The sequence below is a fragment of the Sylvia atricapilla genome, chromosome 8 (genome assembly GCF_009819655.1).
Source record: "Sylvia atricapilla isolate bSylAtr1 chromosome 8, bSylAtr1.pri, whole genome shotgun sequence".
In the NCBI taxonomy this organism is placed as follows: domain Eukaryota; kingdom Metazoa; phylum Chordata; class Aves; order Passeriformes; family Sylviidae; genus Sylvia; species Sylvia atricapilla.
The window spans coordinates 16,203,787-16,766,825 of NC_089147.1; the positions used below are offsets into that span (position 1 = coordinate 16,203,787).

A 563,039-nucleotide genomic window follows, 5' to 3' on the forward strand; every position below is an offset into this window, starting at 1 on the left:
ACGTCAATTTTTTTTGACAATTGGAATTGGTAACACAGTGCTAGTATTCCTTTCCCTTTAGATTATCTCTCCTTGGTAAACACTCCTGTAGCAGATCTGAGGCCCTTCCTCCATACATGCAAATTAGCTAAGTTTTAATTTAAATTTTATTTAAAATTTGAATAGTTTTGTAAGTCTCTATACAGGAGGAAATACAAATGGCAGCCTCATTGCTGCTTCCTAAAAATACTGAGTAAAGAGGTTTAGGCCCAGTGTAATTTAAGGTTACATTGAAAAAAATGGCACAGATGAAGGGCATCCACATGCCATAAGATTCCAAGGGAAATATTTCAAGGTTAGCAATTCTTATAAGATGTCTGCTCTTTGAAATTCGATCCTTATGGAAATTCATATTCTCATGAAAATTTCAACCAACTCCTTACAGACTAGAACTGAAGAAAATCTGTCTGGTTTTGATTTTAACTGGAGTCAAAGCTGTTCTTTCAGTACTGAACAACTTTGAGGAGACTGACTCTCATAGCTGAAGCTAATTTTTTTCTGAAACGTTAGATGAATCAGGGCATTACAGTCAAGGTTCTGATTATAATGCCTCTCTAACTGACTTCATATAATCATGTGCATCCATAACTTTTTAAACTCGTTTTGTCTATCAGTTTACATTGATAATACACTGATGCAGAGTGAGGAAGTGTCACATACTGCAGAAGGGAGGCAGTCTTGGTTCCCTTTGATTTTGTTTTGTATAAGCTTGATTTTGAACTCTGGATGTAGGATTTTCCAAAGAATATCTGTCTTGGGTACTTTTGAGGCATAGACACTTGTGAAATGGAGAACATCTGCTTCAACAATGTTAATCTCCATTTAAAGAATGCCATTTAGTTATTACTCAGACTTTATAGTAAAAAGAAAATATTTTGGTTTTCAACATTGTCTGTTGTTTTTCTGCCTTTGAAACTTTTCTAGGTTAGTGGAGTAGAAATATAAATATGATGGATGTGTTATGCAAATGGATTTTTTAGTCTCTGAAAAATGTTTCGGTTTAGTGCTAGCTTGTCTGTAAAGATAGGTTACTCTAAATAACAAATTACAGTTCTGCTTGCTTTGTTGTGGGGCTATGGTATGCAAACTTGCAGTGTAAACTATTGCATTCAAATGAGAGAAAATGAAGGCTAGGGAGGCTTGCCTGGTTTTTCACCTGCTGTAGTGAACTTCTGACTTCACAGAATTTGTGTAAAGCCCAGAAAAGCATTAAAGTTTTACAGCTACCAGTCTTCCATCAAATCACTGGTAGCAACCAGTGACTGAAATACCAGTTGCTCCCTCTGGTTTCATACATGCCACATAAGAATAGAATTTGACTTTCGCTCTTTCCTATTTTGCTTTTGCTCCCATTTAATAAAAATTACCAAACACTTTGTAAGGTCAAAATTGCAATGTACTTTGCCAGTCTCCCATAACAGATAAAGAGAATGAAAATGTTTACTTTCTCTGTTGCCTTTTTTTTTTTTTTTTTTTTTTTTTTTTAATATCAGTCCTTTATATTACCAATGGCACTTAACAATGACGTTTTTCCTTCTTCCACAGTACTCTGCTAACTGGGCAAATGACAATTTTGACAAGATTAAGATTAAGTACAATTTAGTAGCACTCCCCATTAAATGATGCCTTTACCTTTTGAATTTCCACTACCCTTTTTTTTTTTTGTTCCAGAAGCAGCTCTTGAGGTTAGTTGCGAAACATAGGAAGAGGTCGTTTGCATCAAAGGGTTTGCCCTGTTATTGAAAAAGGTTAATAATATGAAAACACTCACTTTTTTTATTACCAGGTTTAATTTTAATTGCAGTTATCACTGAGCTTTATTTTTAATTTTAATTGATAAGGAAAATACTTTGAATTAATTAAGTGAAAGCACAGCTTCTGCAGATTTTGCTGCTTTGAATAATTGGAAAGAAATTCAGCAAGTTTTAGTAGTGTTTTCTTTGGGGGAAGGTACCTATATGTGTAAGATTTCCTCTGAAGTGAGGGGGAAAATCTGTGGGAAATCTGTTTAATCTTCATTGATATTTTTTTTTTAAATCAGTTATGACATGGTGCACCAAGAATGGCTATTTCCCTCTCCCCCCACCCTCCATGAATTCTTCAACAAGTAGCAAATTATTTAAGATAAATGCCTACTGCTGTAGACAGCTGCCAGAATAGAAGTGAAAATAAACTGGTGAAAGGAAACTGCCCAGTTCATGGAAAGGGCAGCAACGATATAGTGCAGCAAGTCCATGACACTTCTGGATACACATGCTGAAAGACTTACCCTGGCTGGCCTGCTACAAATCTCCCAGTAATTCATTAAGGGGAAACGCTCCTTGCAACATTTCACTCCTATTTTAACACCCTTTGTCTTTACCTTACATACTCAGTGGGTTCATTCCTATGTCAAGTGAGCCTCAGTGAAACCAGTTTTTCATTCCTGATAGAGCATACTGTTTTGCTCGAGTAGAAAGATTAGATGGATGCTTTTACTGTAAGTATTTTAGCAGTCCGTGGTATTTTTTCAAGGTTTGGGGTCAAAAGAAGGATATGATCATTGTGATCCAGTAAACAATGTAGAATGCAGTAACTTGATTAGTGACTGAAACAGGCAATGTTGTCGTGTTTTCCCATAACTTCGAAGAAACAGTTATCCTCTAAACATAATGCAGTCAGACATGTATTAAGATGGAAGTACAAAACCATGTCCTGGTTGTTCTAATCTGCTTCGAATCTTTGAAATTACAGAATTAATTTATTTTCATTATCATGGGGCCAGTTTGCTACAATTGTCTAGGGAGGAATCCCATTAATTTCACTCTGATTTTTTTTCTGAATGCTGACCATGGGATTTGACCTGTTTAAACAAAGCAGCTTGCCATTTATTTCAGCTAGTATATAGTTACATCAAGTGTCTCTATTCCTCCTTATGTAACTTTACAATCCTAAAGATGCCTGTAGTGGAGTCCTGGTTTAGTAATTTTGTATTTCTAAAACAGATCATCAGAGTGATGGGACAATGCTCGAATTTGCATAGCACTGACTCAAATATGTTGGCAGAAAAAAGAGTCTGGATAGCCTGAGTGTATCTACAGAAGCTAAACTGTCATCTTTTGCTCCTGTTTGCAGTTTTAGGGTTTTGGACAGGTTGGGAGGGCAAAGTATGGCAATACCAGTACCTCTAGTATAGTGTTGGTGTTTTGTTGCTGTTAGTTTGGAGGGATGGGAGGGGAAGGTTGTCTGTTTGTTTTGGAGGTTTTTGTTTGTTTGTTTTAAGTATAATAGCTGCATAACAGCATACTGCCAGGAGCTGTAATACTTCGAGCATAATTTGTGAATGGATCCATCAGGAGAAATTTTCAGAGTGGCTCTATCAAGTGTACAATTCAAGAAGCAATCTGTTTCACATTAGTGCGTCTCTGGCGACACATTACAGGGGTTTTAAAGTCTCGTTATTTCCCAGTTTATAAAATAGCTCATCATCGATGGTATTCTGTGTAGCCTTTGGATTTCATTCATAAACCTTTAGTTTGATGGGATTTCCATGGCCGAGACACATTCCATTGAGCATATGCAAACATCCATACGTGTGCATGTTGCAGTCTTATCTGTATAAAGGAAACTCCTCTTTACTGGAGGCGTATAAATAAAACATCATCTGACGGAAAAAATGTTTATACTGGGCCAAGAGTGGTCTGCAGGTTCACACTGGTCCAGTAACATCACTAACCTCTGTAATACTTGGAAGTTTGGTTTCCTGATTTTTTGTTTGCTTGTTTTTGAATAGTTTTCTATAGAACTAGCCAGTACCACTGAAGATGCCACAAGCTAAGCTGCTGTAACTCCTGTAAACTCTTCTATGAATTTACATTCAGAAAGTCAGTGAGCTGCTGTTTCCTTCCAGTATTAGAAAGCAAACCCTCTGCACCTTGATGGGAAGTAAAAAGGTTTGTATTACTGCTGGGAGATGTGGCAGAGTAGTTTGTTAACCATATTCTGAGGGAGACTTCGAAAGACTAAGAAAAGCATGTGCCTAAATCTTATCAAGTCTCTCAAGGAGTCTGGCACCTAATATGCCTTTACCCGAGGTGAAATTTTCTCGTTTGGTTTACCAGCCTTACAAATGTAGGTTATTCTGCTTCATACTACAAAGTAGGCCCATTTCAACAATAAAATTAGCTACTGCTTTCTTCTCTCTTGTTTTGTTTATACTTGTTTATTAATTACTTCTTTAGGGGTTGACCCTAGATTTAGATTTAGGTTTTGTGTATTCAAGGCTGACAAAGTAAAATATCTCTACTTAATTACTAGAAGAGACTAAGAATTAATAGCTTAAAAACTTGTTACATAAATCAATACCAGTATGCCTTGTAGTTTAAGGAGGGCAAATCTATGTGAGTGTATATTGCTTTAAGTTCAAGCCAAGAATCCCAGGCTAAATTTTAAATAACAGAGCATATACAGACCTGTGGGGTGGAGCATCTACCTTACCAAGAAATTTCAGTTAGACATAGTGAGAAAGGAAAAAAAATTGTAATGCGTGGTATGAACCAGTGAATGAGAATGGTGAGCAGCATTGCTTTGCTGGTCATGGCTCTTCTTGAGGAAGTCATCCTTACTTTAGCAAGTGTCAAAAATAGAAAAATGTGACACTAGGAAGAAGAAAAATGGGAACAAATCTAATTGGGCATGAAAAGAAGCAATGGTGTGAATTAGAACCATCAAGATGCCGTAAGGCTTCTTCTCTGTCAAAAATGAAGGAATAAGTAAGATTTCAAATATGGAACTTGCATAAATCCAGTGTGCCAGCAGCCACACGTGTGCTTCAAGAATTGGCAAGAATTGTTGCTCAGATAGGAGATATGGAAAGATTGCTTTCATCATGCTACTTATTCCTTCTGGCACGTAGAACCATTGAGTGTAAGGTAGGAAGTGTTCCCTGCTGTTCTGCTGTGACATTTTAAAAATGGCCAGTCCAACAAGGAATCTGAGGTTAGTGTACCCTGACCAATCAGTTACTGTTTCATGTGGTAAAAAGGTGAATTGCAGCAAATGTTAGGGAGGAAGGAGGACATGTGGAGAGCAGCAGGTTTCAGAAATGTAAGTTTCCAAGTTCCAAAGCCTTGGAGATACATAGACATGAATAAAAATAGTTACAGAACAGTGTATGCTGAAGTGAAATAGCTGCATGTTTTCTGAATTAGGTCACATAAAATCCTGAATTAGCTCATCTCTACCTCAGCCACTTCAGAAAGGAGCCAAGAGCTGTTTGAGTTATCTTGAGAAGTAACCATGAGAGAGGACTAAAGGCACAGTGTAAAAGTCGTGTACCCTTTTGTATATTTGAAGTTCTTGTTGCTTTGCTCCTGGTATTCTCTCTCCATCAGCTAGTTCTGCTTTGAACAGCTGAGTATTTACCAAGTGGTAAAGAAGCAATTTACCTCTGAATTCAGGACACAGGACCTTTTGGAACTGAGTTTAGGTTTTAGAATTCCTTGTGACAGCCATCCGTTGGGTGAGTTGGAAGTTGGCACAGCTTTGTCTCCTAGGTAAATAAAACTTCTGAGTCTTGGATTTGGATTCCCCTTGCTATCATCATGCTAAAATGCATTACAAAGAAGCAAATCCCACCACCACTAAATTTTAGTAAAACTTTAGTAATTTGTGAAATCATATGCCACACGTGGCTACTTAGTAAACAGAGAAGAGAACATAAATTGAAGTGCATTGCAAAGCAACTGGATGCATTTAAATGAATGCCCCTAAGCAGGCCAACCTGGTGTGAGTGAGTGTGCTGGTACTGGCAAGTTAAATCTAGTTTAAAAGTGCAGGTGGAAATCAAGGCACTTGCAATATCAGTAAAATAACACTGGAAAAATGGATGCATGTGTCTGAGTGATGAAATGCATCAGGTAAACAAAAGCACCAGGTTTTCTTCACCTTTTTGTTGCTGCAGGTAAGGCAGCTGATCCACTGAACAGTGTTGCACAGGTAGGGAATAACTTGGAAAAGTCCAACCTGAGTTGAAGTCACAGTGGCTGGAGCAGAAAGGATTAAATCTTCCGTAAAAGTTAGAAAAAAGAATGAGTGAAGTTCTCTTCAGGACAGCTGTGAGTTGGGACAATGGCTTACTCTTGTGTCTGCCTGACAGGGTGTTTTCTTGGAGAAGTGAGAAATAGAAAACAAATAAAAAAATTGTCATTAGTCTTCTTCTGTTTAGTTCTGTAATTTGTAGATATTATTTCTGCTCCTTCAGAAGAACATTTACAAATTAGATAAGGAAAAAAAACCCCACCAACCCTCTTATTTCTGATGAGAGCTAGGTTAATTGGAAGAAATTTTATGTCCCACTGACTTAATATATGTCTTAGTTTGGGGATGTTTTCCCCTTTTGGTTTCTTGCAATTTCCAGATTTTTTCATCTGATTTCCAGAGAGAATATTTGGTTTACTATATCCCTTTCTACTTGAGTTACAAAGTTTTAGAAGATCAATAATAGTTTTTCTTGCTATGAAAAATGAAGTTCTCAAAGAAAAAGGCTTTTATATGGTGATTGATAGGTCTACTGTATTTCTGGTTTTAAAATTCACTTTGTTAATTTTTTTTTTTTTTTTTTTGTAAAGCAGAATAGTGTGAATATTACATTCTATTGAGACAAGTCCACTATAGGCACTCAGATGTCAAAATGTTTCAAAAACATATAAAAAAATAAAGAAATGAATAGAAGCTTCCTTGTTCCTTAAATTATTACTGTGTTACCCTGAACTGTAAGTGAACCCTTTTTGCTTATAAAAGAAGCAGCTGTTCATGCGATTGAAACCATGGTTCATTACAAGCTGACCTCAAATTCAGGAGTAAAACTTCCTCTATTTTACTACAACTATTCAGACATGGACTAGAGATAAACAATAATCAAAATCAGGATGAAACTTGACTGGGAAACCCTCTATACTCTTTGGCAGAATTATAGCAGCTTTTGGATCACCAAGAGTGATATAATGTTAAATGACCCTAAAACATTCCCTTCTCAAATGCAGCAGGTCTGTGCTGCCAACTCTGTACCAAACAAAGGCTGATTGTAATGACTCCTTAAGAGTATAGAAACGTTAATTATCACATTTTTTCACATTAAACATTTACAGAGAGTCAAGATGAAAATGGGCCTGTTTATGATGATTTCCCACTTCTTTCTGGGTAAGCCATGTGATTAAAACAGATTTCAATTGTGTGTGTCTTATTTGAGTTTCATATCTTTCCTAAATGGTTTTGCTTTCTAGCTAATTTTGGAATTAGGACTGGATGTAAAAGTAACAAAAGCAGCCAATGTGCCACTACTCTGTTTTGAAGATGTATGTCTAGAATAATGTCATACCATTAAAAAATGTAAATAAATTAATGCTCATTACTAGCCAACTCTTTTATAAGTGAAGTAGGACAGTGACATAGTGCCTTGGATGTATGTTTCTTCTCTTTTGGTCCATTGTGTTTGTTATTCCTCTTCTGTAGCTCCCTTGTTTGTTGTTGTCCAATTCTGAGACACAGCAGTGCTTTCTAGTATTATTCATGACCCATATAACAAGACTCAGAGATAAGATCCCTGACCATTTCCTGGGGGGCTACACAGAGTCCCTAAGATTTCATTATCAAATACAAATAGGAGATTATGAATGTGTGTGTGTTTGCCATGATACATTTAATTACAGAGATTTGGGGCAAAAAACTTTTGAGTCAGAGTGGAATATAATATGAACCAAGTAGAAGCAGTATTAATGATACTTGTTCAGTAAACCAGAAATCTTCCTCATATTACAAGTATGTTCAGACAATATTTTTTGCTCTCTCACCTAAATTTCTTGTGGGGTTATTAAAAACTTAGTAATGGGAATGTGTCTCTGGGCTCTTAAAATGCATTATGGGAGTGTATTAAGAAATTTCTGGGGGAAAAAGAAAGAAAAAACTGTTCTCCTATGCTTAGAAATCTGCTGGCTGCAGATGTGCAACATTGTTCTGGGATAAACTGATACTATCTTCTATTGATAGGTTTCCTTATACCTTATTCATTCACTCAAGCCATGCGGGGTTTGACTTTAAATCTGCATAAAATTTGTTGATTTCCTTTACCCACAGATTTTGAGGTGTTTTTACTGAAGATGAGGTTTGTTTAAATTGCCTAGTCTTTGAATGTTAGGAAAGCAAAAAGTACTTCTGTCAAAGTGTATTTTGAGGGAAGAAAATTCAAAAGCTAGAACTTTCCATTTCTGAGAAATATTTTCTTAAATTTGTTGTATTTTGTTTGCTCATGAAATGTGCATTGCATTCAGCATCTTCTTCCCTACTCCACAGAATTTCACGTTGTCTGTATCCTGTTTTTTCCCCTGCCTTTCCTGTAAAGAAGCCCACAAGAGGATGCTCAACTTGACATCTCAGTTCTCCTAATTCCACTGCTTGGTCTGATTCTGTTAGGTTACTCATGTCTGCTAGCCAGGGGATCAAGGAGCCTTATGTGATAGAGGTCAGAGTCCCACTAAACTAGACAAGCTCTTCTTTTTAATCTTTCTTTTCTTGAGCTACTGCCCAACTTGTGCAAATTCAGTTACAGTCTAAGCAGAGAAGAAAGAAGGAGAGATGCTGGGCAGCTGCTGAGCTGTGACTCTACTGTATGACATGGAGTCATGCTTAACACAGACCATAACTGTATCTTCCTCTTCTCTATCTGGACTCTTGGGGATGACTCTCTTTCAAATGTTTCATGTATCCTGTTTTCAGCTGGTCTTTACTCAGCCTGTTTTCATTTAGCTGCTGGCCTCTCCTGACAGTCGTGCCCTCTTTTCTTGGTTGTGTTGTAGGTCTTCACTCTTAATAGGCCTTTGTTCTTTGCTTTTGAACTTCTGACTTCTCTGTTTTCAAGACAGAGTTTCTGGTTTTGTTTCCTGTCTGGTCACAGTGCTAGTAATTACTCATTTCATATTTTCTGTGAGAGTGATAATATTTTAGATTTAATCTTTTTTAACTATTAGTAAATGGCATTGGGGTCATTGTTACATAATACAGGATCCTACATTATCATATGTGATACTTGGACCCAGCTGTGTTCTGTTTGAAGTGATAATCTGTAATACATTAACACTGCAAGTGTGCAGTGCTGTTGTCCCTGAGACTGGCCAGTTTTTTGCCTTCACATGAAAGTAGTGATCTTTTTCATGCTCTGCTATCCCTCACATTCTTGTGCAGGAGGAATATATCTATCACAATTCCTCTCAGCTGCCTGCAGGATAAAACATTCTGCTGGATAAGTCTCATGTAGAGAAATCATGAAGATTTTGGTCCTACTATTATTTGCTGCTGTTTTATCACCAGTCTTCAGCTCATGTAAATGCCTGTTCATATAAACCGCAAACACAAAACCTGGAAAAAATTCTGTTAATAGATTTGGTGAAGGTAAGTCCAAATACTCTGCTTTTGGGGTAGATGTGTTTCTGTCCCAGAACAGCACTTTCTGCTTCACAGGTGCACTGAGTTCTGTGGTTCTCAGCAGCATCACATCATGATCCTTTGCCCTGTTAGAGAGAACACCACTCAGTACTGAGCATACCCAGCAATCATCAGACTCCTCTGGACACCAATGGAAAAGCACCCACGGACACTGCAATTTCAGCCCTGTGCATCCTTGTTCATCCCCACAGACGTGTGTCCACTGCATCCACTGCAACTGCTTAATGTCACCCATGTGTCTGTAATCTTCTCAACTTCTGGATGAGGATCTCCTACAGAAGAAAAGTGCAAAGGCAGATGAAGACTGATTTCTGTCTTCTACTTAAGGAGAAAGCTGAGTTCACCCATAACCTTTTGGATAGTTCTTCATAATCCAGTAACTGTTAGGGCAACACTTCCACTTAGTGAAGTTTTTATGGTCCAAGGCAATATTTTGTGGTTTATTTTATCCTCTTGTCACTCCCTATGAAACGAGTCAGCAGAATGTATCAGCTTTGCACTGGGGAGACTGGTTTCTTATTTGGTTATCTGCTCAGATAGAAGCATCTAAGAAATCTTAACTGTTAACATAAAGACCCGAATTTCTTAGTTGCCTTTGATAAGTGATCATTTCTCTTCGATTGGTGTGATTGGATGATTACTGGACTTTTGGATGTTCACTGAGCACCAGATCGTTGGTCATCAGTGCTTTCCAAACCTCTAGTTCACTGAAACCAAGGACACCATGGTGGTCTTTCAGAGAGCTCAAACTAATTTCAGAATCTCTCTTGGACTGTTCTAAAAAGAGCAGGTCTTAGATCTGTCAATTGTCTTGTAATTTCCATTTATGTTTTCCTTCTTTAAGAGCAGCTGAAATTTGCTGAGTTTTGGAGGTTCCATTCAACAACATCAAAATACATCAGACAGAAATTGCTGGACATTCAGTGGGACAATGCTTTTCAATTGGAAGAGATTTATAAATTTATTTGAAATCATTTTATCTGCTCCTAAAATGGAGCCATGCATTTCCGACAAAGGGCACAAAGGATATGCACACAGTGGTGCTGTAAGGAGAGTAGAAGAATGAATAGAATTGTGGAGTGGAACAGATATATTTACTCCTCTAAATGCCCTGAAACATTTAATGGTCTTAATGATCAGGAATATTGCTGTGCCTGTTGTAGCTGAGTGTAGGGTTTGCTTACAGCATCCTGGACTGCCCTGTGTGTTCTCTTGCCTGTCCAGGTTGACAGAAAACTGTTTAGGTGACTGTGATGGTACAATTTGCAGACAGTCTATTACCTTCTGTCTCACTCTTTAGTGTTTCTGATTGATTTCATAGATAAAAAGGACCTATGTCCTTTAAATCTTCTTTCAGTCATTTGAGTTAAAGATGAAGTGTCAGATGTGGCTTTTAATTTCCTGCCTATTTTCTTTTAGGCCAGGTCTTTTGGCATTATTTAATCTAGGTCGTTTGGTGTTATTTAATCAGTGTGATATTTTAATGCAGCTGTTTATGTGTGGCTCTTGCTCTGGCATGTTTAGAAACACACAACATGCCTGCAGTATAGAAAGAAAATTGCTAAGAACAGAGAAGTACAAGTAACAAAATCCTTATTTTTCTTGTTTAAAAAAATCCCCCAAACCTGGTTATCTTAATATAGGCTAGAATTATAGGACGGTATTAATTTAAGGAACTTCTCATATTTTGAGATTTTAAAAACATAAATGCAATAAATTATCACAGTCATTTGTTAATAGTAAAAGAGAAAAATATCTGTACCAAACCAAACTATTAGGAAAAAGCCTATACAGAATTTAAATAGCTGCTTTCAAAGCTGGCAGTGAAGTATGCTGCTTGATGTCATTCATGGCCTCTTTTTAGGGAACTTAGATTTCTGTGTGTTTGTATTGGATTGACTCAGGAAAACATAGAGAGGTCTAAACATCTCACAGGGAGATCTTCTGTTGCCTGATGCAGAGGCTGCTCATTCAGTGCAGGTTATGTTCTTTTTAAAGAGATTCAGAACAAACCCACCCCTCCATAACCAAATCCAAACTCTAGGACACCTTAAGTGTATTGGCCTTTCAGTGCCTTCTTTGTTCTGGTACTGCACCATCATCACATGCTGCACTGGGATTCTCATGAAATGTTTATTTCCCTTGTGTCCAGAAGTTTGGGCTATAGTATAGGTGTTAAAAGCACATAAGGAGGTAGCACTGTGCCTAAAGATCTTAAAGCTAAACAAGAGGGATGGAAGATATTTTGCCCTTTTAAAAAAAACTGTTTTGTTTTGCCTGTTCTGCCATTTTTTGTAGCTACTCTTATTTTCTAGTTGCTTCCTGTTATTAATGGGATTTAACTGCTCATACATGCTTTGTTATTTCTTGTGTAACTCTTAAGCTATCATGCAACTTTTACAAGTTTTTCCATTTTGTTTGAGCATTCTTCTGTATTTTGCACTTGTATATCCACATTTCTTTCAGCTGTAAAGCAAAACTTAGTCTGCTTCAAACTGCTTGTCACAGGCCTTTGGAAGAACCAATTCCCAGCCCATAGGGTCCTTCTGGAAATGCTGATTGGACTGTTGGTGATCTTGCTATGCCAGGGTCACTGGGTATCTCTGTTGTGATCATGAAAGAAGAACCTAAAGGGAGAATGAAAATTGTGCTGTCCTTATTCCTTCTGGTCGGCTCTGTGCTTGCTTGTCACAGGGTATTGCAGCCTGGAACCTCTTTCACTTGGCTGCAAGAACAGTAACAGTGACCTGCACAGACTGTGCAGTGGAAGGAGCAGTGTAAATGGAAATTACATGCAAAAGGGCTTAGAAGTCAGAAGTCCTTAAAAAACCCCACTTCCTGAGGTTTTGAATCAAAGAAGAGATTTATCAGGCATCTTACTTTATTAGCAGTAAGAAAAATTGGGTACGAGTCAAGACTTCTGGCCCAGAGCTCAGAACAGCAGGTTTTCAACTCCATGAAGGTGCAAGTTTTGCCTTGTTGTTGATCCTTGACAGAAATCAAGTGTAAGCACCCCTCACTTTGAGACATCAAGTGGTGATGTTGGCTCTGCTCCAGTAAAGGCAATATTCCAGGGAAAGACAGCATAGCTGAGCAAATCAGCTGTCTAAAAATGGCTGTGTTAGAAAGGAAGAAAGTGAGAATAGGGAATGTCTTCTCAAATTTTAAAAAAAGTGTTATTTTAATAGTTCTTCTGACTTTCCCTTAAAAGTGGCCTCAGCAGTTAGTACATTGGCTCCCAAGGTTATTGTCCTTCCACTGGAGGTGGTTTGTTTTAAAAAATGTGACTTAAAAAAAAGGGAGAGAGACAGAAAGAAAAATAAGGTGCTCTAGTTAAAAATTAAAAAAAAAAAAAAACAAAAACAAACAAAAAACAAAAAACAAGGCAAAATATTTATTCAGCATATCATCAAAATTTTATTCAGTCTGAAACCCATCCCCTCCAAAGCTGATATTGGAGAAAACAGCAACAGTTAGTTTACAAATTTGTTTTGTAGAGAGATTTGAAATTCAACTTAATTTAGTGCTGATTTTGAAGTAGTTGTTATTTTAACTTAGGAGATTAGATGAAAGAATACAAATTCACCTGTGTCCGAAACAAAAATTTTCAAAGAAATTGTCACTTGTTTTTCTGGAGTGTGATTCCTGGGCTAATACATTCCATGCAGGTGAAACATTGCCCTCCGTGGCTTCAGTGCAGTTTATGACTGTCTTTTCCCACTCCACATAGAAATGTTATTTCCATGGAAAGACAGTATTTCCTAGGATCACAATGGTGGTTTTAATTCTGTTCTTCTTCCCTAATACAGCTATATATTTCTAATAACTTGGCACTAACTGTTAGATCAGGTGGTTTTGTTTTCAGATTTATTTTCATGGAATTTCGGTAAGTTCAGGTTTCTTTAGTGCATTTCTGAAATTAAGAACACAACTTAATTAAATCTTGCTCAAGTGAAAGACCTCTAAAGAAATTGTATTCAGCTGTAGTTCTCTCTGCTTTGCTAAGACTAATGAATTTTAGTGCTCAAAAGGCCAAATCTATGTTCCTCACAAACAGGAAGCCCACAGGTGGGTGCCTTTGTCAGACAGGATAACAGAGTCTGGTGAAAAAGCTTTGATGTCTGCAGTGACCAGGTCAGACGTAGTATGTGATAGTAAAGCTTGATTGGATCAGTGAGAACTGTAATATGTGTATATATATGTTGTTTTCCAGACACTCTGAAGCATCTCTGGTTAATATAAAGACGCTCTATATGAACTGCTCTTCCCTACACCTCCCCAATTGTGTTAGGTTTTGGGGAGGTGGGGATGACGTTGAATACATAAAAAGACTTTGAGATTTTTTTTATTTGTTTGGGTTTTGGCATTTCTCTTTCTTAATTTTGAAGTGATTTGATAAAGGTCTAGCCCCTGAAACTTTTTGTTTTTCCTGGCACATTGTAAAAATCATCAGCCTTTGAAAAAATTAAAATTCTAATTAAAACTTAGAGTTCTCCCATAAGATGATGACAGAATATGAAAATCTGTTGTTTTTATAACTTATGATAACAGAAGTGTTGAAAAATTAATACTCTTGCAAATACAATCCAGGATTTCAAAATTAAACAAAATACTAAATAATACTAAAATCCTAAAAAATCCCCAAACAGAACAAAATATGAGAGCACCCCTTTCACACACTTGTTTCAGTCTTTTAATATCTACTCAAACCTGTGTCTTTGAAGGTATTATTAGTTTCCGGATTTGTTTCTCCTGCTGTATTTGTCTCCTTTTTTTATGCTGGTTAGTATAAAAGTTGTTGGCTAGTATAGAGGTGAGTTTAAGGCAGTGGGTGAGTTGGTGAGTTTAAGGTACCTTGCATGTGACTCAATTCAATCTTTTCAACTTTTGGGTGCAGAAAAATTAGAAAAGTCACATCAAAGCATTAAAATCTTGAATGCTTATGTCAGGTAGCTCTGGATTCCATGACTACTTCTCTCTCATTTAACCCTAATTTAACCCAAACTCACACAATAGGACAGAAAAAATGGTCCATGGGATGAGCCATCAGGTTATAAATAGTAAAAGTGTGTTACCTCTCCCTGCCTTTCCCATTGCTGTCTGAATGCTCCCCATTGTGCTCCCAGTTTATATTTTAGTAGAGATTCCCACTCTCGTTGCATTAAGGACGTCTGCCTTGTTTAGCATCAGCCAATGTTAATAGCACTGGAGTTGGTGGATCTGCATAGTTCAGCATAATTTAGTACAAAGACAAAGCTCTGGTCCCTAAAGCAGCATCGTCAGGATGTTCATGAGGGATTGCTTGCTTTCTCAATGGTTTGTTTATTTGGGTATGGCACAGATTTGATTAGAGCAGGAGAGGTTTTCTTCTTAAAATGCACTTTTCAATCAATGGCTGTGCATTTGCTACATTGAAATCTCAGAGAAAGCTTCTTCTAGTAGATTAATCCTTAGAATTTAATAAATTTGGCTGCTTGGGATGATGATGAGTTTGATAATGGTGAGCAAATCATTTTATCACTGTGTGCTTGACGCTTACTTAATTAAACCTGTTCACATGCACTGAAGCTGGATATTTTTACACATCAGAGCCAAGAGAAAGAGTGTTTCACTAGAATGCTGGATGGTTTAGTCTGATGTGACATTTATCTTCACTCATCAGAAGTGCAATCAGTGGGGAGTTACCCAGATCTTTGTTCATGAAGATAAATGTCAAATATTATCTATCTACATTCTCATATGGTGTCCATCACCGTGGTATCTGAATGCCTTCCAAAGCAGTGAGGTACACAAATTAGTGTAAACTAATGTAAACTAAACCAGCCAGCCAATGATCATCATAAAGATGTCGCTGGCAATTTTCTGGCACTGCCTGTTTGCATCGAATCTTTCCTGTTTCCTTTCATTCTGTAACAGACAGTGAGAGATAAGCTTGTTTAATTGGTGGGGGCCAGGGGGATGGAGGGGGAATCATGAAAGATAGATTGGACAGTATGATGGAATACTGAATTCATAATAAATTCTTCCTTTCACCTTCCTTCGAGTTTTCCTGTCTGCCCAGGAGGCTAAAGACATGTTCTCTCTTCTAAAGTCAGTCTTGGAATAAGCAGTGCCAACAAGGCCAGGTGTAATTTAAAAATATTTATGCATTGTCAGTTCTGGAATTAATCTTTCTTAATTGAATTGACATGAACTCATGTCTGCAGGTAATGTAAACTGTCAAACACTCTGCCAGTGACAGCATGTTGGTCAGGGTGGTGAAGTTAATGAGAGATCTAAATTATGATGGAATATCTCAGTGTTGGCTTTGGAGCCTGATGTTTATAAATGCATTAGTAACATCACATTAGCTACAGGCTACAGACTCTGGAGTTCAGAAGGGCTAATTACTTGTTTGCAGTTTCTAAAAGAACTGGGGATGAGTTTTTTGTAGCTCAGAAACATTTTAGTAGTTTTGCTGCAGTGAAATTTAGTTTGTTTGCTGCAAAGATGCTGCTGCATATTTGCTGCAGTGAGATTTCTTTCCCTTGAAATACATATAATGGAATTTTAAAGTATAATATATTTCATTTGACAAATAGTGCTCTTAGTCTGAAAATACTGTTTTAAAATACATGTATCAAACTATTTTTGATGCTGTCTAGGAGGGTCTTACCTATATGCAGTGACAGTGAGATCAAGCCTGTAAGCTACCTGTTAGCAAAGGACTTACTTAGCACAGTCTAACGATGATACTTTCCTTTCATAGCAAAATGGAATGACTATTAGCTTTCTAAAATCCAGAGAGTTCAGGGTGGATCCTGTGGAACAGAAATCATAGATAATGTTTGTGTAGAAGGAACAAAATTAGCAGATGAGCCTTTGCTTGCCATAGGCTGACAAGAATTTCCCAGGACGCTTAGTGAGGCATCACGAGCTGTGCCTGACATGTTTGGGGTGAGGCTGCAGACTAATTTTACTGAAGAGAGGTAGGAGGTGATGAATCCAGTCTGAATGTTCCATCTTCAGAGATGAGCACTTGCTTATGTGCCATAAGTACTGGAAAGTATAAAACTGCTTTTGGCGCTAATTAGAGTTCAGACCCTTTTTAGCGCATCCAGGCTGGGCTCAAACAACGATGCTGATTGCATTTTAAACAGCGAGGCTTTTATCGTGAGGTAGCTGGGTGATAAGAGAACACCTGACTGATAATAATGTGTCCAGTGGTCCGTTCTTCCAGACCAAAGGAACTGGGCTTGCAGATGGAGCCCTGGGGACAAAATACTTGAATGTCAGTTTGGTACTGGGACAGTTTCCCTGTGGGTTTGAGCACAGGACAAAACCAAAAGGATCCTGAGAGTCCCTTCAGGCCTTTCACAGGCAGAATTCTGAATTGATAAAAAGTCCCTTTCAAAACTGAACAGATGCCTAACTAGGAGAACTAATGAAAGTGGTTTAGCTCTTCTGTTGCCATTTTTCAAGAGGTAAGATAAAGGTAAGGTAAAAGAAGATCTCCTAAAATTTTACCAGCTTTGGGTTATGTTGGACAAAATTATTTCCTGAAAAATTTGAGCAAAGTTCACAATTCAGGTGTTTATAACTTCTGAGAGGTATTACACAGGAATGTGGATTCAGCATATGCTGTCCTTTATTATGAAGATGACTCTTCCAGTCTTCATGTCAGAAGACAGAGAAGTGAAGGAAGAATTCCTGTAGATAAGTGAACTGAAGCACAGAGTTTGAAGTACCTTCATGTTATGTCAGGTAGCACAGTAAAGGTAACATCTACTGATAACTTTGAAACATGTTTAAGAAATTTCTCACCTGGTGTAGCACTGCTTTCTGTAGATGGTTTACACAATGAAAGCAGGATTATTGGGCACATTTGGAGGAAATGCTGATTAAATTTAGCCACACAGCTCTTTGTTCTCAGCAGGTATACATCATGTTATCACTGCTATTCTCTGCATTTAATACAGGAAAACTGCTGTTCAAAGGGAAGTGGAGGCTCTGTAGATTAACAGAGCTGCCTGGGAGCTGAGTCTGCTGAGACAAGCCTGGTCATGAGGGGACCTGGTCAGGTCATTCTTCTACCTCTGGTGCTTAAACAGCGCGGTGTGGGACCTGGTAACTCCTCTTACCCTGACTCTGCCTTCCTTTAACATCCTGAGGAGTAATGATGTCCTCCCTAGACCTTTTCTGGCCCAGCTTTATATGTAAAATTAGAAATTTTGTTCCGTGAAATAAACAGGGGAAAAAAAGGAGAAAATTAATAACACTTTTTACAAATGCTAACTTAATTTTTTCCTTTTGGTAGCAAAAGGACACCATTGTTTATGAATGTTCTTCTTACAAATTTGTTAGTCAAATTCTTCCTTTCCCTCAAGTCCTCTCTAAACCACGTCCTTCCTTCAGTTGCTTAGTGATTCTGTCCTATGCCAAATAATTGATTTTAATGGGGTAGTTCTGAGTTAAGAGGTAAGACAAATGACTTTAGAATTGAGGTTTTTTCACTGTTTTGTTTTAAAATCAGTTTTAAATTGTCATTTTTGTCAGACATATATCTGCAGAGACATGTACTTATCTAAAGAAACTAAGAAACACAAGTGGGGTAAAATTATATAACTTCGTTATGCATAGAAAGAAAACAGAAGTTCATTGATCTTGACATCTCAGTTGAGGTTTTGTTCATTATACAGATACAGGGTTTGTTACAGCCTGTATCTCTGAGAGCTTGTCACAGCTCCAGCATTGCCCTGAGCTTGTTCAGATGTCACTGCTGTTTCCACAGGCAGTTCTGGTAGCTTTCTTCTGCTTCTCACTGGAACTGCTGTTTGTGGCAAAACCAAAAATTGTGTGTTTTCACGGACCGGCAATGGATTTTTTTCTTTACCCCTTTTCACAGGATTAAAAAAAAAAAAAAAAAAAAAAAAAAAAAAAAAGTTGCATTCAGATTAAAAAAAGAAAAGAACCCCAAGAAAACAGAGGAGAGATTTGGTATTTCCAGTTTCCAAACTGGAAACTCAGCTTTCAAGCCAGTAGTGGCATGCTGCAGTGGATATGTATAATAGAGTGGAAGTCTCACGGAGCAGGTGGCCACACGCTGAACAGTTGCTGTGAGAAGGTGTTTCAGTGGTGCATCAGCAGCTGTACTGCCTGACCTTTGCAAAGGTAGGACTGATTTGGAGGCTGGCTGCATTGAAGGCATTTCCTCCACGCTCCAAAAGGGACTAGGAACAGATCAGTCACTAACCTGGCGCTGACAGCAGGACTCTCCCAGGATGTGGCAGGCTGGCCTGGCTTTTGCTGTGCAAGAGAGATTTGGGGTTTCAATCAATTTTCTCCCCTCCTTATTGCTCTGAGTGCTGTAGTTTGTTTTCAGGGTCTTTTGCTAGTTGGGAGCAACAGAGCTAAGGTTCTCTTTCATTGCTTTGGGGGATTTCCATTCCCTTTTCCTTTAATTTTCTCCTCCCTTTTAATTGCATAAGAGAAGCTAAGAATGTTAACTGAAGAGATAATTCTGGGTTCATGTATATGAGCAAGAAGAATTCAGATTTGCATGAAAATAGCTACCTCAGGTTAGACCTTTGCATTTGGAAATAAGCTCTTTTCAGGTCTATTTTCTCTCCATTGTTATGTGTTTTATTTAATGTGAATAGTGGATGTTTGGGGAGGGATAGACGTTTGTTTGACTATTCAGATGCATTGGCAGGGTTTAAGTTGGCACAGCATGGATCAGAGCAAGATGAGTGGAGACATCTTATGTCTATTTAAAAACACACCCACATATACTTGTGCAACTGAAGTAAAAGTAAATCCTTTCTCAGAACTGATTGCTTTTAGTGCTTTTACCTGTCTACTTTTGTGTGCGTGTTTAAGCCCACAGCACAGTGGGACCAGCCCATTTGTTTCAGGATATTTCACTGCAAGAAATAACAAAAAATTTGGAATAAATCCTCTGTAACAAAGTCCCTGTATGACACCACCAGAAGATGATCTTGCCAGGTGTTCCAGTTCCTGTCTTTCTTGCATAAACAATTGTCTCTGGGTTGTGTTTTGTTTTGTTTCTTTTTTAAGCTTTCTTAATATTCTAATAGTAGCAGTTATTAATATATAATGCATGCAGGTTTTTGCATGAGGGCAACTGGATTATGGAAGAATGTGTAGATCTGGGGCTAGACTGCTCTGACATGGGCAGGATTAGTTTTAAAAGTTTAATTGATTGCCTCTTACTCCAAAACAGGAACTGTTCGGCTCTGAGAGCAGCCCACGGAAATGGATCTCTGCCGGACCAGGGAGCGTCAGGGCTCCTGGGCAGGAGCTGATGGCTTTGCCTTTGGAGGCTGCTGTGTGACGGCACAGGAGGTGTTGGGGCTGGAGTGAAGGTGCTAATTAACTGGGCTATCAGCTCTCAGCCAGGGAGCTATCTCAGTTAAAACAAAGGCTTCACGTTTCTGGGAGCAAAAGCAGAGCAGAATCGTATAAAAAATACTTCTGCAAGGTTTCTCCCCTTGAAAACGTGGAAAGGAGTGTTAAGAGATCTGTAGTTTGCTGCAGAAGCCTGGTGCTCTTCTCCAAGATAGATGATGTCTAATGTTCTGCTGCTAACTAGAACCTTCATTGTTTTTTACATTTAGAGTAAGTCTTGGCCTTCCCATTCTTTACCCATTCTTTACCTCAATGGGTAAGTTGTCCTCTTTTGCAGTGTCCATCCTCATTTTTGGTACATATGTGAGCTGGTGGCTAATTAGTTTTTTGTTACCTTAATTTTATATTTTATTTAATTTTATTTTCTTTATTATATTTGTCCTCCTGTGAGTGAATAAATTCTTCTGAGGGTCTCTCCTGTGCTGCTGATATATTCTTGTCTCCCTGAGTTTGCCTACAGTCCTGGAGTCTTGTGGCAAAGGAACTTGCTGACTACTCAGTTTGAGATTATTTTCTTTGATGACTACATCAGCTTAAGATATTCTTCTAAAGGCCATAACCTATGATTTCTTTCAACACACCACAGTACTACAGCTGGAAACAAATAAGATGATTGTCTCACACTAAACAAAAACTCAGAAAGGGTGTAGGAAGGTTGGTAGTGTTTCTTTTTGTTTTGATTTTGTTAGTGGAGACCACGGTAGTGAATGGCACTAAATCCCTGAAGTTAGTCATGCCACAAGTGCCAGTGCATTGTGAAGCCATGGCCCAACTGGAACGGTGACTCAGAGGCTGGTCCGTGATCCGTTCTTCATGGTATTTGGTCTGATAACCTGAATACTAAGCAGCATGCAGTTAGGCTAGAAAACTTGGGAATTCAACAGGGAAGGACATCTTTCACAGCTGTGAGTGCATAATCCTCTCAGAAGCACAGTGCTATCTTAGAGTGGAATACTGTTCTGGGGATTCCAGTGAGGATGGGATGCAGTGAAGTATCAGAGCTAGTTTATTTCAGAATGTTATCCTAATATGTAAATGTAGGCTTTCTCTGTCCTTATTAAACTAAATAATATGCTCTGCCAGTATGTTCCAACAGTCACCTAAAATTTGCTCTAAAATATCTCCTTTAATTTTTGTAAAGATTTGGCTTTTAGTTTGAAGGTTTTGAGAGGGGAGAAGTCTTTGTGTGTGCATGTGCATGCTTTTAATATAGTCCTTGAAGAAATGCATTTGATTTATTTTCTCTAGCTCTCGATAGCCTACTTTAGACACTGGTTATTTTCTTATCGCTCTGCCACTTTCTAGGCTAGTGCTGATGTCTCAAGCTTTTTTGTACAGGATGCCTTATCCTACTTGCTTGCTCTTGATTCTTTTCATTATCCACATTCGAATCTTTATTCATTTATAATGTGCCCTTTTTTGAGACCTGTAGCAAAATAAAATACAGTGTTTGAACACAAGAGGATCATGATTGATAGAACACTGTTAACATAGCCTGGGTTTATTGTTTCCTGTTTGATGATGCATCTAACTCCATTAATTTTCCTAACTGCTGTTTTGTAGAGAGCAGTGACACGACCCGACAGACACACAGCTGTGTGAAGAGGCACTACTGGGAGTTCAGGTGCTTAGGTGCAAATCTGTGACTGCTCCATTACTGCCTAACAGCACTTGAGGTTTATATAAACTCTCCAGTCTCTCTTGGTTCTGCATCTTTTCCTTTCTGGAAGTATGTGTATGTTTTTACAGCTAACCAGCTTGGCATTGAACCTGCATCATGACCAAAAGCTTCAGTATCTCCTAAAGCTTGGGCTGACAGGTTCCCTCACACAACTATCTGTGGTACTGACTGTCCACAGTTTCTCCTAGAAGGTGGTGCCAAGCGTGTCTTCTTTGGTTTTACCGTATTTGCTTACAGTGACAGGAATTCCAGAGGAGCCTGGAAGCGAAGGTTCCGCTCTCTTCTCTCCGTGGCAGGTCTGAAGCTCAGTCCGGCTGAGTGTGCCGGGCCGTGCCCGGTGCCCCGCGCTGCCGGCACTCCCCAGCGCTGCTGCCGCGGCTGCAGAGAGGAACGGAGAGCAGAGGGTTTGTTCTGCAGACCCCAAGGGGATGCTGGCACCCTGCAGCAGCCCGATGCTCTGTGAGGCACGCTGGAGGCTCATTGCCGCTCGCTGACCACCTCAGGGTAGGTCTCCTAAGTGCAGTGAGCACCACTCCCTCCTGTGCTGGCACTCCAGGATCCCCGGGAGGTGGCTGGTAGCGCCAGTGCTCGTTCCGGGTGTTTGTGTACCTCCTGCTGTGTTCTCAATGCCCCGCTGCTTTTTGCTGCAAGTGCCGACACCTCGTAGGTCTGGGAAGGAACAGAACTGTCTTGGAGTCTTTTATCAGCACCTACAGTGCATTCAGACTTTTTGCAGGCTTTAGGAAAGTGGTTTTTCCCTACAATGTTCCTCATCTTGCACTTGTCAGTGAATGCAGTCTCTTAGCCACAGGAAAGGTTACAAGAGAAATAAATTTTTCAAAGGGTAACTTTGTGATCAGAGCATGGTCAGATTCGACAGATAAAATGTATATTCCTTTTCTTCTTCTTCTTCTTCTTCTTTTGCATATGAATTTTTAAAGAAGTTGATAGTTTTCCATCAGAGTATCATCTTCCTAATTCAGGTCCCTGTCTGTATCCATGACATGGCAGCTCTGAGCAATGGCCAGTAGTGTGTTAAATGCTGCATGGTATTTACTAGCTGAGCTATCACTGGCACAAGATGCAGCACTGAATGCTGCCATTTCACACTTCAGTACTGCTTTCAAGTTGCTAAATAGATTCTTAAGCATGTAGGGGCAGGGAGTGAACACAAGAGCGTAGAATAAGGACCGGGCTTGGAGTCACTTTGTATATAATAGGTAGGTCCCAAAGGTACTTACAGCTGTTTTTTTCAAATACACTTAGAAGCAATGGACTTGATGGGACTGTTTTCCCTTGACTATTAAATGCATCTTGTTCATCTCCATATGTGAAATGTATTTAGGATAGGAATGAAAGAGAAGTACTGGAAGGCCTTTGTGAACACACGAGACTTGGGATGTCATCTTGTGGCTGTTGAAAGAAATGCAAGAACAGACTGTAAGTGTGCCTGAGTTTACTGCCTCTTTACACTGGTATAGGTGCAAGTTTCTCCAGATATTTTATCTTTAATTACACGATGGCTCTTTCTTTGTCAAGTACACGACAGTAGCTGTTAACTTCCTTACAGCCCATGCCAATAGTCAGGGATTGGGGCGACTACAGCAAGCAGTGACAGAAGTCATATGCTGCTTCATCATCAAAGAGTGCAGCCACTGGTGTTTGAAACTATGATGGCAGAGGCAGCAGGACTTTGACATACTGCTGCTAGTTATCCATTTTTGGTTATAAGCACTTTCAGTTTCACTTTAGCCTTTCCCTGGCTGTTCCAGCTGGCTGGCAAAACAAACTCATAGGAGGAGGAATTCTCGGGGTTAAGTAATTTCCTGTAATAAGGAGGAGTGGTATCAGGCACATCTACATTCTGCTCCCCTTTTCTGTGGCCTCGCAGGCCATTTGCCTCAGCTACTGGTAACTGGAGTGGTTCAGAGCTGGACTGGCCAAAGTGAACATCCCAGTCATCGGATGTACAGTGAGAGCAGCACCAAGTTGTTCCCGACACAGCTAAGGACTAAATCTTTGGTAACTGTTCCAGCTAGCCAAAAACCTGTTTCATGTTGGAGTCATGCACTGCAGCTGCACCAGGGATTACAGATTTGACTGGCACTGTATGTAAATATAAATGATCACCTTTTCTTTCTTGTGAAGATGTGCTGTCTTTTGTTTGTTACTGGGGCCGGCTGGCAGACAGAACAGCTTCTCAGACTTTTCAGTTATGTTTTTAATAGCACTGGCTAATTGAAGTGAAACGATCAAGCCTATGCATGCTTGAACAAAAAGGCATCTGGAAGAGGGTGAACTCCACTCAGAAGGGCAGTACCTGCCACTCTTCAAATGCTCTGTGAACAGGCTTGCTTGGATCTCTGCTCCACGCTCTTTGAAGTTAAATGCTTTCTAATTACAACCCTTAGAAGCAACACACTTTCTTGTCTTGCATGAAAATAAGTTTGCTGTGATTTTTACCGTTTGTCAGATTTATGGCACTGATTGAGACAGATTTTAATAGTGGATGATCAAACATTTGCTCATGCAAATTGCTGGTTATTTCTGGAGTGCTATTTCATCATTAGTGGAGGGACAATCCATCTGGATAGTGATTAGTTCCAGCTCTAAGCTCTCATTCAAGGGTCAAGATGCTTGGGAGTTTCTTGACAACAAAAAACGAAGGGTGGTGTTATATTTTCGACAGGGTGACTGCTGCTTGCTCCACTCTAGACATGGGGACTTCACATGATGGAAGCAATTTAATGTCAGAACTTTCCCCCAACTCCTCCAACCAAATAAGGTTACTTATTTTGCCTGACAAGTACATGCTTATTATTTTACAGTACTGTGTTATAAGAAAGTGTTTAGTATGTCACTAAATACAAAGACAGAAGGTTTTAAAGACTAATTAATTTTGTAGCTATTTTTGACATCTTTGTAAAGACAGCTGAAGTCTTTATCCAGTCAGAAATGAGGCAATCATACTAAATGCTGATTTCAGGTTCTGCTGCAGATTTCCTTTATTTCAAGGACCAAAGGATGTTCAGAGGTGCTTCTGTGTCAGCCCTCCGTGAAAGTGAGATAGAAGCACAGACTGTAACCTGATTTTTAGTGCAGATTATATTTTATGCTGCCTTGGGAGAGGGGAGTGAGGCAAAATGAGACACTTCCCATGTGCAGATCAGATTTCAAACTAGGGTTGATTCCAGGTCATGTATCCTCCTGTGTTTTGATTCATGATCATCTCTAAATACAAGCAGTATAGTGAAACTAGTCAACATATTTCTTTATTCATTTCCTAATTAATGAATAATTTAATGAGAACTTAGTGCAGTATTTCTTTATTCTTCACTGTACAGCTAACAATAAAAATACCTTAAATTCCAGGTCTATGACATTAAATCCTCTGATAGACATTACACAAGACCTAATACACTCTATTTTTGTAATAGTTGAAGAAAACTGGAAACTTGCATTTTACTTGTGGATAAGTTTATTTAAAATTTTGTCATTATATTAATGTACAATATAGCAATACAATGTATAATTCATTTCTATGTTTATTGACTTGTCAGGATACATGTATAGTGTTGTCACATCCGCAGCATGGCAAATAAGAATTTTAAGCAGCATGATGATGAAAACTTTGGAACTAGAAACAATGTATAACCTTTTCATTGCACTGTGATGTTTCTTTGGGAGACATACTTGTAAGTAGTGATTGATTTCCTTTAATTTAAAATGCAGAGTTTCAAAGTGTGCCCAAAAAAAAAAAAAAAAAAGTATTCTCAAAATATCTGTTAAAAAACAGAGATTGCAATAGCAGGCAGTTTTTCTGAGTGATTTTTATGAAAAATCCACTTTAAAAGCAGCCAGAACTTTACCATGCATAGATAACACTGAAGTAAAAAAAAGGGGGAGTTGTGGGTTATTCCTTGTTTTCAAAAAACACCTTCCATGACCTCTTGAACCTTGGATAATCTTATTAAAAGTCTTAATTATCATTTTACCATTCTAAATACAAGCAGATACAAAGGATGGAGAGCCTTGCTGATTTTGGTCCACAGCCAGGGGCGAAATTTCAGCACTACTTAAAAAGATAAAAAAATCTTCATGATGTTGGTTTCACGATCTTCATTGACAAATAATTCTGTTGGGGGAGGAGGAAGGAAACAAGAGAGGTAAAAAGATGTGCACAAAATCCTTCAGTGTAGTTTTGTAAAAGACATTTTAAATATTGAAATGGATCAAAATGTATTTAGGTAATTTCAGTTAAAATACAGTGAAAATAAGTAATTTTTTTCAGACTAATGTAGACTAGAGCCTAACTATTAACTATTTTAATTGTGTAGGCTATTAACTCTTCTAAAGCAGTTCTTTGTTCCATCTTTAATTAGTTAGGGTTAGTTTTACCCTAAATTTGAATTGTTTCTCAATAAAAATAATTTGAATTTTTTTATAGCTCTAAGGATATATTTCCTGTCTCCTGCTAAGGCAGAGGTGATAGACTCAGTCTGAGTCAGGAGTGTATCCTGTTGATGACTCCTGTCTAAGCTCATCCCACAGCTGAGGAACAGTAGCAGTCAGAAATTCTTACCGGCAGGGAATAGAGGAACACTGCAGCAAACAGGAGGAGGATCAGCAAGATGATAATGGCTATGAAGAGCCATTTAAACCTGCGCCACACAATAAACCTCATGGTCTTGCAGGGATTTGTAAACCAAAGGAAGGAAGTATCTGGCCGGCTGCATTTTGAAAGAAGTAAGTATTATTTATACTCTAAGACCAGGTAATACTTAAGCATGATATTATAACACTTTAAAACATGCTGGTCTGGAGGTAGAAGAAAACACAGTTCTGAAATGCAAGATAGCTGCAGTAAACATCTGCCATTAGTACTGAACCCACCTTGCATTTTATCCTAATGCTTGCAGGAGGAAACAAGATTGGCTTTTATAAATGGAGTTTTGCAAAGGATAACTGATGACTAATATATTGCTGCATGCATCAGAGTAGCTAGATATTGGGTATTTCTAAAGCTAGTAGGATAAAAGTATCTTACTTTGGTAGATCTAGTTTGGGGTTCATGTTGGGTTCATCTCTCCCTTTACCAGCTGGCCTTTCCTCAGCTTCTTTTTCATTGACTACTTCCAATGTCATTTCAACTTTACCCTTCAGAAAAAAGTGGCACAAGACAAGCATCTTACTGAAATTGCACTAATAAGACTTGCCTGGTACTTACACGGAATAGCCGGGATCAGCTCATGGTGTACATCTGTGTTTCTGATTTCCTCCTCAAAATCTACTGGCTTCTGTACTATGACAGTGTCACAACACAGTATCAGGAAAAGATACAAACATGGAAAAAGCCAAATCACTGGACATAAAAATCTGCTGATTCCTCTATAGTTCTAAGCTGTATTTTTTTTTTTCCAATTTGGCAAAACAAAAACAGTTCTTCTCTTCTTTCAAGAGCAACCCAAGGACTGCATATTTTCCAAATGACCATGTGTCTATTTTTTCATATTGCTGTGGCTTGAAAATGTTTCTGGATAGTTTTCCTCATTTATTAAATTCCAGTAATAAAGTTTTAAAGCAAAACCATTAGAAAGAAGAAGAAGACACCTTTGAAAGGCTTAATATGCTGCAAATGATAAATATACATTTATATTCTCTGTAAAACAGGTTAGAATGCTTTGGGCCTTCTGATTGCATACACAATCGCAAAGCTCATCTGGATTCTCAGTACAGAGATTTTGTTTGCTATGTACAAAAATGCTTTGGATTTAAACATTTTCCTTCAGTCTTTAATGCATTTGGAATGTCTCTGATGTTCTTCTGAGCAATAACATGATAGATTAAAGAATCACACAATCATTTAGGTTGGAAAAGACTTCTAAGATCACCAAGTCCACGTTGTCAAATAGACCATGGCACATCCAGTCCTTTTCTGAACACCTCTAAGGATGGTGACTCCACAGTCTCCCTGTACAGCCATTACAATGCTTAATACCCCTTTCTGTGAAGAAATTTTTCTTGTCCAAGCCAAATCTCCCCTGGCACAGCTCGAGGCTATGCATTCATTCACAGGACTTCATCATCTCCTTTGGCAAGATAGCACGACTCAACCTGGCACCACCAGTTTTTCAAGTTAAACAAAGTTAGCAATAAACTACATAAAGGAAGTATTACACTCACATTTTAAACTAAAAAATTGTTGCTGGACCAAATTCCTGGACTTGTGCATGGAATGTCCTATTTACCCCTCCTGTATCTATCCACTGAAAGCTAGCAGCTAAGTGGGAGGTTCTTTACAGTCTTTCTTTGTAATTTGAAGATTAAGGTAAGCACGTCTGAAGTACTTTTAAAAGAAGTAATAAGCTTACCGCTAAAATACGGGAGCCATCCTTTTCAACGTAACATGGCCACCATCCTTTCATGGATTTCTGTTCAAAGAGAGAGGCAGTCTTGGAAGCCTTCTGGGAACTGTCTGCCTTGTATTCTGGAATCATGTCTATGTTACACTTCTCAGCAACTTTTGCTGGAATGATTGTTTTATGTAAATCAAGTTCCACAAAGCCTAGGAGGCAGATACAAAAACAAAACACTGCATAACACAACCAACCATACAGCACAGCAGCTCAACCCTTGCTCTCCCTAAACATATACATACAGGAACTACAGGAAAGGCAATCAACAGACACATGATATTCTTGTTTGTCTGAAGATGTTGTGAGGCAGGGAAGTGGGACACATTGGGTTTAAGTCCCTCTTGCTGGTATTGATACATTTGATTTAGCAAGCTGGACTCCTCCTTCTTTAATGCAAGATTGCTTGATTCTTTACTAGAGGGTTTTTTTCCACACACATCTAAATGGAAGATACCCAAATACAGCAATGTAATAAGTAATTTCTGACAGTTAAATGCATAATTTAGCAAATTTTGATGATGGTTATAAATCAGCTGCTTTGCTTGTTTTCAGATGTTGAGGCCTATATAGTTTGTATGTAAGCTAAAGACTTTGGAGCAGTCTTAATACAGGGCAGAGAATCCCATGCAGAGCAGAATCTCTAGGGAAGGTAGGGATTAATAACAGTGTGAAGTAGATTGCTTAAACCTAAATTACATACTATTGTCAGTACTCTTATTTAGAACTGAAGTGCCCTTGCTTAAGTAATTTTACTTAAAGAAAGAAGCAAAGTAAATTTTCATGCACATTCTCATTTCATGTGCCTTGTGAGAGGGTTTACCTGAATAAAAAGTATCGTGGTTTACCTGCCAGTAAGCCTTTACTGAGTGACTACTTATTTATTCAGTAAGCCTGTGCTGTGAAGGAAATCTGGAGTATATTTCCATGCTTAGTGTCTCAGTGTAAATGCAATCCTTATGCGATAATTTCAGATTGTTCCCTTTGATATCCTGCTTTGAGACAAGAGTAAATATTTTCATTCAAAATCTTACCCAGATAGTCATCCAAGGAGAACTTGTCGTTATCCCAAATTTGAATGATCAGTTTAGGTGGGATTCTGAATTCTGTCTTGTCAAGACTCCAAAAATGTTCCTAAAATATTAAAAAACAAATACCATACCTTTAAAAATTACTTATGGAAATTCGAAGCTGGGGTCTGCTAGAAATTGTGAATTCTGGGGTTGGTGGAAGTATTAATCTTGCCCTGCTAAAAGCAGACTGCTGTCGTTGCCAGCATGTTGTTCCTGGCCCAAAGGCAAAATGAATCTGTTCACAACAGCAACGTGAGAAAGTAAATGGAACTGAGCCAGATTGTCTCTTTCAATATGTAGGTACAAATTACCAGGCTCACTAGAATCTGTATTCTAAGCATTGAAATCTTTGGAAATACTTACCTTTTTAGAAACTAAACAGAGTTGCTCTGCTGGGAGATAGTCAAAAGGAAAAACAAATCTCCAGTTAAAGTTCCCTTCGCCATCTAATGATCGGTAGTGGACATCAGTTTTCTGCTTGTTTTCTTCATTACCAGGCATCCATCTGAAAATATGGAGAGATGTGTCTGGTGTTTGCAGTGAGACAACACTGGTGCCTGTTTGTACTGGAACTGTGTCATTGAGGGGCTGCAGACAAGCTGTAAGAACTGCACGCAGAGGGCTGGGGAGTTTTTCACACCCCCTTTGCAGTTTGGTTCCAATTTGGCACTGTAAATAGGAACATCTGAACTGAATTTCTGATCTAAGACCAGTACTGTATCAGCAGTGAGTTGCTGAGTTCTTTCTAGCAAGAAATTGGATCTGCCTAGTAGTATATTTCTCTGTTTTCTATTGCTCTTTTATATTAAGACCAGGGAATGTAAAAATTAAGAATCCAAGTTATGCAGTACTAAAGCTAACTCTCCGCCTTTTCAGTTGCTGTCTGTCTCAAGAGATGAAATTCTGGGATCTTTTACCACACATTTACTGGCCATGCTTTATCTCATAACACTTCTGTACTTCTCTGAGGTTAGCATTTTACTTGGCTGAGCCAAATCATATTTGAAACCCATGGTCAAGGTGTTCCCAGGACATTCTGAATGTTATCCATTTTTAATTTTACATGAGAGAATGCTCTTACCCCTTCACATAAATGTCACTCATTTCTTCTCCTGTGATGCTCTTTTCATCCAGAAGGACATCTTTGGTGTTCCAGATGATCACACGTAAAATATACCTAAGAGAGATGTTTGGGGCAAGAGATTTGGATTGCTTTGTCAGGGCTGCCAGAGGGTATGCAGAATGTGGGGATACTCACTTCTTGGCTTTGCGGGGAGTGATGTTGAACGGAGGGCCTGGAGGTCCTAAGCTTTTGGGGAAAACATCCACCCACATCTGCAGCTTTCCCTATAGCAGTGAAGAAGATGGATGAGGGACTGTTTGCTGCATATAGGTTTGTCATGGCCCCTTAATTTTTCAGGTAAGTTTTCTGGTTTCTACAGAAACTTCCTTTAAAAAGCTGTGTTTTATTATGTTTCTAGACTAACACTTTTACATTTTAAGCCAAGCAATAATGATTTGTACCCCTGTTCTCCCTGAGAGATACCACACCATTAGCAACATGACATAAACCTGGAGTGCTCCATTTCTGCCTTTGAGAAACCATAACCAAGCCAGTTCACAGTACCTGGGAGATGTTGGGCTGGAAAGTGCTATGTAAAGTTCTTGTTTCCACATGTTCAGGTACCAAACCCTGGGTTCTGAGGATATGAAGGGCTAACCGCTCTTCACCTGGACCAAGATGCTGATGCAAGATTTTGTTAGCTTCTGAAATAAAAGAAATGGAAAAAAACCCCAGGGGCTTATGAACTAGAATTTGCATTTGAACTTTAAAAAACCTCAACCAAACAAAAATCCCCAGATATTTAGAATAAAAGTGTGTTCAACTGGGAGAAAAATCAAAGATATTTTTCTAGTATTCCATAAATAACTGGAAAGTTTTATATTTTATGAATGTAAATTTAAAACATACATATAAAGTAAGTGAAACAACTCACCAGCTTCCTCCAAAGTATAGTCTTGGCCCCCATAGTTAATCTTTCTGCCATTCTCAGAGAGGACCGGAGGAGCATAGCCTTTAAACCTGGCTACATTTTGCAGTAACTGGGTGGGTTTTAGTTGATCACGCCAGGTATTCACACCTGAACTTTTATGAACACAAAAGAAACATATGCTAAAATTATTCACCTTTCAGGGCATTTACACATCATGTAAAACATATTCATTAACTCAGAAAGAGCAGCACTGTATCTTTCTACATTGAGGGCTCTGGAGTTTGATACAGTGACATAATTTTGTATCAGCTCAATTATCTTCCAAGACAGAGTGTACTTTTCTTTATGTATCAAAATAATTTACACTCACAGATGCTTTCATATTTACTTGCAACAGTAGGTCAGAAAGTTCTGTTAAATGTGAGTTCTCTGGACAGAATCACTGTATTGAGAAATATTAAAATATTTGATGCCATGGTTTTCAGTGAAGGCTGTTCTGAAGATTTACAGCTCCACTTGGAATTTAGATGATAGAACAAGCACAACAAATACCCTTGAGAAGCCACAGCATTGTTTTTTAACCATAGAATTAAGGTGCTTTAGTGATTGAGTACTAGGTCTTACAGATGATTTTCAACAGACAAAATTACTTACATCCAGTACTGCTGGGGGATGCCACAGTGAGATCCATAACGAGAAAGGAATCTGTTTTCCAGATCAATTATGGTTTCACCCACTTTTTCATCACGAGTCAATGCGTCATAATCATAGACTGAAATTTTCAGATCCTTTTCTTGAGGCAAGAAGCAGCTGAGTTCATACATTCTAAACATAAAAATTCCCTGTTAAAGCTCTTTTGAGAAATGATTCTTATTTTTGAACTTAAAAATACAACTTGAAAAAAATCAATTACTAGTTTGTTTTTGAGCAATAGCCTTTAGAAGGCATTAAAAGGATGCTTCAAGAGCTGATAAATCTAGCAGCAATTATCTTTCATGCTTTGATTTCTATTTGCACCTATAAATAATTTCACTTTTACTCCTCTGGATATTACCTCCTTCCTTTCTGCACAATGTATTACTTAGATGTTTTCTGTGCATTAGCTTGAACTGGGACTGAGGAAGGAAGTTACTTTGTGTCTGTAATCAGGTATCTTTGCTGTCTATTTCTTTGCATAATTTGAAAGATTGAAAACCTCTAAGCACATCACTGCAAAATATGCTTTTCAAACCCTTTATAATCCTTCTAAGTGCTCCTCTCTGAACCTTCTAAGTTATCAAAATCCTCCTACAACTCTAAACGAGACCCAGAATTTCAAAGAAATTATGCAGATGATGTAACTTTTCATTCCTAACTGCTGTTTTTCATTCATATATTTCAATGGTGTCATTAACCTTTGATGGAAAGACCAGTCTACTGGAAGTGCATGCTAAGCTGATAACTTGTGAGATGCATCTAGTTTTCAGAGTTAAAATGTCTTCCATATTCCATAAGCATATTTTATTATTTTTATACGCCTAACACATGCTGATTTTAAGATATATAAATTTGTGCAATTTACCCAGATGACACAGAAAATCTGTGGATTAGCCAAACATCTGTATTTTCCAGTGATTTCAAAGGAAAATACCTTATGCAACTTTACTCACAATTAAGTGCCAGTATATAACTATGAATAGAGCACTGAATGTTTCAAGTAATGGTTTACCTTAAAAAAAAATAGGAAAACATTCTAAAATACAGTAAATTGAAAATACAAAAAGTTATGTTACCTGCCAAAGATTGGGTTGAGGGTATTAGGCACATAATGATCCCTGTCTTCAATTACTTTTTTACTTAGAGAGATTTTAATATAAGGATCACACTATTTAAAATAAGAAAAAAAAAAAGAATATTGTTAAGAAATAGTTATCAAGGCTAACATCATTGAAAGCATAGGAGAGCAGTGAGCTGCCAGACGAAAGCCAACAGCCTCACCAGCCCGTTGTTGTCCTGGGGCTGGAGCTGCAGGGCTCGGATGATGTAGATCCTCACGAGGCACTCCTGGGGCCCGCTGTCGGGCAGCTCCCGGAACTGCCGCGGGGGAGCTGGAATTGCGGGATCGTCCGGCAACGCGTAGATCTTAAACGACCCCTAGAAAACGGTATAAAGACGTGGCCAAGATAAATGTGGAAAAGTCACTCTGCTAAGCCTGGTTTTTCTTATTTATCCTACACATACGCACTCTGTTTTATATAGGAATAGCAAAATTATAGCCTGGTCCATAGTGACTTACAAGTGTTTTATCTTAGTGGGTTTGGGGTGATAAGACTAAAAAGACAAGGTTATATCCTTTGACAATTTAACTCAATTCAGCTGTTTTGATGTCAACACAATTACTCAGTTTTGCCCCAAATACTTTTTATTTGTTTCTCTCTCCAAAAACATCATTCAAGGGTTGGAGGATTTTTGATTGGTTGGTTTGGTTGCTTTTATCTACATTAGCATTATTTTAATCTATAGAAGTCACAGAAGCACAGAAAGAGTACAAAATACCTTTTCCAAAATCATTCTAAAAATGTGCTTTTTTTGGAATTTGAGTCCTGTTTGAGAGGTTATCTGGGAAGGTTACATTAGCAGGAATTGTATTTCTTTTCAATTAAAATGTAGCACATCTCACATGAGCAACGGGCCTGAAGATGGGCCTGTAGCTCAGCAGTTATGAGTATCTGTTGCCCCTACTAATGCACACACCAATATTTAAGCTGAAATGCTTGAATGTAATCGACTTAAATAACCACTTACATAAAGACTGCAACCAGCATTTGTTTGTTACCCATCATTTGACATATACCTTGAATTCCCCAACCACTGATGGATCATCACTCTCCTCAGATTTCCCTCTGTACAGTTTAAATGTATCACAGAAGTCTGTTAAGTTATTGAATTCAGGTACTTTTTCCAATTCACAGTCATACACCTTAAAAAAAGAAAAAAAAGGAAAGTTTAGCAATTATCACATATATCAGTTCCACCACAGTGGCACTGCAAAGTATTTTATGTTTGACGGAATATTTTAAGGAACCAAAGCTTTTGGAACTGATTTTATATCAAAGTGGGAGCAAATGAAATATTTTGAAGAACATATGATAAAGCTTAATGTAGGCTTGGTTAAAACAAGAGTAAGTAGCATGTCCTAAGCTTATCTTTACTTTCTTTCTTTTCTGTATTAGGTAAGAAATGAAAGTAGTCTCACTTCAAATTTTAGCCAACAAAACGTAAAAGTACTGATTCTCTGTGCTCATACTTTCTTAATGGTATGTTTACTTAGGACCTACCTGGCACCCAAAGAAGTCAAGCGTAAAATTCCCTTTGACTGAAGGCAATAATATATCTCTTAATAAGTGCAGTTAATAAGAAGAGAAGCCAAGATACCTTCTTAAAAGATATCATTAAATCATATCAATTAGTAAAGAACTAATTTTATATAGTAAAATTTTGAAGAGCATTTAAAAGTAAAAAAAGGGAGAGTTTTGAACAGGTCTTGGGCCTATAAACTCTGAAATATGTTAATTTATTTTATCCTGAGCAATACCTTTAAAGTGTCATATCCTTTTTTAATGTACTGTCCACATTTTTCATATTCTCCTATTGAAGCATAAAATTTGCTCCACCAATCCACAATTTCTTCCTCCTTCAAAAAAAAAAAAAAAAAAAAAAAAGGTTTTATTGGGAGATAAAAAATATCTCTTTCCCATCATACTTTACAGCAGACATAATGAATAATTTACCATAGTAACAAATAATATACTCTAAAACTTATTATCAGTTAGGTAGTATTAAAACTTTATCTGAAAGAAAATTAGAATATAATAATTAAGGCAGTTTCAGATCTACCTCATTGTTAACCAAATGCAGTTAAAAAGTAGTTGAGTCTTGCCCCTTAAATATAGTACTTCAGTTAGCCTCATGTTACCTAGATACCAGCAATCTATACTTTCTACTAATACAGTATTTCTGTGGGTTATTTTCTATTTTTATTTAAGTCTGATAATCACTGTTTAAGAAAGTGCTATTTTCTGAGTTCACAAGGATTGCATAATATAATTTGCCCCTGAAAACAAACTTCCAATGGTAATAAATAGCATTCATTGTCTATGAATGAAAACAGAATGAATATTCATCCACTGTGTAAATCTGAGTTTTTAAAGATTGTTTTGACTTACAGAGAATTTTAAAGTATTATGCAGATCATTAAAGGTGAGGGTTTGTTTGGGCTGTTTTGGGTTTGTTGGGGTTTTTTTTATATATAGGGCTTCCTATTTCAGTCTTGCATATTTTTCCTAAATTTACCATGTTACAAGTTCACTGCAGGTTTTATATCAAACACTTCTAGAGATTACTGTTTTCACCCACACGCTTAAAATGCTAATTTGTAGGCAGTACTGGTATACTGGTTTTCAATTGGAGAAAGCAATGTGTAGATTTTTTTAAGTAGTATACATTACCTTTTCTGTGAGCTGCTCATGAAGATCAAGTCATAAAAAAGAGCAAAATAAAATCAATGGTAAGGATATGATTCATAGAATTTTATACAGTTAAACATGTTTTAAATGTTTAGGAGTTTGTATAGAGTAAGTGTGCAAAGTAAGTTACTAACATTAATAATTTAGAAATGCTTTTGAAGAATATTCAGGCACCATGTATTTAACTTGATATTTCTGTGCTGTCAGAAAAGCAGAATGTTCTAGATATTGAATTGGAGCATGCACATATATATACATATACATTTTAGAAAGTGGGGTTTTCAGGACTGTAAGATATTATTACCCTGTGTTTTGTTCTTTGTGTAACAACAACAACAACAACAAAAAAATTGTGTCTATAGATTTATCCATTTAAGTGTAAGAACAATCCAAAATGCACAATCCAAAATGCTTCACCTATTAAATCACAGATACTAAGACCCGCTAGTGCATTCAGAGCAAGCATCATGCATTCCATCTGGAAGCCACAATTAGCAAGTGTCAATTCTGCTACTTTTTATACAATATAACTTGTGCTTTCATTTAAAAGCATTAGCCATTAATTTTTGTGCAAAGCAGAAGAAATATCCAAAACATTTTATGAATACAGGCCAAATGCATCAATAGTGAGGACATCACTCTGGTATATCAATCTCATTTACTCCCATTTCTGCTCTCTTAAGTAATTATTTCACTGGGATGTTCAGGTCTATCATATTTTACTAGTCTAGTCTACCTTCAAATCATAAATACAGCACATTCTTACCAGATAAGCATGGAACTGTCATTTTCTAAAGACAGCTGGAGGGATTTTTTTTGTGGAAACATCATCATTTATAAAACTTACTGGCAGAATTAATGAGGTAATTTTTAATAGTTTGCCATATTTAAATTTCACTTTTTTTAAATACTGGTTTGTAATGTTGACAATGTAAAGGTTAGCTTGCATAATTATGCAATCATAAGTTAAAGACCAAATTGAATGCCTTTTCACAAAATACACTGTGTGGAACTCTGAATCTTTCATCAAAGCATAATGTTGGAGGAGTTTAAATCAGAGGTTATGTTTTGGGTTTGTATTTTTTTCCCTTGATATACCTCAAAATGTCTTTTCAAATAATGCACTTGGCAGTTTTGGGAAGAAGTAGTTAAGGAGAAAAATAAAACCATAAGATCTTCCTTAAAAATTCCCAGAGCAAATAATAGTCTTCAATATTCAGATATTATTGTTACTAAAAGTTGCAATCACAATGTGCTCATAGAATGCCAAAACACCATTTGCCAAAACAAGAATAAAAAGCCATATGATAAGTTAGAGATTTTGGAGTGAAATATTCACATGGTAAAAACAATGTAATGTTGCTGTCCTTTTAAAAATGTACCCAGTAACTTCACTGTAGATGGTTATACATGAGGTGATCAAGACATTAACATTTAACTATTATCTTTTAAAAAAATCTGGAATTATGGAAAAAAAAAAACTAAGATGCAGTGGATCCCTAGGAAAGTCAGTTAGAATTTTTTAATTGTAATTTTATTTTCCAGGAAGTAGACTTCTAAACAAAGTTTAAATATTAATAGCATAGTGAAATAATTCCTGTTTATTTTTTTGCTTTTATCACACATATTCAAAGTAAGCTGACACACAAAAGAAGTTTTCAGTAGTTCATACATATTGCATATATGCATAGTAAGATTTTCAGAGCAAGAATACCTTAATATAACTAATCCTACTGGACTTTTGAGCATTATCTCCTCCAAAATCTCTCTCTGGCAGAGCTGCCAAGGCCCCACAGGTTAACACTGCTCCCCATCCGACCCTGGTCACCTGCATGCATCAGTTTGGTACATACATGCACTGTTGTTGGAGAAGCCATTTTGCTGAGTGCTGTTGACATACTGCTTAAACACTGGAAATTGGAATGTAGTTGATGAAATTTTGGCATTTTGTGTCCTCAGGGTGTTGTCTGCATAGCACTTGCACTTTCCACAGTTTCACTTTTTTCAATTTGGATTGTTCTGAGTTTTTATTGTTCTAATATGGATGCTTTCACTGTATCTAATGTTATGTTTGGCTTGAGTGACATCAAACTAAAAGAAATTGTCTTTCTGCTTATGTAGCACTTAAAATTTTCCCTTTTTAGTTGAAATGAAGCACACAAATAAAATCAGTTTTACCAGTAACTTTGAAGTCCTAAGTCTTCCTTATTTTTGAAGTATTTTTCCTTATAATTTTTAAAGAAAATAATAGTTCTCTGTTCCAAATATTATTAGGATATATATACTACTTGTATTAGAAGAGAAAAACTATTTCAGATAAAAACTCAAGACTGTTCTAAATTAAATATTAATGACAATTTACATGTATGATGACAGTAATCACAAGATCATGGTCTATGATATACTTAAAATTAGAGTCTGAATATGATGGCAAGAAGAAGTAAGTTGAGGTAAGAACAAGGAAGTCAATACTCAAATAGAAAGTTCAGAAGTTTAAATTAAATAGTATTCAATTTGGGACTGCTGTAACAACATAAAATATTCTGCATTTTCGAAAGTCAAAACTGTGGATTAAGAACCTGCAAAATTGCTATATATTAAAGGGTGTAACTTCTCTGCTTCCTTTAATGTAACAGGCCATCAGAAATCTATGAAAACACCTTCTAGACAAGGGAAACATTTTACAGTACTAAAAGAATTAACATTTTTTCCTTAAAAATGTACTGTTTGGAATCTCTCTTCAGTCATGTTTCAACTCAAGAGTAAAATTCTGTAAGCAGAATTAGTTTTTACCTGGAAAGTAAAACTGTATTGTGGTGGTCCCGAAAGAATCAGAGCAGTAAAGAGACAAGGCACAACAGAAAAGGAAAAGAAGTGTTAGTGCAGAAAAAAATTGTTTCAGTGGTAATGGGTTTGGATGGCTTCAAGGTAAGAAATTTTGGCCAAGCAATGACTGTGATAAAATGAAGGGCTGAAGGACCAGAACATACACCTACTTCTAATTCCTTTAACTAGAACTGAACACTCTGTGCACAATCAGGCTGCTCTAACCACCAGCAGTGGGAACTGAGGGATGTTCTATCACATGCTTTCAGTAGCTCTTGAACAAGTGAATTAATTCTTAAGCTACTGGTGAATTTGACCAAGCACAAAATGTTACAGTTTGATGTTTACTATATAAAAACAAAGATTATAATTATTTAAAAAGTTCCATTGCTTTCCTGTCACCAAGTAACTTTCTCCCATCTGGCTTTCCACAGGGTTGCATGTGTTTCTGACAATTTTGCTGTCTAGATAGTTCTTCCTCAGAAATCAGAGATCTTAAGAACAGAGTCAAGCATCAAATTTCAAAGATTACCTGAGCTGTTAGCAGTGGCTGTGTGTCTTCCATATCAATTACTGTATCCAGGCGAGGTGCAGCAGAGAGCAGACTAACTGTAAGCCAAAGGTTTTATTAAGGCAATGTGTTGCGGGAAAAATATCTTACTAAACAGTAATCAGATTTAAATCCAGACAGTTACAGAAGATGGAAAATAATTAATTGCCACTTTTTGCTAAAAACAGACAAAATATTTTGTGCAGGATGTGCAACCTTTTCATATATAGAATTAAAATTAAAAGTAAAACTTGAAAAAATGTAGAGGAAGTGTCACAACTGTATTCAGACCATATTTGCTCAAATACTGGATCATTTCTTTGGCAGTCATGCTGAGGTGATCTGCAGGCAGCTAACTTCCAAGTTGATACTAAAGAAGAACTCCAGGAAATGAGCACATCAAGTCCAAGAGTGGACTTGCCTTTGCATTATGCCCTTTTATGCTTCACAGAATATGACACTAATTAATACTTAGATGCTTTTCCTTTCAGGTATCATTATTTCCACCTAAGTATACAACATGAGATGGCTATTCACTGGTACAGCAGTCAGACTAAACTGGCAGGTAATTCTAGCATCTCACAAGAAAGTAAAACTTTTTATTTTCCGGCTTTCTACCTTTCAGTTGTGGGGCAATGTCCTGTTTAGTAGTGTAGGGGTCACAGCGAAAGCTTTCCAGTAAATCAATAGTACATTGTCCCACGATGGGCTTCCGTCCAAAAGGTCTGTGGTCTATTACTTTAATAACAAGAGATGGACTGTATAGCTCCTCTTTGGGTAAAAGCTAAAAATAGAAAGTTACAGAGGTTGTTGGTTTTGTGTTTTTTTTGGTTTTTTTTTTACAATGCAAACAGAAGAAAAAGAAAGAATAAAGATGTCCCCCATAAATTAGAGCTGTTACTTCATTTGTTTATTATTGGACTACTGCATTCTATGGCTGTATGGTGAATGAAAACTTCTATAGTTTTCATAGTCAACACTTCAAACAGTCAATAAATGTCAGTAAGAATAATTGCCTCAAATCCTGAATTTTCTTGACTCTTGCACAGCACCCTTCCTAGCAATAAGAAAGTAGCCAAACATCTGTAGGTAAATTGATGCCTTTTCAAATAAAAAAAAATATATACTGCACTGGATTGTGCATATAAATTTGTGCAACCTACCAGTGACTGTACATGTTCACATGATCTTTATTACAGTTTTCAGGCTCATAAATTGCTCATGGTAAATCAAAAAAAGGGTTTGTGAGTTTTTCTACTCAGAACAAATCCTTGACCTTTAGAACTATGGAGGAACTTATTTTACTATAGATAGCTGAAATAAAGGTTTTTGTAACGTACAACTTTCATGAAGAGAACAGAGGATGGAAAATTCGGTGTCTTTTTGAGGTTTTTGATCACCACAGACTCCACCATTTCACCCCCACATTCAACAATTAGACTTGGAGACATAACAGGTGCCAGTTGGTAGTTTTTCATGTTTCGTAACCCCCAGGCCAGAATCTGTAAAATAAAATCCAGTATAAGCAAAAGTGGAATGGGATATCAATATGCTTAATATAACACTCAAAAGTAGGAAAGAAGAAATGAAATCTTTTCAATAATAATATGTGTCTGGCAAAATATTTCAAAGTTCTAGTTCTAGGAAGATTAACAGAAAGAGTGAAATACACAAACACTTAGAGGAAAGAGTATTTCTCGGTATAATTTTTTTGTTTATTTTCTGTAAGTAAATACACAAACTTTCTGTCTAGAGGATGAGAAGACTGCACTTCTATTCAGTTAGCTTAAGAGTAACCATACCTCAACAGCAGTGAGTTGAACTACTGGTCTGATTCCTTGAGGGACCATGTAAAGCATTGGTGCCCTTTGTGATGGAAGAATTGGAAGGTTGGTACCACCCTGTTAAGACAAAAACATGAGTATTAGTTTCTCTCATCTTTCTTCGATGAAATAACTTGCAATTACTAAGACAGGTCTCTCCATAATGTCTCACCATGAAAGAATATATGCTGTATATGACACACACACATACAAAAAATATATGTATACCTTGTCTCTCAAAATAAGTTCTGCAGCAAAAAGAATGTCTCCACTAGCTTTGCCATCATTTGTTACAGGATACCAGAGCAGTTTCGGTGTGATGTCATCTTCTGGGATTAACTTGACCACGGGTGAACAAAGACTTCTTCCAAGGAATTCATCTTTACCCTGCAACCAAAAATTGCAAAAATAACCATTAATGTACTGTCAACAAATATAAATAAGTAAAAAACAATCAGGGTAAGAAGATTTTACCTACCACTTGGTCACTGTCAAAAAGTTCAATAACAACATTAGGCGGGTTTTGGGCTATTGACTGTGGGTCCCCATAGATCTCAATTTCATTAAATATGAGAGTTTGGTCCCATGTAGGATTTAGAGTTGAGTGAATGATCTCAGTGGTTTTACTTTGATGGAGGAAAGAAACATGAGCATACGGATCTGAAATATCATACAAAGATTGAAAGCATGGAGTTACAGACAAAACCACATCAAGCCATAAGGCACACAAGCAAATCTTTCATCAAATATAATACGTTATTTTTTTACTGTTGTTACCAGTTCTATAAGCCATTCTATGTATAACAAAAATAAACCCATATACATAATTTACATTTAATAGAGCAATTTCCATTTGATTACTAAATCACTTCCTTTATACAAAGCTTGATTAACAGATTAATAAATGAAAATAGTAAAATACATTGCAAAGCAGAAAGAGAAACAAAAAACTAAAATGAAACACTGTTTATACTAATCTTGTTTTAAATCTTGTCCATAGAAACTATTTTTGTTGTCTCCATTGATACAGAACTGTACAGCCTCATAAATAATAGAAAAAAAGAACTCAAGTTCTGACTAGTTGCCAAACAACAAATTCTCCCAGGCTATATTGCTCAGACCATGGTTAGGTTTCAAACTTGCTTATTTATAGCAACCTCTTGTGAAACAGCTGAATGATTGAAGTGGTCTAGGGCCAGTATTTGGCAAGCCTTTAAATCATCAAGAGCTCTGAAGAAGGTATCTGAGGATGGTCATTAATGTTTCCTGTACAAATTGCAATTACTAAGGACTAAAGGCAATTTTAAAGGTTATCTTTAGGTCAGTTGACAAGGTACATGATCAGAGTTTTACAAAGCTTGGCTAATTCTTCAAACTAATTTTAGAGGAAAATAAAATGTAGATGAGCTAGTTTACGTATGACTGCATCTGAGGTGCCTGTCCTGAATTATCCATATGCAGTTTTGAGACATTTTTTAGTTGTTCCTTTGCATTACTTTTAAGTGCTGCGTATTGAAATAAGACCAAATTCACACAGAGAACCCTAAAAAATCCTCCTCATTTTAGAAAATATCACTAAAATTTGTAAAGCTTATGTCTTCTGTAACAGAGGCGTTACGCTTGCTCAATTACAGAGAGAAAAAGAAGGGTGCAAATGGAGGGTAAGAGGGAAAGAAAATTCATTTCAGTTTTGTCTTTTACTAAACTTCCTTAAAGGAAGTGTGAAGTCATATTCTTCCACAATCTAAATTCAATTTGCTCTGACTTTCCAGTGAAATTTTGATTTGAATTAGGAAAACTTGAAAACTGGGTATTAGCCTGACTACAAAGATGCCAGATGGACACAACTTCTGCAAGTTTATTTCCATAATGAATTAATATAAAACACTGAACACTGAGAGGCAGTTGGTGACATAATTAATGAAGAAACCACCCAGCTTTCTTCATCCTTACTTTTGAGCAAGCTTCCTGCAGGACAAAACTGCATGTAGGCTTTAGTTAGAAGGAGAATCCAAAGCAAAAGGAAGGGCCTGGTCATGGGAAATTCAGACCTCATCTGAAATCTAATTCCCCCTCTGAGAATTCACAGGCAGCAGCTGGTACAGGACATACAGAGCACTTTGTTTGTAGCAGTCTCTGGGCCAATAGTAACCAAATTCGGATCATACGTAATAAAGCTGAGACTTTCTTTATGGCACAGTTTCAGTAGCTGGGACCTACACACAGGTCTTAAAGAATTAAGATATTCTACATCCAAATAAATCAAGGTACAAGTTCATGACAAAAGTGGGTTTTCTGCACCTTTGGAAGGATTTTTCCATACCTGAAAAACTGTCTTTGTCTAAAGCCATGAGGTTTCTTGCCTGGTAGATGTAACAACGAAGGTGGTAAGTATATACTCCTGTATCAAATAAATAAAACCAGTTCAGCTGCATTATACAGTTTCTTTTCTGTGATGAAGGTATTTTGAGTTTATAAAAATGCCTTACACATTTTAACACAAGCACTGTAGTAACATTTTTGCTGATGAGTGTATTAATACCAATGAACTAGCACCCGAGAATACTTGCTCCAACACAAAGCAGAAATTAAAAAAAAAAAAATCACTAATGCTATTTGGGCTTTTTTCACCACATGATCATCTATTCTTCTATTCAAGAATTTCTGTTTGAAACAGTGTGATAATCTAGCTCATCCAAAGAGAATCAAGAACTGGGCACTCCTTTGGGCATTCCCTTTCAGCCCTTGAAAAAATCTGAGCCTCCATGCAGCCTCATTGGGCTGAAACCTCTGACTTTTGGCAAGAAAAAGTGCCATTTTCCCCCAGCTATGGCCATTATTAAAAAGAAACTTCAACAATGTTCCTGAGGTTCTGAAATATTTAAGATGTAGACATCTATTCTCAGTAGGTTGATCAAGTTCTGCAGAGTTCAAATAAAGACAACTGTTCAGTCAGAGCTCCTCAAAAACGATATTAAGTCCCAGGATTGGCCTCTATTCCTGTTAACTAGCACTGGTGGCTCCCATCTCAACATCCCCGCTTTTGTGATTCATATTAGTGATTACAAAGAAATTAAAACCCATCCAGATTGGCAAAGTTACAGTTTTGTTCACTTTGCCAACTCAACTACATGGTACTGCTTCCTCTGGGCCAGGCATTGCACTGAGCTGGTTAAGTGACCTGAACCAACAGAAACCAGTTAAATTTAGCATTAAAATTCCTGTCCCATACACGTTTTAAAAATATCTGTGTGACAGTGGACTGACGTACTGAAATGACTAACTGTAATTTTTCTTTAATAATCTAAATAGTGTCCAATCAAGGATCTGACAGTAATTACTACAGAAGGCACGTTAAGCTAGATGGAAACAGAGAACATTTTTGAGAAAGGAACTGTTAAAAAACCTACTGTCAAAATAGCAGGAAACCATTGGTGTATTGGCACCAAACACCGTCGTAGCTGACTCCTTGGTTTTGTCTGAACTCTTCCCTTCTCCCTCATCGACACTGTTGTCTGCTCCCTGAAATTACATACAGAGAAAAATTATTGAGTATTTACATACATAGAAGGAACTTGATAGAAATGGATTATGTGGGAGAATTTATGGGTTTCCATCTCTCTTCCAGCACAAAGAGAAATTTACTTGTGTGAGGAAATGCACTTTACGAGATGTTTACTCATGTCCAGAGGTCATTTCCTGTTGCCAATTAAAGCTCTGCAGAAATCCTATGTAGTCATTTCATCTTACTCCAGAATGTCTTCTTTCCAGAGATGTACTAGCTACCTACCAGCTCATAGTGGAGGAAAGGTCACGGGTCTTCTGCACTGTGCTCTAAGGCTTTTTCCTAGCACTACCCCAGGAACTACAGCATTAAAGTGAAACTAAAATAGGAATTATTAAACTTGGAGCAACCAAATTAACTGGAGAAAGAAAATGCTATCAGTGGATCCTTGGTCAACATTTGATGCAAAACAGAGAAACAAACCAAGAAAAAAGTGCGAAGTTTTGTTAATGCTTTAGACTCAGAATTATTATATATTTTATAAAAGCAAAGGAACCTTCTCACATTATTTGCTATAGCTTGTATTTTGGTAAATAGAGGTTATTTGTCAAGCTGTGTTAACCTCAAAACTTGAGGAATAACTGCATTCTGCTCATCCATCTCTGTCATATGAAATTCTGGTGTCTTCAACACTTCATTTTCTGTTCTTGTGGGGTTTTTTCTTGCTATCTTTTCTTGTGTTTGGTTGTTTATACAAGCAAATATTCATCAGGGGCAACTTTTTCCAAGCCTGTTGCTTTTGTGCTGATATTAAAATATCTAAATTATAAGCATGAAAAGCTATCTTTTCACTTAACTTATAGGAGGCTATGAAACATACATTATATATAATGTGATATATAATACTGTATATGTAATAAAAATATACAAAATTAGTAATAATACAAGAATCTCTACCCCAACTTTAATGATCCCTTTCCAACTAAAACTTAAACAATATACACTGTATTAACATCTCAGTTACACACTAGTTTAACAATTCAGGGGCTAAAATGGCTGATATATTTGTTATTTACTGCAAATTAACAGGTTAGCCTTTGAAAGCTGTTTTTGATACTGTCCCTTACCAAAGCACCTTCAAGTTTAAAGATAGCCGCAGCACCATGTGTCTCTGAGGGAGCCATTTTTCGTCTCCATCGTCTTCGGCGAAAAGTATCAGAACTGCGTTGTTCCCAGTGAAATTTCCAGCCAATCAAGGAAGCATATTCCCATCCTTCTTGATCTTCATATGATGACCTTCCCTTGAAGACATAAATTCATGTTATCAATCGTGTTGTGTAACTGTAGTGAAAAAATGCAGCATTTCCTCTGGAAAGCCTAAAAACCTCTTTATAAAGCAAAGCTAGAAACATCAATCTACAGAAAGATAAAGAAAGGGAATATAATGAAAATATAAAAGGTTGTTCCAGATTTTTTTTGGTTGCTATTACATTTTTTCTTCAGTCAGGTAATGAGTAATCTCATGCAGATGTAAAAAAGAAACAAACCAAAACCCTCAAATTGTTACAAGTATATGAAATATGAAAGAGATCCCTGATTGGATCTCTCCTTTCTTACCCTTCCTGCTGTCGCTCCTTCAGACAGTTCCCTCCTACGTTTCCGCACCAGTCTTCGTCGTCGATGTGTGTGGTACATTTTCTCTGCAGCAACCCATGACTTGGGTTTAGTGTCTGGAGGAATAGTAATTCCATATTCCCACCCTAAAACAGAATTGATGAGTTGGTATATTTTCGGAAATACAAGTGAGATATAAAGAAGAAAAGCATGGGGAATAGAGTGACTGTACCTACAGAGGTAGGTACACTGGGGACACTGATGACATTTTATAATGATGCTGTGTTGTAATACACGTAATAATAACAATCTCAACATTAAAACACATACAATAAATTTCAAGTTCTTTTCTTTGCAGTTTTGTTTTCTCAGATGTTGATATCACATTTTCACACTAACTATACTGCAGGAAAATCTAAAGCTTAATTTTAAATAAGAGTCAAATGTTCTGTGCACTCTTGTGACTCCATCAGCTTGTCATTTAAAGTAATGTACAAAGTGAACACTTTCTCAATGTTATGTTATCTGATTCCTTAAGCAATTTTATCCAAATATTTCCTCAGTGTTTTTCCGTAGGGCAGCCAATATCAGGTCTAGAGTATTGCTACAGTTTTGACATGTGTCTTGCTTCTTTATGAACTACAGCAGAATGTCCTAATCTCAGCAGATCAACAGTAAATCTTACCGTGTTCATCCACTGCTCGATTTAAATCGGATTTCCAAGCATCATCTTCCCACACCCATCCAAAAGGACATGTGAATTCACGTGGGGGTGGAGCTTTTTCTCCATTCTTTTATGTAAGGGAAATATAACAGTTTTCTGCATTAGTAGTAAATACACTGTGTAGCAAAACATAGTACTCCTTCCCTTAAAACTTTACTTATCCAGAGAAGAATTTAACTCTCACCACATCTGTGAAACTCTCCTCAGATGCTTTCCATTCCCCTCCAGGATAGCGACTCTCATTTTCATATACTTCATCAGTAAACTCAGTATGACCAGCATCAGCTTCAGTCAACAGACTGCACATCCAAAAAAGAACCAACAATAATAAATAAAACTCATTTTAGTTCACTACAGAAAACATACAGAAGCATAGTACAGAATGTGCACCCATGGGGTATTCTGGATTGTCCAGCTATACAAAGGAAACTTCAAAAAAAACCACTGAAGAAATTCCAGTAATAGTAAGCAATAGGAGGAACATTACTCATAAATATGAGTATGTTTAACTGCTGTTTTATTCAGGATCTGCTTTCAATACATCCTCTCGGAGAAAGAAAAAACATAATCAATTTAACTGTGTATGAATCATATGCATCTCTAAAGCACATGCATCTATATATACACTAAAATTTGGCAATATACTTAATTTTGTTTCCATTTATGCTATTGACAGGGCAAGCAATCAGTTGGCTAATATTTTTCCAAGTTGCAAGTGAAAGAAATAGGAGAACATCAAATCAGATAAAAGCCCTTTGCTATCCTTTGGTGGTTCACTGTGGTTCAGAAGGCAGCAAAGTGTGTCCCACACTGCCATTTACTGGCCAAATGGAGCCACATATCATCTCCCTGCAGTGATCCCTGCACAGATCATCTTCCATGCAGTGGAAACAGCTGCATCGCAAAAATATGCATTTCAACAGGATTTGATGCAATTTCTTTATGTCATCTTATTCACAAAACTATTGATTTAAAATAAAAAAACCCATCCATTCATACCTATAATGATAAAATTTTAAAATGGATCAAATAATAGAACATATTTTCCCACACAGTTTTCCTATAGCAACAGTTCTGTATCTTTTTCACCATCAGAACACAAGAATTTAAAGTGGGCTAAATATTTTCTTTTAGGAAGAAAGAAAATAGTCTCTTTCTCATGCTGGTTTTTGTTTATGAAACAAATAATGTTCCCAGTCTGGTTTGAAGTGTGGCAACACAGTTGGACTGGCACAACTCCAGAGCTGATAACCTGTGGCCCAGCAAGGCTGAACCTGTTAGAGCTGAGGAAGGACTGACACTTCATTAATTTGGTCTGCCAGGGGTGGAGCTGCCACATGGTACCACAACCTTCCACTGAAAAGAATGCCTGTCTTGAGTCAGTTTGAGAAATAATCTCGGTCAGTTGTTTGGTGATGGCAATGGAACTTTTCAACATTCAAGGAAATAAACACAAAATACCATCCAGTGTTCGTGAATGCCCCTGCAAATGGTGTTGCTACAGCATGAACTGCAGATTTATACTGGATGCCAGGGTTAACTTTTTATCCAGGGAAGATCCACTACTCCAAGGGTCTTCTCTGAAACCATCACAGCAGGATCTGTGAATCTCACACAGACACGTGTAAGCCTCATAGTAGCCTCCTAGGCATGAAATATTATTATTATCCCTTTTTAAAAAATGAAGGACTGAGATCCAGAGAATAAAAGCAATATAGCCATCATAACCTGGGGACTGCAAAACTCTAAGTTAGTTCCTAGAAATTGATGTTTTCTTTCTGTTGCTTGTTTTGTTTTACTTTTAAAAAAAGGTGATGTTAATTTTAGCACTATTAACTAGCTTTGACTACTAGTGGATTTTTGCTGCCCTGGAACATGCAGCTCAAAATCCCTTTCTCAACCAAGGAATCAGAGAGGAGCTTTTACTCAACACCACAAATGTCTTTATTCCTACTTGCATAAAATTAAAAAAAATCTGACCTTCTTTCAGGATCAACCATCCATTCTCCTTCCCAGTCCCAGCCCTTTGGGGGTAGAAAGTACTCTCTTTTCAGTTTGATTTTTCCTGTGACATCGGAAAACTTGTGGCGACCAACAAGTCCTGAGGTACCCCACTTTCCAAAAAGGAGAGCCTGATTTTCATACTGTGTGAGAGGAAAGCAAAAATCCAATTATTATTTAGGAATAATAAACATCTTTTAGGAGGAAAGAAGTATTTATTTATGTAATGATTATAACTGATACACTTTACTATAAATTTACTTCCTCTGAAATTAAGTACTTGCTTTCCACATTACTCTGCAATGTCATAATCTTTTTTTTTTTTTTTTTCATTTTCTTCTGTGCTGCCTGGTAAACGATCTTCTTACTGTAATGTCTCCCTAAAACTAAAGTAAAATTTTCTCAAAATTAAAGCTCTGTTAAATAAAATTCTGTTACATTATTCAAAGAAGTTCCTTCTGTTCTCTAAATGCATGATTCTGTCATTCTTTTCCATCTCAAATCTCCTCCTATTTAAAATATTTTCTTTTGTAACATGTAGAACTGAATTAAAATGTAATCATAGTAGCTACCAGGGGCATTATTCTGATGTCAGTCCAGTCTATTTCCCCTCCTGGGATTATTTGTTGTTAAGCATGGTCTTGATATTCCTGTAAAATTGTTGGATTGTTGAAGACCAACAAATGAGACATTCAATAGTCTCTTAAACTGTATACTTAAATAATGGCTTTGAACACCCATTGCTCTAAGTGGCTTAGTACACCAGTACTAAATATTTAAGCACAGGTGCAACAGTGACATCACAGTAAAAATGTATTTTTATTAGCTATTTTACTGATACTGGATTATATGCACCATTAAGTGATGTGGCATATAAAACACCTGCTACTTACTATTACCAACCAAAACCTCTATTATATGCTGTGTGACTATTTCAAGCATTTGTATTCTGGATTTGCTAACTCTTCTCATTGAAATGTTATTGTATGATAGCATTTTGTCAGCAACAGTAAATTTTCCGCTGCTACAAAAGAACCATTATTAAGCAAAACCACATGTATTCAAGTATAATTGTAGAAGTGAAGAAAGAATTAAAAAAAAAAAAAAAGGATTATTCACAGGCCAAAACATAATAGTTTGGATCTCAATCTTAATTACACTGATAAAAATCTAAAATAAATGTATTTGAAATCACTGGAGTTAACCAGATTTGTACCTGACTAACCAGTTCAGAATCTGGTCTGTTGAAGTTCATCTGGTAGGCACAATGGACTGGATCATTAATTGCCTTGAATGGGTTCTTCTTGTTTCCTTACAATAAACACTCTCTTTCTGTCCAGCACGCAAAGAAATTCAAAAGAGCTCCAACTGCATCAAATTCCCAACACTCACATCCAAGTTTAAAGTAAGAAAGCAATGATGGACATACCATTTCTGCAAAAACACTGAATGTTCCCTCTGCAAAGCTATTAAACTTCTTTTCAACTGCACTGAGCCCCAGCCAAATGTTTATTCGCAACTCTGCAGGCATTTTGACATCTTTCATCTTGTCCTGTGGGTACTGGCACACAAACAAAAATGTTTTCTTTGTTATGTTATGCATGTATCATAGCCTTCATTAAAAGATAGATAATAACAGAGATATGAGTAACAATACATATTTATTTGTCTATGTCTTCCTGTACTGCTTTTCTCAAAAGCAAGTAATAAGTAGCTCAGGAGGAAAACATTCTTTAAATGATACCTGCCTAGGGCATGTAAAAAGCGAACACATTAACAGTAGTATCATCCCTGTTCCTGCATATTCTCTCCCAAGTTTCATTCAGCAATGAGTTTTTAGTTTTGACAATAACTTAAACCTTCAAAGTTGAGTTTCTTGTTGGGAGACTGGAAATGCAGAGGTTAGCAGGGATGGTTCAATAAAAGCAGAATCAATAGGGGTTTGAATAAAACCATGAAGATACAGGCTTGTCTGCCTTGAGGAATTCATAAAAATAACTACTAGTAAAATGACAAACTCTGTACGTGCTATTGTTTTACTGTCAGATTGCTTTTTTTCTGGTTAAGTTTACTCAATTGAATACAATGTCAACTTAGATGGAGAAAGGCATTCCCATTCAAGAATAAGACTCAATTCAGAGACAACTTCTGGTGTAGACATGCTCTATTGCATACAGAAAACCATCCAAAACTTTTAATAGGTTTTTGGAACTTCTCTGACTTACAGTTATTATTCCCTCTGAAAGTTTCCATTTATGTCCAATCCCCAAATCCTAACTCCAGTAACATTTTAAAAGTTCTATCACACTTTTGAGCTCTTTTAGAAAAGTCTTAGAGATAGGTTCTAATCAGAGCAACCAATACTGGTTCTAACTGGCTTATGATAAACTTAAAAATTTTCTGATATTTTGAAGAAGCTATAGGCAGCTGGATTCTAATCTCTCCTGAGTTTGACACCTCATTGTTCGTTGTTTGCATGTTTCACACTCATGTCAGATGGCATCTCAATTTAGGGAGTTAATTATTTCTTAAGGAGAAAAAAGTAGTACCTTTAAGAAGATTGTTTGGGTCTTTCCACAATATTTACCAGATGATTCAGGGCCTGCTGTGGAGTACAGCACTTGGTGTGCAGGAACACGAGCATAGGCCAGCCTTTTCTCCCCTCGGATCATCCATATGATTACATCAGGCATGCTGTTTTGTGGCTGAGGATTATTTGTGGGGAAAGGAGAGTTAAGAAGAGTAATTAATAGAACAATAAACGAATCTAGATCTTAGAAAAGAGAAAAATAAGGATTTATGTCAAAGGATTTATCAATGAGAATCATGAATCACAACAAACTTAGGATAAATAGAGGGAATTGTTTTGTTTTGCAAGTAAACCAATATATAGTTCTGAAAGAATCATAAAAAATACCATTGAGATTTTTGGAAAGTAAAATAAGTTGTCTTTGAAAACCAATCCTTACATATATTATAAATTTTTCTTGACACATTTTGCATCTTGATTCCCTTATGTGAAGATAGTGACTGGATGTAATATGCTGATGCTTCGAACTGACCTGCTACATACTGAAGTGCTTGTGATGCTTCCACATAAAGGGTATGTCATTTTAAGAGTTTTAGAAGAAGACAGAAACCACCTATAACCTTTCTGGAGTTCTGTGAGTTCTGTGCCCACCTTTGTGAGCTAGCTGCAAGTCTGGCAATTAATTGCTCTTTTTTTTTCTTTTTTTTCTTTTTTTTTTCCTTTTTTTTTTTTTAATCAGTAGCTCTACAGTAGAAGCAACAAATTTAAAATAAAAATAAAATTAAAATAAAACCAATTCTAAAATGTTGTGAAAACCAGTTACAAGATAGCCAAGATGAAAACAGAAAACATTGCTGAAAATTAAAAATAAATCCACAGAAACAGATTTTACTCTGTTAGAAGTTGATCACTATGGCTAACAATCTGTGGAAATCCAATATATACTCTGAAGTCCCTGAACCAGAAAAGTGACTTGCAACTCTGGAAGCAAGGAAAAGACAGAACAGTCACTTAAACAGAGCAAGGTCTATTCTACCAATCGCAGAGTGATCATCACCCAGCACACATTCTCAGTGAGAACAGCTAACACAAGAGTTTTCGTTCAAGTAAATTGCAGTTACAGAGGAGAATATGTTTACTTTCAAAGAATCTAAAATTACTATTCTACGGAGAGTGGATATTGCTTGATCAGCAGTGAACTTTACACCATTTGTCCAAGACAGGTATTGCTAAACCAATCACCAGTATTGTGAAGCACTAACCTCTTCACTCAGTTGCAGTAATCTATCCAACCAATCCTCAATTTCTGTCAGAGTGGCTTTCACATCAGTAGCTTCACTTCTCATCCTTGCTGCTGCTTCTCCAATCTGTTTGAGAGACTTGAGGCGCATTTTTTCTATCTGAGTGTCAAGGACTGTAATATTAGATTTGCCTTCTATGAGGGGAAATGGTTTACTGAAAAGAGAATATTTGTTATGGTTAATAACCTAAGTGGATTTTACTTAGCTGTACTCTAAATGCAGACATGCAAACAGCGACAACAGATTGAGTGCCATCAATTCCTGTGACTGAAAACCACTGCAACAGTGCTATTGCAGCTGTTTCTGCAGAGCTTTTCACCTCACAAGGTATTTATACTAAGCAAGGGAAAGGCTGTACTTATATAACAAGCACCAAGGTAAAAAACCTTGAAGTATTTGCTTTAATGTAATTGCTGCCAATGAAACCAAGGAAAATCCATTTCTCTATATATTCACAGTAAAAAATTATCATCTCAAAATGTACATGTCAAAACTGAAACCAGGGCCTTCAGACCAAGATTCGGTTCCTTTCCTTCACTGGAAACTGTATATTCCCAACCACTAAACATGGCTTGTGGCTATGACTAGATTTACCTAACTCTCTGGCAGGAAAACATCAAAGAACTCCGTAAGAAATCTGTGACACAGAACTTCTGAGTCAGCAGAGGGCAGAGTAACTATTCAATGGAACTGAGAAATCATGGAATCCTGAGTTAGAAGGGACTCTCAAGGATCATTGAGCCCTGCCTCTGCACAGAACAACTCCAAAAAAATTACACTACGTGCCTGACAGTGCCGTCAAAAGAATGGGAGGGGGTTTGAGGAAAAAAGCAGCTTTTTAAAGACCAATGACTGTATCCCTCCAGCAGAGCTCATTAAAATGTCTTTAATATGATGTTTTACAAAAAGTTAAAAAATTTCCAAAGACATTTGGAAATTGCCTAGCTTGAAAAGACCAAATCTTCTTTGACCTACATTTAATGACATGCTATGAACCTCTAAGGGTTTTGATTCTGTAAAACCTTGATACTGACTCTTGTGCCTTCCACTACAGTTAGTTCTAAATGCAAGGGTTGTCTGCCCTGGGAGCCACTTAGACATGAATCAAATGTACCAGATCAGAACCTTCAGAAAGTCACATCATTTTAGGTTTAAATAGTGCACTGAAAACTCTCTCAAACTCCTAACTCATTTAAACATTAGCACAGCATGGAAAAAAACTTCTATGAATTCAACACAGGCAACTATGTCTTTGACAGAGGTTTTCTGAGTTTGCTGGAAAAAAACACAAAAAGAGCATTGTATCCCATGAGCAACATGAAGTTCATTTGGTGGCTATATCTAAGTGCTATTGTTCTGTAATTGTTGAGTGATATTTTACAAAGTAATGGTCTGAATTAGTAACAGTGCAAATATGCGTCAGGATGAGGAACTGACCTGAAGTTTCCACACTAACTAGATGGCTCATCTCAAACTATTTTCAAACTGTGTGAAAATAGCTTTCCCTTCACATTTTAATTTCTCAGAGTTCATCAGTCCTTCCTTTCTGCTTTCTTTCAGATCACAGCATTCTATGAAGTTATTGGTTTATATTTTTGTGTAAGCTTTCTATCATATAATTCTTTGCTAGCATATACTGATCTCCACTGTTTGTTTTTCCTCTAATTATTTTTATATTGGCTGTACAACTTGATGAATTTGTTCTCTCATTTTATGTTCTTTTTTATTTCCTCTTATGGATAATCACTATTCTATCATTTCCCCCCTTCCTTTTCACCCACTTGTTTACTCTTCCCATCTTAATTCATCTTTTAAAATGTATCTTTCTCATACAATTCCTTCCTCTCTATTTAGAATTCATTCTCTTTCAAAACTTTAAATGCTGACTCCTGCTGCCTTCTCCAAACACCCCAATCCATACAGACATATTGACTAGAGGCTTATTCAAAAATACAATCTTTATGGCCCATAATCCCCCCCATACCTTTTGACTTTTTTATTTTGAGCTTGCCAGTAAAGTACTAGACTTTCTTCCCTCTTCAGTTTCAGAAACAACATTGAAACACAGGTAAACCAAGGGTACATGAGGAATTCCAAGGAAGGGTGGATGGAAGGAAGGCAGCAGAGAGACCTAATATCCATTTTCAGAACAGTCCTCCCTCAGCTTTTTTTCAAGAGATACTGTTCTTTCTTATCACTGTCAGTAATAGAACTACCCTGAGATAATGGAGAATTACACAACTAGATGGATTATTTGGCAATATCCATTATGTTTTACTACTTTCAGACACTTTTGGAATTTCAGTTCTTAGGTCAATTCATGGGATTAGTCAGTTTTATAGTCTTCAGACTTTGTTTTCTGACTTAGCAGAGGCAATAACAAAGATTCTGAGCAGGCCTGGAATGATAACGTAAGAGATAAAAAACTTCTTTTACCTTATATCTTCTGTAAGTTCATCAATCAGCTTCAACCACATCTCAGCTAATCGGTTTTCAGACACTTTAGCCTGCATTCCTGATTTTAATGAGGCTAAGTTGGATTGCTGAGAAATTTAAAAGAAAAGAATTTGCACTTAAAAATTTCCATTGTGATTTATGGTCAGTACAAATTTCAAGATTTTGATCATATTTGTCTGTGTAAAGGCCAAACCAAAAGAAGACTCACGTTTAAACCTAATTTGTATTTAACAGGACTATTCTGGTGTTAGCCCCCACTGTATTAAACAAAACATGCAAATAACAGTCCCACAGGTGTAACCAACAATGCTCCTAACCAACAATGAGAACTCTTCCTTCCCATGGGAATTCCCTGTGGAATCAACCAGGAGTCTATTGAGCCTTGCTAAAATACAGGCCCATGATTAACAGTGCCACTTGTCACACCAAGCAACTTCTAATTTTGACTAAGAAAAAAGGAGAGAAAGTATCACAAAATTTCCACAGTTTACTCAAAATGTCACTTTTTGATTATACTTCTGAATGAAAAAAAAGCAAAAATGAAAAGACTATCAGGAAAAGATAGATTTTAAATGTCTTACCAGTCTTTCAGCCATGTTTAGGATTACATTCACAGGGTCTAATCTGTGACTTATGTCTTCCCAAAAAGAAGTCAGCGTTACAACTGGCTTTGTGTTTGCCCATGGCAAGTAGTAATAATAATTACCTGGTGTGAAACATTTGTATGTAAGATTTAGAATTCATGGCAGGAATACATACTGTACACTGTTGCTACATTCATATAATTTATGTACTACATATCATTAAGAGCATACAAACTACTCCAAATTCACAAAAGGATTTGTATTTTCAAGCCACTATAGCATCTGTTGAATGGTAAACATTCACTTTGAATTGTTTCAAAATCCAACAGATTTTAAAAAATAAATTAGCTGTTAACATGTTCTTTTCCATAACATAATGATGTAGATGACACATTAATATAACTTTTTATTTGAAAAAAAAAATTCCCATTATCATTTTCTAAAGTAAGTCTGATTATTCCGCTCATTACTTCATTTAATACACAGGAGAAAAGAAAGAACTACTCTTTGCAGTTAATTAAAACAAAATATAGCCAAAATGTATTTTCCTGTGATCTAGGTAATTCATTTTTTCTAGGCTGAGAGATACGTGGTTTAAAAACAAGTTATTATTTTATTCTAAATCAGAATATTCAAAGTGTGTTTTCCCTACTTAATTCTAAATACCACTAAATAAACGTGATTTCTTTTCCTTGCAAAGTTTGTGCATATCTAGTTCACAGTCAAAAGATTTCACTGAATTCTGTCAAAATTTCATTGATAACCTCAGCAGCACATATTCCATAAATGCCACTTCATCTCAAAAGCTGTGAAGAGCCACACACTCTTTTCTGTCACATTTCCAGGAAGTGCTCAGTGCAGTTTGGGCTGATAGCCCAAAGCTATGAACAGCCCTTCCAAAAGACAACTCTAGAGCATTTTCCCCCCCACCAGGCATCCTTACCATCGAAAACAGCGCGGCTGTACTGGGTGGTTGATGCCAGGGGTTTACAGGTGCTGTCAAACTTGTTGCCGTAGTTGCCAATGCTCACCTCGAACTGGATGGGCTCCCCCGTGTCTTGCAGCATGGTGGCAGAATGGAACACAGCAGCCAGGCAGAACTTCCGTCTGCGCTGGTATTTCTAACAAAACAACCTTCTCAGTTGCATTTCAAAACAGGACCCACAATTACAGAGAGCAATAGCAGTATCTGAATGGAAATAGCAACTTTAATATTTTTACTATTTTCTGAGAAGAAACCAAAAAATATAATGTGTATAATAAATTAGTGTATTTGATATTATAAAATGTTTCAGATTAACTCTTCTTGCTCCAAGGGCACAACGTTTTTGTAGCCTCTGCTCCTCAGCCACCAGTAACCATCCCTCTTGACCTGGAGATTGAGCTCTATTGTATTGATTTTAGTGAGAGATCACTCTCTAAAAACAACCAGACAAGGCACATCTCCACAACAAAACAAGGATTTACCTCAACAACCAGTAAGTCATCACTAGGAATCATTTCTAATTTTTTTTTAACAGGCTTGCTTTCAGATAATGTAGATAGTTCAATCAGAATTCTCCCTCTATAAGCAACTCCTTCTCCCTGTAACATAAACACATATCAAATAAAAGTTTACATATTTGCTCTAAAGAAGTGTATATTTTTTTATCTGTACATTATCCTGGCTTCACTGAAGTGTTCTCAAAATTACTGCAGAGGCATTGAAGTACATATGGGAACATGTGAAATAAGGCAGTTGGCTTAATGCTAGAAGTGAAAAACAGTTTTGCAAAGAAGGAAAAAAGAAATATGAATTCTTGCAAAGGTGCAGTTAGTGAAAATCAGCAAAATCATTGCTGCCCCTTCAAAAATACCCTTAAAACAAAAAAACAGATAGGAATGGAAAATATTATCATACTTCCTTATCAATCTTAAACATAAAACATTCAAAAATAAAGAGCAAGAGGTGTGCAATGTGAAAAACCCCCACATTAACGTGAATTAATTAATTCATTAAAAATAATTGGGTTCATTCTTTTATGAAAAACAATTAATAAAGAAACTTACCTTTCCAAAGTTTAATTCATCATAAGGGTCTGGGAATCCAGTGTATTCTCTCGGACTTCCATAAAAGTTTAGGTAACAAGGCCCAAATGTTGGCAAAAAGCCAACTTCAGTTTCTCCAGAGTTTGCTAACAGAAGACATTATCATTAAATCTTTGTTAATTACCATATTGAGCCAGAAAGAAACAACATTACTATCAAATCCATTAAAAGATGTTAGATATTAGTTAGGTATTAGTAATATAAGAACACTTTATTCTCTGGATATACCATATGAATTTAGAGTAATTATACCATTGACTGTACTTGTTCCTAACTTCTTTCTTCACTGTAAAACACTTACACTTAATACTATTTCATGCAGCAAAAATCCCACCGAATAAGAAGAATTTAGGTCCCATTCCAAATTCATGTGCAATGGTAATATGCTTTTATGCTAATAGAAAACATGTTTTCTAGAAAAAGGGTGAAACTCAGTAAAAAAAATTTGCAATCACTTAAATGCACAGGCCAATGATCAAACTAAACAGCCACAGAAAAGATGCGCTCTCTAGCAAGAAAAAGAGATGAGAAACAGGTCAGCTTTGCAACTGAAATTGCTTGCAGTGATCTGCAGCACAGAGAGGGATGCCCTTATTTCTCACAGGAAAAGAAGGCTGAGCTAAGACAGTGACAGTAAAGGATCATGCCTTGTGTGACTATGCCACTACTGAGTGACACAAGTGGATTGTAAAAGTGAATGTGACATCTTGATGTAACATTCTGTCAACACAAAGTCATGTATAACCTACACAATATAAAATAAAGATTTGCAGTTCTCTATTTTGTGTTTGTATGCTTTCATATCCTTACCTCTGAATCAGAAACAAATCAAAATTTGAATGAAAAAAACTCCATTGGAATAATGTCCAATTTTTAAAAAATTCTAAGACTGAACATCAGACCTCAGTATGACTAGGTTTAAGATACAGATATGTGTTAAATTAATCCGTTCACTACTTACTGAAGCAAAAAAATTAATTAAACAGAATATAAATTTGAAAACATACAGACAACAAAAAACTGTCCCAAAATTGGAATAAAAATAATTTCTTTTCTATTTTTTTAAATTTAAAATTCAGTTGTTTACTTTTAGAAAGCTAATGATCAAGTATAATAAAAAGTGACTCTGAGAAATTATTTCAGCCTTTACTCAAGTATTACTTTAATAAAGAAAGGAGGATAGTAAATGAAGTACCATGTGGATCAATGTTGATTATCTTTCAGCTGTACTCCACTTGTATTTATTTCTCACTATTTAAATATTTACCAGAAGTTTTTCAAACCCAGATGTCAACCTACACAGTTATGGAAAAAGTCACTCTCCAAGTAGTTAACAGAATCAGATTGTATTTTCCAGATTTTTTTTTATATAGCTTGCTAAGCATAAGCAAAACAGCGACTAATTATTTTAGGCAGCTACTTACTTCTGCAGGGCTCTGCAGGTGCAAATATATCTGTGATCTCAGAGCTAAGTTAAAAATTTCAAGCCATTGTTAGTCTGAGCACTCTGTAATAGCAGCAACTACATGCTCATCTCTAACACACAGCTTGAAGCACCAGCCAAATAGAAATATTTTCAAACCAATTCCAGTGCCAAAACTGGTTTATAGAGTTAGTTATGTTTTATACTCTTTAACCACAATGGTGAAATCTTTTAGACAAACAATTATTAAAAATATTTTTAAGCTGATAGAGTATCTTAGGCAACACTCTTCAGTTTGGGCAATGGAACACAAAATCAGTAACAGGTGAAGATATAAACCTTCATATGATGAAGCCCCTGTTCCTGAAGATGAAAATTCTATATTATGAAAAGAGAAGTAGTTATATGACGAGTGACAATAGCATTTTAAAAAACCCTCATATCACAAAGCAATCTCCTTTTACAATAAAGTTGAAAGCCTGAGAAAATATAAAGTTCATATATGCTAGAATTTTGCCTCTGGTTAATATATGAAGGTATCACTCTTTCTGTACAAATTCCAAAGGTGAAAAAAACAGCATGTATCAGACAAAATATCTTGGTTTGGTGCTTATTTTTCAGCTTTGTTCAATCCTCCTTCACACAAAATACAGACTGATTTTTAAAACTACTTTAAAAATCTTAAGGTCATTTAAAAAACCAGTTACATTTCAGGGCCCCCTAGGGTACCTACATTTACATTTACTGAGGACTAAAGACTAGTTCAGTTTTACAATCCTTTAGAAGCCAGAACAGGCTTCAGGCACAGCACTAAAGAGAAGATAACAGAAATGGCTATTCCAATGCCAGCACCTCAGCTGACATTGGAATCTCCCCAGTTACTGAGTGCCTGGGTTTGAAGTGCAAATGCTCTGTGACTCAGCTGCAGTTCCAGATACACACTCATGTGGGGAGTACAAGCAATCTCTCCAGAACTGAATTTTCCCCAACAGCCCAACCCCTCTGTCTTGGCTTTCCCATTGCCTTCTTCTTTTGCTTCTGGCTGTGCATGGGATATATAAAAAGAATGTTTGCATGAAGTCTTACTTCAACAGCAGTCCTTCTAAGAGGACTACTTTATAAACTTTTATGTGATCAAAAATACAGTTCCATCTAATTCTTGCCTCAAGTCAGTATAGGATTGGAGCCACTAACTTTGTTTTTAAACACCTGATATAGCCACCAACTTAAGGACAAATTGGTCTGTCTCAGACAAGTACATATCATAGAGATTTTATAAATACAACAGAAAAAAATAGTAATTTAGATTCTTATTGTAACAATGGTGAAAATGGTTTTGAGACAGTGTCTTTTAAACTAGTGTAGGTAGTCAGATAAATACATGTTAAGCCCGTTTAACCTTGAGCTTTACAATTCTGTATGGATAACTAATATGCCAAGCTATGTTCATTAAAAAGATATAACAATTTTTCTGGCAAGTTAACACAGAATCATAGTTTGGAAGCCAGCCCAATTGTAGGAAAGATCTTGCTATAAAAAGAGGTGATTATAGATAAAGATCACAAAGAAATTATCAGTAATCACAAAATTATACTAGAATATAAATGTAACTGGATTTTTTCCAATATTTGCCAAAATATTGGCATAAAAAGTGTTTCTTATAATATCTTAAAGAAGAGTTTGATTACAAAACTATTTTCCAATGGGAACAATGTTAGGCACCTCATATCTTGCCTAACTTGCTTTCTAGTAATTAACCAGTTTTGGGTTTTAGCTGTATGAAATTACATATCCAGCCATCTCTGCTGATTGAAGCACATCAATCAATTGTCTGCAATCATAGCAGTGCAATCAAAATCAGAGTTACAAAACAGGAATATGAGCACTCATGCGATGAGATGCAGCCACTGACCAGAGCAGAGACTGACCCAAGTTCTCCCAGGATCTGAAAGCAGCCTAGTTGTGTCCAGGAAATGAGTTCCAGGAAATGTGGTTCTAGATAGTTCTTTTAGGCTAACTGCTCAGGAACATTGCACAGCTTTTAGGTTCTCTTCTCAGAGATAGAATAGCTACTCTTATAAGGTAGCAAAAGAAGTCTTGTTTACCAGTGTCCAAAGAAGTGGTTCTGAAGCACTGACTCCAGATTGTCTTGAAATTAAATATGTTTTAAAAGTAAATTTGCATATCTTACACATGATAGATTGTGATATCACATTGTTTTCTGAATTTGGGAAAGCAATCACAAATCTAATTAATTCATTAACTTACACACACACACACACATATATATATGCATATGATGGAAAATCGAATCTTCAATTACTGTTATTTCCATGATGATGTGGTTTAGTCAATAAAATATTACTACTTTACTTTTAAAAGTCACATAGAATGTTTTCTAAGAGCAATTGTTTTGAATATTTCAGGAAGAGACAATGCTGTTGGCAGGGAATTGAAAAACTATAGATAAATATATACTTTCTTAGAACATTGATCTTTGCCCTTCTGTGTAACACTAGAGAAGACAGTGTGTTGCACACTGCTCAAGCAATTACCTTCAATCTCTCCTCCAGAAGAAGCAATTTTTGAGAGACTTAAATATGTTGTTCCAACAACATCATTTTTTGTAAGTCGATCCCTAGAAAAAGAAAAAAAAAGATTTTTTAAAATAGAATGCTGGTGATCACACACACTGGCAAGCTACTAGTACACGCATTTTCTATGACCTGAAATGCTTCAGTATTATTAACAAAATCAGTAATGACAAGTTACAAAAGTAGGCTGTAGACCATAAATAAGTCACCTGACTTTTACACTATTATTAAACAGTGACAGTGCTCAGTTCTCACTGCACACAATTAAAAATTATCTCATGTTACACTAATCAGATCTCTTGTAAAGAAACCATAAAGGTACTTAAACGCTTGCTTAAATACTCTCATGCACTGTAAAAAAATACCTGACATCTACAGAACAAGACTTTTCTCTGCTTATTATCATTTAGCTTCTTAAGTAATTTGATTAAAAGTCTTAACTCACCAGTCAACAATTGAAAGTTTTATTTTCTCACACATTGAGGGGAACTGAAAAAAAATAGCAATGAAAGTAAAATAACTCATTACTTTTTCACCTCTGTAATGTTAATGCCCTGAGTTCCAAAAAAAGGCTGTTCACTAGAGAAAAAAGGGTAAAAAAACTGACCTTGATTTGAAGATAAATAATTTGATTCCATTCTGGATTAGCATTTTTCTCAATTATATTTGTGCAAACCTGCCAAAAATCAAAACACATATACAACATATCAAAGATAAAACAGAAGAACAAGCATTTACTAGCTACAATTCAGGACACATCATCATCTGATTGGAAAAATTAGGGGTAGTAGTCAATGAATCCTGGATTAATGCTGCAATGAGCCATTGATGCTCAATGAGTTTTCCACTGACAATCACTGTTAGAGTAATCTGCATATGCAGCATTAATGACTTTTGGAGGAAAAGAAAATATTGAAACAATGTTTAAACATGAGATTTGGGTTACCCTACTTTTTATTTTCACTACCTACAATTAAATGAAATTATTAAAGCTTGTTATTTCCACAAGCCACAGTTGAATGTGCTTTTATCACAGCAGAGAAATGAAATGAAGGAATTACTTGATTCCAGCTTTCTTTATACAGATTTTAGGGTAGATGAAGAGTATATCAAAGGAAGAGGCTTCATTATTTGCTAGTCATGTCTTCTAAAGATCTTCGGCACTACTGGGTGTGGTAACCTGACTATATAGCATATTAAATGACTGACAAAAAATTTGACTGATAATGAATAGAAGCTGTGCAGTTGTGCTCCAGATCAAATTAGGCATTCTAAGGAACATATTATTATATAAATGTACAAATGTGGTTAATCTGTCCAGAAAGATCTGTATCACTAATTGCTAAAAGCAATCAGGAACAACTGGTAGGCAAGCAATCTGGCATGTGTCAGTTCTAGCCTTTAGTCATAGATTCCTTTCATTAGTCATCAGTTTTACACCCTATCTCTTGCACCTTGAAGTTCGTCATTTTACAAAGTTAACTTTATTTGTTCATTTATTTTTTATTTCCATAATTCCAGTAAACTTAAAACTCATGCTGGCATACAAAATCTGTTCTCAGGACTAAAATTAGAATACAAAGGTTCAGATATTTACTAAATTACCTTTTTCCCAGCAAAAGAAACTTCTACAAATGGATCTACAAGGTTTTTCTTGTCTGCTTCTCCTCCAAATATTTCCTTGACAGTTTGTGCAAAAGCGTCATCCACTGGAGAAGTGTCAAAGATTAAATTAAGGTATTATTATTATTACTATTATTATTCCTAAATAGTAAGTTGCCTAAATTGTCTAACCTGATAAACAAAATTTTGAAGTGCTGCAGGTAAAAATTGAGAATCTTGGCTTAGGAGCAATTTTAAGAACATAGGTTTTTCAAACATCATAAGAAGTGCCAATGTGCTCCTGAATTTAAAGACATCACTGTATTTGAAAAACATTATACATATATTTGAAGACATTGCTATTTGGCACAGATTTAGATGAGAAAATATGCTAGTAAGGGATTAAAAGGCCCCTATATTCTATTCTCAATAGTTACCACAAATAATTCTAATATTTCTAATGGTATTCTAACATCAATGGAGAAGTAGGGAGCAGCTACATACTTTGTGGAATGTCCTCAGCTCTGTAGATTTTGAGAAGGAAAGTGACCCATCGAAGTGCAGTCCCAGCAGGTAATAAAAGATTACTCTCCACATCATCACTTTCATTATCTCTCTCCCTTTTTTCAACCTGTTGGGGTATAAAGTTGTAGACAAAGAAGACAAGGCAATGTACAGAATTAGAATTAAGGTGATTAGCTAAACCTCTGCTGATTAGCTAAAGGATTGTTGTCAGTTTCATGTTTCATGAAGAAGAAGGAGACTGTATCAAATTATCAAGGCACAAAAATTAAATTCTAGCTAAACTATTTTAGTTCCAGTTTTATCTCTAAAGTACTCAATTGTAGGAGCCCATTATAAACACATTTGCAAAATCAGCATCATCAGACATGATGATTTTGGTACATGCAAAATGCCAACTTTGAGCAAATTTCATATTCATTTCAGGGCATTTACTACAATTAGAAAAGGCTTACAAGTCTGAGATAACTTACTGCTTCCTCATTTAAAAATAAACACACCACAAATAACTAGACATATCCTTGTGATTTCAAGAATCATGAGGATAGAAGAGAGAAACAGTTAATGTGAAACTAAAAGGCAATCTGCCATGGTTCTGGGGACCACATCATATTTAACCAAGGAGTAACAGTATGCAAAAACATCAGACAGGAAGAAAGACAACGGTCAGGTGAGAAAAGCATTACAAGAAAAAATCACCTATTTTCACTTTGACAGAACAGCAGACAGTGAAGGATTGGATTGTTAAACTACCTGCTGCTTTTATCTGCATCAAATTACTTGTGCCTGACTTGTAATTATAGAAGGGTTTGATCTTCATCAGGAAACATTTGGAGCTTTCTGGTACTCTGGTTTCTCTATGGGCTTGTCTATGTTTTGTAGCAGTGGAGACATTCCTGACTTAGTCCTGGAACTGGAATCAGTGTTACTCTGCCTGCCCAGCTATGCTAGGGAGAATTACATATTAGCTTGCATGCAAAACCAGAATAACACATCTCTACTCCCAGTACATGGAGTATCCACAAATGGTAGAGGTTGCTCAACTGAGCAGAGTAACAAAACAAGCTTTGAGTTAGCCACATAGTACATGATGCCCTTGAAACCACTAGTAAATTCCATCTTACAAATACTGCTCACAGAGCAAATTATACAGTATTAAAACAATGGTGGGAGGTCATAAATAAATATCCATTGGTTGGAGAGGGGAAGAAAAACATTTAAATTAAACTTACTGGTGGCTCATCTCCAGTTCCCAGGACAAACATGCTGACTTTCATGTAGCCTTTGGCTCCTGAATTTGTATCTTCAGGATCACTCAGCAAAAGCCATTTTCGCATGACTGCATGGCCTGAAATAAAACAGACATTAACACTGGGTCCAGTAATATCCATTACAAAATGGCAGACATCATATAAGCTATGAGCAATTTCAAAAGTATGCTTTATCCTAAATTACCCTAATTATTTAACAAAATAATCCTGTCCTAGACAGGTCTCAATAGCGCCATCCAAAACAAGAAATCTGGTGTTAAACTATTTTGGCATACTAATTCAGGGACATAGTAATCAAATATTTTTGCATTTTTTTCAAATTATAGGTCTTGGATAAAAAAGAGGTTTGTACTTCATTGTGAATTCACTGAAAAGAGTTATATATTTTTGGATTTTTGAAGTTAATACTTAGAACAGCAAACCTAAATAACTTTACATTAAGTTACTTTTACTTTAGAAATTCAATGAAATGTTTCAACTTGGAATTTCGAGGAAAGAAGTTCTGAAGTAATCATCACTTACCAGGCTCATCATAAACATAGCCAATGTCAATCTGAAATAAAGATCAAAAGCATTACCTCTGAAGAAATACCAAAACAGATAAAAGGTTGGGGCAACCCCCCCGCCATGTTTTTCATGGCAGTACTGCATTGTTCTCTTGTCACAAACAGAAGACAGTTTAGATAGGATATTACTAAGAGGAGAAAGACAAAATGCCTCACACTGAAAAATGAGGGATTTCAAATGGACAGAGCAGCCAAGAAGAAAATGCAAGAAAATATGTATTAGAACTAACACCTGCAGTTATTTTCTTCTTTTCTAAGCTTTTTCATTTACCAGAGACACAAGATGGGGCTGGTTTACTGCTTCTTGAATTCCCTACTCTCTCTCACTCATTACTTTATGTTCAGACAGGCTTTTCAGAACGCTTTTGTTCCTTCTTCCTGCTCAACATCTCATCCTTCAGTTCCAGAAATGAAACTTGTTTTTTTTTAATGAATAATATCCTTTTCTTTATTAAGAATATGACCACTTTTCCCCCAGTGTGTCAAATGTGGACAAGATTGCCTCATTCATTGTATCAGGTTCGAAACATGTTCAGGAATGTAAGTATGTTTGTTCATGGCTGTTTGGGCTAGTATTCCTTGCAGGTAAAGTCTGAAACGTTTTCTAGACAGAATTACCCTTGTGGTTTCCTGTTGGAACGTGTGCCTGCAGGACAAGAAAGTAGCTGAGTGATGTGCTGTCACCTGCTTAGTGAATAATCTTCCACAGAGCAAAGCACCACTGATTGAATCACTAGAAATCACAAAGAAAATAAGAAGTGAGAAGCAAAAAGCAAGCAGCTTAGTGGCAGAAAGTGTTTCATTTAGAAAAAACCACTCTTCCCTCTTTGCATATTTTTGTAAAAAGCTGGTCCAGAGTCCTACTGAATTTACGCAATACCAAATAAGCAAGCAGAAAAGACAGGCAGCACTGATATTGGAAGTGTTGTAACAGGGGATCCCAGTAGCCATTACAACTGTCATGGGAATTCTTGGCAGGCAGATGTCTACTTCCCAGAGCTGACCATAACAAATCCAAACAAAGACCATCTCACTCATATCATCAGAACCACAGACACTACTTTAACTAAGTGAATTTTCCACCATCGTTTTTACTTAACTTCAGACCAAAGGACACCTCTCCACATCATTTGAGAATGTGTACCTTTATGCCACCATACATATCACTATTCTGTCTATTAGCGACCTAATAAAATTATCTCTTCAAACCCTACCTCATACCAAATAATCACCTTACCACAGAAGAAGAAAAAGTTACCTGGATACAAATTAGAGAACTAGGTATATAAACCATGCAAATTTCTTTAACAATAATCTTCTACTCAAATAAAAAATCTGCTTACTAGTGCTTTGAGCAAAGAGTCTCTAGCTTGAGAATCAAGACATCATCAGATAATTCTTTGGCCCCATGAAAAAGAAGTATAAATTTAAACATTTAAAACTAGTACTTAAGTTTTTTTTTCCCATTTTCTTTAATTTAGTCCAGATATGGAGTTTACTTCATACTCACCTTGAATTCACCCATTAGACAGTCTGCTCGGAGAGAGTGAGAATCATACACCTAAAAAGACAGAGGAGCATGAAACAGGAATGTTCCTAAAGAACATGGTGAAAGGGCCAGAGGATGCTACAGGTATCCAGCAGCCTTGTGAATATACACTGGTTTGTCTTACCCGAATGCTAACTGTTTCATCAAGCAGCTCTGAAGGAGTCATGTGGACATTGTAGAAAAATATCTGTCAAGGTAAAAACAAACAAAATAAACCCTGTCCTAAAATAAGAAACACATAATTACTTGAACATAAAATGCAAAAGCATTATTTTAAGAGGCACTTGAAGCATGCCTGATACAGTACTTTTACCCCACCTCCTTCCTGGACATATTATGTGGTAATTTAGTGCAGAATGAAAAACGGAATTTACTAAATTGACTCAGTGCAACACAGACAAGACAGCCACAACTTCCATTTGAACATACTGTCAGCATAACCATGCTGGAAACTTCCAGCACTGCCCTTTGCTCCTTGCTCTGCACTTCATATTTTTCTCAGGGGAACAACATCAGAAATTATAAAGTTCATCTGCCAGAACATTAAATCCTGGTCTAACCATCTCTGTTGTAGCTGTCAAAGAGGCCTTGTTACTGTGATAGTGATTGAAATAATGTGGATTTTTGAAATTCAAGACTGCAGTAATAAATCTGATAGTTTAATAGCATGAAGATACATATCCTATTCATTAGCTTGTTTTCATAGATCATGCCTCACTAAGCTTGGTCTTTGATCCCAGCTATATTCCAGTCAGTATTTTATACAGAAAAGTGGAAGGGTATGTAAACATGGTCCCTCCTATTCCAGTTTTAGACTACTGTGGATACTGAGACTGTCAAAAATTGTTTCAATATAAGGTGCAACCGAATTTCTGCCCTCCCTCTTTTCTCTATGCCTTCATAAATCTTGACTGCTGCCTACAGCACAGTTCAAGTTTCAAAGTTTTATAAATTCCTTGGTCATGCCTATGTGTGTTAAACATGCTTGCCATGCAGTTCCATAATCTGAAATTTTTTACACATGCCCAGACAATGAGAGTTATCCTCATCATTTTCCCTATGACACTTTAGTTTTGTAACATTAGTCTTCCAGCTATGGGATCATTCTTGTGTCGCTTAGACGGCTTTGAATTCTCTCCTGCATTTCAGTGTTTGATGTGCAGTCCCCCTGTACAGAGAATCTAGTTGTGCTTTTACAAATTATGGGTAGCAAAGCAGTGACATTTCCAGATTCCGTGGCAGTCCTATGGTATTGCACTGAGCACTTGTTTGAACACACCTAATTAATTTTTCTGTGATGTTTACAACCTGCACACAACTATTCTAAGTGATTCTGTCACATGGCCAACTGCACCAAAGAAAATGTTCCATATGTCTCATATGAAGTTTGACTTCCTTCTAGATGCTTAGAAAAAAGCATCTGCTGAGCAGATGTCTGCTTAGACTGTCAGTGACAGAGATGTGTTTAGTGATGTGAATACATAAAGAAGGGGACTGGAAATGGCATAATGTGTGTTAGCCATAATTACCCACAAATATTAGTAAATTCTTATTAATTGATCATAATGAAAGCTGTATTAACTATTTCTCTACATTTGATAGCCTCAACACTTCAGCTAGAGTGTTCTCACACCACTTACTTCATCAAAAAATGGGTTATTTCCTCTTTTGATTCTTGTCCGGTGTGTCTGACCACAAACATGAACTTTGACTACTGGTTTTATGTTATTTCCAGGCAACTGACGACCTTCAATGATTCTAACACGAATCTGGAAAAAAATAATCAAATGTTTGTACTAATTCCTTCTCTGTATTGTCTGTGATTCTGATCACAACAATTCCTTATGATACCACCAAAATGGTAGCCAGCACCTGAAGTAGCTGACAGATATGAACCAGACTTTGCAAGCTTAATTATGACAGTAACTAATTCTACAAGACAAGTTAGAGTCAATTATTTCATTAGAGATTTTTCACTTCCCTTTACCATTTTTTAAAAGCTGCTACAGTAGTTTGAAATTTATACAACTATACAGTAAATAAGGTTCATCCCTATTTCAGTCAGAACTGTACAAAATCAGACATCTCAGTAACAGGAACATTTGAGGAATAATTTTGAAATGTTTTTCAAATGAAGAGGCTAATTGTCTCTGGTGCATTAGAGAAACTGACATTAAATTATGCTCAGGCTGTGTAAAAGGAGAAGTGTCACACTCAGCAGAAAAAGGGAACATGCAATATTGAATAAATCTATTACCTGAAAATCTTGTGGTTTGTTGGAGAGGATTCTCCGTGTTTTCTTTCCTTTGGTGATGCGTTTAGCTAGCTGGGCTTCCTTTGTGCCACTTGGCACTCCTGGTGTGATACCACCAACTGGACCATCCAACCCATCCTCATAACCACCATCATCTTCTCCATCTCATACAGCAAAAAGACAGTGCAAGGAATAAATAAATAGCAGAACTTGCTGTTAAAAGTTACAGAAGTAAGAGTCTGATATCCCAGAATTCCACTAAAATTCTATTATTAGCTCACATCAACAATTTTTTTGCCAACTACATTTTTCCAACTCCTTTTGAAAGCTCATGGTTTTAGCCTGCTTAAGAACAAGTTTATATCCTAACCAAACTAACTCTAGACCAATCCCTCTTCTGGATGCAGAGTGGCTAATAAAATTCCCATACACTTTTTTAATCAACAGAGTGAAGCAGTGCTCAGCTGTAATTATCCTCCAACTAGTTCACAATTCACCACAAGGGATTAATTTTATTCCAGTTGAATAAACATTGCTGTTGAATGAATCTTGCTGTTTCCCGTCAGCAAGACTAGGCTATAGCACAGCATTGGGTTTTAGTTCAGAATCTTCAATGCATGAATAAATTTAGGGTCTGACATCTAAAATAAAACTGAATCCTCCTCCACAACATTTAAGTGTGGAATAAGTTTTTCAGTACGGCTCTTTGACAGTTCTGAAATCAGCACGCCTCTGTGGAAGACAGTTCTACAACCACGGGACTCTGTGATACTGAATCACACTCTGAGATTCCAGTATTGCAAAATAGGATCCATAAATATCTAGACCACAAAAGTGGTCACTCCCTTGTGTTTCCAGCTTTTCTTAACTGGACAGTGACTATGGTAAAATGTAGAGGAAGAATGAGCTGTGCCCCTGGTGGTTGGCATTAACAGAATGTATACTGACTTCAAAAATTGCAGGCTGATGATCACTTTGTACAACAAAGTCCTCCATGGTCCTTGTAAGAGATGCAGAAAACCAGAGAGACTGACATGTATTTTATAAGCAGAATACCCCACTCACCTCTCTAGTGTCTCTCAAAATGCATTTGTCTGAATGGATCCGTGCAGCTAACTGATTATATTATCCTAGCACTTAATTTTTAATTTCTGAAATTGAGCTGTAGCTATCTCAGGAAAAGCGATTTAATTTCAGGGGGAATCAGTATTTACAATAACTATATAAGGTCTGTTTGATAATTCACACTAAAATAATTTTCATACAATTTCATAAGTTTTTATAAGTTTCATAAGTTTCATACAGCTGAATACTAAAAACCTGCCATTTTTTATTTTATCTGTCCATTACAATTAAAAAAAATTAAAGCTATCAAAATAATCTCATAAAAGTGAATTTGCATTTTTAGCCTTCAAGTCCACATTTCTATAAAATTATTTTGAAGTGCAGTAATTTAACACACAGCTTTTGTGTTTATATTACTTATCCTTCCACTCTCCAAGAATACCTCTGACAGAAGCCAGTGCAATCAAAATTTTCCTCAAGAAGACTCATGATTTAAATTTTTTTCTTTCTTATGTTATTATCTATCACCAAATAATGGTCAAAGTGATTTACTTCTCCTTGAATACAAAACATTTATTAAACTTCCTTCTTTCTGCATAAACACAGCCTTGATATTAGGCTTATTATTTCCCAATCAACTGCAAAAGCTTGTTATTTCACACTTATTTTAAGAGTCTGGAAAACCAGATCTCAAAAATACTCTCAGCAAAAGCCTGGGTAATATGATATACAGAGAAAAAAGAATATTACCTACTGATCACATTATTTCATTGCCTAGTCAAATATTCACCTAATATAAAACAGTGTCTTCCAAAACTTAATTGTTCTACAAAGGAAAGGAGGTTTAATTAACCAAGAAATTTTTTTCACCAAGCTCCCTGACATTGAAAGTAGCAGATGGGACATCTCTGCTTTTTTGTTAGCCCTAGAATTGCAGCAGATAATTGCTGTTTCCTTGAACATTCAAAAACCTTTCTTCCTAAGCAAAAGCCATTTTGAAACATTTTTAAACAGAGAAAATTATGCTAAAATCCATTTTCTGTCAGGAAATGTCATTTTTTTTCCTTAGCTTCTGAATTATCCTTAATTTTTTAAAATAACTACCTGGCAGTCTTGCACGCTTGCTTCTGGTGAACAGCGCTGCTGAATCGCTTTCTTGCCTTACCTTAAACAGCTCCTAGAGCTTTTAATAATAATAATGTTCTGAGAAAAGAAAAGGTTGAAATACCTTCCTGCGCACTGGTCCCTCCTGGATCAGCTGGATTTGCAGGTCCAGCTGGTGGCTCATATCCTACTACCAAATCAATTGTTGCCTATAGAAAAACAGTTTTTAATGTAGCCCACAGTATTCACAACAGTTGATTTAAAGCAGTAAGTGGTTCTAACACTGTGCATGAACAGTTATCTATTCATGGGCATAACAGTTTTATAAAGTTTCAGCTACTAGTAAACTAATAAACTTAATAAAATATTATTAAGCTATAGATACATACAAACAATAAAGATTACACAATTTGCAGCTAATGGACTAGGTTCTAGCATAATATCTAACAAATGGAGTTGCTGTGTTTATATTTAGAAAAATCTGTCACAATACAAGGAGGTAAGATGTTCTACAAATGTTAATTTTAGTTCCACAGTATTCATGGAAGACAGACAGATATGGCATCCTAAATTTGCAGACAGAAAAACAAAGGCAACAGAGAAATAACACTATCTCATCAACAACGTAACAAGTCTGAACCATAAGAAAAATTTCCTATCTGGCTTTTTTAATTGCTTGTTCATATCTCCATCCTGGGAGAAAAACACTACATCATTTTCCATTCTAATTATAGAATTGTCTTTTTTGTGCTTGACTGTGGTTTTGGATTTTTGAACAAACCATTATTATTCCTAGTTGCCAGAGTAACACCAGGAGTCAGCAAAAAAAGGTCCAACTCCATGACCAACTAATCATGATATTAAACTGCAGCTGATGAGAGACTGAAACTACGCTTCAAGTCTCTCATTACTGAAGTGTACTAGAATGCAGCATGAAGTGCCTTAACAGCTACACTGCACAAACACAGTAAGGTCCCAGGTTCCAACAACTACTTAATTAATAACTAAGTTAATAACCATTTAAATCTAAACATGTGCTAAATCAAGTTAAGCAAGTTCTTGTGTAACCTTCTGAATGGAGCTGGCAGTGAACATGACCGCATGCTTTCCAGAATCAGTGCTATGACACAGGTAGCTGTTACAAAGCATAGGGCAAAAAAGGTGCATATGAAACTTGGAAAATGCACTTTTTCAACATCAGGCTGATTTCCATGCATACTCTGTGGCCCATAATATTTATAACATACATAGAGAAACATATAATATATACAGAGAAAACAATATTGTATACACATATATATGCCTGGTTATAAATTTCCTCTGTCTGGAACTTCTGCTAGAAATTTCCAAGAATTAAATTGATACTAGCCCTGTTGCTGGAGCATTTTGATCAAGAATACAGTAAAACAAGAAAATATAAGTTACTCACTCCAGTTTCTTGTCCCCTTTCATTCAGTAGAGGTATGAGTTTGAAGGGAAAAGATCTGCTTTGGTTACCTACAAGATCTTTAAGTGCTACAGATGCACTGCCAATTAATCTGAAATTAAATAAAAATCATTATTAGAATGCAAGTATACATCAAACAGAGGTTTCCATTTTTCTTTTCCTAGCGTCTGTTAGTCCACCAAGAAACTCCAGCCACGACTTAAATACTCAAAGCACAACCCAACAAAAGACCATTGCAAATGTCATGTAATGATTGTTTACTGCTAATTTTTACTTTCTGTTTCATTACACTCAAATGTGTTGGTGTTATGACAGGCACAGCTTTAATCTAAAAGAGGTTAAAAAATGAAATTATTTTTCTTGTATTTTTGAAAATAATCTTCTGTATCACTTTCAACGGCCAGGTCGCTTATTTCCACCACTGAATTCTCATTGGTAAACTAAAGAATATAAAAATTCCTTTCCCTACAAAACTCTCAGCTGAGAAGCAGTGAATATAAATTAGGTATAACAGCTGTTGAACTACACAGAAAGAGACAAAACCAGACACATCCACATTTTTGTGATGAAAACAGTGAAACAGAACAAATGCAATCAACGTGCTTACTAGAGAATTACAAAATTAATCTTCTTGCTTCTAAATTCTCAGAATGTTTCTAAAGGTTCTAGAGCAGCTTACCAAAGGAAGGTTTCAAAGGGATCTGACATGTGCTTCTGCCTACTTTGGCACTGCATCTGTCACTCCCACCCTCTCCCAGAAAGATGAAAATCACACGTACTTTTAACCTGAGAGTTTACACAACATTTCTTAGTGTGGTACTGGTCTCATGATACCTGGCACTATATTTCATTCCCCTGGTATGTAGTAGCAGTTTACTTCCATACTGAAGTGGATTACTGAAATAACTGAGATTTTTTTCATTGAAAAAGAACCAGGATAATTTTACCCTGCAAATATTTCAAACAACACGTGTTACAAATAAAATACCAGCTTTGCTGCCAAAGCGGAAAAAAGATCTGTACACAGAGAACCTAACTGAGGACCCCCGAAGTTACAGAGCTTTTTCATGGAGCAGCTAAGGATGCAAGGGTAATTTTTGACAATGGAGCAAGAGCACTATTATAGCTACTCTTGCATACTGTGTCATGAGAACATAGATTGATTTTTTGCAAAGTATATTAGGATAACTAAGTATAAAACATCAATTTCCTGCAAATATACCTTCCAGATATTACACAGCTTCTGTTTAGCTGCAGAAACTTACATATTTTGAGATGCTACAAAATAGAAGAACTCAAGTCTACCCATAAGCAGCTAGACCAAATCTGATTCTAGAGAAAGAAAATATTTTCCTATGCACATTTGTAGAAAATTAATATAGACTTGACCTTTTGATTTGATGTGAGCTGGAGTGACTTAACTTCAAAAACATCTTCAATTCAGAAGCCACTCAAAAAAAAATCTCAAATTATCAGGATGAATGTTTCAGCAACCACACCCTCCTATCTGGTGACATTAACTCAAGAATTGCTGTTCACCTGTAGTGCTTTTGAAATTTTCCATTTCATGAGGATGCACATGTACCTCCATGCACGTGTACGTGAGGATGTACATTTCCATTTCTACATCCTCATCTGCCTTGTACAAATGATAACTGCACACATGTGAATGCATAGTAACCATTTTTAAAACAGGGATCATCTTCAGCAGACTGAAGAGGGAATCAGTTACATAGATTTCTTGCTTGCAACCAGCTGCCTCTATATATTGCCTCCATATCTATATGCCTTTATTTCCCCCTCCTTTAGCAGGCTGGGCAACAGCAGCCTCCAGTATTTTTCCACTCTAACAAGACCGAGAAATTTAATATTCATTTTACAAACTATCTTAGTCCACTTTTTGACTTTAGCCAAATTCTAAGCTTTGGACAGTATTCTGCCTTTCTCAAAGTCATCCTGCTCACTAGATCTGGGATGTTTCACCCCTCCCTTATCAGAACCACAGAACTGATGAGGTTGGAAGGAATCACTCAGGATCGTCTAGTCCAATGCCTCTGCTCAAGCTTAGTCAGCTAGAACAGGTTACCCATGACTGTGTCCAGACTGGTTTTGATCATACAGCTACTCAACAGCTGAAGTAATACATTCCAAAGTAACAAGGAATGCCTCAAAGTCATCTTTAGGTCTCATCTTTGTCACTTGTGTACAAGTCTTAAAGAAAGCCTTTTTTCTGACGTGCTTCTCTTGGGTTTTTAATCATTGGGCTAAGTCAGCTAAGACAGATCTCAGGAGCTGTTGTGAGATGACATCCATCATCAGTTCATTGATGTTTAGTGCTTTGCTGCAAGGTCTTCTCCTGTACTTCCCTCTGACAGGTAACTAGACTCCAGCTCTCTGCATGGCTACTGTGAAGTTGCTGGGTTCCTCTGAACTTTGAAGACTTTTTATCTTCAGAGGAAGGATGTGATGGTATGCGATCTCCATCTGAAGTCATGACTTACAAGATGACAAGGAATCCTTTCCTTCCGGCACAGCTGAAAAGAGTTTCTACCTCCTGTTCATCATCAAAGGACACTGCTCTTTGCTGGACCTATTTCAGCTTTCTTCCTCTTGCCTGAGCAGATCAACAGCTGCCCATTTAATTCCAGATCACACTAGTCTCTTGACACCATCAAGTGGGACAGTTTCTGCTGCTGGAATAGCTTAAAGCATCCTCTGACATTTTGTTCATCAGCTGTATTAGTAGAAGACCAAAGCAGATGAGTGTTGTTTCTTAAATGTTTAAACACCTTTTTGGCCATCCCTAAGTCTTCTACAGGTATAATGCCCATTCAGTCTAGTCTCTTAAACTTTTCCAGTTTTGCTGGAGTAAAGCAAAAACCCTGTCCTGCCACAAGCAGTTTAAAATTCTGGTCTACCACTGGAGATGACGCGAAAAATAAATGCCAAGTCCCTATTAAGAAGCTGATTTTCAACCTTACCAGGCCTATGACAGTTTCCCACAGTGATCAAAGGAAATTACCTAATTTATAAGCATGAAATCAATGAACTTATGACCAAATATTAAACACTGAGTTGCATTTGTGCCAAAGCTAATTAATCTGTTAGTGCTGTGGTTAGCACTTCCTGTTAGCTGCCTAAATAACCAAGTGAAGTGAAACTGGATCAGGAAGTGCTAAGTCACAGTACCAACCATTTTATAATTCTTCTTGGTTTGAAGGAAGCAATCTATACTAAATCCTTTAGCCTATCATGTCCTCTAGTTGCTTACATGGTACTTCTACTGGAAGCCCCAAGGTTTAAATTACTCAAGAGTCAAGCATTTAAATTATTTTCATCTATTTTTAAGGATTTATTTTGGCAGAAGTTTATATTTATGGTTCTCATCAGCAAATTTAATTCTCCACTGCAGTTATAATTACTATACTAAACCTTTCTTTCTCAGTGTGTATACTTCATTATAGAGTATGCTACAAAACCCAACACCCACCTTCTCTTATTCCTGCTGTTTAATTATTTTTATTAAGAAAAATCTCTATTTTATCTTTACTTATTTGATAATACTCTTTGGAAGAACATACTTCAAAAAAGAAACAAAACATGGATACTGATTTGAACAAGGAAGGAAAGCCCAAAACTGAATTTTAAACTGTCTAGATCTGTCTATTTAAGTCACACTGATGTGGAAAAGAATCCACACAAAAGGGTACGGCTGTAGGAGGATTTAAACAATAAAAATTATTTAACTATGAGAAGTCCTTAGTAATGATTAAATAATTTGCCGCACTGCTGATTTGTTGCTGCACTTTTCTGTTAGAGCAAAGGGTGTGCCCAATCTGTTTTTCCTGTCTCACTTGGTTACTACCTACACAAAGGAAATGCAGAAACACATAATCCCATCTCATTCTCTTAATTGCACAGGGATAACTGCCATTACAGTGGGGTTTTTGAGATTTCTTTTAACTGCATAAAGATTTGTGTTTGGAGAATTTGAAATCTTTCTACTAACAGTATTAGATGTAATAGAAAACAGATGTGTTCTCTCTTCAAACATTTTTATGCCAGAAAATCTAACTAAGCATGAATCATATGAGTCCTCTGGTTTATTCCTATGATGTTTTGTCTGTATACAATGGTTTGCTTTATTTATCTTTTCCAATTATTGCGATTTTTCACCATGAAGAGCACTCATTAACCTATCTGCAAAAGTTTAGTGATCCTGTAAATAAAGCGGTAAATTTTCTCTCCAGGAAAACAAAGGAATGGAAAAATATCCAAATGTTCTTTCAGGCTGAATTTACAGAAACATGCCAAAGCAATGAGTTCAGTGCCTTGGCACAGTGTAAAAGCAGAATAACATCCACTGTACTCCTCCTCCTGCATGTTTAAAAACAGACTGGATGAACAGTTATATCAGCTTTTAGGAGCTGGAACAAATAATGTCTTGCAATCTTCTTCTGCTCTGTTGCTCCAGAGAGTAGTACAGGTTCTGTAGTCACCTCTTGGGCGTAACAACAACAGACCAGGTGTCTGGAACTAGTCAGGACTCAGAGTGCGTGGAACAGCAGAGTGTGTATTGGCCAGGGGCTTTGTGAGTGAGCAGCCAGAGAGGGAGGCTGGGCGGAGAAACACAGTGCTCTGCTTCTCTCCTACAGAGAGGCAGAACCTTTCATAGAAGGTTGTCACTACCTTGAATGTAACAACGGCAATACCCACTGCTTATTTTCCTGCAGAAGAAAGAAAGCCAAAGGCAAGGTGTAGGTTCTTTTCATTACTCATTCTCAGGCAACAGAGGCTCCTAGACATACTCTTTACACTCAGAAATTAAATCCAAATTCAATCTAGATTTTAAAATAAAATATATAAAACCACAACTCTTTAAAGGGACGATTGCTGATTTCAATTCAAATTCCACTTAGCTTAGACACCTAATACACCTCCCAAGTTAATGGGTCTACTTGTGAATGTCAAAAGCAAACACTGAGTTTCTTAACTGTCATTTGAATAGCTCTCAGTAGTAAGGACCTTAGATAGGCATTGTGCTCCACCTTTCCAATCCTGAACTACCATGCAGACAAACCATGGGAGTGTTATTTGCACACTCCTCCACTGAGCACTGTTTTGAAATGCTGCACTTCAGAAATCTATCTAACTATAGACTTCTTCTTAAGTATTAAAAGATGATACTGTGAAAAAAAATCTATGATATGGTAGTCCTAAATCTCTCTCTAACTCAGTAAACAGAATCAGTAACTTTACAGAAACACAGGTTATGCACACATGCAATAGTTAGGTGAGAAACTTATTCCACATTCCCTCCTTTCACGTACTCCTTCATCTAAATGTGAACGTTCATAAATATCAATTGTCTTCTGCTGTTACAGTGCTTTGTGTCTTTAAAAGAACTACAAGATGCTATTTCCTACCACCATGTTAAGATCAGGATGCCTGCTCATGTGTTTCTCACCTCTCACCCCCTTATCCTATTTCCTTGCCAAAATGCCTTCCAAACACCACACACATTGCAAATAGGGGGATGTTATTGAGGATCCATATTCAAAGAGCACTTTGAAGGTGTTACTCTGGCTTTCGTATTATCAACTTCCTGTGCATAAACCCAAGCAAAACAAGCAGGTATTTGCACAAGCTGGGGGTTAAGAGTTACAAATACGATTCTAAATTATATTTACAAATACATTTTGAAGAAAACCAACCACATGACTGCTTAACTTTGAATCCATGTACAGAGTGAAACATTTCAGGTGTTTCAGATAATCAATTTCCTTTATTTTCTGATGCATTATAAAGTCCATTACAAAATTCTGATTTCTGATAAGCTTTCCTATCTCAAGTTTCCTATATCAAGAGATATCCCTAGAGTCAGAGGCATGCAATATATTGCTGCCTAACTGACCTGTAGGAATCTCCAGAATGAGGGACCTGAGGGCACTGGCTTGATTCACAGTGATTTTATGTATGAATTGTTAGAGTTTTGTAAAAACCAGAATCCACATGTTGGGAGGAGGCAGAGAAGAGTAAAGAGAAACTAACAATGGAATTGGGCTACTATGAGTAAACATGAATGTTTGCCTCACACACTTGAAATCTGCCAGGAAAAAAAAAAAAAAGAAAAGATTACACTTCCCTACAGAATAGCAAAAAGAACACTACTTGGCATTGACAGAAAAGAGAGAGCACAGCAAACAGCAGCTATCAGTTCCATTTCCCCCTGTACTTGTGTATTGAAAGGTGTGTTTAATACCTCCCACTGGGGTGGGAGGGGGTAGGGAAAAGGAAAGAAGGAACATACTTGTTTTGTCCAATTGTTTCAAAATCCTTCACAATAATTGTTAGGGAAGATGAATTATCCAGAGCAATTCCTTTCAAGTCAAATTCAACAATCTGAAAGGAATAAGGAAAACAACAACAACAACAAAACCCAAATCCAAATTATAATGACAAGCTATGCAAAAATTAACAGCAGAGCAGCATATACAACAAAATTATTCGGAAATAAATTTTCCATTTAGTAAGAGACTAAGTCCAACTTACATTTGCAAAAGTAAAATAAAAAACGCTCATAGCATGTATTTGATTTGCTAATTACAATAATAACACAATTAAATTGTTTAACAGCAACCCATAATTTCTTCTTCAGTTCCACTTCCTCACACTAACATGCATGTTGTTTTGTCATTCATAATATCTGATATCAATCCCCTCCAGTATTGGCTGAACACAGTTGCTATTGAATTTAAATGAATAGTTGTGTGTTCCTTTTCTTTATAATTCTGATTACAAAATGTAAGAAAAATCTGTAACTTTCATTTATCATCGTGAAAAAACACTGCTAAGAAAACATTTTCCCCAAGAAAAATATTACTGAAGATGCATCATAAGGCAAGGCCTACAAATAAACCATGAGGACTTTCAATACATAATTCCTTTTAATTCTCTATGGTTTTTCCTGGTACATAATAAATTATCCCATTATGTTTCCATATGTGTTGCTAAACAATGGCTGAGTATCATTCTGATGCAAAGAAAGTGGGAACAAAATCAGGCCACAAATTCAGCAGTCATCCATCTAATTTTTCATTAACACATTACTAATGAATTGTAATATGTGGTGCAAGATTAATCCATCCCCCTGCATTTACAAACACCTTGAAAGAACACATAGCACTAGATCGTCTTTCCAACAATGTGTTCAGCTGCCTTAATGACCTTACAAGCATTGTCTTAAAATGGCCAAGGATTTACTTTTTTAAAAATTACCTCATTCCAAACCGGATTGAGTTCATTTTCAATTTTCTTTGTTTTCTTTTTTTCATCTGCAAATACAAACAAAATATGATTATTTGTTTTTGCTAAAGCACTTCAAAAATGTCATATTTTTCCCTTTCACTTTTCTGATGAAGGTTTGAGCTTTCTTCCAAAGAAAATGTTCCAACTCTTTTTTATCTCTTCCAGAAGTTGCACGTTTTACAATCAAGAAGTCCCCTGGGCAATTTTAGTAGTTCAGACTTTTTATTGGTTTTTTTAAGCATAGCTAGATGTATTTCCCTAAAACCAAAATAAATATTTAGGTTTTGCAACCTTTTATGACCCCTAGCTTCACCTTCAATAATAATGAAAAAAGACAGACTAAAAGACTTGGAGACATCAAATCAAACAGTAACCTTTAAGTGATAGCAGTAAAGTACTGCTTTTGAAAGTAGTAAAGAAAGTGTGTTACATATTACCATATTTGAGTATTTGAGTTATAAAATATTTTTGAACGTTTAGCTCTGGAATAAAATTACATGGAAAAAACTTAAGAAGATATGCTTACAGTGTCAGCACTGTCTGGTTTAAATGAGCAAATATTAGAAGAAATACATATGCATGTAAGAGGAAATGCAATCCTTCCTGAAAAAATGGTTTCCAGAGGTTATGTAGATATGACTTCACTGAATTTACTGTGGTCTAAAAATTACAAAAATTGCAAAATTTTCATACTTCATGGTCAAATTTGCATTTAGGCAAGTTACAAATCATGAGAATGTGAGGTGTGGTGCAAATTATACATAGCTTGGCATTATTTTTCCTGTTCAGTTAAAATATATGTATATAGCTCCATTGAGGGTGAGTCTTTTGACACTCAGAAGCATGAAAGAGCACAAATACACAGCTCTTTAAACAGAGGTTGCATGTATTAGTGATAACAAACTAGCATATTTAAGTACAGGGTGTAAAGCAGCTGCTGATCTCCAAAATGCTCAGCCACCACAAGAAGTCCAAGCTTCAGCACAGTTCACATCCCCAAGGACTCCAGTAAAAGATAATTGCATTTTTCTTATTTGAAGTTATGACTGTACTTAGCCTGAAAAATGTTGCAAAGGCCTGGGAAGCAAGGGTAAAGATAAGCCAAATGGTTCATTTATCCACTAGTAAAGCTGCTGACTGTGGTGGCCCTTTTTATTGGATGAGACTGGGATGCACTGAAAGAGTCAAGCCATGCTGCAAATTACAAGAATTGACTCCCATTTCTGTAACAGCAATTGTCTACAATTCACACAGGATATTGACTCATGTTGTGGGACAAAGGAAAGAGCTTTCATAACATACCATACTGTGGCCTGACATTTTGCAGAACAAAGCACTAATTAACAAGCTAGTAAGAGAAATTCAACTTTATGCTATCTAATAGGAGACACAGCATTTTCAAAACTGGGCATCCCAGAATATCTGCAGTTGGGCACTGATACTCCAAGTCCCTCTAGAAGTTGGGAGATGAAAAGATGTTTTCACTGCCAGTGAAAAAAAGGAACAGTTACAGCTGTTTGTAAAGAGGATAGTAAATTACAGCCCTGATTCTGATGGAACTAATGGATAAAAGCCCTATGATTCCTGCCTAAGCTAAAATGTAACTCTTTAAGGTGAGTCCTTAAACAACAGTCAGAACAATTTTTGACTTTGAGCACAGTTTTCCACTCTGAATTTTCCATTTTCACAAAAGCAAAGTTTATGTTTCCTGTAATATGCATATTCTAGATTACACTGAGGGGAAAAAAAAAAAAAAAACCAAACCAAAATCAAACAAACAAACAAAAAAACCCCCAGACTACTTCTGTTATGCATCTGTATGATAGCTGGACGAAGAAACAGTGGGAAGCAGCTTACACTGGGTTTTAGTTGTAATTTTAGTCAGGCAAAGTGCAACATTCACATTCCTCAAGGAAATATTTTGCATATATTCTCATCGCTTTACTGACTTCCTTTTTATTACACTTTTATCAGTACTTTAATGCACTGGGTGGTGGTGGTATTTGTTTTTAAGCTCTTGGCAAAGCTCTTTTTTCTTGCAATCAAAATCCCTGTTGCCAAGCAGGGTGAGGTGGACTGCTCAGTTATTCCAGGAGCTCACAAAAGTTTCAGGTCCTCGGGCTGCTTTCCTCTGCTGGTAATGATTGCAGCTATAGCAACCCAGACTAAACCACATCAGGACAAACTGTACAATAGGGCCAGTCACCACTTTTAGTGTGGCCCTACCATGAAATAAGAAATTACAGTGGATACAGGTAGAACACTTTATTCTCATTTCCTTAAAAATTAACTACAGTAACTGTGGTAATGTAGGAGAAATTACTATTTGCTTTATCTTGATGGAGGCATTATATTACCTCATATTTTAACATGCTAGTCAATATTCTCAGGTTGAAATTATTGTAGTAAGAATTGAATGGCTCACTGTCCAAAAAAAATTAGGATGGGCTGTTTAAATAATAACTCTTCTATCATTAAAAAGATTACAGAATAGCAAAATATTTAATGTTCCAATCTTATTTTTTTTCCCATTATAACTAGTGTTTTGATCAACATGAGCAGGTGGGGAATAGCAGAAGAAAACATTATCTTTTACAACAGTCCTAAGTCTAAGATTCAAGAGAGAATCAAATTTCAGTTAACTAAGTATCCCATAAAAATTTGTCAAATGAGAATTAAGATTGCATGGTGGCAGCAACTGCAGGATCAAATGGGCAGACTTCCAAAACCCTGGAAATTAAATTTAGATAATTTACCTCTCTGCAAAACAGAATATTTAAATCTAGAGAATAATTGCACTCTAAAACTATTTTCTTCCACATGCTGAAATATAAACTAAAATAGCTTGGAACTACTGCAGGCCTGCTGAAAAACTCTTAGATTAAGTACAAATGGAATCAAGTTGGATCAATGAAATTAAATGCCCTTTCACCCAGGTTTTACTGCATGAAGTGGAATGAGGCAGCCAAAATGAATGATCAAAGCACTAAGTATCCCAGCATTGGCTGCACATACAAGCAATTGAATCAATTTTTACACGCTGAGACAAGAATCAAACAAACCAAAACAATTACACTGATTTAACCATTATCACTTAATGTCAGTTTAGCAAATGGCAACAGTATTTTATATTAATTTGACCAATGAATTGTCTCACAGTGAGTGACAAACTCAGAATTCTGCAATAACAGCACCCAGTTCCAGACAGCAATATTAGTTTACTCTCAGGGTGTAGTTCTCTTTGAACTGTGAGCTGTTCTTAAAGTAAATAGAAGTTCCATCCCATTGGACTGGACATAAATGTGTAAAAAAAAAAAAGCTTGCACAAAACTCCTGCTATATCAGAACAGAAACAGCTGCCTATTTCCTCCTAAAATGCAGCTAATATGTACCACTGTAATAATTATATTAACTGCCTAGTCTGTAACCAGCTTTGTTACACAAATTGGATGAAATCTATTCTATTCATGGATGAAGCCATATTAACTTAATATGTCTTAACTTATAAAACATTTGTAGTCACATTGTTAAGTAAGAGTTGTAGTCTCATGAGCTTTTTCTTCACAACATGGCTGTAAAGGTCTGGGACTGAAAGACTGTTTCCATGGGAGGCGTAAATTTACTGAACCTGACATCAGCAAAGGCCCTGTAAATTAAAATTTGAACCAAATACTGTTCTAATGAAATGCCAATTTCCACAGCAATTTTCTGTCAAATGAGTGCTGTTCACTAAGACTTCACCAAGAATACTCCAAATGAGGACAAGAAAATGTGGTGCAGGGCCATGGCTGTAGTCCTGCACATGCTTGAATTTTTCCCAGTCTAGAACATGCACTCCCAAATGTGTTTATGTCCCCCAGGATTTACACTGGGTAGGGATTAAAGTTAAAGATTAATGCCCTTTGACATAATCTTCCCAAAATAAGACTGGTTTCCTATCTCTACACATTAACAGGGTGAGGGGCGAACCAGCAGTGTATATAAAAAAAAGCCATAAACATAAAGAGCTAGAATTCAAACATATTTCAGATATGACTCTATGCCCTTGCACTTGGTAACCAGGCACTCCACTTACAAATGAAATCAGAGCTGCTTAATAGCTGGTAAAAGCCTGGTATTTTCTGTCCCACTTGAATCACTCCGGACAGGAAGCAAAAAATCAGATTGTTGGTATGTAGTAAAATCACATAAATAGACGTGGCAGGATAAAGAGAAATTAAACATCCTACTAAAAACCTGTGGCAGTTATGAAGTGGACACTGGTTAAGCATGTTTGGGAAGGTTAAAAATCCCAGTTACAGTACAAAAAGGATAAATATAATTTCATTCCTTTAATGTCTGTTGTCCAATTCCTGTGTTTGGATAACTGAAGGACTGAAAAACAAATCCAGCAATCAAGAAAAAAAAAGAAATTCCGTAACATATTTACTAGGTAAAGTGAACTGTATTAGGGCACATAGAAGGAAGAAAAGGTTACAAGGAGGGATTAAACAGACATTTCATGATAAAGGGAAGGCATAAACCAGCTCTGGAGTCTGAAACTGCAGGAACAGAGGCAACACAGAAAGGTAAAACTGGCAGGAAAGCAAAGAAAGACAAGGAACTAAAAAGAGAAAATGCATACTTAAGAAGCAGCAGAATATGAAGCAAACCAGAGAAATTACAGCATATTCACTTTTTGCAGGGCAATTAAAATCATATTTTAAGAATTACAAAGTTCCAAAAACTACTGAGACAGGCTCTGCTGCTTGTTCTAACACAGGGTGGTTAAAATAAACCAAAACGAACCTTGAAAAAAAGAAGGAAACTGAAAAAAGGAACAATTTCACATCTTTCTGAAGCTGAAATAAATGTATCTGAAAACTTGATACTTTGGAAGTTAAGATTCTGCATGTGCAGTGCCTTGTCCTTTCCAGCCTACAGCTGTCATGAGTTCAGATGTGGTTTCTAAAGGTGACAAACTCCTGCAAGGATTTTTCACACTATAAAATACCATTTGGATTTCAGTGCACAGTTAGGAAACCAGGTCAGCAGGAGATAAGATGCCTGTTTGTCAGTTTAGTTTGATGAATTACATGATCCAAAAGTGCTTAAAGGTTTTGGCACCTTAAAGATAAATCAATACCAGAAACTGAGTTCCTCTAGTCTAGCCAAGCAAGGTAATGATGGCAACAGGTAAAGTATACAGTAAAATATAATCAGCTTTACATATAAATGCTAATTTTATCACAGTTCTGTGATAAAATTAGCATTTATATGTAAAGCTGATTATTTTCCTTCTCCTTCTCCCATATATAACTGATGAGCAATGAAAGTGAAAAATACACTTTCCTTCCAAATCTTGTAATTAAATAATCTCAACTGGCAAAAATTTGATGTGCCATTCTGTCTGTGAAAACAACGGCAGCAAAAAAAACCCAAATCAAACTAAAAGAAAATCAAACACCTTCAGAAATAGTGCTACTGTTTTTCAACGTACCACCTGTAACAACAATAAATCACATTTTTATTGTATGTGTGTGACAGTGAGCAGTGCCTGCTCAAAGTAATCAAGACAGGAATGATTTTCCAGATGGAAAACAAGATAATCTTCAATATCAGAATCAAAAGTGGGTTCATTTACACAGTTAGATTTGGTTTTGAAGCAACAGCCTAATCCTTTGGAAAAGCTTATAAAATGTGGATCCTGAAACAGAAGCACAGCTGGTCCGAACGGAGCAATGTGCTCCACCCAGTTCAAACTTCATTCAGGTAACTCCTGTCTCTAATTAAAAAGTCTTCCCTAAAATTACATCAGATGTCGTATCAGGAAAACATGTTTTCCCGAATTTTCAAATACTTACAAAGGACACTATCTTTTACAAAACTTCTTCCCTGACTACAGTTATGACAGTTTTGCTTACCTTTAAAAATAACAGAAACGATAGGATCTGGTTTCCCAAACTTGGTTTTAGGGATATTGGTAGCAGATTCCACAATCACCCGAAGCATTGTTGCCCGTCTTGACTAAATGCTGACTACTACCGAAGGAATGAAATCTTCAGTTTCACAGTCCTTAACTGCTGGACTGAAATGCTAGCAGGAAGAGGAGGCAGGGAATTACTGGTTTACAGCAAAGGAGGTCTATGGGTGGATCTATGACGGTCTAGCTACTCAAAGCTCTGGGAAAAAAAGAGCCCTGTAAAACGACACCAGGCTCTGTCTCGCTGCATAGAAAGAGCTCTCGCCAGGGAAATCCCGTAACAGAAAGGGCACACAGCAAAAAACTCAGATTTCTTGTTGCTGCTTTTATTCTTAAAGTGCCTGATAAATCTCTCGCCAGAAACCAAGGCAGGAATAAGCATTAAGCAACATGAACATTAAGCACGACTCTAGAGCCCGAGCTAAACCACATCTGCCTCTCGGTATACCAAGGCATGAAATTTCACGGTGGCTTATAATTTTTCCCCATAATTTTTAGAACTTCATTGTTCGCAAATGCTTTTGGTTTGTCTCCGTGGCAGCCCAGTCACGAACTGGAGATTATCCCCAAAACAGTGTAAGTCCTCCCCCTCCTGTTGTATTCTGGAACAACGACACTGCAGCTTCCTCATGGCACATCCTGGATATAGTGTAGTTCTTGAGGAATTATTGAAATATGTATCCATAACTAAAAATTAAGAAGTAATAAGGAAACGCGTGCAAAAATGAAAAGTGACAAGACCCTCTGTATTGTTTGGAGGCATATAAATGTTTTATCTTAACAAATACTCCGGTAACATGAACTAGGTAACACTTACATGACAAGCACAAGACCTCTGAGCTCCCGCGTGCTCAGCTTCAGCTTTTCTCAGCTGTGAACAGATGTAAAAACCCGTGAGGCTCACGCTGCCAGCGCCACAAGTGACCCCGCGTCCCCAAGGAGAGAGGAGCGGGCAACCCAGAAAGATGGAGCAAAACGAGTCACAGCTGAGCGCAGTTCAGCCTATTTTTACACGGTCACACGAGACCTATCCTAGCTTACTTTGTAATTTCTAAATTTATTAGATTTGGGATAGATGAAGAGGATTTCTGGAGAAGAAAACCACCGGTGTGCAGGGAGGAACGAGGACACAGACACGTAAGAGACAGCAGTGAGCGGGCCCTGCCGACCCGTCCCGAGCACCGCTCCACGCTCCCGCGGCGCTGCGGGCCGAGCACCGCCGCTGACACCCGCCGGGGACAGCACCGGCCGGGCGGGGACACGACGGGGCGGCGACACGAGGGGACACCGCCCCAGCCGCCACCGCCCCTGCCGCCACCGCCCCGCGGGCGCCTTCCGGAGAGGCCGGAAGTGACGGCCCGGAGCCGCGGCATTCAAACTCCCGGAAGCGGCACGGGCCGGCGCCGGGCGGAGCAGCCGCCGGGCCGTGTCCCCGCACCGGGCCGTGTCCCCGCACCGGGCATTGTCCCCGCACCGGGCCGTGTCCCCGGGCCGTGTCCCCGCACCGGGCATTGTCCCCGCACCGGGCCGTGACCCCGGGCCGTGTCCCCGGGCCGTGTCGCTGCTCCTCTGAGCCCCGCGGGATCCAGGGAGGCCCGTGCAACCTCCGCTCGACTCCAGCTGTCGGAAGCCTTGTCGTGCCCCCTGGAAGGGATCGCTGTTCCGTAGCGCCTCGTTCGGTTTGTACAGGCGCCCAAAGATGATCGCCAAGACCGCCATAGATCGAATTATTGGCAAGGGGAGCCTAAAGTCTGGCAACTCCAGAGCTGGCAGTGGGCTCGACAAGGGTGAGCGGGAGGGCGCTGCCCGGCGAAAATCCGTGGAGGAAGCGGCCGCAGACAAAGGCAAAATGACGGACCCGGAGAGGAGCGGGCTCCTCCAGGTGAGCCGGGCTCTCCCCGAGCCAGCGCGGGCCGTGTCCCACGGATACGGCACTCGGCCTCGGGAGCAGGAGCCCCACCTTTCCTCTCAAAACTTTTCAGGTCACGACTGGTTTTGTAGTGTTAGGCAGTTTAGACAAACTTTTAGTTTCACGCTTTCATTCTCAGATATTTTTCAGTGACAGCTGAGCTCGTAAAATCACACCCTGACAAGGCTGGTAAATACAAAGACTTGATGCCAGAGGTGCCAGTTAGTCCATTAAGATTTGCCCTCACGTCTCCAATACAACATGTCTCAGAGAAGTGTTTTAAGTACTTCCTGCAAAGAACTGTACATTTGCAAAGGTTTGATTAAGAACATGCCAAAAATTGCAGAGTCTTTGTTTGAATGGAATTAAGCTTCCACTCAGCTATAGGTAAATGAAACTGTAATCAGGCCGCTATATTATTCTTCCTCTGTAGCTTAAGAGCAGAAACTAAGGCACTGCAAGGTATTGAAACATCTGTATGCCTGTATGACTGTTCCACTCGAGGTAAACCTGTGGTTGCAAAGAGAGAAGTTCAAGACTTAATAGGTGATCTAGTCACAGGCTGTCAGGCTTCCCAGAAGGACGAGGAAGCTTTAGATAGACTCTAGAAATGGATACAACCAAAGTAGACTAGACATACTAATATTTCTAGGCTCTGCTCAGCATCAGTTGAGAAGTCCTAAGCCAAGGATGAGCATGGCTGCACAGCTTATGTACAGTTTTGGCTAAATTCCTTAGTGTATTTGCTGAGTCTGTTGATGTTTGTTGTTTGCTTGGTGTTGGTTACTTAATACTGGTTTCCTATAAACTCAGAAAAACAGGTGGAAAATCATCATCACGTTTGATATACTGGATACTCTTTGGTGTCACTATTTTAATTTTAGTGAGCAGTGGGTGTTCAACCACTCCCTAAATGAGGCTCTCTCAAATTCACTTTCAGTTTCTCTTTGTAATGACTTGATCTCAACATGCAGATTTCAACACCAGCCTTTCTCAGCAGAATTAAATGCTATCACATCTGCAGTTCATGCAGACCCCCATGGCATCGGAAATGCAGTACTAATTCTGTGTAATGATTACCTCTGCTGGGGGCCTACTGGAAAAAGAGTGCATGTTGAAAATATCTACTAAAGCACAGTTTGAAACTACAGGGACAGATAATTTGGAAAACAGGATCCTTCTCCTGAATGCTTTATTATAATGCTTTATTATAATAAGTCGTTAAAGTAACTCACTGTCATGTAGTTTGCAAGAAGGCTCTGCTGCTTCCCAAAAGCTACCAAATGTGCTAAGAAATATATTAATATAATACACTCTTTGCTGGAGTGTATTGGAGTTCTTGTATACTGCTTTTAAGGTTCCAATACTGTAGTGATCTTTATTCATATGCAAAACTGAGTACCAACCAAGTCTTTGAAACTTGGTTCTCTGCATTCTCTCTTTGTTTCATCTATTTCAGACTGGTTTTACTATCACCTGAAATATTTCACATGATTGCTGCAGTATTGTTTGCCTTGAGTTAAAAGTAATGCTCTCAGCTAATTAAAGGCTAACAGAGAACTTTGAAAGTGAGCATCATAGAATCATAAGGTCATGGAATGGGCTGGGTAGGAAATGATCACCTTAAAGATCACCTAGTTCTAACCCTTCTGCCATGGGCAGAGACACCTTCCACTAGACCCTGCTGCTCAGATCATCTCAAACTACTGTAAACTTGCTAAAGCATTTGATGCATAGACTAACTTATTCCTTTGTTCTGTTTCATTTAGAAAATACTTTCTCTTGAGAAAGAAAAAGAAAAATACAGCCATCTTCTTGGAGAGAAGGACAGAGAAATCCAAAACCTGAAAGACAAGCTGAGATCGAAAACCAAGAATAGTGAAGTTTCCTTACTACAAAATCAACTAGAGGAAAAAACAAAGGAAGCAGAAAGGAGAGAACAGTTACTTTGTTCTCTATCAGAAGAAATTAACCGGTTAAAAGGTAATTTATCTGCAACCATGGCAAAATGCTCTGATCTTGAGAACAAAGCCAGTAGTACTTCTCAGGCATCCCAGGTAAGCACTGAAGAAATATTGCAATTACAAATTGTAATTTGTGCCCACTAAGCACCAATACCTGTTATAAAATAGGATGTTTTTAAAATTTTATTACAAGCTGTGTTGCATGCTGAAATATTCTTGTATGAAGTGAGATGGTATCCAGATTGAACTCTAAATGAGGAAGAGTCAAACACACTTCAGGTAACACAGCTGGGGAGGGAATTCTCTCCTGCTGTATTGCAACTTGTTCAAGTTCACACACAGGTAGTGTGACTTGTGATACTACAGGGGATGATCCACTGTTGCTTAGTGCTTAGGCACTGTGCTCTTCTCAGACTTCTGTGCTCAGTGAACACACAGAGTGAGAAGGCAGCAGTGATAGGATACATGGGCCACTAATAAATACAAACTAAGCTCCTCACCTAATTCAGCTTCAGTCATGAGAATATCTTTCTTCTCTTTGCTCCTGTGAATCCTCATTTGTGTCTCAGCTGTTAAAACTAACTGTCTTTACTTTCGATGGGCATCACACGTGGTAAATTTAAATTCTTCAATGAGACACAGGACAGGAGTCTTGAGTTTCTCCTCTCACGTGAAGTGGTCAATAGGTATGGTTCCAATCCTTGGCAGTGTTTACAAGTCCATTAAAGATTCTACAGTTGTTTTTCCCTTCCCCTGCCCCGTTCTAATGTTCTTTGGAAAATGCAGTAGTATCTCAGAGCAGCACAGGGAAGTTGTTTAGGTAGAGGTGCCTAAAAATAGGCGACTGTCTTTCTTTTCCAGCTTTTGACCTGCAGATGGTGCTGGTGCCCTGCTCTCTGCATGGGAGTTGTGCAATTTCTAGAAATTCTGCTATAGCCAAATACATAACAGAATATCTTCACCTACTGCTTTTGAATGATAACACATGTATATATAGTACTTCTAATAATGCAGTTTATTGAGAAATACCACTTTAAATGCAATGTATTTATTTTAAATTTTAAGTCACTTTGAACTTCATTAGAAGTGTTAAAATGTGTATTAAGTCATGTGTATTATATGATATTAATATACATGACTTAATATCATATATTAATGTATATTGTATGATATTTTTGTCAATAAACCACCAACATATGTATTACTTTAAAACCATAGTTTTCTTTTAAAATTTTAACTGATTTATCAATAGAGGACAACGATGTTTTGACTGGATGTCTTGGAGAACTTGAAAATAAGTCTAGCAACCCTACTTGAAACTGCTAGGTGGCATACTAGCTCTGAAATGGAAACAATTTTATAACATAATTTTGGGAATGTTTTTACCAAGGCAGGACTCTGATGTTCATAGAACCAAGTTCAGTGTCTCTAAACCCTATTTTTATTAGGAAGTGTTTAATAATTGCATTCAAAATTCTATAATTAATTAATTAATTAATTAATTCCTCCAGTTTTAGATGGGTCTCCAGAACTCTCCTACTCATACATGTACTTAAGTCATACTTACTGTACTGGGGATCAGGTCTCACAAAATCAGGCAGTTTGTCCTTGTGCTTCCAGAGAGGCCTGCATGATTTCCCAGATGTTCAGTCTTTCTGAATCCCGGGGAGGCATCGAGGTCTCTGGCTTTCCCCAACAACTCCTGTATGTCTGGGTCATTGTCATACGTATGAGGATACAAAAGCAGAAGAAACATTTACCTCTCCTTGTGTACTTAAATAATACCCTTAAATGTCTTTGTTTTTCAAAAGCTTTTTGCAGAACACCCTTCAGGACTTCCAAGACAGCAATTCAGCAGAAAATACATTTTGGTTTCCTTAGGAAATGTTTTAAAGTAACTATGAGTTGCAAACTTATGGGATAAATTCCATGCAAATATTTGTCCCATATTTTGCAGAAGAGTCTATTTTAAATACATGAAATGGCTTTCTACAAAACTTGGATCCTTCAAAAAGAACCCCAGCAACCAACTATAAAGATCTTTAAACACAAAAGGCACAGCTGTTTTGATTTTTAAATGCATCTGTTTTAATTCTGAAAATATTCTTGTGCTATTTATGTGAGATTAGTAGTTGTACAGGAGTAGCTTTGCTGTTTTAGCCATCTATTTTAAACAACACTAACAAGTTGTTCTTTGTCCTCAGGAAGCTGCAACAAACAGCAATGAAGTTGAAAGACAATTGAAAGATGTAAGTTTATTGTAAATTTCAAGCACATACCATCTGTATTGAGATGCAGAAGAATGTAAATTATTACCATGTACATTTTTGGGTAGTATGGGACCTTAGAGGATATGTTTCTCTCTAAAATATAATTCCTACAATTATTTTGTGACAAGGCAATAATTTAAATTTAAAAACCAAAAAACTTGCAGAAGAAAAAATTAATATTTCCATTGCCTTTGAAGAACCTTCCTTGGAACATCAGAATGGCTGCTGACAAATCAGGAGCCTCTAGGAACCTGACACTGTCTGGGACAGCATGAGGTGTGATCAGAAACCTCCTGAGGTCCCTTCCAAGCTGAATAAGTCTGTAAGCCAAGCAGCTAAAAAGTCCATGTTCTTGTTCTTACAAACGAAATTGTAATGATACAGTTTTATTTTATTCCATTTTCAAGGTCTGTTATTTTTTATTTTATTTTATGATTGAGATTGAAAAGTTAATTCTTCATAATTTAGGCATGACTCATGAAAGCCTTTGTTCTTAAAGTAATTTTCCCACTCCTGCAGTTTTAACTTATGCTCAGCATCCTGAATTAACTTTCCAAATGAAGACAGATTGATTTATTTATTGTACAGATTACTACAATTTGAAGCAGACTTAACTAGCTTATCTTTAAACTCTCTTATATGTAATTTCTAATATTCTAAAGACATAAGAGAAATATTTTTAAAAACTGATTAATTACCAGAGACTTTTTTGTTGTTCTTCTATTTCTTTTTATGAAGGCTCTTGAGAAAAACCAGCAGTGGCTACTGTATGACCAGCAACGGGAAGCATATGTCAGGGGATTGCTTGGGAGGATCTTTGAACTTGAACAGAAGGCAGAAATAGTCAGCCAGCAAGAATCTAAATCAAATTCAGAAGGTATCAACTTTATTTTTACCTGCACAAGTGACCCAAACCATAATTATCTATAAAACAAATTTTCAGAAAATGAATTGTAGCACACTTAAAATCAAGACTTTGCTCTCAACACTTTGGCTGCTTAATGGTAAAACTTTGTTAAATAATATTTCTCTGCTTCCTGTTATCTAGCTATGTTACTTGACCAACAGTACTTCCTGTTCTTATCCACTTCAAAGATGGTTTTTAACAGCCTTGACACTCTATTAGCAACCTCTCTGTTTGTGGAAAGCCTTGAGGCAAATAGATGTACATCTCCCATCCTTCAAAGTACACTTTCAGTCGACATAATGGAAGCATTAAGGATTTATTAGCTAGGTGTGGATCAGATTTTTTTAAATTTACTTTTTTCAAAATAAATATTATAAAAATGACTCAAGATTGCCATGTTCTTTACTCACCTGAACAGTTGCTAAAGGGCAAGAAAGCCTGTGATAGGTTTTGGCACCTCTCCAAAGCAGTGTTTCACAATAAGGATTTCGCCACCTCCAGCTCATTTCCTTGCGGTGCAGTTCCTCAATAAGGCACACCCTCTCAGTATTAGTAAAACTAAAATCATATTGAGCAGAAGAACCAGAAGGCATTGACTTGCTTTTGTTATTGCCAGATTATTAATTTCATACATGCTGCAACTGACCTGCAAAGTAAATTCACTAGAGAGAACTAGCATCATGTGGAGTAAGAGCATACCCACAGACTTGCCATTAGTAATTCATGTGCAGTGGCTTGATTTCCGTATTGTTGTTTGAATCTTTCTGGGAAACAGTGAAATATCATCATAATCTTGTTTTGGTGCTGTTCAGAAATCTATGAACAGTATTTTTAGAGGGAGGCAGACTCAGCTCACCAGGAAATGTACCTCAGAGTTACTGCAGTCAAAGCTTTGCCAAAAAAGCAGCCAGGAGACTTGAAGTCAGGGTGTAAGGAAGTTCCTCTCTTCAAGCAGCTAGGAAGCAGCAGAAATCCAAGTTTTTAAGACCCTAGCTATACAAGTTGAAAGTACGTATGAAAACTTTTTCCAAGGAAAATCTTGGTCTATCTCTGAGGATGTCATGACCCTATAAAGGAGTATTGCTAACAGTTCATAGCTGAGGGAAGGAGAACAATAAAGCAGGAAACTCTCCCTAGTAAATTACACTTTGAAGAATTCGTGCAAGTCTTCAATAGGAAAAGTATCAAAGTCACAAAACTTACAGTGCAAAAAATCAGCAAAGCCCATGAAATTCTGCACCCCTCCTGCTTCCAGATGTATTTTGTATTGCTCCTGAGGTTTTGCAGTCTGCCTCTTAATTTTTCCCTACTTATTAAATTTAAGTAATAGTTGCTACCCAAGAAGCAAGCATTTTTAATCAAAAGAACTATTCTAGTCCTTTATAATTGCTATTTAGAAGTAAATTATGGCATACTATTTGGAAAATATGATCTGCAGAAGACAGTGGAAGGTCTGGCTTTGGTCAACAAGGTTGGTGTAGAATCTGTCACATCCACAAGGGTATCTCTGGGGAGGGAGAAACGCCAGCAGCTTGGCTATAGAGCCTAAAAGTGCAAGTAGGAATCCAGTGTCTTTGGGTCAGATTCCCATATGTCAATACAAAGCATGAGGCCCCAGGAGAACTGTGTTTTCCAGTAAGTGTATTGGTAAGGGGACTTAATGTATTATAAATACTGAAAGCTGTTTCAACCAAAGTTTAGTTTTAGTCTGAGCTGTGCAATAGCCTACTAGGTCAATTTCTATTAAAAAGTCTTAAAATACTGTTAAATATTTAGTGCTCTGATTTTTAAGTAGAGGGTTTTTTTTTCACATTACTAACTCAATTATTTCTGACTCATTAAGGTCATCGACAAGAGGAAAAGCAAGAATACTATGACCAGCTGTTACTGACTGCTCAGAGAGATCCTGAGACTGAAAGACGTACTATAACCCAGCTGAAATCTGAACTTAATGAACTCAAAAAGACATATGAAGAAACTCAAAGGGAAATGATGAGTTTAAATGCCTTATTGCAGTCACAACGGGTTGCTGAAATGAGGACTCAGGAAAATGAAAATAAAATTAAAGAGAAAGCGCAAAGACTAAAGCAAGAAAATGAAACTATCAAGGAACAGCTCAGAGAAGAAAAAGAGAAGTCTGAGGATCTTTTATGTCAGGTAGGTGGATGGATTTGAAGGTGTGAGATGATAGCAAAGAATCAAGAGAGATGAAAATTCATAGTTAATCACAATGGACCATCCCTCTGTCTGGTAACTGTTCTTTAAATCGATCTAGACTCATATCCTTGTGGTTAAAACTGAATTGTTTAAACAAGAAACTTCATTGTTCGTTTATTTCACAAAATAAATGGGACACAAAAGAGAAGGGAGAAAATATTGAATTGATTCTAATGTAGACTTATTCCTTGTGACTAATAATAAATGAGAACAGGAAATCTAAAAATTAATTTTGTCATGTGCTCCTAACTATGGAATACCACTTATTTTTGCTGTCACAGGGCAGCTAAAATACAACTGATATTTGAAGTAAGAGAATAAAATTTACTAGATACCAAAGTAGGCCAAAACCATAACAAGAGTTAAGCTCTCCAAAGACAAGCTGGTTCTCACTGCTTAATAGTTTATCAACCAGTTTAAAGATGTTTATTTTATTTTATTTTTTGAAGCTAAACAACAGCATTATCATAAAAGTTGATACATGCTGAAAGCAAAGGATATTTAAATGTATTCATTTACTTAATGATTAGAATATAGTACATTCTGACCCTTAAACATGTTCTCTTATAGTAAAAAAAAATTGTATTGTTTCTTTTTATTAACATCATATCACATTAGTGCAAACATAGGTTTTGTGAGTTTATTTTTGTCAGCATCCTGGCAATCACCTAGGAGGCTTCAGTTTTTGGTTACTTTTTTTTAACAATATCATCATCCTGCATTCCCCCTTCTCAGTGCAATAATAATTTTTCACTAGGGTTTTCCTTGGGGAAGTAGTGATTTGAATGGAGTTTGGTTCTTGCATAACGGGCATACATTTTCTGTTGGCGTTGGAATGTAAGAGTTTGCTTCCATCTCATTACAAATTAATTCTTTTTAAGCTTATTAACTGTTGTATGTGGAACTTGTTTGTTGCAAGTGTTCATCTGCCTTGTAGGTGCAACTTCTTCGTAAATCTTTGGTCAGACAGGAGGCAGAACACACAAGAATAACTTTGTTGGAGCAACAGGTACACAATTCTGTGCTGAAGTGCTGATATTTAATCTGTGTTAAGCATAAAGTCCTTCTAGACTAACTTCACATTTAAGAATGACTAGTATATTAAATAGAGCAATGCTAGGCATGAATATTCAGCCATGCATCTCTTGATGCTTTCAAAAATTTTGACACATCTGTCAGGAGGAAGATCTGTAACCTTGTATTGATAAGAGGGTATGATCAAACCTGTTGCTATTTTCTCCATAATCACTTGTTCAACAGGTAAAGCCTCATATAAGGCACAGGAAACAGTCTAAAACTAATCACTTAATTAAAGTTTTGTAATATATTTTTGATTCAGTTATAAAAATACTTGCATTGCTGTATTTTCTATTTTCTTTCTTTGAAATTGAAACACCCTCCAACCAAAATAACTTTAAACTGCTCCTCTGCTAAGGGAGATTTTAATAACTGGGCATGTGTGAACTTCACTGTAATGAAAGCAACGGCAATTTTTAATTTTTCATTTAAATTTTCCTTTTAATCGAATTTTTAGATGTTATTGCAGAGCAAAACTGACTTTAAATATATAAGTGGGAATCATTCCTCCCAATTTGTACTAACTTTGACTTTAATTTTTCACTTTGTTGGGCTACCAGATCCAGATATGCACCACAGACTTAGAGAATGGAAAGCTTGATCGCCAGAACTTGAAGCATGAGTTGAACCATGTTCTCAACGAGCTGCGCAAGGCCAAGGAGAAAATAACCCGCCTGGAACCTCTGGTATGTACTGAATAAGATGTATGGACTGAATAAGGTGTATGGACTGAATTGCAGGTGGATTTAGTCAGGGATTTTGCATAAACATACATCTTCTTGCTTTGGGATCTTATTTCAGGCATTGAGTAAGTGTCCTTCCATCCTGTATGTCCCTTTCCCCAGGGTGCAGAAGCTGGTGCCAGGCAGGCAGGCACTGCTTTTCTCTCCAGCATGCACGCAGCAGGAGCACTGCAGCAGGAGGCCCAGAACAGCCAGGGTGCTGAGCAGGGAACATTCTGTATTTTGTTTCACAGTGTGTGACCCAGTTTTGTCTGTTGCACCATGACAAAGCTGCAATGTGCTTCCACTCAGAATTGTTGCTGGTGAACAGGGCACAGTCCTTAGTGCTGTAACACACCCAAGGCTTGTGTGCTATCATATATTTTCCTACAGTATTTGATCAGTGCATGCATGCCCCAGTCTTACAGTGAAGCTCCTCCTTTTCCAGAAACTCCGGGAACCTGGACATATGGAATCACAAGAAGATTTGCAGGCTCTATTAGACAAGAAGCTGACCACATATGACAGAAGTCCTCCCCTGAAACATTCCAGCTGCCTTGATGAAAGTTTTCTCGAGTGCCCCAGATGTAAAGTGCCATATCCAACGAGCCAGCACAGAGAATTACTAGCACACATTGACTTCTGTACAGCTTGAGCTCCAAATAGACTTATTGACCTTTGCTTTATGTATGCTGCCATTATGCTTGGCAAAAGATCTTTTAAAGCTTTTTCTTTTCAGTTGTATAAACGACAAAAAAATAATTCAGTTCCACAAAAACAGTATTAACATTATAATTTGGCCTCAGTATTTTACCTCATGTTTTTACAAAACAGCTGCTGCATTTTCTAAGTTGCAAACAGAAATTTTTTTAGAATTAGGAATATTTTAAATAGCAAACTACTGACATTTTTTTCTTTTTGCACTATTAAATGTAAGAATGGTAAAAGCACAATTATTGTGTCAGACTATATTTTAGTTTTAGCATACCCCGTTCTTGGTTGCTGGATTCTGATGATTGTGCTTGTACCTTAACTGACAAGAATAGCTGCAAAAGATTTTTGGCCCTCGTAGGTGCACTATATATTTATTTATACATGGTGTGTGTATATATGTGTATAGTATATACATACATGTGTTATATACTATAAGTATGTGTATATAAGTATCAACATCTTGATACATAAAAAGTCAGGAGGGCCATGATAGATCTTTGCTGCTTAAGATTGATGTTCAAAATGTTGATCTTAAGTAGCTGATTATCCTGAACCACCATCAGAGGCGACTAAAATGCTGACCAAGGTCTAATCTCAGAAAACTAACTTCCTAGCAAACATAAACTTCCTTGGTGCTGAAGAAAGTTTCTATTTCAGACAATGTCAGAGGCCATTTTCAAATGTCTGATATAGAATTACGCTGAATTAAACTTGTTTTGCTTCTTTATTGTAGAGGCTAAAGTTGGAAAATGTCAGGTATTCAACCTAAGATTTGACAAATGTCCCAAAATGCAGCTTTTAACAAATTGCTGTAGTGGATTTGAAGTGTCACTGTATTTTGGTATTAATACAAAACACAAGTTAATGATAAATTCTGGCAACAAATTAAAAACTGGCAAAAGAAAAATCCCTAATGGATTTGCAATTGCAGTGTTATTTTTCTCTAGCACCGACTGTAAACTTGAACGTGTTGTGAGCATTTTATTCCTTGCGTATGTATTGAAGTCTCAACAAGAAGTTACTTCCGTGGAAATTATTAAAATGGGTAAATTTTACAAAGATACAGAAGTTATTAATAAATTTGTGCATTTTACAAGTTTGTGGTTTGCTGAGGACACACAAGTACCCAAGGTGTATCTTTCTCTGGCCTGCTGATTCTGCTGGCTGGTATCAGCTTTCTCCATTGTGCTTTGCTGCAAAACTGCACACATTTACCCCATAATGTTCACCTTAATCCCTGGTGGTTAAATCTTACTCTTAAATAAGGTGTTTTCCAAGTTATTGAAAATAACTGATAGCATCAAGTGATGTTATTCTCAATTAAATCCAGTGTTCATGAGACAGAAAATATTAAAAGGTATTATCTTTATATCTGAAATATCTGCCAGATTTATTGTATTAGCTACTCTCTATCCACGTTTCAATTTCACTGACTATGTCTCAGGCTAATCTTTGTATTTGACAATTTGCTCAATTGCTAGCAAGAGGTTTTCTGACCAAAGATATGATAAGCTAAAGAGTTAAACAGAAATTTTGCTTCAGAATCTCAAGGTTTTGTCATGACGGAAATTGTCTTAATTTCATATATTCTAAAAATCTTTTTGTTCAAGATAATAATTATGCTTTTAATTGCAGCCTAATAATTTTAATCTCTAATTAAACTACTTTTGAAAGTTTAAGTTTGTCTTTAACAACATCTTAATCAGCTAGTATTCTATTCCCAGCTGCATACTCAGCATAGTTTCTGTAAAAGGAGATCCTGATCTTTTATGTATTATAAATGAAATAGGTTTGCCTACTACAGGTCAGCACTCTTCAGTAGTTCTGATGCTTTCTTAAATTAGTATAAAACACTTTCACATTAGAAACTGGTACTGTAGAGGGACACTCAGAAAGTTCATGATGCGATAATGTTTAAAAAGTTTTGTTCACTCCACTTTTCTGAACTTTAACAATGGATTTATTCCTACCTGATAAATATTAGACCTAAGCACAAAAAAAAACCCTTGCTGATAAATTTGTACAGGTCATTATTGTGGTATATGTTGCAAAACACCAAAATGACATTCTAGTGAAGTAAAACACTCACTTTGAAAGCAGACCCACAAATACTATTGTCATCACCTACACGTAACTAAAACCAACTATAAAACTCAAACTTCTAAGGTATGCAGATCATATCACTACTTTTTTCCCATTCCTTAGAAGCTAAGAAATCTCAATTTTTTTTTTAATCTGAAAGTTAACAAAGGAGATCTGCTGCTCCTCTCTTTAGTTGTATGTGGAAAAGAGTAGTTTATCCCTAATGTGCTCGCCTTGCTGGTAAGAATTAATTAGCTGTGAGTATAGTTTGTAAGGTAGGAAGTAACAGCAATGTTTTCATTACTTCAAGCACTTTGGGTTTACAATTTCAGGAGCCTTTTTCTGTTATGTCCCTTTAAAGTAACTGAATTTCAGCCTACCAGAAAGACTGCATTATTTAAACTGTTATCTTCCCAAGGGAAGCTTGGGGGCTAATACAATGGTTTACCAATACTAGCATATTTATAAATCCTAGCTTTCACTTAGTTATTTTTAAGCAGCAAATTAAATGGTTTTGATGCAATGTTGAGTGGCTGAAAAGACAGCTAAAACTCCACTTACTTTTTTTTTTTTCCATAAGGAGAGCTGCTTGTGAAATAAAAACTGACAGATAGCTCTGCTATTTTTCTCAGATTCATGAATCAGCTTCTAATACTCTACTTGCTTGTAGCTTTTAGTCTCAGTTTTGATAACCATCTTTCACATGGTTATGTTGATTTTGAGTATTGTGTTTCAAGAACAATTCAGACTCATATGAATGTAGTAGAAGTCCTTCAGATTTCTGATCAAATTCATAGAAGTACTAGACTTATGCAGTCTAGAAAAAAACAGGAAAAGTGACATAATTTCATACAGAGGAAAGAAAAATAAGTTTTCCAATGCTCAGTGAGAAGAGTAACATGTTCAAAACTGCAACAGAAAAGGAAAATCTTTCTGGTGGTTGGAGCAGATGAGCAGTGAAACACATTGCTTACAGAGGCTGTAAAATCTCCACCACTGGAGATTTATGGGGACACTTACATAACTACCTAAACCATCCCTGACAGGCGAGGCTGTCTTGGCTCAGGGACATCAGCCACTGATTTCTCACAGTGCCTTGAAGTCCTGTTTTTAATGGCACATAAAGACCTGCGAGAAAAAAGGACACTGTAAGATTTAAATAAAAAAGCCACAATGGTTCTTCTGCACTCACTCTTCCTCTTCTTTAATGTAATAACACTACATGCTAAATTAGTAACTACTGCATCAGAAGTCATTAAAACAGTTTAACCTCACATTTCTCAACAAGAAATTTACTGGTATTCCTATGTCTGTATGAATTTCTAGTCTAAGTGGACATAGAATACCATAGAATACTCCTTCAAATCAATATTTGCACTCATGCATCGCTATCCTGCTGAAAAACAAGATAAATTACACAAGCACAACTTGATGTCACTTAATTCCTGATTATTGGGAACTGCATCATTCCCACATTGTTTTAACAAAGAGCACCACGGTGTCTGGTTCTTTGGTATTTGGGACTTTCCTGCATAAAGTGCTCCAGCAAGAAGATTCAGAAGGCTGGTGTCCTGAGTGGGAGCTGGGAAAGCCAGCCAGTGAGAAACATGACTGCTCTAGAGGAGTCACAGATGTAAATCCTCTTCTAACATTGTCAATGTCAGATGCATCTCTCGCAAAAAAAGCAGACTTCAAACAGGACATGTATCAATGAAGTGAGACCTCCCCTCACACTCAGATCCCCTTCAGACCTGGAACAGAGCTCCCCACCAGCAGTCAGGGACAGATACTGATTTGGTGGTCCCCATGACCAACCAAAATTTTCAGTATTTTATACTGAATTAATAGTTCCAAAAAGATAGACCAAGATAAGGGGCTTCAACATATTCTGTAGGAAAAAAGCCTGGGGCCTTATCATGGTGATATGCAGCTGGCTTCTTGATGGAAGTACAACCAGGTTTAATTTCCCTCATCAATTCAAAACTGATGAATGTGCACACTGTGCCAGTGAAAGTGACAGTTTTATCCATGTAACAGGCCTGATAGGGTCGGTATTATCTCATGCAACTAGACAGAAAACTGCAGCCTAATTAAGGCATACATGCTTTCCAGACTCAGCTTATGGGAAGCTTCGAGTCACATCTTATCAGTCATCTCAAATGGCCACTGATAAAGAAAACCATAAACAGTGTGGGAAATAACATGAGTAGCATTACATTAGGGAAGCCAGAAGGGTTTACAGCAGAATTTAAAGCATTATTAGAACTTTCATTGCTTTTATAAGATTGATTTTTCTGTTTCTCCAGCCCTAGCTGAATGCTAGCTAAGGAGAAGCCTCACAATACAGACAGATGATCTCTGCAGCAGACAGGCACTGTAGACCTTACTTCAGAAATATGTAGCTTTTAAAAGTAAAGCTGCTATCCCAATTTGGAGCTGAAAAACCCCTGTTGCTCCCAACAAGTTACTCTTTTAAGATGAGACATCAGGGAAAGGAAAGGGACGATTCTCCTCAAACTTCATGAATAAGAGCATTCTGTAATCATTGGGTTCTTGATGTGAGAGGAAACAATGGTATCTGTGGTCTCTGCACAGCATACAACCCAGCAGACCAATGTGTTCAGGGAATGTCTGAGTACATCTCCTGAGCATGAGAGGCTGGTGACAAGTTTCGTTCTGTTTCAGACGTTCACCACAGCTTTTGTCTTGATGTCTCTGTATCAAAGCTCATTAGGAGGAATGTAAGTAACTTTCATGCACACGTGAAAGTTAAGCAAAGGTCCAGTGGCACTTTAACATCCGACTCTGCAAAAACTCACTCAGGGTCTCAGTTCCTTGATAGGAGTGTTCTAGATCCTTCATTGTCCAAACAAACCACTCTGATACTCTGTATTCACTGATCAACTCCTTAAATCCATGGGCTAGATGTGTAATACAGTTTCTAAAACTGTTAAGAAACAACCTCATTTAGTATAAGAGTTTAGCTGGAGCTGACTCACTCTAGTAAAGCTTGGTTAACATGCAGCAAAACAGAAAATGTGACCATCCAGGGGAAGTTTGTGTTACATGAATTATGTTCTTAATTTGCACTTGGTTCAGAGACAAATCCCTTCCTTACTGCAAGCCACAATGCTGATGTTGGCAAAACTTCTGGTGGTCATGAGGACTAAAAGCTGACCCAACTTTTATTAGAAAGCACATCTGACAGTATTTTTGGCAGCTCTGCTTTTGGCTGAGGCCCTGGTCAGTAATGCTGCTGCTGCTACAGCTTGAAACTGGTGCTTATCCCAGGAAGCACGCCAGCTTCTGATGGGTACTGACCACAGCAAAATGAAACTTCCCAGAAGAAACAGGGACTTGCTCATATCCCAGAAGAAACAGGAATTCGTTTTTGACATGATGACATAAGTGAAGCATCTAGCTATTTTCAGTGGATACAGGAATGTGTGATCTTGCTACTATATGTAAACAAACAGATGCATTTATATTTGCACTAAAAGTTTAAAATTGTCCTTCACACATTGATGTAAGCGCTTCAGCTCACTGATATGAAAATATAAAATGGGTGAGCAGTTAGAAAACTTCCTAAAAAACAAAACAAATCAAAACAGACTTGTATTTGAAACATACCTTACAATGGTATAACATCTTCTAAGCACAGGATTCACGGTATTTAGAAGCAGAACAGCTGCAGTGTGATATGTAAGAGCAAAAATGAAAATAGAAAGCTAACCTTGATTGAAACTTACGATAAAGATCTTATTGTGCAGACACAAGTCATCTACAAGCTTGCAACTTCTCCTGTGAAGACAAAGTGACAACATTTCTAATTAAATGAATTTACATCACTTAGCAAACATTAAATATGCAATACATCTGTTACAGAAGTCAATGCTATTTACCCAGTGTGATACAGGTGCACAAAAATACGCCCAAAGACTTAAAACACCAATCTACACGCAAGAAGATGCATAAATAAGGCAAAAATCTTTACTAGATCATGTCCAAATGGAACAAGAACTCCCATCTCCCAGAGTCACCTACCCAAGTGGTCCCTCTGTCTGGGAACATTTCCTAATGCTCAATATATAAATAAGCTGATCGATCCCCATCTGTCACGACAGATCATGGTTTCCAGGGGAACAATCTGAAAAGCAGAGCTTGACTAATGGTATCAGGTAACACAGCCCTTATCTGAAACAGAGAAGGCCAAACCTTGGGCTTTCATTAGGGATGAAGACAACACCCATAAAAAAGAAACAAGATTTTTACATTCTAGGTTAGACAAACCAGCTCCACAGAGGTCTCTGCGGGTTTCATTTAACTTGGAGCAATGAAATCTGAGCTGACTGATGTTTGAGTCGAAGCATAAAAGCAAACATAGGTTAAAAAAATTATATAGGTTAAGCAATCATAGCAGGTTTCCAGGCATTCTGTTAATCACTTCCTTGTCATGATCACGTGGTGCACATACCACACACAGCATCCACCTATTACAGTAAAGTCAGAGTAGCTCCATGGAGGTTACAACTTCTCTTCCTCAGATTTTATGTTATGCTGGTTGCTATGATTAGACCTACCCAACAGCAAATACAACTTTCGTACTTCATGGGAGGGAAAAGAAAGTTACTCTTTTAGATGATAGATCCATTAGACCCATGGGTAATCAGACTATTTTTGCTCCTGCAAGGAGTCCCCACTTATTTGATCAAACCTGATGGAAACAAGCATGTATCTTCACGCCTCTGCTGTCCCCAGTCACAGGATTTTATACAGATGTCAGTGTGAGGTTCACTCATTAACAGCATAATAAAAGGAGCATTTTACTTTGGTTCTCCTGAGCAAACAACAGGCTTATGTCAAGCAAGGTTCTCACTCACACCTAAGGACCAAAGCTAAAGGTGATCCTTTCTAAAGAAGATCAAAGATCTACCCAGACACTTCCACAACATCATCTCATTTTCAAACCTTCTCCTCTGGCACTCCTTTCCTCCTGACTAAAAGTATCTTAATTTCTTCAATAATGCAGCTTTGGATGTTTCACTCCCTGTTTCCTTCCCCTATTCTGTTTCAAATATGTTTACTTTTACCCTGAATTGACAGGGCCAGTTTCTAATTTAACTTTCCACTAATGTCAAAGGGGCTAAATATTTTCTTCCTAATAAAATTTGCATTTATCTGCGCTACCATTTCCAGCTGCCCCACCTCCACTCCCCCTGTCCTCTTCATACCTCCCAAGTTTTCACACAGGTACAACTAGACTATTAACAGTAGCTCTTTCCCAAATCCCTGCCATTATTTAGAGCTGATCACAGCACTGCTACTGCCAGCTGCCCAGAACTTTGGGACTAGTCTGTCAGCTTGTAAAAAGTGCCAGACCTGTCAGGTTGTGGCAACTGGAAGATGTTGCTATATTTCAGGATTCACTAATTGTTTTAAAGAATCAGTTCATAGGAAAGCCAACAAAATTTGTGGTTAGATATGCCAATCTATACTAATAAAAATCAATAGGTCTATTAAATTCACTGAAATTTTTGTAATATGGGTGCAGATCTTTTTCTCCCATCAAATAATGTAGAATAAAGTATCTATATCAAGACACTTGTAGACACTTGTGTTGCTTGCTGAAAAAAGCCCCAATTTCTGCAAGTTTTCTTATCATCTTCACTTGAGTTCCTAGCCCATCCCACTTAACAGCAATTGTGTCCACGTTTCACACAGTCATCAGTCAGCAGAAGCATATCATCCACCTGTTGAGGCTGCTCTGCAAACTCCTTGTTTGATAAGACTGCATAGCTAGTTAGAACCACTTACAGTTCAGGAGAAAACATGCTAATTGAAATAAATGCAAATTCTACACAGGCAAAGACATGGGAAGCAGTCCAGGAAAGATGTCACTCTTGTCATCCCTCATTAGGAGATTGCCCCATCAAAGAACTGAGTTTCTGGAATCCCCACTAATCTGGAATCCCCGCTAATGCCGTTGCATAAATGGTTGATGGCAGGGTCACAGCAGAAGCACTGCATGTCACCTGCTCCCCATGGCACACGGGTGTGGAATAACTCTCACCTAATCAAAAGGTGTAGGTCCACATGCTGAGCCTCTAAGCGCATCCTTGAGCGCCTGCACTGGCACTCAGCCAAATGAATTCACCCAGAGCTGTCTAAAGTTATACGACTGTTTACATACTTTATGGAAACATTTTATCTTCTTTTATGAGACATTATCTGCCTTCTGTGACAATTCACATGCTTTACTCCCAGCCGATTTCTAAATCATCTGGAGTGAAGAGCCTAGGTGGAAAGCCCTACTTTTGTTTACAATCTGAGCAACTGCTTCTAGTAATTGAAGTTCAGAGAATATTTCCTAGGTTTATCTTATTTTGACAGGCTTCTCCAGCAAGAACTCATAAAACAGGTAAGATTCTAGATCAATTTTGTAAACAAATCCCCAAAATCATGTCAGCGACACTTCTCCACAGTTAGGACAAGCCGACACAGGTCTGCTGTTTCCAAATGCCACTGTAGTACAGGAGGTGATAGATATTTTTTTTTTTTCTTTACTCTAGGTTAGCCTGGTCATCCCAGGCTCCTGAGGAGAGCTCTCAGAGAGGTGTGGCGGCCATCCATGTTTCTAAGCTATGCACAGCCCATTGGATGGGAGCAGACTGGGGTGGCAGCCCAGGGGCCTGCCCGGAGAGCCGGGCAGACCAGGGCTGGCACTCGAAGAGGTGGCTGGGGCTGGGTGCCTGGGCACGGAGATGCCAGCGTGACCCACACCCTGCGCAGGGAGGTGTGGGGCAGCCCCTCATTGCCCACGCACCGCGGCCTCGCCTTTGTGTGAGCTCCCCGTGTTTACTCTCCCACTTCCTTGTTCCACTGCAGCGCGAGGGCCATAAACCGCCTGACTGGCACAGCTGAGCCCTTGGCAGCAGGGCAGGAGGAAGAGGAGGGAGGGGGATGGCGGTCATCCCCTGGCTCTGTGCTGGGAGGGCACCCCAGGTGCCTCCGTGGTGGTTGGGAGCGCAGCCCTTCCCCTAGGGCTGGTGCCACCATCCGCGGTGGGTCTCTCATGCCCACCGGCCACCCTCATGCCGGTGTCCAGGGGCACACCAGGAGGGAACAAGACCTATTTCCCCTTCTTCTCGGACTTGAAGGGCCACAATGTGACGGCCCTGCGCATCGGCGAGACATCTGCCCTGGCCTTCGTCTTCCTGCTGTCGTTGGCGGGAAACGTGTGGGGCATCTGCCTGCTGGTGAGGCGGCACGGCCGGCTCTGCGCCGCCAACTGCCTCGTCCTCAACCTTTTCTGCGCCGACCTGCTCTTCATCACTGCCATGCCCTTCATCGCCATCGTGCGCTGGACCGAGTCTTGGGTGCTGGGCAACGTCGTCTGCCACCTGCTCTTCTATGTGGTGAGCCTGAGCGGCGCGGTTATCATCCTCTCCCTGTCGGCCGTCAGCCTGGAGCGCGTCGTCAGCATCGCCCGGCTGCGCCACGCCGCCTTCCGCCGCCGCAAGGTGCTGGCCGCCGCCTTGCTCTTCATCTGGGGCTTCGCCGCCCTCGCCACCCTCCCGCTCTGCTGCTTCTTCACCGTGGTGCAGCTGCCCGACCCCGCCGGCCAGGTGAGGGCGAGCGCCGGGCGCGGCCGCGCCAGCCGAGTGCAGGACGGCGGCGGGGCTCGTCCGCCTCTGCCACGGCGGGACAGCGGGCAGCGGGGAGATCGTCTGCAGGGCAGCGGGGAGATCGTCTGCAGGGCAGCGGGCAGCGGGGAGATCGCTTGCAGGGCGGGCAGCGGGGAGATCGTCTGCAGGGCAGCGGGCAGCGGGGAGATCGCTTGCAGGGCGGGCAGCGGGGAGATCGCTTGCAGGGCGGGCAGCGGGGAGATCGTCTGCAGGGCAGCGGGGAGATCGCCTGCAGGGCAGCGGGCAGCGGGGAGATCGTCTGCAGGGCAGCGGGGAGATCGCCTGCAGGGCAGCGGGCAGCGGGGAGATCGTCTGCAGGGCAGCGGGCAGCGGGGAGATCGTCTGCAGGGCAGCGGGGAGATCGCCTGCAGGGCGGGCAGCGGGGAGATCGCCTGCAGGGCGGGCAGCGCTCTCCGTGCCAGGCAGGGTGCGAGACTGTGCCCGGAGGAGCGGCCGGAGCTCCTCCCGGCCATCCCCCAGGCTGTTGTCCCGGCGGACCGTCCCGTCCCGTGCGATGGGAAACGCACACGGGATGGGATTCTCTTTGTGTTCCTCAGTGCGGCTCAGAGATCCCCTTTTCGGCTCACTTTCCCTTACGGAGCGGTCAGCATCCTGGGAGGGTTGCCCCGCACCCGCAGCCCCCTCGGTACAAAATGGCACAGATTTCTCTGCCTGATATTTTGAAATGCATACAAAAGTACACCCAGCGTGACACTTGAACAAATGATTAAGTTTAGGGTCTGTAAGTTTCAATTTTAAAGTTGCCATTACTGTTTGATTTGAAATTAATGGGAGTATTCCTGTTGCGGACATATCTATTTGTAATTGTACGGGCTTTTAAAACCATCAAGTAATATATTACTTGACTGCTTTGTCTAAGTAGAAAGTTTTCAGTCTTGGTTTAGTCTTGGTTTAGTCTTTTTTATCCCATAAGCATAGAGGGAAATAAAGACAATGCTGTACTGAAAATAAAGACACAATATTATTTTTCTTCAATTTTTTGTAAATAGGACATTCAAATTTGCACCCTGGATTGGCCCAACTCTGCAGGAGAAACAGTCTGGGATACGACCTTTGCCATTGTTTTCTTTCTGATACCAGGATTTGTCATTGTCATCAGTTACTCAAAAATTTTACAGGTATGTTTTTCCTTTAAATTTTGTTGTAAAACAGAGAGAAGTAAATAATAACTCACTAGGCATCGGCGCATTGTCACGGAATACAAATGCAAAATACATGTAAAGGAAACAAACATAATTTGTTCAATAAATTATATGTGATATAAAATGAAGCATTTCAACCTGCATGTAACAGCCTATACATTTCAATTAAGAACACGCTTCAACAGCCTATTAACAGAGGCCCAACACATGGTTTGTCTTCTTATATGTAGTTTTAAAGACAGTTCTTCATTTATGTGCTGTTCATATTTGAAGACTATCAATCTCTAAGTGCTGAAAGAGTCAAGCGTTTGAAAGAACTAAAAACTAGATTTTGCTTTCCTTGAGCCTAAACTCCAGACATAAGGGATTTGTAAGAAAGTAAGAAAGTAGAGAAACACAGCACTAGAAAAAAACCCATCCACTTTTTGATCTACTGGCTTTCTGCATGTGTCCTTAGTACATAGATCTCATTAAATTACACTTAGTCCTCCACAATTTCAAACACTGTAAACAATACCTCTAAATTGAACCCTCCACTTTCTTTCTAAGTGGATGATGTTTAACATATATGCTTAAATATAAACCAAGCCACATAGCACCTCAGTCTTAATCTGCAGTCTAGAAAGCATTATATTAGCATCTAAATTCCTTTGAACCAGAGTGAGAAAGATCTAGAAATCTTCAAACCAAGCACTTCAAACTAGTCACTGCAATACCTAGTTTTTAGCAATTGCCTACAAGATCCTTGATTGCTTTATTGGGTAATTGAACTTCTCATAATATGTATAAGAAAGTTATAGGTTTTGGAAAGGATCCTCAACATACATGGATTATTGAGCAAGGAGTTCACTGATGAAATGCTAAGCACCAAGGGGCTGTGGATGCATGTGCCAGAGCTGGATGTAGGTGTAAGATGAACCTAGCACCTAGAATCTGGTCTCCACATATCCTTGCCTATTGATCACACTTAAACTTGTAGTAAAAGTCATAAGGCTGTAGTTTCTGTACTATTAGCTCACTATAATCTTGAAGTAAATGCATTAGGTGAACCTCTTCTAATGATGTAAAGCACTTGCAACCACATATTCTGTAGGCAAAGAGCATAGAGTAACTCAGTGGAGAATGTGAGTTCTTTGAAAGAACCACAAAATACTGCAGGCCAAAGAATGCCACAGTTCTTGGTCAGAGGCCAGGAATGGTGTTTGTCTTGTCCATGCAGATTCCAGATTACAGGAAAAATTATAAAACAAAATGGCACATAGGGAGCTAGAAACCAAAAGCAGTGTTTGGAATACTGGATTACAAGACATCTCCATGCTGCTCTGCTCCTGTTTCTTTTCTAACTTGCTAACAGAGATGCTAAAATACATTACCATTTCCCCTGAAATGAAGAAAGCTTGAGGCTCATAGCAGAATACAATTGAATCTTCTCTGTCTCTCCAGGAAGCAACCAGAACTGAACTGGAGAATGTCTCAATCCCTGAGTCATTCCCAGGAGCAGACTCACTTTGTGGGAGTGCTCCATTATGCCTGTGCACACATAGCATGATTCTCAACATTGCTGGAAGCAGAGCCAAGCATTGATGTATTCATGTTACAACATTGATGGTGATGATGAGGATGAGGAGGATTTTGACTGACTACAGATATAGGACCTGAATTTTTTTAACAAATATACACTTCTACAAATGTGTACTTCACAATTTACTCTGAAACTGAGTATTATTTTTACATAGCACTTCCCAGAACCATGGTAAAAATTACAAATTAGAAGCCATGATTTGTAATTTATTTGGTTTTCCATTGTTCTGCCTCTCAAGATTTTGTCAGAGGCTAGATCTAGGGAATATGTCTGTGTTCTGGAAGTTACATGCTTATACACGTCTGACTTCTAAGTTCCAAGTATGGTCCAGATGCCCAGGATAGGTATCTATACTGGGCAGACCAAAAAGGGATCCACAACATACCACTGCCACCTCATTTCTCTTGAACACTGTCTGAAGATGCAGTTGCGTATTATTTACCACAGTCCTGGTGACTCTTGCATTCTTATTTCTAGGCTGTTCAACTTCTGCAGGGAAGACAGAAGGTATTTATATGGGACATATAAAAATGTAACTGATGAGGACATTCTGTATCAGTTTTGAACAGTGGAGACTGAGAAGTGCACACAACCTGGTTTTCCTGCTTTTATATTAGAAGTGGATATTAGTCCTTTGCATTTTGTGAAACCTTCATTCTTACTAAATCAGGTTAGGTGTTCTCTGAGAACAACTCTCGCTTTGGACTGTTTGGAAGAGTTAACCTAGTTTCTAGATTCTAGATGGTACAGCAGATCATCAAGCCAAAATAGTGTTACATGCTCAGGACACCAGAATTCTCTGCTCCTTTTAAATCAGGGAAGCTAGTGATACTGTCCCCTTCTCAGCCTCAGAAGCTGCTAAGAAACCCAGTTTTGGTTCCCAGGTTAAATGGTTCTAAATATTTCATTCTATTGAAATATTTAGAAGATGTCAAGATTCTTAGTGAGTATTTATCTCTGTGACAAATTCAAAAAAAATGCAAACAGAATGACAAATTACTCTGTCTCTCTAAACATTTTTCATCCTTACCTGAACCAAGAAGTTTAAAAGTGTGTATGTATTAGCGTTATCCTTTCTGTAGTTGCTGCTGAAGGGAAAAGTGGCAGGAGGAGTCTTACCTTTTGACTTTCCTTGTAGACAGCTAATTGATCAAGGCATTTGAAAACACACCTTCTTTATGTATGCAGGGGATAAAGTGGCATCTCAGTTATTCAGCACAAATCTTTGTTTGCTAGATATTTCAGTTTTATTTTATTTACATCAGATGTATGATTGTAACAAACTTAATTGTGCCATGCCAACTTCAGGGAAGACAGGGATGTAGAGCAGGGGATTTAGAGCTTTCTGCAAGTCACTGGGTTCAATATTTTATCTAATGACAGATGATGCACACCCATGAATACTAGGTTTCCAAGCTACCCATAGTCTAGTTTATTACATCAGAGAGTACTTTACAAGACAGTGATTTTTATAGTAACTGTAAGGATCTGTAAGATTTCATATTAGTTGATAGAAAGCAGTTGTGATTACTGTCTGAAAAGCTAAGTGTGACACAAAACAATGTACAATCTGCTTTAAAATAATTTATTGTGATAAATTCATGCTCCTTCTAATACCTACCTTATAATAATATTGGATCTCATTCCTTCTTGCGCATCAACAGGGTTGTTATGTTCCAGTTTGCATTTGTGAAAAAAAAAATTAATGGGTTTCTTTAGATAGAACAAATGAGGTCATAATGTGAATTTAATGGGATTTTATGAGTAATTATGACTGTTTTATGCTGAAAAGTATTTGTGACTGGTAGAGAGCCATGAAAAGAACAACTGCTTTGAATACTGAGATGAGTTCACAGCTGAGAGGAAAAAGAATTGCTAGTGAAGTGAGAATATTTGAAATGGAAAGTACATTGACTAAAGTACCAATAAATTCTTCAATGTGTTTTTTTGTAGTCACTTTCCAAAAGAAAACATCATGTGCCAAGATGATTTCTTTTTCACTTATAGAAATGTGTTTCAGTGAAAGTTACTTTCTTCTCTTTTACTGCAGATTACAAAAGCATCAAGAAGAAGTTTAAATGCTGGTTTAGCCTACTCAGAACATCATCAGATTCGTGTCTCCCAGCAAGACTACAAACTATTCCGAGCCCTTTTTCTGTTGATGATCTCTTTCTTCATTATGTGGAGCCCAATAGTAGTAATTATTTTTTTAATTTTAGTTCAGAACTTCAAAAAAGATTTAAATATTTTGCCATCAGTTTTCTTCTGGATAGCGCTATTCACTTTTGCCAACTCTGCTGTCAATCCAATTCTGTATAATGTTGCCCATTTCAGACGTAAATGTCAGGAAATTCTTCTCTGTTGTACAGGCAAGCCTGAAAAGCATGGAGCAGGTACAGAAACCACTGCAAGAAGAAGTAACCGTGAACAGCCACATTTGTCTTTCATTACCAGATAATTAAAGTCTGAGCGGTGTCACACTTTGGATTTTGTCTATGCTATCCCAGGTCACATAGGTCATTATGTTAGAGTATTACATGCCAGGGGAGGAGGGGAAAAAGCTAAATATGTATTTTTAATTCCTTCAGATAAAATTCTTTTGACTTCATTGCTTTGCCTCGGTAAGGTTTGGACAATTTAATCCAATGGATTCAATATTCCTCTTATACTGAAATAAATAGAAATATGGCAGAGAACTTGGTGAATGTAAAATAGTTGAATTAAGTACTTTAAACTTTCTAGTGAAAATATTCATCACCGGAAAGTATCTTCTTTTTTTTATCCAGTTTTTAAAGGGAACTTGATTAAACAGTTCAATAACTACTGCCTGAACACAGGTTTGAGCAGACTAATTGAAACAAGGTAACAATCATGTGTTATCAAGTAAATGACCGGTTTGATTCCATCTCAAATTTAAAATATGGACTTAATACATGTGAATTTATATAAATATATAGAATAAATAGAATAATGGAATAACCAATAATAATAAATAAATAAATGGTTAATTCTCATGTGTAAAATAGTTCTTTTTAAAAGATGCATATTTTTAATGTGTTCACTAGTCATATAATAAAGCTAATTAGTGATATATAGGGTTACTGAAATTCTTTTCTCTTTTCTAAATGATTTCCAGTATTTTATAGAGAAAATATAATGTTCTGTTTAAAAAGAAAATACATATACTTTGAGGTTTATGATAAATACTCATTTAGTCAGAAATTGAAACCACTAAAAAAAGCAAGATTGAATTCTTAATTATCACCATGTGTCACAAGCTCAAAAAAGCACACTAAGATAACAGGCTAGTAATGAAACCAATGTCTTTATATGTACAGATTTGCATACAATTTGCATCCCCTGTAATGCAAGTTTATTAAAATGTTTCATTGGTTTATTAACAAGGTGAGCTACACAGCTCAGATAAATATATTGAAAATCTAAATTAAGCCATTTAAAGCATCTTCCAGAGAACACGTGATCAATGTGTTAACTTTACATTCGTGGTGCTGTTGCATGGTTTCTTTCCATAGGGTTGCGTCTCCTTAAGAGCAAAATCCTGAAACACACAAAAACCACAGCTGTGTTTGTCAAACACTCTAGATAAAATTTAACTACACAAATTTTTGCCAAATTTAAAATACATACATATTTAATTTCTTTAAAATGCTCTTGAGCCCAGCAGTCTGTAACTCATAATAATAATGCCATTGCCTTACTCTGCAGTTTATAAATTCAAGGAATTTTCAGCTCAGAACAAAACAGGAATTCATCCAATCTGTTACACCTCTCCTGAGAATTTTAATAATTTTGCAGACAAGGTACTGGGCAGATCAGTGATAAAAGAGTATCTTTCAGTGATAAAAGAGTTATACTTTAACAAGCTGCTAGTTATTTGCCTAAAAATAATTCATTTAAGAATGTCTTTCAACAAAGTAAGAATCTCCTGACCCCCAAAATTTCTAATGGCAATAGTAAATTAGCAGAAGGAATATACCATTCTTTTTTTTCACAATTTTTGCTTCTAGCAAATGCTAACAGCAGATGCAGCTTTCAACTCTACTGACATGACACTGTATTTAACAAGTACTCTCACTTAATATTGACACTGACATTTACACAGCTTAAAGTTGCTTGGGCTATTACTCTGAGAGACTTTGTGTATCACAGCTTGAGCTATATTTGAGAAGGAACTGCCATCATAAATGCAGTGTAAGTTAGAACAAAAAACTTTCATTTCTTAGGCTTCTCTTTTGCCTTGAACAGCCAGTACTGATATTTTAATTTTTTTTAAGTCAAGGTAAGTTTGTATGTCTGTTAGTTGAGGGGGCACACACACACATGCACGTACACATACACACACACTCTGAATCACCTTCAAGACCTAGGCAGAGTATGCAAAATTAGCAACAGATACCAGCCTATTCTTGCAGCATTTACTAACATCAGTCAGAATTTTATCACAGTAACAATTGAATGCAGGTCAGTTTTGGTAATAATTCTGTAGCTCTTAATAGCAGAGTTAAAACTCAAGTAGTAAGGTTTCCAAACCACACATAAGGAATGAGGCAAATTTTATAAGAGTTTCTAATATGAAGCTTCCAAGAATTTTTTTTTCAGTTTAGCTCACAATCGTTCCCTCAGTCTCAAGTGTGCGTGCTTTGCAGGAACTTTGGCTTAATGATACTGGAGGATTCAGAATCAGCTAATGATGGGTCCTGATCAATAAAGGGGAAAATGCAAATTGCTGGTGTTAATTTATACTTTGATGCTGGCCTTATAAACTCTGGCATAATCCTTAATAAAAAGTAACCAGGCTCCTATTTTTCATTTGCAAACAATGGAACTCACACAGTCATATCAGACACTGCACTCAACACCTAACATCTGAGTATAAATTAGGAGAGCAAACAAAGAAGAGTGTGGTTTGGTAGATTAGATATTTGATATCTATAAGAAACTCGAGGAAGCATGATCAACTTTTGAATTATCTTAGATTTAATAGAATATCCCTAAACATCTGATTATTTGGCTTTCTCATTTTCAGAAATTTTTATTCTTGCTGGACTTCATTTGAAAAGCAGAGAATGCAGGATTCAAAACAGAAAAGTATCATCAATTTATATGATACCGTTTCTTTTCTATTCTGCTATTTGTGCAATCATACAAATCATTCATAGGTGATTCCATTTGCATTTATGATGTCTCTTAGTCTTGACTGTTCTAAGTCTCAGCTGACTTACGTTGTCTCCAAATTCTCATTCAAGACAAGATTTTTTTTTCATTGTTGTCAGACACTTTTCCCGGGTCACTGATCAGTACTGTAAACACCACCTACTTTAGCAGAGTAGGCGGCACCCTGTTCTTCAAGGCACTCTGTTATCAGCACAGTACTTTACAACACAGCAAGGTATTTATGGATCAGATGAACAGATAATAGAGCCACAACAGCTGACTTTGCTCCTCTGTTCTGACTTTCATTATAAGATGCAAAAGTTCCTTCAGTCAATCCCAGTTTGTTCTAGCATGTCATTGAGAAAAGCCTTTAATCTTGATTTACAGATTTCAGTGATGAAGAACATACAACAGCTCTTGGTAAACTGTTCCAAAGGTTAATAACCTTTGGAGTTAAACAAATGGCTGTTTATTTCTGCTCTGAATGTGTCTAGTTTAAAGTTCCATCCGTTTAAATTTATTATTTCTGTGTTTGCAAGTCCTTTTCTATCCAATTCCTACTGCTTTGTGTGGACAAGCACAGACTTTGCTCATGTCAGCCTTTAACCTCTTTGTAATGAGAAAAGATTAAAATCTTTGAAGCACTCACTAGAGGACACATTTTACAAACTTTCAGTCTTTTTCTCTGATCTTCTTTGAAACTTCTAATTTATCCTCAGTACTTTTTCCTGTTATGCTTGTCACCAAATGTGACATAGCAATTAGACCTATGCCAAGCACAACAATCTCATGTGAGTCTTGGTTTATGCACCCAAGAATTGTATCCAAATTGTCTTTTGCTCATTCCATTACATTGGGAGTTCCCATTCAGCTGATTCACTGGTCAAATCTTTCATAGATAGCATGTCTTCTAGGATGTGAGGGGTAGGGAGAGGTGCTACTATTTTATTTATTCTAAATATTTTGATTTTTCTCCTTCACTCTTTACAATTTCCCACTGTGTGTATAATTCTTATCAGTATTGTTCTATTTGTGATAGAACAATAATAATCATTATGGTTTCTTATAGATTATTGCCATTTGGCCTTTTGTAATATACTTGAGCAAAAGTGAGTTAATTCCCTGTGTTCTAAGCTCAGCCTGACTGTATGACTCAAGATAGTGTCATGCTTCCAGTATGAGGGCTATGTCCCTCTTCCACAGCTCTTGTGAAAGAGTTGGCAAGGAGGACTTGTGAGAAAGGGTCTTCTATAAGGTATCCTTTCCAAGACGTTTATTTTCCTTAAAAGCCTTTCTGAAGAATTTCTCAAAAAAGTATTTGAACAAAGGCAAAGGGATCTGATAAAAGCTGCCCAGTTACTTTTTACCATAGCTATGAAATTTATCCTTACCATGTTTACTCACACTACCTTGATTTAATTGTTTTACAACTTCCTCTAATTACTGTTTCAGCTGATCTGATATGCTGCATGCAAATCTATGCACTTCAGCTCTCCTTCAGACAAGGGAAGTAAATGCTGGAAATAACTTACTACAAGCTTCAGTTTTCAAAGACAATGTTACAGCTACTAATTAAAAGACTATGCATTTGATATCTAATGAACAAGAGAATCCCAGCCCTTAAACCCTGAAATAAAATTCTTCAGAAAAAAGCCATTCTCACCATTATGAGCGATAACTCTGTATTTTCTGTCCAAACAGAGGTCCATCTGCCTTTGTCTGACAATTTTCAGTGCATCTGGAGGCAATCCCTTGGGGTCCCGGGAGAACACAAAGGAGTAGCTGTCAGCACAAGTGCCATCTGCATTTAGTTGACGGCAGGAGTAATGAAGAGCATATGTATCGTAATCTGTGTCCACTACCCAGTGATCATCATCTGGAAGAAACCATAGCAAAGAAGGAAAAATGTTAGAGACATCAGTGAAATCTAGCAAATCAGAAAGGATTGCTGCCATAACTAAAGAAAATTCTAAGATGAAGATCAGTATAAATTATAACAGATTGGCTTTTCATTTATTCCTGTTTCCAGTATTTAATCCCATGTTTTTTAAAAGAAAATAAAGGTTTTAAAAGAAAAGAAAGACAGACATGCTAGGCCTGCTCAAGATGACATAAATGTTTTCCTACCAGCGATGTTACTTAGACTGCATTTTTAAGGAAAGAGATTATCATGCAGTTTGCATGTGTATTAGAAGTGTATTTGTCAGAAGTTCTGCCATAAACCCTCTTCTTAAAACACAGTTCAAACTTCAGAGAATTCTTAACTGTTTAGCTGTGTAACCTGACAAAAACCTGGTCACACAGACACTCTGTTCTAACAGAAGTGAGGCTTTTTCCAGTGTTTGTAATAAAAACCCTGACATATCTGCACCTTCCTCTCCCAGAGCAAAAGATTCTCCCTTGCAGTACATCTGCACTGGTGCAGGCAACACTCTGTTGTCTTCCCCTTCTCTCCTGTGGGGGGACACCAGACCTTTTAGAACGGTAGAATTTGGGGTCAGCCAGCAATCTGAAGAACCCATGACTCAGCAGCATATTCTGAGGAGACCTGGGAACTATTTAAGACAAACTAGCATCCAAAACATGCTGCGTAACTGTGTCTTTGGGTGGAATGAGGCTCTTTCAGTTCCAAATTCTACCTGCTCCTCTTGGAAACAATCCCAGGAAGTGTCTTAAACTACAATGTCTGCATCTCTACTTGGCTCAAGGAACTGATTTTGCATAGGGTGTGAGAGATGGCATGAAAGTATGAATACATCATACTGGTCTCTTAAAACCTATGAATCTCTCCATTTGCAGACACAAGACCAAACGAAATAACATTTTCTAAAACCTCTTCACTTCTTGACATCATGCTTCAGAGAGATCAGAAGCATCTGGTGACTGAGTTCTGAAGTAAAACAAATCTTAAAATACTTCATCTGCCTTTCATTTCTTTCCAAACAGTGACTTTCAGTTATATTGTTGGGTAACAAACAAAAGAAATACAAAGGCCAGGTCGTCTTTAATTGCTTAAAGAAAGCCAACCAGCTGTCCCATATAAAATGTAGTGATTACCCTGTTCACATTAAGCCTTGCAGTATGATAGTTATTATGTCTTTCAAGTCTGTTTAAGAAATTCAACTGTACTTTTTCCTTTTCCAGCATGGACATAAAACATAACTAGTCTTCAAATAGTTCTGCATCTTCTATAGTTAAGTACTCACTTCCTTTCTGTAGAAAAGAGGCAACACCCCAGTATTTCATCTTGAACTTAGCAGGATCTTCTGTGTCAGTGAAAGAGCCGATCATGTCAGCACAGACATCCCAATTACTGCAGCCAGAGACAAAGAAAATATCACAGTCCACTCTGAGAGCACAGGTTCAGTGTGACTAACACAGAGATAGCAGTTAGGATTGGAGCAGTAGCTTAGCAAAATGGAACAAGAGTAGAACAGCAAACAGCTTACTTGAAGAGCCTGACTCTGCCCTTTGCAGTGGCAGTCATTTGTCCATTCTCATCTACGGTGAACTGGGCTACCACATTGTCCTGCAGAAACAGCCCCTCAGGATCTTTTTTTGCCATAGCATACCAGGTGCCACTGTACTGCAAGGGAGTAAGAAATGCTGCAGTTAGACCTACAACAATGGAAAAGTTACAACCTGACAGAATAGGGGAGGTCACAGAGGGAAGAGCATGTGGATCTTTAACACCATGCCTCAAGGATGTACCTAAGAAACAAATCTAGCTGTTTCAACAACATAAACCCATCGATACATCCTAGTGCAGTCACAATTTGTGGAAATAGTGACTTTTTTTTAGTAATCTTATCTGTATCTGCAGCTGTCCAGGATAAAAAGCAGAATTTAGTGGGAAAAGTAATAACAACTGGCAGATTTGACAGATCTATGTATATTTTTTCCTTGCAATGGAAGGAAGAATGTCTGAAAACACCAGAGTATTAATTTTTCATAGAAACAACCAAGTCAGTACACTCCTTCTGCTTATACCCTATAATTTGAAACCAGTCTGCTAAAACTCGGTTTCTGCAGTATTCCTTTATCAGGTGCATCAGAATCCAGCATCTGTAGAGGTGTAGATATCACACACTTTAGCTGTTTCTCATTATTACAGTCTGTGACTTTGAAATGTGACCACACTGGTGCTACTGAATGCCAAATTTTGTAGCCTGGAAAGAGCTACGCAAGACATCACAGATCCAGGAGAGAAAAGAAGATTTACCCGGGTCTTGTCGAAGTTCTCCTTGACTTTGAAGCTGCTTACTCGGCAGTCCCGCTCTGCAGTGCTGCTGCTCAGCAAGGCCAGTGACAGCAGCAGCAGCCAGGGCAGAGCTCTCTCTCTGTGGGCCATCCTGTCCCTGCAGCAGACAGAGAATAGCATCAGAAACAGGCTCAGTCACACAAGTGAAGGGAGGCAGGCTGCCCTGGGTGTCATGCCAGGGCGTCATGCAGCTTTCCCCAATGCAGGTGCAGGCAAGGCACCTGGTTGTCCCCAGCCCACAACAGCAGGGTGTCTTACAGGCAGTACTGGTCTCTGGAGCCTCTTGAGAGCCCAAGTGTTGATGGTGGTGCCCAGACAGGGGGTGCTTTATGTACTCCTGGGGCTTTCGCAACCTGCTGAGCCACAGAGCCAGCACTGGAGAGGGCAGCAGGGAGGCGGGCTGATGGATGCTGCGGGCTGGGGCCCCTTCACAACAGCCTCTTGCGTAACACCCGTGGGCTCAGGTGGTCTTTGACCCTGATCTGCAGCCAAGCAGGCGCTAGGAACAAATGCCTCTCTTTGCTTTTCCCAACCCAAAAGCAGAGCTCACGCCTGGGGGAAGGGGCGTGCACATGTGTGGGGAGAACAAACGGAATGAGAGGCATCCCACCTTTGCATGGGGGAGAGTGAACTGCCCCCACCTCCCCTGTGATTTTATACACTTCAGTCCAAAATCCATCTTACCCAATATGCTCGACTCAGTTACAAGGTGCAGACTTGTTTCTCCCACCTGGTCCCCGAAGTCCTTTTGTCTTTTACCCTGATAAATTGTGGCAAACATAATACTTGCGAGTTTCTGCTCATGTTTCTGAAAGCTTGGTCACGCCACAACCTCTTCAGGTCCTCATGACTGGTCTCTTGCTTCGAAAAGGCTCTCTTGGGTACTAAATCATCTCCTGAGCAGCTCCCAGCAACAGGAACAGAGGCCCTGCAGATCCTCAGAGTGGTGAAAGAGCCCTTTGATGTGGTAGCAGGATTTAAGTGTGGCCTGCAAATATCCAAGTGCATGTACACATCACATCTGGCCATTTTGACATCTGATTAATTCTAAATCAGATATTCCATAATTTCTATTCTGGTTTAGGCAAACTGCTTGCAGTTATATAAACCATTATTTTCTCCTATCCAGGCAAGTTTTGCTGCCTCTCAGTCAATATTTGTTCTCTAGTTTCAACATCTTTAGGAAGCATTAGAGAAAACCTGTTAATTATTTTCTAGGCATGTAACCAGAGCAGGATAGAAATGACTGCTACCAGGAGAACTAATTTACCTATTTTTTTCACCTCTCATTTTATTAAAGAATAAAGTCAGAAGCCTTTTATTTGAAAGGCCGGTATCCATTACTTTAAAAATCAAATAAAAATATAATATAAATATGGTGGAGATACCAATGTAGTATAAAAAATACCTCAATAGTAGCCAATGTACAACTTCAACCAATTTATTCAGCATGGCCTTTCCCAGAGGTTTACTTAATATACCTTTCATACATTCATAAAAATATCAGACTTCTTACTGTTGGTGTCCTTTACAATCTCTTCTCGGATATAATGCAAACAATCTGATTATCTTCCTTTTCTGCTTTATGTTGGAGGCTTTTTGCACAGTGAGTAGGTTCTGTTCTCTTTCTCAAACATCTATTGCTCAGGGCTGTTCCATGTTTGCCTTTGATTTCCTGGATAACATCGGACACTAAAAATTCCACTATATTTAAAATTAAGCTTCTATTCATAGTAAAGAAGATATTTAACACAGGGAACTAGAAGGGTGTATTAATTGTCCTGAAACTTTCAGTGGTAGCTTTGCAATAAGTCAACATTTCAATTTTTAAGCTGAGATTTTCAAATTTGCTAATTCCTAAAAAAGATAAGAAGAGAAAAAGTAAAGTCTATTCTTCTGGTGACTTTCAGAATCTTGCTCTAGTCTGGCAATGGTAATACCAGTAATACATGTACATTTTTATAAAACCTTTACAAAACACTCATTGGTCTTAATATATTAATTCATCACATGAGCAAAACCAAAATCAACATGATTTGTGTCTCACATGTTCAGTGTCTCACATGACTGATAGCAATAAGATAGATTATAGCCTAATTCATAAGCTTTGAATCTATTACTTTATTTAATACCAAAGAAAACAATTATTTCTTTATTCTCTGCCAATTTGTGAAATATTATCATTTCTCCTATGTTTCTCCTGTTCAAAAATCTGCATACTGCTTTATATTACCAGAGACATTCTTGCAGGATCAAATCTATTCTTATAAATTTTTTTGCAATAGCATAATTAGGTATGATGTTTTCAAAGGAGTCTGCAGTCACTCATCCATGTAAGTCAAAACCTGCCCAGATTTGACCACCTCTGAAAATCTACGTCAGTGTTCCTGTTGCACATACTGCTGCTGTCAGAAGATTTACAGACAGGAAATGAAACCAGGTATCAATGAAATAAAAATTTACTTCTGTTAACAAGTTTTAATAAGAGCACTTCTAAATGTGTGTAAGAGATATTACAGTCTCCTAAATTAATCTGATGTAATAAATCTAAATCAGAAACATGTAATTTTGTATAAGCCATAGTACAGCATTTCTTTAATTGTGTATATCCATTGATGTCTGCAATATTTGGCAACTCCTATCTGGTGAAGGTGCCTGACAGACTTAGTAATTATAACTTCCACTCATTCAAGTCCTCAAGTCTGGGATCTCTACAAACTCTAGACAATGCCTAAGGAAATTCTTCTGTTGATGTGTTATCATTGGGAATTTGGGGCAGTGCAGCTACAGTGAAATCACACCAGTATTTCCCAGTCAAATTTCAACAAGAGCAAAAGAGAAGCTGGGCAAGTCAGAATGACATGAAGGTTACACAGGGAGTTGGGCTTTCTGCCTCCTCTGCTTTAGCTATACCTCTAGAACTGCCTACTGGGCACACAGCTTACATTGATGAAGTCCTTTCAGAGTTACAGAAAAAGCACTTCCTTGGTTCAGTGGGACAAGGTTTTTAGGCAAAAAGTCTGCTTTGTTATTGGTTCTGTCTAGATCAGGGTGTGTTGAGGGAGGAATGGAAGGTTTCTGGCAGACGAGCATCACTATGGCAATTCAAGGGTGAATTCTTTCTCAGTCCTAAGAGATACAGCAGCGCCAGCAGAGCTGTGTAAACTCATAAACAGTGTAAACGTTGCCTCAGTTAAATATCATTTGGATTGATTGGGCTCTGGGTTTGCTTGTGATATGATGTCAGCGAGTGAGCCTCATCCAGACCTAGATATTCACCTTGTAGATTTATACTTCTCATGCAAATGGAAAGGAACTTGGGCCCAGGATTTCAACTGAATCTGAGAGGAATATGCATAGATGAAGTAAATAATATCCAAGGATTTCTAGGTTCTGGGAAAGCTCAGACAAGTATATTTAAGAGAATTATTAAAACATTGATAAATTATTTAAATATTGATAAGTTTCATACATGACTTTTGATACCTGAGGCTGGCAGTGTATTATGAATATTACAGGAATTTTTTTTTAAGTCACTATGTATTTTTTGGAACTATATTTAACGAAAGTGAAAGAAGGTCTTCTACCTTTGAATTTTGCCAAGAGGACAGAAGAGAGGCTAACTTCTGGCAGTGATTCTGTGACTGTATTATTTTCTACAGTAGCATGTAAAATTCTGCAATATTATCAATTAGTTATAGCAAGGAAAAATATGGAAAGAAATGGCTGGGAAAAACCCCTTCTGTTGTAGGAATTATTTTATCTTTATTATGACTTTAAAAAAGGAAGAAACTAGTTAAATTACTATTTAAAACATTTTTAACACTGCAACTTTCAAGCTTTACATATTAAAATAACTAACATTTTACTTTTGTTCACAAGAATAAGTCGAAATCTTAGGAGAAAGTTGATTCAAAAACCACTAGTAGGAAATGGATCACCTGTTTCCAGCCAGACTACACATAGATTGAAAGACTTTTTGCTGTCTTCTCTTGATTGTTTATTTATAGAATGCCATTCACAAATGGGTATCCATTAAACTTTCAGAGGCAGATTTTCAGGCAAATGAGTGACCACTGTGTGCACAGAGCAGGGGATGCAAGTGTAGCCACTGCCCTGGGAAACCAGACTTACATCAACAACAAATGGCATGAGCTGAGCCAAGGAGCTCTGTGTACTTTGTAAGGGACAGCAGTGTACACTGTCGCCATCACAACTGTTCCTCTTGGTGGCAGTGTGAGTACAGAGGTCAAGGACAGAATGGAATAGAAAAGATTGCCCTTTGCTCCATGCCAGCTTGTGTACTACCTGTTTTTGTAATTTAATGACATGACATTTTGTTTAGGGAGTAAATTTACACTGAACTCTTTACAAACAGTATTTACTAACAAAACTAGTTTAAAATGGTGCCTCTATTTTCTTTATCAAGTCTTTCTGAGGACTGGCATTCTGAATTTAATTTTTTCTGGGCATATTATTAAAATGGAAACAATTTGAAACAAAGATCTAAAGTTCTCCAAGAGGCTGGCCAGCCAGGTGAGAAGAGCTCTAAATTATAAATGATGGAAAACACGGACATGATGAAGTGAGTCCAGCAATGAACCACAAAGATCACAAAGCAATAGCAGAATCTGACAGAAATAGAGGCTGAGACCTGCGACCCTTCAGCCCAAAAAGGTTTTAGAGGATCTTAACAGCATACACACCTGACAGGAGAGCATGAAGAAGACAGTGAAGACAGTCAGACCCTTCTCAGCAGTGTTGAATAACATTCTCAATAGTAAAAACTTGTCAAGTAACCTAAGATCACCAGGGAGTAAATGTGAGAATGGCTGAGATTAAAAGGCTGCTGCCTTTTGCCTTAGTCCGTGTACTAAAATTCATGCCAAGCTATGAAGAAATCCACACTTTTGGTTAAAGTTGCAGTGCACCTGGCAACCCAGGTAAACCCCTTCACACTAGACTGGCCATTTACTTCAGGAAATCTCTCCCAGAGTCTATAATCTCTGTTGATTACTAATGTCGTGATCCCCCAGAGCTAACCATTGCTAGTTTTAAGAGAACATAAACATTTGCAGCTCTATGGAAAAAGTAGTTAACTTACTATCTTCAGTGTTTATGTTTTGAAGATTCTTTTTGTAAGAAAAGGGATCGACAATTATTGTAAAAGAAACATAAAATTAAGGATGTTTGTAAGGGTTCCCAGAAGACACCAAGTCAGTGACACCAAAACATTTCAGTGACAAAACCTGGCAGACCCTAACTTGGCTGTGTTAGGGTTGCATAGTACCTGTTGTAAAAACCTACAGAATCCATTCTTACAACCTATCCATTTAGGAAAAACCCAAAAAAATTCTGAATATTTATTTCTTGGATTACACATGCGAATCTCCAATGTCCAGACAGTGACCACTCTATTAACCACATCAAAAGTAATGCAACTGAAATAAGCACGTTTGGTCTGTGTATTTTCAGAAAATCTTAACTGAATAAACTACGTTAACTGCTATCAGGATGGGCAGAGAAGTTCAGACACAAACACTGAGCTGAACTGGGAAACCTTATAAATGCCTTTGGCATTTACGTGCTGCTTGAATCTATTTAAATAACCATGTCTGTCAGTTATCCTTCTTAGGAGTTTCCATGTATCACAAGGGCTCAGGAATGGTCTACTACTAAGAACTACTCCATAAATAGTTTGATTTCTGTAGGTACTATGAACGTCAAAGGAAAATGACATCATATGTATTAAAATCACAACGCACACACACTTCTGAAAGTCTCTGAAATTAAATAAAGTTTAAATACAAATGTGAATTAGTTTTAATAAAGATAAAATGCTTAATAAAGATAAAAGGAGAGTAAAAGAGATAGAACAGAAATAAATGTCATATTCCAGCAGAGGAACTTTAAAATTCATTAAATCATTTCAAAAAGAACTTCTATTGGGTTCTGATATTTCTTTCCATGTCATTTCACATTTGATAGCACAAGAGTACAATTTTAAGAGTGAATCTAAATTATAGAAAAATAAAATAATAATTTCTTTATGATATAAGAATAATTATGGACAGCCCAGCTACATCTGAATTATCTTATTACAAAGAAAATGTAATTAGGTGCAGTAGTACCTAATTTAAAAATCATCTTTATTTGTTATCTCAAAGTACAAATAGTGGAGTTTATCCTTGTAAAAACAGATCAGCATGAGGGAGATTTGGTGAAAGCATGATTAACATTTTAGTTATCTTGCACATAGAAAAAAAAATTATAATAAAATTATAGTAAATTTGTTAGTTTACAAAAATGTAAATCCCCAACATCCCTGCCGCCAAAGAAAACTGTATCACTTGCTCAGGTTGTCTGTATTCACTTATTCTCCCTCCAGAAAGTGACATGCCATTCTATTTCACTGAATTAAAGTGATCAAAATATAAAGAATTCATGTTTAAACTGATTTATCACATGTGGTAAAGATAAATGTGTGAGTCTTACATAGAAGTTAATTTTTTACAATGTTTTAGCTAGGCATGAGATAGATCCTCTATAGGCGCCTTCTACTTCAAAGAAACTACTATGTGGAATGTTCCAAAGTCAGTAAAAAATATGACTGAACACATAATGCAAAAAATTTCACTATTCCTTCACATGATTTCATTGAGGCTCTTTGACATCCTCTTCTTTTAGAGCACAGAATGAAAAGTAATGAGCTAGAAATAAGGAAGATGACAAGAAATAATTTAACTATATGTAGTTACATATAAAACTCTTTTCAAGTCTTTGCTGCTTTTATCTGTATTGATCAGATATTGAAACTACTCATATTGAAATTGAGTAAGAATAAATGCACCTTTCTTCTGCTGTTTGCTTGCAAACTGTGTGTGTGCACAATGGTGGGCAAACTCTGCTGTGCTGCCACAAGTGCCTATCACCGGGTCACCTGTCAAGAAGATGCTGCAAACTCACCCACCAGGGAGGGGCATGTCCCCCAGCCTACTGGGGGCAGCAACCCAGTCAGTGAAAAGGAGCCAGGCCAAAATGTGTTTGTAATGTGCTGATTTTCATTTACATTATAAAATCTGTAGAGCATCTGCAGTCTGGCAAAAATTAGAGCCATACACAGTGTTTCATATCATGGTCAGAGGGAAAAGTAATGTTAGGTGTCATTGAGCATCTATCAGTGACCTGTTCTTTGTGCTTGAGAGCATCTGTGTCAGTTGCCCATGTTGATTCTTTGAGATCTGTGTCAGTTGCCCATGTTGATTCTTTGAGATCTGTTGATAAAAACAAATGTCGACACACTGTGGCTTCTGGCAGACAGATTATGTTATTCAATTTGGCAATACTCTTTTCAAATTAAGAATGGACAAAGGGTGTATGTTTTATTTTCATACACCAAGAATCTCTCATTGCTTTTAATCTATGTGGTTGCCATAAACAGAAGTAATATTAATTGTATTGCAGTCCTCATACTGTGCTTGAATTCAGATCAGTTTCAGTGAGCATAGATAATTTATTGTCATAGTTGGCACTTAAATTCAGTCTTCTCATTCATGTAGCTTTGGAACATTTGCTCCTCAAATTCAACACATTTTCCACCATTCCTTTTCCATTCATGTGTGTAATGTCAAACTTCTAATGGCAGGAAACTTTAAACATGTATAACCATATATCTGTATCTAATGGATACATGGTTATCTACATTATATTTATGACGAGACTCAAGATTCCCTCTTTGCCTAATATTTGTCAGTAATTATCCCTTTTGTGCTATTTAATAGAACAGAATTCTCTGACTTTTTCTGAAGAAAGTGTAGACCTTGACTGGATACTGATGCTTATAGAATAAAAATTTTACTGTTTCCTCAATTAGGTTTGAATTTAATCACTTTTCTGATTTTATTCTTTCTTTTGGCTCTCTCTTTTTGAAGAAACAAAAAGAATAAGCCACATCTGGCTGTGCTAAATCAAATTTTAATTCTTTTATTCTATCTTCACCTAGGTAAATAATTTGAGTGCTTGAGCAAGCTCAGACTTCTGTAAGGTCTTAAGGATTTCACCCATTTTATTCATGTATAGTTTCATAATTACTTACTTGTAGAAACCCAACTTCTATTGTCTCCTAACTATTTCAAGGAAAACTAAGTTCTACCATTTAAAAGATTTCTCCATAACATTCTGCTTTCCTGCCCTTAAGTGCCTTGGACAAATACACGTGTGTATATCTGTGCACGTGTATGATGTGGGCTAAGTATCTTGATGGAATTTCTCATATGAAGTTTTAATAGGAATTTCTGTGTGCACAGTATAGTATACATACTGTGAATGAAGGGGATAACATACAGGTGTACATATCTACACATCACGCAATTTTATATGAATCAATTGGTTAGTTTAAAATGTTAAAATGATTCCCTGAGGATTTACGAGCTAAGAATGCTCAGGGGTTTAGTGTCCTGACATCTCTTTAATTAGCGGTCTCCAAGATCTCACACTAAGAAGATGCTAAGCCAGTGCCTTCTGTCATATCTCAAGACCATCAGAAGGCTTGGAAGCCACAGAGGAAGATGAATGTATCATGTCTGTGAGCTATACAATATGTACAAAGTACATTTTTCTTACTAGTAATAGGTTAGGACTTCTTGCTACCATTCCTGCTTTGATGGTAATGCAGTTCTAAAAGAAATTCTAAGAAAAATCCAGCAAAAATGGGTGAGGCAAGTAAAGATGCCGTTGAAAAGTACTTGGAGAACAATCCCCAGTTTGCCAAGGAGTATTTCGACCGGAAAATGAGACCAGAAGTGGTGGGAAGTATCTTTAACGTGAACCCTGGAGATGTGAAGGAAGGAGTCAGCTTCAAAGACATGTCCCGTCTGGAGGAGTCTAACATAATTTTTGAATTGGTTACAGAAATTCAGGATGAGGCATGTGTTATGGAAAAGATAGTGCACAAGACCCTGCAGAGGCTGGCACAGCTGCTGGCAGCTGATCGGTGTAGTATGTTCGTTTGTCGTTCCCGAAATGGTATTCCAGAGGTAGCCTCCAGGATTCTTGATATCACTCCAACTTCCACATATGAGCAGAATTTGGTGAAACCAGAAAATGAGACTGTTTTTCCTCTGGACATCGGGATAGTGGGATGGGTTGCTCATACCAAGAAGTTTTTTAATATACCCGATGTGACAAAGGTAAGTGACTTCTCCTGGGGAATCGGGTTCTGTGCATTTGCTTACTCTGCTTCCTGCCTAGGGCATGAGGTAAAAAGTTGTTCTTCATAAAAATCTCAGAGACAGAAATCCAGACCAATAACAGGAGAAATGCACCAGCAGAGATGGCTTGAAATCCAACAGAACCACGTCATGTAGCCTAGTTAGGTGTTCTCGGTGCTCTTGTAGTGGTTATACTGTTAATGACTATAATAATGGAGGAGAATATTAGATTACTAGAGACTATAAAACACCTGAGTTTCTGCTGAACAAGGCAGGCTTGTATTCTGTTTTCCAGTATGGGATTGCAAGTGTTATCTGTAATCATTCCATTCTGCCAGTCATGCATCTCTGAATCATTTAATTTGCAGCTTTTGTAATGAAGATGTGTCCTTATTAGTAAGTGAATGAGGACAGAGGAAGATGATGTCAACATACATGCTCAGCTTCATGTCAGTGTTTGATTTGAAATGGGTTTGATTTTTGGGTATGTCGGGATCCAGGGCTTTTGTTCAAAACCATCTATAGAAGAAAATTCTTGAGTCAGAGCTGTTCTGACATTTTTTAAGTTCCTGTTGAATCTGTGCTGAATCACCCTCATTCTTTAAGGTGCTGATAAGAGTTTATTTATTATGTTATTTATTCATTTATTATTATTATTTATTACAAATGTTAACTATAATGATGATTGACCTAACAGAAGTGAAACACACATGTCTGAGGTCGACTTTAAAAAACTGCTCTGAAATACATGGGGAAATGCAACCATGCTTTAATTTTAAGATTTCTTTTAAAATAACTAACCTTGCATCATAAAATGCTGGCATCTTTATTTCTTTTTAGGCCTATGTCAAAAATCTGGACGTAATCAAATGGTGCTAAGACAATTATCAAATTATCAGCCTGGATTCTCAGTATTTCCTACACAGTCAATTTAAAATTCAGAATATTTTAGAGATAGAAACCACTACAGTCTCCTAAGCTCTATGTAAATAATCAAAATACTTATACACTGCAATTAACCATGTTTTGCAGGAGGTAAACAAAAAATAATATATTTTATCATGCTAAAAGTTATAAAGGACTTCTTTTAAAGCTCAGAAACAAATTAATATATATATATATGAAAATAACTTTCCAATATACAGTAAACTACCTCAGATGAAAGTAAGAATCACAGGGTCAAACAGAAGACTGACTGATTTGAGAAAACAATCAGTTCATTTTCAACTGATCACTAATATCCTTTCTTCAATTGCTGCTGTTCTGACAAGAAGTGTCTGATTTACTGCCTCTTACCACCACGTGGGGAGATTGGAGGATAATCCGTCCAGGTTCATAAGACTGATTACATGAGAAAAGATCAGGAGGATCAAGAAAGATGTGCCTCCTATCAGACACTGCACTATTAATATCATTCTGTGAGAGGTGCCCAGAGCAGGACTAAGCAAATATTTCTGTTTGCAATAGCATTTGTTCAAAATTTTGTGACAAATGTTATTTATATATGCTTAAGTAAGAAAAGTTTTCTCTTCATCTGATCCTGCTAGGTATTTTGCACGCATAAATTAATTTGAGACACCTGAGCATCTGTTATTATTCAATCATTCTAAGGTAATCTTTACTTAGGCACCCATTTACTCTCTTAGGATTACTGAGGTCTATGCTATTAGGCACACATTTAAAAATGCAATTCAACTATGGTCCCATTAATCTAAATATCATCAGAATATCGACAGTTTATTAGATAATTGCAAAACTCCCAGAGACTTCTCTGAAACCAAGGTTTGATGTTTAAAAACAACCCTAAAAATGTCCAAAATGTCAGCATTTTCATTCTTTGTGTACAAAAAGCCAATGTCCAAGTTCACACTCCTCACACAAGCAGAGCTTCCAATTATGTCACCAGAATGTTTATCTCCATAGCAAACCCAGAACTGCTGCTTGAGTCAGTAACGTTTAAAGCATATAATTAATCCATGGCAGCAGAAATACACAGACACTGGAGTCTTTATCACGTTTTAGAAAGAATAATTATTTTTCAGTTCACTACATACACACTTCAGCCAAACAAGATTGCCTACTACCCAAATTCTGAACAAAAAAATGACAGGAAAAGTTAAGCCAGAGAAGAATTTTGCCCCTAGTGCCTTGTCAAAATACAAAATCCACAATGATTACTTCTAGTTGGCTATAGTACTTTAAAAATGTTATGTCTTGCCACTTTTTACTGTTGACACAGTTCATATCCAAACAGCATAGTGTTTTTTAAGTCTTAAGTACATGACAACATTGACAAACGCATGGTGTGACATTTTCATGCTTCAATCATTACCCCTTTATAACAAAAGTAAATGCAATAAAAGATCACAACAGCAATAAATCACTGGGAAAAAAAAAAAAAAAGACTCCACTTTTAGAGCCTAGCAACCAGTTCTTTAGAGATTATCTCCTTCTTCTAACTGGAAAGGTACCAATAAACGTGAGGAAGCTCCTCATCCTGACTAATGCTCCAGAAAAGAAAAGCGGAGGAAAAGATACAGACCTTCAATAATTAACTTAGTAGGCAGTCTCCTCCCCACAGGATTACGGACCTGTTGACTATGAGAGCTAATAGCATTTAATCCAGGATTTAATAGTTGTGAGAAACAGGAGGCCAGGCAGGACCATTACCCTAATAATTTGTCTCACATTATTCACAGGGTCTAGCAGAGTATGTGCCTCAAATATTACAAAGTAAAATAATAGGCTGTGAAAAAATTGATATGTCCATTAGTATTCTTTTAACAGTAACTGATAACACAGACAATATTATAAAGGAGAGTACAACTATCTTACATTTTTCTCCAAGGCATTATTTCCAAATACAACTAAGAACTAAGAAATAGTTCTACAAGGACTATGTCTTTATTGGGGAATCAAAATTTCACATTCTCTGCTTTTAAGAACCAGTAATAAAGACTTTATATATTTGCTTTAATCCATAACCTATTTAAATAATTGCACTGCTCCTTTCAATTCAGAGGTATTTGAAGACAAAGATTTAATTAAGGACTGGAAACTCAAGAAATAATATTCTGGTTATAGTTGAGTATAAAATTATAAAAAAGGTTTAAAAATGTTTCAAAAGAAGTGAAGGCTTTTGGATTAGATCTACAAAGAGGCTGAAATATTTTGAAACTGAAGTAACCATTTTTAGAGGTCTTGCACTGGAATTCACAATCCTTGGTCAAGTGAAGAAGCAAGACACCAATTGGAAATTCCAGCTCAGATTAAGCAGCCAGAAGAGTGATTGTTGTGGCACATAATTTAACCACTGGAAACCTACTGTCCAAATCAACTTAAACACATCTTCAAGTTGCAAGCATTGGCATGATCCCTTTGTAAGCTGATCCAGCTTCAGAACAGCAGCCCTACACTTCAACCCAAGAGTGGGAGAGACTTTAATTCCAAGCCTGTCTAACCTGACAGGAGTTTCAGATTAATGTGGATGTTCTGGTCCCCAGACTCCAGGCTGTCTGAGGTAGCTTTTTGCATGGGAAGAATATGCACTGTAAATTTTAATGTCTGCTCCTCCATTTTATCTTATCTTGATAATAAACACCAGATTGTTTATACTCATACTCAACAAAGATTAAGTGTAAAAACAGAAACATGTTCTAATCTTCTATAATGGCAAAGATTTAGTCAATTTACCAGAAAATATTTTAACAAAGGAACAAAATTCTACTAATTGTGCCTTCCAGAAGTAAACTGCAAACAATTCTTTCCTTTATTTACTATTCTAAGAGGAAAGTTTCCAAAACAGAAGAAAAAAATGTATATTAAAAATGGAAAAAAAAAAAAAAAAAAAAGAAAAAGATCCCTTTTATCTGATTTTCTTGTTTCATGTGAAAAAACACTTAATATAATACAGATCCAATTTCAAGAAGTTGCAAAGTAGTCACTACATATGGTAAATAGCAAGCAGGCATTTCAGTGACATAACTGAAAAGTTGGAGCCCCAAAAGCTGTTAAATATATGTTTATTTCTCCTTAATTCAGTTTCAGAACTCTAGTCATGTTGACGATAAAAAAGTCAATTTGTTCTGTAATGCTACTAAATTACATCTTAAAATGAAATTTACATCCCTGGCAACATGTAATTTTTGGAGTGTGGCCTAGAAAGGGCGAGGTAGATGACAGTATGTGCTTTTAATTTTCTGTTCATACTCAATTATATCATTAGGAAATAAAAACATTTGTGAGTTGAAATAAGGCTAAGAAGAAGTAAGAGATGAAGCATTATAGCAAATTAATATCATCTATCAAGTGGTTAAAATTTTGAGAAATCTGAGCCAATGCAAGACAATCAGTGGAGGAACAAAATATCAGGGAGAGAAGAAAATACTGTAGAACTACCAGAAAGAAAACCAGGAACATGTGGAGATAATGCAAAGAAATATGTGCAGTCTGAGCTCATCTATCAATACAGAACCTCCCACGAAATAGGAGTAAAATAGTCATAATTGCAAGGGGTCACAGTAACCCCTTCTTCCTCTGTGCTTTAGAAGGGGAAGGAAGGAGGTGGAGGAAAACAGGCATCTGCTGTCTTAGTCCTATCACCTCACCTGCAGGATTAAGTCTTATCCCTTGTCTTGAGTCGCTTCAGCCTCAGGCAGCATTGCAGGAGGAGTGGCTGGAAAGCTGCCAGGCAGAAAAGGACCTGGGGGTGCTGATCAAGATCAGCTGAACAGGAGCCAGCAGTGCCCGGGTAGGCAAGAAGGCCAAGGGCATCCTGGCTTGCAGCAGAAACAGTGTGACCAGCAGGACTGTGGCAGAGATTGCTGCCCTGTACCTTGTGCTGGTGAGGCTACACATCTAACCCTGTATCCAGCTGTGGGACCCTCACTACGAAAAACACATTGAGGTGCTGGAGCATCTCCAGAGCAGGGTGACAAAGCTGAAGGAGGACCTGGAACACAAGTCCTGTGAGGGGCAGCTGAAGCAGCTGAGGGTGTTGAGCCTGGAGAAAACCAGGCTTAGACGGACCTTATCATTGTCCGTAAATCCCTGAAAGGTGCGGGTCAGCCTCTTCTCCCAACTAACAAATAATAGGATAACAGGAAGTGGCCTCAACTTGTGCCTGGAGAGGTTCAGATTGGGTGTTAGGAAACATTCCTCCATCAAAAGGGTTGTGCTAGCTGGTCGTGCCTGCTAGGGGCTAGCACTGGTTTCCTGGAAATCTAAGATATGTTGCATATCTTAAGGCCTCTTTAAAGAACTGATCACTGTATAGGAAATGGCTTGGTATCTCAACATTTAATGGAGCTAGTAGAAAATGTCTGCAAATGTACAATAGTTACAGAGTTAGCAGCAGATTTCTTTTCCATAATTCTTTTAAAGCCTATTTTGTGATTTAACTGAGAGCTGAAAGTTTAAAACATTGCTCTAAAAGATAGTTTGATTTATGACATCAGGCTCAAGTAGACTAAGTGTCCACATTCATTTAATCATGGAAGCACCAAGATGTTCTTCTGGCTCTGGTATGGCAGACCACATTTCTTATATGTCCATGAATGTGATTTCTTAGATAGTGTGAAAAGTGATTTTCTTCAGAAAAAAGAAAAAGCTTCCCAAGAGAAAATATTTTTAAAATTCTGTTGGAAAGAAAGGCTTCAAAATTCCTAGAAAGTATGTATAAAATATTCAATAATGAAAAACCTATATCTAAGCAAAATGTTTTGCTTGTATATGAAAATCATGTGAGACAGGAGTCTTTGTCTGTGCTGTGGGAATGCTGCCAATTCATTAGAAGGCATTTTTATCTTTGTACTTCACTATCTAGGCACAGGATGGCTTGTGGTTACTGAACTTTCTGTTTATTAACAGGGACTTGATTTAAAATGTTTCTAGCTTTTGCACAAATTGCATGACCTAAGTGCTTCTTCTGAACACTTCTGATCACTACTGCTTGTACCTTTAATCTGGAGTTATTAAACAAAATAAAACACAGCAGCTGAATCCCGCTGATTCAGCTTATTTGGTGTCTACAGATCCCTTTTAAGTGTTCAGGAGTGTCTGAAATGTTTACTATTCCTTCACAGCAGAATACAGTACCCTGAACCCAGGAACCTAGGCCTCGCTGGGAACACTAGATGCTCTTAGTGACACAGAGGGCCTACAAAACAGGGTCAAGTTTAAATCGAGTCTGATTTACTGGGTTTTCAATGGCTAGAACAGTCAGAAGTCCAAAACCTGAAGCTCAAAACCACACACAAGTGCAGAATGGTTGTGTCAGTAGATAACACATCCCACAGAAAACCAAATGTAATAACATACTTGTTTAGCAGGCTGCAGGACAGTTTTTAATTCTTACACAGAAGGGACAATGAACAACAAGGAAAAGGCCCAAACCCTGATACTTTAATGACATAATAAAATTCTGTCTTTTTTGTTGGAATTGTATATACTATAAATTCAACATATACTAGAAACAATTGCTTGAGGGAATAGAGGCAAAAAGAAACTAAGAGGAAAAATCCAAATAATGGGCAAACAAATTGAGTTCCGGCATTTCCAAGCATTGTCATGCCTGATTTTATAATCTAGAAAATGCTTATTTGTTTGGGGTTTTCTTTAAGTAGCTTTATGTATAATCTATGAAAGCTGAATTCCTTTATGTGACATTCTGCAACATTATCCAGCCTATCAGCAAGGAAGACACCTTGGGATGCACCAGGCAGATCTCAGCTGCCTAAGTGAGTGCAGAAATAAATAGCAGCAATATTTGCCAGCTCTGGGATAAACATGCATTATAAGTGGGTTGAGTGCCCATCTCTGAAGTTTGAGTACTGACATGTTAGCAGAGAAATGTGAAAAGGAAAAGATTCCATGAAGACAGAACTCACCTCATCCAGATGTATTTTCTTAATAATATAACAAAACATAACAACTCTTAACAAACACATTTCCCTGAAAATGTTTAAATCTTTTTTTATTAAATTAAAGAGAATGCTAAAGACTTTGAAGAGAACACCAAGAAGTGCGAGAATATGAGGAAATAAAACAGTTCTCCATGAAGCATGAACTAGCTTCTCAGTATTTTTACATAAAAAAAAAATAGCTTTTGCTAAACCCTCCTCAGTATTTGGTTTTAAGGATGAAAATGTACATATGGAGTAGTGAGTTGTGGCTCATTCATTAGTCGCATGGCCTTATTCCCACAGGATAACGCACTCAACAAAACCAGCTCTGGTCCCATATCCTATATCCTATATCCTATATCCTATATCCTATATCCTATATCCTACATCCTATATCCTATATCCTATATCCTATATCCTGTAATCTTCACCTATACCTATATATTTCCTTTCACCAAAAGAGCCTGTAGAGCTAGGAGCAACGGGGATAGGAGTATGTCAGACAGGAAGTAATAAGAAACAGATCAGCCAGATAATTACTTGCTGGGGATGCTTCTCTGCCATAAGTATTTTGACACAGGACAGGAGGTACTTTTAAATATTGTATGAGAGAAATGCATAATGAATTTTATTTACTGAAATAATTATACAATAATAAATATTTACATAGCTATGAAGTAATTCTCCAAACCATAAGCCATATATATTAGATTCACAGTTAGCCACAAGATCATATTGTTATTTCACTTATTCTATATTTCTTATTTCTATTTATTCTATATTTCCCCATATTTTTAATTCCTCAGCGTTATAATAAAGACCTGCACAGAACTTGGTTTCAGAAGATATCGTCACAACCAATGCCTCAGTTAAGCTTGTACATACAAATCTGCAAGGTCGAGTTAAGTAATCATAGTGGGGTTTTTTCAAGTATAAACCTACTGCACTGTAAAACAGTGCTCACAGCATTGCAAACATCAGTTATCAAATGAAATGATCATTTGCTCTTGGCATGGTAATTGTGCATTTAACTTGTGATTTTTTTCCCTTTTTTTCAGAACAACCATTTTTCTGACTTTATGGACAAAAAAACTGGTTATAAAACAGTCAATATGTTGGCAACTGCAGTTACACAGGGTAAAGAGGTGCTTGCTGTTGTGATGGCACTCAACAAATTAAATGCCCCTGAGTTCTCAAAAGAGGATGAAGAGGTAAAATGTCACACAATAACACAGCTCTAAGTTCAACAAGTAGTTTGAGTGACTCTATATCTTAATTTAATACTTTTGTCTTTTTTTGATCTTTGTCATTTTTAGGTATTTAAAAAATACCTCAACTTTATATCAATGATGATAAGAAATAATCATACGTCGTATCTCTACAATATTGAGTCACGAAAAAGCCAGGTATAGAAGCATTTTTTAATAAAAATACTTCCTTTTTCCTCTGAAACACCTATTATTCCCACTATTTTATATTCTTGCAATCTTATTGAAGTAGGGATACAATCTATTCTTTTTTTTTAGTTTGTTAACAGTGATGCAACTTATAATTTCATTCTAGAATGCCTAGAATTCTTATGTTTATGTTTTCGTACTGTTCTGAGCATTATTCTCTTTCTTTTTTTGTTGCAAATAGATGCTTTTGTGGTCTGCCAACAAAGTATTTGAGGAGCTAACAGATATAGAACGACAGTTTCATAAAGCACTGTATACTATTCGAATGTATTTGAATTGTGAAAGATACTCTGTTGGTCTGCTGGACATGACTAAAGAGAAGGTAACAACTATTTTTCCTACTCGTTAGAAACTCCTGGGGTGAAGTTTGCAAGACACAAACTTACCATGTTTTCTAACTCTTTGGGATAATTCATATAAAATTTAACAATGTTACAAAGATTACATGCAAAATATTAGTATGGCAAATGACACAACCAAATTAAACATAAAGGCCAATTCTGAAATAATTTTTCATATTCATAATTCCATGTGAGAAAGGGTAGAGGTACAGGTCCAATTATTGCTTTAGAAGTATCTACCAGCTAAAAGAACAATAAAGTTGTACAACTATTTAGGGATAAGATTAGCCTGCAATTTGCTGGCAAACATTTCTTGTCTGGAATATAATTATCGATGTTTTTCTTAATATTATCTGAAACATGGCCATAGTAAACTACATAGAAATAAAAATCAAACTGTAATACACAGATGTGATGTTATTTAGGAACACAGAACTGATTTTTTTCCTTTTTCCCTGTGTTTCATTTTCTCAGGAGTTCTATGACGAGTGGCCAATCCGGCTGGGGGAGGCAGAGCCTTACAAAGGCCCCAAGACACCCGATGGACGAGTGAGGATATTAATTTTTTTTTAATGAATCTTAAGTTTGATGTTGAAGTTGTACAAGTCGCCTAGATGTTTTTATATTTTTATTTAGGAAGTCAACTTTTATAAGATTATTGACTATCTGTTACATGGACAAGAAGAAATCAAAGTCATTCCGTGAGTATTCGTTGGCAGCTTGTGAATGTGTGGTAATTAGATATTGCTGGGATAGAATAGCATGTCTACATCGTAGAAATAAATTAATTTCATTGTCTCTCAAAAGGTCACCTCCAGCAGATCACTGGTGTCTTGTCAGTGGATTGCCAACATATGTTGCTGAAAATGGTCTTGTAAGTCCATAGCAAAACTAAAAACTAGCATTTTAAACCATGCTGTTGTTCTGATTGAACAAAAAAATGCGCCAAACCTCCCCATGATCAAAAGCCTCTGCAAAAATACCATGATGCTTCCAGTGCCTTTGGTTTCCAGTGAAATCATTTAAATCAGTACTTTGGATGGAAAGAAAGTCTCAGCAGAAATCGTGAATACAGCAGGATAATTTCCCTTGTATTGTGGTGATATCAGAGGAACAATATGTGTGTCTGATGTCACTTTCCAGGTGTGATAAATGTCACCAATCATGCCAAAGTAAGAAAATCAGCACAATGCAAGGTTTTAATTTTTTTCTTAATTTCCTATATCTTCTTGCATAGACATAGTAATTCAAAGTCAGGATGTATGACAGCTATGAATAACCCTGTGGCATTTTTAATAGAGCCTTTAGTACTCAATTATTTCTTTCTAGAAACCCCCATGCCATTTTAAACTGGAAGAGGTTTTCTTAACCATTATGCTCTTGCACTGTGAGACACTGAGGGACTTTGCTACAAACCTTCCAGAATGATGTCTGTTAGAATAACCACATTTAAGAGAAATGGTTCTAGTTTCTGTAGCTAGCTAGGATGGTCACTATTGCTAGCTTAGAAAATAAATATTCCTCTTAAAATATTAGACCAAGTTTTGATGAACATTATATTCCATTTAAACAATGTGTCATTTTCTTTATGACGCAGATTTGTAACATGATGAATGCACCAGCAGATGAATACTTCACATTTCAGGTAAATTCAGTAATGTTAATAATTATAAAATATTGTAGAAAAATATTCTAGTGCTTGCCACCAATTGGTTATACAGTTGATAGTAAAAATAATTTCTCATTTGATTGTGATGCACAAACAAAATACTTTTGTTACATTGCTTATGTCCACAGCTGTATTATTACTTTCAAAGAAATACACATTTCTTGGTTTTGGTTTTCCTACAGAAAGGACCAGTGGATGAATCTGGATGGGTTATCAAAAATGTCTTGTCATTGCCTATTGTCAACAAAAAAGAAGAAATTGTGGGAGTTGCAACATTTTACAATAGGAAAGATGGAAAACCTTTTGATGAGTATGATGAGCAGATCACTGAAGTAAGCTTAACAGGATTAGAGGGTTTGAGGAGCTATGTGATGTTAAAAAAATATTGTAGTAAAAAGTCATTTTTATATGTCAAAGTTTTTTCAAATAGGCCATGCTAACATCTAGCCAAGCGTCTATCTTCTTCAAAATGCAGTTTCTTAAGAATCTGAGATTTTATCTCCCTTTATAAAACTGAAAATTTCTGAGTGATCATTTACATTCCAGTGATGAAAAAAAGTTGCTTATAATTTTACTTTTAATGCTTTGACTTTTTAATGCCGGTCAGCATCTCCTAAGTAGCAGTTGGTAAGCAGGTATAGTGTGCTGCTGCCAATGCTTGCCAAGCCTGTGATCATGGGAGTTCACAGAGCATTCATAATCGCATGCACTCAGGCAAGATAAGATGTTACACAGTGTACCCAAGTCCACCTACCTGATTTAAGCTTCATAAGCCTCAAAGTCCTGTATATAAAATGGGAATATGAATTACTTAATTACTAGGCTGACCCAAACGTCCTTAGAAGATGTGAGGGCTAACAGACTTGGCTGAAGGAAGATAAAGGCCTCTAACAAGCAGAGTAGTGCCTTGCTTTTCAAAGGGCATTAACAGAAATAGGACCTTATGAAAACTAAGTTAAAATCATCAGGTTCATTCTGTTGTCATGGCATCATCTCTGCTTTACTTGACTTTGTTGCAGACTCTCACACAGTTCCTGGGGTGGTCTGTTTTAAATACTGACACTTATGACAAAATGAATAAACTTGAAAACAGGAAAGACATTGCTCAGGAAATGCTCATGTACCAGACAAAGGCCACCCCTGCTGAAGTTGAATCTATCCTGGTAAGTTTCTGTCCACAGCCACTAAATTAAAACAGGAAACTTACTACACAAAACCTGAATTTTCTTACTCTTCTTTTGTTTTTAGAAATACAAGGAGAAATTAAATGCAAAAAGTTTAGAGGAATGTGATCAAAAGGATCTAATCAGGATTTTGGTAAGTCATTAAACTAAAAATTCTGGTGGTGTATTTATATCAGACAATAATGTGTCCTCATCATAGAAAAGATTGTGTTTGTTGAAATCCTGATTAATACAATCAATGTTAGCTATCAGTTCCACAGGCCAGAGGGGGTTGATTTAGTAACACATCCTCAACATCTTCTCTCCTTTGTGCAAACCCCACTGCTACCTACGGGGACGCATTCTGTCCCAGACTTACTTTCAGATTATTTTTCCTGCATTTTCTGCATTTTCCTGCATTTTTTGTATTTCCTGAAATTTCCTATATTTCCGTAGGCAGAGAAGTCTAAAGACAGTGACTTGTGACTCCACAGTGACAAAACAGATTTGACCTTATGAGTTCTCTGCTCTACTACTCTGCTACTACTAAACAAAAATGAATTTGTAGTACTGTTCTCTGACTGCCTTAGTATTTCAATCTAGAAAGGCAGTGACTTTGGAAGAAAGTTCTTTCTTGTCCATTTGGAGCACTTTAGCTGCCCTGGAGCACATGAATTGGTGTACTTTATCTGAAAAACCTCAAATTCAGAGCAAAGACATGCTCTGAATGAAAACACTGAATGAACTTCCACTGTTAATGGATCAAAACAGAGCTAGTCTGTAGTAAAAAAGGTCAAAATATACACAAATCTGTTGACTTCCAGTACCAACCACTTCACATATTTCCTCCTATTACACCACATTTCCTAATGTACACATAGCCATAGGGAAAAGATCTCATGAAACTCTTTTTAGTTATCTATATGTGCATGCTGGAATGCATTGGTATTAATGATTTACTGGCTTCCACACAACAGATGCTCACGCAGCTTGCATGTGGTGAAATAAAAAACATCAACAGAAAGTGTGTAGCTTCACAAGCCTTTTAAAGGAAATTTAATTTAGCAGCATGAAAATCTTCAAAAAATAATAGACATTATAAAATTTCTCCATTGATAGAATAAAATCTGATTATTCTGATACAAGCTCCAAATTTAAAAACAAAATACTGGCATGAATTTTTAAATCTACAAAAAGCAATTTGTTCTTTCAACATTGTGGAGTCACAAATTCAAAGGTCTAATATCTTCTGCACTGCCAAGGCTACATGCAAGTGCTTTATCCTATTATAAGACCTGGAATCCCAGATAACTAATAGGATAAAGCAGGTGTTTCTAGATCTGATGATTCACCAAGTGATGGGTCTTAAAACAACACTAGTCTAGGTTTCTTTGTCCTTGATCTCAGATCTGCATAGATATAAAGGAAAAACCCAGGGAAAAGGAAAGGGATGATGAGCCTTATTTGTTGAAATATGTGCATACATTCAGTCATCTTTTTTCTTTCTCCATAAAGTGAAGATCATTTATAGACTGCTGAGGAGGAAGGGAGTCATTGTGATAATATACGCTATTTTTTTGTGTTACACCAGACTTCCTTGAAGAATTCTTGCTTGGATTGGAAGACATTCTTTAAAATATGATGCTGCTCTCTCTAGGCTTTGAGAGAGATGAAGAGTGTTAGAGAACAGTTCAGTAATACCACTATTACCAGTTAGGCTATTCAATGTGAATCTATATAATGGATACAAAATAGGCAATTTAATTTGGTTGAGAAAAAGATGAATGTAGCCTTGAGATCAGGCTAAAAGTGGGAGAATTTATTGGGGGGTGGGGGGAATGGCGATTTTATACCAGGGAAGAGAATTTCTAAGGACCAAGATTTCTAAACTAAGGTAATGTTGAGATGGTCACAACACATTGTGTTGGAATTTAGAGTATGAATTGCCCAAGGCTTTTATCTATTAATTTATCTAATTTTGAGAAGAATGCCAGCAGTATCATGATTGCATTTCATAGTTTAATACACATTAGTTCATACTGACACCTGAGACCTTTGGAGAGATAGTAAGCATACTGTCCTTGAGCAATATTTCTACTGAAGAAAATTTAAAAAGCTTTTCCAACTTTGTTCTTGACAGAAAACCCATTGTTTTTTATATTTCCTAACAGAAAGAAGAATTACCTGATCCAAAAGATTTAGAACTGTATGAATTCCGCTTCAGTGACTTTCCTGTTACAGAGCACGGCCTGATAACATGTGGAATACGACTGTTCTTTGAGATAAATGTTGTTGAAAAATTCAAAGTTCCAGCTGAGGTCTGGTTTATTTTTCTTGTTTACATTTACCTTTAAATAGAAGAAAAATAACTGATTTTACATATTTTTAATCTAGAAGTAGGCAATACTAAAATATTAGTGGTATGGTTAGCAATCTTCCATTTTCAATGAAGTGTTTACATATTTGTCATAAAAACATAAAATTAATCCTGAATTGTGTAAGCTAGGCAAGGATTTAAATCCACACATCTATGTAAGAAAAATTTCCTGTTTCCATGTTTCAATGAAGAACATTTGTTTTCAAAGGCCTGGCACAATTAAGTAATTTTATAGTATATTCTAGTTATTTAATGGGAATTCCTTTGTTCTGTTTCAATTAACAGCTGTCTGACTCACTTTTGCTCCCATAGGTCCTTACAAGATGGATGTACACAGTCAGGAAGGGTTATCGGGATATCACTTACCATAACTGGAGACATGGATTCAATGTGGGACAAACAATGTTCACTCTGCTGATGGTAATGTTGCTAATATTAACTCCAAAATCATTAATTAGTATTCTTTCAACTCCAGATGGCAAATTCAGGAAGACACATGCTCAGAGTTATCTGTTTTCTTTTACAGACAGGCAAAATAAAGAAATACTATACTGATTTAGAAGCCTTTGCCATGGTTGCTGCTGCTTTCTGCCATGACATTGATCATAGAGGGACCAATAACTTGTATCAAATGAAGTAAGTATTAGATATCAAATGTAGGGAAATGTACTACTTTTAGTGGAAAACAAACACTAAAAAAGTCAAAACATGCAAAAATATAAGCTATATATTCCATACTCATCTGGCATGAATAAGTACTTCTACTGCAGAAGATTCTGCCCCAGGGCACTTCAGGCAGCTGAAACACAAAGACAAAATGCAAAGAGATCTTAGAAGGATCTCCTGAAGCTGCAATCCATTTTAAAGACTCTAACTTTCTAAAACTCTAGCAATGCTTGGATAGTAGCAGACAGAGCCTCATGCACCTGAGGACACAAAGAAATTAGTAAAGCAAATTAAAATCCATAATTGGATTACTTTTTCAAGACAGAGTATAAGCATTTTTCTGGACAGAGATTCAAGATGTGACATAGACAAGGGCCAGGGAGACTGAATTTTTTTCTCTGTTTTCCACTGTCTAATTTGACTAGTTCAGTTGTTCCTAGCCCATACTCAGTTTCTTGATATAGGTCCTTTCCTGAGTTGTAATCTCCTCATGTTATATGAAAGTCTGAGTCAACAAGCTTGAGTTCTACCGCTGGGTCCACAGGTCCAGATATTACGCATCATGAGTTTAAAGCTTTGCAATTCATGCTGTAATATGTTCTGAGAAAATATTCTAAAGGATTTCTTTGTGATTTTTACCTTGTTTGTTATGAAACAATATTAATTAATTTAAATTTCCCTTTGTATTAAAACATTAGGTATCAGATGACACCCATTCTCCTCCTGAGGAGTGAACATCCCACCATTTAATTTTTTGCATAATCTGTGTGGGCTTGTTTCCATGTGCTAGCCAGAGAACACGTTTCTCAGAATAGCATGTGTACCAGGAGATTGTAATTTTCTGGCTAGTTTCCACCAACCATATCTCCAGAGTGACTGATCCTACCCCTCTGACCCTGAATCCACTCCTCACATTTCAGCCTTTTCAGCCTGTGTACTAGAGCAGTGACGCAAAGGGATTTTCTGATTATTCCCAGGGATTCTCCAGGTGACGTAGAAAAGAGAATGACAGATGCTGATTCTTATTCAATGGGCTGCCTCTTATCCAAACAAGTTTAAGGGGGGTTGTAGCAGGTCGGGTTTAAATCTTCCCGCTGTGGTCTTCCCTGGATGAAAGCCCTCTACATGAGGTCCTACGCAGTAAAGCTATTTATAGAGCTCATCAGGCTTTACCATGACAGTCCTAATCACATCAGAAAATAGGGTGCCATGTAGCAATCCACCTTGGGTTATCTGGGAAACAGAGCTATAAACCAAGGGGAAAAGGAGGAGAATACACTTCCAAACACGTAGAACTACCAGGAGCCCGTGTAGGTAGGATGGCTTCCTACCCTTCATCTCACAACCATAATCTGATACAGAATCTCCTCTTCTTGAAGCTTAGTCCACTGTCAGGGAATGCTTTAAGACCTATGGTAAAACTGAAAAACCCTGAGCTATCAGGACTTCTGTTGTTCATAAAATGGCAATTTTGCAGGAGTGAAGTAGCCCAAGGGCATTAGAAGATTTAAACTCCATTATACTGTTATTTTAGATTTGAGTTATAGTTAACTAGAATCCCAGGGCACATGGCCCAGTCATTACAGATATACAAGAGTTCAAAAGCCATGCCACTGAAAGATTGATGAAGTCTACTTTTAAGGTACATAAAAGGAGCATAGATTAAACAAACAGCAAAACCGAACACATAAGACAACTTAAAGGCATATTTTAAATACCAAAGCTTTTGAGTTTAGAGGCATCTAACAATGACTTTGACTTTAGTGGGCACTGATCACCCAGCACTCTCCAAGTTCCATCATTACTCAGTCACAGAAATGAAAGGAAGCAAGTTGGGTTGGGTTTTTTTTTTTTTGTCTGCATCATAGCTTATGTACACTATTATCCCAATAATATGAAACCTGATTAAAAAATATTGCCTTAAAGTTATATATATAACACTCTAAAGAATTGCTTATTTTTTCACAGGTCAGCTGCTCCCCTGGCAAAACTTCATGGTTCTTCCATTTTAGAAAGGCATCACCTAGAGTACAGTAAAACCCTGCTGCAAGATGAGGTACGTCATGGACTGTCTCCTTGTGCTAATCAACACTGAAGATCCAATTAACTTAAAATGTTCCAAATTTTACTGGGTCTCATGCATTTCTCTAGGTCCACATAAGAATAAAATTCAGAAGTTTAAGAAATTCTTATGCATTTTCCACTTCTAGTGAAACATCAGTGATTCTGTCTGAAACACTTTCACCCCACATAGAAAAGCTTTTCCTCGGCCTCACTCACACTTCTCAGGTTTTTTTCTGTTTGCACAAAACAGTTGATGTCGAAACCAAAGCAAAAAATACAATATATATATGCAAAATCTTGTCGTTCAACGGCTGTGCCTGGTTTATGAGGTCTGAATTCAGCCGCAGGCTCTGGCAGCTGAGGAACAAAAGGAGATGTTGGCGGAGGGCCCCCTTGCCCTCAGGGCTGACCGCCCCCTACCGTGTGAACAGGGCCGGGGTTTGGCAGCCCGTTAGGTGTTCTGCGCTGTTCCTGCGCTGTTCCTGCCCTGTTCCTGCCCTGTTCCTGCCCTGTTCCTGCGCTGTTCCTGCCCTGTTCCTGCCCTGTTCCTGCCCTATTCCTGCTCTATTCCTGCGCTGTTCCTGCCCTCTTCCTGCGCTGTTCCTGCCCTCTTCCTGCGCTGTTCCTGCGCTCTTCCTGCCCTGTTCCTGCCCTATTCCTGCCCTGTTCCTGCCCTGTTCCTGCCCTATTCCTGCGCTGTTCCTGCCCTCTTCCTGCGCTGTTCCTGCGCTCTTCCTGCCCTGTTCCTGCCCTATTCCTGCCCTATTCCTGTTCTATTCCTGCCCTGTTCCTGCCCTATTCCTGCGCTGTTCCTGCCCTGTTCCTGCCCTGTTCCTGCCCTGTTCCTGCCCTATTCCTGCTCTATTCCTGCCCTGTTCCTGCCCTCTTCCTGCCCTGTTCCTGCCGTCCCGGCAGCGGGGCCGGCGCTCCCGCCGCACGCTCAGGCTCAGCTGCCCCTCAGGGCCCTGCTCCTCCGCTGGGCCCGGCCACTCTGCCCTCAGCGGCCTCAGGCTCCGGCCCCGCCACAGCCAAGGAACACTACTGACACTCTCTACCGTGTATTTTGCTGGGTGATTTAACAGCAGGGCATGTACATATGCATCCCTTCCATCCCTTGTTTGCAGCAGCAGGGCAGGCACCCATTTCACCCTCCTTTTCCACTTCTAATCCCTGTGGTGATGCTGTCGCTTCATGAGGCCGTGGAATAAATCCTTACGCTAAGCAGTAGCACTGTTGCTAATAAAAAACCTGGAAGGCTTATGATATGAAAACAAACAAGCAAAGACCTTCCCCTTTATTGATGGTGATGTATTTTTCCAAATGTGAGATGTCAGGGGCTGACTCCTGCTCTCGGGCAGAGCAGCTGGCAGGACCTCTGGAGGCTCTCAGCAGCAGCATCACTGTGCCCTGGCTCACACAGGCCTTGTATCTCTGTTACAAAGAAGGAAATAAAATGAAGACACTTAGAAAAATGCTGTATGATAAAACTAAGTCACTTAGAAAAATGCTGTATGATGGTCTCATTCCCTTTGCCTGAGGGAAAGGACACTGCATGTACCAAGGTATGTCCCACACACTGCTGCAGGCAATTGTGCCAACCCAGTTTAACAGGAAGAAAATGGGAACTGGAAAGCTTTAAAAAGTCAAGAAAATTAGGGTAATGGAATGTGAAATTTTAATTTTTATCATTATTTTAGTTTACGGACTGTATTTGGCCGATTTTGTGAGACAATCTGTATAGTACAAACCAAAGACAGTGTTATAAAAGGAATTGAAATCCTAAACTTTCCACCTTGCAGAGTTTAAACATCTTCCAGAACCTAAATAAGCGCCAGTATGAAACCGTTCTACACTTATTTGAAGTTGCAATAATAGCAACTGACTTGGCTTTGTATTTCAAGTAAGTACTAAATTCTGTATAACTTCTTATCAAAAAAAATCAATCCTATTGAATGTATAACTGCAGTTTTTAGTTGTTTATATGCAGCATCCAAAGATATTTATATGCGGAGAACATAGATTTATTTAACATTGTCGTTAAGTCTAATTCTTGCAAAATCCAAGACATTCTTAGTTTGATTATAAGCTTTCAAATGAATTTATATAATACTTAGTAGGTAATACATTTAGTAGGTCATTCCAATACACTTTTAGTTACAGCAAGCACTGTATTCCAGAAGTGTGGAGTCAGTAGCCTAATCATAAGGTTGTGTGCACATGTGGTATTTAACATACCATACAACAGATAGTCAGAGTAAACAGGAGTATGCTGAAAATTAAAAAAACCCAGGCAGACATCCACTGATCCCAGGGCTAAATAGGCCAAAGACTCCAAATATCAAACTATCAATCTGTTCCTAAGTTAGCGAATTAATGTGCTTTAATAAGGGGTGTCTTCCTTAAAAATATGTGGAGGCTTTTTTTTATGACTGGGACAATTTAAAGTCAGAAAAAAAGGTAAACATTAAGGAAATTGTTTAATAGCGGTTATTAAGATTTAGGGACCAGTAATTGCATTAATTCATTCATTCTAAGCAAAAATGAAAAGATTTATGAAGCAGTAGCAAGACAGGCTTATGTTTTTGAAAGTTCTTTTCTGTCAGGTCTTAGTAATTCCTAGGATTTTTGATGGGAGGGAGTGGCAAAACATCTATTAGTATTTGCTTCACTCTTCCCAGTTCAGTATGTTACAGGAAGTAACATGTAATGCTAAAAAAATGAGAATGTCACCCCAAAGAGTTTAATCTGAAGAGGTAGGGAATTGCTTGTTTATTTGTCAGGAACTCTGACATATTACTTCACATGTCAGTGCTATGCAGCAAAATCAAAGTGTATAGGTTACCTAAAAAGTTTGCATTCAACAGCAGGAAAGTATTGTTTTGATACTAGTATAACTAGGATGGTACTTGGGAAAAGCACAAATATCATAAATGTGATTTTATATTTAATTTTTAATGCAGGAACTCACATTCAGTAATATATGCTTTAATGGTTTGTTTTAACAGGAAAAGAACTATGTTTCAAAAGATTGTGGATGCAATTGAAAAAATGGAGACAGAAGAGCAGGCAATTAAGTATATATCTATTGACCCAACGAAAAAAGAAGTCATCATGTATGTGGTTAATATTTTACTCCTTATTCAATCGATTATCTAGGACTAGATTTTAAAAGAATTTGGACACCTAAACATGCAAATTTGGACTTAGTGTTACTGTCTGATGATGAGTATAACCATGATTTTAATTTAGAAACTGATGCCTATAATCTTCTTAAAATGTGCAAAATATTAATTCATTTGGCATCCTACATTCCTTAAAATCTAGACCTTTTTTTTTTATAATCATCCTAGCACTGGATAGTTAGGGTTGGTAGGGACCTCTGGAGATCATCCTGTCCAACCCCTCTCCCAGGGTGGGTGACATAGAGCAGGTTACACAGGAACTGGTCCAGGCAGGTTTTGAATGTCCCCAGACAGACTCCACAGCATCACTTGGTAAACTGTACCAGTGCTCTTCTACCCTTAATGGATATTTGTTCTTCTTCATGTGGAAGTGGAACTTCTTGTGGTTTAGTTTATTGCCATTGCTTCTCACCCTGTGGTTGGGCAGCACTGGAGGGAGTCTGGTACCATCCTTCTGACATCCAAAACTGTATTCTTAGTTTTGGTTTTTGTTTTCAAAGGGCTATGATGATGACTGGATGTGACCTGTCTGCAATAACCAAGCCCTGGGAAGTGCAGAGTAAGGTATGTACTTTTGAAGTACACAATACTGCATTTACTCTCTGTTTTATTGCCCATTTTGGTGCAGGATCAATTAGAAAAATTAATTAACTTCTTATTACTTGATACATATTTAAGTACCTGTTGCCTCCAGAAAAGAACCTCTACCTGTCTGTCACTGTGAGTGTAGGTGGTCAGTGATGTCTCAAACACTCTACAGCTGTCAACCCTTCTCTACTTGTCCTTCCACTAAAACTGGTACTGCTGATTCTGGCAGCTGTTCTACCTACCCTTAAATATCACTCAATTATTTCTTTGCTAGATAACTTTTGCTACTTTCTAGCTATTTTTAAGGCACAGAATTAATAGTGAATTGTGTCTATTCTGTAGATCTTGGCGCCACTGTAAAGCAGCTTAAACAAACTAAAAATCTGTAATACAGAGTAGTACATAAGTACTTCAAGTACTCCAGTATTTATTTACCATCTTGCTGAAGCTCATCACTTAGTCTTACAGGAATATGTTTTAACAAGCATAATCAAAATACAACTGCAAATACTTGTTCTTCTAAGTTATACACATTACAGGTATTACAAGACTCTTATGTTGCTAATATTGCCTGGTTTCGGTTGGCAACAATCTCTTATTTACTCAGCATGCATCAAAATACTGCAAGTGATAATCTGCTGGGAAAAGCCTTAAGTACACCAGACAGTGTCTGTTTGTTTTTCACATTTTCTGGAAGGCCTTGTTTTACTTATTTAAATGTACTACTATCTGCTCACAATTCCACTGAATTGTACCTATTCAGGTTGCCCTCATGGTTGCAAATGAATTCTGGGAGCAAGGTGACCTGGAACGAACTGTGCTACAGCAACAACCTATTGTAAGTACTAAATAATTTAACTGCCTTAAGCAATATTAGCTATTACTAAAACATGCAATAAATAATGAACCATGATGCTTAACATGCAAAAAACATGATATCTACATACTCTAAATTACTGCTCTTCTGTTCTAGCCTATGATGGACAGAAACAAGGGAGATGAACTACCTAAGCTCCAAGTTGGTTTCATAGATTTTGTGTGTACATTTGTGTACAAGGTAAGAATAACTGGTTTTGTTTTCCTGTTCTGGCACTTCTGATGGCACAATTAGTGACAAGATGTTGCAGTAAAAATTCTAGATAGCAGCAGTACTCTTGGTCTCAGGGTGAACTATCACAACCACCGTAATTTTTCAGTATTTTGTTACATCAAAGAAATGTTCTCATAGAGGAAATTCAAGAGATATGAAGCAAATTCATAAAAGAGGAAGATCCCAGTGAAACTTTAGGATGCTGAGGTTTTGTTATTGCCTTGAAAGACTGAGTTACAAAGTCCAGCTTGATTCTTCCTAGTCCCATTTAATATAAGCAAGCAGTGTGGATGGTTAAAAAACCAGCAGTTAATAGCACAGCAAAGGGAATAGGAATATGCAATATTTGGGACGTGTAAATATACTGTTTCTTCTGTAAGGCACTGAAATGTCCACATTCTTAATCCCTGTCTAGTTTTTATTATCCAAAAATATCAGGCAAAAACGTGATGTGATTTTTTAACATCTTCAGAAATATCCCCATCTGCTTGGAATTTATTACCAGATAACAGATTTTTTAAAATTGTATCCTGATCCTGATAATCATATAATAAAATATCATAGTTCTATTATATGAGTCAGGCTATCATATGTGGGATTAGGGAAGACATTAAAATGTGCAGCATGTAATTCCAGTATTTTCCTAACAGACTATGTGCACAATAGGGCATTATTATCCCAACAGTATTTCCAGCAAAATGCCTTGGCATTAAATGTAATAGAAAAATGAAATGTTTTCTCAGCAGTATTTCCACAATTTCAGACTTAACAATTCATCAGTGTTTACAAATTTCTAATTTACTAACTTCAATTGCTTTTACAGGAATTCTCGAGGTTTCACAAGGAAATCACACCTATGTTTGATGGTCTTCAAAACAACAGGGTTGAATGGAAAACACGAGCTGATGAATATGAAGAGAAGATGAAAGCTATTGAGGAACAAAAGAAAAAGGAAGAAGAAGCAGCTGCCCAAAAAGGTTAAGTAACTTCTTAAATTTTCATTAACATATATTTTTATGGCAGTCAACATATTCTCTCTCTCAAATTCACACATGCATTGCAGTTGTGCAATATTAAACTTTATACTAATGGTATGCAAGTTCTGAATTAGCCAAATTAGCTTTATCTATACTTGAAAGAGAAGTAACCTTTAAAGACTACACAAATCCAGTACACTGACCTCATTTTGTGAACTGCAGAATTATATAATATGACCACCACAAAAGTGAAGGGAACATAGCATTTCTTCTGTCTAAAGACTTAAAGTTGAATGTAAATAAACACTTGCTTATCTGAAATACAAGAGATGTATCAAAATTCTCTGTGGCATCAGCCTCAAATGTTTTCAGGTGCTTTGTTTTCAGTTGAAAATGAAAAACATAAGGAACAGAGAGTATGCATTCAGAACATAAAAAAGTGCCAATCCCAACTTCTCTTCCAAGCTTAAGATAAAGCTTTTGGCTCTAGTTCCCTACCACCCATTTCTTGGCAGAAATACACTCTCTCATATAAGAAATTCAATATTAATTTTCCAAAAACAGACCAAGTCCTAAAATTCGAAGGATGGTTCTGCTCAGCATAACATAGAAAGAGAATCTGGTTTTATAGAAACTTGAAACCTGTCACTCAAGTGTAAGCATGAAATGAGTCAGTTACTTTTATTCTTTGTAATGCACGTGGAGCAGCAGGTCTACAGCTCTGTCAATTGACTGAGACAACTGAAAAGGTTCAAAGATTAAAAAAACCCTTGTGTGATTAAAACAGTGATAATATGGTCAGCTAGTTTAAAGAAAAAAAGTTAGTTTACTCTGTGTTTCACACATCTTTAAAATATAAAACAGTACCAAATAATTTATTTTTTAATCAGTATCTGTGGGAAATAGGTGAGTATTCTTCACACTTCACACAAAAGAAGCTATTCAAGGCCACCCATCAAGTTACTGTCAATGTGTGTGTGTCAGTGTCAGTTATTGGCTCCCACAAAATTGATACAAGGTTACAATAAAAATAAATGTTAAACAAAAAATCAAAAAGTTGTTGCAAAGTGGTTTAAGAAGTACTGTAAGTTACATGATTTAATCAAAGCAGATTTTTGGAAGAGTGTAATAGAATGAGTCAAATATTTTGGCCTGCTCGTACTGTGATACTACTTACACATTTTCACAGAAATTCCACCCTCCTATTTACTCCCAAATTTATTTTCAATGACACTTTCATTTTTTTGAAATCATGTAATTTTTATTTAAGATTCATTTATTGCTGAGAACTAGCTGGTTGCCAGTATGTTTTTCATTACACTGGAACATAACCATCTGAACTTTACAGAAATACCAGCAAAACAAAACCAAACCTGGGACCTCCTTACACAACTTCAGATCTCCTTAGACATTTGCTTTCTCAGCAAAGAACATCACCAAAAAAAGTTACCAAAGTCAGATCCAATGCTCCTAACCATAAACGTCTTCAACAGAAATTAAATAAACTATTTAGGAAGAGTCAGGTATTTCTACACTCACTGAGAGGTTACGACCATCCTACATTGTCGGTATTTTGAAATCACTTAAGTAATTGAATTAAGAAAATAGGAAACCTTACACAGGCAAGCATGGACAGACTGATTTGCAGAAGCTGAGGATCTGGTCTTTACATATCATAATTGGCAACACAAAACAAAAGGGAATTATTCTGCATCCTTTAAAAACATGCACTGGAGTGAGACCATGAAAATTCGTGAAGAATAGATCTGACACTGTCAAATCAAGGCCATGTAAATATACGGGTTTGTTAAGTCAGTTCATACAAACAAAGATTTGATACATGCTGAACCATGGTGGTTTCTCTAGAACACACTGACCTGGCTATTCTCAGCCATTCAGTAGACACAAAATAAACATGTTTGCTGAACCACTACAGTGGAAAGTTCAGAACTGAAGTAAAGCAAAATACAGTATTAAACTGAGAAAATCAAATACATAGTTAGTAACATAGTGTTGATTATATCCAAAAATTACAGAGGGTAGGACACTGATTATGTGACATGTTTCAATGCAGGTGGAAAGGGTCGAAAATGACCTAGTAACATGGTGATCCACAGCTTTCAAATGTAAGTTTTAATTCTAATATTGGTATCTTACCTTAAGTGAATCTGGAAATGCAATTTATTACATTAACTATGACCAATGAACATCTGTGGCATCATTTGAGGGAGAGTAACAGAATCAGTAGCTATAAATAAAAACATGTGAAGTGTCTCTCTCTCTTAATTAGTAATTACAAAGGGATTCATGCAGGGTTGGAAAAAGGTTTATTCAATTAGGTCAAATTAAAGTTTTTCTATCATTGCTTCAAAAATAGATTCACAGATTATATTGATTCAAGAGTTTCTTTTGCATGGCTTGCATACCTCAGCTTTGTATGTGTGGGACAGAGTCATATATTTAAATACTGAAACTTTCCAGTAAGAGTGGTTCAGTGTGTGTTTGGTCCCTTGAGAAATGTTGGTATCAACTCCTACACTATTTACACATATGTATATGTAACGTTTCCTTGTTTCTTATTCCAATATCCCAGACAAGCACTGAAATTTCAGACAGCCAAACATACATAATATGCATAAAATACAAGCAGCACTCCATAATAAGTAATTAGAGGAGCTAAAATTAACAGAAAATGCTCATTTTACTTTCCTTCCTTGTTTTTTTAACAGAAAGTGGTGCTGCAGGTGGAGGCGGTGGTGAAGAAGGAAAATCCAAAACATGTGTAGTTTTGTAATTCTTTGTCTCAGACACTGTTCCTGCTACGAGAAAAGAAAGAACTAGAAAGAACTTCAATGAGCCCCAGTGGATTTCTGCTTTGCATAGAATAGTGTAGATCAACCTCTTAATCCTCTTAAACACTTGCCATTTGTTGGAAATAATTTTTAATGGGTGAAAAAACGGTTACAATTAAAAACTGGAAAAAATAATGGTGCAAAATGAGTTAACTGTGTGCTCTAGGTACTTTTTCATGTCGCTCAATTTACATACAGTACTTTTGTTAAAATATGTAACTTCTACACACTGTCAAAAAAAATACAAATTATTTTGACAGATGTTGTATGAAATTACTGAATGAAATCTAAGATGTAAAATTCAAACAAAAAATTGCAACATTTTTAACTTGAATATTTAGATTTTTATATTATGTGTAATTCCCTAATCTGTAATTTTGCCATTTTCCTTTATTTTCAATACTATGTAAAGTCCTAGAGTAAAACATTTCTTTCACTTTAGGAATGCACAGCACAATTCCCTAGCTCTTATCTATAAAAAGCAAGCCCATGGTACACTGTATTTTTTCCAAAATTACCAGTGACAGATCTGTAAATTATAGCCATTGTAGCCTTTTGATGGTATGCAAATGGCTCTCCTGCAGATCCTAAACTGACCAGCTTTTATTGTAAATATCTAAAATAGCAGACCACAAACATCATACTTTACACACAAGTAAAAATTTACTAAGATACACCAGCATATCTACAGCAGGATCTGCATTCAAGGGCATTTTAAAAGGCTCACATATTCCCAGTGCATCTCTTTCAAAATGCAAATTAAAGTATTTGAAAACCAATTAATTGGCACCAATTTAATCTTCTGAGGGAGAGCAAAGCAGAAGTAAAGCACATGACAACTCCCATTACCTGTCTTTCTACAACCAGTAGACTGCACACAAATTAGCTCTTCACGAACACTGATCTTCCTCCCCAAACCTTCAAAACAAGTCCACACCTTCCACTCGGAAGCCAGTTCCTCCTGCGGAGGAGGAAGGCAAATGACCACTCTGTTAGGCACCGACCTGAGTATTCACTGGAACCTGTTTCCAATCTAAGGAGATGGATGTCAAATGCAACTCCTGCAATAGAGAAATTCAGCATTCAGACTGAATCCTGCCACTTTTTCTGCTCCTTTAAACAAAGCAGAACCACAATTTTTTTTCCTCTGAAGGACCCTCTGCATCCACATGGAAGGGAGAATGAGCAATTTGCTCTTTACAAACCCTTCTAATGCTCTACGAACAGAGATACTGTGTAGATTTATCACTCAAAATTAAAGGAATCCACAAAAAAAATCCAAAACTTACAACATTGACTTAAAAGTGGGCAAAACATTTTATGCAGTTATGACATAAAACTGGATATCATGTTATCTTCTGTATTAAATGCCGCTACTAAAGAAAACCATTTCAAGGTTGTTTAATAATGTAATTTTATTCAAACTGTATTAAATTATGTATTTAATATGTATAGTGTAATTTTTTGTAACTCTGCTTTAAAGACCCAAAGAGAAGCTAGTTATTCAGAACACATACTTAATATACAATACTTGAAGCAACAAATATAGCAACACCGTCGACAAAAACCCCTTTGGGCAAGTTGCACACGTTTAAGCAGATTGCTGCAGATTGGATTTGACTCTCAGCCAAGCTCGCAAGAAGCAAGATGACAGAGAATTAACCTTTAAATCCACCTTCTTACCTAAAGAAGCCTTCATGCAAGGATATGTTTTTTTTTTCTCATTCAAGGACACCCTAAATATGTCCTTGTACTGTCGTTTATTATGTAAGTACAAAATGTTTAAAATGTAATTATGTTAAGTAATACTTGTAAATAGAGTTCTCAACTTCTTCATGAGTGCATGTGAAATGTTCATAAATACACTAAAACCATCTCTGCTGTTATATTGTCCACATCAAATACTTACCAGAAATACTTTCTATACCTACAGTGAGACATATTTATCAAAAATATATTTTGTACAACATGATCTTCCTCAGATTAACATGAAAACTAATTTTAAAAATTCTGACTTCGTGTCTGCAGTAATTTTCACCAGACAGAAAAAATATAGGCATGGTACCTATTCATATTTCTTTGGAAACATGACTGAATGAATGTTTAAATATGTGTTGCAACTGAAAGAAAAAAAGGAATGCAGTAAGTTTCTCAAACAATATACATGCTTTATTTGTGCATTTAGGATTACACGTGAAAGAAGGATTAACGTTCCATCAATGACAAGGAGATCAGAAGGCACAGATAACATAAAAGTCACGTACATCTCCAGTAGAAAGCCACATGTTATTTTTTACACCAAAAATTTCACCAACCAACCAAATTTTTATGGGTGGAATTGTAAGACACATCACTCTACAACTAAAATTTAAAAGAAAGTCACAAGAAACAGAACTTTTTAAAGGAGTAGGAGAAATTTCAGATATAGCTTACTTGATTCAAGTAGAACACATATTTGACAAAATTTGAACTTCTCTAATAGCATATGAAAATATTTACGGAGACTGATACCCAAACACTGAAGTCTAAGTAACCAATAAATTTAAGGCTATTAATTCTTGTTTAATAAATTAAAAATATAAATATGTTAAAGTGTATGGCTTTAAACTACTCACAGAATCTTACAAAATGCTCCTTTACAAAAATCTGGCAATAGCTGAAGTTTGGGATAAACTAAAACCAGTGAACTTCCTTGCTGTAATGTTAATAAATTATATTCATGTTTGTTTAAGTTTGGGTGCCATATATATTTTGCACTGAACTGAAAAAAGTATTTCTCTTATTTCAAGAGTATGCAGTCTACAAGAAACAGAAAGTTTTTAGATTTGAAGCCTTCTACAAAGATAATTCACCCAAATGGTCCATATGAGTGACTGTAGAAAAGGTATGCTGGCAGATAGATGTCTCTCGAAAACTGTGACTGGATTCCCAGACTTCCATCTTGACAACTCATGAAGAAAATCAGCCTACATCCATTGCAAGTTTTAGAGAAATAAGTCTTGAAAATACTCATCAAACTCCCCTTCCCTGTAAAAACAACAAAAAATAAAAGTCAAAGTTCTGCTTTGGATTTGTACCAAGGAGATAATTTTTGTATGAAAAAGTTTTAGCAAACTTCTGATTAGAATTGTAGAAGGTATAGATAGTTTTGACTTATTCACTACATACCCATCACACTTCCCTGTGTGAGCACTCTTAGGACCTACTGCTAAGATAATTACTGGTACAGTAGGGGGTAAGGCAACAGTGGTATGGCAGCGGCTTAACAGAGGTTTTCCTCAAGAGTTGTGTATGTCTTCTCTTTAAAAACACATTTTTAGGTTCACTGACTGGAAAGAGATTTGACACAACCTCTTACGTATGAATACTCATTGAAACACTCAGGACAACTCTGTCTTTGCAATTTTGAATGTTTCAGTAGCTGCAAGTTCACTACATCAAACTGACCGTGATTTTCCACCTGCTTCTCGTCGAGGACCTTTCCAAAAGTCAGCTCTTGAAGGACCATCCTCTGCATTGCTGTTATCTAAATCTGTTGAAAATTTTAAATTGTTTATTAAATAAATTTTAAAAATTAATTCTCTTTTTTTAATTAGATGGTATATTGCTGAAAGCAATGTTTAATTGCAGCCATGAGAATAAACAGAACACTTTTCACAAAATGAAAATGAAAATGTTTTGCAATGTTAATTATGTAGTATCAAGAAGATTCTTAGGTATCACACACCAATGTTTTGGTCAAACATAACAACTATAATGTCAAAACAATGATCTTGACACAACAGCAACATAGCATTTTTTTTCCTAAAACTAAATCATTACAAACCCAGAATTACAATGCAGTTTTAATTTATGGTATTAATCAATTACCTTACTTAAATGACAGTTCTTATCTATTGTGACTTATTAGTGAAATTGTAAGAAAACATAGATTATTGCATAACTTTTCATATTAGTACACAGGAATTTCATTTCAGGAGCTTGCCCCTTCCCCCAGATCTTTCACTAAGTTTCCTGATGAAACAAATACTTTGGGTGCTATCCAAATAATAAGAAAATTGCTTCAGGTCTTTTTGTATCTAACTGGGAAAGCCTAGGGGGTGGGGACATTCCAGAAAATGTGTAACAGAGCTGAGAAATCAGCGAACACGGTCAGTCAGCTCTAGGCAGTCTGCAACAAGAACTGGCATGACCAGACAGGAGATGGGGTCTGTTTCACAAAAAAACTGGAGACTGGAATCACTGAGATACAGGCAGTGACTAAGGAGTCACTGAATGCATCCACTTGCAATAAGTAGGTCTCTGAGATACTACAGGTAATAGTTGAAAAAGACATTAATTAAAGCCTAGGATTTAAAGTATTTTTTTTCCTTTCTTTTTTTTTCGAGCAGAGTACATACCAGTATATCTCCCTGAAGGAAAATATAGCACTTATTATATAAAAAAATTACTATCTTCACACAGTACAGACTACACAGCATAAAATTATTAACAACGTACCTATTTTTGTACCCTCTACTCTTTTTTGGAACAACTTGACATCTCATTTTTCTGGTTATTTCCATTCTGTTATCTGCCTACATTTTTATTTTTGATTAAACAATTTCCTCCTTAAAATTCCCTACACTTTTTCTGCAAGATATTTAAGTCATTCATTCGAACCTTTGTATTTCTCTTTGTTTCAAACAGCATTCTTATCCTATAAAACATTAAACCAGACTGCTAATAAAACAAAGATCAGTGACAACTGTCTATGATATTATACAACATATTACACAAACATAAAGGTTATTAAAATACCTTTACCTTTATCAGAATTATCTGAATCATCTGAAGAAACCTGATCTGTAAAGAAACACCAAAATAGAAAAAAATCAGTAACTTTCTCTTGGTTTTATCTGTTATCTTAAATTGTTTACAAAGATATTTCTATCTCAATTTATTTCACTAAACATGTGCAAATGCATGCGCACACTACATTCAAAGAAAGCAAGTAAACACTGAAATAAAAGGAATTTTTTTGCATGATTGCAAAGGTCATCAGTTTGAGCCTAATTATGTCAACCAAGATCTCTGGTGTAAAAAGGTTATCTAACATTTCCAGAAGGTTTTCAATCCCAAAGCCTCATAGAATGAGCCTCATACTTCACGAAAGTAGAATTAAATACTTCACCACCCTTTCTAGTATGCAATATCCAATGCTTGCACAAATTTTCCTTGCAGGGCATATGTTTCAGGGCATATGTCCCTCTCTGTTAAATATATGAAATTTATCTCTTTCCAGCATCTAGGAAATTTTATCTAAGAAATTTACCTTTCTGACTACCTGCAGTCAAGAAAGTTACATATCTGTATGTATAACTAAATGTGTTTATACATAATTATATGTCTCTATCTATGCAGCTGTAGCAAACTAAGCTTCAACTAACCCATCTGAGTATTTTTAACAACTGAAGTTTTTAAGTTCAAATTTACCTTTATGGGTCTTTTTTTTGGACTTCTTTTTTGCTGAACGAGATAATTTTGTCTTCTTTTTTTTTGGCTCTTTAGAGTTCTGTGCAGCTGTGCCTCTTTTCTTGCATGTTTTAACTTCTTTCCTCCTTTAAAAAAGATGAATGTACACCTCCTCTATTACATGTACCTCTTATACAACAGTAAATCTGAAGTATTTAATTCAGTCAAATGTGTCATTTTTTCAGACACGTATCAGTACTTAAACTGAAAAAAACTGATTCAGTTAAAAAGAAAAGTACTACTAGAAACAGAAGAAAAACAATCACTGGGCTGAAATTAAGCAAATGAAACTTCTGTGGTGATAGGGATGGAATTCTTCTAGTCTGAAGGGTTCTGTGCTGTCATTAGCACAGTATCTTAACCCTCAACAGTGACAAGTCAGTGACTTTACACAAACTCCAGAGTATTTTTGCTATTTCAGGATAGATGAAGTTCCCAATCATCTCACTGAAGTTTTTTCCCTGTGTGCTGTTCATCATAATTGCAACTTATCAATAATTCAGTCCCCATTGTTTTCAAAATATTTCATTACCGGTGATGGAAGTTTAGTTTCTGGGAACATTCTGGACATAGTCCTGAAAAAGAGAAAATGAGAACAATGCAGCCAAGAATCTGATAAGCATAATTAACGGAACTACAAAAATAGTTAGAACTAGATCTTTTAATATCAGTAGCTTCTCCTTCAAAGCACTAGTCACGATGTAATTGCAGTCAGGATTGAAAAAATACATGATGAATGTCTCCAGTACAAACCCAGATTTTACTAAATGTGGAGGATGATCACAAGTTTAGCACTGGCAGTTCTTTGTTAAAGAAGTATCAGTGCTTCTCATGTACAGACATCCCATTTATGGATCCTATGGACAGATTAAATTCTTCTACAATTATACTGAAGATGTGTAAGTCTCTTAGAGCTTTGTCAGAGACCAAGTGCACCCACATGGAGTGTCCTGTGCACAAAAGGGAAAAAAACCCACTACTCACTCATTTTACACGAAGTAACTGAATAAACTCTACCAATTTAATTATCTGATAAACATATCATCATGTGCACAATACTGAATTGGAAAATCCCAGTCCAGATGCAAGAATGGAAAATTGTTTAAAGATAGAACTTTTGTAAGAAAACACAAATATTTGAAATAAAATCAGTAGAGCTGAAGATGTTCAAGAAATTGTCTGGTCCAAAGCCCTCAGGACTTCTAAGCCAAGTAACAGAATGAGCAATGACAATGCTGAAATTCTCCTTGCAATGCAGTATTGTCCATTAAAACCAGAAGTGCTTCGATACAAAACAGTTTATAGCAAAATATTCTAATTTTATGATGTGCTAATTATAAAGAATAAAGTTCTTAATCTGTAACAATTTTGTTATATATAATGACAACAGCTGTTAAATCTAAATCAAGGGAACCATACTACCACCTGTGATTAATTCAACAAAGTGATCCCCTATTCCGCATTTGTCTTGAACTCATATTATTATCACTGGGTCTCATCCAGTACCATTAAAAATATAAGATACTTGTCTTCTTTCAAGTGTACATAGCCAAAAAGGGCTGACTTACTCAATTTCACAAGTGCATTCCTCTTTTCACCATGTTCAATGTATCCAAAGTTCACCTCCCAGCTCTTCAGGCCTTCATTCTCATCACAGTGTTTATTTCCACAGGAAAACTGACCTGTAAAGAGTCAAAACCAGCAAACTGCTTCAATGATTAACATGAATAGATATGGGGTTGTTATTTCCAGTTCTGCTCAGTTTTTGCTTTTCATTTTCCATTTCTTTCAAATAAAAAACCCCCACAAATCTAAAAATAACATCTAGATTAAGGGAATAACAAGGAACAACAAAGCAATCAATCATACTTGTCCAATACTGTCTATTTGCAAAGGAAAAAACATAACTGTGTTTTGAAATGTATGGATGAAGGTGTACATTATAAAATGATAAGGCTAATATGAAATCTGAAAAACTGAATGTCACTAGAATACATCCTATACCCTAAATGATTACTTACTTAGCAGAGGATGATGGGTCAGAAGTTGTGATTCTGACATGCATATTTGATGACATCAAACTATTCAAAATATCATGTTTATATAATACGAGGATGGCCACATGCTTTTTACATAACTAGTTTACCTGGTATACTGGACATAAAATTTGTATTCTAGTGACTATCCATAAATACCTTTCTTTTAAGAAAAGGAAATCAACTTTATGAGAAACGCTATGTCAGCTTTAAAAGCTTCCTTTCCTTTATTATGTGAAAGCAACACTGATTGCAAAACAGATCTGCACATAATCAATTTTATTTACACCACTGAAGTCCCAATATTGGAGGAATAAAGATACGGGCATTCCCTTTGCAGAAGACTGGTTTGTACGCAGAGCAGCAGAAAGGATGTGTATTAATAGGCTCACAGGCAGGTCTGTTGGTGAACGATTAACCTCAGAAAATTCTGCTTAAGCAGCTAACTAATGGATTGGCAGTGTCCTCAGATACGTCAGTTCTGTAATGAAACACCACTTGCAATGAAAACATTTGAAGTAACCCCCCCACGGAACTCTCATTAAAAAAGCAAGTTTCAAATTAATATACATTAAGTAATTAACCCTGTGTAAGGTATGGCTATCAGTACTCTGTGTCAGAGCAATCTCCAGTATGACCTTTCAAAACACTTATGGCAAAGACTGGGAAGAAAAGAAGCCAAAGAAATAATTTGGCATTCAGAATTAGTAACACAAGTGTCACCTCTTCTTTCACTTACCTTTGTGACCACGCAAGGACAGCCACCAAATGCAAAGCAACCAAATGTGAGTACTGTATTCCTGCATTCCCTTGTTACCACCCCCAAACCTTAGGAACACTAGCAATGGTTCTCGTCACCACTGTACTGACACACCTACATCAGTACATACTGTAAGTACATACGGTGCAATTTATATGGCTGATTTATATTTTAAAGTTGCATAAAAGACCCACGGCTATTTTAAAAGGAATTGTTTGGAAGCGCACCTGCAGAGAGCGGCCGACACCCGCGAGAGGGTTGAGTTCTCGCGCCCCACAGTGGTGAAAGAGAGGATTTAGCCACCCTTACATTCTAATCGCTCGCTTTTCATTTGGAGTCCATAAAAAGCTTGAAATACGTAATTCTGCACTTTCTCCCACATTTTAAAATATGGAGTACCACATATTAAACGTAAAAATCCAGCATTTTTCCCCCATGAAGACATAAAAATAATTTACTTCTCATTTTATTTTAATTATCTTGTATTCAATAAAGCATGTAATTCTGTAAAATGTAACTATCCATTAATATACTGTGTAGTACTGAATGCAACAAATGACTACAACTACCTTTAGAGGCTTTAATATTTACAGTTAAAAAATCCCCACTGTTAAAGTTCACACTTTCTACTCCAAAATACTAATTTTTTAAAAAAATCATAAATGCATTTCTAACTTTTTGAAATACATTACAATACAGATGTTTACAGAATACAGCTGTTTAAAGAACTGTAACTGAGTGAAACTGATCAGCAGTACAATGCCATGCACTTTTCTGGCATGTGCATCCATGACTTCTGAAAACCACATGTGCATGAGAACCCACCCCAGGAACAGCAATACCTCATTCACCTAATTTTCTTGCTTCTTCAGCAAGTTGAAAAAGCCCAAGTAACTCAGCCATGGAAGGAGGACCACTGTGCAAAGTCCCAGTAACACTCTGGTAAACTCCACACAGAATTAAGGTACTGATTTAGAGACAGGATTGGGAAACATTATAATCATTCCCACTGCAGCGTTCAAAACCAATTTAGCCTAAAATACGCATCACACAAAAAACTTTAATTTCAAAGTTAACATTTTGCAGAACAGCACTGGAAAAACTGTTAATCAACAAATTACTTCCTGTGGAAAACTACCGAGAGACTTCAGTTACAGGTATCAAAGGCGAATGAGGTAGCCAAACCACTGGAGAAGAGCAGCTAAAACACCCACTCATGAATTCTACCTTATCAAACACATTATGGTGGTGTTCATTACAAAACTGACCTAGTGAAAATACTATATGTTCTTTTAACTGTAATATGTGCAGATCGGTATGCAATCTAAACCTGTGTGGCATAAAACAGCAAAGCTGGAAGACAAGTCAATTTACTGTACATTATTATCTGATAAACTTACCAGTACCATCAAATATTATCTAACAAAATTATGTCAAAAAGGAGCAGCAAAAGGAGCATCAAGAAGAAATGTAATGTAAAATGAAAGACAGCATTACCTTTTCCTGAAATTACTTCTTTCTCATGTCGCCATCTAAATCCAAACTGTTAAGATAAGAACCAAAAGTGAGTTGTGAATAGTCAACCTATTAAGCACTGTAAAGACTAATTTCAGTTGGTTGGTGTCCTGCACATGGCTCATTCATTAATTCTGATCCGTAAAATTTATTTTTTTTCTCTTTTAATTAAAAATATCTCTCTATTTCTGCTTCACAGAATATTTTTTTATATATAAAAATACTTCAAATATTTTTATTTTTATACTAAGTCCTTCATGCTGAAAAAGAATTACAGAAGCAAACACACTAAGATTTCAAGTTGGCCTAGAAATCTGGAAAAAAACCAAAATAATAAAATGTATTTTATTTAATGACCAGGTGTCAAACAGATTTCATTTCTTAGTAAAATAGGAGACACTTCCAATCTGTTAAGCTACAAAACAAAGTACAGAGACAGCAAATAAGAAATTCTCTAGGAAAATAAGACAACAAAGGGAACATTTCCAGTTCAGGGCATATCAAAGTAAAACTTAAATGCAGAACACCCTCCTGTGCTGCACTGCAAAGCTGACAATAGAATTGAACTATCTGACAATACAGACGGTCATTTATCAGCCTTAAAGTTTGCAGACAAGATACACTGAAGATTCAAAGACAACCTTGACCTAGAAATTCTTATCTAGGGAAAATGTCAGGAGTAACAGACTCAGCACAAGCAAGAGCTGTCAGAACGCTCTTCCACTGTCTCTACATAGCCTCACACCAGAGGTTCACACTGGCATTTCTGATTAGAAGGACACACCAGTGAAGACCAAGCCAGACTGGTCATCAGCAGGTGAGACAGCCTGGCAGCAAGAAGGGTGAGTTGGGTCTCCAGCTCTAGCTGTGAGAGCACCTATGAATCTCTAGAGATGAGAGCAGGGGAGTCCCAGCTACGTGTGTGTGAGTGAGTAAAACAGTCTGGGCAACTGGAATGTGCCTGTGGCCTCAGGGGTGCATGTCTTTGGGCTTCTTACTGTTTTCTTCTGAGCTTTGGTCTTTGAGAAGGTGGTTCTGCTTATTTTCCAGATTCTCAGATGAGATACTCCCATGAAACTGGTCCTTTTCATTATCAAGTCGTTCATAAAACAGTGGTTTACTTTAGAAGAAAAGTCCTAAAGAGATCTGAGCTACATCTCTATGCAGAGATCTAGAAAAATTATCTGACTAGAAGATTTTGGCCAGGAGCAGAACAATTACAGCTGTGAAAAGACAAAGGAGCACATTTGTGCAAGTCTCAATCTGCGCAATATACGTATTTAAAACATCACAGAAAACTGACGTCCAACTTTTGGTTTGACATGAAGTAGCACGATATAGAATCATAGAATCAAAGAACAGCTCAGGTTGGAAGGCATCTTAACAGACCACCAGGTTCAACCTTCCATGGGGAAGGGAGTCCAGATGAGATTATCTACCACCCTGGGCAATTGCATCTGAAAAACCTCCAACAATGGAGATTCCACTGTGCCACTGTGGAGGTTGTTCCAGCAACTGAATCTTCTCACTATAAAAGAATTTCTTTCTTATATCAAGATGAAGCATCAACATGTATCATGCAAAAGGCCAACTAGCTGAAAAGCTATTATCTCCTCTCATAGCACCAGTGCTGCAAAACAGAAGGCACAGGGGGCTAAAGATATCCAGCTTCCAGTTTCTAGAAATGCAGAAAAAAATTAAGGCAGGAAAAAATCCAAAAGCACAGACTGTATTCCATCAGTGTAAATGGGATGAGCAGCTTATTAAAGACTTCCAAGAAAAAACCCTGCTTTGAAATCTTTCTGTACCAAACATGGGCATGGATAAATCAGTCACTGAGAAAAATCTCATATTTTTCTTAAATTTTCTAAGAATTTCTAAGAATGGACTTTCTTATGATCAGAACATATTTGAGAACAGAAAGTATATATAGTTTACAAATTGCATGACACAGCAGTTATGCTGACATGGCAATTCCAAAAATATAGGTAATGACTTAGAAGCATAAATGGGAACAGAGAGTGACCTCAAAGTTAGGATATACACACTTGAAGTCTGACAGGAAAATACTGTTCACACAACAAAACACACACACAAAAAAATCTGGGCCAGAACAGAAGTTTCCCACAAAAGACAGCAAACATATGGAAACTTGGCACAGTGGTGAGAGAAACAAAAATCTGTAAGCATGCTCAAGGGAAATAAGCTAGGGGGATGGGGGGAGGGAGCAGACATTGAGGAATATGACATAGCTACAGGAAAATAAAATCAAATTTACTCAAAAAAGGAGGGAAGGCATCTTCAGTATTTTAGTTTTTGTTGATTTTAAATCAAATTTTGCATTTTCTGTCCCAATTGTCTTTAGATGACTGTCATATTTTCTTCCTAATACAGCTAAGCCCAGTCCTTGCAAATATTTACCAGTGAATGTAATTTTCAACACTATAAACAGTGGAAAAGAACTATACAGGTTGGGTTACTGTGTGCTAGAAACACTGAGACACATCTGAGTTCAGAACCAGTCTTTGGAAAATCACAATAGAAAATTCGTGTATACTCTTATGACTAAGAACTTAGTCAGCCAAAAACTTGGAAACAATAAAGGCTGTTCCAGTTAAGAAGAAAACTTGGTGCTGGAATTCGGCTGTTTCTCTTAAGAAATTCTATTTATTTACAAGGCACATACAAATCCTGTTTCCACAAACAGAAAAGAACAACCAGTAAAAGATGCTGCTTTAGAATAGACTTTTCCAAAATTGCTTCTGCCAGCATTCAAGTACAAAACTCTTTTTAGATGTTTTTTCTTTAACAGTAACATTTCATGGGTTTTTAGGCTTCATCTACTGCTCCTCTCCAAGCAACCTCTCCAGCCTTCCTTCTTTAACCCCTTTGCATTTTCTGACTTTCACACACAATGTACCTCTTCATAAAACATCATCTGACAGAAATGTTCCTGTTCCCACAGACGCACATTTTTGAGGCAGTGACAATGCTTGGATTCAAACTGCTGCTTATTAAGTAACTTGACAAATTCTCACAACTCCCTTTCTATGGCAGGGGTACTAACATTCTGGTTTTACAACATATCCACAGTCATAAGGCAATTTTTAAAAAGGCTATGCTTCAAAACCCAAGATTATTTACACTAAGGAAAAATACCTTATTCTCTTTGTATCTGCTGAGATCTGCTATACAGTATTCTTTGAACAATTTGTCATAATACTTCTTTGCAAGCCTCTTCTCCCTAAAACAAAAAGTATTATTTTATTAAATATAGAAGACAACATAATTCCTTTTACATTGTAATGACATTAGCAAGACAAATACATATTTTTTCAGTAAAAGAACACAAGTCGTAGACCTAGAAGTGCAACAGATATACAGCCATTAAATTCAGAAGTAATTTCCATAAAACTGGAAAAATAAATACAAACTAAATCCACTGTACATACTAAACTGTATTTTTTCAAACTCTGCTTTCTTCAGAGTTTTTGAACAATCATTTGGATGTCAGAGAATCACTATTATTTATTAGTTCTTTCTGTCATCAATTCATGTTGGCATTTGAGCAATATTACAGTATGAAAGACCTTCTAATGGTCTTTCATTTTCAAATGCATCAAAGAATGATGATCACCAAGTATGCACAGTAACTGTTAATTAGTAAGGGAAACCACAAATTTAGTACAAGTGATCTAAAAATAACATCCTATAATAGTTTCAGGTACCAATTCATGTCTGCTTCATCTTCTTCATTCCACAGGAATCTATGGTTTTCTCTAATGACATCAAGATCCGTCTTGTCATTTGCTCTATAAAAGGACACACCTTTTTTTAGTACAATGTAACCCTAAAATGAAAATCCATCAAATAATACTTTGGTAAGCATCAATATTTTACAGTTCTGATCTCTACCTCACAGCACAAAGGAATCCATTTCTATGAAATAAAACTATCAAAAATGCATTCCCTGGCATACTTCTTCCAAATAAAAAAAAACCCATGGTGGAAAACAGCCACTGAAATTGTGATGACTTGATCCTGTCTGAAAACAGTTTTTATACTCTTTATTGAAGATACTGATGTTAAAAGGCAGTTATAGATAGCTCTAAAGAAGTTATTATTCTGGACAATGGATAGCAATTCTGCATATTCAGAAGTATTTCAGACCGTTATTTTGAAGATACTGACAGATATTTCTCAATGTACCCTTTATTAATGATCACCTGTCATCCTTCTTTTTACATAACAAAACAAGAATAATTCAGGTCATGTTAAGTTCTTACCTAAAAATATGAAAACAAAATGAAACAAGGCAGTTTTGTGCTTGGGTATTCCCAATTACTGTAGTTACCATTTGTGACCAAAGTAATTAGTAACTTGATACACAGCTACATGCATCTCTTACATGCATCTCTGCCCCCAAAGCTGTAATATAGATTTATCAGCTTTACATAACAGGGGAGCTTTGAGGCCAGGAGGGGAAAGGTTGCAGACAGTTCTCACCCAGATCTTCGGAAATCCTCTATTTTGCCGCCGTAGTATAAAATGTAGTCATGCACAAACTTTTTGTGTCTTTCATACTGAATAAAGCAATTAAGGATGATTTCAAAACTTATTTCCTTTTACCACAGTTTAAAACAAAAAAAAACCCCAACCAAAATCTTTTTATATATTTAAGAGAAAGACTTTTATTCTCACAACCAGTTCGGCAATTTCCAAAAAAAAAAAAAAAAAAAAAAAAGGAATTAATTAGGAACTTAATAACCTCTCATAGAAGCTGACTTCCAAATACAGCAATTCAAGGCAGTATCATCTTTAAAACCTCATTCATAATTTGTAAAACTGTCTTCCTTTATCAAAGATGCTCTGTATGCATATACACAGAAACTTGGTTCATTTTTCCAGCTGTGATTTAGACAACAGCTTCTTTGTATGGCAGTTTTGGTTTAAAACAAGTTTGTACTTTTCTATTATAAAAACAGTCTGGCTACTAAAATTGAATAATTTGTTACTTTTTACCAACAACATACAAATAAAAATTGTATGTTTTTAGTTTGGAAATGAAAATCATCGGAAAATATGTAACGCTTCTTAGAACACTTTGGTCTCAGCGTGAGGCCAAAATAGAAACATAATTTGAAACACATTTGTAACATAATTTGAGAAAAATATGTAACTACTTGTTCAGAAAAATAAGTGTCTTCATTAATAAAAACCTTATACATGGCTTCTTAAAAAGATTTTCAATTAATTTTTATCTCAACAGCAAAAAGAAGCTCCTCTGAAGAAAAACTCAGTATCTGGTGCTGCACTGTCACCTAATGGGATAAATGAGAAATCCCAGTATTTTACCATAATGGATAACCTGTGCCCCATCTTCAAACTGGAAAAATTAAACAGAAGGATACGGCATCCATCGATATCAAGTGAAATCTTCTTTTTCTTGCTTCTTCCCTGTTAATAACAAACACATTCCAGTGAAAATTATCTTTCCATTACGAGTAAAATGCCTCACTAAAGCAGTATATAAAAGATACCTATCACATTCTTCAGCTGCAAATTGCCTGTGAACCACACCTCCATGTTTTGGTTTTTGGAATGGTTTTATCAGAAGGGCATCTTCCTGTATTCTAAAGGTGAGAAAAAGGAAGAAAAGTTAGTCAAGATCTTTTCATAAGCAATAAAATTCTCATATGCTAAACCTTGCACTATCCTGAGTAACAAAAACTGTTATATTACTGTTTTCTACAAGAATAAAATGGAACTTCAGAACCAACATCAGCTTGGACTTGACCTTATTTGCAGAACAAAACCAGAAAGGCATTTGTTTCCAGCTGGCATTTAAAGTCAATTGCTTAAAACAGAACTTTGTAATATTTGTTCTTATTAATAGTATCACTATAGAACCACAATGATAAAACTTGGAAGATTTCTCAGTTTCACTCTGACATTTAAAGTCCTTTACAAATCTCAGCTACACAGCAAAGTAGGAACAGGAAGGACAGTGCATTCACTGAGAGAGAGTGACTGGCAGTAACCCTAATCCCCCCTTTCAGAACAGTGTCTCAACACTCATTAAACAGCTCTGCCTTTTGTAGTGCAATCACCAGAATCACAAATTTAAAAGTCAATTGCCATGTAATGAAACGTACTTGTCAACAGGCAGTAAAAATTTCTTTTAAAATTCAACAAAGTAATAAAAAGTTAAATATATACATTTTAGCTAGTAAAAGTTATATTTAGTTAATTTCATTCATAAACTGAAGTGAAGAAAATATTTTTTCCCATAATTATTACCAAGCAGAAAGGATGGAAATCAGAAACCTGAAGAAAGCAAGCCAGGGAAGTTGTTTCTAGCTATGGAATATAGGACTGTAGAATTTAAGGTATCATTTACTCAAAAGGATCTGTAAGCACAGAATTCTCATAAGAAAGGTCTATAAAACAGCAATTTGGAGAGAATTTAGGACTACTGTTTTCCTTAAAGTGAAAATAAATACCATGATAGAGCAAGAAAAGGAACCCACATAAGAACCCTACTGGGAATTAGCAGTGGTGTGCCAGAACAAGGATAATGATGGTATTTTTGAAAGGCTCCTGATGGTTAGTTAATATTCCACTTAGAAAGTGGAATAGTAGAATGAGCAACGGCATCTAAAGAAAATGAAATCTGAATAAAACCAGTCACTATTTTAATGGAGAACAACTGTATTTATAAAATAAATGAAATGGCATAATGCCTGCTATTATTCCAAAGATTAAAGCCTGATTTTTTTCCCCCAGAATGCAATCAAACACAACAAAATCCATTCTTTCAATTCCTCTATAAAGAAAAAATATGCAAGAGTCCTAGGAAAGTTTCCAAGAAGCCTTCTGAAATAAAGTTCAGTAAAAGAGCAAGAGAGAGACAGGAAAAAGTAAGAAAAGTATACGCAAAATGTAGGCCAAATGTTCATTATGGTGCAGAAAGTGTCAAGGAACTACAGTACAAAAACAAAATAAATACATCAATATATAAAAATCTTTACAATACAGTCAGATCAGTCTACAAAATTCCAGGACATTAACTGTGTAAACCACTGAAAGTACTGGCCAAGGTCATCTCAAGTAAGAGATGTGCAGGTACATATCAAGGATTGATCACAACACAATTTACCAATTCCCACATCTCTTCACAAATTAAATAATAAAGAAGTAGTACCAGTTCTTCACATTACATCTCAATGTGTTTTATATCTACAAAGCCTGCTACCAATTGGTCTTTTTTGCCTTGCTCTCCCAGCAGTTCCATTGTCCTGATGGATCACAGTGGTGTGAACAGAGCTGCCAAAACCCAGCAGTGGATACTAATGCTTAGAAAAACAAAACACTCTGCTCCAAGGACTGAGGGGCAAATATACACCAGATGGAGATGGCAGAACAGATCTTAATCAGCTGCCTCTAGGAGATGACAAGCTTTGGCAAGCTCGAGACGAGGAGACACAGAAATCAAAGTGATTGATTTTTTCAAAAACTATTTCAACACCAGACCTTACATGCAACAGCATCATCTTCTATGCACACTAAGAGGCCATTTGTAGAAAACACATAATGCAAAGTGTTAATTCTGTACTACATTACCTTTTGGTCTTTTGCAGAGACTTCTCTCCACTCTCCTCATCACTAAAATCCGAGTCATAGCCTCCATGGCCATGTGCCTGAAAATAATAGACCAGTCAATATATCTGCTAATGTAATATGGATATGGCATAATTACAAATCAGTACTGTCCATCATGCATAAATAAAAGACAGAAAGACAGAGAGCAAGCAACCAAGTGCGAATTCTCATATGTCTAAGCCAAACAAAATTCCACAGACAATGCAGAGTATACTCCTCACAATATAGGGCAAAGAAAGATCACTTTGTGAAATAGATCACTTTATAAATCATTTATATGCATATGTCCTCGTATTTAATCTTCACATAGATGCAGCAAACTAAAAGTATGATAAATACCTTAGGCCTTTATTTTCTAAACAATGTTCCTTACTTAAGACAAAGGTGAGTATCTTCCCCAGGAGCTAGTCTTTCAGGGGGGCTGGAGGACAGCAAGTGATATGCTCACATTATAAATGCAGGAAATGGGAATAAAAGTTTATTGGGCTGTGATGCAGCATTTTAGATCACTAGATCTTACACCAGTACCTGGAAATCTGACTGAAACAACAATTAAAATACAAAACAACAATATGCCTGCAAAAATGTATCACCTCATCAGCACAACATTCCCACCAGAAAACGAAACTTTTTCCACACACTTTGCGACTACAATGTCAAATTAATGCATATAAGAAAACCAAAAAATCCATACAGTAATGCTTTCAAATGACCAAGCATTGACTGATGCCCAGATCTATCACCTCCACTTTTCAAGGCCCAGTTTTATGTTCAATTCCTTCAGGAGATGCACTAGCTTAAGTAGAACCTACCTCCTCTCCCTCTCTCCTACTCTGGTACCTCCCTTCCAGTTACAATTGTGAAAGTACACATGAACCAGACCAAACAACTCCCCCAAGTTACAAAGGAAGATTATTATGCAAAAAAAAAAGATTATTTTAACCCAGGTAAGTTTCCTTACAGTTCGTCCTGAGCCCCCAGAACCTACACCAGCCAGCTGAAGGGGCAGCACAGGGAGAGAGCAGCCAGAGCTGGCCACGGTGTAAACCAGCATCGACTCCAAACAAGCTTTTACACAGCTGAGTAATGAGGGCTGGTTATTAATACAGCTGCATGTGGAAAGGTTCCACACACACTACCAAAGTATCTTGGTAAGTGAGACTGTGGATAGGAGAAGACAACAGGATAGAAAACAACCGTGCTTGATTCAGCTGATTCTTACATTACCTACAGTTATTTTCCTCCTCAGCCAAAAAGCCAAGAAAAAAAAAATCTGAAAAAAAAAATCTGAAAAAAGACACCACTCCTCGGGATGATTTTGGTGAGGTGCCTTCTCTTGATGCAAATGCCTTGCAGAAATGCCATGCTGAAGAGTCAGCTGTATCCTCTACTGACACCAACAACTGGTTTGTATCGTGAACAGTATGTAAAACACTATCTTCTCAAACTGACAGTGAAGTACCCTTTTAAAGATTTTTTAAATCCTTTACTATTATAATTATCATTATTATTAATAATAACAAATACTGCAATTTTCCTCCCACTCTTCTGGGTGCTTCTGAAGAACACATATATATTTCAAACAAAAGCAAATCAAAACTTTTTCTGAACTATTTTCTATTTCCCAGGAGACATAAAGAGTGTCCATTACCAAACAGAACAGAAACAAACCAAAAAAGTAATCAACCCCTCTAAACAAAACAAACAAAACCTCAAACCAAATAAACAAGTGCAGCAGATGTCTGCTGTAAACCATCCTCATGCACTGGCAAAAACACCAGCACCAATGTAGTCTCATAACGAGGTGGTTCTAGTAGCCAGTCTATCACTGCTTTTGTTAATGAAGTTTATATGGTCTTCAGAAAAGTCTGAACACCCTATGAGTATGCAGCAAATATATTTATACTTTACCTCTAAATTTAAGAATACTCATGTTAATCTGGGAATGTTTTACATGGCATTAGTAATGCCTCCCAAATGAACATCGAGAGCTTCCTTCACACTCAAAAGGGAAGGAAGTCCCAGACAACAGCATGAGCCTGAAAGACAGATGAAGTACTGAAACAGGCAAGAAAAGGAAAGCTAAAACGAAATATTTTCACAAAGCAGTTGCCCTTGGATTGTATACCCCAGGAATGAAATAGACATAGTCACTAATCAGCTCTCAAGTGATTCCACGAATGATTCAAGTAAAAGAAAAAGATGCAGAAAAGCTGCTCCAACAGAGTCAAACTGTAGGGCTCTCAGATTGATGACTGCCTTTTGTAAAGCTGACTGTGAATATAAGGGTAGGTATGGCAAAGGACTGGGCTGCTCTTCCAACAGGAAAGCTCTTCACAGCTTCAGACATTGCTCTGAATCACCACAATACCTCATAGGTAAATTCAGAGTGGAAAAGAACACAACCCATGACTGACGTCCTGACACTTCTGGATCACTCCTCTGTTGAAGGCAGCAGCAGGACAGACAGGTACTGCATTGGTGCTGGGTTTGACAGCAGCAGCTCCAGCAGTGCTGGACCAACCTCGCAGAGACTGGGACTAGAAATGATTTCTAACCTGACACCTTAGGATGATTCCAAGATGACCTGACTTGTGGTAAAACATACGTAGTTCATTCCATGAACTCCATCAAAGAACCTAATTCACAAATGAATCTTGCCATTTTGGTAGGACAATATAAACAGACACCTATTTAATACTGCAAATTTTCATAACAGATTTCTCCCCTTCAGCACAAAAACAAAAAAACAAAACAAAACAACAAAAAAAAAAAAAAAAAAAAAAAAAGCCAGACAAAAATCCCAAATAAGGAAAATATGTTTATATGTTTAATATTTAACTGTAGAAATAGATGAGCAGATATCAAAGCTTTGTGCCCAGTCTAGCAGATGTAGACACAGATACACATAATCATCAACAAAATTTAAAGTAACTACTTTCACTATTTAATAAACCCCTAAAATATAAACTTTGCTTTCATGGAATTTGTCAGAATGCTTCTAGTAAATCATTAATACAAATACCAAGTGTTTCATCAAAACATGGACCTGAAAGCTACGTAACTTAAATGGTATAGTGTATTTGGCTGCTGCACCAACTTCGAATTTTTTATTCCCAAACAACAAACCAAACTGAAACCACAAAATTAAAATAAGCACAAATATGCTTTGGGGTACATTTAGCTCACATTTAAGTAATCCAAACATCTTAGATTATTTAATAATGAAACAACTGGAGACAGAACAGGGCCCACTCAACTCCTAAAACCACACAAAACACGGTAAATGCACGAACGTTGTACACAACTGATGTCAGACTGAGATACCAACACCTGATGTCAGTACAGGACATTACAAACCGCCCAGCCTGCATTTACACCAGGGATTTGCATCCAGACAAGGCGCCTCCTTTGCGCCTCTCCAATGCGGTAAACACACATTGGTGAAATGGACACATCGCAGTTCGTGTTGACTCCTGACCACAACACGTGGCTGAACACGAAACAACAGTCAAAAAGAAGAAAAAAAAAAGGCAAAACAATCCTATAAAACATTCCCGACCGGTGGCTCCTGGCCTCGGGCCCAGTCCTGCCACTGCCCTCAGACGCATGGCTCCCATCCTTCCCTCTGTGTGCCCGGTCTGGCCGTGTCTGCCCACTGCCCAACCTGCCCCAGAGCGCTCCGAGCTTCAGCACAAACTGTTTGGGGAGGCTCTGAAGGACACACCACATCGATATGAAGACTTGAGGAGCCATCCCTGATGGATAAAAGATACTGTGTTTCCACAGGTCAGAATGCTTCACTGCAACATGCTCTTCCCACCTTGATGTTGTCTATGAAACTTTGCCACCCCTACTTGGGGGAAAAAACCTGACAGTAAGTACAACTAGCTTCAAATCTATTCCGCCTAGTAAAATATATTACAAGGACTGCCTGCATATAGTGTACAGTGAACAGCCCTAACAAAGAAAAAAGGCACTCGCAAGATACTGCTCTTTTATTACAGCTATGAAAGAAAAAGCCTGTGTAAAAGGTAGGAGGACGTAGGAGACCACGACACCAGGATCAGAGCTTTGTGGAGCTTCACGGACAAACCGAACAGCGGCAGCTTCCGCAGCCGTTCTTGCTTCCCCTCAGGTGGCCCAGCGCTGTCCCGGCCCGCCTGACCCTTCCTCTGCCGCCGGAGCGGGGCACAGGCCGGCCCCTGGCTGCCCGCCACCCGGCTAGGGCGGCCCGGCCCTCCGCCCCTCGGGCACGGCCGGGCCCCTGCGCCCCGCCGCCATGGAGGCCGCGGCCTCCGCCGGGCCTGTCCCCGCCCGCCCCTCCCTGCCGGCCCTACTCACGGCCGCGGAAAGGCGCAGCTGGTTGGGCTCCATGGCCGCGGCGAGGGCCGCCTCGGTGGCCCGGCCCGGCTGCCGGCCCCGGCGCTGCTGTGCGGGCCGTTCCCGGGAAGCGGGGCAGAGGCGGAGCAGGGCCGCGGCGGCGGCTCCCTTCCTTCCTCCTCCTGTCCCTCCCTCTCTCCGCCGCGGGCGGGCGGCGCGGGGCAGCGGGGCGCGGGGGAGGGCGAGCGGCACGGGAGGGGACGGAGGGGAGGGGAAAGCCGCTCATGATGTTTAGGGGCGAGGGGAGTCTCCCTGCCCGGGAACCCGGTCAGCGGCCCCGGCTGCCGCGGTCTCCGCCTCTGGGAAGGTAGGACTGTGCCGCAGGGGCTCAGAGAGGCCTGAGTGCGCCCCTCTCCCCGACCCCGCACCATCCCCGGCGCTTTCGGGCAGCGCAGTCCCTGTTGTCGGGGCACGGGCTTAGACCCCGCTGCGGGAGCCGGGGCTCGGCGGAAAGCGTCCCTCGGGAGGGTCGGGGAGGCGGGGGTCGTTGTTCGGGAGGGGACAGGGGCACCCCTCCGGGAGGGCGGCCCCGGAGGCGCTCTGCGGAGGGCAGCAGCTGCCCTCGGCGCGGCACACACCGCGATCGCGGCCTCGGCACGGCGGTCTGTAACGCTGATTGCTGCCCGTGCCAGCGGCTTCTCTTCTTTTCAGTCGCATCTCGCAGTTAGAAGAACGAATGGCAGTATGTGACTCAGTTTCCCTGTGAGGACCGACGGCAAATGGGCGATAAAGAGTTCGGGAGCCTGTGGGTTGCATCATAAAAAGGAGCTTTATAAGCCAAAAGTATTTGCTGATAAAGTAGCTGGGAAGCACCAATCTTCGGTATTAAGTCATCAGATACAGCAGTTAGCTGTCAATAAATTGATAGTTTCCCATCAAACAAAACCTGAACTGCTGAGGTCTGAAATGCTGTAATCCATCGCAGGTACTTTCTTCTGGACTGTGGTTGAGTTTCCGGTTGTGTTATTGATTCTTGAATAGTTAAACCACAGATACACTTAATACGGGGAAATATTAAAAATTTAAATACTGCAGCTGCCCTTGTAATATGCAAGTTGTAAAATACAAGGCTGTAGGTAGTTTTCTGCAGTAAGGCAATCACACACCATAGCTGACAGTCTATCTCCTTACCTTGGCTGCTCAGTCTCTATTTTCAGATTTTTTTTCTCCTGACTTAGTGTTTGTGTTCCTTCTTATGTCATTATTGCCGTGAAGGGATACAAAGATGATGCTAAAGTGTCCCATGGAAAGGAACTGAGTGGCACTGTGCATATCTGAGTGCATGCAGTACTCTCCTGAAGTCCTACTGAATACAGCCCAGTTCCTCTAAAGGGCAGAGACTGTTGCAAAAATGGAATTATCCTAATTAATAATTTAAATATATCAAAATAAATAATGTATACCCTCGAAGCTGTAATAGCAGGCATCTTTTTGTTGTTCCTGTCTTATGGAAATGACAGACTGCTTTAGTGTGAATGAATCCTGACATGATTCTGGAAACTGGGCCAACATATCATTGATTATGCACTTTGAAGAAGAGTGGGAAAGGTTGAGGAAATATTTACAATTCTTGAATCTCTTGTCATTGTGTTGTGGCCACAAAAGCCTGCATATAGAAGAAATACAGTTTCTGGGACAGGAAAATTCTGCAGTGAGTCCAACTATAGCAACTGCTGTAGATGCTGAAGTTATGTTATAAACAGCTTTTCTGAGAATAGCAGCTAGATAATTTCATCTTGCTATGCTGTGCTTTTCTGATGTCTTAACTGTGTTGCCTTAGAACATCACCTGACTGCATTTTATATGTGGGCTACAGTAAGCTACAGCTGGAGAATGGGTTCAGAAATGGCCTCCTAAATAAACTGGGAGTTGAAACTGAACATGCCCTTAGGCCTTGGTATATCTGTTATACTTTTCTCCAATGGTAGTTTAATTCTAGCAACAGTATGTTTTGACACCAAAAAGGCACTTTTCTCGTATGAGTCTCACAGCACTGGAAGGAAAAAAAAAACAGATGAGATGGGCATAACTCTTTTCAGGGCAGGAGGTGCTACGTTTTAGAGTTGGATTTCAATGACTGTACAGCTAAACCTTAGGAGCACAGCCTTCCTTTACAAGTAAGTCAATCTGTGTCGATCTTTACAAGTAAGTCAAGCTGCCACTGAAGAGAGCATTCTTCTTGAACTTACCTAGTGCTCATCTGCCACTCCTGCTGAGCTGCAGAATTTAATTTTCTGCCACCCTAGCTCCTGTGACTGTCCTGATGTGGTGTCTGCATGAGTAACCCTGGTGGGGCAAAAACCTGTTAGGGATGGAGGCATGGGACAGGAGGGAAGTGGGAGGTGAAAAACAGGGGCTGCCCTTTCAGCAGCAGCTCTCTTTTACATCAGGTCAGCAGTAATGTGAAACAATAGTCTTAAATTACAGTAGCCTTGAACTTTGTGGTCCACAAAGGAGAAAACATCACTGTAGCTTTAACTTTAGTTCTGCCCTAAAACTAGAATGGGCTAAAGTATGAGACCTGGTGTATCCAAAAAGTTTAAGTCAGACATGGTACATCCATCATAGAGATGCAGAATTGAAAATACTATGCCTGACATACTTCTTGAGCTGTTCCTAAAAGGTTCTAGTATAGGAGATTTCACAGTTTAATACCTTAATCTATTAACCTCTAAGGTATAAAGGGGTTTTTCCTACTAAGAAAAATCTTCCTTGTTGCTACTTCAATTAATTTCTTAATGTCCTGCACTAGTTTGTACAGAAAGCAAGAAGTAATCATAATTTGAATAACATCTTTAAATACTGGAAGACATATCCCCACAGTTTTCCCTTTGTGCAGCATGAGAAAGTACTTTAACCTTTAATGTAGGTTATATATTGGAGAACTCCTGCATTTTATTGCTCTTTTTCTGACTTAGATTTCTCTATGTATTTTTAAGAAATACAAAGTTTAGATGTTTACTTCTTAACAGTATTTAGCCAGGAAGAAACACATCAGCCTTCCTGCAGATGTTGATTACCTCCTAAGTTCTTCTGATAATGTTGTTTAAACTCAACAGCCTCTTGTCTGTTGAATCAAAATTAGTTTGGTTAGCCAATTAAAAAAAATGTTCCAGTTTTTAATAAAGCAAATCAGAAGGCTTTGCCAGCAGGCCCGAGGAGGCAACTACCACTGGTATGGAGAGCAAAGGCAGGACAGTCACTGACAACTACATCCATTGTAAACTGTTGCCAGAGACTACATCTGAGTTTGATTATGAGACAGTAATGTGCAAGCATCAAGAATGCTAGTAAAACTGAGATTTGGCCTGTTTAATCTTTCCTCTTTCTCCATTAAGTCAGTTTTTTTGTTGACAAATGAGGAAATTACTTTCTAATGCAATTTGATATTGGCACCTTCCTATCTCCTACATGTCTATGAAATAAGTTGCCAGATCATTTATTTGTGTGTCTTCATTGTACAACCAGTACTTCAGCATCTGTCATGTTCCTGATTTTCATCTCCTATTTGAAGCCCCCTAGCAATTTCTAGAAAAAGCAAGTAAAGCTAAAAATGGGCATTCACATATGCCAGTAACATCACATTCAGTAACTGTAGCTCTTTTTCATTTAGCTGTACCCCTGTACAATTTCAGGGATGCACTGTCCCTCCCAACAAGCCCTGAGGTGGGTATGCTACTATCAGGCAGCTGATTCCCAAGCTTCAGACTTGAGACAGTCAGGAGAAATCAATGGGCCTATACATGAGGGGCAGTGGCTCACATTCCCATCAGTTCCCATCACAGGTACTGCTCACTCCAAACTAGTCATTAAAGACTAATGATATTCTGTAGTCATCTAGAGGCTATGTGGAGATAGCTGGCAGTGCAAATCTGGTTTGTCAAATCCAATAAATGCTGTGTTCCACTTTTTTTGTCATGCAGGGAACATTAAACACGAATCTTAACTAGCCACTAGATGTCAATGTTGTCGTGCTAAAAGGCAAACACAGTTTTATTTGTTTGGCTGATAAAGTAATTTCCTCAAGAAAAGAACTTCTGTATTTAAAGGTATTTCTAGTATAGAGTCAGTTACAAAAATGATCATAGACAAACCCATGCTCTGTCCATTATTTCAAGAGCAGTCTGTGCATTTTTCTGTTATTCTGAAGTTGCAATTACCATTTCAGTGCATAATCACTGTTAGAAAAGTGCCTTTGAAAAAATAGCATCTGATTGATCATGAGTTTCCTTCCTTGTTCTAAAATCCCAGACCTTTGTATAAGTAGCCACAATCATTGTATTGCATTTCACTTGCTAGTAAGATAAAATAGAGCTAATAATACAATATCTAATCCTATTACTGAATTTCCTAAATTCCAGTTATCTGCGGATATTTTCTCTTAATTATTCCTGTGTAACACCGCTGGATATCAATGTCAGATACATTATGTGGAGACAGAATTTCTAGAACATGAAGACTTCCAATATGATAGGCAAATTGGAAAACAGTTCTTTTGAAAAATCATGTATCTAAAGGCAGATCTGACAGATGATGGCATACAAAGTAGAATTTGACCATGGACCTTTGTTATTTCTGGCTCCTCTACGTCTAGAGTGAACAAATCACTACCATGTCCACAACTACTTACTGCCAAGTGCACTGAAGGTGCTGGTTCTATTGTCTGTCTTCAGAGCATTTATTTTGAGACCAAAGTATGGAAATTGGCTTAATAAACAGTCATGGAAAACTGGAGAAGACAACAGTGCACATCCCAAATTCAGATTAAGCTTGTTCTGCTGTTAGGATAAAAAAAAAAATGTCAAATGTTATTAAAAAATAAAGTTGAAATTTCAGTGTACTTCAGAAAATTTCGTTAAAATTATGTTCTCTGCAAGTCCTTTTTAAGATGCATAGTGTAAATAATAGCTGTATGACCCTGTAAAGACTAACTAATTCAGTTATGGAAATAAATCAGACTTGGATAAAAAAAATTTTCTTAGAATCAACTCCCTGTATTATCTCTGAAGTTTGGGCTTATTTTTGCAAAATGTACAGAATTTTACTAAATAAATCCCCTAGAGATATATTATGTAGATTCCTGTCTAGTGTCCTTTAATCATCTCTGCTAGTCCCACATTTGTTTTGTGGCAGGTGATTTTGGTCTCCAGAGCTTAGTTTGGCAACTCTACTCAGAACAAAGCTTACTACAAGATTACACATGCATGTAGGCATGCATCAACTTGAGTAGTGACTTTAGCCTATCAGGAATTTAATTTAAGAGTAATTACCAGTACGTACATAATAGTACTTTTTAGTTTTATCAACCTGCATTTAAGTAAGTGGAATACAGAAACTAACTCCTCCACCATGTTCCAGTTTTCATTTGAGGAGATTTTAGAATGCTTAAACTCCCTGAAGTATGAACTATTTTTCCTAAGAGAGCAAAGAATGCCTAATCTTACTTTTATGGCTAGATCTGCTTTGGTGGAAAATGACTGATGGCATCCAATTACATAAATACAAGAGAAAGGCAAATTTGTTTTTCCAGTTTGATATTGGAGTTATTATATAAGATGAAAAAAATAATAGAAAATAAAAGGTAAAGAAAGAAAATCTAGTAATGTGTACAAGCCATGTACTTATTTTATTTAAATCACATTGTTTCCCAGTGTTTTGTTTCTTGGGTTTTTTTGGAAGGGGAAAAAAGAATACATGAATAAAGTTACAGTCCACTGTATTTTTAAATCATAGTGGACAAGATATGCATTCCCTCTTTTCCTGATATGCATTTTTATATATAATGTCTATCATGTATATATATTCATAATATTCACTTATGAGAATTGAGGAAAGGTACAAATCATTGACAGGGAATGTTTGGAATCTGAAGTCTTCTGTATAAAAAGGTGACAGACAAGTCACTGTCATTTGAATCATGCAAGCAGTTACACATTCTCTGTGTTCCCAACTTTCTACGAAACCTGGAAAAGAAAGGTGCCTCAAAGGCTGAGTCTAACATGTAATGTTAATAGAGATGTACAGTCTCATTCCTGCAAATGGGTTCCACAAAACACCTTTTTTTTAGAGATGTGCTTCATCTTAACTTAGAAGTTGAGCTCTTAACTCAGGAATCCAGGAGGCCAGTCATGAAAACTGTACTGTGGAGCTGGTAAGATGAGTTCATCACAGTGCTTTCCACTGGTTAAGCAATGAAAATAAATCAGAGATTACTTGCAATATACAATGCTGCAGTCAGTTGTTTGGAATTTCAGAGTCAGGTTTTGAAAAACTAAGGTATAAGAGGATAATATAATGTAATGATGACAGAATAGACCCTCACTTTATCTTACTGTTCCAGTAGGATTACATAGTAAAGTAGTTGCATGTAGAGGCTGTTAGTATTCAAGTTGAAAGATCAATAACTGATCCGTCAGTGAAAACTGAAGGACACAGGGGTATAAAAAAGCTGCTCCAAGTACTGAAGTAGGAAGAATCAGTTTAAAATTCCTATTTCACAGTTTTTAATGAACATGCTTATAGAGTACTGCTGTGAGATCTCATTTAATTTACAATACCATGAGCCATTCTGCTAGAACTGACTTTTATTAGTAAAAGCACAGTACTGATTGCCAGGGTTTAAAAAGAATAGGGATTATATTTCAAATTAAATACAATTTTATGTTATTTAATCACCAATATCATTAAGACATGAAGTACTGAAATACTATCAACCTTTCTATTGAAAGTATTTCCAGAACACTATTCATTCCATGGCACCTAAGTGGAATGGGAAAGATAACTATCCTAAATGGCAACCATTAGTCTAACTTAGTTACAAATATCAAGTTATGATATTTATAGCCAGCAATACTGAGCTGTGCAATATCCACAACTCTAAAAGTAAAAACGGCAGACTCAAAAAAACACTGAGGAAAGTTACCTACTGCAACTAAAAAGAAATATTGCAGCTTTTACCCTGGGGGAGATCCTGCTACTTGCTGAAATCACATTCAATTTGCAATTGGTAAGTCAAAATGTTAACAGTTACATATCTAGATGACTGCCTCTCTTGAATGGACACAAACATAACCACATAGAAGATAAGGGTCAGGATGTGAAGTGAGATTTGAGTGAAAAACATTTCCTTTGGCATTTCATAAAATAATCTCTCAAGCTGGCATTACACTGGCCTTAAATATGCTGCTCATAAAAGATGGATTGTGTTATTTAGATTTATATTAGGGTCTGTTTTAATGTTTTTTATCAATCTTGGTTTAGTAAATCTTTCCCTGTAAAACCTTCCATTCTTTTCCTGTAAAACTTTTATTTGAGCATCAGCCTTAACAGAGTCAATGTTTGGCAGGTTTCTATAATATGAGTCTGTTAACGAAAGGAAAATACTATTCTGGCTACCTCATTTATCTTAGATATGGTAATAATCCAGCCACAAATGTTAAGAACTAGGAAAAGTCAAAAGACTAGCGAAGCATTTTTGGTATTTTCTGACTTGAAGACATCAATACCCACAGATTGATGGCCATACAACAGAATATTAAATTGTTGTCCCAGTTAAAAAGATATGTGAATATTAGCTTCATTAATATATGAAGGTACTGTTGTACTGTAATCTAACACCACAGTATGAAAAACAAAGCTTTAAACTTACAATGACATCCATGATTTGTACTGACCTGCAGTTCAATGCAGCCTTAGAACAATACAAATACCCCATCCTTGGAGCCTAAGAGTCTTTATGAAAAGGCATCACAGCCCTGGTCACAGATGCCCATCACATGCATCCACACGAATCCTCAGCAAGGAGGGATTTAGCTGTCTTTGGAACATCACCCATTCTGAATCTATAGCAACCCTCCTCTAATATGCGAAGCTATTTTTAGCATCAGGGCAGCCTTGAAAACAGCAGGTAAAGCATGAAAAGAATGAATAAGTGGTTGTGGTGCTCGCTTGTGAATAGAAGCTATATATAGCTAGCTCTTCAGAGAGATCTTAATATATATGTATATATATAATGTGCATATGAAGGGATATCTATTTCCCTGAGGGGGAAGCAGGGATGTCAGAGACATAGAGTAGAGCATTATTACTATTTGTGACCTGAGCAGTTAATCTAAAATGTCATTATTTCCAGTTGTTCTGTTTAAGAAAATAAATTGTTAATGGAATTGGGTATCTTTGATCCAGTCTTTATTTGCAATGAATGTATAGCCTTCATTTCCCTGAGTGAAGAGAAAATTGAACAGCAGGAGACTATTTGCAGTTCCAAGCTCCTTTCAGCCATTACTTGCTCCAAGAAATTCTCTAGTGAATTTCTCAGGTCCCCCTTTCCATGCCTAGGAGCCAAGATCTCAGTTTCTGTGATGTTAACTGTTCTCTTGAGTTCCCAAACCTGGTTGGGTTTTTTTTTGTCCTTGTCTTTTTCTCTTATATATTCATCCATTTGCTTCTAAAAAAAAATCTTGGGAAAAAAGGCCACATGTGCCTTTGTTTAAAACAATCAGTACTGTGTGCCATTTATTTAGCTGGGGAGCTATATTACTTCATGAAGGAGCTTATTGCTTCTTACTGATGTGTTATATTGAGCCTGGGAATTAGGCCTTCCAGTTTTAATGACTCTGCTCAAATCACAAAGGCAGCAACAGTGGAAACTTACAGATGCCTACAAGTGATTGGTGTCAAAAGAAAGTCAGCTGTATAGTATTTGGATTATTGTCTTAGAAAAGTGATAATTAGGAATCATTTTGAACTTAAAATGTGAATGTTACCATGTTCAAGGTAGGGCAAATCCTTCAGCTTCTGAGCAGTCATAACTAAAATGTGTATTTCTCTGTTGCTATGAAAATTATATTTAAAGCTACAGTCAGTTCTTAGATAAAGATGTTGTGTTGGTTTTGTTCTCCCACTGCAGAGGGAAAGGGCCAGCAGCCAAAAGAGCAAATCTTTTCTTAAAGCTGTACTACATATGTAGCATACTGGGATATGAGCAAACAGATGTAATGAAATTTTCAGCACTCTGAAGTCTCCTCAGCAGGGCAAATGTGGTTTGTAAGAAAAAGGAACACTGGAGTTCAGCTTGGTGCAGTATTTCACTTAATGGAGAATCTGTGCTCGGCTTGTGCAGTGGCAGCATGCCTGCCATCATGTAGGGTGGGATGTCAGGCAGATTTGGTACCTGCTTAAGGTAAAAAGGATTAACTCATACTGAAATAAGGTATTTTTCCAAAATGTGTTGAGTTGATGAGAATAATAAAAACATCAGTAAAATATACTTGTGGAGCTATCACCAACAACCCCTTAAAATGTTTCAGTGCTGATCCAAATCTGTGTTTTGTAAAGCATGTCGATTAGCAATGATGAAACAGTATGTGTTTGATGAGGCACATCGTTCCTCTTGTGCAGTTCATTATGTCCATGGCACTCCAGCAAGGCTTCTACTTGAAGTATTTAAGTGACTTCAGTGGCACTAAGATTTCTTTCATAATAAATTATTCAGGACATAGGAACCTGTTCTGAACAAGACTTTCTCCTCAAAAGCCTGTTGTCTCTGCCATGTAACAAATAAATTTCCTATGTACATTTAAATAAATAATTTTTGTTACTTCTTTTCTGTCTTCAAAATGACAAGGAAAATCAAAGACAAATTTATAAAGATTAGAATAATTCTTCAGGGAGCCAATGCCATGAAAAAGTACAGAAGGGCATGTAAGATAGCATAGGTCAAGGAAAGGATTTTGTAACATGCCGTCTGTTTTTAATTAGCATCTTGGCACACTGGAAGAGCTCAGACATTTTTCCATGAAAAAAATGTATTACAGCCTTTTCTAGCTGCCAATTAAATGGCATTTAGCTACACTGACAGTAGTATGTTGTTTTGGGTCTGCAGAAAGCACTTGCTCATGCTAGAAAATCTGGGACATTTTGTTTTGTATACAGAATTCTTACTGGACTGGATTTTCTATCCCTCTTATTTTAAATGTAGGCATGAAGATACCTTCTATGAATAAATGCCAAATTAAGAGTGCAAGGAGCTGGAGTGCAGACAATAATTATGAAGTGTCAGTTCGTATACACCTGTTGAACTTCTGTCCTCCAGTTAGATGATAATTTTTAAACAATGGTAGGTAAATACTGGGGTGTTTTATGAGGTTCCTATTTTGTCCTGTTCAGTGGAGACTGAACTTTGTCACTAGTTCTGTCCTATAGTTCATTTAAATATGAGCATTTGTAACATGAAACTGCCACTGCACAGCTCCCTATGTATTTTCTCTAACAGTGACACCAGTGGGCACACTGCTATCCTCAGCTGCCTGTTCTTGGCTCTGGCAATTTTCAGGGTGGAGGGGCAGGGTGGGTTTGAAAGATTTGGGCTTGTTTTAGGTTTTGTTTTCTGGTTCTTTTACCAGCTAATTTATTTAATCCAGTTTAGAGAATAGCATTAGAACAGAAACACCAGCAGTGATCTGTGGAAGAGAGCAGAATCAATAGTATTTGCAAGAGTTGGGAAGAGAGAAACCATCCTATTAAGGAAAGCATTGCACAGAAATACATTCTTAAAATGACCATGCTAGTTCTGAAGAAGCTGGCAATTACAAATTAAGCACAGATTCTCTCACTAGTGTCATGGTTTAAATATCTGATAGAGTCATATAGGGAAAAAAAAAAAGGCAAAAAGTAACTTGTATATTTGAGGAAGACTTCTCCTTGCTGAGAGGTTTATATAGAGGGCACTTAATCTTACCATAGGATGTATGCTAGGTGATGAGTGTGATGTCAGTTCCACTGAAATGGATGGGCATGTTGACTGTCTCAGAAGTGTCCCCATTTCCAACATGGGAGAAGTTGATCTTCCCTGAGTAAATTACAGGCAAATTTTCTTGAGAGTTGTCCTGAAAAATTGAAAATAATTCCAGATTTCTGCAGCAGGTGGAAACCTCGTGTTCTTTTATACTGTTTCCTTTCTAACACTTCCCCCTGTATTAGGTGTGGCATCAGTTCCTGCTGTGAACCATGAAGTAGCACAGCTTTATACATCTTTGAATTGGGCTATGGTTTGCTCTTCAGCTTGTATGTTTGCTCTTTCATTTCCCCCACAACTTTAAATATCCATTGTTAGCATTTTCAAGGCAAAACACAGACAATAGAAGCAAAGCAAGAACTGTTTGTGTAGGTCTAGATAAAAGTGGCTGGTTATCAGGAGAGCAGTTAACGTGATGCTGCTGGGTTGGGTGCTGCAAAGCACACTGGTTTATAACAGAGCTTAGAAGCAAATAAAGCATCAAGAATCATAAGGATGTTGAAAGTTCTTAGTTGCAACAAAATAAAACTTAGAAATAGAGTAATTTTGCCTGGCTTCCCTTTGAAAGAAATATACTGTGCATCTGTTTTTCTTAAAGAGAGATCATTCAGAGATCAGCACCTCTCCTGACACATTTTTTGTCATTGGTCAAATTCTGGTTTACCTAAACCAGCAAGCAGTTCCAGAGACACCTGCACATTCATCAGGATATGCTCAGTGGAGCAGGTGTTGTACATCACTATGAAATTTTGGCCATGAGAGCTCACTTCAGAGATGATCACTTCTCAGCCCATAGTGAACAGTGAACTGGCCACTTTATGTAAAGGAAAGGAGACCACCCTCCAAGTCTGGCAGCAATTAAGCAGCCATTTCCTTGGCTTTTTGACTCAGGAACTGGCCTAGTTGTTCTGCTTTTAATGAAACTGGTATAATAAAAAAGGATACCCATAATACGAACCTGTATAGATAGGATAGGGCAATGTCAGCAGAGCTTTCCAAATAAAAAGTTTTGGGCAGAGTTGTGATCATTCCCAAGCTTGTCTGTGCTATGAGCTGTTGTAAAGGCATCTCAAGTTTTATTATGCCTAGCCTGCGGAAGGCCTCTTCCTGGCAATGACTCTTGGTGCCAGATCCACCAGGAAGCATAGTCTTTTCAGAACTGTTTAGAATTCACAAGACTTAGTTTTGTTTATTGAAAGTACAGCCTCATTCTCAGCTGCTTTAAATTTGCCATTTGCTGCAGAATTTCTTAAAAGGGTGGAGCCAAGAGAGTAGAAACTTGGAGTCAAAATGAGGCATTTGTAGGAATCTTTGCTCTCAAAATCCTTCTGCTCCAAACACAGTGGTAACATAGCAATGACAATGTTTTGTTCTTTAGGAGACCCCTGAATACTGGGTGTGATTTGAGCTATTGCCCATCTGTGTGGTGTAATACTATGGGCCTAACACCAAGCACAGTAAAGTCTCATCATCACCATCAGTGGGTTTTGGATTAGGCTTTGTATGTGCAGGCAGCTCATCCCGAACAGAGAAAAAGCAATAGTTTTCTAAAGGCAGGATGAAATTAAGAGCAACTGTGATGGGATATAGATCTGCAAAGGGCAATGTACTGAGCATGAAATCACAGGAAGATTATTCAATTTTTTGTCATACGTTGATAATGAAAACATTCTCATCTAATGCAAATATGCAAATATAGTCATTGGCATGGAGTTAATACCTTGAAAAATATTAAATATTTTTAAAATTTTTGTTCTGTGTTCTGACCATTTGTGTTCACTGTCCTCTAATATTTTAGCAAACAGGTTTACTTGTAGAAGTATTAATATTTTACCCAGATATTGGAGAATATGCGCTAAAAATGTATGCTTAGATAGCAATAATAATGTTTGCTCTAGAAATGAAGCCATGGAAGTTGTGCTAAGTCTGGCCAAAGAACACAAGCAGTGTCGGGTGGTGAATACCTCTAGTGGCAGCAGGCAAAAGTAGCTTTAATTTTGACTGTCATATACTTGCACCAAGATTTTTACTACTTACTATTTTACTATTTACTATTTTACTATTTACTATTTACAAGATGGTTGATTATCATCAAGAATTGTTGTGACAACACACTTTGGACACACTGGAAGAAACAGCAATTTGTCTCTTAGCACGCAGAGCCGCTGCGTGGGAAACCATCGGTCCCTAAGGCGTAGTTGGCTGTGGCCAGCGCCGGAGAGGTGAGCGATGCCGGCACATTCGAGCCAGAGACCGTGCAGCCGAGAGCCCGCGGGGCCCGTTCCCGCAGCAGCCGCGGCCGGCGGAGGGAAGGCGAGGGGCCGCTCAGGGCGGGCGTTGCCGGGAGACGGGGCCGCGCCGAGGCGGCGGGCCCGAGCCGTGACCCTGAGCCGAGTGCCCCCCGGCAGCGTCCCCCTGCAGTGTCCCTCTGCAGTGTCCCTCTGCAGTGTCCCACTGCCCAGCCCGGAACGCGCCTGACCGCCGGGCCCCTCCGAGGCGCGGCAAGGTGCGGGGTTTTCGGCTGGAACGTCAAGTGATGGGAAGCAGACCGAGGAACGCATCCACAACTCCCTCATCCCCCCTGCTGGAACCTGGCAGAAAGAAAACGAAATGAATTTTGGGTCCCATTGTGCCCACTCAGGAGCTGGAACGCCCGGGAAAACAAGCAGGGGCCGAGAGGCAGGCGCTGGTCCGTGGGCGCAGCAGGCCGCTGCCCGCTCCGCTGGCCCGCGAACAAACAGCGATGGCATCGGCAAAGGGTGAGCCAAGTGTCGCCGGGCTGCAGAGAAGCCGTGCCACTGAAAATCCATCGACCACTTTGTTTTTAAACTGCTACATGGCAGGAAATGAGATGCTGAGCTTGGCAGAAAAGGACCCTGGAAAATGTGAATATGCCTGTCTTTTGATGGGGCCGTTATAAATATTCATAATATTGCAATTTTGGAAAAAGCGCTTGTTTTGGCATGTGGTTTGGAATAGAAAACTAACTTCCAGGCGGTTCTCTGCATGGACAAAATTGGAGTCAGGTTACTGCTCCGCTGCAGACCGTGCTTTTATTACCGAAGAAAACGCTACACTGCAAAGTTTTCAGGAGGTTTGCAGTGTGGTTGGGGTATTAATTAAAGAGAAGTGCCTAGGTAATTGATGGTGGATTTCAGTGAATGAGCCAAAGGAAATGAAACACGGGGTTTCACCATCAATGGCAAAATATTGCCATGGCAATGGGTAGCTTTGCCAGGAATAAACAAACAAACAACAACAGGCCTCTTTCAGAAAAAAAGAGTTAGGGAATTTTCTGTTTTCACCTCACCATGTCTGTGCCATTGGACATCTTGGAGGGGAGAAGATGGTGTAGCCTACTTATGCAAGTCCTACAAATCCAGCTTCCTTCTCAGTAGGTACAATTAGATCATTTCCAGAGCAAGAAGTCATTTTTATATTGGGGGATGGGAAGGTTTTAACATCTACTAAATAATGATTTCAGTGCCTTGGCTACTGTAATTGCATTCCATTTTCTTAGAGAAGGTGAATGGGCTCAGAAATAACCTAGGTTTCTGTCACTCTCAGCCAGTGCTGCTTCAGGGAGAGACTGCTGACAGGGGAAGGTTTTCTTAAAAGCAAAGACGTGGACCACACTTAAATTAATAAAGACCTTTACAAAAGCACAACAGAGAGAGCAAGGGAGCTAAGAAAGCACGAGTTGCCCTTCCTTCCATGGGCTCAGATTCCTGGTGGGAAGTGTGCCCATGCACAGGCCGTGCTGTCCTCTCGCAGCAGGGCCTTTGAAGATGGCCATCTGCCTCTGAAAGCTTTCTGGACATTTCTGGCTGCATCCAGTCCCTCAGAGGATACAATCCCACTACCTGGTGTGAGCTCTGGGTGTTTCCGCTCATCCCAGGGAGATGGACCTCAGCCACCACCCAGTCAAGGATTCAGCAGTGCTGGTGTCCTGCCTTGTATCCATTGACTGAATTTCTTGCAGTTTTGCAGGCTGTTGTTCTGTCCATAGCCTATTAAACCTCTAGTGGGCACCTGGATATGCACTAAGGCCTTGCTGGAGCTGTTCCTGAGGGAGACAGACATCGCCTGATGTTGATCTTGTGATTTTGTGGCTTGTAGAGTGGGAGCAATGGGTCAGAGTCAGGTGGCCGTGTGAGATCAAAGGAGGGGTAACCAGAAGTCAAAAGAGATCTCCTCATTAGGAGATGAGGTGTCTCCTGGTGAGGAAACAGCACCCATGTGAAGGAGCTAATAGTGAGCCTGACTGTACTGAATGTTGACTGGGTTGACCTCAGTAGTGTTTGTGAGCTGTCTAAGGTAAACAGTTCAACAGGGAAGTATTAAGACCCGTTAAAGTTTGCAAAACTCATCTAATAGCAATACTATATTGAATAAAAAAATCATCCTGTATGGCTTACCAGCCATTTGGCATTTGTTAGTTTTGTCTTACCATTCTTAATAAAATAATACTTAGGTGCTGCTTAAGCTTCCTGTAAAATATTTAAAATGTAGTTTACTGTAAAGTCTTCAGGCTGAGGATGTGTCTGACAGAGCACTCATACCACACCTAGAACTTATTTCGGTTGCAGCCTTCAGGCAGTATTGTAAAGGTTCATTATTACCACCAAGATCTCTCCTTATCCTGTCACTCTTCAAAGAAGGTCCATTCTTAACTGTGGGTTTAACATAGCTGGTATTTAAATTATATCTTTTTTTTCCATCTAAAATGACCAAACCAGTTTCAAGAAAATACATTTATTGACTTGAACTTTAAATTAATGTTGTCCATATAGAACTGTGCTTGATCCACCTATGCCTTTATTTAACCAGCTCAGAAAACATGCTATAAATAAGAATCCTTTTCCTGAGATTTAAAAAGAAAAAAAGGAGAAGGGAAAAAAAAAAAAAAAAAAAAAAAAAAAAAAAAAAAAAAAGCTGTATTTGGGGTCTATTTTGCATAAAAAAATATTTTGTTTAGGAATGACAGTCAAAGGCATTCTCTCATACATTGTAATATTTTCCATGTGTGTCAGTTTGTTTTTCAGTGGTACAAATATGTGCAATAAAGGCCAAGGATAAAAATTAATCTAACAGTTTTTGCAGCAATGCTTTTGATGGTTTCATTCGATTTCATTTTCCTGTGGATACTGCCATTAGTTCTGCTGCTTGCAATATGTGAAGCATAATTCTAAAGGTTCATGAGGTTGTAGGGATCCAGTAAGAGATGACTGATTTCTCCCCCCACACACATACACTCCACCCCACACCCACTCACCCACCCACCAGCAAAACATAATGCTGTACTATTTTTGGAAACAGGGAAAGGGCCTCCCTGTGAAAACAGAAAGCAGTGTATTTCTCAGTTACATCACTTTGCAATCTAATGCTGTGTTGTGCTCAGTGTTTTTGTGGTGATGCAAGTCTTTTTTTTTTTTTTTTTTTTTTTTTTTTTTTCTTTCCTATTTTTTTTCCCTTCAGCCGGTTGGATTTTCCCCATCTTACAGCACCTCGCAGGTTCTTCTCTGAGCAGTACGTTGCCTGAGTGAGTGGAAACATACAGATCAGCTGCAGGTTTCTATCTACAAAAACAGAGTGAAAGAGAAAGAAAAGGGTTGGGAAAGCAGAGACTAATATTGACCTGGACTTAGAGAAAGACATCCAATGGCTGAATAAAGAACCCTGTTCATGTTTTGGGATATTCTTTCAACTGGCTGGAACGAGAGCGGATCAAAAGAATGGGAAATGCCAGCAGACCCTTTAGAAGAATTGCTTATTTCTTATGCCTTTTATCTGTGCTTTTGCTGACTGAAGGGAAGAAACCAGTGAAGCCAAAATGTCCTGCCTGGTGTACTTGTACCAAAGATAATGCTTTATGTGAAAATGCCAGATCTATTCCTCGCAGCGTTCCGCCTGATGTTATCTCACTGTAAGGGCTGTAAGCATTTGGTTATTTAATTTATGATTTTAAATTAACTAGGATGTGTGGTGTTTTCAGTGCATACAGAAGGATGCTTGCTGCAGGGAGTACCTCCAGCATTCAGAATCATCAGCTAATGTGTTAAAATTGTGCTGCATCCTTGAATCCTGATTTTATATCTCTTTCATCTGTCTGTCTGTCTGTCTGTCTGTGTATGTGCACACATCTCATTTTATACCTTCTAGTATAGTACATTAAACCTGTCACATATTCGGGGGGGGGGGGGGAGGTAATTTTTTTTTACTTGTATAAATAAATTTCTCTGTGATCACCAGATCAGTATTATAACCATGGATATATGAGGCTACATTAATGTATGGTTGTTTTTTTTTCTTCTTTACAGATCCTTTGTGAGATCTGCTTTTACTAAAATCCCAGAAGGGAGTTTTTTGCTCACACCATCCCTGCAGCTTCTGTGAGAAATATTTAAATGATACAATTTTTGTTATGAAATGTATATGTATTCATAAATATTTCAGAAAGGGCCTTAGTATTAATTTTATAAGAAACAGCAGCAGAAGATTTATGAGATCATAAAATATAAGACTTTTTAGACATTTGAAAGATAGTGCATGTTTAATTTTTGCTTAGTATTTTGCAAGGCTGTCTGTTGTCAGTGCTGCTTTGAATGCTTTCATGCTGAAGCTTTTGGTGACAGAATGCATGTTTTCTTCATTATACTTTAATTAACATTGGAGTAGGGACTTAAGTATTGCAACAGCTATTCTTGTTTATTTTCTGCATTCCTGGGACCTGATCCCAGTATAAAGCTGTCCATTTGCAACTCCCATCGACTGTGAGCTCAGAACCCCTCAGATCAGGCCCGTCACTGCAGTGGGACAGGTCCTTAAGTCCTTTTCCATGTAAAATTGCCATGGACTTCTGTGGAAGTTTAGTCACTTCAGTGGGAGTTTTGCCTTCATAGTACCTGGATTTGACCCTGTTTGTTATTTCATGGTCTTAAAAGTAATGACGATTTTCTTCCAATTAAAGACCGAAGTAATTACTTGAAAATCAAATACTGTGATGAGGTATACGCAGAAAGAGAATATTTTGGGATGTTTAACTATTAGCTGCATTTCAATACTGGATTTTTACAGGCTCACAGGCTTTCCTAGAAATGTGGGCATACGATTATATAATTGTGAGCTATAGAGAGGCAGAGGGGGTGTAACCTGAACTGTTTATAGTGGATGTGCTGCCAGCCTGACACACACCCAGATTTGTCTCAGAAATCCGGCAAGGCAGACTTCCCAGTGTGATCAAAACCCAAATCGGATGTCTGTCCCAAACCGACTTCCCCTGCACTCTGGATGTGGTCAGAGGTGTGATGTTGATTTACTGGAGCTCTCTGGCTCTTAAATTAAACTGGTAGCATAGCGATAGCTGAAGCCCTGACCCTGTCTGTACTCTGCTACCTCAAGTGGAGCTGATAAGGAGGTGCAGACATACTGTATAATTTTGGATACAGGGTAAATAGGTAAATGCAGTTACTATGGAAACCTAAATGCTTTTCCATGGTGCTTTATTCCGGAGAAGCTTTTCCCAGGTGGTCATAGATCACAAAAGGGACACATTTCACATAATTTCTGCAAAGGGCCTTTCAAAAGAGAGGGGGGAAAAAAAGCAGCAGCACTGGTGGGGCTTGTATCTGAAAAGAGTGAGTAGGACATCATCTCTCTTGGCTACGATACACCACCTACACTTAGCAATCCCACTGCAAAGCAGGCAGAATTGGGCATGGTAGAGTAGGACAGACACAGTCATATTATTTTGAGTTATTATAGTGCCTGGCACAGTGGGCTTGGGCAGTGTCTTATGACATTTTGGTAATGATAATAATTTCCATTTCTGCTGCACGTTCTACACTGCTGCTCATAAATGCTGCAACAAAAACTATGACCCCAGAAAAGCAGGGTTTGTTCCACTGTGGGCTTTGATCAGTGATCTGTTTTCCAGATATATTTTTAACATGGTAGTTGGACTGCTTGCCATCCTTGGAATGTCAGGCTGCTGATCTAAGGCAAATGACTCCTTAAACACAGATCATAGGAGCAGGATTGTATCTGTGGGGACAACACTCCAGTTTGTACGAGAGAAAGAAAAATTTTCGTCTTTTGCAGAAAATAGTACAGGAAATAAGAATGTGGAAAACTTACATTAAATAAACATTAGAGGAAGTTTTATCTTTGCATGATTATAGCTGTATTGGTAGGTTTAATTTAGCCAACAGCAAGATTTAGCAGCTTATATGTATTTCTATAATAGAAGTACATGTAGAAATAGTTTCAGGCATTACATTTTTGAGGTCCAAATGTAATTAGATATCTCCAATACACCAGTCACAGATTCCTAAATATGGTGTAATTCTGCCACTATTATTATTTACTACTATTTTTAATATAGTAGCACCAATGGTCTCTGGAAAAATCATGGTCTTTAGCTAAACACTACTCGCAATTCCCAGTCCAGATCTTTTCTTCTTGTGTAGTATTGATGGTATGCTCTGTGCTCTTCATGTGACAACAAAAGTACAAAGAACCTACACAGCTACAGTGAAGTGCCAGCAGGAGTGTTCCCTAAATGTAGAGAAAACCTCCCAGCTCTCATCTTCAGCACTTTTATCTCTGTGTATCAGCAACGTGCTGAGGGTGCCCTTATAAACTGATGACATGAAAGCCTGCAGAAAGAAGGGAGGTAATCATGGCATCAGGATTGGTACCTGCTAGCCCTGTACTCTTCCTGTCAAGTGATACAGTCCCTAGCTACAGTGCCATACCTTCAGCCTCTATGCCCAGAAGCAGCAACTATGGTGTTTGAGGACAAATTGGGGGAAAAAACACTTTGTGCATCAAATACATCTGATAGAGACACTGGGGAGAGCTATGAGTTAGAAGGTAAATGAGCTCACCAGGTGCCAGACCTATGCTGTAAGCCTGGCAATTTCTAAAATAGCAATACTATTTAAAGAGATACCACTCTGTTCTCTAAATTATAGAGTTCAAAAAGCAAAAAATTATCCAATAAAATCACATCAGGAAAGTAAAATTAGTCGCAGGATTTAATAAATTGGTTTTCTGATTCAAGAATACTGTAAAAATGCTTGTTTTCTCTAAAATTGAAGTATTCCTTGATTTTGACAAAAAGGAAGAATTTCCTGCTTGTATTTTTTTGTACACTTCATATAGGAACATACTGAAAGTGGAAAAAGCACAATCTGCAACAGCCAACTGAGAAAATAAATTACCTGCAATTTGTTCTGAATGTAAACGTCAAAAAAGGAGATTAACACATTAAGTGGATTCATTAGTACTTGGAAATCTTGCATTCCTGAATGTCTAAGGATGCCATAGCATGAATCTATTTATCCTTCGGGTCAATTGATTAAAATATAGATGTGCATGTAGTATTCCACTGGGGTAAAGTTCATCGTGCTTTATGATGTCTCACCACATTAAAAGTGTGGCAGTCCATGGCTAGATTATAATGGACAAATGCAAACATGGCTGATAAGCATAAATAAAGCTGGAAAAATCAATGCTTGTCCACTTTTAGTGCTTATAAAATTACATAAAATTAAATGTGTTGCTGGTATTTTTACTGTTAGAGGCATATGCCAAGAATATCTCCAAGAGGTATAACAAGGTCTTAAAAATAATTCTGACTTAAACACTGACTGAATTTAAGAGATTTTTTTTTTTTTTTTAGTAAATTTCAGTACCCTCAGGTTAAATACACAGAGAAGTTCAACTTAAAAGTTAAAGGATTTTCCCTCCTGTCAGTGTTGCAAATTCAACCTGATGTCTGGCTAACCAGCAATTTAAACCAAGACAGTATAAATCTCTGTAGTACTTGAAGATTTCATTGTTGTCCTGGTATGTCTCCAGAGGCACTTGTACAATCCCATTGTTTAACTGGCATGATAAACCTACATTAACATCCCACAGAAGTCAAAGGAATTTTATCAGATGGCCCCAGTAGACAATTGTTGGATCCTTCCTTTTGCACCAGACTATGGTGCAGTGTATCAGCCTTACAGTGCTACTATAGTACTTGTACAAAAAAACCCATGAAACCAGGCAGTGGAAATTTGGCCTGCCATGACTTGCTGAACCATTTTCTAAAGCTGCTGATAACCTAATGGTCTTTTCTTTTGCATTTCTTTATGCAGGTTGTTTACGTCCAATACTTTCGATGTTATTAGTGATGATGCTTTCATGGGCCTTCCTCATCTAGAATATTTGTGAGTGGACAAAAGTATATTTCCTGGCATTATTAAATAGAGTGGGTGGGCTTCCAAGTTCCAGGCATTGCTTTGACCAGAATCCCTTTATGACCCATTACAGGTTCATAGAGAACAACAACATTAAGTCAATTTCAAGAAATACTTTCAGAGGACTGAAGTCTTTAATTCACCTGTAAGTAAAGTGATTAAATATATTACTTGGTATATTTAATGTAGTAACTGAACCACTGTGTTGTTTAATTTCTGATTTCCATATATAACTGTTCATGGTTATTTAAGTGGTATTAATAATTTAATTGGAATGTTAATCTTTGTGTTCTCACCAAAGGCTTCCAAACTGTGGTATGTGTAGAAAGCAAAGACACAAACAGCTTCCAAGCAGTACATGTTTGGCAGTAGTTCCTTGACTTTCTCTGCTTGGAGCACAGGGGATTTTCAGCTGAGCATGTAGGAGCAGGGAGGAGTATGAATTAGGAATCTTGGCACTGATGAGGTGAGTCCCAGTTTGGGACTTGGAAGGGAGGAAGGTGGGAGATGTGGTTAGGAATGTGAGAGGCTGAGGGATGGACCCACACCTCTTCCCAGGTACCCCAGTTTGTCATGGATCCAGGCACAGCCATTCTTGGGACAGGCCATCACTGTCTGTGCCTGTGTCCATTTAAGACAGTAATAATATACAGAAGAATTTGATGAAATCAAACTTGAAAATTCCCACCCAGAGCACTTTTAAATAGAAGACTTGCAACAAGATGTATTTTTTATGGCTTACTGATCTACTTCTTCCATTCTGCGCCTACCCTACTCTGCACCCTGTCTTCTCCTTGCATGCTAGCAGGGGCTTCCCACAATCAGGATCTGTCACACACTGACTGCTTACCATTCCTTGTGTGCTGCTCAGCCCTTTGGCTATCTTGGAAACATGGCAAACTCTTGCTCTCTGACCTGCTGTAGCCCCTTGCTGCATTAGCTGGCAGGGGAAATTAGTCCAAGGCACTCTGGATGCCAATGTGCTGTAGCAGCAACGCTCCCCATGCCCTCACCAGCAGGAGCATTTCTCACACTGTGCTCAGCAGGTGAGACACACATTGGCAACAAATACCTGCAACATTTCACTGCAAACAAGAGTAGCTTCGTTGTCTCTGAGCTAGGGAGAAAATTTTTATACAGGCTTTTGTCTCTTGCCTTACAGCAAGTTTATCTTTTAGCAATAATTTAATTTAATGAGGAATTAATTTTTTGAAAACAAAATACACACTGTAAGAAAACAGAAAAAAATACAAAAGATGAAAGGGAAAAAAATGAGGCTAAAGCATCTGTAGTGTACCTGACATGGGTTTATACCCAGTTCTGAGCATCTGCATCCTGAATCATGTCATGTGCATGTCATAGGCAGGGGAGTGGATTCTAACCTTTTGGCCTTAGCATGATAAAACCTCCAAGAGGGTTTTGAAACAGAGTCCTTTAACTTCTTCTTTCATATATTTTGACAGAGGAGAGAAAGCAAAGGTTCTGTTTTAAACCGTTAATGCATAAGTGTAATAGTCAAATTGCAATTCACCATATCTTCACCTAGTAAATGTACCATAAAACACTTTATGCTTTCCCTTTTGGTCAGGACAAGATTTACAGCTGGCTGAAGCCAAGCCTACTGTGACTACTCGTGTAGATAAAGTTACCTATGGAATGGCTCTAGGTCTAAGGAAGAAGAAAGAGAGAGGAGAGGGAAAGAGGTACTTAAAAAGGCTGTGCACATCCCATAACAATCCATATTAGAGGTACAGACAGAATTATACTGTTGTTAGAAAAAAAAAAGATAGCTGGATAAGGCTGATAACTGAGACCCTATCTTCAAAATATTTCTGCACATGAATAGCTTTATATTCACAAATGGGTCCAGTACATTATTTATCATACTCATTTACTTATTTAGTAGCTGCTGCTGCCAGTGAAAAAATTGCTTTTCTAAAACAGGGGAAGGCACAGTTTCTTCTCCACAGAGCATAGAGTCCAAGGCTAACGTCTTGCCTGTTACATTGGTTTCTGGGGATGCTTCAGAGTCTCACAAGAGAAAACATGCAAAGTACAGAACCACATTTGAGGCACAACTGACATTTCACGCACATTTTTGGGACATAGATTTGTTCATCATGCTGCTGTTGTCCATGGAGCACTATTCACAAAGACAATGAGAAATTTGTGGAAAATAACTGCAAAGTCACCACTAGTTTAATCTGCTTGAAGAACCACTCCCCATCTTTTGGGGAAAATTGCACATACACATTAAGAATGATCATTTGACACCCTGAGGCACTTTTCATTTACGAAACAAGAGAGTACTTGTGTAGATAAAATATATTAAAAAGAATCATAATAAATGAGCATGCAAATAAGTTCTATGAAGTTAGATAAGATGAACTTGGTTCTATTTATTTTATTTACTTCCTTTTTGCAACATAAATTATGGAATGCAGTAAGCTATCCAAACATTTTTACTTTTATAATGCAATTAAACTTCAATAATTACAGTGTGTCATTGTAAAAGGGAGCTATCTAGAATTTATTATTGTGCAACAGGATTTCTTTTCTGGTTAGAGTACATTTAAGAATGGAATTTTAAAAATATTGCATTTTTTTACTAATTTACTAATTTAATGTCAAAATCTTACAGTTAGCATTGGACAGTAATTTCTATGCACAATATGTAATTTTGATTGCACTTCTGCAGAACTGTCACCATCAGTTTAATTGATGAGTAAACTGATGAGTTTAAGTATGCTTTTTAACAATGGACTATAAAATGCATAATTTTCATTCAAAAATTGGCAAATGCATAAACCTTGCTTAGATTTTGCTGTCAGCCATGTACCCATGGCAGTGGCGAACCACTCCTACTTCCAAATGCATCCTCCCTTTTAATTTGCTATATAATAACATATAAAAACAATATAGGGCATTAAACTTGTCTCAGCTTGCAAGTCCACACAGCCTTCTCCATGTGAGTTACCTGACTTTTAAAGAATTGCTCTGGAGCATCAAATTGCACATAAGTGAAGCACATGATAACATTCACATATAGTGTTACAATCAGATGTTCTTTGAAAGTGGTGAAGTCAGAATGGACTAATGGAAGTATCCCATATTTACTACTACTGATCAGAAAAACACTTATTTTTAAATGAGGCGGCAGGCCTAGTACATCTGGGCTTGTTCTTGTATTTAAGTATGTGCCTAAGTGTCTTTTCTCGCCTAGAGAAACTGTGATTAATAAATAACATTTATGTTTACAAGTTAAAACAGAAGAGATTCTAAGTCTTATTAGCTACAGATTTTAATGTGGATCTTGATCTAAAATGGTTTCTTTCCATTTTTGTTTCTTCTCATAAGTAATAAATAATTCTGGTAATTGGAAGAGGCATAGACTATACCCTACAACATTATTCTTTTTCTGTCATGCCCTCCGTGACATCTGAAACCTTTGGCAGACTCACAGAGACAGTCTGACTGAAATGTAATATACTGTTCATTCAAAGCCCACTCACATTTCCATGTCACTTCTACAAGCTGGAATACTCACTGAATTTAAACAAGTTTTCCCAACATTAAAAACTGGGAATTAATAACATTTTTTTGCTGCTCTAATATGCATTTACACACACACACACACATATATGCCAGGAAAGCCATTCACACTGATCAGCAATTTAGTGCCTATTACTGCATATTTTCAAAAACAATGAGCTAAACCTAAGCCCATCTGCCTATATCAGTAAGATTTTCCTTCCAGAAGAGGTATACAAGAAAGTGGGTAAACTGCAGTGATATGAACACCGTGTATTGGGATCTCATAGGGAAAACACCAGTAGATCCAATCATGACTAATTGTTTTCAAATGTTAAATGGTGTTGGCAAAACACCAAAGGTGATAGAACTCTTTACTCTGCTAAGTGAAGTATTGTAAATGCTGCAAGGCTGCTGAAGAGTGAGAAAGCATAAGGAGGCATGGCATTTTAGTGGAAGGAAAAGTCACAAAGTAAATAAGCTATTCTTAAAAGCAATCTTTTAGAACTAAGTGCTGGAAAATACCAGTGTTCTTTGCTGTAAGTAAAAAGCCCCATACAGTATATCACAACTTGCAAAAATGAGTAGTTTCATGAACAACTAGCACTAATACTGAAGTGTTTTCTTTTACAGGAGTCTCGCAAATAATAATCTCCAGTCACTCCCAAAAGACATATTTAAAGGCTTGGATTCTTTAACAAATGTGTAAGAAAGCAATTAATAATCTTTTAATTATACTAGAAGTATAGAGAGATTATTTTAGAGGACATTGTGAGTAACCATTCAAACCAGTAGCCAGTAATGGATCCTATTACTGAGTAGGGACTACACAGTAGGGGTAGGCATGTTTTTTTTGTCTGCTGTTGTTGAAAATTTGTGATAGTTTTGAATATTTCACCAGTTATGAAGATAAGTAATATTGTTAGTAGTTATGTAATAAAGCTGCATGTTCATTAAGATGTCGTGAATAAGAAGGGAGGATCCTTTGGGATGCATGAGAGAGCAAGGCATGCAGGGAAGGTGGATGATATTTAATGGAGTAGCATTTTAATGTGCAAACAATTCTTGGGAAAGCTATCTTTTATCAATAAAGCATGTATCTAAGTATCCCATACTAAATCTAATTGCAACCAGATCAAAACATCAGCTTGTTTAAATGTATACATATAAACTTGTATATATATATATATATATATATATATATACACAATATATCAGTAAAAACACAAAATAAAGATACACAGATAAATCTTATAATTGCTTTAATGAAATAGATCCTGTTTTCAATATACCATGTCCTGTTCTGATCTGGGCTAATAAGCTCAGAAAATCCTTTGCCTGCTCCCAGTATTAACAGGATAGGCTGAGTCCCTAGGGCAGGGCTGCAGCAGTGAGATGTGGCCGTGGCCAGTGTAGCTGGAGCATTGCTGGGCACGGCTGACTGTGGCCAGGTGGTTACACAGTCTGCTCCTGGCGCTGGCCTGTTCCTGTACATACGATCGGAAATCTCACTGAAGACAGCTGTAAAAGACTTGAACACAACTCCTTTGCTTGTGTCTCCTGAAGCCTTAAATCTAAAGGAGATAGTGAATACTGACTGCTGACCATCAGGTTATGTTGATTCCTATTTTCTTATCTAGAATGCTCTTACTGAGAAAGGGTAGTCCAAAGGAGACGGGGTCATTAGTTTGGAAGGCTTTTGCATACCTGCAAACTTGGGGAAATCGATAAAAATTTCTGACTGATCGCCAAGTTATGCTCTCCTTGATTCCCTTAACATAAATCTGTGTGGGTCCTGGTATGTAGGTTAAAGTAAGGGTCAGGACAAATTAAGCCAGGAAGGCCTCAAGTGAGAATAAGCAAAAGGGCACATATTTAACAAAAGCCTGTTTTGTTGTTCTCAAGGAGAAATACATTAGCTGACTACTTATTTTCAATGCATGACTTATTTGTTGTAGAGATCTTAGAGGCAATGCATTTAATTGTGACTGCAAACTGAAGTGGTTAGTGGAGTGGCTGGGCAGCACCAATGCAACTGTTGAAGACATTTACTGTGAAAGCCCACCAGAATATAAGAAGCGCAAAATCAATAGCCTCTCTCCAAAAGAGTTTGATTGCATTATTACAGGTAATGTGCCTCAAATTATTTAATCTTATTAAAGTCAAAGCTATAGTTTTTCATTCTAGAGCCCGTTTTTGTAGGAATGCTGCATTCCGGATGGAATTTCTACTAAAATCAAAATGAACTCTGCTGGTTTAAGTCTGAAGTGGGAATAATTTGGGAGCAGGGTCCTATATTTCAGTATGTACTCAAACTTTAATATGTTACATAATGATTTGGAAAAGTGGGACATAAAACAGTATCTCTTTTTATTGAGAAAGATTGAAAAACAAATTGCAGTGGTCCTTTATCAACAGAAAAAATGGACTAGCAATGAAATACCGTAATTTGTAATAAATTGGTGTCTGATAAGCAATTTTTTTCAGTACAGTATGTAAAATATCTCTGTAATCATCATCTGTTGTATGCACTTTTGCAGAATTTGAAGTTTATCAGTCCCTGCCATACCAATCTCTGTCAGTAGATACCTTCTCATATATGAATGATGAACACGTGGTTATTGCTCAGCCTTTTACAGGAAAATGCATTTTTCTTGAATGGGACCATGTGGAAGTGATGTTCAGGAATTATGACAACATTACAGGTATGAACACTGCTTGACAGATAACATTACAACAAATTATCCAAAAAGTGGTACTAACACTGTCTTTTACTTTTCTTTTTATAGGTACTTCAACTGTTGTGTGTAAACCTATAGTTATTGAGAGTCAGCTGTATGTCATTGTCGCACAGCTGTTTGGAGGCTCCCACATATATAAAAGAGATATTTTTGCTAATAAGTTTATAAAAATTCAAGATATTGAAATCCTTAAAATCCGAAAACCCAATGACATTGAAACTTTCAGGATTGCTGAAGACTGGTATTTTGTTGTTGCAGACAGTTCAAAGGCTGGTTTCACCACAGTTTACAAGTGGAATGGGAATGGATTTTATTCCCATCAGTCTCTGCACGCCTGGTACAGAGATACTGATGTGGAGTATCTTGAAATATCTGGCAAACCACATTTAATTCTGTCAAGTAGTTCGCAAAGACCTGTAATATATCAATGGAACAAAGGAACAAATGAATTTGTTAAGCGGTTTGATATTCAAGATATGGAAGATGCATATGCTGTGAAGCATTTCAAAGTGAAAGAGGATGTATACATTTGCTTAACAAGATTTATTGGGGACTCTAAAGTAATGAAATGGGGTGGTTCAGCATTTCTGGATTTACAAAGGATGCCATCCCGAGGGTCAATGGTATTCCAACCACTTCAGATAAATAATTATCAATATGCCATTCTTGGAAGTGATTATTCTTTCACTCAAGTCTATTACTGGGATGCGGAAAAGGCAAAATTTGTGAAGTTTCAAGAATTAAACGTACAGGCACCAAGATCTTTCATACATGTCTCCATCGATAAACGAGATTTTCTCTTTGCTTCAAGTTTTAAGGGAACTACATTGATTTATAAACATGTCATAGTTGACTTAAGCGCATGACACTCATAATTCTGAGATTACATCAGACTTTCTACCGTAAGTGGACAAAATGAACTAAATGCATGATGACTCTCTTATCTTACTTCCAAATGAATGCCTTTAAAAGTTGAGATTGCTAGAACAAAGTATTACTAGTATCTTCATCTTTAATTGTCAAGTCTAGTGGTGTTGGAAGTTGCATTTTTTAACAAAAAGAAATTAAATTAACTGTTCTTTGCATCCACAATATGTAAATACGTGTGCAACTGCATCTGTTGCTATAAAGAATATTAAGATGTACTTTTCCATTTATTTATTCACCTGTTTGAAACAACTGCCAAATAAAATGTTTACATTTTGTGTCTTTCACATTCCAAATATTATTTGCAGGTGATACTTTTTATTTGTGTATATATTATACACATATAAAATAGAGCCAAGGAGGCATATTGCCCAGTGCAGTGTTGTACTGCATAGAAGATGCACAATATTGAAGATCAGGTGGGTTTTACTAATAACAAGAAGTTCTTGATAAAAACACTGCATTGAAACACAAGCATATAAATTATCACCTGAACAATCCTTGCACTTACGTAAAACTTCACTGACTTAAACAGAACTCTAACCAGAAAAAATAATTTAGTTATCTAGGTGTGCTTGTAGGATGAAGGGTTCAGCTACACACATCTAATTGTAGGATAGGCCTTTGTACTGTGTGTAGCTGGATGTGGCTTTCTTAAAATCTACGAAGAATTTGGCAGAATGAAAAAAAAAAGGTAAAGGTCTGTGTTTCTTCACCTGATGCTGAAGCAGCACAAAACAAATCTCTTTTACAGCACTGGGGCTGTTACTGTGCTGAAAGCTAGAAGCAAAGCTTATTTTTCAGGTAGCGTTATTTCTGTAGTTGAACTGTCACACATCACTTGCATGAATTCTGTGTCCTTGTCAAGTCTTTCCACTGTAGTTGCAATTATTTAGTCTTCAATGAATTTATTCCTTATTCTGAATGAAGCTAGTGAATGGGAAGTAATTTTTTCCACTACCTGGCAATGAATCTTACTTGCAGGTGCTTCTGAAATTCAGGGAACTTTGAATATGGCAGGATAAATTCAGTTTGTGTAGTGAATGCAACTCCAGGGAAGCTAACTATATCTGTTAAATTGTGCCAAATCTGAATGTGGCATCAAAATCTATTACAAGCTCAGAGTTAAAATAGTCTTTTGTTTACATACATCTAGTGCACCACTTGAGAGAAACCTACACTGATGCTGAAGATGATTTGGTGCAGGAAGAAAGGAAGAAAGCTCAGGAAGAAAGCTCAAGTTTATTTTAGACTCCTTTGCATTCACTTAAATTATCAAGCATCATGCTACAGTGCCACCTTTAAAATATAGACATGAATACTCTGTTTATTTCTAGACATTTCTACCATTCACAGATGTTGATTGGTGAATGAAACTAATCACACTGTGCATGTCAGCTAATCACATGAGCTGATTAATGTATATTTAGGAAGCCAGTCCTAAACAGTATGTTTTTGTAATAAAGAATGGAGAGCTTTTCATATTTAAGGTTATTTGAAAAGAAAAAATCTCACCTGAACAATAGTACTCTATAAGTTAATTCTTCTGATGCTTTTTTATCCATAGCTGCAAATGCTCTGCTAAGCACTTGGCTTAATAACTACCTATTCCATAAGTATTTACAATGTGAGTAGAAAGATTTTAAACTATGTTTCATAGCTGAAACATCCCAATTTTTTCTTAATAAAGACATTTCCAAATATCATCTTAAACAATAATCTCTTTTTGGCAGTTTCCTTTGTATGTCAAACCATATTTCCTCTATATAGTTTTAGCTGGTACATGAGCATGATTTCAAACCCCAGATGAACCCAAATAATATTTTTTATTATTTCTCAACGTTGGCTGCATGTCTATGATTGCCACCTCAGTTTGTCCATTTCTTCTTCAGTGCCCTTTGCATGGCAAAGAAATGATATACAAAGTCATGAACCTATCTCCAATCTACCAGCAAACCATTAAGTGTTTTCTATTTCTTCTTGTCTTCTGTTTCAGTCTTTTACTTAAGGTCCTATTGAATTATGTGCACTAGTTTTGATCTGATTTTTCCCATTATACTTGCCTACATGCACTCTCAATCAAATTATAAAGATAATGGCTATGCATCCTTCTCGTTACGAGCATATGATAAACATCTGGCTGAATTTAAGTGGAGTTGGAGATACTTGCTAATCTGCTACCAACATTTATTTACAAACAACATACTGTCTCACAGTGTACCTTGAAAAAGTTATGTTTCATGGAAAAGTATTTCAGAGCCAGCCAGCTATGCTGGCTAAGGCCTATGCTATTGTAGTGCTTTGATTGTTCTCCTGAGTTTACCTCATTCTGAAATAATGTGACAGACTTACAGGAATTCACTGTTACCCCTGGGTTTAAAGGAGGAATTTAAATGCCTGCAAGGGTGTGAGTCACTAGAATTTTACATTCACAATACATATAAAATTAGCCATGGTACAGTGGAGGGTAGCAAGGGATCAATCTGCTGGAGAACACAACTGCAGTATCAGTTTAGTTGTTCCTTCAGATAATTTCTTCCTGTAGTCAAGCACTAGTCATTTCAGAAGTTCTTACTGCCTATGTCCTTTTTGGAAGGTCAGCTGATTACTATAAAGTGCTGAATCAAAACCTGTTCTCTTCTGAAAATCCCATTCTCTAGTCAGCTTATGTCAGGTGGAGACTCCCAGGGACAACAGCCGGTTTCTTATTGTGCGAGTACAGCATTTCTTTGTACCACATAAGGAACTGGGGTATTTTTAGAACAGAACTCATAATCCTTAACGTAGAAGAGCTTAAAGCCTCATTAGGTGGCTCCCTGTGCTGTTTCTTCCTGATTTCAGAGACTGGGCATTTTAACAGCTCATCTGAGCATAATGCTAAGGCCATATTCTGTCATGGTTCTCTGCTCAGTACTCCTTCTGATACCAGTGGAAGAGTCAGGAAAAATCTAGAATAGAACCTTTCATCATATATACATTGATACTTTTTAAAAATGCTGTTTAAAGAAACCTATTTCTTTCAGCAAAGTCTATGTTACTTGTGGCTGACTGGTTGTATTCTGTAGTTGAAATGGATTTTCTAAACTCCCTAATTGTTTTGTTTATGACTGAGGGAGTATGTAAGGTACTAAATGTATTACAGAAGACAGTATTGAAGGCTATTAATGGGTACTGCTGATCCTTGACGCTGCTTAGTCATGTTAATGTCTAAGAAAAAAAGAACAATAATGGAATAGTGTTGTATTCCTACAACTACTTCATTATATTTTTAATAGAGCACAAATATAAAATAATATGCATCTCTCTACTTGGGAAGAGATACATAAAATACATTCAGAATACCTTATAGTATACCATGTGTAACTTCTTTTATTTTGTCTATTGCAGTGCCTAGAACTTGCAGAGGTTTTGTTTCTATTTATTTTCCATTGAAAAAATATTCCAAAATGCACCCTACCTATGAAGAAAGAAATTCAGTAAGGAAATACCTTGTTTAAGGTAGCAAAACAAACAAAAATTTATTATTGGTTTGTATCTCATTTTAATTATAACTTCTTCTAATTATTTTAATTTTTAAACTTTATTTGAAGGGGTTGTAAAAGCCACTTGAAATACACTTGAGGATGGGAAATAATTATTTGCATAGTTAGTAATATGTGATATGTTTTGATATGTTCTAGTGGGAAGCTCACTAACAGCTGTATTTATGTATATAAGCATTAAAATATATTGTGCTAGCATTCAATGGAAAATAAAGAATATTTAAACTATAGAAGTAACAAAAAGTCCTCAGACTGACAACAGCACCAAGAGAAAGCAGAGAAGTCAGCATGCCCAAAATGTTATAACTAGGAACAGAGTATAAAGCCCACAGCAAATCTCAAGAGAGTGGAAGTTTTCCCTTCAGAGGAAGTCTTTTCCTTCCTGTGAAAGACATAATGTGTTTCTCCTCAGTGGGGACCCCTGAAAATCCAGATTATCACCCAGTTCTTGCAAAATACAGTAAGAGGCTTACAAACTTAATGCACTCCATCCATGATCCTAATATGGGGATTTTTTTTGCTTTTGACACCTCTGTGCTATGTCAGTCTCAGCCGCGGTGGCCCAAAGGGAGCGGTGAGCACGCTACCATCCACAGAAAGGGCCAGGACTCTGCCAGGGCCAGTCAGAAGTTAAGCCAGGTTCAGCAGATGGAAAATGCAAACCCAAGCACTCAATTCACTCAGCTGTTAATGCCTCCCCCACTGCCTAGCAGGTTTTCTCTCTGATTTGTTACACATATTGCCAACAGTTCCCACTACCTTTCATATGCCGGCAAGCCTTCCCCTCTCATTCTTGCTGATCTGGAGGCCTAAGCATGGCAGTAAAGCTGTGATTTAGACTGCTATTGATTAGAATGGCTGAATGTGTTTTTGTGGCTGGGAACTCACCGATAAATGTCGAGGTCTTGGGGAGTTCAATTCCTCCAGACCGATCTGCGGTACACTGCCTGACTTACTGCTAATGGCAACTTTTCTTCCTTACTGATGACTCTGAATTCTAATGGCTGGTGTTACAGGCATGTCTCTGTTTATAGTTCACTTAAACAAAGTGCTCAGAGGCAAACCTAACCCTATTTCTATTCAGGAATTTTCCTGAAATGAACTGTAACTACAAAGACCTCCAGTGTGCTATACAGAAGTGGTGTTGTATTTGTGCTTTGAGACCTTGGACCTTGAATCGCTCCAATTAGTTATGGTAGTGTAATACTTCTGTCTTCAAATTTGTTACAGTAGAAAGCAATTTGTCCCTAAATATGCATATTTATATTAATAGAATTGTTTATTTATACTCCAAATAAACTGAAGTGGATGATGGCAATAATTATTTTACTGTTCCAAATCTCCCATTCATCAAATCAATTTTTGAATTCTCAAAAGTTGTTTTCAACTCAGCCTTACTTTATTCTTCCTACTGAATTATTTCAATTGAAAAAGGACTTTCTGACCCATTCTCACTTCCTGTTCGAAGGCCTGGATAGCGACAGCAGTATGTTAGCAAGTTGTCAACCTGCCCAGATGGTGAGCATCCAAAAATGCTGAAAGAGCCTCAGAATAAACAGGCTGATCTGCTAAGAATACATAGTCCTTCATTAAAAACCATTTATGTGCAAAAAACCTAAAAGTAACAAATATTATACCTGTTTTTCTAAAAAGTTAAAGGGATTTCAGATCAGTAAGATGCATATTTATCTGAAATTATGAATGAAAATGAAGTGTAAAATTTCAGGAGAAATTAGGTAACTTAGCAAGTGGAACAGGCTGACTAGTGAAGTTGAGGGTCCAGAAATGCAAAATACTATACATAGGAAAGAAATGCTTGCAAAGTTTAATATTAGCAGTAAAGAAAGTCAACTTGACATTGCTGTGAACAGCTCAGAAAGATACTGATCTCAGTATACAGCAACAGGAAAGAACAAATAATACTACCACATGTGCAGGATAATAGGGAGAATACAACACTACATGCCATGGCAAATCACTGCTCTTGCCTTATTTGAGATACTGCATGGAGTACTAGTGTAGCATCTCAAAAAGCTCTGCAGGGTAATTAAGGACTCAGAGAGATGTGGAAAAAATCATTGAAGGTGTGGAACAAAATGGCACTTGACACTATCAAACCCCAATCCATAAACCAAAATACCTTCCCCCACAAATTAAACTGTGGCATTCATTGTTGTAGGCAGTGACATAGGGGACAATAATACAGCATTCAGAAAGTCAAACATGGATAAATTACGTAAAAAATTTAACTCTATTTCTTTAGTACTGAACAAAATCGCTCTTTATTAGGGAAAAGGAGAGTCTTTGCACTTGTCAGAAACATCTGGCTGTAACCATTTTGGATGAAAAGCCAAGCAGCTGGATAATGAATGTGCTCCAGTGTTGCATTTCCTATTTTCAGTTCTTGAGACACAGTGCTCAGAAATTAGCTCAACTTTGTTGCTAAGGTCCACAAAGCAATATAAATAAGATGTACATATGATAGCCATTCAGAAGCGTTTACAATATTGAGAATGCAAGCGTTGATAAAATCTGTAAAATAACAACAACATAATTCCTTGAAATTATGTCAACAGTTAAAAAAAATTGGCAAACAATTTGCAAGCACTTGAGAATGTAATTGCACAACTTAGGCTGGCTTCAGCTATGTAAGCCATGACAGAAGCTGATTCCCATGGGAAGAACAGAACTCAGCTTTTTATAAGCTTATTATTAAGATTTGAATATTAGAGCTGTAGGAATATTAGTAGCAAAGTACCTTATGATCAAGCAGGTAATAGTATTGTCTTGTGAGGGAGTAATTTCTAAACCACGGGAACAAATCACCAATTTTGGAAGAACAAACAGACAATTCCTATTGTCACAATTTCCAAATAACTGTGTAATTTGAAACCCTTATCCTGTCTCTATTGTACCCCATATACAATAACATAAAGATACTGCCCATTCAGGAAAAGCACTGTATATATGTTGCTCCAAAGTGTTAAACAAAGGAAGAAAAAGGATAAATCTGGAACAGAAAGTTCAATTGCACATGTGAGTATCTAAATTTTTTGATATACAGATTACTACTAAAAAGAGAACATCTTTTTAATGTATACACTTGAAGAAGGCATTAGCTACCCTGGTTATAGATTGCAAACACAAATAAAAATCCACTGCTTCTAAATAATTCATATGCACTCACATAAGTCCAGTCTTAAATCCTATATTTAACTTCTCCTTAGTATTATTTAAGATAACAGTGAGTCCTTCAGACTCAACTCACTTCAAGGCTGAGACCAAGAAAAAACATCTGGTACCTAGCAGCTGCTAGAAAAGCTCTGCCTTTTTATCCAGGGTTCTGGAGTATATCAAACTGTAACAGCACTATGATAATCATGTTTTATTTGCTTGAATCGAATTGGAAATGGATGTTTGTTCCAAAATTACAACTCATATCAGAATTTCTGTAAAATAGTTTTTAGAGTAGTAACACTGTCAGAGGATCTAAGAGTAAGAAAAAATGGAGCTAATTTCAACTGCTTATCAAAAAATCCTGTGAGTTTGGTTGTGACTTCATCTAAAAGTTGTATAAATGCAATTAAGTACAATCGCAAAATAATCAGTTAAAGAAATGATATGAACTGCAAAGTGTATCTGACAAGACTATTACAAATAAATTATGCCAGAGCAGTATCACTCTATACAGCCAGAGCTCCCTCGAACCAGTGACTTGCAAAGGTCCCTCCTTCTCTGAGAATACCTTCCAGCCCCTCCTGGTTCCTGCACATGGAGCAGGCAGCCCAGAAGCTGCCCTTGGAAGAAGGGAGCAAGCTCCAATCATGCCTCAACAGAAACCATTGCCTTGAAGTACAGCCACAGACCAGAGGCATTCCTCCCAGCAACAAGGACAACTCAGCAAGGTCTTGAGGGCACCAGCTCGTGCATGTCAGAACATTCGCGGTTTGCTGGTATTTCAGAGGGAGTAATCAGCCTGTGTGTGTCATCAAACCCGAGCTCACTTAGCATCCACTTGCTGGGGAGCCAGGAACAGATTGCAGAGGTCAGCACATGCTGCAAAAGCTTGGTCAGCCCATTCCTAGGGGGCTGCCACTCTGGCACTGTTCACAGGATCTGAGCTAGCTGAGGTTACAGGGACATAAAAATAACCATTTGGAGTTAGACCTGGGTTTGTGTGCTACTGATGTCCTGCCTACTTGGCCAGAAGTGATGTTTATTAGAAAACCCAACAGCATGGGAATTACAGCTTTGTGATTTCCAATTATACCCTCTCAGCCTCCAGCAAGAAAGGAAAAGAAACCCTGCTTCTTGCCTTAAGGAGGTTTCTTGTGGACAGCAAAATGCCTAGAATAGGTACATCCCTCATGCAAGGCAGCAGCAGGGTTTTTTGCTCTAATGAGGAATGCTCTTCTGCATTGCGGCTCCTGGAGGTAATGAAGGAGCACTGACTCAATTAAAAAATAATGAAAAAAAAAAAAAGGACCCCACTTATGTCTCTGACTCTGACAAAGAGAAAGGGCTTTAAAATCTGTGTTGTGAGGTTTTCTTTCCTTAACAAAAGCCGGAGTTGCATTTCAAATCACTCCCTTTAAACACACTAGTACAGGCAAACTGAGAGGAGCGAACATTGCACCAGCTTGTTGGAATAAGGTGAGAGGTGCCCAGGCTGAGTCATGTTAGTGCTTCATACGTTTATCATGTATCTGTACATAAATACCAAACACAAATATGCTTTATAAAATCATGTAACAATATCAGAAATCATTCCCATATATGAGAATATATAAATGTATTATAGAGTCCCAATATACTAATATTGATCCATCACCTGTGACAAGGTTATTTACATTTTATGTAAATTTTCGAGGAAAAGTAGAAGCTAATGAAGAAGAATCTCCTTCAAGTAAGGAATATAAACAATTGCTTAATAATTCATAGGAGTGGCAAGTAAGGAAGCTTTCCTCTTCTTGCCCCGCAGAGCAGCCCCAGGCAGATAGCTTACAGAGTGGGAAACACGCTGTGTGAGTGCCAAGAAATGCAGCTGATTGAAATAGTTCTCTCCCTTTCCACAAAGAGAAACTATACATTCAGCCATTTCTGCTGCTGTAAAGAGTCACTTAAAGTGACAGTGACAAAACAAAATAGAACAAATTATCTTTTTTTCACAGTCACAAAGGGCATTATAGAACAGAACCAAATAAGACAAGCAAAAGTGGCAACTATGAGCTATTTGCACTTTCCTCCACTCCTCCTTGGGAGCTCTGACCCTCAATGGCACTCAAGCTGTACTTTTCTTTTCTGATTTTTGTACTGTACTGCCTGCCAGAAAAAAAGTCTCTGGAAAGTCACCACCACAAACTTTAAAGTTACATAATATTTTATTTCTCTTTTTTTTTTTTTTTTTTCTCTCCATGGTGCTGTGTGCTATGAAAAAGAAAGGAATACTCCTTCTTGTCTGCTACTCATTCTCTGAGTAATTTAGAAGGAGTACGTATTTAATGATCACATCATTTCTTTTCAAGCAGGCTGCAGAATGGTAACTGATAACCTTCTGCCCACTCCAGTTTTTTCTACCTGTGTTTCAAATCATATCTGCCCTTCCCTCTTTCAAGCCCTTTGGCTTTAATAGCTTTGTTGAACAAGCTTTTATCGTAATTTCAGTTATAAATAGTGGCAACTAAATAACAGGAAAAATAGTTTCCAAGATTTCCAAGAACCCCTCCAAGGGGAGAGGTAAAAAAATCCAAGAAAAGTTATCAAAATTCCCAAACGTGTTTTATTGAAAGGTACAGAAATTGGGATAGATTTGGGAAAGAATTTTAAATGAAAAATATGGTCAGGACTTATATTGTTGAAACACCAAATTTAGATATTTCAAAATAAAGCACTGTATTTTGGAAAGATCTAATTTTAAGCAACTACCAGGAGAAGATGCTTACCAGGAGAAGCATCTACCCAAGGCAGTGAACACATAAATTCTAGCATGCTCATTTCTTCTTTTTGCAATCAATTTTTGAATTTTTTTCTGGATTCCTTTTAAAGTTTCTTGTATTTTCCTTCTCTTTTTTTCCACTGTGCATCTCTGTATACACTGATTGATCTTAATCTTTATGAGTAATAACTTATTCAAAGGGAATGGAGCTTTACTCGGTTTTATGGCTAGTAACTCGTAACTCATAACTCAAAATAGCACTGACACATCAGTACTAAATGCAGTGAGGGAAAGGTTGCATTTACTGCATAATGGCTCCAATAAACAACTGGAATTGTAAGAGTTCCTGTGCTACCATATTCCTCTGGCATTAAAAAAAACCCCAAGCACTTTCCTGGAAGTTTTTTATGTATTGTGAGTACTCAGATACCTTCAACAATATCCCTGAATAAAACCACACCCACAATTCTTTTGCCAGAAAGGAGACTTTTCCAAATTCAGACTTTCACACTGGTTGCCTTGCAATGTTTATATTAAAAATAAAGATTCTCCTAAAGAAGTAGAAGTAATAGCCTTGTACATGTTTTATCAAGCACTGCCAGTTGGAAATATTAGGAATTCTGTTCATTACCTGCACTGTATCATAGCATAAACAATGAACATGCCTATGTATGTGTATGCACCTTACATGAAGGAGACTTGAGAGAGAGGGACACATGGTGTGAAAATACACATTTACTGTTAAAAACTCCTTTCATTGAGATTAGAATGATATTATGTAACAATCTATAAAACTTCACTGCAGTACAACAGCAAGTACTGCTGCTTCCTCAGAGTACCAGGCCAAGACTGAATGCCACCCACCACCACTGTGCTTTACAAAACTTACAGTGTTTTGGCCCATGGCAAATACTAATGATCCACAAAACCAGTACTTCTGTTCATTTTCTTTTCTAACAGTGAGTTACTAAAGTTCACTCTATTGGTTTGCTTAGATGTTTATGTTCTTTGGTGGAAATAAAATTATAGAGAAAGAAAAATGAGGAATCAGACAGATTTTTCATAAGGAGATTAAAAGAAAATATTTTTTCTCCAAGAGGTATTTGAATAACAGCCTTTTCCATACACTTAAAGAGAATAACAAAATTACATAACTTTTTAAATTTAAGGATCACCATCTAAATTTGCATAGGCTCTCCAGACATTTATGTGAAATACAAGAAGGAAAGCACTACGGTCTTCAGACTACATAGAAAATTATTTTTAATTTATCCTTCCAAGAATACTAGCTACAGAGGCTTGATTGCGTAGCGAGCAGTGCAGTAAAGGCATCTGAGGACAGAAGCATGACCTTTATGTTACCAAAATCTGCTAAGCAGTATACCTTTAATACTGGATTGAAAGCACACTAATAACTATACAAGAAGAATTTGAATATTCTCCTGCTTATCCATTATTTTTCAATTCTTCAGAAGTAAAGAAAATAAAATCTTTCATTTTGGAGATCACAGAATTTTTTGTTACTTCTTACTTCTACTAAATCTACCTATCTCAATACTTTCAGTCTCCTGAAGAGCAAATGCTAATAGTGCAATCTGGAAAATGCAGTTAAAAAGAGCTTCAGGATATCTCCATTATATTGATCGTAATTGCAGGATTCCCTATGATTTCAGTGTTCCACCCCATGTCCTGTTTTATAGTACTATTCATTACAACCACCAACTCAGGAAGAAGAAAACTGTGTTACTTGGAACATACTGTGACACAAGATTAAAATGTTTGTCCGACAGTCCTATATATACATGTAGAAGCAATTTGTGGTGATGGCAGACATGAGAATCATTCACCATCCACCTTAACAGGGAAGCTGAAAAATACAGGTCTCTTCTAAGATGGACATAAACCCCACTAAGACAGACTGGGATTTTGATGGGGAGGCAGGGGCTCATGTGGACCACATTTTCATTGGGCTGCAAGACTACAAGTGTTCATTCATTTTAAATATAACTTTTGTTTTTAGGTGTTTTTTAATGTGTGATTGAACACAGGAACACGTTGCCCAGGGAGGTGGTGCAGTCTCCATCCTTGGAGATATTCAAAATCCTGAGAGAGAGTGTCTTGAACTCCAGCTGACCCCACTTTGAGTAGGGGGGTGGAGTGGATGACCTCTCAAGGCACCAGACGTGGCCATCAACCTCAGCTATTCGGATTCCCAAACAACTCTGGGTTGCACAGAAGTTTGAATTAATGACTAGGACAATGAAACTCCTTGGTGCTGCAATAATCATCTGTTTTATGGCAGTCGGGTGCAGAGGTAAATGGTTATTACAATGCACTTAAGAGTTGGATCCACTTCAGAAGCTGAGGAAGTAATTCTTATCTGGTTTTTTGTAAACCTTTTCAGAAAGAAAGGAAACCATGAAAGTTTATTATTTATTTTGTTACTTCCTTCACATTAGTCTATATTTGTTTGGATGAACTTTCTGCTAGACAACTTCAACTTTAAAAATTTGTTTTATAGAATTGGCATTTTTACAGTATTAAAGCCATTGACATGGACTACTGTTTTGATTTAAATCTACTACTTTTATAGCTTAAGCAGTACTTAACAGTGCTGACACAGCTATGTTCAGATCAAACTGGGATAGCTGTCACCACGGTGTTCCACGTGCAGTACCAGGAATCCAGACGTCTTTCCTGCTGGAGCTCTGCAGAGCTCTCAGTGCTGCCCTTAGGAGAGGTGAGTAAAGGCCAGGTCAGTTCCAGGGCTCCCTCAGTTTATATTTAGTTCTTTAAACCACCGAGAGCTGCAGCATTCCAAAAAGCTTATTAGAACGTATCAGCAGTGGATAAAAGAAATTCTGTGATAGTGGATAAAGTTCTTATAATCTCTTAGAAAAGTCCCACGGTTCTCTACAAAAGTTACTTAATTGCTTTGTCATTTGTGCTTGTCCGTGTTTCTGGAAAGCCACTCTGAGTGAGAAACAGCATTTGCAGGGGCGGGGAGATGGAAGCCAAAGGGTCCCTTACCAGGCACACAGATCAAGACCAGTGACCCATTACAGGAGTCAGGCCTGTATCTCAACCAGCAGTGAAGTACTGGCTTGTTCCTAGCATTTATAATCAAAAAACTGTGCCTGAATTCTGGAGGAGGATTATAATACTCTTTCTTTGAAAAGATCAACCTGAGAAAGCTCCATGTGTGGAGGGTGGTGACTATGCAGGAGGTGGCTCACTTTTTGCACTTACGATATTCTGTAAACCAAATAAATGCCATTCTAGCTGGTGCTGCAGTTTAATTTCAATCATCAAATTGCCCAAGTTCACTAAACCCCTTTCTTATGGAGTTTGCACACAGCAAAGGTATTATAGGTGATGTGCTGGAGAAAGGAACAGCTAGTTCTGGGCACAGTATTACAGAAATAAGGCTTCATCTGTACTTGAAAAAGCTGCATAAGACATTGACCTGTCACATTGACGCAGGTATTTAATTTTCCAATCTAGGGCAGCATGACTGCACATTACATTTGCCTGCTGGTTAGTTTGGGCAGCTGCAACTGCTCTGTTTCCTTGTTCAGAGAAGAGGGTTGTACTTTACAAGGAGAACTTGGAAGCTCTCAAGCTGAGACAAACCTGGCAGTTTGACCAGGAGCAAACAGAACACTTCATGTATCTTGGCATAAACAAACACTGCCCTCAGATGTTCCCTTTCAGAACCAGACACAGAGGGGTATGGAGGGGGTTGTTGCAGTCTCTTTGAAACTCTCTGCAGCTCAGTACTTGGCACTGTGGCACTTAAAAAAATCTACTATTATAAAACAAATACGTAATCTGCATATTTCAACAAATAGCCAGAAATTGTAAGAACTCACTAAAATTTGTTCTGCATCTGTACTGTGGACTATGTTTGGGCTCTGGTTTTCCTCACTGAAGTTTCGAGTTATCCAGCTGCTTCTGCAGTTACTGACTCCAGAGGCAACTCACCAAGTGACTGCACAGCCAGCCACAAAAAATTCAGCTGGGCACGCTCTGCGGCATCCCCACTGCCCAAGGGATGTGCCAGGTCTTCCTCTGAGACTCCTGTGGGATCACCAGCCCGGGATGGCCGCTGAGGGAGAAACCCCACTGCCCTTCCACCAAAGGGGAAGGACAGCTCTAGCTTCATGTTGGTGATTCATGGAACAGTGGCCTGTGAAAACTACCTTGGAGTGCAAAGTGTAAGTTTCTTGAGAAAGCAGCAGGCTGCCAGGTTTATTTGCACCTCCCTTTCTAAATTAAATCAAACTCTGAGTAATAGAGAAATGCATTAAGAAAAAATAACTTCTTAATTAAGAGTGCCTGTTTGTGAAATTTTTCACCTCCAGAGGAAAGATTTAGTAAAGCTTTCAGTATAGACTTTGTAGAGAGCGATGTTGTAATACAAGTTGTTTAAAAACACTGCAGCATACATTTATTTCTTGTTTTATAGAAAGATAACGTAAATATTTGGAAATAATTCTGAGTTCAACACACCCTTATTAATTGATTTCTCTTGTTTTAATAATTGATATAGCACATCTAACTTTTAGTTAAGAACAATTTGTGAAACAACTCCGGTCATATTAATCAAATGCAGGCTCCAAGGTAATGAAATACTTACAGCCACTGGTGGGTTAGCATGGACTATAAAATGTGCTAAATTAGAGACACCAAAAGCTTGAAATAGCTTTTATGAGGTAGCTTGAGGGAAAACTTAAAATGGTTTGTATTAAATAGCTTTTATCTACCACTTGGCATTCATTTTGCTAAAGCTGTGGATTACATTGCCCTTTGTTAAGAATAAAGAAATAAACAGATTAATTTATTCACCCAAGAGATTAATGTGAACACAAATCTTGCCTTTTAATAGAAATTCCTCCCCATTTTAATTATTGATAACAATTCAACTTGCTCAAAAGGGGGAAAATTTAGCATTTTAAAATCATTCTGCTTCTTTTACTCTGAACTTTTTCATGGGTAAAGAAAAGGAGCTACTCCTGTTTTTCTCTCTACCCTTTCCGATTCCTTTGCCCAAAGGCATAGGCGGCATTGTTTTCTTAGAGAAAACCTACGAGAAGGCGGCTAAATGATTCCCCTACCCTACCAACCATCCTGAGTGAGTTGCCCACGGGGTTGCCGTCTCCACTTTGACCCGAGGGTGCAGGCGCTGCAGGCAGCAGCTCTCGCAGGGAGCGATGCTCTGCCCCTGCCCACTGACACGGCGACACCGACGGGCCCGCCGGGCTGCATCCCGGCTCTTCCAGCGGGAATTCCCTCCGCGCCAGCCGGGCCACGGGGCTGCAGCGGGTCACTTCTCCCGGGGCAGCGCTGGGCCCGGGGAGCCCGGCCGGGCTGAGCGGAGCGGGGCCAGCCCGCGGGCACACACGGCGCCGCTGTCATTTCGGGCGCGCAGACGACGCAACAACGCCCCTAAATCAACTTCGCGTCACCTTTTCCCAGGGTTTTATGTGCCCTGCTGGAAACAGCCGCGGCCTGCGCGGCCCCCTGGGCTCTCCGGCGGGGTCAGAGCTCCCCCTCCCGAGGCACCACGGCCTCGCTGCTGCCCGGCAGCGCTCCCGCCGCCCTCGCCGGGTCCCTGTCCGGGGGACGCCCGGAAGGAAGCGGCGGGGCGCTCGGCGGGCCCTCAGGCAGGTACCCGCCGCGGGAGGGACGGGCGGCTCCGGGCGGGGCCAGCGGGGGGCGGCGGAGCCGGGCCCGGGGTAACCTTCCCCGGGTAACCTTCCCCGGGGTAACCTCCTCCCCCGGGGTAACCTCCTCCCCCGGGTAACCTCCTCCCCCGGGTAACCTCCCCCGCGGTGCCCGGCGCGGCGGGCGGGCGGAGGGAAGGCGGCGGGCGGCGCTGGGCGGCCGCGCCGCATGCGCAGGAGGGCAGGTGTCGCCGGCAGCCCAGGAGCCGCCGGCAGCATCGCGGCAGCTCCGCGTCCTCATGGTGCTGTGTCAGGGCGGAGAGGGCGACGCCGCTCCGGCAGCGGGCGGGCAGGAGCCGGAGGTGCCGCCGGGCTGCGAGGATGGGCCGGGCGCGGTGCAGCCGTGCCTGTGCCCGGCGCCCGGCGTCGAGGCGGCGGGCGCCGAGGAGCGCCGCGCGTGTGGCTGCTGCTCGGGCATGTCCTGGCCGTTCTGCTGCGAGGCGCCTGGTGAGGAGGGGGCGTCCGGCGGGCGGGGCAGGGGGGCGGCGGCGTCCCCGCTGGGCCGCCCGCTCCGGGGTGACATCCCGCGGGGGAAGAAGCCGTCCGCACGTGGCGGCGGGGCGGGCAGCGGGCTCGGGCGGCCGCAGAGGGCGCCGGTGTCCGCCCCGCCGGCAGGAGCCGCCTCCGAGCCGTCCCCGGCGGCGGCTCGCACCTGGTGCCCGTGGGCCACCTGCGGCGGGTTCGGCCTCGCCCTCGTTCTCTGCTGCTCCCGGCCGGGCGCGGTGGGGGAGTCCGCGGGCCGGCCCCGCTCCGTGCCCCTGCCGCCCGTGTGTGTGCCGGCCGCGGCTCGGGCCCGCCGCCCCCCCGGCCCGGGAGCGCCCGGAGCGCTGTCCCCGGGGCGGCTCTGGGAGAAACACGGCCCCCATTATTCCTCGGGAAAACTCTACTTCCTGTCTTTAAAGTTTTAAAGTAAGACTCGGGTAGATTGAGGTGCCTTTTGCCTGTGTGAACTTCTGGCACTATTAAATGCATTTGAGAATGCACTTTAGTTAGTCCACGTACTTAGGACTGTGACTTCTTGGGCAATTCTTACATTGATTTAGTCTGAGTGTAATCATTTTGTCCTAACTCGAGTCAGTGCTTCACTTCGTGATCATTTTCAACTGATAAAGCCACAAATGTATTGTGAAATATGGAACTTGTAGGTTTAAGGTGCAGTTCTCATAAAACATTAATACTATCTTAAAATAATTTCTGATGTTATCTCGAGTAGTTTTTTTCCTAAAACTACTTCACTGAAAATGTGTTTGTCATTAAATTGGTTATAATTGACTTTCCAGCAGAAAATAGATTTGTTGGTGAGCTGTGGAGAGGCCAGAGTCCTTCACCATGAAATTCACATTAGTGAAATTCACATTAGTGTCACTTCTAAAGCAAAGCTTGGGGCAAAAACCCCAATGTTTGAAATCTTGGAAGCTTTCATTAATTAACGAGAAAGAGTACTTTGGTTTTGGGCTGTCTGTCTCACAGAATTGTTGACTGAGTCTATGACTGAAGACTATGAATCACACCTACATCTTGTCTGCATGACCATGATTAGTTCCAGTGCAGGGTGTTGTGCTCTTGACACTTTACAGAAGTCAAAGAGAGCTCTTCTGCTTTTTATGACGTGGAGACTCTTCTGCTTTTCCTGAAGGTCTGGGAGAGTTATCCTGCTGACCATCTTTCCCATGGCCAGTACTCTTCTGCCTCTGCTACTGCTCTTGAGATGCTTGTATGTGAGCAGTGTGATTTTCTTCATTGTGTGCATTTTGCAAGTCTAAAAACTTTGGAACAAAGTACAGCATTAAAAACACAATTAGAATTTACACCTGAAACAGGGAGCAGTGGGAGGCATTTACCTATGACTTAAAACAGGAGTGGAAAATTGTTTGGAAGTGTTACATGTGGTGATGGCCAGGGAATAAAATTGGAAAACCAAATCTGTAGTCACTCAAAAAAGAGGACTTGGGTAGTGCTTGAAGCCTTTTGATTTTTGGGCTGCTCTGTTCTTTGAAAAAAGCATGAGTGCTTGACTGTTTTGATGGTCTTTGGCTAGTATTTTGAGGCTTAATATTTTTTGGGGTGGGAATGTTATCTTAACCTAACTTCTCCCTAAAACTTACTTTGAAATAAGTACTCTTCAGAACTGCATTTTTTGTTTTTGGTGGAAGAACTTGGACCATTTTATTTTTAAAAGGAAATAAAACACTTTGTCATTGCACTGAGTACATGCTTTGGCAGTTCTAGATGTTGAATGTTTAAATTCTAGTATTACAAGATTATGAAGATTCTGTTTCTGATAGGCTTGGTGTATTGGGTAACTTACAGAAATTAGTTCCTTCTGATTTTTTTGTTCCTTACAATCCAAAGCTTAGTTCTGGGTGTAAGATCCTTTCAGTGTATTTTACTTTAATTTAATTGTTTTTCCATTTCAGCGCTTCCTTTATTTAGGTTGGCTTCATTCTGTAATGATCAGAGAAGCTATCATGCCTGAAATAAAAGTTAATAGTTCTGTTTGTGCTATGTTCATCCATAAGCCAGCCTGGTTTTGGATTTCTCATTTCAGTTGTAGGCCAGTCTGATTCCTCTTGTTTCAGTATTAGAGACTGTTGATTTTGTAGTTCTGCTATGTGACTATGTGGATTAAGGCATTACATAGTTCATGAACATTTTTTAAATCCACTTTGTTTCATAGCTGGTAGATGTCCTGGTCCAGTGCTGGTTGGTTGTAGTTTTTATAGTCAGTTTTATGTAAGAAGCTGTTGCTAAACAGAAATATTTCAAGTGGAAGCTGTAACTCACTTTCAGCTGCAGTGTGGCAGGATTCCTTGGGAAGCAAACCTTTTGCCTACTTGAGGTTGTGGTTGCTGTTGTAAAGCCTGGGTCCCTAGGACCGTCCCTCTCCCCTCCTAGGCACTGAGATGCAGTTTCTCAGCCTTGAGTGCTGATCTCAAGGAGGATCAAAATGGTTCGTGACAAGTTCTGTTAATTTAAAAAAAAAAACCTCAAAACCATACTTAGTTGCTAAGCAACTCGCAGCAGTACCCGGCTGATTATGTTTTAGAGGATCCATAAGGCTCACAGGCTGCCACACTAATGTGAGATGAGGCACCCTTTTATCAAAACACTGGCTCTGGGACATGGAGTTCTTGATCCTATCTTTAGAGGGAGTCGCAGAAAAAACTCTCAATTGTTTATGCAGGTAGAGAAAGAGATAGTGAAGTGACACCCCACTCAAATTTTTAGATGGGCTCTATTTTCCTTGGTGTTCACCTCTAGGTTCAGTGGAAATACCATTCCTTTTATGCTACAAAGCAATAACAGAAAAGACTGATTGCCTTGGAGATTGTTGCTGCTGACCTCAACACAGTTCTTTGTCTCACAGTTCTCCCTCTCCTTGCTTTTTCTTTTTTTTTTTTTTTCTTTTTCTTTTTTTTTTTTTTAGTGGTTCTGGGTGGAGAGAATGAGTGGAACGAGGAAGAGTATGTTGCTGAAGAGAGCCTGAGGCAATGAGGAAACTTGAATAGAAACATTAGACTTGGGAAGCTTTCAGGAAGGGGAAGTCTGATAAATAAGCATAAACTAAGATCTTCATGGAACTGTGATAGATATCAGGCCATTGATGTTTTAACATTAGTTACTTAGATTTATTCTGCCTAAAAATGTGTATTTGATGCCTATTTGAAGAAAATATTTGGATTCTTACAGCAAGATAAAGATGTTATTGGTCTAGGTCAAATTTAGCGTGATTTAGCTGCAAAAGAAACATGATGTATAACAGAAACGATGTTCTGTACACAGATTTTTACACTGTGTATTGTGAGAAAGGAAATTAAATTTTTGCTTATGAACCTTAGTTAACTGAGCAGCTGATTCCCAAGATAATAGTTTCAGAATCTGACTGTGGACTGTTTTGTAGTCTGTTATATTTATTGATTCCTGGGCAGAGTTGTGACTAGTCTCTATAAGAAATCATCTGATACCTACAAGAAATTAAGTCTACTAACCAGTGTAGAACTGTGATGTTTTATATCCTGGGGGTTAGGGTTCATCTCTTACACCCTGTTTTAGGAAAAAAAGGGGACCATGATAGTCAGTGAAAAGTATTTTCAAGGTAGGTCTGGTAAATACATGTAATATTTGCATTTGTTTCTTTGGTTCCCCTCTTCTCCGTCACAAAAATTGCTACAGATACGTGGAGCACTGCAGTGTGCAGAGGTGCCTGATCAGAGAAGTCTTCTAATAAATCCTTATTAACTGTGGTTTATCTGTTGCAGGGACAAAGAAGAAAGCTGGATGCCCAGGACTTGGTCTGTTTTACACTGTACTGTCTGCCTTCCTGTTCTCAGTGGCCTCCTTATTCCTTAAAAAAATAGAAGATGTACATTCAGTGGAAGTGAGCGCATTTCGATGTGTTTTCCAAATAGCATTTGTTCTTCCGGGCTTAATATACTACAAGTAAGTGTAAGAAAATGTTTAAATTTAAAGTTATTTCTTAAAACTAGATCTAGAATTATCACTCACTTAAATACAATTGCAATGTTATTTTAGTTTGGACTAAAATAACTGCATTATTTTGGATTAGTTGATAGTTTCGTAATATGATCCAGAAAACTGAAAATCTTTGACTCTTCGAATGGGAGAGGCTTCTACTAGGATTTTTGTATTAAATGCATTGATTTCCACGAAGGGGTGATCTTAAAAAAACCAGAAGGTAATTTGTAGATACTGTAGGGTTATTTTGCAAGCAAAAAATTAATCACTAGAAGAACAGGTTCTAAACTCTGGGTGTGATTGGGGTCATAATGGAAATAAATTGATCTGTGATCAGATAGTTAGAATTTTTGGGTATTAAACTCCCTTGTCTAGAAAGATGTGTACCATACTTAAGTATGTTTGGATGTTATTCATGAAATAAGCAGGACAGTGACATTAATGTGACATTTCTGTTTTTCAGAACAGGGTTTTTGGGACCAAAAGATAAAAGAATTTTTCTTTTCTTCCGAGGATTCCTTGGCTCTATTGCAATGGTTCTTCTCTACTACGCTTACCAAGTCATGCCACTAGCTGATGCTACAGTTATAACTTTTACCAGTCCTGTTTTTACATCGTTGCTGGCATGGATCTTTCTCAAGGAGAAATACAGCCTTTGGGATCTTCTGTTTACTCTCTTTGCAGTCACCGGAGTGATTCTTATTGCCAGACCACCATTTCTGTTTGGGGCACGTGCTACAAGGATTGAAGGAGATTACTCAGATCACATGAAAGGAACTATAGCAGCAGTTGCAAGTGCATTATCTGCAGCTTCGACTTTTGTTATAATAAGGAAGGTGGGAAAATCTGTGCATTATTTTTTGTCAATTTGGTATTACGCCGTCATTGGATTAATTGGATGTGTTACAGCATTGTTCGTTTTGAATGAATGGCGTTTACCACATTGTGGTAGGGATAGGGTTTTTCTAGTATTAATAGGCGTGTTAGGGTTGGGGGGTCAGGTATTTCTCACAAAAGCATTACAGATAGAGAAAGCTGGACCTGTATCAATAATGAGAACAATGGATGTGGTGTTTGCTTTTATTTTACAAGCTCTTTTTCTCAATCGTCTACCAACTTGGTGGACTGTGGGTGGTGCCCTTTGTGTAGTAGCCAGTAGTTCTGGAACTGCCATTCGGAAGTGGAGACATAGTGTGAAAAAAGCTAAACAGGGGGAAATCTAGCAATACAGACACTAACTCATTACAGAAGCGAGCAACCTTGAAAGATACAAAAATACAATATTTATTTTAATTTATTTAAAATATCCCATTTACTAAATTGTAGTACCAAATTATATCCAGTAAAATAACTTGACCTTTTTTTAAACCAAAATTGAAGATATTTTAGCAACTGATGAGGTATATATTTTCCTTTCTTATATTTAGGCATGCTAATATGGGCAGTAGAAAGATACTTAAAAGTTGTTGCTTTCTTTCAGAAATGGACTGTATTTATTTTCCTAAAGTTCCTGACTCTCCACTTAGACTCTTTCTTTATTTTTCAGAGCAGTGGAAATAAGTCTCCCAGACTTAATACTATTCTGTGCTTGATTACCACAGGGATTGCAGTACAAAAGTTAGAAGGGAATGAAGAGTTGATAATCCTTAAACAACCAGCTTTTATAGAATAGATAAAGCTTGTACTTCTATAAGCTTTCTAATAATTATTTTGCACAAAATGGATGCCAAATGCAAACTTAATTTTAATTTGGATTCTGAAAGAACAAAAGTGATTTAATTTTTCCAAGTAATGTCAAGGGAAAATTAACTTGTGAAAATTACCTATCAGCTTTGCTTTTTTAAAAAAAACTTCAAGTGGTTGCACTTGCTTCACATAGTGAAACAACCTAATCACTTTTTTTTTTCTTCAAAAGTGATTTTCCCTATAAACATGCCTTTAGTTGCTGCAGTCTCAATGATGGGAGACAAGAGTTAATTCTATGCCACGCATAAATTAGCTCTTTCTTCCGGTATGGATTGCTGCGCTGTAGCTGCACTTTTCTTTATTCTATGCAAAAGATTTTATTTTTTAGGTATTTAATATAGGTTATATTTAATGCTGCTTATGACACTTTTTAGATTCTTCTATACAAAAGTTTTTTATGAGACCAAATTTGAGTCTCCTTTGCCTTCATAAACTTAGGAGGATTTACATTAAAGCTTTTGCCTATTTCCTAAGAATGTACAAGAGTGCAATGTAATTGCAGTTTCACAGAAAACGCAGGATGGCCAAGGTCATACAGAGATTCTAGGGAAGAAGATTGAGGAAAGCTTGGTAGAAGGGTGATGCTGTGCATACACGTCACGTTCAGGCATCCACACTCCATCAGACAGTGCTAGTGGGCAACTTCAGTACCACTTCTCACGCCAGCTCTTTTAAGTCTGTATTTATCACTTCTCTTGCACATCTTCACACTTTTGTAGGCTTTATCTTGAATGCAACAGATACTAAAGAAAAATACTTTTATTACTGATCTTGGTGTCCTTCACATGTCAGGAGGACTAAATGTTTAGTATTAGGAAGTGGGATTTTTCCCAAGCTGAACATTACATGCTTTTGGGTCTTGTCTCAGTAAATTTTAAAGAAAATCTTAACATAAGTCTTTATTTGGTTCTTTGTATATTGAAGAGGTTTTCAGACTTACGAGGAGTTGCTAAGGTTGCTTGGTCAGTTGCTCACCTATTGTGAAATACAGTTATTCAGCTGTGTGCTGGACATTTTGTTCTGAAGGATGCTGTGACAGTATCTAAAGCTCTGCTGAAGTCCAAAAAGATTACATGTCCTGGCTTTTCTAGACTGACTAGGTGGGCTACCCTGTAGTAGAAGGAAATCAGGTTTGACAATCAAGACTTGCCATTGATGAAGTGCTGGCTGGGACCAATGATTGAGTTGTCCTCCAGGTGTTTCTCATTACCTCACAGAAAAACTTCTTCCATATACCTGGATATGAGGAGCTGTCTTTGTCCAAGTTTCTGTAGGTAAAACCTGCGCCCTGAATCTGAATGTGTTTATGAGAAGATTCTCATTCACCACTTGAGTGGTCGAATTGGTTCCTGCCTACAGCTGTCTGTTCTCTGCTTTTCCTGAATGCTGAAGCTCAGCTACTGCTGACAAGGTCAGGAAACTGCTTTACTATCTCTTAAAAGCCTCACATAATAATAAAATTCCGGTTTGGCACTCTTTTTGCTTAATACTTGAAACTGTGAACTGGAATTGATTTTCTGCTGCTTAACCATCACTGCCATTGCACAACAGCTTTCAGGGGAGGATACAAAAACAGATTGCATTTTTTACTGCTTCACTTCATGTGTAATATGCCTGTGTTTGAATTGCACCTTATGAAGGTGTGGTTCCAAAGCAGTTCAGATTGATGCAAACTTGGATTGTCAGCTAGCCCTGCTCTCTTCTCTTGGCTCAATGCTTTTGTGGTTATGTGATGAGCTACCCCTGGGAGCTCATCCAGTACATATCTTTTTAGTGAGGTTGTTGGAGAGGGCAAAACCAGAGTAGCATAAACTTGATGACAGTATAAAAACATCAGGAAGTAGAATTAGTTAATTGTTTAAATTAGAGTATATGAATGCTGCTTTGTCAGTATGGAATAAAAATTCTGTATGTGGAAGCTTGCATTGAAAAGCATCTTTAGTTCGTATGATTTAAATTAATCTTGTTTACACTTAGTAGAGAAGAACAGGTTACTGAAAAAAAGATTTTCTTGCCCTTGACACATAAGTAAGTGTAGAAAATATGCTACATGACCAGAAATCAACATCTAGGCATAGTGGTTTGTAATTTTTGTCTCAAGTTCTAGCAACTCTTTCAATATACTTCTTGTGCCAAAACCCCCAGATGATTAGTTTTTTTCTTTGTTCAAACATACAGAGTTTCCTTATGGCTTCATCTGCTTATTTCCTCTTGCTGTTCTTAAACCTTGCTAAATATTTAAGTTGTTAAGATAATAATCTAAACCAGATCCTATGTTGGAGGAGATATAATTTGGAACATTGTTTTGATTTTGATTGATCTTTTAGGGGACTGTTTAACTGGAATGAGAATGAAGGACTTGACTAGGGCTCCTCTATCCATAAAGCATGACAAGCTAATTTCTGTAATTGGTTTTTCCAGATGATGTTGGGAATGAAAGACATTTAAGCTTTAAGTTCTTCAAGCACCTCAGTTTTAAAATTTTTCTTCCTCTCAAATATAGGCTGAAAACCTAAATATTAGTTGCAAGCCTTAAAGATAATGAAACTACCAAAGTGTGGGTACCATGAAATGCTGGAGTTTTTAATTGGAAATTTCTTAAAATTTCTGTCAGGATGGTAAAACTTTTCTTCAAAGCTTAACAGTTTGACAATCTGAAATGAAACTGGCTGAGCCTTGATTCTTTTAGATTCTGCTCTTTTTTAGCTTTTTAATACAGCAAGTTTCTCAGGGTCAAAAGTTACTTTTCTGAGCTTTGAGTCAGAAATACATTGATGTTCATTGTCTGTAGTGTCCTGTTGTGATCTTTACTTTAAAGTTTGATAAATATACTGTTCTGATAGAAACGCCTTCCCATGTAACATGATGGAATATTGCATTGCAATTGCTTTGTTATAATATTAAGTTTCTCTTGATTCACTCAGTGTTCTGATTTCAGTGGATTCCGAATAGAAAGAGTAATAATTACTGGTTATTTTGCACAGAAACACAGGGATAAAAAGATTTAGTTCTTCTCATCATAGCTTTGGTTCATATATTCTTTACTATGCAAGACACTAATTGCTGGTGGTCTTCAGTGAGACTGTAGCCTTAAAGCCTTATGTATCCAGCTCTTCTATAGAAAATTGATGGCTTTGTACTGTCATTGTGCACCAGCCAATTTCTTTCAGGTTAAGTTGTTTGTTTAAAGTATGCTCTAAAAGCCCTTTAAAGCAGGACTTTTAAATAAGTCTACACCAAGAATTTGACAAGCTCATTGTGTAGACAAGGGTGGTCTATTTAATTAAAATGGCATTTGTTTATCACCAGGCATGAAATAATCTCAACAGCATTGGTGCTGTTACTAGTTAAATGTGTAATTTTTTATTCTGAAAACAGATTCCCAATTCCAAAAAGTTCAAGATGGTGCTTCCCGTAATTAGTAATGACTGGATCATACTTGCCTTGATCATAATTTAAAATAAACTACTCCCATGGTATTTTCTCTTCCTTGAGCTTTTGTTTAAGAGCTGCCTGTTGGAAGGTTTACTTCTAGGAAGGCAGCCTCTTTCAAAGTAATTTCCTTGCTAACTAGCAGTAGTTACCCAGAACTAAAAAACCTGTTTTTTAGTTCTCTAACCATGATTACCGTGGCAGGCTCATCTGTGGCATCAGCCCCACAAGGGTAATAAAAACGTTGTCTCTGTCCCTGCATGGATTCAGTGCTGGCAGCAGATGTGAACACTGACTTCAGCAGGACAGTGCAGCTACCAGCAGAATGCTTTTGGGGTCATAACTGCCTATCCATCCAAAGAGAAGTTATGGCTTGTGTTCCTGCAGATGCAGGTGACTTCAGGGGGGGCACACACAGAGTTCTGTGGTGATAACTTCTGTATATCAGAATGAGTAGTTTCCTATGTTATGTGAATTATTGCTTGACAAAAGGGGTAAAAATACCCTCAGCATTAATTAAAGAATTTTTGCTATGTCCTATATATTGTTTAATATATGTTGAATTATATGTTTTGTAGAAGTTACTGGCTTTGTTATTTAGTAGTATATTTTTATAGACAATTCTTATATATTGAAATGTTAAGAATATTTTCATAAGAGATTTATATTCCTCATTGCTAATAAAATGATCCTGAAGAATGAATCTCTGGTTTTGCGTTTATTAGTGGAATATAACAGAATGCATTGGTTGTAAAACTTAATGAAAGAACTGTTATCAAACAGTCCCTGGTAAACATGAACATAGGCCTCTGGTAAACATGAACATGGACAGTTCTGCAGATATTATCCTGCTGCATCACTTTTTCTGCCTTGCAGCAAGCTAGTGACAAAATGAAGCTTCATCAACTTCCATACATTACTGATCTGTCAATGCCACAGTGTTTCCAGTAGACAAATTAATTTTCCTGTGTCCAAGTGGCAGTCTGTTTCTGTGGATTTTTTTTTTTTTTTGGTTCTGTTTTATTACCATACATCATGATTGGAATTCAACTCTTGTTCCACTTATCACAAGGTGATACTTAATTCATCCTTGTGCTTCCCATTATCTTGTGTGTTAATAATTAATTTTTCACTAAAGAAGAAAAAATCATATTTGGTAAGTATTACAGAAAGATTGCTAAGTTTTATTATCTTTACAGCAGTGCTGCTTCCTACAGTGTTGTCAGTTCTTATAAGAGCAGAAGATAACAGAAGTGGACTTCTCAAGCTTGTTCTTGAAAACTTTGGGAGGAGGTGACAGACTTTTTTTTCTGAGTGTAACTTAGAGAGGGAAAAATAGATGAGGTGACAGACTTTTTTTTCTGAGTGTAACTTAGAGAGGGAAAAATAGATGAGGGGCTATGAGTAACATCGTGAGGAATTACTGGCAGTGTTGGCCTGTCTATCCAGCATCCTCTTCACTTTGTATGCTCAAAAATAAACTCATTGTAGGACAACTTGTCACTGTTGTGATTCACATGCTTTAAAGTGAAGGAAAAGCAAGGTACTTCCAGGAGATCTGACTGTGCCAGGTATGGGCAAGAGAAGATTATTTATGAAAGAAACTTTTTCGCTTTCTCATTTTTTGGCAATTCTGTGTGTTCTTTGGAACAGCTAATCTAAGAGATAGAAATTTAAGCTTTGAAGGAAGTGGGGGGAAAGAGCTTTTTGGATAATATTAAAATCTTTATTTGGAAATGATTAGTGACATAAGAGACAAAGCTATTACTAGGTAATAAAACTCTTGAAACAAAATTACAGAATTATGCTATTTAGACACAAAAAACCCAAACAAAACCCTACCAAAAAAAGAAAATAATCAAAGGATTTCTGATTAAAAAGCATTCCCATTATTGGAAAACAAACTTCACTGAAGTTGCAAAATACTTACAAACACTACACTATTGATTTGATAAAGTGTTCTTACAGTCCTGAGCAGATGAAGTAGTACATGAGATAAAAAATGCAAATGAACTCTTCAAAATACGTTTCAGTTGATTGTCCTTCAAGTAGCTTTTATGGAACTGTATTTTCTGACACTACTAAATATAGTTTGCACATTACTCTGGCAAGAAGCAATGAATTCTAGAAATGATAACAAGCTGATTTGAGAGCTGGGTTTACATTATAAGCAAAGGGAAAAAGATTTGAGTTCTTGCAGTGCTTTTGGGTTCTGTATGAAAGACGTGGCAAGAAAGCTCGTGTTTTCAAGCCAGTAAGTTCATTTCCCTCTCTACTGTGACTGTTCTGTCGGCAGGTGGAGCTGTCTTTCTTAATTTATTCCTTAGTATGTAAGATTAAATCGTCTTGAAAAACCAAATCCACAGATCTAGACATTAAAAGTTACAGTTCAATGAGGTACTCAGTGTAAATAATAAATTTAAATAGGATTCCAAATGCTATTGAAGCATTTTATTGACTACACAAAATACTGCTTAGCAGACTCTTGAATAATCACTTAATTTTCTCTGATGTTTTAAACTGTATCCTGCACCCCCCCAGAGCAAAAGATTCTGGATGGTGCTGGAGGACTTTGGCAAGGCTCTCTGAAAGTCTAGGGAGCAAGGAGAGATGCTCTGCTCCTTTCATGTGAACATCAGTGGGTTGGCAGGAATCTTTTCACGAGATTGGACATCCTATCAGTAATGATGGTACTGGGTATGATGCAGATGAATATGTAGCATATGTCCTAAACATTCTTATTAAAAAAACCATTAAAAAGCAATGGATAACAAGTACATTCTTACTGTTAAATTCTTGTGGTGGTCCAGGCTGAATTTAGGCTGCTGGTTCTAATGTTGCACAGAAACAGAGCACTTATGCTGTCTGAGCAGTTGACCTTGTTGCTCTGTTTTTCTTCTGTCTGGCTGGGGGATTTAAAAACTATTTCTGTTCCACTCTTAATTTTTATTTTGGGGCTGGGGTGAGATCCCTGCGTAGTTCTTGAGCAAGTTCTTGGTGCAGGTGCTGAGGCAGGGAGGCTTTATACATCATCTAGTACCTCATGCCCAGGCCCTACTCCTAAATATTTCCAATGCCAGGGTTTCCCAGTGACTGTTGCTCTGGTCACCACAGCACAGGGCTATGGACAGAAGCAGGTGTGCTGGAAGAGCCTCTTCAGGCAGAGCAGCTGATTAAATAAGGAAGTTGTGCAAGCTTATGAGCATGGATGCACCAATCTGTGCCTAAAGCCTGGTAGAGTTGGGAAAGGTTGTACCAACTTAAATTAAGGGAGAGAAATACTAGAAAGGAGGAGGTGCCATGGGTAAGTACTACAGTGAGCTAGAAAAAATACTTGTCAACACGTTTCCCATTGGAAGGTTGGCTAGAGTGGTTTTTGCTCGTGTTAACTGGCACTGTTAGGTGGTGTTCTACTTCATAGGAAGTACTGGACAGTTTTGGGAAGCTGAGGAATGTTAGAGAAGAGAAAAACCTTTTTAATATTATTTGAAAGACTACGTGGCAAATCCATTTTATTTTATAAAAATACTGTGCACTGTGAATTACACATTAATATTTACTTTCTTGTTTTCCCATTAGTACTTTATTACATAAAATGAATATTCATTTATGTTACCATAAAAATTGTTCAGCCACTTTTGAGTTTTGATCAGGAAGTGAAAGAAAAAGCTGCTAGCTTTTAAAAAGCAAACCGGATTCTATTGGGTTTTTTTCACTTTGCCAGAATTATTTCATGTCAATCCATGCCCTGTAAAAGATGTGTGTTGAATTTCTTCATTAAACATCGTCTTTATGTAATATGAATAAGACCCTATGTTCTGCTGTTTGAAGTAATGTATGTAGAGAGTCCATATGAAAACACTTAGCTGGTGTTCTTTGTTCTTGCCATATGACAAAACATTTTTTCCATTATTAAAAATGGAGAATGATAACAAAATGCTGCAATCTGAAATCTCATGTGGGAGGACTGCAAGTAGCAGGACAGCCTTTTCTTCCCCAGAAACCTTGTTTGCTTATGCAATTTATCTCCTTTTTCTGCTTTACCTGCCAGAACCATGTAGCTGTATTTCCTTTGCAGTTTATTACTTCTTAGTTTGCAAAAAAAGGTGGCTAATTTGAATTTCTGAGGTTATCAGCACAGTTATGTTGCTTTTTCCAGGAAAGAAGGAAGGTGTGAAATGTATGCATGTACATATACATGGATTAAGACAAGCAATAAACTTTACAGATGAACCACATTTTTTTGCATCAAAAAGACTTGCAGATTTTAATTTCAATGTCTATCATAAATCATCTTGACACAGCTTTACAGAACAGCCTCTTGTAGCTCCTGTTCTCTTAGGAGAGGGAGAGAAGAGGGAGAAAAAGGAAAGAAGTTGGGAAAAATCTTTGTTCTCTCTCACTGGCAAGTTCTCTGTAGCAAAGCTGTCCCACTGAAGCCAGTCTGTGTGATTGGGTACAGATTTAAGGACAAGAAGGAACAGTTTGTTCTCTGCTGATTATATAAGAATACCCTTGACAGCATGTTGCTTGCTTCAGATTGCAGCCTGCATCCCATTATTAGCATGGAAAAAAATAGGAAAACTAGAGTTATACCCACATTTCTGTTTCTTTACTATGCCTTTTTTGGCCTGGAAACCTTGGGCTTAAGGTGATGGACTCTACTTTATTTTAGCCTGTAGCTCTCTAGATGTCAATTTTGATCAAGAAACTTAAATACTGTTTTCCTCAAGAAAAATATATTTGCCAGTTTGATTCTGCTCTTTAAGAAATTTTCTGGAGGATTCTATGGTCTTTCCAAATTCTCTGATGCCCACAGATATTTTTGTATCATGTTTTTCTAATTTGCCTTTTGTCTGCTTGGATATTTAGAACTTCATTTGAGGATGAAAAGTATTTTTGCAGTATTTGCAGATCTTTTTTCATGACAAGACAGATTTCCTCTTTTATATACGTTCCAGGTAGGTAATTAATGAAAAGGCATTATGACATTTCATTTCTCCCATTTAAGTATTTTTAAAGCATTAGGAACTTCTAGACAGAAGCACAAAGTGTTACACCGCACTTCTGAAAATTGCAGCCCAGATCTCTTTCTTTGGAGCTTAATGGATATGTTCAGGGCCCCAGACTTTTATATAGATCATTACTGTACTTACACACAATTTGCTGTAAAGAACAGCAGCTACTTTCAGTTGTGCTTATGCTGTCATCTCTCAGAGGTGGAATCGGTGGGAGCTATTATGGTTGTACTCTCAGGGGAACAGGCATACTGGGTGTGCATTGAGGGTGCTCAGAAAAGGAAATACAGCACTACAGATCAGTCAGGGCACTGCAAAACTAGTCCTGCACATGGTGAAGATTAATATGGTTTGAGGTCATCTTATGCTCTCCCCTCAAATACTGCCATTGATGGATTGTTCACTGGAAAGCTGATCACATTTACAGTACACTGGCAACTGAGAAACTTGAAACCAGGAGATATCAACACTACTGTCTTCAGAAATCCTAGAAATTCGTTTTGGACAAATGTTCTATGAAGCTGTTTCCATACCAGCCCTATTCACAAACCATTTGGTTCTTTAGCAGCAGTTTTGCTGTCACAACCTTCTTGGTAACTTTTCTGCTCATGATTGTAGGTAATTAGTTTAGAATCTGGTGGTGCTTATGTATAGTTTTATTATTTACTTTTTTCCTTTAAGTCTCAATTTTGGTTTTATTACTTTCGTGATAATTTCAGGCGTACCTTTTTTGGTGCGTTATTACACTCAAGAATTTTTGACTATGATTTGACTAGTCAATTTTTGACTTTTGTCTGGGACTTTCAGTATTAAATGCCTCATAACCACAAGTATTCATTTTCTTTGCCTTAGCATATATATGACTCCAACTTGTAATTAGTGACTCCATGTTAAACTGTACCAACATGTCTATAAAACACAGCGTATGGATATCTTGATGAAAGGAAATTGGGAGATGCTGCTTTTATAAACCTGAAAGCTGCAGAGCAGATGTGGAAGGAATTACTGCAAAGAATCTCAACTGGCATATAAAACAGAAGCTGAAGTTTATTTTGGTTTTATTATAACAGAAGAAACATTTTACTAAAGCTCTGTTGTATTTAAGGTTACATAAAATCGTGTTGTTCAGGACTAGTTGTGAAACTATGTGCACTGATGTGACAATGGAACAAGGCAATATTTTTCCTTCAGATATTTAGTACTAGAACTTTACAAGTAGATTGTAAAATGCGTATTTTTAGAATTTATAGTAATTTTAATAATGTTCCTTTTTGGGGGAGAAGGTTGTAATTGATATTGCAAAGTTAATATCCATTTTTTTTAATTTCACGAGCAAAGAGTAACATAGTGATTACCCTTTTTGCAGTCTGATTGTCTGGTTTTTTCCATGGAAAGTCCTGGTCATAAATGCTCATTTCTGAAGAACTGTTAACCACAAGCATTCCCATGCTCTCATATTTTCAACACCTAATCAGTCAGCCCAACTTTGTAGGAAACACTAGATTGTTATTTACCTACCTATTATGCATTTCAGCAAAGCATTGATGTGCTTACCAGGCTAAAACATGGGTGCTGTTACAGTGCTAAAAGATTTTACTCACTTTATTTTCCTTTTCAATTATTCTGTTAATAAAATGCTGTATTAAAACTGCAGTGAATTACACTACACAGTGAAAAAGCACTACAAGATTTTGAGTTACACTTTCTATGTGGAGTGTACTTGGAATCACCCAACATGAAGTACCTTAACACTGAGAAAAATACTAACATACTAGGTAATTACATGTTTTCTAATATGATTGCCCATTATGTTGACGCCCATATTTTTTAACTATTGAAAGAAAAACAGTTAAAATATCTTATGGCTTTAAATGTTCTGGTGGGTTACCTAAACAAATTCTCATGATGGTTCTTGAATTTGGTCAAATGTATACTATGGCAGGTTGCCAGTAAAGAAACTGAATGGGGTTGATATAAGGTTAACTTGTAGACTGGTTGTTTAGACATGAGCATTAAAGACAATTCAGGTTGATTATATATTATATGAATAACTCATTGTCTTGACTACTTGTTTAAAGGGATGACGGGCAAGTCAAGCAGTTTGTTGTTTTGCACATGAAGGGAATCTGTGAGTGCAGTGATAAGTTAGTATTCAAACTAAAGACAATCATGAGGCAATAGAAGAACTGCCTTTTGGTGAAGCTCCCTTGAAAATGTCAGTCAGGACAAACAAGCCTAGAAATAGTGTTCCACACCATGAATCATTATAAATGTATTATAAATGCATTAAGGATCTTACTGTATATTTGAGGAACTTTAAGGCTATATGAGGAAAGTAACAAAGCAGGCTTCTCAGTATGCTTCCACTTCCATCATGACTGTAATTTGATGTGGAATGAAAGTGCTAGTTATTTGCCACTTTGAAATCACTAATATTTATGTGTATTACTGACCCCCAGATTCTCATCGATTAATCAATTAATAGCTATGCATTTTTCATCTTCTGGGTTTTTTTAATAGGGAGAATCAGCAGAAAATTATGGTATAGTATTCAATTTAAAAAAATTATTTACTTTATTCAATTACTAGTATTAATACTTTGGCTTCAATTGTCCCTGAAATGGAATATGAAATAAACAAGAGTTATCACTTCAATGTTTTGAAGACTTGTATTCTAATGTAATCTCTAACTTAACATCATAAAGTAATGGCATACTAAGAACATCTAAGTTATATAATGGGAATACATTTAAGGCATAAAAGGCTTTCTTTGATCTACATCAGGAGCTACTTCATTGAAATACGAAATCTCTCAGACTAAAACCTGTGTAGCCAAAAAAATGATAATGCAATTATTCATATTTACAACTAATTACCCTTAGCAGAAATGTTCTCTCCTAGAGATATTTCAAAAAAGGGTGTGAGTGTTTTTCAAGTTTACTACAAAACCTTTTATATCTCTTCCAAATACTAATCGGGAGATGACTTTATTAATGTTTTGAAAGTCAAACAGCTGATGTCAATTCCAAAGCTCATTGTTTCAACTTTTTTTAACTGTTATTTTTTAAATCTAGCTACATGTTTTTTTTCTCAATTGGAATGTCAGAGTCTTTGAGCAAGTTCATTAGACTTTCATTAGATTTTCAGCACTGTCTCCACAACTGCTGATGGTTATAATAGGCAAAACTGACCTCACGTCACATAAAGTAACATTAAGTTTGGAATACAGTTACAAAGCTTCTGGAACATTTGTAGAATAGCAGACTTAATAAGAAATCTCCAGTCCAGAGTTAATAATTTAAAAACAAATTCTGAAATTCAAGTAGTTTGTCTTATTATTGATTTATTTATTTATTAATTATTTGAAATCAGCATAGAAGTTGTACTGGTTGGGATTATTCATCTAGCAATCACAAACAGCCTCAAAATAGGTCTCTTAGTAAAATAATTGTCTGAAGTGAAACTGCCTCTCTGTAAGAACTGTTTTCGTGGGGCAGAATCCTTTTATGACTGAGGCAGGGCTGTGCTTTACAGAGAGCTGAGATGCCCTGACACAGCAGTCGCCACCCTGCCTCCATGGGCTCTACTTCTGTAGAATGATAATTGGTGTCTTGGAAGCAAGGAATTAATTGCAGATAAAGCCTGTGTGTTTCTTCACAAGAAAATTGCCTATCCATCAATGAAAATTTTGCTGTACTGAAAGCAGAGTGGAGTTAAGAAAACATTCTCAGTCCTTACTTTCATGTGTTTCTAATTTTCTTTTAGAATTTCTGTTTGCATTTGTGCAAGTGTGCGTGCTTTTCTTTAGTCCTAGCTGAAGGGTGAATTTTGGAGCAAAGCCCAAGGAAAAACCTTTTGGCTATTTTTTTTTAAATTAAAAGTATGTTTTAAGTGTTTTATGTAATTTGTTAAGTAAATTGTTTGAAAATATTGCTATATAATACCATGATTTAAAACAAAATATTCCTTTATAGATTATACTGCAGGGTTTAGGCAAGTGATACATAGTTCAGACTGAGTGCAGAAAAAAAGCCAGGTGTTCTTGAGTTCTCATGCTACCACTGTATGTTTTTCCTCATGGGAAAAATTGCCCAAGTAAACTCACATTGCTTTAGTTTTCCCATCTGTATAATATAATAAATACTTACCATCTCATGGGAATGTGTGGAATCTAATATTTATGCATCACTTTGAAGTTCATCTCTAAATCAATTCTGTAACCCAAACTCCAAAATGCATGGTTGGTAGAAGGCTGTGAGACGCATCAATATTTTCGGGAAGCACTGTATTTTTCTCTACCTGTAAACACTGTATTTGAGATGGATGTGTTGTCTTTCAAAAATGTCAAGCCTGATGGAGCACTAGAGGACAATGTGATGACTAACAGAGAGTTCTCATGAGAACAGGGTAGACACTGATGTACAATGAGAGAGAAAACTGAAGCGTTCTCAAGGCACTCTCTGCTTGGCTGAGAATATTAAAAAGAAACCATGACCCGTGAGTTAAGTCCAGCAAAAAAATACTTTCTTCATCTTTGTAACACTGGGGTTGTCAGGAAGCTGAAAATTCTCTTTGGCAAAGCTCAGATGTGGAAGTCCCCCAGAGAAAGTGGAATTCTGGCTGCCTGCAGAGTTCTCCCACCTTGGGAACAAATCTGAGGAAAGGGAGGTGACTTTTTGAGAGGAGTCACTTCCATTGTGTGTACAACCAGAGAGAGATGTCCTGGCTAACAATCCTAACAGCAGCTTTCCAACTTGTCCCCAAGGAAATGAGTTTCTTCCCAAGTAGGTCTGCTTGCAGCAACTTTATTATATATATCTAGACACCATTGTTTCTTAACATTCAAATTTTTCTCATCCTGCAATGCCTGGTAGCAGGGATGAAATTTCTGAACTGTTTATTGCATAAATACATTTTAGGAAAAGAGCAGTCCTGCAACTTTTTGAAACTCATAATTTCTTCTTTCCCACAGTTTCAGAGAAGCAAATGTCATCCCAGAGGAAAAAAGCATCTAATTTTTTTATAGAGAGCACCTCTCACTGTTGTGTCTGATATGTAGCTTTCACAGTGTTCAAAAATCTTACTGTTATTAAATAATCATCCCGTATCCTGATGAAACAAGAAATCTTCTATTTACAGGTGAGGAGCTGGATCTCAAGAATAAAATCCTTAATGCAATGAATTGCTCAAGCTTGTTATTGATCCTTGGTATGCTACGTTGGCCCATTGATACGTACCTGAAGACAGATGTCCTTTTGGCAAGTCAAGGGTATGGTGATTTCTCCAAATTTTCCATTCAGTAAAATATAACACTTCCTCTTCAGTATAGGGTATCTTTTATCTTTGGACTTTTGGAAGTTGAAAAAAGTGCAAACACATTGTAGAGGAAGAGTTACATATATTTTCCCCCGGAATAATGGGATAGCAACTTTCCTGCACTCTTTAAAACAAATGGAAAAGCAGAGAGAAACTGGAAAAAGCTTCTGTGGAAAGGTTGTTGTTGCCTGTATTTAGAGAGTAATTCATTGTCACTTGTAGAGCTGAAAATCCATTGCATGACTTGTTATGAAGCACTGACACAAGTTGTAGTATACACTAGATTATTAATTGAACATATTTTGAGCCAATATTCAGGCTGTAAATATATGAAAGTACTGAAAAATACACAGATCGCACAAGACATGAGTTGGAAAAGATTAACTACTCAAATTTCAGTTTTTGCAAAATACTGTCTTATGGCATTTTTGGATACTATATGCAGTGGATGAAATCCAGACCTCGCTGGAGGCAAAGGGAATGGTAAAATTTCCACAGGACCTGGATTTTATCCAATATGTACTGTATTTCAGTACAGAATGATCAATATTACAAGTTAATTATCTAAATTAGTTCAGACTGACCATGTCTCATGTCTCCTAAACAATAAATTATTTAGATGGTATTCTGCTAAAAAGATCAAGATGGTTTGCTACGATGGATATATTTCCCTCTCTGTTCCAATAATTAGAACCTGTAAGCCATGGAAAGACTCAGAATAGATAATAAATGTAAAGCCAGGAATTATTAAGTGAATAAATATGTAACACACTATACCGCACCTAATTTGCTTTAAAAATCCAAGTAACAACATAAAAACTGTTTGAAAACACGTAACTTATCAACGGGTAACTCCACTGACTTTTTTCATGTATTTGTTGAATAGAGTATTTCCTAATAGACTTTCTCCACTGTTACTACTATCTACAGGACATCAATACTCTTGTATTATGCTCACAAGGTAATTTTTGTAATGCGGTGATGAATGTTTGCTCAGGTAACAAAGTAGAATACGTAGAATACGATAGATGTGATTTTCAAGTGGTAGTATAATGTAAATAGTATAATGTAAAATGATGAGTTCCTTGCTTTCAAAGAATGAAATAAATGGAGTAAGTTTTATAGCCCCGCACTGGGACGCAATCACCGCACACCTTTGCTATGAGAATTGGTGCCCTTCACATAAAAACGTCCTAAACAAACCCGTTCAGCTGAGTTAGCTATAGCCAACTCTCGCCAGTTTAAAATTTGAAACGGTTCCTTTAAACTGGAACTTTACGAGACTCTTTTCCTTCTTGCACTTCTTACGAAAAAAATCGAAGGCAGAGGCGCACCGCTGCTTCCACCAAACCGCGCCGTCCCGCAGCGCCGATGGAGCCGCGTCGCGTTCCGCGGCCGTCCCCAGGCTCCGCGCTGTGCCCCGGGATGCTGCCGGGGCTCCGGGCCGTGCGGGCGGGGGGCGCACATTCCGATGCGGTGAGGCAGCCGCGGCCCGCCCCCGCCCCGGCCCCGCTCGCAGGGCGCGCACGGCGATGGCGCTGGACCGGCTCCAGCCGCTCCAGACGGCGCCGCTACTCGGCGGTGCGGAGGCGCGGGGCCGGGGCGCTGGGCCGACGGCGCCCGTTTGCGGGAGGCTCCAGCTGGCAGCTGCCAGCGGCGGGACGTGAGCCGGGACTCTCCGGCCCCGGGAGTCCCCTCAGGTCCTGGTCCTTCAGGAGCAGCCGCGCGGAGCCGGGGCCAGCGGTTCCCGGGACTTGCGGGACGTGGGGCGCTCCACACGCCGCCCGCAGCGCGCCGTGCCTGTGGGAGCGCGGGGTTGCCAGGACAAGGAGGAGCTGCCGCATCCCGTCTGCCTCGTGTGCAGGGGACGTTCCTAGCGACTCGTCCCGAGGGCAGCCATCCGGTGGGAGAAGCGCGCTCCACCGCCGAGGAGGGGCGGTCCCCCGGCCCTCTGTCCGCGGCTGACTCAGCCGGCGGCGCTGCCCCTCCCCAGCTCTCCCGTCCCTCCCGGGCCCGGCGGGGCGGTGCGCGCCCGCAGCCCCCGCCCCCGGCCCGCGGGGAAGGCGCCTCGCTCGCTCCGCCGCCCCGGGCAGCGGCGGCCGTGAGCCCTGGCGAGCCGGGGGCGGCCCCGTCCCGCAGAGCGCTCCGCCGCCGCGGCCCGGCCGCTGGAGTCACCGCCGAGCCGAGGAGGAGGACGAGATGCCGGGGGGACGCTGAAAGGTGCGTCCCCTGCACACCCCCGCCCGCTCTCGCGGCTCTTTCCCTGGCTCCCGTGGCTGGCTCTTCTCTGGCGGCTCCGGGGCCGGGGCCCGGCCCCCATGGCCCTCGTGGCCCCGGGGGCTTGCCGAGGGCTGCCCGCTGCGGCCGTGCCCGGGGCTCCGCTTTCGGCCGTGTTCCGCAGCCCCCGCTGCCCTCCCCGCCTGACCTTCGGCTTGCGGGTTCTCCCCCTTCCTCAGGGAGGGTGCAGGAAAACCCCAAATGCTAAAGGAAATTGGGGTGGGCTGTTCTTCTCCCACATGCTAGAACTTGTTCCAAGTTCATCCCTCACTTTCTCTCTTCCACTGCGATTGTACAATCAGTCGTAATTTTTACGTTGAAGTCTGACAAAATTTAGTTGAAGATTGGTGCAGCGCATCGAAGATGAGGTGTTTGAAGGAGCCTGTGGCTGTAAGCGAGAGGGGGGCTGTCTCTGTCCCGCCTCTCTGTCTCTGCTCTTTGGGGTGCTGCAGGCCGTGATACCCGGGCGTGAAGGGGCAGTGCATTCCTCCCAGCTCCAGACCTCTCTTTGCCCCACTTGGTGAAGTGTTGTCGAGTTGGAAAGACTCAGGGTCTGCAAGCACTTACAGAAGTAGTTTTGCTGAAGTGTTTGTAGGATCAGGACCAAAGTGTCTAGGTGTGATGCTTATCTGTTCTGGTGCACCCTCTTGGAATGCCACCAGCACAGGTGATAAAGGGAAGAGCCTATACAGGTGACTGTGAAGTGGGCTTCTTCTGATAAAGGAAATGAAAGAGCTGGATTAAGAGTGGTAGAGAAATGCCTGAAGGATCAGCTGTACTTCAAGGAACAGTAAAATGTTTTGTTTCATAGTGAGGCATTTGTGTAAGGAGCAGAATTGGCCTTCTTATTGTATTTATTATGCTACAAGTTTGATCAAAAGTTTTCCAAATATTTCTAAAATCCTCTACGTTTTTATGACAAAAGTTTGCTAAATGTTTCCATCCTTTATAATTGTATTTTGAAAAAAGATAGAGAACCTGCCAATTATGAAGCAGCCACTTAGTAATCATTGCGGAACAGTGACTGTTATGTAGTTTAGGAAGTCATGTTTTTCCAGCTACAAATAATAATCTTTGATCTTGTGGTATCACATCTCTTAAAAAGTCAGTGGCAAACAACCAATGTTTGTGATCATTACAAAAACACTGAAACAAATACGTGAGCAGTGAAACATACAAGGTGAAACCAGAAACAGACGCTATGTTTTTTTGTGTATTACAAAGTGCTCAAGAGGCATTCCCAAGACAAAAGAGTATGTCCAGTCTGCATAAATTTACAGAGAATTATTCAAGTCTTGCTTTCTTAGTCATCTAAATGAAATACATTCTTGCCATATTGAGGTAGTAATCTCAGATACTGTAAAGAGGTTCATTCGTGTTTTCATACATGATAAAAAGTTTGCTATTAAGATTTTGTGACTGTAGACAAGGCAGTGCAGTTTCTGTCCTCTCAGTTAACATCAATTTCATGTGATACATCTTATGCAACAAAAGTGTGATGTTCAAACCAGAGTCCCAAGATATTAGGAAGGAAAGGAAATGTCACAAAGTAAAACTTTCAGATCAAGAAACATGAAAGCCCTACTGCAGAATAAAAAATTTCTCAAAACTGTGTTTACTGGAGATCGTAGAGTAAGTTCATAAAGATGATAAGGTAATTTGAGATTTGGGAGATTTGTAATATGAGAAAAACAAATTCTCTCTATTTAGGTTATCCAAAAGAATGTAATGAAACAATCTGAGCACTATTTGTAAGTATCCGTAGAAGTATTTCTTTTATCAAAGGGCCGTTTTATTTATGAGAAATGTGAATGTTAAGATTCACTATTGACTAGAACCTGCACGGAAATCCAATAAAGGAGCAAGGGGCGTATTGAAAAGTGACTGTTCATAAAATATAGTAGATTTATAACCACTGGAAACATTTTGCTTAAGTTAGCAGCTCTTCCTTCTTTCTTCATTTTTTTTAGAAGAGCAGCTGTAATTTAGCAAGAGTTCTTGGATTTGAAATGAGAATTAGTTAAAGGAAAACTTCAGTTATTAAAAAGGCAAAAAGCAGTTAATCTATTATTTCATTAGAAGCCCATGAGTTGCATAGGTTTTTTTTAAATTAAACTAAGGGTTTTTTTAGTTATCATCTTAATTTATGTGCATATTTACAAAAGCATTTCTTTAGGAGTGTTTTCTTTTAAAACACTGATGATCACACTTCAGAACACAGGTTGTCATGTTGTTTCCTGTTTCTACAGCACTTAGTACAAAATGGATTTTGGGTCACGACGATGACTCATAAATTTTATAAATGACAATGATACTTGTCATTAGCAATAATTCACATCCTTTTTTTTGCTTTATATACTTCTTGAAAATATCAGTAACTGAAATGTTGGAATGAATCATGCAGCTCCAGCACGGACAGACTTACTCTCGTGCCCGCCTGTTCATTGATGGTTTCGTTGAGCAATGGCTGTCATTTCTTTGTGCAGACAGCAGGTTAAAAGCTGTCTGTACCTTTAATATGCAGTCTGATTTATTTGTAAATAATACTTTTCATCATGTCTCTGTTTTAGAAAGCTGTTAGCATGCTAGCAAAAAATCCATATTTTTCCCTAAATTTGTCCCTTCCTGAACCTTCTTAATAGTTTAGAAGAGAAGTGTGGCTCATGTACTTGAGGACCTAAATGACTGAGTACGTATTATGTGAGAGCAGTCCAGCCTACTCTGCATACTGCTTTATTTGTCTTGGCAAATCATTATACATATCTGCATGTGGGTGGGGTTTTCCATAGTCATGGCACTGCCAGATATTGGTCATATTTCACTCCTTGATTTTTTTGAGCAAAACGTCTGTCTGCTGAAACAAGACTTGTGTTTAAGAGCTGAGGATAAAGTGCTGACACTTTCTATGAATTACCGATATTGGGAGGTTGCTAATATTTTTATTCTGTTTCAAGGCACAGAATTTTGGTTTTACTTGAAACAGAGCAGTCAATTTGTAAGTATGTTAATGTGAGATCAAAGTTTGATCCTCTGGTTTTGCATACTCTGTCACGCTGACATCTCTGTGCAAGACATAATCAGTGTCACGGATTTTAAAGTAGGCCATCCACAATACTTTCTTCTTACAACTGCCCAGTCATTCATAAATAATCCAACATGTTCAAGCAAGAGCTTGATATGGCAGCACTTACTGAAACCTGGTAACAAGCGCTGAGAGGAAAGAACTCATCTCCCCACCAGAATGATCCTTCTTCCAGAGCCCGCTACATTGCTCCGGTTTATCAAGTGTCACTGGTGGTGCCACAGGTGCTACCAGTTCTGTCAGTAAGTGACTCAGAGCAGCAGGGACACAAACGTGGAGTATGTGATGTGCCCCACAGAGCTGCTTCCCGCATTCTTTACATCTGAAACTCGTGTGTACTTGGCTTAGCATTGGCTATGGAGACAGTGCAGGCTTGAGTCTTGTACAAGGAAGGTACTCTGTGGGCCAGTATATATACTGTGACATTTTACTCCCAGTAGTCCGAGGCATATCATAACAGTTTAAGTAGGCTGTCCTCTGGGATACTTTTTAGTCTACATTGCTATCAGTAAGTAATATTTAATAACTTGTTACAACATTTTCAGTAGTGCCTCCCCATTAGAAGTAAATTAACTGTACAGTTGTATTTGTCAGTTGTAACATTTCATAAGTAATTAAAAAATTAAATGTTCAGGCATTTTTTAGTGTTCTTTATGTTACTTATTTCAGTGTTTTAAACGAGACACAAAAAGTAGAAACACAGATCAAAGTTGAAGCTACCATTTGAAAATATTTATTTTTGGGGTAATGGTTTTGTTCTATTAGTATGCGCAAGTGCTGCATAACTTGCATCTAATAATAGTGTGTTTTCTTAAACAGATGACTCTCCAGTTGGATTGACCTTGCCTTGTGTAGTAGGACCTTGCTGTCTGCTGTTTCAGACAATGCTCTGATGTGAGATCTCTCCTCCCACAGTATTTTTCTCTGTCTGTGCTACAGCATACAGCAAGAATGCTGCTGCAGTGATCTTTGGTATTTGAGGTTTTTGTTACACTGCATCTTCTTTCAAACATTTTCATAATGCATTCCTTTACTCAAAGTACAAAACTCTGTTGCTTGGATTAGGTTAATTTCTTTCTGTAGCAGTACAAATAACTTTCACCGCTGTTTTGGGTAAGACCAACTTGATTTCCCTTTGGAATTTAACAAGATAAAAGGGGTCTTACCCAGACCAGCTACTACTTTGTACACTACCAACAGTTCACATCAAAGAACAACCTGTATATTTCTTCTGGAGGAACTTTCTTGATGTGAATGCCTCCTTTTTAATTCCTTTAGGGTTTTGGATTTTTAGCTATGTACCAAATTCCAAGGGAAAAGGAAAACTCAGTGTTGTAATATCTAGGCTGGTTTGCATTTTGAAGATGGTATTCTGCTTCTGTTTTAATTTTAGGTAATTTTTATACTCTTGACATTTTTCTAAGATGTATTTTCAACCAGTTAGTTATTGTTCAGGTTGGACAAGTGCATTGAAATGCATTTATAATCAGATAGCTGCATTGGTGGGCAGACATTACTAATAATTGGGTAGTATTTTTCTAACTTTTTCTAGAAAAAGTCACGCTTCAGTGACTGTCAAGTGTATCAGGTGTTCTGTGAGTACGTGCGTTGTTTCTGCTGGAAGCTGTGGGAAAATAACCTTCATTGCAGGTATTTCTTGTGAAAGCTTTAAGTTACTGATCACCCAATATGCACCCATTTTATTCAGCACACTTGTGGGAAGCAGTAGACACAGAGGAGTATTTCTGCAAGGATAGGAGCTCCTGGACTGCCGGAGGGGCTGGCAAACAAAAATCCCTGCCTGAATTTGGAGTTCATGTTAACTCCTCAGCTGTGCCACAGGCCACGGTTTTGTAACATATTCAGTGGCAGTGGTGTCAAGGAAGACCAGGCAGATAATGCTTCTTGAAATCTTTTGTGTTATGCTACTTCTGCATTTTTTAGGTGAAGAAAATTTCTTAAGACGGCTCCTTTAGAGTCCTTGAAGATTTTCAGTGTGGCATGAATAGTTTGTTGTTTGCATTTTTATGCCCAAACAGCATACAAAAAGGGGAGAATTTTGCATAATTGCCTTTGTTTTGTTATGATTGCACCTTTTTTTGTTTGTTTTTCTTAATAATTAATTTATGGAATAGACAACAAAAAGAGAGACTGTGAAATTGAACAGTTGGACACCTGTTGGAAATATTTTTGGCTCTCTCCTAAGAGCCACTCAGAATGTTGCTGTCATTATTGATTTCAACATATATGTCTTCTCATTCTGTGCTTTTATTTAGAAAAGTATAAGCAAGAAATTCAGCTTCAGTGGTGGAGTTCACTCAGTAGACTTAGAAATGAAATAGGGAGAAACAACATAAAAATTTGTTGTTTCATATGTGTGTCATTTACTAAAACCTCCATGGCAGTCCCACTTAAGAGGCATTCCTTAAATCATTAGACTGGGTAATTTTAAGTATTTAAGTACAATTATAGGCGTTTTGAAATTTGTTTTTCTGTTGGATGGATTTAGAAAGTAGCTATCAGTATTCTATCATCTCATGAAATTATATTAGCTTAGGCCAAGTCCATGTAGCATTGGGTACTGCTGTTTTCATTGTGATCATTGTTATGCCTTTGTCCCTCTAGTTAAAACTGATTTCAGAGACTGTAGGGCAGGATTCCAATATGTGGTTTAAATTGCAGTATGGAACAGAATTGTTTATTAATTCTTTAATTTTTTTTTAGATGTGTCAGGTTGAAGAAGAAGGTGTTTTTATTTACCTAAGCCAAACTAGCCTTCTTGGCACTTTAGACCTTTATCTACAAATGTTTTCTGCTTAAGCTGAAACTTGTTTGGAAATACAGTTAAAATTCCAAATGCACTGTTCAATTGTTTCCATTCTCACGTACCTTTTCTTTTAGAAAATAAAAGTTAAGTGTATATGTAGTACCCTGGTATAGAAATGCTGTGATCATTAGAAAATTGAGGTTTAGCAGCAAGATTCACTGTGCAGAAAGAGTATAATATTGATACTGTTTGTTCTTGTGTGTGTTAAGGAGATATCGTCAACTACTAATCCATTTGCGCAGATTAACTTTGTTTATATATAGTTACAGAAACATTTTGGATTTCTATAAAGAAAGAATATTCTTGTAAAATGTTAGTTTAGGCCTATGACTAAGAAGGCATTTATGAGTCTCTTAAATTATTCAATGCCCTTTTTTTGTTCTTAGTGGTCAGCTGAAATTTTTTCTTGTTCCAGCAAATTCTGGGCTATGGCAAATGTTTTTCACTGGATCCCTGTGTCACTCAATTATGAACACTTTTTGGAAAAATGTTGTGCTTGCTCTGATCATGTTCGTGCAGCAAATGCTGAAATTCTGTCTTAAAACTTCTTATTCATAGTAGGAGATATAAGGATTTGAGGAATCAGGGAAAATAGTATCTTGTTTAAAATGTTGTAGATTCATTTATATAAAGCAATATACCTTGGAAGTCGGCAACATTTTGGGTTATAAATGGTCCTTCTGCTTTACCAAGATAAGAAAATACTAAAATTTTAGATTACTTTGGGGGAATTAGAAAAATAATGGGGAATTTTATGGTATTAATAAATGGATAATATCTACAATGGAGATGTATTTTCACTATTTTGTCTAGTCATTCAAGTCCATTCTGGGGACATGCCAACAAACTGATTTTATTATGAAAAGTGTGTTGTCAGCACTGTTCAGAGCACCAAATTCCAAACCCTCGTTTTCCTTCTGTGGAACCTTCCTTTTTGTCTTAGAATTATTAAACAATTGTTGTTCCCATTTTAATTTTGTTTTTATAAATAAAGGTTCTGTTTTCAAGATTCAAATTATGAATAATTGTATTATTAGTATAACTAGTAATTATATAATAGTACAGCTAGGGCTTCTGGAAAAACAGTGCCTCTCTGAGTACATGACTGTAAGAATTGGCAATACTGTGAATTCCTCTTCAGAAATGAATTCTTTATACTTTGTGAACTGTGATTCTAGATTTGCAAGCCAGGTTCAGTAGTGATGTGTAGAAATAAACAGTTCCCTAGACAGCAGGCTATAAAACAGGTCAGTGTTAAAATATGGAGTAACATCATTCAAACGTCTGCATAGTATTAGACTATAATGCCTGCCTGAATTCTCTTTCAGGATTCAGATAATAACATTTGTTTGGAGTTTTGTTACCTGATAGGTGTAGGAATAGTAGAGATGCACAGACAGTAATGGGTTTTTTAGAGGTCTTCACTTCCACCCTCCCAGAAGAGGGAAGTTTGTGTATTCTCTTAAAATTTGCAAATATCATTCTGCTCTGCCCAAACCTTAACTTCATGTTTGTGTCATCCCCTTGTTTCATTCCACATACTCTTTATTCTGTTATGGAAGTTGATAATGAAAATGTTTATCGGTAACAGTCAGTTGTCTTGTTGGCTAGGTACAGAAAGCTGGTTTTGAGGCCAAAATTTCTGATTTTTACTTCAAAAGATACTGTACCACAGTTACAACAGTAAGGCAAAGTATTATCCTGTATAACAGCTTCAGTGCACCCCTGAACTTCATTTCAACCGTGGTGCTTTAGAGAAAGCTGCATAGAATTGACTTATGAGTTAGTGGGAGAGCTGTAAAAATATTTGAGGAAGGTGTGTGCACAGATTTAAAGCAAAGAAAATTGTTTGGTATGACAGCATTGGAGCTCTGAGGTTGATGTTGAAAAGAATGGAAAGCCCTGGACAAAAGGAAAAAAACCCAACCTTTGCTTGCTTGTTCTTGCTTGAATTTACATTTAGCAAAGCCCTCCCATACATTTTCTGTGCATTTGAGTCAAAGAAATCAGTGGAAAATTAAAAAAAAAAAAAAAGCCTTTGTGTCCTGGTTTTCCCGCCTTACCCATTTTGCTTACAATAAAGCTCTATTCTGTGAGCAACCATATGCATCCCAATAAAGGTTTTGAAGTCTGAATTGAGACAGAGACTGTCTCAGCTTTTGGCCAGCAAATGCAAAGAAAGTTGGCCGTGTTCCCTCTATTTGCCAGAAAAGCATGAAAGCTGGGGCCCCTCCTCTGTCAGAGAAAAAGGAAAGCTCTGATCTTTCTGCATACAGATTTTTGGAAGTATTGAGTCCTTGACATATTCTTGGTATGACTTGTCTATCTCTTGCTTGCTAGATGTGACCCAAATCCCCCAAGAAAAGACCTCTCATCTACAGTGAACTTGTGTAGATTGACATGGACTTTTTCCTCTGATTATCAGTTTGGTGATACTTTTTTACCCTTCTGGTTCCAATCCTAAATATCAGCAATTAATTCCATATCTGCAGAATTACAATTTTTGTGCATGTGGCTTGTGTCTCATGCTACTAAACCTAAAGACCTAATTGCTTACTTTTTCAATATTTGGTGTACATATGAGCGTGTAATTAAAAAGCATAGATACTGTACTATTCATTGCATGTTTGTGTGTAGGCACTTCTAGTACTTGGTTTTCTCCTGTTCAGGGCTTTAAAACTTTCAGTGTTCAGATAATCTGACATCCCTTGAATGATGTATGACTATATAAAAAAAGAATATTAAGTTATGAGGGAGATTATCCATAAAATTTAGGCTTATTTTTAATGTGTTCTAGTATGGTTCAAAAATATTTAATTAATTATTGTCAAATGTTTGAACTTAAAGTATCAAAAGTCAGAATATGGGGTTTAGAATTAGTACATAATATCTCTTGCACATTCTTTTTACCGTAACTGTACCTAAGATTATGTAAATGTTGCTGTGTAATTTTTTTCTGGTGAGTGAATCATGAAAACTAAGCAAGTGCTTTGGTTTTTATGGTTATTATAGGCAATAATTATGCACACCTGGATTATATACAACTTTTATTAAGTTAGATAAATAGTGTACACCCAAACTGCTGGCTTTTTCTCTATAGTTACAACTTTTTCTGTAGTGGCTATAGTTTTTCAGAGAGGTCACGTGTAAGCTCAGAAGTGCTGAAATGCATCCATTGTGTTTTCAAAAGTGTTAAAATGTTGTAGTACTACTAGCCTTATTACTTCCATAGCTGTTTCTCCTTTTATAAAAGTATTGGAATGCTTAAATAAAACCAACCAGCATTAATGAGCAAGTAATACACCAAAAAACTATACAGAATCCTTGAATACTTCAGTGTGAGAGGTGTGCAGTGTGTTTCTAATTTAATTTGTTTTCACATTACTCTCATAAACTGTTCGAAGTTTGTCAAATACTTTATGAGGTCTAAGGTAGATTTTAGGTTTGAAGGTAGAGCTTGCCTTTTCTAAACTAGATTTCATTCTACTGATTTTATTTTTCTTAAAGGTAGGTAAAAAGGGAATGCAGTTAATTTTGGAAATCAATAAGAAGGTGTCTTCAATACAGTGAGTAACAGTCCTCACTAAATTAACAAGAACAGGTCTATAAGGAGGAACAAGACTGCAAGATAAGCTTGTAATAAAATAAGAGGACTACTGATAAAAAATTAAAGAATAAAGAAAAAAAAAGTCTAGACCTTGAAGGAAAATATGGAAATGAAAAAGATCTGCAGGAGCAGCTAACTGTTTTGAGGTGTGGCAGTAGCATGCGTAAGAAGACGGATGAATGATATTTAATTTGAAATCTCAAAGGACAGGTTAGTCTGCATTCATTTAGTTATGCAGGTTTTATAAGCTCTGTTTTTTTTCCAGAGGTCATCTACTGTTATCCATGAACTTTATTCTACATGTACAGGTACTATATCTTTATATCTCATCACCACATTTCTCACATAACTTTGTAAGGAATTGGCTTTTCCTTGTTGGCTTTCTATCAGCCAGAAAGTACCATAGAGGAAAGCAATACCATCCGCATTAGAAACTGTTACTGTTCAATCAAATAGATATTGATTTGGAAAAGGGAGAGTTTGCAGTCTGCCTGTTGCACCTTGTGAGTGTCGGTACAGGCAGTACCCCCAACTGAGCTACTATTTGTAAACACTTTCTATGCGTATCATCGCTGAACTTGACCAGTTGTTGCAAGTCACTGATAGGCATCACCTTGCAAACTGTCTTGAAGCAGATTTTTGGTTTTGCACTTTTTTGAAACATTACATAGGTTTTTGTTGCGAGCAGAGCACTGTTGCCAGCATCAGCCGTTGTTTCGTTCAGAGCTGTGTAGACTGCACAGACCATTAGTTTTCTTTGCTGCTTTGCCTCCCTTCAGGGATCTTTTCTCATGCCAGTTATTACTTCATAACGCACTCAGCTGCCTGCTGGGGTCATCACTGGTTTGAACGGTCTGTCCTGCAGGTGAGCCTCCTCCTGCACTAGTCTGCAGGGTTTTCCCCTCAGTGAGATGAAGTCACTGTTGTCATCTTGCCCAAGAGAAGTCAGATTACAAGGCCTTGGACTGCTCCTTATCTTTCAGTTTGCTGCTCCACTACTAGCCTGATAGTGTTTGATTCAGCGTTTCAGAGTAACCTCCTCATCCCTGCTCTTTGCAACACTGAAAATTCCATATTCATAGTGCTGTTTGAGTATTATTTGATAATAATTAATTTTGCTCAAGTTCTTTTTATCATTTGTGGTTGTCCCTGATGGTGAGACCAATAACCTCTCATGCTGGGGAATTACGGGAGTGATTAGTGGGAGGACAAGCCAAGGGCTGAGACTCTGCTGCAGTCCACCTGGGTCAAGAAAGTGCATTAGCTGTGTCCTGATTCTGATCTGATAAATCTGATCAAATGGTCAGGAGCAGCAGAGAGCAGGGCCTGAGCCCAGGGATGTCAACAACATAGCTCAGCTAGAACTGGGGGCAGTCCTGAGCTGAAACAGCTCCTGGGCCTGCTGTGGGGGATTGTAGGTGGGGCTGGTTATGGCATTTAAGAACTTGGTGTTCTGGAAGCCTTGACAGTGTCTCTGATAAATACCCACATTGATCCCATCCTGGGGTAACATCATGGAGTGCTGTGCTGGCTGCAGTGTTCGTTTGTCATTATCATGCCCAAGTACATTACGGAAAACAGAGTGGTTTGGTCTTCAGCTGTTACAGCAGAAATAACCTTGAGCATTTCAACATGTGTTTGCTGGCTCATTATCCTTTACAGTCCTTTTGTGATTGTGTTGCTTGGCTTGTTTAATTGTGGCACCAGTTGCTTCCTCTGTGGTGCTGTCTCTTCTCTGCTCAAGTTTAGAGCGTGGATCCAGGCATATGTGCACTCCTTCCTTCTAGGTCCTTTTTGACCTAAATACAAGGAGTAGAGTTGTATTGAGGTAATGTGTTAGCAGCAGGGATGCACAATCAAATGGATGCAAACAAATGTCTGCTTGAGTGAGAAAGTATATATGGAACACCCATTTTTACATAATATGTTATTACAGAGGCATATGAATATAGGAATGTATCCTAGAGTGAAAGAACCAAGATGATTTCCTAGCAGCATTTTGAGATTTTAATGAAACAGTTTTGTTTGGGTACTAGCAGACTCTCTTGCACATATTGCCAGTTAAGTCAAAATAGAAAAAAAAGGTGTTCTGGAGAAGGAAGTGTAATTTTCCAAATTATAACTGCAGTTTTTAGCCTAGTTTCTTATGGAAATGACTTTGCAAAGCACACTGCATGTCTTTTCTTCCAACTTTTAACTTGGCCTGTAGCAACTGGGTTTATTACAAAGTGCAGATCTCAAAAATGCTAGACTCGATAAATTTCATACAGATGTTACTCAGGTAAAGAAGAGAAGTTCTGTAAATCATTTTGGCTGTGGAGAAGTTGTACATTGGTTGAGTGTCCATATAGGAGAATGTCCTTAGTAATACTAATACCTTAGCTCTAAGAAAAGCTTTAGTTGAAGTGGGATCACGATTATTTCAATTACATTACTTTTAGGAGTCACTAAGATATATAATGCTTGATTATCATACATTCTCTTGTTTTAGATTGTACCTTTAGCTACTCTACGTAAACTTTAAATATAGTTTGAGATACTTGTCCATCGAATTTACCAACAGCTTCATTGGGTTAAAATTCCATCTATTCAGCTGAAAGTACAAGAACTTTTCAGAAATGTAAGAAACTTTGAACAAGCGATTGTTTGTGTTAGACAATATAGAATTAGCTTTTGCCACACATTCTTATCCTAATTAACTATATTGTGTGGACTGAACTAGACTAAAGTCCGGCATAAAGTCCAGTCTCATAAAGGGAGCAGATTTTCCTGTTTAGAATTGTATATTCTTACTATTCCTGAAGCAAGGAGCGTGACTATACTACCCACTTGTGACCTGTTTTATGATGACTGAACTTAAATTGAATACATGTTGAAGGTTGTCTTTTTATCCTAAAATAATGGGTGAAGTACAAACACACTTTTATAAGCCATGGATTGTAAGTACAAGTAGTCAGAAATACTTACTGGACTACTTTCCTAAAGTATAAAGATAACCAGGAAAAGCAAATAAATATCTCTTCAGCAAGGATGCAGGTGTTTATTACAATGGTTTAAAGGTTCTCAAATGAAAGGTCACCTAAATATGTCACAATCATTAATGAAGACATGCTATATTAATCTTCAGGCATGTTTCTCCTTCAAATAGATTAAGTTGTTAAAGAAATGTAACTGGAGCTTAAGGAACATGGGATTTGTTGTGTATTTTCTGTGTTTGACTCCATTTATCTTGGAAGATGTGACAGTATATTAAAAAATAAACTTTGTAATTTTGATCGTGGGTATATTTCTGTCCTAGTTATTTATTGAGTGGGATTGAATTAATAGTATTTATAATTTGAATTACAATAAGGCCTACGGGAGTTTTGCAGTATTAAAACATTTAATTTAAAATGATCACTGAAAGGGTCTTTCCCAACAAAATCAGTTTTATCTTAACATAATGAACATCTTGCAACGTCCTGAAAAAATAATTTGCAGTTGTGTGGTGACTTGCTGCTTACACATTTAATTTTGGCAAGAGCCAACATCTTAGAGATTGTTTCATGGCTTGAATTAGATCTCAGGGCAGGCTTTCTCCCAGAGAATGATGTGACTGATAAAACCGTCATAGGAGAAAAATTAATGTAGTCTTGATTTGCTGAGCACATATTATTTGCTTTATTTGAGTAGTGCTGTTTTCAGTGTCACAGTGCTTAATGTGTAGAAATGTTAGAACAGTAATTGTAGTATAGAAATTGTTCCATGTATTTTCAGGGCTGCTGAATCAATAGTCTTCTGAAATTTCCAGATTTTTAAAGCAGATAATTAATTACAATCTAAGCAAACTGGTTGTTTGCTCTTGTCTTGTTTTGCTCTTACCCTGTTTTTTATTCTTGTATTCTCTCTTAGATATAATAATATGCACAGGACATAGCAGATGTTCAAAGGAGAAAGAATAAGAGGTTAAATATTAAGATTCCTGAATGAATGGCATGAATAGATCAGGAGTGGTGTACAAAGAAAACGTATTTTGAGAAAGGGGAATAGTAGTGCAGTAATTTAATAATGTCAGTTTTCAGCATCTGAAATAGTTTTCTTCACTTTTCTTTAACTAAAGTGTAAATGCATAAATTGACAAATGACTGAACTCTTGTCCTCCTACATGTTAGCATTTAATTTTTATTTGAAACATATACCAGGGTTTCAAACTCAATCTTGTTGTAGTTATGGCAGCTGAGCAGTAACATAAAAGTTATTCCTCAATTAATGTTTTAAATAGGACTACTGTGGCTTAGCATACTGCGAGTAAAAGTGCTAACTTGGGTTTACAGAAGATAAACTCTAGTGATAGATGTGCCTTTAACATACCCATAGACATTTTAGTGCTGAGAAATATTTTATTACAGGTTTGTTCTATTCTCATCAGCGTGGCTTGAATTACAGCTAATACAGGACAGTGGGGGAGAGGGAAATGAGGGACCTGTGTGCTCACATGAGAAAAATGTTGTAAGGAAGAACAAACAAGACAAGGAAACTTAAGTATTCTTGTTGCTTATTGTGTCATGCCTGGATTGAAATAATTTTAAAACTTCAGCAGTTGCTGATTTGAAAGATTGTTTTTTCAGGGTGACGGTTTCTTATGACAAAGTGCAGTTGCTGTTTATTGAAATGTATGTCAGTGTGACACATTAAGTCCCTTGAAAGGCATGGTTTCATATTGGGTACAAATGCTAGTGAGCTCACATGGGAAGACTGCTATCAGTGGCACTTCGCTGTTAAGCCAAACTAGGTAAGGAAGAGGATTGCCGGGGCTAGAGATTCCTGCTGGACATTCCTTCTGCTTTCTGATATGAACCTCTCAGGTATCGCTTTAGGAAAAAGGAGAATGAGAGATAATGGTGTTTGGATATTTGGTAAACAGTTCTTTACCTCAAGGCTGAACTGTCACAGTCTTAGCAGTGTCCAGGCAAGTAAACCTGCTGCTGTAGAAACTGATGTGCTGGTTTCTATCACTGCTGAAGTGTACAGGGGGTGAGACTTTGCCAGGAGGCATAGGTGGTGTGCCAGGCAGAATGTGCAGTGAGGTTGGCGTGCTGTGAACGTGGCGTCCTGAAGCCTGTCCACTACTCTGAAAGGGTCAGCCTGCTGTAGGGCTTGGCCAATGGTTGGCTGACCTCTGAAGGCTTGGAGCAACTGACTCAGACAAATGGTATCCTCTGGTTAAGGCAGCATCTCCAAAAGCATTTTTCACAGGTGTGGTAGGAAGAGAATGGGATCAGAGCATGAAACACCCAGTTCTGTCACTGGTGTGCCATTGTAAATCTGTGGACATTTTTTACAAGTGAAGGCCAGCAATCCATTTCCTACTTACTTGCCTTTCTCATTTAAGAACTCATCAGGCTTTCACCTGACTTCCTGTAGTTTTTCCTGCTCATGTACTTAGTTTGCGTTACTAATGACTCTTTAAAGAGAGAGTTTGATATAAACTAAGATGGATGTAGTATACCACATTTACAAATTACTACTACATTAGTATGTAGTCCCAGGTTACTGTTGACGCTTAGAGTCATAAACAGTTCATATTTCCAAGTGACAGATTTTGAATGTGATAACCAAGTTCTCAGTACAATAGTGTTTGTCTGTAAGCCTTCCATTAATGTTTTAAGGCCACGAAAATGATTAGCAAATAAGTACATACTATCATTTCCCCCATATTAGTTAATTGTATTTAATGACAACAATTATTTTCATTAATATTTTAACAGAAATGCAGTTTGCAATATTTTAAAAATAATTTGAAATCAAGATGTGTTGTACACAAAACACTTTTGATTCTTCTTCACTTCCGTTTGATGGACTTAAAGCCTCGATCAATAGAAAAATCTCCTGTTATTTTTCAACATATTTAGTACTAGGTGGCCTTCATAAAGGGACTCCTGTGCTTTATCAACTGAGGAGAAATGGCATAATTTGACTAAAATGAAACCACACACATGAAGCGGGAGGGTATATATGTAGAACTTGAGAATTGTTGAGGTAAAATGAAGATATGAATGATGGCATTGGGGTACCATAAAGCTTTCAAAATTGGACAAAGCCTTGAAATAGGATGATGGCTGAATTATTTTCAAGTCTGAAGTTCTAGGTGTTTCAAAGGATCTGAATGACTGATTGTTAGTACTCAAACACACACTCAGTGTGTGAGTAGTCCTGTGAATGTGTTTCTTGCTGTTCACTGCAGATTTTGTGAATAATTCCAGTGAAGCAAAGGATAACGTCTGAATTTTGAAAAATGTTTGATCATTTTAGCTAGTACTGATCTTACTGTTCCTTACGACATTTAAGGGATGGAACTTGCCTTATGGTCTTTGATTTGTTTTGGTTAGTCTTATTTTTCACTTGTAACTTGTACTGCTTGAACCTCTCAGATTTTTATACTTACATGTCTATAATCGTATAGATCAGTATGTATTTGATGTATATCAGTATTGTACTTAGAATATATTTGCTGACTTATTTAAGCTGTCTCAATGTGAGGTGCTACAGATTCATTTCTATATTGGCCTTGGATTCTCCCTTAGTCTCCACCCTGCTTTATGATTATGCTATCTCTGTCAACTTACACAACTGAATCGTGAGCAGCATCAGGTAATTCTGCCTGAAGACTCTATTCCAATCTCAGTTAGTTTTCCTCTGGATTAGTTTCTTCTCCCTGCAGGAGCTCCTACTCAGGAGATACCTCATTGAGAGTGACAGGGAATGGGGAATGAGGGATCAGCTGTTTTTGCTAGAGCCTGCCAGTAGGTTGGTTTAAACCTCAGACTCCATTTTTAATTGTGTTTATATTTTTGCATGATTTGTATGATTATTTTTGAAATTTTCAGATCTGAAAATAAATCCTGATGCACTAGTGCCTTTGTTTTTTACATGCTTTAAAAAATAATTTTATTTCTCACTGCGTTTCTTATTTTTCTTCTGTATAAGCATTATTTATCGTCATTTGTATAATATAGTTTAGTAATTGTCAGTCATTTTCTTTTCCTTTATATTTTATCTCATCTTTCTGAGATCTACTTACCAGTGACAAGTCTGTTGAATTCCGTGCCTTAAAGATTTTTGTTTTTAATTGTGCTGCATTTTGTTTTCCTGCAAGTGATTCAGTGCTTGAATGTCTTTTTTATGCGTTTAACTCTTTTCATGTTCCTTAAAAAATTAAGAAAAGTTATTCCAGAAGTATTTGTTCAAAGATGGAGAAGAGGTATTCTGCCTTTAATGGCTGGAGTTGTTGTGCATCTCAAGTAGCAGGACTTGTTCATCCAAGTGTTGATGATGAAATTACAGCTCCCAGATAAGGTCACTTAGCATGAAATTCAAGTAACCAGTAAACAGAAAGTTTATTTAAACAGCTTATTGCAGATGAGATCTAGAAAGAAATACAGAATTGATCCTGACAGTAAGATAAATGCAGTTTTAGCTTCTCTCTCTGCATCTCCTTGTACAGAAAAAGGAATTTCTGTAAAGAAATGAAGAGTGGAGCTGGTATCTGGCAGAAGCTTCACATTCTCCCTGATGTAGTGATGAATGATGAGGCAATTGAGAGGGTTCACCATCTGGCAGACATTTGCATAGTTTGAGAAATCTAATACACAATCATGTTTAGATAAGTATTCTAGAAATTAGAAAAAAGACTCTAACTTGACAGGACATATAAATACTGTATTTCTTTGAGATTTTTTTGTTGTTGAAACACAGATGCTGGTGGTAAATCTGAGGTTCTGCATGATGCTCTATGCCAAATCAAATGTTGTTATAACTTGCTTCCAACTGTTCAAATAGGATTTGTGCACATCTTGAGTGATTCTTAAGAGTCCAGCTATTTCCTCCTTACTGTTTGCCTGTGGTTCCCTAGAGAGAGGTGAGGTTTAGAAAATGGTGATGACATGTTGGTGCCCTGTTCTTGTACTAGTATCTCCTGCTTGTTTTTGACATAAAACACTGCAATGAAAAACTAATTGTGTGCGTGATACAACATAAATTACAGAGGACTTAATAAATAGGATTTCTTATTCTGTTCAAGGAATTGGTCTGGAACAAACTATAGCTTATCTACTAAAAAAATTAAGCTCATTATTCTTTTTTAATTGTAAATTGATAGTTCCAATATACAAAACATTTTCCTCGTAAATCAGTTTTCTCCTTAAGAGCTTGAACTGGGATTATAGTGGCCAAGCATAGTTGTTGGGGAGATGTGACAAAGATGATCAACAGTTTTATATCCACTGACCATGCCAAATTATTTCTGTCATTTGCTGTTTCCCGAGAATCTCTCAGTAACTGATCGCTTATGCCTTAGATACTATATAAATATGTAGTAATTTGAAATATTTAATAAAATTATTTGGTTTTGAGGGGTTTTTGTGTGCTGAAATGTCTTTTGCTTAGGACAGATAGTTACCTTGTATACGTAGCATGTAGGATGAACACTGAAGAAATAGTTATAAATGTCCCAGTGTGGCCAGGGTAGAGGGGAGGATTGTTAAGTGCTTGCATTTGCCCTTTAGCTGTTTTGAATTACCATCGGTCCCAGTCCAATAGCAGTTAGCCCATGGAAACCACAGTATGTGTTTAGCAATGTCATGTATCTGTTTCAGTCCCCCTTATTCTCTGCACTCATAATCTTGGCCCTACCAGGCATTCACTGAATTTCCTGTGCAGCTCCCACAGCACTGTAAATACAGAATTGCATTTGGCATCACTGACAGCACCCAGCTTCTCTAAACAACCCCCATCTTCACCTTGACACCCATCCCCTTACTTGCCCCTCAGGCAGTTGCTACTTATTCCTGCAGTCCAAACAGCATCCTCAAATATTTACGTGATCATCTTTTCTTTGACAGCCTAGAATTGAAAGGCTTTCTAACTTACCACATCATAGGATGGCTCTGGTCCTTCATATGCCTTTCCTAAGATTAAATAATGCTCTAAATTCAACATACTGTATTTTGTTTTCATTGAAGCAGAATTCTGGCTGACTTCAGAAGGAAATTAGCTTGAGTAGCGAGTTATAGGTTAAACTGATAGTAAATTAATACAGTTTTGTAGTCTTTGATTATGTTGGATGTTTTACCTAGACTGTTGCAGACTTCAATTCCAGATATCTGGGGGATAAGAAATCATTAAATGTTGATATTAATTGTAATTAATACTAATTAGAACCAGCCTGTACTTGAAGTCTTAAAGTCTATGCAGTCATTGTAAATGAAAAAAAAAAAAGTAGACAAATTACTTTTGTGTCACATGTTTTCAGACTTAATACATTCTGTGAATGCGTGTGCTGAATGGTTGCCAGGTTGTTTATTTTAATTACTCATTTGTCTTTGTTGGCTGACCTCTGCATCCACAATGATTCACTAATGCTGGATCTAGTTTCTTATATTTTTACTTCCCTTTACTGATAGAAGGAGCACATTACATTTCTGACATAACTTAGGCCTTGTAAAATGAACCAGTGTAGTTATTAATGGATTTCATCAGCTAATCTTGCAGCTTTAGAAAATGCCTGCATGTATTGAATACAGTGCAGGCTTTGCTGTCTACTTCTTCAAGTGCTTTTGTGTTCAGATTTAACTGTAAGCCTAAATCAGTGTGGATGTACAACAGGAAGGGTATGCTTTTTGAATAATTTCAGTATTTTTATATGCAAATGCATGTATATGTTTGTATGTCGATTTTATATGAAGATCTAGGCTTTGGCCACCCATATGCAGACAGGCAAGTAAAGGAAGCTGCAAGGAGTGATAACACTATAATTCTACAGTAAGATACAAAATACAGTTTTATTGCTTAAGCTTGTGAGTTTTATACTTGATAGCATTTGTAACACTGTGTTAATGCACTTCATAGCATGTGTAATGAATTCCATCAGTTTCAGGAATTTGCTAGGCACACTGAATTGAATCTCTTGATTGCAGGGGAAAGCAGACACTGAGGAGAGTATAACATAGGACACATGAAACCCATGTCATCTGTTCAGCAGAGCCACAGCTTCAGATATTTTTGCAGTTGTCCATAGATCAGAGGCTCTACCATTGTGGTTTTTACTTGCTGTCTCATGAGGTTTTGCATCACACACTAGACATACCAAACTAAGAGAAATTTCAGGGTGCATTTAGACATCCACCAAACATGATCTAAAATGAAGCTTCTACTGAGACTGAGCTTCCAAACTGAGCTTCTACTGTGGTCCCTACCAGGCATTCCTAATATTTTCGTTTCATGGAATACAGTGATCATGTGATCACAAAGTGAGCCAGTTTGTTTGGATGAAAAGAATAGTTTTGTGACTTATCAGCTAGGTGAATCAGTTTAACTGTGTGGACTCCTGATTGCCAGATGAGTGAGGTGGAGGGAATGGGGACAAAAAGAGAAGACTGAGGAGAGGGGTAGGTCTACCAGTTTTGGTGGCAGCTACCTGTTAGATTGACGTAGCTGAAACATCAAATTATGTTTGCAAATCGCAGAAATTGGGAGGCATTTTCTTTCCTTCCCTATGCTGCTCATTTTCTCCCTTACACTGTTGTAGCACATTCGTACAACCATAGTACGAACTAGATTGGGAAAATGTTTTAGCTGTGAAGTAACTTGAGTAAAAAGATTCTTGAGATGGATTGCATTTGCATTGCAGTCACATTGCAGTGATCACAAGAGGATGAGAACAGCTGGACATGCAGTGGGAGCTTCTTATGCAGACATTATTCTTGATGAATTAGATTTCAAACAGGCACAGATAGAGAAGAGTGATACTGGTAGAGAGAAATATGCAGATGTATGTCCTTAGCTGCTGAGGAGAGACATGACCAACATAACCAATGTTGGGTGAGATTTGAGATAATTTCTAGAAAAAAGAAAAAGGTCTGAGAGAAGCTGTTTGGGGAGGATGTGTGGAAATGCTTTGGTTTAAGAGAGATATGGGAAAATTATGTAGTAGGATGGAGAGCTGTGAAATATCAGTCCTAGTCTCTGAATGAGCTTTGTGGAGAGTCAGGGATATAAGTGGACTTCTGGTTTTAGCAAATCAGTGATGTGATTATTTTTCTTTTTTTAAGTTTCTTCATATAAAAGGAACATAAGTAGATGGTCAATTTCATGATCTTAAAATCTTTAAAAAAAAGCTTTAACATTGTGAGATGTTAAAGTTGCATAATGATGTTTTATTTTTGCACAGTAGTGTTATTTTTTAAGAGTTTCATTTAGCAACAGGTGTAATAAGAGGTATAATATTTGCAGTAACAGTCCAATCCATAATTTTTATTTTTGACTTAGCAGTAATACAGGGAGTAGTACATTTACGAATACATCATGGTGTCAGGAAAGATAAATCAGTAAGATGAAAACATTTCAATAGATCACAGAATGCCTTGAAAAATCAGTGCTGAAGACAACTTCTAATACATATGCATATTTTATACCTTTTACAAAGAATTATTGTTACTTGATATAGCAAGAAAGACTATATCAAGAAATACTATATCAATGAAGAGATCAGGAAAAAAAATCAGCTGCTTCCCCTTCCTAAATTTTTCTCCTTTGATCAGCATCATCATAGATTTGCATTGAAAGGCCAGTGGTTGCCAGAAAAAATTAGATCCATGAAATATGTAGTGTCAAAAAAGTTATGTTAGGCATCATCTGTGGATTTGAAGAGGAAGGACAGTGAAGAGGGATATAGGAAATGGTAGAATAAGAAAATTGTTGAAGTGCTTTCCTTTTTTTCTGTGAGTGTTGGTGGTGTGAAACTTCTGAAAGTGAAATAGGTGCGGTTGAAGAAAGTGGATTAAAGTCAATTTCATGGTACAATTTAAAAGTAGAGCAACTACCAAAGATTGTACACTTAGAAAATTGCTTGAGTGTTGCCTTTTTGTTCTATGTGCTCTAGAGCTGAGCTGTTGAAGTATGTCACGGGGAGCTCTGTGAGCTGTGTTGGTAACATGACTCTGTTTTAAGACCCAGGCCTGCCACTCCGTTGAATGACTGCTATCTCCCACACAACTTTTGTATGAATCAGAGCTGTTATTTTCCTTTCTGGTGCTAAATCTCTCTAGTACAGGATCTGAGTTTACCACCTGGAGTCTGCTCCAGCTGATCTGGCATGCACATGCATTTTGTAATGGGTGGAGAATGTAAAACTTGTGGCTCTTTGTTCTCTCTGTCACTTTTCTTTGTGACCCTCCCTGTTGTTAAACCAGTAAAATTGAAATATTGATTGAAGTATGAAATTGTGTTTTTTCCCATGCACCTGTGGTAGCTACTGCACGAAGGATTCTCCGTCTGGCAGACTTTTAGGCCACAGATTTGTAGCAAAATGTAACTTCTCTTAAATTTGCTGTTCCTTTTTTGTTTTTTGACCCTCCAGCCACTCTAGCAAAAATGATACATTTAGTTACATTAATGAATATAATTGTGTGGGAAAATAGCTTGTCAAGTGTCCTGTGAACTAATGGGCCTATTTACCTTTTGATTTGTGCCAGACTACTTTTGGATGAAGGTTAGGGATCAGTAAAAATGAAAGCTGACACTCTGAAATGGATTAAAATAAAATTGAGAAGAGTATCAAAATAGATTTTACACTTCAAATTAAATATTGAGCTTCCTGCATTTTATCTCTCCCACAATTTCTAATTCTATCCATTATGGATGATTTAATTATTATGTGTAGCTGAAACAGTGATTTCATCATTTGCCTTAGTTCTCTGCTATTTTTTTCTGTTGAAGCTTTAAAGTTATATATTCTCTTTTTTTGCTTGTTTCTCTTGAATTTAGGCTGTTTTAGTAAATGTAGGCCTTAATATAACTACCTACATTTTCTGTATTTTTAATAATATACTTTATGGTTTTCAGTGGTAAGTGTGATAAATTGAAGTATAAGTGCATTTGTTTAATTCACCATGATTTATCTAGGCATGTCTCTTTTAGTCTTCTGTTTCCTTTGTTGAGCTGTCTGTAACCTCATATTTTCTGATTCTAAGATTTACTTTTATGATGCTGCTTGCAGGAAAGAAACTGAGAATTAATGACAGTGTTGAGAGGCAGGTTAACTTTTTTGCTTAAGGCATACAAGTAAAGGAGTCAGAAGATTATTTATATTTCAGTCCTGCTCTAATTTGTCTTTATGCTTTTTCAGTTGTAAACTTGTGGCAAAAATATTAAGTTTTCTTCATGATTTCATGGTAACAGCGTACAGTTTAAGGAAAGCAAAAACCATGTAACACCAAAATAATTGTAGTTGTAGTTCTGAACAGGAAAAAAGAATTATTTTAAATGACAGTGTAGATTTAAAATTTATTATGTTCTTCAGAATGTTTTATCCTGGCTATGAGTCACAAAAAGAAAAAGGAAATTACATTTTCTTTTTTTCCTTTTTATTTATGTGTTCAATTTCATTGTTACAGCTTCAGAATAATTAGTTTTCTGCAGTCATGTGGCTTTCCATAATGAAGTGGAGAAAGCTTTATATTTAAATATGTAAAACATGACAGTGATGTTCCAAAATTCTTCTGTGAAATTCTAAGGCAGGTTTAAATGTGTATTTTTGAATTCTCTAGGTCTCAGTACAATTAATTTGCATTGCTGTGTTTGTAGTTGTGATGGTGGATTTTGTGTCATGGATGCTGTTCAATATATCTGTATATGTCTTTTCTTTACAGAAAATCAACTTTTTGGATGCCCTGTGGGGAGATGCATCTGTGACACGGAGTATGTGTTTGGTCATCTACAACCTGAGGCAACAGTGTGTTTGCTGTATTTGACAGAGGATTAATTGTGGAGAGAGTCCAGCTGAATGGCTACGTCATAATAAGGAACTGGTTTAGAAATGTTAGTGTCTCATGCCAGTAATCCAAATCTGGGAAAGCCTAGCAGCCCAACAGTAAAAAAAATACTTTTTTGTAAAAGCTAGTTCAAAACGAACAAGCAGTCAATAGATATTTTACCATGTATTCCCTGATTCTTTAGCACTGAATCTTTCATTACACTGAAATCATGGTATGAGGATTGGTGGAGAAGGTCCTTCCCCCACCCCAGCACACATCCAGCAAGTAAAGGCGGTGTCAAGATGACCTCTGAGGAGATGAGAGCGTCCGTTCTGCTCTCTGTGGTACAGGGTAAAGTGATAGCTGCCCAGTCAGCTGGAGATGAAAATACTGAAAATGCTTTGGACACCAGTGCTATAAGGAGACACACTGCCAGTTCGGGAATTCAAACCACACATAATCTGTCTTACTTACACAGACTTGATGAGGAAAGTCTTCAGGGCTCAGTGCCCAAAATACTCCCTCTGGCCAAAGAACAACTGACTAAGGACAAGAGTAATGAAAACTTCTGGGAGGGGAACAGCTCCATCTCTGATTCAGTGGAATTTCTTAACATTAACTGTAACATTGTACAGAAAAATTACAAGAGCAATATCCCCTGCAGCCAGTTGTATCAGTCTTGTGCTCCTTTAGCAGGGGAAGAGGCATGCCTGGAAACTGGAATTCCTGTTTCGCTGGAAAGAGCCATGTTTGCTGAAATTCAGCTGAAAATGAATGGACCTTCATTAAGAAGCCAGACAGCAGTAAATAAGAATGACAGCAGTGATCCTGATAAAGTGGCCTTTTTTCACTTACATTGTGCTAGTGAAAGGAATATATCAAAAGCTTTGTGTGGTTTACACAACAGCTTCATTTTGGACGACTGCTTGCAGCCCATGAGTGATGGTGGTGGTAACACCACTGGTTCTCCAGCCTGCACTTGTAGCATAATGCAGTTGACAAATAATTTTGAGAATGAAAATGGGCAGCAGTTGTATGAAGATGCTTTAAGGCATAAGTATTTATGTTTGGAAAGAGCACCACGAAAGGTTAAAGTGGCATGCTCAGGTCACAACTTTTGTGGAAATAACTTTACTGGAAGAATGCCTTCAAAGCCCTTTCTGAGCCATTTTGAGGACTGTAATGATAACTGTGAAGAAGAGTTGGAAGAGGATTTTTTTAGAAACAAAAAGGAGCGTTCTACTCTATTAATAAGACGTTTCTGTAAAAATGATAAAGAGGTTAAAAAATCAGTTTATACTGGAACGAGAGCAATTTTTAGGACTTTACCATCAGGACACTTAGGAACTGTTGCTTGGAATTACGTTGAGCAAAGGAGAAACAACAGTGGCATGAAGCTTTCTAGGATTACAACGGAACAGCTAACTATAATTCAGTCCCTAATAAAATGGAAATTTAATTCCTGTCTTGAGAAGTCTTTATGGTATGAGGTAAGCTTTTCATAGTGTTTTTTGGGGGATTTTCTTTTTGTTTCCTTGTTTGTTTTGATAATGTGATGAGCTTTCCATTTAAAAAGTGCCTTCAACTTAGTAACACTGAATGGGATATTTCACTTACTTAACATGGTATAGGTGTGCTATGTTTAAGTATCATTGTAAGTTTTATAGGGGAGAGATATTTTGTAGCTGACATAGCTGGAGGATGTGTTTATATTTCTTCACTGGACATTTCCAATTTGACATGAGTTACTTAGCTTTTATTGTGCTTGCCTGTTTAATCACTTTCCACCACCACTGTGTAATACTGAACATAACAGCATTTTAGTGTGGGAGAGCTTTGATTTGAAGATTTTTTTTTGTAGTCTATATATATGAACTCAGAAACAAAAGTGAGTAATTATTTAAATAGAAGAAGTTCTGTCTACAAGTCAGCAGAAGATAAACAGGCACTATAGAGCACTTTGCATAACTACAATGCACAGAATGTTTTCCTCATGGTCAGAAAGAGTTTAAAACCACATATTTCTAAGTCTTTCTTCTTCCAAATGGGCAGAAAAACTTTTTTACTTCTTATCATCTTCTGTATATAATCACCTTCTGTATAACATGCATCGAGTTCTCTTAGCATTCTTTTCTTGTTATTGTAGTGTCAAATATTGTTTCTGCACTAATATTTGTATGTGTTTATGGCTTATATCATTAGCATTATAGATGGATTTACACAAACATAGAAATTAACTTAATGGATGTGACAGATATATGGACCTGTTGAACGTATGCACTGGGTTAAAATAATTTAATGAATTATGGGCATTTGTAGGAATCTTTCATGCTGATAATCAAAGGAAGAAGGAAAAATAGTAAATGAATGTGGTAATTTGTTCTTCCTTTCCCCTTATCTCACCCTTTGAGCATGCATTCTGTTTGGAACAGCTAAGCGAACAGTAGTTCTGTTCTTCAAGAGGAAAAAAAGTTGGAGAAATTAAGTTTTCATAGCAGTACTGGTGTAACAGGGAACAATAGAGACCTTTATGTTTTAAAGTAGGAAAATGTGGGTCTCATTTGTGCATATCCCTTACATAAAAATTCTAGCACTAATAAAGGAAAGGCAGTGAACTGTCGTCCTGTTGAGTATTTTTTTCTTTTTTCTTCTTCTCTGCAGGGAGGTGAGACTAAGGATTTGTACTATATAGAAAATGCATGATGTTACATTTTTCTTCATGTAGCATATTATTACTGTTGATAGGTATTTCATATGCAGATTAAGACTTCTCTGGATTTAATCTATGTGTTGTATGAAGAGAAAATCTTTATCTTGATTTTTTTTTCCTAATTTTGCACTTAGTTTTTGTAGCTAAATACAGCATTTATCTTTATCAGATGGCTGTGTGTAACATGGCTGTTGTATCTGTTCAGGAGACGTTTGGTTGTCTGTGTTGGAGCAGTGCAAGCCCCTCACATTAGTACTTTTTAAGGAAGTCAAAAGTGAAAAGAATTTGCCATAGAAAGAGATCATGATAGTCTTGGCTTTGCTTGAGCAGGTATCCACTGCTTGGGTTCAGCTCAGCTGCACTGTGTGTTAGCAGTCTAGAGTCAGAGTTTCTGGGATCTGTGAGATGTAAGGTTCATAGAGCTGAAATACACTTTGCCTTTTCCTGATGTGATGGTGGTTTTGGTGAGGTAGTAATACGACAAAAGTAACCCTGTCCAGCATTGACTAAGATATGAAATCTGGGCAGCTCACTAGACTTTCACGGAGCAGTTCTCTCAAGCCACGTAAGTGACTTTGAGATCTGCAGATGGCAGCTGCAACAACATAGTTGCAGTGCATACTAGTTGAATTCTTTAGTTAAGCTTATTTTGTAGGCGTCAGTAGTATCTTTGCTGTGTCATTACATTCCTGGTGCCAGTAGTTTGAGCTTTAAGGAGCAAGAACTCTGCTGCTTTGCTCAACTCTGCTCAGATAGAAGTTAGCACTCTAATATACCTGACATTCTTCATAGTTGCTAAGGCACTACTGAAATGCCAAATACTAATTAGGCAGCAATTAAAGGAAATATTAATTGCACCACAACTGTTCCCAAGTAGAGCAGTGATACTATAATAGATCTGTCTTGTGGGAGTGTTTCATAATTCATGTAATGATTTGGTCTAGTAGTTCAGCATTTGTTAGCATCACGTTTTTGGGTTTTTTCCCCAGTAGTGTCTATGGTGTTTTTATGACTCTTGTATTAAATGAATGTAGTGCAAGGATTTGTGATATGCATGGAGTAAGGAGTCTTATGTTAAGATTTCTTTGTTTCTATAAAGTTGAGCTACAGTCAGTTGATGGTGTCTGTTAATAAAAAGTTAAGGAGAAGAAAAAGATTTGGAGGTAAAAAAAATTTAGGCTATAATAAAAATTTATGAAAATTTACATTTTTAAATTTTTATGAATGTGGAATCTAAAATAATCATCTTAGATAATATTTTTTAAAAATAGTTCTAGGCACAAGTTGTTTTCTGCTTAATAGATAGTATTTTAATTTTTTGTTTGTTTATAATTGATTTTTAATTCTTAATACATTCTTAACTAAAATAAATATTTTGTAATTAATATAAATATTCATTTTAATTTTGAACCTGTAGAGAGCTCAGTTCCCTCCCTCTGCTGCTCTCCTCCCTTCCAGAGCTCTATCAGCTATTCTTGTCAGTGCATGCTTTTGTGGCATTTCTTAAAACACAGATAGACTATTTCACTATCAGTCATGGAAATAATGTCTGGCTTAGACTGTTTCAACAACAGTTGCACTAACCAAATGTAGGAGCTCATTACTGCAAATGCTAGCACATTATGAACAAAGGATAGGTTAGTAGTGCTCTGTGTGTCTAAGAACATTTTTTGGTTGTTTTTCTCAAGTGTTGAGTTGATTGTAACCTTTAATTGTCAATATTTTGTCATAATGAAGAGTGTAGCCCTCTTTTATATCTAGAAGTATCTCGGAAGGTACGTTTTTCCAATGTTTTCAAATCATAATGTATATAATGAAGAGGAGCATTTTGATTCTTAAGTAGTGAAAGAAAAACTTGAAAGGATCTGATCACCCTCTGTGCTAGTGGTAATAAGCAGCATAAGAGTCCCTGTTTATGTGCTGTGTTTCATTCATGACTGATCTGATTTGTTAGAAAGCTTGTGGAGTGTCCACATGAAATCACTTGGACATAAGAGTCTAATTGGTAACGTTATTCTGCTAAACTCTGTGAGATTCACAACCTACAAAGTAGCCTTAAAACTTAAATTATTACTGACTTTCACTTCTGGATTATTTTAAATGGTTTCTGTAGGAATTTCAGATCCGGATTTGCTGTCATTCCATCCTTCTGTTAGAACTATATGTTTTTCCCACATTTTTTTACTTCTTGCTACATATTTTAAAAGATGGAATTCTTTAAATGGACTTTTACTCTCTTCCCTTGCAGTTTTCCCTGCATACCTAAAATATAACACTGCTATTCAGGCTAAAGTTTATGCTGTACTTGTACTTCTATTTAACAAAAAAAGGCTACTTTGTGATCCTGTGGTGAGGACTACAGGCGGATTTGAGATTTTTCGGCTTTCCATTTTGAAATAAAATTTCTAGTCTAGCATGCTGAAAGGAATTTACAGGAAATAATGCCATAAAGCAAATAATCTGCAAGTGGTTAGAGTGTTTCTCCACTCTAACAATAATTTTTTTATCGGACTGTGCATGAGTATTTTGCCTGTTAAAATGCCATTGTGCTTTTAAGACATAAAGGTTTATTTACTTATGGTAAAGTAGTTGGTAGGTATGGACAAGCAGGTTTTTATTCTATCTGGACTCCATATTTCTTTTTCTTTGTTTGAAGAAAAAAGTTAATGAGCAGAATTGACTATTTGGAAAAAAATCAGGCAAGAGAGAAGCCAAATAGGCATGAAATTATGTTTTCCCTTCAGTAAGTGCTGTAAAAATAAATTGAACTTTTAAAAATGAAGCTGTATACTTATATTTGCCTTGGGTTGAGTTACTCCAGTTTTAAAGGCTAACTTTAAAAACAGAAAATTTACCCTCTGTATGTACAAGTAGTTATTTTACTACCATAATGTGTTAGGGTTTGAGCTAAATTGCAACTGTAAAATAATACAAAATATTAAGCCTTATACCTTTAATGACATTGGGCCAAATTATGAACAATAAGTTTTAGCTGTGAGCACACTTAGGTATTTAGAGCCAATAGTGTGGGAGTCTTGGCAAGAGCATTATATTATGCCTTCAATTTTTCCACATTTTCTGACTTTCCTTCTAGTGACTGTTCATTAACTGTAAAGAAGCATGAAGATCTGGTTTAGAAAATCTCCCTGCAGCACATTAAAGGGTTCATTTTAGAGTGTTAGAGTTGGACACTTTTCTAAAATTCTTTCTCAGTGAAACTAAGTTATCTCCATTACCTGTATGAACTGTTGAAAAGTTAGGTTGTTTACTCTGGTGTAAGTTAATAAAAACTGTGCCATATAAAGATCACTCTATTGATGAGTGAATAACTAAATCTGAATTTATGAGATTTTAAATACATTTTTATTTATCTTGCTTTTCTACTATCTTTCAGAAAGAAATTTTTCTAAAATTAAATAAGCTTGACAGTAATTGGAAGGCATATACCTTACCAGTATGATATTTCAAGAACAACTTAGTGGAAAACTGTCTACCGGAAAATTTTACTTGCCACAATATCTGAGGAACCCTCCATGAGATATGAGGCTATTTGCTTCCTGTGTGTGTGAAAAGTGATTGGATAATGTACAGTTATGAGCCCTCTGGTTATGAAATTTTCTTGAAAATATGGACTGCTGACAACCTAAAAATCAAAATAACAGTTGAACATAATGCAGCCATTAAGTACTGTCCAAGTATGTATGGGCTGGGCTGTCAAGTGACAGGGGGGCTCCCACACCAATCAAAGCTAATGACACCATTGCAGCACTGGAACCAGTGGGACTTAGGCAGATGAACCTTTGTCAGAAATGTCACAAGTGGGGCAGTGTTGGAAACAAACATTTAGCCCTGGCCTTTGTAGCCACCTTTTTCTTTTATTTTTTTTAAATTTTCGTTCTCCTAATAATTTCACTAGACAGTGATATAGTTAGACACTATTCTTTATCTGTAAATCATATGTATAGGACAGTGCTTCTATTGTCCTGCAAATCATGTGAAAGTAAAAATTTGTTTAATATTTTCAACTGTAACCAGACACATTAATTTTTGAACTGAGATTGAAGACATGCTTTTAGTATACAAAATACTGGAAGATGGAGACCTACAGAGAAGATTGCTATGAAAGCACAGAAGCATGCGGCAGCAATGAAAAAGTTTATTTTTGTCTTGAAATCCGCACCTGCACTTGTTGCAGGACTTTGAATATTCTAATGAACTCTCATGAAAGTAGGGGGTTTTTTTCTCTTAGCTTTTCCAGTAACTGTAAAACCTGTTGAGTGTTGCTACCATTTGGACTTTGAATCCACAGTAAAATAATGTGAGCTTATTTTAAGGTGATTAAAAGTGATTGTTATGTACTGGTTATTCTCATGCTAGTCTCTCAACACTGTAAAAATTGTTTTCAAGCAATCGGAATGGATACCGATCTTCATTAGTAAATTGTGGGCAAAACAAAGGATGTATTATTAGCTGCTCTAGTTTCATGTTACAGCAGTCATAGTTCTTAGAGTGTTTAGGAATTCTCTTCAAGTATTAGAGAATGGGTGAAATCCTGGTCATAACGTAATCTGTTTAAAGTCTCTCGTTGGGATAATGTTAGTTGGAGGGAGAAAAAGAAGCATCTGCAGAATGAAGCTATTGGGTTCATGTGAACCATAGTTTTATGTCATATGTTTTAAGAGACAGACATGTGCCAAACTTAGATTAAGCACTTTCAAAACTATAGTTTAAACTAAAAATAATCCCTATATAAACGTGTATGGCACTGTAATATAACTCAGGTGGGATCGTTAACTCAATAAATAAAACTTCCCTCAGTCCCCATCATTTGCTTATGCTGTTTTTTACTGTTCATGTTATCACACTGCTGGGAAGCCCTGCTTCTGGACTCAAATCTGTGTCCTAATTGTTTTACAAACAAGTGATGATCTCATCTGTTCTCTAGAGTTAGAGGCAGTTAGTTGTTAGTGAGCTCACTCAGAGTTTGGAGAAGATAAACTTCTCCCAAACACTCTCCATATGCTGCGGCTAGATTTCCTTTTATCATCAGCAAGCTCAGTAGTAGTGTGCTGCACTGTAGTCTGTGGAAGAGACATATCCTGTAAGTTTCCAGTGAAGGGGAGGGGGTAGAAAACCACCTCCAAATTTACCAGTTCCAAATATTAGCATTAGGGAATTTTAGAGTTAGGTGCATAAGAGCAAAGAAAAAAGTAAGTTTTTAATCAGAATGTATATAACCAATGAACTATGAACTGCTTCTAGACTGAATAAATGTCTGAATGATAATTCTGAGTGGTTTGTCTTTCAGCAAAAATGTAAGAATGTATCCGAGGCCTGGAGAATTTTTCTAAATGTGATATTGTGTTGGATCAAGAAAAATACTCCTGAGAGCAAACTGTCCTCAATCTCCTGTTTTAAATTAGGAGTTTATCTTGAGTAACTTTGCAGACTTAGAGCATCCTGCAGCATGCTTGAGGCCATTATAGTTCTGACCCTTGCATATGTGAGATTTTTACTTTATATAAGCACATTACTTTTGTCATGGGAGCTGTAACATTGGACTTCCTGTCAGTTGTTTGCAATCTTGGGATTGCACTCGTGGCTTGTGTACATCAATATATGTATTTTCAAGGGAAAACATGTTATTTCTTGAGCATTCAGTATATTTCCCTTTTAGGAAAGTAACTTGCATTTTGGCCTACCTGTGTATCCTTTTGAAACTTAACTTGCTTAAAGTACAGTCAGGGAGTATCCCAGCTGGGGCTCCGCCCACCCCCACAAGGGAGAACTACAAGAGTGCAAAACCTTTTTGCTATGTGAACGTTTCATTGAGATGTAGTGATTTGCCATCAGCATAAAGGAAGTTTTGGTCTATTCACAGCAAGCCAGAGGCTGCAGAACCAGGTTGAGGCTGCAGAAAATATAGAGGTTATCTATAAGCATGAAGTATAACATAAACCATATTTAACAGCAGTGTATTAATATTCTTATTTTCTGTAAGTCCAGAAACAGAGGGGGTTTGTTTCTTTTCTTTTATTGTTTTCCTTAGCCAACAGATTGTAGATGGACATTTATTAAAGTTTGAATGCATGTGAACAACGAAGTTTTTTCATCATTAGCAGGCATTTGGGAATCATTGAAAATATAATTTAACTTGTACAGTGTTTCTTTGCAATTGGTTTGTAAAAACTGCAAATCCAGCCTTTGTCAATGATGATCACTTTTGAGTCATATTTTTTTTACTTTTGAATAAATTTCTCATCACACGTTGGTTTTGACCAGCTGTTTCCTGTTTTTCCTCCCAGTGTTTCAGCTGCTGAGGAGATAAATGCTTCGATGGTTTGTTTCAGAATTAAATTACCTTTATAAAATCATGGAAGAGTACCAAAAATATGTTAGTCACCCTTACAAGCATGAAGTTATGCTGAAATTCAAGAGATGAAGTATGGTTTGCTATACCTAAATGTTTCATATACTACAGAACATTTGCTACACCAGGAACTCACTTGATACAGAAGAATTAATCCAGCATCAGAAGCACCAGGGTGAAGCTTTGTGTGAGGAATTTGGGTGTGTGTGATGGAATTTTTCAAGCAGTTCCAAGCTTTTGTGTTTGCATGAGGATATTTTGGTTTATCTGATCTATGATCTACATAATTACCTGACCATTACATCATATTTGTCCTGTTCTGCCACCCGCCAGGTTTTGGACTGCTTTGGATAAATGATATCTTCATTTTTGTAATCATACAAATTTCTTTGGAATTTTAGAACTGAGTTTGATATCTATTTTCAGAATTAAGCAGGGCTGGTGTATCAGGGAAGACAGGGAATAGTTAGCATATTACCTGTCTGTTAGGACTGGCTTGTGCAGTACACTTTTTTTCTGTTTTGTTCATGGTGAAATGACTCCATATCCACATAGACAGCAGCTGTGTTTTGTCCTTGCTTTAGACTTCTTTCTTCAGGACCTCTAAGTGACTTACTTACTAGCCCAAAAGGTGTTTATATAGTTAATAATGAAAATATTGCCCCCTGTCTTCAGATTTGTGGTAATTTCTGTGTAGGATTGTTAGAATTGTGGGAAGATCACCTATTGGGGTTTTTTTGTTGCTGCTTTTTTTTTTTTTGTTCTAGTGTAGCAGGCTGTTCTTTGGCATCCAGCCACACCTGTCCCTTGCACTGTTTTAGTCTTCCCCAGAAAGCTGAGTGGTCAGATATTTAATCTGCACCCTCTGGGATGATAGAAAAGCACAGAGGGACAGTTGGTAGCATGTCTTCTCCCATGGCCAATTTCCTGGAATGAGGGGGCATTGGCCTGGATTCCTTACCTGTTAGGTCACTGAATTTCTTATCAGTGAGTAGCAGAGTCTGGGTCTGTAGTGAAGGCCCAGCTCCAGCACCTCAGAGCATGCATTTGCCCTGCTGGACAAGGTACCTCAACTATTTTATTTACCCATTTGTAGGCCTTATTCCATACCATTTTAAGGGCTCTGCAATCTTCTACACATGCCAGCCTTAATAGTATTAACCTCAGGATATGGTCCAGCTATTGCCATGTGAAAAAGATTCACTGGTGCAGCTTTGCAGTCTCTTAATTTCTCTATGGCTTTTCCAGTTTCCTTCTCTCCGGATTCCTTGTGGTGGCTGACTCCAAGATCTGCTCTCTCTTTCAAGGTTTCCTGACCTTGGAAGTCTCCATGGGAATTCTCATTAAATTCAGTGATAGGAAAAGAGAAGCATTTTCCTCTCTCGCTTGAAAATTCTAATTATTTATAACTCCTCCTAACTAGCTTTGTTGTTTTTACTTCAAGCCTATAAGGTAGCTCTCTGATCTTGTTTCCTAGTGTCATTCTTGAAGTTAGACTCAAAATGCTTACTATTCCCTGCACTGGTGGTCTTTATGGAGTCTCCTTTAGTCTTCATTTTTTTATAGAGAGAAGGAACTTACCAATATATTTTCCTTTAGTTCTTTACTATTAGATCGTACTTTTTAATAATATTAAGAATCTACGTTCAGCCAAGTCTAGTACTTAAGGCTGAAATTCCTTCTTCACGAAATTGCGTGGTCCTAATGGGCATCCCTACTTAAATAAGTCCAGCTTTGTGGAGCACAATTCCCATGTGGCATCTGTCGCATTTTTAGTTACTGTATTTCATTTTAAACTTTTCTTTTGTCTTCTTTCTTTCCATACTCTTTTTTGAGATTTTTTTTTTTTCATGTGGAGGTTAGTAAACAGCATTCAAACTTTACCTTGGGTGATTGATATGCAAATGGTTGAACTATTACACTTTTAAACTGCAAATTACTTTCCAAAAGAGCTGGTATTTTTGGCCAAAGTTAAATCAAACTATGACAGAGCATAGGACATTTGTAAGGGTTTTTTTTCTACTGTACTCATCAGGAAATAAGAAGCATTTGCTAATTAATATTTATATTAGGCATTGATGACCAGGTTCCTCTGATCCTTGCTGAATTTAAATTTCTCCAGTCTCCAAAAATCCACAAGAAAAACAACAGCCAAGATGAAAGCAGATTCGCAGGACATACCCATGTGGTTGTGTCTCAGTGAATCTTAGAGAACAAAAACTTTAAAGCCTTTTTTTTTCCATTAAGTAAAAGACATGGAAATTGATTTAACAGTAGTGGGCGAATTTGCTAATAGGGTATGAAAGGTAGTTAACTGAAAGAACTAATGAAAAGAAGTCAGTGTTCTATGAAAAACTTGGAAGGAAAATAAAAGAGATAGTTGACAAAGCATCCTTTGAGTTTTGGGAGTTGAGAAATGTAGAGAGCAAAAACCAACAAAGTCTTGTTTTCAAACCTAACCAGAACTGAGAGATTTGCTGGTTTTCTGTGGAGCTAAGACATAGGTGAAACAGTGCTTAGTGCTGTCATGATAGTTATGTGCAGAGTTTGAACTTTCAAGTAGAAACATAAAGAAAATAAATAGAATTTAGAGAGAGATTACCAGTCATCATTTGATTTTTAAATCATTGTGATTTGAGACACTTTGGCAAGGCTTGATGTGACAAGGCCAAGCATGTATGGCAAGACTCAGTAGTTGGGCAATTTTACTACCATCTTGGGTTTTTAATTAGATGATATTTTATATTTTTTTTCTCAACATTTCTCCTATGGAAAATATTAGATAAAACCCACATATTTTTTTAAAAAATGGTTGTTAGTTTTAAAAAACCAAGATCTTCAAGAAGAGTTAGAGTCTCAGGTTTGATAAAAATTGGTTTCAAATTATTACCTGGTCAAGAAATGAAATTAAATAATGAAATAGAATGACACATAATTTTGGAAAGCTTAGAATAACAAAGTTTTTTAGAAGACTAACATGAGGCATATCAGAAAATTTAACACTGCGGCTGCTAATTTGAGTCTCTGTGCCTTCCAAAGACTTGCGGACTTCCACCTTTCTCCCAGAGAAGAGGAGCAGAGGTTCCAACTTTCCTTCTTCATATATTATCATTGCCACAGTAGCAGCAGTACTTGTGCACATAAAAGAAGAGGTTGTTGGTTGCTTAGCTGATATTTGTTTTCATTATTAATATGTTCATGACATCTTGAAAACCCATGGCTGAGTCCATGACTTTGTTGGATCAAATTTTGTGGTTTTTGACTGAGATGATGTTATTTGCTCTATGTTCTGTTGATAAATACCATGTTGGGCCCCGTAAAGACAGTCTAGACCATAAGTTGTTTTCATGTTTGGAAAACAGACGAAAAGCTGACGTTAAAAGAATTTTTAAAAAAGAAATTACAATTAAAAGCCTCCTAAGCATTTTATCGTCATTCTGTAGTCAAACTTATGCCTCTACTCGAGGCATGACCGTATCAACTCTGCCATGTGTTCAATGTGGGAACTTTCCAATTTCAGATTTTAAACTGCTGCTGCCTTAGCTATGATTTTTTTTGTCATACTTATGACTACTTTCAACACTGTGAGTGGCCTGAGGGCATTGAAGCCCAGGGTCCAATGCCACTAAACCTGTGGTTTACTGAAACCTTACTGAGCTTGGGAGTTACTGCAAGGCCTTCCTTGCACATCCTCCACATCGACCCTTTAATGTTCACCTTTAAAGGGGGTGAAGGAAACGCTATTCCTCCTATTAGCATACCTTATCTCTCGGGCTTGTCCTGAATCACATCATAGAGCTTCTCTCTGTGCCTGTGTCAGTTCCAGCTGCTTGGGAGGGAATCCCACAGTTCTACCAGGGACCTGAGTAACTGCTAGGTGAGCAGGGGCTGGATAACACAGCATGTCTGCAAGATTGTGAAACAAGTTTCAGGGTTTACAGATACTTTTTATAAAAACCTTGCCATGTAGTTGGGCCAAGGTGTTAAGATATAAAAGTCTTCAAGGCCCATTAAGACTGGGGTAAAAACTTCTTAATGACATATCAAGATTACCATCATAGGATTGCAAACTGTTTGGGACATGTTTTTCTAGAATAAATTGTTTGTCATTTTGTATCATGGAAAAACCGTATTATATTTTCTTCTAGATATTTGCCTCGTTGTGATTCTTTTTTCATTAAGAAACATTCATAAAATTGTTTAAGCAGTGATAAAATATTAACTGGAAATTTGAAACCATGCTGTTTTTGAAAGATGGTGGTGTTGTTGCCACTGAGCATTCTGCAGTTTTAATTTTTGTACTTTTCTAATTTTTGACTTCTTTATGCAAGCAAGCAGTATAGGCAAGTCACTGGCACCAGTTTTTACTCTAGCACAGGATAGAAGTACTATTAAAATACTTTACCTGATTTTCTCTTCTGTATGATCAGTAGTTAGAGGATCTCCTTATTAGTACATCCATTAACATGAGGTCCAGCAGTTGATCCTCTCCATTTATTGACATATGACTTAGGTAAGAATGAAGGGCATAAAAGAAATTATATTTTGTGAGTCCTGCCAGAATCAAGTTTGATCATTGGATTTGCTTGGGTAAATGGCTCTAGGACCATTAGACTTTGTACATCCCTGGTTCAAAGGCATTTGAATGGTTTGCATTTTGCTAATTGTTGCAAGTTGCTCCTGTCCAGCCAACTGTTGTCATGTTGTCCAACACAGTGCTTTTAACTTAGCCTAATAATGGACAGATGCAACTGGTCTGACTGACATAAGCCAATAAAACATGAAGATTTGAACTATTCTTTGTCAGAGTTGAGTCCAGAAAACAAGAGGGAGATGATGTGAGAAAGCTTTGTTTTTGCAGTAGTTCTCATTATACTTCTCTGAAGTTAGAATTCACACTTAAATACTATTCAGAAAAATTGCAGCCAAAATCATGTATTTAAATTAAACATACAAATTTCCTAATTAGTCTGCTGGATAAAACTGCAATGATTTTCAAGATGCTGAATGCCCCATGTTCCTCATAATCAGACCAGCAACCAGTTACAAGTCTTAGGGATTTACAGTTTGATTTTTAGGAGTCAAGTTTGAAAATTTGGACTTAAGTTCCACTGAAACAGTCTTTGAAAATATTGACAGGGCTGCTGCATCACTAATTTCCACTTAGACCTGGTTTGGATGTATATATACATGCACATACATATATAATCAGGAGTAACTGTAAGTATGTGGTATGGTAGCCATGATGATAAAATCTTTCTCTTTCTGCAGTCCTTTTGACATTAGATAAGAATCCTTATACTATATTTATGCTGACCCAGATCTCTGGAAGGTTAGTTTTACTGGTGTAACTTTCCTAATAGAACAGTGTTAGCATCTCTTTGCTAGGAGAGCAAAGGCTAAGGTTTCAAAACAGCTCATAGACAGACTGTGTATTTTAAGTGTGGAAATAATTTCATTTTTCTATACAGTTGTTACAGCACATGCATTTTCATTTGTTGAAACTGTATAAATACTAAAATATAATTGAAATTTATACATTAGAAGAAAAAGAAATAGGAAAAATCTGATATTTGCACCTGTCATTGAAATTGTACTATATTTGAAGTAAAATGTGAGGCATATGCCATCTGGTGGATAGAATAATTTATACATTTTATTGCTAATCTTGATATATTTTCTCTGCTGCATTATCAGTTTTAGTTGGCATTGGTGGGTATTTCTTTAGTCAGAAGTAAATGAAAAAGAAAAAAAATCAGAAGACTGAATTTGAGGCAAAATCGAATTCCAAACTTGGCACTGGTGTTTGATTAGACAACTGGATGTGTGGAAGAAAAAGCCCAAAAGCCCCAACGGTAATGAAACCATTTTCACCCACTTCAAATATTAATTCTAAAGGTTTAAAATTGTGTACCAACTAGTAAAAGATTGTACCTGATAGACCTTTCTCCAGCCTCTGGTTTATTGCAGATTATGAGGTGTTTGCCATGATCTTTGCAGACAGGTTCGCTGTTGCTGTGTCTGCACTGACACAGCAAGTGGTGCTTGGGCAGCCTCTCTGAGCCCATATACCTGTGTCCTACAGCAGCGTTCAGGTGCCTTTGCCTGCAGCTAAGAATTCTGGTTTTCCATCCATTTGGAGCACAGTTTCATTAAATACCATTTTCTGCAGAAAGCTGTGCTTCTAAAAATGTTGAATTGCTATTGATGTGAATGCAGAGGTGACTTAACTATATTAAATGCTATTGGTATGAACACAGAGGTGACTTGACTAGATTAGGTAGATACTGTAAAGAGCATGGCCACTATTAAATATTTCTCTTTGCACACAATGCTGCATGGGGGCATGACTTCATGATATACATCTCAGCACAGTTTATGGAGTAGACATAATATAGGATAGCAAGTGGAGCAGTCAATTTCTATTGATAGATAATTTCTGTTATATCGGTGAATAGTTTTTATTCTTTGCTCTTTTATGGACACAAAGGAATCTAACATCCTGTTATCTACTGGGAGACTGATATACAGCTCCCTTGGTTTTTCTTCAGACCGACCAAATATCTAATTTTTTTTTCAGAACTTACTATTAGCACATTAGAAAATAGTGAAAGAAATACTTCATAATGTCTTTCATACTACAATTTCCTACAGATTTGATCTAACTATAAGTTTATGCTTATAGTCTGAAACAGAACAAAGCATTCAAATACATTGTAATCAATGCATGTGTGAAATGGAATTATCATCACTATGTTATGTCATTGTTCCACTAGCTAATGAAAAGGCAAGGAAAGAGCTGAAACACAATTCAGTGGAAAAAACAAGTAATGCTATTGCTTCCACATGCTCCTGATTTCCCCAATTCATGCTAGTTCAGGTATCTGCACTGTGCTGTACCTCATTCCCAGTTCTGGAGGCTTGTTAGTTCAATCATGGTGCACAAACAAGAGGGAGATTTAATTGCACATGGAAGCGTTCATGGTTTGTTTTATTACTGGAAGTAACTGACTGCTTTGGAAATATTTTAAAAGATTCTTCTTGACAATAAACTTGCTTAGAGTAGTCTCAACAGACTTACTGGATGTGACTCCAAGCTTCATGGCTCTTATTCTTCTTGTAGCTAATTTATTTCTCAACATTCAAAGAATGTTTAAAAAATAATGTTTAAAAAGACAGTAGAACAAGTCTTCAGCGTATTTGCAAAAATTAGAGTTGAAATGTTATTTGCACTGTGGTATGTAAGAGCTTCTTTCTGAAGTACTTTGGCACTTTTTTTTTGTCGAATGTTTAGTGGAGAAAGAGGATTTACAGTCTTACCTGCCTTTTTAACTGTTTCACTAGTCAGGAAACACATACTCAGTAGAACACTGCTAAAATGTTTACAGGTTGATGTGTCATATGGTCTGCACTCTTGCAGAAACATATGTATGTTGTATTGGGAATAAATTCTCTGGTTTGTGCTATGAATCTTACTGTGTCTAAAATGTTTTGTATGATTGTTTACCCTCAGAAAGGCCACAGCACTTCAAAAGGTTCAACAAACACTGATGTCGAAAGATGCTTTGAAAAGATCCTTTCCATAAATTTTTAAGAATTTTCCACATGCTGCTGTTTTCTCCCCCTGAAATTCTGAATTACTTCTGTCGTATTTAAAAAATAAGAAGTATTCTTCCCATCCTGGTTGAATGATGGTCAGCCAAATGAGGAACCAAAAAGATGTCATTAAAAAAACCCACAAGGGCACATGTATAGGTATATTTTCCTAAGGTTTTTTTGCAGGGAGTGTTTTTATGATAATTAAAGGGTATTCAAGGATTCCTTCAGGCAAGCCCTCCTCCAGTCTTCCAACTTAGAGTGCAGTTAGAGAGGCAGGTCTTCTTCCATCCTGTGGGACCAAGTAGAAGAGTCAAGTCTTTCACAGTCTTTGTGATGTCATGTAGGTCAAGTGCCCTAGATCCCATGTTTTATTTAGGACAATTAGGTCTATGATGTATATGTCAGACTGTAGTTTTCTGAGAGCAGTCCCTTTCCCAGCTTGGAAATCCTTAGAAAATGGTTAAGGTTTAGTTTTAGTGTTTTGCTGACTTTCTTTTACAAATCAGACAAAAAGAATCTTTTCCTGAAGTGAATTTGCCCATCATGGAGCCAAGCTTTATGGCTTTTTGTGCTTATATGGTTTCAACTGAGATTATATTTTCTCTTGGATAGTCTTATGCCATGACATTTATGTTTATATGAATATAAACAAAAAGAAGTTTTATTTTGAACAAATTACCTTAATGCAAAAGATTTATTCAGTTTGCTTTGTGTTGTTGATTAAAATGTCCTTTGTGTTCATATATGTATTCAAAAATATTTAAAAATCTGTGTCTAATACAATGTTGCTCTTGGCAAAATGATGAAAAGGAACTTTTTCATGTAAAAAACCAGTAAAAACATGAAATAGAATAGATTGTATAAAAGAAAAATCTAAAATTAATTTTTTTTTAATCTTCAATACTATGTATTTCAAATAAGTTTAGGCTTTAAAGTTAGTCAAGCCTCAATACAGTCTGTGAATTTAAAAACAGAATGGATTGTCACTCCTTCAACTCTTTACCAGCTCCTTTTAAAATTAGATTCCTTGTTGAAAAAACTGATTGTCCATTTTAGTCTCTCTTACTTGAATAACATTGTGGGCAAAGCTTTTTTTCTTGTTTATACCATTGTCAAGGCTATAGAAAACAATTTTCCTACCAGTAGGTGGAATCAGATGAAAATCTTAATTATTGAACACAACGTTTAGCTGTATTTTCTGCTCCAGCCAAAAGAAATGATCTGAGAAACTCCAGTTTTGAAGTTCAAAAATAATAGCAGCTTTAAAAAAATATTTAGCTCATAAGAATGTAAATTAGATTAATAGAAAGTTATTATTTATATTTAAGAATAGTATGACTGACACTGATTCCTTACATTCACTTCTGGAGAGTACTCTTGGATAGGTTAAAAATGTTGCATGAAAGAAAATTATGTTATTAGGTAATATCTATAGCTGTTCAGTAGGCAGTTATTCTGAGCATTCATAGAACTTTAGAATTAAAATCTTCAAATTACAATATATGATACAGAACCAATACGGTGCCAAAAACTTAGGAACATCTAGGTTTTATAGACACTATTTTAGAAAAGAATTCTGGTCATCTTCTGTAATTTCTTTGTATTAGATTTATTCTCAGACCTCCTATAGAGAAAGTTGGCAGTATAATTTATTTTATATGTCTTACAAGCGTTCAAAGAAAAGAGGGAATAAAGGCTTCCTGCTTGTGTAGTGTGTGTATAAAGCTTTGGCAGTGCTACCTCGTAGTTTTTACATATAATTAAGGTAACAGGGTTGGTACATATATCTCTTCTGAAAAATCTGAGTTTGTGCACAAAATTCAGTCTAAAAGTGACTGATTCATATGCCAGTTTATCTTCACCCAGCTGATGGAAAGAGGTGTGGAATCCCTTGGAAAGCTTGAGCAGTAGGAAAAGGTTTGTCCAGCCTTCTTGTAGTTGTGGCAGTTGAGGGAGAGTTGTTCACCAAAGAGCAAGACACTGAAGTTAGACGTTACAGATTTTCCTTCTGATTTTTCATCTGAGTAGTTTTTGCTTTGGAAATGTTATTTACATACTTATTTCTTCCATGTGTTCGGTATTTAGGTATATAGGTAAACCTATAGTAGTATTTTGTACTAATTTTGGCATATAGTTTGTTTTCCTCCTGGGTGTTTCGGAAAGTAAGTGAAAATATTCATCCACCCAGTACTTGGAAAACTTTTCAATAAACTTTAGAAATTAGGATTTATACAGGCAAGAAAATGTTAAGGTCTTTAGTAGTGGACAATGCAGATTTTCCAGCTGGTCTTTGGCAGGTATTAAAACTGCAAGTTAGGCTTCAGTCAGTTTTTTTAAATTCTGCTAAAATGGTCTCCTGCATTCTTGCCTTTCATCCTTCTTTACTGGTGTAATTTTATGTGCTGGAGAGTTCCCATGTATGTTCTTGGAGGAAATAATTTTTCATGGGAATGTTTTTCTCCTTTCACCGAGGAGAAAATTTCCAGGGATGGTTTGGGTCAAATTATACAGAGTATTTGTGATGAAAAACATAATTTACTGGAACTCAAAATGCAGCTCACACTTTCTCAGTGAAAGAACTAGGGTGTTTAATGTATTGCAAATGCATGTCTTGATACGGACACAGGTTCCAAAATGTTTGAAAACCTAAAGCTCTTCGGGACAAACCTACACAGACAAATTCATGAAAAGAATGTGGGAGAACTTGTAACACCAGAGTTTTGCATCTGGAGTTTTCAGCTTTGGGACAGACTTGGCAAGCAGACCAAAGGGAATATGTTTAGGCAGAGAAACAGAAAGCTAATTAGTTATGTATTTAAAGATTTGTAGGTAATATGGAGTTTACCTCTGTTCCATACCGCAAAGTTTCTGCTCTTTGCAGTGTCGAAGAAGGTCACTGTGAAATTAAAGCTATTTTAGAATTGACGACTCTTAATTAAGAGGTCATATTGTTAGTCTTCTGCAGAGGTGAATTGTTCTCTTTGGAAGGAAAACAAAGCTGAGTAGTAGAGAACCTTCACCTTGTTGTCAAGAAAATCCTGCAGCTGGGGACAATGTCACCTTCTCTAAAAACAGGTCACACCATTTATGACTCATGGTAGCATAATAAACTTTAAACTCTCATCCCTCAGGCATTATGTAGTGGTTTATTTGCATAAAATTCCTTGACATTATTGAGAAAACACTGCTTTTCTTCCTTGGACTGAAAGAACAACAAATCCCAAAAAAGCTGTTGATGTGGGTTGGAGGGAACAGTGTTGTTCATCTGTTGGATTCCACAGTTGAATGGAACCTCTCATAAATGCTATTAAGTTCATATGTTTAAGACACTGTAAAATACATGAAAAATGTATTTGACAGGAAAAGCATTTGGTTTCCTTGCTGACCCTGTGCTAAGATGAGGAGAGCAAGGATCTCTTACCCCGGTGCCTGACTCCTGACTGTTCTAGTCAATGCTTAACTCATGTTCTTCAGGTGATACTGGAGTTCCTGATGAGATCTTAGAAACTACTCAGAACTGACAACTTAATGAATGTAGACTTGTCAGGTGCCTCCTCCGTCTTCCTACATTTTTTGGGTTTATTGTTGGTTTTTCTTTTTGTGTGTGTGTAAAATGTGTAATGTGCAGGGATGTGCTTCAGAGTGCTGTCAGTTTAGTTAGATTGACAAGCCTACTTGTATAAAAAAAAATACGTTCCAGACCATAGGGACATGATGATCTGAAATCCAGTAGATACAGAGCATTACCAGACTATACATGGAATTTAGATAGCATTTTGTTTTTCTACACAAACACTAAGTCCCCAAAGAGGAGAGAGAATTTCATTGTTTATCTGCCAGAAGTGCACTTAAATTGTATTTGAATAAATCTGTTAGATTGTTGTTTTGTTGGAACTGCCAAGAACGGATTGGCTGTCTTGAAGTATATCTTTGCATAGTGGATCATGCTGCACATTAAAGAAGCTTAAAAGAGGAAAGCAGTTGCTGTGCTAGATGGTATCAGGGTTCATACTTTGGATAATGATGTGGTTAAAGGCACTTAGAATGAAGATTTTATTGTGAACACCAGGAGTTAGGAATATTCAGTTCAGGTTACATCTTTTGTTCAGGTGATTTGTATTAAATTCTTAAAGAACATTTCTGCAGCATTTGTGGAGTAGTAATTATGAAAGACTGTGAACCTTAGCAGCACACAGTGTATATAGGTAAAACTACAGATTCTAGAGCTGCTTGGTTAAATCCATTGCATATTTTTAAACTTTTTTTTTCAGTTACCTCCTTTCAAAACCATTTTGCTAAGAAATCATTAATGTCTCCTTGGTTAGGAGTGTATCCAACATGTTTTCTGTAGGAGAGGTATCTTTAAATGTTTATATGATATTTCTCTATCAAACACTCTAGATTTTGACAGATGCATTTCAACAAGGGTTAATCATGAGCAAGAAGGCAGAAAGCTGAGTGTGTACATCCTATGTTATCATTCTGTGAAGAAACACACTCATTATTGGGCATAAAATAGGCAAGAAGAGACTATAGGTATTCCTCTCACTCATTACCCATATGGACTCTCCTTCCAGCATTGTTTTACTGTTGTCCTTTTGCTCAAAAGTAATTGATCCATCTCTGTCTCCAAAAGATGTAATGAAATTGGTATATATGGAAGAGGTGTTTACTCTGTTGTTTTCATGCTTGGGAATTCCAAGGAGTTGTCTTCTAGACAAACTGTATGAACCAAACAATGACCAAATTTTACAACATCCTAAAGTCATCATGCCTTGTCAATCAAAAGTACATTTTCCCTGAATATAAGCACTAAAATATTTCTTCTGGCTTCCAGCACTTGAGAAAATAAACCACAAATTGGTATTGGAGAATTTGGATACTAAAGCATGTATTAAAATATCAAGGCAATACCAGAAGATCAGTTATTAGAGTTAAACAAATTTTTTTTTCTAAAGGAAAGCCCTTCACATGTAGTTGTTGTATGACATTTCCTTGTTTTTAGAAAAAGGAAAGACTCCATAGAAAAGTATATAATATGTATTCTAGGACGTCTTATTCAGCAAAATCATGCCTGTGAAATTGTTCTTGGTTCAATTTGGAAGAGTGAGAAAACTGTATTGTAATGCCAGAGCCTACAATACTTAAAATGGTTCTAATGTACCGATCTTTGCGGTGTTTAATGACAAGGTGTTAAGGAGTTTAATAATTTTTTATATGTATATTTAAGCTACTTCCTGCTATTTTTGCATTACTTGCCTTGATGATGTTGTATTTAAAATTGTTAGTCTTGATAAATACAGTAATATTAAAATACTTCTTACAGTTTTTTTCAGAAATCCTTATATCTGTTTTTGAATGTAATTCTCTCTGCCCTGTGGCTTTTTTATGTACTTGTTGCTGTCTGTTAATTATTGTAAGAGAATACTGAATAAAGCTATCGTGTTTTACTGATAGTTGAATGTTTTGCATGCTTTTTTCTCTCCCAGCAATCTAGAAAGCAAATGTAGCATATCTTTTAAGAGTTTTTCTTCTGTGTGTTTCCATAACTGTAGAGGAAGGTATCTTAAATACAGTGAGTGGTGTGTCATCTTAATTAAAGAAAAATCAGAAGATACTTCACACCTTCTGCTTACTCAGTGGTTCTTCAAAACTCTTGCTAGTCTGGCTCTCCTGCTTTTACCTTTGTCATAATTACCTCTATCACATACTTTTTTTCCCCTTCCGTAACTTGTTATTCTCACCCATAAGCTTTTTTCAATCAGTGTTTGTCCACAATCAAGTTACTGAAGAGCAATATTTGAGGGTTAACTAAATAGTAACAAGGCCCACTTCTGAGATAAAGTTACCCAGGTTACCAGATACAGAATTATTCATGTTTATTTTGAGGTGTCACCCACTTTAAGGACCCTTTCTGAGGAAAGCCACAAAATACCCAGTGTGCTGCAGTACTTTTGTGTTGGCTCGATCATGTATCTTTAATCGCCAAAAAAAATGGATTTGTAAAGCTGCTTATTTCAGTTCCTGCACTAGCAAAAATTCTCCTTCATCCACTTTGTGTTCCTCTGTAACTCTCTTAAAGTAGCATGCAGTTGTCCTTGCAATTTTCAGGCTTGCAAAAATGACTTGTGAACCAGGCCTTTCCTTTATAAATTGTGCCCCCTTGTGAAGAAATATGATGGGTCAGTAGGAAGGGACACTGCAGCATGAGAGCAGAGCAGTGTGTGGCAGCCTTAGCAGTGTGCTTGGGAACTGATTCAAGAGGAATGTAATTAGAAATAATCCTGTTCTGTTTATATAATTTGTCTCCAAGTTTTTTCCTGTTAATCTGTATATTTTCTGTGATAATCTAATTGTATTAGTAACATAGAGGTGAGAAGTCTAATATGGGAAGAATTACATTACTTTTACATACAGTGAGTTTACATCCAGTGACCTTATTTTCTGTATTTATAAATACATTTTAGAAATTGCTTAATGGCTGGCATTGTAAATTAATTTTTTCTATAAATTCGTACAATACTGAGAGTATAAGGCGGCGCTTTCAGATAAACTTAGCATTGCATCATTTCATTTGCAGTAATGTAAACACAAACTCCTATAGGTCTGCAAAATTAAACATTGCATGTATGAGGTTTTATTATCTGTGTGTCTGTGATTGGATTGAAATGCTTATGGAGTTTTTACAAGGAACAAATTTCCCCAGACCGTTGGGAAGTAGACTTGTAGGAGCTGCGGAGGTGAGGCAGCACCATGTGAAATGCAGCAACAGGATTAAGATTTGGCAACACTCTTCTTTTCTCTGCAGGCTCTTAGGCAGTCTCTGTAGACGGGAACAGACTGTCATCTTGTGTTGCTGAAAGCCAACCTGCAGTTTCTGCTTGTGTTGGCTTGTTTCAGTCTCTATACAGTTTTGTCAATTTTCCTGCCAGTTGATAAGATATGGATATGGTGAAACACAAGGGAAAAAGGTATGGTTCATGTAATATAAAATGTTAAAAAGTTTGTCTTACTGCAGTGCTAATAGGAAGGCTTTCCTTCGTCAGAAAGAAGAATGTAATGTGGGAGAAAAATATATTCGTGCTTTATTAAGTGAGGCATTTCTTTCTGGAACAACTTTCTTTTCAGTCAATACTTGCCCGGTAGGTGTAAACAATTGGTAATTTTGAAAAGTCTGTGTTGTTTCCTTTTTATTTAAAATAGGCATACTGCATGTGAATGTTTATTAGCTTATTATATTTAATTGATTGTAAAGCCAATTAGAGAATCTTAGCACATGAAGTTATAAAAGTCTACTTTTTTGCTTCGTATTGGGTTCTAACTCTATAAATAAAGTAATTACTAATTACAGAGTTTTACTTTTCTTACTTTATTGTTTTGATAAAATACTTAGATGCAGTTAGTGAAGTTGGCATTAAATCCCCCTAAAGAATTTTTGACTCTTAATGTGAAGTTGCTAAAGAAATATTGCATATGAAGCAAGGATTTATAGAAAACACTTGATATTTTTTAGAAAATTTATTGAAGTCGTAAACAAAATATGTAAGACTTGTTTTTTTGAATATGCAGTATAATATAAATGAAAATAGTTCTGTAGCTATAGCTTCATCCAGTGTAATAAATACAAAACTGTTCTGTAGAAATGCAGTCAGGATGACATTTGATGATTATGTATATTTTTATAAATGCTAAAAATACTGTTTTGTCTTATTTTCCCATTATGTGCATGTGAAGCTAAAATTACACTACCCACTAGTGATGATAGAGAATTGTTTCCTTTTCTCAAACGTATGTTGTATTTTTAAATAGTCTGAAAAACTTGGAAATTGTCTAATGTTTAGATGTACTAGACTAGTCTTCCAGTAAAGCAATATTTTTCAGGAGTTTAAACTGAGAAATGCCTTTGACTTGGAGCAAGCAGTTTATTGTGTAGGTTGTTTAATGAGGGATCTGAGTACTTACTTGTAAAAAAAACCACGATACTGTTCACTTTTGTATGTAAGCTCTAATGATTAGTAAGAATAAGTTGTGATGGTTACACTTAATGAACACAAACTCTGTATCTCTGTGACAACTTGTCTTACTTTCACTTAAATTGCAGGAGTTTTACCTTTCTGATACCTTTTTAGTTTGATTAGCTTTATTATGTTCAAAGCAAATGACCTGGGAACATTATAACAAAGCTTTGAGGTTTTCAGTAAAGGGTCCAAATACCAGTTTTTCTTGCTGCTACAAAATCATAACACAAAGGGGACTAAATGTTGATGCATTACAAATAATCATAACTCATATATACTATGATAATGTCTGGCAGCATTAGGTTGTGGGACTTACTCTTCAAGAAGCAGAATAAATGCACAGGAAGATAAAAGTTCCTGTTTTAAAGTGTGTACAAAGTGATAAAAAAGGAGAGTTGTGGGTTATACAGATATAACATTTTACTAAATGACCATATTGCTGAGTAGCATGTGAATATGCACTTTTGCTGATATATTAGTAAGTCCAGGGCATTAATGCTCTGTAAATGAATAAAATACACAGTCAGCCAGTCAGAAGATTAGAAAAAAAAAAAGAATGACTAGACAAAATGTTGAATTACAGTCACACATTTGTGAAGCACGTATTGAGGGTGCAGTTAGCAAAACCATTCTTAGTTTATGGAATTGAATTTGTTGCCATCTTTATTCATTCTTACCTCTCTATTAATTTGGAGATGGGTCATGACTCTGAGCCAGTATCTTTTTTGTATCAATCATTTTAATAAAACCAAACTAGTGCCCAATTGCAAATCATTTTAATAAAACCAAACTAGTGCCCAAGCTTTGTATCTTACATTTTCATAAGTAACTAGACCTCCATCATTGCTTCATTTTGTTTTCATGTGGTCTTTCCATCTTCATAAGCAGATTTCACTGTAGAAGAATGTGTTAGTACAGTTCGTAGAGTAACTTATGGAATATAATGACTCAGTTTTTAAATATATTTTAGAAATACTGTCTCAGATGGAAATTACTTTTTTTCACCTCAGGGTTGCCCTTTTCAGTGCCGGTATTACAACAGGTTTATTTATTTAATGTAAATTTGGCATTTGATGAGATTTCAGTTATAAAAAGCATGTGTAAACTTTACCCTTAATGAAATAGATTGTCCTTGATGTGACTCTTAGAAAATAGGGGCCTGGAAATTATCTCTGTTTGTTTATTCTGTACTACAGTAAAGATCCATTAGATCTTTATAATCTTTATAGAGTACTCTTTCTCTGGGGTTTTTTGTCCCTGATGTTGCCTCAAGTTTTTATCACAGCGCTGTTGGAACAAGTCTTCCTGCTTATTCTCAGAATGATGATGCTGTGACAAAACTGCCCTCTAAAGATCTTAAGAATGTACTTGTTAAATTGAAAGTATTTGGGACTTGAGTAAAATGTTAAGCTACTGCTAGAGTTTCATGGAAACATACAATGGTTTTAACGTTTTTTCGTCTTTGCATGATAATTATTTGAAACAAGAGCAAACAACCATTTTTGCTTAATATGTAACTGAAACATCCATTACAGATTTTCCTCTCTCGAGTACGTGAATAGTTTGTTACGTACATGAAAACTTGCTGCAGTTAATTCAAAACAAATCTGCACTGAGCTCTCCCAAAGCTGTTGAAGAGCACTATATCTCACTAAGGTGAAGCTTGTGAAGTTTAAAGAATCCTAAATTTGGCACATGTACTTACAGATAGATAAGTCAAAGTGCTTTCAGAACTGGTGTGATAGTATGAAAGAGAGGCTTGTAATAGAAATCTAGGTTTTATCCTTCATTTTGTGAGGCTAAGCATACACACAGGTCACTTATGCATGTAATTCAGTGTAATATAATTGCAATTTATAAAAATGATTACGCTAAGCAGAGTGGCTATGAATTTTGGTAAGGAAGCTGTTGTATATTCAAAGTTTAGCTGAAGCTAATGCTAAAGCAAAATAAATCTCATGGATGACTAAACTCTAGTCCCTGGGTCTGTAACAATCTCCAGAGAATAAGGAAAGTTAGTTTAAAATATTTTGTTCATCTGGTCTTAAGCCAGATGCCTTAAATTCTGAAAATGAAGCCTCCAGTGACATTCCACTCCAGTGGGAAAAGAAAGAAGAACATATACTCTGGTCCTGTAGAAACTTAGTTCATCCACAATTAAAAAAATGTAATTTAAGTACTGAATTAATGTACTCTTATTCTTTCTCCCTTGTTCAGTCACTCTACTTTTTCACTCATAGTCATTCTCATAAAACAAGCATATTTACCTTAAAAAACATGTTTTAAATATGATGAAGGAATTAAAGCTTTAGAAAATTGCAAAACATTAGATTATCTATTTTGTAATTTCCAGTCTAGTTAAACTGAACTGGAAATATAATTAATGAATCAATGCCCTGTGTTTAGATCTTGGACTTGACTTCCAAATCTCTGTTTGGAAACAGCATCAATTTTAACTTAATCATAATGTTACCATCCTTTCATAATTTTAGCAGATTTGGATGATAATCAAAAACTCTTTCATTGACAATTACTTCCATAGATTCAGTTTTATTCCAGTGTATAGCTGTCGTAATGTAAGTATGGCTATTAGTGTAAATTATGTATCCATCATCAAGGTTGTGCTGTAAAATAAAAATATGATGTGAAAATTTGATGTACAGTGTTCTGCAGGACACTTATTTAGAGGCAGCAGCTGAGCGCCCCAGTTGGAAGCAAGGAAAACGGGAACTTATTTCTTTAGGTTACAGCATTGTGTATTAGTTGTTCACAATGTCTTCACATGTTTAGCTTTTCTACACTTACAGATGAAGAACAGTCTTCCTTAGCAGCAAATGGCCAGGGAAGATGAATAGTGTTGAAGGTATTACGTTCTTGATCCAAGAAACCAGCATAAGTAAAATTGCTTCATTTTACCATGATGGATTTTTGTGATCACTTAGTTTTAGCTGAGATTTTTATTCTAAAAATTTACATGATAGCCCTTTTTTATTCTTATGTGTCTGTAGGGTTGTTATTAAATGTTTATTGTGAACAGTGATGAATGAAGGCTCACTTTTTATCAGTAAATTATGATTAAGCATGTAATTTAAAGTTAAGTTCAATCATCAATATTCTGTTGTGGCTTTGGGCAAGGAATTGTGCCTTTTCTATTTCTGGGTAATTTTTTTAAAAAAACCCTCAAGTGGAAAATGCCTCTTTATAGAATGAAGTTATTTTGTTTCATGAAATCATGTTCTGTATCCTGACCTAAAAGTCTATCAAACAATTCAGTCATGAAAACTCTGAGAATTTCCTGGCCCCTAAGTACTATCCAAAATAATCTTATAATTATTCATGTGACCCTAAGAACCCAACAGCTGAAGTACAAGCAAACAAATAGGCATGGATTCAGTGTCTATAAAATTAGAAAATGAGAACTAGATTTCCTGTGCTAAGGAAAACTTGCTCTTTTATTAGCTGTGTGCCATGGGTAGGATGCATAAATTTTACAGCTGTAGTAATCTGCCTACCAGTCTTTTACTGTAATAGCAGCTAAAGTTGGTTATAAATGAAGATATTTCAGGATACAGCAAGATTCTGTTGCACTTCACATTTATTTAATCCTTAGGTTTCTGACTACAGATCTGAACTACAGACTGTTTCTAATAGATTTGAAAAGATCCACCTTTCATTGTATGCCCAGAATGTAAAGTACAATAAAATCCCATTATGAGCCTTTTTATATACAAATAAAAATAGTGATTGTATAATTACAGAGACAGTTTTATTACACGTGCTTCATGTCTGAGCTTTGGCACATTTGCTCTGAGCTTGAGACTTTCTTAAGCAATTCTGACCAGTTTCTCTACTCACAGGGATGCAGCATCACACTGTGTAAAAACAGAATTAGCCAGTTCTATGACCATTAACCCTTACCACTGGCTATCTTATGAATTTTAATATGAGAGACATGGGAATGGAACAGACTGTGTGCTTTCTGCATCAGTTATGTAAGTATATATATTAACATAATATTTTTAAAAAGCACATAAGGCCAGAGTTCGCCATAAGCAGCTATAGTGGACTTTGACAAACAGATGAGACTGTAGAAAGAGGATGAGAAATCAAACATGTAAGGGATGGTGAGACATGGTCTTTCAACAGGCATAATTTTTAGGTTTTTCCATCTGGTTCTAAGATGATCGTGTTGACTAGAGATCTCTTAAGTGTTTTTTCTGTACTGTATGTTACCCCTAAACCTTATTGTCAGTTTATAGTTCAGGAATATGCAACTAAACTCATCTTTCAAAGTTGTTTAAATAATCAGTTTACATGAGTGGGAATGCAGCTATTTTTAAATGTGTGAGTTCTGTGGAAGCCTTTCCTCAAATGGGAAGAGTACAGTTGATACTAAGGTACAAACCCTTAGAGATTTCTGCCTCTATCTGATGCATGTCTGGGGTTTTTGTTTGTTTTTTAGAGAAAATCTAGACTTGCTATTGCTCCACATACAGAATGATAGGTAAAAAATAGATGTGGAAGGGAGCTTTATGGTTCCTCTGCTTTGAGTGCTCAGTATTCACCTGTTTTGAATGCACCCCTCACACAGCAGTATTTCAGAAATAGGAAACGTGAACATGATGCCTGTTTGAAACCTTCAGTGAACTAATGGAATTAATTTTTTTTAACTTTGAAGAAAGTAAGCTTTCAAGGATATAGTAAATAGAGTTTTCAGTGGATTCTGTTAGAATTTCTGGCCATTTCTTACTTGCCTTCGGAAGATTCAGTGATCCATCGTAATAGTAGCACCCTGTTACCGTTTGATGTACAAAGACCTTTCTCCTACAATGAAAGGAGGAATTTAAAATTAAAGTGTTATCTCTCTTGAATTGAAAATATTTGATCATGATACATTTAATATTCGAACATCTAAAGGGTTTGAGTGAGTTATTTCAGTCTTTCTGACAGTTTTAAGCCTAATTGGCCTATTTTAGATAACATACCTAGTTACATTAAAACTTCTGAATCAAATACTGAATCAAAAATTCAACCTGCTAGTCATCTTCTTGTTTTAAATGCCTTTTATATATATGGTGTGTATATATATATATATACACCTCTGAAGTTTTATATAAATACTTTTTTTATCAGTATAGTATATCAAAAGTCAGGATTAAAATGTATTTTTGAAAAGTGGTTATGTGTGTGGTGCATATACTTTTATGTTAAAAACATAGATAATTTTGAAAGGTGATAACCCAAGAAATTCCAATGCACATGATCAGGTTTTCAAAGACATGACCTACTTCAGACTAGTAAAACCAGTAACTTTTCAGTAACAAAACCCAAGGTGTGGATTAGTTAGGTGGAGATTACACAGATGTTTATTTAAAGAGTAATTTAATTTATTTAGTTATGAAGGCAACATATTGTTTGTAAACTATATTGTTGGGGTGAAAGTTTGGAGGAAGTAAATAAGCACACAGGAAATAAAAAGAATACTGGCTGCATGTAAAACTGACAAGGGTAGAACAGGAAACAGCTAAAAGTTATAAGTTGCAAAGTACTAGAAAAAGATAAAAAAATATTTAAAACTAAGAAGTTAGCTAGTGAACTTAGTAATAAAATAAATAATAACTTTATATTTTTTACATGCACATTTGTACCAAGAGAGGTATAAATAACTGATCCAGCTGAAGGTGATATTTTTGGCCTTTTCTGGCTAAAATTACCGAGGTTTCTCTCACTGGCAAGGGCATTGTCTCACATTGCTGAAGACTGATGTGAACAACTCCAGTGTTGTGTTCGGTGTCATCTGTTCGTTTTCTCTGTAATCAACTTGAAATTTCAAGAGTTAATGACAAAACTTTCAAATGACAGTTAATGCCTTTTATCAGCCTCTCTTTTATATCTTAAGTTGATTCTTCTTAGTAGTTATTTGAATCTAAAGTATAATACCTGCCATGAAAAGCAAGACTTTCTCAGGGTGGAGACACTGTTTTAAATCTGTATCCCAATTTGATCACACTACTTCTTCCATCTTCTGAATTTGTGAAGTCTATCTTTCCTTTGGAAAGGGCTATTTAATACTGTTACCTTACAGAAATGGAAAAAATAAGTAAGTAATAGCAGCTAAGATTTATCAAAAGTAAAAATGATGACTTGTTGGAAGTTTGGACCTGCTGTTACAATTTCTGGTCATAAATCCAAATTTCAAGTTTGTTTTTTTTTTTTTTAAACTGCATCATCATTTTCTGATGATAACAAATGAAAAATAATTCACCACTAAAGACACTTGTCAGATACCAGAACTGAATAGGGATGGTAATAATATTTCTGAAGAATGTTGAACGGTATTTAAGGATTGCCTATGCAAGATAGTTTGATCCTCATTAAATTCTGTTTCTGTTCTTGAAGTTATCTCATCCTTAACAGGATGCAATTCATAAGAAATATTGGCTGGTGATGTAATGCACATTCTGTAATTGCAGTCGAAGCTGTAGAAAGTTCATAGAACATCACTTAGCGAATATTAGTGTTTGGGCACATCTGTGCCTGATTGCTTTTTTGGCAGCCTTCCAGCTGCCATCGACTGATTTCCCTGTTCCCAGGGTCAAGTCATCTGTTTACTGTGTGTCCTCTGCTGCTCTGTGCCACGTTGCCCAGTTACAACTTACTGTGTAGAACTGAATACTCAACAAAACTTGCTCTTGAGTGAGTGTTGCTGCTCTGTAGCACAGTACTGTTGTCTTGTGCTCTGTCCTGACATTCTATTTACATCTTCCTCATCCTTGAAGAGAGCAAAAGAGTTAGAAATGTTTTTGAGAGCAGACATTGAAAAAAAGATATTGGCGAGAGAGCTGCTGGAAGGGTATCCACAGTGGACAGGTCACCACAGTGTTTCTTCTAAACTGCTGGAACCTGAAGATCATTTGCAGAAAAGGAAACTATCTGGGTCTCCCAGAGGGACTGTATTGTTGGTCATTAGAAAAGCTATGTGAATATGCTGGAATAAGCATTGACTTCTGTGATGAAGAGATGCCTGAAGACCTTTATTTCTTTCCTTTAGATGCATAACGGGGCTGGACGGGCTTCAATGCACACACCTCCTCTGGCAGCGGTACACGCCCTACCTCTGTTTGAATTGAGAGATTTATTACAGCTGTAAGGAGAAAGTGATGCTACATGCTAGGCTGTATCTTAGCATCATGTCCACTCCTCCCACCCCTCTCACCAGTTCCTGGGCAGTGAGGGCATATGGTGTTTGATTTTACTCACTGCTGCAATTGCAAATGATGCAGGATGCTGCTGCAGCAAACAAACCTTGCTCTTTTTGCATTCTCAGAGCAGTTCCTGTTTTTCTTCTTTATAGTGTCCCAAACAAAAGATGGACAACACCTTTGAGCAGCACCATCCTGCACATACCTTCCAGCAAACAACATGTTTGTCAAGTACTGGGTGAAACTGTAGTGGTACTGATTAATGTGCGTCTGTTTTTCGAGGAATGCTTTCTGCCTGCCTCTGACCCTACTCCTCAAAACAACATAGCATACCTCATATATTATGAAGTACTCTTCAGATTATACCATGGTACCATATCCTCTGATTTTCTAGGCAGTTTTTAAAGTCCGGAACAGTGTTTCAGCAATCTAGGGATATTTTAAGGAACTTTTCCATTACAAAAGCGAGCATCTCGGCAGGCAAATTATTATATTTGAGCACCGTGTGAAAATACATAAAGAGCAAGATATGAGCAAGTTAAGATATAAAGAACACTGTTAATCCCTGCCATTCTTTCTGTTTTTGTGGAGTTGCATATATTTCACTGTGAATGTGTGTGTACAGCTCCAGCTTTCTTGCTAATTAGTTGTCACAACAGCCCTTTACTGCTATTTCTTGAGCACAAATGCAGTCCTGCATCAAATGGCTGTGTTTCAGCAAAATCTTCAGGTGATGATGGTTGTAGTTCTGTTGGTACGGCTGCAGGCAGGCCAGGTTGCAAGTGCCATTGCTGAATCTTCTGTCAGTTCTGCTTGGTGGGCAGTTGTTGGCTTGCAAAGCCTCTGAAGGGTGATGTTAAAATACATCTCCAAAAGCTGTTGAGTATGAAGAAAGGCATCATAATATGTGACATTTTATTTTGTTTTGTTTTGATATGGGATGGCTGTTCATGTTTATAGAATGTTGCCTGTTAGCCAAAAATGTTGGATCATGAGATGCTGTGAGAGGATCTGTAGGAATCCATGAGTTTGATGCCAGCTTGCAAAACTGCCAGATAGTTGTTTTCATGTTTGCCACAGGGAGAAACTGCAATAGAGTGTCATGACAAAAAAACAGATCAGATGAGCTTGGGAGAAGTAATTGTGCTGGTTTCAGGTAGGGTAGAGCTTTCTTCTTTGTAGCTGTTACAGTGCTATTTTGGATTTGGAATGAGAATGATGTTTCATCTCCTGCTGGCCTGGATAGTCATCAGTCTCTCACAAATTTCAGTGTATCTACAATTTAGAAAAGCTTACAGTTGACTATTTGTATTCATACACATCATGTGGAATAATAAGCTGGGAGTGGATTTTAACTGACTGTAGGTTTTATAATAAACCTTGCTCTGCTTGTACTCCTAAAATACCAAGAGTCAGTAACACACATAGCCAAAAATTTCATCAGCTGTCCTCGTGTGTGCTTATTTGGTTACAGGCTGCTGAGTACCACCAAGAAGATAATGTTCTAACAGCCAGAATTTCTGGCTTTTGTACTCCAAACACTGGAAGACACTTAACAAAATCTCCAGTTTCTTGAAATGATTTCTGAAGACCCTACCTATTTGATTGCTGAAGTGAGCAAGACTTGCCAGTGAGGAGAGCTAAGAAATAGTCCTGACAGAGCAGACCTTTCAGCTGTTCACAGGGTCCTCGTTGTCAAACACAGTAAAATCCCTTGGCTTTGAACAACCTGCACAACTGTTTGGGATATGGGCTCTGGCATATCCTCTTGAGAATGTCTCGGACACAGTAGGAAAAAAGACAAACATATACACTATTCTAGGGATAACGAAAAATGCATTCAGTGTTTCGTGTATTTCAGTTCTTATAATTGATACATAATCAGAAATTGTTACAAGACATTCATATTTTAGAAACACCTTGAGTTAAAGATTAGTACTTTAGCAATGATCTTGAAATGTCATGAACTAATCCATGGACGTATGGTCATAATCTGAATGAGATATAGCTGAGAAAATCTAGTCTACTTCAGAAAATTAACTATCAGCATTACCTATTTTTACATTTTTACTAATATATGCTCCTAAGTGTTATGCTGGAGTACCATTTTGGAGGACATAAAACTTGACCAATTGTGCGTTAATGCTTCATTCACCCAAGTTCACCTTGCCAAAGGTGGCTTTTTTTCATAGCAGACTGTGCTTGTATTCCATGCTATAGATATCCGAATTAAACAATAGAATAAATACATGTAAAAGCAATTAGAATGGTCCTTGGTCATGACTTCCAAGAGATCACTGTTAGCTTAATTTGATCAATATTAGTCCGGTTTTATTCTGAAGAATCTGCAGGGCCAAAACGAAAAATCACCATCAAAATTTCCTCATTTTAATGTAATTTTTCCTGGAACAGAACAAATTTGAAAAGAGCAACATTTCCTGTGCTCTTAATTGTGTTTAGGCTTGTATGTTCTGTAAAACCTTTGTGTTTTCAAAGAAGATATTTAAATGATCTTCAACACACACTGTCATGAGAGTTATTACTTGTTAATATACCATTATGGCTTGCAGGCATTTAAAAATACTTTAAAAGCATGCAACAAATGAGAGCAGGCTGCTGTCAGCAGCCCTCCATTGTAGAAATGCTCTGCAGGGGAACAGCCAGGAAATCAGACTGAAATGTGTCGTATCAACTGAACACATGCACACACCTCCTACATTTCAGTATTTTATCTTGATCATTCAGGGTATCTTGATAGATGTGTTTAGAGAACATTTGGACAGATGCAGTGAAGTATTCAAACCTCATTGCACCATAATTTCTCATATTTTTACAGTGCAGTAGCAATAAGCATATTTTTTCATGACTATTATTTGCAATGAAATTCTTGGGTACAAATATTCTTTGTTATTTTAATAAAGTTAGAGACATTAAACCTGCTGCCTAAGAATGGTACATTTTCTGTTCATAATTCCAGTTTCTGGGTTTCAAAAGCACAGCAGCTACTAGATGTTTGGCAATATGGTAGCATGCCTCCAAGTTCTAGGCTAAATAGAAAGGCAGAAAAAATATGAAAAGAAACATAAAGAAACAAGAAGAAACAAAAAAAGACTACAGTAAGATATACATATATGTTTAAGTAGGAAATCACAATTATTCTTTATGAAGTTCTATATCTGATATTTCCAGTACAGCAGCAGCCATTCTGGGTGAATATGTGCCAGAAACTGGGCCGCAGTGTTTAGGTTTCCACCATTTCTGCACAGTAAAGCTATAGTGATGTTGTGGAGAAAAGGACATACTGCAATTTGCAATTGCATGATGATTAAACAGGAAAAAAAAAAAAAAAAAAAAGACTGCAAGAGAAAAATAAAGAATAGTTTCAAGGCTAGCGTAAGTTGCTTGTTCTTACAGTTATTTTTAAAGAGATTTTTAATATCTTGGCAAAATAAGCCTGTTGTCACTGTAAGATAGTTTTATTGCCTGAAGGTCATCAATAGGTTAACTTGCATATACCATTTTAAGTTACTAGAAGCAAAATGGAGGGACTTCTAAAAGTAAAGTTTTGATGATTTATTGCATACATTATTAAGAACTGAATAATCTATTTTGTTTCCATGCATTTTCCAAATATGGACTTGGATGTAAAGCTACAAGGATGGAATTCTGTTGGAATATAATCCTTATTTTAATGCTTGTTTTCATTTTTCAGTTGGAGGACAATTTTCTCTTATAGAAATCAGAAATATTGTATGTTGCAAGTAACTTTTATTTTCCCTTTACTTAGCATTAAAATCAACTTTAGAAGGAGAAGAAGGTAAAAATCTGTAGTATACTTTTACTGGAATACTGGTATATTAGTATATGGAGTTTGCTGTTTCATCTTATTCCTTATTTTAAAATGTTGTGTGTACATTACAGAATGTTTAATATTGCAACACTTTTAGGGTCAGATACTATCCTGAATTTCTTGTGAGTTACTGCTTTATAAGTGAGACACAGCAACAACAGAAGGCAGATGGTTTTGAAATCTTTGATTTGATGTGTAAGGCAAAAGTGGAGTTTTGTTTTTTGATGGGTAGCTTTCAGTTTAGTGCTGCATTTTACTCTTTCTGGTTCACATTCATTTTTAATTACATTAGTCGTTCTTTGGTAGTGGTATGGATCAATAGGATGTGGATTTTGCCAGGATGAGCTGTAAACCCGGGTTTGGAATAAACTTTGTCTCCCAGGCAAGATTGTTTCCCCAGCTGTCTGGTGCAATCGCTCTGAAAGGTGGTTTCCCATATCAGTTACCTGAGGGATTTGTTCCTATTCTGATTGTTTCAGTTCTTTTCAGGGGCTGATAAGTATAGACATTGTAAGTCTGTATTTTTTTGTAACCTCATCTGTGTGCAGCAGAGGTAACACTCTCAGAACTTTAACACATCAAAACAAAACAGAATTTGAAAATGTTATGTGATGTGCAAAGTCTTTGGAGACAGCTAGTGCCCCGAAGTCTACTTTACACAGAAGAGATTAACACCATTATTCTATGTGTAATCTCTCCAGCAAAACACTGTCGCCTATTTCTGTCAACAAATGGTTTCTTTGCTTTGGCAGCTGAAAGAAATTTTAGTTGTGTAGGCAACAGAACATGCCTTTATAAGTTGCAGAACCCAATTTTAAAAATATTTTGGATAGTAACTGCAGTTTTGAGAAGTTAAATTATATTCATTAACTAAATATTTTTTTAAACAAGCTAGAAAGACTAATTATGTCTGCTGTGTGTGACACACTTGTAGTCCAAAGGTTTACTGTTTCACAGTACACCTTTTGAAAAGGTACTTGCAGACAGCTAACTAAAAGGTCTACACACATCCCATCCAGGTAAGGCACGCTTTAAGAGCACATTTTCTTTTGGAATTAAGTGATGATATGCCTGTACTGACAGTCTAAAAGTCCATAAAGCTGCTAGAGAGCAAAATAAGAAGATAAGGTGCAGGTGTAATATTTCTAGAAACCTCAGACCAAACAAATTTTGGAAAACCTGCAGGGAGAGGGGAAAAAAAGATGCCACAGCATTTCGTGCTGTGGTATAGTGCATGAGTAGTGTAGTGCATCACAGAAGCTATCTTTTAATGGAATTGAGTTATATATAACCGTAGTCAATGTGTGAAAGCTTCTTTTTCATGTTAGTAAATATGTCAGTGTTCTTTTTCCGATCATTGAATTACATTACTAGCTAATGAATTATTATATTTTAATATACAATTTTACTTTTTCCTCCCAAACATGCTTATTACAAAAATTAAAGCTAAAATAACAAATAATATAACAAATATCTACTTAACATATTGGATTGTATTTGATTTTCTGTAGTTTGCTTACACAGATGAAAGAACCACATCATTTTTCACTTCTTCTGTTAGTGGAGGGTCTGATCCCGCAGGGAGTTGGGTCCCTCCTCACTTACCTGGCAGGATAAATGCCAGTGTCAGGGCAGAAGTGGAGGGGTGTGAGATCCCTGTGCCGGGAGCCTCTGTCCTCCCTGTATCCGTGGCTGGGCACGTGTGTGTCCTGTGGGCAGGGTGCCGGTGCCTCTGACGTGTGGCGTGCACAGCCTGTGCAAACACTTTCTTACCGTGTGACTGAGCACATGTGTGCTTGCTCTGTCAGACTGGCTGCAGCTTCTGCCATGTTGATGGATAGCTGTATTTTGTTTATATGTGGGAAAGGATGGCAACAAGGCGTTAATTGAAAAAAACTGTCATGAAACCGTCAGCTTGTTTCTTCTGCACATCTAAGGCTGGTGGGGAACAGCCTCATGAAAATTGTCTCAGCACCTGTCCTGGTGACATTTATACTGACCTTTCCCTGTGTTAATTTTTAGTTTACACTTTGTAATTAAGAAGCACAGATCATTGAAACAAATTATTAATGTTAATCAGTAAGTCAGCATAAAAGAATGCAAAGCATCAAGTCTCCCCTTGTATGCTAAATGAAGAGATTTCTTCCAGATTCTTGCTTTGATCATTAGACTCTTTTAAATAAGCAAACATTACTTAGTTGCTAAGCCACAGACTGAAGTTCATTAGTGCGTTATCACAAATATTGGAAAAGGAGTACTAAACCAATATAAGATAGAAGACCTGTGCGTAGGCTGGAAGTAATGCAATAAACGTAACACCGGAACATTTTGAAAGAGGGTTCAGAGTGATTAAAACCATTTCTCTTTGCAAAACCCCACCCACTCAGCAAGAAAAAGTGCCAACCCTGAGTTGATCTGTTTTTTTCTGCTACTGATACCTCTAAGATTTTCTGGAAGTACAACAGATCTAATAGTATTATAAACAATTTAGTGAATATTCTGTATTTTGAATGTTGGTGAGGTATATTGATGGGAGCTTTTTTAGTCTAGTGGTTATCTTTAGAATGCTTTTAAACATAGATTGAAAGCCAGAATGACTTCTTACTTAAATATCCTGTTTGGGAGCATAACCCCAAATCCTAACAAACCAGTTTTGGATAAATAGATCTTGCAGGTCACTGAACTTCCCAAGAAGTCGTGGTCATTTGGAATTGTTTTATATTCAGTGTGTTGTCCTAAGCAGATGAACTAACAATCCATGCTTTTGCATTCTCCACAGATCTTCAGTACAGTAAGAGAAGAAGAGGAAGGAGCAGAAGATATTTTTGAATATATTCCTCATTTTCTGAGAAAGCTCCCAACATCTGTTACAGACTGTATATATAAAGGAGATGGTTTTTGTGTAAAACCATGTGTAACAGGTGCTTACTGTCAATATCGTGCCACTTTACAGAGGACTGCACTCTCTGACTATATAACTGGTGCTTTACTAGAAGCAACTACATCATTAGGAGCAAGAAGTGGTCTATTAAATATTTTTGGAGGATCAACTGGAAGAACAATGCTTAAAGGTAATGAAGATTTTATTTTTAATCTTTGTCCACTTAAAGTATAGGATGAGTTGCAAAATTATTAACACTATGGTATTCAGTAATTTATGTACTCATCCATGAAGTTAACAGATAAGAAAGGTTTTATGCTTTCAAATAAGAATTTTCCTTTGCAGTCATTATGTGTCATAATGAATAACTATCTTAGTTTAATAAAGTAAAAATGCAGTTAAACTGAAAAGAATCCTATTACAAAACAAACACCTTTTCATGTTTTTTCCTTATTGGAATCTTTTCTGCCTGCATCCAAATTTAATGCCTAAACTGTTCATTTTAGGGTATTGCTGTGTGTAGTATTTCTCATTTACCAAGTCCTCCTGCTCATGGGCTGATTTGGTTCAGAACTAGAGAAAGGAGTGTATGCTCTACTTGGTTATTACTGTCATTATACAGGTAGCTGTCAGCATAGAACTGTGTTGTGGAGTGTGTACACTTCATTACTGATTTATTGTAGGTCTTCTCCTGGGTCCATCATCTATGTAGTGTTCAATCATTTTAAATTACATTGGTATTGTCTGTATGGAAAGTGCCTGTTGGAAAGTGGATGTTGCATACTAAACTTCCATGCTGATCATCTTCATATGTAATAATATCCTTAACATGATTTAGTTTAGTTGGTTTTGGAAGTTAAACAAAGCCTTCTTGGTACAAATTCTGTGCTTTAAGAGATGGTTTTGTACAGAACAGTACTTATATTATTGATTAATTTTTAATTAATGCCTAGAACATTTTATAAGTTACCCGAGCATTTGGAGATTTATCATTGTCTGATAAACCATAACAAAAGGACGTAGTATTTCAGTCATACTATGGTAGAAGTGATGCATGTTGATATTATGGCTTGCCAACAATTTTACAGAAATATGACAAAATAAATGCAAAATCAGTGTGGTTCCTTAACTAACACAGATACTGACTTCATTTTTAACAAATAATGGTATAGTTTACACTCATAAATATGTCTGTCTTGTTTTTATTGCAAAAAGCGTCCCTTTCTTGTTTTAATTAATTTTTCTCTAGATGAATCAAAGGGCAGGGAGAGGCACTAAAATATTCTAAGAATTACAGGTACAGATGGCAAACTTGTAGCATGTGAATTAATTTCAGTAGTACCTTGAGCAACATTACTAAGCTTCACGTACCATCATTGTCTGTGAAAAACAGCTATCTATGTACGGTATAGTGTCCAATTTTGGTAGGGTTTTCTGGTTTCTTTTGTTTGGTTTTTTATTTGTTTGGGGGAGATAAATGCTTTAGAAAAATAAACAGGGACATTCCTGTGACAGCTCAGAAAGCAAGGTTAGAAGAACTGAGCCATGTGCTTCAGAGCTGAGTTCTGAAAATGAAGCAGCAGCAATAGTTAGCTCGGGCTTACTGCACTGCTGATACAGCTACATCTTTTTATGGAGCCTGAGCTAGTGAGTGCATGTGTGTACTCTGTGTACTCCATGTACCAGCACACTTTGCACTGGTTTGGGGGTATCTATGGTGACAGTATTACGTGGTGTATGTTGTTGGATTCTAAGCCAAAGGATGTAAGACATTAAAAAAATGCCAAGATTTTGAACTCAGTTTTCAATTCCACTGATAGCCTGTGTAGATAGTAGAGATGATTTACTGTAGTGGTCTAGGCATGATTTACTGTGCTGGTATCTGATGAGGAAGAGGTGTCCTGCAGCTTAGGATATTGAAATTTTATGGATGGGAGAGCTTCCTGTTCATTTATATTGTGATGATGTATTATATGTGAGAAATGGTAAGAGTTTTCTCTAAAAACATTTATATGGAGTGTTATCTGGTGATGTGACCAAGTCATTGGCTTTAGCAAGGAACCCAACTGCATTCTGAATTCAAAGCTCTGGTCATTATTCATTGGTGTGTACCTTTTGAGAAATTGTCCTGTCCATACAGATTGATAAGAAGGTTATTTTCACCTGTCCAGCATCCTCTGTGTGGCTGGATTTAATCTCAGTAAGTTAACCTCATCTAAACCTGAGAAATTTTAATTCGTATCAATAAATATGTCATCAAATGTAATGGAGGATTTGTCTCGATACAGAATGTCGTGGGAACACTTCGCTTAGTAGTTGTTTGGAGGAATTGAGAAGGGAATGTATCGATCCTGTTGTGCTTTAATAGCTGCTGTTGTTTAACCCTGGTAGGTAGCACCTTGCTGCCATTCCCTACAGTGAGATGGGAAGAGAATCAGAAGGGTAACAGTGCAAAAATTAATTGAAAAATTCAGTTGAACAGAGTTTAATAGGTAAAGTAAAAGCTATGTGTGCAAGCAAAGCAAAATAAAGAAGGAATTCAGTCAGCAGGCCGGTGTTTTGCCCTTTCCATGAAAGTACATACGGCTCTGTCACCTGTAATGACCTCCCGGGAAGACAGGTACTGTAACTCCAAATCGGTTGTCAACTAAGGAGTAAATAGTACTGCACTTCACATGATTTCGAGAGAGTTCCTAGAAAACTTCCAGAGCAGAACTGAATTTGTTTAATAGAACCAGTCTATATCTGAAGTCTTGAAGAGATCTTAAGGGCTGTTAAATTTGTGGAGAACCTTTTCTGCATTCCACTACTTTTCTTTCAAAATGTTTGCAATTTTTGGAGACAAAGTTCAACACTCTCTTGCACAGTGCCTTTAAAGAGGAGCCCATTCCTTTAATGGTGAGTGCCTTCATGATCCTAAAGGAAGACTTCTCAAAAACTTAATACTTTTTTTTAGGTAGGGCCTTTATGTAGTATTTGCCCAGGAAATAGGGATCCTGCAAACAGCAAGGCCCTAATACTGCGATAGCCTCCTGGGTTTGTGTCTCCCTAGCACCAAGCACTTTGTGAGTTCTTTGTGTTCAGTCCATTAGGGGTTACTTGGTGGCCTGCGTGATGAACCTTGCAGTCACAAGCAGTACAACTCCAGGGAATACTTTCTAAGGTTTTCCTTGGTAGCTAAGGACCTTAAATGCTCTGAGTCCCCAGGGCTGGGATAGTTTTGTGGGCAGATCAGCCAGTGTTGTTAGTTCCACAGAAGGCTTCCAAACATACCAGACCTTCTAAGCCAGAATTCCCAGTCATGTGGATCTGAGACTGAGTTTTCAAAAACTTTCATAGGGCCTGCTGTGTAGGAGAGTCATGTCTTGGGCCAGGAGCAGGGCGCCTGCAATTGCTGCTCTCACATGGCTCACAGAAGCTCCCGACTGAGGGGCTGTGACTCTGGTCCGGTAGCACAGGGACAGTCTGACAGTGGACTCCCGGGAACCACAGATGCCTGGAGTTCCCACAGCTGCTCAGTGACATTCACATCCTTGTCAGCATCTTTGTTGCTACAGAGAACACAATTTTCACGTATGAATACTGAATACATTTAGGCTGCACTGTTTTAGTACCTCTGTATGTAGCTCAGTTTTTGGTTAGTAAAAATTCTAAATGTGTCTTTCAATGGGATTTGGATTGAAGCCAGGTTTTTTTCCTGTAGAAAGGAAATCCTGCTTCTCAGCCTGTTCTGTTTCTTACTAAATGATTGTTCCAGAAGTTTACACACTTCTGTATGTTGTGAAGTTGTGAATGGACCAGAACTTTCACTGGAATCATATTTGAAGAGCCAGTCATTGTCATAGTTCATATGGTGTTGACATTTTTATGCAGAAAGAGAAAAACAGTTGTGTCTTTCTTAAAGAAGGACTAGAGTATGTGAAAATGTTTGTACTTTACGTTTGGTAAAGCTGTCATTTAAAAGAAACATACTCTTCCCTCCACCCCAGTTTAATTGTTTGTAATCTAAGATAAAGGGAAGGAAAGGTAGAAAGAGGTGTCTGAAGATGGAGCAGACTGCAAACATTTTGTATCAGTATTCTTTTCAGTTTAGTGTCTTCTAAAATGGAGGAGTCTGGTACCACTCTCTGTGATATAAATCGGACTGTATCGTCCAGAGAAAGCTCAACAGGACTGCTAGACAGACAATAGCAGGTTTCGACCAAGAGCATAAGGAAAATTATTTGTCATGAATGTGGAGGCAGGCTGCATTGATCTTATGAAAACCTGCTTCATTCATCTCACAGAATTTAGTGATTACCCTTTTTTTTAAATCAGATTTTGCCATCTGCAAGACTGCACAGCAGACAGCTGCCCAAGTCTCTCTGGGTTTCCCCACTGCTATTTTTTGTACCCTTTGCAAAAAATGTATTGTTACAATATTGGGAAAATTCTAGGATCTCTGAGGTTGAGGCAGTTGTCTGATAGCTATATGTCGGAGTCATGGGTGGTAACAAGCTTGATGTACATAGATTAAGAAAGGCCAGCATAATTTAGTTGATTGGGTTGTGTGTGTGTTTGTGTTGTGTGTATGTTTGGGCCCAAGGACTAAGACCGTCTAGAATGGGAGATAAAGCCAAACAAGCTGAAAATAAGACCTAAAAAGACGAAATGTGTCTTAGGCTGACAGTGTGCGGTAAGATGTGTCAGGCACTGCAGTGTAGGAGGGGAAATCAGATACTGGAGACAGGTCAGTCTGTATGCAGATAATGTGGCCTGAGGCAAGGGTGTGAGTCAGGAAACAAGGATTTCATGCCTGCTCTGTTGCCTCCAGGATGTAGGTCAGGAAGAGCAGGAACAAGTGCAGGTCATCTGGTTAGGAACAGAAAGAAGAGAGTGACATGTCAGGAAGCACAGATCAAGGCTGAGACATCAGGAAGGAGGAGAAAGATTCTGGAGGACAGCTCGAAGTCTAGGGGCATGTGGAGCTGGCTGTAATGGTTGTCCCTGCAAACTGGCAGAAGGGAAAAATTACTGAGGTCAGTCTCCTGGAACTGTCACCCTTTGGCCAGGCCTAGTTCCAGCCAGATTGGTCACACCAAGGGTAGTGGGAGAAGGACTTAATGAGGATCCTTAATTGACATTAATTTTACAAAAAGTTCCTTCAATCCAGCATGTTTAATACATCATAGGCACACAGATGTAAGTTCTGCCAGCGTAGCTTGTCCTGTCCTTACAGTCCTCTTTCCAGGATCAGTAAGGCATATTACTGCAAGATAGACACATAACTGAACCAGGCAGAAGATTGAAGTTAACCAGTGTAAGTAACCTTACTAAAATAATTTAAAATATTTTCATCTGTAAAATTGCACTTTTGGATGTAGTAGGTACCATACTCCAGCTGTGTCTGTATGGATCTGGATATCCTAATCTGTGTACAGGGCTAAGCCATTAACAAACGGAACAGAGTTTCAGCTGATTTTATATAGATTTTGGTTCCAATAATACTGTGTGACAGTTTGATCACAGTATTGTATGCTGTTGATCATTTAGCCTGTGTATCTGTGTTTCAGCTTGTAGCAGTATTTTTGCTGGGAGTCTCTAGCTGTTATTTTCACCACAAGAAAAAAAAGAGTTTAAATGCACAGAATGAGTCTGTATTAGAAGTTTGTTGTGAGGAAGGTAATTAAGGACATGTTGATGTCTGTGAATGAAGGTTGAGAGAGCAGAAGTTTGTGCAAAGTGATGTTAGTTTTAAAATCAAATTTATTATTTTTTATGACTAGTATTCTTCAGAAAAAAAATTAAATGAGATTGAGTGCAGATAGTCAATCCCTGAACTGCTTATTATTGTTTATTATTTCAAAGGTCTGAACATTTGTTTGAATGGACCTTGTAAAAGTAGTGTCCATGGGAACTTTTAAAGTGTAGAATGGAACTTTTTCAGTCTGTTTATGTTAACATGTCAATCATGAGCAGAAAACCCCAAGGACTCAAGCAACAAGATGACTCAAAAGTCATCTCTTGAAGCTTTGGTTTTAGGAAACAAACTAGGAGAGAAAATCAAGTTTTGTAGGATAATGCTGCTTTATTTCTCTCAAGACAAATTTTTTTTTTTCTGAATTCCAAGAAATACTATGCAGTTGACTTAGTGGATCAAATACATTCAGTTATTTACTTTGGGTTTTCAGATATTTGCATTTTTAACTAAATTTAATTAAAATACTTTAATATTGACTCTATAATGATGAGAAATGTTAAATTTGATGGTTTATTTTCTCTATTTGTAGTGAAATAACATTAGTAAAATTTATGTTTACAGGTTATATTAATTTTAAAGTTTTCTATTGCATCTCCATGGGCATCCTTATGTTATCACATTTAACATGAATTTTTTGAAATTCTAAGTCTCCTGTTTCCAGCTGGAAGTTGGAAACAACAGTAAATTGTCATTCTTCTAATTAAGAAAGAATATGCTTCTGTTGTCAATGAAAAAATTATGGTGTGTTGGCCAGGTCCCATGGTTGTTCCTTCAGTAGAGATTTTTCAGACAAGACGTATATTCACCGTATAAACAAAGTGTCTCTGAGTGTACTGCTCGCATTCCAGTTCTGCACAGACCTTTCTCAGACTTCCTGGGGAAATGGAGAAAGCTTTCTTGTGGCAGCATATTGGTTTTCAGTCTTGTGTACTCTAGGAAATTTCATAACTAACTTTTCAGTGATGTAGTCCTGCTGCTTGTAAAAGTGATGTAAACTGTGTGTAGACAGGGGTAAGGTTAGAATGAAGAAAAAAGTGATAAAAGTGCCAGGGCCAGATACTGACTATGGGATGAAGGCAGGGGTTTGGTTTCTACTTACTTTTTGGACATAGATGCAATCTGAGGGTTATGCTGTCTTTTTAATTCCCCCTATTTGTAATTCTTCATGGTTAATCACATTTCTGGAAGCCTCAGGGAGGTTTTCTTCTACTTTGCCTCTCAAAGAAACATTTTTGGATGGTTGCCTAAGTCATAGCCCTTTGTCCCATTAAAGCTAATGCTATTGCCTTTTACTGGAGTTGTTAGTGCAGGGTGCATAATAGCTGTAAAGGTAGGGCATTTGCTAATAAAGAAGCCCACACTGTGGTTTTTGTAATGCTTCAGATGAAGTTTCCTAAAACAAAAGTAATTCCATTTATTACTTTTGGCCTGTTTAAACAACATTGATATAAATATAACTTGTACAAAAGCCTGAGTGTAGGGTAACTCATTTCTTAATATATTTAAAGACAAAAATCCAGCAGAATTAAAATCGCTCTTGTTTATAACTCTGCTGTCAAAATCAAATGCTTTTAGTCTTAGCAGGATGTATGCTCATCCTTAATTTCTAAACTTCCTTCCATTTGAATCCTAGTGCTTCAGCTTTTATCTGGGGAGGTGGGAAACCTGACCTTTCCGTGAGCCAGCCAAATGCATGTCTTCTTCATGGCTTACACAAGGCATGTCAGTTATGCATTTTGCCACAGTTTGTAGCTTTAAACTGAGCAGCTGTTGCCTGACTGTTAGTTTGGACAAGTGCAGCGTGGAGACTTTTTGTGGTACTGGAAGTACCTGCTCTTCTGGCATTTTAGGAGGAATCTAAGATTCAATGGAAGGCACATTTGCTGGTAAGATTTGCCCTTCTGTGGCTCATAGTAGCCAGTTCTGATTATGTACAGGGAGTTAAATTAAAGTGAGTTCTATTTCCAGAGAAGTAAATTGGGTTTTCTAATCTTATGTTATATCTATAATGGCTGCATTTAATAATAGTGCTGTGAGGACTGTTTCTAGGTGGAAAATGAAGTAAGAATTTAATATAAGCGGTATGAAATAATGTCATAACTATGTATTTTGCATTTCAGCTTGTTTGAAATGGAATGCAATATTTCAAGTAATTTAGGTCAATTGCTTTGCATTTATTTGGTTCACATTGCAACTATATAGATACTAAATTATGTTGTGGGACATGCCTTTGTTTCTTACTCTACAGAAAACAAGTCTCTGTTCCAAAATTGCTGGACAAAACATGAATTTCAGTACTTTAAAAAGTACTGGAACAAAGTTAAGGGTTGTTTTCCAGAAGTATATAAATTTCTCAAATACTACCTGTTAGTAGCATGTTTCTGAATGTAAATACACTGCTGCTTTTTTCTTTAGTGACCTTTTCTTCCTGGATCTTTAGTATACAATTTTATAACTTGCAACCAGGTTTTTTTCCATGGTTGCTTAAGGGAGCAACTTTTTTTTTTTCCCTTTCTGAACGACATATATGCATAGCAGCATGTAAAAGCAATGTTTTGCTCCTGACTGGTCATTTAAAAAAAATAAAAAAATCTATATTTGCATGATTTTTTTAAAGTGGCCTCTGTAACTTGAATGAAGGTTCATAATATTTTACTCTGTGAAAGGAATGTGTTTTATGTGCTAACTCTCCCATTTCCTTAATCTGGCTGTTAGCTAAAGGCTAGGACAAACATTCACCATTCAAAGTGGTAGTGCCCCATTGCAATAGGAAGGTTGTTTTGGTTGTCAACACTGTTATTCTCACCTCAGTGATTTAGACAGCACAGAAAAAAAGCACCCTGACATCAAGTGTATCTGTATTAATTGTTAAACAGTGGTGTTTTTGATGTCTCTATTCAGTCAGTGATAACAAATCTGAGATACTCAGAAGTATCACAAGGAAGGCAGTGAAATTTATTTCAGTTAATTTTGGCTGTTTTGTAATGTTTTTAGCTTTGATTTGAGGCAGAATGGTGTAAGCATTTTTCTAAAAATTAAGCTGATATGAGGATTTTTCTTAGGGCATAATTGGTTTAGCTTTAACTTAAAAGGATTCATATTGACATAATTTTTTAAGGTTTGGTATTTGATTTGGAAATACTAGTTATGTATATAAAAGCATTGCTACATACTTTAGTAATTCTGAAAAAAGTTTGCCAGGAAGATTTATCAAGTATTAAAATGTTTCAAAACAACAGTAGAAGAACTAGGGTACAATTTGATGCTAAAAGTACCTTTAATTTTTTCTTGAGCTTAATTTTAAGGGTTTTGCACAACTCTACAGTAATTACATATTTTTGTCTACATTTCCCATGGACTTAGTGTGACAGATTTCATGCACACTTTCAGCTTTCTTTGTAAATGTTGAGATCTTCTAGGGATTGGATAGATCTGGTGTTGTCGCATTAGGTCTCCTCTCTTCGCCCACATCCATGGGTTGATGTAGTGTCTTCTGAGGGCATTTTGCTTTGAGGGGGGAAAAAGAATTATCAATCTAGAAATCTATTGTTTCATATGCCTTTTATTATGTTACTGTTAGCCTCAGAGAAGATTCGATCTGGAGTTGTTCACCTGTATTAGCTTGTTCGAATTTAAATTGCAAAGCTCTGCAGAGAAACACAGCAAAATGGTCCTTTGGAGAGCCAGGAGTTGGACTGGATGATCTTTGTGGTCCTTTCCAACTCAGCATGTTCTGTGACTCTGTGAATAATTTGTTTAACATAGATACTTCATTTTAAAAGCAGAATAGTTATTGAAATATCATAAATATGTGTAATTTATTCTAAAAATTATTACACATTTTTTTCAAATTAATTAGTCTTCTTATGAGTTTCTAGACGTATCAGGTTGGAATCAAAATAATTCTGATTTGAAACATCATTAATCTTTGGGACTTGATTCTGAAAATAGCTATACCTAAAAAGGATGCTTTTTCTGTATTTGCTGGGAAGAGTTAGTTCTATTCTTCTGTTGGTGTAGGCACTTGGCTGATGAAATGTAATTAACATTTTAGGAACTTATTTATGGTATCATACTTTAAAGCACCATGAAATAGTTTTGTTATTATTTAAATTGAAGGGTCTTAAAAAAAAAAATGAACCACAGAAGTAAAATTTTCTTCTAGGCATTAGGTCTTCATAATATGCAGTTCTGTAATTGCCATGAAGTAGAAGGAATCAAATCATATAGTTCATGTCTACCTCATAGATACAGTATTTGTGAATATAAAACCTCCTAGCAGCTACTAACAAACGTTTTAAATATGCACTGAGCACAAAACAAATGAGGTGCTGCTTCAGTTACTGGTTGGCTTGAAGATGGTGGTAGGATTTGTATATAAGCTCAGTGTTTGTGAGAAAAGTCTTCAGGTATTTTCCATAACCATATATAGAATGAATTTCTCTAAAAAAGACATCAAGGAAAAATGAAAATATATTTTGAATTCTTGTTTGCAAAGATAGAACTAGAACTGTGTCAGTAACTAGGATTTCTGTTTGCTTCCAAACCTCCAAAATATTATACTCTCATTTGTTCAAAAGAAATGGACAGATCGTTCAAAACCAAAACTTTTTTTGAACATCCAATATTATAAAATATTTCAGAAAGCTTGAAAAGGAAAAAAAGATTTAGTGATTGCATGGATGATGGTACATAAAATTTGAAAACAAATGGGCAGTAACAGCATGTTGTTTGGGAAAGTAAAAAAGCTCACAGAATTGCAAAGCCTTATGTCATTGGAGGCATTTAGCTGGTCTGACATCTAAGTTGTCTCTGTTCTAAGCTCAGGAGTCGAAAGATGACTGTGCTACTCTGCAGTCTTCTGAAGAGCCCTGAGAACTATCATCCACGTGCACAGCTTTTCACAGTGGTCATTGGCAGAAGGGTGGCACTTCTAGTTTGAGTTTGTTTGTCATCAAGCACCAACTCTTAGTTCTTGTTATGGATTTTCTCTGCTGGATTTAATAATTTAAAATCTGATATATTTCCCCTGTTGGAAGGTGCTTACATATCCACTACAGTAAAATTTCCTCTCAATTTCACTTTATTGAACTAAAGTTATGCATTTCTGATCTAAATCTCTTTCTCTCGATCTCACTATTTAAGCCTGGAACAATTTTATAGCTCTCTTTGCATACTCTGTTGTGTGTCTGTGTCTTTGAAAAATACAGAGAAGATAACAGTGTGTTATTGGTGTCATCCATGATCTTTGCAGGGCGACCTGTTTTTGCCAGCACCACCTCCTAAAAGCTCATAGATAATATTTGGTTGTAGGGTCCCATCTTGCTTCTTCCGAGCCGTGAACTTTAGGAAAGCAAAAGTCCTTTTCGTACCCAGGATTTGAAGTTCTTATGTCTAGAATACTTCCTATTTCCAACAGATCTGTAATGTGTACACTAACTTGACTACTTGCTTTTTTAAAAGTCATGTTTATAAGGTAAAATGCTTAACTGCCGTTTAACAGTCCTGGGGTAATTTGGTTTGGAAGGGACTGTGCTGGTCTTAAAGACAAATGTGCTTTATTTTCCCAGGTGTGGTGTTTTTTTGTTTGTTTGGGTTTTTGTTTGTTTTTTTTTCCTTTTTGTTTCTATATAAACAATATTGTTGACATGCTTGGCACTTATTCTGTTAAAAAACCTTAACTGTGTTACAGGAAGCAGTAGCACCACAAGGAAGAAAGAGAAGTGTTAATTTTTGCTATGTACTTTTACAGAAGGAATTAATTGTGTTTGAAGTCTTCAGGTTAAGGGAGATTTCTTAAAATCTGAGGAAGGTACTAGTTTCGAGTTTGTTTTCAGGTGGTAGAATCATTAGCTTTGGAAGTTTTCCTGTTGGGACTGTAAACACCCTTCCTAGCATAATCTGCTAAAGCTTAATGACAAAGACCTAATTCATTAAGGAGTCTTGTGACTGTTTAGAACAGCTTTTATGTAGCAAGTGTATTAATCCTGTGAAAGCCAAATGTAATAAATACTTCAATTTTTTTCCAGGATAGCTACTTTCAGCAGTATAATACATACAGCTATACTCTGTTTGCTTGAACACAATCTTGTATAAACGCATGTTTGTTAATTTACCATATGATGCCCAAATGATGTAAACTAAACAAAAACAATTAGAGAAAATAGTTGCTTATATAGTTACTTGTAGCAGGGTTTAGTCTAAGCACAATTACAGCAATTTACTAGTGAAGTTGTAAAAATCTTGCAAGGATAAATAAGTACTTGGAGCATTTATATTTGAGGTAGGAAGAAGTAAGTAATATTGAGGCAAGTCATAGATGTTGAGATTGTTTAGATCTCTATTATGAAGTTAAGGTTGATTTAATACTTTGTGTAGTCTATTGTTTTAGTTCTTTTGGCTTCCAGACATGTGCCTGCTCTGTTCTCTGTTGTCTGCTATATACCACTAATCTCTCTCTGGCTTAAACTCCTGTGTCGTAGAACAAATTTCAGTTCTAAGGCTAAATCACACAGGCTCCTCCACTCTATAATTTAAAAACATATGAAAGAAAGAAGCATAATCTTTCCAGCTTTGACTTTTCGGCAATTCTTGTTATTGGGATGAGGGGTTTTTTCATTATGCTACATGATATTTTTGCTTTTTCAGTAATATAGATTCTTTCTTGGACTTCAGAGTTTTGTTGTGCATATCAGCATTTCCTCTGGTAGCTCACATTGCCATGTCTGTACTGCATAGAGTCATGGCTCTCTCTGAAGTGGTGAGGTAGTGATGCATTCCATGATGCATTGATCCTTCAGTCCTTGGTATAGCCACTGAAAACATGTGACTGTGCATTAAAGTGTTCTGTATGTCTGTGGAAGGACTTTGATTATAATGACCTGAATTTTACTCTGTATTTCTCTTTTCTGCTTTAAAATGCCTCTCAGCATCCTTTGAGTTCTGCTTCTGGCACAGCCTTTGTGATTCCAGAAATCTTGCTAAGAATAGCTGGCTAGTAGCAATACTTTCTTAAAAGCTGGCATAATATAATAGTTATATAACATCATGAATGTGACTTACTATGATGGGAAGTTGTAAATTCATGTTAATCCCTTATAAAAATAGCATATGAATACATAATGGGAAGCTAAGGATATGCTTTATTTGCGTAATAACATACCCCTAGCTTCCCATCAGCTTCCTCCTGAGAAAAATCAGCTTGTTAAGGATGCAGGCTGGTACAACTGTTTTGAAAATTTTCTGGTAATTGGCAAAATTAGATGTTTGCATTGAAAGATACCTATCAAAATTACGTTTTAAAATTTGGAAATTGCATTCTGGAGTGAGGAATTGCTTCATTCAATTAATTCTGTAAATTCATTACAGAATCCTTTTCTTCATTCACTAAATTTAGCAATGGTAATTGGACTTTGCCGAATAGGTGTTGTACACTGCAAACTTGCATTCGAATTGCAAATAAGGAAAAAATGTGAGACTAAGGATTGCTGCTATTCTAGGTAGAGAGGTTGGTTTTACTCTTCCTGCATTACAAGAGGAAGTAGTTTACAGAAGAAAGGAGCTGAATTACTTCCCTTCTTAAAAAAAAACCCAAAAAACAACAGTATGGCAATAAATTTAGTTTGTTCCTCTGTAGTTACAGACATCCATTTCTTCAGACTGGCTTCCTCAGTTGTACTTTAACCCTACAGGAAAAATGCTAATTTGACATAAATACATAGTCACCAATGAGCTTGAGAAAAGACTGTGTCTGGAGTAAGAGGAAAAGAACATAAACATTTCCACGCTAAAATAAACAATAAACATGTATAGAAAGCCATCTGTGTTTTGTCTGCATGGATCCCTTTGCATGTTTTGCATTGTAGTTTCTATCCATGAAGCGCTTTCCAGGTGAATTTGGCTACCTGCAGACTCCTCTGGAGGTTCCCACAGCTTTCATCCGCTGTGTGTCTCCAACTGCTTGTTTCTTTGATATTGCAGAATCTATGTGGAAGAAACATCTTGTGATACTACGAATTTTTTTCCTTCCTTTAAAGTATCTTTTAAGTAACATACCTTTTGTCCTGAGAGCACTCAATCCAAGATACTTAGCCCATAATAGTGCCTTTCTCAGAAATGGCTATTAATCTACCTTTGAAGTTACTCCACTTTTAATTCCAATCACGAGGAAAAAAATGTAAATAATAAGTAGAATACAGTAGTCCAAAATAGTTCAGTTGGAAGGGACCTGCAGTTTGTCTAGCCATCAGCTGTGATTTTATCTCTGTGTGCAGTGTAAACAGGACACAGACCAAATGGTATTTTGTAGGCAGACACCTAAGGAGGAGTAGCACAGCTCTGGCTGTGTTGGGGTAGAGTGGAGGTTGCTGACCACCGTAACAGTGCTCTGCAGGACGTGCAAGAAGAGCCATGGATTTGCTGCACAGCATTCCCAGTGGCTGCAGATTACTGATTGGTCATTATCAGTGAATGACATATTCATTTTCACATCTTCAACATCTCCATCTCTTTTTGACCAGTTGCAGTGAATACATTTTTAGTATGTCTTAAAATATTTTAAAGCCATTTCTTTAATAATGAAGTGCGAGTGCCGAATGATTGTGAATTATGAGTATTAGCTTTGCCCTTCACCCTGTTATGTAATCCATCAACTTATTTCCAGTTCATAATTTTTCTCCACTTTTGGCGTCTTTTTCAATCAGTGTCCTTGGTTCACTCATTTATTCTTGTGTGAGAGAATCTTCTCATATTTTCCTCCACATTATGAATTTTGAACTAGGAGGTAAAATTACTGCAGTATTTCTTTTTAGCAGCATAGAACTCACTGTTCTTATTAACTCTGTTGAATATCTTTATAAATTATATAAATAGTACTGTCTTTAACAGCATTTTGAAAGGCCATATTGTTCTTATTAGGTTCTTCCTGCTGTACACTGCTGACAAAAAACTTTTGTCACAATAGTTTTGTGATGTGCCGTTACAGGTTTTTGACTAATGCCTTAATAAATCATGCAGTTTTCCCTGATGTGTCTTAGGGCATTTCTATGTATATATTTTTTGTTTAAATACAGTTAATATTTCCTAGATTTTTTTTTGTTAGAAATCTAAAAATCTTGCATATTAAATTAAATTGTAGCTGCCACAATAAATCTCCTATTCACAAAACGTTCTCATCATCAGGAAATATTCAGAATGCACAGTGGAGTCAGTGATTGAATCCTCACCAAAACTAAGTGGCAAAGGTGTAGATTCTGTCGGTGCTTCAGTTATGTAGGGGTTGAATTTCTATTACTGAAATTGTAATATAAATATTGAAATTGTAATATAAAATAAGATCCTTAGCAGATCATACAAAGGTGTTTTGTACACAAGTGCACAATCAACAGTATCTGCTGTTAGTGGTTCAATTCTCTATCCATTTTCTGTGAAATAGTTATGTAAAGGACAGGTCTCAAACAAACTAGTGTTACGAACAGATTCTGTTTACGTAACTGCTGAAAGCAGGCCAGAATGATGAAAACTCTGAACTGATTGAACATTTTTCAAGTGTATTCCATGCCTTTAAAATTCTTTCACTGCTAAGCTTCAGGGCTTAAATGAGGAACATCTAATCAAGTGTTGTTTTTGTTGGATGTGGCTTGGATTAATTTTGTTCCAATAATCACTAAGAGTAATAACCAAAACACCTTATGCAGCAGATTTGCCTGCCCTTTGGTCTATGTGGAAAATCCGGTAGCATGCCTCATGCACTGGATTTTCTTTCCTTTCAAAAGGCAAGGATTCAATTCAAAAGGCAAGAAAAAAATTAAGTTATCAGATTAGCATCTAGTGTTCATCTTGTACCATTAACACCAATGGCAATTTTGTTATTTGTTTCACTTGGTAGGACACTGAGGCTATAGGAAACATTCTTACTATTTTTACCTTGAAGGACTATATTTAATGATTGCTTTCCAAATTGAAACAGTTTTCATTTGAATAGTCCTTTGAACTTGGGCATTTGTGCGCAGTATTTGGGAAACTGGACCAGATGGGAGCAGACCATTCCTCTTCCCACCTATCCTTGCAGGGTCACTGTCACATATAATCTGGTCTTCAGCATAAGACCAAAGTATGGAAGATGTTGCTTTTTACAAAATGTATTTCTGAGGATCATAAAGCTAGAAATGAGTTTTAATTTGTGCTTTTGATAATTTTTGAAAGCTGTGCAGCAAGTTGCACACTTCAACAGATCATTAATTAAATGTGGGATTGCTGATGTCAAAGTCCAATGCCGTCAGACTAGAAAGGAATGCCTCAAGGTTGAGGGTCTGAAACACTGAAAATACCTGTTGTTGTAGTTTTACAGTTATTTGCATTATGAATACTGCTGTTTGTATAGTCTCTGTTTGTTTGTATAGAGGCAGTTTGTATAGTCTCAAATTACATTTCTGTTCGCATTTTCTCCCATACTGATTTATAACATAGATCTTTCATTCTTAAATTTGAAAAGCGTCTGCCTTGCATAAATGGAAAAAATAGAAATAAGATTAATTTTTACTGTCTTGGTCAGAATACTCAAATATTGGAACCTGACTTGAGATTCTTGCACTTTGTCTAATCACTGGATATTTTTCCATTGCAGCATTAACTCAAAGTTGTATGCATTTTAATTTAGTTTTGAACTGCAACTTCTGCTTTGATTTTGGACATGCTTTGTATCAGTTTTGGGAGGTGAGGTTAAACCTTGAGTTCTGCTTTAACTCAAGCAGTAACAAGTTCATTTTCCAGTGATAATTTTACAGTTCTTTTTCTACAACCTCTTTTCTTCCAAAGTAAACTCATAAATCCTCCCTTTTGACCATTTTGTTCTTATGGGCTGGAATTTATCTGGCCATTTACTTGTACATTTATTTAGCATTTGAACTTAACATTCCATATGCTATGCTGTATTTATATCCAGATCTTAAAAGGTCTTGAATACAGATGCTGCACAGAGAACCCTCCTGCTGGTGTATCACTCAAAATCCTACTAGTCTACCATTGTGACAGCCTTTAGGAGAAAGATTTATGAAATGTATGTGAAAGCAGAATATTTCTGAAATCATTCAGGAGTTTTGCAGAGAAGAGGATTCACTAGGTGGCATTTCATTGCAGGAAAATAATGAAAACCGAAAACACTTAAACAGCAAGTGTTGTGGTATTGTATTAACCTCTTTACAGCCTCTTCACTTATCTGTTACACTGTGATATAAAGGTGTAGGTTTGGAAGATCAATCATTATGGCCCAGAATCTCTTCACCCAGTGATCCTGGTGATAGTTGCCTCTGAAGCCATGAAATCTTGTGTCTGGTCTTGCACAGTGCGTGCTGCAGCATGCCACAGCAAGACAGACGGCATGTTAGTATCAAACAGCTTTTGAGAGCTGATTTTCAACCAGTCAACCAGACATTCACAGTCTATCTACCAAGTTATAATTAAACCTTCTTCTGGCAGGTGTTCTGAAATCAGGATATAGTTTCATGAGTTACAGCAGTAGGTGAAGGTCCCCAAAAATAGCAGGTTGCAGGTGGCCCATTGCCATACATGTAGGCTGGGAGCAATAAAGCTGCTTTCTGGCTAAACGTGTAGATGGTGGATCTGTTCAGACTTCTGGCAGCACTGCTGATTCATCTCTCCATAATACTTGTAAGTATGTCTATGTTCAGCCAAACCCTGTGTAACACAGGGTGCTTTTTGTAGCTGCCATTTACTACCCTGTTAGCCTCACGGTCATTTGTTTCAGCACTGCCTTCAAGGCCTGTTATTTGAGGTGCAGAATGCCTGGGGTTAACACACAAAATCCACGTTGAGTCTTATACCGATATTCTGGAGCCACTGCTAGTTGTAATTTTCTGCATGAGGATTGCAGCCTCAGCTCTTTGCTAGCTGCCCTGAAAATGGAAAGGAATTGGAAAATCAGCAGCAAATTGGATAAATTTTGTTCTGAGATCTTCTGATTTGCCAAGCCAAAATTCATGTTACAGGGCTATTCATTGCATCTTTTTTCTTGGGAGTTTACAGCCAGAAGAAAACCCGTATTTATTATGGACAGGTCTATGATTGTTTTTATCAGCTGTAGCCAGTACCAGCCAACCTGCATACAGAGAGGAAATGGTTGGTTAAATGTGTTGACAGTATATGGTAATTCAGAGACAAGCAGCCAAGTTCTCTTGTGCGCTGCAAAATATTTCCATGAATGACTCAGGCTAGTGGAGTGGTAAAAGCCCTTGGACGCACTTCCAGAAATCTGAGTAGCAGTGTGGATGTAATTACACAGGGCAGTGTAGCTGTGCACTAGGGATGATGGGAGACAGACAAGGCAGTTCAGGTGTGGTGAAATCATGGTGGTGCTTTGAATTCCTTTTATGTATTATGTCAGTGCTCATATTTCACAGGATACTCTGAGTTGGAAGGGACCCGGAAGGATCATTGAGTCCAGGTCTTAAGTGAACGGCCCATACAGGAATTGAACACATGACTTTGATGTTATTAGCACATGCTCCAGCCAACTGAGCTAATATCAGTAAATCTAGCTTAGAACCAAGGTCTTCTAATCCAGCCTTAAACAGAGTTTAAGTAGGTTTTCAAGGTCATACTTATGGGTAGGAACTTCTGAAAAATGTAAGGACTGCTATGTAATTATTAACTCAAAGTTAATATATTAGTAAATACTTCATTCTGTTCATCTTTAAATCAACTTTACAATCTAAATGAATGTTTTGTTGTGCATAGACATTACCCTGTGAAAATGTTTACTGAACTTCTGTGGTTAAAGAAAAAATATTCTTTCCCATGCATATGCATCTTAACTGTTCTAATAATTATGTCACCTTTTTAGACAACTTAAGTTTGTTTCAAGTCAGAAATTATATAGGCAGATTGTATCTCTAACTATACAGTACTTTCACTTTTTTTTGGGGGGGGGGAATTACATGTGATTGATGCTGTAATTGCAAAACTTAGAAAGTGTGTTCAGAGTCTGGTTTTCAAACTGAGCTCTTTGCCAGTTCTTAAAGCAAGAAGTGGTTTTAGGAGTAAGTGACTGTTGTTACGATCACTCCTTATCTTTCTTTTTGCTGAATTCCACTAGTCAGGATTTTGTGGTATATAATGTAATTTAAATCAGTTCTACTTCAACATGCTAGTTGCCTTTTTAAAAAATCCTCTCTGGAGCTGGTTTCATAAATCTGTTCAACAATAAAATCTCATCCTCAGTAAAAATATCTGTGTGTTACAGTTTCAGAATATTCTATTTCCAGCAAAATTCTTTTCTACAGGTGATTTCTACATTTTTCCTTTTCTCTTTGTTCTATAGAAACTATTGCTTTTTTTAGTTGGCCCAGTGTGGTAACTTGCTGCTGCTCCCCAAGAGAAGATTGCCTTCTCCAAAGTCTTACTATGGTATTACTATGATTGAATTAAATTAGGCATTCTTGAACTAGCTATGGAGTTTGCTGTTTCTATTCCAAATCTGTAAAGGATCCTGTGCCCTCAGAGTGTATCAGTAATCTTACTTTGTCTAATAAAAGAAATAATTTTTTCTACAGACCCTTGTTTATCTTCTTCACATTATCTCTATGTCTTCTGCTTGCTGATGCTTAGGTCATAATGCACTCCTGTTTTATTTAGTGCAAGTACCCTGTAGATCAGAGCTCCCCTGCTAATAATAATTTCCAATGGGTGCTGATAGGCAATTTTAAGAGGTAGCCCCTATTACTAGATTTAGGTCTGTGGAGAGGGAACCTGTGTGTCTTTTCATTCTTCGATTACTTGACACATAAGCAAATTTGAAGATGAAACGGATCTATTGATTTCAGTGGTTTCTACACTGAAATTAAACTTGAACTTGATCCTCATCTCTGTCAAGCTCCCCACTAAGTTAAACATCAGGCTCTTTAATACTGGAGTGAGTTGTTTGCAGTCAAACTTGATAACAGTGAATTCATGTTCATTAAGGGAGAGAGAGATATTTTTAATTAGGTAGAAGAGAAACAGGAAATTAACAAAAGCTTGTTGGCTTGATTATTACGATACCAAGATATGTTGCATCCAAGGGACAGCAAAACTAAGCTATCCCAGTTATGCTAATCTGTACTGGAAGCTGGTCTTCAATTAAACTGCCACATATATTTCATAGGTGTCTTCTGCTTGGGGGAGATTTTATTGTATTTTTCCTCTTTTTTGAACAGAACAGTTCCACATTTTATACATTGACAGCTGTTCCTCTGTAGCTATTTCTTAATTTTTTTTTCTGTGGTCAGTTTTTATTTTCTCACTGTACACATAATCCATATGTTCTCTTAAAGACTATGAAGAGTTTGGAGTATATCTGTAACATAAAGGCTTCTATTATAATCCATTTATTGCACGCATTTTAATACCAGCAGAGAAAAATAATCCTCTAAGATTTTTCTGTACTTTCAGTTACTTTAGTATAATGTCATGGAAACAAAGTCTTTTATCGAAAAACAATCTAAGTTAAAAGATGTTATAATAGATTGAATAATTTTATTCTTATAGCTGTTGAAGTCCATCTTTTGCTTTAGAACACATTTTGTCCTAATCACAAGATCTTTGCCAGTAGTGTTCTAGAGAGTGAGCATGTTGTTAGTGATTATAATTTTCACTTTACTGCTTTAAAAGTGTTTTTGAATGTAGAGAGAGAATCCTTTTTTTAAATCAGAGTAAGTGTAGAAAGAAAAGTACCAAGAAATAAAAGTAAGACAGAAATCCAGTTATTGAATCTTTCAGTTCATCAAACTTCGTTGAAAGTAGGTTTTCATATTCTAGGCAGGCTCACTCTCTTGAGATTGCATTTGTTTAAAAAAAAATTCCCTGGCATTCTGTACTTTTTACCCATTCTTAAAAAGATTATTCTTTTGTTAGAGAAGAAGAGACGTCTTTGTTCCCATGGGTATCAGTAATGATTAAGTCAGTCCACGAGTTCTTTGTTAAAGCTAAGCAGAGGTTATCTTGTTTGATTAATAAAAGATAAAAGCAATACCTGCTATGTTAAAGATTATTTGCTTCAGCTCTTTATCAGTAGGATAAGCAAAGCTACCGATTTCGGCTTTAGGCAACTGGCAAATGAATAGTCTGGGTCCTCATCTTCTTGTAGTGTTTTTAGCATTTGCTTCATGTGGTAGAACACAAAAATCCATTTTTACTGCAGCAGCAGCTAATTTTAGTGAGGACTGTATCTTGCCTTAACTGTAAAAAACTTACTGTGATTTTTGGTCTGAAAGCAGTTCCATTCTGCAAGGACCTGGCCATTCTTTGAAGTGCAGAAAGATACTATCTGTTTCCTGAAGAACATAAACTGACAACACAAACCTGGAGATTTGTGTTTGAGACTGGATAAGGGGTTTTATAACAGAAACAGATCTGTTCCTGGAGTGAAAAATGGTAGAAGTCTGAAGCATACACATACAAAAGGACAAAAAGATAGTCTAGGAAAAAACCTATTTTAATACAGTCAAAGAGACAGAAAAATGAATAGACTTTCATGCAGAGTGTAAATCATAGAAGGTGGTGAAGTTGAGAATGAAGGTCCTGGATTTTCTGTGATAAAACACAGGAGACTGGAATGAGGAAAGATAAAATATCTGTATCTGGAGAAGTAAATTATGCCAACAACCAGGACTTGCAAAGATGTGAATTATGGAAGAATTAAATATTTATGGGTGTAGGAAAAGTCAACAGAAAGAAGTTATTCTACTGACTTAAATAAGTTATTTCTACTTCAGTATTTATAGCCATACTTTGGCCATGAGCTCTGTGCCTTCACATTTCTGTTTAGCCTGTGTTCCTCTCCTTGGATATCAGCTGCATTTTTGCTGCAGCAGCCTGTTCCATGGACTCTCACATTACAAGGAGAATTTACATAAAGTTCTTCCAGTTTAATGAAGAATTGAGAAATGCTAGTTTGAAATTCAGTGCTTTGAATCAGGAAGTGTTTTATTTATTTTCAATCTTCTTCCAAATCCAGCAATATTAGTGGGTGCTCTTGAATCATCTTGGCTTAGCTTCCATGAAAAGATTTTCTTTTTGACAGCTTCATTTTTCTCTTAGAGTGAAGCTGGGTTGTGAAGATTTCATTATGAAAGATGAGCCTTTCTTTAAAGGTAGTTTCGTTGAGGGCATTCAAAATCTGTGCACTGTCTTTCTGCTGGATTTAATCAATGGGCAGTCAGTCCAGTGAAATCCAGTTCTAATGAGATACATATTCCTGGTGGTTTCTGGCAGTATAGAGATATGTTTTAGAGCCAGCCTTAGCTGTGGTCACTTTGTGGTGTTGAGCCTTGCTCTTAGATGTGAGAGGTTGTATTAAGTGGAGCCTGCAGGGTGATTATACTTAGGCAAGGCAATGCGCAAAGGATCATGATCAGTGAGTGCTCTAGCCTATTGCAAATTCAGTGTCAACTTTTGCCAGATTTGAGTTCTTTATGCATAGTGTAGCTGGTACTGCGATGAAGAAGGTGAATTATTAGGAATGCACCTTTAAACCTCATCAGCAAGCAGTGCGTTGCAGAACAGCTTATCTTACGTAATCTCTCTTTCATCAGTCAGTAGGCAGTCCTTATAGAGTGATATCTTCCTTTCCTGCCATACTGGCAGCTGTAATGTGTTTACAACTATACTTACCAAATAATGTTGGATTTGCAAAGCACCAGAATCTCTGTGGCGTTGCATTGTCCATAGTACTTGCTCTCTGTCTCCTGTGGTACGTGATCACCTGCAGCCTTGCCGAGATCTGAGCTGTCTGGGCCAACTGTCCTTTCCTGGCCTTGGTGCTTGTTCCAAAGACTGGATGTTTTACAGCTTTTTAATAGTTGGGATGTGTTAGTTGCCTTCTGAGAGTTCATCTTCTGGTGTAGTTTTGTCTGAAAAGGATCTTGTGGTTTTTTGCACTAAGACTAAACTAAAGCACAGTAAGTGAGGATACTTGATAGATTGACTTCAGAAGGCCATTTGTGATCTAAAATAAATGTACAATATAGACACAACCAAGCACCCTCAGTTTCAGTGGTGAGACACAGGGGAGGCTGGTGCAGGCTGTACTTTCTCAGTCTTGAGTAGGAAGAGCTGTCATGCATGCAGAATCAGTGTGGCTTTGTGACTTCTTGGGAGAAGAGGTGTTGATGGGTTTGTCATGCCTTCCATATCATCCTCTTACTGAGATAATGCTGGTTGTGGCAGTGACAGTTCAGTCCATATATGTAAAACGTGTAAATACATAATTCTTCTAATATAAAATGAAGATTGTGTTTTGCTTTGTTTTTTCTTTTGATATAAGCTTGTGTTCTGTTGCAAAGCCAAGAATAGTCCAGATGAGCTTTTAGTGCTTTTTATTACGAAACCTCTCAGAATAGTTCTGTGCAGATTGAAGCAGGAAACAGAATTGAAATCTCATGTAGAATTGAAGCAAACACGACTGAAAGGGAGCCCAGAAGCTCACTTTACTCCACTTGTTGCCCAAACCAGCAGTGACATATTAGTGGTGTTCTAAACTGGCTTTTCCCCCTCAGTCTTTCCTGCGGGTGTTTCAATGACAGAGATTTCTCAGTACCTACAGATATTGTGCAGCACTTCTTCATTATCACTGGTTACATGTGTTCCCCACTATATAACCAAGTTACTACTTGTTGCAAATTAAGCCCTTTACTTTTTTTGCTTGCTAGTCTAGACATAAACAATTTGTATTTGTTCTTTCAGAAGTCTGTTCTGTATTTGAACATTTCTCTATAGGTTCTGCTAGCCCAAGGACTTTATTTAGGGCTACTGCAATTTATCATTCGACTTTCAGTAGAATATATTAAGAAAAGCCAATTTTCTGTCTTTTTAACTTCTCCCTGATTAATAACAGTTTGCACAAAATGACTAAGTGGAAAACTCATGCAGCGTATTTTATGTTTATTATAAGGGACTGAATTTTAATCAGTCATTAGGAGCTAGTTTTTTTCTTTTTTCAAGAAAAGAAAGGACATTTGCTCCCTTTATCAAATGAGACTTTTATATATATTTAAAAATTGCGTAAGAGATAGGTCTAGGGTGTATTTCCATTATGTGTGGAAAAAAATCTCTGAAGATATTTCATGAAGCAGTGCAAAAAAATAAACTCCTTTTTCTGAAAATGAGGAAGAGTATGTAATATATGGCTGTGAATGTTTTTACATTTAAGTAATTCTTGAAAAATTGTTCAGAGGACCCATTCTAAACTTATCTAGTAAGAAGACTCACTCACTCTTTTGGAATCATTGTGTTGATGTTTCATGCTTCCCACATGATCTTCGAAAGCTTGCCTTCTTCCTTCTTAGGAAAAGTTTTATTTTTCAAGAGATATCACTGCTGGGATATTGTAAAACTTCCATGAATGTTTTGTATTAATGGATAAAACATGCATGCCCCTAAATATATGCATTTTCTGAGAGGAATGAAAAATGTTTTGTAGCTTTGGACATTTGGTTTCATGATACAGCAAGCTCAGATACAATTTATCTTATAGCAAGTGTATTATGAAGAAAAATGCTGACCCACATGGGTTTTAAATTATCATACATTATTTCTTGTTGGAGTAGGGTCCCAGTGCCTCAGTCAAGGCCTCAAACTTCTTTGCACTGTAGCTGTTACACGGAGGCAAAGCAGAGGCGCACTCTGCCAGATGACCCTTTTATTTGAGGCCGTGACAAGGCCACGAGTGCTGGAAGAAGGTGTTTGGATGTTTCTGGAAACAAGTGTGCTTCGGTGGGTGGCCTTACAAGCTCCTAACTGTAGTTGCCCTCTATCTAGTCAACACCAAATATAAAGATACGCAGAAAAACCCCACGTAAAAGAACATATTAGCTTGTTTAAATAGAAAAGAAGTATTTAGAATACGGTGTATTGCTGAGTAAATGAACAGTGTAACAAAACCAAAAGTTGCCCTGCTTTTGCACAGCACAGTCCAAGAGTTAAAGGCAAAGCCTATTGAACTTTTCATTTGTTTTGTTTTAGAACGCCAGGCGTGTACATCTATGGCTGGCTCCAGCGTCCTTCCCTCCAGCGTGGCCGGTATCAGCAAGGAGCTGATCGACCTGCAGCACCTCATCCAGTTCCCGGAGGAGGTTGCCAGCATTCTGACCGAGCAGGAGCAGGAGCTCTACCGCAAAGTCTTACCCATCGACTACCTCTGCTTTCTAACCAGGGATTTGGGTAATGCTGAGTGTCAAAGCAAGCTGCCATCGATTAAGGCATCCATATCTGCTACTATTCTTTCTTCTCCCAATGGTGAACATAATGCTGTAGAAGATCTCGTGACGAGGTTTAATGAGGTAAAACAAAACTTTTAAATTGCTTTTCATAAAGGTTGTTACCTAATGTCTGGGTTAGTTATTTCCTTTATCTCTCAGAGCTGAATTTAGCTGTAACAACAGATTTTTAAAGGATAAATTAAGATGACCAGGGATTTTAGCTAAATAACTTGCACCGAATTTAATGGGTGCTGTGTGACCAATCTGCGCAGTGAAGTACGGAAACAGTGGCCTAACCTTTTCTTGCACATTGTAAAGTAAACATGAAGAAAAAAATTACAGACTTCTAATTCTTTGTATTTATACTGACAGTATGGGGTACAGTTTCAGTCAGTTTATTATTTTGTTTAGGTACTGGAGTTCTATTTATTTGTTTTGGATTTTTGTAGACTAAGCATGATCTTAGGAGTCAGCACAGATGTATTATAAACTAGAATTTTCTGTAATATAACTACACTAATCGGCACTATTTATTTATTTAATCACTGTGTGTGTCTTGAGAATTGTTATACAAAGAAGTGTCACTTGGCATGACATTTTTAAAAGCCAAATGTTCTTTAGTAAGATTTTATTTTGTTTGTAGGAAGGTGGTCTTCTGATGAGTTTACTAGAAAATTGATTACAAATTGAGAAACCGGTAAAAAAATCCACCCAAAACCCCAACCCAAATAAAAATTGGACCACCTAAATAAAAACCTCACGTTTTAGCTGCAGAAATATGTAACAGTTGTTTCTTCTTTTTTGTTGGGGGGTGGGGGTTGAACTATATGCAATGTTAGCAGTTAGCAGTTTCTAGAATCGTAGAAGTGGAATAAAGTAAAGATAAAGTTGATTTAATGCTTTTTTCATTTGCTGTCCACTGCATTCTTATGGTGGGTGAGATGAAAAACATACAGGTAGGAAAAAAATCAGCATAAAATTAAGTAAATATAGAAGAATATGAACTAACCCCCAGTGAACTTTCTGTGTGCTGGGCAAAGAAGAATCAGTGAGTGAATATTTAGCATGTTTCAAAGCGTTCCTTATTCTTCCACGTTAGTGAGATTTAGGAACTAAAATAGGGTAAATATATTGGCTTCTCTCACCTCATTCAATTATGGGAACATAAAATACATAAAAGTTGCAGCTACATTATTCAGTCTTTAAACAGAGCCTAAAAATAGTTTAAATTAGCTGCGGTAGCAGTACTCAAGAAGATGGTGTGTCTGGAGAGGGCTGCAGGTGCTGGCCCAGCTGGAGCCCTCCTTCCTGTGGGGCTGCTCTGCAGTGGTCACCGGGCTGAGGCCAGGGGAGACCCGGTGCACTGGCCAAGCTGTGCTACAGCCGGGTGAGGCACAGCGCCAGGGAGTGTTGTCATCAGCTGGGCAAATTAGACTGACCATGGTTGTGTTCGGACATTGAAGGGTCACAGGACTGAAAAGCAAGCAGGTCCTGAAGAAGTCTTGTCAGAAATGACTGAGTCTGCTCCATACCAGTGGCAATTTTAGCATTCAACTTGCCTTTTGATAAAATAGTCAGTGTTATCTTTTAGTCTTAGAGGTTTGACTTTGCGGTTTTTGTTTGCTAGTGTTCCTTGTTTGGTAATGGTACAGGATAGTTTTTTATACAATTTGAATTCAGTCCCAAATATTCAGAGTGCAGATTCTTTGGTATTTAGTGCAATAGATTATTTGAAGTGTAATCTGGAATAACTTTTTAAAAACATAAATGTTATATGTTTAAATGGAGTTATTGTAGAATATGTACTGCTTGTAATAGATCACTGTTTTGCTATATGCTTTATCTTATGGTGGAGTATATCAGTTGCCATAGCCAATGACAAGCGTGAACTCTCAAAATGCCTTTGTTTATAAATGGAAAAAAAATTCTTGTACAGAGAGTCATGATTTTGTTGGCAAAACTCAGTGAGCACTTGCTGATTTTTTTGGCATTGCCTATAGAAATACTGAAGTGTATTTATAATGTGGGAGCCAAAATTACTTTTAGGATGACAGGCTTCTGATACATGATGGGGAAAAACAATTCCATGTCATTGTTCTGTTAAATAACAATTATATTATTTAGAGTATTTTTCATAAATCAGCATACTTTTTAGTATTTTTTTCTGACAATACGTATTAAGGAGGAACACTTTATAATACTTGTGTAAAATGACAGTCAATTCTGAAGATTTTGGGTGACATGCATTCAGTATCACCAGCTATAAATAAAGTCTTTAAGGTTTGATTAAAAATATGATTGCATGATAGTGGAGCCTTGGGCACAACACGTAGTCATCGGTGAAACATAGCTCATACTTCATTTGCTGCTTATAATATCCACTTGATCTTAGAGTCTTGTCAGAGTGATGTTGTAGACCAAGCTAAAGACAGATATTAGTTCCTGTTACTAACTGTAATGAAATCTGATTCTGAATTAGTGGCTAATGTGGGAGGATTCGAGTGAAATACAGCAATGTCTACCTTTACAAAACGATTGGCTCTAAGTCTCTCAGACTGTTAATAGTAGTAGTAATATATTTTTCTTCTCTGATAGAACTCGGACTATAAGTTTAGTTTTCAAGGATGTAAAACTGTGGGAAGAAACTGCTTAGATTCTGCAGAGTTAGCAGAGCCCTGGCAGGTGGAAAGTTAGGAAAATGGTACCTAAGTGTGTTTTAGGACTCTAACAACTGTAACATACTTTTTTGCCATCTCTCCTTGTTGCCTACTGTGCCTTTTCTTCTTCTTTTAGTTCTTTTCTTTGATTCTTGTATGATATGAGTTCACCCTGCTTCTTTATGTGGAGTGACATGTGCTCCTTCCTCAGTGTCATATGTCATGGTCTTCCTGGGATTCTGTTTCTTTTTCTGTCTCTTTACCCCCTCCCCCAGACTCTTGCACCTTTATGCCTGGCTCCCAACCACTCTTCTTCTGCCTGTCACCAGCAAAGCAACCACAGACACACCAGCACAATGTACATGTTGTAAACATTTATGTTTATGTGAACATTTAAAATCATTTCAATCATTGCTTTATATAAACATGAAAAGAGTCCCGTGCAACTTGATCTGTCTGGCTTAAGCTTCAAGTAAAATAAAACCAATAAAACTTGAAAGAAACTGAAACATTTAATTTTCCATACTGAGACAAATGTACAGAGCAATTGAGTTCTTATATTGAAAGTTGCAGCAGACTGGAAGATCATTCAGACAGCTGACTGAAGATAGTCCCACTACTGAACTGAAAATGCAGAATAAGTCACATGAATAAGGTGATTTTTTTTGGAAACGTATCGTTGTCAAAAAATAAGCTAAAAAGGTTTGAACAGTGTTAGCACAGCCCTACTACTGTAGTGGGTTCATCACTCACTAAATCATTCTAAAAATCAGTAAAGTTAATTAAAATACGGTTACTTAAGACACTTAGTGATCTTTGTTTTATTTTTAATGGTTAAATTTTGTAAGGTTTTTTCATTGTTCATTCAAAATACAAATTTAAACCTCACTAGCAAAACAGAGACATATCATTTTACTGAAATAATGGAATGTAAATAAATATTGCACTCTGTCTCTTAGTTCAGCATTTTTTTGCAATGCCTAAATGGGTTTGCATAATGCTTTTAAAAAGATTGTGTTTGTACAAATATCAAACTCTTTCCAGTCCTTGTTTGGAATAGTGTTTAATCAGATTTAAAATGGTAAATGTTCTCTGTAAGGTTATATAATTTCACACAAGCATGTAAAGTAAACCATCTGTTCATAAGATATGCAATTTAAAATATTCAGATTTTTAAAATGCATCTGAAGGTTATTTTGCATGTTATACAAAGAGCCAAAAAATTTTAATAATTAAACCTCAGTGAAACCCATGTAAAAATGCCAGTTCTGTTTTATACATGGAACTCTGTATAAATACATACACAGATATTCATCAATATGCACTGACAGGTCTGTGCACAGTTAGCAGTGCAGAGGAACTCACTGCAGCCAGCTATTAGTGCTAATGCTGCATACTGCCAGTGTTTTTTAATTATTGCTTTTAAAGGGAGAAATTGGACTATCCTGATACACTAAGAATTCTGCTTTTAAACAAAATATAGTTTCTCCCTCTTGCCATAATTACCGTATAATATCTGATGGAGGTTATTTTTCATGTTTCTCAATTCATTTGATTTTATCAGACAAAATTACTAAAACCAGAATGACTGTTAAATGGGTTATAGATTGCCATACTTACCCTTTGGATACCTTAAAAATCATCTGCTTGCTTTTTATGTAGTGACTTTTCATATATTTACTTTATTTCATCAGTATTAAAGTTTCTTTCTTTCTTGCCCCAGTGTAGGCAGTATTTAAACCAGCTACAATTTGTTATAGAAAGATTTCCATGGCTAATTAATGGTAGGAGTTAAAGAAGGTACGTATTGTAATCTTACCTTGTGGTAAACCAGAAGATTTTGTTTTGCTTGCTAGCAATGATAATTGTTAAACTTCAGCCAGGCAGCTGTGTTTGGAAATTTCACCTCTGGAAGCTGCATCTCTCATGTATTATGAAGTTCCTAAAAATGTAATATAAATGTAGAAGATTTCATTTCTTCCATGTAGCATCAGGCACTGAAGTATGTAGCTTGGGAATTGCTGTAAAAGTTTCATGAACTGAGGCGCTGGCGAAAGGAGTGTAAACAACTACAGATTATAAAGCACTGCACATTGCAGGTGGAAATTGTTAATAATTTCCTACATCAGTAGCGCCACTACATTTACATTCTCATAAAATGTAAAAAAAAAATTAATTCTCATTCTTAAAAAAAATCACATAATACATTATCCAGGGGGTATATAGAGGATAGTAAAGAATTTATATAAATATAAATGAATGTATATATTCATATATATGTATATGAATTATCACAATCTTGAGTATTAGAAGACTGAAATAAAAAAATGAGTGAAGAAAATCCATGGCAACTTTAGGGATACAGTTAATAATTCAGCATGCATTGCTGTTCCTTTCTGTGTACTGCATGGAGAGAGGTTCCCATAGAGTGAATGATAAACAGTCCTGGAGGTTGCACTTGTACAGAGATTAAGGTCATGTACCATAACTTGAGGATCAGGTTCCATCAGGGGTGTCTCTTTCATGTCCTTCATGTTTTGTTAATATAAGTGGCTCAGTCTCAGTAGTAAACCATTTTCTACCCCTGACAAATCTTGAGATTTTTGCCTGCATATAGATTTGACTTGAAATCAGTAATAGTTCAATAACTAAGGTAATCAAAAACATAGGCTCATTTTACATTTTTAGTGACTGATATATATTTCTCAGGTTTAAAAGTAAAAAATAAAATTAACACTGAGTAAAAATATGCCTTTCCCAAATGCATTAGGAATAGCTAATCTGAATTTACTTGAAATATTTGATCAAAGTAAGATAAGCCAAAAAACTTCTAAAAAATTAGTTATTGAATAAAGCAGATTTTGGTGCAGTTAAAATAGTAGAGGTGATAAAAAATTATAATTTCAGAAAACCTGAAACTGTACAGATCTTTTTGCACTACAAATTGGAGTACATATTGTTCAGTATATTTTGCATTGCCAAGACATCTGGTGCAGGTCATGTGTGTTCAGATTCAGATTTTAAGGAGATTCCTATGCCTCTTAAACTTTTGAAATGAGGCTACTTTTTATGTATCTGAACTTAATGTGGCTCAATGTTGTTAGTGCTTCTGTTAGGGCACCAGGAAATATTTAAATCTTAAGCAAACATCTGTTCAATTCTGCTTGTTTAGTACTTAATATTAGTATCCAGTAATCCAGAAAGACACTCATTTTTATCCATCTGAAAGAAAACACTGATGTTATTATCAACTTGTTTAAGTGGATCATGTGTTAATTTATTACTTTTCTTGTGTCTTGCAATCATGTGGGTTATGGTAACAAAGCCAGGATACATTTTCTCATGCTTTTCAGACTCATCAGCAGTGCAGCGGAAATCTAATTATAGGTTTGCTGTGATGATTTCTGTTCTGAAGGGAGCTTAAAATGAGTTACGTAAACAGAACGATGTAAGTCAAGTGTGAAGAAAAAAGTAAACTAAGGAAATAATGATTACTGTGTTGAGATGTAGATTGTGATCTGATGTTAAAGTGCTATCCAACACAAAAACTTTGTCCAAAAAGCTTTACTGCTCATTCTGACAAATACTTGCAATGTATTTTGATCTCCTTGGCAAGGCTGCTCCTGTGCACTCTTTGGCTGGGATGTGCTGTGTGTGCTCAGGCACTGCCTGAGTCATGAAGCTCTCCTGCTGCTGCTGTGGAGTTTGCTACCAAGGCAGCTGGTAGTGCTTCATCCTCAGGTCGGGTGTTCCCCGGCTGTGGTGCAGCTGGGGGGGTGGCTCTGCAAGCCAAGCAAGAGGGAAGTGCTGCAAGAGGAGGTGCTGTTCGGTGTCCACTTGGCTGGAGTGTCCAGAAGTCAGAGCTTCCCAGGGTGGACCTTCCCTTTGCTCTCTTCCCGCACTAGAAAACCCCCAGGTTTAGTGACAGAGAAATTGTGCCACATCAAAATAACGTCTGTGCTACCTGCTTGCCAGTGTGGAAAAAACAGGATTCTGAATTCAACTTCCACACAAATTCCATAGCCACCGAGAAATAAGTACCTGTAGAGTTCTTCTCTGCTTTTCTTTTGTGTGAAATGCATCTAGCTCAGCTGTACACAGACAACTTCCATTCTTCTGAACTTCCATTTCAATGAAAATTTTATAAATTTGTTATTTTTTGAATAACATTGGTTTCTGATCTCCAGGAAAAAAGCAGTCGTGTTCATTATTTCTCAGGCGTGGTTTGTATCTTCAGATGCTCATTTTCCCCCCTGATTCTGCCCAGTCTGTTATATCTGCCTTTGCCTATTCTATTTTAAAATTAAAATATTCAGACACTTTATTTTTCTTCTTGTTTAGTGAAAGACTTTTAAAATGTTTTCTGGTCCTCTGTTGTTGTCCTACAAGAGGAGTCAGCATGAACTTCAAGGTGCCTTTTGTGCCCTTCTTTTGCCCTCACATGTTATGCAGTATCACGAGTCTGAAAAGGCTCACCCATGCTGCCCTTTATAGTTTTTTGTTTGTGTTTACAGATTGTAAAAGTTCATCATGCTGTTTGTAGCAGTCCTAAACTCTCTATTAAATAGAATTTCAGCAAGTGGCTGCCCAAGTTTAAAGCTTTCCTTTTAATGGAGAGTGTGAAATCAGTAGCCTTTTTAGACATTCTTTCTCAATTTTGATACTGTTTTATCATTACATATTTACTACCTTAGATTAAAACATATCTGTTTAAAATTACATGATTCTTTAAAAATTCTAAACCCATATTAATCAAATCATTACCACATTAGGTATTCTATAGCAAACAAATATTAATTTTTTGTGAGATTGCATGTTTAAGCAGTTGCATTCCCTAACAGAGCCATTTCTGGAAAATGAGAATAATACCCAAAAATAACATGTCACTTTATTCCAGTATGCAAAAACAAATCTGTGCCACAGATCTCACTGTTCTGTTTCACAATTTCTGGGTTTTAATTTATTTATTTTTTCACCTTTATTCTGGTTTTGCCCTCACTTGACTGCTGTGCCATGGTGGCTTGTATTTTCCATTCCTTCATGCTCTTTAGATATGCACTTGTTTGTTGATTGAGTTATGTTTTAGGAGTAACTAACTGAACATACCAAGTAAAATTTTAGCTGAATTCAGATTCTCATTCTGAGCTGCTGCAGTGATTAGTGTGCTGCCCCTGATGCTCACAACCTATTAGAGCATCCCCATAGTCATTGTCCTCACTCCTGAGTACGTCTCCAGTGAATGAAATTCATCTAATTCAGTCTTTAAAGTGTGATTTTTTTATTTATATATATATATATATATTAAATCCCACTTTTAGGGGGTTTTTGGGTGTTGTTTGTTTTTTTGGGGTGTTTGGTTGATTGGTTGGTTTTGGTTGGGTTTTTTTTTTTCATATAAGGAGTATGACTTCTCATCTGGACATTTCTCTTTTATGGTTCCTGACTGATGTGGCCATCAGACAGGATAAACAGTAACTTAGACTCTTCATAGTCTTTAATTGTCCTCCCTCAAGTGTGGGTGGCTCGGAGCACTGAGTCTGTATAGACTTGCATAAATAGAAGCCCTATATATTGTCAATGGGGTTATTTTCCTGTTAGTACTAATGCATTCACATTTTATTTCACATGCTTGATTTTTAAAATAAAAGTCTATGGCCCCTAAGGGGTGAACTAGCGTTTTCTAATTTTTTTAAGCCTCTCCTCACACTGGTATTATCTGTAAACACTGGAGTCCTTCAGGACCAAAGAATGGAACACAGTGTCAGTAAACAAATCACGTTTATTGCCTCCTAAGTGTTTACACAATGACAAAAATCAAGCCTCCAGGGAGTCATATTGTAAAGAGAAACAGTTGGTTTATATTAGGTTTCCATGTGAAATATAGCTATTTTTTATGGATCTTGTGGGAACATAAACTGGAAAGAAAATCTGCACACTGATAAAATGAAGAGTTGATTTTTATTTGTTGCAATACAAACAGAATCATGTACTAAGTTGATTTCTGATTCTGGCATTAATTAATTACAAAAGAGATCTTGGTAGTATGGGCACACTTCGGAAGATGGGATTTCTTTTTATTTACTTCATTTGTGATCTTGCAAACAGATACTGCAAATTATCTTAAATGTTCAATGCATATAGGAATTAGCAAAATTGTGCATTAAATGCATCTAGTTTTATGAAATTACCAAATCCAAAAAAATCCAATTTATCAACTTTCACTGTTCATATTGTTAACAAGGGTTATTCACTGTGAGGCTGAGATCTGTAAGCCATCTTAATGAGAATTTTTATTGCAGTTCTCTCCAGCAGCTTTAGAAATAAGTGCTAGCTGAAGCTGTCCATTTTCTTCTGTGGCATCAATGTATATTCAGAATATCTTATATTAAGATGCAGTAGGTTTTTTTGTTTAATAAAAGTTTTTCTAGACTAGTTAATGATGTAACTGTTGTAATGTGAATATATCACTGTGTTAGTTGTGTTTGCAATGCATATGTGATTTGGCTATGAGTGTGTAAGAGGAATATTGACTGATACCCTCCTGATGGAAGAAACCAAACAAACCCACATTATCTGTCAAGTGTGCATGAATGCTCCAAGTGACATTGCTTTGGCTGACCATGCTGTCTGTTTGGTTTTACAAGGTGAGCTCATGGGTTACCTGGCTGATCCTGACTGCAGGTTCTATGGAGGAGAAACGAGAAGTCTTCTCATACTTAGTACATGTGGCAAAATGCTGCTGGAATATGGGCAACTACAACGCTGTAATGGAATTCCTGGCAGGGCTAAGGTACTGGCAACTCTTCTTTTTTTAAATGACTTTTCAATGCTATTGCAGCTTCTGTTAAGCAGATATCTCTGGAGAACAATGAAACTGAACAAAAATCCATGTCTAAGCCACATCATCTCATGCTGTGACTTTCTAGTAATCCCTTTTGGAAAAATGAAGCATGCTAAATTCCTTCCTTTTTCTCTCAAAATGCTCTAAAGACGCCATCACTTTTCCTGATGCACACTGAATATGTTGCATTAGAAAATATTTTTTTAAAAGAGATTTTTCTTTTAATGTAAGAAGAAGATGGGAAAGCAGTTGTGGTTTATCTAATGAGCTACGACTAATGTAATGTGCGGTTGGAGTCTCCAGAACATAAGTGAAGCAAAATCATGGTGATGCTCTAAAAGGATCCGTCTTAACTGTAAAAAAAGAAACTACCCCAAAATTATAAAAGACCCCAACAAGACCAAACAGCTGAATCTGATTTACTTATACAGACTGATGTTGGGATCTCTGATGGTCTTATGTAGAAGGACTGCATTATCTCAAAGAAGGAGAGAGTAGGGGCTCAAAGATAGCTCATTGTGTGCTTTCCTCTGGAGTGACAGGTTCATGTAGGGTCAGGGGAGCAGGAAGCAGTGCCTTAGCACTGGCAGTTCAGAGGGCAGAAAATGGGACTGAACAGGGAAGAGTTAAGATCAAGTTTCCAATCTCTTGGCTTTGACCCTCCTTGTATAATATGTTTGTGTAACAAAGCTCTAAAGTGTTTGCATTACTGTTCTTTGTGGCTTAGTAAGGATCTCATTGAGCTATTTGTGTATGGTTTTGGTATATAAAGCTCATTTGGAACACTCATAGGCATGGGGAGTATATTTCAGCAGAATACATCCACAGTCTCTAGGCCACATAAGTTATGAGGGAAAATGCAAAGCCAGTTAAGGGCTCTATTTTGTCTCTAATGCATCTGCACAGCACAAGAGAGAGGAGAAGAAGGCCAGTGCTGATGAGCATCACTTCTGGGACAGGGAGGGAAAGTGGGGGTAAGGGCAGTCTACTGTGAGTGTATCCTTGGACCTTTTGGTGTGTCTGAGGACAGGGCTGGGAAGAAAGGCCATATGATTACGTAGACATACAGCTCCAAAGGTAAGACAACTCCCAGAGGTACTCACAATCCTTGGAGCTATTTCTGTTGGAAATCAGAATTTCTTTTCAGCTACAGCTCTGCACTGGTGCCTGAGAGCTTGAACATGGTCCCAACTTCCTTATTTCTGTGAAAATAACTTATTTTGCGACCAAATTAGGGAAGAATACAATGTAAGTTTTAGAAAATAAATTTGGTGAAAACCTCCAACTTTTGCTAGCTTTTTGGATTGTTCATAATACATCTGAATGAATTTGTAAGAAACACTCTGGTTTATCTTTATGCTGTTTCCTTAATCTTTTCTAGTTTCTTTGTGGGCCCTTGGAAATTTTAGGCAGTGACACAGAAAAAAAAAAAAAAACCAGATAGAAAGCCTGCTGGTATGTTTTATGCAGCTGGACTTTACTGAAATGTGAAATACTGCTCCAATAGATCAGACTGCTAGTTTCCCATTTTCAGTTTTGTTCTTTGATAAATCAAAGTGGGGGGGGGGGGAATTTACATAAAAAGAATGGCCTTGATTTCATTCATTCATTTCTATGAAATTATAATTATATAATTTCATAGAAATGAATGAATGAAATAATTATAAGAGTAATTATAATTTCCTCTATTCCATATATTCTGCGAGTGTTGGATTTGAAGGTAAATAGTTTAAATTTTTGTACTAAATGTTGTGATCTCTTGCAATAGGTCAAGAAAAGTTCTAAAAATGTGGCAATTTATGGACCAATCTGATATTGAAACCATGCGAAGTCTGAAGGATGCTATGGCACAACATGAGTCATCATCTGAATACAGGAAAGTGGTCAACCGGGCACTCAATATTCCAGGCTGTAAAGTTGTTCCTTTCTGTGGTGTATTTTTAAAAGAGCTCTGTGAAGTTTTGGATGGAGCATCAAGCCTCATCAGACTCTGTCCCCGATATAACTCCCAGTATGAAACATTAGAGGTAAATGAGATGAATATTTTAAGATGTTACATTCTCAGCCAGTGCTTTATTTTATGTAATCTTACACAAAGGCATCATCTAATAAAGTTTTCTAAACCAGACTTTTACTAGACTAGTCAGTTATGTGGACCTCAATTTAATTCCTGTAGTACCTTAGCAATTTAGATTTGGTTATTTCTACCTAGTTCAGTATCAAAGTACTGAGAAATCAGCATTAGTAATAAAAGATTAAGTAAGTATGTAAGGCCTGAAATATGTAATTATTTTCTGCTAAATGCTCTGACCTTCCACTTAATTCACTGGGAACTGGAAGTTTTCAGTTAAAAACAGAATTTAGAAAACAGAATTTAGAAGCTCAGCAGATCAAACTTCTCCTCTATGGAAAGAAACAATTCTTTTGAGTTTTATTATTGTAATTTTAATAGAAAAATGTCCCTGTGAGATCAGCAGTTACTTTAACTTGTGTTGCTTGATTTATGAAATTATTTGGTCTGTTTTGGGTTGCAGGTAGGCACAAAATTTCATGAGAAGCAAGTAGGAAATATGCACTAAATATTCTTAATAGTAAAAATATCTACAGTGAGAAGTAGAAACTATTTGTAACTATACTAATCTTTTAGATATCTCTATAGTTTGTTTCAGATTACAGTGGACAAGATAATTTCTTACAACGAGTAGGCCAAGATGGTTTAAATAATCCAGAAAAAGAATCAACAACAAACAATATCTTTCAAACTATTCGGAGCTGCAATCGCAGTTTGGATTCTGAAGAGGGTGAGGATAATGTTAGTGAAGGGAGTGATTCAAGGAAAAACTCTTTGAAGGACAAAAACCGGTACCAGTAAGTCTTATTTTATTTACTATCATCACATGTATATATATCACAGTTTGAGTCTTAGATTTTCTTTTACCAAGGCTTGCTTTTAGAAATAAAAGCAACTTTAACATCTTCCCTTGTATTTATCCATGTCCAAATCAGAACTTTTCTCCCCTGATATTCAACTGCTTGGAAACTTTCTGTATAGCTGTATTTTCCCTCATGATGTAATTACTTCCTCTCATGATAAGGGTAAATCCTTTCTGTCTTACACAGAGAGCTTTAAAAATCCATAGTTACAATTACAATTTTGATCTCTAGTGACAGGAATAGCACCAGGACATATTTGTTATCAGAGCTCAGAACATTATATTCTGCATGTTCAGGCAGTGTTCTGGCCCCTTCAAAAAAAAGGTTATTATCCTTCAAACAACTCCTTCTTTTAAGGACATGTTAATTTGAGGGGTTTCAGTTTTGTCCAGAAAACATTCATGTGTGAGTACACATTTTGAATTTTCAGGTTGATGTAGTTCTGCTGTTTTGCAAAAAAGTTTACTTCATTGTGCCCTGTGTAAAAAAAGCCCAGTGTTCAGTAATCTGATTTCACTTTGAAAACCACTCTTGAAGACTGTACTAGTCACCAGAAGGAAAGACAGCAAGTGTAAAGTTTAGGATACCAAATGATCCTCCTCAATGTTGCTTTGCAGAGAAGTTTCATTGCAGAGCCCATGTAGACATAGGTGGATCAGGTCAGCTTTCAACTAAGTAACTGTGTTAGACTAACTTCAAATAAAGTAACAGAACTGTACTGCACTGAGGTGAAGCACTATAAAATTATGTGAGGGCTTGCATAAAGAAAAATGCTTAAAGTCACTGCCTGAGTTATTTACTGATAATGTGTATCAGAAATAAAAATATTCAGATCTAACTTATTTCAGCTACTTAAACATTAAATCTAATAAGTGACTGCCTGAGAGGCAGCTACTATCTTCCTGTTTAAAATGCATTTATTTCATTAACATGTAATTCTAAATTTCATTTCATATAAATAATCATTATTTCCTGAAAGAATGGTTTCTAATAGAATTATTCACATCTGGCTTTAGTTGCTTCTAGGAAGTGGTGCACTAGATTAGGCCAAGAAAGACAGACCCACTTCTCTGCCTACAAATGTTATCTTGTGACTTACTTCAGTCCTAATGCTTTCTTCCAGGAATTATTTTTTCTTAATTAACATACTTTAAAATCAACTTGCAATCACAGTTCAAATGGTGAATAAGCTAGGCTTATAAGCATTTCACTTAGATTAATAAAATAGAAATTAAAGAGTTCCTTTTTAATGTGTTCATGAAATAATTTCTTGGTAAATTACTTATGATTTATTCATAAAAATAATCTAGTAAGTTGCACTCTAAACTAAAGTAGGAATTCAGTTTTTTAAAAAACCTAGTGTGAATCTGAAATGAAAATTTAAAATTTAAATGAGCAAAACTGCAGATAGGTAATTAAAGTTATGTTTCCTGGTTCCGGCTACTAATTACTCAGTTACGAGTATCTGTACTTCTGATGCAATAAATACTGATTTTAACAGTAAAATACTGGTAGGAGAATACTTCTGAAAGTACTGATTTAGCTCAAGTATCTCACAGGCTTTGGAAATTCCTTATTCACTTGCTATGTCTTTCCTGGGCATGCAGAGAGCTGGGTGAGGCATAGGAGCAAGTTGCTGCAGAGGCAGAAGGGCCAAGTTCTGTTGTACTTGTATGGAGGCTGTGTTTGGTTTGTTTTTATTGCTGTGAACAGCTGAAGGGTTCTGAGGAAGAAATTTAGTTCTCTTTCTTTTGAGACCTGTCATATTTGCATACAGTGTTATAAAATCCAAATTATATCATAATTATGCATTATCTGATAATTATAGTGTTGTGGTCATAAAGGCAGAAGAATACACTGAATAACATGTTTCTCATTACTTTATAATTGTAAGAAAGATTTTAAATTAGTTTTTCTTTTCATGATTTGGATTAGTATTGTGGAACATGAATGTACCAAAGCTGGTAAGTTAATTTGATTTGAAGAAAATGAAAGGCTCTAATAGAATCAGTGGGCAGTGGGTATAATTACTTTCCTTGTTGCGTTAGCAAATAAGCTCTATCACTCTGTAGTCAGTGACCCATCTAATTGCCCTGGATTTCTGTACACGCCAGATAAATATCAAACATTAATCTTTCTTAGAACTCTCTTCTAACAATTAATATTTTTTATAAAAATGAAGTTAGACAGAAAAATGAAAAAAACCAAACTAACAAATTTGAAATAGAATTTTTTTGGAATTGTTAATTATTGAGTGACCTATGAAGATACTCCTGACTGAATTATTGCTTCATTAGCTTGACCTTATCTTCACTTTTAAGCTTGTCTAGTTATAGTAAATAATATATAAAATAATAGGGGAAAACTTCCACTATTTTTCTTTTTGTAAGACTTGCAATTTTCTCCTCTAAAACTACAATCTGTGTGAATGTTTCTTTATCTTTTCATTTCCTTGCCTCTCAGTGCAGCACATGTAAAGAAAGCCCCTGGTCCAGCCCAGGCTCTGTAAGTGCTCACAGTAATTGGCAGTGGTGTCACTTTTGGCAGCTTGTGTCAGAGGCTCCATTTCTGTGTGTGGTTACATGTGTGTGCTCGGCTTACCTGCTTCTTGTACATTTTAATCTGCAGTGTGCAACATTTGAAACAAAGCTCTGCCATTTCTGTATCCGCTATAATCGACTCCTCCACCCGTGCACAGTTACTCTCTGAATACATTTTATAGTGTTTTTACAGAGACTTGTTTGATTGTTTTCAGGTCATAGGGGGAAAAGAGCTGCTTCAGTTGTTTGTTTCATTTTAAAATGTTAATTTTATATAATACAGGTAAATATTTCAGTTCACATATGTCTGGTAAGACTCTAGTAAAACAATTTATATCAGCTCACTTAAAACATGACCTTTATTTGTAGGAATATTTCTTAAAAAAACAAAGCTGCACTTTAGACTGAGGCAGTTCTTTTGTCAGGCCCTTCACCGCAAGCAATAAAACCTCAACCTATTTGTCACTTTTTTATAAATTCGGTAAAGAGACAGAGATCTCACCGATTAATAAATTCATAGAGGAATCATTGCTGTATGGAATAAGGGAAAAAATTCAGATTAATTTGTCGCCCAGATAGAGGAGAGTTTGAGGCAAAGCTGATGGTCATCTGTGCTATTTAGGACTGGGGGAGATGATGTATGTGACTTGGAAACACAATATGAGTCATCTTTGGCTTAGTTGGTAGGTAAGGGGCAGGAACTGGGAGTTCTGTGATAGGAAGGGGAAGCAAAGAGGGTATTAGGACAAGATGTCTTAAGGATATGTAAAGGAAGATGGTTTGTATTTTATTGCCTGGATATCCTTAGGAAAATGTGCTTCATTAGTTCTGTTGTATACAGAACAGTTTGTCCTTTTTTATGGTCACTAGATTACCCAAATATTGAACATTTGTGCTTTCATACATGTTAGAAGCTTCTGCAGGGAGGAAATTTCATTTAAACTACCTCTTCTGTTAGCTCAGTGTTGTTGCTCTGTGTCTACTGTTTCTAATTTTGGCAAGATATTTCAGAAATTTTGGTTGCTGCATGTAAGTTCTTTGTTAATATTTTCCTTAAGTAAAATAAAATTTCTTACGAGAAGTATCTGATAGAATTCTTTGTGCATTCTTATGATGAAGGTATGTATTTTAACCAGTATTTTACTAGTGTTAATCAGAATATTATATAATGTAAAAGGTCTGCACATGAAATCAGTAATAAAACAGAGATTAGAAGTCCTGTCTGAAATGCACTACATCCTGCTAAGTTTCCACATATGGCACTTAATATTTCAGCTCAAGCAGTCTTACGCAGCAGATTTAGAAACTGGAATCACTTGGCTTTAAGAACCAATCAGACACTTTTTATTACTAATGCAAAGTTGGGAATGTTCTAGGAAAATATAATCATATTGTTTCAGTAGTTATAAGTAATTGTAACAGCATCTCTTAATTGATGCAAAATTGCAATAACATAAATTGTAATACTTCAAAAACTACACAAGTTCCTGTAAGTCTCAATTATATAGTGATGATAGTATTCCACTTGTTTAAACTGCAGCAGAAGAAATATTCATCAAGAATAGCATAAATAGCACATGCATCGCTAAATATAAATCTCTCATCTTTGCTCAAATGCAGATTTCTCATTGGAGATCTTTCAGATTCTGAAAGTGACATATTTGAGCAGTTGAAGGAATGGGACACAAGTTCAGCAGAAGAGCAACAAAAGGCTTTCTGCCACGGGATAGAACTCATTCCCTGGTACGTGTTGTCCATCAGGGCTGACGTCCATCAGTTCATGCAACAAGGGGCAACCGTCATTCATTATGACCAGGAGACACATCTCTCAGCTCGTTGCTTTCTTCAGCTCCAGCCTGACAATAGTACTTTGACTTGGACAAAACCCACAACAGTTTGCCCTGCAAATGCTAAGGCAAAACTGAGTGTGCTGGGCAATACTGCTGAGCTTGGTAAATACCAGTTTCTTGGTAATACTGGATTGGTGGAAGGCTTTTTGGACTTGTTTTCAGCCAAGGCTGTATATATGGGACACTCGGGCATTGATATGCACACTGTGTGTGTTCAAAATAAACTTTGCAATATGTCCCTTGAAGAAAATGGTATAACACTACTTTATGGACTTCAGACTACTGATAATAAGTTGCTGCACTTTGTTGCTCCAAAATACACTGCCAGAATGCTGTATGATGGATTGCTGGAATTGACTAAAGCTGTAAGAAAAATGAGGAGATTTCCCGATCAAAGACTACAGTGGTTACGGAAACAGTATGTCAGCCTTTACCAGGTAAAAGATACTGTGATTCTCTATAAAAAAGTTCAAAGATATTAACAGCTTAATGTAATGCAATTAGTTTCTATCGTAAGTAAGATTAGATTAAAGATTAACACTAAATCTCCTACTTTGTAACATGGCTTAAGCAGCAAGATCTGATTCTCCACACAAGGTTATGTCAAACTTTGCAAGTTTTCATTACCCTGAGGTTAAATTTTTTTTCAGAGCTCCTTATAGGTTTGGAGCTTTGGAATAAGTATTTTATTAAAGAAAAAAACAATGATTGTGCTTTAAAAGGGCACTAAAATAATGAGTGATAATAGGGCCAAAAACATCCCCAAAGCAGCAAACAAAATAGCTCTGGGGAATTCAGAGTAATCAATTCACTCAGTAATCAAAAATTACCTCCTCTTGATGTTTCTTTCATGGATTCCTCAGAGATGTCTGTATTACTGCTGTAAAAATGTGTCCTTATTCTCCTTGTTTTGTTAACACTGAGAATCTTTGTAGGAGGATGGAAGGTTTGAAGGCCCAACCCTGGCTCAGGCTGTTGAGCTGTTTGGAGGCAGACGATGGAGTGCAAGAAGCACAGGCGCGGGATCTCTCACCAAAAGCACTGAGAAGCCCAATGTGCAGAGAAACAACACTCTGGGAATCAACACAGCTAAGAAAAAGAAGAAAGTACTCATCAGGGTAGAATATTTTGTTATTCGTGTGTTTTGTTTCCTTCTTGCAGTCACTGTGTAGCTGTGTTCTGAACAAGAGAAAAGAAGTTAGATGATGATTTTGAAACTGTTTATTGTCATTTCAGGTTTGAGGATTACTGTTTTCCAATAGTTTGTTCTTTTCTCATGCATGCAGCATTGTTAGGACGCGTAGGTGCCAGGGCTAGCAGAATGGGACACAATCTTCTTACAGCCTTTAGGTGCTACCTCAGTATAAAGATAAAATACTGGTGGTGATAAAATCTTAAAATGCAAAGTGGTGTCTGGAGGTTGGTGTAATTTTTTTTAATCCTTTTTGTTTTTATGTTTTGAAAAACACTATCATGGTTATTCCACATCACATTAGCACCCATTTTATCTTGTGTGGGTGACAGAAACATGACCTAGGCTGGCAGTCTCTTTTCTTTCCCTGGACAAAACTGCTTTCAACAGTAGGCAGGAGAGAGGAAAATGCAGGACTAGCACCTCTACACTACCCACATTTTCTAGTGGGCAGGTAGAAAGACTCTTAAATTACAAGATCCATCCTCTTTAGGGCTTCAGTGCACCAGTGAAATAATGTAAAACCAGCTGCAGCATTCTAGAGAGGCACAATCATTGTCATCTTCAGTGATGTCAAACTGATGTAACACATAATGGTCCCATGCTTGACTATGTATCTCTTTTTCTTTTCTACTGGTATTGGCCTCACAGGAGTGTTTCATAAGGCATAGCTGATTTATCTCACGGTTTTATTACAGATTGTACTGAAATGAAATGGAAGTAGGGGGTTTGGGATGTTTATTATGGAGCTCATTATTTCTAGGGTGAAAGTGGAGAGGCCACTGATGATGAAATGGCAACTCGGAAGGCAAAAAGCTGTAAGGAATATCGTAATAGAAGTGGTTCAGATCCTCAAGATATTGATGAACAAGAAGAACCAGGTAAATATATTGCTTTAGTACTTAAAAATCTGTCACAGTTTTGCTCAAAGCCTTTTTATGAAGACATTTTTTGTAGTGTTAAAAATTAATTTCTTTAGTTGTTCATGATTGTTCTTTCTTTTAGTTTCAGTAGCATTCCCTTTCTATTCAGATAAAATACATTAGTAAGTGTATTTTATTTGTAAGTATATTTTTTTTACTGTTTCGGGACAATCTAGAATTCTGCTAGTGTCTTACTATGCTTTAATGAATTTTCATATAGGTCTCCTGGACAAAAGCATTTTTATTGGGCCAGATGTTGTAATTACGATGAAAACTTCTGTTTTCTCCTTAGATCAAAATATTCTTATTAACGCTTCTCCATCTAACAACCTGCCATCAAGAAGAGCTCATTCTCTGACAGCATCTGGATCTCCCAACTTAGGAGCTACATCGTCTTCACCAGCAAGACCAGTCTCCTCTCCTGTAATATCGTCAAGCAAAAGTCAGTCTAGGTAAGGGCAAAATCCATGCTTTGATTTAAAAAGAAAAGAAGCTACTATAACTTATTTATTATCAAATGTGGGGTTTGTGCCAAACTGGCAAAATCTGACAAAAAGAGCGCCAGAAATGTCATTAGCCTTTGTGTGGACATCTAAAACACATTGTGGAACAACACGAGGCATTTAAGCTGAAATGCCATGAATCTAAGGATGGCTTTGTAGCAAGTCCCTGAGCAGCATGTTTCAGTTTATATCTATTACAGAAGCAGATTGGAATGCTGTTCCAAAACTACAAAATACTGAGTTTAACTCTTTCTCCAGATCTTCTGCAAAACATAGTTATAGGCATTTTCTGTTCAGTGAAAATCAACAGAAATGTTTCAGATGTGTGAACTGAAGTTCAGAGGTTTCTTGGCACAAATAATTTCTGCGTGGGGGAATAACAACTTTTGCTGACATTCCTGGTGATGACTGCAGTACTGTCTTGGGAATTGGAGGAACCTATTTGGAATCTTTTTCTTACAGGCCTCTTCTTGAACATTCATCCTTTTTGTGCCACTTAGGCAGTGTAAAAGGTTATGCTGTTGCAATATGTGCAGTAACATAGTGCACTATTATATTAATTCTGTAAATACTAATGGCGATGGCAGTAATAATTACAGTATTAATAATACATCAGAGATCTGGGTAGTATTTTATGACATACAAGAAGACAGTCTCAACAGAGACTTTCTGGTGTCTTTTTTGAGAAAAAAGTACCTATTTTTCCTTTTGGAAGGCTGAAATATAATTTTTAGTATGAATTTTGGGGGTTCCAGGAGAGCAAGAGTAAACAATGGAAGAGATTACTGCTGCTGATAGAACATTATATTAGAAGAGACATGTCTTGTGCGATGGTTTCTGTTGCGTATTTCTTGGGGATTGTATTTATAATAAACTTAAAAGAGTTGGATTTAGCAACAGGTGTAAGTAGAGCCACCTGTGAACATGTGTGGTTGGGTTAACACTGCTTTGTGAGCCTCTGTGCTCTTTTTGTTTTTCACTGTCATTCGCAGACTTGGATTTGTCTTGGTAAGCAATTTTTTCTTTTTTGTAAGGGTGAGAATAATTTGGTTTTTTTACATTGAACTGAAGAAATACTGTTTTACTATCTCTGAAAAGTGATTCTGTGTTTTGCAAATCTGCTTTTTGCTTTTATGCCAAAATAGTTGTTGTCTCTAAATGAGATTTAAAGACTCAATGCAGAACTCGCATTTCCTGGGAAAGGACAACTAATGTTCCTTTAAATCCTCTCAGGACTGGGTTTCTGCATGTATCTGTGTGTAGCTAAGCGCTGCTGACCTCCCCCAGTTATCACAGATTTTCCCTGGCAAAGTTGTCTGGCACCTCCACAGCGTTGCTTTGCAGAGCAGTCCCAAATTTGCTATGACCCTTCTTGCTACAACTTGCTCAGGATGTAGGTTATGGATGTTTCATCTGTCCTGAAAAAGTCTTTCTCAGAACAGATTTACATATTTTACCCATTATCTTGACCCAGTTTTCATGAGCCATTAAGAAATTTGGAGCACTGGAGAGTTTTATTCTGAACACAGGTAGCTTGCAGCTGCTTTTGTCACTCCTTCAAAGCAGATGGGCATCTGAGGAATTCCCAAGTTCCTAGGAAATGTAGTGCCACTTGTAAGGTGGAGGAAGCAGGAGGATGGTTGATAAGGCCACTGGGACTCAGAGCACAGGATATGGAAGACTAGAGATGAGGGGTTTTTTTGGGCAGGGAGAGTAAACCTCCTCACTCATTAGCTATTTACAAGTGTAATCCAGACTGCTACTAATTGCAGTTTTAGTTGTTGGTGATGGTGGGGTTTTTGTGGCTTTTTTTTTTAAAACCTTTTGTTTGTATTTATTTCCCATTAGTCTGGAAGATGATCTTTAGTGATCAGCTTGGGTGAAATGCTGAGCATTTTTTTCTGCTCTTGGTCTTCCATTTGGTACTCTAGTTCCAATCTCTTTTCTGGAATCTAGAGACTTTCCTCATCATGGTTTGTTTTTTCTGTCTGATAAAAATGCTAGGAATTATTTTGTCTAAAAAAAGTTATATGAAGTATGTCAGTACTTGCCATAGTGATGTCTAACAAATCGAACGTTATCAACTAAAGTAGATAGTATTTTTCAATACTTTTAAATCACATTTTGTTTACAATTGCATGCATTCATCCCATGCCAGGAGTAATCTCAGGGATCTGCTCCAGCAGATCTTTGTGTAGAAAGTCACCTGCTTGCAGGCATGTCTTTAGGAATGTTGAACAACAAGCTGGTCCTGGTTTTTCATCACAGATGTCAGAACTATTTGTACTGAACCTGATGGCAGAATTCATAGAAGAATGTTTCTCTGTATATTTGGACATTACTGAGCAATAAAATCTGACATGTGGTCTGATATTTTGAAGGAAATATTGTAACTTGTGCATTTAAATATGGTTTAAACTAGATAGTTCTTGATATTTTGATAAGTCTTGATAAGTCCTGTTGCTTAGGTCCTGCCCTTTGCAGGATGCTGTTGCTAGCAGATCCCATTCCTGTGATGTGTGTTCATTGGTGTTTAGGCCCAGGAAGGGGCTTAAGAGTTTAGTCCCTCATTGCAAGTTACTCCATGTAGTTCACTAAAGACTTGTTCATACTGCTCAAGTCAGGGCCTAACTGTACTTACTTGTGTAAATCCTCTAGAAGCCTAAGATTTTGGGATGTGACTTTTGGAAATGTGCTGGTTCTACTTCAAAAACCTTGTTCAGCTGCAAAACTTAGATTAATGATCGCAGGTACAAAACAATCTATTTTATTATTTTGTCTTCAGTGAACCTTATACACAGCCTGCATTACAAAAATACTGGTATTGTTTTCTTTAAAGGAAAATAAGTGTTTGTGTTTTCTTTTGTACCATGTGCATCAGGCCTTTCTCCACATGAAAGTTTTAAATTGCTTAATTTACTTTTTTCATTCTGGTAAAGTCTGCAGTTGTCTTGAAGAGAAAAATAACTGCTATAAAGCAAGAAGGTAAAAAACTCCATCATTATGCATCTTATAAGATGGTGCTTTCTTTGCTTCTCCCAGATATTGGTAATGTATTGAGGAGAGCACAAATAAACTGTTAATACACTAATGCTTAATATTTCAATTCAGTAGAAGTTTAATGTAACCAAACTACAGCAGTCTTTTTTTGATTTAGCACATGGAGCAGCAGTAGCTGGCATGGCCGTGTCAAAGGAGGAATGAAGGGGTTTCAGAGCTTCATGGTGTCTGATAGTAACATGACTTTTGTGGAATTTGTAGAGCTCTTCAAATCTTTCAGGTAAAAGATACTGTCTTCTGCACTAATTTCATTTTTCCAAGTTTATAAAAGAGCAAAAGTTGAACTTATCCACTCTTTTTGCAGTGTCCGTAGCCGCAAGGATCTGAAAGATCTTTTTGATGTTTATGCTGTGCCTTGCAATCGATCTGGCTTAGACCCTGCTCCACTTTATACCAATTTGAAGATTGATGAAAATAGCAGTGGATTCCAGCCGGATTTAGGTTTGTAATGAGGAAAATGCAGCTGTTTGACTGCTGAGCAACTTCAGTTATTTGCCTTAATAAAATATGTCTCAGTCAGTCTCATTATCAGTTCTAAGTTTAAGTAGAGGACTGCTGCCATGCCTCCACTAATACCTAGTTAGCAGGATATAAGAAAAAAATTAAGGGAAGGAAAAGTATTCCAGCTTTCCATTAGCCAGATATATTTGTAACTAGTAATAGCAGAGGAATAAAACTTATTGCTGAATGGCTGAGCCCAAGGATCTGTACAGGTTGCAGGAGCCCTGGAAGGGCTAAAGCGCTGAGCAAATATGGGAAGGACAAATGAGGAGGCTCTGCCCTCTGTCACATTTGGCTGGTTTTTTCTTATCTAGTTTCCTAGTGGATCTGCTTTATGAGGGATAAAGGAGAAGGAAGCCTCTGTCTCACTTTACATTCCTCTGTTACCTTAATCTAAGTCTGGGACTTTGGCTACATGTAAAGAAAACAGTCTTTCTGCCAAGCAGCTTGTGGGGAGAGTGCAGAACAAATAGCATATGAAACTGAAAGAAGATAAAGGGTGATTGAACAGGAAGGGTGTGGAGTTGCACACAGTGAAGGAAGAAAAGGCTTTGAGGCTGTTTGTGGTGGTGAGAGGGAGCGGAAGAGTCCTGGGTGTGTAGGAGGTTGTGGATCCATGTTAAAGGTTCCAGGATTTTGTTCAGAGTAACTGTACACCTGTAGCCCATTCACATGCATGCTCAATACTCTCTCTTTTATTAGTGGGTAGAAACAAGATGGTTTTGTTCTTATTTACTGTGCCAGTGCTAAAACTCCCAGTGAGAATACTTGTGTGTGTTGTACACTACATTATATTCTATACAGGATATGTAATAGGCATAATTGTTTCGCTTATATTTTTATTTCCTCATTTTTCTTTTAAGATTTGTTGACTAGAAATGTTTCAGACCTTGGTTTGTTCATTAAGAGCAGGCAGCAGCTATCAGACAACCAAAGGCAAATATCTGATGCCATTGCTGCTGCCAGCATTGTAACCAATGGTACTGGAGTTGAAAGCACATCGCTGGGAGTATTTGGAGTAGGAATCCAGCAGCTGAACGACTTCTTAGTGAATTGCCAAGGAGAACACTGCACCTATGATGAAATCCTCAGTATTATCCAGGTCTGTAATAAAAATATCTTCCTTTTTACTAGAATTCCTGTTACTTCCGTTTTCCCCGTTAATGTTGTGTGCTGTTCAGAATAGCATCTATGTGGGTATTTCCTTTCACACTGATATTGTCTCTACAGTTCACTTGACTTTAAAATTTCATACTATCTTTATTTTGGGCTAAAAAATTTTATGGATGTCCATAAACATCCAGAGTAAATATGGACCTTTTATTCCCTTATGTACTATGGATGAAGATTTTAGAAAATCTGTGGAAAAATTTTTATTCCTCCAAGCATGCGTAATTAATATACTCCAAAACTAAGCCCCCGTTTAGCAGTTAACAAAGGTTAAAAACTATGTATAAATATCAACTTATAAGATAGAATTGCAGAGTTTAAAAGACAGAAATTCTAAAGAAACTTCAAGTTGGAATACCACAACTCTTGTTGAGATGGTAGTATGTTGTTTTTAAGCATACTAGATAGGAGTAGCCACCTGATCATAAATCTTTCTTAATTTCAATTTAATTGCTCTCTCAGCTTTGAACAGGAGGTTGGATTAGGTGATCTCCCAACATCTCTTTCAACCTGAATGGTTCTTTGATTTATGATTATGATTTTAGTATGTTTGTGTAGTTATTTGTAAAACAAAGTTTGCAGGCACCTGACTACTTCATCCACGAAAAGACTGTGTTTGCATACTAACTGTTTAGTGCTATGAGCAGACTACATATAAAAACATGACAAAGACATATTTCTAAGAATTGTTATGATATATATCTTTGATTTCTTCCTCCTTACAGAAATTTGAACCTAGTGTGAACATGTGCCAGCAGGGGCTGCTGTCTTTCGAAGGATTTGCAAGGTAATTACATGCGTGCTAATTTTTTTATATATCTAAAAAGTATATAAATATACATGTATATATATATGTAAAAAGATTATACCAGTGTAACAATGTTTCTTGGAGAGTCACAAAATGCTCAGCACAGCATAAAATTTCCTCGCATCTTCTCACTTCTAGATTTTTGATGGATAAAGACAACTTTGCCTCCAAAAATGATGAGTCACAGGAGAATGCTGAGGACTTGAACTTTCCTCTCTCATATTACTACATAGAATCCTCACACAATACTTACCTTACTGGCCATCAGCTTAAAGGGGAGTCCTCAGTGGAACTCTACAGCCAGGTATGCAGGATTGGATTGTTTTGTAGCTTTCAACATGAACTTGTTTGCTTTACTGACAAGTTTCAGGAATGTGACCTTTTTGCTTTGAAAATCGAAATGTCCTAAACCCCTGCTTTCAAAACGTTGGAAAACATGATGTGTGGGAAAGCTGCCTGTAAGCACAGTTGTGCTCAAATGCCTTTTCTAAGGCAAAAAAAAAAGGGTTTAGTTTGAGATTCATAGCATTTAGACACCAGTCGGTCTGACCCAACCTACTAAAATTAGACTTTCCCACAGGAAAGACTGATCTAATATTTTAGTTCATTCAGATGTCAGAAACACTACTGAAATACTGTACATTGCACTGCAAAGACAAATTTCAAATGGAACTATAACTTCTAAAAACGGTGCTTCTAGGAATATTCTACAGTTTTTAGACTTTGTGCTTGATGGGTGGTGATCAGGGAAGGAACAATTTCTCCCTTGGGCTTTCAGTTCTGTGTTTGTTTGTGTGTATGTATTTGTACGTCTGTGTGTTTATAAAATGCTGGAGAAAGCATCAAACTTCTGTCAGTAGTGTTTTCCTTATTGTAAGAGTAAATGACTCACCATGGAGAAAGGACTCATCTGGTGTCCCATGTGCTCCTTCAGCTGGGGCTATAGACAGAGAGGTGAGGCTGTGTTAGGAAATCCTGAATAACATGAATGCAGTGAGGAGTGCAATTGCAGAGGTTCCTGTAGTAGCACTGCACAGTGATCTTAGTATTGTGTTGATAATAGATGGGAAGTGAGATAGAGATCAACTGCCTTCAAAGTGTGCATGATGAAAAAAAGCTTCTTCCCGTTCCTCAAGTAGTGTTGCCAGCTGAAGAGGCACTTGGTTCTGGCTCAGTGTGTCTGGCTGTCACACTGTGTCTGGCTCTCACATAGCTGGAGTGCCAGCCATGGACACAACTGTCTGAAATCAAATCATTCAGGTTTTGAGCAGATGTAATTTTTTCTTTGTTCATGAATGGTTTTGCTGGAAAGGGTTTTGATTGTTGATCTCTTTCTATTCAGTAAAATATTAAATTGTATAGATGACAGGCATAATAAATACTGATAGCTATAATAAGCTGAGCTACCAGAAGATGGGTTAGCTCATCTCTTCCTTCATCCTTCCTCTGCTTCCTTCGTTGGTTTTTCTAGTGATGGCTTTCTAAAATAAATAAATGAATAATTAAAACATTGATGAATTAATTGATTACTGTAAATTAGCTTAACATTTGATCAAGATGGCCTGGCACATTTCCATTTTAACTCTATTCATAGAAGTTTCTTAAGATTTCATTTACAGACCATCTTTTATTTATACAACCAACAATAATTTTTAAACCCAGCAAACAAACTTCAGGTGCTTTCCCCATAAGCTGTCACAGGAGCAACCTGAAATAAATTGCCATGTTGCTTTATAGCTGTTTTTGCAGGTAGAAATATGGGAATCTTTTTCTCAGAAAATTAAGCTATACAGTAAGAACCACCTTCTGCAAACAGATTCCATGAATCTCAAAGCTTTATGGTAATTCTCCCAAGAATATATGTGCTTTGCTTAATTTTTCCCATTCTTTTTCAATGGGAAAAAAGGAATTGCAGTTAGTTGAAGACTGTACTGTCTGTGGGCTGTTTACTTCACAGAGATTGCCCTTTGCAGCAATATTGCTGAATCACTGGGCTTTCATTCAGCTCTGCAATGTCTGCCCTCTGCTTTGATGGCATGATACTATGGCTTAGCTGTGCTTACACTGTTCCACTGAATTGCATTGTAGGTTCTTTTACAAGGCTGCAGAAGTGTAGAATTGGACTGCTGGGATGGTGATGATGGGATGCCTATCATTTATCATGGGCACACTCTTACTACAAAGATCTCTTTTAAGGTATGCTGGTAATTGCATGTGGCAACAAAAAAAAAGAGAGAAGTTACTTTTTCTGTAACAAAGGGAAAAAATAATGGCCTAGTAGAAATACACAAATTCTAATAGAATACAAACTATAGATTATGTCAGACATTAAATTCTCAGTGGTAAATATGCTTTCAAATTAGTTTTTGTAGTATATGTAGTGTAACTTTCTGTCATTTTGTTGTTACATAAATAACAAAAGTAGGTGTTACCATTTGCGTTGTACCAAAATGCCCTCTTGCTTAGAAAGCACGCTGTGGCCTCTTCCTTCTTACGGAGGAAAGCAGTTGTCTCCCCTGTCAGCTCAGAGTAGGTTAACTGAAGGCTGCAGGGTGCTCCCATGTTCTTCCAGCCCCTGTCTCTGTCCCGCAGGAGGTGGTCGAAGCCATCGATCGCAACGCGTTCATCACCTCGGACATGCCGGTCATCATCTCCATCGAGAACCACTGCTCGCTGCCCCAGCAGCGCAAGATGGCTGACATCTTCAAGGTAGGCCATCAGCTGAGGGCAAGTACTCCGAGCACCTGCCGTGCGGTTTTCCATAATGCATCACCTGTTCATGATATTTCAGAGTGTATTTGGAGATAAGTTGGTGACGAAGTTTTTATTTGAGAGTGACTTTTCTGATGATCCCATGCTGCCTTCCCCTGGCCAATTGAGAAGAAAAATCCTGCTTAAAAACAAGAAGCTGAAAGCCCATCAAACACCAGTGGATATATTGAAACAAAAGGTAAAGTCCTTCTTTAACTGCAAGCAGTAAGATCCAGCTCTTGCTAGAAATAGTTAATTTGTGTTTGAAGTTTTTGCTAATCCCATATGTACAGCAGAATAATCTAATGCACATTCATGTTTGGGAAAACTCACAGTGGATTGCAGTGCTTTCGAATAAGTAGACAACACATACAATAAATTACAGCTACAGCTTAACTAAATTTTAGTGTTTATTAGTTGTATAAAATTTCATAATATTGTGATTAACACCGCATGCCCTGTGTGACAAACGTAAATGAATCTTTTTCTCTGAGGCTATAACATCTACTCTTCATGTTTACTGAGAAGATATGCATTGAGTATGTGTGTATATTTACAATATGTAGTAATTTTTGGTAGAGTTCTGCTTGTTTCTTTTTTCAAATTCAAGCCAGACAAATACTTGAGTTTTTATTGACTCTTTGTTGGGGAGTCTGCTACTCAAGTAGTCAAGTAGTCTCCCATGTGAGAATTTTTTTGATTTCTAAAAATTAGGGCCACATCTCAAGTAGCTTCAGTCTAATAATGTCTGTGGTTAGTCAGTGGTTTGATTGAATCCTTGAAAACTAATTGCCATTACCCAAAATGTAAGCACAATTGCATCGGACCTAAATTCTTGTTATCAGATGAGTAAATCACACTGATCATACCCGTAAATGGATATTCTCCATCTTATGAAAAAGTATGTAACTGTTTCTCAAACAGCATATCTCAGACCGAAAAAAGGCAGTCTTGAATAATGTGCAACTTGTACATTTTCCCATAATTAATTAGGTTTCATATCTTACAGTTTTTCTTGCAGTACAAGTTTTCTTTATATTCAAATCACTGAAGTGGTATTTTAGCTTGATCTTAACAACCTTACTTATTTCTCACTTAATGTATTCAGTGCTTTCATATAAACAAAACAAGATGCAAACAAGTGCTGAAAACTCTCCTTCTTTTTAAAAGTACTTAGCGATAAAGTAGTGTTTCTGTTGTTGTAGGCTCACCAGCTGGCACATTTGCAAGCACAGGCTAGCAATGGTGCTAGCAACCCCACAGCTACCAATGAAGAGGAAGAGGACGAAGAGGATGAATATGACTATGACTATGAATCTCTCTCTGATGGTAACTATATTTATTTGTTTGTTTGTTTGTTACAGTGCTTTTGTTAGAACTGTAGTAATAAGATGTGAATATTCTAGTTCAGGAATGAGCTGGGTAGGCAGTGTCCTTGCACAACCCTGAAAAGGCTGAAATTCTTCAGCTGGTAGAGAAGAGGACTGAGGGGTGAATTGGAAGCAGGTTTACTAAGTCATGAAGTGGTGGATTAAGGGAAGCAGAGGATGTCACTTGTTAGATCTAGGAGGTGCTCAGTAAAACAAGTGGAAGATCAGTCTTAAACAGTTTAAATATTTGTTTGTGCAGCTGGTAGTAAACTTCTGGAATGTGCTGCCATGGAAAATTGTAAAGCCAAATGGCATCAGCATATTTAAAAAAAAAGGATTGGACAAATTCACTGACAGATTTATAAGCAAATGTTATAGGTAGCAGTATTTGGTCCGATATCATCCCTATTATTCAGTGATTGTGGTTGTTAGGGTGATGATTAGTGGCTGGTTGCTCTGTTGCCACTGTTAGAAAGAGAATACTGGGCTAGGTGGACAGCTGGTCTGACAGAGCTGGGGATGTTCTCCTGAGTGAACCCTGAGGTACTTCACGTGCTGCACCTGTAATTCTAGTAAGGAGCCCTTTAGGTTCCAGGTGCCATGTTCAGAGGAGATGTAAGGCTCAAGCATGTCCTGAAGCACAGGACTTCTTTCCAGGTGGTCTCTTGCTTACATTACTTGCTTCTGAGTTTAGTGATTTAAAAAAGAATGACTGCAATTCAAGACTTGACACTACTTGTGGGATAGCAATGCTATTTATGAGTTTGATATCAATGCTGCCTTCAGTTTTGTTTTGCTTGAAAGTTGGCCTAGCTGGCTACTTGAGCATACTCTTTGTGAGGAAAAGGGTGGAGATGGTGTAGATGAAAATTGCTGTGAAAACTCAAATCTTTGCTAACAGACTTGCCAAGAAAATTTTGAAAACTGATTGCAATAAGTGACTTTTGAGCACTGTTCTAGTTAAGAGAAGATTTGAGAAATCTGAAGCTAGCAAGAAACATTCAAACCTTCCAATATATGAAGGAATCTGCAGCATGGTTTGCTACTTCATTACAATGATTATTCTTTAAAGTTTTTAATTATGTTAATATTTTGTGAAAACTAATCTAAATAATGGTCTGTAAACTTTCTAAAAGAGATTCAGTTTTATTCTTCTTACCAATACATTTTTTTGCGTAAGGCTAGTAGTTTTACAACTGACACTTACTTTTCATTTCTCTGGCTCTAAATCTTAATTCCCTTTACTCTTATTCCCTCTCTGACTCATTTCCCTGTAGCCGATGTCCTTAATGCTTCTCCTGCTCCTAACAGCCAGGAAGGTAAAAGCCACTTGGTTGAGCATTTTAACTGCATGAAAATCAGCACTGCATCTTCAGCCTGTTCAATGTGACAGTGTGAATATATAGTTTCTACTTCGTATATAAATGAAAGCAGATATTCTTGTATGGCATTGTTAACTAATTGTTAATTCTAATAGTCAGGAACTATTAGAAGCCTGCATGTGTGACACTTCTTATGCATAAAAAGAATATGGTCAAAGCATCAGGAATAAATTGAAACCATTCCTTTTGTGACAACTGCAATATCTTGGTCCAGAAAGACCACATCATTATTAGGCATACTATTCTCTGAAAACTACATAGCTTTACAAAGGTATTTCTATAGATGTAAAAAATACTGTGCGTGGTCAGAGTACAGAGAGGAAAGCCAAAAGTCGCTGTACAAAATGTGTACATATTTGTTGGGGTTAACTATGGCATTTTTTTGTCATTCAGGAATATCAGTTGTTTTCAGATGGCAAACTTAATTCATTAAATAGTTTGATTTTAAAGGTCTTCTGAGCACAAAAGAATGGGCTTTAAAGAAAGGTCAATGTCTTAACTAAACCCAAGCTTTAAATTTTTTAATAGGAAGTTGCAACTAGAGGATGATGCTTTGACCAGTAAATGCGTTATTTTAGCATCTGATTATTCATGTAAGATTCACAGCACTGTCCACAAATATTGTTAATTCAAATTAAATTTTTAGTTGAAATTGTTTGGCTTTATGTTTATTAAAATCACATTAATTTTTAGATAATATTCTTGAAGACCGACCTGAGAATAAATTATCAAGTGATAAACTGCAATTTGAATATAATGAAGAGACTGCCAAACGACTAAAGAAGGCTGATTGTGCTACTTACAATAATAAAGGAAAGGTAGTTCTGCTTTTTCCCACTTTCTTCTCTGCTGCACTTTGATATATAACCAGATTCAAAAGGATTTGGAGAGTTTGGGTAACTGAGATGTCAGATAGCAAATGCACTTTAATGAAGAGAAACAGTAGAAAGCATGGAAGGACACCAGAGAAAATAGCCTAAGTAGAACAAATGCTCAACATACTGTTCAAGGAAAGTCCTCAAAGGTTTTAGTATATATAGGCTGCTTGGCTGAAAATTAATATTGATAGAACTGAAGATTTCATCTGAATCTTCAGCATCTTTGTGTTTCAAAATAAGTTTAAAATACTGCAGTATGATATCAAATAATCACAGCACCTCTTGTTAAATCATCTGAAAAAGGAAGCAGTGTATTGCTGTTTAGTGTGTTGTAGATTCTTCTCAACATGGATGTGTTTTGTCTAAATGTTTGTAGAACTGACTCTGAATAAGGCATTTACACACTACTGCAGAATCAGTAACAGGTATTGATCAGAAATGTGCACACAGGAGGGAGATTTGGTAGGTGAGAACAGAAACCATACAGGAAGAAAGAGTGAAAATATTTCAAAGACATAAGTAAGATATGCAGGAGTTCTTCCACATTCACCAAAACTATTATTAAATGTTCTTGGTGTTGTCACTCAGGTTTATGACATGGAGCTGGGTGAAGAATTCTATCTTCCACAAAATAAGAAGGAAAGCAGACAAATAGCCCCAGAGCTATCAGATCTTGTCATTTACTGTCAAGCTGTAAAGTTCCCGGGTAAGTACACTGCCCTGTTTTAGTGCTTTAAGCTTTCTAATTCCTGGAGACATTATGTTTATGTTTTGAATTAGTTTGAAGTTGTCGTGGAGGTTCATTCTTCATTATTTGGTAGTCTTCATAATAGCAGCTCCTGGCTGAGAAGTAGTGTCCATAAATTATGTGAATACATACTGTTTGTCATATTAAAATGTTTACAAAAGTGAAATTTGCCAGTCTTCACAACTTAGACAACTGCTTCACTGCCAAATGCCAGATGACAGAAAGCTTTATCTTAAGAGCTCTGAGTTTCCATGTAAGGACCTACTGAATTAAGAAGGAAAATCTTCTTGAAGGTAGAGTGTGTCACATTTCTTTAGGTGACCTCTGTTTAGTGTGTTTCACCTTTGCCGACAGCTGCATTTTCTGTTCTTTCCCAAGAGGACAGGAGAGGAGCCATTTGCAGGGGTAAAGCACCTTTTCATGGGGTGGATGAGTGCAGCTGCTTGCACACTCTCACTCAGTCGTCATGGAAGCAGTTATGGAAATAGGAAAATCTGTACAGTAGGAAGAATAACTTTTGCAGAGAAAATGTGAGGGAGTAACTGAAGAGGTCACTGATAGGCATTTGTACAGTACTGAATTGTGAGGTTGAGTATATTTTGACTCATCCTGTGTACATAAATACTTTTAAATTGAGAATTAATTGTTTATTGATATGTTTAATGTTTTGAATGAAAAATCTGCTCTTTAGTGGAATGTCTCTCTGTGGAAAAGTTAGCAATTCTGCCAAATCATGATCTTAGACAAACAGAACTATAATCAGATTAGAAAAGCTAACCAAACATAAAATAGTGTCAAATAGGCAAGATAAACATACTGAAAAATGGACAGACATTCTTTTATAATCTTTTATAACTTTAAAAATTGTAGGTGTCACTTGTAAAAATAATGACTTCTAAAAATTCAAATCTGATACTCTTTTTAATGAAATACGCAACGAGATATCTTTCAAGTAAAATATTTTCTTTTAAAGAAACATATTAAAGATTAAACGGGGATAGTTTGGGTTGTTTCAGGCATTTTGACACATTAAAAAATTCTGATGTTCTAAGAAAAAATTAAAAATACTTAATTTTTAATGTAATACTGGTTATTAAAGAAATAACTGCTTTCCTTCTCAGATTTCTTCCTCTTGCTTTAAAGGGACCATGAATAGAACAATTAAGAGAATTATCTCTTTTCACAGATGAACACATAAAGCTGTAGAAATTACTTTCCAACAAACTTTGTCTTCTTTGAGACATATACTGCCTTCTCTGAGGTAATGTGGGCTTCCATGGCCACCATGCCACTGCTCGGATTGCTCTGCACCCCCACAGGGCACAGACGTGGTGCAGTGCCCTACCCCAGTACTGCCCATCCATGATGGGAACTGCTAGATCCATGACTATGTAGCTCTAGGGCCTGTGTTCCTAAGCAACTCAGAAAATGCAAGAGTTTTGGAAACAGGGAGAGTAGAATTCATGTCAGTGTCTGATCAATGGTGTAAATACTTTATTTCTCCTGTCTTGATATATTTTTCTTCTGTGTTTACACTTGCCTGCATCCCTGAATGTTAATCACTGGTTTGTGGCTATAAAAAAGCACAAGACCATAATGTTCACTTACCCTAACCTACTGGGTAACACAGACTTCCCTAAATGTTCCCTGGTCAAAACAGAATTTATCATGTGGAGAAAACAGCATTTGTTGTTTATAAAACCTCTGGTAACAAGGAACCCACCATGGCTCTTGTTGTTTCTGTGCTCTTTGACTTTACAGTTCTTGCTGAACTTGAATTTCAGTGCGTTGAATATCATTCCACTATTGTCTGAGAAGCTGAAGGTCTGTTCTCTGAGGTCACCCAGGCTGAGGGCAGTGGAGCACCCCTGAGCACTGCTCCTGGCACATGGCTCATCACCTTGGTGCTGAGATCCTTACACAATGAGTAGAGAAACTGAGTACATAGAAGCAGGATTTGCACAATCAAGTGGAGGGAGCAGAGAGTCACCTGAGCTCACCAGCATGAAATCTGGTCACTGTCTCCATCATATCAGATATTCTGCCCCTATGGTATCACTTTCCAAGAAATTAAAGTGAACATAAACAGGGGCACCCTACATATAAAAATACTATAAATTCTCTTTTAAGGTCTGCAAACCTGCTGACTTTCTGTTAATCTGTTAATCTGACTTTCTGTTAATCTGAAACACATGGTGAGAAGGTGGCAATTACAGTTTAACCTGTTTTGTTTGTATGGTGAGAAAGAGACAGGCAGGGAAGCTTGCAATCCTCTGGATTAAGTCTAGAAGCAGTAAAGCAATGTGCTTATATCTAACACATGAGATAAGCACTAAATTCTGTAACTCAAAGAGCAGGGGTTGCAGGGAAACACAAAACATTCACTCTGACACTGTGGTAGTACAATGGGATTTATTTGCAGTATGGTGGGATCTAAGCTGGTCCTCCTTTGACCAGAGAGTTGGACAAGGTGAATTCCATATCCTTGTCAACCTCTGTTACTTTGCAAATGGATGATGCTATAAATTGGCAAAATTTTAAAATCAAGTTTTAAAGTATTTTAAAGTCAAGTTTAAATTGGAGTGGAAAATGGAGGTTGTCTGTAGGAAGAGATGTGTAGCATGCAAAGCATGGGAAAGACTGAAGGGAAATTCCCAGCTGCAGTGTACCCTGTGGCCATCACGGTGGGTTCAGTCAGCCCTGGGGCTCTGCACTGCACTCTCTGGTGATTTACGAGGTTAGTTTGTTTCCTCAGCGACTGTCTCCACAACAGGATTTTGAAACCTGAATCTTACTTGCCAAATCCATTTGATCCATTGAAAACTGGGTTTAAATAGTGTTGGAAGCACGCAGTGCATAACTCCTCGTTCTTCTAGTCAATTAATATTCCTTATCCCATTTTCTACCATCTTCTGTGGTTTATGTGTATGCTTTGGTCCAAAGAAGCAATACATCTTCAGTGTGGAAAGCATTTATGTATATTCTGAATTTTACTAACCCAAGCAGTTCCATTGAAACTCTGTGCATAATTTTAGTAAGTACATGTCATATACCATAAAGATTGAGAGTTGAAAATTTGCAGCTGTGGGCAGACTTCAATCAGAAAAATGCCAATGTATCCTCTTCGTGATTTGCATTTATATTTAAAATATTGGTATTAAATCCAGACCTGTCTTTAGGCAGGTGTGAATTGATGTGAATTAATATGGTACATTTTAGGAGTCACAGTTAGGCATACAACAGTGTATTTGCCTTGTTACATTCTGTATCACAAATAGATCTTAGGTCTCTGAGATCATCCCACATCTCACTGCTGTGAGTGTCACAATAATTATTGTGCATTATAATTTTGATCTGCTGTGTGCTCTCTCCGAGCAAACAGAAATCCCACCTTAAGTGGGATTAAGTCTGTTTACTTCACCAGGATTCAGGTCATGATTTTAATGATTATGTTTCTAGAATGCACAAGTTTGAATAAAAGCTGTACTAGAGCTTTCCAGCTCAATTCCTAGTACATATTGGCCATTAAATAAGTAATGGATTTTGCACACCTAACTCTATTTCCCAACAATGAAATACAAATAAACAGAAGAAGATGATTCTGAAAACATTTTGAAGTTAAAGTGTTTAACTGACAGCATTTGGACATATTATTATGTTATGTTATATTATATGTTTAAATCATAATCTTGCATTTATATAATTACATAGGTATCAAAACCTAGATGAATTTCATTATATTCTCTACTGTACAGATTTATTGCTTCTGTAGAAAATATTTTTTTTTAATTATTTCTAGTATGAATACATTGGAGCTGTTGCTTTGTAGTACCAGATTTTAGTATCAATTCGGACCATTTAGTAATTTGAAAGAAAACCTCTACCTTCCTCAAGCCAAAAAGTAAAGTGGAGAAAAGTTACATTGTAGAGAGAGAACTTCTATATTGTATTGTTTCATATGGGTTTCTATATACATTTTATAAATGCATACATATATGTATTATATATAAAACCATACATGATGTATACATATATAAAAGTGTGTATATATGTAAAGATGTTTAAGTTAAATTGTAGAGAAAAATACACTGCTTGTCCTGTGTGCTATATTACAGAAGTATTCATGCCTTCAAAAATAATGTAAAATATGGTGGAAAATGTCATGCCCTCTTGGTCATGTTTTTTGGCTCATTTATTTTACGTTTATGGGAACAGGCTTGTCAACTCTAAACCCATCTGGCTGTAGCAGAGGAAAAGAAAGAAAAAGCAGGAAGTCCATTTTTGGCAACAATCCTGGCAGGCTGAGCCCTGGGGAGTCAGCTGCTCTTGCCAAAACATCTGGAAAAGGTAAAGTTAGCATCTTCTTTCACCAGTCACGTGGAATGCCACTGTAATCCAACACATGTACCAGACCAAGTTGTTAAAGATCAAATACTTTGCAATGTGTAAACCGTTAAACTTTGGAATGGTTTTTTGTTAGCACAGCAGCTATTGCAGTACCATTGTCACAACTAAAGTCGTGAGTGTGGAATATTAGGATTACTTGATCAGAAATATGATTACCCTAATTCATAAACAATTCACAGCTAATGTACATTTTAAGTATCTTGAAGTGTATATTTTTAAGATATAAGTGAATATTTTCGAAGTACAAATGAAAGCCAGGACTGTTGGGCTGGTCTAGGAAAGAATTTTTACTGTCTGAAATAGAACTTAGCAGCCTAAAATTCAGCCAAGTCTAAACATGTAATTGTGCAAATTAAGACTCTGCAGGTGATTCAGTTTGTGAACATGGAAATTGGGAGTCTGTCTATGAACAGATGTAAAAAAATACAAAGAAAGCACAGGAAAAATCCTGCAGCAGAAATAAGACCCAGAACCCCTGCCTTTCAAGTGATTGCCATAAACAGATATTTTGAACTCATTTCCTGGCTCAGGGACAGTTGTATTCCTTGCAGCCCAAGGGCATGACTGCAGCAGACAGGAGAGATTTCCTTCTAGAGGTCATTGTCCTAAAAGAGAAGAAGTGTGGTGCCCGACTCTAAAGCACATAAGCATTTTGCTGCCTTTTTCTCCCAACTTTTGCAGCCTCTGTGGACTGTCTGTTTGGAAAGTTAGCTGATGGCTTTCAGTCTTGCCTCTCTTCCTCATGGAAAATGTATAAATGAGAAGAAAGGGATTTTTTCCTTTATTTTATTCAGGCAAATGCCAATTAGGTATTTATTTATGAAAGTGGTTGTTAGCACACCTAATCATGGCATTATTTCAACACTTGGATGTTGTGTTTCCTCTCATGTATGAGAAGGACTTGTGTTTCCTCTTACTGTGTGAGAAGGACTGTGACACTTGCCCTGAGTAGTGTCATTTTCCAGGATAATGTTTTTCTACCATGACCAAAGCACACAAGACATACTCCTCTAGAAAACACTGAATTTTTGGAGTCTCTAGACCCGCAGCTGTACCTTGAGGGCCCTGTTTGTTTTCCAGGTCCTTTTGATGCGATGCGGCAGACCTGGGAAGATCCTTGCTCTCCTTACAACTCTCCAGCTTCCCTCAGCGCCATCATCAGGACGCCCAAGTGCTACCACATCTCGTCCCTGAACGAGAACGCTGCCAAGCGGCTCTGCAGGCGCTATTCCCAGAAGCTGATCCAGCACACCACCTGCCAGCTCCTGAGGACCTACCCCGCTGCCACGCGCATCGACTCCTCCAACCCCCACCCCCTCATCTTCTGGCTCCACGGGGTGCAGCTCGTGGCCCTGAACTACCAGACAGACGGTAAGGCCACACAAACCCAGGTTTTAATATGTTGGAAATGTGATAGAAGGGTGTAAGTCGTGAATGTGTATTTTTCCGTGTTTGTGTTTCCCTGCTCTCCTGAGAGGACCTTCCTGTATCTACACCCTAGCACAAGCAGGTTTATACCACAACAGTCTGGTCCTTGAGAGGAGTGACCTTAGAGTCCAGGAGATTTATGCCTATGCACCAGGTCCCCTGATAATCCAGAAGTGCCTGGACGGCAACACTTCCATTTTTATATTTATTTTATTGCTGAAGGTTGGTTTTTTCTCCCAGTTCGAGTAATTGTTGTCCCTTTCTGATAATTTCAAGCATAAAAAGATACTGAACTATTTTTCACTTAGTGCTGCCTTGGATGCTGGTTTAATGTTGATTGATCCAAACATTTTTGGAATATTTGCTATCCTATCTTGCGTTCCTTCATATTTTTGACAGGGAACCCATTAGGTCATCAACAATGCTCTTTCATTCTGCAGTTCAGGACACATTCCTGGAAACTTCTCAGAGAACTGGTGTAGACAAGCCTACAGTTCAATAAAGACAATGGAAAGGAAAAGAATGAACTGTTCTTAGAGTTTTGTGTAATTGCTGGATAGATTGGGTACATAAATCACAGCTAGTTCTGAAAATCAGGAATAGTACACAACTAAAATGGTTTTTAAAAAGGTACTTCAAACATGACTTTGTCTTCACTGTTACAGTTTTTCCATTGTACCATTGCTCTCTGTCAGTTTTGGCTGCCTTAATTTCGCAGATCTTCCTCTGCAACTCAATGCAGCAATGTTTGAGGCTAACGGTGGCTGTGGATACGTTTTGAAACCTCCGGTTCTGTGGGATAAAAACTGTTCAATGTACCAGCAGTTTTGTCCATTGGAAAGAGACCTTGATAATAAGGAGCCAGCTATATATTCTTTAACAGTAAGTACATGAAAAGGGAATTTCATATAGACAGAAGAAGACAATGTGCAGCTACAGTCTTTAACCAGCATTACAGTCATGCTTCTAAATGAAAAGATTGAATCTTTAAATGTTGTTTCCAAAGGCTGGCCTAACTAACAGAAATCGGAGAGGAAAGGAACAAAGATTTGTCTTTATTTTATTGTATTGGCTGATTTGTATCCATAGTTACTTCCCCTGTTTCCTTCAGAGTATTTGTTGAAACTCAGTCCTGAAAGCATTTTCCTTGGGACTATGGAACTGCGTAAAATTACACATGTGCCTTGATGTTTTACACATTTGTGAGCACTTAAAAAGCTGCACAAAAAGCCATTATGAAAAGCTCTACTGAATCTCGAAAAAATATTTTTTTGTAAGTTACATAACAAGATATATAACTAATGGATTTGTGGCCAAAAAAATGTACTCTCAGAAACTAGTCCTTTCCAGGAAATGTGTCAGAAAAGTGAGATTCATAAGAATCAGAATTCTCCCAGCTGTGGTAATTGCACACTTAATTCTTGTGTTGTGTATGCCAAAGCAAGCCAGAGCTCAGTGCCATCACCCCAGAGTAATGGAGAAAACGTAGTCCTTTCTGACTACATTACTGGTACATTCTTTCTGGATTAATGTTCAAATGCCTTGAACAGTTGTATAGTGTATGTTACCAAACTGTGCTTAGGGGTGTGCTGAGCAGTATTCAGCTCAGGATTACGGCAGCATAGGGATTACTCCACTAATTGTTGGCCGTACTCCCTGGCTGCAGATCGTCTCCGGCCAGAACGTTTGCCCCAGCAATAGCACGGGCAGCCCCTGCATCGAGCTCGACGTGCTGGGGATGCCCCTGGACAGCTGCCACTTCCGCACCAAGCCCATCCACCGCAACACTCTCAACCCCATGTGGAACGAGCAGTTCCTTTTCCGCGTTCACTTCGAGGACTTGGTCTTCCTCCGGTTCGCGGTGGTGGAAAATAACAGCTCCGCTGTAACAGCGCAGAGAATCATTCCCCTGAAGGCGCTGAAGAGAGGTATGGTATAGTTCATGATGGTGCCCCAAGCCAAAATGGTCCAGCAGGTTCCTGGGCTGAATCCTTCCAGAGAGAAATTTTTAATCAATTGCATCTTTCTAGATGAGACAGGGAGCAAATACCAGACAACGCACCACGACCTGGCAGTATAATGCTGATCTAAGACCCCCTGGGAGCTGGCAGCACCCCAGTGACTTGTAGAAAGTCTGATCCTGTGCTGTAGTGGAGGCAGGGACATGTGGTACACACCTGCTCCAGTCCTGTGGGTGCTCCTGAGGCTATGTTCACCAGGGGACTTCCCTTCCCTTAGGAAGCTTGGAATGGTTTCACTCGTGCCTTGTCCTTTACTCAAGAAACTGCTGTAACAGCTGATCACTGTGCAGAGGGGAATTTATGTTCTGATATTTAGATATTTAATGTATGACTGTATTGAATATTATGGTAAAACAAAGGCAGCTTGCTCTATGAGCCACTCAGCAGCAGGATTTGTGTTACATCGTTGTATGAGTGTTAATGCAGTGTTATTAGAGTGCTTCAAATCTTACCTGCGTGGCAAAGTGTAGCTATAAACACAGCAAATTTGAGTTTTCCGTTTATGAGGCTCGTGTCCTAGGATGTGGCAAAGTATTTACAGAAGGATTTTTCCTCTTTAGGCTACAGACACGTCCAGCTCCATAACCTACACAATGAAACTTTGGAAATTTCCAGTTTGTTCATAAACAGTCGGAGAATGGAAGAAAGTCCCTCTGGAAACACTCTACCGGCATCTATGGTAATTTAATTTTTGTTTGTGTGCATAAATTACCTGTATTCTTGGTTTAATAAGTACTGTGTTATGAAGATTTATAGGGTCAGAGTGTTCAAGATGTTAGCCCTCAAACCTGGACATACCTTGATGCCTACTTTTTTGGTTTTGTTTTTGGTTTTGGTTTTTTTTTTTCCTTTGGTGGAAGTAAGGTTATCCCACCTGGATAAAACTGTGGGGACGTAAATCTTTTCAAAGTCTGGCTCCTATGCTGTATTTAGATATGGAAAAAAAAAAGTGCTCCTTTACTGGGGGAATGTGGATGAGCAGTCAGGTTCAGTGCAGCCTCTTGCATTCCTTTGTGCATGAATTGTAAGCAAAGCATTTGAGACCAAATAAAAGAGGAATATGCAAATTGCCAAGAATTTTGAAATATTGAGAGTAAAATTGATTTCTGTTACAAGAGAAGATGAACTCTGTAGTTCCATTAATACATACAGATTTATATATGTGTGTGCATATCTGTATGTGTATATGTACAAATATATATACACACATACAGATATTTGGATATATAAAATTGCATGCATAGATGTGATTTTTGTTTAAAAGCCCTTACTGTTAGGTTACCTGGGTTACTTCTGTTTTGGCAACTTTAAACATGTATTTTATCATTTTGCTGACTCCTGAAGTGTTAGATAAAACCTTCAGAGTTCCTGTGTATGCAGCAGAAATGTTACAGATAGTATCTCCTGTGAATGCCTGCCAGACTTGTATCTTGGTGAATTACTAGGGTAGAAAGGAAGAACAAATAATTTGGAGGTTAAAACAAAGCTATAGCTTTTCATCCAGTAATCTGTATGCTCAATCCAAATATCTGAGCTCAGCTAGAATGCAAATGAGTGATGGAGGTTGGCCTTTTGTCCAGTGGTAGTCTACGTATTCCCACTGGAAAACTTCCTTTTTCTTCTTGCTCTTCAGCTTCATGATAAAGGCTTTTGGAGGGTCTTTTGGGGGTTTTTTAGATGCCTTGATCCATAGTGTAAGGAAGAGCCATGTATGAACCGAACAGCTTTGCTTTGTCAAGGTCCTTAAAACTCGTGTGTACAGTTTCTCTTAAGCAACCTGGAAATAATATGCCTGTGTAAAAACATCTAGTAACGTGTTGAATGTTGTCTGAGCAGTTGTTTAGCCTGGGAGAAAGGAAAGCTGCTGTAACCTACAAAGTGACAGTTCATGGAATTCCTGGCCCGGAGCCTTTCACTGTGTTCAGTGTAAGTGCAGGGACCACGGCTGCACAGCTGCTCCATCAGGTGAGCTTCCTGCTGAACTGCAGACTCTCCATTGCCAGAATCCACACAACATCCTTCTGGACCTCTGTCTCCTTGTGCTTCTCACACACAGGGTCGTTGTAGTTCATTCGTCACAGCAAGGGGTACTGTTAGAAATGCATTGCTGTGGGATTAATTACACGGCAAACACAGGATATAATCTGTGGAATTTTCCCACTCTTGACTTCAGAGAATGGGTTTATAATCTTAGAACATACTCTCTATTAGTATTTTAATATTTGGGCATCTGCAGATGAGAAAAACAACCTCTCTAGTCGATGGGGGCAGTGAGTTCTCCTTACAACAAAGGAAAACATTTCTGCACAATTCTTTGAACTGAAAGCACCGTAGGACAGAGAGTAAAAGTTAGAGGGCTAAGTTCATGAGTAGAAAAACCACTTAAATCAGCAGGGATTGTTATTCTAGCAGTGGGAAAAGACTGTACTGTCCTGGGATTATGAATAAATTTTCTGGCCAGCCAAAAAGGACCGAAATAAGCTGAAATAGTACTGCCTTGTCTGGAATGGTTGAACTGCTTGGCTGGGCTAAAGAGAACAGGACATTACCCTGGAGTAAAATATGTGAATAATAAATAGCACATCAGAAATCCTGCCTGCACTGTCAGAATAGTTACTGATTCTTCCTTATTCATTCTCATTTATAACTACTAATTATGCAGTGTTTATATTTAGCATTCTAATTGTTGTGTGTTGTCTGTCTTAGCTCTTGGCTACTGTAAAAGGCACCGAGTCATGTGCTGCAGACTATTTTCTGATGGAAGAGAAAAGTTTTATATCTAAAGAAAAGAGTGAATGCAGAAAACCACCATTCCAGAGAGTGATTGGTCCTGAAGAAGGGCTAGTGCAGCTTTTAAACAGTTGGTTCCCAGAAGAAGGATACGTTGGAAGAATTATCTTTAAAACTCGAGAGGAAGTAAGTCTGTTTTAGATAAATTATTATTTACAAAAGTAGCTAAAAATAGCTATTGGGACCACAAAACAAAAGGGTGCTTGTTTCACTACTTGGTGAGTAATGTCAAAGCTGTGTGCTTTTTAAAACAAACTTAACTCTTGAGTGAGAAGCACAACTGGACTTTATACACCTGTGTGACACCAACTGGACCTCCCTCAGCTCCAGTATCAGCTGTGTGGTGTTTATTCATCATGGCTCAGTCACCAGTTCAGTGACTGTTTGGAGTGATAGTTCTAATTTAATGCAAATCTAGATTATGTCATAATAGGAAATAAATATAAAGATAATAGTTTAATACCAAAGGATCATAGATAACAGAACTCCAGAAAACCACCATCAGTTTAGATGGCAGGAACTTCTCATCTGTCTAGAAAAATTAGAAATAATTTTAATATTAAAGAATAAGTCTAAAAGCCTCAAAGGATGATTATATTATCAATTACAAGCTAAAATAATGAAATTGGTGATTCCTTTTAATTTAAAGGAGGAAGATTACTTCAGTTTACACTATAAGCAAAGCATCTACAGCTTAAAATATGCTAGTGCCCAAGCTTGTGAGACAGAGAAAAAAAAAGCAGGAGAAAGACACAGCTATTTTGAGAGGCACTTTCTTTGGTCAGTTTGGCAAATAAAAATGCTTGCTTAGTACACAGATTTTACATACATACACATATATATATATATGACAGAGGTCCTCTGGTATACTTTAAACAAAAAAAACACGTATTTCTGCTTATTTTGAGAGAACTTTTGATAAAGCTTCAATTTGACAAATTGTGAAGTCCACATTTTGGGTTCCTTTATATCTGATATTTGGAACAAAAATGACAAGGTAGAATTTTGTTTGTGGAAATAGCAGCCTACTGAATTCCACTGACTGCAGCACTGCTTCTGTTCGTGTATGCTGCCACACATGTCCTGCCAAGCCCCATTCCTTCAGGAAATGCATTAGAGTCTGCCTTAACACATGTGAAAATTAGACTGTTCTGTCTTGTGATGTGAGTACCTCAAAACATTATCCATATTTTTGAGCCTTTCTGCAGACAGCAGCACCTCAGAGCTTGGAGCTAGAAATGAAGCTGCAAATCTGACTGGAAAAAGAAGGATCAGGTCCAGTGACAGGGTGCAGTACACAGTCCATATTTACTGCTTATGAATCCAAGCTGTGTTCCAAGTGTTCCAAGGCATTGGACAGAAATGCATTCTCTGAGAGAAGGTTCAAGGAGGAATTCTGCCTAAAATCTGCAGTAGTCATTGAAAAAGGAGAGAGAAACATGCAGCCTTCTTCCTCTTGCTCCACACCACAGGAAAATGTTCGTTCAGATTCTGGCTCTCTAAATTCTTTTGGCTTTAGTGCAGGGACAGGAAAGAAAAGAACACTTTCCACCATCTCCCATCGTAGTGGCACCATTACATAACAAAACATCATTTTGCATCTAAAAGGGAAGGATTTAAGGGACCATTTTTCTGAAATATGATGCTATGCAAACATCTCCATTCCTCACTTACTACGAAAGATATTTCAGATAGTGATTTTAGAAAACATGGGTATTTATTAGCATTATTTATTATTAGCAATAGTGGCTTGTCAAAACTCTCTTACAATGCATTTAACAAAATGGAGCTGAGGCAACTGCAGAGTCTCCAGTTTCCATGTAATAAAATCCTTGTGTGACCACCAGCTATTAGTCACCTCTCTGAAGTAAATGAATTTGTCTGTCATTTTCTCTGTAGAATTTAAATGAGAGAAATATCTTTCAAGAAGCAAAGGAAGAAGCAGCCATCAGCTCTGAGGATGACAGCTTCTTTGTTCAGGTACATGATGTCTCCCCAGAGCAACCACGCACCGTGATCAAAGCTCCACGCCTCAGCACGGCTCAGGATGTCATACAGCAGGTAAGGGCACGTGCCCATCTCAACATGTGGGCTGGAAGTTGGTTTCAAACAAGCTAAGGCGGGGTTTGTTCTCAGCACTAGCTGAAGAATCGGTTTAGTAACCTGAATCTGAGGGAATGCCTTGTTTTTTGTTTTGTTTTTCTGCTTTTATACAGACTCTCTGCAAAGCTAAATACTCCTACAGCATTTTGAGCAATCCAAACCCAAGCGATTATGTGCTCTTGGAAGAGGTGACAAAAGAGCCAGCAAACAAAAAGTCTTCAACATCTAAACCATCTCAGAGGATTCTCTCTGATCAAGAGTGTGTGTTTCAGGCCCAAAGCAAGTGGAAGGGAGCAGGAAGATTTATCCTGAAGCTCAAAGAACAGGTTCAGGTAAAAGATGCAATACTTTCCAGCAGGTGTTATAGATGGTGTGTGATCAGCTTAATGGGAACTTGCTTTCCATGCAAGGGAGACACAACTGTCATGAGGGCAGGTGGAAAGGACAGACTACAGCAAAAAGTAATTTCCTCTTTTCTCTGAACCATCCTTACTTTTTCCTTTGCAAAATTGCATCAGTTACATCCAGCCAAACGATTCCCTCACAGCCTGCAAATCCAAAACAACCTTTATCTGCCACCAGCTTTCTGTTTCTCAAAACCTTCTGGCTGTGCATGCCATGTTCCCTATCCTAATAAAGGACCATTCAAATGGGCAGAACTTAAAAGCTACTGGAATAAAGTGCCCTTTATTCTTGCCCAGTGAAAAAGTTGTTCTGTTGCTGTATCTCAGGCTTTAAAAAATGGCAGGAATGAAGTACATGCCTGCTGGGAGAAGGAGCTGTGTTCCCCTTTCCAGCAAACACCACTAATCCACTGCCACTGTTGCTTTAAAGTAACTGTTATAAGCACAGATTATCAAATTTGCTAAACGTATCTTTAACAATGCGTAATTTTTAATTAATTTATTCAGAACAATCAGAAGGAAGTGCCTGGATGAAAGCACGGCTGCACTCAATTCCTAAAGGGAACATTTGCCTAGCAGTGTGTTAGGGGTTGTCATGTTCATTGCTTATTTCCCAGCCAACAAGCAGCTGTTAAACCACCTCTATGATCTTCTGTAATTTTCACAGGCAGCACGAGATGACAAGAGAAGAGGCCTGTCGTTCACCAGTGAGCTGAAGAAGCTGACCAAGTCGAGTAAGCAGTACCGGGGCTTTGTGTCGGCCCCGCTGCAGGCGCTGCCGGACAGTCCCCAGGGCAGGGACGAGCGAGCCGCGTGTGCCCTGGCCTACAGTGACATCATGGAATAGTCCCGGCTGTGCCACGCCAAGGCCTGCCCAGGTAAGAGACCCTGACCCCAGCGCTGAGCAGGTGTTAGTGCAGCTCTCACAGAGCGTTCTGCTTCCAGGCTGTAGCTGATCAAACCAAGTGAGGTACAAGGACTGACAGAATGAGCCATAAAGGCCCCATACAGCCTGGTGTGCACAGGCATGAGGACATCAGGAAGGTTTCCAAGTGAATCAGAATGATGGAGATTCACCCACTTTCTGTGTCCATTTAGTCCAAAATGTTGCATCCCAGTTGATTTGGCAGTACTCATTTTTATCAACAATTGTGCTCGAATACTGGTGTTCTGTTACTTTTTTACTCTGGGCCACGGCAAATGGAAGTGAGCAGCAGAGCTTGCATTGTTTTTGTTACATCCAGATAATAAAATCATCAGGATTGGTGATCTCTTTTTCAGCTAGAACAAGTTTATAGTGTTAATTTCTGTCTGTGGAAATTTTGCCAGAAATGTTTAAACATTTACGCTATCCTTTCTGTATCTCTTCAATTTCTTCCATCTTGCTTGACTTCAAACAACTGAAATACACAACAAAGACTGTCCCGTTTATATGGAGAGAGTAAGTGCCACTTGCCCAGCACTGTACACTAACCAGACACTTGCACAGTGCTACTACAGCACTGTGACAGCAGCTGGGAAGTTGCAGCTCATTGCAAATGAAGAAATCTTTTTCAGTGTTGATAATCCCACCTCACAGACGGCCAATTTAAGATTACTTTTTTTTTCTGTATACATCTAATTACGAAAGCATTATTTGACATGCACTGTAATGCTGCTGCTAAGTCACTAAATTAACAGAATTCAAGCACAGTTTTCATTTGTAAGGTATTTCAAATAGGAAGGAATAGCTTATTTCTAGGCTGCTATAAACCCCCTAATGCATTGGAACAATCTGAATTCAAAGAAAGCAAAGAAAATTAAGGAAAAATCAGTCACTTTCCCTCTTCTGCATTTGGTTGGGTTTTTGTTTCACTGGAGTTTTGTTGCATTGGGTTGTTTTGGGGTGTTTTTTTGGTTTTGTTTTGGTTTTTGTCATTGTTTTGTTTGGTTGGTTTTGATGTCGTCCACCTGCCCCCCACCCCTTTTTTATTTTTTTTCCTGAAACTTAAACCTGGAATTTACATGACTGAATCCTTCTGCAGTGCCTTTGAAGGATCCTGCTGCAGACTGAACTAGTCAGCAACTGTGTGCCCTGGGCTACAGATGCTTAATTGAGGCAATGCTGCTGGATTAACATCCAGAATCTGGGAATCCTAAATGGGATACTGCAGATGGGCAAGATGCCGGTCAGCCCTCACAAGATTCCTCTCTTCCTGTATCCTCGCATCTGCAGATTCTCCATAGGCGGATGGAGAAGTTTTCTTGGACTGTGTGTTGTAAACAAACACGTGTCATCAGCCTCCCCTTTTTAAACAAAAGCTAATTTTAGCTTGTTGCCTCTAAGCAATCTGAAGGCAGAGAACCAGACTGTTCTTCTATGTGTATCATATTAAAATAACGCACTTTTACCTGACGATTACTGTTAAACACTGTGTTAAGTGATTGTAAAGAGATTTAAATATACTGTAACTTCCTTTGCATATCTGTTTAACCTTGGTGAATATACTCAAAACACTCAAAATTATTTATGGTTTATCTACATTAACAAAATAATGTACAATAGCTGAATACACCTTACTGGTAGTGAGACCTTGGCAGGAACAACATTTTCTTCTTATAAATTTTAGTTTTCCAGGCTTGTGTTTAAAGAAAGAATATTTATTATCATGTTTCAAAGTACATGCCATTGTATAGTATATTTATCATATACTACTTTTTAGAAAATGCAGACTTTTTTATCCTTCTCTGGATTTAGAGGAAAAAAATTGGAACTTTTCTGATTGTTTCTTTTCAGCACAAGATGTTTATACCCAAAACAATGCATTGATAAGTGTAATTAACATTTCAAAATTTTGAATTCAAACCACATTTTTCCATGTAGTCAGGAACTGTCTTTTTACTTGTCTGTTAAACCTAGAGAGCATAAAACTTTTTAACTCTTGAAAATTCTGTTTACATAGAAACACTGTTGTGAAATTTTACGTGTGCATCTTTTGTTATCTAAGTTAGTTGTGGTATTCTCTTTTTTTTCCCTCCATGGGAGTTTCTGATGTGTTTAGTTATTTAAAATAATCCCTTACAGGGGCACAAATTAAACAACTGCTGCAATCAGCCATCCCTTTGATCTCTAACAAGAAATGTGGGAACAAACTGCTCTGCACATGTGTTGTTTCACTAGAGCAAACCCTGAACAGAGGAAAGAAGTTACAGGCTGTAGTCTCATGACAGCTAATGCCCCCTCTATGAATAAGAAATGAAATAAAAGAAAACAAAGTCATTAACTGGCATATAAACAAGTGGACAGAACCTGCATTCTGTCACCAGAAACGATGAAGTCTTTCCTATGCACTACAGAAAATGTCTATAAAGTAACCATTTACCAAAGCAAAAAAGTGCCCTCTTGAGGTCACTTCCAGCTTTCAGGAAAAATAAACCACAGACATACAAGAAATCAGATTTCTCCATGGCATATCCTCATAGAGGCCATGCACTTTCCACTGCTCATCTTTCACAAAAGTAAAGTTTTGAACTTATGTACCAAAGCAGCATTTTGCAAATCAGCAACATGACCCAGCTCAAGCCCCCAGCCAGCTTAGCCTTAACTAATTAGCAATTCCAACAGCAGCAGCCCCTGTGAGGGACATGTGCTCCCTCCAGCCTGCCCAAGGAAAAGACTGATCCCGAGCAAAATGCTAGCAAGTGACAACTTGCACATAGTTTTATATGCATAGTTTGCTTTGGAATACTTTGGAATTAGTGGGAAATACATCAACCTGCTGCACAATTCAACTAATGCAACCATTTTTTAAATGTTAGCTTCATTCTCTCTGTTATTTTAACACAGTAGCAGTTTGACATCACTGAGAATCTTTTCCTTTTGGTGTTTTATGGCATTTTAAAAACAACGCTTAATGCCCTATAGTTTGCCCTTACCTGTTTAGCTTTTTCTTTTTCGTTGGTGTGGTTTTTTTAGGTTTTGGGTTTTTTTTTTAATCTTTAGCAGCTCTGAAAATTCTTAACATCACCTGTAGTATCACAGTAGGCTGGCAGACTCCCTTGCTAAGTAATTGGATTCAACATAGAGAGTTCTTATACCCATGTTGTCATCCACTAGTGCTTTTCTGTCACACAGATACAAAAACAAACAAAAAATCAATCATGGGGAAGCAAAGGGGATATCAGTAGTCCTATCATATTGTGCACTATAGGCCCAACACTAGCCTGAAGTCTTGTGGCCATTTAAAATCAGCAGTTTTGTACTATTTCTGCTAACGCAATTTTTCTAGATGTGGGAATAGCTTATTAATATAAGTATCTTCATCATCAATCACAGTCAAAACCTCCTTTTGCTGCTGTTTATTACAGTGAAAGAGAACAGCAAAATATTTGGCTTTTAATTACAAACCCTAACTTAGCAGGCCTATAGACATCTAGAACTGTGTAAGACTAATGAACTTGTTCCAGTATTTTCATTAATGTACATATATCACTTAATATTTAGGTATTGGTAAATATCCAGGTAAACCATTCTTGGTGAAACATTATACACTTTGGGGTGAATTTGGGAAGGAACGGCAGTGTCCTTCCTCCTGCTGGTTCCAAGTAGTGGAACTGTAATACCACTTGAAGCATTAAACAGCAAGGGGGAGTTGTTAACTTTTGTGAAAGCCCAGTTAAAGCGCTTTCACGTGCTAAGTTATTATGCTAATAGGAACGTTTATTCTGTTTAGCCACAGATTTTATTTCTGCAGGAATCTGTTCACACATTCCCATGACAAAACTAACTAACTTTGTCCTTTTCCATGCTTTTGGCTGAGTATGGGCATCAATTAGGAAAATACATTCATTTTTATATTTACAGGAAGCAGCTCCCAGAATAGAGTTTGAAAGAAAGGAATGTAAATAAGCAACATTTTCCAGAAACATGCAGTCTCTGAGCAGTAGCAGGCCTTGCACTGCACACTTTACAGGTGGAAATCTCTTGCTCCGTTGCCTGTTGGCAAAACCACAGAAATATTTTATTCTGTACTATTTCAAAACTGCTACTTTTGTAGGGATTTCTTACCCTTTCCCTGTGCTGCAGTGTGTGACTGTAAGGCCCAAAAGCTGGGCAGTCCCAGCTCCTGTGTGCATGCACAGCTGCTCTGCCTGTAGGAACTGGGCACTCCAGGAGCTCCTACGTCTGCTGCACAAAGGACTTCCTGGTTTTTTCAGCCTAGTGACACTTTTTTTCTTCCTTATAAATATTACTAGGTGAGGTGTCTGAATAGTGCTTTAGGAAGGTGTCTGCTTCTAGACCTCACAGGCTTTCCAGAATTAAACACTTCAACACAGAAATATCCAAATATTTCAAGAACATTTTCTCCTACATTCATAGTTTATTTTCAAAAAGAGAAGACCTTGCTGGTAGCTTTACAGACAAAGTCTGCAGCCTCTGGAACTTAACTGTCTCTTCTGCTCTTCAAATGCTTAAATTAACATCTGGTTTTTAATTACTGTCTATTATTATTCCACTATAAAACTCAGTTTACTTTTAGGGTAGCCCACTAAATGTACCAATGGTGGCAATTCTTTCCTGTCTGTGATAAATATTTTGTAACTTAAATAGTGATAGACATTTGGCAGAGTTAGCAAATTAAACACAAAAATAAATAGCAGTAAATAGATATTGCTCCAATAGATGTATAAGCTCTTTCAGAATGACTTGTACAGTTGTCTTCCTCTGCCTCTTCAAGCCTGTCAAAATATTCTGACAGTGCAACATCACTATGTGCCAGTCTTTATATATTTGGAAACTATGTAAAATGAACAATTTTAGAAGTGACTTTTCCACCTGGATTGTTTTCTCTCTGCTGACTTGAATAAACTGTATTTGTATATGTTGTAAAAAAAATAAATGGTTTAAGATGTTGACTCTTTGTTTTTGTCTTCCTGAATTGACAAAGGTATTGACAAATGGCTCCTTTGGAATTTTGCAGAATTTAAATCACAGCTGTATTTGCAAACATTTAATAACTAACCGAAAAAGAACTAGTCAAAATCTATGGGAATGACAGCCTAAGGAAAAAGGAACAAGTGTATAACCACCAATACTATATATGTAGGTTTGTAGTCTACATAGTACACATAATACAGTACATAGGTACTTCGTATGTATAATATAATAAATAGGTATTTTCTAATCCCTTAATACCCAGATGTCTGTTCTAAAAACATTTGTAAACTTATATTTATTTACCTGGAAGTTGGTGAACTAGTGTGATCAATACTGAAAACATGTATTAAAAGAAAAATAAATGAATTGTAAAATTGTCTGAGAACCATAAATCATGATAAAGGACTAAACATCCTAGAGAAAAGAAGATATTTTCTGACTTAAAGGAAAGCTTTGCAAAACTTACACATGTACCATTATCACATCATAGATTAAGCACTACAGAAGTGCACTGGCTGTCTGCCAGGGTCAGCCCAATACATTCCCCTGTACAATGGAATTCACATAATGACAATACTCACCTTTCAATTATTTCATATATTTCACCTGCTCTTTGCAAAGCCAACGTGCAGCTGAAAATGGATTCTAAAACAATCAGACAATAAATAATATTTGGAGAAAGTGAACTACCTATCAAAAAACAAAAATAACCCAAACATTCTTACCTTGTATTTGTCTAGTATTCTTGACAGCAATGCTTTATTGAGGACACTGCAGTAGAGCATTCAATCATGATGACAGTTTAGAACTGAAATTCAATACTCTTAATTTGCCAATATCAAGATTCATCAGAGGGGAAAAAAACACCAAATGCAAAATCATTTCAAGATGAGATAAATGGTTAAAGACATCAGAAGAAAAACAGGAAAAATGCAGTATATATTCCAAATATCTAGGTAACTTAAGACATCAAAAAGTCATTATTACATTAACATTTTCAAAATATTTATTAAATTATCAACACAACCCAGTGAGTTCACAGAAATATATATGTCTATATTCTGTTAGAAAAATACATAAACAAAAATACAAGTGTGCATAATTGCAAAGAATACTTAAATTACCTGGGTTTGTATATTTTTGAAACACTGACATGACAGTTCATTGTGATTCCCCAGCTCCCTGAACAAGGGCTTGGTGGTTTTGGGACAGGCCTGTAACTGTGTGAAAAACTACTGTTACATGTTTGTGTGTTTCTATAGTCACACAAATGCCTACTTTGTATTCCTTTTATGATGACTGGTGATTGCTTTGAGCCAATCTTTCTCCGCAATTAAGAATCCAATTGAACTTGATTGATAGGTACATTTATGTCAAGGATGACTCCTTCAAGTGCTTAGCAAAATCCAAGGGTTTGTGAGCAACAGTCTCATTGAGGTGTTGTTGAAGCTGTTTGTTTAGTTCTTCATCTACAAATGAGTCCATTTGCAAGAAGGTATCCTGAAAATCACAAAGTGTGAGCTGTATTACTAAACAAGGGCATGTTTTCCACACCTACCCTAGTTGAGCAGTCTTGTTTCTCTCTCATGGTCCCCCTCATCTAGACCAGACCAGTTCAACTGGCAGCTCACTCCTCCTGGCCTGCAGGAAATGTCCCTTGACTACAAGCAAGAACCATGTCAGGCAGTCCTTTGTGGCCTTGGTGAGGCTTTTCTGGTTTGTGGTAAGCTGGGCTTTAAAAGATTACACACAGCCACGGCTTCCAACTATGGGGGTGTGCACATACTGCCCCCTGTTCAACACACCTTACAAATACAAATCAAGCACAGTTTGGTGGCAGCACACATTTATAAATCAAGCACCTCTGACGAAAAGGCCAGCAAAAGCAGCAGTGCTCACAGCAGGTTGTGAGTCAGAAAGGAATTCCCCTGACCCTTCTGCCTCCAGCCACACCTGGAGCCCTGCGTTTTCTTGGTGCTCAAATGAAGAATGATGATCATGCACATAATTTAGACTTCCCTGTGAAAGTCTTAAAATTCCCAGAGTCAAGTACTTTGTGCACTCAGGGAGAAATGAGAGCCTCTCCTTAGTGGTGCACAGGGCTCCAGTTTGAAGTTTCTGTCTAGAGCAAGGAGATGCTGACAGACTGGCAGACTGGCAGCCTGGCACACAGAGGACATGCAGGACACAGAGGGTAAAACTCAGATACCGCCAAAATTTGTTAAATGAGCCAAAAAAAAACATAGAGCAGGCAAGATCCCAAGGTAATTTTCCCATTAGGTCCATTATAGCCATCTGTGGACACTTTGTGATCTTGCTGTTCCATTGTTTCTGCTCCCTGAAGGAGCTTGTGCATTTACTTTATTCAACCCAAATTTCTCTCCCATCTGCTGTTCTCAGTCTTGGTCAGTCAGAGCTGCTCATGTAACTCCCTAGCAGGACACACATATCAAGGAGTCAATATAAAACAACTGAATAAATTAAGTACAAACACATTTTCAGAAGTTGCTTCTCTAAAATGGTAAAAAAAATTGTGCTCTCAAGGCTTCAACTGACATTACTGAGTTACAAAGTGGAGCACTGACAAGGTTAATAGGTTATAATGTTCGTGTTAGAAAGAAAGAAAATTATCACTTTTTAAAGGACACACCACTCACTGGACATTTAATGGAGGCTGGCATCTGGAACACATCCAGTGCTGAGGATATAAACACACTTCCCCCATTTCTCCTCTTTTTACATTCACTCTTTGTTCCCCTCAAATTTCCACTTTAAAGCTGTAGTGACACTAACAGGGATCAGTATCCCTTGACACACTGAATCAAACACTCTGGAAATCCAGCTGTCTTGGCAACTACCCACCCTGAGGAAAGAGATGGCTTTTTATTATTGCTTTGTGAACAAATATTAGTTCATCATTACAGAAAAGAGCCAAGAAATCTGCACTGAACCACTGCAAAGTGCAAAATAACAGCTACCATGTTAATCTTGCTATGTTAACTGATGCTGTGGGAGTTAGGACTGTTTATACAGCTATTTTTTCCTTCCTTATACTCAGTCCTATCTTATGCCAGTTAAAAAAATATATTTGATGCAAAAAGTACAGAAACAAGAAAGCCATACCAAGTATGCCACTGCCGGGGCACTGCATAGTGAGCCAGCAGATACAGGTTATATTGGTGAGTCACATGGTTAAAAAAGGACACAGACATGAGAACAGTACCTTCCTTCTGGGTGTTACTGATGCAACAGGAGGATTAAAGGTCATTCCTTTCATACAATATGTCTCAAAAAGTTCTGTAGCAGACCTACAGTAAATAAACAGACAATAGATAAATACAACTTCAGCTGATCCATCACCAATCCAAGAGCAAGTCTCACACAAACCCCTCTCCCCCTCCATCACACTTTAGAACTCCTCAGAGTAATGAGCATCACCTGGAAAACATCAGGAGCCAATGGTTGGGAAACAATGCAAGTGAAAGTAAGGGAAACTGTTGACATAAGAAAACTGTTGTCTTCCCAGAGCTCTGATCTGTACACCATTGAAAAAGGGGAGAGGGGGGCAGAAATAAAGGTAGGCAAAGATGGTCTAGCTGACACAGTCTGCCAGAATTTCCAACAGTTCCTTGCCAGAGAGTTTTATGAAAAAGCATCCATGGGAGAACAGGGAGGACCATCACAGAAAAAAACTGGTTAAAACATAGGAAAGAGAGGACAGGAGTCTATGGTCGTTTTTTGAAATGGCAGGAAGAAACTGGATTTCCACAAGGTTTTTTCCAGAACCTGCACTTTCCAACAAGCTCAAAAAAGAACTGGAAAATACCAAGTTATTTGTAGTAGTAATAATGAGCTACCTGTAGAGAACTGCAGAAAGACTGTATGAGATGATCAGTAAAATGGCAAATGAAATTTAGTGTTGGAAAAAGCAACTCTACATAAAAACAGGAGGCTCTGAGCAGACCACTATCACTTAGAGAAAAAATATCTTCTTGTTATGACAGATGCTTTCATGGGATTGTGACTGTGCTGTTTGGAGTTGAAAAGAAACAGAACACAACAGAAATCAGTTACATCAGTGTATAAATCCACAGATAATCCACATCTCAAATATTGCAGCTGAGTCTCCAGTTTCATCTTGAACTGCTTAAATTGGTTCAAAACATGCAATAAAGTGTATGGAAAATATGGAACAGCTCCATGTGTGAGATGGATCCCTCCATCCAGGAGAGTCAATGGAGGTATGATATGACTGAGCTCTGCCAAGTCCTGTGAGGCACAGGAAGAGTGTGATGGAGCAGGCTGTGCACTTCAGCTCCCAGAGCAACAACCAGGGGCTGTTAAATGAAGAAAACTGGCACCAGGTTCAAAACAAAAGAAAGCAGATCTTACCATAAGGAGTTGTGGACTCACAGAAGCCTTACCAAACAATGTTGCATTTCCAAAATGCATGCTCTGATTCAAGGGACATTGAACAGTTTTGAAATAACTCCATGAAGAGAGAGGTACTAACAGAAAATGGTATGAGTTTCAGGAAATCCACCAGGCTGAAACCTGTCAGAGGCCTGCTCAGAGCATGTTTTACATGTGTGCTCTGGTTTTACTTTTCTCAAGGCACCTGCTGCCAGCCACTGCCAAAGACAGGCTGCTGAATTAGATCTTAGTCTGAGCCTGGATGGCTGTTCTAATGTTTTAACCTACTACAGACCTTACACTGCAGCCTGGGTTCTAGTTTCCACTGGACCGCCCCAGTTCAGTGATCCTGATCCATACTCAGACCAGGGCTGCTGCTGAAGATATTTTGCTCCCAGGGGAAGAAAACACATTGTACTTTGAGATGTTTACCCTTGTCACACCCTGACAAACAAGAGGTTTACTCTGTCACACCCTTTCCTTAACAGTGGGAAAAAAAAAAAAAAAAAAAAAAAAAGGCAGCCAGCATTCTGCATTCTGTACTGGCAGAAGACGAAAGAGATTTTGAAGATCAGAGTCCTTAATTTTATAGATAATTATTTTTAGGAAATCTTTTATTATTCCTTTAATATAGTATAAGCAACAGCTTCCTTTCAGGGTCTATTTAGAAAAAAAAGAACTCTTTGATAACTCACCTTTGGCTCAAATCAAGTGGAAGAGCTCCTGAGCCTTCAGTTGGAGCTCCAGCAATAAGGTGAGATGCAAATTTCTTCACTGTTGGATGATAATGTCTCTGAAATAAAGGAAGAAGGAAAGCAGTCGACAGACAGTAAGGGATAATGGGATATTTATCTACAGAATCTCATATTTATTTCTATTTCTATAAGATGGAAGGTCTGCTTTTATTTTAGAAACTGAGTACATCAAAATCAGACAGTCTGTGGGATTAAGTGAACGAGAATGCCCAGTCATGTATTTATTCCCGCTTATCATGCTGTGAGCATGACTCCCCACAGTTAGATAATTCCTACTCCCAGAAAAGGCAGAGGAAGCCCTTCCCAAACCCTGACTGGAATGACAGATCAAGGCGTCAGTTCCTCTTGGAACAAGGGCTGGACTGCAAGGGAACTTAACAGATTTAATAAGTCTCCAAAAGAGTCTAAATAAGGCAACCTGCAGTAAGAACCAGTGTGGTATTATAATAGTTACATTATTATAATGTGTAACATCTCCTTTTGCGCTCATCCTTCCATACCACTGTGTTGGTCTTCCACTCTGTTGGAATAGGCTCACATGGGCCAAGATTTGACAGATAAGCCTGAAGACCTCTGTTCTCCATTTGTGTAAAGCACCTAAACATTGAGCAGCTATTTACTGCTGTTACTTCCCAAGCTCCTGAGTTCCTCACAAACCTGCAGTAGGTGCAGCTCCCACAGCGCTGTGTTCTGGGCATTGCAATGCTCTGGTTCATCTAATTCTGGGAGATAAATTCCACTGCCTTGAGATTCGTTGTCTAGTAAGAGGTCCATCCTTGGGAATGTCTACAACACAAAAAACCAGAAATTTAGTTGTTTATATTACCCACCCCATTATAACATGGTTGAGTCAGTTTCAGGATTCATTCCACTTCATTCAGTTCCAGCAGCATTTAAGCATATTCTGTTTTCATCATTCTTATTAAAAATACTTTAAAAATGTTTGCACAAAATCATTTTATCAAAAAATTCAGTAATTTTTAGCCAGTAAGCTAAAAATTCGAACAAGTAAAACTTACTTGCATGAATACTCTGTTTGTTGCCAAGATCCCAACACTGGAATTTGGAAGTACGTGAAGAGCAAGGATGGAAAGCCGCTTTAGGAAAGCTAGAGCTCTTTGCTGGGAGACTTGCTTTCTCCTCTTGGCAAACATGACATCCAGGCACTGCAGCACAATCCCTATGTCCTCATTGGTGCCACCTCAAAAGCAGAATTCCACAGAAAGAGTAAAGAACCATTTCATGGAAAAACAGCTGGATACTCTGCTATGGGCTGACACTGGAACTGAGAACAGCATGAAATCTGGGAGGCTCACACCTCTCATGTGATACAGACATCAAGCATCCACCCTTTTTGGTCAAAAAAGTCCAGCTTTGAACAGAAAAAATGTACCACTGTTTCTGTGCTCCTTTCTAAGAAAATACTTGTTCCATCAAAAAATCATTAAACACAGCTACTGTTTTAATCCCAAATGCATTCATTGTATCATTTTCTATAAATAATTAAACAGTGAAAAGATCTAGTCTTTAACCAGATTTCTTCTACTAGAAGTGCAGAATGTTTATTCTTAATTGTTTATTACTAGTGAATTCACATTTCTGAAGTTAATTAAAAATATGTTAATTTCAAATTTTATAAATATTTTCATCAATTATTCCATTTTCCAGAATTATTTGAAAATTTAGATTAGAACATAAAAATGTTATCATTATAAAAATCAGAAATATATACTAGAAAATTTAAAAAAACAGAATTTAAATTAATTTTTTTAGAATTATATTGGAAAAATCAGGTATTTTTTCTTTACTGGAGAGAGATTTAGAGAAAAAAGACAAGAATTTTTAAATTGCCACTGAAAGAAATAATTACAAGGAAGTAAAAAAATTTAAATTGAGGACAGACTAAATGATTATCCAAGACCAAATACTTGGCATTTCCTAATGAAATGACACAATTAGAACCTGTTACCATGTACTGGAATAATAATTCAAGTATTTGTATTGCACTAATGCAATGTGCAACTCAAGAAAAAAAAGTAGTTTAAACCAGAAAATAACCTTCTTGGAAATCAGGTATCTTTTAAAAAGTGTCATTTATTAGTGCTACATAAAGGCTTTGATAGCAAAGAAACAGAAAAAACTTTATCTAGATGAACAGGGAAAATAAGAATCTGAAATTACCTGCATGTAGACTGAACAGTGTCTTGTACAGATGTGTGTAAAATTTCATTGGATCAATGTTAAGAACATCACCTATAAACATAACCCCAAACAAACACATTTACTCCATTTATTTATGAGGCAATATTAAACAAAAGTTTGTTTCTAAAAATTTCCTACCTTGACCAGAGAGTATATGAAAAGCACTGAGAACGCAATGAAGACTCTCACGATAGCTTAAATCCTAAGAATACAAAACTGGTTAAATATCCAAAAGAAAGTAATTTTAAGAAAATTGTAATAAAATTCAACTTACCCCAGATGCAATAAGAGAATGAAGGACAATCAATAGGTCATCAAAAAATTCCACATTTATGAGATGAGCAAACCTGGAATCAAAGAGATTTTCATTTTTAAATTATAGACATTATCTGTAAACTCAGTTCAAAGTGTTCTGAATTGCCAAGATCCACACCTTAAAAGCAGACTAAATCAAATGCTGAACATTTAGTATCTTCACAGAGAAGAATAATTCAGCCCCCAACATGCTAATCATGGCTTTTCTAGAGCATTAACAACATGCTTATGTCCTTTAGCAATTAATCAGACTAAACAATGGAATCACATCACACCCTGTGGCATTTGCACCACATCAATTCTATCATGGGAAATTTCAAATCACATTGAAATGGTTTTGGAAATAGTGGAAAACTTCAGCAGAGAAATAAAATAATTTCAACTAATTTGTCTGGGACTATCTTTTCTCACAGCTTAAATCCCCTTCAGAGAAAAGAATTTCTTTAGTGTTTATGTCTTTTCCAACACACACAAAAGAAGGTAGTCAGTTCTTACTTTGCAAGACCTTCTAGCACAGCTGGCAAAAGTGGAGACTTCTGAGCTTTCTTCAAGATCCTGAAGTAAGTTACAAATACAATATTCAAGGTCTCTGTGTGCTGAATGAAAGAAAACAAAATTAAATACTTAATCATGTAAAATAGACATTTCTACTTCACTTAAACTCTGCTGAAATGCTTTTTTCTGTCTAAGCCTGCACTGAGGCTTTCCAAACCAGTCCTGGCACTGCCATCTCTGCTCTTCTCATTCTGAAAAGCTCAAGTCCTCCAGTGCTCTCCTGCCCCTGGCTGTCTCCTGGCTACAGCCACACTCCTCCTTTGTCTAAGGGTCACTCTGAGAGTCTGTAATACCCCCTACACAGTGTCCTATGGCACACAGGGCACCAGGAGGACATTTGTCAATGGACTGAATTCCATTTTGAGCAGACAACAGAAGGGAACAGGAATGCTGACGTTGGCCTTCCTGGCTAAACTGAGAGCGTGGTTTACTAAAACCTAGATCCTCTGTCACAGGCAAAGTGTTTGTTAGCTGACAGCACGTTCTAGAGATGTGGAATGCTGACAGGTTGGAATGGAGGGAAGACAGTTACAAAAGGGTTAGGAGCTGCCACTGTGCTAAAGTAGGAAAATAATGTCTAAATTACTTACCAACTTCAATTTCTTTTCTTTACTTTCTGATGCTTCTGCTTCCAGGAGTTCTCGTTCCAGTTTCTCTTCTGCTTTCTTCCACTGAAAATATACAGTTGATTTTAAGACAACAGATTCAGTGTTTCTAACCAGTCTGGATATCCAGGTTGAAAAGATACCCAAAGAACAAATTTTCCATGCTTGGTGAGTTGCTTAAGTCACTCTGTGATTCTACAGGGTAACTCTCACCCTATCAGAAACAACCAATCAAAAGCACTGTCAACACAGGAAAGCAGAAAAAATAGGAAGATAATTAAATTCCCTGCAGAACCTAATAAATCTTCAAGTACAATGCAAAAACTGATCACTGATGCTGAGAATTAACAATGGCAATCACTGCTGGAACAAATTGCTACATGAAGTAACAGAAGTAGAGCATGAGAAAGCACGTCCTACCTTTCTTTGCATTCTGGAAAGATTTTTTCTTTTCTCTTTGTAAGTCATGAACTTTTTCTTTGGTGCAATGTCTTCAGAATCTTTTTGTAATTCTACTTCCTTAATTCTTAAGTGAAGAAAAGCTTTTAACACCTATTGTAAAATAAAGTAAATACAATGAAAGGTCATCTACAACCTGATAGGAACTAAGGGGAAGAAATCCTGAATTCCATTCGCACTAGTGGGCTTTGCTGGTCAAAGGTTCTTCTGTTGGCTCCCCTCCTGTTCCTTCACACTGTATCTCATGATCCCTGCTCCCAGTTCCTTTCCCAGCACTGTCCATTTCAATCCATTCCTCCATTTGCCTCTCACTTCAAGTCTCCCTGCCTGACTTAAGCCATGTCTCTGGCAGAATCTGATCTCCACCTCCCAGGCCCCTTCCCTTGCCCCACACCTCTCCAACTCTCTGGCTCAGCCTAATCCTGAGCTGCCTGCGGTCTGACAGAGTGAGGAAATTCTGCTTGTCTTTAGCCAGCAGCTACAGCAATAACTTCAACATTTGGGTTTTTTTGAAACTTTTGACAGAAGAATATTGTGAGGTACAACAGAAAGATTCTTACCTCGGGTCTGACATCATAATTTCTACCCCTCACAAGGCCAGAAATTACTTTAACTACACCAAGGGAAGCAGAGCCCAATTTGTCCTGTTTAAAGAGCTTCTTAACTGCCTCAACACACAGTTCAGAAATCTGAAAAGCAGAACACAGAAATTGCTCTGTAAAGCCAAGTCCACAACAACAGCTAGTAACAGATGATACTCATGGTGTTCACCAATTATAAAGTGCACACAGCCTGTTAAACAGTGAGAAGATATAGCCAAAAGATCTGGATATTGTGGAACAAAGCTCAGAAATAATTATTTTCACACAAAACAAGGACTCTTTCCCTAATCAGAAAATCACTTACCATTTTTGACGGATCATTCATGAGTGGAACAATGAGAACAATAATGTTATTGTGGAAGTTGAAGTGGGGTAGGGCCACAAGCAGCTCACACAGACACTTCACTGCTACCTCTGCTAGACCTTTATATGCCTTTAATGAGATGACATTGCTTTTCTTCAACTTCCTTTGCTTCCAATCTGCACAAAATATTAATTTTAGTGATTAGTCTTCAGAATGATGGTGATCTTACAAGTATTTAAATTTTTAGTGATTGCAGGCATACTTCATGCAAGTGCTATCTCAAAGACAGAAGGTACCGTTCATTCAGAGGAGGGAAATGGCTCCAAACAATTTTGCCTCTACTACAAAAAATGGGAAGTGTCAACTATACCTTTAATTGTTTGTTCCAGATTTTCCAAGTAAAATTTATACTGGCTTACAAGGCCTTCTTCAAATTCTCTCAGTTTCTGTGTTTCTTTTTTAACCTGTAAACATAATTGAAATAAGACTTTATTTGGAGACCTAAATACTGAAATTAGCCAATGGTGGAAAAAAGTTTTAGAACAAATATCAGGTATCCAAGTATTTTTTTCCTCTAGATAGATATTCCTAGAAATATATTAAAAATAAAGTATTTCTGCATTTTTCTACAGATGTGTTCAGAAGGCCTTTTCCAACTAGGCCTTTTTATTTATAGAGCTTAAAGTAACATTATCAACTACATGTTATTAGTATTATTACATATAACATATATATTAAATATGTAAGATTGTATAACTGCACTAAACCAATATCCAAAAAACCTTCAAAAATTGGTTAAAAACAAGCTCCAGAAAAAAATATTACTCTGCACTCATTCAGCAAATTGTTGAACACATTTCAAAGAAATCTATGCCAGTTAGGTGAAAACACTGCATAACTTGCTTTCTTTATAACTCACTTAAGTGCAGGACCTTATTCCAAGGTTTAGGAGGAAAATCACCCAGGTTTGACATACTACTTTCAGATGCTACTTTTCCCCTCTCTTACCATGCATGTCACCTACTTATTGAAGCAAGTATGTAAGAACAAAAGGTTCAAAACCAAAACCTCTCTTCCTGAAAGTGTCACAGCTTCAGAGCTTCCACAAGTATTTGTGTATTTTCCCCCTTTGCTCAAAACCATAAATTCATATCAAACAAATCAGTCTTAGTCTCTGGCATAGCTGAAAACATTCTTAACTACTCATATACACTATAAATAGATTTGATATTTCACCTTGGTAGCCTTTTCCACTTCAGTTAGGGGCCGAATTTTGTATGAAGGTGCAATATCTTTGAATATCTCCATCAAAGACACCATGACCAGCTTCCTAACAATCACAGCCACATTGGGATCCTGTTCCATCAGCATGGCACGCAGCTCCTTCAGCTTCTTAATCTGATTGAAGAAAATAGGCAGACATCAGATGAAGAACTGCAAACCAAGGGACAAGCACAACGTACATTAATCCAGCAGTTACTCAGACTCTACTTAGCACTGCATAAAGAGCCAGGACATTATAGATACCCCAACAAAATTGGAGTCTCAGAAATGTTCAAAATATCCTGCAATTACAAACCTGCACAAAATTACAGAAAATTATTAGTATATCCTGAAGCATTGACAACTATCAGATATAACCCTGAAATCAGAGCTTACATAAGGGTTATCCTTAAGGAACAAGATATCTTGTACAGAAAATAACAAAAGCAATACAACACTGACCTTTTCCTGGTTCCACCATATATTCTTGTGCTTTTGCCACTCTTTGCTCATTCAGATCTTTGTTTCTTGACTTAGTGCACAACACAGACACACAGACATGCAGCTTAAGTAAATGTACCTACATTGCTGTCTGGCTCTGAGAGAATGGCAGATGCTAAGGCAGCTATGTGCACCTTCCTCTCCTGCAGCTTTTGTCTCCTTTGAGCAGCCATTTCCTCAGGAGTGAGAACAGGCAGGGGCTCCTCATTAAAGTCTGGTACAGATGAGAGAGTTAGAAAAGAGAGGAAGTCACTTAACAAATGCCACGTTGCAGATGCTGCATTTCAAACAGCTACCCTGGTAAGGCCACGTGAGAGTTAACACAAGAAGTTTCACTGTCAAGGGAGCTTTAAGAATTACTTTGCTAGATCTTATTAACCCACAGACTCATTTTTGCTCCACTTCAAAATCTTTTGCTTGCAAAAATAAGCGGACTAAATGTTTTTGAATCTGCCCATGGTATTGTCAGACTACAGTGGGAACATATAAACTCAACATATTACCCCAGCCATGCCAAGAAACTGCAGCACTCTGAAATTTGTATCAAATTATTCACCATTCACTTCTGTTAAAAATACAATTGGTTTTGTTAGTGTTTTCTGAGTATTATTTTGCTGTAAGTATCTCCTTCCTCAACCTCAGATTACATTTAGACAGTAAGGACCCAGAAGTCACCACATTACTTGAAAATAACCATCAACTCGATAGCCAACTACAAATGAAACTCTGTTTCCTGGAAATCTGTGCCCTGAACTGCATTTCAAAATTATCTCAGAGTAATCAAAATAGAACCACACTGATATTCTTTATGTAACACAAATATTTCCTTCTTACTAGCAAATATGACACAAAGGATAAAAAGAACTTTATGCAAGCAGCAGTTCTAGGTGAAAAATCAAAATAATTTTGAAGAAACAGAATCTGAAGTCAGCCATTCCTGAGATTCTATCAGGTAAGAGGGGAAGCTTTAAATAATGGTTACGCTTTGATGGCAACATGGTAATGAACATATTGAAAAACATCCTGAACAAAATACACTTCAACTGCAAGCTTTCTTGGGGAACAGCAAATGCTTTTCAGATATGTCAGTGATTTGGGAAAAAAAGCCAAGCCAAAAAAAAGAAAAAAAAAAAAAAAAGCTTTATTACCCTCTGCTTCCTCCATATCTTCTGTGTCCTCTTCTTCATCACGTGCAACATTTAGAACTGCAAAAACAGAGTGTCTAGTGTCAAGCACGTAATAAACACTGTGAAATTTAAAAAAAATAAATTATATACTTCTTGGCTACTCTACCAGTTCAAGAATCTGTGTCTTACCTGGCTTTTCCACAGCTTGAGGAATTATGCCACTCTTGTCTTTGATGGGGAGCAGATGGATGAGTTCTTTTTCTGGCTCTGTTTGCAAACGTCTTGGCACTTTCTCATATTTCTCAATCACACTTTCATGTTTTCGTTTTTTGAGATGAACGGGTTCACTGGAAAAAACGAGGCAAACTAAATGAACCAGCCACGTAATTTGACATGAGCCATGCCTGACCAGCTGGATTAAGTGTCTGCCTCTCACCCAGGCCAGGGGCTGTTTCACCTGTCCTTCCTCCCCTCCTGTGCTCCCCAACAGCAGAGTAGCTGCCCTGGCAGGCTGAGACCTGTTAAACCACCCCAAGCAGTCCTGCCATGAAGAACTCCACCAGCAACCAGCAGGACCAGGATCCTCTCACTGGGCAAACAGTCCAAAGCCTTTCTTAACATATCACACAGCCTCTCTCTCCCTCACTGTGTCTGCAACTTCCAGGTGAGGCTTAACCAGGCTGTGACAATGAGTGGGACAGTGACCATTTTTATCTGCTGTACTCCATGGCTGCTTTTACCACTACTACTCTGCCCACTGGCAAAGCCTGTGCCACACACCTCTCTCCAGTGACAACAGCAAGAACACGGCGTGGTGTGTCACCCTTTCACAGGCATGCTCCTGAGCTACACAGAAGCGTACAAGAGGGTAAGTATTTAGTCTGTGCTAATATGAGTATCTGACAAGTTTGTAAGACAGATTGTAGCTGACCAGAGTAAAGCAGATTGGAAAGACAAGTTCTTCAATTTAAGGGAACACTATGAAAGGAACTAAATGCTCCTAACAGTAAAATGGTAAAAGAGCAACCACTTCCACTGTCCTCCTACCATTCGTTCTAAAATCATTCTGGCAAAATGAATGTAAGACACATAGAACTACATTTTGTAAAATATCTCTAAATAAAAATACACAATGAATTTTGAGTTTTGCAAGACTTGAAACCTATGTCACACCTAGTTAATGTGGGGAAAGGGGAATGTTTAACAAAATTCTTCTAATTCAAGAACTTGCAGTGTGGCTACAAGGGATCATGCAGCACAACCACAACTTTGTAAATAAAAGCCATTTACTACTTTCCTTTGAAACTAGACTGAATTATTAATTACTAAGCAGAATTAATTACTAAGCATTAACAAATTAAAACCACCCTATAGCAGCTAGGCATAGAGTCTTTTCACATCCATCAAAAAAGACAAGCTAAGACTTTTCAAACAATCAAGTAATCAGACAACTCTGTAGAAGTGTATTTGTAAAGACTACAAGTAGGAGCACTTCCTTTATATATATGTCACTGTGAACTCTCCCCAACGCCTCAGTCCACAAAACCAGTGACTAATTTTTGTATGAATGCTTTGGTGTTGCATGTGTTTACAGACAAGGCTTACAGAACCCTTTATATTTTTTTATATCGATATACATCAATACATTAATACTGAAGTCCTGACAGGCTGAGAAAACCATGAACTGGAGCTGCAAGGAAACACCAGACTGAAAGAGATCTCCTGATAAATGCATAACTTTAGACATTAATTACATATTAACCACACAAGGCTGAATTAGTGTGAAAAGGAGACCTTGCAACTCACTTAGAAGAAAGATCTCTGGTTAAAAAGGATGCTCTTTGGGCCAGATCCTCCATCAATTTTAAGTCATCTTCATCCATCATGTCCAGTGGAAGGGCTTCTTCTTCCTCTTTTTCTTCCCATTTTCTAGCTATATTAGAAGATTATGTTCACAGATTAAGATCGCTTACATATAGTCACCTTTGAAAACCCAACCCTGCCTACACTTTTGAGACCATTTTACTTCTAAATGGAGCCCACTGACCATTATGCATATGGGTTTTGTTATCCCAGAAAACTGCTCCTTTACTATGACATCCAATAATGATCAGAGCAAACACATTTTTAGCATCTTTAACTAACAGTTCTAGGTGCCAGAATGGCTACATTTTGTATTTTTCACAAGTCTCCCATTCTTTCAACAGGAACAGCAACTATTTGTACACAGAAAATGAAGTGTTTTCTTGAATTTTACAACAGGAAGCAGCAGGATGTTCAGTAACCTCCATACCTGAGAAAACACTTACCAACTTGTTTCTTCTTGCATTCCTCCAGTGGAAAAGGCTTTCTAGAAATAGCATCTCTGACAGCTTCCCTTAGCTTCTTTTGTTCTTTACGATACTTCTTAGCAGCACTCTTCTGCTTGAACTGTTTATTCTTTAATTTATTGTCGAGTTTTATTTGACTAGTTCTCAGTAACTTGCGAAAACTTGGAGCTCGCTTTGTGTTTTTTCTCTAGAAAACAAACAGAAAGCTACAAGTCTCCAAAATGTTAACAGCCTTTGCAAAATTTATTCCACTGTTTAAGATCTCTGAGTTCCTATTTCTATCAAGACAGAAGAATGTGCTTCTTGGTAACAGTATCATCAGTTAGCCTCAAATTTACACAACAGTGTTACATCTTTGAGAAGAGAGCACTGTGACAAATGTTTTACAGAAACATTCTCTGATCACTATTTTATTAAACCCTATGTCCATCACCTTAAGACACATGGACACTCCAGGTATGGTACATAGCTTGTTAGGGCACAGTTCTTTGTGTGCTCCCAAGCACTCTGTCCTCTCCTCAGGGTCCTTCTGTTCCCCACCACTTCATAAAGTACCTCGGGGGACTTTAATACCCAAGGCCAGAGGCTCGGGCAACCGTCCTCCTTCAGGACACCTCCCGAACTGAGCTTTGGCTTTCTCCTGGCTGAAGCGCCCTGCCCAGCAGCTGCAGGGACCTGGCGAGGCTGCCTGCTGCAAGGCTCACCGCAGCAGCTGCACTAGAACAGGGTTACGGGGGCCAGAGCTCGGGGAGGCGCGGGTCAATATATGCGGCCCGTGCCAAACCTGCGAAACATTCCCAAGGGTGCCCGGGGTGCGAACGGACACGGCAGGGATCACCTCACGAGGGGAATGGGAAGGCAAGGCTGTGCAGACAACCCGAGCACTGAATCGCTGTTAGGGATTACAAAGGGTTCCCGGAATCCCTAGCTCAGCTGGTTGGAGCATGGTGCTTAAAACAGCGAGATTGTGGGATCGCTCCCTGTGCGGGCCAGCCACTGAAGAGTTGGGCTCCACTATCATTCCCACTGAGAACACATCCTGAATCTGTGAATCCGGAATTTCTGCCAGCTCAGCTTTAGCTTCCCTTTCTATGCTGGATTATCGGGAAGGCGCTGAAAAGTCAGCGCTCCTCTCGGGGTGACACACGAGCCTGCACTGCCCCGTCGGTGCCCACCCAAAGCGCCCGCACGGCTCCGCCGCTCCCAAAGCCCCGGGGCCCCGGCTCCCCGTGCCGCCCATCCGGCCGTGAGCCCCGGGCTGCCCTCCCCGCGGCCCCCGGCCCGCTCCCCCTCACGGCCCCTACCGGCTTCATGGCGGCGGCGGCGCGTGCTGCCCGGCGCCGGAAGCGCTCCCCGCGCGGCGCGCGCGCCCACAGCGCCCCCTGGCGGCGGAGGCCGAGCGCGCCCCCGGCCGAGCGCGCCCCCGGCCGAGCGCGCCCCCGGCCGAGCGCGCCCCCGGCCGAGCGCGCCCCCGGCCGAGCGCGCCCCCGGCCGAGCGCGCCCCCGGCCGAGCGCGCCCCCGGCCGAGCGCGCCCCCGGCCGAGCGCGCCCCGCAGCGCCGCCGCCCGGCCCGGCCCGAGAGACGGGAAACAAACACGGCCCGCAGCTGCTGTAAGTTTTATTTACACAGGAATTGGTACTAGTGGTCTTAAAGGAAGGCTTGATCCTTCTATTTACAGTTATATACAGATTTATAGTTGAAAAGTAAGAAAACTGTACAAGATAACACAAAAATATAGGACAAATTGGATCCAATTAAAGTAGTGAATACATAAGTTAAGAAAAATCTGACATTTACATTTCAAATTGTAATGTTATGAGTAGCATATATGTAGTTTTTAAACCAGATAGCAACGCAAGTTACACCACACTAAATCTTTACCCCAGTTATGCAGACTCTGCTTTTAAAACACCAGACAACTGGAAGCCTCCCGCACTTAAAAATACATAATGGTAATTTTTACTTGATTTCCAGAAGGACCAGTTACAAAAACCCACATGTAAGGAATTTATTTACATTAAATATTAGCTAAAAATGGATCAAGAGAGTGCAAGTGTTCCTCACCTGCAGTGCTATCCATTTTAAATTTCTGTCCCCTACAACCACAGGTTGTTGTACAGCATCTTCAAGAACAGGAAACGTTTGAAAATATTTGCCGTGACACATACAGTATGACCTTATGTCTCACAGTTAAAAGATGTTAAAGAATTAAGTATCACTTAAACCAGATGCTTTTTGGATTTCAGTATTGCACACTAATAAAAAGACAGTTTCAAAAACAATTCTGTGTCTGCATTATTTCCAAGTGTTAGAAGTGGCTGCTTCTTTGAGAACACAAAAGCCTTTAGACAGCTTTGTCATTTTCTAGTGTTCACCATTACACGTAAGTATTTCTAGTTGGAAATGGCTCAACAACATAAACCTTCTGGTGGCAAAACTCTTTCACAGAATACCCACTCCATTTACTCCACAACCAATACACCAAAACAAATGCTTAAACACCACTTGCTTTGAAAGCTGTACAGTGAAAACAGCAGCCCTGTTCTTACCACTGTTTAAAATTCAGATTATCTAGGTTTGGGCACAATATGTCTACAGTTCCTGAGTTAATTACATTTGCCCAGACTGGAAGAATGAAGCTGCAACTTAAAAAAAAACCAAACAAGTAAATAAGACAATACCCCTTCCCAAATCTTAACCACTTTGCACATAAATATGTCAAACCACCTTATTTGGTCCTCAATACTTGCAAATTGTTAATTTTGGAGGTAATGTTTGTACCAAAACATTTGGTTTGGATAGCAGTTTGGGGGCCTTAAGATTTAGCATTTCCCTCATCCCCTCCAAAAAGTGCCTTTGTGGTATTTGTAAAAACAGTTATGCCTCAAAAATTTGTTTAAAGTACCAACAGAAGTTATTACAAATGTTTATTGCATTGAGCTGATTCTTTTTAAGTACTAAATGTGAACTCCCCGCTTCTCAGTTTCATAGGTTTTAGTATTCTGTGTGAAATCAGATCTTCCCACGGCAAAAACTAATACTGGCAAAAGGGTGAAGATTTCATCAGTTCATTTCTCCGCTGAGAGCTGTGGTTTTTTTCCAAATCATTTTCACATCTTCTGCAGTGCTTTATCCACATAGAAATGATGTGAAAACTTCTTCGTCATCAAGTGGTTTTCCACGTTTCCAATAGACCTCAACATTAGGTTTTCGGTGCTGGGCTATGGTTCTTGTCCCCTTCTTTGTTGTCCTTCATCAGTGAGGCAAACACCTGGAAAAGTAAATTTAATGAATATGAAGACTGCCAGTGTTACAGTAATATCAATATTAACCACCACAATATTAGCATGGAGATTACTTTCTAGAATGAGACACTAGAAAGAAAGTGTCCATTGCTCAGGAATCAGACAAGCAGCTTTAATAACCATGAGAAGTGCCCCATATATTCATGTGCTGACGTGTCTGATTTGATATGTCTTCAAGAAACTCACCTGTGCCCATTTTTTGTTACTATTCTGCATCTGAATAGCTGCAATACAACTAAAAAGCTTTTCTGATGTAATATCTTCTGGAAGTTTTGTTAGAAACTGTGCTATATGAATAAAGTCCATCTGTAGGAGAATATCTTCATATAACCGAAGGATTCCTAATCCTGTCCTGAACAAAAATTCTTCTCCATCTCTACAGAAAACATCCCAGACACGACAGGCCAGATCAAGTGGTAATGATTTGCTGTAGAGTGTAAAAATCCTACAAATGAGTCAAAAACAAACAAAAAGGAAGAGTTATAACTTGTTTCGGAAAAATAAAAGGACAACTTCATTTAAATCTCATTTACATTAGGTCAGAGTAAACAGATGACAAATTATTTTATACACTCTTTCCCCCCTCCCCCCCCATTTCAGTGATCCACAAGTCTCCAGCTCTTGAAGTCAGACTGGTACTCTGAAACCCATTTCTTTTTATGCCACAAGAAATCCTCCCATTTGAATGCCATCTCCTTTAGAAAGCTTTGGCTAAAGAAGTGACAAATCTCTTCATACTCAAAGTATAATACACACATAAGAACTTAAGCAACAAAGATCACAACTGCGTAACTCTACCTTTCCCATTTAGCCATAGAATTTAACAGTTCATTATTTGTTTCCTAAACTAAATCTAAAGCCATAACACATCTCAATTGACGGCTGCATCCCACTAACATACTAATGATAAATCAATAGTTACATTTCTGTGATACATTTTCAACTTTGTTCACATTAAAATCACAAAAATCTAATACTAATTCTAGATGAAGCTCATCCTTACACACAGAAACAGATACCTGGTCTTGACAGCAGTAGTACACTGCAAGGGTGCCTGCACTATTGCTTTCCATTGCAGACACACACAGAGCTTGCTGCTCTCTGCTGTAGAACATTTGTTACTTTAAATTGTTCACTGTGTTTTCAAGTTTCTCTCTTTTCAGACCAGGTCCTAAATTTCATCCTCCCTCTGCTTTAAAGTGTCTATTCCTATAGTCACACTTCCTTCAGTCGCTGACTATGCTCTATTCACCACGTCACTTACAATCACAGTATACCATACTACTATGGTGTAGTAGCCTCCTCTCCCCTACTTATGTCACACAACTGCAGCAACAAGAAAATGAACACACAGAAGTCCTGTTAGTCTCATTTTTTTAACTGAATACATCCCTTTTAATAAATCTTGAAGCCTGCCAGAGGAACTGCAGTTACACAAAACAGTTCATCATTATTTCACAAGACCTACTGAATGCCTTTTTTTGTGCTTTATTTCCAGTGCTGAAAGACCTATAGCAAAATAGAAAGTGTTCCAACAGTTCTAAGGTTAGGTTTTTTATGTTCTGTGAACTTACCAGTCTATCAAATATATGTCTGGAGTAAGACTGTATGATTTGAAATGAAGAAACAATTTAGGAAGATTTTCTTCAAAAAATACTTCAAAGGCTGCAAAGTATTTCAGCATCTGTAGGGATAGTAAAGCACATCATAAGCAGTCATCAAAAGAATGTTTAGTTGTAAACCAACACAAACCCCACCAAGAACTGAGGATGTCAACACAGCACAATGTGACTCCTTAGGACAAGTAAAATGATTAAATGTTTCTAGAGGAGAAATCAAAACATGAGAATGAGTTTTACGGATTAGTACCTGGTACTCTCAGGTTTGTAATCACAGGTTAAAGTTCTCCGTTACTGAATTGGACAAAAGGAAGTTATCAATAAAACAACTATGCTTCAAGTCAAAAGAACGTTACAGTCCAAAACCAGAAAACTCTGTGCATACCATGCTGTGATCCACACGGAAAAAGGCCAGCTGGCATGGCTTGTTTAGAAGGTTAGCAAAGGCAATGAAAGCATCTGCCTCTTCCAGATTGAGAATGAGCACAGCAGCAATGAAGGACATCCCTTGTACCTTCAAGTGGGAAAAGCATTGGGCAAATAATAGGTGAGTAGGTTCAGTACATCTTACATCTTTGGAAATGGAAATATTTACAGTTTGCAATTTATCAAGTACCATTGCATAACATTTCCAGAGGAATAGAAACAATGTGGATAAATTATTTTTATGCATGCAATCAATTTGATTTCAGCAGTTCAGACGCTCTGGGAGGTCTCATGATCACAAGTCCTCAGGACTTGAAATACAAGTTAAAACCACACAGGGTGAACACAGTGCTCACAAGAAACAAAACCTGGTCTCAAGTTCATTGTTAAACTATGGGAAAAGCAGTCATGGAGAAAAACTTCACATATGGGACAGTTTAGACCCAGACAGATACCTTGGAACTGAGACAAAATTCTGTTTCAGAACAGTCAATACATGTCTTTCCACTTGCCAAACCGTATTTTTTCACATATATAAAATTACTTCTAGGTGGTTAGCTGCAATGCAAGTTTACATTTTTCCACCATTACTCTCCCAAAACCACTTTAGCCTGCAATAAAAGTGAAGAGCATGATTCTTGTAGTTAAGCGATGATCTGGATACCCATTTTGCTAACAATCATTTTACCAATTTCAATTGCCATCATCTTTATTCCACTGTCTCTAAGCATTCATGCTGCTTGTTCCCTTTTAAAAAAACCCCATGCACTCAGCATTTTAACCAACTAGGGAAAAGAGTATCAATATGCATCAGAAACAGTCTGTCAGCCATCCATTTCTGGAGGATAAATAGGTGTGGAAATAAGATTACGTTACATTTAAGGCTATATAAACATAAAAAATGCGATAAGAAATACCAAGACTAGCTGTATTTCTAATGGAAAGAGAAGACTTATCCATGAAAAATTACTTATTTGCCTTTTGAAACTCCACCCTGGGAACAAGCCATCTCAGAACCTGCAGAGTTTTTAATCTCACTTAAAAAATATGGGAGAGTCTCCAAAAATGAGGTCACAGATGACAGAATTCAGGCCTAAAAACATTTGAACTTGAAAAACGGACTAGTTATTTATGCAGAGTCCAAAGCATATCTGATTTAGAGAGGAAGACACACCCTGTGCTAAATAATGCTTTGTTGCATGGATGAGACTTGAAACTTTTCAAGTGTTTTTGAGCCCCAAAGCATTGGAGCTTGTGAAAGATGTTCCTACATACCCCCAGGAACAAAGAAGAAAAAAAACCCCTTCTCTTCATTATTGTTCATTACTTAAATGCTTCTGTAAGCAAACACCATTCAGAGAGATAGATTTAGTTGGTTTGTTCAGGGGTTTTTGACAGTTTTTTAATTTTTTTTTTTTTGCTTGTTTTTAAACACAGTAATGTTTGCTGAAAACTGTCTCATCTTCACTGAACTCAGAGGGAGTGATTATTCTGTGTCAGCATCACACTAAGGAGGAGTTTCTGGATTTTAGGACGTGCAGTAGTGAGGCAGGGAGTGTCACAATGGAAATGGCAACAGGGGAAGCAACAGTGAGACCAAACAACTGAGGTGCTAACTGGAAATCCACTAATGCCTTATGGGGCTTTTCCCTGTGGATACACTGTCAGAACTGTAATTTCTTGTGAACACACCCATTTAAAATTTTCCATGCAATCTAGATACTCAACACTGACATTCAGTACGTTTTCACCTATTTAATTGTTTCTAAGAACTACCATCATTGTGACTGTTATGAAATAACTGCCGAGGTTTAATAATATTTTTTTTTAAGTACTTAGTAGCATAAAGTTTAGAACACCTATTTACTTAATATATGTTAATACATGACATCTTTAGCTTATTTGCCATGTGATAAACATTTTACAGCAAGTACTTACATATCCCACGTCTGGCCTGTAACATGTATATGCTCCTAAAACACTATGCAGGAGATCATGATAAGGACCACCCTAATCAGAGGAAAGGGTAGAAGGAAAAAAAAAATATTTATTTAAAAAAAAATACAGGAAAGGAACAAATTGATATTTTAAGATGCAAGTGACTCAGTGAATTGTTGCTTTATTCATATCTAGAATAATACCATTTTTAAACTGCAAGCATTACCACAAATGCTTCTGAGATGTTAAAAGAAAAAAAGAAACAATAATACTACTAAATAATTCAGCAGAAATCAGTACATAATGGAAAATGAAGATATCTGGTACAGATTCAAGATTGGTCTTTCCTTCTCAGAGACAATAGGTATTTTAATTCTTAGTAGCACAAGTTACTGTATTATGCTATTGCATGTTATTTTATATACATGTATGCGCATATTATAGCTATATAAAAATCATAAAGCCTGAAAAGGTGCACCAGAACACATCAAGATTTCTGTGGCAGTGTGAATACTCTCATTTCTGCCTGTAGTTTCATAATCTTTAACAGGACTCTCATGCAAATCTTCAAGGAGAAAATAAAACCTCATAGTCCATCACTACGTATCTCTACCTTATTCTCATTTTAAAAACATTTAAAAAAAGTCTAAACAACTTCTAGAAACTACTCCATAGTTGGCCAGTTATATTTCTTGTTTAACTATTCAGAATTTTAAAGCTGTCCTAACTAAAGGTAAAGGCATCTTACCTTCTGGAAAATATACAGGGATGGAAATGTGCGTGATATATCCAACTTAATTAGCTCCAGACTGGCCTCACGATCAGCAACAGATGCACCTGCATCTGCAAGCAAAACCAACACTTATTAAGGCTGATAAATTCTACGAAACTGTGAACAAAACTCCTGTAGGCACATAAAGACAAGGAAGGTAGCATTCACCCAAGAACCTCTAAGAAGAAATTCTGCTAGCCCTTGAACTGTCTCTACCAATCCTCTCCTCAAGGACATGATAAAAACACTAGTGATAATGTGAAAAAAAAGACAGGTAGCACCTGGGAAAAAGGCTCTTTCAGAGGGCTTAAATCAGACAAGATTTTCAAATGGAAAGCAGAAGATGGCAATTTGATGAACAGGCTAAACAGAACCCGCTCTGCTGAAGCTTGGAAAGCAGCACTTCATTCCTGTCCTCTTAAAACTATGATAGTTGGTCTTCCAGATTTTGCTGCCAAAGATTAGTAAAAAGCACTGTCAGCTTGCTTGCTTTTCAGAGAAGAAAACTCTATCACTCTCAAGTTTTCCCTTATTACTACATTTCCCAGGACATCTGGCACAATTAAAACAGCTCCTTCCTCCTTCATTCCCATCCAGAACTATTACCTCTCAAAAAAACAGATTACCTAAGTTTTCCCTCACAGACAGCCCACACCCCCACAACAAAACAACAAAAAGAAAACCATCACTCCACAGACCATGGGGCATTGCAAGCATGTTTTCCAAGGATAAGCACATTTACAGTATGTACACACAGAATTTTTTATAAATTGTTTGTCTCAAGACAACCTTCAGATGAGTCACAGGGCCATCCCTAAGGAAGACCCGAATAATTTACAGTCAAATTAGGCAATTAGTTCAGGACTGGCTATGGCAAGTGTAAACAACTAAAGTAATGGAAAAGACATTATCACATGGGGAGGCAGCATTTTAAAAAGTATCAATCAACAGCATGAGTTAACCTCTATAACAAGGATACTTCCAACATTCAAAACATCACTGAGATTATTTTTTACAGAAAGAACATCCACAGGAGACAGCAATATGCCAGTGAAAAAGCCGCATACTACAAAAGAGTGCTAACATCCCCACTTAATAGATTTGGGAGGAAAGGCCATCTGGGTAGGCAAAGAAATACAAGTGGGATCTGAAATGTGTTATGTGTTATATTTTTCACCTCTCTGTTTCAGAGCCAAAAAATAGAGTGTATTTTTTTCTTTCCTGAAATCATGGAAGGGATACCAATTAAGGAGAACCCATCTAAGAAGAGCATGTATTGTAATTCAGTTTCCTATTTCTTCTTTTTGTATTTTATCCAATATTTTCATGAGAGCCAAGTCTTGATATTTCAGAGGAAACATTTATTTGAAAGCAGCACATGCAATATTTTAATCTTTTATTGATACAGTAAATACTGCCAAGCCCCTCACTCACTGACTTGTTATAAGACAGCAAACATTTGAATAGGGAATGACTTTGAGAATGTTTAACAAGTAATGATAATGCTGAAAATGCAGAGGAACTTGTGAGACTTCCTGGGTTTGTAAAAGTGAATAGAAGGCTGTTAAACACTCAGGAGATCTCACCTTCTATGTCATTCTCAGAATTTGTCTCACTAAAGCTTTTCCACCGTTCCTTAGCTCTTGACAAGAAGATTTCATAAAGTTCTGCAAGAAAGCAAAACAAAACCAATAACCAACATGTAAGCAGTAAGAAAAGCACCCATCCAAGACAAAAGCATGCGAAACATTCTTGGCTTTGGTTACTTGGTTTCATCACTGGGGGCAGGAGGAGAATCTATTAGATGGTTACCACTTATACACAATTTTATTGTGCTTTCTGCTGTAGTGAGCATGCAAATTATGACAGGAAGATCATGTCTTACGTAATTCAGATTTGTATTTTTGTTAATAGATGGCTTACAATTCATCAATCATTAGTTATAAAATAAAGCATTTACCCTTTTCACCCTCTTAAGAAAGCAAAGCTACAAATTCTCAATTTTAAACATAAAAATTATTTTCGGGGGTGGGGAAGCACTACCTTAATTCTTAAAATAATAAACATTTTTGTAAGCAGGTTTTGAACCTTGTTCCCATAATTTATGAGGATAGATGCCTAACTGTAAAACACAATTGTTCCTAACCTTGCAAAATACATTTCTTCAGAAAGAAATATACCTTGATTTTTTTTAAACAAAAGTTTACATTTTTCTTAGAAAATAACCAATGTATTAACATGTGATCTGTTAGGAGCATACCAGGAGTGATGTTTAATTCATTTCCCACAGCCAGACTCCAAACCTTCCCACGTACACTTGGGGGCAATCCCTGCCACCAGAGCTCTCGAACTCTTCGGGTAGCACGCCTAATACATGGAAGCAGGGAAAAGAAGAAGAAAAAAAGAAGGCACATATAGCACATCTTGTTTTCCAAAATCACTAGGCAATTTACAAGCAAAGTAACATTTTACCAATAAAAATAACTATTTACCAAATCAATATTCGAAGATCTCTGTTGATGCTAAAAAGCTCCATTACAAACCCCAAAACATTCAGCTCCCAGAAAACACATTTCATGTTGCTCTGTAATGACCTCAGACTATATCATGGCAACAAAAACCGACTTCTTGACAACACAGAAAAGGAAGATAAGGTATGTGGGTCCTCAGTTTCCAGAGGAGAAACAAGCCACGCTTGCCTCATTTACACAGTAGAACTTTACTTACATGCCTTCCCAGTTAGGTAGTATTTCATTGACCCAAATCACCATAGCACTAGCGATATTCTCTTCTTGCTTGAAACGCTCTCTCATTATCTTTTTCCTTTTATGTGCTTCTTTAATTTCTGTTAGGCATAACATGTTAATAATTCTGTATTAGTGTATACAAATTACTAGGTAAATTATTCAGCTACTACCCAAGTATTTAGATGTCTAAAAGATCGAGGGTAAATTACAGTTTCAAGTACTATTTCTGTTAATTGTAGGTGTATTTCTCTGGACATTTTTTAATTTAAACTAAGTTGTTCAAATACAGTGATTTAGACAAGCAAAAAACAGGCTAGAAAACTCACATAATTCCTTTCTGCAGTACACAGGATAACTAATAAGCAAGCACATGATCAGTGCTGTTTTTCCTCTCATGATTTTCATACTGTATTCTATCTGAACCTTATTTTTTCATTAGGCTAATCAGCAGTATTTATGGATAAATTTATTATTTGAAAGTGCAATTCTACATTCATTTTAAAATTATTCAAATTTTATAGAAGCTTCCACCTAAAAAGATTCTGTATTTTCTTTTCTGGAAACAGGACCTAAAGACCTAAGACAAAGTCACAATGTTAAACAAGAGAACAATGTCCTGCCTTCAGTTAAAAAAACACATTGTGGATTCTCTTATTAAAAAGGCTAAAAGAAGGACAGAGCAGTGCTCTCCTGACATCACTCAGAACCACTGTGAAATTGCAAGACATTCTCTATTTAAGCATGCACTGGACACATCAAGAGAATAAACATGCCCTCTCTGGTAAACAGATATGGCTGACCAGCTTCAAGTTTTTACTGAAGCTTTGAGTGTGTAGCAACAGTTGATAAACCAGGGCACACACATGAAAACACCACACATGGCTGAACCTCCAAAGATGCTGTTACTAAAGAACACAGATCACAACTTACAAGTTACACACCACAAGAGCAGAGTGAAATGCATTGTCAAATGCCTTGGATTTCTTTCAAAGTAAGCTGCCATAGACCCACAGAGGATCAATCAGTTCAGAAGCTTGTATCTCTGACAACAGCCCAAGTAAAACATGCAGCACAGATTCTTAAAATAGCTTATTCCCTGAATACTAGGCACAAGACTAAAAAAGTCCTTTCAACAACTATTCATAAATTGACACAGTACCAGATGCTACAGATCTGTTTTTTAAATTAATCGTGTCCAGTGGGAGTAAGGTTCACACAGGTACAGCTGATTGGAAAATAACCCCAAAGTTTTCATCTGTCTTCACATTGAAATTGATCTGAAATTCTTAAGAAACCAGATCTTTAAGCAGTCAGCTTTATTATACTTTGGCTCTTAGTGGCAACTGCAGCAACACAGCTTGAAAAAAAGAGCCCAAGTACCCAGAAAGTATCTAGGTGACCACATTACACAAGTACCCTTAAAAAATTAAGTTTTTCCTTAAAAAGTAAATGAAAGGTTAAGTTGCATTCTGAACCTAGCTACATTCACTGTAGCACAATAACAATTTGATCACTGAGCTCTGTTTCAAACTGCACGCCCCTATGCACCAGAGAATAACCCAGATATTAAACAAGATGTTCTTTAACGTACCCACTTGCCTACAAGCCAGGATTTACTTTATTTTTGCAGCAGAAGTGAGAAGAATTACAGTGATTGTTGGCAGTTGACATACCTCGTTTTTTTGCTTCTGCCACCATCTCGTCGTATTCTTGTCGATGACGTAAAGCCTCCTCCACTGATTTGGCAGGAAGATTTCTGAAAACAAGTTGTTCCTGAATTCAATACACACAAATGACATTCTAGACTATTTCAGAACAGGATTAAATTTGGTTTCTCTCTAAAGTGAGCTTTGGGGTTGCCATACTGTTAGTGTCCCAGTAACAGCTGCAGAGAACTATTAAATGTTTGCTGCTCCTGTTTTTTCGTTCTCCTAGAGCTTCTCCCAAAGTATGGTTATTACATTTGTTGAACACCTGGAATGATGCTCAAGTGAGTGACAAAAGGGAAATGCTGATATACCATATAGTTATTTATTCCAATGGATTTCTACCCACATATATTTTAATCACATGTTCATATAAAATCTATGATGATGTATCTTCCATAAAAAGTAAAGGCTTTTATTTATTGTAGTTAACCCTTTAAAACTCTCACAAAAGAAGATAAATTTCCTAGAAGAAAAAAAATGATAGATCACCACTGATATCAGAGCTAAAGGTAAGAAAGCTTGGTGCAGTCTAAAAGGTCACCAGATAAAAATATGTTTGTTTTTTGGCTGAGTAATGATCCCCTACTTGTCAAACACACCTTCTCTTGACCAAGGACACTCACTTCAAAGCAAATTAAAACACAGTGTTTGGTCTCAGCCTCTAGTCTACTTTGGTCCAAAATAAGTGGAACAGTTTTATCATTTTAATATAAAAACAGTTCTGTCTATTCTCATACAAGCAGACAAAATCACTTATTAATATTTTCAATGAAAGTGAGAGCAGAATATATTTTCAAAGGTTAGACTGCGGCAACACACAACATGCTTGGGATGGCACTCCAATTTGAAACAAGCATAATTTGTAAAAGCATATTTATCCTAGCTTGTGAATTGTAATACTATGAAAGTAAAGAAAAACAACAGCAATCCAGTTATTGCATACCTTACTCTCCATCATACAGTAAAAGAAATAATGCATTTATGAAAACAAATACTCTTAGCAATCCATAATTCCCTTCAAGATATTTCTGTCTTAGATGGAATGAGCTAATATACTTCTAGAGAGAATATCCAAAGAAACACTAATAAGTTCTATTTTCCATTTCCTAATTGGAAGTGATTAAAGCAAACATTTAACAGTGCCATCACAAGCTTCTTCACGGTACAATTTGAAAGCGTTGCTCCATTTGTTTTCCTCAAGCTCTTGTTCTTAGTCAGCAGGTCCTTTCTCTTTCCTTCAATTTGCTGAAGACTGCATAGCTGAAAATACTGACCAATATATTACCCATTTTTCATTACTGTTCTTATTGGTACTTAATGTGAGTTTTGTTACATCTTTATCTGCTGTTTCCTTGCCTTCAGCTGCGCTTTTAGGTATTACCTACCTAATAAGTTTTTAAGTTTCCCAAACAGGGAAGGGAGGATAAGGGAGAAGGAAGTGCACACTGAGAAAGCAATGAAGAAATCAATCAAGAAAATCCTTGAAGACTTTGAGGATGCCCAGGGCACAGTCACAGACAGCTGTGAGATACAGTAGATTACAGACTGGTGGTTCCATTACAGTGAGAAAGAATTCCTGACACAGACTGTGATACACTTAAAGGCTCTTCTCGAAGTATTTGTTAGGTTATTATGTGGGACAGAATAATCCAACAATTCTTTCACAGAAGACTTGTGAAATTTAGCTCATTTTAGCTCATCAGAAACGTATCTAAAATTCCACCCTTCAGTTTCACAGCAGAATCACACTTACGCTGGTCGGTCCTCCAGAATCAAAGCAGTCGTTGAAAGCGGCTCAAACTCAATATTTTTACGTCTTGCTGATGGGGGTGGAGGTTTATACATTCTTCCTGTCCGTGCTTCATATTCCTAAACATTATTGATACAAATTAAATTTCAACTTTCAGCCTCATTCCGAATTAATAAGCATGATATTACTTAATGCATAAATAATTTCATATTAAATATTTTATCATTACTTAATAAGACAGCAAGCAGCAAACACTACACTTAGAGCAACAGTACAGCTTTTCAAGACTGCTAAGTAAAGATGAATGAGAAAGCAGTTTCTTGCATCAACTTAATCTTTGATCTAATCTAGTTCAGTATTCAACTGAGCATCCCAGGATCAGGTATTAAAAAAATCTGCATAATCTACCCAGCCTAGCTAGTGCACAAGTATGTTTAAGCAATATGTGAAGATGACAATTAAAAAAAATCACCACTAACAACAAAGAGGACTAATCAAGAACATAGGTTTCTTTCCATTTCTTCCACTTGATTGCAGCCCCCTTTAAGATCCAGTACACCTCTCATTCCTGAGGCCTTTAACAACACCATCACACCCACATTAACCAGAGCCACCTACACTATACTCAGTGACAATACACCAGTATTTATCATTACGAGTCTGTTTCATGTAATTTCCTTCCTCCGAGGTTAAAACATGCAATCTACTTAGAAAGAAATATTTAACTGCCTTCAATATACACAAGATTCTAAGGAAGAAAGAATTCTAATCCTTTTACTGCAACAGCAACTCAACAAAACAGAAATATGATACAATCCGTAGGAAAAAAGCTAAACAAAGCCAGATGAAAATCTCAAATCTCACATCCCCTTCTTTTTTGCCTCTCTCAATAAAAAATTACCGCCAAATTAATGGAATAATATGCATCAACACCATTCAGCACATTGAAGCAACTATCTTGAACAACTGGACAAAGGATTGGTGAGTTCTGTTGTAATTTACACAAGCACAAGAAGAACCAAAGAAATCAATGCTCACCATATGAATGAATACACATATTCTCAAACCTAAAGTTATTTCACTCCACTTAAAAACAGAAACATCAGTACTCCTGTCATGCTGTATACCTCAGGACATACCAGTACATTTGTAAACTAGGAATGTATCCTATGATAACATCCAGAGACCAACATCCAGGCTGCAGTACAATAGCAGTGGCATCCCCCCTATTCTTGGGAGAAGTTCTGATTGACTTCCATATTCTCCTTTGTAACAAGAGTCACCAAATCAAGTTCATTTAGTGGTCAGAGATGAGGAAAGCTCAAACACCAGCAACCTTTTCAACATCTCTACATATCTAACTTGTATGCAAGCTTTAGAAGAAAAGGAAAAGAAAGATTTAAAAAAAGCACTGCAGGATGTACATCAGAAACAAAGTTGCTCTTACCTTTTTTAATACAAGCAATAGATGTGAACAATGCTAGTGCTTCTGGCTATCACCTGTGCTAAGAACTGACTCACTATTCTATTCCCAAGGCAACAGAGAAAGAAAACCACAAAAATTATAGATTCTTCAGAGAATTTCACAAAAGGTAGAACTCATCATCCAACTGTGTTTCTGAAAGTAAGTACACATCATGAATGGTTGGACTTTGTAAAAAAGGTATCATGTGGCTAGAGAAGGAAAACTATACATGTTACTAGAAAGAGTCAAAACAGAGACCAAAACAGCCTCAGGCTCACACTGCCACGGCTGCACATTCCCCAAATTGAAATACATTCCAAAGTACCAGAATTTCCTCAAGAAGCCTATGCTCTAGGAAACTCATTTGAAGATTAGATCCCACAACCCTCAGATGTGTAGAGAACTTATGCAAATAAAATATCCATTTCTTTCTGGAGTACTTGGTATGACTAGATGTAAAGAATCCAATATCCTTAACTGAGCATTTGATGCAGAATCTAAAAAGCCTGAGCTGACATAAAATTTCACTTAGAAGGATGTGAGCTAATACTATCCCATAACAAGGTAAAAACACAATTTAAAGTCAAATGTCATCAAATGCTTAACATGCAGGGCATGTGCCAGAAGACAGAGCAGTTGACAGCTAAGATTCAAGACCATGTAAAACCTGTATATGTAAAAAAAAGGTATTTTGGAAGTGTCACATGTATGGTTTCACAAGCTTAGAAAAGGTTATTTTAAAAAATCTTTATTGCAACATATCAGGCATTTATTGAAAATTCCAAAACACTTCGTAATTCTAAAATAAAGAAAAACAAAATTCAGCTTTAATAAAAAGTAAAAACAGTTATCTTCTTACTAAGTCTGGAACTGCATCCTGTTATCCACTGCCAATAATTAACCTAGTAAGAAGCTAAAAGCATGTTTTTCCTGAAACACACTGTGACAATATACTTAAGAGCGCTTTGATATGTGGAGGGACTTGCATTTCTGGTATTTATTACTACAGAGATACAGATAAACCTACAGGCAGGTAACCGGGGCTGGGAAAACATCTTTTGCTTATAAAACAGCATTTATTTAAGAAGATAAAGATATCTCAAATAGTATCTTCTTAAAACAAAACAACAAAAAACTCCACCCAAAAATCAGAAACCCAAAAAACTCCAGCCCCTACCACCACAGCAAAGAACAAAAAAAAAAAAAAAAAAAAAAACCAAAAAAAAAACCACCACAACACAACCCTGGTATTCTGGGAAAAAAAAAGAAAAAACCCACCACAAAAAACACCAACAAACCCAAAACAACCCACAGTGGTCTTTATTGCTTACACATTTTTGTTATCACCATGGAAAACATGCAAGTCTGAATTGCATTCATCCTTCTCTTCTAGAACCAAGAAGGACAGTCAGACCACAGAGAGTAATTTTGGATATCTCTAAACAGCACTGGATTGCTCTCCGTGTAAGTAACTGCTCATAGCTTCTTCTTCCAATGACCTTACAGAAAGGAAAACCAGCTGCATTGCAGCATTCCAAAAGCATTAGTAGACCTGAAGTAGGGTAGGCTTGTGGGGATAAAGTATTTAGCTAAGTGTGAACACTGGGATTCAGTGTTAGAAGACAAACTTGCATCTACAGAGCCCAAACTATACAGCTGTAAAGGAATAAATACCAACCATACAATTCAACATGAATCTGGAATTAAGTCTGATTTATTTATGATCCAACAACAAAAGCTGAATTCCTGGGAACGAGTGATAAAAGCCTTTGGTTAAAAGGAAGATGGAAGTTCTCACAATACCAATTATACAGACAAAATACCACACGTACAAATATCTTGTAGGTATGCTGGAGGAGAAAGGCATCTGCTGTGTAGAGAATTTATGCAACTAAAGAATGCAACACTGAATTAACTTCCCTCTATTTCAAGGATTGCCTCTATTTTAAGTAGATGTCAAGGCATACTAATACTCCAATTAAACATCCTGAGTATGACAGTTTCTTCTAACATGCTTTCTCCTCTCTAATGCTAAGTCTGATACTATAACAGATTTTATTCAATCAACTGTGACTTCTGCTGAGGAAACAGAATGGGGATTGCCATATATTGTGCAATTGGTTCTAAACCTTTCTCTCTTCTACACACATTTGACTGGAGCAGATGAGTCTATGAAACATCTATATGATTATTTTCATTATTTTGTACAGCTAACCAGATATATCATCAGAAAGATTATATGCCTTCATTTGAATGGGTTGACAATCCAAGGATAGAAGCATTAATAGAATCACCTAGGAATGCATCCATGTAAGAAGAATTTCTGCTAATGAATAACCCTACATCAGCATGCATATTGCCTCCAGGTTAAATGTTAAAATTGCTGAGCTAGCACTGGGTACAAGGTGATTATAAGCAAAGAAGTGTTTATAGCAAGAATACATGTCACTGAAAAATTCTGTGAGTCATAAACTAGACATTTTCCCAGAAATAAGAATTCCAGATGCTGTCAGGACAGGCAGAACAGTACATTCTCGCCTAATTTGCAGGTGAAATAAAAAGAGCAGATGTATTGATGGAGAAGAAAATACTGATCTTCACACAGTACAAAAGGACAACCAAACAGACACTTAAGAGTTTCTAGGTCCATCTTCCAAAGTTAATGCCATCCACCTTCAATTCTTTGTTTGCTGTATTTTTTCCTCAATTGGATATTTAATAAGGTGCACCAAGTTTCATCTTCTTTTGTTTACAAGAAGCCACAGGCCCTGTGCCCAATAAAGACACGATGAGAGTGGCCAGGCCATGTAATGTGAACCACAGGCATCAGAGTCAACCAGCAGTTACATGACTGCTCTGTTCCACAGAGCTAAAATGCCAATCTGTACTACTCATGTTTAACACAGACTGCAGAATTATGTAAAAAGTTTACAAAGTAACAGAGACGCACAATTCCAGAAGGAAGCCAGTCACAGCAAATAGATAATGTAAAAATGTAACAAAAGTTTCAATAGCTAGGCTTTTCTAGGTTTCCAATTTCACACTGCACATAGCCATTAAAAGCAACTGAGGTGCCACTGTTAATAGCCTGTGGGCTCAGCGACAGAAAAGACTCTAGTATATTAATTTTCAAATTTAATAAAGTGTTCAAAAATATTACAAATTAAGCCTTTCAACAACTTTTACCATCAAGCAATGAGGCACAGCAAACATAGAAAGTAAATTACTGTCAAGCTCTATGATTGCCTATTTCTGGCTATTCAAGAACATGCAATATAAACAATACTCTATCACTTCGAGTTGTTAGTGAGATTCACATGTGCAACTTGTTTATTTTACTAATGGTTTTTAATGAGTTGATGGTTAGTGCCATAAAATATTCATGCTACTGTGAAGATGTGATGCTTATACCGTTTTAATGAGTGCTACACAGTCCCATGCATGACATCAAATACAACTAAAAAAAGTATATATTAAATTTCATACCCCTGTATTTAATAGACTGAGAGCAGATATTGATGCAAGACTGCCAGAACTGTCATCCTAATAAGAAAAACAGAAGCAGAACCTTAGTGAATAAATGAAGGAAAAGATCATTACAAAATACCAACATGCAAGCCAAAATTTAAATTCACATGTAGAGTATTTATCTTGTATGTTTGAAAAAACATGGATATGTCTGTTTCTCCTCCTTTTTCAGCCCTTTAAATCAACACACATACAAAAACTTCCTGCTTGTGCAAGATCTGTAAAGACATCGAATGGATTGTTTTTCTGGTTTAATTAATGTTTTATATTTTCAGCAATCAGCCCCTTTGCCCAAAGGAAGATTTTTTCCATAGTGCTTCTCAAGTGCATGACAAAGGCAGTCCCTGATACATCCTGTGCCTCTCCAGCACACACCACTCACAGACATAACACTGACTTAACCACAGCCTTCAAAGGTACAACACTGTTAGAAAGAAAAACCAAAACATTGTCCCCTGCCATGTTATCATCAGTGTTTCTAAACTGAAAGCTCAAAAGTGGGATACACCTCAGCCTTGCTGGTGAGAACAAAGATGTACTTGTAATGCTTTGAGCAACAGTCACTTCCATTATAAATAAGATTCTAAGCACCATTCAAGCAGCAAGGCAACCAGGTATAAAAGCAAGCCAAGCACAGGAAAGCCTGTACAACCATGGCTCTTACACATTTCCAAGCAAAAGTCAAAGTTGGTTTTATAATGGAAAGATAAGCCAAGCTAAAAGATGGAGTGTAGACGAGGTGGCAAACAAAGCCCACCACTTTTAAGCCTTGACTTACAGCGCCCAGAAGAGGGAAAATAAGGTTTTTATCATGAATTCAACAAAACATATCTGCAGTGTTCAGAAAAACAGAAACCATTTTAAAGGTTTTCTTCTCCCTTGCCATACTATCTTTCCTTTTCAGTACTGAAGCAGTAGCACACCAGCCTTGGAAGGGCAAGACTTATATTAAAACAAAACAGCAAAAAAACCCCACAATCTCACACATTAAAGACAGCAGATTTGCCACCTGAATCTATCCTTTTGGAATTCGATTTAAAGACAGCCTAGATGATGATTTTGCTTTCTCAGCATCTCAAGCTCAGCAGCATGTCTGCTTAACCTGAAAATGCTCAGTTCTCTGAGAGAAGAGAAAAATCCCAAGTATCATGCTTCACTAAAGAAATTCAAAGGCCCAGTAGGAGGAGAGGGATCCCATGAAGAGAATCCAGAAGACAAAAAAAAAATCATATCCCACCAAATCAAAGTAAAATAAGTTCATAATTTTATTACATCAATTTATAGTATTTATTTCCTCCAAATCCAGCAACTTTCAGGAACACAAATGAAAACACATACCTATGTATGCCTACAGTTTCTTTTTCAAGTCTTAGGAAGAGAACAGTTGCTTCAATATGCTTTGTAGTTGTCCTTAAAGACTTTGTTTTTAAAAACAACAGCAATCAGAAGAATCCACAACAGCAGATTCAATATTTCCACATTATTTTCAAAACACCAATCCCATCTCCCTGTAAGGTGCTCCCCTGAAGGTGCATTTGTGCCACCAACATAGCACTGACATCCTAAGATGTTCTCCTTAACAAGTTTCCCTTGTCACAGCAACTTGAGACAACCTGGCAGTAGGAGCTGAACTGTATTTTATGGCCTTTCTGCAAAACAAAAGAAAGCATCTGTCACACTGAGGTCCTACCAGTTTCACTACCATTTTACTGACAAGATAATTGAGGAAATCCAAAACAATGGGGAATGTCTATGGTTTACTTGAAGAATAAATATTTTGCTGACTAAACATGAGATAATTGAATGATGTGAGACATTTACTGAGAATCTGAACTGCTACAGCATCTACAAAGAAAACCATCTCATTACTTCTGGTAGGGCAAATTGTTATTCAGGTGTTGCGAGTTCCTTGCAAGACCCAATAGACCCATTTATTATCTGTCCTTGTTTCAAGGCAGTTTGTTACCAAAGTATTTCTGCCCTGTATCTGGCAAACAGGCAAAAGTCTTGCCTTTAATTTTTCTCCAGTAGTAGTGCAAGGTGAGCCAACATGACCTCTAAATAACAATCTGCTTAAGAATCACTCCTGTAAAAAAGCATTCAACAACTTCTCTGAGATAGTCAGTCTTTGGGTTTGTTTACAAACACATACACATTTTATAAGCATTAATAGCTTTGTGCACTTTTAAAACTCTAACAACCAAGATTAGAGTGAAGAGTTAATATTGCAAGCCAAAAGGTTTGAGTCACATGAAAACTGATTCAAAACACATCTGTTCCTCTGAAGAGAAGTCTCTGAAAACCCTTGTCCCTGGGAGACCACAGGAATTCTGCCGAATCAATGACTGCAATTTCTCCATTAGATCTCAGACTGAAGATAACAACACTGGAAAAATATTCAAGTGAAGACACTGAAGGTCTTTTAGCCCTCAAGTATTTTTTTTGTAAATACTTCAGAGCCATCCTGACATTTTCAGAGGTTAGATGTACCCCAGTGACCCAGTCAAAGCTAGTATTTAATGGACTAAGATTAAAACCTTCCATTTTGTACACAAGGTGACAGCTATTGGAAAAGATGGCTTCACTTCTGAATAAGCAGTCATTTCTAAAATCACTCTGCAAGCTTTTAATGGTGTGGCAGATTTAAGTAGAAAAGAAGCTTTTTTTTTTTCCACTTCATTTAAGGCTGCCACTGAGGGAGGCATTATTAAAACTGCTGATAAAGCGAATTTAGTGTACTTTTTGCTTATTTTTTATTTTGCAATGTGTAATTGCATACTTTGAGTCTACTTTAATTCAGGTATATTATGACAAAATCCACCATACTGCTTTAAACACATTAATATAAAGTATGCAAGCCTGCTTTAATAAGCTAAACTTAATGACTTGATATTCAGAAAAAAATTAATCATAGACTAAAAGCTCTTTTCTTTAACTGCAAGCACAAAACCTGAAATTGAGCTTGCATTTTTAAACAGAACTTGGACTTTAGTCAATACATTCCAAAATGTTATATATCAGCCCACAAGTCTGTTTCTGCTTTAAATGCTTCTGCATTAAAGTATTTCAGCAGTCTAATTTAAAGCAGATTTCTGTACAGACTGTAAAGAATTTACCAAACTGATCATTAATGACAACATGCTTCTTATAATAGCTAGTTTTATTAGCTGCAGCTCATGAAAAAAGACACACTTCCTAAAACCATCAAATGCATTTGACATTTGCAGTCCTGGGGAGTTGTTTTCCCTTTTCAAAAAAAAAAAAACCACCAGTGAAGGAAAGAAGCCCAGAGGAAGGAGATGTCCAGCAAAAGAGTTGGCCTCGATCACATCCTGCTTGGGCAGCTCTAAATCCAAGGAGAGATGAGCGTGCCAGCAGCTGCGAGCAGGGAGATGCAGCTGCCAAGAACTTTCAACCTCTGACCCAGTTTGAGCGAGCGCATCTCGCCCGAGGCAGCGCAGCTGCAGGGCCTGTGCAGGCAAACCCCTGCACATCATCTTCTGCACGGGCTAAGGGGCTTGCAAAGAAGTTATTTACAATAATATTCGTTAGACAGTCTCTGAAGGCACAGCTGGCTGGCACTGTCATCTGAAAAATGTCTGAAATGGTATCCCCAATTAAGTTTCCAGATTTTCTGGGAGGTTATTCAAGATATTACAAGCATTACCTGACTTCTCTGGAGAGGCACATATAGCAGTGTCTAGTTGACAGACAGTGACTGGGAGCCACAAGCATTCATTTAAATGTAATCAGTGATTTACTACATCATCCTTACCATAAGAAAAAGAAAAAGGAGGCTTCCTTCAGCCGGGATGGAAAAGGAGCATATAAGCTCTATCAATCCTTTGGCTATAAATCTACAATGAGGCAATTTTTCTCAGTTTTACTGATAGGAAGGTAGTTCATGCTTCATGATATTGCCATAAAACTTTGATGTATTATCCTTGTCCAAAAGACTTCCTCCTCCTATTAATTGCAAAGTTTTTCCTGTTGGGAGTTAATTTTTCTTGCAACAGGGCTTCTTAAGATCTCATCTTTTACATGCAGGAAGCTGACTCATTACTGAGTTTCCTTAATCAAGGCTTTATTTACACCCTCCCAAAACTGGCCACTGACATCAGTAAAGTGAAAGGACCATGCCCAACCATGAAAAATAATGTTCAGGAATGGCAAGATTTGTGGCTAATAATAAACCACCACAAACTCCCTCACAGGCAGCTTTCCTACCTTCTTGTTCTGACCTCAAAGAGCTAAAAAAATTGGGGAAAAATGCAGGATTTCTGTTTCAATCATATTTGATCCCTCTACTCCAATTCAGAAATTCAAACTGCAAGTTTGGTAAGATATTCCATGTAGGTTATGTGAACCTGACAGGTTCACAGAATTGCATGTGAACAAAACACATTAAGCTTTAATCATATTTCTGTCAACTTCTTGAAGGCCTTATATTCTTTCCATTCATATCTTCAGCCTAGTGAGGAATTAGCCCAGAGACTACAGTCAGCCATTTGAAATGAATTCCCCACTGCTCTCCAATTCCAAGTATGCCTATATTCATTGTAACACATCACCAGCTTAGCAAATTTGAACATTTTTCGAGAAAAGAAACCACTGGCTTTTCTTCAAAGGCATATGAACAAGGACTTATATAGTAAATTTTAAACACATGCAAGACATTTGACATATGCTAATTATGGGGACATTAGGGTCATTTCTCAATTTAAGACCAAATTTCCTTAGGTATGAAGCTCTAACTGTGTGCAGAGCATATTGGCAAGCTAATTCCCCCTTTGGCACCTGTATCTCTTAGCTCATGATGCTTTATCTAAAGACCACACATGCTTTAGCCAAATAGAAAGTGAAAACTATTAGGTATTACTGATACTTTACTCAAGATTATGTAAATCCAACAGTGACTCTAACCTGGAAAACATTATAGCATAAACCACATGACTAGGAGCAACTCAATCATGGTTAAAAAAATACATTATTGTAATACATTTGCTTTTCTGACACTTTGGAGGAGTTAAAAATGGGAACACTACAACTTAAAACAAACACAATCACTGAGGGACAACTGAGTAAGAAAGTAGGACTCTTTCTTCAGATCATCATCTTCAACAGGTTCCCCAGGAAAGCTGTGATCCATCCCAGGAAAGATGTCCCATCCCTTAAAGTGCTTAAAGTCAGGTTGGACAGGGCTTTGAGCAACTTGGTCTATTGCAAGGTGTCTGCCCAGAGCAGGGAGAGAGAGTAAGACTCCCAGCCCAAACCATTCTATTATAACATGATCTCCAGAACAAATATCTTCATTACTAGAAAACAGTAAGCAGATGACAGGTAACATTGTGCAGGTTCTCCATTTCTTAGGATGGAAGAGACATCTGGATTTTACCATAGTGTTTTCACAGCACAAGGCCAACAGCATGCACCTACAAGCAAACCAAGAATGCTTGTCCTCTCCCACTCAAAGAGGAAAACCACTCAAATAAGAAAATTGTATTTGAAAATGTGGAAAAAGCATTCCATTTACTTCACAGTACAAACCATAGAATAACTTGGGCTGGAAGGGACCTTTAAAGGTCACGTAGTTTCAACCCATAAGACTGATCTTTCTGTAATCTCACTATTTTTTTGCAACATTTTATTCTGTCCCATTACATTAAACTCCTTCAAAAAGATCCTCTCATTTTTCACTTTGGTTGCTTCCAAAAGCCCTCTTTGCCACAAAGCTCTTCCTAGGAGATAACTGAACACTGCTTCATTCACAGCCATTTACATCTGCCAAACACAACACAGCTTATTTGGAATTTAAGAAAGGAGACAGAGAAAGCACCCTCAAAAGACTCAAGTTACTGTTTCAACCAAGACAGGGGACATTCATATTTCCTATGTCAATAAATCTTTCAGCTTCAGGTTTGCATGCTAACATTATGTTAATGATACATTACCAATTGCTCACCTTTGAAGACTGACATTATTTTATCAAAGACAGATTCCACAGGAACAATTATATGGAAGTGCAACTTTGCAACAGAGGAAGGAAATCAAAGGTATCTTTGTGAAGAATTCCAGTAGCTCAAAAACAAGTTTAATTTACAGTATTATTTTGCAACAAAGTATCTTGAGTGAGATTAAAACTTTAAACTAAAGAAGATGACATGTTTCAGAATTCTAAGCAATTTGTCACAAGTCACCTACATAGGAACTCTTCCAGTCAAGTATGATAATGGAAAAATAAGTTAGACTGCAGCATACTATGTTAAATAAGTCAAATTTTTATGGGAAATTAATGCAAGGTCTAATGTCTTGACAAAAACAGCTTACATGCTTTTTGAATATATACCACCTTCTCTAAGTACGTTTTATAAGTACTGAGGTGTACTGAAAAATATACAAGATGATCATAAATTCCTTAGTTACTGCTAATTACTACTATTACTCAAAGGCCCAAAAGAGTGTTCTCAGAGCACCCTGTGATCATATAATACCAATGTGGATATAACAGCCAAGAAATGCAGTACCTGTGTGTTACTTTTACAATTTTCCTACCTAGAGTTGCGTGATGTTTACTCACCTGCTGAATAATTTTGGAATCTTTTGGAAGGTTTTCCCTGGGTGGGACTTTTCCAAACAACTTCCAACCAGGAGCGCTTTGGACAGCAGGCTTGAGTTCCTTTGTCCTTTTAGTGAAAAAGTTTCTGAAAAGAGAGGAAGGGTTTTGCTTTGTTTATTATAAATATATAAACAAAGTATATTGTGTCTACTTACAATTCCTCAATTTCTCCACCAGTTTACCACTTGGGTGAACTGTAGAGATTCACTGCTCAGCAAATGCATAGTGCATTCTACTTCCAAATAATTAATTTGAAATGGAGCATCTTTCATTACAGGTGCTTTATTGTTAATATTTGTACTTGACACTCAACTTTACCTCTAAACTACTTTATGCAGTATCAGAGCTTTTTTTTAGTAATAGCAGGCACCTTTGTAAAAAAAAACATCATGCAGCAGACTCTCAAACATTTGTTTGGGGTTTGCTTTAAGTGTTTCTTCCTGAGTTATTTGGAGACTGAAATGACAACAGCTGAAAAACACCCTGTAAGTTAAGAGACTTTTTTTTTAAAAAAGGAATTATTACTTCTACCAATCTTCACACCTTCAACTTTCATAGCATGGACTAGAAAACCAGGCAACAATCACACAGCTTCAGTTTAGCAGATAACCTTTACCAGAGCCTAGAGCAATTACACTCAAAGAGGCAGACAATTGCATTGCTCTTACTTCTTTGAAACCATCACCAGACTCTGTTAGTGACCACTTATCAGAAACTCAGCTGTAGTATATGACTCCAATCACAAGCTCCCAACAGAGCGTATTATGTACAAGTACTTTAAAAACGAAAGAAATATATTTATTCTGAATACTGGAAAGTTACTTTCCAGAAACTCATAACACAGAGGGATTAAAAGCTCAGTAGCCTGTAAGGTTATTTCTCAGGAAGCTTACCAGCTGAACTCAGGGAACAGAATATGGGAGTACTTTTAATGGAAGATGTTTTTTCACAGTGTTAACTAGCTAACTTCACACTCTTCTTCTGGAAAGGGATCCCCAGCTTTATTCTTCACTTAAAGTATTTGCTGTATTTTAAAATACAGTTCTTCAAATTGGAAGCAGTCACGTTTGTGCACAGCAAAGAGTCTCTTAGTTTTGCCCAGATACAAGGAGCATGCTTCAACAACCACAATCTGCATGAAAAGTGCTCAGGGCTCTTAAATTCCAGTGCTGTCAGGGTTTCTGGCCAGGCAACATAGCTTTACAATTAGGAACTGTTAGTGTTTGTAAGACATTGTATGGCCTTCAAACATGAGCTATCTTTTTAGTTCCCAGAATATTTTTGGTTATTTGGGAAATAAACAAATGCCTGCAAAAAATCCCTTCAGTGCCAGTTTGCATGAATGAACTCTACAGACTGTGAACTTGTGTGTGGCTGGGGATCTAGCCAGCAAAGGATCCAGCAAACAGCAAGCTGGAGAGACACAGAAGTAGGTACTGATAGAGCATGGAAGCTTCCCAAAAACTGATAAGCTCAAGACTGGTGGTTCTGTGGAATCCAGGAAAAATCAAGAAACCTAGAACATCAAGACTCTCTTCACTCCATTTGAGGTCACTGCCACACACCACCATCATGAACAGCTTGTCAAAAACGTTTTTAGAAGACTGCATTTAAGAAAACAGCAGTTGCTATAGGCAGGCAGAGAGTACAGGATTACACACACACCTGAGGAAAGAGAACACTATGAGAGATTTTTTTGGAATTCCCAGATAGAATCTGTTGGTGCCCATGTACACTGTGTCACTTTTGTGGAGGTTTCCCAGATATTATCCCAACCTAATTACTGGGAAAAGCATATTTGGGAATAACTGATTGCATGGTTTGAATAGTTGTTTGCCATTAATGGAATCGAGTTGTTGCTATTAATAATAGTTTAATACAAACTGTTCTAGCAAGCTTTGGTTTTGATCCACACATCCATAACTTTGTCCTCATCAGAGAAATTTTTAATATCTTAGTCCATCCCTGTGGAAGCAAAGTAAGTGCTCAGAAACTACAACACATATATAGCCTGGAAAGGAAGAACAGTGAAAAAGACTAGCCATGGTAGCCATGCCTTTAAAAAATACCATCCTCAATCAATCCCAGACTGCACACCATTAGTGAAATGAACAGATCCACTCAGTGAGACAAAAAAAGGGTGTGCTTACATAAATAACAAAGGCTCATTTCATAAGGACACTTTTCACAGTGCTTTCTTTATGTTGTCTCCAGGAGGGAAGGAGGGGCATTCAAAAAATCATCAACAAAATAAGAGAGAAGTTTTCTAAAGACAGTATGTCACTCTGGACTACTCCACAGCTTTGCCCTTAAACCTGCAACAGCTGTATTTGAACTTGATTAGAGAAGACTTTTTTCCCCCAAAAGCAGGTATGCAGGAAGGTACACTCTGGAGTACCTTTCTTGACTTTGTGGTAGCAACAACCATCCAGTCTCTGTACATAGTACAGAATATCACCAGGATTACCTGGCAGTAACTCCACTGCTTTGAGCATATGTAGAAGCTGAAAGATTCATTCAGCTTTGATGGCAACCTGTCACTGTATCAAATTCATTATTAACCATGTCCATTATTAACCAGGAAGCTTGTAGATTTTTAAAAGAAAAAAAATACATAAACATACTGAAGCTTTAAATTAATATTTCTATACAAAAGATTTAGGCATGCTCATGGCTTTTACAAGATTTAATTTTTCATTTTTTTAAACAAATAAAACATTAAAACAAACTTTCCAGAATGTAGGCTGGAAGGAAAGAAGTTTTACTTTTATTAAACACATATTCAATGAAGTCTGTTTCTTGTGAAGGCAAAAAGCTGGTAAAACTTTGTATCATGTCATAATAAACTTCACACAGAAATTCTGATCCAAAATAAATTAATGAGGGATTACAAATAAGATGGAAGGATACTTCTTAATTGCCATTGTTTTGGCAGCTAACAGTATCACATCTGATGTGTTCTTGACAGCAGTAAAGTTTTACAAAAGCCTTGTTAAGGAACAGCATCTGTGAATGCTTACAAGTCACATTCACTGAACTGCAGGAACTGTACTAGATTTGATGTATTTGCTGCTGCTTAGAATATTCATGAGTCTCACTGGTCCTGGGAAGAGTCAACTATTGAAATGGCTGAAAAGTCAATAGCATTTTGGTAGAGAATCCATTTGAAAACATCAAAATTCCTTAAAAAAGAGCATACACTTCAGAACTGAACAATTCTTTTTGTTGCAAGGACCCATGGGATAGAAGTATTAAATGAGTTAATTGATTTAAGCTCTCGTTTACAAAAGCCCGGGGGAAACCTGCAAGGTTTTTTTTTCCCCCCTTCTTCTTTTATATAACACATATTAGCACTCTCAAATGACACACCAAAATGTTTCAGTAGGTGCCTTGCAGAGCTCAAAAGCTAAATGAAGCGCCAGAGAATGAGAAGTTATTGGCACAGACCAAGACATTTATTGTTAACATGGTTTGGATTATGCTAAACAAACCTATGGGGTGGGATCACTCAACTCCAACAGCTGTAATGACAGCTATGACTGGTGGGTTCTCCCCTTATTTTTAACAGCGTTGCTTCAACTATTCCTGCTTGTGCCCAGGATAGTCTGGGCAAGTTTCACTATACTGGTGGTACAGCAATTCAGAAACGTTAATCATTTCTACAGGTGACATTAACACTATGTTCTACTACAGAAATTACTTGTTTCCACTCCACTTTTGCTTTTAAACTCACTTTTTTGTTGTTATTTAAGATTAATTAGTGTAGTCTAAGTGCAGCTAGAATTAAGTCTCAGAAGGGGACAGGTGGAACTTGATACTCGGGTGAATTTTTTTATTTACTTTGGAGTTTTGGCTTCCCCCTCCAAAAAAAAAATCTCAACATAAAAAACTTCTTTCTGATTTCCAAGCTAGCTATAGGTCAGTCCAAGAGGACAAGAGATTTCCAAAATTTAGAGGAAGTTACTGGAAAATATGAGACAATTACTTCAACCTTGATCTTAAATTTTATCCAAAACCAGACTGTGCTGTATTTGCACAACAGCCACTCAGAGAAAGCTGAAGTGCTCTGAACAAGCGGCAACCACAAACATCAGCAGGCAGGAAAGGCTCCAAGGTAGATACATCTCCAGCACTCTGCCTCGAGGTATAATTGAGTCACCTCTCCACAAGAACAAGAGTCTGACAAGAATCTTTTGTTTGACCAAAAATGTCAAACAAATCTAGTTTCAAGCACACATAATTTTGCTGAAGTTCTTTCAAAGATACATATGGATCTTCCCTTTGTACAAGTCCACTGTGCGCAACAAACAACAGGCTATCAGTATTCCACTGCTTCGTGCATCCCAGCAACACCCTAAGTAGCTTTCCTTCCCAATCTTTCAATCATAAGAACTGCACAAACAGGCTCAAGCTTCACCTATTCTGACACTTTTAGCAATCATAGGCAGATTTCAGGTGTTGGATATTACACCTGAGTCTTTTAAGATGAATAAAGCATACTAAAACTGAGACTACTTTCTCTAATTTATTCATCTTGCACTACAGAAAAATGGCAAAATTCAAGTGATCTCAGAGGAAAGCATAAACCATGTGATCATCATTACATGAGGAAAGTATGCCTCCTTACTGTTCAAATATATGTTTAATATACAAATAAATTTAATTTGAAATACTGCACTGTGCTAGACAAAACCACCCAAACAAAACACATCCCCTCAAATAACCAACACAAACAAAAAACAGGAAAAACTCAAACTACAAAACCAAAAAACCAAACCCAAAACAAAACCACTAAACTGTAGGCATCCTTGGCAAATACAGACTGTGGCAAAGAAACATTTTCTTTCCAAATAAGATATTCAGAATTTTGAACTATTTTACAAATAAATTAATGCTGTGTTTATATCTCAATGCTGAAAGGTAAACTACTACTCTCTGATTTCTCATCCTTACAAGTTAACTTCGAGCTTGCTCAAAATGTTTACTCATTAATGTACAAATAAAATTGCTCCAAAAAGAGACCTCAAATTATACTAGCATAGTAAAAATTCCTTTTTTTAGATAAAAAAAGCTAACTGTCAAAATCTTTTTCTGACTTTTACTTTACACACAACTATCCAGTTTACTGTCATTTTCCATCATCAATCATTTCTTCTCATTGCATCCATCTTTCAAGAGCTTTGATAACAGGGAAGTTGTTAGGCTGAGAAAACAAGATTTGAAAGCCACGAGAACTGACAGAGGAAGTGAGGGCTGATTAGATTTTCCTTTTGATTAAACATCTAGTACCTGTTAGTAAACACTGCATAACTGCATCATTTTAAATCCAGGGAAGCAACACACAGACAGGAAGGAATCAGCATCCCATCAAGAACATCCTCACTCTATCATATATAGCTTTTCCTCACAGAATCAAAAAGGCTTAGAAGGGAAATCCAGCACAGAAGTAATGCTACAAATGAGCATCAAGTTGGACAAAAAAACCTCAGTACATTTTCTCTGTGTTTTTAATATAGTTACAAAAATGCAGTTAAAAGCCCTGAAGTTAAATTTCTCTGCAATAACATTAACAATCTATTGATTCCAATAAAACCTCAGAATGTGTAAAAGGAATGAAGTAACAAAATTCACTAAAAACTGCATTTATATTACAAAACAACTGATTTTGCATCTCCACAAAGAATGAGGTTCTGCTTGTACATGCAATCTGCTCTTGCTCTACCCTATGCTAATTTTTTAGTAAGTTTCATAGGCATACAAAATAGGAGTACGTTTGAAACTTGTTGAAATTTGAATTAGATGAAAGACGAGCTGATAAGGAAATTACTTATTTACCCAACAATCTTTATCCAGAGAGCTATATCAGTAAGGAGTTGGAAGAGGCATTTTCCAGGAAATGCTATAGATACACTTTTACAGACAGAAAACACTAAAATGAGTAGCTTTTACTTAAAACCATACTTCTGGAACAAATTCTGAAGACCTACAAGCCTGCAATTCCATATTCCTCGTGACTATAGTCAAGTACATAACAAGGACTATTACATTCATATTGGCATCTCTTTACCGGGCATAAAACACAAAAGCTGCTTAAGAACACAGCAGAATTCTTCTCCATAGTCGAGTCTTGGCCATTCTATTAAGGTCTCATGGGCAATAATTTGGAAATAACAGCAGACAAAACCCACTGCTTTATTAAGCAGAATTAGCCCCTCTGCTTTAAACAAGACTTTTCAATAATTTATGTGCAGGAACAAAGGTAACTCAACTCTAAACATAAATAATGAATCACTGAAAGGAAATAAAACCTTTTTGGTTAGCCACTTAACAAAGTGTGCAGAGCAACCAGCATTCTACATTTTTAATTTCAATAGCTTCAAGTGTCAGCCCATTTTGATCCAACATGTTTATGATTGCTCTCAGCACAAGTTTCAAAGTTCTGCCCTATACTGAATAAGATGTGATCCAACCAATTTTACTGTTCATATTTTCCACCATTTTGCTAAAAGCAGCATCTAGATACAAGCTTCTCTTTTAATTTTATTACCTCAACCACAGATTTGTTACAGGAGGTTTCTAGTTTTAGCACCTTCTAGATGTAAAAATCTCCTCTTTCTCTCTGCATCAAGACAACCCAAAGAATATCCCAAACTACCTTCTCCAAAGGAGCTTCAACGTTTGTAATATTCTGAACCTGCAGTCTTAAGTGCTATACAAGCAAGCTTTCAGCCTCTCTCCACTCCCCACCCCTCTCCAAAAACAAATAAAATAGGGAAACAAAAATCCTACCCAGAACAACAACTATCTTCAGCAAGACCAAGCTTGTAGTATTTTTTTTAAATATGATGTCTCCATTTATATTAGTGGTCAACTAAAGCCTTGGCTACAATTAAGTATACCTGAAATTTAATCAACAGTCAAGGATTAGCTGCTAAGTATTGAGAGGGTGGCAAGGAGGTGGCTTCTGGTGCCTTGGAGAAGACAGAAAGAATGACAAAAACTATCACGGAACTGCACTGATGAGACTAAATTAGGTCAACTCTCTTTATCAAGCTCCTAGTGGATACCAGTGGCTTGACACATTCTGCTAGCAGAACAGTTTTACTACAGGTACACAAACACTTGGGAAGTTTTAGAGTTGAAAGTGTTTAGCAGTATTACAGAACACTTTGTACAGAACGCTCACTGATAAACAGCATTTTACCACACTACATTATACTCCTAACAAAGAGCTGTTGCACAGGCCAGCTTTACAAGCAGTTCAAGCATTCAAAAACATCCATAAACACACAGACACATAAGCAAGGTAACTGATAGGGTAAAATTTCAGAATGGTTTGATACAAATACAGGAAGAAAATCAGTCTTTACTTTTCAGAGTGAAGTAGCAAAACAGAGCTTTATGCCAGACTGTTCTATCATCTTCATATTTGATCAGGTAGTTATAAAGCTATTTTGAGAGTACACCAAACACTGCAGTCAATTTTCTCTAATAATGATCAAATGTCACTTACCTACAGTATTTAAAACAGTCTTAGATCACAGCTGTGAGAACTGGAGAATCTGTATTTTCTGGTATTTTTTGCATGGCCAGGAATATCTACTCCAGTAAAGTCACAGCTAGTTAATGAGCAACATACTCCAAGCAAAATGGTGCTAGAGGCACAAGACCCCTTCCTCCCACAAATCCACATGATGGGGAAGTTCATTTCTCCTCCATTGACAAGTAATGTCCTACAATCCTTTTGCTGCACTAGTTCCAAGTCTCTCTATAGTTTGAGTTTCAATCCAGCTCACTAGATAAAAGGTTTTCCCACAGAAAATCATCAGCATTTTTCACTCTCCAGCTTAATGAGCTACAGCAGCTCACAGAGGATCATATAAATACCAGAAGCATGGATGACACATTTCCTCTATTTCCTGACAATAGCAAGTTCTTCAATCAGCTCACCAAGATACCTCACAAAGCACAACTTAATTAAACAAACCGCCTGAAATTGTTCTAGTAGTGACTCACTTTTAGTTAAGGCAAAACTCACCAGCTTAATTGGAGTAGTCACTATATCTATAGTTCAAATGTTTCTATACAATGTATGCTTTCAAAACAAAGGTGATAAAGATTTCCAGCCTTTGACATGGTCTACAAGCCTGTGAACTGTAAGTTCAAACACAAGGCAGTTTTATTTTGAAGACTGTCCCAGGAGTGATTGCAACTCTGACCAGCCTGGTTAAGCCTCAGTTAATATTTTTCGTTTCTGGTGCCTGATCGAGTGCCTGTCAACTCCTTGATTGCACAATGTAGCACTGCAAGCAAGGTATTACTAGAGTACCTTTGCAGTCACTCAGCACATTGGGTTTCAGCTGCAACTACCAATTCACAAGATGTTTTATGTCATTGTTTCAGTGATCAATTGCAAAAATACTATGAAATGCAATAATTAACTTTTTATCTATTAGCTGAAATGAAAAGGCGGGGGACTGATTTAATTCAGTTTTTCCTGGTAACTTTTTTAAAAATGAGGAAGAAGTTTTCCAGTCTACCATGCTGCTACTTACAGAATTTGAGGAACAGCAAACTTGCAAAACACAATTTACAAGAAAAAGCTAGAATAATAGAATAATTTAGGCTGGAAAATATCTCTAAGATAATTTAGTCCAAGCATTAATGTAGCACTGTTAGGATCATCACTAAACCATATCCCCAGGTATCACACCTACATGACTTTTAAACATCTCCAGGGATGGTGGCTCAACTACTTCCCTGGGCAGCCTGTTCCAATGCTTGACTAGCCTTTCAGTGACGATACCTTTCCTAATATCCAACCTAAACCTCCCTTGCCACAACTTGAGGCTGTTTCCTCTCACCCTGTCACTTGATATCTGGAAAAAGAAACTGACACCCACATCACTACAACCTCCTCTCAGGTATTTGTAGAGTGACATGTCTCCCTTCAGCCTCCTGTTGTCCAGACTAAACCACCCCTCCTATCCAAGGCAGACAGATGCCAAACACAAATACCTTTGACAGCAAGTGGATCGTTCGAGTTTTAAAGCATTCTGGCATACAAACTGCTTCATTACTGCCCAGCAGCAAGCCAGACAAGATCCCACACTCATGAATGCACTAGGCAACTGAAGCAATAGAGACAGGACAGAGGCTTGCAAGGTCTGAGGCCTGACCACAGCCCAGCTCAGATTGCCCATTCCTACAGCTGCCCTTCAGAAAGTTTAGACCAACAAATGTCACAGGCAAGGGGAGCCAACAAGGAAGCTTCTATGATGCTACATGATCAAAAACCACTCTTTCACTTACCCAAGAGCATGTTAAATAGAACTTCCCAATATAACAATGGAAACTGAACATACCTTCCTTAAGAAAGGAGTACCTTGGAGTAGGGAGAAAAATTGTAGGAAAGTACTCCTCTAGGCTACAGCTATTCTTTTCAGTCAGGCCCCAAGAAAGCAGGAAAGGAATCTAGAACACCAGTTTTGTGTTTGGCTCTCAAGAGTTCTGAAAGAATAAACTCATCTATGACCACGAAAACTTAGTTTTCTACTAATTGAAGTCATAAGTTCATCCACACAACATCCACACTCTTCTTCAGACTGTTATTCCAATATCGAGCCAGGAGCAAAATGCTCTGCAGGTGGCTTGCACAGCTGACTGGTTTCTGAAAATACAGAGCCAAATTATCAGTCTCTTTTGCAGGCTCTCCTTGTGTTCAGACTTGATTCAAAAATCTGTTGGATTTTTATGCTGGAGCTCTGTCGAACTCTGAGAGGTTTGAATGAACCTGGGTAACAGGCTGCAGTACTAGAGAGATGAAGCAGAAATGATGCTTCACCTCCTTAGAAAGCAATAATATAAAGACAGATGCACACACAGAGGCTGCAAAGTTTAAAGCAATGCCAACCACCCAGTTCAACAAACTCAGTTCCTCCCAAGCTGAACAACAAACAAGACCAATTATGATTTTAAAAGGACAGAATTTATATCATAAACTACCTCAATAGTTCCAAGAAATTGAAGACAGGAGTAATAATTTTTGCATCCATGTGAATGAAATGTGACCAAAACCCCTTAAACTCCTTTTTTTATTCCTCAGCAATCAAGACAAAATAACCTAGTGAATAACTGAACAGCCAAGACAGCAAAAGCATGAAACTATCCCTTTCTTAGAGACCAGCTGTGATTTAAGTGATCTCCTTTGGTTGTTTTTTTCCCATGTAAAACGTTCTTCTTTTAGTCATAGTCTATTCAGAAGAGAGGTCCCGTTCACTTTGTCACACTACTCTCAATATACTCTGGGAGAAACTGTGTGACCCCAAATAAGCAGAAGAGACCAAGGAATGAAAAGGCCTTCTGCAAAATGAAGGGGCAGGGGAAGAGAGAAGCTGCTTTCACATTAAGTTTAAATGCCTCAGTGGAACACTCCTTAGCAAAACAAGCTATGATTCCAACAGCTTGCTGCTTACAAAACCAGCAATTTAAGCTGTTTGGCTTGAAAAAATCCACACATCCCCCCCCAAAAAAAACCCCCACAGCATTATTTAATGAGAACTTACTTAATGAAAACTCATATTAAGATTACAAAACTCCCAGCACAAATATATGTACCAATGTAGAACATAACACTGTCCATTACACTATCCACCAAGGAGAATAGAAAAATTGCTAATAATACTTTAGGCATTATGGATTGATAAAGACTATACATATGGCTCTAAGGTTTTAGAATTGACATCTATTCAGTCAGCTTTTTTTTCTTAAGGGGGTAGCTGTGGAAAGACTTGCTGCAGACAAGTTGGAGCAACATGGCCTTCTGAAACCTAACCAGAATTAAATCAATGTAACATTCTTCAGCTTGAACTATTGAAATTTAACTTGGATTTGCTAGTTAATAGACATCCTAACCAAACTGATTCTATGGATGAACAGCATCTTATCTACGGTGAAACACTCATTGAAAGCCAGAAACTGGCCAACATGTCATCACAACTTCACAAAATAAATCATACTTCGCAAATACAAAGGAAGAATCTACAGAGGAGCTTCTCAACTTGATAATATGAATGACATTTCCTATTTTTACCAAGTTACTTATGTCTTTAACTCAGGAAATAGTACTGAAGTTGCCCACAGATTTAGGTCCAGGCACTCTAGCTTACTTTCTCCAGTCAGCTTTAATTCAAAGCAATTATATGTATCCACTTGTTCACTTAGGTTACAAGATTACTTACAGAAAGCAAAAACAACTGCGCCCAAAAACAGAAGGGCAAAGGGTGCCCTCATGGTTTCTGGGGAAAGCTTTTATGTATCCCCTTAACTCTTCTCTCTAATTATCTTTTCAGTATATTGACAATATATCTGTACTTTTTTTTCATTTGGTTTGTTTTAATCTGGACAATGTAAAAACAACACCAAAATCAAAAATAAAACACAAAATTAAAAAGTTTTTTCAGCAAGATCTGATCAAGATATAGGCACAGGCAATACCAGAATAGAAATTAAGCACTGTGAAGTGAACCCTCAATCTATTGTCTTATCTTTACATGAATGAAAGGTTTAGAAGGCTATCACAACTAGGACAGCTCATTCCCACTTGACTTATTTTTGATCAAAAGTCCACTAAACATATTTCTTCTTAGGGAGAAGAAGAAATATGTGCACAGTAGGTGCACAGTAAATCCCCTGAAGTTTCATGATGATTTATGCATGCAGAGCTTTTCTCTAAGAGAAATGTTGATTCTGGTACTAAACCATCACAAGACCCATCTAGGCAGATGCCTATGTAGTGCAAAAAAGCTTCAAGTGGTACTTAGCAATAAATTGAACTATAAACTACAGAGTTAGAGAAACTACTGTGTACTGAGTAACAATACTCAGTGAACCTCCCTGCACAGTCTGTGCCAAGGACATTTGTAAAGGCAAGATTAGCAGCTTTTGAAGAACTACCTACTCACAATGAGGGAGACAAAGACATGAGCTTCAGTGACTTCTTAGTACTTTGTGCCTACAAATACTGACTTTCGATTTTCCATCATCTCCTCAAGTGAGTATTCTTCAAAACTTCTGGACAATAAACACAACCACTCTGGGCAATGAAGGAAGTATGACACTAAAGACAGTTTCCATTAGAATATGTGTGCCAACTAGCCACATGTGCTTATAACCCCTTATACCTATTTCTCACAGCACACCCCGAAGACCTAGAAGAAGCAGCAGTTATGAATTAATCTCAGTTATGAATTAATCTCTGTGAATACTGGAACACAGGTACTTGGGAAAATGGTGCTCTACCACAAAAAAAGCAAATATGACTGTTGTCAACAGTAAGCTTTGAATCAAGGAATAAGAAACTTTGCCAACTACCAGATACCTAAATTTGTCTAGTAAATACACAATTCAGAAAGGTACAATATCCACACAAGCTGAAAAGATGCCTGGTACCTACCTACAGAACTATGAAGTAGAACTCATCTTTAGAAGAGCTACAGCATCACCAAGTCTTTATCTCAGCCCTGGATTACTTGCTGCTGCTTGACCTTTTTGGTTTACTGTTCTGTTTTGGTTACTTTGTCCCCCAGAGCAGCACATTTAGAGCATACTGCAGTCAAGGTAATCATCATGGTTTTAATTCAACTGCTCATGCAATGCTCCTGCTCACTGAACTATTCTGCACCCAGTAGCAACCCATTGGGGCTACCCAAAAGCGATCCAATAACCCAAGAAGAGAGCATTGTCCTTGTAAGCTGCTATGTAAGACCACAAACCAGAAGAACAATGTCTGTATAAGAGTGCATGATGAATCATATGCAGGACTACAAAGCAGTGACAGGTGACTTCCAAGAAGCCTTTCATTGCTCTGACCAAAACAGCAGCACAGCAGACACAAGGGACCATAACCATGCAATTTGCCTTGCCATGACACTCTGCTTCACATACTGATCTACTTGTGGCATCCCACTTCAGATGTATAGAGAAACAAGAGGTAAAGCAAAACCAAATATTTTTCACTTAGAAGTTATTAGTACTGATTTGACAGGCTAAATGATTTGGCACAAGCACAACTTAAGATCCCAGGGCCATATATTCATACCTAATACTTACCTGAAAAAAGGGTTCTAGTAACCAATGCAAACTTTCCAAGGATCTTAAAGTAATTATTAATGACAATCTCAAGGGCACAGCCACTCTCCCTGACACAGATTATGGATAAGATGCATCCAATGACAGCTGCTTGCTTTTTCCTCCACCTCACCTCATCAGTTTTATCTCTGGTTCAGTGAATGAAGACAGGCAATTAACATGGATTATTTCAAAGAACTATGAAGCAGGTCAGTCTGATAACTGAAGAGCTAGGAACAAGCTGGAACAGCTGGAACCAGCAGCCTCCTAACCCAGATCTGTCTGAACACACTGTGATTGCTGTTCGGTCACAGCAATTACAATAAAGCTGAAGGCAGTAGGACTTCCCCCTTGCCTTCTCTCTTTTATTAAGCATTTGGCAAGAAATGCCCACCTCTTAGATGATTTTCCATATAATTATGGCTATTATAAAACCACAATGGGAGATACCAAATTGTAGACAGTTTGCAAACTCAGTGAAGAACATTACAAGCACAAAACATCCTACATAAGATATTCCAGGTTGCTGGGCTACCTGTGCAGCACATTCAGTACCTTTTTTTATTACACTGTGGGAGCAGCTACACACTGACACACAAATGAGTTGTTCTCTCTCAGGTACACAGCCATTCGGTACAACTCAAACTCTGGGAGGAACACGATTTATGAGCCTGTGCACATTCAAGAATGCAAGCAACCTTCTCCCTGAGAGCTTCACAAGAAAGTAGAGTTGCTACGAACATTCAAGGACAATTTTTTATACCATTTCAGTTCTAATTACTGGTTTTTAATAACTAGTTTTCAAGAACTACAGGATAACCCAGCTATATTGGTCACTGTCAGCTTTGAATGAATCTGGGCAGTTTACCATAAAAGTGAGAAGTCTAAGCTTTTGACATATCAGTTCAGAAGACAAGAACTACTACTGAAAATGTTATAAAAGTTTTATTACCACTTCTCATAACAATGGATATTACCCAATCTATTATTTATGTCTCTAGAGACAAATATATCAAGCAAGACAAGCTTGAATTTGCTTTTAAAGAAAATCACTGAAAGTTTTCATTAGTCAATCTTATTTTGGTAGATAGAATTAAGTCAGCTGTAACTAAGGCTGTTCTATGGATGTACAGGCAAAACTGAAGGTAGTCAGTATTGCTCACCAGGCCAAATGCACCAGAGGCACAGCCAGCTGGGCCAGTCAGGTACTGTGAAATGGGATTTGCTGAGAGCCACTCTTTCACTGAAGCATCTGTACTATAGCTTTAGTCAGGATAGAAGCAACTAAACTTCTTCATGTATTGCCCAAGGCCTTTACTAAAACCAGCAAACATCAGTGTATATTGACAACTTCTACTGCACACCAAGTTTAGACTTTTCTATTGTCATGGTTTTATCTGGGATAGAGTTAATTTCTTCTCAGTAGTTGGTACAGAGCTCTGTTTTGGATTCAGTACCGGAACAATGTTGATAACACATTGATGTTTTGTTTGTTTCTAAGTTGTGCTTATCCTAAGTCAAGGACTTTGTGTCTCATTCTCTGCCAGTGAGGAAGTACACAAAAAGCTGGGAGGGAGCATAGCTGGGACAGGTGATCTGAACCGGGCAAAAGGATTCTACACTATAAAACCTAATATCCAGAACATAAACTGGGGGAGTTACCCAGAAGGGACTGATCAGTGTATGGGGACAGGGTCCGGCATTAATCAACGGCTGGTGAGCAATTGTGTTGCGCATCACTTGGGTTTTTTCTTTATATTATTGCTACTATTTCTTATTATTATATTTTACTTTGCTTAAATTATTGTATTTTTCTTACCTTGACCTACAAGTTTTACTTTTGATTCTCCTCCCCATTTCACTGGGGCCAGGGGTGGAGGGAGTGGTAAGCAAGAAGCTGTGTGGTGCTTAGTTGCCACCTGAGGTTAAACCACAGCATTGTTGAGGAAAATGCTCCAGAATTTCAATCAGTTATTGATTTGGGGCAAAAAGCAAGAATACAAATGTTACTGGTTGATGTGTTCAAGTAATGAGGCAAAAAGAAAGTAATATCACAGAATATTCTGACTTGGAAGGGACCACAAGGATCATAGAGTCCAACCCTAAGTGAATGGCCCAGACAGAGACTGAATTCACAACTTTGGCATTATTAGCACCATGCTGCAACCAACTGAGCTACTCTCATATACTGCAGTCCACATAATACAGGGAAAAAGAAAAAAGCATGAGAAAGAAGAACACTAATATGGAATAGTAGGAATAGCAGGACATCTCTCAGTCCATCCCTGAAACAAAGTGGGTGCACAAAACTTACTTTTCAACTGCTACTATCCTTATCCTCAGGAACACATCTTCCCCTTTCCTGAGAGCTGGCAGAGGGAGCCCATTTCTCAATTTGGCATCAAACCTCCCCCACCTCAATTCTTCAGTTAATAGAATAATCTTATTCTGACATCTTAAAACACTTAGGGAACTACTGCCCTACCAGAGTGATTTGAACGACTATAACCCCTCGGTTTGGGAAACTAAAAACTGCTGGAAATTGAACTCCTCACTTCAAACATAATAAAGGTAATACAGAGTGTGCTATAAATTATTATAGGCCAGCTGCACTTCCTGGGTAGTATGCTAAAGAGTGTGTAACGTGACAGAGATCCTAGGCGACAAAGCTGGATGCTCCACAGCTTTCGGTTTTGTGCTAGGAACTTCAGTCAAAGCACAACGTCCTTGGAGTTTTCAACAACACGCTTCGAGCTAAATAGGCAAACTCTTATCTACACCGGCAACAAGTAGCAAATGCTTTATAACACCGCAATTTCCACGACAATTTGAAAGGGGTTTCCCACACCAACAACTTTCGCTTTATTCTCCGAGCGGTTTAATGAGTACCACTGTGATTATTCAGTGATATGCCCTGGTGCAGGAAGCAAATTCCAGTTTGAAGTCCATGTAGTTCGTAGCAGTAAAACGGCCTTTATCATCTTACTGTCACGTCCAAAGCCTCTAGCCTGTGCTAAAAGTATCCGCTCGCTAGCGGGAAAGCCCGTCAGGGTGGGAATCGCCGTCCGGGTGACCCGCAGTAAGCCCCTGCAGACCACCCCCGGCCGCCGTGACCCGCTCCGGCACACCTGCGTTCCCCTCGCCCCGGCCTCTGCGGGGACGGCCTCACCGGCCCCTTTACCTGGTGAAGAACTCGGCGAAGCTGCTGCCAGCGCCGGCGATGCCCCCCCGGTGCCGGGCCCTCTCCGCGGGCTCCTGCGGCGGCGGCGCCGGCTCGGCGGGCGCGGTCCCTCCGTGGGGCAGGTGCTCCGGGGCGCTGCGGCGGCGGCTCACCTCGTACGTGTTGCGGGAGTTGAGGTTCACGTCCGTGAAGCCGAGGGGCGCCAGGGGCAGGGCGGCGGGCTCCGGCCGGTCCCGGCAGGTCCGCGAGCCGGGGGCGGCCAGCGCCCGGCCGCCGGCGTCTCCCCCCGGGCTGCGGGGCGGCGAGGGGCTCTCGGCCGCCGCCCCCCCGCGCCGCTCCGCCTCGCTCCGCAGCCGGCAGCTCCTCAGCGGCTCTTCCAAGGCGGTTCCCGAGGGGACGCCTCCCGCCGGGCAGGGAAGGAAGCCCCCGTTCTGCAGTTTCGCTTCCTCCTCCTCCGGCCCCGGCTCATCCCGTCGCGCCCGAGGAGGCGGCGGCGGCGGCTCCTGCGGCGGCAGCAGGAAGCCGACGTCCCCGTTGGTCATCCTCCCGCAGGGGCCCACGGCGCAGGCGGCTCCGTTGGCGGGCTTCTCCGGGCAGCGCTTCCCACCCGCGGCCGCGGCGGGGCCGAGAGCCGCCAGGTAACGCTGCAGCAGCCGCTCCTGCCCCGGCCCGCCGCTCCGCCGGCTCGAGCCCCGGCTCCCATCCCGCTCCCCGTCCTCCTCCTCCTCCGCCGCCTCCTCCTCCGCCGCCTCCTGCCGGCCCGCGGGAAGCACGGCTGCGCCGCCCGGAGCTCCGGCATCGTCCGGCCCCACCATTTGCCGCCGCGGAGCCCCGGGGGCGCGGCGGGGGCCGGGGCGCGCGCCTTCCTCCGCACCGGCGGCGCCGCGAGCGCTGACAGCCGGCGCCGCTCTGCGCGTCGGGCAGCGGCCTCGGCGGGGGGCGGGCGGGCCCGGCACACGCAGGCGCGCGGCGCCGGCGGCGGCCCTTCCCCCCGGAAAGTCACCATAGAGAGGCCGGGCAGGAAGCGCCCGCCCGCTCGCCGTCCCGGCTGGGCCGCACCCGGAACCATAGAGACGCCACTCCGCCAGAGGCGCCGTGGAGGCCGCGCCCCAGGCCCCCGATACCGTATTCCACCTAAAGGCTGCGGCGCACAGCACGTACCGCATTCCACCGATGTGCCGCGGGTGCCGAAAGCCCAGCCCAGCGGCCTCGTCCCTCCATCCCCGGCCCAGAGCCGCCCGGGCTGGCATCGAGCGAGCGGTCCCGGCTCGCCGGGAGCTGGGCACACACACTGCACACACACGGCACACACACGGCCCGCGGGCTCCCAGGTGGGTGCCGGAGGGCCCAGGCAGCCCCGGCAGCAGTGGCCCCGCGGGGATGGAGCTGTGGGCGCTGGGGACGGGCAGGGCGGCATCGCTTTGTAGAGGAGACGGCACCTGCCTGAGCTCTGGGGGACACGGGGCAGGGAGAAAAGGGAAGTGAGGTCGGCACTTCGAAATACTGGGGTGACTCCTCTCCTGAGCAAGGGAGGGGATCTCATAACTCCTCAGATTAACGCTGGGGAGGCGGATGGAGGACGTTTACACGTCCCATCGGTTCTGTTTCCCACCACGTTTCTCAGAGAAAGACCAAGTTATTACAGTCCCTTCGGCCCAGCAGGAGAGCAAGGGAGCAAGGCCACAAGTCACGCAAAAGAAGAGGCCAAGTGGCGTCAAGTCCCCGGAAAAGCAGAAACAGCATAGGTCCCATACTTGCTTCTGTAGGCTTACCCCTCATCCTAAACACACAAAACAACACCCCAACCCAACAGATTGTTTGTGTATTCCAACAGTGAACACTCACAGTTCGTAGCAAGGGAAGTGCAAGTCTCCCGGAAATCCTTGGCCCAAGAAGTTCTCCATTCAGTAACCCCACCTTCTGAGGTGTTCCCGCCTGGTGGAGGGCCTGGCTTTTAAAGGCCGGCAAGTGGGGCATTTAATTAGTTTTAATTAGTTCATCTTTGAAGAGGGAGGTGTGACCACTGCTGGAAGGAACAGCTGCTCTATAGGTTTCTTTCTTTTTTTGCCTTTTTTTTTTCTTCCTTAAAAATTGTGAGCGTTTTGGAAAGAAAAGTTTAAACTGAAACTTTTCACCTAAATACAAATGTTGATGCATTTCATTGTGTTGTGACTTCTTGTTAGCACTTTGCAATATAAAGTCTGGCCTTTGCTCCAGTTAATAAAAAAATATAGTGGCTTTTTATTTTCTTGTCATTTTGTAACCGATGTGCAGCAGTGGTGCTATACATGCAACAAGGAAGTCTGATCTCACCCCTTTGACTTGAGTAACTGGCAGGTAATTGGAATCTCAAATCTGATTTGACTATTGATAGCAGGCATGCAGCCTCAGCCAGCTACAGCTGTGCCAAATAAGGGACACTGACCTCAGCTGCTTGCAAAATTGCCCAGTATTTCCAGGATTGCCTAGCCTTTGGATGTGACAGCTGAACTGCTTGTGAGAACACTTTGTAGTGACTTTGGTCAAAAGAAACAGTTAACAAAGATGAACTAATTAAGCTTTTTTGTTAGCTAAAGCTTTCTAATTAAGGTTTTTACTGTAACTAAGATGGTAGGCTTTTTGTTCTCCACTGTGATTCGGGTCATCTCAGACAAGTGGAGACTGATCCCTCTGTCTGCTGAGTGAACATACATCCTGGGTGCTATGGAGGCTCTCTTGCCTTTACCAGTGAGGATTTCAGGTTTAAGGAAACACTCAGATCCAGAGAGTGTCTGTGTTCGCTCTTTACCTGGGATGCTCTATGGCAGTGTAACCCTTGAACAGACTTCAGTGATTTCATTAATGCAAAGCAGTACCAGATGTTACACAAGCTAAACAAAATGAAGACTGGCACTGAGGATGTAATGCAGGGCTGGCTTATGGTGAACTGATTTCAGTGAGTGCAGCAGGGATAGTTGGTAATTATGGCAGGAGTTCCAAAGGATAGCACAATTTGTTGCACAAAATAAGACTGTTGGTTCATAGGATTTGCATTGATTTCCACCTCCAGGAGTGCTGTGGTTTAATCCCAAACAGCAACAAAGGTCCACACAACAACACACTCAATCTCCCCATGGAATGGGGATGTATAAAAATGAGGAAATCTATAGGTTGAGATAAAGACAGGTAAAGCAAAAGGTGTGCACACAAGCAAAACAAAGCAAGGAATTCATTCAGCATTTCCCATCATCAGGCAAGTGTTCAGCCATTTCAGATCAGTCTGATTTGAATGAGTAAGAATAAGCAGGTAATCTGCAGAATGTTGTGAGCAATTCACAGGGAAGTGGGACTAAACAGCAGATTATGAATGAGGAAACTGTAATTTATAATTTGTACTCAAAGACTGAGAAACAGCACTAGTCTGCAAAAAAACCCGAAACAACAAACTGTACAACCAATAAGCCAATGCCCATCACTAACTTCTAATTATCAAAAGCAACATAAAAATGACTCAAATATTAGTCTAACTCTTGTGCTAATCAATGCTGCTAACAGGTACATCCATAACCAATATGTAGCTGATGGTTTCTCAGAGCTGTTTCATTACTTCTGTAATTAAAAATATGGTATGACTTCCTCAAATCAATGTATAGGAAGAGCTGTACCCTAGGGCTCCACAAACCTCAGATGTTCTATTTGCAATATAGTTGTGATCTCTGGCAGTTCACTCCCAAGGCTTTCACTGCTTTGGAAATGCTGCTTTGGAAAGAACATCTTGCACCCCACTAATAGCAGTTTGCACTTTTAATACAAAGCCCTCTGGACAAGATCTCATTGCAGAGTGTAACTAACAATTAATTAAGTTGTTTGGCAGACTCCTGCACACTGAAAGCTTCTCCTTGGCACACACCCAGTCCTGCTGCAGTCCTAGAATTAAATTACACTGCTTGTGGATCAAACATGCTGTATACCTCTATTAAAGCAGTTCAGTCTGTATTACTTTGCTTGTGTATGTTTATGCTTGTAGTGATTCAAACAGTGCCAAAACCACCTTGAGCACTGCTTTGGGCTAAGCTGTACTTGTCATTTCTCTGTTAGGCACCATGAGGCTTTCCAGGTTATTGACAGTCTCTGGAAGTCTCTACTTCCATGTAACCTCCATATTTCCCACTGCCAGACTGGGCAAATTAGATGACATACCTATATATAGACTTCTGTTTCCTTCTGGCTCTCATCATCAAAATGCAGAAAAGCCAAAGACTCCAGTGTATCCAAGTGCTCCTCTTTTAAATGTTATTAAAGCCATATGGACAGAGAGTTACCTCGAAATCACTCTTATCTGAAACCAAGTCATACCAGAAACGAACAGAAGTATTTATTACCACATCCAAAACAGATTTGTAATCACACAGGTTCTTAAGAGTGTAGAAGAAATGAATGAAAGAAATTTAAAATCCACTTCTGTTGTGATCCAAAAGTCTTTTGCTTTCCTCTTTCTAGCCAGTTAACCAATTAGACACTTATTTACCTGATCCACAGTCTCTGTCCATGTATGCCAGAGACCTCATGATGTGTTAACAGAGTCTTCAAGTTTTGTCTTTCTTTTTGTACAAATTCACCCTTGGAGAAGCACCACAATGGGTAGAGAACAGACACAGATGAAGCAGAAGAAAAGGAACTAGTCAATGTCAACAGGCAACAGAGGACCTCATGTTTCTCAGCCTGGGGTTGTCACTTGCTCAGGAAGTAACTCTGTTGTTAGGGGAGCCATATTTTTGGGATGAAGTGAAAGAAGGATCACTGTAATGAGGAGATCTGAGCCCTTTTCTCCTTTCCCTGAGAACATTCTGGCCAGTCGTTCTCTACCTACCTCTTCTGGGTTTGTATAGGGGGTGTGGAGGACCAAGAACGATTATTCTCTTACATATTTCATCCACTAATTTTAAATCACATATATTCGGTCTCAATTGGTTTTGAAGGTTTTAAAAACTTTCTGTTTTTTAGGCAGGATAGCAGCATGGTTCTTAGCCTGCAGCACTACATAGTTTTTGTGAGAGCTCATTCAACAGCAGAGATTTTACTCTGCACTTTTCCTGCCAATATACATGATCACATGCAATGAGAGTGTTTACTTTTCTTAAGTTAATATGTTGTTGATAAAGATTTGTTAGTCCTTCCCTATGGTGATTACAACAAATTCCTGTCTTGGTCTTGTGCTGTTTGCTTACTGTGTCATTAATACTAATAAAATCACTTCTACGGCTGATAAAGCAAAAGCAGAAAAAAAAAGTTATTATTGTGACTTTTTTTTTGCCAAGTCATATTTGATTTATATTCTGTAATAAATTTTTTAATAATGTTGTAATACACATTGGGGGCTATGAGAAAGAGTGTCTTTGCATTCTCCAAACACACCCTCTTCATAAAGTAAATTCACATTAAATATTTAGGAATAATCTAATCTGCCCTGAACCTACAGATGCTTTGTATGAATATACAGCATGACTCTAAAATGTTGCCAAGACAGAGTATTAGGTCTGGGGTATTCTCAAATTCTGTCTGATAAATTTAGTGGCAAGAGAAGTCCTTCAAGAAAAAAAAGTCCACTTAGATGAAATTTGAAGGAGTCTTTCCTCTTGAACTCAGTGAGAACAGAAAGGGGTTGAGGACTATTTGCAGATGAAAACTTTTAATTGGATTTAATTATAAATTATTTTCTTGAGATATGACCAGCATAGAAGCTTTCAAACCTTTCATAGAAAGTTGAAGAAATTGTCACAGAATGTACAAGAGCAAATGAGTGAACTGTTTTCAGTGACAATATTGGTGTGAATTGATTTTACTCATGGATGAAAAATAACCTAATTTTTTTCCCCAAGTTTTTTTGACATTAATGTCCTAGCATTTCTGTTGGTTTCACAGCACATGAAGCTGGAAGATACAGATCCAAGCATAAATAGCTTGAAGCAAGAGCTGCCTACCTCAGTTTACAAAGCACTGCTTGTGAATGTTGAGCCAGGTCCTAAATAGAAGTAAAAAGGAGTTTATCCTTAAAAGAACAAGTCTCTCTTATCTCAGGCAAACAGAATAAGAGGGAGTGGTTGGAAAGTTGGAAAGGGTAAGGTTCAATTTACTGCTGTGTGTTTAAGCTGTGCTACACTGGCAGACAATCCCTCAGGAAATGCTGCAGCCAGGCACAACCAGTAGCAGTAGGACTAAATCACAGGCCCTGCAAAAGGGGAGACACTTTTAAAGTGTATTCTTTATTAAGGGCATTTTAAAATTATATTTGCTGAGAAATGTTTGTCTATTTGTACAAGCTGTCATAAAACATTTGCCACCATAGATGGACAGGAATGAGGGAAATTATAAAAAAAAAAAAAAAAAAAAAAAGAAGAGGAGTGTATTTACTACACAGAAATATCACCTTCTAATTATGCAGTGTTGCATCCTACACATATCCTGAGCTATTTTCCAGACAGCACTGAGAGCCTGTGTTGCTGAATTATTCTATAAAGTTTTTCATGTTGTGCTCATCAGTGAAGTGTCCCAATCAACACTACTGTAAATGGAGCCATTAGATGATGGCTGTGGCTGAATAGTGTGACAGTGGAACATTTCTCATTTTTCAGTTCCAAGGGCATAACTTATTCTATCCTGACTAAGTCTTAAGAACCAATCATACATCCTGCCTCCACTTCTCTGTGCTCCATAGATGGAGCATCAAAGAAGAACACAAATAGACCTGTCCCAAGTCTAAACAGGGATGTCTCAAGGAAAGTACCTATGCAATCAAGCTGTACTCAGTGCAACTGATATTTGGCATGTTCTCCCTGTTGGAACTTCTGAGACAAAGATTGTAATCAAGGGACTTCTGCAGGATGGATTTGTTTCTGACTAGGGATAATTTCTAAGTAGTTATTACTACCGTGATCTTTGCTATGAACACTTCCTCTGGCCTTTACCAGCATGAAGTCTGGGGAAACCCAGATTAATTTGCATATTAAGAACAAGAACTTGAATCTGAATCGATTTCCAAAGTAGTGAGTGTAGGCTGTGGAACCTTATCTATTGTGCCTAAAAATCTGTAAGTATCCTTGAGCATCAATGTCCGGTTAATTACATGCTGTGGTCCAGCCATGAGCTTGCAGTAAGGGGGTAATTCAGCTTGCCAGTATGGGCTCATACCCTAACAGATAGTAGAAAATTTGTGCTGTCAAATGAGTGAGAGGAATCCAAACATTGCTCTAAAATATGTGTTGGACAGATTATAGGGGTGTGGAATCTTCAGAGAAAGAAGAGCGAATATAGGGCTATGAAGCATTCAAAAGGCTTTTATCTGCCTCCTGGCATCACTTCTCCTTGCTTATATTCTCTGTACTGAACCACTGATAATCCTCAGACACAGGTTTTCCAAGCACCAAGCCTTACTAGTGGCAGTGGCAGGATCTTCCCTTCAGGAAGCAATGGTGCATCATGCCCATGTAGTGTGGCTGTGCAGTCCAACCAGTTCTGACAGGGGCTGTGTGCACACTTGTAACAAGATGAGAGACTGAAATGTTCCTTATGAAACACTGAAATTCAGCCTATCACGTATCACATCTCCCAGGTGCTCATAGGCTCTGTTTCACTAAATCTGTGAAATAAACGAACACAAAACAACACAAAAAACAATGTTGTGGCAGTCTGAAATTCTTTGAAGTCATATTGTGTTGATTAGAGATTAAATTTGACTTCTTAATTCTGAGTGTTGGGCACTGCTGTATGTAGACAGAAAATCTATTTGTAATCTGTCCTTTGAAAATAATACACATCACCTCTCAAAAAATTATTTGCCCATTGTGGGAACATTTGTATCCTGAAGTATACAGAAATAGCATTTTGAAATGGTGAATACTTTATTATAGACTGGTTTCCACGTTATCTTGATTACTTTAACCTAGGTTAAACACTAGTTAAAATAATACAGGTACAGACTACTGTAGCAATGTCATGTATTTTACACTCCTGTTTCGAAAACAAAACTAAAAGCTCTTTTTTCAGATATGCCTCTCTGGAAAATGGCAGGCACTGTCATAAGATAGCCGAGCAGCTGAACACATTGCTTTGTTAAATAAAGTGCAACTCAAAAATACAGCTCATGTGCTAGAAAGCAAAGACTGTATTAAAACCATCTTCCTGTCTCTTAAACTACTGAGCTGTGTCAGGAGCCAACTCCACCCCAGCATTCCTGCAGCCAGATGTGTGCTGCTTTGCCTTGCAGAGGTGCTCCAGGGCTGCCAGAGAATGATGCTCAAGACCAGAATTAAGAGCAGTGTCACAGGGCTGTCTGGCAGCTAAAGCTCCTGATTTTACCTTGTGGATTTGGGACTGTAGCTAAATGTCACAGTGGGCATTTCATCCCTGCCCGAGCTGGCAAGAGTGTCTGCTCTGAAGGTGAAAAATACTGTTCAGGCACTGGCACTCTCCCAGGAAGGCCCAATTTGGGGGGCCAGAGGGGATGAAGTGCCAGCCCCAATCTCTCATCTGAGCTGCCTTGAGGGAGGCAGCTAACTAGAACTGCTCCGAGGGTGCTGGTAAATCTGGGCCACTAAGAACACTAAGGGGAAAACCAAGAGGTTCATTACACTGGTTCTGGGGAATAAAAGAAATAAAATCATGATAAAAGAAAACAATGGAATGATCATATCACTGAAAAGCGAGTTGCCAAAAACCCCAAGATGGATAAATTATTAATGTCTACTCAAAGCTAAACCAAACCTTCTTGAATTCTGGGATCCAGCTCCAAAACTGAATACTGAGAACAGCCCCAGGGATAGTAAAATACAGCAGAGAGAGAAAAGCAATTAGAAGAGTTGGTAAGGCTCTAAATGGCTCTGTGCATTTCCTGTATCACCAGAGAGTAAAGGGGATAATCCAAGAGGATTAAGGCAGTCCTGGGAAGGGGAATATTTTCTTCTCTACATCATTCATAAACTGGAGGACATGATGGGAAGACAGCTACTCTTGCTCTAATCTTTTCAGTAATGAAAACAAAGCTTTCTCTCAAACTGAACAGTATCTATAAGATAAATCAGAGCAATCCTATAATTTTTAAAGTGTAAGAGTAACCTTGTCTAGGTGGTATACCCACGAACTCTAAAAGCACTTACATATTAAGTGGTTAGGTGCTAAAAAAAATATGCAGCTTTCATGTGAGACATAAAGGGTCAAAATAGTGCAACTTCCCTTTATCTCTTTAGGAAATCAGATCAGCTGCTTGGTGATCCAGACAGCAAAAGATGGCATCTTCACAGCTGAGTACCCCTTGTGCTGTGATCCCAGTAAGTGTTGTGTAAAAGCCATTTACCTATATTTTTGTTCTCCTAATGCCCTTACACAGGAATCCCAATTGCAAATAGAGGCTCTCCAAATTAGGTCATAGAAAGCATCACAGCACCCCTACAGACTGGAATTTATAAGCTCTCAGGCAGTAATGCTTGGCGGGGCTTCCCAAAATGAGAATTTGGTATCTCTGGCCTTTCTATTCAGAAGAAAAGCCAGGCCCTTTTCCCAGAAAAGTAATTTGGTTGGATGCTACATATATTTAATTCATCCTTACTTGACTTTAAAGGCATTCCAAACTCAAGAGCTGATTTGCTAAAAAACTCATGATGAAATCACTGAGACAACCATATTAACTTCAAAATATGTGAAGATCTACAGAGTGGACTCTGTATTGGATGACACATTCAAATAGTTTCTCTTAAGTCTGAACAGACTATGCTTTTGATACTTAGCTGTCAATTTAGTTATTTTTCCTCTAATTTCTCTAGACAGTTTCTGAAACAATGAATTATCCATCAACTTCCAGTTCACTCATACAGCTAATCCATATCTCTGGAATAAACTACTATTTTCAGCAGTAAATGCTGGATCTGCTATACAAATAGGTTAGCAGTCTCAGCATATGATCAAGTTCACAGAACTCACCAGGCATTGAAAGCATGAATATAATATATAAAGCCAAGATTATAAGTGTACAGACACACATATATGTAAAAAACAATTCTTTAGCTCTACAGAGATGAATGGACAGATAATCATACTGGTTTCAGATGTAACATTATTGCCTTCAATGACATTTGTTTCCAAGATGTATAAAATCAGTCCCCAGTGGGACTGTAAAGTCACCAGAGCTAATCACAAACCCCAGTTTAGTCTGATTCATGTACTATCAATGGCTTTTCAGACTGCATGGAAGACAATAGGCACAGCATCATTCTACCAGTACATCAATACATTTTAGACAGTGAGACCACGTACTAAAAATTGACACCACTTCCTGAAATTTGTTATAATAATCCTCCCCCATCTGGACAAGATCTCAAAACTGAATGAACTATTGAATTAACCACTGTTGGTATTACATTCATTTGACAGAGCAGAAATGCTGACACTCAATCAACCTCCAGTCGCTGTCTGTATGAGCGCACACAACATCAGTGACATTTGGCACTAACCCTGCACACAGCTCCCAGGCACAGAGCACATGACAATGGCAGTGCCCTTCCAGGAGAGACCTCGAGGCTTGGGTTGAATGATCATATCCTGTTTGAGCATTCAAATTTAACCCTCCTCAATTGTTCAGCCAGCATATCAGTGAGCTAGACTGAGGCATGAGCTGCATTGCAGTTGTAGTCAACTGTTAAAGGCTCAGTTTTAATTTCTGAATCAGGTCTCCTCTTAATCATATGTGCTATAAAACATGTGAGCACTTAGTCTAAGATGACATAATTTTACAAGGGAGAAGTAAGACAAGGAGAAAGAAAGGGGAAGGGGAAGGAAACTGATTTTGGTTTCTTATATAAATCTCTTCTTGGAAGGAGAGAGATTTTAAGTGCAATGATTTCATTTAAAAACATACAATATCAAGCCATTATATAAATGTTGCAATATGTCTTATGTATATTCTCTGGATAAGCTTATATTTTTCACAGATGGAACAAGCCTGCAAATTTTCTGAAGTCATGAGAGGCTGATTTATCATTCCATCACTATTTTTTCCATTATTTTGCCCAGAACTTTCCTGTCCTATCCCAAGCAGAGATAAATTCAAGAAATAGTTAAAATCAAAGCTTACTCACTTCACACACTAATTTTCACACAGTTGTGTGTTTTTCCCTGTGTTTTTCTTTCCTCCCTCTCCCATAAGCTTACACTTCACTCCTTCCAGCCCAATATAGGAATAAAAGCAGGGCAATGCTTCTATTTCTGTCTTTGTCACTGACTCACTGTGTAGTTTCTTAAGCATTTACATCTTCCACTTGGATCCTCTGGTATCTAAGAAGATGAAGGTGTCTGTTGATGTTTTCTTTATGGTAAGAGCACTCACAATGTCTCTCTCTGTGCAGGTTCTATTGTGTTCATTAGAGGCTGAGTCCACGCTACAACCTTCCTAGCAGTGAGGATATTAGTAGGGGCTCTGACTTCAACCTAGATGCCTGCTTCAATTACAACAATCGAAAAATTATATTTTGAGATTGGTCACTCAGATTTTACTTCAACCAACAGCCACAAAAGTTTGAGGTAGGGTACTCGCAGATATGCACAGAAAACAGCAGCCTCATATACACTCTCCTTTATAATGCATGCAAAAGGAGCCAGAGATATTCAGAGCATAATGTGATCCTGGGAACAGGAGATACACAGAGTTATTTTAATATGGAGAATGCTGGCTACCTTGTGCTACAAAGCCCTGCAGCACTACTATCTGCTGAATATGCAAAAGCATTGCTCTTTCTTTTTCAGTGCCAGATTGCCTTAGGACCAGCTACTGTCCCACTTACAGTCCTTCACAAATTATATTCTGCCCTTTGGGGTCATTTTACTGATTGCTAAATAAAAGTAAATTTATCAAGTCAAATTAACAAGTGTGTAGATAATTCTTAGAAGCTAAGATTTAGTCCTTACCATTGGAATGAATATCAGAGACCTACTGTGGTTTGCAGATATTGGCAAAATCCATGTATGTGGAATTACAGATGGTTCCAAATAAGACAAAAGTGGAGTGGTTCTTATGTGCCAGCCTAGGTTATTTTTACAACTCCTACTGCTTGAACAAAATATATATTTAATTAGAGAAGATTCTCCAGCAGTTGTTTGATTTATGAGTTAGTCTTACAGATAAACACGTTAACAAGAAATGTATTCCAATTTTCAATATCACAGCAGGAATAACACAGTGGGCTGCTTAATGAAGACTGTGATGTCCAAGGCACAAAGAAAATTGGATCTTAAAAAAATAGGACCAAATGTTAACAATCTGTTATGAAATGGTACAATCCAACTAGTTTAGCTTAAATATCCTGGGTTTTTTTACAGGATAAGCTGCCAGCTATGCTGTTCAAGATTTATTTTAAAAATTTCCACTCTCTCTACTAATTACCAGAAATCATAAGCGTGCAATGGAAATCAGATACTTACTGCTTGAACATTATTTGTATTGGAACAAGTGACTGGAGTAGTTTTAATTAAGAAGCAAAGCAATAAAAAAAAATCTAATGTAAAAGTAAATACCTATTTCCCATGGTAAGTAATTACATTAATTGATATTTTCTATTAATGTCCTAATCTCTTTTTTCTCATGACAGGATTACCATACAAAATCTTTGAAAATGAAGGATTATACCTTATTTGCATTAGGGTACTTTATTGAACGTAGGCTGTAAATATGTGCAGTAATTATATACATTTATATGACAACGTGCGTATTATTATAATAACAAATAAAAGATTGTCGAAATACATCAGAAGACACCTTTGGCTGAAAAAAAAAAAAAAAAGATGCAAGGTTTGGGTGCTGTGAACAACTTATTGCCAAAATGCAACAGATCCAAACTAGAGATCTTAGGTTTCTGTGCTTTTGGTTTCATTACTTAAAAATTCAAAACAAAAACTAAACGGCACAGCAGCATTTTGGTGAAAACAGGTTCTGGCAGCCGGATTTGAGCGCATTCCCAGCGCACGTACACAGACACGAAGCGACATCCCGCTCGCTGTGATCGCGGTCTGCAAAAGGAGACACTTGGGAGCGCCAGGTCCTGCCTAGCCCGCGACTCTTGGACAAGTACAGGCTGAGGACCGGGAAAGGCTCTTCCCAGGGCGATGCTGCGGGGAAAGCTCCCCCCGCGCGCTTAGGACGAGCGCTCGATCCCTTCCCTGCCGGCCCCCGCTCGGTCCGGCGGCGCCGCCCGGGGCTGCTGCGGCTCCGGCCCGGCCCCGCTCCGCCGCCCAAGGCTCGCCGCCGCCCGGAGCCCCCGCCGCGGCGGGACGGCCCCTCCCTGCGGGCCCCGGGGCGGCGAGGCACCGGCCGCCGGTGGGTGAGTACCCGGGACGGCCCGAGCCGCCGCGGGGCACACCGAGGGCGGCGGGCAGAGATGCCCCCGCGGGCGGCCGCTCCCACAGCCGGGGGCGGCGCTGGCCGGGGGTGCCCGGGGCGCCGGGGCCGGTCCTTGCGCCCGGGCAGCGCCCCCGATGGGCAGCGCGGTGCTGGGGGGCGGCCCGCGGGCGCTGCGGGCACTCACCGGGTGCCTGCTGGGCGCCCTGGTGCTGAGCACGCTGCTGGGCAATGCGCTTGTGTGCCTCGCCATCCTGCGCTTCCGCCACCTCCGCAGCAAGGTCACCAACTGGTTCGTGCTGTCACTGGCCATCTCGGACCTCTGCGTGGCCCTCTTGGTGATGCCCTGGAAGGCGGTCACTGAGGTTGCTGGAGGCTCGTGGCTCTTTGGCAGCCACTTTTGTGACACCTGGGTGGCCTTCGACATCATGTGCTCCACTGCCTCCATCCTCCACCTCTGCATCATCAGCCTGGACCGGTACTGGGCCATCGCCAGCCCCTTTCGCTACGAGCGCAGGATGACCCAGCGCCTCGCTTGTACCATGATAGCCACGGCCTGGGCTCTCTCCATCCTCATCTCCTTCATCCCAGTGCAGCTGCAATGGCATAAAGCCAAGGACAGTAGAGATCCGGGCTCCTGGCTACCTGGGACACCCCGCTGCGACGTCAGATTGAACCGCGCTTATGCCATCACCTCCTCCCTTATCAGCTTCTACATCCCTGTGGCCATAATGATCATCACCTACACCAGGATCTACAGAATTGCCCAGGCCCAGATCCGCCGCATCTCCACCCTTGAGAGAGCAGGAGGGCAGTGGCCAGCTCCTGGCAAAGAGCCCGCCTCCTCTTTGCGGAGTTCCTTGCACAAGGAGACCAGGGTGCTGCAGACCCTTTCTATCATAATGGGAGTCTTTGTTTGCTGCTGGCTGCCCTTCTTCCTGCTGAACTGTCTGCTGCCTTTCTGCCAGCCCAGCCTCGAGGAAGATCCTGAAGGACAGTCACTCTGTGTTGGCCAAACCACCTTCAATGTCTTTGTGTGGTTTGGCTGGGCCAACTCTTCAGTGAATCCAGTGATCTATGCTTTCAACGCAGACTTCAGGAGGGCTTTCAGCAATCTCTTGGGCTGCCAGTGCTGCTGCTGTGGCTCACCCAAATCCCCTTTGGAGAGAGTCAACTTCAGCAATGAGCTGGTTTCCTACCACCATGATACCACCTGCCAGAAGGAAGGAGCTGTGCCATCATCAGTACCTCCTGCTGCCATCACTGCCTGGGTGCAGCCCGTGCCCTGTGCCATAAGCCTCCAGGGAGAGGACAGCAGTGAGGAGATATCTATGGAGAAGAGCGTTGTGACTTCTCAGACACAGACTGCCCCTGGCAGCAGCCCCAAGAGTTGTGAAGTGCCAGCTTTTTTGCCATTGGATTGCGAGGCAAAGCCATCCCTGGGAACTGTTGGCTCCTGTCCAGGACTTGGTCAGTGCGAGGGACCCCGCTGCCTTGTTTCAGAGGGATGAGTGATTCAACACTTCTCGCACACACAGCCACCACACAGGGAGAGTTCTCCCTGTCTCTGTGTAAATTCCCCAGCAACAAAAGTGTCCCATGCCAGAGGGATGGGACAACACTGCTCTCACCACAGAGAGGTGACAAGCATATGGAGTCCCTCCCAAAGGCACACAGCAGCCACACATTAACCTTTTCCCATAGCCACCTTCACCCCTTACTCTCCCAGCCATTAGACATCTTCCATGCATTTGTTCACCTCCATTCTGCAGTCAAATCTGAGGTATGTATTAAGAATAGTGAGATGATTAGATCAAAGTAAAAACAACTCCTAGTTCAGGCAGCCAATCCCTCCAGAAAATAAAAATATAATACAATCCATAAACTAAAGAGTGACCAGGTCATCTCTATCAACCCATTTCACTACTTGTAAATATGAGGAGCAACAAAAGGCAGAGCAAATAGGAGTTGGATGGTTTGCAGGAAAGAGAATACTGGGAAAATGTTATGATCTTTTCTATGTGTGTAGAAGTGTTCACCAGACATTAAGGCAATACAGTGGCATCTCACTGTCCTCTGTTTCTCTGTCCTTTACTTAAAGGTTCTGCTGCTTACCGTTTAATAGTGTGCTCTACTAACCACCATCCTTGCCCCATTTTTTTCTGTCCTCCACCTATGATGGATTGACTTTGATTTATCTCAGGAAGATGATGAAGATGAAACTGTCCAGAAGGAGACAAGAACGCTTACACTGCAAGAACTGTCTTGGGCATTGTCTCATAGATGGCCCAGATGATATTTTTCAGAACAGTGATCTGTGCTGAAAGGACAGCAGCAAAGAGACTTTCCTCCCAGTGATCCCTCTCTCTGTGATTTTAAACCATGTGGTGTTCTTAAATCCCTGTATGCATTGTCCCCATCATTAATTCTTATGGGAAAAGATGCTCTTGCTATCCTGCTCTTTTCAGGAATGTGTCCTTGGGGAATACTTGGGTGTGAGTGCAACCTCTTCTTCATGGGCTACACTGGCAGGACAAGAGGTAATGGGCTGTAAGGAAGACCAAGGCAAGAATTTGGAAAAACTTGCTAAGAATAAGGATAATTAAGCACTGGAGTTGATTCCCTAGGTAAATTATGACATCTCTCTCAGTAAAATGACTGTAAGCTTGTGTCAGATATGACAGTGACAATGTTGATCCTGTCTTGGGGCAGAGACACAAGGCAATGATCTCTAGTCCTGCTTCACTATGACAACATGTCTCCTTAAGAGGCATTCAGCTTAAGATGCTTGGCTGTGGGTTGTTTTGCATGCAACTATCCTTAGATATTTTCTTGAAGGCATAAAAGATATAGGTAGGAACATTGAGATTCCATTGGTACACTTCCTTTCTTTTAGTGATTATCCATGTTTTTGGGCTTTTAACAACTATCATTCAGCATGCCTAGTGCCTCCCCTGGAGCACAACCCTGAAATAAAGCTGGCGTTGCCTTAAAAAAGATACAAGGTAAGTGGGGTATTTTGATTCCCATTGATTAGTTTTTAAGTGATCATGCATGAACTGTACATGGATTCAGATGTTAAAGATTCAATTTGTGAGAGTATTTTCCTTGATACATTCCTTCTTACACAAACCAGAAACAATAAGAATGTCAGAATCTCACTCCTTAAAAAAATCCTCAAAAATTTTATCTTCAAGCTCTAAGAGACATGTCATCTCACCCTCTCCACACTAAAACCCATCCTGGGGGAGATACTGATAAACCTGACAAGATACTACCCTGAAGTGTGACTCCCCCACTGTCTGCTACCCTTCTTTTCCTGTTGCACGAGCTTCAGCTGGCTCCATCCCTCAGAGAGTGAACTGTCCCTGCCCACACACATCTTCCAGATGATGGGCAGACACTCTGCTGGCAGTCGAGGCCACCCATGAAATTATTATGTACAGGAGACATTTTGGTTTTTAGTATGAGTACAGTCTCATTATTAGTGATAAAAGACATTAGTCAATGGAAGTGACTTTTTTCACCTTCTCACAAGGTTTACCCTGTTATAGAGGCTGTCTCGCCCAGGAATTAAGCTGGACTTACTATTTAGAGAGATGATAAAAATGGTGAAGGACAGAGTGTGTAGCAGAAATTAAGCAACAGATATATCTGAATGATGTTTTCTCTTATGAAAATCAAAATGCATGGTAGCTTCAATCTATGAAACTCTGTTTGCGTTAAGAATGGAAAAAAGCTCTTTGTGCCAGTGCTTGTGGCTATAGTTTAAATACGCTTCATTAATAGGTCAGATTGTGCCTGAAAAGAAATGTACATTTTCCGGAAAAAAACCCTCCTGGTCTTTACTGTAGCTTTTTTAAGTGACAATTTGAAATTGGTTTTTATAAGTGATGTTGGAAGTAATTGTTTGTACCTAATTGCTAATGATTATTACTGATGTGCAGATGATACACATTACAGTAGTTTACAGTTGTAAGGTCTCCTGCAGTAAGTGCAGTGTAATGATCAAGACTGCAATAAATTTCAGAAAGTGCATATTAAAAACTCTTCCTTCTCATTTTCAGTAGCATATTACTGAAGGCACTTCATATGAAACTACACCACATAGCTATCCAGGCTACATCTGCTGATTTAATAGCATATAAATATTGATAGTCCATGTAGTTTTATTTTCCTAGACTGGGAAGCATTCTACAGATCACTCACTTCTGTGACTAGTAAATGAGCAAGACTTATTTTTCCTAATAATTCTTTGCAATGATTAGCTGTGATTTCTGACTGACATTTTTCTCATGACAGGGCAAGCTGCTGTGTTAGATTACCCAAGAATCAATTAATATTGTTGGGCTCAAGTGTGATAAGACACATTAAGATTACTACAATAAACCAAGGTTTACTTCAGCAGAAATTAAGAGGTGAAATTATTTCCTATTTACACTATTGCAGGCACTCAAAACAAGTATCTTTCAAAGCAAAAACTTGGCAGGGCTTTGCTATCTATTTCTGGGTCACGACATTCTCAGCAGGGCAGGGCAAAATAAATCAAAACAGTAAAGTAACTTTTTTAGGGAGATCTAGGGCTATTCCTCAAATGCACTTCTTATAACTCAGATCACCAAAAGCACAGATCTCCTTATGGATTCACCACAGTATATGTGAGGTATTTCAATGACTAAAAGCAGTTCATTTCCATACTTAATAGTACCACATTTACAATACCATTCACATCACAGTGTCCTAAAAATAGCTTCTAAATAGCCCTGGTGTCAAAACAGTGCAACCTCACAGATACCTTATCAAAACACTTGTATTAGCCAGTGCCTAAATGTCTGAATCATAGAAATAGTGATTCAAACTGAAAACACAGTTGAGTGCAGTGAAGTACAAGTGGTGGGGTTTTACAGTGTATACCAAATGCTCTTCTGTTCAAATAATTCCCACTCTTTCCTTCTGTCAGTCTATACAGTTCTCAGTCAGCTGCAGGTCTTGTTTCTTTATTATATAATTGGGATAAATACAGAATTCTTGTGGTCATAAAAAGCTCAAGTAGCTGAAGTTATGGTTACATGCAACTTCTGCAAATGAAGAATCCAGTGGAAATATCAGTGTAAGGAAAACAAGATCTTCAATTCTTTTTCTTAAACCTCTGATTAGTATTAGAGCCTAAACATTTCAATTAAACTTTCTGTGAGAATCAGCTGACCTAGGCTGCAGAGAGAGAAACCTGTTACACAACTCGGTTGTTGGAAGCATCTGTTGCTGCTTTACTTTTGCCAAAATCATGCCTCTTGTGTTGAATTTCAGATGAGGCACCTACACACACCATTTTAAGCATATTTCAATCACTTGAATATCAGTAAAAATTCTTTTGTGAAAAAGTCTTTATTCTTCATTAACTGTTTTTTCCTCTTAACTTGGGAGGTTGAAGTGGCTTTCTGGATATAAACCACCATCAGTCCAGTCCCCCTGGACTCTGATATACCTGAGTGGTTTCATCACCATGGTTACAGACTCCCACCACATAACTTTATCTCACTGAAATGGTTTGATTCACTTTCCTGAAACCTCTTGCCCTTCCCACTGTAAAGGGGCACACAGTAGGATGCACCCCCTGGGCATGGGCTGTTCCTCAGATTTCTGGTTCTCTTAAGAACCAATTTCCATTTTCACCAAAGAAAGGCACGAAGATGTTAAAGGACCATTTTTGGGGTTTTTTTTTTCTGGCATACCTGATTTGAAAAAACTTACTGTAGTCCTGATCTGGCCTTGTTATTTCTTCCCCATCCCTACTTGTGTCTAATCACTGAAGACATTTTAGAAAACCCAGGGCTTAATGGATGAATTTCACATTTTTCTTAGGTTAGGTAGCTACATGATAGGAAAATTGCCAATCAGTGGAACTACTGACAGCAATAAAAAATTCAATTTAAAGAAGATTTTTCACATGTGCATAGTAAAAAATGAATGAAGATGCTAGGGAAAATGTAGGTTTATCTTCATCAAGAAGAAGAGAATTTCATCTTGCGACAGTTTTAGTTTACTTTAGGTAGTGAAAAGACACTTGTAAAATTTGCAGAAACTGTTGCTAGGTTTCCTTTTTTCTTTAAAGAAAATTTTCATAGAGCTTGCTGCAGTTCAACATTTTATTAGATTTTTAACTAATTAAATTCATCTTGGCTCCCACCCTCAGTGAGAACACATCACTTCATTTTACTCTTTTCATATTTAAATCTGAAGTGGCTGAATGGAGTCTATATACACTATTTCATGGGCTCACATCTTGTGATGACTTTAGCATGAAACATGTGAGCAAGTTGTCTGAGCTTCTATTACAGCCAGGGGAAATCTAGGCCAAAGAGCCAAATGTGTCTAGAGCAATTTACTGAATCAAGTGAAGGTACCTTCTTCAGGGTGAGAGGAAAAACTGGCTAGACTGACTAGCTGATGGGGAAAAAGCCAGTGATGCAGGGTAGTAGAAAAAGGGAATAACAAGATCCAGTGTGCAAAGAAGCTAGTTACAATTTTTTGCTGTTGGTAACAAACCTGAACCACTTTGAGATTTTAACTAAATGAATGCATAGAATATCACAGAGTATAGAATATTCACTAATGCCCAAGTCAATAATCATCAGAGGTAACATCATGACAAATGTTCTTGGTGCACATTTTGCTAATGGAAGGGGAAGAATACATAAAAAAGCTGAGTTTCAAGAGATGAAACTGATAATTAGACATTGCCTCTTATTTTTTGGATTACAGCAGAATATTAGTACTGCCAGACCACACTGTGACAATGAACTAATGGATAGTGGTGATTAATAACCCTAATTTCCACCCTAAGAATGTTTATCCTGTGGTACCAGTGGATCCAGGCTATGAATTACAGTTTCATCAGACTGATACTTCCTTGGTCTGCTGCCAGCCTACACTTTTTAAGCTCTTCAATGGTTTAAAAACCCCAAATACCTGTTACCATCACAGGTAACATAAAGAGCAGCTGTTACTGGGAACATTAGGGCTTTGAGGACTCGACAGTTCAGTGCAGGCTTCTTTCAAAAAGGAGTTACATTTTCACTGTATTGCAGATAAGTTATGCTGCTGACAAAGTACAAAGAGTTTGAAAGACAGAAGTATCAAGTAGTTTGTAGTGGAAGCCATTTCCTTGAGGTGTGTTAATAAGTTACTATGATGATCCTCAGAGGCATCACCTCAGCACAGACGGGGTGAGTCCAGGGACAGGGGAATAGAGGTAAAACATGCCTGTTGTGCTGATCTGATATCTGATAGTTCAAACTGATTTTATTTGCAGCACAGGTCACTGCAGTCACTACTACCATCACTTTTGGTTCCAGATAACGAACAGTTGTTTGTCTGAATATGCACTACATTTTAATTTTCTTTTTTATAGAAGCAGTATTTTATTTTGCTTCTGAATAACCCCCTTTGTGAATTTAAGCCTAACTTTCAGTGACAGGCAAGCTAGGCGGCACAAAATTTGAATTGTAAATGCTTTGTTGAGCTTCAACTGTTGTTCAGTATGCCTTACTTTATAAAGCTGAAATGTGTAATTTTGGGGTGCACAAGCTGAGCTCAAACAATGCCTCAAGTCATATGCTTCCAAATATATATTTTGTCTTTAAGTGTTGCTACAACATTCCTGCTCCCCTGCAGTTCAATCATGAGAGTCATTCCTGGGAAACGCACTGACCGAAGAGGAAGGAAATATATATTTGGCAAAAAATCCAACCAAACCTTGGATGTAGAATAGTAACACAGGGGAAAAATTTCACATAATTTAATGCAATTTATTATTGACGTTAATGTTTCTGCATTAGTTAGAAAAATCATAATTTCCTTTCAAGAAATGCTCATTGCTGTCTCTGAGCCTCAGCTATAATGAGTTTTCAATGCTATGTTTTCAATGAAACAGGCAATTTTTAGCATTATTTGCTGACTTACACTATAGGATTTTAGAGGTAGAAGACCCATCACTCTTGGCAAATGTATCACATGTGGTAAGAAAGGAGAAAAGCCCTGCATGGCATATTGCTCCAGGAGCAAAGACTCTAGAACATCAGTCTAGTGATACCATGGAAAACACAAAGAACTTCAGCATACCCAAGGGGTTAATTGGGGAGAACGGGATGTGTTGAGCAGGAGGTGTCACTGTGATTCTGATAGCCCTTGGGCTGAGCACCAAACATCATGCAATCTTTTACCACAGAACAGATTTCCCCTGCATTTCAGTCTGCATGCAATCCCTCTGCAGTAGTGCCTGCTACCACATCCCTGTTCCCAGCACTACACACAGCTCCTTCCCTGCAGGACACTGGCATTTGCTATGATTCTCCTATTGCCTGATCCAGTAATTATAAAGGTCTCATCATTACACTCTTCTATTCAGTCAGGGTGTAGAAAAACTATATGCCATTTCTAATTGAGCCTTTTAGGCCCAGAGATACCAGACTGCAGAAAGGAGAAAGCAACTTTAACTACCTAACAGAAAAAAAGACACAACCCTGACCGCTTTGAATGTGGAAACTCAGTGGCCTGTGTAGTGACAAGGCAAACACAAATGAGCAAGAATATGATAGTCAACTGCCTTAAATAATATTACATTCTTAGTTCTTATTTTTTCAGGTGTTTTTCTTTGATGTTTCTTTGTTATGGTGTATGTTTTTTTTATTTTTATTTGATATTTATGCAGAGTATAGTTCTACTTTAAAAACACAATATCAGATTAATTTGAATTTTGTAATACAGGAGCCAGCAACCATATGCTGATAGATATATAAGGGCTTGTATAACCTGTGTATTTCTGCCCTTTTGAAATTGCTATAATTTATAGGACAGGGTCAATTTCATTGCTTGTGTCTAATTCACCAGCATTCTGCCCACTATTTTGGAACTTCAGATAAAACCACAATGTATAAATGAACATAATCCATAAAAATGGGGTTCCCTTAGAAAAACATCCACCTTTTAGGTACATTGCATCTTGCACAATTATTTCTTTTGACACTTTTTGCTCTAACAGTCTGCTATCAGCTAACACGATGGAAAACCAATATCCACCCTTCAGCACATGGCAAAAGAATTCAGTCCAAATAAAATGATTATCTGGGCAAGTTAAATGTCTGAACCTCCTCCAGTTTCAGGGGAAGTATTTTACTGAGGAGATACACAGAAAGCACTATGAATATTGCATTTTTATCAATTGCAAAACTATTTCTATTACTTTTTATGAAATGAAATTAAACATACCAGGACAGTTTATTACTGTAAGTTTTGTAAATTTGCCGTCTAGGTTTTCTGAAATTTTAACTGAAATCTAGTAGTTTGGACTTTTTAGAGAGTTTTAGAATTTTTTTTTAACTTGTATTCCAACCCACAACTTTTTATTCAGTCCATAAGACATTTAAAAGAACTCAGTCTTCTCTTTACGGCTTGGCTGTCAAATAATTATAATTTGTTTCCACATTAAAAAGCTCTACAATCACATTGTCTTAATGAGACCCTCACAATTCACATTTTCAGAATGTGGAGTTTCCTTGCATTTCATGAAAAGAAGAAAAGACAGAAGCAATCCCACTCCTGTGAGTTATCTCAGTGATCTGTGCAACATTTCCTCCCCTGTGTGGTGGATGGGGGTTCAGTCCATGCCTAGTACCAGGTTTTACATCTCCAGCTGTCTGCTCTCCTCATGCTGTGCTCTTCTGCAAAGACTATGTGCTCTCACACCATCTGATACAAGCATATTCTCTGATAACATTTTAACAGATAATCTCCTGCATCACTTTAGCTCCCTGCACCCTTCTGCTCTTTAGCTACTCTCGTCACTTAAATTATGAAATAAGCTTTTCCTGGTATGTTGGTCACCTCCACCACACTGCAGCCAAGAAACAGTGTTAAGATGCAATTGTTGAGCTAATTTCAACACTTTGCATTTCTAGAAATGTTCGGATTAAATTAGTTCCTTCCACCCTTCTGTCTGTGCCTAAAATAAGGGGACAAGAGCAACTCAAAAGGGAGCTTTTGAAATATTCCTTCTGCAATATTTGCATGGGGTTTCAATTACATGTAGGTCTGTATGCATATTACTACAACAAAGAGTAATGTATTTCCCACTTGTTCAAACTGACCATAGGATGACCAGCCATAAGTTCTATGAAAGGAAACGGTCTTTTTGACATTCTAATGGAGTCCCCTGTGTAGTACTTGCTGAAATGAATTCCTTCTGTGATTTTCTTCACAATTATTTTGAATGAGCTTAAAGAAAGGAAAAGGCAAAGCTGAAGTACAAGACTTAGAGTTTTGATCAGCTGATAGAAAAGCCTGGAGTTGTAGGGTGGTCTTGCAGCTCCCATACCTAGCTCAACAAGGGGCATTGTCAACCCTGAGGTCAGCCCATTCATTGCATAGTGAAGAATGAAGGTAAGAAATAGTGGTCATGTGGGCTCTCTGCTAATGGAGACAACAATGACTCTTTGACAAACATTTGAGAAGCAGAAATGAAAAAGCTTTCTAAGTTTGTTTGAAGGTGAAGGATAAGCATGGCAACCTTCACATGGCTGATAAAGCAGCATCCTCACAGCAGAAAGCAGATTACAGAAGGGAAAATTTAAGATTTGGCCTCTTAAATACAAAAAATAACATGCTTTAAAAAGTAGCATGTAGTTATGCATCTCTAATGAGAAACAAAACAATCTGAGTTAAGAATCTACAAGTCAACTAAAGAAAGGAATACATACATGGTGCAAGGAACAAAGCAGTTCCTGTGGAGCAAAGGAACCTCTACCAAAAACTCAATTCTCTAAGATTTCCTGACCTGGGTGGAAACACAGCCTTGGAGAACACAGTGCAAATGACTCAGATCAGCTCGTGGAAAAGCCTGCAGGGAATGCAAGACGGAAAAGATGGTAGAGGCATATGTGAAACATTTCTGTTAAAGCAAATTAATTGAGGAGAAAATGTATTCTGGGATGATTCAGAAGAACTGCAATGTCCTGGCTTCCAAAAGAGCATTCATCAACATGATCTGTTGACTGAAGGATAGGCATATGGATAATTTCAAACCAATTCTGCATCATAAAAAATTTATTTATAAATCTCCTGATCAATACTATACAGTTTCTTTAACTTTTCTATAATTTTGCAAAAAAGCTACCTCTTGAACAAAAGGTTGGGTTGAATTTCAGTAGCACTTGATTGTCAAGGAAAGAAAGAAACAACACACAAACATGTCAAAAGCCTGTACAAAGGCATCAGTCTGACTCTAGAGAAGTGCTTAAAGAAGATCTAGAAGGTAATTGAGAAGGTCAGTCTATCTCTCTGTAGACACATTAAATATGATGTTATTCTCTTGAGCCAGGACCAAGAAATTGGAAGACTGATAGCTCAGATGAGGAGGTTAAACATAACTACAGTCTTGTGTATTTAAAACAATTTCAGTTTATGAATCATAAACATTGTTTACACTACCCACTTCTCTGAAAAGGAATTTATAATGACATGGCTGGAAACTGTGACTACTTTCCACTTGTAAAGCAAAACTCTTTTGCAATCATTTACAGTTGTCCTAGAGGCTAGAATAAGAGAAATGGATATTATTCTTTATAGTGACTGGAGTTTTTATAAAATACAAAGGGTTAATTCAACTGAATTTTTAAAGATCAATATCCTGAAGTCAAAGCCTTAACACAGTTTCCTGTGCAATATCTTCGAAGTCCACAAAGCGGCCTATAAACAGAATATAGGTTTTTCAGTTCAGAGTTAAAACCCAACAGGATAACTTATTCACTGACCAACGAAAAGTGTGATTATGGCCATGATCTGAACTTCTGAAATAAAAAGATAAATAAGGAAAAGATGAATAAGGAAATGACAGTAGGAAAAGAGCAGTCAAACCCCAGATACAACAGTAACACAGACTAACTAGATTTAAACTGCAAGCACATAACAAAAGGGTACAGCAATTTTGGTAACGTAAGAAAGATCTCCCCACTGTATCCAGGTCAAATCCAAGAGAGAAAATTGTAGCTTGTGCAGGAAAATTCATATAAAAGCAATGAGCATCAAAGACTAACACACCTGCTTTACTGCAAAAGAGAAGTCACAATCATGGAGGGAAATGCGTGTGCAATACAGGTACCAGGAACAAGAGAACATGGCAAAGAATATTAAGGAAGATTAGTTATTGTATGGGTAGGCTAGAGAAATCTCATTCTGGTTTATTTTCTTGGTTCTTGAAGTTTAATGACTTATATGAGATTTAAAGTAAATTGTCCAAAAAATATAACAGCAAGTGTTCATTAAAACACACAGTGATATTCTCCTGCAAAGCTGGTACATTAGGATCTACTATAAAAATATATATCAAACATATTAGAAAACTCAATTTCACACTGCATAAATGGTTGCAAGAATGTGAAAAAATTGACAGAGATCTCAGTGTAATAATATATAACAATTACAGGTGGTCAGAACTTAATTTGAAAGCAACTCTAACATTGGTGAACTAATAAGCTAAGGCACATGATGTGCCTTGTGCTCACTGGAGCCATAGAAGGTTTCAGAAGTCACAATGCAGTCCTTTATGATGCTTCATGGTACCCACAGCCCCCAGTCAGATTCTTCCTAAGCCCATAGGGAGTCCTCAGCACCCATGAAAGTGAAATACACCATGTGGCTTGCTGAGAAAGGAGCCACACAACTACAAGTTTTGTCCTTCAGAGGTAGTTATGTGTGTAACTCCAGGCAGCTTCCTCTTGAGATTCTTGGTTGTAAATTATGGTTTGTTGCCAAGATATTTTATATCCTTCTCATGGTCCTCTCTCCTTTGCTGTTTCTTTCCCACTCCAAACAACCAACCAGGGAGAGCTCTAACTATGCAATGCAGATAGGAAGTGGGAGAGCTACCTGAAAATGTTCCCCCTCCCCTGAATTAGAGAAAGGACTCTGCATTCCACCTCCTCTCCAGCAGTAATTCTCTGTGTCTCTCAGACTCCGCAGAAGTCTTTCATTTTTAGGACTCATAGCACAAAAAGACGGATGAGTCAGTATCAACTACTTTCATCCATTGAGTCATATCATAGAATGGTTTGGGTTGTGAGGGACTTTTAAAGGTCTCCTAGTTCACCTCCCTTTAACAAGCTGGGACATTTTCAACCAGCTCAGATTGCTCAGAGCCTAGTCCAGCCTAGCCTCCAACCTTTCCAGGGATGGGGCACCTATAGCCTCTCAGGGGAACCTGTTCTGCTGCCTCACTACACTCATTGTAAAAAATTGCTTCTTTCTGTCTATCTAAATCTGCTCTCTTTCAGTTTAAACTAATTATCCCTTGTCCTCTCACAAGAGGCCCTGCTAAAATTTGTCCCCATCTTTCTTCTTCTTGTCAGGAAAAGTCTTCCAGCCCTCTAACTATTTTAATGGCCCTCCTCTTGACCTACTCCAACAGGTCCATTTCTGAATGCAGTGTTCCAGCTGGGGTCTGACAGAGCAGAGCAGAGGGGCAGAATTCCCTCCCTCACCCAGCTGGCCACACTGCTTTGGATGGAGCCCAGGACACATTTGGCTTTTTGGGTTGTCAGTGCACATTGCTGGGTCATATCCAGCCCCTCATCCATCAGCACTCCCAAGTCCTTCTGGGCAGGGCTGTTCTAGATCTGCGAGGGCAGCAGGAAGCTGCTGGTAAAGTAGGGGCCTGCCATTGCTGAGTGACAGGGTCAGAACAATAAGGAGTTTGGAACAGAGGTGCAAAGTACATCACCACCCATGAAACAGAAATATATGTGGGTTTTGAGATCCTAATTCTGAAAAGAGATTTCTGAAACTGGTGTCTGATATCCCATGGCTAAACGTGCAGTAACATAAAGTTTATGTCTATGCTCTCTTGAAACTTCTAGCATTTTTTTAAACACACTCTGTAAGAGAAGATTCTTACCACATTAAAAAAAAATCATCGTAAATAATCCACACTAATATTCTACTTCCGAAACGAGAATCCTTTTTAACTTCAGCAGTTGCAAAGGGAAATAAATAAACTGATTCCTATGGGCCAAGGGCACACCCATTGTCCCCGCGCCCCCGGGGTGTTCCCAGCTCGGCAACCAGACTCCCTCGCCACCTCGGAAGGGACCGGGGTCTCGGCATGGCTCTGTGACACCGGCGTGCAGTTTGCTCGAACAAAGCGCGAGTGTGTCGGGCGATTTCCCGGGAGCCGGTGCCGTCGGGGCACGGCGCTGTCCCCCCGCGGGCGGCGGCCGGGGAGGGGCGTCAGCGGGGGCAGCTCCCGAGCATTGATAACGCCGTGCCGGGCCCGCCGCGGGCAGCCGGGGACACGCACCGCCACGCACCGCACAGCGCGCCGTGAGTGCCTCGGGACGGGCGGAAAACACCGCGGGGAAAACCGGGCGCGGGAGGAAGGACGGGGTCCCTTCAGCCGGGTCCGATGCCGCTCGAGGCTGTGATGCCGCAACCGGCGAGTGCGGGCTCCGGCTGCTGCTGTCCAGTTACGGCTTCCCGGCCGGGCGGTCCCGGGACGGAGCTGACGGATGGACGGGCGCGAACTGAAAGCCCCGGGGGCTACGAGCCTGGAGGGATAAGCCCGCTCCGCGCCCGGCTCGGGCTGGCGCGACCCCGGGGGCTGCGCTCCCGCCGGGGCACCGCCCGCCACGCTCCGTGTGTCCGCAGGGCGCGGGAGATGCGGCGGGAGGGCGAGCCCCGGGCCGGGACGCCCCGTCGCTGAGGCACGCCGAGGATGAGGCTGCCCCTGGCGCTGCTGGCCCTGGCCGCCCTGGGGGCCGGCGGCGGCGGCGCGGAGCGGGAGGCGGCGGAGGAGGCGCGGGCCGGGCGGTTCTCCACGCCGGAGCGGCACCGGTGCCGCTGGGAGCTGCGCTCGGCGGCGGGGGCCAGCGAGCTGCGGCTGAGCTGCCGGGCGGCGGGCGGCGGGGCGGCGCGGAGCTGCGCCTACCGCGGGGAGCCGCGGCGCTGCCCGGCCTTCGGCGCCCGCGGCCGCCGGTACTGGCGGCAGATCGTGTCCCGGCTGCGCCGCCGGAGCCACCCCTGCCCCCCGGGAGCGCCGCTCAGCGCCCGCCTCTGCGGCCCGGGCCGAGCGCCGCCCGAGGCGCAGCTGCGCCTGCTGCCCGAGCCCGGCCCGGAGCCCTCCGAGGACCCGGCGCAGACCTACTGCGCCGAGCGGTGGCACTCGCTGTGCAGCTTCTTCGTCGGCTTCTGGGAGGGCTGAGCCGCTCCGGCCCGCGGGAGGGAAGGGAGCCCGGCTCCCGCAGCCGGACACTCCCGGCCTCGCGGGCCCGCAGCCACCGCCGGCAATGCCCCCCGGTCTGTCCGCTCTCCTCTTTTACCCCCAATAAAGCGGTAACTATTTTGTGACAAGAAGCTCGCGTTATTCTTTGTCTCGTCAAAGCCGTGTGACACCTGCAGCGCTGTTACCGTGTGTAACTGACCCGGGTGAGAGCACCTAGGCACAGTTCGTGCATTCAAGTACATTAAGGTTTTTCAAGGGACAAAAATACGAGGGACAGCCGTTCCCTCCCCAAAATCAATTTCTATGAGCCCAAAGTTTAAAGTTACACCGGAATCACCCAAGTAGAAAACCATGCATTTTTACCGGAATAAGAAACGACTGAGACCTCACTGAGCAGCAAGCCCTAGACAAACCTTTCTTGCTGACAGAGATTTCACAAGCTACATGAACCAGTCCTGTCCTGTTTCCCACGGAACAGTTGGTCAACTATCTCCAAACAAGAACTTGAACAGGGCTGGTGAGAAACCAGCTGTGAAAAGAAAGGTTGAGAAACTCAGAAGCACTGAGGTACATAACTGTACTTAGGAGATGAATGATATTTCACCCAGCAAATGGCACAGTGTTGAATAGGCGAGTTGTTTTACCAGGGGGAAGAGGGTTTTGAGAGATACTTTATCCACACAAATAGGGTACATTTTGTTAAGGAAAGCTAACATTTTCCTTGGCTGCCTGGGGTCCTACACAGCCCTGGTCTACAACCAGGAACAGTTGCAAACTCTGTTTGCAACAAGGATGGCTGTGAGAAGGCCACTAAGAAGTAATCAGGATCTGCCCAGTGACTCTCACGAGGATCTGGACTGTTACATGCAGCTCCTAATGCCAAGATGGTTTCCTTTACAGCAAATAGCTGGACAATGCTCAGCAGCACTATGCAAAAGCTTCATCATCACTTGAATGTGACTTGGATGACTATTTTTTTTTTAATGACTGCTCACTTTTCCTTCATGTGCCTGTCACCCAAGCAGCCACAGAGCAGGCAGCTGGCCAGAGCATTGCACAGTACCTTGCGATAATGCTCGGCTTTGTTTTACTTCCATGGCCGTGGCACAGCAGCTTTGTGCAGTGCTGCTAGAGCTTGTATTTCTCACCATCAGATGCAAAGGTGGAACACCATGGCAACCAAGCTGATTACCCACATCACTCTGCATTTAAAAACCCAACTAGGAACTCTGAACAAATTCATTGTTTACCCGAGAGGGAGAAGAAAGAAGAGGAGCCCTTTCTTTATGTTTAATCACAATATTTCCCTGATTCTCCAAAATAGCTCAAAGTCTTCCTTTTAGCACCACTAAGTAATAAAATACAACCCAAGAGACTGTATTAATTGCATTTACTGTGGTTAATAACACCAAAGCTTAGTGCTGAATAGCAAACAAATACTCAGTTTTTCTACCGAAGAACTGATGGGAAGCCATAGTGAGATCCTCAGATTTGTTTTTAAGGGGGAATACCATGGTTTTTTGCTTCCTGTCTCAACATTTTCATCCTATCCCATGACTGGGTAACAGCTGCCACCACCAGCTAAAGCAATCGAACCAGAAACACTTTGTAGGCAAGACCTTCACTTCCAACAGAAACTATTCCTTTTAGTCCTGTGGGAGATACACAAGATCTATTGATTATGCTGCCCCACCCCTGGATTTAGTTCAGCCCCCCAGATCTGCCCATGCACCCACTCTGCAGCCACTCTTTACCTCTGCTCTCCCACTGCAGCTGTGGCAGTCCTTCACCACTGCTCTGGTTCCTGGCTTGCTTGGCTCCTGTTGTCCCATCCTGCCCTCCTCAGCACCTCCTGATGTCCTCAGCAAGAAGAGCCGGTGTGGCCAACCTGCCAGGCCCAAACTCTGACTGCTTATCCCATTAGCCTGATAAACCCTTCCCTCCCAGAGGAAGGTGGTGCTGGGGATAATTAACTACATGCTGCTGCTGCTTGAGTTGTCATCACAAGGGTGCTGCCAGCTGACATATTAGGACACTAGGTGTGGTTTTCAAGGAAAAGTAAAAGCTACCTGAAAACAAAAACAAATTATTGACATTTTAGCTTCTGGAAATTGAATTCTGGAAGTTCTAACTCACAAAGTTTTCAGGGGGAAAAAAACCCCAACATTTTTGTACCATATTGCACACAGCATTGTTTTCTTTTCTCTGGCTGCTGAGCTCATCTCTGTATCTGGATGTTCCAACAGAATCTTGAAACCTGGCAATACCATTTCTTGATTTTCCTTTGGAGAAAAATCAGTGATGCTGAATCTGGGCATGCAATTAGTGTGTCTGGCTTTAATTGTTCTCTTTATATGTAGAAAGACCTTGATCCTATTAAATAGTACTAATATCTCTTTCACCACCTTCTGATTTTGAAGGAACAATTAGAAGATGTTACTCTAATTTGCAAGGTTAAAGAAAGCAGTAAGCTGTCTTGCTGTGTGTAGCAATCCTTTCCTGTAAAATTACTTCAAAAATTAATAAATGGAATGGAATAACTTTTTTATCACTGTCTGAGCAGAGCTTCTCCCACAGTGGGTCTGGAGTTGCAGACCCCAGACTTTGAGCAGATCAGTTTTTTGTCCCAGTCCACCACAGGAATTATTCTTTCCTGGGTTCTGCACTAGGAACTTTCTTCTGGAAAATGCTGGTTTTCCCTCTCAGTCTTCATTCAGTTCTCTGAATTCAGAGGTTTAACAAGTGAAATCTGCTCAGGCAGTCATAGTTCAACCCTCAGCTCTACCAGCTGTACTTGTCAATAATTTACATATTAATGTTTCCACATGTAGTTTTGACACTGATATTTCCTGCTTGAGTTTATGACCAGCCTGTGCTGGGGGAGCCTGCAAAGGGATGCAATATTTTTGGAGGTTTGTGGTGCAATTTAAAAGCCATCAGACGATTAACAAATAAGAATAAGGCAAAGGCACAGAAAGAATAAAAATAAAAAAAAAATAAAAAAAGAATAAAAAAAATTAAAAAAGCAACTATTCCAGTTGGAGCTCATTGGATAATAGAACCTGAAATCTTTGGGAAACTCTCTTTAATTGCCCCTGACCTATTTCAGGCCTCCCTTGTGCTATGAGCCCTATCTAAGATTTACTGTAAAGCCAAGCAGCACACGAGGTGAGTGAATGGCAGGCTTTGTCAATTTGCCAAACAACAAATCCCCTCCTCTGTGATAATCTGGATTTTTAAGAATTCCAAGCTCAGTTCATGAACACAGCTACATGAAAGAGGCTTTTAACCATACAGAACTACAGACTTTAGATTAACTCTCACAGCTCTCACTCTCCTTCCTTACATGGAAGGGATCTGTTAAGTACAAGTATGAATAAAATATCGACAGCTTTAGAAATAATTTTAGGGCTTAGCCTCGTCCAGTCTGTGCTGTGCCTTGTGGAGTGCGGACAGGCTGCACTGCCTCGCAGAAGGCAGATACTTTGCCCAATTTATTTCAAGCCCTCAGCAGGTAAATGATGCAGGTTTCTTGGAGCGGGGAGGGTGTGAGAGGGGCGGCAGGCGCAGTCCGAGCTCAGCCCACATTCCTGGCGGCTGAATTAGCAGCAGGGCCCGAGCACCGGGCTCTGCTGGGACTCCTCTGCAGCCTTCGGACGGGACAGAGCCCTGGGCAGCCCCGGCCGGCAGGGACAAACACTGAGCGCTGGCCCCCGGGCTCTCAGCACCTCAGGGGGACCCGGAGCTGCTTCACTGACAGAAAACAAACGAAGCGAACGAAGGACAGAATGAATAAATACATATAGTATCTCTTTACCATCTATTTCAGAGCTCTGTCCTTGCTGCTGGCCCTTACACCCCGAACAGGCACACGCGTTCATTTAACGAGGGCTCTGCTGCCTGCTGGGCACTCACCGTCCCACCGCGTCTGGCCTTTCACACCCGCTCCAGAGCTGGATCAGCTCGAGCAGCTTTTGTGTTAATTTGTTAGAGCAAACCTAGGAATAATTGCTCCATTTAAAAGAAGACTTCTGGGGACTAAGTTGTAGTTAATTCTAGGCTCTAACATGACACTATTTTCTATTTAGACTGGCATAAAATGAGAAAATGTTTGATGGAAGCATCATGATAAAACACAGAACTCATTTCTTATTACACATTCACAAAGTACTAAAGTACTTATTTAACAAGGAAATCCATAGGACAAAATCTGGTCCAATTATAGAGATCCAAATTCTACAATACAAATTGTATGTAATATCTACCTTAATTTAAGAAAAAATATCTTAAAGAATTTTATTTTCCAGATTATTTACAGAGCCTGTATTTAATCTGAATACTGGACCCCCCAGATATTCTCTCATGAGTAAGTTAAAGTATTACTTCCCAAAATGTCTATAGGGCTTGAATTCTTGGTTGAAAAAGAACAACAACGAAAAATCCTAAAGGAATATGCTTTTTTCAGACTGCAGTTGTAACTAGAAAATACATGAGGTATATCATCCTCAGAGTTAGTTCAGTGAAAAGCAGGAGGAAAAAGTGTAGTGGCTAACTTTTTGAAGCTGTGTTTCTATTCAATTTTAAAAAGTACTGTGCACTTCCCAAAGTCACCATCCTTAGCAGCAGCATAATTTGCACTAACAGGAATAAATATAGCCTCAATTCCATGTGTTTGCCACTTCTTTTTTTCATTTTAAGAGCAAAATCTTCCAAAATTATGAATAAATTTATCAGCGGTATTCTTTTGATGGGAAAAGAGTAACAAGACAGCCACACAAGACAGTACTATTTCTTGTTAGTCGAGACAAGATGTTGAGGATTTAGAGCTGATCTTTTGTTTCTGCTCGAAGACAAATGGTATAAAATTTATATGCATGCTTTTGTCCTGACAGCAAAGGGCTCCAGCACGACTCTCGCTGAGAGCTAATGGCTCTTGGGGATGCTGCTCTCTGAAGTCCCTTGGCATGAAATGGTCTCTTGCAATTCATCTCCCGTTAATAGCAGCTCCAAGACTACAGTCTCTTTTTTTTTTTTCAAGTCCTTTTATCCCTGGCTGAAGCTGCCTGTGTTCCCATTGGAGCCGAGGGGGTGCAGTGCGGTGGTTGTGTCCCCTCAGCTCTATTCTGTGGCAGCGCTCAGCAGCCGTCGGGGCAGGCTGGGGCCCTATGGAGCGCGGGGCCCGATGTCATCCCACCCGGCACGGGGCCAATGAACGGCCGCAGCCCCCGGCCCGCCGCACACGGACACACCGACAGCATCTCAATGGCCTCGGGGCTCCGGAGAGCTTGATCCGGCCTCGGCACACGGCAGCTGGAACGGGACGGCTCCTTTCCGCGGGCGTCTCTGCGCCGGGAACATCGCGGTGCCGCGGGCATGTAAGGAAACAGCAGCAGAGAACAAAAAGCCGTTTGGTTTGAGAAGGAAGTTATTATAGATCCCAGGGAGATAACGCTTCTGTTTTCTTTTCTAGGAGACGAGGGAGCCCTGGGGTGGGGGTCAGCCATGTGCAGGGGGCGCCTATGGGGAAAACACGACTGGGACACCAAGAGGAGCCATCTGGCCCTTTCTGCCAGTACCAGGCTGGTGGGGAGAGCCCAGTTCATCCGACATTGGTTGCCTTCTTCCTTTTAATGTGCCCATGTGGTTAAACTTAGCTTCGTAGTGAAATAACATCACCAAATTAGGTGTATATGCCTAATGAGACCACAGTATAATCAGTCACAGCTTGGTCAGCATTTTACATAGGTCCTCCTCACCTGCAATGGTTGTGCAGATGTTTCATTGCCTTCTTCATGCTCTTTGCTGCCTCAGGAGGTCAGACTGATGCTCATGTACATTCCCACCTCGTAGTTCCTCTGCCCACAACCTGACGGAGTGGTTGGACTCTCACAGTGCTAGTTCCTTTCAAATGATTCAAACTAAGGTGCCAGTGGAATAGACTTCTTGTGGGAAATTTGGAGCTAATCCCTGAATGAGGTTAATGAAAATATTTCCATCGCACATCACTTGCAGTAGAAGTCATTTGTGCTTGAGAGGAAGTACCAGCTCATTTTAAACCAGTGAAAATGAGAGTTAAAAACAGGCATATGTAACTCAGAAGATAAGGCTGGAAAAGTCGTAATTTCCTGAAAAACAATAGCTCCTTTATTTTTTTATTATTACAGTCTAGGTAAGGAGTAAGTACATATAAATATTCTTTGTAAATTTAAAACAGTGGTTTGTTGGATACCCTCTCTGCTCTAGGCACCTTAGGAATCCTGTTCAGCACAGGCCTGTAGTGTTAATCGTTATCCCACACAGGCACCCCAAGGCTGGGGAACATTGTGAGGGGTACATGGCCATTGTCACTCAACACACACAGCAAACTGAAGCCATCTCCAGTCTAGTGACAAGTACGAACTATATTTTACCAACACTGGATGATCACCATTTATAAATAAAATAAATATAAATGTAAAAAAATAAAAATATGTGGTCTAAGTCTTGTGTGGGGAGGGGGTGAAGGGACAGAGATTTAAGGCTAACAGGGTTTTCAGCAATGTTTCTATAGGTAAAGTAACCTTTCCAAGACCTTCAATAGTTGCTTGAGGCTGTAGAAAGGTTGTTTCTGTCAGTTCTCCGTTTAACTCGTAGGGACAACCGTTGTGGACTCTCATAGAAATGCATTATCATTCAACTTCATGTGTGTGTCTGCATGAGCTCACCCCAGCGAAAAGCATCCTTCCCTGAGCAAAACGGCTCTTACAACTGCTGCTGCTCTTGAGCGGCATTAAGGTTGTAGCTGGAAGAAGTCAGAACAAGAAGTATGATTTCTGTTATGTCTGTTAAACCAACACAGCCATGCCACTGCCAAGCCTGACTGGAAAAGCATAGGATGTGAAGGGAGAAAGCCCCCACTGTCTCCCAATCTATTAAAATGAGCCACAAACACAATACTGATGTGGTAAGTCAGGGCAATATGCAAATAGCTGCATGTCCCAGAAACCCTAATCCTATCAAGAATGCAGAAGATGTTAATTTGACCATCTTTCACAGCTCATAAATCTATCTGTAGCAAAGCCAGGCTGCCAGATGTCATCCACTAGCACTTCTTTGAGGCTGGCAGTCTCCACATAGATGCCCGATCATGCCTCAGTAAAGACCAATAAAGAGCATTGTTTGTGTGGCCTGAGGGCAGCTTCTCACATTTTGCTACAATAGAGGAAAACAGTGGGAAATGTGAATGACTGATTGGCAGAACTGGTGGTCTTGGTTGTCCTGCTTTCCACATAGGAGCTACAGATTTCACATGCATTTTTCATCAGCAGCAAGTAGATTAGTCTACCTTGTTCTCAACAGTTAGTGGTGTATGTTCCCCAACTTAAGTTTCTGAATCCTAAAGAATAAATACAAACTGAACATAGTTCCTTTTCTCTCAGGCAAATACAACGTATTTACTTCAAACTACTTAAAAGTTTTATTATGATGTGATCTTACTTCTAAGATTTAACATTTAGAATAGAAATATTCCATTTCTAACATTTCTGTAAATAAAATACCTCTGGAATGATACACTCATTTTATCCTTCTCAAATACAAGTTTCAAAATTATCAGTTGCAATATAGCTTCTTTAATGCCAGCCAGAATTAATCTGATTTTTACAATGAGGGTGGTAAAACGGTGGCACAGGTTGCTCAGAGAGGTGGTAGATCACCCATCCCTGGAAACATTCAAGGACAGGGCTGGACAGGGCTGTGGGCAACCTGACATAGTTGAAAATGTTCCTGCTCATTGCAGGGGTTTGGACTAGATGAGCTTTAAGGGTCCCTTCCTACCTAAACCATTCCAGGATTCTATGATAATTTGCTTTTAAAAGGTGTATTGAAAGCACCACAGCAGATATTTTTGTGTGGAGTTACCTGGGAGCAAGGTGGATGAACCTCACTTTTATGAACTGAAATGTCTTTGTGCTTCTCAGTGGATATTGTGACTATCACAGAACTCCACGTCAAATCACTTTATTACAGAGTTGGGCTGAAAAAAGAAACGAGACAAAATTATAAAGAATGCTGTAGAGAAACAGGAATTTCCAGCAATAAAAATGACACGTGACTGTGCTATTACAGGTACAGACATCCCCATGGAAACTGCTGTTCATTTAGGATGTGAGCATTCTTGTCACAAGCCACCCACATCACTTCATTTTAGATCATGAAGCTGCAGCTCCACAGAACAGATTTCTCATGCTTGTTCAGATCAGACAGAGGGTCTAGAGAGCTCTGAACCAAGAAGCCAAGGTGCTTAATGCTGGCAAAAAAAAAAAAAAATCCCTGCTCTCTGCAACAAGGGAGAAGGTGCAAAAGGCAGCCACCCTTAAATAATTCTGATAGGTCTAAAGAGACAAAATGCTGGAAAAAACCCCCCCAGAAACCTGAATAAAGTCAGTTTTAAAACTGAAGGACATAACGAATTTGCTTGGGAAATCCTGGTAGCATTTTACCATTAGAACGAGATATGATGGGGGAATGCATTGTGTCTGAGATGTTAACTATTCTGCTCAGTAACTTTAAAACACTGTATTGCTAAATTATGGTATAAATATAGTTCTGATAAATTTTCCTGAGACTAACAGAATTATGAGGCAAAAGTGTGTTTACAGATATAATTCATTATGCTAAAACTAGTAGGTCAGTGAGTCCAAACCCACTATTTTAACAGTATTTTAAGTTGGTAAAACATGCTGAATCACAAACTCCACAAAATATGTGCTGTAAATTCAGTTCAGTGAAGGAGACATATTAAGAACTATTTTGTAGCTTGGTTTTTTAAAGGAAAATACGTTATTTATTGATATTGCCATAAAATATCTGTAGTACATAACAGTGCACTCTACACAATATTTAAGCTATTAATTGTACAAAGTCGCACCATTATTCTTTCTTCTTTACAAAAAACTAAACACAACTAAAACCTGATAGATGAAATATTTAGCTCATCCTTTTTGTTCAACTGCTTTACTGCAAAGCTAGTATTTCTGAGAAAGGGAAGGGAAGTCTCAGAAGACATAGAGGAGGCATACCTAAAACAAGGAGTTTATGGACTATTTTGCATGACTCTTTGGCTTTTAAAATTTGCCACATGTATCTCTTGCAAAGTACTGTTGTGATTTCAGTATTTCTGCTGGACTATGTCCCTACAGCAGACACATGGTACTTACATGAACAAAACTATCCAAAACTTTAAAGCACATCCCTGAATAAATCTATGTGCAGTAAGTGTGAAATTTTCCTTTTAACTGAAATATTCCACTTAACTGCTCCAGGTCTGAAATTACTATTCTTTCTTTTTGTATTTTTAAAATATCTGTTCTTTTTATTAGTGCTTCAAAATTTATAATTGTCTAAGAACTCTTTTAATAGCAGGTGGCATTTCAGAAGTGCTTTGGAATATGTTCTAACACACAATTACATTAAAAATCAGGTTTCCATATTTGTCCAATCTTATCCATAATGGGTTATTCCCATTAGTATTCCTCCCAGGACTTAGCCCTGTGCTACTACTGAAAATTGCTTGAAATGAGCCAGCTCATCATTCTGCCTCTCCATCTCATTTTGAGTCTGATTGCCAAAAGGCTTTTAAAGCTACTCAAAATGCTTACATGGCATATATATGTAGGATGTTGGATGGAAGGTTCACTCTAAGTTTTTTATTTCAGAAATTCAGCAATCTGACACACTTAATGTTTCTCTAATTCTTCCTCCTTATCAAGACACTTGGTGCCTTCCACTCTCGTGTGGACTATTTCAGACCTTGTGGTGTACCACTGACCTGATTTTCTCTGTTAACGTAGTTGCTGCCACTCTGAGATGCTCAGTCAATTACACACACACCCACGACCCTGCTCTCTCCTTTTTTTTAAAACTCATTTTTTTCTCAAGGTCAGTTCTGCACCTTCAGAAATCCATCTCTCTACTAATATGTTAAATGGTTCTCCATTCGAAGATTTACTATCAACAGGAAAATATTTTCTTAAAAACTGTAATTTTGCAGTTCCTAGTGCATTTTCACATTCCTAATATTTTGAAATAATCTTTAACATCAGTCCATTTAGATTGAAGTCAGATTTATTTCACTATCTTATTATTTGGTTTAGAATCTTTGCATAAAATAACACCTTTGACACAATGTGCTTCAGAGGCCTCAAGTTATTACTGGAACTATGCTGTCAGTAAAATTGCACTTTTTTATGTATTTTTTGATCGTTTATAAATCTTTAAGTTTTACTACTCAACTGCTAAGTAGGTTCTTCCCTAAATGCTGAATTAGACTTTGATAAAAACAAGTGCTCTAATGAACACTTAATATTAAAAGTAAATCTCTTTAATTTCAAATCTAACTAGTTAATTTCACGTTTGCAATGCTTCAGTAAAATACTTTCAAATAGGGAACCACTATCAGACAGTGGTCATCATATACAGGTTTATTTAAAGACGACACTTTTGGACTGCTTAGTAGCTCACCCTGTCATTAATTCAAACAATACTTAATGTAACTGCTGTCACCTTCTACTTTGACTAAAAAGCTATTAGATACAATATCCCCCTCAGTTGGGTCATAAATATTATTCAGACTAATTGATTTACTGTTACTCCTTTTTGCAACAAGATCTGTTTTTTCCTTTCACAGAATCACAGAATCAGTAAAATTGGAAAGGACCTCCAAGACTGAGTCCAACCTATTTGCTTAATTTATTTACCTGCTCAATTTACCTACCAGTTTATCAGGCTAGTGAGAAATTCTATTTCTGTGCATATCTATTGATCTATGATGCCCACAGCCCCACAAAACTGATTAAACTTCTTACTGTGAAACAAGCTTCCAAACACATTGCTGGCAAAGGTTACCTCTTTGAAGAGCAGCTGGACAGCACAAAGTCGGACACATCTGTCCCTGAAAAAAGCAACTACTTCCCAGTAATTTCTCAGGATACTTCTATCAACTACACTCTTCAATATTATTCCTTCCCCACATGTACACATCCTTCACAAATCCTTCCCCCAGATCTGCACACAGTATTAAGAGCTGACATGAAGCCACTTTTCCAACCATACAAGGCCTCAATCACACATTCTCAGGCACTGGTACATCTTCTTTTGCTCCTTAAACGATTCACATTTGTTTTAAGTGTTAAGGCTTGCAAATACTTCCACCATGGTCTTTGAAATCTGCTAATGGTCTTAGCTTAAAAACTCTGCAAGGAAGTGTTCCCCTGACTGTGTCACTGCATATGTGAGGAGCCACCCCAATCATCTTTGGTGCCACCCAGGAAGACCCCAGTTGAAATACACTTAAAAATGAACTAGTTTTATCAATATTGCAGATGGACAGATGGATCTCACTTCCTCTGAATTTTCTGGCTGCATTAAAACCCCCACCTCCCCATATACCTCCTACTACTATACAGAACCCAGGTGGAAAATGTAATGTGACATACTTTGCTCTTAAGCTGTCTAGTGGGGGTGTTCAGCTTGTCTCTGATAATCAGTGCCTCAAAACCAAAGTTTTGAAGATCTGTTGTGCAGGGTATTTGCCTTTGGTATTTAAATTCTTTTCTTTTCTTGCATACACTTTTTCCCAGGTCTAATATTAATGTTTTGAATTGGCTGCAACTTTCCCCTCCTAAAACACGTGTGTTCTTCTCAAGAGGAACCCTTTTGAAATCCCTGTAATGTCTACACAATTGTTTGTTTGCTTTTTTTATGTCAAACATAAATTGGGAAGCTGATGTACTATGATGACTTTGGCCATTCCTAACAATTAGATTTGTTATTTCTACCATGCCATTTCAGTGTGTGTAAAATTTGCCTTTCTTTTTTTGCAGGTTATTATTTCTTCTATTCTCTCCATCCTGTCTTCTCTTAGTTGCCAACCTTGCCCCTTTTAGGGCAGAACTCGTTATCTTCAAACCAGTCATCTACATGCTTTTTCTTTTGTGTTCTGTTCTAGCTGCCTGTAGCTTTTTCTGATCTAGTGAGCCACAGGAAGAGGGGAGAAACCCCTTGATACTCTCAGAATAACTCTGTTTATGCTTGCTGCACAGGGGCAAGAAGAGGGACACACCTCCCCTCCCTTATGCCCTCCACTGTAGCACTTCCCTTGCTGGCACCACCTCCACTTCCTACTGCAACTCAAGCACAGCTTCAAGAACCACAGAAGGGCAGGCCTCAGTCAGTCTCACTGCCAGGTCACTGAAGGCAAGAAAACAGCCTTGGTTGCTTCAGCTCAACACCAATCAAGTCTCTATACCATTTTTTTAAACTGGGAGGCAGAAGGAAAGCCACCCATGGGGCTGTTTCCAGTGGAAGAGAAAATCCATTTTATTATATTAAGTCCAGGAGATGGGCTGAAGAAGTGGACATGGCTCCTAGGCTGCAGCACTCTCACGGACAATGCTGTTTTGCAGGAAAAGACACCTTTAAAACTTCTAATCTTTTTTTTTTTTTTTCAGGAAGTGAGCAAGCATGTGTGTACTCACAGATACACACACAGCTAAGGAGCAAGTTCAGGGTAGAAAGGAGAGTGGCAACTCCTTTACACAGTCATTTGCATTCAAAATGAGTACCAACACACTCTCATGTGCACTGCATCGATAATCAACTCTTTCAATTATATAAGATACCAGAGTGTGGCTGAATTGTTTTTTGATTTCTAAGAACTAGAGTCTAACTTACGAGTAAATTTTAAAAGAAAAGATCCCAATATTTTCAATTTGCTTAGTTGTATCATTTCTTGTTATACTAATTATTTAATTAAACAAAACCAAATCTAATGCAGAATGGGAAGTTTATTTTTTACAACCTAGATAGGTGGAACTTTCAGGAGCAGTTTTATCAGAAACAGTGTTTCCAAGACCCTCTGGAGATTTTCACTACCATTAATCTTAGGAAACATTTGCTTTCCTGCCCTCTAGTGCTCATGTCTTATTTAGGTCTTCTATACAAACTTGGTTTTGGAAACCTAACACCATATAAATTGTTCTACTGAAATGAAATTACTTACTTATTGCAATACTACCAGTGATCTAAACAGTTCCTTCTGTTGTTGCTCATGTATGTATCACACCCATGCAGTTATCTGAAAGGTAAGACTCTTTAGGTTACTTTTCATTTTACAAAGCCAACGTAAGCAAGTTTTTTTTCCGCAGTTCTGGACCATATAATGGAGTTTTAAGTGGATAAATTGAAGCTTACTTCTGGGTTTATTACTAAAACATTTTCACTGCTAGCTAAAGCTGTTAGTTAGCCATATATCAAACTACAAGTTTCCACAGTATTTACAGGTTTTCATCCACATTAAAAGCTCTTCTACTTAATGTAATTAATTTTGCCTCCAGTGATGCAGTTTGTTACAGCATTGTGCATGCTTACATTTAAAACAATGGGTTAATGTACTACATCGGTAATTAATCCCATGCTACCAGAAAACCAGTGAATTAAATTTATTTAGTGTTAAATGGATATGGAATGTCATACAGTACATGTAAAGACACCTCAAGATGAGTAAAGCAGAACTAATTGCACAAGGGATTAAAGGTTCACCTCAACAGTCAGTATTATCAAATCATTACAGCTTCCATCTTCAGAGTGCAAGGTATGTCATGCAAAAAAACAGCTCAAAAAATCCCCAAACAGACAAAACCAACATTGTGGTACCACTTAAAATGCTGTCATACCACAATATTTTACAAGACATTAGGTGATCATTCATACAGAATGAAGCATTTTAGCAATAACAAAAAAGTTTTAAACATAATTAACAGATTTTGCATGAACACAAATTCCAGCATTACTATACCTAAGGAACAGGCAACATGCTGGGAAAAAGTACCTAAAAATCAAAGCCTTTTTTATTCATAGCCAATATTACTTTCTGCAAGAATTCTGCAATCTTATTCCTCACATAACTGGGTAAGGTTCAATACATTTTTACATAGAGCATAATCACATAACCACCACATCAGCAAGAGGATTTCATTATCTTGACCAGTTACTACATTTAAAACCATGGTAAGATAACATGCCCTGCAAACAAATTGTCTTCTGGGACAGTGTTCTGTATGTAGAAATATTAAACAACTAAAATATACTCCTACCCACTTTAACCCCAAGTAACTTATAATTTGTATTTACATATTTTTGAAATATGTAGGTAAAAACTGCAGATGGCAGAGAAGCAGAATACACACGAGAGCTATGACAGCGCTGACTGAGCGGGTGGGTGCAGCCAGGAGCCCTGAATGAGACCTAGGCAGGGGCTGCACCTTCTGCACTCTTCCTCCATCCAAGGGGCCTCACCAGGGCTACCAAAGGCGGCTGCTGCTGTGGCAGAGCTGCTCCTCCCCTCCCAGCTGGCTGAGCTGGCAGCAGAAGGTGCAGCCCCAGCAGTTCCACTCAGCTGAAAGCGGACAAACACACTCCTACACACCTGCTTCAACCACAGCTTGAATGTTAACATGGAAGGGACACCGGAGATGACAGGATGGCTTTTAACATTTCCACCTTGCAATGCTCATATTCTGAGGGCACCAACAGGTAGATCAATCTACCAAAATAAGCATACAAAAAAGGCCAAGGTGTTTGCCCTCATATTAGGAATAAACTATTTAACTTCCTGGCTTAAATGTAAGCAAGAGAAACTCAAGAAAGAACTTCTTGAGGTTAATTTTCCATCTACATTCAAAGAAAATAATTTACTAAAACTGTAACTTCCAAGGTCTACTAGCCTTGAAGTCAGGATACAGGTAACTATACCTATAGTTAAATAAAAAATTTCAAAAGGCATTTTACAGAAATAAAATATGCAACTCTAGGAAGTAGGTGGAAAACCACTTTAGCATTTGTCTGGAACATTCTATTTTCATAGCCCATCATTCGCAGGAATGTGTATTTCATAAATAAAAATACAGAACAAAAATTTGTGTATTCATTCTAAAGTTGGATACTTCTGAACCTCCTCAGATAAAATTTGCTTTCTCCCTCACGATTAAGTGATAAAATCTGAAAAAATGGACTTTTCAAATCTATCTTGTATGAGAAAACAGAGATGAACAAACGAACATCTGGAAAGAACATTTTGTACAAGATTGCAGTTCTAAAACACTTATATTACAAAGCAATGTAAATAAATACCAGGCTAGTACAAAAGCTCTTATTTACAGTTTTACAAATGAAAACGTTTTCAGTGTAAATGCAGTGTTTTAAAGAACACGATATTAGTAAAATGAGTTCCTGTATAGACCATTACAATTTCTGCTAGATTTGAATGAATTATTGTATAAAACCATTGTTTCAAGTTAATTTTTGTTTATAATTTAGTACAGCCAAACCCCAGTTTATGCCTGGAATGGTATCTGTTAAAGTGCTGAAAAAGAGGACATTTCTGAAATTTTAGAAAAACATACTGTACATTATTAAAGCTTTATCAAGTCAAAACTGATATATTTCGTTCACATTTGCTACCACACCACCTGGGAATGGGAAGCTTTTCAACAAAAACTTGTAATTATACGGATGGCAGCCATTGATATCTTCACATCCAAAGTCTGATGGTTTCCAAGTAACTTTTCTTAAGCATCAGTGGTGGCTTCAGGTTTCATGATCTGGTAAGTAATCAAGTATTCTGGATAAGCCTGGAAAAGTGACACATACATTGTTTATTATTATTTCGTTCTCTGGACAAATGCAGAATGTTAGGGAGATGTAAAAATTATTAATGCCAAAGGAAAAAAGGGCAAAACATCAAAGGTAAAAATTCCTGGATCATTCAGGAAACATGCAGCCTTTCACTTGCAACTGCAGCTGTAGTTTGTTCTAAGACAAAAGCAGGTCCCAGCACCACAAACCCAGGAAACCCCCCCCCAATGCATTACATGCCTTTGAAAAAGACAAAATAGAATCTGTAAAACCAACCCAAAAGCTGTTTACCTGCTCTCCTCTGTAAATGACATATTCTGCCAAAGCCAATCCATTCACACTGGGCCGCCCAGTCACTGAGTGATGTCCCGGGGGAGAATGAGCCATTTTCATCGCACTGAACTGCAGGAAGGACTTGCCCAGTGTTACACGACAGAAGAGCAACTGCCTGTGTTGAAAAGAAAAAAAAAGACCATCAATACACAATGCTTATGACTTTGAACCTTGAAGCCACTTTAGGCAGCTTTCATGGTTCATAAATTTCTTGGGTTCTGTTTAGCTGAATGGAAGTTACACTCACTTTGGAAAGCTCTAGCCCAAGAAAAGGGTTGGTAGTAACATGGAAAAATGTTTATCTTAGTTACTGGAAACAGCATGTTTAACAGTGTACTCAAGAGATTGCCACCACCTTTTCTTTGTGTGTTACTTATTTTCTTTTTGGGGGGTCTTTTAGGAAAATGTTTTTTATCCCCTCCCCCCATTACTCATCCTGACAGCGTAAGTCACAAGTGTTCTAATGCTAGATTTGTATCCAACAGCCAGGTCAACATCAAGGCCAAGTGCAAACTCTAGGTCAATGCAAAATACCTCAGACGAGCATTTGTCAGTTTGTTATGCTGTTTCCACTATTTAAAGACTCAACAAAGGCTCTTATTTCTGTATACATGTACCTACTGCAGTGACAGTGGAATTCTGGCATTTTTAAAGACCAAGGTTAAGAACCATTTCACTCTGCCAAAACTTTTGCTTTTCTCACTCTTTGCAGAAGACAAACTAAAAACCCCTTCTTACTCAAAACTTTCGAAAGCCATGAAAAGATTTTGCCATCCTCTGTAACTCTGGAAGATGATCCTTGCTATTATAGAATGCCAGAAAAGAGTAAGCAACATGAAAAGGAGGAGACACTCAAGGATACTGGAAGGATGAGATTATCCTTGTATACCAAGGAAAAACAGGATGTACACAAACACTAAATATTGTTCTGGTTGAAATGACTGCCACCACCAAAACTGACTCCATAACATAAGAGTTTATTCTGAACTGATGGTGTTGGTAAGACATAACAGGTGTTTCTGTTGAAAAGAGGATTCAAGAACTCAGTTAGTGGCAGAATACACAAATCCACATCTTTATTTCAAGTGTGTAAAAAAAGCAGTGATGTGAGGGCTGACAGTTACAAAGTACATCCTCCTCAAAGAAATACTGCATCTGAATATCTCTGAATTTCTCCTTTCTCAGTATCAGACAATGAACTAAACTCATACTGCTGCACCTTTCACAGGATCTAGCAGATCCTCTTCACTCTCTGCCTCCCTAGGTCTGATTTTTATATTAAGTTAAGAGCAAAGAGCAATGGTTAAACGCACTGAAGATGGTTGAAGGTTTTTAGGCCTTAAAATGTCAAAGTTTTCTGAAAGTTTCTATTAGGCCCAGCACACAGAGAGTACTGAAAAGGTCTGGTTATCAAGCAAGTCTTTCTTCAGAGAGAGGCTGCTGCATTGATAGTCTAGGACACAAAATACAAAAGCAGAATCAAATTCTTTTAACGGACTTACCTGTGGCAAACATAGCAAGATCTATCTTTGTGAATTGGACATCCAGTTCCACCTCCAATTCCATACACATATTGATTGCTTTTGGAGGAATTTTCAGCAAAATAAATCCCAGCTCCAAACATGCCGCCTATATAGGCATGTCTCTCATCAAAGCCTTTGTGAATGATTGCATTCACAAATGGGGAGCCTATGAGAAAAGAAGTAAAATAGCGAAAATACAGTTCACAGATTTTTGTACGTGTCCCAGTTCAATCGTTCATTCCCACAGCGCTGGAAACTACGAAGCCTTCCTTACGAACATGCACTGTGAACTTTGCCTACCAGGACAAACTGTGCACAGGAAAGACTTCAATTGGCTTTATACTGCTAATGATAAGCTATCTTCTCTGGAATGCTGAACAAAACTAACTTATCAACTTATAAAACTAAGTAAACAAACAAAAAAATTCCCACTCCAAAACAATCCTTACACAGAATCCTAAAACAGAATAAATTTTGACCTTTAATCATTTTGGTTATGCAGCTGATAAAACAGACTCGAGGAGGCACACTATTTAATCTCCATTCATAATTGCTTATATATTTTCACTTAGATGTTTGACATCTCCTTTGGGGGAGAGACAAGGAGATGCAAATTTCAGAAGAATGATACAGTACATTGTATCATCCCTTGTGAAATACACAAACACTTTCTCATGAAAACTCATGTAAAATCTAGAGCCAACTTCCACTGAGGAAAATTACTTTGGGACAGTAGAAACCCTCCAAAAAAGAGTGCTGCTGATGAAATAAGTTCATAAAGCACATTTCAGATTCTCACCATGAAACAGCATCCTTTCATTGGCATGGTTATGATTTTCTTCAGAGACCTCTTTCCTCCTGTGAGTGTATCTTTCCCACAGTTTTTTGTTGCACACTTTCTGAATCTGAAACAGCCAAAATGACACTGAAAGCTCTGTTCACTTTACTGGACACATGTATAACCTACAGGCACTAAACTACACTACAGTTACACTGCCACTAGAACAAGAATACTTTCCTTGGGACTCAACGAAACACAAATTGACTTATCCCGCATAAATTGACTGTTGTAGGATGACAAGTAAATAATAACTATATACTTAAGAATCAATTCATTTTACAGAGTTCCTTTTTAATTATCCTTAAACTAAAATACTCTCTAATTCAGATTTAGCAGACTTAGTCACAATTCTCCTTGATGCTGAATCATTAGTAAAAAGATCAATCTGTAAATTAAGAAAAGCCTTCCATGAACACTTGTGAAGCATTTCCAAAAGACAGTAAATTACATACTCCCTGCAGAGGTATGCTGGGCATTCCAAAGTCTCATGCACGTAGATATAGCATAGCAATTCCACTGTAACTTCAGTTCAGAATAAATCTTAGTAGTACTTACTTGCAAATCAAAATATTTATGATATTAATGAAAATTATCATTACTTCAGAGGGAAAACTACATAAATACAAACCAGAATTCCATTAGATTATTTAAACTTGTTTACTGCCTGGTTTTTTTTACACTTGTTTGATGTTAAATCAAGCTAAGTAGGAGTTCAAAACTTTTGCTTTTCCTTCTTGTGGTTTTTTCCTGCCATTCTCCCTCAAAAGGCACCCTCTACTGGTTCCTATAAAATCTTCTGCCTTTCTCTTCAAAAATTCTCCAGTTTTCAGTGAGATCCTTCTACGTCAATTTCTCATAAAAGTTCTTCCTGACTATTAACCCATAAGTAGCTTTCTGTATAAACCTAAGTCTTGGAATTTCCCTGGAGGATGATCTTTATTCTGTGCATGTCTCAGAACGGCACATCTTGTCACATTATGTAGCTCAAACAAGTGTAGAACATTTTATGGATATGTTACTTTTAGGCAAAACTCCAAAGGTCTATAACCACTACCATAAAAAAACAACAGGCACCTTTAAGATATTGTATCTATTGAAGACTCCCCCAGCATGGCCTCCATCTCTGTGCTCTCGGACAGTACTCTGCATCTGAAAATTGAGAATTCAAAGAGGATTACCTTCTTTCAGAACACATTCAACACATCTCCTTTACACACGTCAAATAATGAACTAATTACGTATTTACACAATTAAAAATAATAAGAGAAATTTTACGTGACTGATTGTTAAGTAATACCAGATTTTGTGAATGCACATGAACAGGCTTAATGATTTTTGAAAAAAATGGCACATATTCTGACTGCTCCCTGATCTAGCTTTCAAAATGGAGAAGACTGTCATTAATCTCTTTAAAATTGTGTTTGTTCAGAATGTTGCCTTGTGTGATTATGGCACTTTGAAAGGAAGTGATGCAAAACTGTGCATGACAAACAGGCAATCCTTTGGTAGCATAGAATTTATGTTATGTTGAAGAGATGTGATATATAGTAGACGTTTTAAAAATAGTACAAGCCATAATAATGCAAGAAAGAAAAAAGCTAGACATCATGAGCATAGATTATACGGATGCAAAGTCAGGAATCTGATATATCCATATGCAGGTTTTTCTTAAATTTAGTGATGTTTACTGCACTGTTGAACTGTCTAGCATTACTTCTTTATCTACTTCTTTAGTAGCAATAGCAAAAATACTGAGAGACTACAAAGAATGACATTTACCTCTTCTTCTACTGACTGAAATTCCTTGTCTTCGGTGGAAAGGTCTATGAGAATAGTTCCACTAGCAGAAGTATTTAGAGTCAGGTATGGGTTAAGTCCTGTGAATGTAATAAAACACAACAAAATGTGTGTGAATGTAATAAAACACAGTTTCAGAAACTACAATAATTTTCTCTGCTCTGTGGACACTGAGTGATCCTTCCCTCAGCAAGAATCATCATTTCAGATGCACTAACCCATTTGTCCATGCTTAGCTCAGTATACTAATACACACAACAGGGAAAATACTTGTAAGTATTTGCTTAGTACAGAATTCATTTCAACTCTAGACAGTGACACACCAAGTAACCAGACCCTGTACAGAGTCCACAACTACTGGTGGCAACGGCATCATGAATGGGAAGAGCAACCTGAAGCACTAATTTAGTAGGAGTATTTTTCCCATGGTCATGCAGAAAGAACTGACAAAAGAACTAAGTCTGTCAACCCAAAAGGCTTGAGCCTGGTATTGAAAGCTTAAAAGATATTGAATGTTTAAAGGAAACTTATCTATCTTTCCAAATATGCAAGAAAATTTTGGAATTTTACACAGAATCCAATGTCAGTTTGCATTGGAAAGACTACAATCAAAATGGCAAGTAATAGGAGTGTAATTATTGGATGTAAGAATATAAAGACAGTGTGTATCAAGTATGTTTTCTGGCCATGGCTTTTCCAATTAACAGGTGACCAGAATTGAACACTGGGTCTGTCATGAGCCGTTTAAAAGGAATAATCTGGGAAAAGTGGAAATTACAGATATATGCACAGTCTAGAGCCTCATGTTAGCAGTGTGCAACTGGAACAGTGCTCAGGAGAAACAAACTGGAAGAACCAAAATAAAGCTCATCCACTATCAACCTCAAAACAATGGTTATACCATGCTCAGGAAGAGATGCCAAAATACCACTGAAAACAACTCGAGAAAATTGACAATAATCCTTCCCACCCCAAAAACACACCCTAGATATATTGGTTAAGTACTTATGCCTGTGGTTACAAATAAAAATGTCTGGCCTCAAGGCAGGGGGACTTTAGAAAGACCAATGATGGGAGTGGTGAAGGACTGAGATATTTAATATTCTCTCTATAAAGACACATTGAAATATGTACAAATATACATGTTCAAAAATACATCAGGCCTACTTAAAAGGCAAAGTATACTGCCACTGGCTATGTTAACTTCCTACTCAAATAAGACATGAGGTTGAAATCAGACCTTAGAACTAACTTTTATTCCAATTACTCAATGAGTCTGTCCAGAAAGACCTGACAATTATGAGAAAATCATGCAGATTCACTTAAATACTTCATTATCAAGAAAAGAATTATCTTTGGGTTGGTTCATAATGTTGTAAGGAGCAAAACATAATTTAGAGCTTGGGATAGCAACTCATTACTATGGAGTGAAAATTTTAGAATGAGAATACATAAATGGTGAATCAGGAAAGGAAAAAAAATCCTACCAACTATAATTTATTTCACTCCTGTGAAACACAGCAAAAACCAGGAAGTGATATTTCAACAAGTAAAAAAAAAAAAATTCAGAGGGTTTTATCTGCCTTCTACGCAGCCATAGTTAAATGAAGCATACTGAATTATGATGAATGCAGGACTGCTGGGACTGTGCTGGTATCAACAGCACAAATAAAGAGGCCTTAGCAGTAATTTCAATGTAAGCTAAAGCTGTTGGACAAAGCAATCATGTTGATTTTGGTTCATTGAAAAGCACATCAACTCTATTTTTAAAGAAAAGTGTAAGTAAGAATTTCAGCTGGCTGTCTGTGTGAGCAGACATCATTCTGTGGCAGGACCCAAGAAACAGGACATAACAGGCCTAAACAACAGAATGTCCTCTGCTCTTCAGAGTGCTTTGATGAAGATAAATACTCCCTATATCTCAAGGAGCTTATAAGCATTTTGCACTAGATCAACACTTCACCTAAATAAACACAAGAGTGACCATAGAGAAAGAATATAAATCAGAGAACTGAAAGGCAAGATTCACAGTAATTCACAGCATAAAGAAAAGTACTCAAGTTTCAAGTCAGAAGGCATTCTTACCATCTGAAGTGCCATTTTCTAGGTCAGGTTTTATTACCAACTCTTTTTAATGAGATACAATTTGGAATAACATAAATAATTTATAAAAATTGATTATGTAAAGGCAGTATTATGTAATAACTTAAAATAAGCATATACCTTGTTGTCCAGAAATAAGTCTTTCAACTCCTTTGATGATTTTATGCCTATGGCCATAAGCATTAATGCCAATTTCCTTCAATTCTTTATGTCCCATTTCAACCAATACGTCCAATGTTATCTATAATGAAAGCAACACCATGTTTTTTGTACTAGAACAACTACCAATGACAGTGAAAATATACTTCACAATACCTGTGAGAAAAAGCAAGTGTGAAAAGAGCAGGAACACTGGAGGCTTCAGTGTATTATTTTCCTATTTTACTTTTACTCAACTGCTTTCTTCTAACTTTTTGTCTTAAATAAACATGCTATGAACTACAAACTGTAACTTCCATTGCTTTCAAGGACCATGTTTCTGATTGAGAAATACTCATCTACATGTACTGAAACAAACCCTGAAATGACTAATTAACACAAACTACTTATTTCTCCTACCATTTATACCACTGAAAGGAAACAGTGCTACAACTGTTAAACTGATACAAACATTATTGTTCTCACCCAGATAATATATACATAATGTCCCCACCTATATAAAATATACACATATATTTTAATATACATTTATTTTATCTATCAATTAAAAATCCAGTTATAGTCCTTTCCTTCATTCCACTCATTTTGACAGTCACACATGTAAAATCTTACTACATTATACTAACCAGTCACTATTTATTCTATTGCTTTCTAGCCCAGAGTGTCTAGAAATAAATATAACCACTTACCTGTTCTCTCTCAAATATGTCAATTAGATGTTCAAGGCCAAGGTTCCGCACAAACTGATTAATGCTAAAATCTACACCTGAAACTGGGTAAGAAGAAAAACTCACAATGTACATTCATACCTGTACTGTAAAATAAGGCATACACATCTCCCCATCTGTGGCAGCAATGAGAGGGGCAGAAATTCCTGGTCTTTTGCTGATGTGGATTAAATATCTGTATCACTAACCAGCAGCAACTTAATCTGCTCTTCTACCTCCCTAAGAGCAGTCTTTGTGATTCCACAGAACAAGCCAACCAGCTACCAGGAATGCAAGTTACTACAGAAAATACACTGGCAAGTAGAATGTCATAGAAATAACCTTTTAAAGATACCTTAAGATATCTTAAAAGATACCTAAGACTTAAGAACAGCCTCTTAAAGATAAAGTTTGTAGTAAAATACTGCTTGGTATGCTGCCAAATGTCATCTGACTTCTCTTTTAAAACACAATTCACCGTATTGGTTCTGTTCAGCAAAAACATTTTAAGGAGAAAACAGTAAAATCTTTGTAGTATAGGACTTTCAGTCTTCTGTTCCTCATTGGAACAAGATGACATCACAGGGAAGCTATTGTGTATGCCATAATAATTCTATGAATGCATGGAAAACATCCCATTTTGTGTTCTTTTTACCATTTGTTAAGAAATGTTATTCACTCCTGAGAAAGCCTCACCTTCTTTTTTCTCCAGAACAGTAGCTCCCTCTGCACAGTTTGTACCAACAACAGAGGGAAGTTCAGAAAAACTACCAGACAAGTTGTCAAGACTACTTGCAGCAGACAGACTGGATGGACTGGATGGAACAGAAGAGAGGGAATCAGCTGTAGAACCTGTAGTCTGAGACACACTTATAACCTGAGGTTTGTAGCAAGTGGGTAAGGCAGAAGGAGGCATTGCTGCTGTCAGTAACGCACTGACATCGTCTGCCTAAAGAACAGAAAACAACGCATTAAAACAGAGGAATACTTTTGCACAATGTTTTTTTCCTAGAATGCACTATCATTATATCAGATTTCTTAAGTACACTGCAAAATATTTTTAATATAGGGAAAACATTCATTTTACAGTGCAGCTTACAAATGAACTTTTCTGCCAACAGCATATATAAAACTGTAAAAAGTTGATAAAAACCTGTTTATACATAAAAGCTGTAAAAAGGTAAAAAGTAAAGACCTAAGTATTTCTAAAAAAATTTAGGGGCAGTTAAACAGAATTAATTTGCTACAAAAATGAACAGAAGCTTCTACTGGTAACCAGAATTTATGAAACAAAATAGTTACTCTGATGTAGCTCTGGATTACATTATAATACTTAGAAAAAACACCCCTAAAAACTTAACAGACAGTTTTTTAAATTTATGCTGCTACAAGGTTTGCTTATATTTTGTTGTCACAATTTTTGTATTAGCCAAACTATAAGCACTGAATTCAAAGCATCAAATTACAACCATTAACTCATTTTGCTAGCATTTTGAGGTTCCCCCCCCCACGCCATATTGAAATAAGATGCCTGAAGCAAGAAATTATTTAAAGAAGGTTTATAAAGCTCTACTGACTCCCCTTGCCAGGCACATGCAAACCCCACAGAAACCACAGTATTTTAAACTTTGCAGAAGTGGTTGTATTACTGTTTTTTAAAGGATAGTTTTAAATGAGGTGTTGCACATAGATAAGTACAGATTTCCCAAGAGGAGCCCCATCACTTACAGTGACCAGGTCCAATGGTGTCTGTCCTTCTTGGTTTTTCAGAGTAGGATCAGCCCCATGTGCCAGTAACAAGGCACAAAGCTGAGTCCTTCCCTTCTGGGCTGCTTCATGAAGGGGTGTGAAAGCCCATTTGTCTGTAGCATTCACACATGCATTATACTTTATAAGTAAAGCTGCTACATCAACATGCTGGAGAAGTAAAAAAACCTGTTAAATTCCAAAGTACCACAGTGCACTAAAATAATTCAGAACTATTACTGCTATTTGTCTGTAATCAGAGTAATTCTGAATTTTCTTAGAATGCATTTAATTATGATTTTAAAAAGTATTAAAGCAAGGTGCTTTCTTCCTCACCTATGACATACTAGCAAAAAGTTAAGATTTTTTCTCTTGTGAAAAAAGGACAGAGTAAAACAAAATTCCAAATCCAGAGGAAGCTGAAGGAAAAAAGCCTGATTTTGAACCTGCAGCTTGGAAAGTTCTCCAACTCTTTTGGTTGAAGACTTGATTCAAGGACAAAGATTCAGGAAGTTCATAAAAACAACTGCTCTCAACAGCAGTCATATAATTGAAAGTGAGATCTTCCTGATAAAAATTGACTGGCCCAGGTAATGAAAGGCATTTTACAGAACACCATTCAGCCTGCTGGCTTTTTAGGTGTTCATAGTCAGAAAACTCCATTTGTGATTTTACAAATTCATAACAGTCTTTAGCTAAAACTTAAGCTATAATCTAATTATTCATTCTGTATCTTACAAATAAGACTACATTATAACTCAATAGCAAAAACATGCTGCAGAGGCTCAGAATGTACCATTGAAATGAAATGTATCAAATTTTTAAAAATAAATCAAGTCTCAGAAAGTTTGAGATATTTACCCCATAAGATGCTGCATTATGCAGAGGAATCAAGCCTCCTTTATCCTGTGCGTTCACATCTGCTCCATGCTGCAATAGATATTCTGCAACCTCCAAATTATTGTAACCAGCTGGAATTGCAGAAGGACAGAATAAACAGAATTAAAACACCATCCCCAACAGGCTGAGGAGAAGTAGTAATTCACTTAAATTACTTGAAAGTAAATTAAATTGTTAATCCAGTGATGACAGTGTAATACTTATTACGAAGGACAGTATTACCTTAAGAGTACTTTCTTTTAAACCTGCCAATAAACCATAAAAGATCCTCTCTGGCTAGAGAGAACAGGAAAATAATGGAATACTTTGAAAATAAAAATAAGATTAATATGCGTAAGATACTAATTTTTTTAAAGAAAAAGTGCTGAATCTTCCAGCTTGTGGCTATACTCTATACTTGTGTAGATGTAGAAAGTTGAGCCACAGTAATAAGTAACTGATCAAACTAGTTAATTAGAACACTGACCTGCTAAATGTAGTGGTGTTGAATGCCGTCCTTGTGTGTCCCGACAGTTGACATTGTCAGGTGAACAGAGCTTTTTTACTCGGGCCAAACAACCTTTTTTTGCAGCATCTAGGAGAGCTGCATCTCCTCTAAGGAGGTCTTGAATATCAGTATCACCATCTTTAACAAGGTCTAGAGGAGTATTTCCATCCCTGTTTTTCTTTGTAGGGTCAGCTCCATGCTGTGCACACCAAAAACAGGTGGTAAGTATGTCAGTAGAATAAACATGCTGCATGTCTTAGGCATCTAATGCCTTGTTGAGCAAATATTCTGACACATACTGGAATCCTACAGGGAGCCTTTCATTTACTGTGTGAGAAAGGACAACAGTATCCCTTTTACTGTAAACAGTTAACTCCAATAATCTAGAAATCACAAATCAATTTCTCAAAGAAGTCCATTTATGTTTCAAAGTAAACAAGAAAGAAAAGAAAATGACCTCCCTCCAGCTCATGTAATACCTGTAACAGGAGTTTGCAAATCTCATATTTTCCTTTTGCTGCAGCTTCATGCAAGGGAGTGAATTTCCACAAGTCAGCTACATTGACAACTGCACCATGTTTAACCAACAGTTCTGCAACTTCATAGTGACCATATGAGCAGGCATTATGTAAAGGGACAAGTCCTCTGGAAGCAATTAAAACAAAAGAAAAATTCTTTAAAAATAGGGTATTTTTTCAACAAGCAATATAAACTTAAAACACAATGCACCTTTGACCACATCAAATCATAACAAAACCCTTCCCCCCTCCCACAACAGTCTAATACAGTAGGAATACCTATTGCAGTAAAAATTTAATCAGCGGGGCACTAAAGAGACTTAAAAGCTCAGGGCAAGAGAAATTGCTGATGCTCTAATCTTAAGTACTGCAAAATGCCTTTGGATATTCTTAACATCTTCATACTAACAGAAATTTCCAAGAAAATAAAAAGAATGACTGCAGAAAACCAGGATGCTTATCAGCTAACAATATTCAAAAGCTGATAGGTAAGACTACTTACAATTGCTAAGAAAATATATATTCAAGCATTTACCCCTTATCTTTCGCATGCACATCAGCTCCATGCTGAAGAAGATACTCCACAACAGATACTCTGTTATATCCAGCTGCAAAATGAAGTGGTGTAGACTGACGTCCTTCAATATCTCTGCAGTTCACACTCTGGACAGTACACAGCTTCTGTAAATTTCCCCCAAAAAACCACGTCACTACATATAGTGTTGACACCTCTAATTTAGTCATAGAATATTGTTACACACATGTAATTTTGTGTACCTGTTTTCAATTAAAAAAAAATTATTTTTACTGTCTGTTTTACAGATTGTGCCCTAAGAAAAAATCTACCTGCTCCCAAATCCACACCTCTGACTTATTAATGCTTTTTCTATAAGACAAACATCTGGAGCTGATCAATATTGTACTTTGTAATAATTGTGCAATACAAAGGTTTTAAGACAGATCATAATTCTAAAGCACTCAGTGAAGCACTGTTTGATTGCTTGCTTTGAGAAATCATACACTGACATATAATTCTGTGCTATTTTGGCTGGGGTGAAGTTAGTCTTCTTCACAGCGGCTGGTATGGGGCTGTGTTTTGGATCTGTGCTGAGCACAGGGCTGATAACACAGAGATGTTGTTGTCATTGCTGAGCAGGGCTCACACAGAGCCAAGGCTGCCACGCTGGTGAGGAGGCTGGGGGGAGACACAGCCAGGACAGGGCACCCCAAGGGACCAAAGGGACATTCCAGACCAGAGGGCATCATGCTCAGTACAGAAAGTGGGGGAACAAGGAGGAAGGGGAGATGATTTGTAGAGATAAAGTTGGTCTTCCCAAGTTATTCAGCCAAGATGGGGCCCTGCTCTCCTGGGGATGGCAGAACACCTGCCTCCCCATAGGAAGTAATGAATTAATTCCTTGCTCTGCTTTGCCTGCATGTGTGGCTTTTGCTTTCTTTATTAAACTGCCTTTATCTCAACCCACAAGTTTTCCAGCTTTTACCCTTCTGGTCCTGCTGGGAGGAAATTGTTCAAGCAGCTGTGTGAGGCTTGCTTGCTGGCTGAGGTTAAACCATGACAAATTCCCTCTTATTTTTAAGGAGAGGTTTAAGCTTACTTTTACTGTATCCACATCTCCAGCCTTTGCAGCCTCCAGCAACTGTCGATCTGCATCAGAATTACCCAATGGGATACCTTCTGCAAAATAAATGAGATTGCATGACAGGTAAGTGTAGGCAGTTATAGAAATTTGTTAAGATAGGAACTAATTTGATTTTTTTAAAAGGGAAATCCTTGAAATAAAGTGAACCAATTACCAACAAGTTTCGTCTCTGCTTACTATCTACGACTATAGCTGCTAGAGCTAATAGTGTTTGGGAAGTTGACTTCAGCAACGTACTTCCCTTATGTTTTGGAATATTGTGGAAATTGCAAACATTCTAATTTCAGTTTCAGAATTAGACCAAATCAAATTTATGTATGCATTATAATGTCCAAACCTTACTCTTGAAAATCCATGTACACTGTTGCTGCCACTCACAAATTCAAAGCAAACATTTTTTGTTTTAGAAACTCATTTTCTACAGTCCAGATTCACCCCACCGTATGTCAGGACTTGAATAAAATTATTCCAGGTGGCTATACCCCAAAATCTTCGTCTCTGATGATCTAGACAATAAATGGTATTGTTAAGTAGGGAGTAAAACATTACCTAGTACTGTCTTTTGTAGAACTTTTTTTTTTGTTGACTATGCTTCACTATTATTTGACAGCACTAGGAACGACAAGTAAAAACAAAGCACCACAGCAGATCCTGAATAACTCTGCATACCTTGTAGCAGCTGTTGCACACTTTCAGTCCCCATTTGTAAGGCTGTAAAGCCCTGCAGAGACACGATGGAAGGATCACATCCAGAACTCAGCAGCAACCTGCATGTCTGGAGATGACCACAATGCGCTGCTCTATGAAGAGAGGTCTGTCCAAGATTATCTAATGCATTAACCTAAAAATAACACAGACAAGAAGTACCACCATCAAGTCAGTATTAAAGATGTTTTCATTGCTGACTGGGAACATTTGACAAGTAGTATCCTTACTTTAATAAAAAGAACATCTTTAGTATATTTCCAAAGATGATGACATTTCAAACAAAAGCAGCTCATGAAATAGCCCCCTTTTAGAGGCATGGGAATAATCCATTGCTTTTTTTTATCAAAAATAGGAGTAATTCACTATTTTGCTCCTCGCAGCACAGATCTTCAGTGCTAACATGTAGAACAGCTTTTACCTAGCACTGGCTTATTGTGGCTTCTCACACTGAGGACTTATTATGCGTTGGCTCAGTCCAGGTGCTTTCAAAAACTTAAAACCCTGAACCAAAACCATACTTTTATTCCCTACTCTTCCTCTGGTTTGGAAACTTGACTGCTGTCAGGCTATAATCAAATTTCCATGACAGAGATTCAACTCCCAATCTTGGAGGGTTCAAGCACTACAGAGAGTCTATCCCTTCCACACTTTCCTTCCGTGGAAGTTTTGAAATAATCCTTGTGTTATGAGTTAACATTTTGCCTTCATTTTACTTTTTACCGCAGCACGTAAAGTCTATCACACAATTCAATCTAGCTTCTTGCTGTTCATACACACCCCCCCTCTTTTCCTTACATATTTCACTCTTCCTGCTAGACAATGAAGCACTGAATAAGACACCTTGAAAGTTTTCTGTTCCCAGAAAGAACAACACCTGCATTTCTTAAAAACAGGACCAAACCAACGTTGATTCTATAATATACCGGGCTGTACTGATGAATTGATGGCCTATAGCTGAAGTCTATAAATCTAGAACCTTCCAAAATGAATTATTTTACAAAAGCTGTCCATTCTCACAGTATGAAAATCTGTATAGTACATGAATGCCAACAGAAGTATGATACTCATACCTTAGCTTCATGTTTCACAACTACTTCAACAACATCATTATGAGCTTTTTCTGATGCCACATGCAGAGGAGTCAAGAAGCTTAAAAAAAAAAAAAAAGAATAATTCAAAATGTATTTTGCAAAATCTTCTAAGCAAACAGTTAAGAGTATTGATTTGCAACCACTCACTCTTTTGTTTTTTCATTGATATTGGCTCCTTTCCTCAGCAGTAATTCACACACTTGTTTCCTCTTAGGATATGGAGATGCAGCAGCACAGTGCTGTAAACATTAAAGTTTACAATTAACAACCAGCTAGCAATATCTAGGTTTTACTACTCACTGATCAGTTGGCGGTTAAGAGCTGGTGGCGTACAAAGACAACAGAAAAAAACCCAAAAAAACCCAAACCCCTAGAACCTTATTAATTTGGAAGATTCCACATGGGCTTTTGGATTTACTTTGGTATTTTCAAGAACTCCCCTTTCTAATCACTGCTGGAAACCATCAAAACAAAGCAAACAAATATAGCTTGCTGTTGCTTAAAATGAGAATATTCTACAAAACCCAGTCATTTAGACAATCTAAATAGGCCTAAGTCATTTATACTAGTCTTAACATTAACTTTAAGAACAAAATATTAATTAGTGTTATTTGCTTAACTAGACACTGGATATTCCAGGTTGGCCTGAATTACAACATTTGACACTGCTATTTATTTATTATTATATTTATTATTATATTTAATGCTAAACTATTACTTAGTATGCTTTGGTTAGCCACAATATATACAAAACCATTAATAAAACCTGAGATATTACCAAGGCTGTCTCATGTGTCTGAGGATGCTTGAAGTTCACTGTTTCCAAAGAAAGATGTTTCTTTATACGAGCTACATCTGATTCTCTTGCAGCCTGTAGCAGTGAGTGACCTTTGAACTCATCTTTAAAAACAAAAATATACATAGCAGAGAGTCACATTCCTTGACTCAAGAAGCATCAACAGAATTGCTTCTTTCAGTAAAAAAAAAAAAAAAAATTCTTTTTATTCGGCACACCATGGAACATACATTTCCAAGTCTGACTCAAGCTATTACATCACTTGACAGAACTTGTTAGTTAAGTCAAAACACTACACAAATTTTGCTTTGTTTCTATACTAAAGTCAGACATATCCAAACTGGCTGCACAAGATCTATTTCAGTCACCACTCTCTAGGTTCTACTGTTCACATTGGTACTAGCCCAAGCATATAAAAATCCTTACTTCTGACCTATTTTTGGAAAACCATTCCTATATGCTAGCATGAACCTTAGCGTAGTATTTACTGACAATTTTTTTAGATATCCCAGAAAGTTCTCGTTTGACTCAAGGACAGAATCTGAGGTCACTCTTTTCAACTCTTTAAGTTTGCTGGACAAAAATCAATGCCTTTCATTGATTTCTTTGAGCTTTCAGTGATTGTGGCACACTCAAATGTATTGAACAGCATTCTAAACAGTTGTTTTTTCTTTTCTTCAAACAAGAAACCGTGGAATAAAATTTAATATTTCAACGATCTTGATGCAATGACAGGAACAAATAAGGGAAATGAAAGTGTATTGGCAAAGTCATGAGGAAAAGCATGTAACAGGGCAAAAGCTACAAAATCCATCACAACCACGTGACTATAAAACTGACAGTAAAATTATTCTAAAAGCCTACATTCAAAAAATTTAGCACTTTCAAATTATAAACAGTGAAATATACTGCACAACACTGCACAATTACTTCTTAAGTGTAAGCATTTTCCAAATCTGGTTTCTGGCAGGTCACTGTCTAGGGAATCTAATTACACATTACAAATTGTAACTGTAGAACTGATCCCACTTTATACTCACATGCTAATCGCTCTTTTAACTGGGGAGTTGGAGCCAAATCAATGGTGCTTTTGTTGTGACAGTTCAACAGTGTTGGGTCAGCACCATAACTTAACAAAAGAGAACATACTTCCACCCTGTTCTTAGAAGCTGCTTCATGCAGAGGGGTGAATTGCCACAGATCCATTGCATTCACACATGCTCCATGCTTGAAAGGGAAAGGGGTAAAAAAAGATGCAATCAAAACCAGGACGTTAGAAAAAGATTATGTTATTAGTTTTAATACAGTAGACTTATATGCAAATGCTTATATGCAAACTGTTTCCACAACACTCATTTTCAATCTAACACAGCATTTCAGCACATTGTGGTTTTTAATCACCTAGTATCCCACAAGTACATTCAAAGAAGCCAAAGGCTAGCTAGTCTTTTCAGACTTCTTTCAGAAAGAAAAGGAGCTCTGCTACAGGTGAAAAAAGAGAAATAGAAATATTCGCATTTTCCGAATCACCTGTGAACAAGCTCTGCTTCTTTGCAGCTCTAGAAAGTGTCTAGAGTGACCAGCTGCACTAAGATGAATACATGTTGTGTGAAAAACCTCCGAGGTATGAGTGTTACAGTATCTAAAAGAAGATGGGCACTCGAAGTTAATTTTAATAAAAAAAAATTAATTTAAGTACAAGATTCTACAAGTAATGCTGCTGGATGAGTAAAGTGTGTAATTCATCTCCAGTAACATTTTGAGTGCACCTGGAGTTCAGTGTGTAAGCAAGGACACACTCTTTCCCATTGCTTCTCTTAAAGCTGTATGGCTTTGCAAAAAGTAATTCAGAATTCTCTGGAGCAGAAATCCAGTAAGTAACACAACTCTAGCTAAATTGTTAAAACACTCAGTGGTGTACAGGCAAAAGTTCATTTATGGGCTGTGTCTAGCACCACCATTATAAAAATTCACTTTACAACTGCCCGCTGAAGTAAAAAAAATCGTGACTCTTTATCCTTACTACAATGTAAGCTTATTTCAATACGTTTTTTATTTAACTTTTTTCCTTAACAAATTAAAAGATACATGGAATTAATGGGGGGCTGAAACACAGAATAGAACAAGAGTTATTCCTTGAGCAGCCAAATGTCTAGAGTTAGGTAACAGAACACTCAGTTGTTACAACTATCTCAATTTGCTGTGGCAGCTGAGAATAGGCATAACTCAAAACTCCTCTGGTGGAGTACACATTATATTGCAGCCCACATCTTCAAGCCACTAGTTTAATGTGCATCATACCTACTTAATCCAGACAAACCACTTTGGTTCCAAGAATTCCCTTTTGTTAGGAAAACTATTACGTTTCTCTTTCTTTGGGGTGAAGGCTACAATTCAACACCAGAACTGACGTTGTAAAGTTAATTTTCTCAAAAGACTGAGTGCTCTTTAATTTTAAAACGTTTACTATCTTTACCAGTATTCTTTCTGAACATCTCTTATTGCTTTGTCTTCTAAAATATTCTTATATTCTTCCACTGTCAAACTCAAAATATCACTGAGCTTGTATGGTTTTTTCCTTTTTTTTTTTTTTTTTTTTTTTTTTTTTTTTTTTTTTTTTTTTTTTTTTTTTTTTTTTTTTTTTTTTGTGAGAGTAGAAAGATTGAGATAAGCAGTACTTACTTGGTGGTATGAAAATATTCAACTTTGGAGCAAAGACAGTTAAAAAACAGAAAGCACATTTACAAAGAAAAAGCTTCCTTGCAAGCAGATTCTGTAGCTCCAGTTTAATAATCACTTAACATGTAGAGCAAAAGCAATTTATCATTAAGTTTTGTAAATCTATGTACAAAATAAGAAAGATATGCAGCTTGTATTAGTCTATTATAAACTGTTCTTATTTAATAATATACAATTTCATCTCTTCAAAGACCAACCTTTACTAGAAGCTCTGTTACTTCGTAATGACCATAGGAACAGGCATTGTGAAGTGGCACCAGATCTCTACATAGAAGAGAAAGGAGAAGGATGATTATTTTAGTACACAAATATTAGTTTCAAATACATTCAACACACTGCAACTGGCACTACACTTTACATTAAGCATTTTACAAAAATAATGTGACAAATGTTCAAATGAGACTATGAAGAAATGAGAAGCTGAAGAAGAAATCAGTAAATCCCATCAGCATTTATCAGAACAGTAAATATATAAAATAATCAGAAGATGACAAGTGAATTGCATTGTCTCACTGGAGATGAAATGCTTCCACTCAGACTTGGAACCCTAAGCAGCAAGAACTATCTGCAGGTGATGTTCAGGAGTGACCCTCATTATATCCTTTTTCACCGGAACAATGCTGTAATATCCTCTCCCATGAAAACCAATCAACTTGCATTTTTGGTGTAACAGAACAAAATTATTCTGTTACAAAAATTCTGGTTTTGTAACAGAAAGCTTAAAGGTGACAGAACAGTCTCAAGTTGGAAATTCTTTGTGGTTAAAACAGTATTACTGCACTTCACCTCAATTTTTAGGGAATTCTGTTTACTCTGAACAAAGGGAAAAAGGAACCTACCCTTTATCCTTAGCATGTACGTCAGCTCCATGCTGCAGTAAGAGCTGGACTATTTTTACACGGTTATACCCAGCTGCTAAATGTAATGGAGTAGACTGAAAGAACAGAATGTAGAATAAATTAGTAACATAAGATCAAGGTTGATTTTGTACTTCTTTTTTCACAACTTGTTAAAAGTACTAAATGCTGAAGTCCTTCAAGACTTATAAGTTTTACAGAAATCCCATTTGATAACTATGTCCATTGTTAACTGACTAGTCTTGAAGTCAACATAAACACAAATCCCAAATTTACTCCATCACTAATACAAAGACTGTTTTTGGTTTTTTAGCCCACCATAGCTATAAAAAGTTTGCTGGCACAAACGATGTCCTTCTGAAAGGGAAAGCACGAAGACCATTAGCAACAATGGCTGTTGAACTATGAAGAGGAGTCTCTGCCAATCAGTGAAGTAAGTTTAAAAATTATCAAGAGGGATTGTCATCCACACTTGTGAGTGCGGTAAGTGAGCAGGGTGTGGGGGAATTTTCATCTCTTTCAAACTCTCACCCTCCACAGAGCAGACAGTTAACTGCTCAGTGATGTTTTCTAGCAAATGCATTCAAGCTTTAGTAGCACTAAAGGCAGAGCTACGAATTAGTGAGGAGAAATCTTATTTTCTGCATTTAAAAACTCATCCACTGAACCGGATTTCTACAGTTCCCAGAGGATAAGCCTCATAACCTGATGAGAAAACAGAGATATATCAGTGTTTTGGAGATCCCAGTAACTCACCACGAAGCCTCACAAAGAGCAAATAACTAGAGCAAAATTTGGGTGAATGAGTACAAATACTTAATGAGAATAAGGATGCCAAAAAGTCATACTCAATAACCTGAACCTTTCATAGGCTAGAGGCTGAACCCAGAAGACTCAGGATTTTTCAGAACGGAGATTTTGAACATTTTTAATATATTTCTTTACCATTACTTACAGCAATGAACAGCTTGCTCCTGAAACTGGAGCAGTAACTTGCCTAAGGGTGCATGTCAAATAAAGCACCTGTGTGTTTCTCCCTGACAGGGATGAAAATCTGTAAAAAGGCCTTGATTCTTTATTATTGCAGATATAGAGGTCAAGCAGAAGTTTCAATTGAAAAGGTGTCTGTTTATTGCTCCTATATAGAAATACTTGTATAGTCCTTTTAAGGACTATACAAACTAAACAAACCTCAGCTGGCTGCTAAAGAGGTGGAATCCTATTTTCCCACATACAGTGAAGAAAACAGATTTTGTGTTTTAACATTTTTAAAATCTGATCAAACAATAACTGAATCATGTAAGAAATAACTAGCTTTAAATCAGGTTTTAAACAAAAATACCTTTCTGCCATCACTTGCATGACAGTTAACATTTAATGGTGTAAGAAGAGACATCATCTTTTCCTCATTTCCACTCCTGAAAAACAAGATATGAAATGAGCAGAAAAATTCTTATCCCAATTTTTAGTAGCTTATTCTGGTTTTATATTTTTCACTGTGTTCAGTGAAATGTTCAATGTTCGACAGATCTGAAGCAACACATTCCCCTCTGTACTGTCGGCATTAAAGGGAAAACAAAAATGCATTTATGCAACTACTTTTGTAGCTTCATTCACAGAAAAGAGTCGAAGCTTAGCATCTAGATGGAATGCAAGCTCCAAAGACTATATATCTATATACCAATTGCACAAAATTCTGCAAATATAACTAATTCCAGTTATTTTCCAAACATACATACCTGGCACTTTCTAAGAGTTCATCTTTCTTGTATTCACCTAGAAGACAAAAGGGCTTTCTTTAGCCGTCAAATAAATATCTTTGTGAAGTTCACCACTTCTCCTCTTCTAAAATTTTAGAGAACCTAAGTGCTAGAAGTACTTACAAGTACTTTTTTCAGTTATTAAAGGGACTTCTAAAAAGAGGAAAGGTGAGTTTTTACACAGGCAGGTATTGATAGGACAAAGGGAAATGTATTTAAACGAAAAGAGGAGAGATTAAATGGAGGAAATTCTTTACTCAGAGGGTAGTGAGGCACTGGAACAGTCTGCCCAGAGACGCGGTGGATTCCCTGCCCCTGGATTTGTTTAAGGCCATGTTGGATAGGGTCTGGGCAACCTGGTCTAGTCAATGCTCCTGCCCATGACAGGGGATTGGAATGTGATCTTTAAGCTCCCTTCCAATCTAAGCCATCCTATGATTCTATAAATTTGACAGTTCCTTATTGAACTAGGATGATGAACTATGCAGAACACATGCCATGACTGAGATGACGAAAGCCATAAGGGAATTCTATCAGGAATTATAAACCAGAGACAAGTTAAAGTAGTATCAAAAAGACAAGCCCCAAACTACTGTGTTACATCAGTTCAACTGTTACTAGTCATAAAGAAATGTAAAGATTATCACTTACCAGTCAGCACTGCTTTTGCAGATGGGTCTGCTAAATCCAAAGCTGTTCTTCCATCTGTGTTGCGGATGGTTGGTTCAGCACCATGCTGCAACAGCACTACAAAAAATGCCAAAACCTTCCATGAGAAAAAAATTCTACAAGACAAGGTTTATGAGACATATCATTACTGTAACCTGCAAGCGGCAAAAGAAACATTCTAACTTCCTTTTTCAAATTTTTAATGTCAGCATTCTTCAGTGTCATCTGTGACCAGTGGATCTGGTGAAACGTGTCTAAGACACATCTGAAGAGGAAAAAAGGCAGATCAGAAAGAGAACCACAGACTGACAAGAGAAAATCTCGGCTGAAAGCTTGTGACTGACCCACCACAACAACTCAGCAGCTATTTTCCATCAGCTCCAGAGCATGCTGCCCCAAATCCTGTGCTGTCCTAACCTGCAGACAGCAGTGGCAGGCTGTGCATGTTGCACTCATATTCAGGCCAAACAGGCAATGGTATCTGTATAGCTCTCTAGAGCTCTACAGCTCCCTTAAAGTAAATGGCAGCAAACCACAGAATCAAGAAATATTTCTTGACTATGCATCTAATTTTCTACCTCTCACTTAAAGAGTTCCTCCTGAGAATCGTGTAGGTAAAACAGGTAGTCAATATAACTGAAGTTTTCCCATCCTTAACTAATTTAACACAGCTGCTACACATAAGACAGAATTAATCCATTATTAAGATAACTTTTGTTCTTTCCACTGCACTATGATCAGAAGCAGAAGAAAGTGTAAGAGTCTAAGCTGAAAGAGAAGAGAATTTAGCTCTATTAAGTCACTTTAAAGCACTTTCCCCATGATGTCAGTGTGAACCATTATAGGTAGACAATTATGAAGAACAGATCCAAAAACTTGTATCTTGTAACAGTGACATATGAAGTTTATGAAAGATGTTTACTTCTAACCCTTGTATCAGCCATAGCTCCATAGAGTGAAAATGGTCTTTGAAGGGTTCTTAAACAAGTGAGTCAGTCACAGGAAGAGTGGGAGAAAATTACCAATGCAGACATCTGTCTTCCCCTTAATGGCAGCTTCATGAAGGGGAGTGTAATTCCAATTATCTCGAGCATTAGGATCTGCACCGTGCCGCAAGAGCAGATTGACAACTTCAGCATGGCCAAAAGAGCAAGCATTGTGAAGAGGAATGAGGCCTCCATCATCTCGTGCATGGACATTGGCACCACTCTGAAGTAAATATTCAACTACATCCTTCCGACCAAAACCTGGAGGAGGAAAAGGGAGAAGAAGCTTCAGGGTGGGGTAAGAGAAATTCTTGCCCCAAATGCGCAGATTAAACCAACAAACTTCAATAACAGTAACCACTCCCAAAGACAATCACAAGTGGCATGGTTTACTAAAGATAAAGTATTCCCTCAAATTTCAGCTGTATCTTGCATACTTATATAATGGCAAATGAACTAGGACATCAAACTGTATCTATATTTGCTCTGCTATCTCCACATGAGGCCAGAATGCTTTAGGATTTCTGCTTGTAGCCATTATACCCATCTGGTTATGTTTCAAAGGCCACCTCAAAGGTTCCATCAAGGTCTCTGTGGGTCTCAGCAATTATGAGGGCAGGTAAGAGCCATATTTTAGTATGTATCAGTCTTCTGCCAACTACCTTCTAGGAAATAACTCACATGTACAGGACTTGGCCTTCCTTGCTTTAAACATCTGAGTTACAAACTCTTTCCCTGAACAGATCAAGATCTGGATGAACTCTTGAGCTCTCCCCTCAGAGGGAATAACCATGAAGCTGTCAGCACCACTGATATCCAGACTGCAGCAAATTTAAACTTTGTTAAGATCACTCACAGAATGCCCATAGTAGGTTTAAGTCCTTGCAACCATAACCTAGAAATGATGTTTATTCCTGATAACACCACAGCATTTCAGTGACTAAATCACCAAAGCATACAAGCATCAGCATTTCAGTTATAATTGAACTTGTAGTCCTAGCTTAGTAGTGACTGAATGTTTTCATAGCATGCTCTTCACTAAACCCAACTTCAGTAAATCCTTCTGGAGCAAGAAGCACTTTGACGCCCTGGAGCTCCCAAAAATCCCACTGCCATTATTAAGCAATTTCTGGATCCCACTTGCTAAGAGAAGATCTTGTAGACAACCTGTATATGTCAGACAGAAAAGCCTGGACAAGTATTCAGAAATACTTTAGTTAAATTCTCACTATACTCTTCTTCCCTCAAAAGTCTTGTTAGGAACCACATTCACCATGAATCCCTCATAATTGTAACCATCATTTTATGTCAAACTTTTGAACTTCAAGGTGTTTTCCAGTAACAGTCACAAGGCTATACTGGTGATGCATTTCTCCCAAACACAATACTAACGATACAAATGTCAGCTTACCAGCACCTTGCTATGACAGAACCACAGCCTACAGCAAATTCACTTTTGAGCCTCACCATGACACTTACCCACCTTGCCTAACAGAGAACAGGAGCTCTGCACACTTGGGATGAGAACTGGATCAGACATATGGTCTGTGCAAAACCAGTTTATCTGCACAGGTACAGTAAGTCATAGTTAACTGCACATGCATGCATATTTCTGCTGCCAAAACAAAATATTAGTAGCTATACCCATGCAGCCTTATTGTCTATATTACATTATAACCATCATGTCTCTCATTCCTAAATATGTTCAGCTGTTCTAAGTATTATAAATACTGCTATTTTTCTTAAATGTGTCCTGATAGTTTTCTTGCTTCTTCAAGCTTTCAAAAAATTCTGTTTATACTTTGAATATATACTCAAAACATACTAAATTATTTTGAGAAACTACTCAAAAGAAACCTTCACGTGTGCCAGAGTCCTGCAAACACATAATCAAAACTGTTATTTGATGACAGACTGCTTGGTATTTTCCTTTGAGTACCAAAAATTGTTCTCCAGGATTACTGCAATTATGTTAGAAAAGACTCTGATCAAATTCTTTGTCCAGAAGTTACATATCTGGTAGCTAAACTACTCGTTCTTGTACAGAAGGCATTTCTCAAAGTATTGATGTAATGCCATGCTTTTACAGGTAAAATTTCTCAACAGGAATCAACATCGTCATTGAAAATCAGCTGTAGTAAATCTTATTACAGGCATAGAGATTTCCCTCAGATCCCTCTATTTAATACAGAGCTTCAATCAGATACAATTCATGAGCAATCCATAGTTTCTCTCTCAGCAAAGCCTGCATCTATTCAGAAAGTACTTTAAGTACAGCAACACCCCTCAGCTACCTGTAGCTAATTTAATGTCGACGAAATGGACTCATTTGTATCACATCAATTTTTGTAACTTCTCTCCAGCACTGAGTGCACAGCAGGGATTCCTTATTCCTTAGGGAAGCATCTGTACAACAGGGCACCATATATGGAAGGAGAATTACTTTCCCATCACTTTCCAAAGGATGCATGAGTACAGAGGAAGTGGCCAAACTGCACAATGGTCTCTGCCTCCGCTGTTTTCCCCGAGAATGGAAAGCAGGGGCAGCCTTTGCTGTCACGTGAAGGCAGCCACTTCCTACCAGAACACTGCCTCTTTACCATTAGCTGGCTGCAGTAAAAACCATCTCAACACTTTAAAAAACCCCAACATTGTAATTTTTAAGAGGCAGGGGTTTTCTTTAGCTCTTGAGCAAGAGAGCGACCTAAATGGGATTACAGCTTTCAACTGTGCAAGGTGATGGTCTCACCATCATGAACTCTCTGGTTTGTATTGCCAACAAGAAAAGCTGGCTACTCAGCACCTCAGGCTGACGCTCTTCTACCACCTGTGACAGTCGAGCCGCTCACTGCACTTGTTCCCTGCAAAGTTACAAATTCTTAGCTGACAATTCCCAATTATTTATCATCGTAGAAATGTAAAACTGTGTCTAATTAAAAAAAGGTATTTATTTACAGTCACTGAGGTTCAGCTACTTTTGACGCGATAAAAAGCTAACAGAAAGAACTTTGCTCAAATTCTTCTCCTCTGCCCTGGATGTTTGTATTTTTTATGAATTTTAGATTGCAGGAAGGGCATTTTGGTACCCGTCAAGTCCTTAAAACCTTCTGATACTTTGAACTTTGACACACACTGTGATGAAAAAGATTGACTTGAGGAGTATACACAGTTTATGATGGGAGATGATGGAGCCTCTTTTATTGTGGAGGGTGGTGGGCTCTTGAGTAAAACCTTCAGGATAACTAAACTATCACACACACATTTGTGAAACACAAAATCCAAAGAACAACCTCCAGCAAAACTCCAATATGTATTACTTCTGATAATGACACATTTCTAGAGAGAGCTTGAAACTTTTTTTTACATATTTTCCTTCAAAATCCACCTTTACAAACTGACACATGGAAAAAGAGGAATTGGTTGTTGTTGTTTGTTTTTTAATTGTCAGGTAAGATCGGGGAAAAGACTTAAAAAATAGAAACCAAGTTCAGACCCAGAATGCCACTAAAAAAGAAAAAAAGGACAATAGAAAACATGGTGTATTTCAGCTCCAACTCCTTCATAAAAGAAGTCTTCAAACTGAATGAAACTAGTCAGAGAAGTTTTGTAATGTATTTTCTAAGAACACCCCGACAACTAGGATAAACAAAGCAGGAATACAACAGATTTTTGCTTTTACTTCCTGGAATGTGACTCCTTTAAAGGCAAAGACAAAAGAAGTGAGTATTACTCCAACTGTGAATAATAGGGGAAAGGCAAAACCAAACAAAACCAGTCAGGCCCAAGTCCAAGAGCTACTTATGTCCATCTTTCACATGGAGCCTATTGCAGGTGGGCTGACAACAGCAGAGCTCAACCTGAGGCAGTAAAGAGAGTGCCACAGAGAAATCACACAAGGGTTTTCTATCACATGTTAACCAGAAACTTTCAGCATCTCCATCAGACCGGTGAGAGCAGCAAATAATTTCTCTTTGCCAAGTCTGAAGAAGACTCAGGCATGACAACAGTGTCTTCTACTTACACACCAACCCGTTCAACATTAGAAATCTAACGACTACATGAACTTATGCCTATGCATTTTTAGAAGAAAAATCTTTCTACAGATCACGAATTATTTAAAATGAAGGCAGATCACCCCTGTTCAGAGAGATGAACTAGATCATCATAGGGAATGAGAAATACCTTAGGCAAAAAAACTGCCCAAACTAACAAAAATCAAATAAATAAAAACAATCCTTCACTTCTCCAAAATGCTCTAAAACATACACAGTTGTTTAGTTCAGAGTTTGTAAGTGGACAGGCAGGATTGCTGTATATGAAAAAATAGCTACAAAAATTGGCTTCCTCTGACAGGATATTTTAAGTTGCCTCCTGAGCTCTCCTGCTGATCAGGCTTCTTGAATTTATGAAATACTGCTGTTCTGAGGAGGCTTTCAAGAACTCGGACCTTTAAGTCAGAGTCAAGCTCTCTTAAAAAATCTAATAAAGAAGCAAACATCTTTGATACTATCCATATTGTATCCATATTGTTTAGCTGAAAAGAAGTTGCTGTTTTCTGCAGCCTGTCAACCTTGGGGTCCGACATCTAAGGCTGTAATCAAACCAAAACAAGCAAGATGACAATGACAGTCACAGTCAGGTCTTTGTCTGAAAAGGTGGGATACAATCCTCTGGCCTGTTGCCAGTGAATGCAGTTGTCCTGTGACGTCAGTTGTTTGCTTACTTATGTCCTGAATGAACAAAGTCCATTACTCAAAGATAAGAAAGAAAAAAGCTTAGAAACGGTGTTATCTGACAAGCACCTCCAAGAGTTCAATTTCAAAAATGCACAGGCCTGCTGAAATCCATGAGAACTGTACGTGGGACATGTGTCCTTGTCAGAGCTCACGTGTCACAACACGAACAGTACAAACCCCACTCCAGATGTGTCCTCAAAGCCAGATGAGGTTTGTTTTTTTAAAAAAAAGATGAAAAAAATGAGAAACAAGCGAGCAGGCGCAGCTGCACGGCTCGGCGACCCCCATCGCGTGGGTGACACGGCCTCGGCCCGGGGCCGGGCTGCGGGGCGGGGGCGATGCCCCGGGGCCGGGGGCGATGCCCAGGGGCCGGGGCCGGGCTGCGGGGCCGGGGGCGATGCCCAGGGGCCGGAGGCGATGCCCAGGGGCCGGCGGGGCGCTCGGACCCACGCGCTGCGCCCGGCCCGAGCGGCGAGGCCCGGGAGGCGAGGCCCGAGCGGCCCGGCGCTGCCCCGCGGCCCGGCCCGGCGCCCCGGGGAGGCGGCGCTGCCCCCGGGCTCCCCCGGCCCCCGTACCTGCGGCGAAGTGCAGCGGGCTGGACTTCCTGCCCGCCGTGTCCCGGCTGTTCACGTTCTCGGGCCGCACCAGCCTCTTGACCCGCTCCACGTCCCCGTTCCTGCAGGCCTCGAACAGCTCCCGGGCCGGCTCGGCCGCCGCCGCGCCGCAGCCCGGCGCCTCAGCCAGAGCGGCCGCGCCGCCCGCGCACCTTCGCCCCGCCATGGCCGGGCCCCGCGCAGCGCCCGCCGCCCCACGGCCCGCGGGGCTCCGCACGCGCTCCCGGCCGGGCGCTGCGCCCGGCGGAGGGATCCGGGCACCGCCGGCCTCGTGCGCAGGCGCGCGCCGCGGGAGCCTCCCAGCGCCGGGCCGCGGTGCTGCGCGCTCCCGGACAGCGCCCGCCAGGGGGCGCCAGAGCGCCTCAGCGCGGGCCCTGAGGGGCGGCGTCGCGCCGCCTGCCCCCGGCTGCAGGGTGCGGGACGGTGAGCCGCGGAAAACAGTACAGCGCCGGCGATTCGTCCCGGAAGAGTAAACGTACCCCTGCTGATTTCAGTAATTAAATGTAGGGATTTTTCTGTTAAGGGATTTTTTTTTTCCAACTGGAAAATGTGTAAGACTGCATTTTGGTGCCAACGGGCTTCATGATTCTCGCACAGTTGGTTATATAGCAAAATACAGTGACTCCGAGGAAGTTGAGCTCGCGTAATAACTATGAAATGGAAATTATACAACATAAATGACGTGTTGGTCTTTAGGAAAACCTAAGGTCTTTAGATACCCAAAACCCCTGATAGCTGACTTTGCTAACTCAAGGTTTGGAAGAGAACGGAAAGTGCCCGTCCCCCTCGCTCCGCCATCCCTCCGGTAAGCCGCTCCGGCTCCATGGGGAAGCCTGAGCCAGATGCGACCGACTAGAAGACGATTCAGCAGGTAATTCTGAAATGCGGGTTTTTCCCCTCACACCATATTAAAACACTTACTATAGAAAAGGTAGTTGAATAGGGTCAGTCCCTTCCTGTTGCAAATGCACATGTAACTCCAAAGTCAATTCATCTTGCAGACTACTGTCACATTAGGAAATTAAATTACTTACGTACAAGGAAAAAGATCTAGCACATTTGTGCAGTCTAGTTACTTCCATTCTGTCAAGCATCCCTATCCCTGAAACAAGGCAGTTACATCCAAATTTTCTCTCCCTAGTTGATGCTAATGCCTAAACTGCACCCAGGAATTTTTGTGAAGGAGACTACAAGCTGTACTGGGCTGTCATCATGCTCTAGTGACAGATCAAGGTCTGATGCTTCAGTCTGTGGCCTGTTCAATTTAGGAATTTACACATAGCCACAGTAGCAGTGTGACAGAAAAATGCAGCCAGCACAGGGCCGAAACCACATGGTTTGACAAATATGATGCTTCGGTCATGTGTGTTTTCTGTAATCCCACTGGCTTTTCTCTGTCTCCATTTAAATTTCAAGCTGTGCTCAGCAGGCAGGGAATAGCCTGGCTATGGCCAGAGTCCCATACTTACATAATTCATCCACTGCTTTGCATGGGGCCATAATGTTCCCAACATAAACTGTTGTCAGATGTGGCTCATAGGCCTTGCAGCCCTCTCAGACCTTCCCAGCTTCCCCAAAGTACGCGTGATGAGAGCTTCCCTTTCTGCCTGCAGGCCCACAGACTGAAAACAAGACCTACAATGCTGCCATTTGTATCTTTTATTATCACCATTAGCATAGCTGGAAAAAAACTATACAAGCTTTTGAGTTTCTCTGGGCCTACAGCAGAAGTAACAAATGCACTAACTTGACTGCTTTCATTTCAAAATTAAAGAAGGGACTTTGTATCTAGAAATCTGCAGAGGTCCAAATACTTGTGTAAATACAAACACATCTTGCCCCTCAGATCTTCTAAGTAATTTAAAATCCAGAACAATATTTCACTGTTTTGCTGGAGCACGATTATGAAGAGAATGGCCTGAAATAAATTATGTGTTCTCTCCACATCACTGTACCCAAAAGATACTATTATTCTAAATTATCTGTAGCCTGATTTCCTTTACCAGCACGTCTTTGTGATAGTTTGAGTGTGAAAGTACAGCAGATCTATATGATTGGAAACAATTAAAAAAATACTGTACTGTAAGAGCAGGATTCAATTAGCCTTGAATTCAAGGAGGCAAAGGCTCTCAGCATATTTTAGGACTGGTGTATCAATAGCCTTCACGGTGACTTTTGAGATTCACCATATATACCCCCCCCTTTTAATGTTATTTCTATGTTTATCTTATGAGAAAACAATCTATAAAATCCAATATTTTTCTTATTTTTTCTGTACAATAGCATGGTTAGAAAACCATAGCTGAAATATATGTAAAATCCCACCCACTACATGTGGTAGGGACTTTTCTAGAGGCTTTGTAATCCACCTGTTATTAACCAGCCTGAGAGGCTCAGCTATGAATAGAAATTTTCACTCAGAAAAATTTCACTCTTATTCCATTTAGCGTAATTTGTGATATACCAATGGCCTCTACCTTTGAAGTGTATTTATTCTGGCGGCATAACCTCACAAATCAGGAACATGAAGTATTTTCAAAGTGTGCTCAGTTTGTTTAGAAACATGCTTGGTTGGCCACTAGAGGGCAGGAAAGGAAAGGAGATCGGAAACGAAAAAAAAGGGAGAAAAAGAAAAAAAATTAAAAATAAATAGAGAAAGATACAGAAAAAGAAAGAAAAATAGGAACTGTTTGGTAAGGAAAGACTAAAGCAGCCTTAAAAAGAAATGCTGTTCCTTTCCGCTTCGGAGATTAAGGTTTACTTATGGGGAAAGGAACTGTTCATGCCAATCTACAAGGCAGTCCATCAGATTTAGGATTTTTGGCTGTCAGCTCTTCATGTTATGAGGATTTTCCAGTTCTTTCTATTTGGTCCCTGCAGTGCTTTGCCTTGCTCTTGAAAGCAAAGTAAAATGCTAGGATAAATAGAATATTTCAAGAGTTCAGAAATGTAGCTTATTCGAAAAGGAAAATGATTTAAAATTTATTCCAATTGAAATATTTCCAGATGAGGCTTGGAAAAAAAAGCCCAAACCAGGGACAATTAATATGTACATGAGGAAATAATAAAACATTCCTATAAAGAAAAGGGTTTATTTTGGAGAGGAACAGAAGTGATCTGTTGTTTATTACTAAATTTTATAACTATAAATAGAAACTTTCTCAGGGCAAGGTTCCTTTTCTAAAGGAAAAGATCAATTTAAGAAATACAGACTCACTGCAAAATCAAAGCAGTACAGGCTGTACATCAGTGAATATGTATAATACTGAGTCTTTAAAGATATTTTCTCCCTTCCCCTTCTTATTTAATCCATCAAGTACTTTTGCTACATCTCTTAAACAAACAGGAACTAGTTCTTCTTCTCTGCCAGTTACCTATGTGTAGCTAGTGGTGTTTTATATGTACCACCTTTATTTTACCAGCAGTTGGCGGTAAATTGTAATAATTATAAAACGTTGTTCTTTATAAATAATAAAGGGACTAAAAAAAAAAAAAAAAAAAAAAAGAAAGAAAGAAGACATGGAAAGGGTGAAATGTTGAGAAACTGAGCTTTTCAGGGAGGAGCAAACACAAAGGACACAAAGAGTGCTCCCTCTAGGAGATGGGGCTACACTGTGGGTTGTTAACAAGCTGTTATGGTAGGCGATTTAGTTATCAAAATACTGTATCTATGTATGCAGCAACCAGGATAATGGTTCAGCAGCTTCATGACCAGCTGTGGTGACAGCAGTTAGAGAAGATTCATTTTAGTGGTTGGGAGAAGCTTGTGATCTAGATATCTGCAGCACAGATAAGAGTATGAGAGTTCATGGAAACTAGATTACACAGAGTAGAAAAGCCTTTGGTCCAGGATGCTTGTGATTTGTTTAAAATTGTTCCAGTTTTCTGTCAAAACCTGCTAGACAGAAACAAGTCTAGAGGGCTTAAAGGGAGCTCTTGTTTGTTTTTCTGTAGTGCCTGGAACATTCTGGGATGACAGAGAGCTTTTTTAAAAGTGTAGGCTCCTTGCATGCAAAGCAGAATTACACAGAGTGCCAGAGGAAGGTGGCAGAGGCCTGGGAAGTTGTTATTTCCTATTGGTAAGAAACCACAAGCAGCAGAGGAGCAGTAGGGCCAAAGATCAGCATTGACTGGAGATGCCAGCAAAACAGATTCATCTGTACCTCAAGTAAATGTAATAATATGAAAATTCTAAAAGCAATTAAAGGCAAACCAGAATATGTGTCCAACCATAAAATTCATCTTTCTGAAGCCAATCGAAAGAAAAAAAAATGTGGGCTAATTATAATCTCTGTAGAACTGACTGAGATAGTAATAAGGAAAGAGTAATTCTCTTGAAAAATCATCTTAGGGGAGAATATTTCAGAGGAGCAACCCACAAGTAGCAAGAGACTCTTCATGCATTCAAATTGAAGTTTAAGTGACATTTTATTAACAAATTTTGGTATTTGTTTTCTGTCCAAAGGAAAAGCAAAAAAAAAATAAAAAAGGCTCTGTGGAGGTTCAGACATCTTCACAGTCTGTCCAGGGCGCTTAAGAGAAGTGTCCGGGTCTCCCAAGTAATTGACAAAGCAGGCAGGTTTCTCAGTGTTTTACTCTTAAGAAAAGTAAGCCCTCTGAAGAAATGTTCCTCTTTCTACTGATGGCATAGGAAGCCTATACTTTTAATTTGAATACCTTAATTGGTTGCCTATAGTATGTAAATACCATACAGAGCAGGCAGTGGGAAGGAAAGCAAAGAAGAAATTAAATATAATGTTTTTTAAAAAAGTAGCAGTGTACCCCTCCAAATAGTGGCACATAGATTTTCAAGTTTTTATTTCAGGAGAGATCTTTGAGAGGCAATTGCTCAACAATTAAAATGATGGCTTCTTGGAACAGCTAGTTCCACAGTCCAGGGGAAAAAAATAGGAAAAGGAACAGGCTATTCTTGACTTCAGCCTATGAAAAAACTAGTTTAAGAAGTTTTTATAGTTTCACCATGAAGTAATAATTGTCAGATCCAGTGAATTTCAGTATTTCTAATGGAAGGCTCCTGCTGAAAAGTAATCCATGGCAGTGATTCAGAAGAGGAATTGTGATGAGAAGAAGGAATGTCATCACAGTGGTATTAAAATCAGACATGAAACCATTAAAATCCTAAGACTTACTGTGAAGAGTACATTTATGCTGATTTCTAACTGAGTGACAGAAAGTAAGAAACATGTTCAAATGGTTGTTGGAGACACACTCTAATGATCAGAAATTTTCAGTAAAAACCTATAAAAATAAATACAATTTTTTCTTTTTTAAAGGAGGATTATGAGAAGTGAACACAGTTATGTATATATCCTACTAAATATAAGTTGTCATGGAGCTAAACCAACATTACAACTAGAAATTTATTCTTTGGAAGGATTTTTCCCACACCTTAAAATTCATTATAACTAGTAATGTCTCAAAAAGGGTAGAGTAGTGAGGGATATAGTTTGAGGAAAAAAGTGCTCCATTAAGACAATTCTTATGTTCCTGAAAGCAAGTTTAAAATCTTCATCCGAAGATATTTTTGTCTTTAGCAGAAAAATCTCATAATACTCAGATGTTTACCAGGAAAAGATATTTTTCTTCCTGCCTGAATGCAGAGTAGACAGCCACACTGCAAGTCAGTGGCTAATCCTTGCTGAAGGGAAATCTATTTCATGTATTTGTTCCATGAGTCGGTTGAAGACGGAATCCCTTTATCAGTCTTCTGAGAGGAATAAAAAAAAAAAAAAAAAGGCAACAGAACTGCTGATAACACCTAACCTTATTAGAGATTTGAGTCTAACAAAAGTTAGAAAATATCGAGTAATGAAAAAGTTCTAAAATAACTGTACACTTGAACAGTGTTGAAAGCAAATTAAATTGCAAAAATAAATTAAAAGCCCTTAATTTTAAAACATTTTAAGACTGTGTTACAAAAGTCTTTATTTTTATATGTATTACCTGACTAAATATGTGCAAGAAAAAGAATCATGCACCAGTTTCACTGATATTTTACAAAAGGCTTACTGAATTTTACACTAGAGTTTATTAAAGGATTTTGAGAGTAAGATGTCTTCAGCATCATTCTTTCTCTCTCTCTCACACACACACAAGACCTATCAGTAAAGTGATTTTTAAATAGAATGGCAAATTTGTTGGCTTTATTTATTGTCAATATTATACATTTAAGGGGCAAGAAAATATTAACAAATTAAATATTGTTGGTTCCCATCACAGTTCAGGGACATAAATGCATGGCAACATACCATTCATTTATGTGCATACACAGCCTTTCTCTGGATCTTGTTTTTTTAGCAAGAGAGAGAGAATTTTAAGCACTTTATTCAGGCAGTTTATTCTAGGATTATTTCTGTGATCTACTTTTTTATTGTCTAATTATTATAAGCAACTGAGATTTCTTCTGAGTTTATATGAAGCCTTATAGCAGTAATCTATATCTTTATTTGCCCATGGAAGATAATTTTTCCATTCAGTCCAGAAAACTACTGCTTTTCTTCTTCTATCAAACATGCCTTGACTGTTGAAATGTTGCCTTATGTTCACTCTCAAGACCATGGGTACAGAGTGATGTAATCTGACTGCCTAAAAATAGTAAATGGTGCTATATTTCATCTGGGAATGTGATTATTTAGCATGACACTTTGTACTTGGCCAGTACAACCAATGCCTAATACCTGATAAATTCCTCTTTAAATGGCAATACTTTTTACTGTATAGGGTAATGCTATGTAATGAGAATTTTGGCTATCTGGGAAATATATTTAAAAGTTTTCCTTTTTATATTTTAAAGGTTACAGAATACATTTTTTTATAATTAAAAACTAGGTCATTTTAACTTTACATAATTACATAAATGCCAACTATTGCTGGTAAGGTGAAGTTACACAAGATTTCATTTCAACAGCAAGGTTACTTGGGGTTAGAACTAAATATATCTCAGGTTCTATCTCTCTGGAATCGTTCCAGGAGCATGGATGGTCATCCTTCCCTCTTTCCTTTTCAATTCTTTGCCTCATCTCGCCAGGCCCTTTGGTCTTCAAGATAAGAAATACTTAACTGAGTCTCCTACCTCACTTCCCCAGAAAATGCCCAGAGGGAGCCTATTTTACTTCCAGATCTGCCTCATGACTTGAATAACTTCAGGACTGGAGACAGAGCAGCTGAATGGAAAGTTAGACTGGTGTGGAGAAGTGGGCATGATGAAGATCTTAAAACCTTAAAGACATTTGAAATGCTATCACTGCACACAATATGTGTGCACACAAATAAAGGTCCTATAGGCATCTAACAGTGAAACAGCTTTTCCCCATAAGGTTACTAACTGGTTTTCTTCAGAAATAATTTCACTGATGATCCTTTCTCTGCTCTCAGGACAGCTCATGGAGCAGAGCTACTGCTCTCTCCCTCAATACTTGTTCTTGCATGGAAACTATTCAGTGTGGACCAGAATAGCCCTTGCAGTCTAGATGACAGGACCCAGATGTTCTTGTGGCCCTCTTAGCTTGTAAACAGAAGTCCTCTGCAACAGATAAACACTGGAAACAAGTTGGCCTAATTTGTATTTGATCCAAGATAAATGGTATTTTTGGAAAAAATATATGGAATGTGTCCTAGTTACTAGGGATCTTAAACTGTAGGCAAACAAATTATCATTTGAGTCAGTTTGACACAACCAGAAAAGTCAGCTGTGCATTCAGAAGGGTGCAGATCACTGTAGAATGGATGGCAGCACATGCACAAATGGCTCAAGGCTTTTCTTCTCCATTCAGGCACTTTACACTGTATTAAATGATGCTATTAGGAATATCACTTTCCCTTTTTATAGCTCCATTGAGTGATCCAAAAGCAGTCTGTGCTGTAGCAAAGATCTGAGAGGCCACAGTGCAAATTTACCACAACAACTGATACATGCCTGTGTTCATTTTATCCAAGACAGAGCAATCACAGTAAGGAAAAATCAGGAAGCATTAAGAATCCTCCAATTTAGCCAAAAGAGCTTTTAGCAAAACAAACTTGGAATAAAACAAAATTCCACTTTTTCTGAGCAATTCTCACTTGGCATTTACTCAGGTAAGACAGAGAGGGAAGTTCTGGGAACTTAGATTTACCTTATAGAAAGTGTGAAGCAGAAACTGTCTTTTGCATCTAACAGCACAGTAACACCATCTTCTGGGGGAGAGCTGGTCTGCTTTTAGCAGAGATCTCACATTGTCCTATAGGTGTAGCCCACCTTGGCTAAGAGCTGAATTAGTTATTTTTTCCTCCACGTGGCCTAGTTCTGTCTAGCAAAGTATTGGAATATTTGGAGTAGTCATGTTAACTTACATAGAAAGATTTGCTTATGGAAGTTCAGTAACATACCTAAATGCTTTGCGAATTAAGCAGGTCAACTTCCAGTCCCTTTAGGATAGGAGAAGAATCTGGAGGCTTTGCCTCTGTACTGACAGAAGAGTGGGAGAGAAAGAAATAAATCTACTATAGATTCCCTTAACTAACATTCCTGAGCACTGTGTTATTTATTTCTGGACAGACTTTTAATGTACTTTGATGCTGAGCTCATAACATTCTTAAAAGGAATATTTAATAAGTCCCTGAAGAGAAGAAGCAGAAACCAGAAGATATTATGCTTCAGTATAGTAAAAAATTAAACAAGTATTCATGCTACTTACATTGTTCAAAAAAGCTATCAGAAACCATAGTGGTTAAATCTAAATTATGCATTAATGGCCACCCTGAGACCACTCTCTAAAGCAACATCCTTGTCCAGCATGTTCCATGCTGACTTGGAAGCTTGGGTTTAGACATAGTGTGAGCTGGTGCCTTACACAGCACAGGGCCTCTAAGGCTGCAGAATATAAGGAACCTGTGAGGCAGCAGAGTGGATGATGGGCAGAGGGTACAACACTGCTGTATGAACTCTTGCAGAGCATTTATAGAGCTATCCTGTCTTTTTTATTGAGGTAATTACCCAGATGGGATGGTAGAAGAGTTCACTGTAGGTGTGGTAAGAGTTAATTCAAGAATGAAAAAGGAGTGAAGTAAAAGCAGATGTTCTGCAAAGTGATATCAGAATCACCTAAATAGTTCTGTTGGCAGAATGGAGTAGTCATAGCCTTGCTATTATTATTAGTCTGATCAGAAACAATAAAATCCAAGCTATGCTCCCACACAGGCCAAGCTCACAGAGTTACTCTAGATCTGTATGTATGGACAGAAGTCAGCTGGACACAGCACTAAGCTCCTCCTTTAGGAAAGCAGCCTAAGGAATCAGATTTTACCTTTATGTTGGGAAAGATCTTCTACATCTTTAGTTACTGACTTACTTTGGAAATACACTTTTTCTTGACAAAGAAACAAGGAATCCAAGATTGCATGTTTGTATTTTGAAATTGCCTGGTCATTGATTCTCTTTAATTTCTAAGCTACACTTTGTCCAGATATTTTAGACAGAAGATTTATTGGCAGTTTGGTGGGGTTTTTTTTCAGGCAAACTGCCAGTGTCCTCTTTTAAAACCCTGCTTCTGCTCTAGCTGTTCCCAGCACAAATGTGGAAGCTTAGGTGACATTATACTCTTTGGACAAGGATTCCAAATTCAAAGTGTGACAAGGCTTAATATAGCCCCTCTGTGTCTATATTGGGAGGAATTGTGCAAAGCAGCTGGGTATGTGACTATTGCAAGTAATGGCAAAGTCTGATGTTCTTTTTAATTCTGATGCCAAGCACCCTAATAAATCTTAGATCATGGTGCCATTTGGAAACCCTGCCTTCTGTCCATTGTTTAGAGAAAAAGAAGTTGGATGAAGCAAAACGACTATAAACATAACATGAATTATGTGTCAAAAAGTTTCAAACCAGAAATTTAAAATCAGTAAAAGACCTTGATTTTTGATTTTTTAGGCATAACAAAAACAAAAAACAAACAAATTAAATTGTAATTCTACACACAGGATATTTTGTACCCTATTCTTTTGCAAAACACTGCAGCACTTAAAATTACTAAATGGAACTATTTACATAAATGTTAACCAAGAATCTCAAACAATAAAAAAAAACTCCATATAAAAGAAGTCTATGAATTTTTAGAATTTTGGGAGGTGGGGGGGAAATGTTTTCACCAATGACTGACAATTATCTGTGCTTTGTAGCTACTTAATAGGAAAAACTATATTCCTTCTCTTGTAGGAAAAAGTATGTTTACCAAAATAGTAAAAGCTAAAGCCCCAAATAGTAACAACCTTTCCAGGACTAGTTGTAGTTTCTTGATACCTTGATTGGTGCTCATTTCACATTCTGACTTTCAATTCAGGCATCTCTAAACAACTTCTTAACTAGCAAATTTTCTGTCAGCTATTGGAAAGTTTTAAGTTATCAAGTAAAAAGGAAATATATGAAAGAGATAATGGAATTTGGTTTTCTGTTTGAAGCTTAGCTTGGACCAGTTTTGTTGTGTTGTGTACAGACACAACTTGATATGGGCATGGACACTCCAGGCTAAATTTGGAAAGAATTCAAAGCAGGGCCACAGTGTCCTGCAGGGATTTATTTGAATGTTGTTTTACTTTGATATGTACCTTTTATTATCTTGTGTCAGTCCTCCAAGTTTATCTATGTGAAACTAACACTCTCCTATTTTTAAGTTGCTTCTCAATATGGTGTAGAGCCTTTCCTTTAAAATACATGTTAATAGTTGTGCATTTGTGCTATGAAATTGGCACGTGTTTGTTGGAGTGTGCAGCAGATCCACTGACACACTAACCTTGTTTTTGCACCCGTTGTGTTAGCATATGGTAGGACTAATTCACTGATTCTGTGAGGCACCACTTTGGAGCTCACAGGATGCTCACCTTGGAAGCTGCCTCTCATTTGCCACTGAGAGCTGACAAATGACTGCTCTGAGTCATTTTTCAGGACAAAGGAGTTTCTCTCAAGTCCTGCTCTGTCTTCAGCAAACCCTTGACATGACTCTAAATTTCTTAGACTCACTGAATCAATTCTTGACTGTCTTCTGTTAGCTACAGATGGGAGGAGGCAAGGATGAATCTGATCCCTTCCCCTTGTGTCCTCTGGGCAGGAACGGCACATTGAGTCCCTGTTAAATTCCCTCAGTAACCTGCCTTGCCTCGGTCCAGGCATGAGTTTTCCACTCTGGAGAGTTTGTTGTGTAGATATGTGAGCCCAGCCCCAAGACTGGCACGCAGAGCTGTTAGACACTTGTGACTAGCACAGCTCCTCTAACTGCAGGGACAAATAAAAAGAGGTAGGAGAAGAAATGGGATGTCAGGAAAACGTGCTTCTTAAAATGTCACATGTCATTTTAGCTGTCACTTTTCTCTAAATTTTGTGCTGCATCACTTGAGATACAAGGTGAAGGAAACAGAGCAAAGAAAGGGCAGTGAGCAGCATCTCCTCTGAATTAGAGACCTTGTGCTTAGCACTGCTCAAGGACACTAAAAGCTTTTTTTTTTTTTTTTTTTTAAATTACACCCGAGACTGAATTTCCATCAGAGTAATGATATTTATATAAACACAAATGTGCCTACAAAACATTTACCTGCAGTGAAAATACAGAATTTTTGAAGAGCTAAAATTTCTCTTCATATTTAGACAATGTATCTAAATAATTTTTGCTTGGTTCTTTCTTGGCACATGTTAGATTTAAATTATGACATTTATGATGGGAGAAAAGGACCAACATGAGCTGGCAGTACTCCCTTCTGGGTCCCCTTTGAAGAAAATGCATGATCCCACAAAAATAGGGCTCTGTCATAGCATCTGCTCAGAGACAGAAGAAAGCCTCTAGATACAGAGCCTCTAGCTCAGTTTTTTCCTAGCCTGACATCCATTCTTTTCCATCATGATTTCCTCCTGCTCTCTGTCTCCTACTTCAAGTTAAACCAAATTTAATAGGCAATTCCAGACATTTCTATTCAAAAGTGTCCCCTGGCAGGAAATCAGTGCCCTGTTTTTTAGATTTAAAAAGAGCAAGCAAACTAAGCGTTTCCTCAGAATGTATGCTTACATCCCTCTCACCCACTCACCAGCCATCCTATCATCAGCCCTCTGAGCCTAGCTACCAAAGGCAAATTTAAGGTGGTTGAGTAGTCAATTATCCGCAAGAGTGAAGTCGCGGTGGGTAATTGAACTCATCTACTAAGAAGACTTAGAAGGGAAGAAAACTGGGTTTAGATGTGATACTATATATCAACAATGGAGTCATAATACATTTTGGTAGTAGTTAAAATGCTGTGTGACATAGCAGCAGCTCAAAGGGTTCTAACCATACTTTGGCTACAGGTTGTTGGAGTGTATATAGTCTGGTTTGTCTTGAAGTCATGTTTCCTTCCTGCTAAGAAGTCTTGCTCTTCTTCAGATCTTTGACCATCTAACTGATAAGGGATGGAAGCATCATCATTCTACTGCTAAACTTACACCAGTATGAATCTGCAGGGAAGGTAGGTTTGCTGAGCTGGTCTGCTGAACAACTCCTTCTCCCATAAACAGACAATACAGACAGATGAAATAAACGTTAGGCAACACTTGATGAAACTAAGTTTTTTATGGCATTTCTTTTCAGCGTTACAACAAATTTGTGTTGGGTTTTGCCATTTGATCTGATTATAGTAAACTAGTACTGAAGTACAGAAACCCACAGATTCAAAGCAACCCCATGCTCTGTTAAATTTCTGCAAGCTATTGTGGCTGTGGGGATGATGCACAGTGAAAGTATAATTGTCCCTAAACTCGGAACACATCCCACTGAATGTGTTTTTAAGCATCATCTTGCCCCATCAAGAAAAGCCTGGTAGGAGTTTCAAGTGGGAGTTCCCACCCTTGTTATTAGCTGCATTGTAAGGGTTACACACTGAGTGTGGTAACATTGTTCAGGGAAAGATCTTCAGGAGTATAATTACTCTTTCAAACACATATGGATAAAGAAAGGAAATGATCCTGAGAGCAGAGGATCTCAAAGACCCATGAAAGCATGAGACTATATCTCTATTGACTTAGCTGAGAAGGTATCATTAGAAATGTCAGCCAAAGAGTCAGAGCAGGGTCTTTTTATATTTATGTGGTAGATGTTATTCATACTTCACACCAGTCTGATGGGCTTACACTGGAGTAGGTCTCATGGAGTTTCATTAGGAACAGCTGTTTTTTATCAACTTTGTATCCAACTCTAATAGTTTATACAGCTTAAACAAAATAGAGATTAATGTCTTATTTTGATAAAAATTGTAGAAAGAACATTTTGCTAACTTTAGCAAGCTGATGTAAAAGTAAAAACCATAAATGTCTGAGTGCAGGAATCTCCCTGTCCTGGACAGAATGAAATCTTTCTTTTTCCTGCAAGAAGGATTAATTTGCCTTCATTTTTGTATATGGCTATCATAAAAAACAAGGCACAAGCATAAGCCTGGAATAAAAAGCTGTAGTATTCTATAAACTACATTATGTATTTTTAAAGTTCCATATGGTGTTTGAAAACACAGAGGACAAAACAAGTACTGTATCATTTGCAAAACTTATAACAAGGGATGGTAGAAGCAGGAAATATTAGAAGAGACATTAAGTGCTGCTGACTCAAAGGCTGATCTAGATCTTTTGATTTAGAACAAGATCAGTGACAGAAAGCATAGCCCATCTCCTGTGCACAGCATCTAGAAAGATGATTTGACAATAGTCAAGAATACGTTTAGACTTGTGAAGCTTTAGGATATAGTATGTGAATCAGCATTCTTGGGTTTTGGATGAACAGATAATGAATCATCACTTCTCTTCCTCTATCTGTACTTACATTGTGTTATATAAAAGGGCCAGGTATACTATTTTATTTTCTGGTATTATACCTGCAAGGCATGCATAACCTGATTTTGAAACCAGCAGCCCTGATAATAGGGTGTAATTTCTAAAACAGAGACATTCCATTGACCAACACCCCATCCTGCTTTCAACATTGTTGTGCTATGACTAGCAGAGAAGTTTCTCCTTAAATACCTTTTTTGTGGGATATTAAAGACAGACTGTATAAACTATGGATATGGCTTTTATCTAGAGAAGCCAAATGTGTAATATATGATGGCAGTAATAAATTCAATACATCATTTATATGCTACCTGTTTTATAAAGAACTAGAGTTTATTTTCTTTCATGCTCACTGTCTGTATTACTGCCCTGAGGAAAAAAGCTACCAAGGGAGCAGCTTTTCTTTCCCTTGGGCTACAGAGAAATTAAAAAAGTTAGTAATTTAAATAGGATGGGAAAAGATTTACTGTGTACATATTTTACTTCTCTCCATTCCCTCACATGCTCCCAAAGGACAGAACCACAACTTCCTCTCCCATAAAAGCCAGTTGATATGGTGAGGCCCTGGCTTGGTGACAAGCTCCTGTCCTATGAATAGGCTGAAACTGCTTTGACTGGACTCCATCTCTCTGAGCCTCTCCTGTTACAGCTACGCATCTCTGCATGCATAAATATACTGCAGAGAAATATATGGGTGTATAAAAAAGGATCAAGTACTTCAGGATGGGTTTTCCCTCACCTAGGAGAAGGACACTAATGCCATGTGATCAATATCATGTGTTATTTTGTGTCCCATCTCATTCTCTGCAAAGGGATCCTTAAATAGAACTCTTTGCTGAAGGTGAAGAGAAAGGTTGGCTTTGTTTTTTAAATGTTATATTTCCAAGATGCACTCAGTTGGACATTTATTCCTTTAAACATTACAACTTTGTTAAAAAGAAAAATTTCTAGCTACCTCTGGGTCAAGAGAAGCTTTTTGCTTTCTCCTAGTCTGAGAATAAAAACAGAATTTATTTTCTCCCCCAACACACTCAGTGATTTTTCTTCTGATAAAAGCTCTCAACTCCTCATACCCTTAAAGTCTACATTATGACTGGGAAATGCATGTCAGTGCCACCAAAGTGAGATCCAAGCCTTTGCAGCAAAGTGAAGGGTAGATGAAGCTAGGGCATGAACTGTGTTTTTCTCAATGGACTAAGTCCATCTAGTTGCGTGGTGAACACAAAGTGTTTGAAAAGAACTAGCCAGGAAGGATGTGTGTGGGGGTTAGGCTTGCATTCGAGCATTAGGTTTGCATTAAGAGCAGTAGAAGGACCATCAGCATGGTAAATGGCGTGGAATGTGCTGCAGAAGGTGAGACTGATGGAGCTGACTTTGCTTCACTTGCAAAAGAAAAGCTAAGTTAGAGCGGGTCAGAGTGCAGCCTGACTTTCCCTTGAGAAGTACAGCAAAAAGAAAAGAGGCAGTGGTCACATGTTGCAGACATAAGAATTCCAGACATACAGAGGAAAAAATAATAGAGTTGTTAACACTGGCACGGGTTGTCTAGAGAGGCTGTGTCCTTGAAGGTGTTAAAGGCTCAGCTGGACAAGCAACTTGAATAGCCAGATCTAACTTTGCTCTTCCTATTTTGCTATTCAAAGCTATTTCTCCAAGCTATTCCTGCTCTGAGGAGGAGACTGGATTATGTGACCTCAAAAGGCCTCTTGCAACCTCCACTGCTCTGTGACTGCAATTCTCCAGAGAAGCATGCAAGATTATCCTCACTGATTAAAACCATTTTAAATCTTGCAAAACTTACTGTAAGCATTATTGCATATATGGAGCAAGCACATTTTGACAGTAAACCATCTGTGTTCTGGGAAGCAGCATCTAAGAATATCCCAAAGAAACCAATTTATTGCAAATATATTATTTAGGCCACAGATCTTTCTACACTCAGGACCATAACTACTTCCCCTTCCACTGCAGGATGAAAGAGGACTGATGACGTTACAGCACCTGGATTGAAGAGCTTCATTCTTTCCAGCAAATCTAAAAATGAAGTGAATGTCTGCATGAAATTTAACCTCTGTGAAACTGGGGAAATATACATTCATATACATATGTATGCTGCACCCAAAGAAGGATAACTAGGCCAGATCCTGGGAAACTCAAATTTTTTGTCTGAAGTGGTTAGAAATTAAACTAAACCTGAAAGAGAAAAGCTTCATTCATTCATCTCTTAGACGTATGCCATAGGGGAGCTTTTTCCCTACACAGAAAATCCAAGAAAAACTTGGCACAGAATTTCACTGTACTGATTTCCAAGCCCCATTCTTCCCTTGTGATACACAAGACAAAAAGGACCTTGTAAGAGAACCCAAAATAGAGCAATGGATCATGTCTCTTGGGTGGCAGAACAAGAAAAGGAGTGTTACTCAGACCCTTCAAGGGCTTCTAAACACTCAGTGTGAACATCTTGCAGCTGTTAGTTGGGCTGCTGTCAGATATATTTAGGATGAATTGCTTATTTAGGATGAAGGTTTTATTCAACATAAATTTTATGGGAATGGTAATCATATTGAATAATCATGTAGCTCCTGCAAGTCTGTAGGGAATTGTGCCCATGTGGATGAAAAAAATCACATTTTTCCTTGAGAGATTGCAAAGAACGAGAATACTGCCCACATAGCTGATGGAAGTGTCTGCTTCTTCAAACAACATTAAGCATACACCAAATTGCACAAAGCAGCATTTCACTTACTGTTTTCTTTGGAAAAGACTATTCATCAGCAGAGGTAATTCCTTCACCTGGGCCTAGGGAAAAAAAAAAAAATAAAAGACTGAATAAACACTGATTATCTACACACAGTAACATGACTTGTATTTATAAAATGTTTGGTCACAGATTATCAAGGTTCAACCATATCAGATGTGGTTAAAAATAAAACCCACAAAAAATGGAGAAAAAGAATGTTGTAATATTGAAATACTGCATTTATTTCAGATCTTGGAGAGCCTTTGCATTCTTAAAAGTGAATCTTGTCTGCATTTATAAGCCATATTTACAATTAGGCATAAAATATTTGTCTGTGTTTTGTTTTCTGCACTCTTGTAAAACATTTCATGGAAAGAAAGTTCAGGTTATTCCAGGAATGAATACCTACATTTATGCTCTTCCTTCTTTTGGTTTTCTTTCCTTTTTCACTCTACATTGCAGCTATTTATAATTCATGTGGCATTGTCTTTATTTCATCTTACTACATACTAGCAAAGCAATTATATTTCTAAAAGATGGCATTTTGCATAAAATCAGTTTCAGGAATTTTGCTTAAGATATCTGGATTTTAATATAATCACATGATATTAAACATTTGAGCAGCCTGAGATGTTTTCTTGCTATGTCACTTTTTTCAAAAAGCAACACACTTCTCTGCCACTATACATTTTCAAAGTGATGACTCATCTACAATTGACTAATTAATCAGCCCTAACAAGATTAGACATTTAAAATCAATTTCTAGCTTCTACTTCAGTCCAAAGCTTTCAGTTTCAAGGAATTAAAATGTCTTTGAATTTAACCATAGAAAGTTCCGAGAGTGGCAAGAACTTGCACTATTGACTGAAATAGAATGAGATCTCTAACCCCTATAAATGCCCAAAGAATTAGACGCATGTCCTGTTGCTGAGAGAAAACATAAACCCCATCCATCTTTGCATGTACATTTGGCTGCATGTTGCTTGCCCTGCTCTCTAGGGGATGCCTGTGGCAGCATCGCAGTGAGGGCAGTGCAATGTTTCTTTCCAGACTTTCTCTGATTTGCCCATTAACAAGTGATTATAATTAGCAGATATCTCAGTGAGGGATCCCAATGGCTGTAGCACCGTTAGATCTGGTTGAAAACCAGCCCCCCCCCCCCCCAACCATGAGAAATGGGCTAATAAAAATTCTAAAAATATAAAAAAATTATTTCTTCCTTGTATGGACTGTACCAGTGTTGAAGAAATTCCTAAAACAATAACAGAGTTTCCCAGGACTAGTTTCCTTGGTATATATTTGCAACCACTAGTAATTTTCAAAGTTCACCCAAGGGTTCTGAGAAGCAGGTAAAGAATACAGCTTTCTATTAAGACTTAATAAAACTTCTGATCACTGTATTTCATGAGATAAACCATTAAAAGTAATTTTAAATTTTCAAAGGCTTACAGGCTCAATTGACTTGCTACGTACCTGAAAAATCACTATTTGCCTCACATTCATAGAAAACTGCAACTCAGCTTCATAGATAATATACATTTACAAAGATTAGTCTTAGTAGCAGAGAACAAATATTGAACAGAAGAGCTCAAGTCAAGGAAAAGAAAAGGCTGCTGTAAACCTTGTGTGATGGAATTGTCACTGTCTATTACCACAGATGTTTGAAGTCATTAAAGCTCTGTCTCATTTGCAGGTGTTGTGTGATGCTGCAGGAACAAAATATGTGCCAGCCAAATTAAGGTGGACATATTCTGTTTTCTAATGCCGCCAGTATAGTGCCACTGGCCTAGCAATTGCTTTTAGTTTCAAGCCCAAAACCAAATCAAAAGCTTCCCTGCTCAACTGCATATACTGTAGCTGCATTAAGCTAGCATTGTTCTCCCACCCAACAAACAGCAAGGATTTTTCAAGATGCATTGCTATGCAAGTGAAATGGAGATATGTTTTTTCTCTCTGGACTTTTTTACCTATAAATGTGGTAATGACTTTACTTTGCTCTGAGGAAATATTTGCTTATCTTCGCTGCAAAAGGCTTTAATTAAGTGCTAACGGCTCCTCTACTCTTTCTACATCCTCCGCTGCAGTATATTTCCTTTCTTCCCTCCTGAAGTTGTGGGGGAGGACAGCAAAGAAGCAGAGCGACCTGAAATTAATAAAGGCAGAGTAAACCACAAAATCCTTTATTATCCTCAGTTTCAGAACAGAGACTGTAAAAAAGCAGTTCTTTCATTCTCATAAAATGACAAGAGCCAGCAAACAGATGACCAGAGCTGCCCTTTGCGGTGTGATAGCTGACAGGAAGGCACGATCACTCATCATCTGTTCCCAGAACTGCTGATTGAAAGGTCTTGGTTAGTTCAGGTGAGGTGAAGGATGGCAAGACCCGGAGGACCATCTGCATATAAATACATTCACTGAGGAGCTAATACCATATATTTGTCTTTGAACAGAACAGCGTTTACCCAATTGCCTGTTTGTCATCGAGCAACCTCAATGAACTCCTTGAAAGTGACCCTGTGCCTTGCATTGCATCTGGACCATTTAGGCTGCAAACTGTTTTTAAAAACATACGTTTAAGGTTTAGTGAAACTATGGTAGCTACAATAAAACTGTTTTCTATAGTTAACTTGTTGCAATTAACTCACTACATCTTTTTTTTCAGGAAAAGACAAAGAACTAGTCTGGGTGATCCATTTGGGTTTCCTTCTTACAGAAGCAGTTGGAGGTACAGCACCCTATGATGGGGCTTGATTTTATAGTCAGCTGTGCTTTTCCCAGCAATTTATTTCTGCCATTGTGCACCTACAAATGTCAGAAAAGCTGATATGCCATAAAGTGCTGTCAAAGACACAGTAAGACAGTAATTTTTCTTCCTCTGGTGCTCCTATTTTAGCAGCACTATTTGAAAGGTAAGACAGACAGACAGATCTACATTTTAAGATGCCAAACCAAAGTATTTGGAAACCGGAGTCCTCTATAAAAAGCACAGCTAGGGAGCCGTCACTGACAGGACAAACTGGTGTGCTAACTCAGATAACCATGTCAGTTTGCCTCAATGTAGGGACACCTTCCTGGATGAGGAAAGAGTTACCCTGGCTCTGCACAACACTCTCTGCTTGTATTGGCAACCAGGAACTGGGACACTAGTCCACGGCCATGAATGTGCTCCAGATTACCAATTAGGCACACAGTTGCTGTATACAGTCTGTGTTTACTGACTTGGGCAATTATCTGCCCCTGAAAAGCTCTGGATCTCACTACTGTTTTTTCACTTAACATATTGCTTTAAACAATCTTTCAGGATGTTTTCCAGTTTGGGCAAAAAAGATATTTTACACAGCAGGAGCAAAATATTTTATAGCACCAACAGTGCAGTGAGCTACTACATAGCAGAAGAAATATGTGTAGGAAAGCCTTGAGACAACTCCTTTTTTTACAGGTCTCAAGCAGCTTTTAGTTAGTGCTTGTAGATAATGTGATAGAGCAGCCCCAGCTGCTGCACATGATCCCTGATAACACAGCAGCCCAGCTAAGCAGTGTGTGTGGGACACTGCATGGGCAAAGATTCAAGTAGCACAGAACCATAAAACTCCAGAGTTATTTGTAATGGGTAAGTAGAAGAGATTGTAAGTGCCAGCCATATGTCCAGTCCTCCCTTATACCCATGTGTGTGTTTGGCCTGGCTTACTGCAGGTAGGTGGCTGGGACTGAAAGTCTTTGTAGCTCCTCCAAAAGAGAAATAAACTTGTGACTAGTAAGGCTACTAGCAAGGCTTCCAACACACAGATGCTGTTTTCTATCACTTTCTGTAGACAAACAACGAGAAAATATCATCTGCCTTTGAGAGGGAGCCAGCAGTCACCAAAAAATAAGAGAAGGGAAAAGAGAGGAAGAGCAATGTGAGCAGCAGGGATGCAACTTGAGAAGCGGAGGACCAGGGAAGGTTGTCCTGAGTAACTGGTTCTGGGGAATAGAGCAGGACCTTCCAGAGCCTTGTCTGCATTGCCAGTTACTGCTTCAGGCTTCATCTGGGTGACACTTAATGTCATGTTCTGTCACAAAAGGCAGGAACTTCAGTCACCACGCGGCGGAACTAAGAAACTGAAGTGTTATTGTCTTGTGAATACCCTCATTATATGTACAGAGGCAGATACTGATCCATGTGCCATGCATCCGTCAGCAGGAGCCTCTAGCCTTTCCTGACTGTTCCTCTGCTTATATGTAGCTTGAATCCAAGATGGAAGTGTCCTTGTCATCATCTGCTATGCTCACACCCTATCTTCTAATAAATTCTCACACATAAGCAGTAGAGCTTTTAACTTCTCTTGCTCACAAATCAAGAACAGAAAAATCCTTTACTGTTTATCACTGTAAGCCCTCTTTGCTTCATATAGAACACAGGACTTCCTGTTGTTCATTTTATGTGGTCTCATCTACTGGTAAAAGCTGTGAACTCAAAAAATCACAGTTCACAGGCTCCCTATGACATCTTGTAAATTGAATTACCACCCTTGGGAAAGAGCAGCTGAGCAGCAAAAAGGTGGCAGTAGAACTGTTGATCTACAGACACAGAAAGTCTGTGTCTGTAGCAACCAGGACATGGTTTAGAAGAGCAGTAACTCAGGGATAAACCTTCTCTAGCAGGATTACTCACAGCCTGCAGAAGACAGCACGGTCTCACCTGTGGGCTGTCCACAAGACTCTGCAAGGGCTTGTCTGCCACGGGGCACCTAGGAGGTAGGACACCAGCAGGGCCACAGTATTGCTGTGGCTGATGCTGCAGGGGCTGTCTTCCACCAGTTTTTTTCCTTTCCTATGGAAAAAGGCAGTGGATAAAATGTGGGACCTACAGTAGGGCCTGTCATCCTCAGACAGTGCACAGATGCGGGAGGTAAAAAGCCATCCGGGCCATTCACGCTAAAAGTTCAAAAGTACATTTTCGCTGAGGACAAAGGCAGTTATATTCCAGGATGATGGATTTCTAGCCCTGGGAGCATTTCCTTACAACTTCGGGGCCCAGCTCCTTCCCAACGAAGCAGGGAAGTCTGTAACTCCACCTGGGCAAGCGGGAAGCGTTCCAGGTTAGCAGCGCCCTGCCGCAGCCGCACACCGGGGCACGCTACACGCGCCTCACGCGCAGAGCCCGTGCGGCGGATCCCGGATCGCTCCCTGCCTGCTGGGAACGCCGCGTGCTCCAACAGCGAGCCCTCGGCGGAGCCCGGCGTGCCCGCAGCTGCTGCTGCCCTTCGCCAAGGACGAGGAGCGGGGGCGGCTCCGGGCGCGGGCGAGGAGAGGGCGCCGGCAGCGCGTCGGGCCGGCGGCGGCCGGGCCCCCGGCAGCTCCCGCCCCTTGGCCGCGGGCCGCGGGCCGGCCCCATAAAGGCGGCGGCGCGGCGGGCGGGCCCGGAGCGGCGGTGGCGGCCCCAGCACTGCACCGCACCAGGTAAGCGCCCGCCGGGGACCGCTGCCCGCCCGGCCGTGCCACTGTCCCCGCGGCCACTGTCCCCGCTGCTCCCGCCCGCCCGCCCTGCAGCTGCTGCGGTGGTGCCGTGCGGTTTGCATGCTTGGCTGTTCTTTGCTAGTTCGGTGTTGCGTGGGCTTTTTTTTTTTTTTTTTTTTTTTTAATATCTTCCCTGACACCGCAAAAGCTCGGGTCACCAAAGTTGCAGAGAGAGTGTTTCTGAAGCCTTAGTTCTTTTCCTAATAAAGCGAAGTGAAAGTTGATTAATTTGATTCGGGTACTCTCCTCCTACTGCTTATTATGGTAAAGATTCCACAATAAAAAAAATGCAAGAAGATTAGGCCAGCACAGCTTCTGCTTTTTTTTTGGCAGGGCTCTGGAATACCAGTGAGAACTCTGGGAAGCAGAAAGCCATTTATTTAAGTGACAAAGCAAATGCCTTTCTGTGACTCAACAAAACTCCACATTTCCAGCAAGGACTGCATCCATTTCAGCAGGGATGTGCTACAGTTGAAGCCCCTTTTTAGAAATATTCAAGCTATCTGGCTTTGAGTGGGCCATGGCCTTGCATAGTAATTTTGATGTCCATCATCTGAGAGGAAGGGTTATGAGTAACTCTTTGCAAATAAAACTGTAGCACTCTTATTGAATACTTGCAGTAGATTTTCAGCATTATCAAAATGGGATTATCAAAAGTTGTTTTAAAGTTAATTCTTGAAGCCTAATGAGATGAAAAATAGTATGTCCCTCTCTTTTCCCACTTTTTTCTCCTGCTTCAATCAGCAGTTTACATTTAACAGTACAAAGAGCCCTGTTACTTAGATCTGGGTTCATAGCTCATAAAAATATTTCTAAAGGTGCTTTAGAATTTTTATTCAACCAAACAGGTGCCTAAAAAGATCTGCTAGTAGTTGTTCAGAGCCACAGAATGATGGTTCTGCATAAAGATACATAGAATTCCATCTGATGCTTTGATGGGATAGGCAACTTGCTTAATATAGTGCTGCCTGTGCTCAGAGATGAAGCAGCTGATCCAGCTTGTTGGAATTTTAAGTCCACACTCAGGGCCTCTAAGAGGGAAGTTCAAGTGGATGAGCACTTCCACTTTAACTGGATCTGTTTAACTCGTTAGTAGAATGTTCTTTTCTGTATTCTCAAGAAAATGTGTTCAATTAGCTTTTACTACAATCTGTTTCTCAAAGGTTTGGATAAAGAAAGGACAGTAGCTTTGAATTGAAGAAGTTTAGGATTGGCAAGAAATGACTGACTAGTCTCACCCTTGTTCCTTAGGCAGAACTGTCAATTTTGATTTAGGCTGCATTGTTTGAAGCTGTACAGAGATGAGGCTGTGAATAATTAATGGATGACTGAATGAAGTAAATATGCATTCTTGCGAAGTTTCTGTTCTGATGTAATAAATGATAACGTCCTGTGTTTCTTCTCCATTCAGAATGATACAGGTCTTGGACCCGAGACCCTTGCCCAGCTCCAGCATGCCTGTGGATATGGCCATGAGAATTTGCATAGCCCATTCTCCGCCGCTGAAGAGTTTTCTCGGCCCCCTCGAGGGCTGCCAAAGAAACAACTTTGTGAACAGACTCAAACCTCTCAGGCCATGTCTTCATGTCAAATGTGACTCCAAAGATCAGAAGAGTGACTGGAACCACCCGCCAGCCCGAGCCAAGAAGCGTGTTGTGTTTGCAGACTCCAAGGGGCTGTCCCTGACCGTGATCCACACCTTCTCTGAGTTCCAGGAGCCCTCTGTGTGGGACCTGCAGTTTGACCTCTTAGGCATTGAGGACAAAACATCCGACTTAAAACTCCATGAGGAGAAAAACTTGATTCTGGGTTTCCCTCAGCCCTCAGCTGACTACCTGGACTTCAGGAACCGTCTGCAGATGAACCTGGTCTGCCTGGAGACCTGCACCCTGCAAGAGAAGGTGCTGTCAGGCACTGTGAAAGTAAAAAATGTGAGCTTTGAAAAAAAGGTGCAGGTTCGTATTACTTTCGATACGTGGAAGACCTACAAAGATGTTGAGTGTGTGTACATGAACAATGTTTACAGTGATTTTGAAAATGATACCTTCTCGTTTACCATTGATTTCCCTCCTGCCATTTCCTCTGAAGAGAAGATAGAGTTTTGCATTTCTTACCAAAGTGGAGAACATACCTTCTGGGACAATAACGACGGTCAGAATTACAGAATTGTACACACAGAGTGGAAGCCTAATGGTGTTCAGATACCATCTGCCAAAGAAGGCTATGTAGATCTTCAGAGTTCAAGAAGAGGACAAGAGAGAGAATCTGATCAGCTGGGCAGTCCAAGGTTGTCCAGTGGCCTCTTTCCCCGGTGGCAGAGCTTAGGTCAGATTGAAAGTTCATTACCGTACTGGTGATCCACACTACCAAGGAAGCACCCTGCCATTTGGCAACAGCACAGTGCTAGTTTTCTGGTTCACATACTGCATGGTGAAACCACCTGGCAGGTTTTGTTTGCTGTCTGAACAAATCCAATTGTTCATTAGACTGTGGGACTTGTTAAACCATATTATGCTCCAGAAGTTCTCAGCCAAACCTTACCCTCGGAAGGAAAGAAAACCAAGTTGCAACTCATGTGTATGCTACATACTGTAGGAGTAGCTTGCCTGTATCTCAAGTATATGCTGCTTTCTTCCTGCTGTCAGCTCTCCTGGGTCACGAGGAGGGGGACTTGTAAAGTAGTATGGAAGGCAATGGTGTCTCAGCAAGCTGTGGTAACTGTGTGTGAGAGTGTGTGTGTGCACAGGGATGGAAACAGAATGTGACAACTCGTTTTGCACCTATCAGGAGTGCAATAGATGCTATCAGGAGCTTGCTGTGACCCTCTACATGCTTGTAGCAAAAGGCAGGTAGGGATGCATGGCAAAGATTTGTGGCTTCAATAGATGTTGAGAAACTTGGAAAGGATAATTGAAAAGTGGGTAAAATGGGAAGAGATAGAATGTTCTACATAACTTGGAGATGTGCAATGTTCTGATTACTTCTTTCCAAAGTTGCTTTTCTAAATCTCAGAGAAAGATGTGCAGGATGAAAAGGAGACTAGAGAAAATGATGCAGACTAGCAGAAGTGACCACTGCTTTAAGAAGACATCTCTGTCATTACTGTCTTTGAGAAGCCTTGCATTTGATATCAAATGTAGCCTTGACTTCACCATCCTACTTATTTAGCAGGCAGATGGTTGTCTTTCAACATTAAAAGAAAAACGTGCCTTTGAAAAACATTTTAAAGCCACCCTAATAAGTAAAAAATGGGGTTAGGCAACAAAACAAAGCGATTTGTGAATTTCGTACTCTATAGTATCATTAGATGATTCCAGTTATCACCTGATGTAATCTTACAGCAACTGATGGTTGAGTATCCTTGTCCTAATTGCAATGTTAGCCATGAGTTTTCACAAGTAACATAGGCAAGGTCCTTCATATTGAAGACAGTCAATTAGCTGCACTTTGTGAGAGCTAATTTCTTTAAAAGAGCAGGATTGTTACTAGTTTTTTCTAGACTGAATATAGGCTTGCACATAGAAAACTCTTCTGGTTTATTTTACCTCATTTTTTAAAAGTGTGGTTTTTTTTTTTCAACTTTAGTAAACTAATGTATATTTTGTGTCTGTATGCTTATAATTTAGCTTTCTGAGCTGTCAGACTCTAAATGTTATCTGGGTTTCATGCAAGACTTGTGTGAGAAATTGTCCAGTACACGCTCAGCATGGTGTGAATGCTGGCACACCTTTTAGCTGTACAGAAATGGTGTTAACATTAAAAAATAAATCACTTTTTTGTCCACGGCTAAGTATAATAGCCTGAGTATGAAGCTACTTGCAGTGCAGCGAGACATTAAATACTAAGGTGAAATAAGCCTCCTCCACTAATTGCACTTTTCTTTATGTAACCTTTGCTGTTATGTGTAAACTAGCCATTTTAAGAATAAATTTTATTTTGATACATCTGGTTCTCACTGTGTCAGCTCAATCTATTTTCTCAGCTTCTGTAAAGCAAACTTAGCTGTGTACAACCAGTTTGTTCCGTGCCATGGGATCTGCTAAAGCTGGCTGTGGTATGGCATCTCAGGTCAGAAGCTGGCATTACCCTGAAAATGAAATCCAAGCTCTTCACTAAATAGGAGATCCTCAAAAGTATTCACCTTGCAAGTTGTATAATTTTAAAAAGCACTATATCTTACTAAATTTACCCAGAATATTTTGATTTGACAGATTTTGTCAAGGGTCTGGCTGTGCTGTGGGCAAGTCTGGCAGGAGTCTTAGTCTGAGGGCCAGACTTACCTGCTGAGCTAGAGCATATGTGATGTGTGGATGGGTGAATCTAGACAGCAGCACTTAATGTTTTCTGGCTTGCTTTCACCTTAACTTGGCTAGTTGTGCTGCCTCCTGCAGCTATGCTGCTGTTTAGGGCAGTGGGAGGTTGTCCCCAGCAATCCATGGCACTGCCATCAGTCCCAAAGGACTCCCTGCAAAGTGAAGTGTCTGCTCGGAGCCAGCCATGCACCTCTGGTGCTGCAGCGTGGCCTCACAGGCATGAGAAGGGACATGAGGGTGGGGACAGCTCCAAGGGCCCTTGTCCCCTGGGGTGTGAGCAGAAGGCACCCCTACTCCTCCTCCAAGGCCATGGAGAGCTGCACAGAGGGGGATTTCTCGGTACATTAACTCACTGACAAGATGCAGTTTAATTCGGTCTGCTACACGCAAAGTCAAAGGTTTCCAGCAAGAAATCTAGCTTTAACTGGGAAAAAGCCATTCCCAAAAGGCAGAAGACATGAAGCTAACAGCAATTTGCTGACTTGAGGAATTAATTTAGTGCTTCCACATGGCTGGACACAGACCCCATCTACCAGTCTCAGACTCAGTTACTAAGTACACTGGGTCTTACTGGGAAAGAGTTCTGACATACTGGATCACTAGGTCACTGCTCTGGGAAAAAAAAAAAAAAAAAAAAAAAAAAAAAAAAAAAAAAAAAAAAAAGAAAATTAAAGAGAAATTTCTAACTTAAATGACTTGAAGGCTGCTCTGCCTCAATGTGAAATTTGGCTTCAACAAACCAGATAAGGCTACTGGGTAAAGCAGAAGCCCTCTAGCATGAGGAAAAGCAGCATTTCTTGTCCTCCAGCCAGGCTTTGAGACCAGCCAGCCCAACTGCCCTGCTCCTGACTGAGACATAAATCATTTAAAAATACCAGAAGACAGATTCCTTTGACCAAGCCTTGGCTTTAAGCCAGCTGCTTTGCAAAGATGCCTTGCAAGGTCCTGCTTGCCCAGCAGAGAGTCAACGTGGTGCTGGAGTCTCGCTCAGCAGCTTCAAAGCCCTCCCTCAGCTGAAAGGGCAAAGGATTTCTCCTTTCTCCACCCCCTACCAAAGCAACACAGTTTCACTCCTTCCTCTTTTAAAACAGCTCATGTTAAATGCTTAAGCTCACATTCCTCAGAACAGCAACAGGCTCCTGGAGAAAAGTATTAGCAACATTAAGGTATATTAACTGAGCAAATCTTTTTATCAAACGCTGAGAAAAACATCACCATTGGAAAATTGTCTTAGCATCTTAGATGCTGCCTTTCAGGCATATCTGTTCCAAAACCTAAAGGTATAAGGCAGATGTGGTCCTTGTAAAAAAAGCTTGCAACCTGTGGCATCATCTCATTCTCTTAGGAAGTCAGTTTTTCAGCTGCACTGTAGGTCTGTGTTTCCACACTAATGTGACAGCAGTGAATAACTGGATTCACTCCTATACCTCTGCAGTCCCTGTTAGCTTTCAGTTATAGCCTATGGGTGGCACAGTGCTTATAGACTTTTATTTTTCAAACATGAATGTTTCAGGTTTGGTTCCTAGTAGCTGTGCTCACTGTTGAGCAGCTAGATCTAATTTTGCCATGCAAAATTAAATTAAAATTTGCTGGTATTTTATATTACAAAGATCTATCACCCTGGAAGATCTGTGTCTGAACATTTCTTGAGAACATAATTAGAATTTTCACGGGCAATTAGTGAATGTCTTTTTCTGTAGTTAAATATAGCTAAGCAAATCACCACAATTTAGATGGTAAATCTGGTATATTAATGGTAATGTGGTAGATGTTATGATATTAAATATGCAATAGGGTATTAAATAAAGCAACAACTCCCATCTCTCTCTGACACTTCTGAGATTAAAAATGAAATGTAATCGAGAAAAAAATATTTCCATGAGGCTAAAATAAAAGAAAGCAAGAATGTGCTAAATCCTCTTGAGAGGTCTCTGCTCCTGTTTCAAGAACCACCTGTACTTCAGCCCTTCCTGGCTGGCATTCGCTTCACCTATTTTTACAGCCCTTCAGTGATGGTGGCTTCCAAATATTCTTTCCTCATCTTGGAAGTCTCCTCAGGTCTTCTCTTGATTAAAATTAAGCTCTTAGCTTCTTGTTTTATTCTGCGTAGGCAAGAAGAAACACCTATTTATTTCTTTTTACAATAGCCTGTAAGGGCTTGAGGGCAAGGAACAATTTTCACTCCTCTCCCTACATCCCTTCTCTAAGCTATGTAACATTTCATTTCATTAAAATGAACATTTTGACTTGCCGTCCTTGTTTGGAAAGAACCTGTTAGAGCTTTGAGTTTTTCTTAATGCAGAAATACTCTAGAAATACTAGCACTGGCAAAAGCCTCATGGTGTGGTCCTCAACCTCACCAGTGAAAACTTAGCACAGCTCAGTACCCATTTTTTATTGCTCAACTGGCTTCATCTTTCTCATTCAGAAAGGCCTGGGGAATGTACAGCTCATTTCAGTGCTCGAGAGCCTGTCTGTGAAGCTCATGACAGCTGGGCAGATTGAATCACTGATGCACTTCACTGACCATTTATTCTACCAATGGCATTTCCTCCATTAACAACATTTGTCTTTTTCCTGTTCCTCCTCCCTATATTGCAAACCGCTCCTAACACTCCAGCCTTTGTTTACATCTTTTCTGGAATAGTCATTAAATCAGTGAGCTTTCCTTTATTCTACGTGAAGTGCAGCAGTCTGTACTCCAGTAACAAAATTCACGTGCGCGTGACAGGATTGGTGCAGGGAAGGACTCCTGACATCGGGTTTTGCCGTGCTCACTGCGGGTGGGCCGGGGTCAATTTTGGTAAGTGCACCTTTCATACACTGAGGTGGAAAATACCAGGGTTTATTCAGGTAAGGCAAAGCCTGAACACAGCACAGTGGGGCTGCTCCTGGGCCCTGCAGCCCGAAGGCACAGCAGTCCTGTACCTGTGTTACAGCCCCAGCGCTCTTTGAGCACTGGGGGAAAACAAGGCTCCTCAACAGCTAAAGGCTGGGCTCTCTGCCAGCAGGGACCGTCAGTAGGACTGTGGTTACAATAAGCTAACAGCCAGATTCAGGGGAAAGGAGTGACTATCCAACAAGCAATCAAACATACCACACCAGAAACTGTAAGGGTGCCAGACAAAAAATTGGTCTACGGTGTATTATATTGTAAAAAGAAAAAATTGGGGTGGAATTAAATAAAATTATTTGCCTCAAAGGTGTTATTGGGGAAAAACAGCTGCTATCTCTTCATATTTTGGGTCATTGTATTATTTTATATGCTTTGGAGCTGCAGCATTTCAACCCTTACTTTCAGGAACAATATGAAAGTGGCTGTTGCTACAGACTTGGCAATGAGAGTGTTAGGGCAATTCCCTTGCTTGCAAAAATGGGAAAACAAAACAAAAACCTTCACACAGCAAAACTCCTGCCCTAAATAGTCCCCTCACCCCTGAATCACACACACAACAGTAGTTAACCATGCAGTCATATCTGCGAAATTATTATACCAAAAGCAAGTATCTCAGTATTTTTTTTTCAAATAATGTCTGTTACTGATGCCCCTTTGAGAAAACAACATTTTAACAGATGAATTCAGAGTATGCAGCAAGCATCATTAACTGAAATCAGCAGAAGGTCAGGGTGAGATGGTTCTTTGTCCCTGTTCTTTTAGTTTTGTTTGTTTGTGTTTTTCTAAGTGCTTTTCTTCACAGAGCTTAGTCTTTTTCTCCTGCCTTCTCACTCACAATCTCCCTCCAGTTTTCCTTGATTAAGCCTGGAGCTAAATCAGTATTGAAACAGGAGACAGATAAGTTTTCGAGGCATCCAGCCTTACTTTGGCCCGAAAGTGAATAAAATTTATAGAGATATAAAAAGGAATTTATAGAGATATACCAACCCTTGAACACAAACCCATAACATACTGACAAAGCTAAAAAACAAACTCCCAGTTCTTGTTCTCAATTTAAAGCTGATTACACACTGCAAGTCTACCAGGTGAGGTGCTAAGAATGTTACGGTACAGCTCAGACACCTTTGACTTGGCTCTGAGCACCAGAGCAAACCTACTGACCCCAGGAAAATAGATCTGTCCATAAACTCAGAGCTCAGCCACAACCATTACCAGCTACCCCTCTTCTACCCATCAGAAACTCAGGTTACACACTGACACAGCACAGAAACACACAGGAGCTCCAGAGTTAGATGGGGAGAGTTAAATATGATTTCTGTGTTCAGGTGACACGGTCACATGTCAAATATTGATACCCTTCAATCTCTCCACCTAGTGAAGGCAAGTAATAGAAGACCTTCTAATATTTTCTGCTCCACTTTCTTGTTTTTTTGGAACTGTCGCATTCTTCCATAGCCCAAACCAGCCCGTGGTCTTTGTGTCTATCACCTCAGCAGCTGCACCACCAAGAGCATTTCCCTTTGCTCTGCATTGGGAAGTCAGGAAAAGTTAACTTCCAAACCACCCTCCTCAGCCCTAGAGTTCCTTTTCTTTTTCTATCAGGCTGTAAAATCCTCCTTTTCTTACCTGCCATAATCTTTTGGAAGACCATAGTTGTCAGAATTTCTGGAAAAATCACTTTCAGAGGTCTGTCATCATCTTTGCTCAGGAAGGACAGCCGGCAGGATATAATCGCAGTACAAAGAAACTGTCTGCTGGTGCAAAGGCAACCTCAGCAACTGACATAGAGCTAGGATCAGTCATAGCTCCAAAGGACGGGAACTAAGAGCCCCTTCTAGCAGCAGGAGATGGAAATCATGCTTTAGGGGTAGTGTTATTGCAAGAGCTAATTTCCTGCTAATTTCCTGATGTCATCCTGGGGGTGGTGGGTGGGTGCTGCACTGGCAGCACCTGAGAAAATGGGCATAGCAGGTGCTGCTTGTATGGCCCACGTGGTGGTTATCTGCTAAATAACAGAATTACATTCCCTCTCCTCCAAATCAAACCTTTATAATGCTGAAGAAAAACAAAAGGCATCTTTCACAGGCTCCTGTTTCTGCATCCTACGTGTACTGGTGGGACCAGTTGTCCAACTTTGTGCACTGAATAATGGAGAAAGCATGAGGTCAAGTCATCAACAGAGAAGCAGCTGGGGCTGAATGCAGTGCAGACCCTGCTGGAGTAACAGCTGTGCTACAGAGCACCTCTACTCAGCTGGATGAGAGCAATCAGGCACTACACTACGTGATGAGTCTGCTCCTCTATTGCAAAATCCATGAGCAGCTGAATAGTGAAGAACTCAACTCTGATATTCATCTAAACCAATAATTAGGGAAAAAAAAAAGTATTTTTTATTTTTGGTGAACTGCAAATATCAATTATTGTATTATTATTCTCAAGACTGGTTACATAAATGACATTGCATTTTATTCTATACCATGAAAAATATGCTACCTCAAATATAAAATGTCATACAAATGCCACCAGTGTACATCCTGGGTATCTACAAGTTAAGGTGTCATGAACTACAGCCTCAAGCATCTGACTGACAGAGAGGGTTGTGCTGGATTTCTCCCCCTCATGCTACAGTCATTATTCAGGAGAGGGAAAAAATAGAGATGAAAAGTGTTTCTGAGATCACATCCTGCTAGGTGGTTATTAGAACTCCCATCTTACTCCTGCCAGCTCTGGGAGAATGCCCAGGGCAGGGTCATGGTGCCTGTGAAGTCATTCACCCCGTAGTATTTCTTGTCTTTTGTAGTAGTATGGGAAAGAACTGCTTTCTGTCAGCATGGCAGTGCTAAAGAATCACAGAATCAAAGAGAGATGATTCTGAATCACAGAATTACAAAGAGAAGTCTGTGTAGTCATTTTATATGATCAGCCACCTTTCCTAAAAGCTCCTTAGAGAAGGAAAAATTTTACTCTTTAGGACCTATGGTTCAGAGGTATGTACTAATGCCTTCTTCTGCCACTGGTGAAGATCTTGCAATGCCTTTACAATGAATAATTAGGCAGAGACATATATTTATAGCTAATTATCTTGTTAGGGCAGCAAGAGCAGAATGAATTCAAAATGCAAAATATTTCCCCCCCTTCATTTCCATATGGATTATATTAGCCCCTCTGGTGTTTGCTTATTCCTCTTGGGACCCTCTTCAAAGACTTCTCAGCTCTGAGATTTAATGCCTGGCATTGCTGACCTGCAGAATTAAAAATGTAAAGTGTATTTGCTACCTTCTGTTTTTAGATTAGCAGTAGAGAAAGTGGTCCTTGACCTGCACATAAAGCCAGAAAGCCCAAGGGACACAGCTGCAGTGTGAGCAGAGTGGGGAGAAGAAAGCCCATTGCAGGGAAGCCCGGAGGGGTGGTGGAGGCAGAAGTCCCTCTGGAGCTACAGGAGCAGCTGGAGGAGAGGGAAGCTGTGGATAAAAGCCCTATCAAATGTTCATTGCTGGCATGGAGATCTGTTGAAGTGTTATTTCAGGAGCCAAGAGAAGAGTGGTTTTGTCTATAGGCCAGGAAAGGATTGGGTGGCAGATTTACTGGTATCTGCAGTTAGTGATCAAGTGCTTTGAGGAATGAGTAAACCCCCATGATTTTCACCAGATGCTTCTGATGAACCAAACTAAAAATCTGTAATTAAAACAATACAGAGAATAAAGAGGGGTTTTTCCACTTTCAGTGGAACATTATTAACAGCTCTAATGTTCGCTTTTTTAAGTGGCCTACAAATACTTTCCAGACACCATTCTATCTATTTTCCAATTTGTCTTGTTTACAAAATATTTTTTAAACTCTCAAGGCATAACTATTAAAGCGGTACTTACAAAAAAAGTTTCTCATTGCATTTTTGAAGTATTTTCTCAGGCAACAGGGTTACTAGACCACTCTTGCATGACTAGATACCAGAATAAATTCCTAGTATTTTAACTCTATTTTATACTGTTCTTTTGGTAAATAGAGCAGTGTCATTCACAGGTACATAATCTGAGGCTTAGGTGCCCGAGACTTATTTGCCACAGGTCTAAAATATACATGGGACAGTGGTGGGTTTTTTTCATCTACAGTTTCAGTTTTTGTAAGAGCAATTTCTTGCTTTTCATGCTCTGAGTCACAAGTTTGTGAGAACAGAAAGCAGCTTCTGAAGTAATTTACATAAGGGTATATTTGTGTGCCTTTCTGGAGACAAATCTGCACGGTAGTTTGGGATGCATTCTTTCTCTGCTGAAGTTCTGGCCTCCCACAAATCACCTTTCCTGTTACTATGAATTTGCTGGGTTTGTGACTACACTGGTAAGAGAGAAGTGTCAGTAGGGCAGCTCCTCTAAAACTCATGCCAGTCCTCCTGGAAGTGACTTTGGCTCCTTATGTTCAAGCATCTTTTGTTCTCCAAAGGGCATTCCTTTTCAACACCATGAGCCCACATGATTTCTTGGACAGTTTGGATTCTCCTTCACACAATGGTGCAAATTAAGTGTCTCTGGCCTTCAGGAAAATTGGGATATGTGTGACTGCCTCTCAAACTGGCAAGAAGCACAACAGTGGAAAAGGACAGTGGACTGAAGTCCCTGGATATTTTCCACCATCCGGCCATTAACTTGCCACAGCTCCTCACTTCCCACGCCAGCTGCCAAGTCAGCTCCAGAAACAGGGCTAAGGGGAAGGCTGAGCTACTGAGGGCTGGATTGCAGCTCAGTGCTTCTAGAGGAAACATTCCTCTGCTCTAAGGAGATACTGAAATAGTTGTACTGCCAGCATCTGCTTCCTCTTAGACATCTATTTTGTTCCTACATTTGACAGATGGACCAGTGATGAGGAGATAAGTGCTGAGAGCCTCCCGCTAATTTCACTGATTTGGAAACAAAACTGAGAAATACATATATTTTTATCTCTCACTTCTTTCACAGGCATTCTACTCCTTCATTCAGCAAGACCAGAGCTACAAATCAATCTCGGATTTTGTTTAGCAAGGAGTGAAGATGGAGGTGTGGCTGATCTAAACCATCTCACCTGTTTTCATGTTTCTGCAGGCCTGAATATTTCAAACACAATTAAAAATACATTCTTGGTGCAAAGACTGCTTCTGAAGTAGAAGGAGCTATTTTTCAGTATCCAGCTGAATTTCCAATTCTATTCTGAACATGCAGTAAACAGTTGAGATTTCTCTTGGATTGCTCTCAGTTCTGTTGGTCAGATGACACAATAATTCTGCTATTGTGCCTGCCCCTGTTCTTGGGCTTCCTGCAATCTTTTCCTGCCATACACCTTCGATTCCCAAACTTGCTGTGGATCTATTCTCACCTCCTTCCCTGCCTGAAATTCACAGGCTGTATGTGCTACTGTGAATCAGCAGTAATTACGCTTCATCCAGGAATGACAGCGGCGAAGGAATTTGAGGTGATTCAGCAGAACACTTTTATCACTCTGGAAATCACCACACCTGAGTCCTCAGGTCGAGGGCTTCACAATCACCGATCATTGTGTACTAGGCAGCCATCCTCAAGGCTTTCTGCAGCAGACTGAAATTTGCTGTCCCATTATACTTCGACTGCCAATCAAAGCACCATGGCAGGGCAGGGATAGTGCCTAAGTACTGAGAGCAATTTCCCATTTGTTCTACGTGTCAAACGTTCTCTCGATTCTCACAAAACACAGCACTGTAGTTAGAAGTCATTTGAATCTGATGAGTCAGAGCACATACTATTATTCTGGCACAACTGAGGCACTAGCAATTAAACCTTATTCTCCTGTCGTTCTGCCCTTTTAATCACTGCCAGTTCTCATGTTTCTGGTTTATTGGTTGCTCTGAAGGAGCTGGAGGCAGACAGCTGATCAGGTATCACAGAGATGTGCCATACTGATGTCAGTCTAACTGCAGAGTTAAAACCTACTGTCTGAGAAAAAATTATTGGATTTATGTAATGAATCCACCATGGGGTTATGTTGCCACATTCATTAAAACAAGGGGAAAACAGTACTGCATACCAATATCATAAAAAGAACCAGCAGTTAATTGAGTGATTTGCTTAGCTAGTTTTGTTATAAATTACAGTTATTAGCAGTGTAAACCAAAGCCAAAGTAATTTCATCCAAAATGTAACTATTTCTAATTTCTTTTTAGCTCTGTATGGCTGGGAATAGCTGAGGGTGAAGCCTCACTGCTGCACACAGCAAGCTGTTCTGTGGGACGTGTAAGTCTGCATGTTCCTCTCCAGCCCTGCCAGCGCTCTAACCCCGGGTGTGGCATCTTCCTTTCTGGTCTCCTCTTCCAAACAAAGTCTAAGAATTACATGATACTTTGTACAAGACACATCAATAAAGGAACAAGAAACTCCTAGTTTGTGGCTTAAGACTTGCAATGCTTTGCATATTTTTCCTGTAAGTATTTTGTAGCAATGACATGCTGTCCTCACAATGCTTTATGAGGCCAAGGCAAGATAATCTTTCCTTATCTCCTAAATATGTATAATAACTGGAACAGCATTTGCAGATGCTAATAAAGACAGTATATTTCATGGTTGTTCTAATTTTACAAACCCACATTTCATTAATTGTTTATTTAGTATATTCTCCAAACATTCTCTTTGACATTATTTTGAACACATTTCAGAACTGAAGTACTGGGGGTTTAGTGTCAGCAGAAGAGACTGTCTGAAGGCCAAGTAGGGAAAGATGTGAGTGGAATGAGAATGCTGTGGCCATGCAGGGGGGGGTCACATTCAAGAGCAGATGCAAAAGCTGCTAAGCCTATTACTGGATCTTAAACATGCAACAAATTTTCCCTAAATTCAGAACTGAGACTTTTCCTCCTAAGGGGAAACAAGGCATTTCAGGAATAATTCTGTAAAAGCTACATGATTAAGGAAACCACTGAAGTTCAGCCAATATGAAAGTGTGTATTAAGTCTAGCTCCTCTCAATAACCTATTTTGCATTTTGCTAAATTGTACTTTAAAATTTTCTCTTAATTCACTGCTGCCAAATGCTTTGATGCCTTTGGTTTTCCCTTTTTTTTCCTAGAAGCCTGAATTAAAACCTACCAATCTCCTTTCAAGATTGCCATTTCTGTCAAATAAAAGGAACAGAAAGAGGGATATAAAGACAGCAGAGGGAGACTAAGATTAAATGGAAATGGGATTTTGGTAGTTTGGCTCTGATAACTCCATCATTTCCTCCCTCTCAGACACTGAACCACAAATGGGTTCTTCAGCAAGCATGGAATTACTGCATTTCTGCTCAGCACTTTTCCTTCCTGCAGGACTTTGGCAGCAGTGCAGGCATCCAGTTCAGGAAGGAGGATCCATAGCCTTGGAGCCAGTCAATGCCCTCATCACCAGTTCAGGGTTGGCACTTCCCTGAGACCACAGGAAGTGATGGATAATTCAGGTGGCAAACTTGCCTCGTTGAGCACAGGCTGAGGGAGATCCTGCAGCCACTGGTGTCTAACACCCTCATTTTTAGATTGTCTCTAGCTACCTCAACACTAGTACCAGGCATCCAGTTTGTTTACTTTTCAAATCTGAGAAAACTAATAAATATTTTCTAGAAGCATCTCCTGCCCACAAGCTAATGTTCCCTTTGGGTCTAAGTGAACATGCTTGGAAACAACCCTTTCAGGGTATTGCACTAGGCATTATAGTCAAAAAGCTTCCTTGCATAAAGAAAAAAAAAAAATATATATATATATTTACAGTCTACTGTTTAAAGTATTAGCCTGGCTTGCCCTGCCCTATGAACACTTAAGTATTTTTAAATTGCCATTGGATAAAATGCACAAGCAATTTGTGAGGCTGTCCAGGGGAAATGTACTCCTCCACTTATCTGCAACAGGAGAAAAATGGCAGAATCCCTCTCTCAAATGCATACAGTATTAGCCTTTTCCAGAAAAAAAACCGAGACCAAATTTCTTTATATGGTTTTGCAGAGTTCGTATCCAGTTCTTAGCTGTGAAAGGTTAAATTTTTTCCAAGTATGTATAGATTTATTGAATATTTAACAATGGCCAGAAAATGGTCAGTCAACACTGAAGCATGTGTCTAAGCTCTTGATAAATACCTTGTTTAAATATAATTGAGATGCCACAAAAAGTTTCCCTAATAGGAAATAAAACATGGTCATCTGTTCTAATTGCAGTGAGGCTGATGCAGCAAAATATGTATTTATCAATTCACTTTATCAGGGAGTACCATAAGGACGTGACTACCACATTTCCAAGGAGATACTACAACAGATCACATTTAAACAATGCTTCAGCTTCATTTTAAAGGAACAGGATTTTCTTTTTAATTTTAAAATGAGGCATGATCTGAAAAGTACAAACACTTGCTCAAGCTGTGGATTAATGAGGCCCTGCCTCCAGCTGATGCCTCTATTATGGAGCTCATAACAGAACGTGTTTTATGCCCACGTCAAGCACAGCTTTGCCTACTTTTGGTTAAACCTCTTTTTTTTAGAGAGCTGACTGCAAAGGTGAACACCCTCAGTATGTTCTTATAGCCTCATTTACATATTTTTTAAATCATGATTCTTTATCTAGGTTATCCCACCTCACCCTTTTTCTGAATAATTGAGCAGTGAGTATATGGCAGAACTGGGTAATGAAGAAGAAATATCTCAGGAAAAGATTGTACTCCCAGTAGATCCCTAGGGACCTCCAGGGAGGCTGAAGGGAATTCCAGTGCACTAAATGAGGTTTCCACCTTCTGGATCTGGCCACAGGGCAAGAAGAGCTCAGCTCAGCAAGGAGCTGCTCTCGTTCATCGTGGGTTTGAGCAGCAGGGTGGGCTGCCCTAAGCTACAAGTTGTTGGTCCACAGAACACTTTGGCCTGATTACATTTCTGACTCCCCAGCTTGTCCTCCAGACCTTTCCTGAGGTTAGTCTGACACTGACTTACCTGTGGGACCACAGGGGCAATGCTGACTGGCAGACTGTTAGGCACCACAACCACATAAATCTTCACAAACACAGCAGGAAAAGGGGGTGTGGTGTGTATCTTCTGCCAAGCCATTTTATAGCACAAAGACTACTAAATCCCCAAAATATGCAGGGTCAGGTTGTGGGTTAAAAAGCAGAGATATGAAGAATATAAGAAGGACCCACAAGTTTAACTTATTGCAGAATCAGAAGACAGATGTATTTGTAGCCTTAAATCTCTGAAAAATGAAGGCTATGAGGCCTCTTAGTCTGCTCTCTGGACTCTGTGTGCTTTTGGGATCTAGCAGTCATATCATATCTCCCTGAACCTGGAACTAAATGAACCTTAAAAAATATATACAAGAGAGATTTAAGAGGTGAAGTGCCAGAACTGTCAGTGGTAGGAATCCTTTCCTATCCCCAGCCCACCAGCCGTGCTCAGTGGGAGATTTTCCTTGCTCAAGCTGCATTAAAGACACTTTGTCCCGGGCTTGATTTCCATGAGAAGTATTCCACACGCCCATGCCAGAACTTGGCACCCTTGTCAGAGGGTGCCCTTATGCTCAGCACAACAACTTCATTTCAACCTGCCAACCATAGACAGTTTTGAACTAAAACAGGGTAGATTTAGACTAAATATAAGGAAGAATTTTTTATGATGAGAGTGGTGCAACACTGGATCAGGTTCCACAGAAGGGGCAGTTGCCACTGTCCCCAAAGGTATTAAAAAGATGCGTAGACTGGCTGTTAAGGGCCATGGTTTACTGGTGGACTAGACAGTGTCACGGTTATGGTTGGACTCAATGACCTTCCTGGTCATTTCCAATTCATAAATGATTTTGTGATTACTCTTGAAATCCACTGTGGACAGTGAGTCCTGATTGTTCCTTGTGTTCCACCCCCCTGCTAAAAAATTCCCCTGCATATACCTCAGCTCAGCCAGTGCACACAAACTCTTCCTCCACTCCCTTGGATGCTAGAAAACAAAACAAAAAATAATTCCAAAAACAGTGTTTCTTTTAGTAAGGGAGAGAGTTCATGTGAAGGCAAAATGCTATGCTATAAGAACCCCTCATTCTCTCTACAGAAAATCAAGAAAGGACCAGTGAGACAGTAGCATTCAAAATGTGTTTTTTTAGAGCCCTCTGCTAGCCTCATTGCTTCTTGAGAAAAATCCTTCTGGGTAGTTCTCTGAAGAATTCATTATTCCACCCAGTGATTTCAATTTATTCCATCTAAAGCAGTTATATTTAGAAAAGTTGCAGTCAAAACCATATGATGCCATCATTGATTTATGTGCACAGTAGCAACAATGAGTAATAAAGTTAAAAAGCAATAAGAGAGGTCTAGCAGATGGGCAAAACACAAAAATAAACGTTCTGATAAAAACACAGATTCAGAAAACCACCAAACCCAGCTGATTCTTGGGAGTTTGGCTTTATTTGTGTTAACTAAGTAAATTTGCTAAGAATGTTGTCACACTATCATAATATTAAGGCACAGAGCATGGCCAAGGATAGTGGAACATAATCTGGATATGAGAGGATGAGGATATTAGAGAGAAAATGCAGAATATACTGTAGCTCAGTTGCACTTTCCCCCATCACATAAACATATAAGTCTTTCTAGAAGAACTGCCCTTTCCCACAACCCATGCCAGTAAAACTAGATGCAGGAATGGTATTTGTGTACTCAAAGTCCTCAGCTACTGTTCTTCACATCATGCGTTCCCATTTTGTATGAAATTGCCTTTATTTCAGGAAACAGGGCTCAAACTCAGGAAAAAGTACAATAATGCAAGTGTATCAAATACTGAGCCATCTTAATGGGACATGTAAATTTGGCAAATAACTTCTCACTAACAAGGTTTGGCTCAACTGGGTTCCTGTTTCCTGCGCCAGGATAGGAAATACTAATTTAGCGATACTTTTGTATTGGGGAATGTGGCTTCATTACCACTGGGGAATCCAGTGCCATTGCCAGTAGTGGCTTGGGTGAAGATTCTGGAACTCAGCAACTCCCTTATTTCCCATGTTCAAGAGCTTTGAACCTGCTCACAGATGGGTAACCCCTCCTTTTGATCAGAAAAAGACAGTCACAGGGTTTATTCTTTGATAATAAAAGATGATTTTAAAGTGGACAGCCCTGCTGCACAATTCATTGCAATCTGAAAATGAAATGGAAAGATTATGAGGAGCATGATTTTCTTGTATACATGGCTTCTGTACAGAACAAACATTTAATTATATCTTTTTGTGCTAAGAAGATCTGAAAGTAGCTTCCAAATGCAATTATAACCCGTGGATGGCAGAACAAATTTCCAGAGATAATAATCTGTTCTGGGCAGATAATGAGATTTACATGGTCTGAGACCAAGACTGAAGTTTAGAAACACTTAGAAAAATAATTTCTAGTATGATGATTTCTCAACAACTCTAAATCAATTCAGCTGTAAGGTGCATTTGCCCTGCCATCCTCCAATGCCTTTGTGTTTCCTGCCTTCTGCTGGACCTCTGGAATCAGACAGTGGCAGGAGCAGGACCCTGTCAAACACAGCTGTAAACCAGGCTCTTTCTTAGCTGCATTCAGTTTTCAGCAGACCAACAGTTTTGGTTGCAGCAGTGCTTTTGAACCGTGTACAATCCCAGTACTTCTCTGACGGCTGTAAATGAATAAGCTGGTTTGTGCTGCAGCAGCAGCTCGGGAGGATGGGAGCTGCAGTGTGCACACCCTTCCAGCCCTGCGTGGTCCCTGGCAGCCTGCAGCCCTGTGCCCAGCGTGGGACTCCCAGCCTTGGGCACAAACCCTCTGCATGACTGGCAGCAGGGCTGGAGGACCTGCCTGTTTGCTGCCAGACAGAATCTCTGCGCCTGGGGAAAATTTCTAATGTGATACCTCACCATGAATAGAGTTATAAAAAATATGGTATGCAACACATATAAGGAGGTTTAATCACAAACAAAAGCTGAATACTGTACAAATGAGGAAATTTTGGTCACAGGAGACTGTGGAGCAGTTTTCTCAAATATGCATTTGCTGGCTATGGCTGCCTCAGTCTATCAGTTCAACATTTTCTAAATTAGGAGGGATTTATATAAACAGAGCATGGTCTCTAAGGTACTGTTTATGGTCTGTCTGGTATAAATATTTATGATCGTTCTAAAATTAGCGATTTTTGTAAAGTGTGCTTTTGTTTAATACAGCTCCTGACAGTCTCTGTGGTAAATATGCAGTTTTGTTTCTTATGAGAGGAACAGAGGCAACAGAGAAACCCACTGAAAATACTGCTACAGTGGTGGCTAATGAATGGAGGGTCGCTCTCGGCTGTGAACTGCAGACTCTCTGCTGTCTGAGAAGAATTCCCTCCTACACACTTTTCCCCAGGGCATGCAATCCTTTTCCCACGTGCCCATGCAAACCTATCCATGCCACTCAGGAATATATATAGGAACAGAGTGCTGGGAGGAAGTGCTAGAGCTGCTGCCTCCTGCAATAGAACACGTGTGATCACACAGAGTGCATCTGCTTACTCAGATCTGGTGTCAGAATGATAATTCATGTCCTCTCGGCGGAAATAAAAATAAACTGGGTTCAGGCTGAGTTCAACAATCTAAGGTGGCATATTAGCAGTTACCAATCTTCCTGGGAGGTGAGGCATTTTTTCAAGTTCCCACTAAGAGGAAAGAAACCAGAATAAAAGCCTGGTGCATGGTGCTCACACTGACGTGACTCATACCCACTGGTCGTGACTTCAGTGGGCTTTTGTGAGCCATGACTACAGCATCTTTTAGCAGGATTTCCTTGAGTCACTGGCCTGTCTATTACAGATCTATAGATCTGTGGAACCTGAGCAAGTTTATAGAATAGATTGTTCCTGTTCGTGTACTGCATTATGAATTCTAAAGTGCAACTGTGGGTAGACTGTCAATTCATTTCTATCTTAATCTCTCTTTTGAATAACAAAGCTGTATCAAAAAATTGTAACCATCTCATTGCCAGATTTTGCAAGTAAAATCTGCTTTTAATATGGAATCACCAAATAAGAATAATAAATGACTGAAAATTATTATGATCTTCCAAGTCCCTCACCAAATTCAGTCATCCAGTGTCCCTTCTTCCTCTGCCTCTTTCCATTCCCACTCACCTCCTACACGGCTAGGAACATGGATTTCAGCAAGAGTTAAGCAAGTTTCTTATGGTCCTCCACTTGAACCACTTCAGCAAATCTCAAACAGAAAAAAATTAAATTCATTTATGACAATTTACCAGGAAGATGGAAAACTGGCAAACTGTAAAGCAGACAACCCACTGCTATAATTTAAGCTGCACGGGTTGACAAGATGAATGATTAAAGTACTTTTGCAAATGGGAATGAATTTGTCCAAACTGGGAGAAGCCAGACAGTAGTCATTGAAAGGGAAAGAAATGGGTTCTAAAAAGAATTTGAGATCACAGGGAATAATTAACTGAACATTGTATTATTGTTGATAAATACCTGATGGTTGTGTGAGAAGGAAAGAAGAACGAGACTCTTCTCTGCAGTGACAGGACTGTGCCAGGACCAGAGGCAATGGACAAAACCTGAAACAGAAAGTTCCCCTTAAACAGAAGAAAACACTTTTTCACTGTGGTGTAATGAAACATTGCAACAGGCTACCAGAGAGATTTTGGAGTACCCACCCTTGAAGATATTCAAAGCTGGACCAGGCAGAGCCCTGGATACCAGCCCTGGTTGTGGCTGCTCTGAGCAGAGGACTTGGACTTGAGAGCTTCCAGAGGAACCAGCCAACATCCACCTCCTGTGGTTCTTCAGTACCTACAGAGATCAGAAATATGAGAATAGACAGACCAGAAACTTATCCATGGGACAAGATTCAAGAAATAAGAGTGATAATAAATGCTTGAACTAATTGCAAAGTTTTGACCATTTGATTTGCTGGAGCAATTTGCTAAGGACTATTGTGGACATTCCAACAATACCAACTTCAAAATCAAATTACACATTGTTCTAAATTTAGTGATAGGACAAGGGGGAATGGCTTTAAACAGGAAGAAGGTCTTTTAGTTAATGGTCTATTCTATATAAAGTATATTTTTATACTTCATAAAATGCATTCCTGAATGAGACCTATTTTCCAGTGAATTTAAGTATCTTGGTGTATCTTTCAGCTCATGATTTTCATTACATTCTTGTGGCCTCAGAAAATTGAAAAAATGCAAAATATATTTTTTGCTTAGCATTGTCACCAGGTAGAAAAACCCTACAGTGAGAAGACCAGTGGATATGCTTTTTGAACACCATAAATATATTGTTAAAGAAATAAAAACATCTTTGAAAAAGGAAGTGTAGCAAAAGAAAGCCCTGTACAAGCAATATTTCTCCCTGTGTTGCCCTGCAGGATTGGTCTTTGCAGGGAGAGAGTATTGGTGTATCTCTTAGGCTATGTTTTTTTTCAAAAAAGGTTTTTAAGAAAAATCTATACAGCTATAACCATGATGGCCAACTCTGATAATACTTGTAAATTTGTGGAAGATGTGCCTACTTCCTTTTGACTACAGAGGATGATCAGGACGATGGGCACAGAGCTGGAACTCACAAAGGCCTTTTGTGTTCCAGGCTAGCTCAGAACATGGGGGCACGTGCAGCACAATTTCTGGCTCGCTGTGCCCCTGGGGCAGCTGCCAGTGCATGTAGTGCGTGGCACGTGAACAGAGCACCTGAAGAACCTGCATCAGTTCAAATATTTATCTTGTAGATAGCACGCTGATTGGGTCTGTGCAGCCTCTTTGTCCAGCTATAGTGTGCTGCAAACATTCAGATTACAGCACCCATTTTGCGGCACATCCAGCTTCTGTGAAAAGCAGGATATCCTTCCCATCCTTCCCTTTGACTGTGGCAGTTTTCAGAAGTGAGGGTGGTACAGCTTGTCAGCATCTTCTGCGGGATGGTTGGGTAGTGACAGCCCGGGCTCCACACTGGCGTGAGCCAGACCAAGAGAGAGCTGGGGGCTGTTTTTCACAGTCTTCTGTCAGGCAGCCAGACCAAATCCCTTCAGACACAAAGAGGGCATTTTTAGAATAACTAATGTTCAGTCAATGACAAGCTAGACTAAGAGATGTGTTTCAGAAAATTGATGCTCAGGAAGGAAGATTGGAGATATCAGGGAAAGCGGATTCTCAGCTCTACAGAGCCATATAAAATATGTGCTAAATCTTTTCAAAATGAAAAGAAGTAAAAGTAAGTTGGCTGAAACCACCAAGTATGTTTGACATTTCTTCTCTATAAGCAAAATCTGAGAGTTGAGCTGAGGCCTCCCTCATACGAAAAGAAAAGATCTTGCTCCCTTCGGTATGTTACTCCTTTCTGGACGTGGAGAAGATTCCATTTGTAATCTATGTGATTCCAGTCTTTCACCCTAATCAAGGGACCTGCTCACAAGATGGGACTGCCTGGCAGATCCACCCCCCCACAGAAAGCAAAGCTGTGCATTGCCAATGCCTTGGAGTACTCTGGAAAAGACCTTTGAATCTCCAAGAATAAGGGCCCAGGAATGCCCAAGGCATCTCACCAGCCTTCCCCTCTAGCCTTCAACTCAACTTCGTTTAACAGAAAACCAAACAAAGATATCCTGCACACGCAAACAAAAAAACCCCCAAAAGACCCCAAAAAAACCAAAAAAAAAACCAAAAAAAAAAAAATTAGAAGGAATGTTTCTCGCAGTTACAATTGTACTGAGTCCCAGATCCCTTCCTCCCCACCCCAGACTCCCCAGCCCCCAAGGAAAAGCCATGGAGAGGCTCCAGCATCCCCGGCGCACGAGTGCAGAAAGGGCACAACTCGCTCTCTCACATGAGCAAATTTCTAAATACCCACTGTGAGTAAATTAAATACCAACATTATTTGCTGGACTGGTGCTTTGTTTAAGTGATTTACCCACAGAGTTCATTTTGTAAAAGAAAAGCAAATAAGCACTGCCATTTCTTTCTTAATCTGAATCCGATGACAGGCAGAGTCTGTACCAGTTTCCTGGGCTGCTGAACAGTGGGTCACCTGCCCAGCATAGAGTTGAAAGAGTATCTCATAACTTGTACAAGATAATTGTTGTTGGTGTTCTTTTGATATTTTTCATTCCTTCAAGGAGAGGAAAGGAGAGGGGATAAAAAAGAAAAAGAATTGCTAACTTATAACATTTGCTGTTTTTTTAAAAGTGCACCAGCATCTTATAATCCATTTAAGATAAAGCCATTCAAATTTTATACAAAGTGTTCCATTTAAGCCCTAGGGAAGATGAAATTTTTGATTAGCCTCCATGTGTTTACTAATGCGCAGATGTCTAAAAATATTTATTAACCAGTCAGAGGTTACCCAAGTTTAATAGATCAAACTGAAACTGTAACATCTGTTAAAATTTAACAGTCTTCTTTTAGATTGTGTGGCTGCAGACTCTGAAACCATGGCCAGAATCAAGTAGTAGTTCTCTGGGACTCACCTGATTTGAGCACAGTTAGAGGGTAACCTGTGAAGGACTGCCAATACAAATGATCCTTCCTGATAACATCTGCCTTGAGCACGATGAAATGGCCCTTGGACCCAATTCACTAAAAAATTCTGTCCTCTTTGAGCACCTTTCAAGTCAAAAAACCCCCCAAAAACAATTAAAAAAAAATCCCATGGAATTTCAATGAGAAGTTTACTCTAATGCCAAAAGTGGGATTGCCAAAGTGCTTTTAGTATTTTACTAAATAAATACATTTACTCCATAGTGATGCTAATTAATAAATGTCTGATGGGCTGATTTGGAGGCTTCACGACTGCACTGCACAATCACTAGCAGAGTTTTTCCTCATTTAATTTGCATGTGCTGCTGAAACCAGACCTCTGCCTCAGCTCTCCTAGGATGAATTTAGAGCAATGAAGGTTGTTTGCAAGAACAGTTAGGTTTGCTTGCTGGAGCTGGGATGTAAAGGCACTGGTATTCTCATTCCCACTTCTCTCTCCTTTCCCCAGTCAGTAGTACCATTTTTTAGTATGCAGCTTATGCTGAAAGTACCACAGAGCCCAGATGTGGACAACTACAGCTATGCAATAGAGGCTTTTAGTCCACATTGAGCCTCAAAGATCTCTTTTAGGTAGTACTTTGACAAAGAGGAGCCTGAATGTGCCCTGTGCATTCCTTGCTTTGCATCTGGGAAGGTGAAGGGAAACACTAGGAACATCTTTTTGGTCCATTTTTCTTATTGTTTCTTCCAATATGCAGATTTAAGAAGGTTTTGTCTGGAAGCTCAGTACAACCATGTATCTTCATTTGTGGCAGGATTTCCTAAACCTGTGGAGGCTCCTGCTTCAGGAAAAGGAGCAAGGTCCTGACAGTTGGCAGCTTTCCTGTGTGCCCCGCATGCTTCTTCCCCATCCTTATCCTGACCCACTTTGGATAACCCCAAGGCATGTCACCATTGCCTTGGGCTTTGTTTTTTTAAAAACACCACCTCAGATTGTCCTTTCAAAAAATAATCCCCCTGACAATTTCTCTTTAATGCCAGTATTTTAAGAGGTTACTTGTTGCCACTGTGAATGTCAGTATTCACCCCATCTATACAGATCTCTCTTGCTATCCTATTTGCAAAGTATTATCACATTTAAGCACAATTATCATTAATTCAAAAGACAGTCAGCAGTGAAAGCTCTTCTATGGTTTTTGCAGCTGGAAATAATTGTGATTGGTTCAACTTTGTTTGCTCATTTTTTTATAATTTAGTGCTGACTTTATTACAGGATTGAGGGCATGAACACTTCTAGCTCAGGCACAGGGTCCCTAGGCACCACCAAAATGTTACAGGGATCTCTAAGCCCTGCAGCAAATTTCAGACTCTATTGGGGATGCTATGGAGCAAACTTCCAGCAGAATGAAGAACTGCTTTCAGTAAAATTAACAGCTACCACCAAATTGTGTTAACACACAGTGCTTCAATTCCATCTGCCTGGTTCAAAAGCACGTGTAAACTTGGATTTTAGGATATGACACCCAAAGAGCTGATGTAGGCATGTAAGGAGGTGGTAATAAAGCTGTAAGCTTTTATTGTGACCTCTGCAGCAGAAAGTAGAGATGACTTGTCTTGTTATGGGAGAAATACAACCCCTGACAAAATCCTGTGCCATACATGTACTGCATTAAACGGTTCTGAAATGTAAGAACTTTATTTTCTTAATATATTTTAGAACACATTCTCCCACTAATAGCTTCCATAAACACACAAGACAACTTTGCCACAGCACAAAAAAACATTTCTTGGCTCTGTGCTTTTTTGTATTTCAACACGCTTTCCCGGATTCTGCTCTCAGCTAAAAGAGATGGGTTGTTTCTGCATTTAGCAAACAAAAACGTAAGTACTCTGAAGTTTAATGAACTAAATTCATGTCATGAACTAGAGGCCTTCCCTTCCTCTCCTGCCTCCTCAAGCAAGCTTTTCAACTGGCCTCTAAGCAAGTAATACTGTAAAAAATCAAAACAAAGCAGCTTTCACTCTTTCTTCATACCTATTACATATAGAAATACCTTGGGACTAATTTTCTGACAGGCAGTTCTAGTGTCATTTCAGTCCCCTAAGAATATTTTAAGGTTTTTTTGATCTAAGAGCAGTAAAAAAAAACCGGAAACACCCCACAAAAACAACAACAACAAAACCCCAGAAATTGATTTAATTTAGGAAAAATCTTTGTATGTTGCTTAAAACATTCATAGCAAGTGTAGGAAAATATACAACCCTCCCAGCTGATATATTAAAATTATTTTGCCATGAGCCAAGAGGTAAGGTGCTGGAGTTTTCCAGAAAGCTGGTATGTGGACCAATAGATTCACTTTCTGGATACAGAAAACACAAACTCCCCTGCAAACAGCTCAAGTGCTGCCTGTTGTTGCAGACAACCTTGTTCACTTTGCAACTCCAAAGGTCTCATCCACTGACACTGAAAACAAAGCTAACTCTGGGTAGTTACACTAAATAAAATCACATTAAATAAAATCACACTAAATAAAAATTTTCAGTTATGCTTAAGCAATGAACATTTATATCCCAGAGCTACACGGCTGTGATAGGAACTCAGAGAGGATCCACACCACAAACACAAAACACAGACACTAAGAGTGATATTGCTCTGGTTCTATTAAACCCTTCGTAGGGAATTTTGTGACTACTAAGGAGGAATTTCGTGGTGTCAATGTTCCTAGCAGCTGTGCTGGAGTCACAGCAATGGTGTGCCAAACAGTGCAGAGCTGACTTCACCTCACCAGGTGCTGAAGAGCAGGAAAGGCTGTCGTGGTAAGGAACTGGGGGCAGACAAAAGGCAACTTGGTAAAAAGGAACAAGAGCAGCACTCTAGAACCTGGGCACCTTGCTTTGACTCAGGAATAACAGAAGCTGAGGCTGGCTGCAAGTTTGTGGTATTATTATGCTGTCTCTCAAAGACTCAGGACATTACCCTATTTGCCCTCTGCAAAGCTTCCCATGAAGAAACAAAACAGTCCTGAGATTATGTTGGTTTGTAGCAAAAAACAACCAACATATACAGAGACTGTATAGGCTGCACTTTCTTACTCTGCCAATGCAATGCTAATAGTCCCAGAGACTATTGTCCTGGGGAAAACTTTCTTTGGAAAGATGGACTCCCTTCTGCTTAAATATGGTGAAGATTTCAGTAAATAATTATTTCATGCATAAATGAAGTCTGGTGCTTTAATAATACTTTTAAAAAAGCTGAATGTGGATCAGTCTTGGAGGAAGGTGATTAAGAACAACATATTTCTTGTGAGGGTATGTGGGCTGCTCTAATACTTACCAGCCTAATTCTTTATTGATGCTATCAGCTTTCAAGAATTGACCAGAAGTCATGAGTTAAGCACCCCTCATGCATAAAAGCAGCAGTGTCACACTCTTTCAAGAAATTGCAAAGGATGCCCAGAAACACAAAGTTTTTTTCTGAGGCTGTGACGATGTTATTTGGAGTTGGCTGAGCTAAATGCAGAGAAACATGAAACAACTATATAAAGGCAAAGAAAGTCTGTTGTAATCACTGGCTGAGTAAAATCTGTATTTGTAAGAAGGGTGTCAACTCAGCCAACAGAAGCTGGCAGCTAAGTGTGTGCAGCTAGTTTTTCCAAAGAAAGGCCAAAGTAAAACTAGAGTGTTTATTCTGGCATCAAGACAGTCTTACCCCAACTGAAATCTCAGCTATGTTTGTTCTAAGTTCAGCATTATGTTAATTCTACTCAGTGTGTTGTTATTATTATTCCTTTCAGAGACACAGACATTGTTGAAATGAATAATAGTCTCCATCCAGAGGTCATGTTTTTGGGGAAGGTTAGTTCTGGTGAGGTTACCTGACCAGTCAGCAAGCAAAAAGGCAGCCACAGTCTTCTGTCCTTCAATATCAGTTATAAAACCCTACATTGCTCTCACTTTTTCTTATGGAAAAACTGAAGCCTAGGGGGATCATCTGGTGTACTGTAGGGTCAATAATACCAATGTTGTTGCAGCCTCACTTAAGAAAATTGTCAACATATCATAATACCCAGGTAAAGGCTATTGGTTTTCAAACCAGAGCAGTAACAAAGCACACCAGTGTTTGCAAAAGTCATGTCACACACAAACTATGCGGCTCAGGGAATGAGCTGGCTGTGCTAAACCCCAAAGGAAAATAGTCACATTTACCTCATCAGAGAGAGGTCTGTGGCTGACTCCATTTATTTACGCAGGCATTATCTGGAGGAGTTGTCTGGGAGCTGCAATGAGATGAGAAGAGCATCACTTGAGCCTTGGAAAAAGCTATGGAAAGGGAGTGGAACATTGTTGTGATTGGGATGAGTTCCTGGGAAAGGGACAGAGCTAAAGGGACTCCCATGCTCTACTGAAGGTGTGTGGGTGCTGCTGTGTGCAGGCTGCAGGTGACACCTGCCCCAGGGGTTGTGGGTCTGCTCACCTGCTAACTAGGGGCTGGGCATGCTCTGACTCTGCCTAAACCCTGGCTGAGCATCAGCTGTGGTCACACCAGGAACAGCTTGGTGCCTCCAGGCTCAACCAGGACTGCTCCTGCACCTCCTGGCTGGCAGGGAGGGACAGTGGGGAGCCACCAAGCTCTGCCCAGAGCCAGGCTCCATGTCCAATATGTCTTGTCTGCTCCCCATGCCCTGCAGGGCTGCACCTGGGTACCAGCTGCTGTCTGCCTGGATCACACAAAAGCTCTGATACAGAGCCAGGTGTTCTGCACAAAAACTCTTTCCAGCTCTCTGGAGCTTCAGGCCAGTTCCTTCATCACAAAACCCCGTTCATTTTCCATCAAATCACTTGCACTTACTCTCCAAGGTGTATGACTGTCTGTGAGAAGAGAAAACAAACAGGAAAAATATCAAAAGAAACCTAAAAACTAAAACATAATTACTTTATGGAAAAATCTCACAGAATACAAAAATGAAGCCTGAATTTTATAGAAAGAGTCCCATAGAAACTATAATGTGAAGTCTAAAGAATTTTATCAAGAATTATTACTTGGTCTTTTCATCTAAACCTGTATTCCTGCTAGAGATTTCTGCAGCAAGCCTGAAAAGTCCACTTATAAAGCAATAAATTATCATTTGGACCTTACATAAAGATTTCCAGAGGAGCCATTCCTTTGGCAAATCAGCAAATTCATATTTGAATGAGAGTTCACCTTTAACATTCATTATTATTGTTCTAACTGAACAGTTTTATGAAACATTCTTTTGCTACCTTGCAAATGCACTTCAGTGAAGTACTGCAAGACAAGAAAGATAATTATCTTTCTATCTTTATATGGCTACCCATTAAAGTCACCTGCAATGGGAATGAACATTGTCATCTAAGTTCCCAGAAACATATTTATGCCTCATTGCAGGAAATGAGTTACATTCAGAGCTAGATTTGTATCTTTATTCATAGAATGCCAGCTGTGATGAAAGTATTAGAAACCAATTGCCAGTCCCAATATACCAGTGGATGTAACAGCCTACTATTCCTAGGTGGGAATTTAATGGCCTGCTAGGTTGACATTACCACATACAGTGTCTAGCTGCTGGAAAGGAGGACTTTGGTGCCTCAGTGGTTCACAAGAGACTCATATCCCAGAGAAGGCAAACACACAAAATGCATCAGAGCTTGAGTTCAAAATTTGATATAATTTTGTAAATTGTATTATCCAGATTTATCATTCATGTATCAGCTTTGAATTTAATCTCAGCATTAGCTGACTATTCCCCAGAGACATACCTTGCCAAGAAGATGTACTTTTATTACTTTCCTATTTGAGTTTTATAATACTAATCCTGAGGCAAGCTTCAAAAAGCAGAACAGTGGTTAAATTCCCCTCTGGTTTTGCAGAAAGTTTGTGGAGGTTGGAAAAAGGCTTAGGAAAGGATAATTTACAAAAGATACATAGCTTTCATATCAGATTTAGCAACATGACCAGCCTTAGGGAAACAGGACAGGCCTTGCTACTGAAATCATGGCAGATTTATTGCTGTGACCTTACAAAGACCTTACAATTTGCATGAGATGCTGCCTCTTGCCATCAGCTGTTCAAGAGGCTGATGCTCTGCCCTCAGCAGTAACCTGCTGGCACCAGAGGGATGAGTGAGCAGGTTCCTACCATGTGCTGTGGCTCATGTGGAAGATAAATCATTTCCATTTGGTAATTTCGTGGTGGTAGGTTGCGGTGGGTTTCGTTTGTTTGGTTTTTTGTTTGTTTGTTTGACCTAACACCTGATAGATGAGTTTGCTTTTGTAATCTTCTGAATCCTGTGATCACTCATCTTACTGAAGTGGTAACACCACAAGATTTGGGAATGCATGGGGGAAGAAAAGGGTACTTCACCTTGTCAGCCATTTCCCTTTTAATCTGTCTGTTCATGCTCACAAGTCTGACTACAGCAGAAAGAAGCGTGTGAGCCTTGGGGAGCAATACCTTTGCTCATGGAGATTCAGTTGCTGTCAAGACAAAGCCTAGTGCAAACCTAAATTCACCAAGTTAGAAATTTTAGGTAAAAAGAACATAAACTCTAGTTCCTTTTGCTTCACTCCCCATCTCTTTGCAAGCTGCTGAGCTCACCTTTGAGAGAAGTGTCTGCAAGCAGACATGACAGTGAGAGTATTGGAAAGGTGCTCAAGAATAGTCTGAAACCTTGCCTGAACCATGCCTGTGATTGCCAAGTCACGCTAACACACTGCTCCCAGAGCCTTGTTACTGAGAGGGCAGGCTGATAGCCTTGGCACAAGAAATCCTTCCTTCAGCTGCAAATACAGTCCAGCTCACAAACAGACTTTGGCTCCATCCTGGAGAAGCAATGTTGGGTACCTCCCCTGTGGACTGTTACCAGATGACTTGAAAGAGCACAAACAAGGGAAATTACCTCCTCAAAATCAGCAATTTCACCCTGGAAGAAGAGAGAGTTCACCTTTTACAAAGCTAAATTAAATAAAGGTAAATTAAATTACAGTTCCATTTGAACCGTTTTGTGAAACTGTGGGACTGGGACTGAAGGCACAGTCCTCTCCCAGGAGAAAGCTCCTGCTGATGAACCAGACCACTGGAGGGGCCAGTGCCCCCAAACCCAGCTTTAGAGAGTGAGTGCCAGACACCAGGTTACTCTACTCTAAGTAGTCTGATGTCCACAATGCCCAAATCCCAGCATTAGGTGAAAACTCTTCTGTGCTTCAAGAATGCATTATTATATTTAAAAGATAAAGGAAATTAGGTGGTGAATTGGAATTAGATAAAGAAAACATTTAACAATGGTTAAAAAATTTCTAATACAAGACTGGGTATGTTTCTGCAGAGGAAATACTTTCAGGATTTTTGAGATTTTTTTTTTACATCTCTAAGTGTCAACACTCTTCTGGGCAAACGTTCCATCACACTGAAGTGAGGATTTACATGGAGATAAAG

At 38.3% G+C, this 563,039-nt stretch overlaps 15 protein-coding genes across 24 annotated transcripts; 9 read left to right on the forward strand and 6 right to left on the reverse strand.

The window, feature by feature from the left end:
* Positions 1 to 25,381: 25,381 nt before the first annotated feature.
* MYOF (myoferlin) lies at positions 25,382 to 86,423 on the reverse strand. Of its 2 annotated transcripts, XM_066323829.1 has the most exons (54): positions 86,201 to 86,423; positions 80,268 to 80,323; positions 79,300 to 79,391; positions 72,972 to 73,080; positions 71,667 to 71,751; positions 69,377 to 69,537; positions 68,760 to 68,888; positions 67,244 to 67,306; positions 67,081 to 67,131; positions 65,527 to 65,557; positions 64,966 to 65,081; positions 63,716 to 63,842; positions 63,215 to 63,318; positions 62,217 to 62,285; positions 62,055 to 62,098; positions 61,571 to 61,653; positions 59,355 to 59,393; positions 57,554 to 57,678; positions 56,972 to 57,088; positions 56,448 to 56,625; positions 55,502 to 55,626; positions 54,900 to 55,006; positions 52,425 to 52,617; positions 51,182 to 51,337; positions 50,062 to 50,193; positions 48,612 to 48,775; positions 46,816 to 46,930; positions 46,593 to 46,698; positions 45,911 to 46,053; positions 45,421 to 45,594; positions 44,199 to 44,310; positions 43,112 to 43,189; positions 41,267 to 41,448; positions 41,017 to 41,175; positions 40,768 to 40,866; positions 40,306 to 40,467; positions 39,584 to 39,749; positions 38,948 to 39,024; positions 35,572 to 35,583; positions 34,659 to 34,757; positions 33,918 to 34,043; positions 33,062 to 33,217; positions 32,857 to 32,948; positions 31,739 to 31,909; positions 31,088 to 31,236; positions 30,718 to 30,857; positions 30,349 to 30,437; positions 30,172 to 30,267; positions 29,454 to 29,595; positions 29,052 to 29,151; positions 27,976 to 28,169; positions 26,652 to 26,761; positions 26,187 to 26,334; positions 25,382 to 25,739 (listed from the first exon to the last, which is right to left on the reverse strand). In XM_066323829.1, exons 1-54 carry the CDS (start codon positions 86,286 to 86,288, stop codon positions 25,701 to 25,703), a joined length of 6,180 nt encoding a protein of 2,059 aa, XP_066179926.1. In that variant the 5' UTR covers positions 86,289 to 86,423; the 3' UTR covers positions 25,382 to 25,700. The 2 variants fall into 2 exon arrangements, with proteins under 2 accessions (XP_066179926.1, XP_066179927.1); XM_066323830.1 differs by lacking the exon at positions 59,355 to 59,393.
* Positions 86,424 to 87,831: 1,408 nt separating this feature from the next.
* Positions 87,832 to 99,718, forward strand: CEP55 (centrosomal protein 55). Its single transcript, XM_066323831.1, has 8 exons — positions 87,832 to 88,141; positions 89,938 to 90,225; positions 92,337 to 92,381; positions 93,141 to 93,279; positions 95,153 to 95,466; positions 96,464 to 96,535; positions 97,164 to 97,289; positions 97,774 to 99,718. Exons 1-8 carry the CDS (start codon positions 87,959 to 87,961, stop codon positions 97,978 to 97,980), a joined length of 1,374 nt encoding a protein of 457 aa, XP_066179928.1. The 5' UTR covers positions 87,832 to 87,958; the 3' UTR covers positions 97,981 to 99,718.
* Positions 99,719 to 107,197: 7,479 nt separating this feature from the next.
* Positions 107,198 to 113,605, forward strand: FFAR4 (free fatty acid receptor 4). The gene is made up of 3 exons (XM_066323841.1): positions 107,198 to 107,746; positions 108,817 to 108,945; positions 112,602 to 113,605. Exons 1-3 carry the CDS (start codon positions 107,213 to 107,215, stop codon positions 113,007 to 113,009), a joined length of 1,071 nt encoding a protein of 356 aa, XP_066179938.1. The 5' UTR covers positions 107,198 to 107,212; the 3' UTR covers positions 113,010 to 113,605.
* A 252-nt stretch (positions 113,606 to 113,857) lies between these two features.
* On the reverse strand, positions 113,858 to 120,347 carry RBP4 (retinol binding protein 4). The gene is made up of 6 exons (XM_066323842.1): positions 120,246 to 120,347; positions 119,949 to 120,084; positions 119,176 to 119,312; positions 118,933 to 119,039; positions 117,390 to 117,602; positions 113,858 to 114,110 (listed from the first exon to the last, which is right to left on the reverse strand). The coding sequence occupies exons 2-6, from the start codon at positions 120,075 to 120,077 to the stop codon at positions 114,097 to 114,099; spliced, it is 600 nt and encodes a 199-aa protein (XP_066179939.1). The 5' UTR covers positions 120,078 to 120,084; positions 120,246 to 120,347; the 3' UTR covers positions 113,858 to 114,096.
* Positions 120,348 to 137,160: 16,813 nt separating this feature from the next.
* On the forward strand, positions 137,161 to 156,678 carry PDE6C (phosphodiesterase 6C). Of its 2 annotated transcripts, XM_066323833.1 has the most exons (22): positions 137,161 to 137,309; positions 137,415 to 137,504; positions 137,737 to 137,877; positions 138,371 to 138,445; positions 138,533 to 138,597; positions 138,704 to 138,770; positions 139,494 to 139,541; positions 139,748 to 139,897; positions 140,585 to 140,728; positions 140,814 to 140,882; positions 142,900 to 143,046; positions 143,418 to 143,525; positions 143,632 to 143,741; positions 145,740 to 145,827; positions 147,635 to 147,735; positions 148,841 to 148,948; positions 149,518 to 149,581; positions 150,369 to 150,443; positions 150,579 to 150,662; positions 151,519 to 151,672; positions 153,747 to 153,798; positions 154,402 to 156,678. In XM_066323833.1, exons 1-21 carry the CDS (start codon positions 137,178 to 137,180, stop codon positions 153,764 to 153,766), a joined length of 2,040 nt encoding a protein of 679 aa, XP_066179930.1. In that variant the 5' UTR covers positions 137,161 to 137,177; the 3' UTR covers positions 153,767 to 153,798; positions 154,402 to 156,678. The 2 variants fall into 2 exon arrangements, with proteins under 2 accessions (XP_066179930.1, XP_066179929.1); XM_066323832.1 differs by lacking the exon at positions 153,747 to 153,798.
* Positions 156,672 to 176,556, reverse strand: LOC136364167 (protein FRA10AC1). 2 transcript variants are annotated; one of them, XM_066323838.1, is made up of 14 exons: positions 176,356 to 176,556; positions 171,973 to 172,049; positions 169,890 to 169,982; positions 169,761 to 169,806; positions 168,856 to 168,932; positions 168,078 to 168,161; positions 167,509 to 167,593; positions 164,332 to 164,377; positions 161,607 to 161,720; positions 160,571 to 160,613; positions 160,000 to 160,124; positions 159,331 to 159,369; positions 157,985 to 158,056; positions 156,672 to 157,551 (listed from the first exon to the last, which is right to left on the reverse strand). In XM_066323838.1, the coding sequence occupies exons 1-14, from the start codon at positions 176,386 to 176,388 to the stop codon at positions 157,373 to 157,375; spliced, it is 1,113 nt and encodes a 370-aa protein (XP_066179935.1). In that variant the 5' UTR covers positions 176,389 to 176,556; the 3' UTR covers positions 156,672 to 157,372. The 2 variants fall into 2 exon arrangements, with proteins under 2 accessions (XP_066179935.1, XP_066179936.1); XM_066323839.1 differs by having other exon boundaries at positions 157,380 to 157,551; positions 157,972 to 158,056; positions 176,356 to 176,515.
* A 37-nt stretch (positions 176,557 to 176,593) lies between these two features.
* LGI1 (leucine rich glioma inactivated 1) lies at positions 176,594 to 205,858 on the forward strand. Of its 4 annotated transcripts, XM_066323835.1 has the most exons (9): positions 176,594 to 176,701; positions 192,668 to 193,115; positions 193,510 to 193,581; positions 197,338 to 197,409; positions 197,513 to 197,584; positions 201,604 to 201,675; positions 202,929 to 203,098; positions 203,511 to 203,675; positions 203,760 to 205,858. In XM_066323835.1, exons 2-9 carry the CDS (start codon positions 192,925 to 192,927, stop codon positions 204,575 to 204,577), a joined length of 1,632 nt encoding a protein of 543 aa, XP_066179932.1. In that variant the 5' UTR covers positions 176,594 to 176,701; positions 192,668 to 192,924; the 3' UTR covers positions 204,578 to 205,858. The 4 variants fall into 4 exon arrangements, with proteins under 4 accessions (XP_066179932.1, XP_066179933.1, XP_066179931.1 ...); XM_066323836.1 differs by lacking the exon at positions 176,594 to 176,701 and having other exon boundaries at positions 192,546 to 192,731; XM_066323834.1 differs by lacking the exon at positions 176,594 to 176,701 and having other exon boundaries at positions 192,631 to 193,115.
* A 14,152-nt stretch (positions 205,859 to 220,010) lies between these two features.
* SLC35G1 (solute carrier family 35 member G1) lies at positions 220,011 to 226,161 on the forward strand. Its single transcript, XM_066323843.1, is given in 4 exon segments — positions 220,011 to 220,036; positions 220,038 to 220,288; positions 224,101 to 224,281; positions 224,781 to 226,161. Coding segments are annotated over 4 exon segments (1,218 nt in total). The 3' UTR covers positions 225,541 to 226,161.
* Positions 226,162 to 241,848: 15,687 nt separating this feature from the next.
* Positions 241,849 to 375,415, forward strand: PLCE1 (phospholipase C epsilon 1). 3 transcript variants are annotated; one of them, XM_066323847.1, is made up of 34 exons: positions 241,849 to 242,049; positions 243,817 to 243,857; positions 265,308 to 266,902; positions 303,941 to 304,232; positions 328,797 to 329,113; positions 338,334 to 338,479; positions 340,299 to 340,557; positions 341,190 to 341,398; positions 343,928 to 343,969; positions 345,625 to 346,291; positions 346,790 to 346,972; positions 347,810 to 347,927; positions 348,262 to 348,421; positions 351,630 to 351,752; positions 351,837 to 351,973; positions 352,897 to 353,135; positions 353,929 to 353,990; positions 354,150 to 354,315; positions 356,100 to 356,207; positions 356,604 to 356,720; positions 356,803 to 356,961; positions 357,968 to 358,091; positions 360,208 to 360,332; positions 360,981 to 361,098; positions 365,356 to 365,487; positions 366,628 to 366,918; positions 367,694 to 367,857; positions 368,642 to 368,903; positions 369,557 to 369,675; positions 370,833 to 370,961; positions 371,703 to 371,912; positions 373,686 to 373,847; positions 374,003 to 374,221; positions 374,961 to 375,415. In XM_066323847.1, the coding sequence occupies exons 3-34, from the start codon at positions 265,715 to 265,717 to the stop codon at positions 375,138 to 375,140; spliced, it is 6,927 nt and encodes a 2,308-aa protein (XP_066179944.1). In that variant the 5' UTR covers positions 241,849 to 242,049; positions 243,817 to 243,857; positions 265,308 to 265,714; the 3' UTR covers positions 375,141 to 375,415. The 3 variants fall into 3 exon arrangements, with proteins under 3 accessions (XP_066179944.1, XP_066179943.1, XP_066179945.1); XM_066323846.1 differs by lacking the exon at positions 243,817 to 243,857; XM_066323848.1 differs by lacking the exons at positions 243,817 to 243,857; positions 343,928 to 343,969.
* Positions 375,416 to 381,190: 5,775 nt separating this feature from the next.
* Positions 381,191 to 396,984, reverse strand: NOC3L (NOC3 like DNA replication regulator). Its single transcript, XM_066323844.1, has 21 exons — positions 396,946 to 396,984; positions 395,621 to 395,828; positions 395,118 to 395,244; positions 393,501 to 393,658; positions 393,333 to 393,389; positions 392,268 to 392,398; positions 391,657 to 391,818; positions 390,791 to 390,884; positions 390,421 to 390,596; positions 390,075 to 390,203; positions 389,476 to 389,607; positions 389,041 to 389,121; positions 388,391 to 388,491; positions 387,855 to 387,927; positions 387,719 to 387,782; positions 387,560 to 387,631; positions 386,398 to 386,579; positions 386,036 to 386,164; positions 385,319 to 385,416; positions 383,434 to 383,518; positions 381,191 to 381,710 (listed from the first exon to the last, which is right to left on the reverse strand). Exons 1-21 carry the CDS (start codon positions 396,952 to 396,954, stop codon positions 381,579 to 381,581), a joined length of 2,400 nt encoding a protein of 799 aa, XP_066179941.1. The 5' UTR covers positions 396,955 to 396,984; the 3' UTR covers positions 381,191 to 381,578.
* Positions 396,985 to 397,244: 260 nt separating this feature from the next.
* Positions 397,245 to 438,832, reverse strand: TBC1D12 (TBC1 domain family member 12). The gene is given in 15 exon segments (XM_066323845.1): positions 397,245 to 398,913; positions 399,134 to 399,392; positions 400,522 to 400,631; positions 400,952 to 401,080; positions 402,931 to 403,002; positions 403,679 to 403,773; positions 405,289 to 405,369; positions 405,963 to 406,069; positions 406,430 to 406,547; positions 408,123 to 408,205; positions 409,912 to 410,027; positions 414,860 to 414,916; positions 421,479 to 421,602; positions 437,827 to 438,712; positions 438,715 to 438,832. Coding segments are annotated over 15 exon segments (2,424 nt in total). The 3' UTR covers positions 397,245 to 398,844.
* A 12,488-nt stretch (positions 438,833 to 451,320) lies between these two features.
* LOC136364520 (D(1) dopamine receptor-like) lies at positions 451,321 to 452,866 on the forward strand. The gene has a single exon (XM_066324488.1). It carries the CDS (start codon positions 451,321 to 451,323, stop codon positions 452,692 to 452,694), a length of 1,374 nt encoding a protein of 457 aa, XP_066180585.1. The 3' UTR covers positions 452,695 to 452,866.
* Positions 452,867 to 465,493: 12,627 nt separating this feature from the next.
* FGFBP3 (fibroblast growth factor binding protein 3) lies at positions 465,494 to 466,447 on the forward strand. The gene is made up of 2 exons (XM_066324489.1): positions 465,494 to 465,553; positions 465,878 to 466,447. Exon 2 carries the CDS (start codon positions 465,945 to 465,947, stop codon positions 466,428 to 466,430), a length of 486 nt encoding a protein of 161 aa, XP_066180586.1. The 5' UTR covers positions 465,494 to 465,553; positions 465,878 to 465,944; the 3' UTR covers positions 466,431 to 466,447.
* Positions 466,448 to 479,914: 13,467 nt separating this feature from the next.
* Positions 479,915 to 510,048, reverse strand: TNKS2 (tankyrase 2). 2 transcript variants are annotated; one of them, XM_066323850.1, is made up of 27 exons: positions 509,816 to 510,048; positions 504,541 to 504,765; positions 503,501 to 503,596; positions 502,829 to 502,865; positions 502,432 to 502,507; positions 501,072 to 501,166; positions 500,430 to 500,496; positions 498,534 to 498,720; positions 497,476 to 497,597; positions 496,845 to 496,936; positions 496,677 to 496,755; positions 495,568 to 495,739; positions 494,854 to 494,933; positions 493,773 to 493,918; positions 493,199 to 493,364; positions 492,699 to 492,918; positions 492,194 to 492,303; positions 491,315 to 491,503; positions 490,283 to 490,535; positions 489,569 to 489,645; positions 488,841 to 488,961; positions 486,600 to 486,697; positions 485,895 to 485,969; positions 484,779 to 484,884; positions 483,959 to 484,145; positions 482,415 to 482,571; positions 479,915 to 482,119 (listed from the first exon to the last, which is right to left on the reverse strand). In XM_066323850.1, the coding sequence occupies exons 1-27, from the start codon at positions 510,018 to 510,020 to the stop codon at positions 482,057 to 482,059; spliced, it is 3,501 nt and encodes a 1,166-aa protein (XP_066179947.1). In that variant the 5' UTR covers positions 510,021 to 510,048; the 3' UTR covers positions 479,915 to 482,056. The 2 variants fall into 2 exon arrangements, with proteins under 2 accessions (XP_066179947.1, XP_066179946.1); XM_066323849.1 differs by having other exon boundaries at positions 489,569 to 489,651; positions 509,816 to 510,047.
* Positions 510,049 to 531,813: 21,765 nt separating this feature from the next.
* PPP1R3C (protein phosphatase 1 regulatory subunit 3C) lies at positions 531,814 to 535,865 on the forward strand. Its single transcript, XM_066323851.1, has 2 exons — positions 531,814 to 531,864; positions 533,333 to 535,865. Exon 2 carries the CDS (start codon positions 533,334 to 533,336, stop codon positions 534,276 to 534,278), a length of 945 nt encoding a protein of 314 aa, XP_066179948.1. The 5' UTR covers positions 531,814 to 531,864; position 533,333; the 3' UTR covers positions 534,279 to 535,865.
* The last annotated feature ends 27,174 nt before the right edge of the window (positions 535,866 to 563,039 follow it).

Excerpts from the sequence above, each read along its gene's own strand:
- PDE6C (XM_066323832.1), top strand. The coding sequence starts at position 137,178 with ATGGACAAAAAAACTGGTTATAAAACAGTCAATATGTTGGCAACTGCA. Across the intron at positions 137,878-138,370 it reads TGGACATGACTAAAGAGAAG|GAGTTCTATGACGAGTGGCC; the intron begins GTAACAACTATT and ends TCATTTTCTCAG. Across the intron at positions 140,729-140,813 it reads CTGAAGTTGAATCTATCCTG|AAATACAAGGAGAAATTAAA; the intron begins GTAAGTTTCTGT and ends TTTTGTTTTTAG.
- RBP4 (XM_066323842.1), bottom strand. The coding sequence starts at position 120,077 with ATGGCCCACAGAGAGAGAGCTCTGCCCTGGCTGCTGCTGCTGTCACTG. Across the intron at positions 119,313-119,948 it reads AGAACTTCGACAAGACCCGG|TACAGTGGCACCTGGTATGC; the intron begins GTAAATCTTCTT and ends ACTCCCTTGCAG. Across the intron at positions 117,603-118,932 it reads CTCTTTTCTACAGAAAGGAA|ATGATGATCACTGGGTAGTG; the intron begins GTGAGTACTTAA and ends GGTTTCTTCCAG.
- CEP55 (XM_066323831.1), top strand. The coding sequence starts at position 87,959 with ATGATCGCCAAGACCGCCATAGATCGAATTATTGGCAAGGGGAGCCTA. Across the intron at positions 88,142-89,937 it reads AGAGGAGCGGGCTCCTCCAG|AAAATACTTTCTCTTGAGAA; the intron begins GTGAGCCGGGCT and ends TGTTTCATTTAG. Across the intron at positions 93,280-95,152 it reads ATCTAAATCAAATTCAGAAG|GTCATCGACAAGAGGAAAAG; the intron begins GTATCAACTTTA and ends TGACTCATTAAG.
- LOC136364167 (XM_066323838.1), bottom strand. The coding sequence starts at position 176,388 with ATGGAGCCCAACCAGCTGCGCCTTTCCGCGGCC. Across the intron at positions 169,983-171,972 it reads TCTCTGCAAAAGACCAAAAG|AATACAGGAAGATGCCCTTC; the intron begins GTAATGTAGTAC and ends TCTCACCTTTAG. Across the intron at positions 161,721-164,331 it reads AGAAGTAATTTCAGGAAAAG|GTCAGTTTTCCTGTGGAAAT; the intron begins GTAATGCTGTCT and ends GACTCTTTACAG.
- LGI1 (XM_066323835.1), top strand. The coding sequence starts at position 192,925 with ATGGGAAATGCCAGCAGACCCTTTAGAAGAATTGCTTATTTCTTATGC. Across the intron at positions 201,676-202,928 it reads TTGGATTCTTTAACAAATGT|AGATCTTAGAGGCAATGCAT; the intron begins GTAAGAAAGCAA and ends TATTTGTTGTAG. Across the intron at positions 203,676-203,759 it reads GAATTATGACAACATTACAG|GTACTTCAACTGTTGTGTGT; the intron begins GTATGAACACTG and ends TTCTTTTTATAG.
- MYOF (XM_066323829.1), bottom strand. The coding sequence starts at position 86,288 with ATGCTTCGGGTGATTGTGGAATCTGCTACCAATATCCCTAAAACCAAG. Across the intron at positions 45,595-45,910 it reads AAGGAGCGACAGCAGGAAGG|GGAAGGTCATCATATGAAGA; the intron begins GTAAGAAAGGAG and ends TATGTCTTCAAG. Across the intron at positions 31,910-32,856 it reads CTCAACCCAATCTTTGGCAG|AATGTATGAACTCAGCTGCT; the intron begins GTAACATAACTT and ends TTTTATGTTTAG.
- NOC3L (XM_066323844.1), bottom strand. Across the intron at positions 389,608-390,074 it reads ATTATGATGTCAGACCCGAG|GTGTTAAAAGCTTTTCTTCA; the intron begins GTAAGAATCTTT and ends ATTTTACAATAG. Across the intron at positions 386,580-387,559 it reads ACTGTTCAGTCTACATGCAG|GTGGCACCAATGAGGACATA; the intron begins GTAATTTCAGAT and ends TCTGCTTTTGAG.
- PPP1R3C (XM_066323851.1), top strand. The coding sequence starts at position 533,334 with ATGATACAGGTCTTGGACCCGAGACCCTTGCCCAGCTCCAGCATGCCT.
- LOC136364520 (XM_066324488.1), top strand. The coding sequence starts at position 451,321 with ATGGGCAGCGCGGTGCTGGGGGGCGGCCCGCGGGCGCTGCGGGCACTC.
- FFAR4 (XM_066323841.1), top strand. The coding sequence starts at position 107,213 with ATGCCGGTGTCCAGGGGCACACCAGGAGGGAACAAGACCTATTTCCCC. Across the intron at positions 107,747-108,816 it reads TGCCCGACCCCGCCGGCCAG|GACATTCAAATTTGCACCCT; the intron begins GTGAGGGCGAGC and ends TTTTGTAAATAG. Across the intron at positions 108,946-112,601 it reads GTTACTCAAAAATTTTACAG|ATTACAAAAGCATCAAGAAG; the intron begins GTATGTTTTTCC and ends CTTTTACTGCAG.
- FGFBP3 (XM_066324489.1), top strand. The coding sequence starts at position 465,945 with ATGAGGCTGCCCCTGGCGCTGCTGGCCCTGGCCGCCCTGGGGGCCGGC.
- TNKS2 (XM_066323849.1), bottom strand. The coding sequence starts at position 510,020 with ATGGCGGGGCGAAGGTGCGCGGGCGGCGCGGCCGCTCTGGCTGAGGCG. Across the intron at positions 502,866-503,500 it reads TGCAAAAGCAGTGCTGACTG|GTGAATACAAGAAAGATGAA; the intron begins GTAAGTGATAAT and ends TTTGTCTTCTAG. Across the intron at positions 482,572-483,958 it reads TCTTGCTATGTTTGCCACAG|GCAGTTGCTCTTCTGTCGTG; the intron begins GTAAGTCCGTTA and ends TTTTCAACACAG.
- PLCE1 (XM_066323847.1), top strand. The coding sequence starts at position 265,715 with ATGACCTCTGAGGAGATGAGAGCGTCCGTTCTGCTCTCTGTGGTACAG. Across the intron at positions 329,114-338,333 it reads TCGTGACGAGGTTTAATGAG|GTGAGCTCATGGGTTACCTG; the intron begins GTAAAACAAAAC and ends TGGTTTTACAAG. Across the intron at positions 373,848-374,002 it reads CTCAGGATGTCATACAGCAG|ACTCTCTGCAAAGCTAAATA; the intron begins GTAAGGGCACGT and ends GCTTTTATACAG.